General features: G+C 39.8%; 4 protein-coding genes, 1 long non-coding RNA gene and 1 pseudogene across 20 annotated transcripts; 3 read left to right on the top strand and 3 right to left on the bottom strand.

Moving 5' to 3' along the window:
* The first annotated feature begins 39,271 nt into the window (after window positions 1-39,271).
* Thumpd2 (THUMP domain containing 2) lies at window positions 39,272-73,420 on the top strand. Of its 4 annotated transcripts, none has more exons than XM_070025444.1 (10): window positions 39,279-39,427; window positions 45,998-46,133; window positions 47,656-48,065; window positions 49,912-49,989; window positions 50,640-50,692; window positions 55,129-55,216; window positions 62,346-62,417; window positions 63,253-63,367; window positions 67,020-67,128; window positions 72,794-73,420. In XM_070025444.1, the coding sequence occupies exons 1-10, from the start codon at window positions 39,308-39,310 to the stop codon at window positions 73,143-73,145; spliced, it is 1,533 nt and encodes a 510-aa protein (XP_069881545.1). In that variant the 5' UTR covers window positions 39,279-39,307; the 3' UTR covers window positions 73,146-73,420. The 4 variants fall into 4 exon arrangements, with proteins under 4 accessions (XP_069881548.1, XP_069881545.1, XP_069881547.1 ...); XM_070025445.1 differs by lacking the exon at window positions 39,279-39,427 and adding an exon at window positions 41,043-41,121; XM_070025447.1 differs by lacking the exon at window positions 63,253-63,367 and having other exon boundaries at window positions 39,272-39,427; window positions 72,794-72,876.
* Window positions 73,421-94,162: 20,742 nt separating this feature from the next.
* Window positions 94,163-155,492, bottom strand: Tmem178a (transmembrane protein 178A). 2 transcript variants are annotated; one of them, XM_070025442.1, is made up of 4 exons: window positions 155,049-155,492; window positions 112,089-112,202; window positions 108,706-108,843; window positions 94,163-97,502 (listed from the first exon to the last, which is right to left on the bottom strand). In XM_070025442.1, exons 1-4 carry the CDS (start codon window positions 155,449-155,451, stop codon window positions 97,261-97,263), a joined length of 897 nt encoding a protein of 298 aa, XP_069881543.1. In that variant the 5' UTR covers window positions 155,452-155,492; the 3' UTR covers window positions 94,163-97,260. The 2 variants fall into 2 exon arrangements, with proteins under 2 accessions (XP_069881543.1, XP_069881544.1); XM_070025443.1 differs by lacking the exon at window positions 155,049-155,492 and adding an exon at window positions 141,844-141,952.
* A 37,054-nt stretch (window positions 155,493-192,546) lies between these two features.
* LOC138829024 (uncharacterized) lies at window positions 192,547-335,820 on the bottom strand. Its single transcript, XR_011372470.1, has 4 exons — window positions 335,719-335,820; window positions 277,894-278,674; window positions 232,301-232,506; window positions 192,547-192,764 (listed from the first exon to the last, which is right to left on the bottom strand). It is a non-coding gene; the product is annotated as an uncharacterized lncRNA (long non-coding RNA).
* Window positions 335,821-336,686: 866 nt separating this feature from the next.
* Map4k3 (mitogen-activated protein kinase kinase kinase kinase 3) lies at window positions 336,687-485,828 on the top strand. 10 transcript variants are annotated; one of them, XR_011372508.1, is made up of 36 exons: window positions 336,687-337,057; window positions 383,839-383,896; window positions 398,193-398,283; window positions 408,304-408,368; window positions 410,990-411,045; window positions 412,386-412,433; window positions 414,793-414,835; window positions 416,873-416,945; window positions 424,211-424,342; window positions 424,542-424,604; window positions 424,687-424,768; window positions 424,864-424,974; window positions 429,513-429,591; window positions 432,514-432,572; window positions 433,953-434,015; window positions 441,938-441,996; window positions 443,495-443,527; window positions 446,946-446,984; window positions 447,211-447,264; window positions 449,766-449,808; window positions 451,375-451,534; window positions 452,283-452,315; window positions 452,673-452,785; window positions 454,390-454,431; window positions 456,480-456,564; window positions 458,178-458,257; window positions 459,607-459,667; window positions 459,744-459,861; window positions 465,893-465,951; window positions 467,617-467,720; window positions 472,983-473,154; window positions 474,800-474,868; window positions 474,948-475,040; window positions 478,141-478,236; window positions 483,512-483,567; window positions 484,175-484,206. XR_011372508.1 is itself a non-coding variant. In XM_070025428.1 (36 exons), the coding sequence occupies exons 1-36, from the start codon at window positions 336,962-336,964 to the stop codon at window positions 484,260-484,262; spliced, it is 2,751 nt and encodes a 916-aa protein (XP_069881529.1). In that variant the 5' UTR covers window positions 336,689-336,961; the 3' UTR covers window positions 484,263-485,828. The 10 variants fall into 10 exon arrangements, 9 of the variants coding, with proteins under 9 accessions (XP_069881529.1, XP_069881534.1, XP_069881530.1 ...); XM_070025428.1 differs by having other exon boundaries at window positions 336,689-337,057; window positions 478,166-478,236; window positions 484,175-485,828; XM_070025432.1 differs by lacking the exon at window positions 336,687-337,057 and adding an exon at window positions 359,678-359,790 and having other exon boundaries at window positions 478,166-478,236; window positions 484,175-485,828.
* On the bottom strand, window positions 468,548-469,732 carry LOC138829221 (thioredoxin domain-containing protein 9-like; annotated as a pseudogene).
* Window positions 485,829-485,955: 127 nt separating the features above from the next.
* On the top strand, window positions 485,956-537,045 carry Cdkl4 (cyclin dependent kinase like 4). Of its 3 annotated transcripts, XM_070025438.1 has the most exons (11): window positions 485,956-486,013; window positions 487,483-487,573; window positions 496,439-496,659; window positions 500,917-501,038; window positions 506,317-506,389; window positions 517,743-517,833; window positions 521,183-521,380; window positions 523,447-523,529; window positions 526,425-526,481; window positions 529,495-529,629; window positions 532,380-536,903. In XM_070025438.1, exons 3-11 carry the CDS (start codon window positions 496,492-496,494, stop codon window positions 532,479-532,481), a joined length of 1,029 nt encoding a protein of 342 aa, XP_069881539.1. In that variant the 5' UTR covers window positions 485,956-486,013; window positions 487,483-487,573; window positions 496,439-496,491; the 3' UTR covers window positions 532,482-536,903. The 3 variants fall into 3 exon arrangements, with proteins under 3 accessions (XP_069881539.1, XP_069881540.1, XP_069881541.1); XM_070025439.1 differs by lacking the exons at window positions 485,956-486,013; window positions 487,483-487,573 and adding an exon at window positions 488,426-488,508 and having other exon boundaries at window positions 532,380-537,045; XM_070025440.1 differs by lacking the exons at window positions 485,956-486,013; window positions 487,483-487,573 and adding an exon at window positions 488,535-488,549 and having other exon boundaries at window positions 532,380-537,045.
* The last annotated feature ends 39,671 nt before the right edge of the window (window positions 537,046-576,716 follow it).

The raw sequence follows: 576,716 nt of genomic DNA, 5'->3' as shown, positions 1-576,716 counted from the left end.
TTACAGTTCCTATGAAAGTTTAACTTCTTCTTGAGATAAATGTTATTGCATATAGTTATGGCATATAGTATGATATTATGAGACACACATAGGCCAACATATATCATGCCATAGTGAAACAAATGAGCATATCCCTCCTTTCACAATGTTGATAGCCTAGATCGTAAGTGTCCACATGGGTCTATGTGAAATAAAGATTTGCTCCCACAGTGGCATGACTGGGAGAAAATGGGGTCTTTGGGAAGTGAGGCCTGATAAGAGGTAGTAAGGACATGTGTATATCCTTGAATGGAAGAGTGGTGCTTGGCCCTTTCTTCATACTCTCCTTTGTTTCTTGGTCATGAGGTGATTGAATTTTTCTCTTCACAACCATGATGTGCCACCCCTCAACAAAATTAACAACACAATCAAACATGGACTGAAACTTTCCAAACAATGAATCAAAATAAACCTTTACTCTTCATAAATTGATTAGCATGGGTATTTGTTATAGTAATAGAAAGCTGACTGACACAGCTAACCTTTTTTTTTTTCCTACCCAAGACAAGAGCGGCTATAATCTACTCATTTGACAAAATTTCTGGATATATTGTAGTATTCTTCATTATAATCTTTATATTGTACATCAGACCTTTTGACATATTATTCTACATATTTTATTACTTTTACTCCACATTTCTTCCCACACATCCTTACCCTGATAGCCACTATTTCTTTATATATTTTTTTTTCCGTGATGCTAAGGATCAAACACAGGGCCTTGCTCATGATAGAGGCCAGCTCTCTCCCTTAATTTCACACAGCCAAATATTCCTAAGCTAAACCTATATTACCAGCCTGTGACCTTGTCTGGGGAGCAATAAAGAATAACAAATCACCTGATGGAGGATTAATTCTAAGTAGACAAAGTCAAAATCAACCAACCAAAGCAACTAAAGAAAAATATCATTCACTATCTTTATATTTCTCTCTATTTTGTGTCATTTTATTGTGTTTGTTTGATTTTTAAATTGCATAACTAAAAATCAAGGTCCAAAAAGAGAGCAAATTACATTTACACCACTCAAACCCATCACCTCATATTTCTCCTCCCCAGCCCCTCCCCTTGTCTCTTTTCTTGCCTTAATAGACAAATGAGTGGCTTATTGTGTGATTCCTTTTCCTCTCTGGATAAAATTATTAATCAGCAGGGTATTGATAGTAAGATATTTATCATTTGCATCAATATGGTGAATTTATTTTCAAATCTAATACCTCTCTCCAACACACTGAGTGAGTGAGAAACAAATGCCAAGCTCTATAGACAGATACCATGGCTTCCTCAAACAATTTACCCATCGAAAGCATGATGAAGCAGTAATCACATCAGCCAGGAGGCCCCTGTACTGATCAGAGAAGCCTAGTTGTATGCTGCTAGGAAATGGTGACAAGAGGAAGTTACAGGCTACTAAAATATTTCTTAGTCAGCTCAATTTTTATAAACCAATTTCCATGCCTGTTATTCCACTGCCAGTGGTGAAAATAGAAATGACTTCGTCTCAGAAACTTAAAATATTCTTAGAAAGGTATTTTCCACTTGCAAAACTGGCAAGACATAAAATTGCATCCTTGTGCATTTTTTCCCTTTCCCAATTTGCACCCCTGATAACATAGATGAAAGAGAAACCTGAATGTGATTGCACCCCATAACTGAGCCATTCAATTCCACATGAACACCAATTTCACACCTGGGAATTCATCCCAGATAGCTTAACAAATCAAGTACTGCATGCATTCAGAAGCTACCATAATATTTATTGCATAAAGAGCAACATGACCTACACATTTAATAATAGGGAATTGTTAAATAATTTATCTGCTACATAAAATTACATAAATGTAAGGTTAGATATATGCTCTATATTAAATGAAAAGACAAAATATAAAGCCAATGATTGTTTCATAAATGTAAGGTTCAATATATGTGACATATTATATGAAAAGACAAAAATATAAATCAAATAATTCTTAGGCTCTGAAAGAAAAATAGACATGAGAAACGTGAATCCTATCATTTATAATATAAATATTGCATCATTTTACGTGAAAAGGGTTTATTGCTATTTGTGAAGATGTATGTAGTATGAGAGCCTTCTACATCTTACATTTCCTACAGGAACTAGTCAGATTTGCACTTAGCTGAAAAAAATTAATGAATCATATCAGTTAAAATTCAGATTTAAGAAATGAATTTTAATATAAGTGATACCAAATTATAAAATTATGATTTAGTACAATAATTTATTTTTTGGCATAATACATATGCCCACTTACATTCCTCTAAAAATTTTTATGAATAAAATTCAAGTTTAACTGATGTCTGAGACAATGTGTCTAATGGAGACCTATAAAAAGAAGAAGGAGGAAAAGACATAGCCTGGTGCTAGTGGCTCATGCCTATAATCCTAGTACTCAGGAGGCTAAGATCTGAGGATCAAGGTTTAAAGCCAGCCCAGATAGAAAAGTCTGTGAGACCCTTATCTTCAATTAACCCTGAATAAGCCAGGTTAAATAAGTTGTGACAAGTCACATCTCCTTCATGGCTTCCTTTTAGGACGAATAATTGAAAATCTTCCATTTTCAATTTCCCTACCAATGCAGAAAGATGAATAAAGAGCAGACACAGAACAGACTGGTTTGCTAGGACTAGAAGGTTTTGTTTTTGTTTTTGTTTCTTGGGTCCAGTTGTGGGGCCTGAACTCTGGGCCTGGGCGCTGTCCCTCAGCTCTTCAGCTCAAGGCTAACGCTCTACCACTTGAGCCACAGCGCCACTTCCGGCTTTTTTCTTTTTGCTTATGTGGTGCTGAGGAATCGAACCCAGGGCCTCAGGCATGCAAGGCAAGTGCTCTACCACTGAGCCACCTTCCCAGCCCAGGACTAGAAGATTTGTAGTAAGTAAAAGGCTAAAGATGCAAAACATTGGTAATTTCTGAAAGTTTGCTCTGCAAAATCCCTTGATTAATTCAAGAATTTTGATAGGTAAGTGTATACTGACTTCATCTGAGAAAAAAAATCTGATTACAAATTACACTGATGTCCATGTTACACATCAGAAAACTTTTGGAATGGCAATCAGGTGACCATGTTCATGGATGCAGAGCAAAGTGTGATTTAAAAAAAATAGAACTCGGAAGTGGCGCTATAGCTCAAGTGGTAGAGCGCTAGCCTTGAGCCTCTAGAGCTGAGGGACAGTGCCCAGGCCCAGAGTTCAAGCCCCATGACTGACCAAAAAATAATAATAATAATAATAGAACTCATTATCTGAGCCTATATCTATTTTGTTGCTGCTGTTGTTGCTTCTGTAGACAAGACATCTAAATATCCCTAAATATCCCTTGGAGAAACTGGAAGCCTAAAATGTTGGAGAATAACAACCTAGTATTTTGTGACTTTCTCTAGTAGCCTCACTATAGACCAAAAACTAGACAAACACCAAGAACTCAAAATATAAAGCTTGCACACAAATTCACAATCCATTGTCAGATAAAATGAAAAAAGTCCTGTTACCATAGAAATTTAAGAGACTTTTGAAAATTGTGAACAAGGAACTAATTCTTTCCCAAATGTTACAGAACAAAACACAACGGCTTTTTCTAGCTCCGAGATAATGCCCCGTTGATGAACTGTCAGGAGAAGATGCAGCACTTATTCTGTTTCCAGTTACCTTTAGTCATTTTCTTCCCCAAGGGAAGGGTGGCATCTTGTGGCCCAAACACTATCTGCTTCAATACGCTTACTTTGCCTGTGAGCAAAACAGCTTGGAAAACTACATCTGGTTCTAAAGCAACCATGCATATTTTTAAATTTCTTTGCCCTCTGAGACCAGCCCTCTCCTGCCCTTTGGTGACTACTGTTCCTGCCAAAAGAGAGAAAGCAGTGGGTGGAAGGGACTTAGTTTATTCAACACAATGTGACACCCAAACCACTCAAACAAGATGCTCCCGCACAGCTGGCAATCCCACCACTCTACTTGGGTGCGGGGGTGGAAGGACCCCTATTTCCAGATTTCCTGAGCTCTTCCCTTGCTAACACAGCCTAAGCAATCAACTCTCCTATAATTACAGTCTCTGTCACTATGCTTCTTAAAACACTTAGCCTATTTCTGAGGCAGAGTACAATTGCTGGGGTTTAGAACAATACTGTGTTCTCCCTCCCTTTTTGTTTTACTGTACTTTTAATTGGCATAATAACTCTACATGTTTATAGGGTTCAATGCAATGTTTCAATACATGTTACACACTGTAGTGATCAAACCAGGGCAATTAGCATACTCATAACCTCAAATATTTATTATTTCTTTGTGGTGAGCCCATTCAAAATCTGCTCTTTTGGGTCCTGAGAAATGCATACACCATTAATGTTAAATGTAGTCACTCTAATGTGTCACAGAAACTCAAAACTTAGTGCTAGCTTGCTATAACTTTGTACCCATTGCTCAATTTCCCCAGCCCTCCTTTTCCACCTTTCCCAGCCCCTGAGAACCATTTTTCCCCTACTCCAATGTGGTAAATCTTAGATTACATAGGTACATGAGATCATGCTGTGCTTGCCTTTCTGTTCTTGACTCATTTTCCCTAACATAAAGTACTCTAGGTTCATCCACATTGTTGCAGATGATACAATTTCATGTTTTTATGGCTGAGTTGCATTCTACTGTATCTTTGTTTGTCCGTTGTTGGACACTAAGACTAACTCCATTTCATGGCTGTAGTGAATGGTGCTGCAGTACAGACAGAAGTGCTGATAGCTCCTGACAGAATGATTTCATTGGCAATAGAGATTTAAACCCTGTGCAAGGAAAGAGAAGAGCCTTGAACACTCAGAGCCATAAAAGGAAGTACAAAGTTCCAACGTGATGGTTTCATAACAAATGAAGGAAGGACTCATAGACCAAAGTACTGTTGGTCGTATACAAAATGGAAGTCAGATTGTCTTCTGCTAACACTGAAATCATAATGTGGCAGACATACATGTTGTTATAAATGTGCTCTCCAAGAACAGAGTCACAATAATAGACACAAAAACACAATTGTCACAGCAAGGCAAAATTTACTTCTGCAGAAGGGTGTGCCATCAGCCAAAAATGCTAGCAAACAAGCACACAGAGCATGCAGGCTGCTCTCCTATTCATCTCTACCACAGCTGGCCCTGCCTCTCTGCTCAGATTGGTTGAGCTAAGGTTCAAATCCACTCCCTATTGGCTAGATTGAATAGAATAAGATGTAGTTACATAAGGTGACCATTAAGAGACTCCAAAATAAGATTAACAGTACACAAGCATTCTCAAAATATACCCGTACCTTCAGCTATTTCTTGAACAATCTGGGTTGTATGTTCTGAGGTGCATCTTAATTCCATCTTGGAGCAACCAGTGAAGACAAAACCTTACATTTCAAAAATCATTCCTCTTTTCCTCTTTTTACTTACTGATATTGGCTTAGCAGAGTAATCAACAAGAGCCAAGCTACCAGGCCAACACAGAAACGTGTAAGCAATTCACTTGGATAGAAAAGACAGTTTTTCTCACCATGTCCACAGAGCAAAATCCACACACTCAGTTTTTTTGTAGCCTTTGTATGGTAACCTACAGCTTTGGAGGCAGCACTGAAAGGCCTATAAAGATATTTCACACGATGTTTACTCATGCCAGTAGTTTCTGCTTCCTCCCTACTCTCTTCTATCACTGGTGTACAACTTACTTCACCAAACAGATCTTCAATATACATCTTATAAATGTGGATGTCAACAGGGGTTTCTACTTCTTTATGTCATGGGTTTCTACTTATTTATTAAATGCTACCAATTCTTAAACCCATAGTCTTCTGCAAAGAACACTATGTAAATCTCTCTGCATATTTCTGGTTATTTTCCTAGGGAAAAAATCCTAACAGTTGCATTTCTGTACCAGCAATATGAATATTTAATGAACTCTGAAATATATATATTGCTATATTGAGCATCTAGGTTGTACCAATTGATATTCCTTTGACCAATTTCCCTTTTCACTTTTTAAAATCTTTTCATTTTGATGGGTAAAAATCAGTGTCTCCTTAATTAAAAGTGAATTTGTATGATTTTTCAAGTACTGAAAATATTTCTCTTTGCTCCACAGAAATTTCTTCAAATCCATTATTTATTTTTCTCCTAGATCTTTTTAATCTTTTTCATATTTCATGTCTAACCTTTTATGCATTAAGAAAACCAACTTTTGGAGGTCCAGTGGTGCAATCGGTTAGCATGCGGTACTTACAAGAAAATCAAGTTTCAATCATATTAGAAGGAAATAGCTCAACCTATTCCTTCCTCCATATTTCTATTCTCAGGAAGCACAACCTCAATCTTCCTCTCCATAAGCCACAAACACTTCTAAGTTTCACCTTGTCTAATCCATGTCTAATCCAACTGTGCATACTATTTGCATTAACTTCAGACTCCACTCAGAACCTAAAGCCAAAATGCTATCTTCTATCTATGTCAACATTGCCTTTTGTCCAGTCAGTACTCTATATTACCTTATAAAACACATAGTTAAATAATGCATAGTAATGCTAATACTACTGTTTATTGAACTACTTTTCTATTTTTCACTAAGTTATTTCTGGATTTTCAATATTAAAAATAAGTAGTATTAAAACAAGCCAGTCACAGAAAATAAAAATGGCTACTCTAGGACTCCACTATATATAAGATAACTAGTCAAATTTGTATAAAGTACAAGAATCACAAATTGACTTTGGTCCGGTTAAGTCTGAGCTAGTTAGCTGACATCTCTAGTTACCCATACTGTGAATAGTAGAATCATTTAAAAGCATCAGTTTTAGTTCATTGCCTCATGCCTTGAGGTTAAATCAATATGGGATTTTAAAAAAACATTAAAAAAAAAAACAAGATTCAACAATTTTAACTGACTGGCTTCAATTTTTTTTGATGTTAAAAGATGAATACCAAATGTAAATACAATTGTTCGGTGCAATTTGAATTTAATCTGCTAGCCTATTACACAATGCTTCCACCTGCGTACAATGAGTCAATCACAATGTAATAAGATTCAGGGTCAGTAAAGCAATTTAAAATGTAAAATTGCATTCTCATATTTGATGACTATCAGCACTGCAAGCTGAATAAAATGGAAAATTCCATCTGTTACTGTCATGTGGGCTACTTTCACTCTACCTGAAGGACATGAGAGGGAAGAGAGTCACAGGAGCTGTTCCAAGGGGTTGTTGCATACAATGAAATTTCTATTTTGGCAGGGATGATGTGTGATTCATTTCTCTGTCACCCAGGGCCTTTTGTGTGGTAGGCGTCCAATTAACATTTGTGGAATTTAATCAAAGTCTATTTTGCTGTAAAGAAAAATGCCATGGTCATTATCCAATATATTTGCACCAACATTTATTATAGAATACTAAAAAAAAATTAACTTCTGGCAACTTCAAGAATCCACAGCACTACAATAGCAGAGAAAGTAATTTTTAAAAGAATTACCATAAAAACAATGATAATTTATTGCTTAACAAAAGGTCAGTAGTTACCTAAACTGATTAAGGATTACAGGCAAATTACAATTCATTTGTTTAATACAATAGAAAATTAGAAACAGCATATTTGTATGATAAATATAAATGAGGAAAGAAAGCAAGATTATCAATTATAATGTAAATGATTTAAATAATGTATTAACTGCTAGTAACATTTTTCTCATAGAGTGAAATATCACAAATGATGTGTTTAATGATTGAGAAAAGATTTAGCTTCACAAATATATCAATAGTTAACAGACAATGACATGGTACAATGATTCAAATACCATGCATAGACTCAGCTGCTAATGATCTGAACATCCAAAAGAAAAGCTAAGAACATATAAGCAAAGGTAGGTTATAAAGTTAGAATCAAGAATACAAAAGAAATGGGAAGAGGAGGGAAAATCGAATAAAGGAGGGTGAGTATGGTAAAAATACTTAAATATGTACATTTATAAAAATAGAATGAATCTTGTTGAGATTCATTTGTGAATAAAGGGAAAGGCAGGAGGAAGGTCAGGAAGGAGATGAATCTGTTCAAAGTACATTGTGTGTAGATACGGACATGTCAAAATGCAATACCTTAGTACTCTATGATGCTAATAAAAATGGAAGGAAGAGGTGGAGGTCTTGTTGGGAGATGAATAATACCTAAGTACCATATTTCATATATGTGTGTGTGAAAATGGCATAATAAGACCTACTGAAACTCCTAAAAAGGAAGGAAAAGGAGGGAAAAGGGTTAAGAAAGAGTAACACAGGAGTTAATTTGATCCAAGTACATTATATGCACTTATGTAGGTATTATAATAAAAACTCTTTGTTAACAATTTATGCCAATAAAAAGATATTACTTTGTACAAGAAAGTATTGAAAAAGAAAGACAAACAAGGAAGACATGACTTATTGAAAAAGTGTAATGTCTTTCCAGAAAAAGGAAAATTCTGGCAATTTTACTTGGTTGGCCAAAGGATGGGAATAAGTAAAATATTAATAAAATATATAAACCAAAAGTAGCTTTTTTAACCCATACTGTGAAAATAATATTTTCTTTTTTAATATTTTCTTTAAATAGTTGTACACAGAAGTTACTATTTAACAAAGCAGTTTGTGAGTGCAGTGCATCTTGTTCAATGTTCCTCCTTCCAACATTCTCATCTATCCCTTCCAACTAAAGCTTTTCTTGCATTTTTGAAAGTACTGGAGTTTGAACTCAGGGCCTCTTGATAGATTGTTGTTCTATCAATTGAACTGTTTCTCCAGTCCAGGTTTTTGCTGGAATTCTGGAGACAGAGAACTTTGCTGTCCAGGCTGGCCTCTATCTGTGATCCTTCAGATTTCTGTTTTCTGAGTACTTAGGATTACAAATGCTAACCACTGGCACTCAGCTTAAAATTTGTTGTTGTTGTTGCTGTTGTTTAGGGTTTTTTGTTTGGTTGGTTGGTTTTGTTTTGTTTTGTTTTGTCAGTTGTGGAGCTTGAACTTTGGCCCTGAGCACTGTCCCTCAGCAATTCAGCTCAAGGCTAATGTGCTACCAGTTGAGCCCCAGCACCACTTCTGGTTTTTCTGGTTTATTGGAGATAAAAGTCTCATAGACTTTCCTGCCTGGGCTGGCTTTGAACTGTACTTCTCAGATCTCAGTCTCCTGAGTAGCTAGAATTACAGGCGTGAGCCCCTGGCACTCAACTGTTTGTTTTTAACTTAATAAGTGTGGGCATTTCCGAGACAGAAAGGGATTTTGAACTGAGAAATAATATGTTACAATTTTAGAAATGAGTATCCAACAATATTGCTAGCCCTTACTATTCCAAGTGTGCTTCCACACGGGCAGCATCCGCATCTCACAGCATCAGCTTGTTAGAAATACAGACCCTCAGGCTCAGGACATAGACAAGGTACAATGCTCCGTGTCCTTGGGGAGTATACACAGTCATGTTTGAGGAGAACAAGGACAGGATACCCTAGAGGGAGGAAGAGTCTGGAAATGGAGAACCAATAACAACTCACTGCAATAATTCATTCAGAAGGTGATAAAAAGTAGAAAGCTACTGGTGACCTGCCTCATTTACACAACCAGGTCCTAGAGATAGGCACAGATACATCTGAAGTCAGTCACTGCTCTGTGAAATGACATTTATTAGACTTCTCCCCCACCCCTTTTTGAAGCCCTAGACTGAATCCCTCATTCTACCCAGAATCCCCTGGTTCCAATCCATGTTTCCTGAGCATGAGGAGATAAAGGAGTTCTCTCAGCTCCTTTGTCAGCACATGCTCTCAAGTCCCAACTTCTCATATACCAAATTTGTGAAGGTACTCGGTCCTATGCCATGTCTTCCTCTAGAAAAATATTTCCAGGGAACATTGAAATATATGTTAATAAGTTAGTACCTAATTCACTACCTTCAACTTGAAGGCAAGCTCTCTTAGAAGTCAGATTTTCTTCATAATGATTTTACTTGGTTGAAATTTTACTTACTGCATTTTGAACTATATTTTGAATATTTGCTCAATATTTTCCAAAGGATTGTACTTTATAAGCTATTAGGCTCAGTGGATGCAGCATGTATCTCCTACCACATAAACTAAGCCAAGTATAACATGTTGCCCACTCTCCCTAACCTTTGTATAAGAGGTTCCTCTTCTAGGTTGGCCCAACCATTCCAATTTGTCCTGTATCCATTAAATGGCCATCACTGTTACTCTGTAGCTCATAAAATAAGCTTTGTACTATAGACTATACACTAGAACACTAAATGTAACTAGACATGTACTCATAGAAAAGAAGAAAAAGAGAGAACAAAAGTAAGAGAAAACAAATGCCACTCAATATATTAGCAACTTTCACCACATTACTAACTGCTGCTATTCCCATCGGAAAATAGGAATGCTTAATGAAATATCCTTTAGTATTCGATGATTAAACCATATCATAATGGTTGAAATTTCCCAAGCCTATAATATCTTGTAGCTTAATTTCTTTATGCCTCCTTAGAGGCATAAATAAAATCAAAATAAAAAAAATTCATTTTCAGGAAATTTTTGTCTGATACTTGCTTCACTCTCTGTAGCTTTAAAGTAACTTTTCTGTCCTATTGAATTTCAGGTAGCTGCTTAAATTGCAACATAAATCTCGCCAGAGAATGCAATATTGTAAGCAGAGAGTTTCATTTTCAAACCAAGATCTTACTAGATGGGAATATTAAACACAGAGCTTTCAAAGTCAATGCATGTTTCACCCACGACTGCTCATATGAAATCGATAAATTTTCAAGAGTGAGCTCTCAATTACTTTAACTCCAACTTGTTATATTAAAAATAAACTGACTTTTTTGGAATAATTTTCTGAAATATATTAATCTATAGCAAAAAATATGCTTCTGGTATTGCTAGCATGATCTATATCTTTAACCTCTTCTTCAAAAAAAAAACCCATTTAATTTACATAGGCAATCATAATGAAACAGCTGAAAAATGGTATCCACTTCAGGACTGATCACAACCCAGTGGCCACAGGCAAGCTACAGGAAGCAGGTCAGAAAGAACCTTGTCAAAGCCCCCTCCTTCTTCAAATGCACTTGTTACCTAACTACAAGGAGCTTCTTTGCCAGTCAAATACAACGTTAAGACAATGCCTGTCCAGGTTCCTACCAGCAGATTTTGGGATGATGGACAAAGAAATACCCAGGCAGTGATCTCTCATATTTAATAATATAACACTAAGTAATAATCCACTATCACCATGGGGCAAGGACTGGGTCAACCAATAGTGGTTAAAAGGAAGATCACACCCCCAACCTCTGGTTTTTGTTTTTTATTTTCTTTTTGTTTTGTTTTGATAGTCATGAGGTATGATTTCAGGGCCTGAGTGCTGTCCCTGACTCCTTTTGATCAAAGCTAGCACTCTATCCTTTGAGCCACAGCACCATATCCAGTTTTCTGGTTAATTAGAGATGAGTCTCACGAATTTTCCTGCCTGAACTGGCTTTGAACCACAATCCTCAGATCTCAGCCTAGGATTATAGGTGTGAGCCACCAGTGCCCAGATAACCTTTGTTTTGTTTTGCTTCTGTTTTTGTTTTTGTTTCTATAAATTCAGATACTTGGATTCCTTTTTTCTTTTTGACAGGATGACTGAAGGTCACACATATACATGTCAATAAACGGGGTTTTTCACTGGTATCTTTCAAATACCAGTCATATCTCCTGCAGCCAGGTACCATCCTCACAGGGCTCTGGGGTTCCCACAGATGCCAGATAATTAGAAAAGTAATATGCATTTGTGCACACATGAGGTGGAGGGGGAGGGAGAAGGAGAGAAAAGGAGGAAAAGGATAGGGGAGGAGCAGGGAAGAAGAGAGATAGGAAAAGAAGGGAAGGGGAGAGAGAGATTACTATATATACTGGAAAAAGCAAACAAAATGTGTTTTGCACCCACCATGAAAAAATGATTTCGCCTTTCTCTAGACTCTTATTCCCTCTGATGATAGTAGAGGTATTTACAATTCAAACAATCTACTATTGCTAATAGTATCCAACTCAGTCACTTTGGGTTAGAGCTCAAACACTCCAGGTTGGTAAATCCTTCCAAGATGGTGCCAAGGTACAGGTGAAGCTTGGACATGCCTAGGGGTGAGAGGAGAGCCTGATTCATTTGGAACTCTTGCAGTAAGTCATGCATTTAGTGACAGGGCTAGGTGCTTACTAAGGTTTAGGTGGCACCTCTAAGTTCTTCTAAAGTTCCCTCACCCTCTCAAGCCCAAGACCTTCTGAAGTCCTCCTTCTTTCAGCACCTCTGATCTCTACTGGATGGTCTGAGGACCTGTAGCTATTCTCTCTATACCTTGAAGGCTCTGTGAGCCTGCCTTCTATCTCAGCTCCCAGAGAGCTTTCTCAATTACTGGAAACCAAATCCTCCACAACAGCATCATTCTAGCACTAGACAAACTAAGCAGCATAAAGACTTGTCCTAGGCTAGCCAGGTGAGGTAAGCAGAATAAGGGCTTCATGTTTTCAGACCCAGACCTATGAATGTGTTAGCTGACAAGGCAGAGTAAGTTGTGCTAATCACCAGGACTTGAAATGGGGGGGGGTTCATCTGGGATTATCTGGGTCCAAAGTCATCACAAGTATGCTGAAAAGTGCAGCCCCAATGGCAGAGGAATCAGACTCAGAGTGCTGTGAGATAAGAAGGAATCAGACATTATTGCCCAGGAAGAGGGAGAAAGAGGCCAGAAGTTAAGCAATGTAGGCAGACTCCAGAAGTTGAAAGAAGTAAGAAAATGAATCTTGCCTTGGATATAAACACAGTCCAACCTGGGTGCCAGTGACTCTAACCTGTAATCCTAGCTATTCAGGAGGCTGAGATCTGAGGCTCGGGGTTCAAAGTCCTCCCAAAGAGTTAAGTCCATGACACTCTTACCTTCAATTAACCACCAGAAAAGTGATGCTGTGGCTCAAAGTGGTAGATGTCTAGTTTTGGATTAAAAAGCTCAGGGACAGCACCCAGGCCCTGAGTTCAAGCCCCACAACCAACTAAGTAACAAAGTAAGTAAGTAAATAAATAATAAAAATAATTACAGCCCAGGGATATCCATTTCTGACTTCTAACTTCCAGAATTATACATAATAAACTTGTGTTGTCCAAACTGCTAAATTTGTAACCATCTGTCACAGCAGCAACAGAACAAATGTACCATCTTCTGCTACCTTGTGAAAAATGAGAAGCACTTCCCACTCATTGCCATCTGCAGGTGTGAACAGTTGAAAGCTTCCTTCAAGACAACATTGAGCATAGTACTGGAAGTACTAGCCAGAGCAATTGGGCAAGAAAATAAAATTGCCTCCTAACTAGATGTTGAGTTTGGTCAAATGCTTTTTCTGATATATTGAGATGAACAGATGAGTTTTATCCTTCAGCTCTAAGACCATTGTTTTGTAAAGTAAGCTTTATAAGAGAGAAAATACTTAACAATAAATTTTTAACCTGGGAGGTGAAAGACTCATACATATAAAAAAATACAAGCACAAAACATTGATGAAATAAATTGAGGAAGACATCAGTAAATAGAAAGGTATTTTCGATCACAATTTAGAAGAGTTAATATTGCTAAAATGTCCATGCTACCTACCTAAAGCAAGCTACAAATTTAAGGCAATCCCTACCAAAACTTCATTGACATTTTTCACAGAAATTTAGGGGAAAAAAACTTAAAAATTTCCCAGATCCATAAAATATCTAAAATACCAAAAGCAATCCTGAACAAATAAAATTGAATTCATTATACTAAAACCTCAAATTTTATTTTCAAAATAGCATGGCATCACCATAAAAGCAGACACATAAACCAATGGAAAATAATATAAAGCCCAGAAAAATATCCATACATTTATGACCAACTGATTTTCAACAAAGTTACCAAGAAGAAAACAGAGGAGGAAATCTCTGTGTCATTCATCTTGGCAACAATTATTTTTACATGCATTGAAAAACAGGCAACCAAAGCAAGAAATAGACAAATTATATTAAACTAAAAGGGAAACAATAAAGGTAAAGGATGACTTATAATATGAGAAGACATTTTCAAATCATACATGTTTTAAGGGACAATATCCAAAATATATAAGGAAATCTAATGACACAGTAGGGGACAAAACAAATAACCTGATATTTTAAATGGGCAAAGAACCAATAAAATGTGTCTCAAAACAAAGCATATAAATGGCAAATGCATTTGTGGAAAAATGTTGCTCATAGATAATTATCAGAGAAATGCAATTTAAAAACACAATGAGATATTGTGTCATGCCTCTTGGAATGAGAATGTGAAAGTCTAACCTTGCAGACTGCAGATAGGAATGTAAATTAGCACAGCCATTATGGCAAATAGTATGGAGGTTTACTCAAAAAGTTTCTAAAAGATCTTCATATGATATATAATTCATTACTAAGTATATATGCAAAAGAAAAATAAGTCATTAGGCTGAAGAGATTCCTGCATTCTGGCTATTATAATAACCATGAGAAGGAATCAATCTAATTATCAATTGAGGGATTTATCAAGGAAATATGATATATTTACATAATGGAATACTATTCATTCTTATTTATAAAAATGAAATGCAGATATTTGCAACAATGAATGAACAAAGAGTGGATGAGTCTGGAAAACATTATGTTAAGTAAAATAATCAAATACTGTTGAATTTCATTTATATTTAGAATCTAAAATAAGTTAAACTAGAAAAAATAGACAATTAGGGGCCAGATATGATGATGCATTCTAACAATCTCAGCTACTCAGGAGGCAGAGATCAGGAAGAACATGGCTCAGGCTAGCTAATGAAAAAAAAATCTTGATAGTATCTAAATGTTCACCAACAACAAAGAAAAATCTCTGTTTCCATGTCTTGGAGTTCATTTCATTGAGCATCATCTTATATTGTCCTATGTACATAGCTATTGAGCTGTTCTGCTCATCTGCTAGGACTATCCTAGACATATACTAATTATTACAAATGAGGGAAACCATGGGATCTATGTTTCTTTGGGAGTGGCTTACTTCACTATGATTTTTTTTCCAATTTTTCCATTTCCTTACAAATGGGGTGGTGTCATTCTTTCTGATGAAAGCATACAATTCATTCATATATATGTATATACATATATATATATACATATATATGTGTATATATATATATAGCATTTTCTTGATCCATTCATCTACTAAGGTGCAGCATCTGGGTTGGTTCCATATCTATGTGATTTCTTTTTTCCTTTTTTTTCCCCCTATGGTTTATCCCCTGTTATCATTGTATTTGATTTTGGTTCCCTGGGTACTGTCTATGCATTTATCTGAATTAGGGAAGGGAAGGGGAAGAACAACAAAATGATAAGACAAAGGACAAAGGGTGAACCAATACAACAGTGATACAAGACAAAATGTTGGAAATGAACTGTACAATTTGTGGGGAGGGGGATTGGAGTAATGGAAAGTGGGAGAAAAATGAGGGAGGGGATAGTACAAGAAAGGTACTACCTTCCTTATATAGGTAACCGTAATGCCTCCGTACAGCACCTTGACAATAAAATTTTTTTTAAAAAGATCTAAATGTTCACCAATAGCTGTCCATATGCCTAACATCCAGAAAAATAAGGCTAAATCTGTATGTGTTCACATAAAGAGAATGGAGACATTCACTGAGATGTATAAGGAGAAAAATGTTGGGTCTAATGTGATTTATTCTATGTAATTCCCATTTTACAAGGAGTGCCTTATGCAAAAGTGTATGTATATGCGCAATAATATTTTTGGGGAAAATCATACCTATGAATATATTAATAGTAGTTTAAAGTAGACAAAGGGTCTTTAGCAGAATGCATAGACTATGGTCCATGCTACCTTTGTTCTTTATATTTCCTATACTAAAAGAAACCTAATATACATTACTTGGGGGGAAAGATACATGTATTACTTTAAAGCTATTGTCAGCACTGATGCTTTCATAATCAAAAACTTCACTTTATGTCTGACACTGTTTATGAAGCTGTGCATGCTGGTGACCAGTATAATTTTGTGGGGGGAAAAATAAGCTTCAAAAAAAGCTTGCAAGTCTTGGCCTGTGAAGTAGCGGGCAATCAATGGCACACCTCCAATGTATCAGCATGTGGCCTTTCAAATGGATTTATGTTAGAGATGAAAAATAACCTTTTCTAAAGAAAATAGTAAGCTGGGGGAGGGAGGGAGGAAAGGAGGGAGGCGAAACAGTGAGGGTTTAGGATTGCTGTACAGTTCTTTGCAAATCCATTAGATGGAATTGAACATATTTTACTTGACAAAGACTCCCTGAGAAAATCGGATTTAATGTGTAAATGTTACCAAATCTTCTAGGTGATGCTCAATGTCCCCAAAGTGTGGGTAGTCAAGTGAGGAACAGCACTGATTCCCAAGAAGCATTTGCACCCAGCACAAAGTAACTGCGCTATGCTCCTCACTCTCAGTACATGCTGTCAGGGACCAATAAAAGTTTTCCTTTAAGGAAGTTGGAAGGTGGTCCTCTCTTCTTAGCTAAGCTTTTTTTCCCAGAAAATAATTTTATACCATGATCAATTTTCAAATATCTTGTTGCATTCTTTTCTCAATGTTTGTGTAAGAGTGGTTTTTAGCACTTTGAGAATTGTCTTTAACTCCAACCACTTAGAAGTTATACTAAAAGAAAAAGGACCCATTTTCAATAAGCAAGAAAGGTAAAACTAATATGCAAAATGCACATGGTTCTTTAAATACTAAGGGGCTGGAGGGGTTGGAGACGAGGCTCAGGTGGTAGAGCACTAGCCAATGAGCAAAAGCAGATACCAATTTTGAGTCCTCATATTGGATCTAAAAGAAAGGAAAGGAAGAAAAGAAGGAAGGAAGGAAGGAAGGAAGGAAGGAAGGAAGGAAGGAAGGAAGGGAGGAAGGGAGGAAGGAAGGAAGAAAAAAGGAAGGAAGGAAGGAAGGAAGGAAGGAAAAAAGATAGGGAGGGAGAGATGAAGGAAGGAAGGAGAGAGAAAGTGGAAGAGAGAGAAAGAGAGAAGATATGTAATTAAATTATGAAAAATCAACATCAATAATGGTGGTAATGATAGAAGTTCATAGAAAAGCAAAACAGGGAGTTATGGCCTATATAGGAGAAGCTGATAAACCAAAACCTGTCTGACAAGGAAATGGGGAAAGAAAGATACAATTGAAGGAATAAGGGTTGGACAGTAAGTTTGTCATGTTACAACCTTACAGGAAACAGAAAGGAGACCACCAAGCAGAAAGACATCCAAATCTCACTAATTACCCCAAGGCGAAACTCTGTAACAAGGAAAGACAGCAGAAGACAGCTCAAGATGACAGACCTAGACTGAAGCGTCATCTTCCCCATGGTAGATCTAAGTCACATGTTCTCTTTCTCTGTCACATTTCTCTTCTAATAAACTTGCTATGATTTTAAGTCATGTTTGTATCCTACCTAAAGTATTCTCTTGCCAACAGACCAAGGTTGTTTACCTACCCTAAACTTTCTAGTAATATATTTGGTTCATTTAGTTGGAAAGTTCAAGATTAAGTTCTTTTCTGATCTGGACTCATGGAATAGTTAGTTACACATCAGTAATTCCATGACAAGTTAGCTATCTATTAATAAAAAGGTCAACTCCATATTGAGAAGCTAATTATGAAACTCTAACAATAATTTAAAGGTATAGATATATCTCACTTTTGGGAGTTTATCTCATAAATCTACTAGAACACTGTCTAAGTTCAAGGTCACCCACTGCAAAAGATTGTAAATAATGTTAAGTGTTCATCAGTAGTAGAGACAAGTTAAAAAACGGCTGCGTAAGGCTGGGAAAGTGTCTCAGTGGTAGAATGCTTGCCTTGTGTACATGAGGCCCTGGGTTCAATTCCTCAGCACCACATAAGCAGAAAAAGCCAGAGGTGGCTCTGTGGCTCAAGTGGTAGCACTAGCCTTGAGTTAAAGAGGTGAGGAACAGCACCCAGGCCCAGAGTTCAGCCCCACAGTCAAAAAAAAAAAAAAAAGAAGACCATGTATTTGTCAAATAAAGTATTGTTTGGCTGATTAAAAATAAATGTTACAATCCTCTCAAAATACAGCATGTTTTTTTTAGCAGTTATAATTTTTAATTTCAAGCTGAGAATACTCTTTTGGACCGAGTTATAGAATGTTTTATTGGTCACTACTATGCATACATAATATGCATAGTAAGAAAAGGGTAAATGAAATGAATTGGTTAAGATATCCCTAAAATTTGTTCATTTGAAATCTAACTTTCCTAGTTACGTCACATTTATAATCCCGGCTACTTCAAAGCTGAGATCTAGAGAAATAGCCTTGGTAAATGGTTAGCAATACACCATTTCAACAAATAGGCTTAAAAAATGGTGCCACATGCCTGTGAGCCCAGCTATCCTCATAGATGGGAGGATCTTAATCCTAAGCATAGACCATATGTGAAAAATAAGCTAGAGTAAACAGGGCTGAGTGTGTGGTTAAAGTGATAGAGCACATTCCTAGAAAGGAAAATGCCCTGAGTTCAAACCCCAGTACTGAAGGCGGGGAAAAAAAAATCCAGCTTTTCTGAATCACTTCTATATTTGGAGTTGTAGAAATCCATATTTTGCCATGGTTTATGACCCTTTGTTCTCTTCGTCCATCTCCAGTGTCATTGCTTAAATGCTAATATGTGTGATGTTTTGATGCTAAACCCTTTTTTTGTGCTAGTAACTGGGCTCTTGAACCCAGGGCCTCATTCTGATTGGGTTTTTTTGCTTAGTCCAGTTTTCCCACACCCTACTCGACTGCAGATGGAGTCTCATGGCTGTTGCTACTCAGGCTGGCTCGGAACCCACATCCTCTGATCTCAGCCTCCTGAGAAGTGTGAGCCACCTATACACGGATTTTTTTTTATTTTATTTTTGTTGGTTCTGGGGCTTGAACTCAGGGCCTACCCACTGTCCCAGAACTTCTTTTTTGCTCAAAGCTAATGCTCTAATGCTCTACCTCTTGAGCCATAGCTCCACTTCCAGCTTTTTGGATCATTTATTGGAGATAAAAGTCTCATGGATTTTTTTTCTGCCTGAAATAGCTTTGAACCAAGATCCTCAGACCTAAGCCTCCTGAGTCGCTAGGATTATATAGCTGCCCAGCTCAGACTGATTTTTATTAGAAGAAATTGGAAAGCTTTTAGGATGAACTAGAATCTTTCTTCTGAAGTGGACTTTCAGGAAAAAGAGAAGGATCCCAGTAGTGTTGAGATATACTAACTGAAAAGAGCAACATATGGTATACTGTATAAAGTAAACCACCATTTTTATAAACATGGGGATAATGATCATGGGTAATAAAATGCCTCCGGAAGAATGTATATAGCCACAGAGGGAGGGGAGGGAGAGGGAGAGAGAACCTATTATCCAGGAGATAGGAACTGAAAATAGGATGGAAAAGAAAGAAGAAATTCATTATATAGCCTTTGTGTCTCATGGACTTTAAACAATTAGAATAGCTAAATATTCAAAAAGATAAGCACATGAAAATTTTATAGATTTTCTTTTGTTGCTTAGACAATATGCCTGGAAGTGAGGTATCATTTTATTCTTACCATGAATTAAAGCAACAGTTTTCACTGCCCAATAAAATGTGTTTTTAGAGAAGTAGATAAATTCCTTGCTTTATGCAGCTATTTAGAGAGCAAAGGGAGCCCCCAAAGGATGCATTATCACAAGTAAAATCTAAATGAAAGCACAAATCAGCTGGTAACTCACTCCAGGACTGCCACTTATATCCTTATGAGTTGGGTTCAAAAATACACTAAAAAGCTTTGCACCACAGGAAAACAGAAAAATGCCATTACCATTCCATCCTTTTGAACGAGATATATATATACACAAAGGAGAGCAGTCATTCATTCAAAAAACTACTAGGTGGCTATTGTTGTGGGAGTACAGAGACTAAAGAATTATTGAACTCAGGGACCTCAGATTCTGATTACATGAAGGGATAAACAACCTCATGTGAGAACTCAATGGAAAAATGATCAGTGAAATGCCAACAGGAGCATGTCCAACTTAGGGGTGTTTAAGGAAACTTACACTTATCTCTTGGATGTTTGTCCCCCTCCAAAATCAATATGGTAACTCCTAACAGCCAGTGTGAGGATATATTAGGAAGTGGGACCTTTGCGAGGTAATTGGGTGAAGAAGTCCTTAGACATGGAATTAATATCCTTATAAAAGAGACCCAAGAAAACTCCTTCATCTCTCTGATCTATGTAAGAAAGAACACAATAGAAAACATCTGTTTATGAACCAGAAAATGAGCTCTCACAAAACACAAAACCCGCAAACCACCTTGATTTGATTCTTAAAATTTTTTAAATATAAATTTCTGGTGTGTTATTTTTTTCTTTCAAAGGACCCAGTTTGGGGTATTATGTGATAGCAGCCAAGACAGACAACATTTACCCTAGTGGCCAAAATTCAGACTGAGTTCTAAAGGCCTCTAACAGTGAAGCAAACCAGCTCAGGGGAAAGCTGTTTCACCTTGCAGAAGACAGTGATCCAATGAGCTCCACAAGTGTGCTGAGATGCACTATAGAAATCTCAAGCGAATCTTCCCACAAGACTCTAAAGTAGGAAGTTGCATGAAATGAAAAGACTCAAAACAGCATCTCTCTTCATCATCATTTCCTGACACATCTGGTAGAGGAGCCGCGAGATTTATATCGCTGAAGTGAATTGCTTGACTTTGTGGAAATCAATGAAAGTAAAATTCAATTTAAACTTTTGATTAAAATAACATAAATTGTGGGACGTGACTTTCTTGTCATTGTAAATCATCAAGACTGGTGAGGATCACAAGAGGTAGAATCAGAAAATCATCATTCAAGCACATGAATTATGCTCTTGCAAATAGACTATTGGCCCTTTGGGGGCTCATCAAGAAAAGAAAATCTGAGCCAACTCCATAGTACATAAGTACAATAACTGCAGCATCACATTCTGGTCATGTCTGTGGTCGCCAGGGATGGTGATTGGTGTGGCAAGTCAATTAAACAGTGATGTGCCTCAATTATCAAAATTACTGAAAAATAGAAAGCAGCCCTGTGGTAGTACACTGTCCTTTTCCAATACAGTTCAACTAGAACTACAATAGTATAAAGAGGGCACCCTGTGACAAGAAATGAAAATGGCCCATGTCGCTGGTGTTTTGAACCCAATCCCAAGGAAGTATAAGCAATTGAAACACAATCTTTTTATTTATTTATTTGTTTTGTCTGTTGTGGGCTTGAACTCTGGGGCCTAGGCACTGTCCCTCAGCTCTTCAGCTCAAGGCTAGCACTCTACCACTTGAGCCACAGCGCCACTTCTCGTTTTCTGGTTGTTTATTGGAGATAAGAGTCTCACAGATTTTCCTGCCTGGGCTGACTTTGAACTGGGCTCCCCAGATCTCAGCCTCCCAAGTAGCTACAATTACAGACATAAGCCACTGGTGCCCTGCTGAAACACAAATCTTAACTGAGAAAAATCACATATATTTTGAAAACTAACATCAAAGTCATAAGAAAACCTTGGAGATCCAGAAGGCAAGAAGATGTCTATCCCATATTCACCAGAAAGCATATGAACTAGGGTCTGAACTTGAATTCCTCTTCTTGGATACCAATCAGATAAGGTAGCTTGAAAGAGGAATATACAATTAGGAAGAAACTGTCATTTGAAGAGTATAATGACCTAACAGAAAAAAATAACAAATAGCAAAGAGGAATTAATGGAAGGACTAGGCTAAGAATTTTTTTTTAATTTAATTTAATTTTATTTGTGAACATACTGTACAGAGGAGTTACAATTACATGGGCAGGATAATGCGTACATTTCTTACCAAGCATTGCAGCCTCCTCCTTTGTTTACCCTTCACATCCCTTCCCAGCCTCCCCCCTCCCCCCATCCCAATCCTATTCCTTCCCCCCCCCCCCCCCACCGCACCGACGTTGTAAAGCTCGTTTTGGACATGACAACTTGTGCTTCTCATTGTTGCAACAGGTCCACCTGTATCCTTAAACAACTGGTTTTTCCCCATCTCCTCCACTAGTTATACTGACATCAAATATAGTGAAAGCAGGGGTTATACTGTGGGGGAGGGACATACAAAGCAACAAAGAGATAATCTTATAAATGCGTTAGAAACACATGCATGAAAGAAAAAAACATTAAAATACACATCTAAGGGTTCATTTTCCTGACATCACATTATCTGACCTTTTCCGCTTGACTAATACATATAATAGATATTACAAATAAGGGAAACCATGGGACCTATGTTTCTTTGGGCCTGGCTTACTTCACTTAATATAATTTTTTCCAAGTTTTTCCATTTCTTAACAAATGGGGCAATGTCATTCTTTCTGATGGAGGCATAGAATTCCATTGTGTATATATGCCACATTTTCTTGATCCATTCATCTACTGAGAGGCATCTGGGTTGGTTCCATATCTTAGCTATGGTAAATAATGCTGCAATAAACATAGTTGTGCTGGTAGCTTTAGTGTGGTCTTGTTTGTAAACATTTGGGTAAATGCCCAAAAGTGGGATTGCTGGGTCATAGGGGAGTTCTATGTGAAGTCTTTTGAGGAACCTCCATACTGCTTTCCAAAGTGGTTGAACAAGTTTACATTCCCACCAACAATGAAGTAAGGTTCCTTTCTGTCCACATCCCCTCCAGCATCTGTTGTTGTTAGAGTTCTTGATTTTTGCCATTCTAACTGGAGTGAGGTGATATCTCAATGTTGTTTTGATTTGCATTTCTTTTATGGCTAGGGATGTTGAACATTTCTTCATGTGTCTATTGGCCATCCTTCTTTCTTCTTCAGAGAAGTTTCTCTTTAAGTCTTTTGCCCACTTATTTATTGGGCAGTTGTTTCTTTGAGGATTTGTTGTTGGGGGGTTTAATTTTTTGAGTTCCAAGTATATTTTAGATATGAGACCCTTGTCCGTTGTATGGCTAGTAAAGATCTTCTCCCAATCCATGGGTTTCCTATTGATCTTGCTAGCTATGTCATTTGCCCTGCAGAAGCTCTGCAACTTTATGCAATCCCATTTGTCCAACCTTTCTTTGATTTGTTGTGTTTCGGGTCTCTATTCAGAAAATTTCGGCCTGAGCCAAGGAGACCTAGGGTTTCTCCTATTCCATCCTGTAATGTTTTCAGAGTGTCTGCTTTGACTTCAAGGTCTTTGATCCATTTGGAGTTGATTCTGGTGCAGGGTGATATATAAGGATCTAGCTTTAGTTTTCTACATGTAGTTAACCAATTTTGCCAGCACCATTTACTGAAGAGGTTGTCTTTCTTCCATTCTATTGTTTTAGCTCCCTTATCGAAGATCAGATGGCTATATATAGGTCTGTAGGTTCATTTCTGGGTTTTCAATTCTATTCCATTGGTCCTGAGGTCTGTTCTTATGCCAATACCAAGCTGTTTTGATTACTATGGCTTTATAGTAGAGTTTGAAGTTTGGTATTGATATTCCTCCAGCAGTGTTCTTTCCGTTGAGGAGCGTTTTTGCTATTCGGGGTCTTTTATTTTTCCATATGAATTTTTGGATTGCCTCTTCTATTTCCTTGAAGAATGAGTTTGGAATTTTGATAGGTATTGCGTTGAATTTGTAGATAACCTTGGGAAGAATTTAGGCTAAGAATTTAAGGTAAGCATAAAATCATTATGCTAATATGATGAAGAAATAAGAATTCTTAAGAACCAGTGAAGAAGTGAAAACATAGATCCAATAAAGAATGAGCCTTGAATAGCTAGAAAATCAAGGAAAAGGATCATCCCAGAAGGCTTCAGAATGAATTAACAGAATAGTTGTGAGATGTATAAGATACAAAAATAGAATGTTACCATCATTATACTAGAACAACAGGCTTCCCAGAATAAGATAAAGTCAACAGAGGAAAGTGAATATTTGAAGTTAATTCTTCAACTGAAATTTTCCAGAATAAAGATGAAACTCCTCAGTTTATAAAGGTTTGCTATGCCAAGATCAAAACAAAACAGGGAGAAGGAAAAGATATACAAAATCAAGAAATCAATGGGGGTGAGGGTGGAACTCAGGACTTCAAAATCTAAGAGAAAACATAAAAAGGTTCTAGAAAGAAAGAGCCATTTGATATTAAAGAATAAAATTCTGGCTGTCATCAATCTTCTGAGAAATGGGAAAATGTATTTAAAGTGTTTCAGGAAAAGAGCATTGGATATTGTTGAATTACATATCTGGTAAAGCTATAATTGAAATATGAGAAGACAATAAAGGTATTGCTTCTATGCAAGTTTTCCAAGGGCTAACCACACAAATGCCCTCTAAGAAGATGACATAATATTGTCTAAGCAGAAGGAAAGTAAACTAATGCAAATTTATGGAAAGTCAGCATGAGCAAATACTCTATGGGAATTTAGTGTGAGCAAATAATTCAGTCATGTTAATTTGGTTGAGAAAAGCATGGGCAATATAGTATACGCATAATAATACAGAAGTAATGCTGGATGGCACTACACATAGTCTTTCTCAGGATAGAGGGAGATGAAAATCAGTATCAAAGGTGAGTGAGATCCCATTCCCCAGTTGGAAAAAGGCACAGAAAAGCTAGGAAACCTAAGGCAAGCGGCAGTGCCAAGATTCAAACCAAGATAGTCTGACTCAGAGTCCATATTTATACGTTTTTCTAAAGTCAAGTTCTGTGAAAGGGAAAACAAACATAATAGTTTTATTCAATCTTAAGTAATTATCAACTAAATAAAAAAAATTAGTGTATAACTGTCTAAGCCCAAGAAATGAGAGGAAAGAGAAAAGTCAATTAAACAAGGTGCGATTAAAAAAAAAAAAAAGCAGAGTATGGTTTAAAAAAAAAAAGAAACTAGTATGAAATTGGTGGTCTTAATAACTCCAAATACATTCACAAGTAAATCTAAATGGTTAAACAATCAGGTGAAAGTATTAGGGATGAAGGGCTAGTTTAGTAGTAAAACACTTATCTAGCATCCACAAGGGGACTGGATCCCCAGCAACACATCAAACAAAGAAAAAGGAAGAGTGGCGGGAGGGGAGAGGAGAAGGGAAGGGAGGAAGAGGGAGGAAAGGAAGAGGAGAAGGACATTGGTTTAAATATATATATATATATATATATATATATATATATATATATATATGAAGCAAAAATAAATTACTATAGAAAGAGGTATAGAAAAGTTGAAAGTTAAGGGAAGCTACAGGGATATAATAGGCACAAGTATATAACAAAAGAAAGCCAGAGATTCAATTTTAAAATATTATATATAGTATCTAAAATAGAATATACATACATACACAGCCCTATTTTAACTCCAGGCTGAAATTGTGCACAGCCTCCAGTGATCAGGGAATCTCTTATGTCATCTTCAGAAATCTTTAAATGCCCTTTTTTCCTCAAGTGTTTTATTTCTCTTAGGCTTATAAGAAGTCATCCTATAGCTGCTTGCTCTATTAGCTAATTACTCAATCTGTAATTATCAGCATCGGTCATTTCAATTCAGACAATCACTTTAAGAAAAAGTATTCCCAAAATAAATTGTGAAAAATTAATAGTTTCAGGTATATGACTGCTCCTGCCAAAATGTTGGACTGGTCCCATTTAAACTTGTATTTAAATGAAGTATACTATTAATTCCAGAGGAAAAAGAACTATTTCATTTTAAGATTACGTCCACTGATCACAGGGAAAGGATTTTCTTGGTCTCTAAATATTTTTTAATTGGGCCTAACTATCTTGAAAACATTCATCTAGCTTCATTTTCAAAAGCACAGAAACAACACCCAAGTAACTTGGAATTTAGCACGGATTTCTTTCTGATGTTTATTCATGGAAATATTTTTTGTCACACCATAAAAATCTCATTTCTGTCAGCCCTGCTGATGCAAAAGCAATCAAAAGTAATAAACAGGAAAGAGCTAATTTGGAAAAAAAATCCTTATTTCCAGTGGTGATTTCTATTTCTTTAAACATCTTCCTCGGGTCATACCTTCTAGTTCTTCAGTTTATGTGCCATCCAGGAGGTAAGATTGAATGAGTTGCCGAACTGTCAGACGCTGAAACCTGGGTGAAATCAACCGTTAGCATTTTGTTCCATAAAATTTTAGACCAGAAGGCCATCGGAATAACTCAAGGATCAAAACAGAACACACGGCCATCTAAACAGAATGTTTGTAAGACCAGCCATGAAACCCCACCTATCCCTACACCACAGCCCCTGGGAGCCCTTACCTCCAGAGACTTGTTTGCTCTGCACATACTTTTCCTTAAGCCAAACTTTGTGTTGATCTGTTGCCTAAAGGGGACATAAAGGTCCCTACATTGTGCTGCAGTTTGGCTGAAGATGAATCCATGTCACTATTTGTGGCTACTTAATTCTTAAAGAACAGTCTTCTTTTTAGGGTTCTGTGTTTGTGACTCACTTTCTCTTTGAAAAGAAGAACGAAGAGGGGGAAGAAGGAAAGGAGGAAGGGAAGGAGGAAGGAGAGGAGGAAATGAGGAGGGGAGGACAGGGAAGAGGAGAGGGGAAAGGAAAGAAGGGAGAAGAGGGGAAGGGAGGGGAGGAACTTTTCTTGAGAAAAATAAGCCAAAGAGTAAGGAGTGAAGAGTTTCTCCACATAAATAATGTTTTATTTTTTAATAAGTTTTTTACTGTGAAAATACTGTGCAGAGGGTTACAGTTACATGAGCAAGGAAATGAGTTCATTTCTTATCAAGCATTGTTCCTGTAATGTTTTAAATGTGAACTGTCTCGACAGTCTTAGTATAGAATATGTGGTCTCCCACCCCAAATTAATGTTATGTGTAGGCTTGTTCTATAAATACTCAAGTAATAAGTAGAAGTAAAATCAGAGGACAACTCTAGGGATAGATACATTATTACCTCTATTTCCCATGTCTTTGCATTTATGGTTAGTAGAGTTTTCTTGAAAATCATACAATTGCTTTTAAGTCTACCAAAACAAGCCTGCCTGCAAGTTAGAAAAATGCCTACTAGTGACTCTACACCCTTCTCCAGCACCCTAGACAGAGTAATATGACCTGCTATGTCACATTTTACTAAAATTAAACCAAACCCCAAATCATCCTTTAAAACAAAGGAAATTCTGCTACATAAAACACCATGGATGAACTCAGAAGACAAAAAGGACAAACCCTACAAGCTTTCACTTCTATGAAATATGTAAGTCAGACTCCTTGAAGCAAAGAATAAAATTCTCAGAGACTAAAGGAAGAGGGGTGTAGGAAGCTGCTTAGCAGTGGGGGAAAAATCTCATTTGTGTAAGACCTATAAATCCAGACATTGGCTGTGTGCCCATTCCATCTATAATGAATAAAGATATTTTTTAAAGTTTTTCAGAAGGTATATCCTAAGTGTTGTCATCATTATAAAAAGGGAAGGAAGGCTGGGGACTGGTGGCTCATGCCTGTAATCCTAGCTACTCAGGTGGCTGAGATCTGAGGATGGCAGTTCAAAGACAGTCGAGGCAGGAAAGGCCATGAGACTCCTATCTCCAGTTAACTATCTCGGAGCTATGGCTCAACTTGGTGGAGCACTAGCCTTGAGCACATAAGCTCGGGGAAGGGAAAGAAAGGGAAGGGAAGAGGAGAGCACCGGTTTAAATCAGAAAACCAGGATGTAGACTAGACATTTAAATATGCAAAGATCAGAAAACCAGGATGTGGACTTGACAAATATGCAACGATCAGAAAACCAGGATGTGGACTAGACACTTAAATAGGCAAAGATGGAGGAAGTTATTTAATCATTTTGTTGTTCATTATTTTCATTTATAAAAACAAAAATATTTTAACCATCTTGTTCAACATGTTCCACCACCAAATTGAGTTGGTAAATATTTACAGAATTCTAAGACAAACAAACCAAGAAGGTAACAGGGCAACTCTCTTACACACATACCTATTAAGACATTCTTTCCCTGTTTAAGAAAGTTACCTCTTTGGGCATGGATCTCTTTGGGCTCATTCACTAACCGATCAAGAGCACCTAGAGTTCATAGAATTATTTTGAGCATGTGCCAATACTAGACCTTCAACTCAGGGCTTAGGTGCTATCCTTTAGCTTTTTTTGCTCAAAACTGATGCTCTACCACTTGAACCTTGGCTCCACAGATGGATTTTTGGTGGCTAATTGGAAGTAAGAGTCTCACAGACTTTCCCACCTGAGCTGGCTTTGAAACTTGACCCTCAGATCTCTAGGGTTACAAGTGTGAGCCACTGACACCAGCACAGAATTCATATAATTATTGATTTTTAAAACATTGCTTTTAATTCTATCAAGTTGCACAAAACAATGCCCACATTTGGTTTGCAAAGTTGATATGCCCTAAAATGTTTGATGAAAATATGAGATAGCCATAATATATAATCTCAACATATTCAAGAGAGAACCTTTTCCCCTTATCTGTGTTAATAGACTTAAACTTCATTTGACTTTATAGACCATACATCTGTTACACTACATAGTCAGAAACTGAAGCCAGAATATAAGATTATAGCATTTCATTCTCCATAATCACACTTTTATCTACATATTTAAAGACACATCAAGTGTCAAAAGTGAATTCAAATGACGGAGGCTTGCCCTCTTCACCTGAAACTGTAAACCTTGTTTTCTTTTCATCTGGATCCACTTAGCCTGGTCTTCCTATGTAACCCAGGTTGACTTCAACCTTGCTCTCTTCCTACACCAGCCCCAGGCTTGTTACACATACTTGCTACCACTGAGCAACATCTTCCATTCTCTCAAAAGAAGTTTTTGTGTGTGTGTTTTTGTTTTTGTTTTTTTTGTCTGTTGTGAGGCTTGAACTCAGGGCCTGGACACTGTCCCTAAGCCTCTTTGTGCTCAAGGCTAGCTACTGCTCTACCACTTGAGCCATAGCACCACTTCCAGTTTTTGAATGGTTAATTGGAGAAAAGTTCTCACCGGGGACATTTCTGGCCCGGCTGGCTTTGAACCACAATCCTCAGATATCAGCCTCCTGAGTAGCTAGGGTTACAAGTGTGAGCGAGCCATCAGCACCGGGGAAAATGAGTATTTTTAAGGACAGAATTATTTGTCATATTTGCTGACATTTTCATTGTGTCTACCCAAAACAGAGTTTGGTATAGATAATAAACAATAAATATTTGTTCAGTAAATGAATGAATGTTATTATCTTTCAATTAGATAGGCCATTCTATCACATTTACCCAACATCCAGAAAATACGAAAGCATAAAGACAAAACCGAGTAAATTATTATATATCCAACTTTAGTCTGGCTTCAAAAGTAGCATCACAATGCTTTATGGGGAACAGCATGGGCTTTTATACTAAGAATTATACATTTCCACAAAATGTGTTAGCATTCTGACCAGGTTTTCTGAACACCACTTCCTCTTGGGGATTTATCTGCATCCAGTGTATGAGTTCAGTGCAGGATAGTCTTTGTTTCCATTTGGAATGCTTTTTGTCAGCAAGACATAACGGAAGGCTTGAGGAGATTAAACCATAATAACATTTATTGTTCACTTCATAAGAGAGCACAGGTAGTTTCAGCATTTAACAATGCTGTGAACAATCTAGCCTTTTCCCAATTTTCATTTCAAGCTTCTTGACCTGCTGGAGTTTATCTTGTGGTGTTGTGTGGTTCTGGTTTCTGTTCTGTTCTGTTTTTTGTTTTGCTTAGAGTCTCTTGATTGCCTGCTATTTCCCCTAGTAAATGCATCAGAAGAGCACTTCAGAAAGAAAATTTTTTTTAAAAAAAGAGGGAGGTGTAGACCCAGTGAGTTCACTGGCATTTATTTCAAAAGAAAAGTAAAAATATTTTCCAGAACATTCTTCAGTGAAGTTTTACTCATCAGAAGTTAGCCACTTGGGGCCACCCACCAGGTTTACAAAGCCTTTTGAATAGGGTCCTGTCCAATAGTGCACATGGAACCTTGCTTTACTCATCATCTAAACAGGCCATTTGCTTTGACAAGAAATCTGAAATTCTGTGGTTCTGTCTTGTTCCTGTTTTATTTGAGCTGTTTGGGGCTCTTCTGGGTTTAGGTCATTTGGTTTTAGCCAGGAAACTTGAAATTCCATAAGACCAAGATGCAAAGTGTAGAAACCAGGGTGTTTGTGTTGAAGGCCTCTGTTGTGTTTTGTTCAATAATAATTCAAAGCATTAAGTATGTTATGCCTTCATTGGAGCATTCTATATCTGACCAAAGAGGAAAATAGGCAAAAGAATGATTTGTCGGGGCTGGGAAGGTGGCTCAGTGGTAAAGCGCTTGCCTTGCATGCCTGAGGCCCTGGGTTCAATTCCTCAGCACCACATAAGCAAAAAGCAAAAAAGCCGGAAGTGGCGCTGTGGCTCAAGTGGTAGAGTGCTAGCCTTGAGCTGAAGAGCTGAGTGACAGCGCCCAGGCCCAGAGTTCAGGCCCCACGACCGGACCCAAAAAAAAGAATGATTTGTCGAAGAGTGAACTCTGAGTTAGTGTAATTGTCTATCATTGTGTCAGTTGTGTACATCAATTAGGCTGTGTCTGTGATGATTGTCTTGATGAAGGCAAGAATTCTGATGGTGACAACTGTCAGTCTTGTTAAAGATCAACTCACGTCAGTCACCAAGAGAAAGCTTCACAAATGAATCCTAAAAGAGGCGCATTGTGAATAATTCAGTCTGCTTTCAAAATTCCTAGAAATAATGAAACACGAGTCTTGTGACCACTAAGTTTAATGTCTGCATTTTCTTGAGTTCATGCATATTTCAGTCTCCGTATGCCTAATATAAAATTTTTTCATATGTGAGTATATACTTACATGAACATTGTTAGGATGAGCCTTTCTTTGCTTATTTTCCCCACATATTTACAAGCAATAAAACCCATGAAAAATGACTCCAGCCAGTACTCGTCAGATGAGTTAGCTCTTCAAATATTTGCTTTTATTTGGCTTTGTTGTATATTTTTCTTATAAAACTTTAAAGCTGCTGTTTGTTGACAAGCTATATAGAAACATAGCTTCTAGCAATAACAACTTGAGAAAACTTTTTTGGATGCCATGACATCACCTTTTTGTAAGTAGGCCCTAACTGACCAATCCCAGGACAATGGACTGTCAGAATCCTTCTGGCCACCCCTAACCACCTCTAAACACATCTATAACATGGGACTTTATATACCTTCCTCTAATTCTCCCTATTTATCCTAAAGCTCATATCTGTACTTCGAAGAAAGCTGAAGATGGCCATAGTACCATCTTCCCATAGTAAGCCCAGGCCATGTAATAAATCTTCCCTGTCCTTCAAATAACAAATACTTACAGCTGTGTCATGACTTGAAATGTCTCCCAAAGGCGTATGTGTTGACAACTTGGTCCCTAGTTCCTGACACTGTTTGTAGAAGTGGTAGGCATTTATGGAGGCAGACCCTGGTTGGAGGAAGGAGGTCACTGGGGATGTGCCTTGGAAGAATCTGTTAGTGGCCCTAGCCCCTTCCTGTCTGTCTCCTGCCCTGCTTCCTGTCTGTCTCCTGCCCTGTTTCCTGTCTGTCTCCTGCCCTGCTTCCTGCTGCCATACCATAAGCAGCTTTCTCTTGCCGTGTCCTTCCGCCATGATGCATCTACATTTACATGGGCCTAAAAAGCAATAGAGCCAACTGCCTGTGAACTGAAACCACCAGCCAAAAACAAATCCTTCCTCCTTTTGAATTAGCTCTGTTAGGTACATGTAAAAGCTAACATGAATTGTAAATTTTGTGTTATATGTTTAAGTACAGTTTTTTAAAAAAACATGATACACTAAGTTCTAACAGAGGAATAAGACAAAAGAGCTTATAAGAGAGCAGAGTATCTTTCATGCATAAAAATCTTGAAAAGCAGATTACAGCCACTAACCTTATAATTTATAAGACTCATATATTTCATAAATAACTAGAATAGAGGCTCTTGAAGGCTCTAAACAAAGTAATGACACAGATGAAAATTAATTGTTCTGATTTGATCAGTTCATGTAGTATGCATGTATTAAAATAACATACTGGGCTGGGTGCCAGTGGCTCCTGCTACTCAGGAGACTAAGATGTGAGGGTTGTGGTTTAAAGCAACCTAGGCAGTATAGTCCATGAGACTCTTATCTCCAATTATCCACAAAAAGCCAGAAGTGGAGCTGTGGCTTAAGTAGTAGAGTACTAGCCTTGAGCAAAGAGCTCAGCACAAAAAAGGAAGGAAGGAAGGAAGGAAGGAAGGAAGGAAGGAAGGAAGGAAGGAAGGAAGGAAGGAAGGAAGGAAGGAAGGAAGGAAGGAAGGAAGGTAGGAAGGAAGGAAGGAAGGGTGGGGAGGGGAGGGGAGGGGAGAGAGAGAGGCAGGGAGGGGGGGGAGGGAGAGAAAATAAGAAATAACACACCATAACTCTGTATGAATATTACTCATTAACTTGTTATTAAAAATATTACTTGTTAATAAAAATATTGAGAAGATAAACCTGCTTATATATCTTTTGGGGAGGTTTGGATTTTTATTTGCTACTGCAATAAATATGTTTATGGTTCAACTGTAATGGGCTGCTTCAGTGATCAGCAGGTATCAGGTGAGCCACTCACCTATCTTAGTTCTAGCAGATAAAAGGCAAGGAACAGAGCAAACACAGAGGAGGGTGTGAGAAAAAATAATCAGCCTATTATTAATGGCAGAGAGAGATTTTCAATAGTTCTAAAATCTATTTCTCAAAACAGCCCAAATTATTTGTGGGTGGCAATGAATTATCACCCTTCCACAAAAGGAAAAATGGAAATGAATAACTGCTTAATTATTGAAGTGGCTTACTCCATAGTCTATGCCCATCTCCCCATGCCCATGAGAAAAAAACCTGACGGAATTAAGCCAGTGTCCAATTAAACTGTTCAATTTCTATTCTGCCAAATAGCATTGATGTAAAAACAGGATATTCTCTTTATTTTTAAGAAAATAGAACCCACCCATTGGTTGGCTCTTTTTTATTTAAAAAAATTATGCTGGTACAGGGCTTGACCTCAGGACTTTATGCTCTTACATTTTTTGCTTATTACTGGCACTCTACCACTTAGGCCATGCCTCCAATCCAGCTTTTTTTGTTGGTTGATTGGAGATGGAGTCTTGTAGACTTTATGCTCAGTATGGTTTCAAACTGTGATCCTAAGATCAGACTCCTAGCTAGGATTATAGATGGGAGTCACTAGTGCCCAGTCATTCTTTTTTAATTTTCAGATTGCATCTGCTTGAGTTTCAAGTGGACTTTCTTTTTTCAATTACTATTGATAAAACATGAAGAATAGGTGACCCATCTACTAAAAGGAGTAAGACTTACAGGGAAAAAAAAACAGGAAAGAGGGAAACAAAAATGTGGATCCTTACTAAATTTGACAGTTCTGGGGCTTTTTTTTAGACCATGAAATAGAAAGAGTTGGCACTGTAAAACACTATAGTCCTAGCTACTTGAGGGGGCTGAAGCATGGCTATCTTTTGGGCTTAGTTAGTGACATTAGAAGATTCCATCTCTCTTTGAGAGAGAGAGAAAGAGAGAGAGAGAAATAACAATTCTCATAAATATAGTCACAAATGCAGCAAGAGAAAAAGAATATTGAAATAACAGTCTGAATAAGGTGCACATAACTGCAAGAGGAAAATAGCTTCATTTTATTTAGGCAATACAGTTCATTTGAGTAAATTGAACAAAATTGCACATTCTGTCAATTGTTCATTCACCAAGTGTATCAAAGAAACAATTTACCTACTGCCTTCCATTTGTGACATTATGAGGTACTATCAGATATAAATCAGTTGATGGGCACAAAATACATATAAGCAAATAAAATCACATCAAATTGTCTTGTGTTTCTGAAATACACATTAAATATATGGCATACTTTTCAGAAAAGATCCTGCAAACACTGGACTGTACTAATACATTAACATAATTACATGTACAACATAACAAAAGCCAAGATAAGACATAAAATGAAACTGTCTCTGTAAATCAGAACATAAAGATTGTATCTTTAGAATTTTGATGCTACTCTAAAACTACACTCATATAAACAATAATTAGCAAGTAACATTTTAAAGATAGCATTTGCAAATACTACGATACAATTTTCTGCTGAATTTTGTTTTGACTGTATGTCCAGTCACATACCTGATAGGCTGTGTGCATACAGAATAGCTGACGTGATGTCTGTGGCCAGTCTCTTTTTCCCAGATGCCTCTCAGTTTCAGCCATAAAAATACACTACTTGTCTTTTCCACCTTAATATTTGGAATGTCTGCTGACTGACAAATCGGTGTACCTACATCTGAAGTTTTACCACATTGTCATGCAATGGAATTCTAAAAGAATGATAAATTCCTACCCTTTCCAAATTACCTTGTGGTCTGATGTGCACAGATGTTCATGAGTCCACCCAGAAGCTTACTAACCAGTGGTGAAGCGATGTAGGAGGCCAACAAATCCAGGGAGAGATGTCAACCAAGTTAGTGGTTCCAACCCACAAAGAATTGGGGCCCATCTAGGTTCTCTGTTGCATAGGAATGCTATCTTTGACTCTACAAAAGAAAGGTTTGGAGTTTTGTTTTTGTTTTAAAGAAAATGAAATGTGTGAGCTCAGGGCTTGTAGGGAGCTCATGCCTATAATCTCAGCTACTCAAAAGGCTAAGCTCTTATGTGGAAGCTAGATCGAAAAGTGATATTATACAGGACTCTAGGCATTCAGACACAGTGAAATCAAAAGAGGATACTCTTAAGAGGAACACAAAGACACAATGCCTGATCATATAGAATAATGTTTATCGAAATGAACTCCAGGAAATGGAAACAAGAGGTTTTTTTCTTTGTTGTTTTGTTTTATTTTCTTCTCAGTCATGTTTGTTGATTTACCTGTTTTGGGGAGGGCAAAAGTGGGTATAGAAATAGAGGGACAAATGGTGAACAAATGCAACAATGGTACTCCTTACACATTGTGTTGAAAATGAACTATACGATTTGTGGATGGGGTTGGGGAGAAAAAGACATCTACTCATAAGCTGGTGCACATGGCTCACGCCTGTAATCTCAGCTACTCAGGAAGCTGAAATCTGAGAATCTCAATTATCAGGGGCAGCAAAGTCTGTGAGACTCTTATCTCCAATTAACCATCAAAAACTGGAAGCTGTCCTGTGACTCAAAGTGGTAGAGCGCTAGCCTTGAGCAAAAGAGTTCAGGGACAGTGCCCAGGCCCTGAGTTCAAGGCCCACAACCATCAAAATATAAAGAAAGAAAAATCTATAAAAAGAAGAGAGAGACAGAGACAGAGAGAAGAAAGAAAGAAAGAAGAAAAGAGAGAAAGAAAGAAGCTGATATCTGAGGACCATGGATTGAAGCCAGCTGGTGTAAAAAAAAGTCCATGAGACTCTTATTCCAATTAACCAACATAAAGTTGGAACTGTGGCTCAAGTGGTTGAGTGCCAGGCTTCAGCAAAAAAGGGTGAAAAAGCGGGGGGGGGGGGGGGGGAGGGAAGGGATTCAAAGTCCAAGTCTCAGTACTAGCCTGACCAGAAAACTGAAATCCCTGCCATCTTCCTACCAGCAATATTTCTCCTCTCTGCTAAGGAGGCTCTCAATGTACTCTGCCAGTGCCCCAAGGAGGCAAATGAATTCCCATTTCTGACTGATGTCAGCCTCATTGGTAAAGTCTAGATCACCTGACTATGCCCTGGCTTCAAAAAAGGCCCTGGTTGAAGAGATGATGGAGCTTATAAAGCAGAAAATACTCAAGACTTGGCAAAGATACTCAAGTTCATTTGTTCAACCTCACTTATTAACTGGTTACTAGATGCCAGGCCCAAACGCTTTCACATTGTGTTCTATCCTCCCTGCCTCTCTCAGTGACCCAGTCCCCCAGCATCATTAACGGACCCTAAAGTTGCACGTTTCTCCAAGGCTGAGTCTTCTCATATCAACTGGCATATTGCCATAAAAAAACACAAAGATTGAAAATATCCTACAAGTAATGAGTGTGAGAAAGGCAGGAAATAGCACCATAAAAGATGTGCTATTTTGCCAGGCACCTGTGGCTCACGCCTGCAATCCTAGCTACTCAGGAGGCTGTAATCTGAGGATCTCGGTTCAAAGCCAGCTGAGGCAGGAAAGTCCATGAGACTCTTATCTCCAATTAACCAACAGAAAACTGGAAGTGGCACTGTGGCTCAAAAGTGGTAGAGCGCTAGTCTTGAGCTGAAGAGCTCAGGGACAGCGCCCAGGCCCAGAGTTCAAGCCTCACAACCAACACAAAAGAAAAAAGGGGAAAAAAAGATGTGCTATTCTATCTTAGCCTTATAAAAGGGGAAAAGAAAGAAAAGAAAATAGAGGAGTGTTGCAGGCAAAGGGAACAGTACGCCTTGGCAGAGGGAAATTGAGTTCATTTTAAAGAAGGCAACTTGCTGTTGGTGGATGAACAGCAAGAGTTCTTTATCTTCTAGATAAAAAGGCCAAAACTTGTCACCAGCCCCACTCAACTATACCAGCACACAAGAGAAGAGCGTGGCAACCATGCATGGTTAAGGTCTTCTCACATAATGCTGAGGAATATCACTAGCTAAGAAACATTATTTATGAATCTGGAGGCAGAGGAGATGAGGATGAAGAGGGAGGAAGGGAGGTTGTAAAGAACTTTATTGGTGGTGCTCTTATCCCTTCACCCCTGACTTTCCCACTGCACTAGTTTCTGTAGCTCATGCTTACTCCCATATCCTGCTCACAAAGGCCCCTGCTGTCTGATGGTTAGAGAAATACTCAGTGGAGCTGTGGCTCAAAGTAGGAGAGAGCTAGCCTTGAGCAAAAGAGCTCAAGCACAGTGCATAGGCCCTGAGTTCAAGAAAGACTAGAAAAAAAAAGTAGCTTCCCTCAGCACCACATTAACAGGAAAGGCCAGAAGTGGTGCTGTGGTTCAAGGGTTCAAGTCCCATGACTGACTGACAGAGAGGAAAGAGAGAGAGAGAGAGAGAGAGAGAGAGAGAGAGAGAGAGAGAGAGAGAGAGAGAGAGAGAGAGAGAGAGAGAGAAATCTTCCTAGTTAGGGGGACTTAATGTGTTGTTCTCCTGTTGAGTGATACTCTGGACAATTCAGTACACTCCGAAAAGTTCCAGTGTGGCACTAAAGGAAGTCACTCTCCTCAGAGATCTGTATCTAACAACATCTGTATCTAACAGCTCAACCTATACAGTAATGGTCTTTTTTGGACTAACAGAATGGCCCAGTGGCATCGAAAATAGGGAAATATCTTGTAGCAAATAGTTTTGCCATTTATTACTTAACAATCTGTTCTAAAATGGTTCTTGGTAACTTTCCACTTTCTGCCTGTTGAATATGTAATATCCAAACAGCAAATCACAGCTGGAGATGCTAACATCATCTATAGGGATTGGTGTCTCTTTCTTAGTAGAGATAGTTTTTGAATAAAGAAAAAAACAAGAAATGGTGGAGGGAAGACTACTTGAGTAATGGAAGGGAAAAAAATTCCAGACAACTCTCCTCCCAGAAAATCAATTCTTTTCTCCCTAAGGAAGTAGAACCCCACCTATCCCAACTCAGCCCAAGTAATCTGTGAAGGCCTTTGATGGTAGGCCAACTCCCAAAAAGAGCAAGAGCTGGCCTTGCTCACCCAGTACTGGAGGGAAGACATCAGAAGGAAGGAGAGGGGTGTAAAGGGAAGATTGACAGCCTCAACTCACCTGTGGTCCTTTATCCAGCTTTGACAGCATTGATGTCATCTGGGCCCTTCCAGCTTGCTACCTAATTGATGCTCCCAAGCTTCGCTGTTCTCAAGCTTTCCTGCCTTTGCAATACCTGGCACGTGCTGTTGCTCCCTCACACACTCTCCAAGCTGGGCTTAAGGATTATTTTCTCCAGGAATCTCCATCTTGCCTCTTCTTTGTCAGTGCATCTGCCCCAATTCCTGGCTACATCTTTGATAAGTCAATCAACGTCATTGTCCTTTAAGCCCCTTGAAGTCCAGAGCCTTGCTAACTCATTTTTACATCCTCAGAACAGTAGAGTAGCTGTTCAGTATTGAAGTGAACATGATGTGGTATATCCACATGCTTACCCTCTTAGATCCAGTACTAAGGAGGATTCCTGGTCCTCCCCAGACATAGCCTAAAGTAAAAACTGTCTAAGGCAGGAGCCAAAAGGAAAAGAATAACCAGGAAGGAAGAGGGGTGGGAGAGATAAGTTCAACAAAATGCACTAAAACTTTGAAATGTTCATGTTGCAGGCCCCACAAAGAATTTTTTTTTACCATACTGTCCCTCCACTAGATCATGGGTAGGAGAATAGGGAGAGAGGCAAGCAGTATGACTTATTGGTTTCTCACTGTGAGCACAAGGAAATATTTGCCAAAGGAGTAAACATTCATCTAATGATTTCTATGTACCTGATTCAGTAAATAGCTACAGAGGTGACGATGCTGTTCAATTTCTGCATTTCATATACTATTTTTCCCAAATAATATTTCCATTGCCATTTTAAGATTCAGAGTTTGAAACAAATGAAAGCTCTTTTAAGTACAGTTAGGTGAGCCACTGAAATCCGATGGCACAAACTCGATGATATCTTCTTCATTACTCTAACAGTTGTGTCCTTTTGGGGCAACATGAAGCTATTTGTTGGAGGGCTCTTTGAAGCTATTTGTTGAATGCTAGGGATTCTCAGGTTTGGCCCGGTTCTTGGTGAAGATAGAGTTCCTTGTATGAAGTAGAGAGATGAAAGGGAGGTGGGAGGCATGGAGGAAAATGCATTACACTAGCATGGAGAAACTAACTTCCAACCTCGGCTGCGCTGTCTCTGGGCCTTTGGGGGCATTCGTTCCCTCTGTCTGAAAAAATACATATAAACCTATGGATTCAATGCTTACTGATCAATTTAAGAACCACCGGTGGAGTTTTCGACGATCTTAGATGCCTACCCCTGAAGGATGACGTGTAGTTAACAAAATTACCTGTAGAGGTCGCTGCTGCTAACACGCCGCGCTACGCGCGCGCTCCCGCGCAGGCCGACACCAGAGCCAGCCAAGCGCACGCTCCCGAGAGCTCGGGAGCGCGCGAGCCCATGTGATCGGGCCGCGGGGCCGCGCCGAGCGCCATGGAGCCCGGAGAGGCGGGATTGGGAACCAAGGGGGCTCCCCGGTTCTTTTGCACCGCGGGGCGCGGCTTGGAGCCGTTCCTGATGCGAGAGGTGCGGGAGCGGCTGGCGGCCACGCAGGTGAGTGGCGGGCGGCTGTCCGCCGGTCCCGTTCCCCCGCGGGACCCGCGACTGCGGGCCGCATCCCGACCACCACCCGCCGATCCCGCCCTCGGAGCGGCGGCCCCGCCTCCCCGGCCGCGGGGGCTCGGGTGGTGCCGCCCTCCTCCTCCTCCCCCACGCGCTTCCCGCCGGCCCCGCGCCTCCGCACCCGGCCGCCGCACACTTCCCGAGCTTCCCGCTGGGGCGGGGCCGGGGCCGGGACTGGGACGGGGCTGGGGCTGGAGCTGGGCTGGGGCTGGGACGGGGCCGGGGCTGGGCCGGGACTGGGGCTGGAGCTGGGCCGGGACTGGGAGGGGGCAGGGACTGGGACGGGGCTGGGGCTGGGCTGGAACTAGGACTGGGCCGGGACTGGGACTGGGCTGGGACTGGGACGGGGCTGGGGCTGGGCTGGGACTGGGCTGGGACGGGGCCGGGACTGGGACTGGGCTGGGACTGGGCTGGGACTGGGACTGGGCTGAGACTGGGGCTGGGACGGGGCTGGGGCTGGGACTGGGCTGGGACTGGGCTGGGACTGGGCTGGGACTGGGCCGGGGCTGGGCCGGGACTGGGACTGGGCTGGGACTGGGACGGGGCTGGGGCTGGGGCTGGGCTGGGGCTGAGACTGGGGCTGGGACGGGGCTGGGGCTGGGCTGGGACTGGGACGGGGCTGGGACTAGGACTGGGCTGGACTGGGGCTGAGACTGGGGCTGGGCTGGGACTGGGTTGGGCCTGGGGATGGGACTGGGACGGGGCTGGGGCTGGACTGGGACGGGGCTGGGGCTGGACTGGGCTGGGCTGGGACGGGCCTGGGATTGGGGCTGGACTGGGGCTGGGACTGGGACTGGCCGGACCGGGGCCGGGGCTGGGCTGGGACTGGGCTGGGCTGGGACGGGCCTGGGATTGGGGCTGGACTGGGGCTGGGACTGGGACTGGGCTGGGGCTGGACCGGGACCGGGACTGGGCCGGGGCTGGGCTGGGACTGGGACTGAGACTGAGACTGGGACTAGACTGGGACAGGGATGGGACTGGGACTGGGATGGGACTAGGACCAGGCTGGGACTGGGACTGGGATGGGACTGGGACTAGACTGGGACTGGGATGGGACTGGGACTAGGCTGGGACTGGGACTGGGATGGGACTGGGACTGGGGCTGGGACGGGGCTGGGGCTGGGCTGAGACTGGGACGGGGACGGGGACGGGGACTGGGGCTGGGGCTGGGGCTGGGACTGGGACTGGGTTGGGCCTGGGGATGGGCTGGGATTGATTGGGGCTGGGACTGGGACTGGGGCTGGGGCTGGGGCTGGGGCTGGACTGGGGCGGGACTGGGGCTGGGGCTGGGGCTGGGGCTGGACTGGGGCGGGACTGGGTTGGGCCTGGAGATGGGGATGGGATTGGGGCTGGGCTGGACTGGGGCTGGGGCTGGGGCTGGGACTGGACTGGGGCGGGACTTGGTTGGGGATGGGGATGGGACTGGGACTGGGGCTGAATGAATGCAAATGGCCTTCAGGCCGGAGTGCTTGGATTTTGACAGCGATCAGTTTTCCCTGGGGGGATGTTTTTGGGGGTGGGGGTCCGGGGAGGGGGCTGAGATGGGGTGTAATGTCCCCCCGAAACCGGTGTGAGCTGAGCTTACTCTCCCGGGCCTCCCGCCGACTGCTGTTAATTCCCGGGAGGTAGGCAAGCTGGTAAACTCGGAGTCTGAACTGTGCTAGTTGTTGAAAGGGAGGTGGGGGGGAGGGGGTTTATAATAGGACAGGAAATCTGGTATTTAAAAACAAACAAACAAATCTCTGGAAACTCCTACAGTGTTGGAAGTCTACCAGAGGAGTTCCTGCTGTGGGAGTCCAGGGCCGGCCAGGAGACTCCTAGAATGGCTAGCTGTTGGGAAGGCAGAGGAAGGAGGGTTGTCGTTTGAGTCCAGCCAAGGCAAAGTTAGCAGGAGAACTTATCTTTAAAAAAAAAGGAGGGGGGGGGAATATGATTTAAGTGGTAAAGCAACTGGGTAACAAACCTCAGTACTCATAAATAAGTAACATCAGTCATATTAGGCTACCTGCCCTATGTGGTTTGAGACACCAAATTTAATGAAGTGTTGAATGTAGCTACTAGTAACTAATTAGCACATAATAACAAGTGCTGATGTTTATCAGGCACACCAGAGTGTCAGGGACACCCTCCTAGGTCCTTCTGCTGTTTATATTCTTAATCTTTGCAACCCTATGAAGGAGGTGCTCCACATTTCACAGAGAAGGAAACCAAAAGCACAGGCAATCCAACAATTTTATTCAAAGCATGCAGCCAGGAAACAGCCAAGATGAAATTCAAACTCTGAATTCCACTGTGAATCTATAGTCACGTTCAACCCAGGCCAATGATGTGGGCCAGACATAATACTGCACTGTTTCATTTTCTGTTGGTTGCAAATGGTAGAAATTTTTCTTTATGGCTAAATAATACTTCATTGTGTATTTATACCACTTTTTTAAAAAAAACTTCATCTGTTGGTAGTTAGCTAGGGTGATTCCATAAGTTTGGCTCTATGACTAGTGCTGTTGTAAATATCACTCTTTTATGCTGTCTTAACAAACTCATTAAAGTGGTACAGTGGGATCCTGTAGGATAAGACTTACTTTAAAGGATTAATCCATTCACTAAAGATCATTAAAGATTGATAGCACATTATAATTCTATAAGTAAACACACTGGAGGGTAAAAGACAGAAAATACACCAGGACATGATAGATTAAACAGGTCTCTAGACATTCACACAGTGAGACCAAAGGAGGATATTCTTCAGAGAGGATCACAAAGGCTCAATAGCTATGTACATATGAATATATAAAATAATATTTATGGAAATGAGCTCCAAGAAATGGAAACAAGAGGGGTTTTTCCCCACTTTGTTGTGGTTTTTGTTTTCTTTACCTTTTGTCTTGTAAGTCTATCTGTTATAGGAAGAGGAAGGTAGGCACAGAAAGGGTGGGACAAAGTGCACAAATACAACAGTGGTACTCTAGTACTCTAGTGAGTACTAGACACTGTATTGAAAATGAACTATGCAACTTGTGGGGGGGAAGGGGTGACACTGTTCCAAAAGAAATGTATTCTTGCTGGGTGGTTGTGGTTCATGCCTGTAATCCTAGCTACTCAGAAGACTAAGATGTAAGGATCTCAATTCAAAGCCCATGGGACAGCAAAGTCTGTGAAGAGACTCTTCAATTCACCATCAGAAATCAGGAAATGGTTCTGTGGCTCAGTGATAGAGCACTAGCCTTGAGCAGAAGAGTTCAGGGGCAGTACCCAGGCCCTGAATTCAAGCCCTACAACTGACAAAAAAAAATTGTACTTTATCTGACTTATGTAACTGTAACCCCTCTATACATCACCTTTACTATGTGTGTGTGTGTGTGTGTGTGTGTGTGTGTGTGTGTATATATACATATATACACATATATTTGTAGATATCTACATATATCTACATATATATTGTATATATGTGTGTATGTGTATATATATATACATATATATATATATAGTAACACACATACACAGCTTGATAGCACACATTGCAAGGTGCATGGCAAATAGCTGGTGCTCAATAAGTGTTAGTTCCTGTAGAATCGTTTGCACAGGAATGCTTAAAATTACCCTTACAATGATAAGAAAGAGGAAGTGGCTGTTACAAACTTCAGCTTGCTTTAAGGTTAATGTTCAAAAATCTGATTAATATTCAAAACAAATTAATTCAGAAGTGATTGTTTACTTGACTCACTCAGTTGTAATCAGTGTTTTTCTGATTTTCATGAACATGAGAACCACCCCCTGGAGAAGCATATCCTTGGGTACCAGCGCCAGAAGATTTCCTTCTAGTCAGGGCACAGTGGAGCCCAGGTGTTTGTATTTGAACATGCTTTCTCTCTCTTGTGGCACTGATATAGTGTTTCTTCTAACACACAGCTTGGAGTCGAAAATTTCCTGTGTATTCTAAACAGCTGTTCCTCTCTTCCCCATGGAGACTTTCATACGCATCTAAAGTAATCAGAATATTAGGGTGAATTTTACATAGTTCTCAACCAGCTGCATCAAGGCCCCACCCACTGTGAATTCTGTTCCAGTCCTACCTCCTAACACTTGTCAGTCCAGGAAGTTTCGAAACATATTACAGGAATCATTTCATCTATAAAGACTTGTTTATAATTTACTTAATCCTCAAATGAGTAATAAAAGATACAATCTTTGTATTAATTAATAAAAATTACTATCTAGATCGCTGACAAGTACTTAGATAAAGATCATGGGTCTTGGTGTTGGTTTTGTTTTTAGGATTTGTGAGTGTTTTCTCTTTTTCCTGGAAGTAGTGGGATTTGAGCTCATGGCCACATACTTGCAAGCACACTTGAGTTACACCCTTACCTCTTTTTTGGCGTTAGCTTATTCTTAAATAGTCTCATGTTTTTGCCTGGGATCAGCTTTAAACCACTACTTCCATCCTCCTACCTATGCCTTCCCAAACTGAAATTATAAGCATATATCACCATGTTCAGTTTCTTTTCTTTTTTTGGGGGGGGTCCGGTCAAGGGGCCTGAACTCTGGGCCTGGGCGCTGTCCATCAGCTCTTCAGCTCAAGGCTAGCACTCTACCACTTGAGCCACAGCGCCACTTCCGGCTTTTTTCTTTTTTCTTATGTGGTGCTGAGGAATCAAACCCAGGGCCTCAGGCATGCAAGGCAAGCACTCTACAACTGAGCCACCTTCCCAGCCTCTCAGTTTATTTTCTTAAGGTAGGAGTCTTAGTAACTTGTTTCCCAAGCCATTCTTCAACTTCAGTCCTACAGCTCTCTACCTCCTAGGTAGTTGGGATTATGGATATGAGCTACTACACCTACTTGCTTTTTTAATGTATATATTAGATGTATTTTTCCCTAGTGTATATTATCCAAAATAATGAGTTTCATTATGAATTTTCATTAAAATGTGAATCTAGGTATACATTTTCAGCAAAATACTTTAGTTCTTTAGAAGCTTGGCAAGAAATTCATGTGATCAACACATTCACCCACCCATCCGAGCTCACAGAGTGAACTCAGAAGCAGGAGGTGGGAGACTTTAATTGTGGTCTTGCTGCTGGGTGTTAGTAGGAAGGCACACCTTGGGCAGTTACCAGGAATTTATCCCTAGTGTACGAAGTCCCTCCCCCTTTCCTCATTGGCTGAGTACTATGAGGTTTACATGCTCTCCCAGCTGTAGTACCGAAGTTACATTACTTTCTTTTGGGTAATATGAATACATTCACCTTTTGAGATTTGAATTTTAGAAGCAGGCTGTCTCCACCCCCTCCCCTATTCCCTGCTTGTTCTCCCTGCCCCCCACAGGAAGGCCTTTCTGGATATATGCGTTCTGATTCATACACAGTTCCTACCCATTTTCTATCTTATTGCAGACCATTCTTCCCCTTGCTAATCCCCCCCCCCCCAATGTTCTGTTTGTCCTTGGCTGGCCACCTAAGTAGCTAGGATTACAAGTGTGGGTTTGGGAAGTTGCTCTTTGATGTGTAAATCTTGCTTGTCTCCTTTATCCAGGTCCAATAGCCCCCATGTCTCCTCTTTTCCTACCGCAGTAATCTACTCCCTCCAGCACCACATTCCTCCATTTTTTTATGCCTCTTTCAAAGTAATTTTGCTCTGCCAGCTAAATCTGTGCTGTCACCATTTTCATCAAGATTCTCTAGTGGCTGGCCATAGCTGTCTCTGGTACTCAGAATTTCATAACTCTCTATCAAGCTAGATGACATTACATCTCCATCCACCTGGCATTATCCATCAGCATGTCAGCAGATGTTGCCAGGCTAGCTTACAGTTTCCTTCAGCCAAGTTTTCACTCCTAGTCTTGCATCCTCTATGTTCTTTTGTTAAAACCCTTTTCCTAAGGTTCTTCTGCAAAACTTGGAGTAACATTACTTTCAATATTCACCAGCACTAACTTACTGGGTATGTAACTTATCAGTGCATCATAATATCTGTTTTTTAAAAATTTTCTTCTGGGTTTAACTCAAAAGTTGTGTCATAAATTTTACATTTTGGTTCAAAGGCCACTGTGTGTGTGTGTGTGTGTGTGTGTGTGTGTGTGTGTGTGTGTGTAAGAAAGAGACAGTGACAAGAGAGAGAAAAGGGGGAATTGAACTCAAGCCCTCATGCCTTGATGCCTTGATGTGGGGCGGGCCCTCCTGTGCTTCCCTCCATCGCTAAGGATGACAGGCTCACACACCACTTCACACAGCCACTGTGCTTCTCCCTTAACTGCAATAGCAGATATGGACCAGCAAGCCTAATCACTGGTTTCAATGGAGTTTCATAAACTTCTCTTTTGCCTGGGCTGATCTTGAACCATGATCCTCCAGTAGCTAGGATTACAGGCTTGAGCTGCCACCCCTAACTCAGAAATGATCCTTTTTATTGTTCCCTTAGAGGCTATCTCTTCATGCATTAAGGGGAATGGAAAAGGTTCTTATGCTGACACTGAACTACACTAACACCTATCTTTCTGTCCCTAGGTTGAATATATGTCAGGAAAAGTTTTCTTCATCACCTGTTCCAATTTGAGTATGATAAAGAAATTAAAATCTGCAGAAAGAGTATTTTTGCTGATTAAGAAGCAGTTTCCACTTACTGCTTCTTCCCCAAGTAAAGGTACAGTGTGTACATACTGCTTTCACCCATGGGATACACTGTACTCCAGAGTTTTCTGCTTAATAATTACAATGCAGACATTTCACATTTTAAAGATTTGTTCATACAAGGGCCAGCAAAATTATATGTCTTTCTGTTTCTGAATGTTATTGCATAGTTTTAATATCAATTTTCTTTTTTTTAATATCAATTTTCATTGTAATATACTTCCTTTCTTTGGAGATCTTACCACCCTAAGCAACATAATTTTCTTTGTGAATTATGATCAGGCAATTTCTTTAACGATAAACTAGCCAATTGCACTTATTTGTATTAAGAAACTTTTAATAACTCTAAATGCATTTATTAATAATAGGTGAAAACCATCACCTTGTAAATTTTAACCACAAGCTATAATTGGGAAAATACAATATAGCAAAATACTGCATATGTTCAACAAACTTATACTCATTTATAAAAAGGGAACTTAAAAGATTCCTTATATCTCCCAGTTTCATAAAAGTAGCAAAAAAAAAAAAAAGCTCAGGCACCACAGCATTGAACACTGCCTGAAGTTTCCATTTTTTGCTCATGTGCATGAGACATGATTACATAGTCTAGCAAAAAAAAAAAAAAACTTTTAAGAAAAATACAAATGATAAGAAATCATGGCCAAGCAGGAAAAATTTTAGAGCGAATCTCCCGGCATTACATTGTGGGATTGATATAATTTGATCTGTCTCTTCCATACCTTTGTTTCCTGGAAGCCCAGGAATTACTCTCGGATGTCTTGATGACTCTTGCTCAGAAGGGAAAGTTGAAAGGTTTCTGCATGCTGGCAGTAAAAATGGGTCTATTGTGGATCTGAAGTTATACTCTATGGAAATTAGTTTAAAATGATATTACTCAAAAGCCCGGCGCTGGTGGTTCACACCTGTAATCCTAGCTACTCAGGAAGCTGAGATCTGAGGATCGCGGTTCAAAGCCAGCCTGGGCAGGAAAGTCTGTGAAACTCTTATCTCCAATAAACCACTAGAAAACTGGAAATGGCGCTGTGGCTCAAGCAGTAGAGTGCTCATCTTGAGCTGAAGAGCGTAGGGACAGTGCCCAAGCCCAGAGTTCAAGCCCCATGATCAACCCAAAAAAAAAAAAAATGATATTACTCGAAAGGAAATAGGCCCAAGATTCAACTACTATGTTTCTGAGCTCCATTTCACAATTTGTTCTTGCAGAAGTCCATAAATACTCTAGATCTTTGAATATATTCTTGAGATAGATATACATATTATCCTAGCATAAATGGTTTTGCTAAATAGCACATGGTGTTTTTTAGTCATGTAAATGACAGCCTTTTATGCTATGTATGTAAGAATGAACTATATTCTGTAAAATATTCTTAAGATAAATTGTACAAATTCCAAAACAAAGCCTCATGTAACAATTGTTAAACTTAAAGAAATAAAGGTAAGAGAATTAAGGAGTGTTGAATATCATACAGTTGATCCTTAAAACTTCAGATAAAACTGAGCTTATGTTTATTTAGGAAAGATACTTCATGAAATGCGAAGACTTATAAGTGATGATCCAGGAAGTTGGTTGAATGCCATTTCACTTTGGAAAAGTCTTCTTGAAAATGATGCACAAAAAGAAAAACTTTCTCAAAGTATTAATAACCCTCTCAAAAGAAAAGTGGACGAAAATGAAATAGTTATTTCTAAGAAATTAAAAGTCGAGGTACAAAAGAATGAAGAAATTCAACAGGCATTCCCGCTGGTAACACAAGTAGAAGAAAGTGCATTGGAGCAAGGAGATTCTAACGCTGGAAGAGAAAACCTTCAAGGAAAGGAACTTGAGGACGAGGTAGAGGAAGCAGCTGATGCTCCCAGCCCGGCCTTCACTTTCAGGGTATCTTGTCGCTGCAGTGGGACTGTTGCAAAGGTCTTTACTGCACAGGTATGCTTGCTTTTCTCAATGGGGTCCCATTTTCTAACAGAATTAATTACCCTTCAGATTTAAATGAGTGCTGACTTCTCACATAACAGGTAACTTGGCCCAGGTGATTGGACCTAATCTCATATGATTGAGTCTACTTTAAATTACATTTCCCTTTTTAACTTAGCCTCAATGTATAAAAGGGATTTCTTGCAATTTTTTTTTTTTACTTCCTGCCTAAAAGTATCCTTAAATTCATGATGTCTTGTGCATTGGCAAATCCTAGTATAGTATCATGGTTTCTCTTTTTTTCTTTTCTTTTTTTTTTTTTTTTTTGGTCAGTCATGGGGCTTGAACTCAAGACCTGAACACTGTCCTAAGCAAGCTCTTTTGCTCAAGGCTGGCACTCTACCACTTTGAGCCACAGCTCCACTTCCAGTTTTCTGATACTTAATTGTAGATAAATCTCATGGACAGACTTTCCTGTCCAGGCTGGCTTCAAACCTTGATTCTCAGACCTCAGCCTCCTTAGTAGCCAGAATTACAAGCATGAGCCACCAGCACCTGGGGCTTATCATGGTCTCTTCATTACAATTCTGGTTTTTGTATTTTTTTTCCCTTGGGGGGGAAGAGGCAGTACTGGGGCTTGAACTCAAGGCCTAAGTGAAAGCCTGTATCTTTTTTCTTAAAGGCTGGCACTCCACCATTTGAGCCATAGCTCCACTTCTGGCTTTTTGGGGGTGGTTACTTAGAGATAAAGAGTCCCACAGAGTTTCCTGCCTCAACTAACCTTCATCCTCACATCTCAGCTTCCTGAATAGCTAGGATTACAGGTGTGAACTACTAGTGCCATGTTAATGCTTGTGTCTTTTGAGTGGATACTCTGTACCAGGTGCTGAATGTAGCATGGTTACAAGATGTAGACTGCAAACACACAATACAGCTGAGGTCCTACTAGACTAGAAAAGAGTGGACAGCACGTTCCCATCACAGACCATCATGGTTGCCCTTACAAAGTTCAGTGGCGCTTTAGTCAACCTTAGAACCAGACAGCCGTAGAAAATGAGTCTTATGGTTCTGATTTGGTCTTTTAGAACATGGAGGATTATAATAGTTAAAATGGTTCATCTTTTAGCTTACATTCATTTTCTACAACTTAGAGTGACCGTATTTATTAGATCATTATCTTGTTAGTATGTAAAACTACAAGAACAGAGATTATTTGTGAATGGACATTAGGGCCAAGGGATATATTAGAAGAATGGAGAAGGTAAACTATCCCTATTGTCTTGAGTAAGACGTGCTTTAAAGTAGCCAGGTGTGGTGAAACATACCTGTAATCCCAGAAACTCTGGAGGATGTAACAGGAGGAGGATTATGAGTTCCAGGCCTGCCTAGGAGACAGAAGAGAATCAGTCTAAAAAGAAAGAAGGAAGGATGGGAAAAGGAGGAGGAAAAAGAGAGAGACAAGGTCCTTTAGGGTAGTATTTGAGGGGGACAGGGTCCTGGGGCTTGAAATCAAGGCCTGGGCACTGACCCCGAGCTTTTGTGCTCAAAGGTAAGCACTCTACCACTTGAGCCACAGCTCCACTTCAGGCTTTTTAGTGGTTAATTGGAGATAAGAATCTTGCCCAGCCTGGCTTTGAACCACAATCCTCAGATCTCAGCCTCCTGAGTAGCTAGGATTACAGGTGTAAGCCACCAGAATCCAACTTAGTATAATACTTAACTACTGGAAAACAAAATTGTCATCAGCACTATCAGATGATATTTTATACAATTTTCTACGATGCTATTAGTTTTACCTCATGTTTAAACTTAAAATTTTCATTTTGAGTATATTCTTACCCAAATTGCTACTTTCCAGGAGGTAGGAAAAATCATTGGAATTGCTCTTATGAAACAGTTTGGATGGAAAGCAGATTTAAGGACTCCAAATTTAGAGGTAATGAATATTCATTTCAGTGTATATACATGTAACCTTTAAAAGACAGTCATCTGTTCTTTTCACACTTTTTAATTCTGCTTTAGTTTTTACTTTTTACTTTTGTTTTCAATGTGAAAACCACTTATCCAAACTCTAAGAAACTGTTAAAATAATTTTTAAATTATTGTTAAGTAGTTGTACAAAGGGGTTCAATCCAACATATCAGCTTATGATACAGTGCATCTTGATCCCTTGTCATCATTGTCCCCATCCCTCCCAGCCCCACCCATCCCCTCAAGTTATCTGGTTCTACTGTCACATATGTACATTGAACTGTATACATTTGTATACGTATATACATTTGAATTGCATTTGCCTCCCCTTCCCCTCTCCTTTCATCCACATCCTTCCCTGTGATGCCCTGGCCCCAACAAACATTCTGTAAGTAGACTTTTAGAATGGAGTCATTTCATCACAACTGAAGAAAATATTTATTGTCCATTTGTAGAGGCCATGGCTTACTACAAAATCTCTTTAATAAGAAATTATCTGTAGCACTAAAACAGAATCTTATCAGTCATATAATATAAGCTCAAAGTAGAAGTTTCCAGTTGTGTGTAATTTTGCAGTTTATTGTTTCATTGTAATTTCTGTATTTGTTCCTTCAGATCTTCATACATCTCAATGATGTGTACTCTGTCCTGGGGATTCCTTTGTTCAGGTGACTATTGTATTCTAAGCTTTAGGTTTGCCCCTTAAAATTTCATAAAATTAAGAATTTTATTCTTTTCACTTATAGCATGAAATATATAACAAAGGGAGCTAAAGGCAAAGCATTTGCATTCTTGAAGCCAGTGAAATGTTTTTGTGGAACTGAGTGGATCTGATGTGATCAGTTAGAGCTGTAAAACAAAGTCATCGACTGACTCCATGATTAATGCTGAAAATTGTATCTCATTATTTCTGTTATGAAGTGATTTTCACAACACCATGTTTAAACCAAAATGTTTTGTCTGTTGGCATATTGGAAACTTAAGTGAAAGAGAAAAAAATCTTTACTAAAAAAGAAAATAGAGCATAAATTCATTGTAGCATTCTCCAGATTCTATAGTCACTATTCTTTCAGTGTGAAAGGTTATTGCTAGTTTTTAAAATTTTTTCCCAGTACCTCCCTCATTATACAGAGCACTAAGTAATAATGAATGCAAACAAGTGTTTCATTTTGAAATATCTGTTGAACTTTACTGTGCAACATAACTTTCTCTAGGTGCTTTGGGGATAATGCCAGTTGGATGAAAGGTGATTTCTGGTTCTTGGGAGTATACCTTCCACACTTTATATGTACAACACTGCTATATAATATCATGGTGTAGGTACCTTTTTCTAGGTGATTCTAGACAAAAAATAAACATTTTAAGATCAGAAAAGTTACTTGATTTATGGTTCCACTGTGCATCATCAGTGTTAAATTAAGATGAATTTTTAAATGCTTAAGATTATGAACAGATGAGAAATGACAGAACATTATAGAACAGCCAGGAAGTTTGAAGGCTATGTCTAAAAGCATAGCTCCATAATTCCTTAAAATATTATTCATAATAGAGTTCTCCTGCTTTTAAGCTGAAACAACTCTTTACCTATGAGAAGCCCGTCAGGCAGTGATTGTAGAAGCCTGCCACCTGTCCTCACCTTGGTGTGGTATAATGGCTGAGCACCATGGATTGATTGCTCCCTTCTTTCTCCATTTGCTCTGCAAATTTGACCAAGTTATCATTTCTCTGCTGTAAAACCAGGAAAGAAATGTTACCTATTTTATAGCTTTGTGGTTGGAATTAAATGTTAGCCAACATGAAAATGCTTGGTCCTATTTCTAAAATAGAATAAATGCTGAATATATTTTAACTGTTTTATTTTTTGCCACAGTTCAACTAGTAAAGGAAGAAGAGAAATGCTTACTAGACTAAGATGAATTCACCTAACTCGTCTCAGTTGACACATCAGTTTGTACTAAGCATTGTACTGGATAGCCAAAGTCCAAAGATGAGTAAAAGGACTATTCAGCTCAAAAAATTTGATCTAGTGGTAGTACAGACATATGATAAATGCTTGGCCAGAGTCAGGAAGGATGATCCATCTAGTGGAGAACAGATGAGCAAAGGAGCATAAAGGAGAATCACTTCAGAGGAAACCCAAAGGGAATAAGCGTTTGTCAGTAAACAAGAGAGGGAAGACCTGAATGGCAGGGAGTAGCATCCATTAAGGCACATGGGTTAAAGGAAATTTGAATATTATGGGGGATGTTAAGTAAGTCAAGAATGGACAGACCAGAGATGGTGGAAGATAAATGTAGAGAATTCAGGTTGAACAGTAAGAAACAAATTGTGATTATCTTCTAATCATGTTAAATAGCTGGATTTTTTTTTTTTTTTTTTTTTGCTCAAGGCTAGTGTGCTACAACTTGAGCCATAGCTCCACTAAATTTTTTTCTTAAAAAAAAAAAAGCATTAAGAATTTGAAATATAAGAGTAATGCTATACGATTTGTGATTTCAAAAATAAAATTCCAAGGAGATTACATTTTAAAAAGAATGAGAAAAGGAGAAGGTTTGAATTACAACAGTACAGACCATGAGGAAGAATTCAAGCATGCAAAGTCAGGGATAACAAAATTGCCTTGAACTCAAGAAAAAGTTTAAGAAGTCTAATGTGGGGCTGGGAATGTAGCTTAGCAGTAGAGTGCTTGCCTAGCATGCATGAAGCCCTGGATTCGATTCCTCAGTACCACATTAACAGAAAAAGCCAGAAGAGACACTGTGGCTCAAGTGGTAGAGTGCTAGCCTTGAGCAAAAGAGCTTAGGCCCTGAGTTCAAGCCCCGTGACTGGCAAAAAAAAAAAAAAAAAATGTCTAACATAACATCTAGATTTCTGAATTGAGCAAATAGTAGATGCAGGTGGTAATCCTGAGAAAGAAAATGCCAGGAAGGAAAGAATGGGTTCAGCAACAAATGTCCAAGTAGATGCTTAAAATTATGGATGTGGAGTTCAGATGACGTCTAGACTACAGATACAGATTTGGGTGCTCAAGTTATAGATATAAGTAGTATAAGAAAAGGAAGAAGTGTATGAAGATAAATCTGGGGAAAGGGAGTATGTTCTCTGTTGAATTTGCATTACATAACCTCAAAGAAGGAATTTCCAAACACGGGTTTGAAAATAAAGATCTGGGGTTCAAGTAAAAAAAATGTAAGCAAGAGTTAGGGATTAGCATATCTTTTTCTTTAAAGGGGACAGTATGTAAAAGAATAAAGAAGAAATGCATCTATAGAAGAAAGATCAAAAGCAACATTTACTTTTGAACTACATAAAAACCAGCTAAAATCGAATTTTATTAAAGAAGATCATTGTTTTCAAGGAATTCATTTCTGAATACAACCTTCCCCTGAGTAATTTTATTATACTGATTTTAATGAGGTCCATTTGTAAAAGTTGTCACAGATCACTTTTGCCTAAGTTTAAGCAAAGTAAGGATGCATTGAAATGTAAGAGTAATGCTATACAATTTGTGATTTTAGAAAAATTCCAAGGAGATTACATTTTAAAAAGAAAGAGAGGAGGAGAAAGTTTGAATTTTGTGCATATTAGTAGTGTTAGTTCCCATAAAATAAAACTTTTTTTTTAGTAAAAATACATACATAATTGTCCAAAATTTCAAAGGCCTACTAAATCCCTGCTCTTTAGAAGACTTTGTGATCTAACCAAATGAAGACAGTTTTCCATAATGCTTTTTGTGGTATCTAGAATATGAAGTGGGTCTTGTACCAAGCTAATTGCTGGGTTTATCTCTTAGAAGCAAAATTCATTACTCAAAATATTTCATAGTTTTTCTACCTGGCAGTGTCCTACCTGGATATCAAATCTATGAATATAATACTATTGCAGTGGAAAGAATTATTTCCTATAAAACAAAATGCTTTATTAAAATGCCCAATTCCTTCTAGTTTACCATGCAGAGCAGTAGTTTGCAATTACACAGTTGTATTTGAAGTCATCTAAGGGATACATAAATTTGAAGCATCTTGCGATAAATATAAACAAAATCAGGCTGATGTAAAGTCAGAGAAGGATGATGAAAGAAATGAATGTAAAATTTATATACATGGGACTCATTTGAACATTTTTAAGAGTCTGCAGAGCAATATGGCCCCATGTAATGTTTACAGAAGAGTCCTCTTAGTGGGTTTGAACTTGCGTGCCCCCAATCAAAGCAGGACCAATGCTTGAAATCCTAACTTACCGGTAAATTGTAGACATGTACTGAAAGCACATAACCATTTCTAAGATTTGCTTGCCCATTCATTAGAAATAATACATCATTATTGGACCATATTTTGAAATTTTCTATTCAGTTTAGAAAACCAAATAGCAATGAGACAGAGGATGGAGTGTGAAGTGATGCAGGGAACTCTGTTGGGAAAAATCTGCTCCATCTTCCCAATCAAGACGAGGTCAGACTCCAGATGGTGCTTTATGTCATCTTTTGAGAAGCATACAAAGGGGCTTTCATAGAAAGCAGGTTTGTGAGTTAGCATCCACTGGGCTGACTGCCTTTCTACTGCTAGGTCCCATAGAAAGACAGGAAAGAACTAGAGATTTCCCTCTGTGTGGTTCAAGTTTTATAAACTCAGCCTAAGGCAATCTAAATTTCCATTGTCTAAAAAAGTGTCCTTTTCTGAAAGATCACATCGCCCTCCTGTTAGACAAAGTGCCCATTACAAAAGATTTTGTAATAAGGTCAAAATACTTTCTAATTTGAAAGAATACTTTGAACTGGGTGGCTCACATTTGTAATCCTAGCTACTCAGGAGGCTGAGATCTTAGGATCACTGTTTGAAGCCAGCCTGAGCAGGAAAGACCCTGTGAGAGTCTCCAATTAACCACTCAGAAACCACAAATGGAGCTGTGGCTTTAAGTGGTAGAGCACTAGCCTTGAGCAAGAGTTCAGGCTAGGCCCTGAGTTCAAGCCCTACAATGGACAAAAAAGAATACTTGGTATCAGATGAATAGGTTTCAATCCTTCTCAGATACAGATTAATCATTCTATTTATATCCTGGTTTTTGATATAGAATATTGAAACTAATCTGTTTCTTTTCTCTGTAGAGTTCCTTTAGCCAGCAGAACTTACATCCAGATGGCTGGACTTCGATCTACTATAGCATGGGCAATGGCATCTCTAGCAGACATTAAGGTAGAAAAAGTTCTTATACATATTAATGTTGTTGATTGCATGATCCTTTTTGCTTCACTCTTACTGGTTGACATCATGGTTTTTGTGTTTTCTTTTTTAGTTTGATATTTTGGTTGTTGTTACTGTCATTACACTTAACTGTTAAAGTGGAGGGTCAGTGAGGTGATATACTTAAAAAAGTAACAGAGGTAACAAGGTAACAAGACCCTATCTCAAAAAAACAAGCCAGGCATGGTGTCTTATACCAGTAATCCCAGTTACTTAATGGAAGAATAAAACCCTGTGTGAAAAGCAATTAAGTAGTACAGCACTGCCTAACAAGTATGGGGTTCTGAATTCAATCTCCAGTGCTTCTTTCTCTGCTTCCCCTCCAAAAAAACCCCACCAGAATAAAACTGTCTTGTTGAGCTTCTGAAAGTATTTTAGCTATGAAAAGGCTGAGTCAAAAGACACATTTTATAAATTCTAATGTGTGTCATAACTCAAAATTGTCACCTATAAAACCTCTATATCTTAACATTTATTTTTCTCTGGAAACAAAATCTTGCTCCATTTTTGTAAATGTTCTATGAACATAAGAAAATGTTATTTTCTGGTTACAAAACATTCTCTGTTATCTTTGCTTACTATGTTATTATCTGCTCCATCCTGAACGAGCTATTTTGAAATTGCATGTTACTACATTATTAAGTTCCTTTTTTGGTAGTTGATTGTATTATTCAGTTTCAGTAAGGCTTGGAGTGTACAAAGTATCGCTTCATTATAAACTATGTCTGTTGTTACATAAAGTCTATCTTGATTGGTGAATTTAAGTTAAAATTTCACCACATCTTGTTAACATTTTTATTCCTTTGTGCCTGCATTTACTCAAAATTTCTTTGCTCTACTATATTTCCAAGTTCAAGTTCTTACAAATACACAGAAGTTTTGATCCTTTCTACCTGACTCTGAGGGTTTTCCAATGAGAAAATTCAGGAAGCAGCAAGACAACTAACACTTAATTCAGTTCTTCCTGCTTTGCTCTGTCCCTAACTTGCCATTCTCCTGTTTAAATTTTTGCTAGTTTGGTCAAGTTCTCAGCTATCCTTTCTGAAGCTGGAGCATTTTGTTCTATTCTATTCATTAAGATCTTTTTCCAGCTGTGCTAATGGGACACATTCATCAGGGTAGCCACTTTCCTCTAAGAGACTAGCTATTTATACTGCTATGGTCCTCATTTTCCCCAGTTGCCTCCCTGCCCCATCATGACTCATTTCTCTTCTCTTTCTCACAATGAGACCCTTGAAACACTCTCCCTACCCTTCTCTCCCAGCCCCCAGCTATTAGATTGAACAAAAAGTATGTATTCTGTGCCAGAACTTCCCTTCAAGTCACCTCTGCAGTTTGCAAGGTTCTTAGTGGGCTGCTGGTGCCACCGCCCGCCCTGAAGGTTACAGTAGCATTGTGACAACACATTGCCCTGGGCCTGTGAGAGAATAAGTTCTGGGACGGGTTGTCCTCGCCAGTTCTGTTCTTCACCTCTCCCCATCAAAGCGTCTGCTCTCATTTGGTGGTTGCTTGGTTACAGTCTGCTCTTTGGCGTTTTCCTCCTGTGTGTGATCACATATGATTCTCTCAGAATTCCTTTCTGTCCTCAAATTCCTCTTTCATCCTGGCAACACCTGTCTTGGCTGGTAGAAGGTCCTTGCACTTGGCTTTCTTCCGTTTGTCTCTCAGGTGCTCTTCCCTTGCCTTCTAGCTGGCAGCGATACACATGAACAGGCTAGTCAGGTGATTTTTCTTCTCCTTCATAAGCATTTTGTTCTTTGTGCCTAGAAGCTTCTTTGGGTTTTCTCTTTAAAGCTGGGGAAAATTGCCAGAATCTCGAGCATGACTCTTTTCTGTTCAGCCTAGAGCTTCCTGAATCTGACTGCTGCGGTTCTAATTCCAATTTTAGCACCTACTATGTGGGAAGTTTGTGGCAAAATTCTTCACAATTCTTATTTCCTCAGGATGAAAATAGTATCTGTTAGGAATATATCAAGATGAAATGACTTTGCATGCAAAAAGGAATTAGAACAATACCTGGCATACAGAAAATACATCAGTAGTCATTGCTATGATGTTTAAAGTTGTAATTACTGTATAGAGTATATAATTCATATTTCTTTTTTAAATAATTATGGATGTTATTTCCCCAGCCAGGAATTCTTCTTTGCATTATTTATGTGATTGTTATTGTTTCAACTATTTAGCACATGTAAGTTTAAACCCTTCCTCTTTTTTTTTTTTTACTTCTGAGATTCCTGTAATGAACACATTACCCTTCCTTCTCTGTCCTCCAGGCTCATATCCTTTATCACACAGTTCCCATCTCTGCATTTTGAGTTATTCTTGATCATTTTTCCAAGTTTTAGCAAATATAGTGGAGATGCGTTCAGCTTCAATTCGTTTATTGATATTTTTAGTTTAAAAATCATGGCCCTGTTAGTTTCAGAAAGGTGTGTGCACCACCTTTGAATACGTGTAAAAGTTCCTGTTCTTTTTTTTTTTTTTTTTTGTCAATCCTGGGGCTTGAACTCTGGGCTTGGGCACTGTCCTTCAGCTCTTCAGCTCAAGGCTAGTGCTCTACACTTGCGCTACAGCGCAACTTCCGGTTTTCTGAGTGGTTTATTGGAGATAAGAGTCTCACAGACTTTTCCTGCCTGGGCTGGTTTTGAACCTCGATCCTCAGATCTCAGTCTCCTGAGTAGCTAAGCTACTCAGGCATGAGGCACTGGTACCTGGTCCTGTTTCTTTTATTCGCATGTACATTGCCTCTCCTGTGGTTAATAGCTGTGGTTTACAAGGGAGGGACCCTCTCTCCTGTACATGTGCTAGTATCTTTCCTTCTTGGCTGACAAGCATCAAAACATGGTAATTAAAATATTTTGAATGGCCTGATTCCTACAAATGGTAAAAGGCATAAGCCAGACCTCTGACCCCTTTGGCTCATTGAGCAGCGTACAGAGAATCTGCCAGCCCTACTAAGACAAGCGGAGGGAGGGGGGGAAGGGGAGGGGGAGGCCTCTCTTCAGTGGTTGCCCTTGGAAACAGATCTCTGAAGACCAGGTTCTTCTTTGGTCCCACTGGTTATCCCCCTTGGTTCCAGGGCTAGTCTCTAGTCCTTGGACCCCTGACACCGCAACCCACAGCCATCCTCCTGGGACCCCCACACCCAGGACTGCCCTTAGCACCAGAGGCATCAAGTCCGAGAATCACTTGCCTCAACCAAAACAATAAATAGACTTGAGCTGGAAGTAAAAGGGACACTTTCAGGCCACAATGTTCCCAGAACCCACACTTTTCTTATGTGACTGATATATTCAGACCCAATTCCTTTAGCATAAAAAAAGAGGTAGGATTAGTGTTTATCCTTTTCCAAATTGCCAGGGGTTCCAACAGTTTATATTTAAATACAAATGTATATAACCACCCTCAAATTTGAAACATGACCTTTGTCTTGATATGTGAATATCTATTTTTCAGAAAAAAAGTACACAAAAGTAAGTGATTAAAATATTTGAAGGTAATGTTTGATTAAAATTTTGCATACTCTCTCTTTGTCCCACTCGTACCAAGAATTAGAAAAATCTCTCTGAGTGTGATTACCAGTGCAGCTTAATGAAAGCAAGTAAATAGCAGCCGAGACTGACAGGTTGGCAGTGGTGATGGAGGATGGTCAGCAGCTTGACCCCATGCACAGGACAAAACACACAGCCCAAGCTCAGGCAGGCCCATGACACTAAAAGTTAAATTAGAAAATGAGGCGATCAGATGTTTTTCCACATTTTCCACAAGCATTCCTCCTTCCTATGTATCATAACCAGTAAGGAAAAATCAAGTTTTGTAAGTCATAGTTAGTGTGAACATGCAGAAACATTTCTCTACTTGACAGAAGCATTCTGTGTCTGCAGATGTTGTGGCCAGAAAAGATCTGAAGGCACAGGAAAATATTTAAATATAACAAGCCAGAGGACTCCTTGAACAGAGAGCTTAGAGGAGGAAGAAAAAAAAAAAACATAGTGTTTGGCACATTTTAAAAACCTTAATAAAATTAATTTGCTAATTTTATTAATTTTAAACAAATTGCACTTGAATCATTAGGCCTTTTTTTACTGTACAGAGGGGTTACAATCACATGAGCAAGGTAATGAGTACATTTCTTATCAAGCATTGTTGCCTCCTCCTTTGTTTCCCCTTACCATCTCTGCCCTCCGATCTGCCCCCTCCACACCAAATTGTAAAGTTTGTTTTTCGACATAACGTCTTGTACATCTCATTGTTGTAATGGGTCCACCTGTATTCCTGTATATTTATAAGATGATTTCTTTGTTGCTTTGTATGTCCCTCCCCCACAATATAATCCCCCCCCTTTTTTAACTCAGGGTCTGGGTGCTGTCCCTGAGCTTTTTTTGCCCAAGGCTACCACTCTATCACTTGAGCCACAAGGCTGCTTATGGCTTTTTGGTAGTTAATGGGATATGAGTATCTGACAGACTTTCTTGCCTAGGCTGACTTTGAACTGTAGTTCTCCTGAACAGCTAGGATTTCAGGCATGATATGCCTGGCATCATTATTACTTTTGCTGCTTACTGCCCTCTAATGGGAGATCCATATTCAGTCCTCCTGAGGATGAGCACCAGGAAGAAGTTGCGCTCTCCTGAAGAGCATTTTGCTTCTTTCCATTAGGTGTCTCTGGTTCTGACACTGGCTGTGCACCGAGGACCAAATGATGGATGCATTTGCACTGCAGCTGAGTTCCTCTGGGCCTGAAGGTGGGGTAGGTGTCCTGCTTGCTCCTCATTGCCCTTTCTGAATAATCAATTCTCCTCTTCTTCCCAGAGCCTCTCAATGCTCTTAAAGCACATGGCATCAGATAATGCCAGTCTAGAACTAATCGTTCTCCCTATCATTCCTGTTAGATTATAGATCATTATTCCTGACGTGATTGTCAGTCAATAACCTGTCTCTTAAGTTTCTTGTTTCCCTCCTTCTAATGATCTGCTCTAATCACATCCTAGACCTGGACCTTGTCACATACAGAAGACTGTCCCTTCCAGATTGCTGAGTTTCAATAGTTCTGTATGTAGCCAGGCATGGTGACACATGCCTATAATCCAAGCTATTCTGGAGGCCAAAGCAGGAGGACCACTTGGGACCAGAAGTTGAAGCTGACATTGTGATATGCTGTTCTTTTAACAAAAGCAGGAGGAGGAAAGGAAGGAGGGAGGGGGAGGGAGGGAAGAAAGAAGGAAGGAAGGAAGGAAGGAAGGAAGGAAGGAAGGAAGGAAGGAAGGAAGGATCCGGTTCCTACCCTCTTTCTTGTTTGCTTCTTCCAGTCTCTTCCAATTCATGTTACCTGCCCTCACTACCTGCTCATCCCTCCTTCATAGCATAGACTTCATGGTCTATCATTATAGACATGTCTATGTCCTCTACCTTCTTACCTGGCGGAACTATTGGACTCAGAACTTTGGTATACTTTCCCCACCATCCTCAGGAATGTGAGACACACATCTGCCGCCTCATTGACATTGTACTAGTGAACTGTGTTCCACCCTCATACTTGAGTACCAGATTCTGCCTCCTCTCACATCCTCCAGTGGCTCAGTCGGCATCCGCAGGCTCACCTGTCCAGCCATCTTGACACCTGAAGGAATAAAAACCCTACCCCAAGGCCACAGGTTTCTTCAGCTACCACATCCTTTCCTGTTTCCTTTCAACAAAGAGTCTTCACATAGTTGTCCACGTCATCTGCCTCTGCTGCCTTTCGTCCCATTCTCCTGTGTGCCCACCAAGGGTACAACCCTGCCTGTGCTCACCTTCCTTTCCTGCACTTTCCCACGAGGATCACTCTCCTTGAACCAGTTTTCCCACTTTGTCTCCCCCATTCCCGGTTCACCTCCGGCTTTCTCATGCGATATTTCTCCTGTGCATGACGAGATCGTTATCTTTTGAGCATCTATATTTAGCAGATCACTTCTGTGCGTGACAAGATCTTCATCTTCCAAATGTCTATATTTAGGAGATCACCAGGGTCCAATCTACAGGCTTCCCTTTTTAACTTCCTTTGCTTCCTGGATGATCTCAGCCCGTTCTGATCTTTAAATACCATTTCTAAATGGATTCACACTGATTCTTCCTAAACCTTGAATCCTTAAACTCCAGACTCGCCTGGCAGCTGCCTTTGGAGATCTAAGAGGCTGTCTCCAAAATAAAACATTTAGAGGTTACACTCTTGTCTCCTCCGTATTCCTTCCTACCATTTCTCCAACTTCAGTAATAGGCCAAAAAAAAAAAATTCTTAGTCACTCCAGACTGTTTTCTTTCATTAATATCACATAAGAAGTCTTTCCTTTTGGCTCCACCTTTAAAAAGTATAAACAAAATCCGACTACTTGTACAATAACATCTTAATCCAAGCCTCATCGTCTCAGCTTGGACTTCCTAGCCAGCCTTCTTGTTAACAATCATACGCCTCTGGGGTGTGTGCTGGCCAGAGCAGCTAGCCTGGGCCTCTCAAGGGTAGTGTCAGCCCCTCCGACCCTCCAGTAGTTGCCCATCCTTCAGAATAGAACCAAAGCCTCACAGTACCTGTACCTAAATTGAACATGATATCATCCCCACAAAATTAAGGGGTTTTCCCCACAAATTAATATTCACTTCCTAATATTCCTAATATTCACTTCCAGGTAGTATCACACAGCCCTGCACCTATGATACTGCCATGTCATTAACATGCTTAGCCAATCCAGCACTGGTGGAAGTGATGTGTGTGCCATCTTTCAGAGAAGCACACGATTGAGCGGTGGCTGCTTCATCACCCTGAGTTCCCGAGCAAGGAGCAGAACCTTCACTGCCCTATTGTAGGCATACAATATAAGATTTCAGGGGTCATTGTACATGCAGTATCTCACCTTGTCCGTTTTGTTCACTCAGCCACAGTGGCCTTCACATAGTCAGCGCAGTTCTGCCTTAAGACTTGAATATGCAAAATTGCTACGTACACACAAGAATGAATCTTTACTCTTGAAATGGGGGACTGCTCTACCATAAAGGTAGAGCTATAATGACAGATTTAATACCAGATTCCTATTTGTGTCTCTAGGCTGGTGCATTGGTTTTAGATCCAATGTGTGGACTTGGAACAATACTTTTGGAGGCTGCTAAAGAATGGCCAGTAAGTTGTAACATTTGTTGTAAGCCAAGTGGTGGGTCTACTTTAATCAGGGTATGTGGTCCCTTATCCATTATATAGAAGTATACAGAAGTATATATTCAGTTTGGAGAATCTTATTTATAATTATATGAGTTAATGTTCATGTTAGTTAAGATACATTATGATGGGTTAAATTGTTATGTTATTCCTTTAAATGTTGTGAAAAATCGAGGAACATGACAGAATTCTAAAAGTAGCCATGACCCAGATTAAACTAACTCTAAATTCCTTAGAGTTAGTTTAACTTGAAATATAAAATATTAACAGATTTTTTTTTTTACCATTTTCACAAAAGTTTTTTTGCTATGAAATACTTTTAAAGAATTCTCTAGGGGCTGGGAAGGTGGCTCAGTGGTAGAGCGCTTGCCTTGCATGCATGAGGCCCTGGGTTCGATTCCTCAGCACCACATAAGCAAAAAGAAAAAAGCCAGAAGTGGCGCTGTGGCTCAAGTGGTAGAGCGCTAGCCTTGAGCTGAAGAGCTGAGGGACAGTGCCCAGGCCCAGAGTTCAGGCCCCACAACCGGACCCAAAAAAAAAAAAAAAAGAATTCTCTAAATTTGTTTTCACTTGAGTTTAAAAATTTGTTAGAGGCATGGTGGTGCTATAATCCTAGCACTCAGGAAAAAGAGACAGGAGGGTCCCAGACTACATACTGAGATCCTATCTCCAAATTAAAAAAAAAAAAATCTGTTAATTTCACTTTAACCATTTAGGAAAGTACAAGTAGATTTTCTTAACTACTCAGCTATCTAGTAGCTTTATTTTTGCATAAAATATGAACTTTCTTTCCCCATAGAATGTTTATTATGTGGGAACCGATGTCAGTGACTCACAATTACTGGGTGCCCAGGGCAATGTGAAAGCTGCAAACCTTCAAGACAGAATTGAGTTGCTTAAAGTCTCTGTTGTAGGTAAGACACTAAAGCTAGATAGATTTGAGATTATTCCCTATAATATATCTGTGGGGCTAATCCTCAGTTAACTTACAATATTGTAACATTTTTATTTTTTAAAGATTCATAATTGGGGACTGGAGGCATGTCAAGTGGTAGAGGTAGAGTGAAAAGGTCCTGAGTTCAACATTTATACGCATGTTTCCATATACATTTAAGTAAAATTGTTACCATGTGTTGGACGTATTTAAATCATTTCTTATTCATAACTGGGAACACATAATATGGGCACAAAATAGAACAGTTCTGAGTCATGTATATATACATAGATATGTATTTATACACATATACACACATGTATATACACACATATACATATATATCTTACATATATTACAGCACCAATGTTTACTCTTTAATAATTAGCCCTTTGTTGCATATATCTACTTCAGGGGTAGATGTCCTGGCTAAAGTTTTTATTCTCATTATTAATTTGTTTTTACCTTTAATCATAAATCTAATTTACAATAGTGATACCTATTAATTATTCCTTTCCAACACTGTCAGATTTGAGGTTCCCATGCCTTTTTACCATAGTAATTAAAGAGCATGTGTAGACTATGGAGACCAACCAACCAAGTGTAAATTCTGAGTTGAGCATGGTTTCTTTGTTGTGTGGCCCTCAGCAAAGAACTGAACCTCCCTGTAATTTTTCCTCTGTAAGGTGAAAATAATAATACCCATCATAGAGTTTAACAAACAACATGAAGTAAAGATCTCTGTAAGCATAGATAAGAGAAAACTAATAGTCCACTAATGATAACTTATACTTTATAAACTCATAATCTTAGTCCCTTTACTGTGTTTTAATGACTCTATTTTTCCTACTTTTTGATATTACCTCTACTAGTGTTGAGATGATCATTTAACATGCAGAAATTACATGTATTTATTCCTGAGATTGAATCATCGTGAAAATATGGGGTAAAATATTGTATTACAAATTATCTTAGAAAATAATTTGTCACTGGTTAGGCTTTTTTTTTTTAAATCTACAGACATATTTACATTCTTAGTACCATATGGAAGCAGGTTGGAGCAAGAGAAACACATTTGCATGCATCACTAGCACGACTCAGTTCCTTACTGAATGACATCAATTATTGTTACTGTATTATTTTATTCTTTGTGCTGGTCCTGGGGTTTGACCTCAAGGTCCGAGCACTGTCCTTGAGCTTTTTTTGTACAAGGCTAGTCCTCTACCACTTGAGTCACAGATCCATTTCCAGCTTCTTTGTGGTTAGTTAGAGATAAGAGTCTAATGGACTTTCCTTCCCAGGGTTAGCTTTGAACCACCATTCCCAAATCTCAGCCTCCTTAGTAGCTAGGATTATAGCATGAGCCACTGCTTGGCAGCACTTCTTTTAAGCAGCAAGAAGATTTTCTTAAAGAACATTTTTTATGAAACCATAAGCACTGAGTTTCAATTTCCCAAGAATACTAATAATAGCCAGGAGCTGGTGGCCAACACCTGTAATCTTAACCACTCAGAAGGCTAAGAATTAAAGGTCATGGTTTGAAGCCAGCCCAGGAAGAAAAGTCTGCAAGACTCTATCTCCAATTAACAAGCAATATACTGGACTGGTGGCATGGCTCAAGTGATAGAATGCCAGCCATGGTACCAGCAGGCACACACAAAATGCTAATGATGAACACATAACTTGAGTAAAATGTCAGTTTCCGTTTCATTTGTGAGGGCCAACATAGTTATCACTTACCAAGCTAAAACAAATCTGTTTATAGAAGCATTAAGTTCAAGGATAGATTGCTCAAAGGCAAGTATTTACTACATGCAGCTGAAGAAAATGCATTTGAATATCACTCTGTGAAGTATGACCTTTCATTTGGGTTAAGTGGCTATTTTTCCAAATTATATTTGCTTGCATTCAATTCCGTGTTTTCTTATGAACGTAAGCAAAATGAAGCTATTACTGTTGATGTGTGGGTTCCCTTACAAGACCTTTGCAGACAGGTACATACTGCCAATGTTGTGTCAATATCTTCAAGAGCTTCAGAAAAGACCTCAGTCTAAAGACTGGCTCTAGACAAAAAGTAAGAGACCTTTTCTGAAAAATAACTAAAGCAAAACCAGCTAGGGGTGTGGTTAAAGTGAGAAGAGAGCTTGCCTAGAAAGCATGAGGTCCTGAGTTCAAGCCACCACCCCCCCAAAAAATATGGTTTTTGATAACTGATAGCCTTCATTATCTATTTGTGGTCTTTGATGATACTGCCGAAAGTATAGAAATGGTGCTCAAAAGATTGTATCCTTTATCAGCACCCTAAAACTAAGTGTACAAAGCAGAAAAACAGGGTGGACTGGGAATAGAGCTCTGGTACTGGACGTCCCTTCCATATATAAGGGCTTGGATTTGTTCCCCAAAACAGGGGAAATGAATTTTGCCCAAGTTTTGTGTTGTTGTTGGTTGTTGTTTTTGTTGTTGTTTTAAACGGTCTTCCTATGTAGCCTAGAGTAGCTTGGAATAGTGATATCCTTGTGCCTCAACCAGATTGCTATGATTACTGGTATGTGCCACTACTCCTGACCCAGTCTTAATTTAAGAGAATATTATCTTGACGATGTTCTTCTCACCATCTACTCTTCTGCTAATCTCACATAAAGTTAGATCTAGAAGAAAGCTAGCAAGTGATCATTAGACTTTCATACATAATTGGATTTGTTATTTTTAATTTCCTATTAAATTATAGTATTTAATAGTTTTTAAACTTCATTGCATTTTTACAGAATTAGATAATACTCAAAATGGTACTATCTTCTACCCTTACAAATATCAAATTTAATTAAGATGATGGATAAGAAACAAAAAGTAGAAGTGGAATGATGGAAGGGGTAACAACGGTCAAAATGCATTTTACTTAGAAATTGACATGTTGAATTGAAACTCCTTTTTACGATTATTTAAAGATAATTGTTAAAAATAAATTTAATTTAAAGTGGAAAGTGAAATAATACATAGCTCAATGTTAATATTGAGTGTTTCATCTTCTATAATGTAACGTCTGACAAGCAAGTGTTATAGTGAGAGAGACATTTAGATTTAATAATCAGATAATATAATTTTTATTTAATGGTATTATTTCGATTTTTAATTGTATGACTTTTTTAATATTAGGACTTAATTATAACATTTTGTAATGCTCTTAAAAATATAAGGTTAGTTATGGATGTCTCCCTTAAAAACAAATAGGTCCAACATGCAACATTCATATATGATAATGAAAAGGGAAAGGAAAACTAACATACAATTTTATAAAGTTTTTCTTGACAACTCAATATATTTCTTTATGGATCTGTCCATGTAATATGTCCAGAGAATTGAGTTTTCTGGTTCATTTAAAATTCCATTAATTCATGTCATATTTTATCATACCTGAAAAATCATTTTTCAAAGGGCAGAATACAGACACTGTGCCATTTATCTTTAGTGATTCTAAAAGCGTCTAAAAACCTCCTAATTCCATAAGAAACAATATTATCTCCCTTAAGTTTTATTTTATAATGCACAACTAATTCTGTGTACTTCAATTTTCTCACTATGTAAATTGTAAATATTTGACCTGGTGACAGGGTGCTCTGATTTCTGTATTTCAGATTTGCCATTGCCCTCAGAATGTGTGGATAGCATTATCTCTGACATTCCATTTGGGAAAAAGTTCAAGTTAGGAAAAGACATCACAAGCATTCTACAAGAAATGGAAAGGTAAAGTTGTTGAATTTATTTCCACAGTTCTTTTAGCTTCTGTGTGTTTAATCAAAATATTTCATCATGTTCAAGTCTAATTGCAATGTCAGAATTTTCCAGGTATTTGAAGGTTAATTTTCTGAGGTTTTAGGGCAAAAGTTTGTAATCAAAGTAATTGTGATTTGCTATCATTTGACACTCTTAACTTTTATGCAAAAAATAAGATAGTAATTTCTATCTCAGTCATTGTGCTAGGTAAATAATCTGATTCTAATTCTCACTAAAACCTATCCCTATGTGTCACTCTCCCAACACTTCCCAGATGAGAAACTGAGGCCCAGAAAAGTTAACTTTCTCCTGGTCACACAGCCGTAGCAGAATGGAATTCTGTTACAATAGTGGATGCTCATCAACATAACGGACAAGACAATCATTGGCTGTGAAACAGTACAGCATGCGGTTCATCTCCTGGTTTCTGATGTTGACCTTAGGAATGTGGAATTACTTCATTGAGAGGTCAAAATAGACAGACCTAGATACAGATTGTTCCAAGTATTCAACTTAGTAAAGGAGAGAACTGAGAATACATATGGGAATGAATGGACACCAATAAATCAATTGGTGTCAAATTGTCTCCACAAAGCACTGGAGAACATAAATTTGATGAGCCTTTTATGGAAATAAAGCGTCACCAGCTTTTTAAAATGAGCATATATTGGGGATAGAGAAATTAAGTGTTAAGGCTAACATCCGGAAGGAAAAGAAAAGCATAGTTCCAAACGTAAGAGCCATCCCTGTATCTGGCATGCTGTGTGCTCCACTCATCTTTGTGATTATCTTCTTTCAAGCTGCTTCCTTTGTTTCCCTGTTACCTAACTTTTGTGTTGTTTCCTGGGACTTCTCCTTCTGGACAGCAGCTATACTTCAGACATCTAAACACTTATACTCCCTTTGGCCCAGAATCACATCCCTCCGCCTAGCAGTTTTTACCACAATGATTCCATAGCAACATCATTGAAAGAATGACTTAAAAAAAGAAAATGCTAAAGCTGGGTACCAGTGTCTCCTACCTGGAATAATAGCTATTCTGGATGCTGAGTCAGGAAGGATAGATTTGAAGTCTGCTAAGACAGAAGAGTCTGCAAGGCCCTTTCTCCAATTAACCAACGAAATGTCAGACTGGAGGCATGGCTCATGTGGCAGAGCACTAGTTGTGAGCAAGAAAGCCAAGCTAGAGCTTGAGGCCCTGCTTTTAAGCCCAGTACACACACACACACACACACACACACACACACACACACACACACACACACACACACACACACTACACACACACACACACACACACACACACACACACACACACACACACACACACACACACACACACACACACACACACACACACACACACACACACACACACACACACACACACACACACACACACACACACACACACACACACTACACAGCCAGGGTTAATGACAACCTTTCAGTCTAACTAGGTAATTTACCATTAGGAGCATCAACCAGTTTCTGGTGAGATACAAAAAATATGTGATCAGTGAAATGCATTGAACCTGGAATTTTCAAAAGATTTTTAGAGTTGCCTATTTCCATGTCTGCATTAAGTCAGTTGTAGGTAGGATTGTTGAGTACTGTACTTTCAGTGCAAACCTAGCTTTGTTTAGGCTGATTTTGTCCTTTGATTCAATTTGAAGTGGTGGATTGATCTACCTTCTCACCCTGGCAGTGAGTTCACATTTCACCTGAGAATCAGAAAGATGAACGGTTGAGATTCCTGCCTCTGTAAGGCCAGATCAGTACATGTACTGATCTCTTGCGATCAAGCTTCCTTGCCCTCTCCCCCAGTCCCACACCTGCATACACACATCACCTTATGATGTGACTTTTGATTTTGAGTTTATGCAGTAGCAGATTTGGCAGTTAATAGAGCAAGCTTAGAGCCATACTTCCTGTATTCCTGTCTAGCTCTAGTGCTTCACAGTTCTTCAGTCCAAGGAATACTGTCCAAGCATTTTGAGCCTAATCTTTAAATCCTAATGCCTACCTCATAGCACTATTCAGAGGATTCAGTAAACTGAAAGCTGGCCACCTAGGAAGTATTAGCACCTGTTAGCTTTTACCTGACTTGTTACTGTACACAACTTGAAATCCTTGTGGGGTTTGGGATATATTATATAAATATCTAAGTACATATAACTTTTCTCCCAATGGTTTGCTGACCATTTTAAGGTTCCAGATAGAAACTGAAAGAGGTAATGAATTATGTTAGAAAAAAACAGACGAGGTCAGGAAACTTGTTCCTAAGAGGGGGTGGAAATAAATGGCCCTGGATATAAAACAGAATTATATTCTCCAAGAAAGACATGCACTCAGAATTCAAGAGTATCAGTCAAATGAATACTCTGGTTTATAGCATGAGCCATACACTGTCAGATCAATGCTCTTCAGCTCAAGGCGAGTGCTCTACTGCTTGAGCCACAGCACCACTTCCAAGTTTTCTAGTGGTTTATTGGAGATAAGAGTCTTACGGAGTTTCCTGCCCAGGCTGGCTTTGAGCTGTGATCTTCAGATCTCAGCCTCCTGAGTAGCTAGGATTACAGGCATGAACCACCGACACCCAGCTTCTCTTTTTATCTATACGATAAACTGTATTTCGTGAGTACAGAGCATCATGAGAGAACAGTTATTGTATTTGACCTTTCCTCTCCAATACAACCATGTAACTACATGAACAAATTTGAAAATTTAGCTTTGCTCATGTTGAGAGAAGAAGCATCATGTACCAGAGGCCTGAGCTGGTTTCCTGGAAGAAGCAAGTTTCCAGTGGAAACTGGAAGTGTAGCAAGAATCTGCAAGGAGACTGCATCATGTTGGTATACATGGTAGTATACCATGTTATTCAGGATGGGGAGATAGGAATCATTGTACAGTTCAAGGATAGCCTGGGAAAAGTAGTGAAAGGCCTAACTGAAAAAAAACTAAAAATAACAAAAGGAGTGTGGCTCAAGTGGTAGAGCTCTTGTCAGCTAGCAGGAGACCCTGAGTCCAAACACCACCAGAGAGAACAACAACAAAAATACTCTGAACTTTCTTGCACCGAGCAAGTTTTCAAACTTCCTATATGAACAGTAAAAAACACTGTACTCAGTGAAAACCACTGAAAACCACTGTACCTCAGTTTCTTCATCTACAAAATGACAGTGCTCTCTGGTATACTTCAAAGGACAATTCAAAATGCTAACCAATGTATAATACAAGTCAGTAAATGTTAGCTGCTTTCTCTATTGTTAACCATGATTACTCTTCAAGTATTGTTAGGCTGAAAGTTATGAATGGTTTGTATTTTTGATGTATTATTGCTAACCTGTCCCCAAAATGTTATAGAAATTTCTCTCCTGAAGAGTTCTCACTGTCTCATCTTCTTGTCATTCTAAGTATCGATCTTTTTTGTCTTTGTTAATACAGTAAGAAGGTTACATCTCATTTCTTATTTTAACTACCTTTTCTCTTGTTGTGCTTGGAGATATTTGAATGTTTGATTTTTTTTTCCATCCCGCAGTCCACAATCACATGAATCTATCTCCCTCCTCCAGACCTCAGGGAAACAGTGTCTCTGCTAGCCAGAGGTCTCGTCTCATTTCTTCCTCCTCAAGATTCACCCCCTGCCCACTTCTTATATTCAGTATATCTCTTCATTCTTTCCAAGAGCTCCAGCCATTCCCTACCCAGCTACTTTGGGAAGTATTTGCATATCTGATGTCGTGTTCCAGGTCATAGGGTCACAGCTGTGAATAAGACAGGCAAGGCGTCAAGCAGCCATGGGGGAAGACAGGTTGTTCATGAGTGCACACACACACACACACACACACACACACCACACACACACACACACACACACACACACACACACACACACACACACACACACACACACACACACACACACACACACACACACACACGGGAGCATTTCAGGATCACGAGTGATATGATGAAGGAAATAAAATAGGATGCTTTGCTGGAGAAAGAGAAAAACTCCCTTAGCTAGTCAGTCAGGAAACACCTCCTCAAGTCTGTGACCTGGATGATGAGAGCGGGTTAAAGGCAGAGCAAGCAGCAAGTCCAAACATCCTGCCTTGAGAAACAGCTCAGGGAGTTTCAGCAGCTGACAGAAGGTTCTGGTAACAGAGGGAAGCAGGCTAGCCATGAGATTGGTTGGGAAGTTTAGATCAGATCATGGAAGAAACTTAGAACTTACCTGAGCTACCATAAAGCAGCCAAGAGGTAGCAGGGACTTAATTGTCTGTGAGGAAACCAGGGAGGGGGCGTGGGAGGTGACAGGATGTCAGACAGATCGGATGCATCTCTGGGGAGATGCTCGCTATAGTCCAGGCAAAGCATGATGGAAGTAGCTGGATGTGTGATAGTCTGGAGACAACCATCTGTGTTTGCTGATGGATTGCATGAGAGTTCCGTCTAATCCCTTTTAGCTCTGGGTCCTCTAGCTAATACCCTGTACACCTGAATTTCCTGAATGAGCAGCCCACACCTGACCTGACCTCTCTACGTCCTCATCCTCCCATCGCCACTTAGCTCTGGCACCTGCTCCTGCCGTCAGCTAGGGCTGCTATCCGCCCATCATGACTTCTCATCCTGGTCACTCTGTCCTGTGGCATTCGATGATGTGGGAACCCTGCCCTTCTTGGGACTGTGCTCCTCTGGCTTCAACAAATCTCTCTTGCCCAGATTTTCTTATCATCAGTTTTTCTTTCTCCCTAAGTGTTACATCTCTTTCACTGGCCTTTGTTTCTTCTTGCTCTACTGCCACCACAGATGATCCCATCTGCTGTTTACCATTTTAAAAGATGCCTTTAGCCCAGACCTCCAAGCTGTGTACACTGTCGATTGGGATCTAGATACATCAGCGTGTTCCAAATGGAATTTGCCTTCCTCCCACCTCTCTTTAATTTCCTCACAGAAGTTTGGGACCTGCCCCATGCCTTTCTGTCCTTGCTGCCTGCTGTGCCAGGCACAGCTCACTGATTGGTGTGGGTATCTCACCCTCAGAGTTTTCTCCTCCTGTGCCTGGGTTTGGCACTCACCTGACACGTCCAGCCCTCTCATGTGCCTTGATTGTAGCCTTTTCACACTCTAACTTGCTACTGGCCTTCTCCCATTGCTATAAATCTTGAGCAGTGCATGGGACTGTGTCACGGCTTGCACATAAGTGCCACCAGACGAGCTAAAGGAATGAGTAGATTCAAAGCCTGCCCTTCCTTGTCTCCCCTTCTCTTCGCCATTCGTTGTTCCTGTACAACTCCTCCCCAGTGACTTTCTTGCGCATCAGTCTCCTGCCTGCTTGAGTATGCTGCGTCTCTCACCGGCTTTTCCTCCGTACACTCATTTATTAGAATGTGAGTACAAATTGCTTTGAAGCTTGCCTTTTAAGTAGAGTAAAAATAGATAATTAAAGCAGATTTGTACTAGAGATTCCATAATTGCTATAATGAATATGCATTATGGAAGATGCTACCTAATTATCAAAAGCCCTTGTATTGAAATAGACCAAATTAAAAACAACTACTCTAAGTAAGGCGGGGTTGCTTATTGTCTGAGAAGAAAGGCTCATGCCAAGTACCATTTGTTGTCACAGAGTGCTGCGTGTTGGCGGAACCATTGTGCTGTTGCTCAGTGAGGACCACTGCAGGTGCCTTCAAGATTGTGGGGAGAGCAGTGTCCCCCAGAGTCCCCCGGGCAGCCACCCCGCTGACCCTGAAGGAAAAGAAAATACGATTCCATCAGAGACAGAATCCTCTCTGGGTGAAGCCAGTAAGCAGGAGTGCTTAGACAAAATGCCACCATTTGGCTCTTTGGTGGCAGTGGAATGCTACAAAGTTAGCCTTGGCAAAACAGATGCCTTCATATGTAAGTATAAGAAGTCACAAGCTGCCAGATGTTATCTGCCTGAACCCCACTGTGTCCAGAGTTCTCTTTTAGCATCCTGAGCTTCAACAGAACATCCTCCAAGGCAGGAGATGTGGCTCACCAACAAATCCCTAGTGTTTCTGCTTATACTCTGAAGTCTTTGACTTCAGTTTTTGACAAAACAAACAAAAACAAAACCAGCTACTGAACATTTTAAAGGCTCAGGTTCCATGCAGCATTTCCAAGAATAAGCTCCAACCTGCAAACAAGGAGTTTCCAGGAGTTCACAACATAACTTCGAATTTTAGAAATGAATACTTTTTGTGTGTATTAAACTTGATTTCTTAGCCTATAATTTTCTTCTCCATTGAAATGAAAATCATTTATGTTTGCAGTCCATTGTATATGGATCTGACCTGTGAAGCATCAGCAAGAGCAACAGCAATACGAATGTAAGCTAGAATTCTTTAACATGAGGAAAGTGAATTGCTATTTTTCAAAATGGAGTTATAAATTGTCCCCTTCCTCATGTGCAGTATTTTTCAAAATGGAGTTATAAATTGTCCCCTTCCTCATGTGCAGAAATCCAGTGTGTGTGTCTTCACTACTCGAGAAAAAGAAATCGAAGTTGATGAAAATATATGTTCTCATTTCATATGTTTTTCAAAATTCAGACATAATGGCTATACTTTTTGGCAGATACAATGCCATTTGAGCAAGCTCAAATGAGTAATTTCCTATCTGGCAAATCTCACCTTTCCATGGGTGGGACCCTAAAATGTACCTTCCCTCCAGGGCGTGGTGTACAATGTGAGCCCTGGTGTGAAGGTGCAAGCTGCGGCCTCGGAGCCTGGGTGTCCCAGTGCCTTCCTTCACAGGTGCAGGCTGTGACACGTAAGCCCCAGTGTTCAGCTGCCCTTGTTCCATTTGTGCCTGGCTGTCAAGTTGCCCTCCTTCACATATGCCAGTGTAGCATTTGTGCCTAGTGTCAAATTGCCCTCATCTGTGTGCAGGCTGTGCCCTGTGTGCCTGGTTACCAAGTGTCTTCATTGCCGTGTGGAAGGTGTGGCGTCCGTGCCAGGTGTCAAGGTGCCCTTCTTATTTGCAAGCTGTCCCTTTGTTGCCTAGCAGTAGCAACATTCCTAGTCCAGACTTGCTTCTGGCTGTGTACCCTTTATCTTGACCCTCTGGCCTTCTAGAAAATTCTGAGAGCTACCTACTAATCATGAATACATTGCATTTTTTACTAAACCTATGTGGAATTGTTACTGTTGTTGTTATTAACAGGTAGAACACCAGTATGGAGATAGATACTCTGGTTTAAGCAACAAGTCTCAAAAAATCTGACTCTGTTATTGGTTATGTAGAATGGTTGGGTTAAGAACAGGTTACAGCAAGTTTTACAGAATGTTTATGACATGTGGTGGTGAAACAATCCACTATTCCTATGCTTACCTGGTGCTCTAGGAAATATCAAGATCCCGAACAATACAAACACTGTGAGGTAGACTGTCTGCTTTGAATAAAACTTGACAGCTCAAGAAAAAAAAGAGGGAGATTTCTGTAGTTCTTACTTCAATAGCCTCAGCCATGGCCACTTGGTCCCTTAGGGGAGATTTGCCAATTTCTTACAGGCTACTACAACTTGGGAGGAAGAGAGAAACCTGGAATATAGTAAATGAAGACCAACAGTGCTAACTAAACATCCTACAACACTCAGGACCACCTCTCACAACAAAGAATCAGCTCACCCATGGTGGCAGACCTCAGTACTGAAAAAAAAATTATAAAATTGAGTTTGATCTTGTGAGAAACTGAATTCTATTAACTGAATTCACAGTCCAGCTTGATTTTTTTTTTACTATAGTAAAGTATTTGTTTTTTTTTAATATTTTTTTATTGTGAGAATACCATACAGAGGAGTTACAATTACATGGGCAAGATAACGAGTACATTTCTTATCAAGCATTGTTGCCTCCACTTTGTTTCCCCTTCCCATCCCTTCCCATCCTCCCCCACCTCCCCCTACCTCCCCCCCCAACCTCCCCCCCCACCAAAGTTGTAAAGTTCGTTTTTCGACATAATGACTTGTACATCTCATTGTTAGAATGGGTCCACTTGTATCCCTAGTTAAATGATTTTTTTACCCTTCCCCTCCACAAATTATACCAACATCAAATACAGTGAAAGAGGGGGAGGGACATACAAAGCAACATAGAAATCATTTTATAAATATGTTAGAAACAATTGCATGAAAGAAACAAAAAACATTTGAATACTTATCTTGGGGTTCATTCCCCTAACATCAACTTATCTGACCTTTTCTGCTTGACTCAGACATATACTAGTTATTGCAAAGAAGGGAAACCATGGGACCTGTGTTTCTTTGGGCCTGGCTTACTTCACTTAATATGATTTTTTACAAGTTTTTCCATTTCCTGACAAATGGGGCAATGTCATTCTTTCTAATGGAGGCATAGAATTCCATTGTGTATATATACCACATTTTCTTGATCCATTCATCTACTGAGGGCCATCTGGGTTGGTTCCATATCTTAGCTATGGTAAATAATTCCAGCTTGATCTTATAGATGTAAAACAGCGTCTTATTAGGAAAGCAGGACTCTGAGAACTAAGGTGGAGATACAGACGACTCAGATACCCCAAACCCACTCAGCCTCAGGTGCCATCATGACTGACAAGGCTGTCCTGAAAGTTCTGGCAGGGAGCCCCAATTCTCTTGCAAGGGGAAGCTGGCTTCATGCTTTCGTGCTTCATTGCTTGTGGGATGGAAACTGGGCCCACACACTGAGTGTGTACAGTCAAACTCCAGAGAATGGCAAGCATTGCTTGTTAAGACTAAATCCTAGGCAATATGAAGATGCATGATGTTGTGTCAGAGAAAAATGGATGTGAATTTTGTCCAAACAGATGCACTTAGCAAAGGTCCTGGATTGGTTGTGCCAGAACCTCATAGATAGAGGAGGAAGCCCAAAGATTTAGGGAGGTGGCTATAGTGGGATGGATTTATGATACTCATTCTTCAATTTTGTGCCCTGCGAAAGCTTTGAACACGTGTCCTCCAACTACAGCCCTGAAGGGGGCGGAGACTGAGTAGCGGTGGATGCAGAATCCAGGGCTTGCAGGCAGCACACAATTACTGCGGTGAATTCCTCTCAGTAAGGACAATGGGGTCCTTGAATGAAAGGAGCCATGAAGCAGCATGTGAAGGCCACAGACTAAGCACTCAGGCACCTCAGTCACAGGAAGAAAGGTCCTTTTCCCTCGTAGGATGGAACACACAAATAGGAAGAGAGAAAGAGTATTTGGCGAGTTACAAGGTACTCACCATGGGCATGGACAGGCTAGATGGCCAGGAAGTAGCTGCAGAGGATGGAGCCATAGTTTATCTTTAAATGGATTATTTACATCTTTAAATAGATTAGGCCTCATTAAGAATGTGACATGTGACAAATATTCATAGGACACAGACAAGTGTTCCAGGCAATAGGTACAGCCAGATCAAAGGCCCTCAGGCAGGAGAATGCCTAATATGTTTGAGAAAAGCAAATGTGCATGGAGCAGAGGGAGGGGGAGGACAATGTGTGACCAGGTTGAAGGGGGCATAGGTGACAGGTTAGAGGGGGTTAGTCTTCAGGCTCATTATGATGACTTTGGCTTTTACTCAAAACCTCTGAAGGAGTTTTGAACAGGTGACCAAATGTAACATAAAGGATCACCTTAACCCCTGTATGACTAATAGATTGCAGCGAGGAAATGGTGGGAATCATCCAGGAAATTCTCGATGATAGCTCATTGATGGGGTTTTTCAAACAATAGTCTAGGCTGACCTGGAGCTCAGAATCCTCCTGCCTCAGCCTCCTGAGTGCTGGGATTACAGGCATGCACCACCACACCTGACTATTGGGAGGTTTTTGTTTGTTTGGGTTTTTGGCTTTTCTTTTAGGAATTCAACTGAGAGAAAATGCTGGCTCACCCCAGGATGGCAGCATTAACTGTGACAGGAGGCAGGGGAAATCTGGATCTATTTTGAAAGTAGAACAAGGAGGTAGGTGTTTGGCACATGGTGCGATGGATGGCCAGGAGACCAGTAATCAAAAGATTTGTGAACACACCTCTGGAAAACAGAATTTCCATCAACTGAGAAGAGACAGGCTGCCGAGGTGATGGGGGAGGGAGCATATTTGAGGAATATCAGAATCCAAATTTAGACTTCTCGTCTAGACACTCTCATTTTCCTCTTGTCTAGTAGAGACGGTCCAACCTAGCAAATCTAGTTTAGACTTGCTCGCTAGACAGTTTTAGACTTGCTAATTTTGAAGCATGCATTAAACAAAGTGGAGATATCAAGTAGGCAACTGAAGATGTGAAGTTGCAGTGGAAGAAAAATGGTCACCTCTGGAGCTACATATTAGATAATTGGATTTAGGTGGCATGAAACTGGATGGCATTACCAGAGATGAAATGTAGGAAGAACAGAAGAAGACCAGGGCTCAGCCCTGGATTCCTCTTAACACTAACAGGTTGAGAGAGAGGAGGAATTTGAAAGGCAGAGCAAGACAGAGCAATTAATGAGCTCAGAGAAAGAAAACCAACGCAGCCATTGCCCAGAAGCCTTCTAAACACAGGGTAGGAGGAGATGGTGAGCAACCATACAGCTACTGACTGACCACCAAGGAAAAGGAGGAGAAATCGACCTTTGGATTTACCAGGGAGACCATTAGACAGAATAGGAACAAAAGCAGACTGCAGTAGGCTTAAAGAGAAAATAGGAAAAGAGCCGTTTTGTGGAACAGGGACGTACAAAATGGGGTGGCAGGTTGGTGGGGGTGGAATCAGATGTCTTTAACTGAGGAAAGAAATGTATATTGACAGATATATATCAAGATATCTATATATAAAATGTTGACAAGAATATTCTAGGAGAGACGAACAACCAGCGAAAAGGGTGAAATGCTGGAGCAGCATCCTTGAGCTAGGGATTGGAATTCAGTCCACATGTGGAGGACTTAGCTTTGACAAGCAGCATGAATAATGTATCTATGGTTATGGGTGAAAAGGCAGCATACAGATGGGAAAGCTACAGTATGATCATTTTTCTTTTCATTCTCAAATCTATGCTGTAAAAAACAAAGTTAGGCAGACCATCTCAAACTTTTCCAACTCTGCAGCCTGAGCACTAGCAAAAAAAAAAAAAAGCAATAAACACATTAGCACCACAGGTAGTGTGGTGGCATGTGTCTAGAGTCTCAGCTATTTCAACGAGTAAGGCAAGGCTGCTTGAGCCCAGGAATTGAAGATCAGCCTGAGCAACATGATGAGACCCTGTCTCCAAAAGAAAAAATATATAGACATAACATCTAATCTACATACACGCACACACAGTTTGAAAGACATACCAGAGCCATGTATGGTAGCCTAACCTTTTCTAATTCTATTTACTCAGGAGACAGAGAGTAAGGGGGTCTTGGACTGTAGCCAACCCAAGCATAAGGCAAGATCCTTATCTCAACAAGCAAACTGAAGATGGTGACTAATGCCTTCAATCCCAGCTACAAGGAAGGTGTAGGTAGGTAAGTGGTTGCAGTCTGAGGCTGGTCCCGGACAAAAGGTAGACCCTATGTAGAAAATCAGCCAAAAAAATGGCTTCCGTGGTTTGAATGGTAGACAACATTCCCAGAAGGGCCCTGAGTTCAAACTGGAAAGAGACAGAGACCAAGAGAGATAGGATAAATAGATTCCTAGTAAATAAAGTATCTCGCCATTCCCAGAAAGGGGCCAGGTCATGGTGTTGGAACTGAAGCTACTGAGTTATGTAGTAGGGACTTTCAAGGCAGATCCTGTGGCAAAACTGGAGCAGCCTTTAACAGTGGCACTCATGTAAAGTCCTCGGCTCTCCCATTCCATTTGTGGTCTTTACATTCAACTCATTTTATCTGGTCCTTAACAAAATGTTAATATGCTCATGGGGAAAAGTCACTTGGGAAGCAACCCCATCTCCACATGCCAGTGACATCAGCCCTCAGCAATACTCATTGCAGGACACAAGCAGAACAGACTGTGAGTGGGAGCAGGTGCTGGGTGGTGGGCAGGTGTGGCAGTGGCGGACTGGAAGTTCTCCTGATGGCTTCTGCTTTCTTAGCGCAAAATGAGATAGTAATGTCCCCCTGTTAGTTTGATTAGCTCCCCAGCCATCACAGAATCCACAGAATGGCTTTCCGAACCATCAGGTAAGCTGTCAATGAATAGAGGCAAAGGTCACACTCCTCAGCTTCTCTCCTTCCTACTTAGAAGCCACGCCATGTCCTTGTAAGAGCTGCAGATGTTCATGCCACCAATAAGAGCACAGCTGCTTGATGGAAGCCCGACACCTGACAGCAGTCCATGGCACCTTTGAGGTTGCTTCTCTGATTCATTTACTGTTAATGGGGTCTGGGTGAGGAAGGACTCACCAGCTGGGCCCGGCTACACTGGCAGCAGCTCTCCATCAAAGCACTATAGACTCAGGACACCTAGTGGTGCTCAGGGTCAATGAGGCAGACCTGGATGAGCCAGTGACAAATCTGGGCATCAGAGGCACAACCGCAGCCTCTTAGCTGTTAGAGCAAAGCCAAGCTCTCTTCTGCAAGGAATAACTCTCCTTTGAGAAGGAGAGTTATCTTGGTTTGCTACTAGGGCTTGATTTCAAGATTGTATATCCTAGATTTCCCATCTTGAACTGGGAATAATTTGATCCACAAGGCCCAGGTCAGCAGCATGTGCTCATCAGGTAGAAGTGGTGTACATTAGCACCAAGCTCCACGTGGCTGACATGCCCCCAGGCCTGGGGTGGGAGGAATTAGCACTTTACCCTGGTGATGCTACTCCTCTCTCACAGCTGTGGTCTTCTGAGGAACACTGGGAACAGTTCCCAGGAACTGTTCAACAAGGGATGGACGTTTGGTCTATCTGGCTTTCAGATGACTCTGCAAACCAGTGGATTATCACTTGGTTTTGGTTTGGGAGACAGGATCTCACTATGCACACTGGACTGACCTCAAACTCCCTGTGGAACCCAGGCTGATCTAGAACTCATGATCTTAGTACCTGAGTTTCTCGAGTTTCTGGGGCAGCAGGTGTGTGGCACCATGCCTACACGCTGCAAGTGTTGCTGTACCTACCAGAATTTAACTGTTGGAACATTTCAGTCCCACTCAGAGAGACAGTGGGAGAGGAGGGGCAGAATTTGGAGCAGTTCATCAAACACACTCTGCCTTGAAGGACAGAAGTCTGAAAGGGACATCCTCGGCATGTCATGAGGACTGGCTAAGAGTAAAGGACACGAAGGCCTGAGGAAGATATAGATGGCATCTTAAATCAATCACCAGGGTAAAAGATATTTGTGTTCCACAGGATTAGCGCCAGGATGTCTGTCTGTCTGCTGCTTTGTTCCATGGCCTTATGGATGGTGACAATTCACTGGACCAGCAATGACTTCTCACCAAGGCTGATGTGGCCTTTGCCAATGTTGATTAACATTTTCTTTAGTTGATTGTGAGGCTTGAACTCAGGGCCTGGGCACTGTCCCTAAGCTCTTTTGCTCAAGGCTAGTGCTCTACCACTTTGAGCCACAGCGCCACTTCTGGTTTTTGAATGGTTAATTGGAGATAAAGAATCTCACAGGGACTTTCCTTCCTGGGCTGGTTTTGAACCATGGTCCTCAGATCTCAGCCTCCTGGAGAAGCTAGGATTACAGGCATGAGCCACCAGTGCCTGACGATACCGATCACCTTTTAATGATAATGACCAACCCTGAGAATTATTAGACTATTACACATAGGAAGGGAATTATCTGAAAGACTCTCCTCTGTCATGTAGAAGGCCATCGTTTGTCTTCATTGGAATAAACATTTGTTCTAGAGTTGGGTTCCCCATGCTATTAGCCCTTTCCATCAGCTTACCAAGTTGCCTTATCATTTATTTTCTTACAGGGGTGTGGGTGAAATAACAGATACTCTGGATTTCTTGTTGTGTATTCCATCAGCTGAAACAGAAGGCCTGTGTCACTGTGGGATGGCCTATTGATTGTTCAGTTACTGTTCCAGCCAAGAGCAAATTCTTCATTCCTCCCAGGAGTGGAATACCATGTGTCCTATAAACCAACAGCCAATAGATGGTGCTGTTTCTTCCATAGTCAGACTATGACCAGAGCTGGAAAGGATAGGCATCTGGTCACCATAGCTCTCCTAATTCTCTTCATAACTTACACATCTCACCAGTGCAGCATCCAGGCTGTCTGGTTTGTAGGTCCCAATGTCTCAATGTCTCCTATTCCAGGTGGGAGCCTTCAGTGCTATCACCTACTGCACAAGGGGTCAGGACGTAACCCACCCCTTCCCTTGGTCTCATCATCTCATAGAGCCATCAGTTCCATTTACAACAAAAAATCCACACAACCACCATCCACACCACCACCTCTACCACCCCCAGACCAAACATGGACCTCCTTTCTTACAGGCAGCCAAGTTAAAGGAGCTTTTTCGGTGGGGAAATACCCAAGCTTCTTGGTGCCAGGAAGTTTGGATTCGAACCTCTAACTCATCACAGGAGTTGTCTCTGGAAAAGCCAGTTTCCTTGCACCTGGGAAACTAGAATGGCCTGGGGTCTTTGAGGACTCCATAAGATGTTCTAATCCCCTTGTTAGGGAGAAGGGAGAGGCCAAAATCAAGCCACAGCTCTTCAGCAGGAGCAGAGGGCAGCGCTTGGGGCCCAGAGTCAATGATACAAGCTGTAGGGTGGGAAGCAGAGGTTGCAGGGATCCCGAAGGCAACTGCCCTGTCATAGGGTTTGGGTGGTTTTCCTGGCTGAACAGTTCCCCAAATCTGTTTTCAGGCCTTGAGCAGCCTACTTTATTAGTAAATAAATCCCCTTTCTGCTAAGGACTCTACAGTAGATTGTGTTGATTGCAACTGGGGTCACTGGGGCCCACTCCTGTCCTGCTCCTGTGTGTGTCATTCTCAACAGAGTGCCTGGCAGGCTTTTTATCATGTTTTCCAGGCGTCCATTTTTATCAATTGTTTGCTTATCGTATGTGTATGTGTCCCATGCATGTGCATGTGTGCACATGCATATCAGTCCTGGGTCTTGAATTCAAGGCCTGGGCGGTGCGCCTGAGCTTTTTTACTCAAGGATACACAGTTCCATTTCTGGTTTGGGGGTGGTTCATTGGAGATAAAGAGTCTCCCAGACTTTTCTGCCCAGGGTAGCTTTTAACTGTGATCTCAGATCTCAGCTTGCTAAGTAGCTAGGATTATAGGTATAAGCCACCAACACCAGTTATTTATCACTCTTAATCCTCTGGGCTGAGAGATGCTTTTAATTATATGCCTAAGCTTAATTGTATCTGTAAAAGAAAAAAATGTCTGGGATGAATATCTTTTTATGTGCAGGTACTTTGGCTTGAACTCAGGACCTGAGTTCTGTCCCTTAACTTTTTTGTTCAAGGTAGTGCTCTGCCACTTGAACAACAGCTCCACTTCCAGCTTGTTGGTGTTTAATTGTAAATAAAAATAAAGCCATCCTGGGCTGGCTTTGCACTGCAATCTCAGATCTCAGCTTCTTGAGCTAGGTTTAGATGCATGAGCCTCCAGAGCCTGGCTTTAGAATAAATATCTTGTAATATTCACACATGCACAAATGGCAGGTAGAACCATGTTTCTTCATTGACTTAAAGGACAGTGGTGTCGATCTAAAGAGGTATTAGTGTTGATGAGCCCAGTATACTTAGCAGAATTAAATAATGGTTTTATAACTTCTGCCCAAATGTCTTCAATAGCAAGATGCACACAACTAGAAAGTTTTTTGAAATTTTCCCAAAACTTAAGACTATCTTTTAGAGTATTTGATAGTACTTTTTTCACTTCCAGAATAAGACTGATCGCTGTGTGACACACAAGAGCAATTAATGTTTCTTAAAATAAATTAAACTGCCTTTTGTTGAAAGCAAAGAAATAAATGTCTGTAAATCTGAGAGCAGTGAATCAAGGAGTCACTCCGAAGAGACAGCTGTCAGCAAAGACTGTCAGTGATTTCCTACATAACCTGAAAAGCAGAGTCTTCACTAGAGATTCAAAACAAATTAAGGTGCAAGAGAAACTGCTCACTTGGATATGAAATAATATGACTCTTTAGGGGTCTATACAAGAAAGCCTTTGGACTAAAATAGATGAGATACAAAGTCTTAGCTGAGAAATCCTGTTAATTAAGAAATCTCAAGTGAGTATTTCCATCCATGCTTGTATTTTCCCAAAGTGAATGGAGCCCTTTTCAAACCTCATATTCATTCAGTCATTCATTCTCTTCTCCATTCACTCAGCTCTTAGGCATTCACTGAGTACCTGCTTTGTCAGGCTCTGGGCTCAGGATGCTCCTTGGTAAACTAGCCCTGCCTAAATTGCTGTTGTGAGAGTTCTCTCGAAGGTTGCTGGCCAGGGGGCAGAAATCCATCAGAAATTGTCATCTAGGAGGAAAAGAAATATCTCCAACCTTTGGAAATGGAAAGGCTGAAGACACACACACACACACACACACACACACACACACACACACACACACACACACACACACACACACACACACACACACACACACACACACACACACACACACACACACACACACACCTTAATATGGAACGATGAACAGACTCCATTTAAGAGAATATTAAAGAGAATTGAAAACATGCTTCAGAACATGAAGAGCTCAGCTTTTTCTCTTGGTGAAATTCCATGAGTTGATTACGTTGAAGAGAATCAAGAGATTTGCAGTGTAATTTTGCCATCTGAATGCTACAATCATTTAATATTGTCATCTTCATCAAGTTCTTTCAGCAGTAACTGCCTCTCAGAATTGGAACAAATAAAGAGTGGTTGTGCCAGGCTCCCTCTTCCCGCCCCTCTCTCACCTACCCCATCATTTCTGCCCCCTTTAGTGACCCCCTCCCTTTAATATCTCTGCACTGGTTGAGATTGATCTCATCACAGAAGAGTGGGCTTATTCACTGAGGACTTTGCCTGGCAGTCCCATGCCCAGTACTGGTCTCTGAGTTCTTACATGGAAAGCAAGTGAAACTAATTTACTAAGCGAGGGTTGTTTGTTGTTATTGTTGCTCCTGCTGCTGCTGTCTTTGTCTTTATGTAAGTGAAAATACATCAACTTTTTACTTCGACATTTCTAATGACTTTATATTGCTCAGAATAAAGCCCAGCCTAGGCCCTAATATTCACCCTTCCATCCTGCCTCTTGCTAACCCTGTATCATGCAAAGGCCCATTCTCATCTGAGGCCTCAGTGCTTATTGCTACCTATCTAGGTATTTCCTTCAGATTCCTCCAGGTGTTTCCAGGTCGCTCAGGTTCTCTGATCATGTGTCTATTTTATGCCACCACTGGCCTCCCTCTCTAAGGCACCACAGCACACTCAATTCTCCTAGCTACCTCTTTTCTTTGCAGCACACACCACCACCACATACTGTATGGTGCAGGTGTGTTGATTGTGTGCCTTTCTGCCGTGACAGCTTTGATATGCTCATTGTTTACTGCCTGCACTTAAATCAGTCATTGACACATACCATCCACTCAGTGTGGATTTGATAGATGAATGGCCCCATTGAATGAATGGATGGATGACCCCAGGAATGAATGACCAAGTGAACACATCTGGTTGTTCATTCTAACACACACACACACACACACACACACACACACACACACACACCCTTGTATCACTGTTCCATTTCATTAAGATGTCCCTTTTTCCAACAATTTTGTTGCTGGGAGTCCTTCTCTTAACAGGATCCTGAAAGACCTTGGATCTAAAATCCTAAGTAGAGCTTCTGAATAATAAAAAGTTATAACCTGGAGAATTAGAGACAGCGAGGACTAGGACAGAAACAACTATGTCTGTGCTGCTTCATTCACTTATTCCTTCCTTCTTTCAGCACACTTTTTTTTGGGGGGGGGGGTAGTCCTGGGGCTTGAACTCTGGGCCTGGGCACTGTCCCTGTGCTCTTCAGCTCAACTCAAGTGCTCTACCACTTGAGCCACAGTGCCACTTCCAGTTTTCTGGTGGTTAATTGGAGATAAGTCTCAAGGACTTTCCTGCCCAGGCTGGCTTTGAACCACACTCCTCAGATCTCAGTCTCCTGAGTAGCTAAGATTACAGGGTGAGCCACCGGCTCCTGGCTTTTAAGCACAACTTGGAGTTTTTACTCCATGCCTGCGGACTCCCCTCCTTCCTCCAAGTGACTTTTCAGAGTCAATTGCTTATAAAGTGAGCAGAGCCAGCAAGATCTAGAATGTTAAATCAAGTTCCCACTCTGACCAAATTCATGCATTTCAACATCGCAAAGGTAAAAAGACCAAAGTTTCTTGCCCTGAAGGAAGACTTTTTTTTTTCTTTTCCTTTGAGATATTGGAATGCATGGAATCGTGCAGCATGGAGCCAGCTGCGCAGTCATTCCTGGGGAGAAGCTTGACATTTTCTGTGACACCTTTCATGATTATGTAGGCGTAGCACAGACCCAGTCTGATTGCTGTAAAAAAATAAAATAAAATTGTGCTAAATCGCATCTTAACCCATTGCATCCTTATGCATCTAACTGGTTTTGGTTTTTGGAAAGGTTCTTGGAGGGAGGATCAGATGGCCCCTCCCCCAGCCCCCTCTCATTTTTCCCTCACCCTCACTTCATTTCTCTTGAAAACCAGTGCTTGATGCTGTGAACGCTGTTTGAACTGATACTTTATGTGGAGAATTCTTTACTTAAGAACTGGCTCATCTTTTGAGTCAATGCAAGTTAATCACTTGCATTATCTCCCCAGATTATCTTTCACAGTTGGTTTAGTTTCAATTCCCGAGTCCATTTTATTTGAAAAACATGTGGGCACAACAGCGATTTAGTGTCGTCACGGCAGAGGCATATAAAGCAGAGGTTGATGTTCTATCTGCGGGTTTGCAAGAAGGCAGATACACAGATGTGTCCACCTCAAAACTGAGCTTACTCATTGGTGGAGAGTTTAGCCCTCTGCTGGGAATGGCTGATAGAGCTTGGTTAATGTTGGTGATCTCAGATTCCTCCAGCGTTGACAGGGATGCTGGTTTCAGCCTCCCTGTACTGTTGCAGAAGAAGCAAGCAGCACTCGTGAAGTCGGAGACCTAGGTTTATTCCACCCCTGGGCCCAGAGGAGTTCCTACTCCAAAGTCTGAGCCGGGCTGGCAGGGACACAGTCCTCTCATATTCAGATTCTGGGTTTTAGTTTCAGATAAAGCACATGCATTGTGAGTGTTGGTTAACCTCAATGGCTACAGTTTCTTGAAAATTACTTGCAAGCCAGTTCTGGCAATATCAAGTAGAGCTAGTTCTCATAATGGCAGGTTTTCTTTTTGTGGTGGGGGGGGGGTCCAGTCGCAGGGCCTGAACTCTGGGCCTGGGCACTGTCCCTCAGTTCTTCAGCTCAAGGCCAGCGCTTTACCACTTGAGCCACAGCATGGCAGGTTTTCTTATTCTTCCCTTTTATGCTCTCTCTCATACTTAGATCATACACACACACACACACATATATATATATATATATATATATATATATATCAGATCTCTATATATGAGATATAGGTCTTATATATCTGATATATAACACATATATTTCATCTCATATATATCTCATGTATATACCTAATATATATCGTATCTAATTTATGTAGAGGTAGCATCTTTTTTGGAAATACATACTTTTAAAAATTTGATTGTAAAGGTGATGTACAGAGGGGTTACAGTTACATAAGGTAATGAGTACATTTCTTTCTCAACAGCATTACCCTTGCCCTCATTTTCTCCCATTCCCCCCCACACACTCCCCTTTCCCTCAAGTTGTACAGTTCAGTTCCAACATAGTATCTAGTGAGTATCACTGTTGCATTGGTTCACCCTTTGTCCCACCTTTTCTGTGTTTCCCAAATCAGATAAACTTACATACAAAACAAAGGGTACACAGAGCGCAAACAGTGACAACAGGGAATAAACCAAAGCAAGCAGGGTGGGAGGGTGGAAAGAAAGAAAGAAAAAAGAACTGCAAACAGTTTACTAGAAAAACTTCTTGTTTCCATTTCTTGGATTTCATTTTGATAAGCATCATTTTATGTGGTCCTAGGCACATAGCTGAGTTATTGTGATCCTCTACTAACAATATCCTAGTCATATTCTAGTTATTACAAATGAGAGAGACCATGCAGCCTATGTTTCTTTGGGTCTGCCTTACCTCGCTTAATATAATTTTTTCCAAGTCTTTCTATTTCCTTAAAAATGGGGCAATGTCATTCTTTCTGATGGAAACAGAATTCCACTGTCTGAAGTTAAATCCTTATATATCACCCTGCACCAGAATCAATTCCAAATGGATCAAAGACCTCAATGTGAGACCAAATACCCTGAAAATATTATAGGAAGTGATAGAGGAAACACTAGGGCTCCTTGGAATATGTTGAAACTTCCTAAATAAAGATCCAGAAACACAACAAATCAAAGCAAGGCTGGACAAATGGGATCGCATTAAACTGCAGAGCTTCTGCATGGCAAAGGATACAGCTAGCAAGATAAATAAAAAACCCCAAAGATTGGGAGAAGATCTTCACTAGCTATACATCAGACAAGGACCTCATATCTAAAATACACTTAGAGCTCAAAAAACTTAGCACCCTCCCCCACCCCAATCAAACCATTTAGAAGCATCCTCTTTTAAATTGTGTGGATTCAAGGGCAGCATCCCCGCAAAGCAAGGACGTGTGCAGCCGGCTTCCTTCCTGCTGCCAGCTCTATGGCTCGGTCTGGGGAAACATTGCCAACAGAAACGCCGCCACCCCTGGCCTTCTCTTTCCTGGGGGGAATCTTGGAGGATCCAAATACACAGTTTTGCCTTTTCTCTTGCAGACGAAGCAACATCCTCAGTGACAGCACCGCAGGTGAGGACTCTCTCGGACCCCTTAGCTTTTGGCCCTGGAGCCACCAATCACATTACATTGGCTCACACAGCTACACAAAGGGTTAAAATGGCTTCCTCCACCCTTGTGGGGGGTAGGGGTGCCCTGCCCGGCCCTTGTAAAGAGAATGCTTGAACTGATGACTCCTTTTAAAAGAAGGGGGCCTACGCTGGTGCCTCTCCTTAGACAGGTAGATGGCGTGCCAGGAGGACCGGCCTGGCCGGACCTTACCTCACCCAGAAGCAGGTAGAGTCGTTTAGAGTCGGTCCATCTCTCCACTGAGTCTGAGGAGGCTGCAAATCCATCCTGGAACCGCAGGGGTCCCCAGGAGAAGGAGGACCAGGAGAACAATCCGTGCCAGGTTCACTTCTGGCCCAGACACCAAAGTATTCTTCCCGCGGGAAGACACACGCAGCATTCAGAGAGCTGGAGGAAGCCAGCAAAGGCCTGCCTTTCATAGCTTTCAGGGAGAACACAGGCCTTTGGAGTTTGCGTTTATTAACCTCAGGGGTTACGTTTCTCAAAAATGACTTGCAAGCTGGTTCTAGTAATATCATGTTGAGCTAGTTCTGGTTGTGGCAGGGCTGAACCAGCTCTGATAATGACAGGTTTTCCTTATCAGTGCCTCCAAAGTTGATTCTAGGATTGATTTATTTTCCTTGGCCTAAGTCATCGTACAGTGGTCAATCTCTCAAAGAGAAAATCTGGTTGCACACCTATTAACCCAGCACTCAGAAGGCTGAGAAAGGAGAATCGTGAGTTCAAGGCCAGTCTGGGCTACACAGGGAGGCTCTGTCTCAAAACACAAACAATGTATATTTTTTTTTAATTAATAAGTTTTTTTAATTGTCAAAATACCATACAGAGGGGTTACAATTACATGAGCAAGGTAATGAGTACATTTCCTATCAAGCATGAAGTACTTTCCTTGTTTTGTAAAAAAACAAAAACCCTCACAAGCCCCTAAGAGGTGTCTTGTTTTGGTTCAACATCACATGGCTTTATTTTATTGGGGGTGTAAATTAATACATTGTTTTGTTTTGTTCTTTTACTTAGTTCAAATTTAATTTCAACAAAGAAAATAGAAGTTTATAGAAGTGTTTGAAGTGTTTTCTGGGCTTTTTCCAGTGTGGCCATTGCTAACATCTCTGGAAAGTGCCTCATCCCTTGCATGTCTCCTGAGAGCCTCATAGGGGTGATTGACTTCCATCAAGACATCCAGACAGCCGGGAGCAAGGGCTGAAATTCCTAAGTCTCTGAACTGCCTGCCTACCTCTAACTGCAAGGCTATAGAGCCTCCTGTTTTGAATAATTGCTTTCATTTAATAATTTTTAAAAAATCCATTGGGGATGCTTTCACAGGACAAAGTAAGGAGGACCTACCCACTTCACTATTAATCTTGGAGCAGCAGTCCCGGTGACAAGGGAATTTTTCATAATGTGTTGTGGGGGGGAGTGCCAAGAAGGTAATTAAAATTGCTGCCATACCTTTAGGCAACTGTAGACTACAGGGTCTCTTGAAGGTCAGTCATGTAAGAAGTTCTGTGCTTATAAAAATAGGTCTGGCATTCCTTACTGAGTTGCAAAGGGCAGTGTGTGCTCTGGCTTAGAAATACAACAACAGCTTGATTAAAAACTTCCAGGGGAACTGTCAGAAATACGGAGGATGCGAATCTATCTAGATATGTAGACTGTTGAGGGCAGGCCCAGCTAGGATGAGTGATGCACTGTCGGGGGTCTCCGAAGTTGCCACTGCAGCTGTATCAGGAGGTGGGAAGACTTTCCAGTGAGCAGACTAGAAACCAGATCTCAGCTCTGCCACTTCATACAGGCAGGGAAGTTACTTAACCTCTATGAAATTCAGTTTCTCCCTCCTTAAAGTAGGGATAAGAAGGTAAGCCAAAGGATCTGACCTAAAAAGGTGACTGAGTCGATGCAGAGTCCTTTCTCAGTCAGGGACTCACTTTCATCCATGCCAGGAAACAGAACTACAAAGGACTGCGGGAACCAGAGCTTTCTTTCCTCCTCTTGTTTATCCCAACAAGAATGAAGAAGAGTAAGCACTAACAGGAATGTGACTCCAGTGTCTTCTCTTAAAGTGCTTTAAAAGAGTGGGAGGTTTTCTGTTTTGCATTGCTTTTGGGGCATCCAACAAAGTATACCACTAACAAAGAAAAAAAAAACAGGGCTTAAAGGAGAAATGAGAAAACCTCAAAGATTTGTTCAAGGGTTGGGGATGCATTTTAAATTCTTAGGATTAACAGGTTTTAGCAGTATGTGTCTGGTATGTGGAAAAATGAGTTTAAAGATTATTGAAGCTATAGATGACTCAAGTTCAATTCAGGCCCAATTTTTTTCGAGCAAGTAGTTTATGTGTTCATCAAAGCCAACTTGACTGACAGACAAAGCCATTCACATAGAAATAAAAGGCATGGTATGTATATACAATGTATGCCTCCATAAGAAAGAATGATACTGCCGCATTTCTTAGGAAATGGAAAGACTTGGAAAAAATTATATTGAGTGAAGTAAGCCAGGTCCAAAGAAACATAGGTCCCATGGTTTCCCTTATTTGCAATAACTAGTATATGTCTGGGACAAATAGAAAAGGACAAAAGCTATGTACATATGACCAGATAAGATGAAGTTAAATGAAATGAACCCCAAGATAGGGACAAAAGTGGTTTTTTTCTTTCTTGCTATTTTTTCTAACGTATTTATATGGTACCATGTGATTTTGTTGTTGTTGTTGCTGCTTTGTATGTTCCTCCCCCATGGTATAACCCTGTTTTCACTGTATTTGATGTTGGTATAATTTGGGGAGGGGAAAAGAAAAAAACAAAATGTTTAAATAGAAATACAGGTGGACCCATTGTAACAATGAGATGTACAAGACATGTTGAAAAACGAACACTTTGGTGGGAGGGGGGGTAAAGGAGGAGTGTAGCTGTGGCAGTGGGAGGGAAGGGATGGTAGGGGTAAAACAAAGGAGGAGGCAACAATGCTTGATAGGAAATGTACACATTACCTTGCTCATGTAACTGTAACCCCTCTGTACAGTATTTTCACAATAAAAAACTTACTCAATTTTTTTTTTTAAAAAGAAAGAAAAGGCATTTAATCCTTTAAAATGTACTTACCATCTGGCTGCGATGGCATGGGACCCACTGTGTCCTGGGAACCTGGCTGGTGGAGCCCAGGCTCTCCTTGTCAGCATCTACTGGAGCCTCCATGAACTTGGCAATAACCACACTCTGGAAACTCACAGAATCCCCAGAGATCGTCACTCCACACATATTCGGGTACTAACGGAATTTACCTTTGACGTCCTGTATAGGCCTAGGGCACATTTTGGGAGACCTGAGGGTAGAGTTCACCCAGGCTTAACCCCCATCTCAGGAGGTGGTACCCTCTGTTTAGGCCTTTCAACGTGAGCAGATCACCTGTGTGGTGACCTGATCATTTTAGGAATGTCAGGAATGCCAGCCCTAAGACATGGGAGGGCTCATTTTCTAAATTTCAGCAAGGTCCAGGGAAGAGAATGCTGAACTGAAGCAGACCCAGGGTCTAGTAGGTGTGGTTTAAGTTTGCCGTGTGGGTCACCATTATGTAATAACTTCCTTTACCACTCACTCATAGACATTCACCCATTATCAGTGACCCCTTCAACCTAACTAAAACCTCTGTCACCACCTATTGAGCAACTATTTCTAACCCTCCTGTTTCAGGAGAACAACTAGAAACAAAGAGGAATCAGAAGGAACATTGCAACAAGGTACAGTGGCTCAAACCTGAATCCTAGCCTCTTGGGATGCAGAGATGGGGGATCACCATTTGAGGAGAAAATGAGGTGAACGAAAAAGAAGTACTCCATCTCAATGGCTGTGTGTGGTGACGCAGACAGTAACAAAACAAAGGCTAGGCACAGAGGTGCATATTTGAAATCCTCAATGAAATGAGAAAATACAACTAGGAGGATCATAGTCCAGACTAGTATGGAGACACTAACTCAAAAATAACTAGCATTAAGTGTTGGCTTAGTGCTTCAAGTGATAGAATTCCTCCTTAGCAAGTGTGTGCCACTGAGTTCAATAAGGAGGGTGGGGTAGATAGTAGAGAGAAAGAAGCCTGTGACTATTGAATCATATTCTCAACTACAACTTCACTCTCAGGCTCCACTTAATTCAGAATAAATACCATCCTATGTGACATGGAGTATATCATGAAACAGAGTTTGCTTTGGTTTGGGGCATATGTGTGTGTGTGTGTGTGTGTGTGTGCATGTGTGTGTGTGTGTGTTTTAATTTTTGTATTTCCAAAGTATCTTATATGTCTTTGGTATAAGAACCATAGTTTCTTAGTAAATAACCTTGCTCTAAAACCACCTTAGACAGCATCTTTGATAACTCCCCTTTCTTTCTGCTTTCCATCCAATTTACTATTGTCTTGTCAGTGCCATTTCTAAAACAAATTCTCCCACCCTCCCCATCCTTATCACCACCTCTGAAGTCTAGGGCACTATCTTGTCTATTGGATTTCTGTCACATCCTCTCTCTCAATTGGCTTCTCCTTTGGTTCTTCTAATTTATTATCCACCCAGTAGCAACAGTGATATTCTTAAAGTAAAAATCAGATCCTATCACTGGGCTTCTTTAAACCCTTTTATTGCTTTCTCTTGCCAGAATAAAGCACAGCTTTCCAAAGGCAGCCAGCAAGGCTCTGCCTATCTCAATAGCCTTGCTAGAACCACTGTTCCTTTGCTGGCTCTACTCCAGATCAACTGTCTTCTCTGGTTCCTCTCTGCAAAAGATTTACTTAGAAACTTAAGAGAGATCAATGAATAGCCCAGGGTCTAATACACACCAGGCTCCATTTTACAGTGAATGTTGAAGGGAAGAAAAAAAATAAGAAATAAAGTCAGATAAGTATCTTACTGTATAGCCAACCAATCTGTTTTCTTCTTGTAGGGGCACCAGGCAGACATATCCTAATAGAGTTTAAAATAGTTAAAAAAAAATCCTGCTTGGAAGGTTTGTAAAATATAGGCTGCATACCAGGAGGAAATACATCGGACAGTCCCAGGATGCAACTGGGTGCCCTGAGCATCTTCAAGCATTTATGGTTGTTTTGCAACACAGAGAATATCCTCTTTCTCTCCAGTCAAAGGACAGAGCCCTGGAGAAATTCAAATGCAATTTAAAAGAGTTCTTGGTCAGTTAGTCTAGCGATTTGCATTCCAAGGGAATCATTTCTGAAGCATTTTTTTTTAGAATCTCAATTAGAGATTTAAAACACCCACACATAAATGAGAAAGATTAAATTGAGGTGTAGAGCCATATTGAGGTTACATACTTAATAACATTTGAGCCATCAAATAAATGTTCCATAGCACTTAGTTCATAACACATTTCAAGTTGTATCTGGGTTAGTTTGGGTTAATAGTCCCTTTAATTATTCTAAATGAGGCTTACTTGCTTGCCAAGCTATATTCTACTTTCCATTTACCCTCATCATACTACTGTCTATTTCTAATGGCTTCCCTAAAATGGGTGTTAAGGGAGTCAGTTATGTCCAGGGAAGGGGAGTTTATCTGTGACTCTCAATTCCACAGGGATCTAAGAGTACCTACTGCGTACTGGGCAAAGGACTGGGGACGAAGAAAGAGGGAGGAATCTGTTTATGGATGAGCAGGTAATTAGCATATGGAGTGTAAGTGGTCAGGAAAGGTGTTAAAGCAGTGTAGAGTGTTGAAGGAATGTATCCAGGAGGCTTGTGGCACAATGCAAAATGCAGAGTACAAGAAAGCCAATCCAAGGAGTGAATGTCAGCCGCTAGTAGAGTAAACAACCTCGGTAAAGCTGGAGGCCGTGTCCTGTCAGCCTGGACATCCCAGAACTCCTAGCTCCTGGCCCTCCACCTACCGGAGTCTTCAGGATCCCAGCTTCCTCTCCATCCCCCTTGGTTTTGAATCGGAGATCTTCAGGAGACACCCCTTGCCTCCCAAAAGCTAATGTAGATGGAAACGATTGGAGAACCGTGGCAAGCCAGATACACACAAACCAAGAAGATAATCGAAAAGCAACACTTTAATAGTTGACTGAACTGCTTTGGTTCTGAGTGCATGCAGTCATGTAGGGTCAGGGAAGGAAACTTGAGTTTCTATTTGAATTTTACTGCATTTTGCGGAAGCATCAGCTTAACATGGCAAGAGGCTCTGTTTCACTTTCCCAGATGTTTCCCAAGTACATATAAGAGTTAAGCACATATTAGGTATTCAGTAAATACTTGTTGCAAGATTTGATGAACTTTATAGGAGATATCATGTCCTACTGAGGTTTCACCCATCCTTGGAAATCTTGGCTCGAGGACCTATGGGAGTCCAAAGAGAAGGTAGGGTTCCTTCATAATGGGTGGCAGTGGTCCCAACTCTGCACATAAGCAAAAGGAGAGGACATGAGGAGCCTGTGACTAGCTCATCAAGGTTTTGGGTAGTTTTTTCTGGTTAGTGATGTCTATACATGGCAGATAGGCATGCTGCTTATTCTGTAAATCTATTCAGAACCCTGGAGAACCCAGAAGAAATCAGCACTGTTGTGCCGATGTTTCTAGATCAGTTACTGCTGAGAAGCTTCTGTTCCAAGACTTTGTCCTTCCCAGCTTACTGAGTCTGCTCTCGGGATGTGAGAGCTATTGGACCAAGAACCCAATTATTTCCAGATACCTTCAGGGAGGGTACAGCTAACTGCATCATTGCAGTTAGCTTCTAGTGTCTGGGATGCCCCTGGGCCATTTCAGTTGGCAAAGCGACTCTCTCTGGCCTCTCTCTTCCCCTCTTCCATCCCCTTTCCCCACCTGGAACATTCCTCACACACCACACCCTGCATCCACACTTCATTGAGCTCAAGCACCTCTGCTTGCTGCCCCACCAAAAACAAACGCCAGAGACAAAAAGAAAAGAAAGAGAGAAAAGCTACAACATAGAATGAGGCTGCATGCAATCATCCAAAAGTAGGACACAGAGACAGAAGGGGAACACGTGAAGGATTTCAGTGGATTTTACATCCTACACAACAATGTGCTACCATTTTTTTGGTCCCTCTTCATTCACAAGCCAATTAAGGAAACACTGGCTCCGGGAGAACCCCAGGATGGAGGGGGGGGGGTAAAAGTGGCACCAACACTGGCAACATATGCTCATACTTCCTGGACAGGAAATGGAAGTAAGAAAACTTGGCCAGTCACAAGGCTCCATGCACTGAGCTCACTGGGGCCGGAAGGCAGGGAGGCTCAGCTCTTGCCGGAACACGTTTGAATCCCAAGTGAACTCCCCTGGCTTCTGGGCATATCTTTGTGGTGTATGAACCCTTCCACCTACTGCCAACCTCGAAGCTTTCTTCCATTCTTACCTCAACCCCCTAGGAAGCTTCTGGGAAACTTCAAAAGTTACTCATGCAGACATTGCTTTGGTGGGTGGAATATAAATGTTCAAGAGTCCTGACATCTTCCATGGGGATCTTTTTAAAAGACTTCAAAGAAAGAGCTCTCCAGCTCTGAGAATTTCCCACATAAGTAATAAATGGAAATAATTGCTCCTTTCTATATGTCTCTGATCTCATCCAGAGAGACTGGTTTATCAAAGGGGCCTGAGAGACAGTCAGGGATATTCTCATGAACCTCAGCTGCGGTGGGAACCCCAGGGGACAACTTGTGTGGCCACCAGTCTCGCCACCTCTTTCACACAGCTCCTGGGACCACAGGTGGCCACTGTCATTTGGAAATCAGACTTTGTTTTCTTTTCTGAATACTAAATCAATTTTTATGAAGATGAAACAGAAGGGCCTTTTGTGAAATGAAAATCGGAAAGGGCACCTTATTTGAGATAGGGCATCTTTTATGTTTTCTAGAAAACTTTCTTATACATCCATCATCTATAGAGAGGAGATGATGTGTTGGAGGGAGAAGGAAAAGCTTCGAAGTTAGCTAATGCCCACCCTTCCATCAAAAAAATGAGGAAACACAATGGAAGGTCCTTTCCTATTTTTCATGTTTTTGAAGAACTGAAGGTTGAACCCAGGGTCTTGCACTTGCTAGTTAGGTGGTCTGCCATGTGAGCCAGCTCCACTAAGAGCCTGATGTATAGCGCAGGTGAACAATCACAGGCCTAGAAGGTCCCAGAAGCAGGCCAGGGACCATGTGGCTCTTATCACCAGGTAAATACCAGGCAGCTGGTAAAAGGAAATTTAAAAAGAAGTTTGCAATGACACCTTTTGTCAATAGCAAGCATGTGATTGCTGCAGAAGATAAATAAGAAAGACCAACTCAATTAAAATCAGCAATCAGGCTTAAAGAGTCTTATTGAAGCATCATAATTCTCTCGTGTCCTATGACTATGGAGACTTGTTGACACAGTTCAAAGACAGACAGGAAAGCACACCTAGATTAACAAGGGAGAAGTCATTTAATGCAGAAATCCAGTTAACATAAAGAGACAGAAGCTGAACAACAGAAAGGACTTCAAACAATACTGCATAGTGTCACGGATTAGCTCTTACATGGTTGATCTGTTTCTCTTATGCTTTTGACTTCAGTACAAAGACAGAGAGCAGACTTCCAATTAAAATAATAATAATAAGGCAAAGAAGAACCCTCCTGTAACAAGGAACATCCACAAATAATACACAAATACCGGGCTCTGACACCACAAGACACCAGTAGGACAAGTTCTAAAGCTGTGGGTCAAAACTTAATAAGCCTAGTACAGTGACAAGAAAATTATAATTGCGTTGTTTACGAATCTTTTTTTTTGCATATAGAAATGACTCTCAGGTAATTGTTATATACAAACTCTCGGAAATAAATGGAAATTATACAAATTTTTTTTTCCATTGCAGTTTCTTTTCTGACCCTTAGAAATGCCCCATGCCCCAGCTCCTTCTCTGTCTCACAGTCAAAGCAGAAACAGTCATTAAAGCACTTTGAATCCACCATCGGTTTGTCCTTCGAAAGGTTGTGTGGTTTTGCATGATTTGCTGTCAGTCATCCAGAAAAGGGCTGCACACAACAGGCTGGAATGTAAGAGACTGCGTTGTGCTTGGGATCCTGATGTAAACTCCATTCCTCTCGCCTGCGGAGTCACTCATACTGTGGGCAGGTACCTGGAGTGCAGTCATACTGTAGAGTCCCTGCCAGACTTTAGATGTGCAATCTTGGTCCGGCTAATAAATGGATAAGCAATGCAGAGACCTCCAGCTGCCACAATAAAACCTAAACTGCACCAGGCACAGAAGATAGACCAGCTGTAGCCATGTTCCACATCATCAGGCAGGCTGTAAATCAGCTTCGGGAGTCGGTTCAAATCGTAAGAGATACTGGCAGCATACGTGCAGAGAGAAATGGTGCAAAATATCCCTATAAATAATACAAAGAGAACAGAATGATCAGTTATGGTTTGGCCTGCTACAAGGCAAAGCCAGGCATGCCTTTGTGAAAATCAGATCAACCAGTGAAGCGATCACTCCAGATTCATAAACTTTATAATTCTTTTACTTGAATGAATTCATTCGGCAAATACTGACACAAGAAAAGAGAAAAGATGGACAGGAAAAATTCTGCCTACTTGAAGAATCTTGTTTGAGTAGTGATGCATGTTTGGATTTTGTTTTATTCTTTAAAACAATTTAATAAAAATTCCAACTATTGGTAAGGGGCAGCAGCAGCTTCTATAATCTTTCAAATGCAATACAAAAGAGCCATCATTTGCTTTTGCTCTATACTCAACCAAACGCATTTTTACATAATTATAATCCTTATATAAAGTCATTTTGATGAACATTGTAACTCTTTATCAAGTTTCCTGTAAATAATATTTTAAATGGAGTCTTACAAGTAACAAAATCGCTTTTTATTTTTTTTAACATACAGAGTCTGGTACATACTAGGGCCTCAACAAAATTTTAAGTGGCTGAATACATGCTTTTAAATAATATAAACTAAGTCCAGGAATTTGAAACCTATGTAAAATTACTCCATGAGATGATATACTTTCACCATTCAAGTCATAGACAATTTGAAAAAGATAAGAAAAACAGGTATAACTCCAAATTTCCTTTTCATAAAAAAAAATCAACGTATGTATGGATAATTATCTGTTAAGAACACTAACATCAGGACTTTAATAAATGGCTTCAAAGTTCAAAACCACTGGGGTTTTAGTGTAAAGGACTGCTCCAAAGACTTAGATGCTGCTACTTTACAATGGCCCCTTAAGGATGCTCTTCTTGGATGGGCATGGATACGAAATGGGGTGGCTACTGGGGTGAAGGTGGGTAGTAAAAATGAAAGTTGGTAACCCAACTTCCCACAGTGTTCTTGGTCCTCTTCATCATGTCCCAGGTCACCCCTGGGGAGCATGAAGGTGGTGTTTCTATTGGCTGGACAACAATTGCTTTGATATCCTTAGAAATACATGTAACATCTCCTTTGGAAACAGACTTTAGAACTGAAAAACAAGCTAAAGGAAGCAGACTGCCCTCCCTCAGTTTTAACCTACAGCTTTGGAGATGGAAAACACCAACAGAAAAATTAATTCAGAGTAGGTTTAAATTGGGAATAAAAAGAAGATCACCTTAGGGCTATTCAATAAGTGCTAGAATTTGGTTTCCACTCAAATTATGTAAGGAACACACTGCCTGAATCTCTTTTCCAAATGTACATCTAGAAAATATTCTAAATGAAAAAGATACTTGATCTGAAATCATTTGCTATTTCCTTTTCTTTGCTGAATTCCATTTTTAAACTCCAAAGTGATTTTGTTTTTCTAAAAGGAGTAAAATCTCATCCTCTGGCATCTCACTCCATTTTTTAAAAATCAAAAACAAAAACAGATAAATCACTGAGTTCTGCAAAAGGAAGATCAACTTGGAAATAATACTTTCTTAAAGAAATGGACCATTCAAATAATGTTCCATCATCAGGATGCATTGTACTCATAAATTGATATGTTGAATCAAAACCCCTTGTACAAGTACTTACAGATAAGATTTTTTAAAAAGAACTCTCAGTAATAAGAATAAAAAAGGATATTCCATTGCTTTTTCTAGGTCTTGTGAAGAACAGATGTTCATATAAGACCCTTTTAAAGAATGCTACCCATAGAACACTAAGATTGTTAGAAAAACAATGATCTCTGGAGTACCAATAGGTAAAATATAATAATAATGCAATGCCCTATTCCCAGGAAAAACAGCTCCATGATGCATTTATTTAGCTGTTGGTACACAGATGAATGCCTAAAAGAAAGCATTTTTACAACTAGCATAGTTACAATGACCTCTGAAAGCCTGAGTTCAAACTTAGACTTTCAAGAATCCTTTGATGTCTAAATGCAAGAAATATGTATTCTAGTCCTGGCTCAACCACCAATCATTGTGTGACCTTGAAATTACTCAACTTCAGTGTCTTCATCTGGGGAAGAAAAAGGGGAGGAGACTTGGTTACTGAAGTTCAGACAGTGTCAAACTTCTGTGATGCCATTAATCATGGGACAAGTACCCATCCTACAACTTCTGAGTGAATTTAATACTCAGTATTAAGAAACTAAATAATGAACTGTCCTATGTGTTTTTCTTTCTATATACTCCCTTTGATTTTATATGATGAAGGTTGATTTTACTTGTACCCCTCCTCCCTCATCTCCATAAAATCATTTGGGTAAAATTAATTTTTCATTATATCACAAATCGTACTGAACAGAAAAGAAAACAAGAAACAATCTAATCTGAGGATATCACCAGTACAATTTCTCTCTGCCTTCAATGTCACGAATGTTTATGCCAGAGGTCACAAACGAATTGTATTCCAAGTTACCAGACAGAAGCTCCCTGGTGCTAACAAAATCTATGGCCTACCATAAGCAAAAGCATGAAGCTTTTTGGCATCCTTTTTGCTTGCTCTCTAACTCTTGGATCCATCTTTCTTGGTGTTTATGGCTTAGTTCTTCAGTGTTTGCCAAATGCGAAGGAAGACTTGGTCGCCAGTCTGTACTGCTAGGGGGAGGTTGAAGAACCTTTAACACCTGGGACCAAAAGGAAGCAAGGGAGATCACAGGAAATGTGCCCTGGTAGGGGATACTGGGACCAATCTCCATTTTGTTCTCTCTGCTTCCTGGTTGCAGGGAAGTGGACAGCTTTGTCTGACACATGTTCCCTGTCCTCACATTCTGCCTCATCACAAACACAAGGCAATGGAGAGGAAGTGACTTTGGTCTGAAACCTCTTTGGTCATGAATAGAAACAAATTGCTCCTCCTTTAAATCCTCTTCCTCAGGCATTTCATCATAGCAACAGAAAGCTCACCCACACACCCAGCGCCTCTGCTTGTCCCTCTGTCTTAACTTTTATTACTTGTTTGTCTTTATTTTATTGTGGAATCGTGTGTGCACCTCAGTGCTGCTTGGATTCTTTTTGGAATCTGTCTTCATCAAACTCAGATGAATACTTGCTTTATTTCCTGTTGCCTGTTGCCTTGATTCATTCAGCACAGAGTGAGAGAGAACAGGCTTTTGGTCCAAACCTATGACACCCCTCTGGCCTTCCTCCTCAGGCTACTGGCCTGTGTAATGTGCTCTTTCCCTCAAAGATGCTCTTGAAATTGTTCTGGGTAAAAGGAAAGCAAAGAAGAGATGAGCAAGAAGAGTTCCTCCTTCCAGACTCTCAAGCCTCTAAGGAAATTTGCAAATATCTGCCTGCCACAGATATTATTTGTAGGCTGGGCTGAATTCTCTGTGAGAGACAGAGCATTGTTTCCAACTTTTCTAAACAGCTTTTGTAAAAGAAGCTTTCTTCATCAATCATACTTTCAAAGGAAAAATAAATCCCTCTCAATTCGAAGACATCGAGAAAAGGCATTGTTTTAAATACTGGAAGGATATGTTTGTTTTCAAGCTGATTTCATAGTTTAGGTCAATTCTGATACTATGAATGCTCTTTTAGATCCCACGGTCATCTCTTACAGGACTCATGTGATGAGTCTGATAAAACCATCTTAACAAAGAACCACATACTAGGTGGCTTAACCATCTGAGATTAATGTTCTCACAATTCTGGAGACTGGTGATCTGAGATGTGAACATCAGCAGGACTGCATGCTTCTGAGACCCCTCTCTGTGCTTTCAAGACAACCATCTTCTCTCATGTCTTCACAGCATAGTCCCCTGTATCTATATCCAAATGTCCTCTCCTTTAAGAACTCTATCATAGAGTTAGGACTCACTCTCATGCTCTATGTCACTAAATTTTCTTTTTAAAGATCCTATTTTCAAGTAAAGTCACATTCTGAGGTCCTGGAGATTAATGAATTGAGAAGCTATAACTCAGCGCCTAACATCATTGTATGTGGAGTGTGTGCGTGTGTGTGCGTGTGTGTGTGTGTACATGCGCACATGTGTGTGTGAGTTTATTTCTCTCTTTTGTAGATCGCAGCAACATTGTTCTAATTTGTATTAGTTAATCTGTTATTCCGTGATTATTGGTTACCTACATATGTCAACCTAGTGCTGACTGCATTCGAACTAGTTTAGCTTTGCGAGCATTTGTGAATCATACCCACAATGATTGAACACTGATATACTCCAGTACCCAAGGTGTTTTAGCCATTTGACTTTCCAGCATGGCTCTCAGGCAAAGCTAGAAGAAATGACTTGGATTTCCTGTTCATTTTGCATCTTTTCTAACACAGCTGAGCTCATAGCATAAAAAAAAATCTGTTGAACAAAAATAATCCTACAGTCTATTTAGAGTTCTAGCCACTTAAGAGCCATTTCATCATAAACTACCCCAGGTAGGACTGACCTGTGTGGCAAGTTACCTCAGGAAACACTGCATTTTCATGCCTTACAATTTGGTATGTGAAGGAGGTATGAAAACATAGATAAGGCATTCCTGCATTCCAAAAGTGTAAAGTCTGAGGGTCCATCTTAAAACCCATGGGGGGGGGCAGGGAGCGGAAGGCTGCCTATATAACCTTCTCCTAGGCTTTCCCTCCTATTCTTTTCTCCTGATGACCTGATGCTCTTCTGCTTAGCTAGTGCTCCAGGGAAAGAGCTTCCTGAGTCTTGAACTTGCTCCTGGCTATTGCTGGGTAGCATCTTCAAAACAGTAAATAATTACTGGTTCCCTGACAAGCCCCATATGCAACAGCTATGTTCCTTATAAAATATTAAAAGGTTTTCTGCCAATATTCTTAATTAGAAGGTACCATAATTGCACAGAAGAGCGGGGCTTAGAGGGATAGTTTTAGATGAGGGTTACAGTAAATTGATGCGACCATCACAGATCATCAACCTAGTTTCCTACTTCCAAATCTTCATGGTGCCTGTAGCCAGCTGGTTAGATGTAATTAGGGTAACGAGGCCCATTTTCTTGACCTCCCTCCTTTTGATGTACTTAAAAAGACTGAAAGGAGTAGAAGTGGCTTCACTCTGGTTCTCCAGCTTGATAAATAACCAAACTACAACACCTAAAGGCATAGACATTGACTTCCCCCCACCACTCCGTTAAAAGATGGCCTGCCCATCATTCTGACCTCTTTGCCCTTCTAGCCATTACTTTTCACATAGATTGCTACAAAAGCCATATACCTTTTGTCTCAGCTAAAAGATTGGGCAGCACTAATAGATATAGAAGGACAGTTCTTTAAAATCAATACTAAACAGAGACAAAAATATATCCACAATCTTCAATTCTTAAATTAAAAAAAAAATTCCAATCTCGTTTGTCAGATTGCAGTAATTTCCTCTATAGGCAAAGACTGACCTTCACCAACACAAGGCTATTATAGTCATTGCTCCTTCTTAGAGTGAATATTCATATGTTTAACAGCAGAAATGTTAATGTCTTTGACTTTAAGATGCTGCCCCAGACCTTGCTGAGAGTGGTAGATAATAGGATACATAGAATTCTAGAATACATCAAGCCCCCCAGAGTTTCAGATAAGGCATATAGGACCTGGAATTTTAAGTCATAATTAACGATAGCGTAGATGATTTCATATACCTACTACAGCAATCTCTGTCTCTGTCTCTGTCTCTGTCTCTGTCTCTCTCTCTCTCTCTCTCTCTCTCTCTCTCTCTCTCTCTCTCTCTCTCTTTATGTCTCTTTCCCTCTCCCCCCTTTTTCTCCCCCTCACTTTTGTGTGCCAGGATTGGGACTGCAACTCAGGGCAATCTCCCTTAACATTTTGCTAAAGGCTGGCATTCTACCACTTGAGCCACAGCTCCACTTCTGGCTTTTTGCAAGATAATTTAAGATTAAAGTCTCATGGACTTTTCTGCTCAGGCTAACTTTGAACTGTGATCCTCACATCTCAGTCCCCTGAGTAGCTAGGATTACAGATGTGAGCCACCAACCAGCTCCTGGCTCAGCATCTCCTTTCATTTGGTTGCCTTAAAGCAAAGAAACAAGTAGCCCGGAATGGATTTTAACTGCCTCTGAAGCACAGATGGGGCAGCCTGGCGGTCTCCTCTTTCTCTTCTGTCAGGGCTGGAGTAGCTCAAGTGTTCTCTCAGGCCCAGCCTGTGAAAGGCAACAGACCCAGCAGGTGATGAGATCCCCACCCAGCAAGACCTAAGCTTTCCCTAATCTTTGAGACTCCTGATACTCTATTAAAAGAGAATTGAAAATGCTAAAAGAGATCAAGATTGTATTTTACATATTAGCCTTGAATAAACTAATCCTTTAAAATATATATAACTTACACTATACAACAATAACACAATAGAAGGCATGGCTGAATGCACAGGGTGGAGCTTGACACCTTATTCCCCCTTGTCCTCTGCACATGTCCCAGGCCTGTAGAAGCAGCCTCAAAGTATTAATGCCAAAAGCCTATACTAGAGACTCTTGGTTGATGCGGGACCTGCTTCTGCTCAATAAACCTTTGTAAAGGAAGAAGAAACGTCATACAACCTGGCTCCCAGATGCAAATTGATCATCCAAAAATTGCATGTGGGCAATCAAGACCTGTCTGCATGCAATAAGGCAGGAGGAGGGGGGGGGAAAGGGAGGGAGAAAGAGAGAGGGGAGGAGGGAGGGAGAGAAGGTTCCACAGTTTCCATTTTGACAGTTCAAACTGTCACATCATTGCTGTTCTCCATGAAAGGTTTGGCAAACAAGTTCGGGCAGGGAATGAAGATGCCAGCAAGTTCAGGCAGGGAATGAAGATGCCAGCATATTAGAAGGGGCTAAGTTTAGCATCAAAAAAAAAAATCTGTGGGAGGGCTGCTGTCTAGAGATGCTGAAGACAGTCTGCTTAATTAAAATCAATTCTTTAACCCTTATCTGCTCTCATCTCCTGCTACTTCATCTGAAGGGTTTCTTAGCTAATTTATTATGTACAAAGGAAATTCCGGGGCATTATTTGTAATAATGGAAACAAAACAAATGTCTCGAGATTCCACTGAGCAAGACAGCAAACTATGATACCCTGGAAACTGTTAGCTCTCCCCTGGGCTCACCCACATTCCTAAAAAAAAAAAAACAACAAACCATCCCCTGGGCTTTCCAGAGAGCACTCACTAGACCTGGCTTTCATGGCTTTATGATTTGTTTGAATGTAAACAATCATTTGATATGCAAAGAGCATCCTAAATTATTCATGTACTACCTATGTTAACAGTATCCTTTAAATAAAAAAATCCTACTAGGCCAGATATGGTTGTATATGCCTGTAATCCCAGAAACTTGGGAATCAGAGAGTAGAGACCAACTCTGGAAAAGATTGCCAAACACAAAATAAATCAAAAGGGCTAAGGGCATGGTTCAAGTGGTAGTAGAATGGTATGGGAAACCCTGAGTTCAATCCCCAGCAATAGCAGCAACAGCAGCATCAACAACAGCAACTTACACAGGCTATTTTCCAGTCTGGAAACCCACAGGGGCTGTGGGGCCTTTCTAGAGTTAGGGAGAAGCAAATCTGCACTTCCTTGATGCATACAGAGACAGAAATTAAAAAAAAAAATCAGGGTGCAACTAATAAAGAGCAATGGAGGTTTTTAATAACCACAAAGTCCCAGGAGAGGGGTAAATAAATCCCTAGGGAAGTCCAGTATCTTTTTCTTTGTTATTCTCACTTGCTCACTTGGATTTTATTTTTTGTTTGTTTTTTTTTAAATTTTTATTTTTTGTCGGTCATGGGGCTTGAACTCTGGGCCTGAGTGCTGTCCCTGAGCTGTTCAGCTCAAGGCGAGCGCTCTACCACTTGAGACATAGCATCACTATCAGTTTTCTGGTGGTTAATTGGAGATAAGATTATCATAGACTTTCCTGCGTGGGCTGGCTTTGAACCCTGATCCTCAGATTTCAGCCTCCTGAGTAGTTAGGATTACAGGTGTGAGCCACTAGCACCTGGCTTCCTTGGATTTTAAACGCATTCCTTAGGTAGATGGCTCAGGCACCAATGGTAGCTTCCTGAGCTCCAGTCCTGGCAGCCACTGTATATTGGCACAAATTTGGCAAAGTTAACTTCACTTTCTGCTCCGAGCTGGGCAGGGCCATAGGATGACCCTTGAATGTCTTGTCAGGATGCTTGCGAAGATCTGGATATAGGATATGTCACTGTGTGGAAAGCAGCTGCAGGGAGACCAAAAGGCCCTAGCCTATGTCATTTAAGTCCTCCAGTGAGCACAACAGAAAGCAAAGCACCACCTCTAAGTGACAGGTATGAAAGCTGGTATCAGCCCTAGAGTATTGGTGCTTATATGAACACAGGCTCGAACCCATTACACTAGAGTAACAGCTCCAGATAACAGCTCCATTTTAAAAAGTGGCTATCCTCAGAGGACTCACTCTGATGCTGGGTGTACTTGGTGAACCTCCCACTCAGCATTTACTCAATAAATATTTGTGAAAGTAATAGATCTGTGGCCATCTTCAGCTAGTATTAGTCATCAACTCAACTCCTGGATTTTTATTTGACTATTGACTATTTTATTTTATTGGTAGGGTACTGGGGCTTGAACTCAGGACCTCATGCTCTGGCTTAGCTTTTTCCTTCAAGGCTAATGTTCTACCACATTGGCTACTTCTGATTTTTTGATGATTATGTGGAGATGAGAGTCTCACAGATTTGTCTGTCCAAGTTGGCTTCCAGCTAAGAGACTCAGAACTCAGCTTCTTGAGTAGCTAGAATTATAAGCATGAGCCACTGGTGCCTGGCTTTATTTTTTATTCTTTTGTTTTTTGTTTGTTTTTTCTGGTTGTGGGGCTTGAACTCTGGTCCTGGGCACTGGCCGTCAGCTCTTTAGCTCAAGGTGAGTGTTCTACCACTTGAGCCACAGTGCCACTTCCGGCATTTTCTGTTTATGTGGTACTGAGGAATCGAACCCAGGGCCTCATGCACTCTACTACTGAGCCACCTTCCCAGCCCTTATTTTTTATTCTTGAATTAATACACGTTTGAAATATGAAGGAGTTTTTGTGGTGACATTTTCAAACATGCATATAGTGTACTTTGAACAAACTCACTCCCTCTATCCCCCCATTTTTCAAATATCATTTAGATAGATGGATGATTTGTAGATATACTTTGTATACCTATTTTATATCCCATACATAACTCCTTTTGATTAACTCCTCGCTTTTTATTAGACAAAAGTATCTTTTACCTCTTAATAATAATATAAAGAAATCCCTATCTATGTCTCCACATACCTCCCAATTTCAGGCTGTTAAGTCACTCCTCTGCTTAAAACCTTTTAGCAACCTCCATCTCCTTCAGCTTCAAACTCAAGCTTTTCACCAAGAAAACTCTTCACCAAGAAAGCTCTAAGGATCCAACCACTAACTACAGCTCTGGCCTTCTGTGAGGTTCTCCTTTGCGTGATTCCTCTCTAGCCTGCCATCTTCTGCCTGGGGTTGGCACTGGTGGCTTCCTGTTTCTGCCATACACTCTCAACAACCAGCCACTTCTCACGATCTAGCTCAGACATGTCAGTCTCAGCAAGATGCTCCCTGCTCCTGCAGGAAATGCACCATTTTATCACCAGCACACATTATTGTTTGTGGTGCCGCACAGTAGAAATGAACAGGGATTTTTGCCAGCCTGATTTGCTGTGTGTCTCTACTACCTACACGTTCCCTAACAAGGTCTGTGGAGGGAAATGAATGAATGTTGTAAGGAATGGTCACTGGGACATAGACTTCGAGTTGACTTTCAGACAAGGAAGGGACCACATTTTCCTGTCACCATTTTCTCCTCAAGGGCTTCTGATAAGCCAGTGGGCCACTTTTACCAAGAGACTAGGTCATCATTTGGGACACAGAAGGAAAGAATGGAACAGAAAAAATAAAGATTAAAAACACAGACTTGGCTCATAAAAGAAATGCAAATCAAAACAACATTGAGATACCACCTCACCCCAGTTAGAATGAGTATAATCAAGAACTCCAATAACAACTGATGCTGGAGGGGATGTGGACAGAAGGGAACTCTACTGCATTGCTGGTGAGAGTGTAAACTTGTTCAGCCTCTTTGGAAAGTAGTATGGAGGTTCCTCAAAAGATTCCACATAGAATTCCCCTATGACTCAGCAATCCTACTTTTGGGCATTTACCCAAATGTTCACAAACAAGACCACACTAAAGCTACCAGCACAACAATGTTTATTGCAGCATTATTTACCATAGCTAAGATATGGAACCAACCCAGATGCCCCTCAGTAGATGAATGGATCAAGAAAATATGGTATATATACACAATGGAATTCTATGCCTCCATCAGAAAGAATGACATTACCCCATTTGTTAGGAAATGGAAAGACTTGGAAAAAATTATATTAAGTGAAGTAAGCCAAGCCCAAAGAAACATAGGTCCCATGGTTTCCCTTATTTGCAATTACTAGTATATGTCTGAGACAAGCAGAAACGGTCAGATAAGTTGATGTTGGGCGAAATGAACCCCAAGATAAGGACTCAAATTTTTTTTCTTTCTTGCAATTGTTTCTAACATATTTATAAGATGATTTGTTGCTTTGTATGTCCCTTCCCCATGGTATAACCCTTGCTTTCACTGTATTTGATATTGGTATAATTTGTGAGGGGAATGAAAAAAACAAATTGTTCAAATAGAGATACAGGTGGACTCATTGCAACAATGAGATATACAAGACATTATGTCAAAAAACGAACTTTACAACTTTAGCTACAGGAGGTGGGGGAAGGGTGTTGATGGGGAGGGGCAGGGATGGTAAGGGGAAACAAAGGAGGAGGCAACAATGCTTGATAAGAAATGTACTCATTACCTTGCCCATGTAATCGTAACCCCTCTGTATGGTATTCTCACAATTAAAAGAAACAAGACCAGACTTGGCTCAAATGGAGATTAAACTCAGATCATGCCCATCTGATCTACTTACAAGCAATGACAGGGAAATCAGGGCTGTGTTTTTGACAATGTCAATTTCTTTAAATTCTGAACTTTCCAGCAAAACCAAATGAACTTCTACTTGTTCTTATCACGAGTGAAAACAAAATTAACAGGGATGGCCCAGAGCGAACACACTGTAGGCAAAGCCCAAGCCCCCTTGCCTGGGAGGTGGCCTCCCGAGGGTCCAGCATACCTGTCATAAGGAACAGGAGTCCAGCCACGTGCTGGGTCAGGCTCTCCTCCCAGAAGAAGCTGACTGTGGCCACGATGCAGCCACACAGCAGGACAGCTACAGCCATGCCCAGGAAGCCAGCCGTGATTCTTCTTAAATCTAATCTCAAGAGAGAAACAGACATCCCAGATCAAAGGAACAGTCAGGAAAGTGACTAGCAAGTATGGAACAAAGAAAGTGCTTTGCATGCATCCTGAAAATAAGTTACATGGACAGGCGTGGGGCCTACAGGGTGAGAGGTTTGGGAAATTCTCTTTCCAGGTATCTGTGGGTGTCACAAAGGCAAGGGTCAAATCTACCTCCTGTGAATCTATGAGGAGAGTTTATAAAAAACAGAGCACACCGGGCACCACTGACTCACATCTGTAATCCTAGCTACTCAGGAATATGTGATCAGAGGATTGTCAGAGCAATCTACAAGATAAGCAGCAAAAACAAAAAAGTAAGCTGGATGCATGGCTTGTATGTAGAACACCCGGAAGGAAGGAGAAAGAAAAAGAAAGAAAGGAAGGAAGGAAGGAAGGAAGGAAGGAAGGAAAGAAGGAAGGAAGGAAGGAAGGAAGGAAGGAAGGAAGGAAGGGAGGAAGGGAGGGAGGGAAAGAAAGAAAGAGAGAAAGAAGAAAGAAAGAGAGAGAGAAAGAAAGAGAAAGAGAAAGAAAGAAAGAGGAAGGAATGAGGGAAGGAGGGAAGGACAGGATGGAGGGAAGGAGGAAGGAAGGAAAGAAGAGAAGAAAGAGAGAGAGAGAAAGAGAGAGAGAGAGAAGTACCAATTCACCCAGGTTAAGGAGAGACTATTCCCCAAACAAGTGTCCACTACATGTTCAACTGTCAAAATTTGTTACCTAAATGCTATGATTGTATGATGTTTCTTTAAACACCAGATCCCAAACATACACCCATTGCCCCTAAGGCAACTGGTCTGAGCAAAATGCCTGGGGACTGTGAACATTGCCAAGCACATGTGATCAAAGAAAGATGCACATGGAAGTGCAGGCTTCTCTGAATGCAGGAGTGCCATGTTGACCTTGTATGTTTGCATAGCTCCTGGGCATCTCAGGGGTGCTGCAGAAGGGCGGATGGGTTATAGTAGCCACTTCTCTTGATCTTAGCCTGTTAGTCACATGCAAACCATTCCTTTCCTTTTCTTTTCCTTTTTCTTTTTTTTTTTTTTTTTTTTTTTGTTGTTCATGGGGCTTGAACTCTGGGCCTGAGCACTGCCCCTCAGCTCTTCAGCTCAAGGCTAGTGCTCTACCACTTGAGCCACAGCACCACTCCCGGTTTTCTGGTGGTTGTTTGGAACCAGGCGCCAGTGGCTCACACCTGTAATCCTAGCTACTGAGGAGGCTGAGATCTGAGGATCACAGTTCAAAGCCAGCCCAGGCAGGAAAGTCTGTGAAACTCTTATCTCCAATAAACCACCAGAAAACCAGAAGTGGCGCTGTGGCTCAAGTGGGAGAGCACTTGCCTTGAGCTGAAGAGCTGAGGGACAGTGGCCAGGCCCAGAGTTCAAAACCCATGATGGACCAAAAGAAAAAAGGGGGGAGGGGCCTCACAGACTTTCCTGTCCCGGCTGGCTTTGAACCATGATCCTTAGATCTCAGCCTCCTGAGTAGCTAGGTTTACAGGCAAGAGCCACCAGCGCCCAGCAAACCATTCCTTTTCTTAAACTACAACATCCATATGAAAACCAAGTGTTTCTGCTTAGACAAAGAAATGTAAACTCCATAGAACAACCATCCAGAGATGAAAGATACCGAGTTTAATAGCAAGAACATAATAGAAAACTAGAGATCTACATATCTGAACAGCAGAGATGCAAAATAGCTTAGTTACTATTATTCTACAAACTCCCGAATGCCTGGGGCTTTGAGTGATAGTGTACCTATGATTACTGAAAGGCACAGGGTCAGTTTGACTTTCTTAGAAACAGTCATGTACAAAACTGCTACAAGCATCTTTTCACAAGAGCCCCTTCCCTACAATGCACACAGGCGTGCGTGTGCGCGCGTGCACACACACACACACAGAAGAGAATGTTCAAATATTGGTGTGTGGGGCTAAAATAACAAGGTAAAAAGTTTTAGATTAAAGAGGTAAGGTTCTTTTTCAGGATCTTGTGATCATCCAGTATCTATGCAATTCATCTAGACAGATTATTAAGACAAATAACCCAAACATGCTCATAAAGAATTATGAAGTAGCCAGGCATGGTGATGTATGCCTATAATCCCAGTTTCCTGGAAGGCAGAGATAGGAGTATGGAAAATAGTGTGAGGCCAACCCAGGCAAAACATGAGACCTTATCTAGGGTGGGGGGAGGGACAAAAAGCCCTACCTAAAACAGAAGGTCTCAGGAATGGCTTGTGAGATGGATCCCTTGCAATCTTGAGGCTCTGAATTCAATACTTAGCACTGCCCTCAAAAATTAGAAAGTGAGAGCACTTAGACATGACTTTAAATTAGATCTGCTGGGAAGTGGCTGCTAAAATCCAGCAGCAAGAACTCTCAGAGAGTCATGCTGTTTTATCCAATGACATTCCAAATTCTAAAGAATCAGAGAATTTGCATTGGACTACTGGCATGATACTGTCCACGTATGTGATCAGGATTCAAAATAGTCTTTTGCTCTGCATAGCAATCCACTTATGAAGTGGAACTCTGCTTGTTCCTCTACAGTGGCTTTCACTACCACAAAACAAGATCGTTGGTCTTTGCTGTGCATTTCATTGGGAAAATGCAAATATTGACCTCCGACTTGGGGAATTCAGAAAAGAGTTCAGGGTCATATTTTGCTTTCGCACGCTACTGGTCACCAGGCAGTTTGAATCAGCAGCTTCCAGGTAAATAGCCGTTCTTTTTAGTGTCATATCTCATGTTTCCCAACAGTGAAAAACAGCAGTTACCTCCATTGAGATGTACAGGTAATTGATACTCTTTGAGAATACTATGGCACATATTCATAAAAGAATTTCAGCAGAAATACCAAGGTTTGAGATAAGCACAGATAAATATTACATGGACAAAACAAAAATAAGAGCATCTGGGGTGTAATCTCATTGGTTTCCTGAGACAAATGGTAGGACAGGTGTACATTCCCCACTCACCTGTACAGATTCTACCTGGAAAGACAGGCATACTGCACTGTCTTCACAGAAACTCACACCTGGGTTTCCCATACTTGTCCAATAAACACATTTTGCCCATGGCAGAGTGAAATGCTCTTCAAACTCTAACCAAATCAACTGTACCCAGAGGCTTACACAGGATAAGTGTCTTTCCATCCAAAGAGTGATGGGTTTGGAAAAGCACCAGTTCCTTTCTGATCCTTTCCCAGAAATACTTACGAAGCAGGTGCCATTCATCTTGCTGTATTGTCTTAGTTAAATTGAATGGAATGTTTCGTAAGCGGATTGGCTGCGAAAAGTGATACTTGATAGCTGTGCATCGCTGCGCAATACCTTGAAGGAAATAAGAAATACAATTTACTAGTCTAATCATTTGTAATAGAATTCTGGAGACCGAAGGCAGAATAACTTATCCTAAACTGGGCTGAAATGGAGAGGACATACGAATCTCTCGATTACTCTCATTAACAGAAGCCAGTCAGACTACTAAAGACCGAAAACATGAAATAGTTCTTTTTAAAAGAAAGCATGTTCTACTTCGAATGTTTGAAATTTTATAAGGATGTAGATGTTCCTCTAAATGTTTTCTACTACTCAGTATGGATGACTTAAACACAAAGCTACTTAAGAAGAAATGACCTATAAGTAGACAGATGGTTGGGAGAAATCAGCTTGGAATGTTAAACAAATACATAAATTATACTTCTGAATTTTATCTAGTCTTGAATTCTCAGATAGATTGCACAAAAAAGTTCATTAGGAACAGTGCTCTTTAGAAACCATAAGATACTTTTCCTAAAAGAATTTCTGCATGGTACCTTAGATAATATCATATCCCTAGACATAAACCTATTTTACCCTTGGGCAGTTGATGTTATACCTTAATAGTAATATTACTCACTTGGAATATGGATCTTAGGTGAAAGGGTAATATTGAAAGCAGAGAGAAGGAAAAAGTATCTTTTTCTCTCCTTAGCTGCTTGCATGACCAGCCCTAGGCTCAATACTATGATATAGGTAAATGTATCTATTGGTTTATTTTATATACTGTCTGCCTCCTGACCCCTGCCCCATCTCAGACTACATGAATTAACATGAGCCTATTTTTCTTTTAAAGCCAAAGAACACTATCTGCCTTCTTTTAAAAATTCAATAACCAACAGTTTCCTTATTTCAATGTAAGCCTTGTAGGCCAGTTGTTTGGATAAATGCAGTCTTATTGCATTTACCTGACTTTTTTTTTTGCCAGTCCTGGGACTTGAACTCAGGGTCTTGGCACTGTCCCCAGGCTTCTTTTGCTCAAGGATAGCACTCTACCACTTGAGTCACAGTGCCACTTCCAGCTAAAGAATGGAACACAGGGCTTCATGAACACTAGGCAAGCAATCTACCACTAAGCCACCTTCCCAACCCTATTTACCTGACTTTTAAAAAGGCAAGTGAATGTCAGTACTCTAACCCTGACAACTCTGCAGAAAAGTAGACTCATCAATGCAATTTCTATTTGGTAGAGTCTAAGTACACGTGTAAAGTGATTTAAAAAAAAATAAAACAATGAAAGGAGATTAAATTTTGAGCAGTTTACATCACAAGCCGGTCAATTCTTTCTGGGAATACAGAGGAGCATCTTCTACCAAGAGTTTTCTCAGACATCAGTGTACGTACGAATCACCTGGAGGGTGTGAAGAATGTAAACTTCAAGGTCCTCCCCAGATAACTTAAATCAAAAGATTTGGATTGAGCCAAGAACCTGATGTTAAAAATTAAATATCTCAAGTGATCCTCAGTTCTGAGGCAAACATCCACTGAACCTCACATTGAGAAACACTACCTGACAGTTTTGAAAGAATCGGATATTTTCATAAACTAATCTGATAGTTGGAATTCTCTAAAAAGCAATAATTATGACTGTGTCAATACACATACACCCTACAGAGATATAATTTGACATTAACAGTTCAAGGCATAAAGAAAGAATGGAGCTATGTAGGCACATAGTTAGTATTAATATATACATTTTCCTATATGATTTAAATGAAATAAAGAATAAAGCAATAATTATGACTGTGTCAATACACATACACCCTACAGAGATATAATTTGACATTAACAGTTCAAGGCATAAAGAAAGAATGGAGCTATGTAGGCACATAGTTAGTATTAATACAAATTAGATTGTTTTAAACTGTGATGTCACTTTTAATTCACAGGATGACCACTTGGAAATTAACAAAAAAGATGGTGAAACAAAAAGAGAGCATTAGAAAGTCCACTAAAAAATTATCTAGAAGGTAATAATGGAGAAATTGAGAAACAGATGCTATAAGGTATCTAGAAAATAAATTTAGATACAATAGTTACCAGTCAAAAAGATGGAATGTAGTCATCACAGATAAAACAACATAATCTAAGTATATGATACCTACAATAAATGTACTTTTTTGTTGTTGGTTGTGGGGCTTGACTCAGGGTCTGGGCTCTGTCCCTGAGCCTCTCTGTGCTCAAGGCTAACATTTTACCATTTGAGCCACAGCACCACTTCCAATTTTTGAGTGGCTAATTGGAGATAAAAGTTTCACATGGACTTTCCTGCCTGGGGTGGCTTTGAACCATGATCTTCAGATCTCAGTCTCCTCAGTAGCTACGGTTACAGAAGTGAGACACTAGTGCCCAGTGAGATACACTTTTGAAGAAAAAAATAGAGTGAAAGCAAAAGGATAGGACATAATATGCAAATAAATAATAACAGAGATGGAATGTGTATACTGATATTGGATGCAACAAACTTTAAGATATAAATCATCACTTAGGGACAATGATTCAGTAAGCCCACCTTATTTGCAGATTTATTACATGTAGTTTTGACCAAGCATGGTCAGAAAAAATAATAAATAGTCAGTCCCACTCCTGGGCATCTACCCAAACAATCACAAACAAGGACATGCTAAACTACGTCCATTGCAGTATTATTTACACTAGCTAAATTATTGATGCCCACATGTCCCAGATACCCTTAAGTATATGAATGGATCAAGAAAATGTAGTATATATACAAAAAGGAATTCTATGCTTCCATTAGAAATTATGACATCGCCCCATTCATAAGGAAATGGAAAGACTTGGAAAAAATTATATATGTGAAGTAAGCCAGACCCAAAGAAACATAGGCTCCATGGTTTCCCTCATTTGTAATAATTAGTATATGTCTAGGATAGGCTTAGCAGAGGATCACAATAGCTCAATAGCTATGTAGATATGATCGTATAAAATGATGCTAATCGAAATGAACTCCATGATATGGAAACAAGAGGATTTTTGGGGGAGGTTGTTTTTGCTTTTGTTTTTTTTACTGTACTGTATGGTTATTTTTTTCCTTCATTTTTCCCCCTTTAGTTTATCCCCTGTTGTCACTGTTTTTTATTTTGGTACCCTTTGTCTTATATGTACATTTATCTGATACGGGGAACGGAAGAGGAATAACAAAATGGTGAGACAAAGGACAAAGGGTGAACCAATGCAACAGTGATACTTACAAGACAATACTGGAAATGAACTTTACGATTTGGGGGGGGGAGGAGGGAAAGTGGGAGAAATTGAGGGAAGAGGTAACAATGTTCAACAAGAAATGTACTCATTACCTTAAGTAACTGTAATCCCTCTGTATATCATCCATACAATTAAATTAAATTAAATTAAAAAAGAAATTTCAAAAACGTTTTTTAAAATTTCCATGTGTACATGTGTCACAGCTCAGTGAATATGGAGCAGCTCTTATTTGGTCTCATGACCTTTTAATATTTTTTAAAATCACTATATTGATGGGCTGGATGTTCCCTTACTCCAAATTTTGTGAAAATATGCTTTATGAGGTGAAGTAAATGATGCCCAAAAATATAATGATATTAACTGATAGGGCAAAAAAATTAGAGCTGTCTTTAGCAGAAGTTGGGCAGCATTATGAGGGGGAAAATGAGTGAAGCACTTGCAGCACAGTATTGAACTCAATGCACCCTGAGCAATCTCAGCAGCAATCTCCTTGGAACCATATGCTTGGGGTGAGGATTGCTGTATTGTATAATGACAAAAAGCCCAAGATAAAATCATTGTAAACCTATGAGTACCTACCAACAGAGCCCCACAGTACATGAAAACACAAACAACTGCAGGAAAAAGAAAACAGGCAATTGAAGACTAGAAGTTGGAGGATCCAATAACCTACTCTCAATAATGGTAGAACACAGAAACAGAAGACACAAATAACACTGTAAAGCCAAGTAAACAGAATTGGAATCTACAGAACACTCTACCCACAATGACATTTCTCAAGTGCACATAGAACATTCTTCATGTATGCACAATATATTAGGAAATAAACTAGCCAAGTGCCAGTGACTCATAACTTAATCCTAGCTACTCAGGAGACTAATATCAGAGAATCATGGTTCGAAGCCAGACTGGTGGAAAAGTCTGCAAGCTCTATCTCATAAAAATTCAAAAATAAAGCCTGACTGTAGGCATGATTCACATGGTTAGCACCTGTTATGTACAAGAAAAAAAATGAGAAAAAGAAATAGAAGAGGAAGGAAACTTTTTAGTTCAGTCTATAAGTCTACAAAGCCAGTAGTCCTCTGAGACATGACAGGCAAAGTAAATTATACAATATTCTTTATGAATATATATGCAAAAGTCCCTAACAAGCAAATTAAATTCAGCAATATTTATAAAGCTATTTACCATGGCCAAGAAGGATTTATTTTAGAAATGTAAGAATGGCTCTATATATAAAAATCAATTAATGTTTCAGGCACTGGTGGCTCACTCCTGCAATCCTTGCTACTCAGGAGTTTGAAATCTGAGTATCAAAGTTCAGAGCCAGCCTGGGCAGTAAAATCTGTGAGATTCTTAATCTCCAATTAGCCACCAAAAAAGCCAGAAATGATCTGGGGCTCAAGCCTTGAGCAAAAAACTCAGGCACAGCAACTGGGCCCTGAGTTCAAGCCCCAGAACTGATGCACACACACACACACACACACACACACACACACACACACACACACACACACACACACACACACACACACACACACACACACACACACACACATCAATTAATGCAATATACCATATCAAAAAAAAAATAGAGGCATCCCAGTTAGAATGGCTGCAATCAAGAAATCTAATAACAACAGATGTTGGAGGGGATGTGGCTAAAGGGAACCCTACTGCATTGTTGGGAATGTATGCTTGTTCAACCACTTTGGAAAGCAGTATAGAGGTTCCTCAAAAGACTCCACATAGAGCTCTCCTATAACCCAGAAATCCCATTTCTGGGCATTTACCCAAGAGATCATGAACAAGGTCTATGTTTATTGCAGCATTATTCACCATAGCTAAGATATGGAACCAACCTAGATATCCCTCAGCGGATGAATGGACCAAGGAAAGGTGGTATATATATACAATGGAATTCTATGCCTCCATCAGAAAGAATGATATTGCTCCATTTGTTAGGAAGTGGAAAGACTTGGAAAAACTTGTATTAAGTGAAGTAAGCCAGGCCCAAAGAAACAGGTCCCATGGTTTCCCTTATTTGAAATAGCTAGTCTATGTCTAGGATACGCAGAAAAGGTCAAAAGCTATGACCATATAAGATGATGCTAAGCAAAATGAACCCCAAGATAGGGACACAAGAGGTTTTATCTTTCTTTCCGTTGTTTTTAATGTACTTACAATGTACTATGTGGGGTTTTTTTGTTTCTTTTGTATGTTCTACCCCCATTGTATAACCCCTGTTTTCACTGTATTTGATGTCAGGGCCCTGCATCTTGTATATACATTTTTCTAATTTGGGGAGGGGAAGGGAAATAACAAAATGCTGAAATAAGGATACAGGTTGACCCCTTGTAATAATGAGATGTACAAGACACTATGTTGAAAACGAACTTTACAACTTGGGGAGGGAGGTGGCAGGGGCAGGGAGGAGTTGGGGAATGTGTGGAAGGAATGGATGGCAGGGGAAAAACAAAGAAGGGGGTAACAGTGCTTGATAGGAAATGTACTCATTACTTTACTCATGTAACTGTAACCCCTTTGTACAGTATCTTTACAATAAACAATATATTAATATAAAAAATAGAGGACAGACCAAAATGAGCTTTACAATGTTGGTGCGGGGGGGGGGGGGGGGAAGGGGGGAAGGAGAAGGATGGGGATTGGGGGGGGAGGGGGGAGGCTGGGAAGTGATGTGAAGGGTAAACAAAGGAGGAGGCTGCAGTGCTTGGTAAGAAATGTATGCATTATCCTGCCCATGCAATTGTAACCCCTCTGTACAATATGTTCACAAATAAAATAAAATAAAATAAAATTAAAAAAAAAATAGAGGACAGAAATCACATGAACATCTCAGACACAGAAAAGCTTTGGCAAAATCCATTTACAACTCATCAATGACCCTTTGAGCTAGATAGGAAAGGTGTTATTACTTCCACTAAACAGAAAACACTAAAGCTCAGAAGATTAAGAAATTTGCCTATGGCTATAGTCCAAGGATGTAACCATGCTTTAATACATGAGCTGCTACTCAAACTCTACTTAGGAAAGTTGGATGTCCATAACCTTTTAAAAATCCATCTTAATTCTGTTGTTCAACCTGTACTCCTAATTAATTTGAAGTAAAATTAAAGACATTTTTTTTCCAATTTAGTAGCAACATATGCTCTTTTGACAATCTTAATTAAGGGTTTTACATGTTATCTACTCCCTTCCGTACATGTTAGTTGATGACTGGGTTGGCTGTGTGGCTAATTCTGACTTCTTTCAACCTGTATTTCTCAAAAGCTGCTTATGACTTGGAGATATGGTATCAACTGAGGAGAAATGATCTGTGGCCCTAGAAGAACTTTTGTGCTAGGGAAATGTGTGATCTCTCTCAAACAGACCCCATTTCTTCCTCTGCCACTTGCCAGTAATGGTCTGAACTCCAGCTGAGAAGCAGTAGAGCAGGAAGAAGATGGGCAGCTGGCCTGAGGTTTTTCAGTTCCCTGGGGATCCATTGTGTATCAAGAATGAGGTAAGTAGACACACACACACAGACACACACACACAGACACACACACACACACACAGACACACACACACACCACAAGTAGCCTTTCCTTCCCCACTAGCATCTTAAGCTAAACTTAGTGCTGGGAATTCCAAATGGAGAAGAGAAAGGAGGTGCCGAGTGGCCAGATCTAGTCTGCACGGTTAACAAGCTGAAGCAGCTGGTGATGATCTCAGAGCTCCTGAGCTGAGTTCACAAGAAAACCTCTGACAGTCTCCATGTTCCACTTCCTTGGAAGATGATGAGAGATTTCTGCAGAATCAGAAGCAAAAGTGTGAGTGAAGGATGGATTAGAGCCGTGCCAGGGAGCAGCCTTTATTTTTTTTAATGTCTTTGTTCTTCAACATTTGTTTCACTTGTCACAGCACAAAGTCAGGAGATTTGAAGAGGACATCATATTATTAAGGTTTGGCTTCCCACAGCACACATATTAAACTGACAAAATGAGATCTTTCAAAAAACACCCAGGGAAAAAAAAAAGACCTGTAGCTGTTTGATGACTTGCCAAAGACAAAGTAAGTCCCTTTGCTAACAGAACGAGCATACATTTACAGTGAGCACAGGTGTGGGGGAGACCAAAGTTCCACGCAGTTATGTGAAGAAGTGATACTGGGCAAATCCACAAGGAGGCATTAGATTCCAATGTTTTCACAGCCACACACGCAAACTGAAAGCAGCCCAGCTTTGTGGGTTTAGATAACAGTGAATCTAGCTCTTGGAAAAGGAACACAAAGAGCATGAGCTCATAGCACAGATGGCATCACACAATGGGGGGGAAGAAACACACATAAGACTGAAAAGAACAAGTTGTGGTCTATATTTAGTGGTTAATTAGCTTCTTAAAGGGCCAAAGAGAGACACTTTTATGATGATATAAACCATTAAAAACCATTTCTATATAATAAGATATACAAATGTGTTACACAAGATCTGGTAAATACATATTTTTTTCTCCCAATGTCAACAGAGATAATCTAATTCTAAGCTAGGTCACAGAGATCCACACTGGAGGTTAAAGGAGAAACAGGAGAAGCCGAAGATGCTATAAAAAGCCGTTACTATCCATCAGTGATGCTGAATGGCCTTCTAGTCAGACAGCCTTGACTTTGAGTCCCAGCTGTGTGACTTCAGACAAATTAGTTAACCTATCTGAGCCTGTGAAAGACAGGGAATCATGACAGATACTTTATAGGGCTATAGTGAGGAATGAAAAATAATTCCTGACTCAGCATAGGATATGGCCACATACAAACATTCCATGAAAGTCAGCACTGAATTCTGAGCTATCTCTTGGCACCTGCCCACATTTTATCACACTGAAGCACTGCCATCTACTAAGAGCTTGTACTATAAATGATCATCACAGATTTGCCCAAGTGTACAGAGAGATAAGCAGACACAGGCAACACTTGCCTGAGCAAGGGTCCAACCATCTGTTCACAGGCTTCCTCTCCATGCCTGCCATCTGGGTGAGGACTCCACCATCTTACTCCTGAGGAGAATGCTGGCCGACCTCCTTGATGCTGTTCTCTTAATCCTAGACCCACTCTCAAGAATCTTCTGGACAGATCTGCTCTATGAACTAGAGTGATACTCCCAGGTTTGGAATCCCAGCACTTAGGAGAATGACGAGTTCAAGGCCAGCTAGGGATGTATAAGTTCAAGGCCTAGATTGAACTACATAGAGAGACCCTGTCTCAAAAACACCAAGGGTCCAAACTATAACTCAGCAGTAGAGTGCTGGCTTAGCATCTGCAAGGTCCTGGGTTTATACCAAGTATCAGAGGAAAAAAGGAAATGGAGGGAGGGAGAAAGAGTATGGGGTAGGAAAGAGGAAGGGGAGGAGAAAGGGGAAGAAAAATGGGAAGGAGATGGGAGGGAAGGAGAAGGGGAAAGAAAAAGGAGAGAGAGAGAGAGAGAGAGAGAGAGAGAGAGAGAGAGAGAGAGAGAGAGAGAGAGAGAGAGAGAGAGAGAGAGAAAGAAGAGAGGAAGCACCAGCCAATGAACAAAGCATCAGGTACCAAGTACCAAGTCTGCATCCTGGTCTTACAGTAAAAAGAAAAGAAAACCTTTATAACCTATATAGAAAACCTATATAGAAAAATCTATATCGACTTGTGTTTTACAATGTTATAAACTTACATTGCTTTAAATTGATTGACTTGCTATGATATAACCACATCTCTATTTAGAAACAAAGCATTTGGCACATGTAAGTGCTATACATTTATTTAATAGCTTTAATGCTTTGTCAATGCATTAACTTCCAAACTGTACGAGTCAAAAGATGAGTAGTCCATCAGAACCTAAGCCTGGGGTTTCATTATCTGGCTCTGTCATACCCTGTCCAAGAGCACATGAGCGGCTTCCCCTTGAACCAAACCAAGACACTAGGAACCCCTCATCTAACTCCAGCCCACATCTTTCTTACAATTACCTGGGACTGGTGCCCAACAAATACCTTTGCCCTTCTCAGAAATGTACCCTGGCAGAGTCATAGCCATTTATGCGGTTTTCCTACAACCACAGCATGTACCTTTAAAGCACACCAGAGTCAGTGAGGCTGCAGTGGTTCATGCCTGTAATCCTAACAACTCAGGAGGCTGAGATTTTAGGATCGCAGCTCAAAGCTGGCCAGAGCAGAAAAGCCTGTGAGACTCTTATTTATAATTTACTACCAAAATGCTGGAACTGGAGCCACAGCTCAAGTGGTAGAGCACTGGTCTTAGGCAAAGAAGCTCAGAGACAATGCCCAGGCCCTGAGTTCAATCCCCAGGATCTGAAAAAAGAAAGAAAAGGAACAAAGAAAAGAAAGAAAGAAAGAAAGAAAGAAAGAAAGAAAGAAAGAAAGAAAGAAAGAAAGAAAGAAAGAAAGAGAGAGAGAGAAAGAGAAAGAGAAAGAGAGAGGGAGAGAGAAAGAGAGGGAGAGAGAAAGAGAGAGAGGGAGGGAGGAAGGGAGGAAGGGAGGAAAGGAGGAAGGGAGGAAGGAAAGAAGGAAGGAAGGAAGGAAGGAAGGAAGGAAGGAAGGAAGGAAGGAAGGAAGGAAGGAAGGAAGGAAGGAAGGAAGGAAGATGGACCAAAACACTCCAGAGCCTACTAAACTCTCCAGGTTTCTGCCTTAGAAAAGCACCTTGAAAAAGCCTTCCATGAAAGCTGACCCAACAGTTCCCTATTCTCTGGCTTTATATTGAAGTTAGAAACAAAGCCGAGCCACCTGCCTCTCGATTACTGGTAGACCAGAAAGTCTGCCTCTGTCTCAATGTCCCAAGTTCCTTGCGGGCAGGCACCTGACATTCAAGAGGTCCTTCTGAAATAACTGCTGACAACAGAAGTGCCACTAGCAGAAAGGGCTCGTGACCACCAGTTTTGTTTCCTAAAACACTTTTAAAGCAACTTGAAAGTTCATAGCTTTCCTGTGAACAAACAAACAAACAAAAAACCCCAAATACTCTTTCTCCTACCAGCTTTGCCAGCATGCATCCCTGTTTGAAAGGAAAGGTAGAGTCACTGGGCAAGGGAGTGGCCAGCTTCTTTCATGTCAGGACAAATCAGGTGCTAATCAGACAAAAGAAAAGGTTTCCCTTCTGTGCAGTATTTTCACAATACAAAAAAAACTTATTAATATAAAAAAGAAAAAGTCAAATACAGCACAGTTTTTAAAAAAGAAAAAAGAAAAGGTTTCCCTTATATTCTTACTGAAACCCAACTTAAACAGGCCAAGCAGAGTAAGTAAAGTTGCTTCACATTGACTTTTAGAGTCACAAGTAACTGAAACCAGTCCTGATGGCAAAGCCACTCAGCCTTCACCAAATCTGTACCACTGATATAGGAAGATACAAAATTAGCAAGCCTAGGCAGCAGGAAAAAGCTAATATAAGTCATATAAAATGTTTAAGTTTTCTGATAGTCACATTAAAAATTAATTAGGCAGGTTCACTTCAATATTTTATATGTAAACAAATATATACATAATTTTAAATTTTCAGATAGTCACATTAAACAGTAATTAGAAGGTAGGAGAGGTTTCAAACATACACATATAAACATTTGATATTTGTGTGTGTGTGCCAGTCCTGAGGCTTGAACTGAGGGCCTGAGTGCTGTCCATGAGCTTCTTTTGCTCAATACTAGTACTCTACCACTTGAGCCACAGCTCCATTTTTGGCTTTTGGGGGAAGTAGTTTATTTGGAGATTCGAGTCTCAAGGACTTTTCCTGCCATGCTGACTTTGAACCACGATCCTCAGATCTCAGCCTCCTGAATAGCTAGGATTACAGGCATGAGCCACCAGCACCAGGCTCAACATTTGATGTTTTTAACATACAACAAATACTTTGAAAATTAGAAATGAGGTTTCTCTTTTCACCTATTCTTTCTCATACTAAGTTTTCACACTCTAAATCTGGTGTTTGTCTTCTAATGACAGCACATCTCTTCGGAAGGCTCGCTCAAGTGCTCTGTCTCCTGGGATGGAAGGTCGCCATACCCACGAAAGATGTCTACATGAAGAAGAGCAAGTCTCCAATTAAAAGAAAAGGGAACAAGAGCAGGAATGCTTGATGTTGGAAGTAGCTGAAAGGTGTACTGAAGGTTATTCTTTGTTTGAATTCTCTTTCCAGAACCTACTATCTTTTTATGGCCCAGTTGTTTATTATCATTATTACTAATGGAAAAAAAAATGACTGCTTGGCTGTGTGGGAATCTTTCTGTTCATTCTATATTCTCTTTGGAACAAACCAGGCTGAATCTGCATGCTGGCTTTACCAGTCACTAGCTTACCCTTGGCAAGATACTTGACATTCATTGCCTGGGTACAGGTTTCCCCAGCTGTGTCTGATGACCATGAGAGCCCATCTACCTCACAGGAGGATTAAACGAAGCGAGCACATATGTTACTACTGTTTGCTTCCATTATTATGGTCACTGCTGCTCCTAGTATTTTGTTTAATCTAGACAAATCCAGACAACTAGACTATTTCTTAATAGTCCAGACTCCAAGTCTACTTCAAAGACTCGAGGGAGTTTCTGGAACTACAAACATATGACTGTTCGGGGCCAAAGGTGAAGAATTCAATGGCAAGTCACTTAATGCATGTCAAAGAGAGTAAATATCATCACAGGAAGTTTAAAGAAAAAGTAGCAGTGCAGCAAACAAGAGATAACAGCATCCAAACAAACACAATCCTATGCAATAGTGGAAACTGTCCTTGTATTAGGGTAGCAAATGATTGCTGGTATGATTAATTAATTGCTATATCTCCTTTACTGTGGCTATAACAATTATGTCCATGGCAAATAAATAAATAAATAAGCAAAAGTCATACAATACTTCAAATTTTAAAACAGGAATTTCCAGCTCTTCCAAAGTATCATAGTTTACAAGTGAATTGATATTTATGATTTGTGGCTAACAATAAGAAACAATTTTATGTGACTTATTGAAGATTTCAGACCCAGTTCCTGTGTCTCTCTTTATTCTCTCTAGCCCTGTCCTGTACCTTCCTCCTCTGGCAGAGACAAGAGAACCACAATGAGGAGACACTTCCTCTTGCTTTTCCTTCATCTCAGAGGTATCAAGAAGAAAAAAGTTACACTTGTGGCAAGAAGGTAGATATAGGCAAGAACAGACACTCTATCCTAATCCTTGATCCCTGAGCCATTACCTCCCATGAAACAGAATGAAGCTATCAGCTCAGTGGATGCTCAAACATGCTACATTCTCCACATAGGAGAATAGCAGTTACAAGGACAAGCTGACAATCACTGCTGGTTACCTTGTTCTGGTCACAGCATACTGACCCCAGAGAGATCAATACATTCAGAAGATAAGCTGTCTAATAAAGTTGTTGTTGATACACAACTGAACTTAAAATTTCCTGGATTCAGACATGCACCCAGTCAATATGGGAAGCAAACTTAACCCTTCATCTTCTCCAGTCCCATTTTTCAAAAATTTCAATTAGTTCACGTATCAATGATACAACTGGTTTTAAATTGTAAGGTTACCCCAACATGCTCCCAAATACTGGAAGGAACTCAGGGATGTGTTCTTTTTCTCTGCATTTAATATGAGGCAACATGTGAACGTGTAAGGCAGAACGTTAGCTTTGGAACCAACTGTGACTTATGAGCAACAAACCCAATCACTTGGAGGATGTTTTCTTATTTATAAGACAGGTAGTCACCAAATTTCACAGAATGGTCCTAGGAATCAAATGAGATAGTGTACAGCAAGTATCCTAATACAGCATCCATCTCTTAGTTGTCCCTTATTAAATATTAGTATCCATCCACTCCTCCTTCCCCTCCTCTTCATAGAAGGGCTAGAAACTGTAACCTGGGAACAACAGTACTTATTGTCATTTCACTCTGCTACAGCAGTTAGAAGAAAACAGGTGACCAAGTAGCATGGCTGCCTTTTTTCCCCAATATTTTTGCATAATGGTAAAATAAATGTCAAAAAAATAAGGTGCTGTCTGTCCCCAAGCTTTTTTGCTCAAGGCTAGTACTCTACAACTTGAACCACAGCTTCACTTCCAGCTTTTTGTTTTGGTGATGGAGAGAAGAATCACATGGACTTTCTTGCCCAGGCTGGCTTTGAACCACAATCCTCAGATATCAGCCTCCTGAGTAACTAGGGTTAGAGGCATGAACTCTGGCACCTAGCTATGTAGTTTATTTATATTTACAGGGTACAACTTTACATCTACATTTTTATACATATTGTTGAAATAACCACAATCAAGTCAATTCACACGTAAGCACCTCACAAGTCACCTCTCTAGAGTGAATGAATATGTGAGCTGCTGTGAATGGTATTTATTTTATGGGTGGTTCATTGTTAGTGTCCAGAAATGTGATTGATTTTTGTATGTTGGTTTTCGATCTTCACATTTTTTGATAAATTTTCTCACATTTTCCTCCTGTTATAGACTTCTAATTTCATACCACTGTGGTCAGAAATGAAACTTGATATACTTTCAGACTTCTTAAATGTGTTAAGACTTGTTTTGTAATCTAACATATTCTATTCTAGAGAATGTTATATGTCTGCATGAGAAGAATAATCTGCTATTGTTGGATGGAATGCTCTGCCTACATTGAGCACATTTGGTCTATAATGTGGTTTGAGGCTACAATTTCTTTATTGATTTTTTTCTCTCTAGACAATTTGTTCAATGCTGAAAGTGAAGTATTCAGGTTTTGCTGTCTATATTCCTTACTACTACTTCTTTCTTCAGTTCTGTTAATATTAACCTCATATATTGAAATACCTCAATATTAGATATGTATATATATAATTTCTAATAGCTCTTAATGAGTCCTCTACTGTTATATACTGACCTTCTTTGTTTCTTGTGCCAGTCTCTGATTTAACTTATGTTGTCTGATGTAAGTCTAGCTACCTCTGCTCCCTTTAGATTATCATTTTCATGAAATACCTTTTTCCAACGCTTTGCTTTTACCCCATGTGTGTCCTTAAAATCAAAGTGAACCTCCCATAGGCAGCATTTAGTTTAATCTTGTTTTCTGACTGTTTTTTAGTTCCTTTGTTCTTTTATTTCTCTCTTCCTACCTTTCTTTGTGATTTGATGGTTTTCTGTAGTACTGTGCTTTGATTACTTTCTGTCTGTCTTCTATGTATCTACTACAGGATTTTGTGATTGATTAACATGAAGCTTACAGAAAACCTCTTAATAGCTTCAACAGACTATTTTAAGCTGATAAAAACCTACATTTAGCTGGGTGCTAGTGGCTCATGCCATAATCCTAGCTACTCAGGAGGCTGAGGTCTGAGGATCACAGTTTGAACCCAGTCCCAGCAGGAAAGTCCATAAGACTCTTATCTCCAATAAACTATTCAGAAAAGACCAGAAGTGTCACTGTGGGTCAAGTGGTAGAGCACTAGTCTTGAATACCAAAGCTCAGGGACAGCGCTCAAGCTTGGGGGGTGGGGGTGGGGATCTACATTTAACTGGATACAAAAACTTTTGTTTCTCCCTCTTTTTTTTGTGTGGGGGGTCTGGTCATGGGGCCTGAACTGTGGGCCTGGGCACTGTCCCTCAGCTCTTCAGCTCAAGGCTAGCACTCTACCACTTGAGCCACAGCACCACTTCTGGCTTTTTCTGTTTATGTGGTGTTGAGGAATAGAATCCAGGGCCTCAGGCATGCAAGGCAAGCACTCTACCACTGAGCCACCTTCCCAGCCCTCCACAGATATTTTTAAGGAGCTTCCCTTGTACATGAACAGCTTTTCCATTGCTGCTCTCACTGTTTTGCTTTGTTTTTTATCTTTGACTTTTGATTATTTGACTACATAGTATCTCAGTGAAGATCTCTTAGTGTTGAGACTACTGGAAGTTCTATGAGCATCTTCATCTGGATATTCACTGTCCTCTTCTGATTGGAGGTGTTTCTTATCACTACTTCTTTAAATAATGTTTCTGGCCCTTTATCTGGGATTTCCATAGTGCATGTAGGGCTCTGTTTGATGATGTTCTACAAGTCACATAGGTATTCTTCACTCTTTTGCCTTCTTTTTCACTTTGTGTTCCTCTGATTATATAATTTTAAATGATTTGTCTTTAAGTTCACTGATTCTTTCCTTGCTGATCTTTTTTTTTTTTTTTTTTTGTCCGTCATGGGGCCTGAACTCTGGGCCTGGACTCTGTCCCTCAGCTCTTCAGCTCAAGGCGAGCGCTCTACCACTTGAGTCACAGCACCACTTCTGGCTTTTTCTGCTTATGTGGTGCTGAAGAATCGAACCCAGGGCCTCATGCATGCAAGGCAAGTGCTCTACCACTGAGGCACCTTCCCAGGCCCCCTTGCTGATCTTATGTATTATTGGGGCTGTTTATTGACTTTTTATTTGATCATTATATTCTTCAGCTCTAAATTTTGTTTGGAGCTTTTTAAATTACTTTTATCTTTGTTGAATGTATCATTTTCCTAGTATTGCTTTTCTAATTTAGTGTCATCATCTATCTATCGTCTACAGTACACTTCTTTAAGATGACTATTTTTCAATTCCTTGGCAGGTTATTCACTAATCTCCATTTCTTCAGGATCAGTCTTGAGATTTTCTTGTCTTTTTTTTTTCTTTTTGTAGTGTCATGCTTCTTTCATTCTTTGTGTACTACTGTATTCCCAATCAAGATTGAGCTGACTGGGAATGTCCATATGCTGTCTGGGGGAATGTGCACACACTACTTGTGGAGGCTTGAGGGTACTGTCTCAAGGGTATGTATAACAACCACCAGTTGGGGGCATTCCACAGGGTTCATGGAGGGTCTCTTGGTCGGGGGAGGGGGAGCGGTTCAAATTTATTAGGATCTGAGGTCAGATTTCGAGATCTATGTGTGGTGGCTGTTGTAAACTACTTGTTTTGCTTGCACTTAGAATCTGCCTCCCCTCCCCCAACTATGCAATCATGCTGATCACCTCAATGATCTGCGTGAAACAAGGCGAAGCAGTTCTTAAATAATGTTGAAGCCAGGGGAGCCGGACATTCAATACACTTTCTGTTTCCTCATAGGGGATATTACAGGTCAAAGGAGTTTGATTTTTTTGTTTTGGGGGTTTTTTGGTGGGGGGTGGGTTTTGGCAGTGAGCTCTGCTGCCTTGGGAAAAAAGTAACATAGGTAAAGTAAAATTGTTATTACCTTCGTCAATACATCTATTTTCAGTTGTGTTTTGTGTGTCTGTTTTGATCAAACAGGATGCTGAATCTCTCCACTGGACCCCTGGGTTCCAATGGAGGTATTACTGACTTGGAACAGCTGTCAAAAATCAATGTTTTGCAGAGCTATGAAGATTGTAATGTTTCATGCTACCAGATTTCTGGCATCATTCGTGCGCGCGCACGCACGCGTGCGTGCGTGCGTGCGTGCGTGTGTGTGTGTGTGTGTGTGTGTGTGTGTGTGTGTGTGTGTGTGTGTGTGTGTGTGTCTGCACCAGATCAGGAATGACCTCTTGCTCAGCTTTTCTCTCACATGGCTAATGCTCTACCACTTCAGCCATGCCCCCATTCTAGCATTTTGCTGGTTTACTGGAGATGGAGTCTCACAGACAATTCTGTCTGGGATGGCTTTGAAATTGGATCCTCAGATCTCAGCCTTCTTGATTAGCCAGATTTACAAATGTGAACATTTTACATATGCAGTTTCGTAGTATTAGTTTCATAATTTAGTGAGATAATCAACATCATCCATATCCAGAATCCTTTTCATAGTTCAAACTAGAAACTGCCCATTTGCCCCTTGGCAACCATCTTTCCACTTTCTGCCTTTGTCAAAGACATTCTACTTCTGTTTTGCATTCAGAAGACAATCATCGTGCCACTTATTCTTTATTCACTCATTCTTTTATTCTTTCAACAAACATTCATTTTGCAAGTAATTTTCAAATTGAGCACCTAGTTTCTAAATATAAAGCATTGTACCACATAAACTAATAGCTAAATTGAAACTAAACAACAACTGGGAAAGAGGGAGAAGAGGGAAGAGTGAACAAGATCTACTGGCTGCACAATGACCTATAAGCCCTCATAGTTTTAGCATTTTCCCAAAAATTGAGAAAGGGATAGTTTCCTGGAAAGTGGCTCCATATTTTAGAATGGATTGGCAGTATTCCAGGGGAAACTATCCTAAAGACAATGCACTGCTGATCCTTTCCAGGTGTTTTGATAGAATCCCTCTAATTGAGTTGCACTCTCTGAAGTTTATATCCTTCACAAAATGAACCTTGGATCAAGCTGAATTGACTAATTATGACTGTATATGAAGATTAGGAAGGCAACATTGAGTATAACTAATTTATGCAAATATAGACAAGGGCAATGGCTCTGCTCACATTGTGAAAAAAGTAAACATCTTTGTCATCATGAGCCCTGTTCTCACCAGAAGGGTGGCTACATTTATGATGGGACATGGTACAGGTACTTATCAAGTTAAGTGGAAATGAAAAGCTCTTTTTAAAGTTAGTCTTCAGGCTCACGAGAAAGAGTCTGAGCAAAGTCTGAGAAAGGGGTCCAGAGGGCAGGAGGGAGAAAGGATAGCCAACAAGATCAGGCATACAATTGCTTAGGAGGAGTATTTACTTATGTTCTGAACATAATAGGATAACAGGATAACTACGATTGACATCAACTAATTAACTATGTCAAAGTAACTACTGCAGAGGATTTTGAATCCTCTTAGTACAAAGAAATAAGACATGTCTGAAGTGATAGATGTACCCCATCCCTGAACTGATCATTATACATTGTGTGCATAAATTGAAATGTCACACTGTGCCCTGCAAATATGTGTAATTACTATGTGTCCACTGAAAATATTTTTTTATAAAAAAGAGCCTATTGTATAGCTGGCTTTATGACTGACTGAATTACACTCCTGGGCTTTTATGGATGATTGAAATCAATTTCAAACAAAACAACACAAATTGATTTTAAACAATATTTTCAACTTTTTCTTAGCAACAATGAAACAAAACTGACGAGGCTGACTTTTGTTTCCTCTTACTTCTTTACCCTACCCTTTCTCAGCTGGATGGCCTGCTAGGTGCCAGAGAAGAAAGAAGTAAAAGGACAACAAAATCTACAAATTGGTTGCATTATCAAGGATGTATCTCAATAAGAATTGCAGATGGCATTCTCTACCTTCCAGTGGCTAGAGCCGGAGGGTAGGAAGAAGCCAAATCCCAAAGCCATTAGTGGCAGCATCAGGAAGTGACAATCAAGGAAAGGACCTCTGCTTTTGGCAGCCTGTCTCTTATTTCCCAAGTGCTCCGCTTCCTCCGATGGCTCCATAGACATCTCCAAATCACTACACCAATCAGCAGCCCAATAAGCACACACTTCTGAGACCACCAGAATTGCTGGAGCAATTACAGGAAACTGATAACTGTGCTTTTATTTATTATATAGTTATGCTTTGGTCAAAGTGCCTGCTCCCCATCCCTAGTTATTACAGGAGATAACCCATCTTCCTCTTTCAAAATAAGAACTAAATAGTGATGATAATAATAACCTTCTGTACACTTTCCAGATACCAACCTCCATGCTGAGGGGCTTGCTTACATTCCTGGCATGAAGTAGGTGTTGTTATTACCTGTATCACAGAGGAGGAAACTGAGTCCCACTGTCTATAGATGGGAGGAAGAACTCCTCATTCTTCCTCCTAGATTCCCCCATCTAGCTCCCATAGCTCAAACAGTTCAAAAAGGTATCAAGTGCTTGGGCCTGAAAAACAAATGGACTTTTGCTCTGGCTCCAATGACAACACGAAGGCGAACTCTCATTCTCTTTCTGTTTACTACCTGTCCTTATCGCATCTAGACCAAACAAGGACAAACATTGCCTAATAGAGGACAAAGAGAGGACAAGATAATTTGCAAATCTTCCAGACCTGAACCATTCTGTTCAATGCATCTCGCAAATCTTCCAGACCTGAACCACTCTGTTCAATGCATCTCATCACACACACACACACACACACACACACACACACACACACACACACACACACACACACACCTCATAGAGCAGGACCACACAAGATTTCTAGGTTCGATTTTATGTTAAGCAGCATGATGATGTAGCCAATCAGGCAGGAGGAAAAGTGCCAATAGGCAATTTTGTTAAGCATCCTTAAATGAGCTATTTGAAGATTTGATGCTAGGAGCCAATGGGCACGCAAAGTTTGCCCAGATCACAGAAATCAAAGATTACATTAGCTCCCTGCCCCCATCCAGTCCATCATTCATCAGCTCCAGCCCCCTCCACTAACACTCCCCCCAGGCCTAGACAAGCAACCCATTCCCTTGACACCTTGCTCCCAGGCTTTGTGCTCAGTAGTCTCTCTCCATTCAGCTGCCAGCAGCTACCCAGAGCTGCAACACATCAGAATTCCTATCGCTTCCGTCCACCCATGGGGAAAGCTTTCCAGCTGCCTTGTACTTAACCATCACCCTCAGCACCAGAAGCCTGAGCCTGTGCATAATTGACAAGGAATATGTTGATAAGGAATGGGACTGCTCCAAGTTTCTGAAGGATAAGTAGGTAATTAAAAGAAAAACCTAATTTAAGAAAATTCTGAACACTTAAAAAAAAATCTCTCTGGTAACATACGTTATGGATTATTCTCTTCCACCAGAAGATTTCTGATTTGAATCTGTTTTTCAAAGCCTGGAGCTAGATATCTAATATTCTAGGGCACCCCACAGTCCTCATAACTCCTAGGAGGTAGCACAGAAGCCCAGGCCTGCGCATGGAGAGCCTGCCTCTGTTTCCCTGAAGGGCTCACAAGTACCTTCATCTTCCAAAGTCTGAGCACCTAGCATCCTCCCTCTCAGGGATCCTCAGCACAGAGCTTCTGAGCACCCTGGCCAGCAGCTGCCCACACAAGTTGTACAGCCCTGCAGAAGGTGTCAGAAAGCACCCGGCATCAATGGGACATGGGTACTGTAGAGGTGAAATCGGTCTCCCTACTTCTAGCTGTATTACTTCTCTGCCTGACTGATCCAACCATCTGCCAACACATTTACCTTGGATGGACAAGCCAATGTGGGCTTTACAAACTGCACCACTGTAAGGATTGGAGAAAGAAGGCCTGCAGGCATTTCAGGCAGAAGAGTTGTTTGGGGAAAGCTGGATTTCCTGCCCACCATGAGAGACACAATTAGCAGAGGGGGAATTTATGGGGCGGAGGAGGGAGGGAGAGATTATAGGGGGGAGGGCGGAGAGGAGGCTGGGAAACAGCCCACCGCATCCGTGTGCTTCAGTTACCTGGGTTCTAGGTGCTGGGCCGTGAATTCCTGAGAGGGCCAGGGATGGAGAACCAAGGGAAGGGGCCATTTTTCCCATGCTGACCTAACCCACACCAGGAGTTCTATCATTTCCTAAGACACAGGCTGGACTTGTATGATCTTCCTTGCAAGTTACCTCTGGAGACAGGCTTTTGCATTTGGGCCCACTAGTCCTATGATAACCCGCCAAACACTTACCCGATTGTTAAGCTGTAAAATGGGATTCATAATTGGTTTGTGGGTATTTCCCATACACGATCACCTTTCATCCACGCTTCCTGCCTTACCCAACTTAGTTGCATCTTAGTCTAGCCCATTTAGTTGAAAAGCTTGTCTAACAGCTACTGGTCCCGGTGATTTCTCCCCAGTTCAAGACCACGTACACAGTAAATCAAAACAAACACAAGCCCCAAAATAGAAGGACATGTACAATGACAAGTCTGACATCAAAGAGAGGTACACATAACTGAAATCACAGTTCTGATCCCAGAACTAGGAGCCCAGCTGTGAAAGAAAGGTGATGGCAGGTGGAAAAGGCTGAGGTGCCGAGGGTGGGTAAGACCATCATTATTCCAACACAGGCCTGCCACAGAAAGGACTTCAGTCCTGGAGTGCAAAGAGTAAGGGCCAGAATCATGAAGCCGTTGCTGGAAAGGAAGGTAGGGGCTAAACCCCGGAGGTTCTGAAGTGTGACTGAGATTTAGTCTCTACTATAAGCCTCAATACCAATGACCCCAGATTACAAACTCAGAGAAGATAGGATCAGAATTGTTTTTAACAAGCAAGCACAAAAATCCATTTCACTGTGCTCAATATAGAGAACAGATTGGGAGAGGCCAACAGTAATTCAGGTGATGGAGTTACAAATAAACCATTAGAGGATTGCCATGAGAAAACAAAAAAAGGCTCCTGGTGAGGAAGGTGGAAGAAACTCTCGAATCAGACAGCCAGATCCAGGGCAGCACCTGGGGAAGGAATGGGCACTTCAGACAAAGGTTCAGAGGAAGGGTTGTTTCTAGGAACTAACTGGAGGTCTGGAATTGTCAGAGAAAAGAGTGTGAGATGGAGAGCAATGGGAAATAATGAGTTGGGAAGGAAGGTCATCAGAGGCCAGATGAAAAGCTCCTCTCGGACACTACAAGGCCTTGTCCATTAAGTTATTAGGCACCACAGAGGATTTAAGTTGCAGTGTGATATAATCAAGTTTATTTTAGATAGATGATGCTGCCAGTTGGGCAAATAAGTGGTAAAGAGGGGAGTCAGAAAGACTTAGCCAGATAGCAAAAAAATCACACATTAAACTACTATGCAGATATTAAAAATGATTAAAGTTGGAACAGTCTTGTGATGTAGCAGTAGATCTGATTCATGTATTTCATATCTGAAATGCATGTGTGTATGTGTATGTAAAGACTGGATGGAAACCAATCTCTTAACAGGTTGAAAAAATTGGGCATTATAGATGATTTTTATTTCCTTCTTGCAGTTTTCTACAATTTCTACAATAAGCAGTTATTTACAAAAGGTCATTATCAGAAGGAAAAAAATAAAGATTTAAGCCATATGGGGACAGCATGAATGATCCTATCAAGCTGATAGAAACAATTTATATTCTGATGGCACCTGATATTTAGTGACCCTAAATAAGCCACAAGATAAATATCATTCTCTGTATGCTCATAGAAAGGAAAATGAAAAACAGAGAAACAAAATGATTCATTTAACATGACATAAAGGGCTGGAGGCAGAAGATGATAGGAATTAGGTAGATACATGCACTCCTCAGCTGGTTCTATTCTTCTTTAAAAAAAGAAATTGTTTGAACAGAACAGATCATGCACAATCCAATAATTAAGACAGCCAAAATAATTAGAAATGGCCCAATAGACTGCATGATTATCAGCCCGAATCAATAAAGAAGAAGTCAGTCCTCACCCTTTGATAACGAAGGCAGTTACACTGCTACTGGGACTGTAATTCCAGAATTCTGAGCTCAATTATCATAGTGTTTTTCTAGTGAAGAGAAGGCCAGCCTTAGAAGGGAAGAAAGCAAAAGCTGCTTCCACACTATGCACATCATTATCCACACTGATTGTGTTAAAAGAAAATAAAAAGTTAACACAAGTGTTTATCATTGTAAGCATGCTTAACTTCCATGCCTGAATAGGCAGTATATAGGATCCAACTCTCTAATGACTAATCACTTCATAGCTCTCCCCCACACTTCTCTACCAGGAGCTATAAAACACACCCTAGATGAAACTACACCCACTGATATTACTAGATATTCTAGACTTCAAGCTGAGTCCCCATCTTTCTTCCAGATAGGGGAAATGTGGTCTCAGCAAGCACCAGATATTAACTGGAAGGCATATTGCTCCTCGTCCACGGGTACCCAGAAAACAGCAAAGACAGACCTGCATAAGATTGGTCTTATTGCCAGGAGCCAGTGGCTCATGCTGTAATCCTAGCTATTGAGGAGGCTGAGATTTGAGGATCCTGGTTCAAAGCCAGCCCGGACAGAAAAGTCCGTGAGACTTTTATCTCCAATAAACCACTCGAAAACTGGAAGTGGCGCTGTGGCTCTGGCAGTAGAGGGCTCGCCTTGAGCTAAAGAGTGCAGGGACAGCGCCCAGGCCCAGAGTTCAAGCCCCACCGCCGACAAAAAAAAAAAAAAAAAAAAAAAAAAAAAAAAAAAAAAGATTGGCCCTATTTTATTTATTTTAAAGTATCAGAAAAGCTTAGAAAGCCCCAGTGGTATACACACACACACACACACACTTACTATGGCCTCCAGGGTTTAACATCACCCTCCTGGCTTTGTTGTTGGATGACTGAGGTGAGACCTTGGGGCGGGAAGATGGAGGAGGCTGAGGCTTCCCCAAATTGCCAGCCTTGCAGATTAAGCAAGTGCAAATTAGTCAGTGTCCAAATTTATGCTGAAATGGACAATAGTGCAGGTTGCAAGCTAATAAAAATGGTTTTTATTTGTAAATACACAGAACGTGAGTAAGCAATTTACATTTTCTTAATCTACTGCAAGCAGTCCTGAGGATCAATAGAGTAACTGTAGGTGCTAATTTACACTTGACCACTACCTATTCCCCTTTATGCAAATTATCTCAGGGCGGGGGGGGGGGGGTAACAAAGAAGCAAGGCTGTGGATGGGGTGATTGTGAGGGACACTGCAGAGACCTGGTTGTGCCTATCAGTAATCATCAGGACATCCTCACAGGCTCCCCGGATCTGCCCTCTGCATTACTGCTTTCTATCTCTGAGCCCTCTTGCAGTCACTGCCTTCCTTGTTCTTATCCTCAAGTTCTCCTTTACAAAGGCTAGACAACACACTTCACATCTTCCTATAAATAAGAAATGCTATATACCTTGACCCTGTACGCTGTTTATTACAACACAAACACCCCCACAGGACTCAGGTAGGGACCATGAAAATCTCTGAAGTCTTCACTCATAGAGGTACCTCCTCTGTGAGTGACTGTTTACCTTCACTTCTGTCCTACTATCAACTTGCTGCATCTCTAGTCGCTGTTCCTAGCCCATTGGAAGCAATGAAGTAGAATGAAAAAAGGAACAGCAGGTGGCAGGCAACAGGAGCAGAAGAAAATATTTCACAAAGTAACAAGCACACATACACACACACACACACACACACACACACACACACACAAATCAGGACAAGTACCATCATTTTTGTAAAGGTTCGTAGACCATGTCACTCAACTTTAAGGCATGAGGGTTTAACACACTTGGACATTCCCTGGGGGCACAAGGTATTACATCATAGTTCATAATGATGACCTTATGCAAGCGCTAAACCCAAGCAGAACTCCATTTAGTGCTTTCTGTTTCAAAAGGCAGAAATGTGCATAATGCACTGAAAATATATATCCATCCAGTTAGAGAAAAATAAGCTTTGACATGCATAAAAGGAGATTTCTGGCTATTCGTAAAATTCATTCCTTATTTCTTGATACCCTGAATAAATCATAGAATGTAATAACTTCAAAACTCAGAAAGTATAAACTTCTACACTTTGCTTTAAAACTGGGCAACTGAGGTCTAGAGAAGAGTAAAGCCAGGTGCCATTGGTTCACACCTGTAATCCTAGCTACTCAGGAGGAGTCTGAGACCTAAGGATTATGGTTTGAAGACAGCTGGGGCAGAAAAGTCCATGAGACTCTTATTGCCAATTTAACCACCAAAAAGCTAAAAGTGGAGTTGCTGCTCAAGTAGTAGAGAACTAGCCTTGAGCACCAAAAAAGCTCAAGGATAGATAATTAACATTATTAACTATAAGAATGGTTAACATGTCAATTACAATATTTGACAAGATACCTATGAGGCAGAAAGATAGAACAGGTCCATTATAGCCATGATTACTGATAAGACCACTCCTGCCCAAAGAAATGGCCAAATACTACCCAAAAGCCTGTGTCAACTCTGCCTAATGAGCATCACATCTGACGAAGGCCTACACCTAGGAGGAAAGGGCTATGGTAAAAGAAAACAATGGGAAAGCAAGCTTTGAAATTAGGACTTCACATTTATTCATGATATATCACTAATATCATTATAATAGAATGCATGTGAGACTAGTCATGCACAGTTAAAAAAAAAAAAACGGCTAAATAAAGCTGGGCACTGCTGGTGGCTCATGACTGTGATCCTAGCTACTCAGGAGGCTGAGATCTCAGGATCAGTTTCAGAGTTAGTCCAGGCAGGAAAGCCAGTGAGACTCTTTATCTCCAATTTACTCCCAGAAAACCAGAAATGGAGCTGTGGCTCCAAACGGTAGAGCACTAGCCTCGAGCAATAAAAGCTCAGGAATAGAGTCCCATGACAAAAAAAAAATGCTATATAACCATTACCTGCCACTCAACACTGTCTGTCGTAAAGAACTCCTCCTGTTGAGGGGACTCTGACCCTCCTCTCAACCCCTAAGAGCCTTAACTTGTTCTAGTCACCATTGATTAGGTTCTTAGAGTGCTCTTGCTCAGATCTGCTCCTACACTGTGAAGCATATTTCCACTTTACTCTCTTTACTTTCACATCCATGAACCTATAATTCTCTCATTACTTGTGTGTACTTTGCTTGATTCTTTGTTCAAGACACCAAGAACATGGAATGACATCTAACCAAGACAGCCAGATAGTATCATTTGAAGAATGATACTATTATCATTCGAAGAAAAAAGGGAAGAAACAGAAATAATTAAGATTCATAATATGAATTCTAAATAATAAAATAATAATAAAAATTCTAAGACTAACACAGTGGACTATTAAATTCAGGAATCTCTAAAACTTACAAAGAAAATGAGACTTTTCTCTAAGAATTCAAGTCTCTTGTGAAACAAACAAGGAAAATAACCTAAAAGCGTTTCCTGCAATCATAGAGAAAGTAGGTTTCCTTCTCTCATGAAAACTTTTTCCAAAGTTCTTCAAAGACATTTGAAGTGAGCAGGCAAGGCAAGATTTAAATTATGCATACTATGCAATGTTCTAAAGGGTATTTCTATTTTCTTGTTCTCCATTGTAAAACCAAATTTCATGTAAAACTAGCTATATCTTATTAACGCTAATTCCCTATGAAATTATCTAAGAAGAAGTATATACAGCTGAGTTCTTCCAAACAGTAAACATTGTTTTCACAAAACAAATTTCCTGAAATAATAGTAAGTTCATATTTCTCCTTTAAAACTCTCAGGAATTAGCCGGGCACCAATGGCTCATACCTACATATAATCCTAACTATTCAGGAGACTGAGATCTAGTGATTGAAGTTCAAAACCAGCCCAGGCAGGAAAGTTCATGAGACTCTTACCTTCAGTAAACCACCTAAAAGCCAGTAGTAGAGCTGTGACTCAAGTGGTAGAGAGTTAGCATTGACCAAAATAGCTCTTAGCACCCAGGCCCTGGGTTCAAACTCCAGGATGGGCACACAAAACAAAACAAAACACCTCTCAGGAACTACATAAGAAAATTAGTGATAAGAAAACACACCACATTTAAAAGAGCAAAAGAAAGCTTTATATAGTTTATATAAGTGAGTAGCCTGAACGCAGGAAAAAGTCCTTAAACTGGGTTATCCTAGAGGCTGTTTCTGGAGGAAACTAACCTTTTCTTAGCCTGACCCTTTGCCGAGTTAATTAAGCTGAGGTTTACCAAGCATCTTATCATTAAAGCAGTTGATGCTGCCAGACACCCAACAAATCGCACTAATCCAACCTCTCTATTTACAAATGAGAAAAATCTAGATTGGCAGAGGCGAGGTGACTTGCCCAAGGTCATAAGACTAGTTAAAAGCAGAGAAAAGAAAAGATCCAAATCTCCTGACTCTTATCACCTGAACCAACTGCAAAAATACACTGGCTGGAAGGAAAGACCATTGCAGAGTGCCAGTTAAAGCCCCTCATCTCTTGAAGAGCTGCCTCTGCCTGCAGAGCACACAGGGCTCTCTCATCTCCCCACATGACTCTCCAGCTTTCCTAAGCACACAGAAACAAGTCGGAAAGCATCCAAACAGTTCAGTTAAGAGCCTAATGAAGGGCAGCCTCCTGGAGTCTTTCAGCAATTCATTCCAGCTACTCTGTTTTCTGGTCAAGGGAAGGATGTCATTGGGCCTGGAATAATTTTATTGGGGAAAAAGAATATTTAATAAGCCAACGCTGTACAAGGACATGCAAAGAATGAATTGATAAAATTCTACTGGCATATTGAGTTTTCTATGATCCCCAAACCATCCTCTTTGGCTCTATGAAAAAACAGAGACAAAGGAATAGTTCCTGAAGGTAAGGACTTCCCAGGGAGATAAGCAGTCAGACTAGAGCACCTAATTAATAATGCAATCCTTCAGCTAAGGATTAAGAACATTTTATGAGGAAAATCCCCTAAAAAAGGCTCTCTGATCATTTTATACTAATATTTTGAACATTTCCAAAATAAAGGCATATCGTGAATGCTGGTTTTGTTTTCCTGTAGGGTTCTTTTTTTTTCTCTTTTTCTTTTTAATCTACTACTACTGTTTCTTATTTACTGCTGGGTATTTTGTTTTCTTTGAGTAATTGGTATCTTAGTCTTTGAAAAATAAGAGTAAGTCTCTCTTCTCCTTGCCCTTGAACTGAACAAGAACTCTAGAGTGGGTAGGAAAGAATGGATCAGATAAGAATGTGATTTGAATCAAGCCAATACATTGTGAGGAAAAACTACCTGTGCTGCTAGGTCCTCAGCTAGATGGTATCTGCTCCTGGACTTAAGGTAGGGAGAAAATAGGCAAGGAGTTAAACTACAGTACAATGCAGAAATTACTATAATACAAATAAAAAGCAGAGTGGAATCCTCATTACAGTTAGGGGATATGCTCCAACACCCCCAGTGGATGCCTGAAACTGTGCTTAGGGACAAACTTTATCTACATCATGTTTTTTCCCCTATACATAGTTAATAATGAAAAAGTTTAATTTATGTAGATACAGGAGTTGAGTAACAATAATAAACTGAATAATTATAATATACTCTAACAGAATTGCCAGCATCACTAATCTTGGACTTTGGGGTCATTACTGAGTAAAATAAGGATCACTTGAACACAAGTATGGAAATACTAAGACAGCGAGTCTTGATAAAAATGAGATTAGTAGCTGAAAAAACAGGCAAGTAACATATACAGTGAGGTTACTCTGGTCAAAGGGAAGATTCATGTCTTGAGCAATAAGGAACAGGAGGACATGAAATCTTATCACACTACAAAGAATGGTACACAAGTGAAATTTACGAATCAGTTTTTTGTAGAAATTTCCATGCAATCTTTTTAGACCACAGTTGGCCATGGAAAATAAAACTTTGGGTAAGAATATACTACTGTAAAACAATTCATCCTGCACAGAATGAGGAAGGAGAGGAAGGAAGAGTCAAGAAAAGTTAAAGTAGAAATAACAAAGGCACCAGGCTTTCTAGGAAAAGTAGAATCTGCCCAGACAGTCAGATAAGAGATGGTATTTCAGGCAAAAGAAACAGAACCTTCCATGACACAGAAACATGAAAGGTGCAAGTATTGAAAGAATAGCAAGTAGTCTAATATAGCCTGATTCTAGATTTCTTGAAGAAGTATTCAATACATAACCTCAGTAGTAAGTAGATTGAGCCTCATGGCAAAAATGAATTTCATGATCTGCTAAGAGATTTGGGCTTATAGTTGTGGGTAATGCACACCACCAGTATTTAGAGTTTTCATATTGTTGTTTACCAATCTAACCATTTTAAAGTGTGCAATATAGTGACAGTACTTTGGAAATCCACTCTTACTCTTCCCTTCACATTTTCACGTCGAAAAAAAATTATCTGATGCATTAAACAATTACTTCCATCCCCCCTCCCTGTTTTCTGTTTCTATGGGGTTGAATATAATAGATAATTTTTCATATAAGTAGGCTCACAATATGTGTTTTTGTACCTGTTTCTCTCACTGACTGGAATATTTTCAAGGTCCATCATGTACTGCATTCCTTTTTATAGCCAAATAATATTCCACTATATTGCCATACCACATTTTCTTTATCCATTCATTAGTTAATAGGTATCTGTATTGTTTCCATATGTTTGCTACTGTGGGAGTGCTACTGTGAATAGCTTTATATTCGGAGTATATGTATATATATATAATATATAATAATGTTAAATAAATATATATGTCTATACTTCTGTTTGAGTATCTGTTTTCAATTCACTTGAGTATACAACTACAAGCAGAACATGCTTATTATTTGGTAATTCTATGTTTAACTTATTGGGAAACCTATAAGTTAAACATTAGTTTGTTACACTAAAGACATAAGATGGTTTAAAAAATAAAATAAAATAAAAGCTGAATATTTAAGGAATTAATATCTCAGTATATTATTCCCTTAAAGATCCACAAAATACTAGCTCCTGCTTGCCTCCCTTCCTATCTCCTTTTCTTTCCTTCCTGCTTTTTTGCTTTTATTCTCTGTGAACCTACAAGTTAGCATGCAATCTGGTGGCCCAAATATATGCCCACCCACATACCTTGCAGCTTTGCACCATCTTCTGAGACTTCTGTACTAAAATCCTGCTAGCTCAGTCCATCTGCAACAGTTCAGACTTTCTTGCTTCATAATTCCTGCTCTGAGGAGTTATCCAGCTTTAAGAAATAGACCTCTCCATGTCCAAGAAGGGACCCAGGAGGAGCAAAAGCAATTCCATCAGAAGAAACAAGCTTCACTAGAGTGGTGTAACTTGAACATTGCTAGAGGTGACCAAGATTCATTTGCTTAGGCCCCTCCCCCAGTCCCCTCTCCAAACACAGAAACATATATGGCTAAACACATAGGGCTAAACAGCCGTTTTCTCAGCTGGCCTTCTAGATTTGTCATTTCGAAAGAAAAATTCTTCAGAGGAATTTCAAGGATTATGAAACTGGCTCTTCTTTGAAGTAGAATTGGTTACTCAATTTTCAAATACATGCCTCTCACAATACACAAGGACACAAAGAGTGCTTTGCTAATTTCCTTTCTCATAATTATTATAGTTGTATATGTACTTAGAAGTTGTAATGATGGTCACTTAGCACCAGTCAAGGGATTGTCATTGTATCCCTCTAAGGAATTCAGAAACTAAAACAGCTCACAGCATGTCTGGAAGAGATTTTTACAATGGAAATGGCTGGAGAGAGGGGTGGGGTGGGGCAAGTTTTCAATTACTACTATATGTCTGAGACAAGCAGAAAAGGTCAGATAACTTGATGTTAGGGAAATCAACCCTAAGATATGTATTCAAATGTTTTTTTTTTCTTTCATGCGATTGTTTCTAACACATTTATAAGATTATTTCTTTGTTGATTTGTATGTCCCTCCCCCACGGTATAACCCCTGCTTTCACTGTATTTAAGTTGTTATAATTTGTGGAGGGGAAGGGAAAAAACAAATGGTTTAAATAGGGATACAGGTGGACCCATTGCAACAATGAGACTTACAAGTCGTATGTCAGAAACTAACTTTGCAACTTTGGTGGGGGGGCGGGGGGAGGCTGGGAAGGGATGGGAAGGGGAAACAAAGGAGGATGTTACAATGCTTGATAAGAAATGTACTCATTATCTTGCCCATGTAATTCTAACCCCTCTGTACAGTATTTTCACAATAATAAAAAAAAAGATCAGGATGTTTTCCTCAGAGCTCTTCCTTTGGGAAAGGTAGTGGGAGGTAGTGGAGAACTATGTGTGAGGGGGAAATGCAGTAGCACCAACTTCTCCATTAAATATAACTGCCCCATCTTATCTTGATCACCATAAGATGCACTATTTTGAACAGTTTACCTGGCATTTAAAAAGTACAACCTATAAATATAAGCCTCCTTGGAAACAACTGTGAAGCCTCTGGTCACTACATATTAAGACAACACAAACTGCTCTTCAAAAAAGGAAAAACACACAGCTTGAAGGATGCATCCATATCTTGCAAGTAGAACTGGCAGGGTGTAGAGAAAGCAGTAAAGCTGAAAGAGCTAGCAGGGTAACTGGGCTTTCTTATCATCTTGTCCTACTGTGGAATATTCTAGTAGGATGGTACTACCATTTGCATGTCCCTTGTGTCCCTTGCTATGGCAGAGCAGACACTCTTCCTTGATTTTGTTCAGATGCCAGGCACCCAAGAACTTCCTAAGAAGATTATCCCATTCCCAGCACCAGGAGAAAAATGTGATTGGTCTAAAGAGAATCATGGCCATTCCATCCTACTTACTATGGGTTGGTTTAGGACTGGTCATGACATTCTAAACAAGGAGACTGTGTGAAGTCCACTGAAAGTCTTCTGATACATATATATGTATATATACGTATACGTATATATACATGTACATATATACATCTATACACATACATATGTATACATATACATATGTATACATATATATGTATATGTGTATAGATAGATAGATAGATGATAGATAGATAGATAGATAGATAGATAGATAGATAGATAGATAGATAGATAGATAGATAGATAGATAGATAGATCAGAAAGGGGAGTACTGTCTTCTTTCCTGACCTTTGAATTGTCATCTTGTGAGGAAGTAATTCATAGAGCTGCTGTGACCAGGAAGACACAAGGGCTCAAAGAAAGACTGTTACCACCAACATTTCTAAGACCTGATTACACTGAATCTCCCTGTGTCATTAACCAGTCTGTTTGCAGGATTTCCCCAGATTGGCTACTATGCAAGATGATACATATGTTTATTTGGGCATTCTGTTTACTTGACACTAAAGATTCAATTTTGTTGTTGTTTTCACCAGTTTAGGGTTTAAATGCAGGGCCTTGGGTTTGCTTGGCTGAAGCTCTACCACTTGAGTCATTCCTCCAACCCTAGCTTTTTGAGAGTCTAGCAAACTTATCTGCCCAGGCTGGCTTCATACTTTAATCCTACAAATACCACTCTCCTGAGAAGATAAGAATACAGGTATGAACCATGATATAGTGACTGGTTTAAAAGATTCCAGCTTAAAACAACTCCAGAGAACTATATATATGAGGAAAATAGAAAATACTGGCTGGCAAGGGTGAGGAGGAGGGGGCAGGGGAGGAAGATAGGTCTGCCATTTTAACCTGCAAATAGAAATGGAAGAGTGCTAAAACAAGAACTGTGTGAGAGTTCCAAAATAAAAGCATGCTCTGAAAAAAGCACTGTGCCACAAATCTGCAAAATGAAAATCTGGGGCCTATTAGTAAAAAAGCACTCTGTTTCTCCCATGGCATAATGACAATGTTACTGCACAATCATCTGTATGCATGGTGAAGAGAATAGGGAACCATTCTATTTAATGCCTCTCATACACATTTATTTCAATAACTGTCACCTTTGGAGGACATACGCAACTGTGCCCTTTTATGATTTCTCCTGTCATTTCCTTTTGAACTTCCCAGATCAGGTGTTTGGGGACCTGTTCAGAGGACTAACGGGTAATAAGTTATTTATATACCTGCCAATTTTCTAAATCAGTGATGGCACCGAAGGATGACTTTAAGGGACTGAAGCACTCATGCTATGATATCCATCAGCTCCCCCATACAATCTCCCACCCCCCAGAAAACTATCTGGCTTAAGCCCCTAGACATCCCCTTCCACCTCTTCTATACAAAATCAAAGGGCTTTCTCCCCTCCAGACCACCAAAGCATGTACACTCTGCTTTATAAATTAAAGCCAACTTGAGATTATGCTGATGACAACATCCCCTGGCTCACAGGCATTCTGATGTGAAGCTTTCAGAGAGAAAAGGAGCAGGTTTGAAGAACTGTGTGTAATTGACAGGAGTTGGCAAGGGAAGTGTAATTCACCCATTACAGGCATCATGGTATAAAATTCAGGTGAGCTTCACTGCTTGAAGTTCCTTTCAACTCAATGAATCTTTGATTTTACCCGGGCTTTCCCATTTGCCTCCTACCAATTTGAGTTCCTTTTTTTTTTTTTTAAAAAAAAAAAAAAAGGTAACCCTTGAGGAAATAAAAAAGAAAGGAAAAACAACATGACTTTGATGCTTCTTTAAGACATCTTCTGGATTTTTCACTTTTACTGTTGCATAGTAAATGGCTACCTTGTGTCTTCTGTGGGGTTTTTGTGTGTGTTTGTTTCAAAAGCCTGGGGAAAAAAAGAAAGAAAAAAAACGACACCAGGTTTCAGAGCAGCTCATGTTAGCAGTCATTGTTGCTTTTTCTATCACTCTTTCATTCAGATTATCTCTTTATTTTTTCCAACACTTGTGAGTTTTAATTTCCTTCAACTAATATTGTCTGGGCACCAGGAAAATCTATATAATATGTCAGAGGCTAAAGATCAAATCACCTGAAATAAATGATTCTTAATTCTCAAATACTGAGCTCCAATTGGCCCAGGTTCAATGATTCCAATTGGCCATCCTAATTTTTGTTTCTCCCCTGCAGTTACCTTCTGCTATATCAAATTATTACTCTAATGATCTCTTCCATAATTTTTCCATCACATGACAACTGATCAATTTTGTTGTTTCTCTAGGAAAACTTCACGGAGTAATATTTGACAGGATGTTCACACTTAAAATTCTATGCCAATCACCAGTGTGACTATAAGCACTTTTCTAAATTTTGAGAGCTTAAATAAATAAGATAGTCAAACTCAAATTAACCAATACCTGTCCCCACCAACTCAGAGCGTCTTCTTCTCTGCTCTGTGGGTGGGAAGGAAAGCTTAGTTCCAGGACCAGAAGACTTGGCACTAGTCCTTTGTATTTTTTTTTTCACTAAGCAGCCTCTTACTTTAAAAAATAAGTATAACCTTACTCAGGAGGCTGCAATCTGAGGACTGCAGTTCAAAGCCAGTCCAGGAGGAAAGTCTGTGAGCCTCTCATCTCTTTTTAAAAAATATTTTTAGTTTTACTGTTAAGGTACAGAGGGGTTACAGTTACATAAGTCAGGTGATGAGTACATTTCTTTTTGAGCAATGTCACCCCCACCATCATTTTCTCCCAATTTTTCCCCTCCCGGGACCCTCCCCACAAATTGTATAGTTCACTTCCAACAGTGTCTAGTGAGTATCACACACACACACACACACACAGCCAGAAGTGTAGCTATGGATCAAGAGGTAGTGTTACCTTTGAGCAAAAAAGCTCTGGGACAGCACCCAGGCTCTGAGTTCAAGTGCCAGGACATCAAATAGTTAACAGTGGTTTATGACTGAGTGAAGTAAACACCCACATGTTCCATTCCTTAAAATGTATGCAACCCACCCTGTTTCCCCCACCCACTTAGTCTGCCGATCCTGCAGTGCTTTTTGGCCAGGCAGACGAGACAGACCATCAGTGCTAATCTGCACTGGAGTGACCTAATGAAATGAGACAATTAAGCCCTCTAGATTTATCTCTATGTACACCATTTCCCAATTCCACAATTTCTGGAATCTGTTCTCTATCTACCTGGATAGGGTCAATTACCTTAGAGAAACTAATAGGGAACATTGAGCCTTTAAAGGATAGATATTTAAAAGTCTGATTATTAAGGGGGGGATGGGAAATACACCAAGAAATAGAAAATAATTCAGTGTGTCTACAGTTATTCAAGAAAAAGGAAACTCAAATATGGCTTCTGTTGTTCTCCTTTTTCACTTGCTAATGCACTCCCTGATGGGTGTCCCTATGACATGATTGTTTGGTCTGCAATCAGCTCATCTGGCTGAGTTACAGGAAAGATGGAGTGCTGCCTGTACTTTCCCGGTACTCTGCAGCAAACAAAGGCTGTCAGCCTCACCACCGCCAGAAGCCGACTTGCTCACACTCCAAGAAGTTCAGTTATGTCCATTTAGTTCAAACTTGCAATAAAACAGATTCGTCACCACAATCACTTTTGACCACAGGGAAACACTATGAGAGAGCAAAAGAACCAACTGCCATAAATGTTACCAGCTTCACAAAATGAAGTCCATTTGCTATTTACAAATGCTTTTTTAAAAAAAATTGATGAAAACCTTTACAAAGCAGCTATGCCCAGCTTTGGGCAAGATCAAAGATGTGTAGGTTTTTGAAATAATAATGACTAGGAAAAAACATTTTTTTAAAAAAAATGAAAGCATACACATGGTTTACAATGAATGATCTTATCTGAATTATCAAAATACTGATCTAATGTATTACTTCAAAGGAGACATATTTGCCGTTCATACTACCTCCCAGTCCTCTGCTTGGTATGTTTTCAACCTTACCTTCTCCTCTTCTACCAGTTGTTATTAAGGAGGAGAGTGAGAAGAGAGGAGGCACAAATCAAATATGTTTATTTTAAGTATTTGAACCAACACGTCACAAGAAAATAGAGCAAAGATGTTTGCACAATGAGTCTCAAAGAAAGTGAATAGAATTTCCTTTGAAGGTAAAATGGACAGAGGATCCCTGGATCAATAAAAAGACCTCCTTGACCCTCTGTTTTATCAACAATAAAATTCAGATATGACTCCCCCAACCTTCCAAAAAGATGGACAAAGGAAAGGTCGGCTCAGGGAATAAAGATACAGTCCATAGTAGACTATGGTTTGCTTGGCAGAGGTCCCAGATGAACAATCTGTGATGATAATCTGTGATTGCAAAATCTGTGGTTGCAATCTATGGTGCCAACCGCTAGAATTATACAGAGATAAAAAAAGACTATTCTTGGTGACCACTAGGAAAACCCTAGGACCGACCTAATCCCTGCCATGTTCCCATGCACTCCTCCAGATCTCAAGTTTTTCAGCCATGACATGGGAAGTCTCCATGACTCCAGACGATCCCCAACAAAAGCATAATTTGTATAACAATCAAGAATGCTCGCAATTATGAGCCGTCTGCCTGACAGAGTTTAAGGCTCTTTTTGAGCTTTGAAGAAGAAAAATCAGTAGCTAAGGGGGAAAAAAATCACAGCAACTCGAGTATAATTGGATTTGAACTTTCTATGACATAGCAAAATCTCTTCTATTTTTCCCACCTTCAGGCCATTCCTAAATGTTATCCGCAAGACATGGTGAATGAAAAATGTCATTGAGTCTTGGAAATTTTTATCACAAGCTACTTTAAGCACCATCCACTTTTGTGTTTATAAATTACTTTAAAAAAGACTGTGTTCAGATGGCAAGAATGGAAACAAGTATCTTCATTTGATGACAAGGATGGCAAGCATTTAATTCCTGTGCAAGATAACCTTCCTGAGGGTTAGCCACAGAACACGCTGAAACAGAATCTCTCACTTGGGTGTGCTCAGCCTCAACACACTGTGAGACAAGATGAAACTACAAATCCAGTCATTAAGAGTTGTGTAGTATGAACTAGCAGTTGTTTAATCAAAAGGGCTCATTTAATACTGTGCCTAATATCAGAATTGATGCAGAAATAAAATGCATCTTCTTCTCTCCCCTGCGTAAGATAAATGTGCGTGATATAACAGTGCACTGGGAGAGCCACCATAAATTTCAGCCATGAGTGGAAAAATCCTCCTTCCTCTGCCCAGTTGAGAGACTTAGCTCTACTAATGAGCTGTGAGAGAGCAGCTTTTAAGGAGAAAAGGGAGAAGGGAATGCTAAGGGATGTACATGTGATTTGAAAGATGGGATATAAATATTCCAATTTCCATTTATACCTTTTTTATTACAACATCCCCTCAAATTTGCTAACGCTTATGTCTTATGATGTCTATGCTAGTATAAGTCCAGGCACATAGTTTTATAAATAAATAATATAACTTGTATTTATAGGATATCAGAGAATTTCTAATACCACTTGTCACAAGAAGAAAGATAAGCCAGCCACTGGTCTCTCATGCCTATAATCCTAGCTACTCAGGAGGCTGAGGTCTGAGCATTTAGATTCAAAGCTAACCCAAGGCAGGAAAGTTTGTGAGACTCTTATCTCCAATTAACCATCACAAAGCCAGAAGTAAAACTCTCCCTCAAGTGGTAAAGCATCAGACTTCAATGATAAGGCTAAGGGACAGTACTCTAAATTCAAAACCCACAACCAGCATGTGTGTGTGCATGCGCACACATACACACACACACACACACACACACACACACAGAATGAATGCTGCATTTAAATTACTATAAAGGATAAAACATTAAAGAAAAGGAAGTAAAGAAAGATAAAGAAAGTCTTCATGGCACCCTCACACCTCCACACACCCTCAAAACCACTCACTTCCTTTGCCAGCAACACCTTTTAGCCCAAAACCAAATTTGAAAATAATCTTTTGGGTCAAGGAGGAGAAAAAAAGTTGGCCCTTAGTTTTCCTAGACAGATCTGCTCTTGGGAGATAACTATCCCCCCGCCCCCCCCCCCACACACACACAAAATGATACTTTGGTCCAAAAGTGAGATGAAGAAAATCATCAATCTATTACTGTGTCAGGTAGAACTTGGTGGGTCTTGTTCCGACTACTAATTTCATGGACAATAAGCAACAGAGGAAGCAGATAAATCATTAGCATGGTGATGAGCAGACCCAATGAATTCTCACCAAAGCTTTTACTTTCCTTTCCACACAGAGAGCAAAATGACAAAGTATTTTATGTCCCACTGTCTTTGATATGTCTGTTTATCTCATTAGAGGAAAAATGCTTCTAAAATCACAAGGACATATTTCTATTTCAAGTCTCAAGAATTCAATCCCAAGTGATTTATACAAGTTCACATTATGCGTACAGAATTTTAATCTCCACATTTCTGAAATCTTATCATTTTAACATCATAAAAACAAACACTGCTGCATAAATTTCCCTTTTGTCTACTGTCAGCAGCACATAACCTTAATGCTTGATTTGCATCCATAAAGTACATACATTTGAAAGTAATGTTAACTATTGCTAATGAATTTTTTTAATTTAAAAAAAAATCCCCTTCTCTTCGCTAATGCAAATAAAAGTATATACAATGCCAAAGTACCAAAATCAAGTACAGTGACAATAGGGAATATACCATAGGGGGAAGAACATACAAAAGAAAAAAAATCACATAGTACATTAAAAACATCAACAACAAGGAAAAACCTCTTGTGTCCATGTCTTGGAGCAAGTTTGACAAGAAATGTACTTATTGCCCTACTTGTGTAACTGTAACCACTCTATACATCACCTTGACTATAAAAATAAAAATAAATAAAAAATAAATTTTTTGAAGTCAAAGCTAGTAGAATACTTGGAAACTCCAGCCCAATTTCAACGAGTCTGATAGCTATTCCAAATTGATTTCTCCAAAGTTCTAAATAACAAGTTCACAGTTTCTACCAGTATTTATATATTTAAATTGGTGCTCTCAGTAACTGATTGAGAATCATGTAAAACTTCCAACTGAGCCTCCTTCCATCTGTCCTCCTCTCTTACTGTTTATCTAGTAGTTGAAACATGCAGGTTGCACTTGATAGTGACTAGAAGGCCCCCAAAGGCCTTGGCACTATATTTCCTGCTGTTTGCCAACCAAGACTATCAGCCTTCTCTATGTGATCTCCACTCAAGTCAGGTAATTTTCCATAACATACAAAGAGTAGTTACTACGTAATTCCCTAGAAAATACGAACTCCACTACTTGAAATATGAGACTCTAAGGAGGCAACAATTTTGATTCATTTCACTATAGATATATCTCCTATACCCAGGGCAATGCCTTGACACTCCAATATCAATTTGTGGACTGAACAAATGGATGATGACTAAATGAAAAGCCTATCTTTAGGTCACTCTCCTCTCATTTCCTGGAACTCTATATAAATCACGTCAAATCCATTTGCCTTGCAAGCTTTCAGTGGCTTTTTTTGGGGGGGGGCAGTCATGGGGCTTGAACTCCGGGCTTGGGCACTGTCCCTCAGCTCTTCAGCTCAAGGCTAGCATTCTACCATTTAAGTTACAGTGCCACTTCTGGCTTTTTCTGCTTATGTGGTGCTAAGGAATCGAACCCAGGGCCTCATGCATGCAAAGTAAGCACTCTACCACTGAGCCACTTTCCCAGCCCCTTCAGTGGCTTTTATATATAACGATGTCTTTCAAACTTTCCACACCCTCAGTGGTACAGAAGGTTCAAATTCCCAAGCTTTGTAAGTCCATTCTATTCAAGTTCCTACCACAGGGTTCTTCAATTACTCTAAACCTCCTGTTGTTGGGTAAGAAGATGACTTTATCTGCCTATTCTCAGAGCTAGTCTTTTGACCAGCAAGCCTTCCTTGGGGAAGGAGTCAAAAGTCATCCAGTGCTGCAAAGAAAACATATGTAGAAGAATGATGCAGGTTCAAACACAGAAGATCCCATGTGTAGTCAAACTCATATTACCTTGCACAAAATAGACTTTCAGTGGGCATTTTATTGAATTGAAAAATAAATTACAGGAATAGTATAGACCCAAATATCTTAAAGCATTTGAAAAGTTCTCATTGTTACCCTGGTGAGCAAGAAAAAGTTGTGTGGACTGGTGGAGGTTGTGAGATTAGAAGGTCAAAATTCTGGAGAATGATTCTTAGAAAATTCCAAGAACCATAGCAGTATAGCAATTCAGTCTCAGTTCTTAAAGTGCTTATCAATAATTTTATTTTCTTCTTGAAGATTCTACTTCTTGAAGATTCCTAAACCAGTGCAAGGTCTGAGCTAGAGAGAGACGCGATCTACAATCATAAAGCAAACACAAATCTGAGTTTGATGATTCACCCAAATATTCCTTCCATTGAGATCAATCCTTTTTAGGCTCATGTGATTTCTCTTAAGTGGATTAGTGCTCTAGACCCCATTTGTATCATTTCTAGACTAATCTTTTATTGTCCACATTGTTTCTTTCTATCTCTTATACTCTCAGAAATACTTGTCTTGCCTCCGGTAATATAAAATGCAAGTAATTGTGATTGTGAGAACATTTTCCACACTTCCATGTCTGCAATCTTCACCCACCTGGCTTTGCCCCATAGTTCCCCGATAAAAAGGCTGAGTTATTTTTCTCTCAAATGCTCACAAAACATGCCCGAAAGTTCTTACATTCTCTTTCCAAACACTCTTCACTCTCCAATCTGAGTCCACTTTCAAAATAATTAAAATTTCTAAATGATGTTAGGACTCATGAAAAAGGTAATTCAGGGAGGACAATAAGGGACCAGTTATCCACCATTTTTAATTAGATGCAATGCCAATTTCTAGTTTTAAATGAATCATTTAGGAAATTCATACCACAGTCAGTAATGTCAAATGCCAAAACAAAGGTAAAACTGTTTCCCTTATACAAGTGCCAAACGGATCTGCATCAGATAGGAAAATATCAGTGATACTGTCCTCTCTCCAACTATTTCACAGAATCCGAATTTTGAGGCAGAGCATGTGATCCATTCATTTCCCAGATGATGAAACTGAGATCCAGAAGAACTATGCATGCAGCCCAAGGTAGGTTAGCAGTAAAATACTGAAAGTATTTCAAACTATTCAAGCTATTGCCCCAATAACTAAGAAAGATCTTATTGTGGTCAAGTGTCATCTTTACCCATAAGTTCCTCATTTCTTATCCCTCATTTCTTATCCACTTATTAATTTCCTAGGAAGCTAAAATTACATTGTTAGTTTGACAATAATAAATTTCAGAACTAGAAAATTCTCAAAAAAAAAAAAAAAAGAGCCTGCCTAACACTAGAGATGACAACAATGAAGGCCAGGCCAAAGAAGTTTGGGACATCTGTGAAGGAGACACAGAGCCAGCCAGGATCCCCCACCTTCTGATTATACTCAAAGGTCAGCATTCTCCACAAAGGATTATGCACACACCATCACTATTACAAAGCAAAGGTTTATTTTTTTATCTAAAAGATGCATTTGTGATTAGAAAAATCTAGTTCTTTGAACTAGTATGTGAGTTGTATCTTATGTACTAGGCTGGACAATCATTTGTCAAAAATCATACAAGGAAGTAAAAAATGATGGGTGGAAAGTAGACTTACTGATATCTAGTGAAGTCCTTCCATTCCTAAGATCATTAAATGCTTGGGATGCCCAGGATCTGAACACCTCAGCTAACCAGGGCATTTGCCAAGGTATCCTGTGGGACATTCTCCTGCTGGAAATTGGAGTCTGCCCAGATGTTCCAGACACCACACTGTATCTAAATTACAAGCAATCAGCTACTCTAGACATACAGTGTAAGGGAATGCAGTTCTGTCATTTCCAAAGACAGACTACAATGCTTAGCTTTCAAGAGTGCCTTGCTTAAATGAGCATTCCATAACCCAGCCTCCACATTCAGCTCTCACAGTTGGTTCATGTACTATCCCACTATCAGAATTAATTATGCAGTGTCATCATGAAGAGAAATCAGATTTGGATGCACGTTAGGAGAGAAAAGAAAAAGGTGCACTTCCCAAAGGAAGATTACTGTATTCAAAACCCTCCCCCCCCCCCCAACAAAAATAGCTGGAGTCCTTCCATATACAGACAGATTTGGATGGCAGTCCCCAGCTGGGCTAGCCACAGGAAGGAGGAAGTTGACACGTTTGAGAAATGAAGACTATGCCAACTAACAAGACTTGGAAGGCCAACACATTATTAACTCCCTCTTTTCTTTGCGATTCCACTTCAAGCCGTAATTCAATATACAGCTGTTCATTTGCCACCAAATATTTCAAATCTACTGACTTGGGACTTTTTTTCTTTTTTCTTTTTGGAATACTAAGTCCAAGGGGAAAAGGGTTATTTATATTTCTATCGGAGAGGAAAAAAATTCTATTAAGGGTTGAGTTTTGAAAGTTAAAGGAAGATTCACAACTGGGATTGTTAGTTTGAGTATTTTTATGTGAATAGATCACACACACACACACACACACACACACACACACGTATCTGGGAGCCAGGTGTTGCATAGATTCCAAAAGAGCAAACCGATGCTTTACAACTCGGTGTCAAATAACTCAACAAGACCAACCACCTTGCAAGGTACCACAATTGTGCAGAGTTCTATGCCGAGATCCCATGCCCAAGTCTGGGCTCTCCTACTTTCAAGGGCTTGGCCATTTTCTCTCCTTGGCTTCTGCCTAGACCCTAGGAGAGGGCTGGGGGGTGAAGGGTTATGGGGGGCGTGGCCAGGCGTGGGGGTGTCCTCTCTGCCTTGAGCTCTGCCTCCAATGACTGGTGCGGAAGAAGTGAAATCCTCACAAACCTCGCACTTCAGGGGCGAGCTGAGGAAGCTTCCTCGGGGCCTCCTTGGCTCCCCACCAGCCCACCAGGCTGGGGGTGCCCACATCAAGCTCACCGTGATCACGAGTGGCCCGCCATCCAAGGGGAAGCCCTCTTCTCCCCCCCCCAACGCCCCCCTCTCTTCTCCTACACCCCCCCCTCCTCTGAGGTAGCACCACTTTCCTTCCAGAAGGATATTCCTAAAAGGAAAACAACTTGAAGGTCTTTCTGGGGGGGGGGGTCACCCTCCGGGGGAGCGAGCTTCCAGCAGGTGCGGGGGGGGAGGGACTCGCGGGAAAGGGGGGGACGCCGGGACCTGAGGGCAGGTGAGGCAGGAGTCTGGGGGAGAAGAGGGAGAAAGAAGAGCCAAGCAGGGGAGCAGGGGGGAGAGGGTCGGAGCGGCGGGATCGGAGGCGGGGTGGGGGGAGGAGGAGGGTGAGGGGACACGCGGAGGGGCCCGGGTGGCCGCGGGGCGGGGGGGAGGCCGGGGACCCGCGTGCGCCCCGGGGAAGCCCCGGCTGCGCTCCGCACGGCGCGGGGCGCGCCCCGCCGCGCTCACCTTTCAGGATGAGGGTGTCGATGTCCCGATCGATGCCCAGGAAGTAGCACTTCCTCCAGAGGCCCGAGTAGGTGGCGAACAGGGGTCGCCCGCACTCGGCGTCCAGCCCGCCGAGCCCCAGCAGCGAGCGCCAGGACTCGGGGTCCGCGCGCCCGGGGAGCCCCGGCGGCAGCAGCCGGCGCCCCAGCGGCGGCGAGTCCCGCAGCGGCAGGTGCGACAGCGGCATCAGGCGGTTCTTCTGGTCCGGGGGGTCGGCGCCCGCGCGGCTGCGCTCGCAGCTCTCCTTGTGGCGCCGGGGGTCGGTCTCGTACCAGTGGTCGGTGAAGATGGCCGTGACGAGCAGCCCCAGGGAGCAGAGGCTGAGGCCGAGGCTGAGCGCCGTGACCAGCGCCCGCGGCTCCATGGCTTCCCGCCCCGCTCCGCCGCCCCGCGCCGCCGCCGCCGCCGCCGCCACGGCAGCCGCCCGGTGGGCTCCGCGCGCCGCCGCCAGACACAATGCACTTGGCCTCGGCTCTGCTCCGCGCGCCCTCCCTCGCCTCTCCCCCGCCGCCCTCCCTCCGGCGGCCTCCCGCCCCGGCCGCTCCGCTCCCCCCGCCCCTCCCGCGCCCCCTCCTCCTTCTCCTCCCCGCCCCCTTCTGACACCCCACCACCACCTCCGGGTCCGTCTGTCCTCCCTCTCCCTACGAAACCTCCCTCCCTCCGCTCCTCAGTCCCTGCTCACTCCCCCTCCACCTCCCCCCCCCAACCCCTGCCCGGGTCCTACTTTCCCCTTACTTTTCTCCAACTCTGCCTGTCCCTTCTCCCCACCACGCCTGCGGTCCCTCCGCGTCCCGCACCTGCTTTCCGCCTTTCTATCTCTGCTCTAGACTCCGCTCGCCACCCGCCACCCGCACTCCGCCTGCCTCTCTCCCTCCATCCCTCCCTCCTTCCCTCCCTCTATTCCTCCCTCTCTCCCTCTCCCTCTCCCTCCCTCTCCTTTCCTCCCCCCCCCCTCTCTCTCTCTCTCTCTCTCTCTCTCTCTCTCTCTCTCTCTCTCTCTCTCTCTCTCTCTCTCTCTCTCTCTCTCTCGTGCTCTTCCCCCTCCTATGACCTTAAAAGACATCCACCCACATCACATTCAGCCCTGTCACTTGTCCAGATTGAGGGCGCTGGGCGCCCCGCGTTCCCCCGGGAAGGAGCAGATCCCAGGCCGGCTGCGGACGGCCTGTGGGTCTGTGTTTAACTCCTTGGCGTCTCCAGCAGAAGCGGAGGACCCCTGTCTCCAGCCGCTGGAAGGATGCAGCCCATCCCCTCGCTGGAGCTCTGGTGTGGTGTGGTGTGGTATGGTGTGGTGTGGTGTGGTCCCGCCTTTGCCTCTCACACCCTGTGAAGCCTTCTCTCTCCCCCCAGCCCCTTCTGAAAGAAGACACCCAGCTCAGACCCTCTGCCTGCTCTGGGAGGGTCATCCTGACCCCTCTTCCACCTCCCTCCAAAGCAATGGCCTCCTCTAGAGTTTCTAGAAGAACAGAGGATCAATAAGCTCTGGCAATGGCACCTGCGCTGTGAAGTGATGATTGCCTTTGAATAAAGCAAGCCTCCAGTAATAAATCAAAGTAATGATTTTCTCCTGTGCGCGGTTCTCTCCTGAGAGGAGAGGGTCAACACCAAAGCAGAGGTGCACACCAAAGTCAACGTCTGAGAGCTCTTCCCAGTGATCACAGCGAACTCCAGGGGCCGCAGGAAGGCTCTCATTTTCTAAAACGAGGAAACGTATGGCCCAGAGTACTAGGAGTTCGTTGTGTATGTATGTGTGTGCAGCATCCTGGTACTACTGATGCCCTGGGGACCACATCAGAGATAGGAAGCCAGTCTTCATGAGCCCAGGGATGCTGATCCATGTGTTCAAATGCTATGAAATATTAACGACCAAGAGATGATGAGGCATTCATTAGATGCTAGATGTCATCACGCCATGATTTAATGGGACTTATTAATTAGTGCCCCCCATCAACTGGTATTAATGTGATTTATATATTTCTGCGGGAAAGGTGACATGAGAATCTGGCTGGGATTTCTTTCCATTGCTGTTTGCTCAGCATCTTCAGGGGTGCCTTCCTGTGGAAGTGTGCCTTTCTGAGTTATTCAGTTCACAGATAGATCCTTTAAGCAAATCTCAGTTCTGTCAGACCCCCATGCCCGTTTCTGCTGACCTGACAATGTGAATTATTGCTTGGATTTTCTCACAGCTTCAGCAAGAACTATAGTGAGACTCTAGTCTAATTAAGGAAGACAAAGGATTATAATTTTAGAGTTCTTCTTGCAGTAAGCTTTCCCTTCACAGAAAACACTCAGCTCACCAAGTAGAATTTTATCTGGATTTATACCAAAATGATAAAAATTTAGAGGCTTTCTTTTATGTATATTCCATGATGTGTGTAAAGCCTAGATCTTTATGGATATGCGGAGAGAATATCTTAGCTGAGTTCACAGCATCTGAAATTCACTTGTCATGTGTCCTTTTATATTAAAAAATGCTCTCCAGATAAAGTTATTACAAACCTTGAGAGTGGGAAAGATTGGCAACCCTTAGCCTGTCTCCTTCCCTTGTCATATTCACACCTTGATGTACTACAAGAAATACATATTCAGCCACATTTCAGAGTTACCTGATCTTCCTCGCAACAACCCTGTCCCCAACTGGAGCTAGCCAGAAGCAAATCTCTTTCTCCGGCACTGCTGTTTAACTTAAAAGAACATACAGTTCTGCCTCGTTTGGTTAGCCAGACTTCTTTGATCAGACACTTTGCAGAAAATAGCATTATCCTTGGGGTTCATTTATGTTCCTGTTTAGGACCAGTCGCAGCATATAATCCAAAGGTTACTACCATATGATGGATTGTCCTTGACAGTATTTCATAAAAAAAAATATCGCACATTACAAATGTGGGCCAGCAGTATGCAAGGAAAGTGCTGCCTCTGCTGGTGCAGCATTAACGGCGTCAGCAGGGAGGTGACATCGGATTGTGCACTGGCTTTGCCACGGCAACCGCAAATGCTCCATCTATGCTTTTTTTTTTTTTTTCTGTTGGGTATTTCCAGCAACAAATTATCCCCCTCTAACCTGCACTCTGTTAAGAGAGTGAAGAATATGAAGATAAATATTTCCCATCTTTGTGTTTGTGTTTTTCATAGTCCAATGCCAAGAAAAAGACCTAGACAGAAGAAGGCACAACTACTATAGCAGAAATCAGAAGAAGAAAGTATTGTAGGGAATGTGGACAATGAAAAGATGGAGTCACTGCCTGGAGGGAGTCCATAAAGACTTTTGAGTTACTTGTCAAAGGATGAATGAAACTTTTCCAAGAAGATTGCATCAGAGATATTACCATTGTAGTCAGAACATGCCTGCTGGGTTTTATGTCTGCCTAATACATTTGGAAGCTCCGATGTCTGTGGGCCCTGATCTGAGGGGATCATCTCTTTTGTGGACCCTCTTCCAACCTCCCTCCAAAACAATGGCCTCCTGGAGTTTCTAGAAGAGAAACTCTAATGACTTATTACAAGCTGGACACTTACAATAAGTGGAAGCAGTAATCTAAGCCAGAATAGGGTGTCAAGATGATGGGAGATCAAATATTCCAGCCAGAACATGATGCCATGTCTCAGCTTTAGCTGTCCTGTGAACTCAATATTTTCAAACTATTCTTGTTTTCATTTGTCTTCAATTTCGCCTTGCTGTTGTCTTCAGATCAAAGGGCCCCAGTAAAGCCCTCCAAGAATAGCCAGGCCCTAAAATGACAGGGCTAGAGCAAGACAATGTCCACCTGGGTGTCTCACTGTATTGAACTCAACATGTCCCAAACTAAACTCTTATATTTCCCTATGGTCTAGACGCCCCTCCCAACTTCTTTTTTTCTTATCAAAGTCACATAAGCCACTCCAACTTAGTATTTTAGAATTATAACAAGTTGTAGATTTTTTCCCCTTGACATGTCTTTGAGATGCACTCTTTATGTTTCTACCACTTGCTATGGCTGTCCCTCTAGCACCTCACATCTGGATTAAGACTACAGCTTTCTCCTTGGACCCATGATTCTAGGATCAACCCTTCTTACCCTTATCACTGATATTATGATCCGATGCAATTTCCTCAAATGGCACTTTGATTATATCGAATTTCTGATATATGATTATATCATATTTCTTTTATTCTATCATATCACTGACCCTCTAAGATAGAGAACTCTCCTTTACCTCTATGTTAAAGTCCTTTGTTATTGTCAGTATTCATATAGCATTTAGCCATCACAACCAATATATTGGTCATGTTTAAGTGTTTAAAAAGCAAAGTGCTTCTGACTTCAAGTACATTCACCATAATATCTACATGTCTTATGATATTCATATATTCTTTGCAGTCAGAAGCTCTTCAAATGAGTATTTCCTTATTTAATAAAGGGCATACACACACACACACACACACACACACACACACACACACGTCTCCAAGTATCACAGAGCGACTGCAATGATTTATTGACATACCTATGTTAAGCTAACCATGCTGACCATGAATATTCTAAGAGACTTTCACCTTTTGTCCTAGAGCCAAGATTTAAAGCACTATCTTTTTTTATTTCAAACATTTGGGTTTCACAATTGAGCTTCTATAGATTAATCAAAGCCATCTACCAACTTTCATTAAAAAGTGAAGGTGTGTTGTTCTGGTACTATCAGACGTTGTTGTTGTTTTAGCATTTATTGTAAGTCTATTATAGAGATACAGCACAGCATTTTGGTAAACACTTGAGATCTCTTTTATTAAAGTCATCACTGAGAAATTTTCTTAAAGCAATGTTATTTTAATTCAACAATAGATATCAAGCACCTGCAATGCAAGGTAGCTGTTCTAGGCCCCACTGGCCGAAGGAAATATGGATCCTGTCCCCGGGGAGATTTAGGTTAGTGGAGGAAGAAAACAGACATGCAAGAGGCTATGTCAGGAAGAGAGTGTGGGATGAATGCTGTCACAGAGATACAGACAAAAATGTACCAGAGAAATCTAGCACAGAAAGATTGGTTTCCATTGAGAAGAATATGGGTAAGGCAAGGCCTTAGAAGAAAGGGACTATTTTCTGTATATGTGTGAAACCCTGTCCAGGGCAAAGCCAGAAGAAAATGTCAGAAGTAGCACTTACACCCTGGTCCTCTTCTATAGAAGGATGGCAAGTCATCCTGACAGTGCCATTCTGTCACCAACTAGATGTGTGCAACCATAAAATACCACAAACCCCCTGAAATAGACAGTGCCTGATAAGTTTCTCATTTCCCTGACACACCGCAGAATGTCACCATTCTTTTTCACATTCCTGGATTAAGCTGTTTCCTTTTTGGATCCTGTATGCACATATGGCAGGGGGGAAAACATTCAAAGAAACCCATAACCATGTTAAGTCCCACTCACAGTGTGATGTGGTAGCAGATGGTGGCTCATTAATTGCTATACCTAACCGTATTCACCACCTTTATCTGTGTATGCAGATACCAGGTTTTGAAGTTAGGGTTTGACTCAGCTCATTCAGGCCATGTTTGACAACCAGGGTAGAACTGACTACAACTAAGATATCTAGTGTCGCCTCCTATGGGTTACGTATCCTTCCCAGGCATCTCTCCTTTCTCTTTCCTGCAACCCTTCTCTCTCAATAGGGTCTACTCACAAGCATTAGGATCTGGGCTAGCACCCATGTATTCAGATCCACTGCTTCAAGCTGTGATCCCCAAACTAGGTAACCAACCTCCAAACACATAAGCTGTATACAACAGAGATAGATATCAACATCTATGTTGAAGGACTAATGAGTCATGATCATCACATGCTAGGTACATCCTTGAAGCCCCTTCCCTGCCAGTCAATTCATACAAATACATAAACATGCTTTAGAAAACTCACATATCTGTTATACTAAGACCATCTAATTTACACGTAATGAATACAAAGGACAAAATAATTCATTAATGACATATTTTCCATGTTTTTATTTTTACTATTCAAACAAAAGAGCCAATCAACTATTCTCTGGGATCCAATTAACCTCACCGAGCACCCATAGACCACAGGGAGTGTGCAAGACAGAAGGACCAGCTAGTGCAAAGGGCTGGAGGCATGGGAAAGCTTTCTATCACTGGGGAGCTACGAGAAGACCACTGTAGCTATAGAGGAGCACATACAGAGAGGCATGGTACAAGATGAAGTTGCAGAATAAAGTTGAGAAGGAAGTGAGTCAATGGCATATCATGTACAGCTTTAAAAATCATGCTGTGGAGTTTGCACTTGAATCAAAAGAAAATCCTTGCAGAGTTTTAAGCAGGGAAAGGGCATGCATTGATTAATGGTTTTTAAAATGTCACTCAGACTGCTACGTGAAAAATGGATTGGGGATGGAGATGGTATGTAGGAAGCAGGGAAAATAGTCAGGAGGCTACTGCCCTTGTCCAGACAAGGAGGCTTCTCAGCAACTTGACCAATGAGGCTACAGTGGAAACAGAGACAGAGTGGGTGGGAAGAAGCAGGTTAGGGAAAGAGAAGTGAGGAGCAAGGAGACATCTCTGGTGTACTGAGCAGTGGAGAAGAAGCATACTTGGAGGGAGAAGTAGAAAAGGTGTTGGACATGTGGAGTTTGAGCTGACACTTAGAAATCCCAGCGGGTTAGGCAGTTACATGTGTGAATCTAAGAATAAGAGAAACAGTCTAGATTAGAGATTTAGATTTAGTAGATGATATATTCATGTTGCTGTTTAAACTGGTTATATTAGATAAGATCACTGGGGGGGGCTGGGCAGGGGAATAATATAGCAAGAGAAAATAAGAAGCTAATATCTAGGCATTGTGCACAGAGATCCACTACAGGAGAAGGTGCCACAGAGGAGATTGGAAATATAGTGTCCAAGGCCAATACAGGGCCTCCTAATGACATAGCCATAGGAACAGAGGGGTTGGATGTGGAGTTAGAGAGTTGGGCTCTACATCCAATGTGATTGGATTGGAAAAGTGAACCTCTCTGAACCTCTGTTTCATCATCTGTGAAGGAGGGATAAGACTGACGCCCTTCTTTGGAAGACGAGAAGACTTGTAAGATGAGTAAGTCCTGATATATAAATGACAGTGGTTGTCATTTATCATTTCCAAAAATAATATTTGGAGAATGTTCAATGAATGCAACCCATGATCCTTGGATGTGGTACAGACCATTACTTTCTCAGGGACTGCGCCCTAATGAAAAGCATGAAAGCCTACTCTAGAGCCCCTAAAAACCGTAAATTGTCTGTAGTATGGGTGAAATGATGAGCATTCAAAAGTATGGGGAGCCATTATGCTCTTTCAATGGGCTATTTTGTTATGAGCCCATAAAAGGACTTTAATGCTGTTTTGTGACTAGCAGAAAGAAGCTGCCAGAGCACGATAAGGTAGCTCCATTTCTCAAGGTCTTTAAAATGGACTAGATAGAAAGGCTCCTGTAGAAAATCACTGCCCGTAGCTAGTGCATTTTACAGGTACAAATCATACGAGGTGCCTAGGGAGTACGTGGACCTTCCTCCCTCAAATAAGAAACAAGGAAGTTCCAAGAGGACATGGGGACGTTAAGTCAGCCTTGGACAGCATCTGGATGAGAACAGAAAAGCAGACGGGCTCCTCCCTCTAAGAAGGGCAGAGAGCGAAGGGCAAGAACCCAGGAAAGACCCAAGACTCAAAGATACACCTCCTAGAAGACAGAAGGCAGCTCTTCAATGGGTTGAACAATCCAAACTTAGCACAAAAAGGCTGGGTCAATGTTCTAGATTCACATAGTCAGGACCAGGAGACAAAGATTGAGTCAGATGTCCTTGAACGTAGTGAATTCAACACAACTCCATAGGCATTTGCCACCATGTCCAAAAGCAAGGTCACTACCCTGAACAGTTTTGGTTTTGTCAATTTCTGATCCAGCTAAATCTCCCACTTATGTGGGTCCAGGTATTCATTATCCAGGATGTGAATAGCTATTATGAAGCAGATACTCAGAAGAATATCTAATAATGTGTCGTGTTCTTTACAGCTCTTAGTGTGCCAGGGTTTCATCAGGCACTGTGGGGTGCAACTGTCTGATGTGCACAGTGCTTGGAGAACCGTCCTGTTCTTTTGAAAAGAATCGCCAGTTTAGCAGCACTTGGCGCTTACCCCTCATGGCTGCACCTGAGCCTCTATAATGAATGGGCACCATGTGATGTTGATGGTCACTCAAGTGAAGAAGCAAATGAAAGCTCGGGGACAAATTACCATCTCACCTCCAACCATACGAGAGAGACAGGACCTTGTCAGGGTCAGATTTATGAAGCTGATTAACAAGGAGAGAGAGGAAATGCACCAATGGCCAAAAAGGAGTCTCACTAGGTAGCTTTGATATATGAGTTCCATCTGCCTAATTGATTTGGTACCTGCAATCCACATGTGATGGAGAGCCTCAGACTATGTGAGTGGCAAGTCAGAGAGGGGATTGGCAGGGGGGGAACTGTCTCTTAGTGGTTTCCAGCCAGGTTGCCATGTGCCCTTCTGGGCCCTACTGAAATCCAAACACAACAGAAAGGGATTCTGTCCTGAGGCTTCTCATAGTTAGCCAAAAGAAACTGCTGAAGTTTCTAACACTGAAGTTGAATCTCAAATATGAAATGTTACTTTCTAACTGTTAATGTAAATCATTTACTCCGTTTCTTTTTTTTTCCCTAAAAAATAGGATTGGTTATCTTGGTCCTGAATTTTATGGGCATGGTCTTAAGTATTTGCTTTTTATAACCTCACACGACAATTTACCTTTTTCTCTACTTTTGCCAAGAAGCACAGGTTCATTGAGCTAATAAAATGAGAATTTAAAATGGTACCCAGGGAAGTATTAAGGGGATATATAGGATCCCTTTTAAAATGTTATAATTGGTAACAATGAAAGTAAACTAGATATGTAATCCTGGGGAAAAAAAGGACTAAAGAAACCCAGGGTTTCTGGAAGCTAGAAGGAGATTTGTAGAAGAGATGCTGTAAAATTTATTCTCAAGAGGAATAAGAAGGAAGGGACAGATAGCAATGCACAAAATAAAAAATTTACCTACTCTCAGCAGAGATTAGAGTGTTTTGGTAAAATTCCCCACCATGGCTCAGTATGAGTTATAAAGAAGTGCATAGATGATGTCTATTTTGATCACTATTCTCATCTTCTTGACCATTACCTTCTATATTTTGTCATGGGGCGTTTATGATGTATGTAGACTAATAAGACATAGTTGATATATGTTCATCACATACCATTTTCCAGGCACTGATACAAGCACTTTATACGTGTTTAACCCTCACATTTTATACTTGAGGAAAGTGGGAAACATACAGAAAATGAATACCTTGTTCAAGGTCCTGCTCTCATGGAACCACATCCCAATCTGTGTGGGGTGACTTCAGAGCCTGCCCTCATAACTGTGATTTGTATACCAACAGAGACAACTGTGTTTTAGACCAGGTGGGGAAAGTAAAGTGATAAGAAGTGGTTGGTTTCTGGGTATTCAAAAGGGAAGAACCAATAAGATTTACTACCATGAAATAAAAATGTGTGGTGAAGGAAAAAGAGGTGGATGGAGCTGTCCTCCACAGATGAATGGAACACTATGGCAAGTATCAGTTGGAATAAGATCAGAAGCCCAGATAGGGTACTATAAGTTTATGATTCCTCTTATCTATCCAAGTAGAGAGGTTACATGAGCTAGGGATAACTGTTGGATAGGAAGTGTAGCATTAGGGAAGAGGTTCAGACCAAAGATGGAAAATGGAAGCCAAGAGGATCCACATATAGATGAGACTGGAACCATGAGACTGGAAAATCAATGTTGATAGCAAAAAGAAAAAGATTAAGGACTAAGACATGAAAAAATGCTATTTGTTGAGGTCCAGGTGAGCCATAGGTTCTTGAAAAAGGAAATAAAGAGAAATGGCCAGAAAGGTAACAGTGTGGAATCGTGGGAACCACAAAAAGAATATGCTTCACCTAGGAGAGAATTGTCAGTGACTCAAGGTTGCTGAATTGAGGGTTCAGCATTGGTTTAACAATGGGGATATCTCCTACGGCCTTCATAAGAATGGCTGAGTGTTAGGGACATAAACTTGATTGGAACAAGTTCAAAAGAGAATGGGAAGAGGAGAGTTAAAGCCATATATATAGATCACTCTTTCAAGGAATTTTTTTCCATGAAAGAAAGGAGAAAAATCTTTTATAGATGAACATAGAAGTGAGATTAACAGAGGGTTTGTTTTGATTGAAGATGCGCCTATGTTTATAGGAATGACTAACAAGAAAGACTGATACCGCAAAGAGAGGGAGAATTTTTCTGGTGTGATATTCATGCATGGGAAAGAGGACAATGACTCTAGTAGATAAATGGAAAGTAGGTCCATCATCCTCATCTATAGTAACAGTGGAAAGAATCAAGGATGTAGTGGGCATTGCAGAAAGATGGGTTAGAGTGGTCTTTGTAATATGCTCGGCAAATGTGGATGTGTGCAGGGAAGGAGAAATATTCTAAGTAGAAATGGCCAACAAAATGGCCAATGAGACTTAAACTTCTGAAGATCTATGAGAAGAAGTTGGAGGTAAAGAAGAAGACTATTTCAACAATGGAAAAACCATGGGAACCCAGAGACAGGAATAAACAAGGTATGTTCATGGGGCAGAGCACCTGATCCCACCAGGAATAGTTCAGGATAAATCGGGACATGTTGGTTAGATTCAGAGTGTAAAGGCTTTAAACCACACCAGGATCTTAGGCAATAGTGAAAATGACAACATAATGGGAAAAGAGAGATTAGGAATCTGTCCAGCAGTGGTGATAGATTAAATGCTAACAATGGGCTCATGATCACCAAAGTCTGCTAGTGAGCCCCAGGACAGTTGCATTGAAAGTCAAGGAAGAGACAGCAGAGATTGAGCTGTTAGGTAAAATGAACACACAAGCAACTTTAGGTAACTGAGTAGGTGAACAAACCAGGAGAGAGAACAAATCATATACTGCAGTTCTCTGCATCTGAATTTGAGACAACAGAAGGATTTCTGTAGAAATGTCCACCAGATATCAGGAAAATGAGTTTTAACCTCCACAGAGAGGCCCACCTATGTGAAGTCTATGGAAGAAGGTGTAGAGGCAGAGACTAGACACAAGAGGAGGAGCTGAGCCTGACAGCAGGGTGAGAATGAGTTAGGAGAGTAATAAAAGCTGAGGGTCCAGACTTTCAAGGTCAATGACAGAATTTCAGGACCATCAAATACCTAGTAAAACCAAAAGGACCCCAGAGATGTAATACATGAGGATTTGAGTGTCAATAAGGTAAAACAGGAATCAAATTTTGGGGTTCTGAGAGATAAATGGGAGGTGAGGAAAAATAAAAATAACACATGATCATTGTGGAGGGAGCAGAGTGATTCTGTCAGTCCAAGAAGAAACAAGGGTGTCTGGTAGCTAGGAAGACAAGGATAGGAGGATGAAAGATTTGATTTTTGTTTCTTTTTTAACTAACTGCAAGGGATCAAATGTCCCTTCATGCTTTCTAGGGAAATGCTTTACCATTAAGTGAAATCCTCAGCTCCCAAAGTTTTTTGAAAGTAGAGAAAATTCATGTGTGCTTGAAGGAGAAGCACAAGTAGATGATAATAAATTTGCTGCTACAATTGAAATTAGGATTATAATTTGATCATTAATAATATTATCATTAGACCATTGATAATAGAAAAATTAGATTTCTAGTAATACTGCTTCACTATAAAATTTCACTTGTTACAGACTGATGTGATAGCAAATAAGATAAGCAGTTACAAGAAAAAATGTGGCTCTGCTTTAGATCTTAAGGAGATGGAACAGGGGAAAAGCTTTCATTTTCTATCTCGGTGAAGATCCCATAATCACCCCCTCCTCTAGAACTTTCCAATATGTCACCTCACATGGCAAAAGGGATTTTGCAGATGTGATTATGTTAAGGATCTTGTTAAAATGGGGAGATTAGCCTGAATTACATGGATAGGTTCAATCTAATCACAGGCATGCTTAAAATTAGAAAGTCTTGCCCATCCATAGTCTGGGAAAGAGAGAAAAATATGACCACAGAAAAAGAGCCAGAGGTGCAACACCACTGGTTTTAAAGAAGCTGGCCCTGAGCTAAGGATCTCAGACAGACTGCACATAGCAGGAAAGCCAAGAAAACACCATCTCCCCTAGAAGCTTCCACAAGGAATGAACGCTGCCAACTTCCTTTCCTAGTTGATACTGAGGATTGAACTCAGTGCCAATGAGTTTGCTAGGCAGGTACTCTACTCCATGAGCTACACCTCCAACTACTTTTTCCATTGCTTACTCTGTAGGTAGGGTCAACACTTTCTGCACAGCAATCTTCCCACTTGCACTTGACAAGCATTTGCCAGTCGCCCAGACATGGTACTTTCTCAGTAGCTAGGATTACAGGAGCATACTGCCATAGTCTCACAAACAGTCTCACAAACTTTTACTTCCTAAACTAGCCTCAGATTTCAATCCTCCAAGAAGCTAGGATTACAGGCTTGGGGCACCATGCCCTGTCAACTTTGAGGTTAGCCCCTGGAGACTTAATTTTGGGATTCTGATCTTTAGAGCTGTAAAGTAATGAAATGTCCTGTATTTAGTCATTAAGATGTTTGTAATTTGATACAGCAGCAACTGGAAAGTAGTTCAGTGGTAAAGCTGCTTCCTTTTTTCAGACAGGAATTGCCCAACTCAAAGCACCCTCCTCCTCCTCCTCTTCCTCCTCCTCCTCCCCCTCCCCCTCCTCCCCATCCCCCTCCCCCTCCCCCTCCCCTTCCTCCTCCTCCTCCTCCTCTTTGGTCCTGCCCAAAGACCTACTGAATTCCAAAAGATACAGACATTAGCATTCCTACCAGTTGCAGAGTGGTGTGTGAGCAGGCCTCCTGTGCTCCCGGCATCCTTCTTTCTCCAGGCATTTATTTTATCCACATACTCCCTGTAGCCCAAGGCACTGCTCTGTCTGCCATCCAGGACAGAAAAGGTTTGAGAATTGTTATAGTGGATGCTCCAGAGAGCAACGGAAAAGCCCAAGTGCAAATTACTGTGTCTGTTACAGTCACAGGAAAGATAAATCCACAGAGTTTCTTTGGGTTTGTGCAGAACCATGAGCTGCTTCCAGTCTCAAACAGCTGTGAAGAGTTTTTTCTCTCTTTTAAGCCATACTTTGAATGTCAGCAGAATGGATTTCTTCCTGGCACTTACTAGAATAAGTATATGTAATTATTGTCCTTGTTACCTGAACCCAAGCTGTCAGCTGCCCAAGTGCCTTTGACACTGCATATGGACTCTGTCTAAGGACCTAAGCCTTTGAGAGTAACTTAGGAGGCAGATCTATATCAAGAAAGGAGAAGAAGGAAATACAAAAAAGGTTAAAAAGTAGAAATGTAAGGAAGTAAAATAATACACCCAAGGGATATGGACTAGACATAAAGACTCTATGATAAAAATAATAACCAAAAAAATCACAAAAGAAAGGAGAAACTGAAGAATGTTTATATTCTTAATATAAGGTGTTATATGAGAGGTGTTAAGAATCCTGTGGTTATGTGACTATGGGTAGGTAGGGGGGAAATGGAGGAGAAGCATTATGCTCATAACCTGACTTATGGAATTGTAACTCCCATATACAACTACTTAATAATAACAATAAAAAAGAATCCAGTAGAGATTACAGTGAATGCATATATAGAAATGTTATAATGAAATCCCTTGGTACAACTAATATGTTTGTATAAAGTGAAAGGAAGAAGGGAGGAAGGAAAGAGAGAAAGAGAAAGAAAGAAAGAAAGAAAGAAAGAAAGAAAGAAAGAAAGAAAGAAAGAAAGAAAGAAAGAAAGAAAGAGAGAAAGAAAGAAAGAAAGAAAGAAAGAAAGAAAGAGAAAGAGAGAGAAGGAGAAAGAAAGAGAGAAAGAAAGAAAGAAAGAAAGAGAAAGAGAGAGAAGGAGAAAGAAAGAAAGAGAGAAAGAAAGAAAGAGAAAGAAAGAAAGAAAAAAAGAAAAAAAGAAAGAAAAAAAAGTCAAGATGATTCTGGCCTTACATCAGAAGTGGCAGATATTCTCTAAGCCTAAGAGCCCTCTACAAGGTTCAAACTAACCAGCTCTAAGTCTGTTTACCCTGTTCCTCCACTCCTTCCCAAGGACACCACAATAAAGGCTTTGGCCCATTTTTCCTCACTCTCTGACCAACCCTGGTACAACTCCTATGGCCTAGATTGTTTCTTCCACTTGGTAAACTGACAACCTATGCTTTGAATCTTCTGGGGCCAACAAGACATACTGTGTCTTTTATCATAGTAGAAAACCTATACCTTAAGAGATAACTCTAAGAGAACATACTCATAAAAATCTTGTTGATTAGCCAAGATTACTATTTAGTTGTGTGAAAGATGAGTCAGATTTACTCTGACCCATTGCCATACAACAAGAGTCACATAGCAAGTCCAGTCATCTGGCATATGTTTATTTACAGCTACTGTGTACTGACTAGATCTGTACAAAACCATATTTCCACTCTAAATTCAAGTGGAGTCCTTATAGAAGCCGCTGAAGTCTCCAAGGTGAAGAGAGAACAATTCCCCAGATAGGCTGAGACCACCTGAATGAATATCCTCAAACTCTCTGATTTCCTCCATATGGGGTCAGGGGTGGGTCACAGCAGGGACACAGGCCAGTGGGACCCCAGGTTCTCTCCAACTAGTCTGCAGAATAGAATTTGTCTTCTAAATTACTTCACAACACCTCAAATCACGATAGCTGCCATTGTCTACATAACATGAACATCTTCAAACACCGTCCCCTTTCCCTCCCTGGAACTGTTTCAAAGTTAATTGAGGGCACAGGGTGGGTGACGAGGGCCTATTCGGTTTTCTTGGAACAATTTTATACTTTCATACTTATTAAAACCTCCTTCCACCCCCTGTTTTATAGTTGAGGAACCTGAGACCTAGAAAAACAGTGATTTGCCTGGAATGAATGCCCTCGCTGGCGATAAAATCCCTATCTGACAACTGTGGCAGTTCCGCCCTAGCTACCTGTGTCACTGGAGCACATCAACCAACTTCCCTAAACCACAATTACTGTTTGTGAAAATGGGGATAATAGGACCCCCTCCCAGCCTTGTGATTCTATTCAAACAGTAAAACAGGAAATGAGTAACTATATTACTAGTAGTAGCATCAGGCTGATAGAGAAAAGAGACTAGATCAACGAATAAAATTTGGACTAATAGCCCACTTCTTCTTGGAACATAGGACTCGGTGTATAGATGATACACTTAGATGAAAGGCATTATCCAATAGCCCCAAGCTGCTATAGAACCTCTGCAATTATGTGTTATTCTGGGCCACTGTGTAATCCCAGGATTACTCGGAAACTTGACAAGAAAAGTTTTGAATTATTTCAGCTCCTTTTTACAAATATGTATTTAGCTGGAGAACACGGGTTAATTGCAAAATTTTCAGTAACACAAAAAATGCAGGAAGACAAAGCAATGGACTTTCTCTTACCTTTTCGATCTTCTCTTCCCCAGGGTAGCACTGGTCCACATATAGCAAATGCAGTCTAATATTTAATATACATATGTGAAAAAGTAACTTGAGGGGGTGAGTGGGGTTGATATAGATGGGAGGGAAAATGATGGAAGGGGTAACATTGATGAAGGTACATCTTACTCATAAATTGACATGGTGAATTGAAGCCCTTTTGTACATCTACTTAAAGATGATACAAATAAAATTAAGTGACACACATACACACAAAACAAAATGAAAACTGAGATGTATTGGATGTATTTCTTAGCAATCTATGATGATTATCTTTATCCTTATAAAGCTTATAAAGCTGCCTGGGTGTTTTCATAGTTACATAACGCTCTGTTGAAGAAATGTGTTCTATTTTATGCCCCCTCCTATTTAGGACATTTGCAAACTTGTCATCTTATACATTCTTATACATAATTAGACTTGTTGTATAAGGACTGGTAGAGACTTGTGCAGAGTTGATTCCTAGATGTCAACCCTCAGATGGACACTTTGGGGCGGCTGGAAGACCCAGGCTCATGCTTTCAGTTCAAGTAACTGTCCTGACTTCCATTACTCTTTGATCACTGACTATGCACTCCCAGAGGCAATTGTGCACAAGACAAAGGCAGATGCGGTGTTAATCATGCAGAACTAGAAATGGCTCTGGAATAGCACCTGTCCTATAAGTGAAGAAGGTTATCTGCTGAACTGGGCAGGGCAACTCAACTCTCATATCCTTCACTTCTCACCTTGTCAAACTTCACATTCCTGCTGACAAACGGCAAATGTTTGACAACACCACCTTTGACAACATCACTTTTGACAACACCAACATAGGGTTGGTTTAAATATACCAAGGAGAGCATGTTACAGTGAGTGAGCATTCATAAATAACTTCCTAATGAATAAAGACAAGAAGATGCCCAATCCTCCATTCTGCATAAAGGTCAGTGAGACAGATCACATCCATCCCTCACCAGCCAGGAAGGCCTCTGTGTGCCCAAGGTAAAGTTCTACCCAGTAAACTGCTCATGACTTTGGCCTTTCTCAGTTCCCACAGTCCCAGCCTAGGCATCAGGACTCAAACTCCTGGGAAAATGCTGGAACAAATCCCATCTCTCTGCGTTATCTGATTTCACTTTGAGAAAAATATTTCCAGGGCTTGTTATATTTAGTGAACGTTCATGGATCACTTTCTAATGCATCTGTTTTTCTAGACTGACTGTGCTTCACCTGTTATATTTGGATTTTTGGCTGTGTTATAGTTTTCCTTAATTGAAACATTTCCTATGCTCCAAGATGTCCCTGGTGTTCAAAAGCAAAATTGGTTTCCTATAAAAAAAAAAAAAACAACTTGGCATTGCTATCATTAATTAACAGAAAGCAGAGTGCCTCTATGTGTTTACCTTCACAGAGTGTACCCATGCAGTGCATTTCTTTCCCTGAGGCACAGTTTATTCCTATAGACCAGAAATTAAGAATGTACTTAAAAATAAGTGCATGTATCTCACCAACTGGGAAGTTTTCAGATGCAGACTACGACATTTTATTAAAAGACACAAGACACAAGGGTATGAAAATTAAATAGAGGCCACTCACTGTGGGAAAGTAAATTATGTTACATCGTTCACTTCATCTAAGGCTACTTTTCTGTGGTTTGATCCAATTTGCAATGTATGGGCTGATCCAGCAGTCATTAGCCAATGTTATGATTGATTTGATTTGATAGTCATGCAAAGAAATGCACACATGAGTATGTGTGTGAGCGTGCACATGTGTGAGTCTCTGTGTAAAATTTTGTTACTAGTTATAACTTCAAAGACCTTTAGAAAATTTAAAGCTAGAATTCCTTTAAAATGTGATAAAGGATTAGGGTTCAGTGGTAAAGTGCTTACCTAGCATGTTTGATGCTACTTTCAACTTCCAGTGGGGGGTGAAAGAGATTGAGAGAGGGAAAGCAAAAGAGAGGGAGAAGGAGGAGGAAAAAAGAGGAATAGAGGGAAGAGAGGGGGAAGGAGAAAGGAAGATAAGGAGAGAGGTAAGGAGGAAGAAAAGGAAGGAGGGAAGGAAGAAAGAAAGAAGGAAAAAAGGAAGGAAAGAGAGAAAAGAGAAAAAAGAAAGTAGCTACTATTCAGGATTTTTAAAATAGGAAATTGTGCTACCTATAACAGCAAGTTGTTTCAGAAAAGAAAATAAACAAAAACAGTCTCTAAGGAAGAACTGTCTTCCAAAGGAAGAAAATTATAAGAAAGAGGCAGACAGATCTAACACTGCACACAGTGTAACTCATAGGGAATTAACAAATAGAAATTGATCTTGGATAACAACCAGGCAGGTAGACCCCCTCAACCTCAGAGCAGGAGTAAGGAGTTTATGTGCTAAGCTAGATAAAGATAAACTATAGCCAGCCAGAATGTCTGTCCTTCCCAGAAATTATTAGCATGTCTCACAATAGTCTGAGTGTCAACAGTTGGCACCCTACCCTCAGGCTTACTGTCTTAACAATTGTTTTTGTCCCACAGAGTATGGTATGTGTGTGGCAGTGACCTGGCAGGCAAAATGGTGGTTACAACCAAAATGGCTGAACTCATGTCAAGATGCATATCTGCATGGGAATGGACCTGGGCAACATTAGGCTAAGTGGAATAAGTCTTACACAGAAAGACAAATGTATCATGGGATATAAAGACCATCTCACAGGATTGAATAGAATGGAGTAGCAAAGGGTGTTTTTTTGGGGGGGGTAGGTTCTGAATAGAATAAAGAAATAGAAGAACCTTGATCAAGGGCAAAAAGTTTTACTCTGGCAAAATGAGTACATTCTGGAGACTACAGTTAACAAAACTATTCACCTGTAAAAAAAAAAAAACTGTATTCAAGTATTACATATTTGAAATGGGCTGAAAGGATAGATCTAAAATGTTCTCATCACAAATAAGAGGGAAGAAAACAAATAGGTATGTCATTTTACAATGTATACATATATTGACACAAGTTTTGTACCTTATACACAATTCTGTTTGGTCAAACATATTTCAATATAGATGGAAAAAAGTTCCTGTAGAGACTGGTGTTGGAAAGTGAGACGTAAGCAAATGTTGTGTGGTTTCCATTGTTATGGTTGAAATCATGATATATCTAAACCCATGAACCATACCGTAACACTAGTTAACATTTCTACATATGCATCAGGTGATTTCAAGTCATACAGTAACTGGGAATGAGTTCAATGGAAAGCATTGGCCTAGCAGGCACCAAGCCCTGGGACCAATCCCAAGTGCTAACAAATAAATAATAAATAGATGTCATAATGACTTCTGTGTTTGCTCTTGATGTCTGAAATTCGAATTTATATTATTTGTGTTTTTGTGCTTTATTTTTGTTTCGGAATGTAGGTAATCATCTATGTTCCATGAGAGAAAACACAAACAATTTTCATTTACAGTCCTACGCAGAATCGTTCAGATTTGTCACTCATAAGAAGCAGGAGTCACAGTGGGTCTGGAGTTAAAGGAAATGGCCATGCTGCCAGCCCTCTTCTCTTCTTTCCCTTCTGGAAAAAGCAGTGCCAGAGCCAAGCAGAGCAAGGCCTCTGTCTTGGGAACACTGAATAACATCAATTCTGTTAAACTGAAAATGGAACAGAGCACAGATAGAGCAGGTAGGAGGCTTGGAAGGGCCTTGGCAGAAAAGGGCAGGTAGCAATAGGCACAAGGAAGCAGAGGTCAAGCCAGGCTAGATGCAAACTTGAAGGCCCTGCAGCATGACCAGTCTGACAGGTGCCACTCACTGACTGGAAATAGATCACAAGATCTACAAGACTTTGTTGCTTTGTATGTCCCTCCCCCATAGTATAACCCCTGCTTTCACTATATTTGATGTCAGTATAACTTGTTGAGGAGATGGGGAAAAACCAGTTGTTTAAGGATACAGGTGGACATGTTGCAACAATGAGAAGTACAAGTTGTCATGTCCAAAATGAGCTTTACAACGTCGGTGCGGGGGGGGGGGGGGGAAGGGAGGAAGGAGAAGGATGGGGATTGGGGGGGGAGTGGGGGGAGGCTGGGAAGTGATGTGAAGGGTAAACAAAGGAGGAGGCTGCAGTGCTTGGTAAGAAATGTACGCATTATCCTGCCCATGCAATTGTAACCCCTCTGTACAGTATGTTCACAAATAAAATTAAATTAAATTAAAAAAAAAAAGATCTACAAGATGCACCCTCCCCCCACCCTCCTGCCGCATCCCTCCAGGCCCCCTGGGCTTCTCTAATCACTCCTTCAGCCTCAGGTTTGACCTGGCAACACTGCCCACCTGCTCTTTTGGATAGCAACCTGCCATGTCATCTCTAGGACCCTGTCATTTCTTTTCCTTCCTCATTTCCTAATGTGTAAATTGCCTTTCTAGAATTGTGAGCATTGTTAGGTCCGCTACCTGTCTGCAGGATTGACTCCTGTGATCACCCCCATAGGGATCCCAGACATTTAACCCAATATTCTCAGCTTACCATTTGCTCATGAGTCTGGGAACAGAAGGAGTCAGATTCAGTCTGAAGGCAAAGATCCAAAGGGGATAGTGAAATCAGGCACAGTTGAAGGCTCAGAGCTTCAGCCTAGAGAGAGAAACACAATAGCAAGACACAGGGAAGGCCTTTCTCTCCCCTTCAAAATTGATGAGGGCCTGATTCTGACACTGGAGAAAGCAGGACAATAAGAAAGTATTCTAGGCCAACACTGGACTGAACCATTTGTGGTCAGGCCACTGGACACCCATGTGAACTAATTCTAAAGCTTACACATTCCTACTTCCTACCAGGATTCTTTTTATTTATTTATTTATTGCCAGTAGTGGGTCTTGAACTCAGGACCTAGGCATTGTCCCTTGGCTTTTTCACTCAAGGCTGACACTATCACTTGAGCCACAACTCCACTCCCAGTTTTTTGATGATTAATTGGAGATAAGACTGTTCTACTTGGACTGGCTTCAAACCTCAAACCTCAGATCCCAGCCCTTGAGTAGCTAGGATTACAGGTGTAAACCAACAGTGACTAGCCAAGATTCATTTTTGTAATTGAGAGCGAAGGGGTGGGGAGTGTCACTATTTTAAATCTAGCTGTAAGGAGATAGAAAGGAGGCAGTAAAAGGAAAGGTGGCACAAGAAGCAAGTAATGTGATGTTATCTGAAGGAGATGCAGACTTAGAAATTACTATGTATAGCAATGTTGAGTAAGACAGGCCAAAAAAGTCTTATATTCACTTTAAGAATAATGCTTTGGAGAACTTTTAGGAGGGAAAAAAAGCTGGAGTAGTTAGCAATTTTAGCTTCTCCAAACTAAACAGACAATAGTTATGATAGTAACTTTAAATTTACTCACAAACCATGATCATTTATTTATACCAGTTATACACCTGGCTGAAGAATAAAGAGTAAATCTCCCTTTGGAATTCACAAGATCCAAGCAAGAATGCCAGCTTTTCAAGAGAATCCTTGCTCAAAGGAGATGCCCAAGCAAGGGAGAAGTCCTGCTGGTTATGAAGTAACACTTGAACTCGCACAACAAGATCAAAAGGTGTCCTCCCAAAAGTGTGCCAGTAATTTAATTCCCCTCACTGTGTAATCTGATTTGCCACTGTAAATCAATGCAATAATCGCAGCAGCAAATACTTGAATATATGCTTCAAGCCTGGATAATTGCCCAGAAGTAAAATGCATCCAAGGATCCAATATTCTGGACATTTAATAAAAGTTTGAATTATATTTGCAGCCTGCTGTGATTTAATTTTCTTGAGTTCAATACCTAATAAAACAATAGAAAACTATTATAAGTATCATGTGCCACTCAGAAATTACTGCTGACCTGCCTGCTTTTTAAGGTCATGCTATGGGAGAAGAAATTCCCATTTTACTATTAACTAGTTGTCTAACAAATAATGTGGATTTCTCAACAGTTAGACAGGGATTCTAATAAACTCTAGCTAACATGGCTGTTGGGAAAATGCATGAGTTCAGGCCACTGCCTGGCATATAGGGAGAAGTTGGTGTAAGCTGGCTAGGTTCAATCTTTATTTGAAAGCATAACTGAACTGCCCCCTTCTTGTCTTGTTTGCCTCCTTGTTTGTTTCAAATAACTGTAGAAAAGCATTCTATTTAGATAGAGAAGAATTCTGCCAACTGCAGGTCTTCATCAAGGACAATCTGAGGTTGTGAGGACTTAGAATACCAGCACAATGGACCAAACATCATCACAGGGAAAGCTGGTTTTAGGACAAAGGCCTCTGAGTTCCAAATCTGCTAGGATGTACACAAAGCTCTAACAAAGAGAGACTTGGCAAATAGCATTCACTTGTCTAGGCTTCTACCATCTCTACTGTAAGCCCCATAACAGCAAGAGGTGTGTCACACTTGTTCTTTTCTCCTTAGGGGCAGCTGAATGTGAAGAACCTAAAGCATTCATTGGTTAAATGAATGACATGACTCAAAGCTAATCATGTCGTTTTTCTTCCTGTATGCCAGTACTACATCAGAACAAAGCAAGTGTGAAAACAGGGATAAAAGAATACCAATATTTTGCTTAATTTTTCTGTGTATCTGTTAAGGGCTTCCTAGAGTTTTGCTTCTTGAGGTAGAAGAAATGACATAAATGGGATTAAAGAAGCATTATAATAATAACAACTCCCATTTATTAAGGGTTTAGCACAATACATTGAACCTGGATAGTCCAGGATGAAATTGTCATGCTCCTGTCATAGGTTTACAGGTGATGAAAACTGACAACACAAAGATTGAGTTTTCCAAAATCACACAGCTGACAAGCAGCAGACAGTAGCCTGAAACCCACTTTTATCTGATTCTAGACGCTACAGCAAACTCTCTTTTAAAAAAAAAATCACAAAATAACAGGTAAAATGATCTTGTATATTCCACAAGTATGGAAATGTTGGCTCAGAGGTATAAACAGAGCTCATCAAAAGCAGAGCGTGGGACTTGAACTTAGGACTTATATGTAACCATTCAAATTGCTTTCTTCAGTACCTAATTACTTCCTTTTTAAAAAATGAAGGTGCCTGGCGCCCACCACGCCTGTAATCCTAGCTACTTAGGAGGCTGAGATCTGAGGATTGCAGTTCAAAGCCAGCCCGGGCAGAAAAGTCCATGAGAATCTTATCTCCAATTAATCACTAGAAAACTGGAAGTCCTGCTGTGGCTCAAGTGGTACAGTGCTCACCTGGAGCCGAAGAGCTGAGGGATAGTGCCCAGGCCCAGAGTTCAAGACCCATGACCAACCTAAACAAACAAACAAACAAATAAATGTGACACTGTTCTAACTTGTAAACCTCAGTCTCTGTACTACACGTTAAACAGGACTTCCCTTATAGAAATAACTGACTCTTGTTTCATAAGCTCAATAAATTCTTTTGTAATCCAAAAATTATAATCTAAAAAAAATAAATTCCACAGATTAGTAGTCTAAGCATTTATTTTAAAAAAATCTTTCTGCCTTTGAAATTGCTACTCAGGACATGGATTCTGACACAAACTTTCTTCTAAGAACTGGAGCTGATGGGGGAAAAGGAGGGAACAAAAAGACACAGTTGCAAGCTGTTTTCACAATCAGGCCTACCATTCACCAGATGATTGCCAAGTAATAGATGTGCGGGACAACAGCTACTTGATGAGGTGTAGCTTCTTACCTACAACACCACTATATCCAATCCATTTGTCCAGATGCCACCAAGCCCTGCCACGTGATGACTGAGTGATTGCTCACCACACCAGTGGTCTGGCTGTTGAAAACAGCCATGCATGCAGAACACCAATCTGATTGCGGCCACAACAATGCTCACTTTAGTTTGGAAAAGAAGGCTGTGACTTCCACCTTCTACTTCAGCAGTGATGGGGTTTGAAACATGTACCCCCAACTGGATTCTCTATTAGAAGCAACAGCCCCTTCACAGAGCAGATGACCCAGTTTATGGACAAGGGGAAATGCATATGAGATCTGTCTAGTCCCTTGGGAATCACCAGAGCTTGCCACACAATCACCCCCATCAAAAATGTTCTTTTCATATAGCTTAGGTAGCAAAAAAAAAAAAAAGCTGAGGGACTGAGCTTGTGAATTCTATTATTGTAGTCTATATTTTGTGCACTTAAAAAGTTTCATAGCAAAGCATGTTGGCCTTGTTTTAAAGTAGTCCTTAGGAAAAAGGAGGTCCAGGACCTTCTCTTAATAACATCCAAGGAGTAGACAGTAATGGACTTGAACTCAGAAATCCATGATCTCTAGCAGTTCAATAATCTCTCATGCCACACAGGTGGAGGATTAAGCCTGCTCTGATCCCCTGTGTGTTTTATATTCTCCTCCTCTGGATAGCTTTTGACAATTAAATTTCCTTTATTGCCTTCACCATACCTCCTCAAATAAGAGTACTCCTCGAGAGAAAGGAGCATGATTTATGTACTGTTGAATCACCAACACCTAATACAATGTCTACATTTAAGAGGCTCTTGGTAAACACTTTGTCCAAGAAGAAAGTAACCAACATTGACAAATTAGACATTTATTAGTAGTACTCATCTTCCTAGGATTGTTGTAAAAATTGCATAGGATCCAGGTGAGCCAGGTGGTGCATACCTGTAATCTCAGCATCTGGAAGGTGGAAGAAGAGTTGACAGGCTCAAGGTCATTTGGGACTTGTGTACTAAAACTCCAGCACAAAAAATAAACCAGACATTAGTGGCTCATACCTATAATCTTAGCTACTTTGGGGACTGGGAATGGGAGAATCAGAGTTCAAAACCAATCCAGGCAGAAAAGTCTGGTATTCCATCTCAATGGAAGAAGTTGGGCATGGTAGCTGTACCTGTCATTACACTTACAACAATAGGCCTAAAATAGGCAGATCACAGTTCAGACACACACACAGACAGGAAGAGAAAAAAATTATTTCAAAAATAATAAGCACTAAAAAGGTTTGAAGGCATAGCTTAGCAGTAGGAGCAGGTTCAGCAAATGTGAGGCCTTGAATTTAAACCCCAGACTGTCATGAGATATCATAGTGCAATGACTGGTAGGTACATTTAACACAATAATGTTTATTACTTTTTAAAATCATTTGATAATAGCTGTTTGTTGCAGTTTCAATATGAAGCATGTCCTCAAAAGACCTATGTGTTGAGGGCTGGGACCCAAGCTGGTGACTATTTCAGTAGGAGCTTTCTCCCCCACAGATTCCTGCCACCATAACATTCCTCCTTACCAAGGCCCGAGAATCAACAGAGCCAAAGTCAATCTTTCAAGAACTGAGAAGGAAAAACCCATTCTGAAGAGGCTAGCATGATCCAGTAGGTATAGATGGGATCAAAGTGGAAGAAGAGAAACTCAGACAGTACATGCAAGCTCTACTGTTGCTGAGTAAGTGCATCTATTGCTACTGCAATAGTCCATGACATCAGACTCTAGCTCCTTCAAGCTTCCCATGAGGGCTCCCACGAGCCATTCTTCACAGTACTGCCAGCCTTCAGCCTCAGATTGGTTCCCTTTTGTTCTGAAGATTCCAGCTTCTTGGACTAAGCAGCCACCACATTGTCTGCCTCTAACAGACAGATGCCCATTTCTGGGTGACTCTGCCTCTCATCATGGAAGCTAATTCAACTCAACAAATCCCCTTTTCTAAATAAATATGTAAGTATGCATATATGAATGAATGGGGGTGGGGGTGTATATGATTCAGTTCCTCTCGAAAGCTCTAATACACTGTTCTAATAATGATCAATATTACCACTCATCTAGCATATGCTATTTGGCCATCACCTGAAAGATAAACTTGAAGAGTTCTCAGTCAAACCATTACTAAATGACAGAATTTGAACCCAAGACCATTTGTCTCCCAAACACACACTTCTTAGCTATACATCATCATTCAGTTTTGCTTCGAACATCACAGTCAAGTCAGATATAAATCAGTCCACACACACAAAAAAAGCCAACGAGGGGATCCCCATTATATATCATTGTCCCCACTGACAGGGTGTCAGCTCCCAGCCAAAGGACACCTGGTGTTTTCCATGGCTGAGAGGGGGTGTCATCAAGCTGTTTCAGGCTGTCTGATCTCATTTTAATCCTTGAATAGACAGAAAGAAACAAAGCACAATCATTGTAGTCTATGGTTGAAATAAATGCAGATTTTCCCTGAGTCTGCAGCTTCCTCCCCAAATATGCATTAGTGTTAGGATAGTTGCTTTATTTTCTTATAATATATTTTTGTTATAGTGAGCTTAATCATGATTATAGTAAATCATGTGGATGCTGCCAGCCTCGTTTAGTTGCTGCTAGCTAATTCAGATTAAATGTTAAAAGAATGCTGTATTGAAACTATTTTCTTCTCATTCATTTGCACTTGAATTGCCCATTTTGCCCCACGGAGCTATAGATGGCCACTGTGTATTAGAAGACAGCATCTCAGGTACGCTGGCTGGACAAGGGGTGTGATGAGAGATCATCAGGCTATTGCATCTCCATACACTTCTGTTTACCCAGCCAAAAAAATGAGGAAAAGAATGCACAGACCTAATAAGAATCAGGAGTTTACACTCTCCAAAGGAACAAAAAACCTATGTAAGAAAACAAAAGGATTATACTATATATGAAAATCACTGAATAATGTTATATCCCGTGTCAAGAAAGCACAGATCTTCTAACCTTTATTCCTATAAGCCTTCTCGGCCCAAGGAATCTGTCATCAGGAGTGACAACCAGTCTCTCTAGGGTCAAAAGCAGCTGTGGAGTCCATTTGGTTCAAGAGATTAGGTATGTCCCTGTACTGTCCTTTCCCCCTGTGAATCCAGGCAAGGATTCAGGGTTGGAGTAGATTAAAAAAAATATATCAAATAGTCCTTATTGTCAGCATTCTGGAGACCTTGGAGTGAAATTTGAAGTTTTCTCCCTGGGCTGCATGAGATCCAAAACAGTTTGCCCACATCTTCAAAGTCCGGCCACTTCACCCCTTCTCCATAGTGGGCTTCCCTTACAAGAAGAGCCATATGTGAATCTTAAAGAAACCTGAGGACATCAGATACGTCTTCCCCCTCAACAGAAGATTTCCAATAAGATAATCCTATCTGCTCCTGAATATGTCACAATGAGTTAATAAATAAATAGCTGGAGATAGAATCAAAGAGACCTGAGAATGTAGTTCTTCTTGTTGAGGCTTCAGAAAGAAACAGAAACGTCAGAAGCCAGAAGGTGAGGTTTTAAAGAACTTACTAAACTCCAAAGTGCAGAAATTGTGATCAAAGCAGAGCACTGAGATAATGTCCAGAGGACTCTATAGCCCTTCAAACATGAATAAAAGGAAATCATAGATCAAGGTGCTCAGAACACACATGCACTCAGCCCCAGGAGTTATGGGGTTATTCTCCATTACTTTGTTAAGGGAGAATATGTACAATGGATGGACTAGATGAATGAACACCAGGTCAACTCTACTGAGCATGCTGAGTTGCCTTGAAATAACTCATTCATGTTGTTAAGTACCTGGTTCTGCCTAATCAGGTGTTGTTAGTTTACAAGTGAAAACAGAATCTGGCAGGTCCTAAAGTCACCTAAAATCCATCTGAAGTGTCTACACATTGCCCATCAGAAGAACCACAATTCACCTTCATGCTGTCCTATGGCTCTCTGGTCCTACTATAACTCTTCCCCAATTCTTCCCTTCCCCCACATCACCTTCAACACCCACCCACCGTGACACCCTTTCCTCTACAAATATCACTCCATGCCCTGTTAAAAGTAATTTATACTAAATTATGAATGCTTGATAGCCTTTCCTGGAGAATCTTCCTGTTAAAATAGAAGACCCATTAAGATTTTAGTAATGTGTAGGTGATGTTTTAAAATGTTGGAGTATCTTAGTTTGGGGTGAGGGGGGGCTGTTTGTTTGTACCATTATTGGAGCTTGAACTCCGGACCCAGGCATGATCCCTTAGCTTCTTTGTTCATGTACTCTATCACTTGAACCACAACCCTACTTCTGGCATTTTGCTAGTCAATTAGAAATCAGAATCTCATGGACATCCTGACCAGGTTGGCTTCAACCAGATCCTCAGATCTCAGCCACCTAAGTAAGCTAGGATTTCAGGTGTGCAACACTAGTGCTTGCCCTTGGAATGTCTTAATTTCGTGATACAAATTATTGAAGTCAAATCAATAATGTCCCACATGGTAGAATAACAATGCCTCATCTTCTTGAGATTCCATGTTAAAAATTTTAGAGGTAGAGTAGCGGTCACTAAATTCATCACTGCTTTGCAGAGAGCAAGATAGAGACTAAGAAACAGAAAGAAACACACACACACACACACACACACACACACACACACACACACACACACACACCGAGAGAGAGAGAGAGAGAGAGAGAGAGAGAGAGAGAGAGAGAGAGAGAGAGAGAGAGAGAGAGAGAGAGAGAGAGAGAGAATCTGGCCCAGCCTGGCTTCCTTTCATGGTCAGGTACTTACAAGTCATAAAGCTCAATTGGACTTTGGGGCACTGGCTGTGAGCTGGGAGTTGTGTTGGAGGGTTACTATAGGCTGGGTGGACATTATGAAAGCTATCTCCTATAAGAGGATTTATTTCACACTCTTTAATTTTGCCTTTTCTAAATTTCCTGATAACAGATTCATGACCTAAAGAGTCTGAATCAGTGAGCTCGGGGTGGGGTAGGAATGTCTATTTTTAGTAAGTGATTTTATTGTGCAGGAAGTTGAGAAATCCTGCTGAAGCAACACAGAAGCAGCCTGCTACACAGAAGGACATTTCCAAGTAACAGAGCTAAGCTCCACCATCCTCCTCCATCCTCTGCCTCCACCTCAAAGCGTCTTCGTCTCTGATCTTCAATAAGCCTCCGGTTTCCTTAATCTGATATCCTGAATGTCTTCTATCTTGAACTATTTTGAGCTCTTGTATTTGCCCACATTTCAGCTTAAATAGAAAACGGTGACCTGCCATTTCAATGTTGGACATAAAGTGAGAATTAGAAAGAAACAGGTTAGCAGAGTGGCTCAAATGGTGGAGTGCCTAGCAAACATGAAGCCCTGAGTTCAAACCCATTACCACACACACAAAAAGCACTTAGCAGGCTGGGAAGGTGGCTCAGTGGTAGAGCACTTGCCTTGCATGCTTGAGGCCCTGGGTTAGATTCCTCAGCCTCACATAAGCAGAAAAAAAAAGCCGGAAGTGGCGCGGTGGCTCAAGTGGTAGAGTGCTAGCCTTGAGCTGAAGAGCTGAGGGACAGCGCCCAGACCCAGAGTTCAGGCCCCACGACCTGACCCCCCCCAAAAAAAAGCAAGTAGTAATTAGGAAGAAAAAAAAAACAGTCAGCTAGGAGTGGTGCTGTAAACTGTGCCACCAAGCTACTTGGGTGGGCAGGGGGTAGGTGGAGATCAGATGGACTGCAATTTGAGGCCAGCCTGGACAAGAAGTTGGTAAGGGCCCTATCTCAACCCGTAACCTGGGCATCATGGCATATGCCTGTCATTGTAGTCATGCAGGAGACATAAACATGCGACCTCATGCAAAGATAACCAAAGCAAAAAGGGCTCAAGTGCAGCTCAAGTAGTAGCATTTTCCTAGCAAGTGTGAAGCCCTGAATTCAAAGTGCATACTTTGAGATGAAAAGAGGGAGGGACAAAATGAGGGAGGGAGGAATGGAGGGAAGAAGGAAGGGCCGATAGCTCATCCACATTTCTCTCCTCTTCCTTAGATATGAAGATGGTAAGAAAATCTCTATTCCTAAGGACGTCATTGGCCACGTGAGGAGGTGAACTCACTGTTTCTCACCTTCCTCATGATGCCATTCTATTCTTCCTGGGATTCCGGGCTGAGACATTAACACACAGCCTGGACAACCAATTCATCACTCCTAGGACAACATCTCCATAAAGGGTCACTGGAATGGAGATGGATAATCCATTAAAGGCTTGGTTTTACATAGTATTTTATGCCTCAAGTAATATTGCCCAAAGGAAATGGGTGTGATGCTGGTTTATCTGTAGTTTCAGTTAAGGCAGAGATCAAGCAGACAGCCAATGACAACCACTGCCAATCTTTTTTCCCTTTCTGTACAGTTGAGTTTTCAAAATAAATGTGCTGCCAATTAAGAAATACAAAAGGCCAATGGACATATGAATGGTTGTTCCACATCAGCACAAGCCCACACTCAAAGAACCATCTGCTCAGTGCCTGCCTATCAAATGGCCAAAAAAATAAAAAAGAAAGGAGGAGGTGTGGCTCAGTGGTAGAGCACCTGCCTAGCAAGCATAAGGCCCAGAGTTCAAACCTTAGTACTGGAAAAAAATAAATAAAATAAAAAAGAATAATGCAAATCACTACATAATCTAAAAATTAAGAAAAGTGAGGGCAGGGGTGAGTTGGTAGACGCAGGGGAGAAGGTTGAAGGGGCAACATTGTTAAGAAGACACACTGCATCCATAAACTGCTTTGGTGAACGGCAACTACTTAAAGATCATACACATATTAAAAAATAAAAAAGAATAATGCACACTTCTGGTGAGGGCATGGGAAGATACACACTCTACCTCTTGCTGATGGGGCTGTGAACTCATGTTTTTCCAGAAGGTAATTTCAGACCTAACAATATTCATCTTTCTCTAGCTCCCTGTCTCTGTCTCTCTGTCTCTGTCTTTATATCTGTGTCTGTCTGTCTGTCTATCTATCTGTGTCTCTCTCTTTCTTTCGTGCCAGTCCTGGGGCTAAAATTCAGGGCCTGGGCACTGTCTCTGAGATTTGGGGTTTTTTTGCTCAAGGATGACAGTTGGCCACTTGAGCCACAGTTCTACTTCTGGCTTTTTTGGTAGTTAATTGGACACAAGAATCTCACAGGTTTTCCTGCCCAGGCTGGCTTTGAACTATGATCCTCAAATCTCAGCTTCAGAATAGCTAGTATTATAGGCATGAGCCTCTGGTGCCCTGCTAAGGTTCATATTTCTTAAACTTTAAGTAAATGTAGTAGACACATTTGGACATGCCTGTCTAACCCACTGTCCATCAAACCTGACCCATTGTACATATGGGTTTTGTAGCTATGGATTTAACCGACCACAGATTGATTTATTTTTTGTTTTGCAGTGTTAGAGATTGGACCTAGAGTCTCACCTATGGCATGCAAGTGCTCTACCAACTGAACTTCATCCCCTCTAAAGGTAATTTTCAAGTTGCATCTGTACTGAATATGCACATATATCTTCCATATCTTCACTTTGTAAACAATACAATAGGATGTGGATAGGTTATATGCAAATAGGAAGCTATGTTACATAAAACCTTTAGCATGCACAAAACTGTAAGGGGAGGTTCTGGAATCAATCTCCTGCAGAGTCTGCAGGAGATTGCAGCAAAAAGAGCTGCATTTGGAATTAGCCCCACACCCATAACCCTTGCTCTAAGAGTTGTCTGCTTGGCTCTGATTGGCTATAACAACTAGACTTTTTGATGGAATGCTAGGAGGAGCCAATGAGTAGCCTACAGTTCTCTTTCTGAATTGGAGACACAGTGACCAGAGTCCCATGGTTGTTGACATGTGCACTGAAGGATACTGTCAAATCAGGGCTGGAGTGGCCGTATTCATTATCCACCTGCAAGGAAAGGAGCAAGCAGGGGGACACTTGACTGAATAAAGGACAGGAATCGAGCAAAGAGGGTAAGTGCTGAGGAGACTTCCTGAGCGTAAGCAGGGTGTTACAATCTTCCTCTTCCCTGTGGTAAAGCTATCTTGAGTCAAGAAGAATAAGCCTCCATGAATATGATTTTTGATATCCAATGTGCCGCATGGAATTACAATTACTAAGATTTTGTGGCACACTTGAATTTGCTATGACAGTCAATATTAAATCTTTTCACCACACATGGAAAGGTGATTTGTGAGGCGACAGATGTGTTGATTAGCTTCATGATTAAAACTGTTTCACAGTATGTGTGGGTATAAACATATTATACACCTTAAATATATACTTTTTCTTGTCAACGATAACTAAATAAAGCCAGAGAACAAAAGAATAAACAGCTAAGTCTAATACTACTTCTGAAAATAGTATTTCTGCTAAATGCTGTGGTCTCAATATTTTCTCGTCACAAGGCATGACTCTTATTAGCTAATGGCTTTGGAAAAAAATCATTTCATCACCTACATTCTGTGGGAATTTTAAGCATGAACTTCTGAAAGATAAAGAAAACTCAGGGAGCAGGTTGAGACGTAGAGACTATTTTCTCACCTGTAGCTGGTTTATAAATTGAGAGAAAGGGAAAGGATAATGCCCTGCTGATGGGTAGCAGCCTATGTGTAAATCCTAGTTCTACTATCTAGGGTATATGAGTTTGGGTCTGGATTTCAGGTATCTTATGTGTCAAGTGGGTGGATTTTCACATTGACTCCATAGAAATGATGGAAGAATTAATGTGAGACAGGTCACAACAAGTTCTTAATAGTACCTAAGACATACAATAAGTGTTAAAGACAGAACTGTACATCCTAAGATCCTGTTCAAGGAAAGGAAGATCTTTTCTTCCAAAGAGACTGATGATTCTCCTAAGCCCTAACTTCAGGGTGTATGAGTTACCTGGCTGATGAGCATAGATCCATTGGTAGGGAAGAGGACATGGAGAATTTGCCTATATAATCTAAGCTAGACTGCCAGGCTGGTGGTGTGAATAATTTGCCACCAAGAATTTCCCAACACATAAGAGTTTCTTGTACCTATTATCTAATATGCAAAAGAGAATTAACTGAAACCTTTAATTATGGATCCTTTGGGTGACTTAGATACTTTAGTCACATTGGGGTTAAATGCTACGGTGTTTGCAACTTCAGCTCCTGGAGCAATGGCTTCTAAAATACATTATTAGTTCACTTTTTTTTTTGGCTTTGGTAAGTACAAGACATAATTTAATCTTTCTTTGATGATTTGTGGGGCACTTCACACCCTTGCTACGCCTCGGGTCATTATTTAGCACATTCATTTTCATTGCCCTGTCCGGAAGACTCAGGAGTTATAGCATAAGAAATTGCACTGAATTTGTTCAGATCTAGCGCGTAGGCTAAACTCTGTTGAAGGGTTTTATGTATTTCTACGAAGTCTTGGCAATGAATATCTTGCCTCGCCTTAATGTGATATGAAGAACATTCTGACACATGGAAGGGTCCCATTGGACTCAAGAGAGTTACAGACAATGCTACACAATCATCCCATCCCAAGAATGTCACCAAGGATGCACCAGTGATGCCATCCAATCTTCCGGCACCTTCCACCCACCATGGAGAGGCTGAAGGATGCCTCCACAGGAAGTGCTTCAGAGCCAAGGATCCCAAGGGCCATTTCATCTCATCATGTTTGCAAAGGCTTCTTTCTCCCCAGCTATGGCTTGAGCCAAGAATTCATCTGTTTCAAGGCCACTTCTCAGACAAATACACTCAGAGCTGCTGCTACTGAGCATTTAGGAGATCTGTTTGGCTTTACAGGCAGTGGTTTCACAGCCGACTCCTGCCGTGTGGTGCAGTCACTGCCAAGCGATTTCAGGCTCCTAGAATCTATTAGATGTCATGCAAACCACACCTAGGGTCGACTGACTATTTTTCTCCATTCTGCTCTTACTAGTCCTTACCCATCTCTCCCACTGCCCTCCATTCTTTCTGCTTTTCCTATTTCCTTTTCCTCTCAGTCCTTCTTACCAAGGAAAAGCTGCAATGGTTACAGCCAAGGAGAAGCCTTTGTCCTTGGTTCCAGTGGTTTCTCAACACCAGTTCCATTCTTTAAAAAGGGAGATTTGGTCTCCTTTTTAGGCATTTAAAGGTAGGTACTATTTTCCACAGATTCCAAATCTTTCTGAATGTCTACTAGTTTCTGTATAAATATGCACTTACTAAAGGTAATTTCAGTGTGTATTCCAAAACCTTTAAAAATATGCATACTTCTTAGTAAGTTTGTTTTTCGGAATTTGCTCTAAAAATAATTAAGACTGGGCACAAAGATTTATGCTGGCGATTTATCACAACATTGAATACATTGGCAAGCATTTGGAGAAAAGGATATCTTGCAACAGCAATTGGTAACAGACTGAGGCAGGTGCATGCAACAGATACTACACTGTCCACTGCTTCAGGGCCTGGGATGGGCCAAGCCAAACCCTCTTCTTACTTTGGCTCTCAATAGGTATAGGTTTGGGTATTTGTTTGTATGGGATAAATACAACATGAGTAGATACATTTTTTAAAAAACGGAAAGCAAATAGATAAAATTAATTTTAATCACTTACCAAATTTAACTCACGAGGCTCAAACATTGCCACTTCAAGGTACATTCAGTATAACAATATTATCTGTGAGCTAAATAGTTTAATATTCTTTCTTCCCATACTAAGTCTTCCACATCCAGCATGCGTGCATGTGACACTTAGCACATATCTCAGTTGGGACTAGTTACATACTGCTACTGGACAGAGGAGTTCAGATCTCTGTAATTTACTTAAGAGAGTAGAGTATGGTCAGTGATGTGTGTGTGTGTGTGTGTGTGTGTGTGTGTGTGTGTGTGTGTGTGTGTGTGTGTGTGTGTGTGTGTGTGTGTGTGTGTGTGTGTGTGTGTGTGTGTGTGCTGTCCCTGAACTTATTCTACCACTTGAGCCACAGATACTACTTCTGGCCTTTTCTGAGTAGTATATTAGAGAGAAGAGTCCCACAGACTTTCTGCTGGGGCTGGCTTCAAACTGGGATCCTCAGATCTCAACCTCCCGAGTAGCTAGAATTACAGATGTGATCTACCAGCAACTGGCTTTAGCTGATATGTTATAAAGACTATACCCGTAAAAATTGTTATTAGACAATTGTCTCCAAAATTCCCTACTCTGGAAAACTGGTCTGAATCGCACATTACCTGGGTCTCAGTGGCACTATACTCTCCTGTTCTTCCCTTTTCCTTTTCCTTCCCCCTCTTCTCAACTTGTCAATCATATCCCAACCTCCAGTACCTAAACTCTTCCTCCATGATTACTTTCCTTCCAAGAATGAGTGCTCCTGGAATTGTACTGAATACAATTGTGGTATCCCCTTCTTCCTAAAGGTTCACAGCTGGGCAGACACCAGCTTGCCAGTCTCGGGGCTTCTTGTGGGGGCCACGCCTGGGTGAACACAAGTGATACCCAGCAGGGAACAGATGAGCTGTTCTCTTCAGATGCACAGGGGTTCACCACGGCAACTGCTGGCGGTGACAATGCTCCTGTGAAGCAACCTACATTTCAGAGCCTTTCTGGGGATGGCTGCTGGCACCACGGCACTATGGGGAAAGGGAATGGGGAAGAGAAAGGATTTCAGCTTGGTGGTCAACACCATTCCCTCCCTGTCATTCCTGAGGATTTGGGGAATGAGAGGCAGTGAGTCCAGACGCAAAGCAACTCTCTCTGGACCCTGGTTTTATTACGATTACATTTAGCCATAGGGACCATGGTCTGTTCACACAGCTTTTCTGTCAACACCAATTCTATCTACTGTTGGTTTGTTTAAGACCCGGATGTGCTGTTCCCCACGGACCAGGCAGGCTGAGTTACATCTTCAGGTGATTGGAATGCATTTATGCATGTTTGGCCCTCTCCACTCTAAGTTTCTGTAGGGAACTCACAGTTGCAAATCATTTGTTTGAGAGGAAGATTGCAATCCTTAGTATTAGATGGAACATTTATCTAAGGAAAATACCAGTAGAAATGTCAAAATGAGGAGCTTGGTTTTTATGTTTTGGTGGTACTGGGATTTAAACTCAGGGCCTCATTCTTGCTAGACATGAACTCTACCAACTGAGCCATATTCCCAGGCCTTTTTGCTTTCAGTTTATCTTGAGTTAAAGTCTTGTGCTTTTTTTCTTTTTTCTTTTTTGCCTGGAACACCCTTGGACTAGAGTCCTTCTACATCCTGAGTACCTGGAATAGTAAGTATGAACTACAACACCTGGCTTGATTTTGGAGGTGGGAATCTTCCTTTTTGCTCACACTGGTGTTTAACTGCAGTCCTCCAATCCCTGCTTCCCAAGTAGCTAGCTTTACAGACATGAGCCACTATGCCCAACCCAGCCATGATCAAACTGAAAGAACACTTCTGATTACTATAAAAGGTATGATGGACTAACTACCCAGGGTCCACCCCCAAAAGACCTACATTTCCACAAGAATCAGATTCAACCCAGACTCATCCAAATTCACAGAGGTCTAAGGTTGATCTGAACCCTTGAACTTCTCTGTACTAATGCTGTACTGTTCAGGGAGAATGTGAATTCATTCAGCTTTCAGTTCAGCATCTTTAACCTCATATTAATCATTCACAAAAACTCTGGCTGAAGACTAGCTACTCTGGAGACGCCTACTTCTATCTAAACATTTAAAAAATATCCAAGAAATATCAATTGTTCTTTTCATCTTACTCCAACTGGGTTGAGTCATTCTAACACTGAATGGCTTTTTAATGTCTTCCACACACTCCTCCTCTTCTGTCTGCCAATGTTATAATGTATTGTTTGGCCGATTATTTTTCTCATTTCCATTCTCAACTCAGCAACTCCAGACTGCCTCTCCCAACTTGGCAGAAGTCAAGGATGTCCATTCTTGCTGACTTTTGTGACTGTACATTGCCCAAAGTACATAATTTAAGGTGTGAAAAATATAAGCAATAGGAGGGAGGGAACGAATGGGAAAGAGGGAACAGCTGACGCTATGCAAAAGGAAAGAAATGTGCATATCACCCGATGTGGAAGAAGTAACTGTATTGTCAAAGCTCATAGAACTCATAAATTTTATAGAACACGATAGACAAAAAATATATATTAAATACATTCCCTAAAAATTTAGAAAAAATGAGAAATGCACCAATGAAACTTCCAGAACATATTATTGTAAAGCAACATAGCAAATTATCCACAATTTCAATGAAAACTTGCTTCTTGGTAATTGGTTTATCAGATTATAGTACGGAGTTAGCAAACTGCTGTGAGGCTGATAACTGACTAAAACATCAGAGGAATGGCCCCACAGGAGCATATTTGTCAAACTAAAAATGCCAAAGTCCAAAGAAACATAGGTGCCATGGTTTCCCTTATTTTCAATAACTAGTATATGTCTGAGACAAGCAGAAAAGGTCAGATAAGTTTACGTTAGGCGAAATGAACCCAAGATAAGGACTCAATGGTTTTTCTTTCTTGCTATTGTTTCTAATATATTTATAAGGTGATTTTTTTCTTGCTTTGTATGTTCCTCCCCTATGGTATAACCCCTGTTTTCACTGTAGTTGATGTTGGTATAATTTGGCGAGGGGAAGGGAAAAAACAAATTGTTTAAATAGGGATACTGGAGGACCCACTGCAACAATGAGATGTACAAGATGCTATGTCAAAAAATGAACTTTACAACTTTGGTGGGGGGGGGGTGATGAGAGGGTGGGGATGGGAAGGGGAAACAAAGGAGGAGGCAACAATGCTTGATAAGAAATGTACTCATTACCTTGCTCATGTAATTGTAACCCCTTTGTACGGTATTTTCACAATTAAAAAAGCTTAATAATTAAAAAAAAAAGTAAATAAAAATGCCAAGTGGTAGGCCCTAAACCAGTTAGGGTGAAAAATGGGCAAAAATAGTTAACCAGAGATAGTTGAATTAAGGTGCTTAATAAATGCAGAATCAAAGCAACACCAAACAAAACAGCTGACATAGTATTTCAAAAGAGAGAAGATGTGGTGAATTTGTGACATTTAACTGAATGGTTAGCATGTCAACAAAGAGAAGCTTGGACCAAAGAATTATAATAAATGCAGAAATCAACGTTTATTTTTTTACTGTCCATTATGTGTCTGGCACTATTTTAGGCAATTTACTTTCTCATCCTTCCATTTTCTCAGTTCTGTCAGAGAAGTATGTGCAATTCCATTTTCCAGATGCAGCTGACAGAGGTTAAATCAAGATGCCAACCAAAAGATGGCATGGCTCAAAGAGTACTCAGCGGAGACAGAGTGCTATCACTCAGTCATGGATGAACAACTTCAGGCCAGTTCCATTCAGAGCCTAATGGGAACAGAAGAGGCAATAGGATTAGTGGGCAACAGAATGGACTTTCTCAAGAGGGAAACTATTTTTGACTAGGCTTCTGCTAAATCCATGAGAAAAGTCTGTCTGCATGTGGAAGGTGAGACGTCCATCCCATAAAATAAGTGCCTGCCAAGTTTTTCTGAGTGGTTTATTGGAGATAGGAGTCTCACGGACTTTCCTGCCTGGGCTGGCTTTGAACCGCAATCTTCAGATCTCAACCTCCTGAGTATCTAGGATTACAGGCGTGATTTCTTACCACCAAAAACTCATGATGAGGCTTAATTCCTCCATATAACAGTGTCAAGAGGTGAGCTTAGTGAAAGGTGTTTGGACCAAGGAAGAGGAGCTCTCTTGAGTGTATTCTCACATGACTGAGTTCTCACTCGGGACATCATATTAGCCAATTAAGGTGAGAGGAAGGAAGCCACTGTGATAGAGAGAGGCTCCTCCCCCTTTCCCCTCCCCCTTTCCCCTTCCCCGCGCACAGCCTCTTGAATTTTTGCCTTATTACCCTGTTTTGATCCAGCATGAAGTCTTTGGCTGATGAAGCCCATCCTCCCATCTTGGACTTGCAGCCTCTAGAGCCACAATCTGACACAAGCCTCTCTTCATTATAAATTACCCAATCTTAAGTATTCTGTTACAGCTACAGGAAATACCCTAAGACAAAATCTCAGCCTTATTTAAAAGCAAGAGAAGGAAGGCATTGGTAGCAGAGGCCACTGGTTCTCCAACACACTGTTGATAAGATTTTTGCAAAACTCTGCTGAAATGGCTGACAAGAACCGCCACAGGCATGATAAATGAGGCCTGGCAGCCTGCCATCCAGAGGTGGGAAAGGGATGACAGTTTGGTGAACATAAGAGAAGTCACAAAGAGGGGGTGCAAAAGACATTTCCTAGATTTTTGAGGAGGGAAAAAAATCAGTTTTGCTCAGACAACACAAATCATATACCCACGCGCCAGACAAGAACACAAAGCATTGCATGATAAGAAATGCTACTTGAAACATCAGAAATGTAGGAAACCAAATATTGGTGTTAAATTCCATTTGTGCCCTTTTTCTTAAAGTTTTTAAAGAGACTATGCTACTTAGCAAAGTATTTTAAAGTTCAATTAAGCAAGCAAAACACAGTGGAATGTTATTGAGTAGGAGTGAAAAATTTTAAATAAGCAACTTGGCATTGCTAAAATTTAATTTCCTTGCTGATAAACAAAGAGCATAGTAATAATATCAAGCTCAAAGGATTTTTGTGAACATGGAATGTCATGGTGTTTATGAGGACATCTTATAAATTATCAATATAATTCAAACTTCATCATCTTTATGACTCCTAATCACTTCCTATTAGCCATGTGGCCCTCTAAAATGGCTGGAAAGAAAAAGAGGTCAGACTAGATTATCCTTTTAAACCTTCATGTTCTCTGCTTATTTAAATCACTACATTCTCTTCAAAATTACATAAATATATGTTGCAGTAGACAAGCAATTTGAATGCATAAGAACACAATATCCTCATCTCCAGTGAGCAGAGAGAAAAAGGAATTAATTTAGCAAGGAGAAAAGCAAAGCTTCCCATCTGATTCCATATATGCAGACCTGCCACTCATAAGCAACAACCAAAAAAAAAAAGCTATGTAATTCAAGAGCAATGAAATGAAAATTTCAAAAGAAATGTCAACACATAGGCCAGCTACAATCATACTCAATAAAAAGGGCACAGACAATGATAGTAGAATAGTACTCCAATGCCACCTGTCCATATCATTGTTAAGCTCCTACTTGACTAAGCTTTTGTAAAGCTTAATTCAAGTGTCTATACCTCCCTGTGAAGACTTCCCTAAATTGCTCTTAGGGCAATATGTGTATAATCCATGGGGTCAGTTATTTATAGTTGGTTGTTTCATAGGTTTACCTACCAGCTAGAATGCTAGATCCTTAGGAATTAGAATAACATCTTATTCAACTTCATTACCTGCTAAGGCATAGGTTCTGGCGCATACAAGGTGCTCAACAATGCTACTTTTGTTGATTTGATTAACTAATTCAGCAAATGTTGAGAACACAAAGTACATGATGCTTTGGTATATTTTGTAATACTGGAGTTTGAATTCAGGGCCTTGTACTTGCTACGCAGACATTCTGCTGCTGAGCCATACAGCTAGCCCATGTTTTTACACTGATAATTTTGAGATAAGAACTCATCTTTTGCCTGGAGTTGTACCTGGACTGCAGTCCACCTATTTTATACTTTCCACGGTAGCTGGTATGATCAGCAAGTGCTAGAACACTTAGCTCTTTCCATTGAGATGGAGTCTTGTAAACTTTTTTGCTTGTGCTGGCTTCAAACTGTGATCCTCCTGATCTCAGCATCCTGAGCAGCTAGGATTACAGACATAAGTAGTCATGCTTAGTCCTATCTGCCTTATTCCTAAATCAATAGAACACTTCCTAATCTAAATGGCCCTGACACGGACTTTCTAAAATATCTCTTTGAATTGGAAGGAGGTAAAAAAATAAAATATAACCAGAAGGGAGGGGGTAATAAGTTCAACAAGAAATGAACTTGCTATCTTACTTATGTAATTATAATCCCTCTGTACAATACCTTCACAATAACATTATTTAAAAATACAACCAGCAAAACAAAAAGATAGTCCATCTGAAAACAGTCTGACTGCCTAGAATAAGAATTTAAGATCTATACCAACCCAGAAACTTGATAGTTGACCTTATTGGCTAGCTTCTGTTTTTAATTGCCAAATCATTACTATTTTCCAGCATCCCCAATATAAAAGACCAATTTATGAAGTTTAAGAACAAAAAGCCAAAGCAAATGGAATGTAAACAGTAACCAAAGATGTAATTGAAAAAACTCCATGCATTGGAAAGCTATGCCTCAAATATGCATTTTTTAAAGAGCTCACGATATTTCAGAGAAAAAAATTACACATACATGAAAACATACCCACAGCTAAGTGCATTCTTGGAAAAAGATTTTAATACAAACATAGAGAAAATTCTCTAAGTATCCACAGAAGGTATTAAACTTCATAGAAAGGGGAAAATCAAAGATGGTCATAGATGTTTTGCTTTGTCTTATTATACATTGTAATTTTGAGGAACAAATATTATAATACCAGATTTGATACCTGGTTCTTTTGCCTCTTAGTTGCAAGCAAGAAGAAACCCAGTTCAAACTAGGAAAAACAAATGAATATATTTGCTCACAAAACTTCTAAGGAATATTTAGGTATATCCGGTTTGAAAAGCTCAAATAATACCATTTTCCCTCTCTCTCTTCCTCCTCACCCTCTCTTGCTTCATTCTGTCCCTGTTGTTTTGTTCTATTCTCTTCTCAAACTGAGGAAACATGCCAATGAGACCACTCCAAGCCCGTGTTTTTTAGCTCATGATTCAAACAGAAGACAAAGGATTTTAAATCTCACTTAAAAATCCCCCAGTTGCCTGTATTCATATCATATCCAGTCATCATGGCCATGGGTTGAACTGTAACTATTAAAGATCAAGCCTGGGTCAGTCACCATTCCTATAGCCAGGAGATGCAAGATTATTAACAGCCCCACAAGAGCTACTGAGATGGGCCAGAGGCAGTTCCTAGACAGAAAAGGAAAAGGGTGCCCGCTTAGCACATCTGACACACACCTCTTCACATATCATTTTAACCTAATGGTCATGCAACTGAAAAGCATTCTTCCTGCAAAGAGACATACTTGGAATCACACCCAGTTACCAGTCCATCTCCATATCCAGAGTCTCTAGGTGATGCACAAATCTCTTTGATGTAAGGCCAGTTAGCCAAACAACCTGCAATTCAAATGACCAATGCAATAATGCCCCACATTTCTATTACACAAAAGAGGAAGGACCACAGGGTGGCTCCAATTAAAGCTCCATTGAGAAAAGATAATATGACATATACCTTAGGGTATATCATACCCAGCTGACTAGCACAGCAAGGACTTACATCTCAATAGTGGACCCATTCTGGCTTTGCCCTATGGATAGATCCTCTAAATTCATTATTCTCTAAAGTTGTGCCTGAAATAAATGCTGGAAGGAAGTTCCTTTCAGAGACCCTGCTTCTTAACATCCCTGTTATTACCTTAAAAACCAGTAACCTCAAGCTCCACTGAGTTGGCATATCTCTGACCAACCCAAACTCTAATCATCTGGTGCTTGAGCATACTTCTGCAAGTGAACACCACCAGAAATCTTATCTTGAATCTTCCTTGATTATGGATCCTATCATTTGCATGTTTAGCAATAGGTCTAAGCCTTCAGCTGGATGATCAGGCAGAGGTGTTGAGACAGAACTAATACAGGCCTGTGCCCAAGCTAAAACCTGTTGGTTGACTCTTTACTATGGAATGAACTGTTAACTTCACCACCAGCAAGTCTTCAGTTGGGGAGGGGCTTAAAAGATCAGGCTTCTATGTTTCCCTGGGCCCTTCACCATATCTTGACCCTCTCTTGTACATCCTAGGCTCTGCCAACTAACTTGAGCTTGGATGGAGATGTTAGCTTTTGCAGTTCTGCAAGAAACCTGATTAATGAACTCAGAGCACTCATAGATTACTCTCACTTCCAGATAGGAGAAGGGTATCTCATAATGAAGTTATATACTATTTCCTTCCCGTTTTCAGAGGGACCAATTTATGCTGAAGCTTTTTCTTTGCTTGAAAGATATGCAAAAAGCAGGCTGCATCCTGAATTTTCAACAAATCCCCTAAAGCTCTTATCTCAGCAGGCACTTGATCTAAGAAATGACCATTAAACTGTATGTATGAGAAAGCATGACAAGGACTGTTGACTTTCCTGTCCTTGGTATGAGCGTCCTCACTATCCTGGACCAAACTTTTATTCAGTCAGCTCCTTATTGGAAAGTCTGTCTCTACCAATGGCCTATTTTCAATACTAATTATGCACTTAGTAATTGTATAGGGTACAAAAATAATTCAAACTTTCTGATGGAGGCATAGAATTCCATTGTGTATATATACCACATTTTCTTGATCCATTCATCTACTGAGGGGCATCTGGGTTGGTTCCATATCTTAGCTATGGTAAATAATGCTGCAATAAACATAGTTGTGCTGGTAGCTTTAGTGTGGTCTTGTTTGTAAACATTTGGGTAAATGCCCAAAAGTGCCTCCATCAGAAAGAATGACATTGCCCCATTTGTTAGGAAATGGAAAAACTTGGAAAAAATTATATTAAGTGAAGTAAGCCAGGCCCAAAGAAACATAGGTCCCATGGTTTCCCTTATTTGTAATATCTAGTATATGTATGAGTCAAGCAGAAAAGGTCAGATAATGTGATGTCAGGAAAATGAACCCTTAGATGTGTATTTTAATGTTTTTTCTTTCATGCATGTGTTTCTAATGCATTTATAAGATTATCTCTTTGTTGCTTTGTATGTCCTTCCCCCACAGTATAACCCCTGCTTTCACTATATTTGATGTCAGTATAACTTGTGGAGGAGATGGGGAAAAACCAGTTCTATAAGGATACAGGTGGACCTGTTGCAACAATGAGAAGTACAAGTAGTCATGTCCAAAACAAGCTTTACAACGTCGGTGCGAGGGGAGGGGGGGGAAAGGGGGGGGAAGGAAAAGGATTGGGATTGGGGGGGAGGGGGGATGCTGGGAAGGGATGTGAAGGGTAAACAAAGGAGGAGGCTGCAATGCTTGGTAAGAAATGTATGCATTATCCTGCCCTTGTAATTGTAACTCCTCTGTACAGTATGTTCACAAATAAAATTAAATTAAATTAAAAAAAAAGAAAAAAAGAATTCAAACTATCTTTAGAGGGGAAAGGGGGAAATGCATTGGTTTGTATGATTGGATAGGCCAAGAATAAGAATTCAAGAACAGATTGATCAAGGACTTCAAGCAAATCACCAGCGTCCCTTCTCACCTTCTCATTCTGTCTTCCTCAAACTGTCTGTCTCTTTAAATCTCACTTTCTCTACACCTCTTAGATCTGCTTGTCTCTGTATTTTATTTGCTTAATTTTGTTTAAGCTGGCCTTGCTCTCTCCTGCCATAGATAGGACATCCTGTTTAAATGCTCAAGTGACAGAAAAGATGGACACCCAACCCTCCATCAATACAACTCGGGCTCCATACATGTACAGTAATTTAATTCAAGATCTATGATTGGCTCTAACTGAATGCTACCCACACTTTCGCTCAATCATTGTAGACAGCCCATCCCAATCACTCAGTCCAGCCATGTGGCCACTTTGAAGTGATCATTTCACCAAAGACAGAAACATATAGAACAATGTAATCATTTTCCAAAATCTAAAGACGTAGTTCTATATTTAAAAAATAATTCCAAGTAACAAATACATTCCGTGTCATCTTCTATCTTGCCCATGTAGTTGGAACCCCTCTGTATGGTATTTTCACAATAAAAAATAATAATAAAAGAACAACAAAAAATGAAAAAATAAATAAAAAAATAAAACTTTGAAGGATCCAGAGCCAAATACCTGTACCAAAAAAAAAAAAAAAAACAAAAAAACAAAAAGTAAACCTTCTGGGGTTCTGGCTGGCTCAATGGACACAGCAGCTGCCTCGCAGGAGTGAGGCTCTGAGTTCGAGCACCAGCACTGCAACAAAGAAGAAAGGAAGTGAACACCTCATACACTAGTACACAGTGATAAGATGTGGGAAGGGGAGCCCAGTCGCCTGATGTGAATCACGGCTTATCCTCTCCGCAGCCTTGTGCTTTGAAAAAGACCCTTGTCCTCCCTGGCCTCAGTTGCTTTATCCTCAAAATAGGGATCATTAGAGCCCCTGGCTTTCCGGGGTTTCTGAGGACAACATGAATTACTAAATTGAAAAACTACCACCATGCTTGGCCCATAGTGAGCACTAGCACTGCTGCGCTGGGGTTTATTCTCAAAGTGATACAATGCGACTGGGTCTTAGAACGCCTCAGAGTTTCATCTTTATATTTTCCTGTGCTTTTCAAATTTGCTTTAGCATTTTTAGCATAAGAAAAAAAAATTGGCTCCTAAAGATATCTATAACTTAGATTCATAATTGTTATACATGCACATGCAGAGAGAGAGAGAGAGTGCTTTCTTCTCTCATTATCTATGATGGTCTGAACGCTTATATCTGCCAAAGTTCATATGAATGTGTTAATATTACATGGTGGGACCTTGCCAGGGGAGGGGGGATTTCAGGTCTTAAGGGCAGAGCCCTCATGAAGAAAATCAGTTCTTTATGAAAGAGACTTTCTTATAAAGGAAACTCCCTCCTCCCCCAAGGCGGGGGCGGGGTCTTCCTTGCCCCTTCCATTTGGTGGGATCAGTGAGTGGGTGCCATCTATAGGTGAGGGCAGTCCCCAAACAGACACAGAAACTGCTGCCACCTTGATCTTTGACATCTCAGCCTCTTGAACTGTAAAATAATAAGCCATCCAGTGTAAAGTGTTTTGTTCTATCAGCAGTACACACAAAGGCCCTACTTCCTCATTGCCTATAGGAAAAGATGCTAATTGCTTGACACATCTGACAAGGTCTGTAGGTAGGAACCTGGCCCTTCTTTCCTCTTCAGACTCATTTCCCACTCTCTTGCAACTCTACAATTCAGCCTTTCAGTCCCTCAAAATGATACTCTCTGTCTCTGCCACCCTTTCTACTCTGTGTCTTTCCTAAAGCACTTTTCTCCACCTCACTGCCCAATCTAACGCCTTCCCATCCTTCACATGGTTTGTGCTTCCATTCATGGATTTTGTTCATACCACAGCATCTTATTAAGCTTCTATTTTATGCCAGGACTTTGGAAACCAACAGTGAACAAGACAGAATAGGTTCTTGTATCTTCAGTATCCTTGCAGAAAACAGCATCATATTCCACTTATATTTCATAGTTTGAATTTTAAAAAAGACTAGTTTTAAAAAGCAGAAAAGGTATAGAGAAGCCCCAGGATGATTATCTTTGTCTTTGCTAGGCTAAAAGGGAAAGGGAGGAGAAGTTACTAGAGCCTGTGGAAAGGTTACCTAATGGAACCTGAGATGTTTAGTCAAAGACACAGCAAGCCCCACGACACAGGAATAAATACCCCAGACTAACTCTCCATCCTCCTCTCCTCTTTCTGATAAACATAGCCTGAAGTCAGAAGCAAGGGCTGATGAAATACACCGGGACCAATGGATGCAGACATTGAGCAGAGAGTGGGGAAGCATGGGTCTAGAAGGGGGAGACAGAAGGTGCCCCACACCAACTTTGTCTCACAAAGCACTATGCTAGGGGAAGAAGACGAGCATACTCAGAGCTAACATTTATTGATCCCTAGCTGTGTGTTATTGGCATATGATAGGCTACTTAGTCCTCAAAACATCTCATGGACCCCAATATGCAAATGAGGAAAACAACCATGGAAGGATGAGATACTGTGCACAAGGTTGTAGAGGCAAGGAGAAGAGCTTATTTGGCTTCATAATTAAGGCTCCTACCTGATGCACTAGGCAACCTTTCAGTTTTCAACAGTGGTATATGTGGGCAAAAAAGAAAAACAACTTGGAGCAAGGAATGGTGACAAGTTTGTAGGGGCAAGAAAGAGTGGAGATGGACTTCATTTGTTATTTGGTCTTTAAAAGACCTTCTAAAAAATGACTTCTAGGCTGGGGTCTGGATGGTGAAAATGAAGCAGCCATACACACAACTGCTCTAGGCAGAAGAGAAAACAAACACAAAGCAAAGGTAAGCCTAGCATGTTGGGAGACATCTTGCTAATAAGCAAGATGGAATACTTTTGAAATAAAACAGGAAAGCTGGACAGGAGCAATGCAATAAAAACAATTGAAGGGTTTAATAAAGGAAATGAAAGCTGGTTCACACCTGTAATTCTAACTCCTAGGGAAGTGAAGATCCTAAGGTTGGCAGTTCAAGACCAGATTAGGAAAAACAGTAAGTCTCCATCTGAACCAATAAAAAGCTGGATGTGGCTAAGCAGGAGGGCATGGCTACATAGGAGGATCAGGATCCAGGCTAGCCAGAGCATAATCTGAGACTGTATTTGAAAAAAATAACTAAAGCTAAAAGGGCTGGGTGCATGACTCAAGAGTTAAGTACTTACCTAGCAAGCACAAGGCCCTGAATATAGATCCTGGTACCGAGAAAATTATTAAAGGTGATTGAAGTGATAACATTTGGGTTTAAAAGATGGTTATAGAAAGTAGGTAGAGAAAAAAAATTGAGCGGGCAGGAGAGACCAGTTAAAAGACAATTATAGTCATTCAAACAAGAGATAATAATGGCTTAACTGAAGTTGGCAGTAGAGAATGAAAGGAGTTGGGCAGATTCTGAGTACACATCCAGATAATATTATAGGGAAGAATTGATGGGAAGTCATGGCACACTGGACAGGAGAAAGATGAAGAGAATTTCCCGAGAAGACTGGGGAAATAACAAGGATAAAGAATCAATTTGCTTTATCTTTGCTCATTGTGAGTTCCCTATTACTCATCTAAGAGAAAAAGTCAAGACAGTTGGGCTTACCATCCAGTGCTTGAAAACAACTTCAAAGCAAAAAATATAAAGAAAATTAAGGATCACATATATGTATACATCTATGTGTATATGTAGGTGTATGTGTTAGTACTAATTTATTTTAAGAATGCATCTGATCAGTGTTGTTAAACAACCCCATTTTCATGTAAGGAGTGAGACATTCTAATAGTAACTGATTGTATTCATGAGAAACGGTTGGCATATGAATCCCAGAGGGAAGATGAGAATTTTCTAGGAGCGAATATAAGCAGAGAAGAAAGCATAAGTCCTTCCAGTGACCAACAGCCTGGATTAAGAAGAGGCAGCTTCTAATCGGGGAGGAGAACTTGTACAGGGTGTAGAGATGTCAGTAACCAAAAGAAAATGCAGCATTTCTACAAAAAGGGAGACAATGATGCTGAATGGTTCTTGGGGGTTGACACAAGGACAAAGAAATGGCCATTCAATGTGTCAACATGGGATTTATTGGTTGCCACACTAACAAAGGCACTAGGCAGCACATATTTACAAGCCTGCTGGAGCATTTATGGGAAGAAATGAAGACAGAATAGCTGCAGTAGATCAGAGGATGTACTATTGCCGTGCACAGAGACCTAACACCAATGGACATCAGATTCTAGAGACCGCAATCATTAGGTCTACTATGCACAGACAAGGATGAAAAAGTGATATGTTTTGTGGAATCTTGGCTTCGGTCCTAGAATTCCATTTCCACATTTTCTTATTTAACTGAAAAGCTGCTCTTCTCAAGCATAGGAAGGAGTCTGACTGACATATACCTCTCATGGCAACTACTGAAGCAACTGACTGTGGTGGATGTTGATGAAGCTCTGCAGGAGATCAACTCTTTTCCTGACCAAAAAACCAGCTTGCCAGGGCTTCCTATGGGGAAAGCTGGTCCTTATCTCATCAATTACTTTAAGAAGAGCATCAGTGAAATGGTGAGATAACTGAAGAGAGAAAAGAAGGAGAGACAATTAGAACGTGATGAAGCTGTCTCTTCATGAAGCTCACTACGAAACAGAAGCACTGTCTGGAATAAAATGTTGAGTTAAATAAGAGGACATCACCAAAATAGAAGAAATGAGTTAAAATCAGCCAGAACAAACACAAAGATCTTAAGCCAGAAACAAAAGTAGTTAGAGTGATATTAGAGTGAGGGATTTTCATTTTATTTACTATGGAAGGGATCAGAGGCAGAAAACAGGAAATAAAGCCAGGAGGGAAAATAAATTTGGGGAGAATTTGGAAGTGGTCACTGGAAATTTTGTAAGACTAATTTTTTCATTTCTAGCATTTGCAACATTTCTATTCATTTTCAACTCATGCCATGAATATAGAGTTAAAGACCCTATGGTTTGAGGAAAACTCCATTTTTTATTATATTTCATTTGATTGTATTGATTGTAGTTGTTATCTATTGCTATGTAGCTTAGTGGCTTGAAACAGCAATAAACATTTACTCTCTAACACAGTTTCTATGGGTCACTATCTTGAGAACAGCTTAGTCAGGTGGCTACAGTTCTAGAGGCTACAGCCAAGGTGTCAGTCAGCTGAAAGTCTGACTAGAGTGGGAAGATCTGCTTCCAAAATGGCATATTTTGTTAATACTGGTTGTTGGTAGGAGGTCCCCAGTCTTCTCAAAAGGGTCTCCTCATGGATTGCTTGAGTTCTGAGTTCATTTCTATATTACCTCATGTTCACATGTGCCAACCTTATTTATAGCAGGAGAGGATGTGCAAGAACATAAATACTATGGGACCATTCAGGAGGCTAGCAAACAGGAAAAATAAGAAGAAAAGGCTAACAATAAATTTAAATGAATAACAAAATAACTGCCTGAGGTAAAAGAAATGAAGAATTGATTTCAAGAGTTGAGGGTATCACTCAATGAAGAGAGCTTGCCTGGTGTGTATAAGGTTCTGAGTTTAATCAGCAGGCCCACACCAAAAAAAAATTGTTTTTTTTTTTACTGCAGTTGAATGCTTTGGTATGGATAAGACAAGAATAACAATAATGAAAAGCAAACACCAATTTCTAGCTACTATATTAGAAAATGGGCTAGCAATGTAAATTCTGCTTTAATTTTATTAATAGAAAAGAATCAAACCATTGCAGAATATAATAGTAGGATGGAAAAAAGCAAAACTGGTGGTCATAAAAGAAAATATGTATGAAGAAATAATTGAACAGTCTGTCTCTATTTAAAACAGAGATTGGTAATGGATTTATCACTAAGAACATTTTTAAACTCTTTATGTGCCACATAACAAGTCATTAATTGAAATAACCATAGATACAAGGCTTCATGCAGTCTATGTATGCATTATACCTAGGTTCTCCTCAATTCTCTATCCCCATACCTCCTGGAATTGTCACTGTCTTTCCTTTCTTCTTTATTGCAGTTATCAACGCTTGAACTCGGGGCCTCACACTTACTTAGTTTCTTGCACAGCTGGTGCTCTTCCATTTGAGCCATACCTTCCATTCCCAGAACTGAAATTTTCTTACCTAACTTTTCTTGACTTATATCCTAGAGTCTGCCTAGGCTACTATGGCCAGAATGGTGGGGTAGAATTTTTGAGTGAATGATAGGGGATAGGTATGGAGAAGAGATAAGTTGTAGCAGATATTGTCTAATCAATTAAGGTTATAAACAGGGAAGAGGACATAGTCTCTGCTTCCTTGACCAGTTGAGTTTCCTCTTTCTTATAAACAACACCCTGAGAGCTCATGTTGAGCATCTCAGGGTTCCCAGGACAGTGGGGTTTCCAGGGATATAGGACTTTTAATGCTAAACATGACCATTCCAATCAAACAAAGGAGTGGGTCACCCTAATTCTGTTTCTTTCTTTAAGTATATCTGAGAACCAGATTCACCCCTGGGCTCTTACTTCCTCCATGTATGTGATAACCAAGTATTTTGACCAGAAAGGACAAGCCAACACTTACACAACTAAAGAAGAGAGTTTGTTTTGAGAAAAGTCCCAGCTGCACCAAAACTCTAAATAAAACATGTTGAAGTAACTTTTAAAAGCAAATATTTGAACTTACTTAGAGTCATCTGATATTTGACAAAGGATGCAAAGACATACAGTAGAAAAAGCGTAGCCTCTTCAACAATTGGTGTTGGGAAAACTGGGCATCAATATTCAGAAAACTAAAAGTGGATCCCTATTTGTCACCATGCACTAATATCAATTTAAGGACCTTAACTTCAGACCTGAAACTGAAACTACTGCAAAAGAGTATAGGCATGGACTTCCTTGAGTCCCAAGGGCACAACAGATAGGAGAGAGACTCGACAAGTGGGAATACATTAAAATTCAAAAGTTGCTGCATAGGTCATAGTTACTAAACTAGTAAGACAGCCAACCAGGTGGGAGAAGATCTTTACCAGCAATACATCAAAGGCCTAATATCCAACATATTCAAGGAGCCCAAGAAACTAACTCCTCCCAAACTTAACACACCAATTACTAAATGGGCAAAGGAGCTAAAAAGAGACTTCTCAGAAGAAGAGGTAAGAATGGCAAAGAAACACGTGAGGAAATGCTCATCATCCCTGGCCATAAAGGAAATGCAAGTCAAAACCACCCTGAGATATCATCTTACACCATTTTGGCCAGCATTTTGAATTCAAACAACAAATGCTGGTGGGGATGTAGGGGAAAAGGAATCCTATTGCAATGCTGGTGGGAATGTAAACTAGTACAACCACTCTGGAAAGCAGTTTGGAGGTTCCTCAAAATAACTAAACACAGACCTTCTCTATGACCCAGCCTTACCGCTCCTTGGCATCTACTCTGAGCATCATGAGCCAGAATATGATAATGCACCTGCACATTCATGTTCATTGCTGCGCTATTCACAGTAGCCAAGATATGGAAAAACCCAGATTCCCCACAATAGATGAGTGGATCCAAAAAATGTGGTATCTGTATACAATGGAATTTTACACAGCCATTAGAAGGAATAAAATAATGCCATTTGCAGGGAAATGGACGGAACTAGGACAAATCATGTTAAGTGAGGTAAGCCAAGATCAGAGAGTTCTCCCTGATGTGTGGAAGTTAGATCTAAAATGCACTGGGATGTGACAAATTACATAGGATTTTAGATACAGTGAGACCAAATGAGGATAGTCTTAAGAGAATCGCAAAGGTGCAATAACCCGAGCGCCTCTTCATATGTATATAAAATAATATACATACTGAAATGAACTCTAAAGATATGGAAACAAAAGGCTTTTATCTTCATTTGTTCTTTTTCTTTTTCTGATGACTCTGTATTCTTTATGTTATATACAATGTATTCATATTCACATCTGTGGGAGGGCCAAGGGAGGACACAGAATCAGAGGAAAAGGGGTGAAAACTTGCAGCAGTGGTGGCGCACACTAGACACTGATAGAAGTGAACTGTACAACTCATGGGTAGAGATGAGAGAGGGAGGGAATGGGAGAAAGAGATCAGATGACACTGCGCAAAAGGAAATGTACTTATTACCTGACGTATGTAAATGTTCCCCCCACTGCATAGCACCTCTAAAATAACAATAAAGTACACTAAGAAAAGAAAGCAAAGGGGAAGAAAGGAAAATGAATATTATAAGTAAAAGAGAGTAGGGATGGTGGGGTTTCAGCCTGTAGCCTAGCCTAGCTTTGAGCTTAAAATTCTCCTGCCTCAGCCTTCTCAACGCCGGAGCCCAGCCACAGGAGAAGCAGAGACAGATGCATGAAGATAGCCTGAGCTACACAGAGAATCTTTGTTCCCCCCCCCCATAAAAAACCCAAACAACAACGACGACAAATACATTATAGAAAAGAACAATGAAGGGCAACATTGAGATACCACCTCACTCCAGTTAGAATGGCAAAAATCAAGAACTCTAACAACAACAGATGCTGGAGGGGATGTGGACAGAAGGGAACCTTACTTCATTGTTGGTGGGAATGTAAACTTGTTCAACCACTTTGAAAAGAAGTATGGAGGTTCCTCAAAAGACTTCACATAGAGCTCCCCTATGACCCAGCAATCCCACTTTTGGGCATTTACCCAAATGTTTACAAACAAGACCACACTAAAGCTACCAGCACAACTATGTTTATTGCAGCATTATTTACCATAGCTAAGATATGGAACCAACCCAGATGCCCTTCAGTAGATGAATGGATCAATGTGGTATATATACACAATGGAATTCTATGCCTCCATCAGAAAGAATGACATTGCCCCATTTGTTAGGAAATGGAAAAACTTGGAAAAAATTATATTAAGTGAAGTAAGCCAGACACAAAGAAACACAGGTCCCATGGTTTCCCTTATTTGCAATATCTAGTATATGTATGAGTCAAGCGGAAAAAGTCAGATAATGTGATGTTAGGAAAATGAATCCTTTGATAGGTATTTTAATGTTTTTTTTCTTTCATGCATGTGTTTCTAACGCATTTATGTTTATTTCTTTGTTGCTTTGTATGTCCCTCCCCCACAGTATAACCCCCGCTTTCAATATATTTGATGTCAGTATAACTTATGGAGGAGATGGGGAAAAACAAGTCATTTAAGGATTCAGGTGGACCTGTTGCAACAATGAGAAGTACAAATTGTCATGTCAAAAAGGAGCTTTACAATGTCGGTGGGGGGGAGCGGTGGGGGGGGAAAGGATTGGGTGGGAGGGAGGGGGGGAGGCTGGGAAGGGATGTGAAGGGTAAACAAAGGAGGAGGCTGCAATGCTTGGTAAGAAATGTATGCATTATCTTGCCCATGTAATTGTAACCCCTCTGTACAGTATGTTCATAAATAAAATAAAATTTAAAAAAAAGATATATGTTAGATACGGCTTTTGGATAGAACGCTGTGTCTTATGCCTGTAATCACAGCTACTCAAGAGGCAGAGATCAGGAGGATGGCGGTTCAAGGACAGCCAGGGTAAAAAGTTATTGAGATTCCAACTCAACAAATAACTCCAGTGTGGTAGTAGCATACACCAGTGATTACAGTTATTTGCCACCAGGCAAAATGCAAGACTATAACTGAAAAATAACCAAAGCATAAAATAACTAACCAATGTAGTCTAAATAGAGAGTGTGAACTCTATATTGGGCACTTAAACTTGTGAATTAGAGATGATGTTATATTAATCTTGTGCTGGCCTATTCAGAAGTAGATTCCAAAATTCAGAAATACCTCAATGCCTATCCATGATATTTCTGGAGTAGTTAGATAATGCTCAGTTTTTATCTTCATATATTTTCTGGATATACTCTAATGGATTTTTGTTTGTAAATATTTCTTTTCATGGTTTCACAGCAGAAACTTTTGGAAGGTTCTTCAAAGCACTATAATTTTATACCTAATGTTTTAATTTGGGGATGAATAAATTATTTTGATAAACAAAAAAAAGGAAAAAAAAGAAAAGAACAATGAAGGAATTAGGGGGAAATGATATTAGCATTCAGTTCAATAACTATGCCATAGTATTTAGACATTCATACTATGTAAATGTCTTTTGCAAATGAGCTTATAGGTTTGCTTGCAAACAGTAAGTATGCTAAATAAATATAAGGTGCTATTATTTGCAAAGCAAAACAAACGAGTATGTGATATTGGCAAGCAATCTCCCCAGCCATAGGAAGCTTCCAGGAAGATACCATCTATAAAGAACTGGGAAGTGCCTACTGCATCACGAACAGCCAAGAAATAAACATTTCTCTCTGCGTTCTCTGGCAAATTTAAAGAGAATTGGCTGGCTGAGCAGTAATTGATGAGTTTCAGGATGGCTCTTGAGGGGATAGAATCCTTGGACCTCTGACTACTGCTCCATGAGGTTTCTCCCAGAAAAGCAGAGAACAGCTTTAGCCCAAGCAAAGGGTCCTCCAGTTCTGATCCTTGTAAGTGGTGCACCTGCCACTGTCCATTCAACTCCCTCCCAAAGAGTCACCAGGCCTGCGGACAGCCAGGGAAGCTAATATGCCCATCGATTTAGATCAGTTCTGCAGGACACAGCAAATCTGCTATAGATTGTGACCTGCTGATAATCGTTCTCAGCTAACCAAGTGATCATTGATTAAAAATAGCTTTGAACATGTATCACACAGCTATTTCAGGCCTTGTTTTATTTGGAATGCAAATCCTGCTGGAAACTAAGAACTGCATGAGCAGCAGCTGGAAATCGACTCAGACATTCCAGCCAATGCACGTCAAGCCCACTTGGCAGAATTAATGCCATTCTGCGATCTCAGTGGAGGAGAGATTGTTAATTATGCCCCCACTGCCCTGTGGTTTCTATAATGGACACATCTGGTCTGAAAGGCTCATTTGAAATCCAATTTTTATTATTATTATTATTATTATTATTATTATTATTATTATTATTATTATATTTTTGCTGCTTACCAGAGTTAAAACCAAGTTGAAACTTTTGTTGGTGATGAGGAGAGGCAGCACTTCAAACTGCTTCATCTACGGAGTCCAGGTAGGCATTAATGAAAGCCCGGCTCTGGGTTCAAAGGATCTTTAATGCCTCCGAGCTCAGACTTCCATCAGTGTTGCCTACTGGTTCCCAAAATGCAGTATTTGAACAGGTTTCTCAATAAACAATAAATAAAACGCACGCATTCATCCCTGCACCTCAGGGCTACGGGGCTTAGTTTCCACGGTGCCCTCAACGACCACAGGCTGTGATCATTTTCATCTCTTCTAAAAGGAGATGGGCTGGGACTTTGTCTGTTTTGAACAGAAAGCCTTTCAAGGAATGTCTAGGCCCTGTATCAAGAGACATAACTGTTTGTTCTGAGGAAAATTTCCCTCCAAACGATGGCTGCCTCCTGAGTTGGCAGCAGGAATGGTACAACGGAGACGGCTCTGTTGGGGGTACCATTTTTGTGAGAAGAAAATTCAAACAAATCATCAGTCAAACCCAGGGTGGTTATCGCAATCCTCCAGGGTTTTAATTTTAGCAAATGGCATGGTTCCTTTCTTTCTTTCTTTTATTTTTCTTTGCCAGTTTTATTTTTACTTTTTATTAGACCTATTTATGAGGTTTGGTGTGATAGTTCAATACACGTACACAATAGGAAATGATCCATTCGGGGTAATTAGCACTTTGCTTTCCTTAAACAGCCAACATTTCTCTTTCTGTTGCACAGCTTTGAACTTCTCTCTTCTGGTTCTTGATAAAGGATATAATAGACTATTGTGAGCCACAGTCACCCTTTTGTGCTGTAGAACATGAGAACTTTTTCCTTCTAGCTTACTGTATTTCTGTATCCATTACCTATCCTCCCTCTGTCTCTTCTTTGCATCTCCTATATTTCCTAGGGATCACTATTCTACTCTTTCTATTCTTCTATGAAGTCAACTACTTTTCTTTTCTTTTCTTTCTTTTCGCTTTCTTTCTTTTCTTCTTTCTTTCTTTCTTTCTTTCGCTCTTCCTTTCTTTTGATAGTCCTGGGCTTGAACTCCTATCCTGGACATTGTCTCTGAGCTCTTTTGCTCAGGGCTAGTGCTCTACCACTTTGAGCCACATCTCCACTTCCAGTTTTCTGGCAATTAATTGGAGAGAAGAGTCTCACAGACTTTCCTGCCCTGGGCTGGCTTTAGACCACGATCCTCAGATCTCAGACTCTTGAGTATCTAGGATGACAGGCATGAGCCACCAGCCGCCCGGCTGAAACCCACTTTTTTAGCTTCCACATGTGAATGAGGATTTGTCTGTCTGGGCCTGGCTTGTTTCACTTAATATCATGTAAAAAGACCACTGTCTATATGGTGCTTAGACCTTGAAGAACTCAGATCCCTTAGCTCCCTCTGCTCTGCTCCGGCAACTCCCATGACAGCCTCGTGTTGAGTCAGAGCAGATGCAGCCCAGACCAGGCAGCGACGCAAGGTGTAGACTGAGGACCGGGTTCGCCCCGGTGTTTCAGGTGTTACTGCGTGAGGCAGTATCAGAAGCTGGAAGCCGGGGGAAGTGCTTATTTATCCCCATCCTCCTTGGCACCGTGTAATGAATAAGATACATTTTTCACTTCTTCCAGTTTTCCAAAGCTTTCAAGGCCTTACCCTTAATGAAGTGTCAGTGCTCTTGAAAGGCAACCATGCTGTACCTACCACCTATATCTGATGTTCCTTTGTTTCCAAACTTTCTCTGACAGCAGGGATTCTGATGGGGGGGAGGGGCGGGAAAGGTGAAGTAGAAGGGTTGAGAAGCGATGATCTCCATAGAAAGTCACAAGAGTGAAAGATACTGCAAATAAACTCCACACGAGACCTAATTAAATAATTTTGCCCTGGAACTAACCCTGCGTAGCGTACTTTGCATAAACACCTTGGTTGATGGAGCAACTTTATAGAAATCAGTGTTTAATAAGACTGAAGAACATCTGTCATCCAGGGAACCTGAAAATTATTGAGGGCAATATATAAGCTTAATTTTTAAAGAGCTTCTGAGCTGCCAGAGTTGCCCAACAATGTGTCAATTAGTGTAGGAGATCATGCCATTCCATCCCCAGAAAGCATTTGAACAGTCTGAATTCATTTCTCTCGTTGACGTTGGAGAGAGCACTTTGGCCTGAGGCAGGCATTGGAACTAGAATAAGTCAGAGAATTCATTCCAACTGTAAGTTCTCATAATTATCTCATGAATACTCATGATCCTGATTACAAGAGCCAATGTCAGTGTGCTATCACAGTGACCAAAGTAGGAACTCAGGTGCTTACAACTCACAGGCTCAAGAATTCAGGCTTAGGGGCCAAAGAAGAAACTCTACACCTGACTCCACACCTATCTGATCTCAACACAGATCCCCTTCAAGATCAGTGTCCACAATTACCAGATGCAGAAGCAGTCTTATCCAGACTGCTGAAAGTCCACAGGACTTTCTTTCCCCATGAACCCAAATCCGAAGACCAAGTGTGGTACTACCAGCCTGAAACGCGGAATGCACTCAAGGAAGGAAAGGTCAGATTGGGTAACTAGATGGAATCCAGAATTGCTTAACATTAAGATTAGGAATGGAGTCTGGGTGTGGAAATCTAATGGGAGAAACTCAGTGCTGTGGAAAAGGAAGTATTGCAGCACCAAAGAGATCTGCATTCAAATCTCAGTTCTATGCTGTGATCTTCAGCAATGTACATTTCTGAGCCTCAGTTTTCCATTTAAGAAGTGGTATGAGAATTAAATAAGCCAGGATATGGAGTTGGGGAGAGAAAAAGCTGTGCTCTGAGGAGACATTCTAGAAAGGTGAATCATCTTGCTTTCTCCTCCTTCGTGTATTGGTTAGCGCTCTGCCCAGCTGCAGATAGGCATTTTAAGGCCTTCTTTGCCTAAGCCTTCTTTCTTGCAGACTCTGGTGTAGTTATCTGGGATGAGTCTAAAATTTTTTAAAGCTTTCCCAAATTGAAAGCCATTACCCAAATATATCCATGGATTTCAAATCTGAATTTTCTGTTAGGAGCTATATTTATAGTGGTACATGACTATAATCCCAGCCACTGTGGAAGCAGAGATCTGGAAGGATGGCAGTTCAGGGCATGGTAGAGCCCTGAAATCCCAGCTCTTCAGGAGGCATAGGTAGGAGAATCAGGGTCCCAGCAAAAAAAAACAAAATACCATGTCCAAAAAAAAAAGTTAAAGCAAAGAAAAGGCTGGAGTATATCTCAGAGTGATAAGAGCACCTGTCTAACACTCGGGCCCTAAGTTCAAATCCCAGTACTGTCAAAAATAAAACAACAACAACAACAAAACGTATTCTATTAGGTTTCAGGCAAATAGTTCGGTTCTCTGGGTCCTGATTTCTTTATTCTTAACTAAGGGAGTAATATTCTCATTTTATGAGTTTGTTCAGAATATATGATATGTTTTGTTAAGCCCTTAAGGAGTAATTGACAACTGATAAGTACTCAGCAAACATTCCCTTTTCTCCCTTTCTCTTCTTCTTATTAATCAGGAAACAAATACATACAGGCCAACACTTGTATACAGCTACTTAAAATAAACATAAACAAACAAATAAAGACAATAGGCATGAGACACCCCCACCGAGATAACTCTAGAATTAAGATAATTACTAACAACTCCCGGCTATACTGCTTTGCCCACCTTCAGCGAGGATGAGACTCTGAGTCCCTATGATAGAGATGAGAAATATGTTGTACATTTTCTGAAGTCCTCTTTTCCATGCTCATGACAGACATCACTAATCAACTACAACACTCCCATTGAACCAAGAAAAGGTCTCAAAGATTCTTTACCATGTAGACCTCTCTATGAACAAGTAGAGATAGTATATGTGCCCAAGACATTTGCCATCATGTGTTTGTGTGTGTGCACGCACACGCACATGTGTGCATGTGCACACAGACACACATGTGCACATGCACTCACCATTCCTGGAGCTTGAACTTGGGGACTAGGCACTGTCCCTAAGCTTTTTGCTCAAAACGATCATTCTACCACTTGAACCATACCTCCACTTCCAGTTGTTTTTTTTTTTATGTTTAATTGGAGATAAGAGTCTCACAGACTTTCCAGGCCTGGCTGTCTTCAAACTGCGATCCTCAGGTCTCAGTCTCCTGAGCAGCTGGAATTTCAGGTGTGAGCCACCAGCATCAGGCCTATTTGCCATCTTCATTGCAGATTATGACCTCCTTCAGTCTGCAAATCCAGTTTATTTCAGCAAAGAATAGATAGGTTCCATGATAAATAGGGAGTGTGTGACCAGAGACAGATGTACCTGGGGGAACCCCAGCTCTGTGCAACCTGAGCTAGACTAAGCCCAGATCCTGGGCTTTCTGGTGAGCAAAGCAAAGGCAGTGGGAAGTGGGACACTGCCAAGCCAGAAATTCACGGAAGAGGCAGTACCTGAACGCTGCTTGCTGCAGTCAAGTTATGCCTGTCTCCCACAGTTTCCAGGATCATCAGGTTATTTCCCAAAAATCTGATTACTTCCCTGACTCAAAGAATACAGAACGGCTACTGCAGACTTATTCCCCTAAAGTGCTAGGTTCTGAGGAGAAAGCCCCATGGAGTTCACATCAGAAGCTGACACCTGAGATTGGTGATTGCAGGTTTGTCACAGCTGAGCCCTCCCTGGCACCAAGGCCATAGGACTGGGGTGGGTAGTGAGGTCCCTCTCCAAGGAGGTTTCTGCTGCTTCTCCGTACTGACTGGCCCCTTCGCGGCCATCAGCATGAGCCCTTTTTACACAGTAGCATTCATCCCTGCTGGGCAGTATCCTGATAAGTTTGAGCTGATTCTACAGCAGGAATAGGCCATAATTCTGAGAACTCTTTTTTTTTTTTTTTTTTTTTTTTTTTTAGAAAAAGCCTTTTTATTTGGAACCTGGAATAAAAGTGTAACTCACTACAGTCAATCATTCACTATTTTTTAAAAGCTGGATGTGTTTCTTTAGAAAAACTCAAGAATAGGAGCTATGACATAGAACTACTGCAAATGGAATGAAGAGTTGGTTTTGTTCAGGGATGGGCCTCCCTCCACATACACACAGATACACAACTAAATCTTGCTATCTGGTTGCTTCCCATCCCTTCCCAGCAGGGAGAAGGGCAAAGGAAATCACTGGGGGAGCCATGCAGAGATGTGCACAGGCAACCCAGAGGCCGAGGATTCAGGGCTGCAAGCAGGGCCGCAAGCAGGTGAGACACACATCAGGGAGAAGATGGGAAATGAAGGTGGTAGGAGGAAGAAGGAAGGTGGTAGGTGTGTGGTTGGGAGACTAAACAAGTAACTATGTACACTGAAAATAACAGTAGCCAACGTTCCCATTGCCACAGAAGATACTTATAAACGTTGAAGGTAAAAAACTGCCATGGGATGGGGGGGAGGGAATCCCTAAGAGCTCAACTGGAATCAAGGAATCAGGGTGAACTTACACAGTTATTGAATCTATGTTCCTGTATGTTTATTTCTATACATGACTACACATCAATCAATATAGAAATTGTTTTGCATGTGAATGTACATATATCTATATGCATACATATATAAGCAGACATGAAAATTATGTATGTTCTCTAGCTCTGGACACCAGAAAGACTAAAAGCAATGGGATCTCAGTAGCCATTAGCACACTGAGAACCCAGATCTTATGTTTCTAAATCTTTCAGTGGAAGGAGACCTCTGAGAAATGACCAATTCCAGGACTGCAGTGGGTAATGTACAAATTGAACTCGACACATCTTATGCCTGGAAATAAGGAAGCATCCCCATAAACAGTGAGGAGACATCAAAACAACAAAGAAGCCAGCTTGAAAGGGCCAAATGTGGGATAATTTTATGCATCAAAAATAATGATAGTAATGGGTTACACCCTTTGATTTGAAATTCACATACCAATCATTATATAAATGAATGGGAAGAAAAGAAAGTTGCTTCTTACAGTAGAATAACACTTCAAAACAGAAGGAATGGTGGAAATAGACACACATCACTTGGTAGTCTACATAAAACCGGTTGATTCGGTCAACCATTGAAGCCAGCAGTAAGATGTTTGATAAGACGCCGGATATTGTCTGCTCTCAGAATAAGATCCCACAATATACTCATCAATTCCCAAAGGGGAAATGTTGAAGTGAAGGCAGAGAGGCCAGCGAGGGGACATGAGCCTTCTGGAGATGGGGTTGTGAGAACAACGGACTTATTGCTAAGAATGCACAACCTCAGAGTGGCCATGAAGAAGTACGAGGCACACCGGGGATGCAAGAGAAGGCACACAGGAGACAGAGGGCCATGGCAGCTGGAAAGAGACTGAAGAAACAACAACGGAATGCCAGCTAAATTCTTGGACAGCACCATGGAAAAAGAGGAGTTTGCAGGATTGTTAGCAACATTTGAACAGGGTCTGTGGACTAGACGGTGTCATTCTGATTTTGACAGCTTGTCGTGGAAAGTGGGGTGTTGGTTTGGAAGGACAGTGTCTTTGCTTTTTTGTTTTTGTTTTGTTTTGTTTTAGTTGGGGGTCATTATACTAGAATGTGAGGAATGAAATCTCAGCTTGCTGTCAGAAGGTTCATACAAAAGACTTCTGGGTGAGAATGGGTGATAGAACAAATGCAACAAAATGTCAACAATTAGAGAAGGGGTCTAAGGAGTGCTTGGTACTCTTCTGGAAACTGAGGTTCTCAAAGTACAGGAAAGAAAATCTGTTTTTTATAATGTATACATTTAAGGAAGTTCAAATTAAAACTACTATGAAGTTCCACAATGTATTCACAAAAAAGAGCCGGGTGCTGATGGCTCACAGCTGTCATCTTAGCTATTCAGGGGCTAACATCTGAAGACTGCAGTCTAAAGCCAGCCTGGGCAGGAGAGTCCATGAGACTCTTATCTCTAATTAACCACAAAAAGGCAGAAGTGGAACTGCAGCTCAAGTGGTAGAGCACTAGCTTTGAGCACAAAAGCTCAGGGCCAGTGCCAAGGCCAAGTTCAAGCCCCAAGACTAGAGGAAAGAAAGAAAGAAAGAAAGAAAGAAAGAAAGAAAGAAAGAAAGAAAGAAAGAAAGAAAGAAAGAAAGAAAGAAAGAAAGAAAGAAAGAAAGAAAGAAAGAGAGAGAGAGAGAGAGAGAAAGAAAGAAAGAAAGAAAGAAAGAAAGAAAGAAAGAAAGAAAGAAAGAAAGAAAGAAAGAGGAAGGAAGGAAGGAGAGAGAAAGAGAAAGAGAAAAAGAAAGAAAGAGAGAGAAAGAGAGAGAAAGAAAGAGAGAAAGACAGAGATAGAGGAAGAGAGAAAGAGGAAGAGAGAGAAAGAAAGAGGAATAAAGAGAGAAAAAGAGAAAGAAAAAGAAGGAAGGAAAGAAGGAAGGAAGAGAGAGGGAGGGAGGGAAGGAAGGAAGGAAGGAAGGAAGGAAGGAAGGAAGGAAGGAAAGGAAGGAAGTTAAACTAAAAAGGACCACAGAACCAGATGTTCAAAAGGATGTAGACAAACTCAAACCCTGTTAGTGGCAGTGGAAATTGGCACAGTCATAAGAAAACATCTAACAACTTCTTCCAAAACAAAATACAGACGTGGCCTATGACCCAGCAACTCCATTCCTACGTGATTTTCCCAAGAGAAAGGAAAAACGTATGTCCACAAAACTACTTGCACAAGAATTTCCTGATAATATTTATTCATACCAATCACCAAAAATCAGAATCAGGCTATCCACCAAAAGGCAAGTAGATCATGCTACATTAATATATTTTAATACTACAAAATAAAAGGGAGTGATAAATCCAAATAATAGCATGAGTGAGTTGCGAAAATCTGTTGAGTGAAAGGAGCCTCATACAAAGGCCATATTGAGTCATTCGGTTTATGTGAAGTTTTAAAACAGGGATATGGGGTGGGGTATAATCAGAACAGTAGCTGCCTGATAGAGACAGTCGTGGAGATTGGAAATGCCCCTCTTTTTCCCCCAGGGAAGGGGCCTGCTGGCACTCTCAAGTATGGTAAATGTTTTCTCTTGATGCAAGTTTGACTTACACAGACACAGACATTCATCAAAACTCAGTAAATGGGACATGGAAGGTGCATGTGTTACTATGTGTGTAAAAATATATTACCACAAAAGAAAGACAAAGAACAAAGAACAAATATCAAACTTTAGGTTATTTCTATGCACACTTCAGTACTCAGGGAAATTGTGCTGATGTCTGCAACTTGTTTTGAAATGCATCCTAAAAATAAGGTGAAATCGATGGCTGGTTAGAGAAATAGATTTACAATAAAGCAAGCACTGGCAATTGTTAACCATAGAATCTAGGCAATAAATATTGAGCTCTCTCTGCCGTTTTTAAAAAATCTTTTCTGTGGTTTTGAAAATTCTCATAATAAAATTATTGAGGAAAAAGTGTAATGTGTGTATGCGTGTGTGTGTGTGTGTGTGTGTGTGTGTGTGTGTGTGTGTGTGTGTGTGTGTGTGTGTGTAAGCAAAACTTTGGAGCCACAAGAGTGACAAGGGCAGCATGTAATATAGTTTTCTAAACTGAAAGTCTGCACAAATCACTCTAGGGTATTCTTTGTGGTATGTGTCCTAAGAGAAATGAGACATAAGTCATTTCTTCCCATCCTCTTAAAGTTAGAGATCACTCAGAACAACTATCCTCTTGATCAACAGAATTCCTTGATATACCAAATCAGCCTAAAGTAAAGCAATTTTACTGTCTTCTAAATCTTACCAATTCACCAAAGTTGAGAAAATATATATGTTCACAGTTGTATATAAGGGAGTGTTCCTCGAAATCAAATGTATTACTTTTTGCTGTTGTTATATTTTCATGGTGATGCACAATAAACAATAAACACGGTGTCCTGCTGTTTGCTTTTTGCTTATTATATCCTTGGACATTCCCCCATGCCAATCATATTGTCTGTACAATGGAAATATGATAGTTGTGAACATTAATTTAGTTAGTACTTATAATAATGTAGAAAAATGTCTGGCAGGTCATAATTGCTCAATTAAGATTAGCGATTGTTATTCCATGACAAAGGTGTTTTGTAATTCGTGTAATCAGTGGATGGACATGTGGGCTCCTGCCAGTTTTCCCCTACTATACATAATAGGGGTTGAATAAGCTTGTATGTAATCCTCATACATAAATTATTACAAAGATAAATTCCTATAAGTGGAGCTCCTGGATCACAGAGACTATGTCTGGTGCCAGGTGAATATCTATTTTCTCCTAGCCAAGGCCCATCCGCACAGCTGCACCTTGCTCTGTGACCCTGGGGCAAGCATTGATCAGTACACTGCCTTTTCCAGACTGCTTTGCCAGTTGGTCTTTTTTCAATGTCTTCCAAGAAGATATTGCCAAATCAAGCTCCAAAATGGTTACACAAATTTGTACTCACGCCAATCGTATATAAAAAGGCCACTTTCTCTACTTGTAGCATTAAAAAAAAAAAATACCACCAGAGGACTCCATTGAAGGAAGACCTGAGGAAGGATCTGCAGGGGTAGAGCCAGGCTTCTAAAAGCACTACCAGGTTCCTACACACAGCCAGGTGAGCAGCATTGCTTCGGATCTTTGGATCTCCAAGTGTGGTCCCTAGACTGGCAACATTAACATTACCTGGGGTGGGGGGGGCGGTGCACTAACTCTGCCAGGACCTCAGTGGCTGTGTATGGTCTCCCAACATCCCCAGAAGACTCCAATCTACACTCAAGGCTGGAAAACTGTTCTGCCTGGCTGGCAGCACAGAGGAGCACACACAGACCCAGCTTATCTGCTTTGGGAAACCCTTTATACCAAGAGAATACTGTGCAAATTACAAGCAAAATTTATTTACAACAAAGTAACAGCTCATAAATTAAAAAAAAAACTATTTCTAATCCTAAAAATAATTGTTTTAAAGACAGGAAAGTAAAACAGATTGTGTTGGGAGGCCGGGCACCAGCCAGAGAGGGGAGGAAGGTGAACGTGATTCAAGTTCTTCATATGCACGTGTGCCAATAGCGCAATGAAACCTGTAGAAATTATTGTTAGAAGAGGGGAGGGAAGAGGAAGGAGAGTGATGGAAGGAAGTGAGTTTAACCAAGGTACATTATATGTGTGCATGGAAATATCACAATGAAGCTTCCTTGCATAACTAATACATGGTCATAGAAATGTTCATTAAAATACTAATAAAAGCATTAATTTTTTTAAATTAAAAGTTGAAAAGTACCACCTATATTGCAGAATCCAGAAAACATATGACAAAACCTATTTTCTAGTAAACTGCCTCATGCATTTCTACCTCCTCCCTCCGCACAGTGGCGCTGAGGTTTAATTTCAGGGTCTCATGTTTGTGAGGCAGTATCTCATGTTTTTACCCAGGGCTCTCCTCAAAATATAATCCTCCTTCTTCTGGCCTCCTCCACAGCTGGGATCACAGGAACATTTCACAGGTTCCAAGCCTGGCTTATTGATCAATCTCACTAACTTTTTGCCAGGCTGGCCTTGAACCACAATTCTCTTGATCTCTACTGCCAGAGGTGCTGAGCTAACAGGTTTGAACTGCTGTGCCCAGACCTATTTTGACAGTATTGTTCTGAACACTTTGGTAGTACTGACATTTGAACTCAGGGCCTTGCATTTGCTAGGCTGGCTAGCTTCCACTTTGAACCATGACTCCAGTCCTACTGTTTACTCATAATTTTGGAGGTGGAGTCTAGCAAACTTTTCTGCACAGACTAGCTTCAAACTACAGTCCCCCAGATCTTAGCTTCCTAAATAACTAAGATTACAGACAGGAGCCACCAGCACCCAGCTTCCTTCTCTCTTTGTATGATTAGTTTTCTTTTTCCTATAATCTTCCTATGGATAAGTAAGAAAGATAATTCAGTTGGCTAAAATGTTATTGTTGATATATTTAGTTTTTTTTAACATCCTCATTATAATGAATAAAAATGTTAGGATTTTTGTCAAGTTTAGGGTAAGCCTGATCCACTTTCTTCCATTCGTGGGAGGTATGAGAGTAAGGGTCCTAGAGGTTTCTCATCCAGAGGTTCATTTTACACCCCTTTGGATCAATTACCCTTAACTAGCTCTAATCCATGCCCTGTGCCAGTACAACTTCTACCTTCCTTCTGCTCTTTTGTTCCCTGTCCCAGAGGGTCCCAGCCCACAGCGTTTCTTTCCCTCTTCTGCCACCCTTTTATCTCTATTGTCTTTGCTATTGGGCTTCTGATGTTTGGTCATCACAGTTGTGATAAAAGAGTTTCCAGCATTTTGAAGCTTCTGCAAGTCCTCTTGCTCTCAGTTCACATCTTTCAGTTTCCCTTTGCATTTGAATTTCAATCCGATCAATAATTCTGAAAACTGATACAAAATTAATCCAAGATTTAGGCATACACCAAGACAAGTCAAATATATTTCAGCATTGTGACTATAATATATCGAGCTACATAACAGACTAATCAAGTTACTTATGCTGTATCTTTTTTCCTTACTGATGAGTATAGGTGATCTGTCACTAGAACTCAATTCTGAAGGACTTTCTAGTGAACTGTGTCAATATTGTATGCTGTTTCACCTGAAACCACCCGAATTCATCAAGACTAGATGCATCAGACTGATAGATTGAGACTTAGCTTGCCATGCATCAAACCTGCAATATCACACACAGACTTTGTCCCTACAGACACATGGACACAGAGATTCTGATAGATTCTAATTAAAAAGTGTGTGCATAATTGAATATGCTACATTATTGACTATATTCCTGACAGGCCATTTCCAGTTTGTCTAAGAATCATTGTGAACTGAATCATTCATTTATAATTTCATGGCTGATGACTAAGGAGTTTTCCAAAGACTAACTTCTAGCTCTATACATTTCACATACTGTTTTTCTCCTACTCTTTATATGCTTCTTGTGCAGTACTATACTACCAGAAGCAATAAGTATATTAGCATGGCTCACAAAAATGTGCTTTCCATAAAGTGGCTATAAACTACATAAAGATACTCAAATAATAGTCCCAACTTACGTTGCTTATATGGAGAGCCCCAAAATACTTGCAGCCTTTTCCAATCCAACCCATACCTGGGCAACTGTGATGGGTGGGGAAGGAGAGTAGAAACAGCTGTCATAACTATTTCAAATTTTTTAAAAAAAATCTTACCTTTGAAAGTTTACAAAAATAGATGACCATATACCCGGCAGTGGCCTGGCTCCTGCAGAGCTTTTGGAGCCGACTAAACAAAGAACCCTAAAGCTGAAGCTTCATTAAATTCAGACTAAATCCAACTCTGCAGAGAGGTACATAGAATCTAAACGGTAAACCGGACATTTGAGAGATCATCCTCTTGGTGTGAAGATGGAGAAATCAAAGCTCCAGGCAGTTGTGTCACTTTCCCAGGATCACACGGAAGTTTAATAGCAAGGCTGGGATTCATATCTGGACTCCAGATGCAGGGATTCTAGCTTTGTAGTTTCTCAAGATCGTTAGACTTCAAGAACTAAATCTATGCCCAGTATGAAGGAAATTGAAATGCTAGAAGAAGCCTCACTCTAGATATCATTTAGTCAACATGCTCAATAAACACCTTTAATCCCTGGGATCTGCCTCACAGCATTTCACAAAGTGCTTGCCAGCAGAGACATTTTGCTGAGCCGTGGAATCTTACATGACAAAGGAAAAAAAATCCCTTCCATAAGTCATAATGCATATGTTGATGAGATATTACTTAATACCAAAAACAGTTGTTCTCTATACCAAAGAAGGAAGGATTACAGAATGCTAAATACTAATGCTCATGTTAGCCTGTTACAAATGTTTCATGCTACTATGTCTCTATTCTCACTTGTACCTTGAGATAGAGTTTCCTATCCCTCCCAAATTACAGTATGTATTCCATTTTTGTGAGCTGCAATATCGTCCTATACTACTATATCAATTCAATCATTTCCACCCTGAGGACTTATTTTGTCTACAAACCCATACATACCAGTGATTAAAAAAAAAAACTTGAATATCAGCTATCTGAGCCATCCTCTGAGATCTCCGTTCAGGCAATCATCACTCATTAAATGTCCCTGCTGTGCCAAGCACTGTGATACAGGAGGATCAGAGGCAGAGAACACTGAAAGAATACAGAGATGAATGGACTCAAGCTGTTTGCCCTCAGAGGCTCTTAGAGCAATGGGAGAGACAGACACCTGGCCCCATCATTACAATGCAATATGGTGGGATCTGACAGCAGCGAAAGGTGAACCAAAAGCCTGCCAGGGAGAGAATTTCAACTTGGCTTAGAAGTCTCAAAAGAGACAGACCATTTGCCAGAGAAGAGGAAACGCATTAAAAGCAGTAAGACCAACGGCTCCACCAGTAGCTCACACCTGCAAGCCTAGCTAACTCAGGAGGCTGAAATCTAAGGATCAGACTTCCAAGCCAGCCCAAACAGGAAAATGTGTGAGATTCTTCTCTCCAAATACCCCAATGAGAAGTACAAGTTGTCATGTTGAAAACAAACTTTACAACTTTGGTGGGAGGGTAGGGGGAGGATTGGGGGGGGAGGCTTGGAAGGGATGGGAAGGGGAAACAAAGGAGGAGGCTACAATGCTTGATAAGAAATGTACTCATTATCTTGCCTATGTAATTGTAACCCCTCTGTACAGTTTTTTCACAATAAAAAAATAAAAAAAATTAAATTTAAATTAAAAAAAAAAACAAAGAACAATATTTGCAATGAAATTGAACAACCAGAAAAAAAAAAAAAAAGCCAGAAGTAGAGTTGTGGCTCCAGTGATAGAACACAAGCTTCTGAACAAAAAAGCAAAGGGATTGTGTTCAGGCCTTGATATCAAGCCCCAGTACTGGCATGAGTGCATGCACACACACACACACACACACACACACACACACACACACACACACACACACACGCACACACAAAGAAAGATTAGTATGTACCAAGATTTGGAGACGTTTGTAAGATATCTAAGTGCTTATTGTTTTATTTTTTTGTGTTGGTCCTGGGGCTATCCCTGAGCTTCTTTTGTTCAAGGCTATGGCTCTACCACTTAAGCCACAGTGCTACTTTCAGCTTTTTCTGAATAGTTTATTGAAGGTAAGAGTCACATGGACTTTTCTGCCTGGGCTAGCTTCAAACTCTGATCCTCAGATCTCAACCTCCTGAGTAGCTAAGATTACAGGCATGAGCACCAGCACCCAGCCTAAGTGTTTATTTTTTGTGTATCCTGGAAAGCAGGAGAAAAAGAAAACATCAAAATAAATGCCAGGAGTATCCTATTAGCTAAGAAAGGCTTTGCATGCCATGCTATGGAGCTACTGTCTATGACACAATCAGATCTGTGTTCAGGAAAGGGAAGTACAGAAAGCATGGAGTCACACTGTTGCATGCAGCTGTAAAACAGGAAAGAAGGAATTCGGTTATGAGCATCCCAGTGACCGTGATGACATCACACGCTGACAACCACAAGAGGCATCTTCTCATAGCATCTCATTGTCAAAATCTGTAACTAGAGATGCCATGACTGGACAACACAAGCCTTCCTTATCTTCCTCTATATGGTAAACAAGCACTCTCAGTATGGAGTCCCAAGATCATTTCCATATTTTTCTAATATTTATTATCGTTAAAAAATGTGTTGGCATTCAACAAAGCAGTTTATGAATACAATGTATCTAGATCAATGTCACCCCTTACAATATTCTCACCCCTCTCTCCCAACACACTCCTTCCCTCTCTTTTCTTAATTTTATAGATATAAAATTTTTACTGCATTCTCTCCTTTTACTGCATATTCTCCCCCCCCCCCCACTTCTTCTCTTTTTTTTGTCAGTCGTGGGCCTGAACTCTGGGCCTGGGTGCTGTCCCTCGGCTCTTCAGCTCAAGGCTAGCGCTCTACCACTTGAGCCACAGCGCCACTTCTGGCTTTTTCTGCTTATGTGGTGCTTAGGAATCAAACCCAGGGCCTCATGCATGCAAGGCAAGCGCTCTACCACTGAGCCACCTTCCCAGCCCTCTTCTCACTTCTATAATTAAGTGATATGTCCGAAGATAACCTGTATTTTGTCCTTTTCACCTACTTCTTTCTTTTTAATGACTTCATATGCTGATCTCCTTTCTTTTCCCTTTATAAATAATAAAGATAGTTCTAAATGGGACAATTATTAGGATTTTTAGAGAAAACAATAATGTAAAAGGTTTGGGATCTAAGTCTCAAAGCTCCTCTCTTCGACATCAAAACTAACAGAAAAACACCAGAAATCCACTGAGGAGAACCAGTGGGCTGGTTCATTTAGTTCACCAAGGAGAATCAAGTTTAGACCCACAGGCATCCTTGAAATTCAAAAAAGCTAGATTGGAGGAAAGAAAAAACAGTAAAGTTTAGGACATCGGGAACTTCTGCTCTCATCCCAAATCTGTACGAGATACCTGAGCACCCCTACAGGTCTATGATGATGGGCCCTCAGAGCTAACTTCACATCCAGCCACTGCATGTTGGAATAAATGGGGTCTGCAGAGGCAGAAGGACAAAGGGAGAATTTCTTTCCTCTTTCCCTTGAACAGCTTGACTTTGAGATGGGGAGAGAGGAGACTTGGAGCGGAGGAAATGTATCTCTTACCTCCCATGTCTACGCAGTGAAAATTCCAAGTGGAAGCCAAGGGCCTTGCTCTAGGCACTGTTAGCCCTGTCAGTCTAATGTCATAAACTACAGCCAAGGAATGTTACAAATGCTGATCAACCAAACTAATCAGCTTCTTCCTATCAGGATGTGCTTACTGATTCATGGAAAGAGAAGCAGAATGCCCTCCCCAACTCCTACAAAGGCTTGCCCCACTAAACAAGATCAGACATCCTTAATAGAAGATAGAGACTGTCAGATAAAACATAGGGTGACCAGCTAAGTTTAGATTTCAGATAAATGACAAATCCCTTATGGTATTAATACATCCACAATATTGCATGGGATATAGTCACACTAATATATATATATATATATATGCACATATATATATATTCATTGTTAGCTCAGCACTGGTGGCTCAGGTCTGTAATCCTACCTATTCAACTCAGGAAGATGAGATCTGAAGCCAGCCTGTGATTCGAAGCCAGCCTGGGCAGGAAAGTCTATGGGACTATTATCACCATTTAAGTACCAAAAAGTCAGAAGTGGAGCTATAGCTGAGCTAGAGCATCTGCCTTGAGCAGTAAAAAGCTAAGAGACAATGTCCAGGCCCTGAGTCAAACCCCAGTAGTGGCATACAAAAATATGTACTGTTTATTTCAAAACCAAATTAGACTGGACTGATGACCCTAGTTGGAAAAAAAAATTTACTCAGGAACACAGAAATTCACAAGCCCACATCTGAATTAGAATCTCAGAGTTCTAGAAATAGAGGAGAACTTAAAAATCACTCAGTCCTTCAGCTTAAATTTATACATGATTGGGCATGAGGAGAGCCAAAGAATTGCAATAACTGACCCAAAGCCATTCCACTAATTAATGGCAGACTAGGGGCTAAAATACATCTCCAGGCTTTTGCTACAGTTTCTTTCCCCTCTGCCACCTGAAGCCCCTTCTGTCCCTTGGCTCACTAGCTCCCAAATTACTTGAAAATTCCCTAAGGGCAAAAAGAATTATTTTTAATATCTTCTCCCAATGCTTTATGAGCCCTGGCAGCACAATCGATGCTGTGGAATGGCCGGCCGTGTGGTTAAATTACCTGGAAGACAGCCATTGCCCTCCATTTCACTCACACCTTCTGTGTTCTTTGTCTGGGAGCCTGATGAGTGTGTGTGTGTGTGTGTGTGTGTGTGTGTGTGTGTGTGTGTGTGTGTGTGTGTGTGTGTGTGTGTGTGTGTGTGTGTGGTTGCTGGGGGGAGGGGGAGGAGAGGAAGTTGGCACAGTCTTAAGCCAGGTGTGAAATTGTCCCCTACCCACCCATACCCTGAGAGGCTGTAAAGTGTGATTTTTGAGAATAATACACAGTCTTTGGGAGAAGATCTTGAGGTCATGGATTCAAGGAACACACAGCTGAGGCCTGGGAGCTTGCAGGAAAGGCACTCCTACTTTTATCAGGAGCTTTCGGCTTCCTCCACAACTGCCTTTTAGAGAATGCTGCTAGTGAAGAGCCAGTTGGACTTTGAAGATGGGATTCCTTGCTCTCCTTTCCCCTGCCTCCCTCTTGTGGACAAGCAGGCAAGCAGTTAGTACAATGGACAAGAGGACGTGAAACCACCCAGGACCGCCGCATTCATGGCCACCTGGTGTCTTTATCACTGGTGGTACTTGTTGGACCAGTCCTTGGCAAATGTGTGAAATGGGTAATCTTCGCCTCCTCTCATCACTTCACACAACTCACATTACTTTGTCTGCCCAGGAGACTGATTGGCTTCTCTTCTCCTCCCTTCTCCCCTCCTCCATTTCCACATTCCCAACCTCCTTCCGCTAAAATCTAATCAAGACTTAGGCTTAGTGGAGTCCTAGGGCCCCAGGCAACTAATTCCTTACTCTTCTGGGGAACAAATTGCATTATGCACGCTCTTAGCAGGATACTAGTATGCTTAATGGAGATAACAGCAATTACTTAGTGCTTAAAAAGTGTTACCTTTACTAAGCACTCAATACACATACATTTGTAATCTTTTCAGCAGCCCAGAGGCAGATACTGTGCTTGTGCCCAGATTATAGATGAGGAAAGTGAGGTTTGGAAATTTCAACTCAAACAGGCATTCACTCTTAGAAGTATGAATGGAATGCAGATTCAAAAATGATCTGCCTCTGGATTCTAGAAAGCCTGGTCCAAAATACTTTCTACAATGACAGAAATGTCCTACTTTGTTCAATATGGTAGTCACTGGGTAATTACTTACTGAGCCTCTGAAATGTCACTATTACAATCAAGAAATGGAATTGTTAATCAGCTCTTACTGTCTAGAGACACGGGACCAGCATCTATGCTGTTGAGTACAATAGCCTAGATTCTAGCCCCTGTGTTATTCTAGTTACCTGTTCCCACATCCACCTGTCTGTGCATATATACTCACATGCACCCCACAACTGTGTTAAGGAGAGACTGGTTACCTGATCCATTGGGGCTGACGTCAGAGAGCTTTAAGGTAGAATCTAACTGGAAAATTGATAGTTAACTTGTGTCAACTTTGATGCAACAAGGTAAGGGAAGGTGAATAATGATAGAAAGGAGATGGGTTCATATCCTTGCTCTGCTGGTGACATCATGTCATTTCTCAGGACCTCTGTTTCTGCCTCCATATGAGGACAGGGCCACATACCATGATCTTACTTTTTACCTCCAGCATTAATATTCCACCATTGGAAAGTGTCCCCTCTTCTACCCTCAAGGTGGCACGTGGAAAACAAGAGCTGTTAGTGAGGAGTCTGGCACCAACAGTTATTACCTGGAGGAACCGTTAGCAAGCATGCTTGATTGTATACATCCAACACCCTATAATATATAGGCCTCTTTTTTTAGACTCCTAATCAGAGATTCCATTTGCATAATTAACATCTTTAGGAATAATTGCAGATGACATCTGTTCGCCATTGCCCCCCTCCTTGGCAAGCTATGTATTACAAACACAGTCTCTTTGGCTCTATAAACACTTGGTGGCTATCCTTTGCTTACTTCTACAATGACTATCCCCCTTGGGGAAGCAATGACCCTGGGAACAAGAGCAGAACCTGTTGACCACTACCCATTTTGACTGGCCACAGAGCATGGGTTCATCACCTGGTCTTCAGAGGATCAATGAAATGGGATAACAGTCTGGGTGAATGTACGTGTGCACATTATATTCTAGGGAGAGAGGTCATGGCTTTCTGTAGTTTCAAGGTGTGTCCACAATCCAAAACATGGTTCAGAACCATAAATTATTCATTTGAAAGTTCAGAAGCAGGAACTCTGTAACTGCAATGGGTGGTTTGGTGGGGAAGATAAGGAATGATAGCTAAAGAAAATGGATTTTTTCAAGACCACACTAAAGCTACCAGCACAACTATGTTTATTGCAGCATTATTTACCATAGCTAAGATATGGAACCAACCCAGATGTCCCTCAGCAGATGAATGGATCAAGAAAATGTATATATACACAATGGAATTCTATGCCTCCATCAGAAAGAATGACATTGCCCCATTTGTTAGGAAATGGAAAAACTTGGAAAAAATTATATTAAGTGAAGTAAGCCAGGCCCAAAGAAACATAGGTCCCATGGTTTCCCTTATTTGCAATATGTATGAGTCAAGCAGAAAAGGTCAGATAATGTGAGGTCAGGAAAATGAACCCTTAGATATGTATTTTAATGTTTTTTTCTTTCATGCATGTGTTTCTAACGCATTTATAAGATTATCTCTTTGTTGCTTTGTATGTCCCTCCCCCACAGTATAACCCCTGCTTTCACTATATTTGATGTCAGTATAACTTGTGGAGGAGATGGGGAAAAACCAGTTGTTTAAGGATACAGGTGGACCTGTTGCAACAATGAGAAGTACAATTTGTCATGTCCAAAACGAGCTTTACAACGTCGGTGTGGAGGGGGGGGAGGTAGGGGGGAGGAGAAGGATTGGGATTGGGGGGAGGGGGGAGGCTGGGAAGGGATGTGAAGGGTAAACCAAAGGAGGAGGGTGCAATGCTTGGTAAGAAATGTACGCATTATCCTGCCCATGTAATTGTAACCCCTCTGTATAGTATGTTCACAAATAAAATAAAATTAAATTTAAAAAAAAAGAAAAAAGAAAATGGATTTTTTTTCTTGTGAGAATAAAAATCTAAAGTTGACTGTGATGGTGGCTACATGTATCTGTGAATATACTGAAAATCATTAACTTTATCTTTTTTTATTTATCTACTTTTTGTAAGACATGGGGCTTGAACTCAGGGCCTGGGCACTATCTCTGAGCTCTTTTGCTCAAAGCTAGTGCTCTACCACTTTGAGCCACAGAACCACTTTCTGGTGGTTTGGAGATAAGTCTCACAGAATTTTCTACCAGGGCTAAATTTGAGCCATAATCCTCAGATCTCAGCCTCCTGAGTAGGTATGAGTCACTAGCACCTGGCTTAACTATATTCTTTCTTTCTTTCTTTCTTTCTTTCTTTCTTTCTTTCTTTCTTTCTTTCTTTCTTTCTTTCTTTCTTCTTTCTTTCTTTTTTCCTTTCTTTCTTTCTTTCCTTCTTTTTCTTTCTTTCTTTCTTTTGCTGGGCCTGGGGCTTGAACTCAGGGCCTGGGTGCTGCCCTGAGCCTCTTTGTAAAATACTTACGGCTAACACTCTAAGCCTAAGAGTCACAGCACCACTTCTGGTGTTTTCTGAGTAGTTTATTGGAGATAAGAGTCTCACAGACTTTCTGTCCAGCCTGGCTTCAAACTGTGATCCTGAGTAGCTAGGACTATAGGCATTAGCCACTGGCACCCAGATAACTATATACTTTAAGTGGAATGTCTTATAGCATGTTGTATCTCAAAAAAGATTTTTGCATTTAAAAAACTATATTTTTAAATATTTTTAAAAGTAGTTAAGAACTCCTGCTTTGAAAAAGGGACCATGCACTCTCAGCACCAAAACAGCAAAGCTGAATTAACTTTAAGGTGATGCTGGATTAACTAATTTTAGATGCACAATATAACAATTTGGTTGTAGGTAGTAAAGTTGAAGAAAGGTCTACTTTGTACCCCAGAAATTCCATTCGTATTTAAATGCCATAGAGAATAAATCTCAGAGCATTTAAATAAGGAGACCAGTTAGGCTATGTGTTCCACCATTGTTTGCAGAGGAAAAACATGTTTATAAGGTAAAATTAAGCAAATTGGGGGTTATGCTGCAAAGTAAAACAATACAGCAGCTAAAACAATTGGACTAGATCTATTAATACTAACATGAGTAAACTGCAAGGAAATGTTGAATGTTTAAAAAAATGTGGGCTCTAAAGTGTCTCAAGTGATAAAGCACTTGCCTAGCAAGTACATGGTGAGTTCAAAAACCAGTACTGCCACAAAATAATAATTTTTTAGGGATAGTCTTATACCAAATAGGTTAACAGGAAAGTCCAGCCCCCAAAAGTAGTACATACTATTTCTGCATGTTTACCTACATATTTGTTAACTTATTTTTGTGACAGTACTGGGCCTTGAACTCAGGGCCTCGAGTGTTCCTTTACCTTTTTCTACTTAAGACTCTTCTACTCTATCATTTGAACCACAGCTCCACTTCTGACATTTTGCTAGTTAGTTGGAGATAAAAGTCTCAAATTTGTCTGTCTGGGCTGACTTCAAATAGAAATCCTTAGATCTCAGCCTCCGGGGTACTTAGGATTACAGGCCATCGGAGATCAGCTTAAAGTAATTTTTAAAAGTAATTTTAATGAACAGGAAATTTTAATTTGAATATAGATATGTTAACAATTCTCTCTAAAGAAGAAGAGAGAAAAAGGAAACAGTGAGACAGAAGAATAAATGCTGTAACTTTTTTTTTTGCAAAGAAAGGAAAGAAAGAAGGAAAGAATAAGTAAATGCTAAATATGGTGAAATAGCAACTCTTAACAATCTGAGTAGTCAGTCAATCTCAGTAGTAAGTGTTCATCTTCTTTGAAGGTTGTTTTGTTTTGTTCTGTTTTAGTGCAACTACTATGATTGAACTCAGAGCCTGGGGGCTGTTCCTTAGTTTTTTTGCTCAAAGCTGGTGCTCTGTCACCTCTGGCTTTTTGGCGGTTAACTGGAGAGAAAAATCTATGCACTTTCCTGCCTAGGCTGGCTTTGTGGGGAGGGGAGGTGTCCGGTCGTGGGGCCTGAACTCTGGGCCTGGGCGCTGTCCCTCAGTTCTTCAGCCCAAGGATACCACTCTACCACTTGAGCCACAGCGCCACTTCCGGCTTTTTTCTTTTGGCTTATGTGGTGCTGAGGAATCGAACCCAGGGCCTCATGCATGCAAGGCAAGCGCTCTACCACTGAGCCACCTTCCCAGCCCCCTGGGCTGGCTTTGAACCTTAATCCTTCAGATCTTAGTCTCCTGAGTAACTAGGATTACAGGCAGGAGCCACCAATGTCCAGCTTTTGGTTTTGGTATACTTAAACTACTTTATTGTTGTTGATTTCAAATGATGGACTGGACTGGGAATGCAGCTCAATGATAAATTGCTCTCCAGTTGTGTATGAGACCCTGAATGTGAACCCTGCAGAAAGGCAGAAGGGAAAAAAGATGATGGCCATCTCACCAGCAAAGAGCTTCACTTCGCGTCCGTCGTGGCCTTTCTTCTATAGGAATTTCAGGGTTTTGTTAATGATTAATATTTAACTCAGCACATCCTAGAATTAAATGCTAATACTCACCTATCTTTATTCCAACACAAGCTATTTGTCCTCAGTATCGCATCCACCTATTATTGCCCTTGCTCTTTCCTGGATGATAATAGCTCCAGGAGAAAGAGTAAGAAGGTAAGGGAGAAAAACATGAAACAGAGCCTTGTAAGACATGAAGAAACACTTACTCTGAGATCGCACACTCTGACTCTTCTGTGTTTCTGTCACTTCGGGCATTCTGATTCATTCTGACCGTCTCCTCCAGATACAAGTCATTTAGCCAGTTGACAGGAGGAACAATTACTGGCTGGCTTAAAAGATTGGATGATTTCTCTGGTATCTATTTGCCTGCAGGTCTGGCTCTCTGACAAATCAAGGCAGATCAATCTGTACCCTAAAGAGTAAAATGGGAGGATATGATTATTTTCTGGTTCAATAGAAAAGCATTTCATTTCAAAGGGCTGCTGTAACATGTTTCTTTTGAGAGTCCCTGAGAATGGGTCAGATCCAAAGAGAGCAAAAGATAGGCTCTCAGGACAGCTGGCTTTGTTTCCCACCTAAAGTTTGGGGATGGAGACAAGAAGTGGGAATAAACACAGTACTCTCCAGGGAGGAGGAAGACTCTGTATCTCATGTTTAAGAAATACTTTTATTTTTCCTCCTTACAAGCAGTGATTTTTGTGTGTGTGTATTCAAGTTGGCCATAGGGCTTAAACTCAGGGCCTGGCCACTGTCCCTGAGATTCTTTTTGCTCAAAGATAGCACTCTTACTACTTGAACCACTGCTCTACTTCTAGCTTTTTGGTGGTTAATTGGAGGTAAGAGTCTCATGGACTTTCCTGCTACACTGGCTTCAAATTGCAATCCTCAAATCTCAGCTTCCTGAGTAGCTAGGATTACAGGCATGAGTTATAGCAGTGAGTCTTTTAAAATACCTACTGAAGATTTGGGAGGATGGGAAACCTAATTCTACTGGCAGCTACAGAAGGTTCTAGAAAATTTAGTCCCTGCTACTTAACGGATTAAGACAAAAGAGTATCCCCAGTCCAGAAGTTCAAGGCCAGCTAAGGCACCATAACAACATAGCAAGATATCTACCTCAAAACAATAACAAAAAAATCTAGTAAATTACCATGAAAAGAATCTGAAAGGTTAAAAATAAACTTTGAAACAACAAGGGTGGGGAAATTTAGGACCTGTTTGTTAGCTGACAGTCTGGTGCCCTTTGCTTGCAAATAAATTTGCTTCATAAGATACGTTGTCACAAGGTAACCACAGGAGAAAAACCCCTGGTAGGTTGAAGGCATCTTGAGTGAGATCTGCTCTCTGAAATGTACTTGAATACATGGACCCAATCTTTAGAATCAGGCCCAATCCCTCTTCCTGCACATTTTCCATCCCTTGGTCCTGGACACAACTGTTGATACCTAGCGGCTGGAATGTTGTCACAGTATGGGGGGCTTTGGAGCCGGCTGCTGGGGGTCAGTTATCAGCTGTATGTATATCCACAACAATCACATTTCTCCTTGCCCCTCTTCCCAACAGCACTCTTGATGAGCACCATATATACATTTGGCTCCTATATGTCCCCAAAGGCTCATATAGCAATGGCTTAGGCTCTGGCTGGTGGTACTGGTAGGAAGTAGTGTAAACTGCAGGAGATGAGATGGGGCCTGATGAAAGACATAGGCCCAAGAGGATGTACCCTAAAGCACACACATTCTCTCTCTCCATCCCTCTCTCCCCTTCTCCCTCCTTTTCTCTCCCTCTCCCTCTCTAACTCTCTCTTCTTCCATCCCTCCCTCTCTCATTCACTCTTATCATCACTCTCTCTATTTCCCTTTCTCTCCTCTCCCACCTCACCTCCCCTTCCTACATAATACACTTCAACCATAATGTTCTGCCCTGCCATGATCCCAAAGTGATTAGACCACATAACCATGGACCGAATCCTCTCAAATCATGAGCTAAAATAAACCTTTCTACTTGTTGACTTTCTCAGGTATTTTGTCACAGCAGCAAAAAGTCAACACAGTGTAGTAACGGACAAGACACCAGAAGGCAAGAGTTCTGATTCTCTCTGTGGCAAGCACCAGCTGGGATGAGCAACTGATTTCTCATTGCTGCCTTTTGATTTCTTCCTCTGTGAAAGGGAGTTTCATTTTTCATGCTCTATTTACTCTACCAGGTTAGGAAAACACTAGAGAAATGAATAGGAGGGCATGTTGACTGATAAAACACAAGGAAGGAATATATATGACTACTGTTAATTTATTAACTTTCCTCTAATGCCTACAAGCTCTTGGACACATAAATATAGAAGACTCTGTTGTGATCAGACCCAAAATGCAGCAAGGAAACCTACATGAGCCCTCTGAAATAAGCTTCAGGTTGCACAAACCACCACTAGGGTGGCATAATATATTGCTAAGAATGGTGGTCCCATAAGTTGAAGTTTAAGACATTTTCAAGTATACTGTAACTTCCATCAGGAACACATTGCATAAATACAATGCCTTTCATCCTGAAATTAGAAACTGACCAAGTACAATAGTCCTGCCTTATCTTTGAGCTGCCCCCAAGGTAAACTACAGAACAAGGTATTACCATGTAATAAAGTATTCTCAGGGAGATATTATGTTTGTGTAGCTTTTTATTACAGTATATTCTTGTAATTGTTCAAATTACTATTAGCCATTGTTGCCTGTCTCCTATTGTGTCCAATTTAGAAAATAGACTTTATTACAAGAATGTGTGTAGGAACAAATATAGTATATATTGTGTTCAGGGCTATCCAGAGTTTTAGACATCTACTAGAGTTCTTGGAACATATTTCCTGTGGAAAAGAAAGGCTTATTATATATTGGTTCATTTACATTATTTACATTTGATTTTGTCCATTTTTTATCTTCATAAAAGAGGGTAGAGGAACAAATACATTTTGTTACTCTCACTTTAAAAATGCAATTAAGTCTGAGCACTGGTGGCTCATGCCTGTCATCCTAGCTACTCAGGAAGCTGAGATCTCAGGATCACAGGTTGAATCCAGTGTGGGTAGAAAAGTTCTGTGAGACTCTTATCTCCAATAAATTACTCTGAAAACAAAACAGAAGTGCACTGTGGCTTAAACGGTAAAACATTAGCCTTGAGAACAAAGAAATTCAGAGACGGCTCCCAGGACCAACACAAAAGCAAAACAAAACAAACAATTATAAGGCTGGACAATAATGGCTCATGCCTGTAATCCTAGCTACTCAGGAGGCTGAGATAGGAGGATTGCAAATCCAACCCAGCCAAAACAGGAAATTCCATGAGTCTCTCTCCAATTAACTACCCAAAAAAAAGCTGTGGCTCAATTGAGTGGGAGAGGACTAGACCTGAACTAGACTTAGTGCTCAGGTCCTGAGTTCAAGTCACACACAAAAATTGCAACACGTTATTAACCAATTGGGTGTTTTCTCACATTATGTTGAAAATTGAAAAGTAGCCAAAACTATTAAAACTTTATTGCAAAAGAAGATGGCCATTAAAAATTTGTTTTTGTTTTTGTGTGAAATGGAGTCTTGATGTTACCCAGGCTGGGTATATCCCCTCATCTCAGACTCCCCAATTTTGGGGATTACAAACATGTACACTCGACTCAGCTGGAAATGCCTCTACTTATGAATAGTTTGTGATTGTTAAGACTGGGATAATAATACCTCCTGTTATTGTTGTCTACTAGACAGTCCCTGCAGGAATGATATTCACAAAGTAAATTGTAATAGTTCATTTGCAACAACACTTCCTGCTGGGAAAGACTTCTGAACACCCTGCTTCACATCCTTGAGCAATTTGGAGATGATTAATTACCACTCCTGCTCAGAGGATGTAAATATAGGCAACTAGGGAAAAGGCATTTATTGATATTAAAGGGATTTTGTTTCGATTTTTAAAAAGTGGGTCATCTCCCTAGTTATGGTGAGACTAGAACTCTCAAGCCATTTGATTCCAGGAAGATTACTATGTTTTTGTTCTTACTGTTTCCTCAGCTTGGAGTCTCCAGCACTTTTTATTTTTATTGTTTTCATGCCTATACTGGAGCTGGAACTCAGTACCTGGCACATTTCCTTAGCTTTTTAGCTCAAGGATGATGTTGTACCATTTGAGCCATACCTCCACTTCCAGGGGGTTTTTTGTTAGTTAATTGGATATAAGTGTCTCTCAGATTTGTCTGTTATGGCTGACTTTGAACTTCGATCCTCAGATCTTTCCTGAGAAGCCAGAATTACAGGTGTGAGCCACTGTCACATGGCTGTCCAACTCTAGATCTATGAAAACCTTTCATAATGCCACCTCTGCTGCTGCCTCCCATTCAACCCCAACTCAAATGATTCCCTCCCCTCCAGGCTCTCCTAACCACCCTTCAGTGTCTGTGCATAAAGTCTGGCACTCTTTGCTTTCCAGTTATTTGTCCCACCGATAATTCTATGTCCCCATATTACTGATATTTCTCTCTCTTCCTCCACACACATAGACACAGCACCTACATAATTTTTGTACATGCTAAATACACATTAAATATTAATTGACCTATTACAAATGTCATCATACAGTCATCTAATAAGCATCTATTAAATACTTCCCACATGACAAGGATGAACCAAACCCTTAAACAGGAAAAAGATAACAAAGATAAGTAATGGAGACAGTCATGCTGATAGAATTACAATATCTTGTAATAAAGTACTCTGATAAAAATAGAAGAAAGTAAGGCCAAGTGCAAAGATTCATACCTGTAATCCCAGCTATGAGGGAGGTTAAGATCAGGAAGATCATAACAACACCCAGAAGAAAAAGCGTAGCCATGGTAACACACACCTATCATCCTACCCACATAAGAAATGTAAATAGGAGGAACTCAGTCCAGTCTGGCACAGGCAAAAATATATGACCTTATCTGAAAATAGCTAAAGCAAAAAGGCTGTGGGGTGTGACTCAAGTAGTAAAGCACCTGCCTAGCAAGGATGACATGCTGATTTCAAATCCCACTTCCAAAAAAAAAAAAGATAAAATAAAAAGCTGGGTGTAGTGGACCATGACTGTATTCCCAGCCCTAGGAGGCTGAAAGTTTCAGGCTATGTAGTGAGATCCTACCTTTAAAAAGTAAATAAAACCACAATGTATGTGCAGGTGCATGCAAAATAGCGAGGGAGCCCAAGGAAGGGAGAAACTGCTGCTAACAAGAGTTGATGGTGGCCTCTCAAAAGAAGGTAGCTGCAGGCTTCAACATTTGATGAGGGGAATTCACCTTCATCAAATCATTTGAAATAAATAGGAATCATTTGAAAAAAGGTGGGGGTGTGAGAAGAGTGATGAGGAAAGGTATGATTGGACCTCTGATCCCCAGAGGTGAGTGCGGGAAATAGGCTGGGGAGAGATGGAGCCAGACTGTGCGGTGATTTCAATGCAGGAGAGAAGCTTGCCTTAACGCAGCAGGCAGCCAGTTCCAGGCTTGGCAGCAGGGCCACAAGTGGGTCAGAGTTCAGTTTTAGCAGGATCCGGCTGGCTAGCCACTTTGTAGCACACCACAGCTTCTGGCCCTGGTTTCTCTTCTGCCGCAGGCACTGGTGCTTCAATGCTCAGGAGAATTTAGAGTTGATAATGGCGAATGCCCAGGAACTATGATTTCCCTCTTAGCCTTCAGACCAAGTAATCACACCGTCAGGCTATAAATTTACTTTTGCATACTTTCACATAGGCAATCACAGTAAAACAAATGCTGTGAATTAATGTTGCCCTAAAACATTAACCAGTACAATAATACTGTTTTTATGAAAAATCAGTGAAAAGGAAGGAGGGGAGGGTCAAAAGAAATGTATCAATACAGTAGTGTAATTAAGGAGAACTCTGTCAGCTTTCTGTTGTCTTATTTTATGACACAAGGTTTTCCTATGTAGCCCATACTGGCCTCAAACTAATGATCATCCTACCTGAGCCTCCTGTGTGCTGCTATTACAGGCATATGTCACTATGCCTGGCTGCCTTATTTATTTTTTCAACCTAGGTGGGATAGCTATAGATGGAATTTCTTTCAAGAGGCAAAGGGAGCAGTTGTTAGAAACCCTGTAGACATGGCAACACGGCCTCATGTATTTCACAGACCCTACAAGGAGTAAAACATCCTACAAGTTACCGAAGACAGGAAAAGAAGGGAGGGTTAGCCAGCTCAGTGGTACTACAATGAAATACCTGAAGCTAGCAACTTACAAAGAAAAAAAAGGTTTATTTAGCTCAAGTTTGGAAGTTCAAGATCCAGCAGTGTCAGGGTCACTGCTCACATCTTCTGAGACAGAGCAATGGAGGGGTTCTCATTTCCACTCTGCTCCATCACCCATTGGCTAGTATACAGAGCCGGAAAAACCATTGCTGTGAGCGAACATGATTTTCTCACATACCGTGCTCTGTCATCAAAGACCACAGCATTCAGCAACCTGGAGTGCAAAGACTTCATCTAGTAGCCACTGTCTGCTTCCCTCCCAGAGTGCTTGGCAAAGGGTAGAGCTGACCAAGGTCTGTGTTTGCTCCAAAGATAACAGGACTGCTTGCCTAAGATAACAGGACTTTCAGTACAATGAACAGCTGGTGACTGTTGCAGCCGACGTTGTGTTGCTAGACTAGCGTATCCCAGACCCAGGTAATTTATAAAGAGCAGAATCTTATTTCTCACCATTCTGGTGGCTGGAAAGCCCAAAACTGAGATAATATCAGTTGTAGTTAGCTGGTGAGTCTTTTCTATGCATCCAAGATGGCAACTTGTATATACAACATCTTCCAGAGAGGAAGAATACCCTGTCCTCATGAATCTGAAATAAAGGACGAGAGTTCAACTTCTTCCTTACATGAGGGTGGAGCCCACAGACTGTGTCATCTCCTAGGTCTCACTGTTAAATTGAGAATCGAGTCTTCCCATGCATTTTGGAAAGAACATGATTCAAACCTTCCTGAAGGCAGACCTTGAGTAAGATTTCTTTTTTTACGTCCTAATAAAACTTTATTTGCAAAAAGAACAGTGAGCTAGCTTTCATGTATTTATCATAGTCTTCCAATCTCTCTATCAAAGGAGATTATTTCTTGAATGGTTAAAATAATGTCTCCTGAATAGCAATCAAATTCTCTGTATAAAGACAGTTGGTAGATGCTAGGAAACGTAGACACTTGAGAGGGAAGAAAGGACGGGTCTGGCCCTTTCTTGTAACTATGAATTTGATCTGCAAGATAAATGTGCCTTCCTCTTTGTCTCAAAATGGTTCTTTAGAGAGAAAAGACAAATTGAAAAGTAAAAATGAACCAAGATGGATTTTTAAAAGGGAAAAACAAAAATACACAAAAGGTTAGCCGACAAAACATAGTCCGAGCAAGGGTACTTGACCTGGTTCAGGCCCCACCTAAGGACCGGGAATAAGGTCAGGGAAAAGGAGTCCCTTCAGTGTGAGAAGAGCAGCCATACTGTGACAGAACAAGGGCGTGCCCTGTGGAGACACCTTCAACAGCTGCAAGAGAAGGAAACCCTGGTAGAAAACCCAGTTCCAGGCTGAGAGACATTTCACTGTGTGAAGGTAGAAATGGAAGGAGAAGAGAAAGTATTGTTTTCAGGATAATGACAAGATTTTTGTGATTCATGATCGGCCTAGAAGGATGGTGGGAAAGTACCATCCCAAGGCCCAGGAATTTGCTGAGCGTAAACAGCTATCACTGTCTCTCCAGAATATTATTCCCCTGAATCTAGTGCTGCATGAAATTGACATCATAAGTGTCTTCCTGCAACCATTTGTGTGAAATTGTGTATTAGCAATATGGAAAGCCTGCAGCATAAACATGGCATTTCTTCTCTTTTTAATGACAATAGTTTAGTGCACAAAATCTGTCTGATGATGAGAGATAATAACTATCCACACTGGTCATTTTTAATTCTTTTTCGGAAAGTTCTCACTTCTACCAAAAACTTTTTCAGGCCAACCTGAAACAAAAAAGCACAGTTACTCTCTGAAACTAACCCTCCTCTTGGACTTGGTGAGTTAGAGAAATCACTCATGTTCCTCTATTCTAGTCTGTGACAATGTCACCAATAAGGGATTCAGGGCAAGGGAAATGGGCAGATGTCCTTGGCTTCCAAAAGTTTGGCTCTGGACCCCATCAGAGAACTTGCCAAGATTAACCAGACCAACCCTCAAAAAAATAACATGGTTAAAGACACAGAAAGGTTGCCATGTGCCTAGTGTCATGCAGTAACTTTATTGCTTTGTTGCCAACTCATACACAAATTATTGTAGGTGGGTTAAGATCACTGAACCCAAAAGAATGAGGTCCATACACTCTGTAATGAAACCTGACAGAAAGTCTAGGATCTCTTTTTTTTTTTTTTTGAAACATCTGTGGATGGCCATTCTGGCATGAAATCAACTTACTAAAATGTTTTTTCCCCTCTCATTCCCAACTATGTATCAATTTTCTAACCTAACACTATTGCTGTTCCAACTGCTTACCAAAGTATGCTAAGCTAGGCCAAGTATAGGCAAAAATTTACAGTAGATCAAGTCTGCCTGAGAGACTTGGTTTTCCTGCATGATTTTGCTTAGTGCTAGTTACCTTTTGCTGCTCCATGCTCAACAGAATACAACCTGGAACCAGGCACTGGTGGCTCATACCTATAATCCTAGCTACTCAGGAGGCAAAGATCTGAGGATCTTAATTCGAAACTTGCCAGGCAGGAAAGTCCATGAGACTCTTATCTCTTCATTTAACCACCAAAAAAGAAGCTCAAGTGGTAGTGTACAAGTCCGCCTTAAATGAAAAAGCTAAGGGACAGTGTCCAGGCCCTGAGTTCAAGTCCCAATAACTGGCATAAATAAATAAATAAATAATAACCTGGGTACTCAGGTAAAAGTGCCACTTCCATGGTAATGTGCCTCTAAATGCTTCAGAACCTTGTTCCATTTTTAGAATTACTTCTTTATATTCTCTTCTTCAGAGCTTTTCTGGCAAACAAGCTGATGACTCTTAATGAATGCAGACATTAAAAATGGATTCTGGTATAACTTTAATGATTCCTTTCACTTTTGTAAAACAAAATTAAAAAGTGGGACCAATGTCTCATCCACAACGCTTTTCTAAAGATAGCAGAGGTAGGATTTGAAATTGCTTGACTCAAGATCCAATTCTCCCACTGTTGCAAATGGCTGGGATCACATCAAAAAATATAGTTCCTAAAAGCACGACAGCTCTTTTGACCTGTTGTCCTCCATCCTTCTCTGATAATAATTTGTTTTGAAATTAAAAATTGAGCAAGAAATGTCTGGTGACTCTTTGCAATATCTACTGAACTTTCTGACTTTCCATAGAAGATTCATGATATAAAATAGCAAATTACTTCCATTGCCTTTAACCTGAGAGGTTGTCACTGTATCACAACAAGCCTGAATAAGAATCATCTCCCCAAAAAAGAACCACCTTTCATATCTGCTTGTATATACTTCTCTAGATCACATATTCCAGAGTACAGACAGGCTTAAGGAGGTTTCCAGCCAGCTGAGCACAGTATGTCCAAGATTGTCCAATCAAGTTGCAAGCTATCAGAAACATTTGAATAAACAGCCATGGGCTGGTGATTCCTGCTCCGTGAGCCATGCTGGTAGAACAGGGTCCTGATGCTGTCTCTTCAACTCCTCAAGGTATTCTCAGCCCAAGTCCCAACAGATGGACTGTGTTAGGAATGCTGCCCTATGTTTGATTTGGAAAGATACTCTGGCAACTTAGTAAGTACACTTTGCATGAAAGAGAAAGTAGAACCTGTCTTAGTATGGTTCCAGAAAAAATATATATACATATGTATATCAGTGAAGAAGATGCTGGCCTTTTTCTCCCTTGCCTTGTCTTTTTTATTATAAGTATTATAGCTGTAATTATAAAGGTGATGTACAGAGAGATTACAGTAATATAAGTCAGAGAATGAGTTCACTTCTTTTTGGACAATGTCACCCCTTCCTTCTCTCTATCCCTGTTTTCCCTCCCATCCCCACTTATAAGTTGTACAGTTGGTTTTCAACATAGTGTCTAGTGAGTATCACTGCTGCATGGTCCCCATTTCTGTGCCCCTATTACTCCCTCAAAGACAGATAAATGAACAAACAAGACAAAAAGGAAAGAAAAAAACTCGTTTCTATTTTCTGGAGTTCATTGCAATAAATACTATTTTATGTTAGTGGAGGCACAGAGACATTACACCTTTGTGTTCCTCCCCTAAAAGTATCCTCCTTCGGTTTTATTGTGTATGAAAGCCTAGAGTCCTGTTGAATTTGTCGTGTCCCAGTGTATTTTAGATCTAGATTCTGCATATTAGAGAAAACAAGTGCCATTTGTCTCTCTGGGCTTGGCTTACCTCACTTAACATGATTTGTTGTAGGTCTATCCCTGCAAATGGCATATTATTCTTTCTAATGGCTATATAAAATTCCATTGTGTATAGGTATAACATTTTAATAAGTTTTTTATGGTGAAAATACTGTACAGGGGGGTTACAGTTACATGAGCAAGGTAATGAGTACATTTCTTATCCAGCATTGTTGCCTCCTCCTTTGTCTTTCCCCTATCACATTTTTGATCCACTCATCAATTATGGGGCATTTGAACTGTTCCCATAACTTGGCTATAGTGAATAGTGCAGGAATGAACATGCAAATGTCTTTATGGTATCTTGGCTTGTGATGCTCTGGGTAGATGCCCAGGAGGGGTATGTATGGCTGGGTCATAGGAAAGATCTATGTTTAGTTTCTTCAGGAACTTCCAGGTTGCTGTCCAGAGTGGTTGTATTAGTTTACATTCCCACCAACAGTGCAATAGGGTTCCTTTCTCCTCACATCCCCACCAGCATTTGCTGTTCTAATTCATGATGTTGGCCTTGTCTCTTTTTTTGTACATTTTATTGTAAAAATGCTGTACAGAGGGGTTACAGTTACATGACCAAGGTAATGAGCACATTTCCTATTGAGCATTGTTCCCTCCTCCTTTGTGTTTCTCCCTATCATCCCTTCCCTCCCACCTCCACTACTATCCCCCAGCTTTGTCTTTTTTTGACCAATTTTTTTTATTGGTGATGGTCTAGGCTTGAACTCAGAGCCTTGGCACTGTCCCAGAGCTTTTTTGCTCAAGGATAGTGCTCTATCACTTCAGCCACAACTCCACTTCTGGATTTTCAGTGGTTATTTGAAGGTAAGAGTGTCATAGACTTCCCTGCCCTGGCTGACTTTGAACCATGATCCTTATATCTCAGCCTCCTGAGTAGCTAGAATTACAGGCATGAGCCACCAGTGCCTGGCATCTCTGCAGTTCTTTGAGAGCTAATGTGTGTCATGTTTTCTGGCTGCCTCACACCTTTTGTACCTTTGGCTATATTTGGGGAATTTCACACCTTACGCATGCTAACTCCCCAGAGTCAAGTCAGAAAATATGCTTCTTTAGAGATCTTGTAGTGAAGAATGCAGGCCTGAAGCCTGAGATGTAGCCAGATACAAATTAATCAGAAATAATGAACCAGAAGAAGGAAGTGATGCCCAGGACCCACTTACGATCAAGGGTGATGGGATACTTCCAATTGTCTGGATGACCAAGTTGTTGTAAGATCCATTTCTGCCCAGACATAGGAGTTCTGGCAGAGTTGAGAAGCAATTTGTGTTCCTGGCAGCCATTCTGTTCTCTGGGGACAAGCAAGGTCAATAGCGTCCTTATTAGGTCACTTGTGCATCACGGCATCAATCCTTGACCTCAGAAGCTTAGCCTTGAGCCTGCCTCTTAGCTTCTCCCAGCTACAGTATCTGTGCAAGCAATCATCCTTTTCATTAATTCCTTATCTGCTTAATTGGCTACAATCAAATGCTATCATTTATACCGAACTACTGTGTGTGTTCATGATAAATATTTTTGTTCTCCATTTTTACTGTGAAGAGATGGAAGTTGAAAGCTAATGTTACTAAAAAGAAGCAAAGTTAAGAAACTTGCTTAAAGATCCACAGATCAGTAGCAGGGGCAGGGTTTGAACTCAGGATTACCTGATATCTAAGCGGATGTCACTTCTAATTTAGTAATTAGAAAAAGTTACTAAATATGTCACACTATAGTTAACAAAACTCATGTTGAAATTTAATTTCTATTGTGAAATATTAAAAGAATGAAATTTTAGGGCTGGAAATGTGCCTAGCATGCATGAATCCCTGGGTTCCATTCTTCAGTATCACATAAACAGAAAAGTCAGAAGTGGTGCTGTGGTTTAAATGGTAGAGTGCTAGCCTTGAGCAAAAGAAGCTCAGGGACAGTGCCCAGGCCCTGAATTCAAGCCCTGGAACTGGCCAAAAAAAAAGGAATGAAAACTTAACCTAGGATATTGGTCTATGAGCTCTTTGGGGAGGTGAGACAGGGGTGAGTAATTGAGATTAAATGAGGCCAGACGAATGGGGACCCAATTTGACGGACTATGGCCCTGTCAAAAGAGGACGAAGTAGGATATTCAGGCTACTCAACTGAAACCAGGATAGTTGGCCTCACGACGTGATACCCTGTGCCTCTTTGGGAGCCAGCAGGGGATAGGTTGCAGCTACCCAATCTTGAACTTGCCAGCCTTTGGAACTGTGAACCATAGAAGCCTTTATTCTTTACAAATTTTTCAGTCTGTGGTGCTGTGAGTTATAGCACCAGAAAGCAGACTAAAACACCCTAATTATCAGGATACCTTTTTCTCTTTGCTTGTGCTCACTATTCCGACTTTACTGAGTGCTGATAAACATATGGGTGATGCTAAAGATAAACCAGCCTTGCAGATTTCACTGTTACCTTCAAATATTGCCATTCACAGATGCTGAGGGGTGGGACCACTGTCTGTGGATTGCTGAGAGGGTGGCCAACTGTTTGGGTTTTGTTTACCATTGCTTTTGATGAGTCACAGAGACTTATGCATAATTCATAAGCCTTAAGCCTGGAGAAAGTTCACTTGAACAATTTCTGCTCATTGGCTGCTGCAATCCAGAATTGAGATAAATAGCAGCAATAATGAAATACTTAACCCAACTTGTGTTTTCAGCCTATGTGAACGAATGTTCAAAGAACCAGAAATAGAGGTTGGACAAGTGTGCTTTAATTCACACTTCTTAAATGTATATTATGAAACAAAAATTGGACATATTGAAAGATGCACAACAAATTCGAAAGAATCCATTAGAAATCTGAAAATTCCAATTACCCTTGAAAGTGAAAAATAAAATAAAAGGAAAAAGGTCTCAGGAAGTCACCAGGCATTCCAGCAGCTGTGACAAAAATGTGAACTAACAGAAAATATCTTTCTTAAAGCACTCAACTTCCCATTCTTTCTCTTCATTCCTAAGTGGTACTTTCAACCTCTCCATAACTAGATCAAATTCTCTCTCCAAACTACACTCAACAATTTCCTCATTTTTACTTTAAGTCAAGGTTCATATGACTAATAGTAATTTAAGGTATTTCTATAATTTAATTTAATTTAAATATAATTTATTTTAATGTCTTCTATAGGTATTGCACTTAAGTCAATATCTTAAGGGATTATATTTTGTAATGGCTATCAGCCACTTACAGTCGTGCCAAAATCTTTTCTGTGTCTCATGCCGAAAGTGCCTTGTTATATATAAAAGAAAGTAAACACTGGGTGCCAGTGGCTTATGCCTGTAATCTTAGCTACTCAGGAGGGAGGTTGAGATCTGAGGATCATGATTTGAAGTCAACCTGGGCAGGAAACTCCATGAGACTTACTACTCAAAAAACCTGGAAGTGGTGCTGTGGCTCAAGTGAGAGAGCACTCACCTTAAGCAAAAGAGCCTCAGGGACAGTGCTCAGGCCCAGAGTTCAAGCCCCAGATCTGGCAAAAAAAAAAAGAAGTAAAATATTGATATGGTTAAGTGCATGTGTCAACTTGACTGGGTTATAAGGTGCCCAGATATAAACATTAGTCTGAGTGTGTCCGTTAAGAGTATTTCTGAATACAATTAACATTTCAATTGGTAGGCTAAGTAGTTTGTCCTCTGCAATATGAATGGGCCACATCCAAATAATAATGGCCTAAATAGTAGACTGAATAAGAAAATAAGAAAGAACTGTTTTTCTCTCTTCCTCTCTCCCTCCATCTCTCTCTCTCCCTCTCTTCCCCACTACCCACACCCTTTCTGTCTTTTTTCTTTAAGACCTGGTTTCAGATATAATCCAGGGCTGGCCTTGCTGCCTAGAACCAGCAGTTGTGTTGGCTTCCTGATCATAGCACATGCTGTAGTTCCCTTAGACGGCCACTTTGGAAAGGTTATTCTTCAAGTTTGTTTCTGTTCAGTAATGATTCTTTAAACCCCTTATCCTTTGATAAATTCTCTTCTCTTTAAAGTGGCCAGAGTAAATTTTATTGACCAGAACTAAGGAACTCTGACTAATTAAAAAAAAAAAATGGGTCAGAAGAGATTGCAGACGACAGACTTCAAAGACATGTGAGCCTCAGATTGGCCACCTGACCTGTTTGAGTTCGAAGTGACTGTGGGCATTATAAAACAATGGTGTACTAGTGAATCATGCTATGCCAGGTGATGATCAATATGAATGAGTACCTGTGGTAACTTGGAATAAAGGGCCTACGGAAGCAAAGTTTGTAGCTTCTTTTGATTGCTATAACACACTAGACTATGGAGCTAAGGAGCTAAGGGAAATATGGGTTTGAATGGCTGACTCTATTAGCATTCATAACTTACTTAAAAGATAGAAGGTATATAATGTTAAATACATTGTAATCACATATGAAGACAAGAATCTCATTGAAAACTGTTGATCAAAGAAAGAGAAAGCAATACGGTTATTCTGAATAAAATAGAATATATGCATGTCTGAAAGACCACAGTAAAAATACCTTGATGTAATTGATACACATTAAAAACAATAAATGACAGAAAAGTAAAATAGGCTCTTTTGGGGGTAGAGAACTAGCAGGAGGGGTTAGGCTAACAAAGACGGTGAATGAAGATAAATATGATGGATGACTCTTTGAATGTATGAAAGTAAACAATAAAATCTGTTAGAATTGTTTAAAGGGGGAATAGAGCATAAGGGAAAGTAGCAGAAGGGGGTAGGACTGTATAATCTAATGTATGCTAATTTTTTAAGACAGGCTAAAGAACTCTAGATTCTCAGAGGAAGGGATGATTGGGAAATAAGGAATTTCTAGGAGTCCCCCAGTTTTCCAGTGACAGTGGTTCTTCTAGATACTGAATCCAGGGTCTCAGGCAGGCTAACAACTTTGTTGGACTATGATTTTTGCCTTTCTAAAGAATTAGACTGTTTGGAAGTGGCGCTGTAGCTCAAGTGGTAGAGCGCTCGCCTTGAGCTGAAGAGCTAAGGGACAACGCCCAGGCCCAGAGTTCAAGCCCCATGACCGACAAAAAAAAAAAAAGAATTAGACTGTTTGAGTTCTCTCCTGAATCTACCATAGTTCAGTTAATACATTTGTGTGCACTTGCATACAACTCAACATATTTATTTACATATTTATAAACTAATTCTGAGTAAAGATCCACAAGCACAGCAAATCAACAAAAGACTTGATAAAGAAGATTGCATAAAACTAAAAGATTTCCACATGGCTAAGGATACAATTAACAAGCTAAAAAGACAGCCTATAAAATAAGAGGGTTTTGCCAGCTATACATCAGACAATGGCCTAATATTCAAAACATACAGAGAACTTAAAAAACTAAACCCTAAAAGGATCAACAACTCATTTAATAAATGGGCTAATGACCTAAATAGAGACTTCTCAGAAGAAGTAAAAATGGCCAATACATGAAGAAATGCTTAACTTCTCTGACCATAAAGGAAATGCAAATCAAAACCACACTGAGATTCTACCTGACCCAGTTAGAATGACCACCATCAAGGGAACAGACAATAACAGATGCTGGCATGGATGTGGGCAAAAGGGAACCCTAACATACTGTTTGGGGGAATGTAAACTTATTCAACCATTTTAGAAAGCAAAAATGGATGATCCTTAAAGAACCAAACATAGAACTACTCTATGATCCAGCTATTCAATTCTTGGACATTTATCCAACCATATTCATAGCAGTACGATTCCCTACAGCCAAGGTATGGAATCAGCCCAGCCCAGATACCCCTCATGGATGAATTGATCAAGGAAATGTATGTATGTATGTATGTATATATATATATATATATATATATATATATATATATGTATATACAATAGAAATTTACTCATTCATTAAGAGAGAATGATATTCAATTATTGCAAAGAAGTGGGAAGACCTGCCTAAGTATTCTTTCAGCCTCCCGTGCTAATAACTAAACAAAACCGCACAAAAACATTGAATATGTTAAAATGCATACCATAGTCAGTGGATATAGCGATCTTTTGAGCCTTTCCTTTTGAATAAGTATCCAAGAATAAGATATAACTATCCAGTATTTTTCTCAAGGGCTAGTCAAAATATTTCTTAATTGAAACCATTCGTATGCAGTCTACTTAATGTCACTTCTGATTTTTAAATTCTTCTAAGTTAAAAAATAATATAGCAAACTGGTAGTTTAGGCTGAATGACTTTTTGCAATAAAACTAACCAATAGCCCTGAGTAGATCAGTCTATGAGACTCAACTGCCTTGGATTATTGTACCATACAATACCAGTTTTTTAAAATCATTACTGTTAATATAGGTATAGCCATAGACCTACACTTTTTCCCTTGGTTCTGGAACCAATACATAGTTTTCTAGTTTGACTGAGAGTGTAAACTCCTTAAGCCTCAGTGCTGAGAGAATAATAATGCTACCCTCCCTATAAATTCCATCTGTAGAGAAGTTATGAAGATGAATGAAGCCATCCTGGGCCAATTTCCTGCCTTATGTAAATCTAAGACCCAGTTAGAGCACACAGGATTAGAACCGGAGGTGCTGTTTTTCACCTTCCCAGAGGAAAGTCGCTTTATCAAGGCAAACTTGATAGAATTTTGAAACCTAACAGCATCCATCTTACCAGCTATTGACTTTTTACAGTAAGTTGTGATATTTTCCCCATTATTTTATGCTCAGAGCCACAGAAGATGAATAAGTTAAGCAAATAGTGCAGTATTTACAGTTTCCTCTGTTGGTGAATATTGAAGTTCTTTTGACATCCAGCTCCTTGAGGACACAGAGAGCATTTTTCCTCATGCTCAGTGCACACACATGTCTGTGTACATACCCTCTGTAAGAACAAGGAGGAACGGAGGGCTCTAGTGATGAATCAGATTAGAGCATATGTTGTTTATGATTAAGAAGAGACCAGGGCCAGAAACAAGTACTGATTTTCTTGTAAGAAAGCAGCAGCAAAATATCACTTCCAAACTATGAGAAATATACTCCCCTCTCCAAGCTCAGAGGATGGATTCAGAGTCAAGAAGTACAGCACAAGTGAGACTTCAATGGCAGTCTTGAGTATCTGTCTGATGGCAGGCACACTCTGAGATTACAACAAGGAATTTTATATCTAGCACATGGGTCTCACTCCCCCATTTCCTCATCAGTGTGAATACTGTGGGTTTATATTCTCTCCCAGATATTGCCTGAATTATATTGCTTTCTATTGGATAATTCAAGTACATGCATCTCTTGAGGATGGTTGAATTTTAGAAGCAGGCTTTGTCTGTCCCCAACCCTTAGCTCTTTGGTGATGGGAAGGCTGTGTTGTGTGTGTGCTTTCTAGCACAGACCCATTTTATCTTATTTTATCACAGTCCATTCTTCCCCTGACTGCCCAGTCCCTTTGCTCATCAGGCCTGCTTATCTACATGCTTTTCAATCTATGAGCTTTGTCACATCCACAGGCCACTGTGCAAGCAAGCTCCCTGTCATTTTCTCCTCAGAACCAAATGCCTTGTCTTGAAAATGGACAACTTCATTTCTAACACAAATGACACTTGGGCTTTATCATGCTTGGATTAGGTTACCAACAAATCAGCTGTCACACATACACCAAGAAACCAGGAGAACAGAATTCCTTGAGGAATTCAAAGCCCACTGGAGAGATAAGCATGCAAGCTATCCTTTAGCACACAGGGCCCCCAGCCATGGCACAGGAAACACTCTTTATCCACTCACTGGTCCCTATCTGGCCATCCAGGAGGGATGCAACTTTCTCCAGACAGTTCAAGGACACCAATGAGGAAATGGGGGAGCAAGACCCATGTACTAGATATAAAATTTCTTGTTATAAACTCAGAGCATGTGCCTACCATCCTAGAGAATGAAAATATAAGACCTAAGGAAAACACCTGATATAATACACCAAAAAATAGAGGAAGGGAAAAGAATAGGGGATGGGATAGAGATGGAGATGGAGATGGAGATGGAGATGGAGATGGAGGAGAAATATGCCAGACCCCTCACACTGTAGAGAAATTCAAAGAGGCAAAATTAAAGAGATTTCAGGACTGTTGCAGGGCCTTGATTCCTCTTTGCAACATTGGTCAACTACAAAGAGCAGGTTTCCTTTGTATTGCTTTGGGCTATTCAGATGGTTTGTTTTTATTCTGTTTCCCTGTAAAGATAAGATGAGGTGGAACTTCCAGAGCAGGACAAGGCTTCTGGATAAAATCAGTCCTCAAGCTCTGAACCTACAAAGCCTTTTACCCCAACTGCCCATTAACAGCAAAGCTCAGAGCAGAGTTGGAAAAGGCTCACTTCAAAATGGTATTTGTGGGAAAATGGAAGGCCAAAAAAACATTAAGAAGACAACATTGTTGAGGCAGAAATAAGAGGAATATAGTTCAAGGTCAACCACAGAGCACAGTTAAATAAGACCATATCTCAAAAAAACAAAAACAAAAACAAGCTGGACATGGTGATTTATACCTGTAATCCCAGGTATGCATGATTAGGAGGACTGTGGTCTGATGTCAGTGTAAATCCTTATCTGAAAAACAATCTGAACCAAAACAGGATTGAGATGTAGCCAAAGTGGTTGAGTATTTGCCTAGCAAGTACAAGGCCCTGGAAAACAAATCTGGACAGTACAGCAGCTGCTTAAACTTCAACAACGACTATCTTCCCCCAAGATGGCTCGATTTTGCACTTCACACCCACCAAGAAGGCCATCACAAGTCAAAAACAGAAAGGAACAAATGCAGGTGAGGATGAGGAAAATTTGGAATCCCCATGTGCTCTGAATAGGGACACAAAATGATATAAGATCCAAGGAAGACAGAATGTGATTCTTCCAAAAACTAAACATAGAATTATCCTACAATCTCTTGGTTTCACTTTTAGGTACTTGCCCTAAAGAATTGAAAGCAAGATCTCAAAAGGAGATTTGTTTACTCATGTTCATTGTAGCACTATTCACAACAGCCAAGAAGTAGACATAATTTGTACATCTTGGCAGATAAATGGATAAGACGCTTATATATATGCATATATATGTATATATGTATATATATATATATATATATATATATATATATATATATATATATATATATATACCATGTCATGGAATATAACTCAGCCTTAAAAATGAAAGATATTCTGACACAGCCTACAATACCAACCAACCTTGAGGACATTGGGCTAACTGAAATAAGCCATGCACAAATCACAAATACCATATGATTCCATTTTCATAAGGCACCTAGTAAAGTCAAATTCATACAAAATACACTAGGGGTTGCCAGGGCCTTGGGTAAGGGAGGTAGATAAGGAATTATTGTTTGACAGGTATAATGTTCTAATTTTGTAATCTGGGAAGAATTCTGGAGATCACCTAACACAGTAGTATGAATGCAATTAACAGAACTAAGCATTTTTTAAAGTGGCTAAGTTTAGTTTTTTCTATGTATTTTTCCATGATTTAATTCTTTTTTTATTGTGAAAATACTGATTTAATGCTTTTTAAAATGCAGATTCTGATCCATCAGACCTGGGGTGGGTAAAGATTGTTCATGCCTTGTTTGTATAGGAGAACCCACATGGAGCAGTAAGGGAGAGATGCCTTTAAAATCCCAGAGTAGGCTCCATTCCATACTCAATCTCAACCTCTAGGGATTCCACCCTAGCAGACATAGGTGTCCTTGGAGCTAACTCACCAGGTGATTCTGGGGTGCAGAAAGTTTGAGGTTGCTGGTCTCCTCTGAATTGGTGTTCACTGTCAATTTATCTCCCCTACTGGTCAGCTCAGAGCAAGGTTCTCAACCCAAGCTGCACTCTAGAATCACCTGAGGAGTGGTTTAAAACACCTGCACTTTTCTACTACCATTTCTACCACCCAAGAGATTCTAAGGCTTGGCCCAGGTGGTTTGTAAAGCTACTCAAGTGGTTCTTATTGAAAACTGGACAAGATGCCTAAGTATTAGCTGGGCCCTCGGCTCTGCCTGTTTCTCTCCTGTCTGATTGTAACACACTCACACAGACAACCCTTCCCATCCTCCGAGCGTCCCCCATCCCCCACACTGAGGTTGATTTGATTGTACAAGTGTTCTGAGGCTGATGATTACGGAAGTGCAGTGCCATCTAATCAAGTACATCCTGCAGGTAGTAAATGCTGTCAGAAATCACAAATCTGATCCTTGTGTGCCAATTAGCTTTGTGCACAGACTTTGTTGATCTTTGGCCACAAACAAGTTTTCTTTAGTCTCATGTGTCATTCATTGCAAAGAAGCTTGGGAAAGGGCAAGGGACGTCAAGGGAATTTTGTAGATTGGCTTCTCAATTAGTGCACCATTCATTCACTCCTCCATTTTAAAATATGTGTGTGTCTTTAAATTTGGACCTATTACAGAAAATTACATATATACACAAACACACACCTATATATATATTATTTCTATATGGCTATATATATATATATAGAGAGAGAGAGAGAGAAAGAGAGAGAGAGAGAGAGAGAGAGAGAGAGAGAGAGAGAGAGAGAGAGAGAGAGAGAGAAAGGCTACTGTATTTCAGACACAATTTAAGGTGCTTGAAACACTCCCATAACTATGAAAGTTGCCCTTTCCCTGATTAGTATCAAAATCCACTGACTTCACATAAAAATGGCTAATAGATCTTATGTTGTCTATTTTTATTTTGAATTTTTTTCGATACTGAGAATCAAACCCAAGCCTTATGCATGCTAGGCAAGTGTCTTACCACTGAGCTATATTTCTGGCCCATTATTACATGCTTTTTATTGCAATTAAAGTGAAGTCTTTAAAAATAACTCCAGAAGATTTAGCTTGGCACGAGGAGCATGAATTCAAGGATAGCCTGAGCAAAACCCTGTGTTGTTGTTGTTGTTGTTGTTTGCCCGTACTGGAGATCAAACTTAGAGCCTGGGCACTGTCCCTGAGCTTCTCTATACTCAAAGCTAGTGCTCTACCACTTAAGCCACAGTGCCACTTCTGGATTTTTCTGAGAAGGTTATTGAGGTAAGAGTCTCACAGACTTTTCTGCCTAGGCTGGCTTCAAAAGTAATCCTCAGTTCTCAATCTCCTGAATAGCTAGGATTACAGGCATGAGCTACCGGTACCAGGCTGCAAAACTATTTCTTTTTTTTTTTTTTAATTTAATTTTATTTTATTTGTGAACATACTGTACAGAGGAGTTACAATTACATGGGCAGGATAATGCGTACATTTCTTACCAAGCATTGCAGCCTCCTCCTTTGTTTACCCTTCACATCCCTTCCCAGCCTCCCCCCTCCCCCCAATCCCAATCCTTCTCCTTCCCCCCCTACCCCCCCCCCCCCCCGCACCGACGTTGTAAAGCTCGTTTTGGACATGACAACTTGTGCTTCTCATTGTTGCAACAGGTCCACCTGTATCCTTAAACAACTGGTTTTTCCACATCTCCTCCACTAGTTATACTGACATCAAATATAGTGAAAGCAGGGGTTATACTGTGGGGGAGGGACATACAAAGCAACAAAGAGATAATCTTATAAATGCGTTAGAAACACATGCATGAAAGAAAAAAACATTAAAATACACATCTAAGGGTTCATTTTCCTGACATCACATTATCTGACCTTTTCCGCTTGACTCATACATATACTAGATATTACAAATAAGGGAAACCATGGGACCTATGTTTCTTTGGGCCTGGCTTACTTCACTTAATATAATTTTTTCCAAGTTTTTCCATTTCTTAACAAATGGGGCAATGTCATTCTTTCTGATGGAGGCATAGAATTCCATGGTGTATATATACCACATTTTCTTGATCCATTCATCTACTGAGGGGCATCTGGGTTGGTTCCATATCTTAGCTATGGTAAATAATGCTGCAATAAACATAGTTGTGCTGGTAGCTTTAGTGTGGTCTTGTTTGTAAACATTTGGGTAAATGCCCAAAAGTGGGATTGCTGGGTCATAGGGGAGTTCTATGTAAAGTCTTTTGAGGAACCTCCATACTGCTTTCCAAAGTGGTTGAACAAGTTTACATTCCCACCAACAATGAAGTAAAGTTCCTTTCTGTCCACATCCCCTCCAGCATCTGTTGTTGTTAGAGTTCTTGATTTTGCAAAACTATTTCTAAAAAAACAAAAAACTTTGTAACACAGACATGGAACAAGAAAAAAGCATTCATTTACATGACTATCAGAGTCATCTTTGTGCTGGTCAAAGACACATTTTAAAGTAATTCTAAATGACTTGATTACCAAATCAAAATCACTTGATTGAAGAAACTGTGAGAGTCATTGTAAGCTAGCTCTCAGCAACATAAGCTATGTCTTCTGTTAGACCTTTCTGTCGTCTCTGGAGCACAGGGTCAGGTGGGGTTAAGGAGAAAATAGACTTTATAAACATTGATTGCTTCTTGTTACACTTTGCTAATGGAATCTGTGTTGCAGATTAAAATTAGCATAATATCATAGGTAATGCCAGGCAAAAATGTGGTGCTGTTTGCAAATTTAGCTTTGTTCTTCCTCAGGAAGTTGCTATGGGAAGGGCATAGCAAGACTTTGTATTTTCTGGCTTTAGTTACTACTTCTCTGCCCTTTCCTTGTTCAAATAATAAATTGTGAGTAATAGGCTGAATCGCTGCCTCATGGATGAAACGCTTCTGGCCAAAGAACATTTAACAAAATTCTGATAAGTCACGGGGTTGATTCCTTTTTTTCCCCCAGTTCCATTTGACCTTTCAGATCAGAGCTATGACTAACATCAGTGTTAAAGCCAGTTACGTTTATTGTATGCTGTTTGTAAAGCACCTAAACTGTGGCCTTTCTAGAAATAGGTGCTTGTATACACCTACACCAAAGTACTAGCCTCCTGAGCATTAATTTTCCTCTGACTATATATTGGCCTCTCTCATGTGTCATATTTTTCTCTAAATCTCTGGCAGACAGAGGGCTTGCCCGTTCAGGGGAATATATTTTATATCAATTGGGCTGTCAGACTTATAGCTCTTTAATTACCACCTGCTCAACATTGCTCATTGATAAAGACAGACTATGGAAGAGACACTACCCACTGATTAGCAAGCCACAACTCCAGAGGGGCCTATGGGATTTTCTGGATCCTGAGAAGAATTCTTGTTGCATGGGTAGGCTTCATACTTCAATTGCTGCTGAAGACTTCAATGTGGTCTCAATCTGTAGACTCTGCATGTGGTTCATAACTTCAATGTGGTCTCAATCTGTGGACTCTGCATGAGGTTCATAGCTCTCCTTCATCCAACCGTAGAAAGACAACCCTTACTCTGGTGACACTGTGACCATTCTGCCCTGCACTGCCATCAATCACAATCCTATGGAACCACCTAACACACAGCCCTTTTGCCCTTGCACCTACAACCCAGCACTGTAAATCATGTTTCTTCACCAGGTTATTCATTCTCATGGTCACTCAAAATCCTAGCTACTATTCCAGAGGCTAAGATCTGAGGATCCTGATTCAAAGCCAGCCTGAGAAGGAAAAGTTCATGAGATTTTTTCTTCCAATGAATCACCAAAAATCTGGAAGTAGAGCCATGGCCCAAGTGCTAGAATACATGCCTTGAGTAAAAACAAAAAAAGCTCAGGGACAGCGCCCAGACCCTGAAATGGGACTCTTGGCCAAAGATCTAATCAAGCTTGTAATTTTCATGATAGTATAACAGAGAGATGATGAGTCTATGGTTTTGATTCCCCCTGCCCCAGAAAGAACAAAGAATATGATGATTGTTCTGCTACAGATTAACTCTGTCTGGTTGGAAAACCATTTTCCCCTATGAAGTTGATTAGTGCTGTCCACAAACACCTCTTATAAATCTCATATTTAGTTTTTTTCCTGATTTCAGATATTTCCATTATTATGACTATACTTCTCCAGGTTAATTATAAAGAATAGAGTTTTTTTTTAAGTGGATGGTTCAAATTTTTAACATACAAGTTGTAGAGATCAGGATGCATGAATTGCATCCTAATGAAAGTTCAGGGAACTTGGTTTTGTGTGACAGATATTTTTGTATTTTCCCTAATTAGTCTATCTTCATTCTTTCTCTCTGAATATAAAAATAATATTTGTTCATTATGTAAAACTTCAGGTAGTATAACAGTATGTACATGAAAAAGTGAAAACTACCTACAGTCTTACCACCCAACAACTTCTGGACATTTTATGGAGATATTATCCTCAATGCTTTTTAAAAATAATTTTTTAATTCACTTTTTAAAAATCTATAATTTAGTTGTCTTAGAATATTTATAAGACTCTATAGTATATTTCCATATACAAGATTGTATACTATATTTACAAATTGTCACCTGTACCTAGTTTCAGACCTTTCCCATTAGCCTAAAGAAATCCTTAGCAGCCAACCCCCAGTGCATGTCTCCCTCCCCCAGTTCCTAGTCCCTAGCAACCACTAATCTATCTCCTGTCTCTAAGGATTTGCCTCTCCTGGACATTTTGTGTAAATGCAATCATGGAATGAGTGATCTTTTGTGACAAGATTCTTTCACTCGGCACAGCATTTTCAATTTTCAACCAGTGTTGAATTTTCACATTTCAATGTCGTAGCATCAGAACAATATTTTATTTCTTTATATGTCTGAACAATATTTCATTGTCTAGGTGGACTACATCTTATTTACCCACTTTTCATTCACCAATCAACTCTTGGAACCCACTTTTAGACTATAATGAAGAAAGCTGCTTTGAAGACTCATGTAGAACACGTTGTATGAATGTAAGTTGCAAGCCCAAGGTTATTTAAATCAATAACTATTTCGGCCTTACTTTGTATTATAATCTGTATTTACAGATAACTGAAATATAGATATTGAAATAAATTTACATTGTTCCCAACTATTTGCTCCTCCCTTTTCTACAAGAAAATTAGAAAAAAAAATTTGCCAAATGGCTTAGAGTACCTTAGAGTGTGGGAGGAGCCTACAACTATCCCATCCTCATCCTGGCTGACATTTGCTTACCTTGGCTAATGGCCTAACAGAATGGATTGAAAGCAGCACAGATGTAACATATACCTGCCTGCGTAAAAGTAAAAATCTTTGTATATTTCTATGAGCTCTGTTGTTCTTACCTTCCACCACAAAGTAAAAAGTGCATCGTAAGCTTGTGCCCCAGAAAAAAATGGACACATGGAACTAAAATGTAGCTGACCACAGCATTAACACACAACACACACACACACACACACACACACACACACACACACACACACACTTCTAATTATTATTATTATTAGAAACCACTGAGATTTAGTTCTTTATGGTCATTATCACTGAGGCAACACTAATACTTGAATAAATTATTTATCATTTGTTTCCTCTTCCCAAGGATATCATTGTAGGCATCTTTACATTTACAAAGTTGAAACTATGGTGTTAAGAAAATTGAAGTCCCAATAGATTAAGAGACTTGTTCCAGTTGACAGCATTAATAAAAGAGACAAAGTCATTTTTTTCTCCCTGTTTCAATATGTAATCCGTTTTTCTAATTAAAGTGAAGGAAGGAGTAATCTTGGACATTGTGGTAAGATTATAGAACATTTATGAAGAGCCTCATGCAACTGTTTAATTGTTGCGCTGCAAATTCCAAACTCACTCATGCTGTACTAATGAGTTAATACTAATTGGAAAACCATAATAAGCCAAAATGTGTGTTTTGCTCTTCACACGAAGTATCTTCCCAGAGAAAGGAGGCTTGTTCTAAGAGTGAATCCTTATTCCTTTATCTTTGCAGCCTTTGGTTTGGGATTGCTGCTGACAAATAAATAGTTTGCTGTTTTCAATCCCGTCACCAACCTGCCACTCTGCCATGCATGATTTCACATAATTGCCTGCCTGTGCCCCAGAGGCTCAGTGCCCAGTTTGCAAGGGGTCTCACTGGAAGAAGAAACCTAAGCCCACATCTGCCTATATTCTGTCTGGTTTAAGGTAGTGTTTCCATCCATAACAGTTTTACAGAAGTAACTTTCAGCAGGAAGAGACTTAGATATTGTGTCACCACTTAACAAGTCACCATTGTTGGGACACTCAAGGCTTTGGGTCTCAGTGTCACTTATGGGTAATAAAATGACCATTGGTGGTCTTCTTTTCCTCCAACACTGTAGCTAATGCAGGAAGAGTCTTCTTGCTTGATACTCTGCTGAGGAGGCAAAACTCCACTAAAAATTAATGATTGTAAAAATAGGCAAGAAGTTGCTTTTATCCATTTCTTCCCCCACCCCCTCAGACCTGTTCATACTTATTCACATGAACATTCAGCAGACTTTTAGAAGACTTCAAGTTGTCAACCTTTCCACCAAGTCAATTTTCTATTTATACTGACGTAGGCCTTGAGGGATCATCCTAATGTTCAGCTAACATCCTTAATGTACAAGCAAGCAACATATCATCGTTGGAATGGGAAGAGCATTTCCAAGATCATAAATCAGATGGCTACACCCGCACACCCTGAGGCCCCATCCAGTATTCCTTCCATTCCATGCTACTTCCTTAGCAAGTACATAACCCAAGACAGAAACCGTGACACTTGATGCAAACAGGATAGCACCACCAAATCTTCTAAAAGCTGAAAAGCCTATGGAAAGTAATTTAGTGGCCATGCACCCTGGAAAGGATAAGAAACAAAGCCATCTACTAATGAACAATGCTATCTACCAGATGAGAGGCAAGATAGGCCTTTATCTAGAAGCAGAACTATGACCAAGTGAGCTTCTCCAATCTTCTTGTTTTCCCCCTGCTCTGTGAGAGGCAGGAACAACTTTAGGCCTGGTTTCTGTAAGGCTGAAAATTCTCCTCTTCCTTTGCAGTACCCAGGCCTGAAGAGACAAACACAATCTCTGTCTAGATTCAGGCCTTCATAGAGTACCCACATCTGGCCATAATTCAGGTGTCACCTGACGCTGTGGAGAAAGATCAAAGGAAGCAAGATTCTGATCAAAGGATACAGAGGGAAAACTGAACTCAACAGGTAACCCTGAAATACCACTGACTGATTCAAATTGAAGTTTCCAAGGAGGATTTAAATGCAACACCTTTGTCCTTAAGGATAATAAAAGTATTTTTAAATGCCCTTCATGGGAGACTCACAGAGGAATTAGTCTATTTGTTTTTTAAAACACTAGGTTATTCTCAGGCCCAGTGTTTTATAAGGTCCCTGAGATAAGCCAGCTGAAAAAAAGTGAGATATCCAGGCTGAGCTATAGGACTTGTGGGGGGATGGGGGGAAATTACATCATGTATTGTCCTGAGGTCCCAAAGAGCCAGCAATGGAAAGAGCTTTGCCTTAGAGCTTTCAACAATAGTTTGGGGGTGAAGAAGGAAGTTCACATATGAAACAGGAGAAAGCCAATGAAGTCTGAATAACCATAATAGGAAAGATCTTTTTCATTTAAGCAGGAAGAGATGTAAATTAATAGCATTTAGGGAAGAGACTGCTACATAGATTGTTCTTGGCACTTTAAATTCCTTTTCTTTCCTCCATTCTTTTAAATTCTTTGAATGGCCAATGTTCACTAGAAAGAAAGAAAAAGAAAACAAATTCAAACTGCCAAATAAATCTTCACTCTTTCTACAAAACTCTTACAGTGCAGACATCCTGTCACCACTTGTTATTAACTAAACTGTTTACAAAATGTAATTTTCTCTCCCTTTCCTCTTCCTTCTAAATTCTCTCTACCTCCTGCACTTCCAATCAGCTGTTTCTCAAGACTTTCCTATTAGACAGGTCAAGGAGAGTGTTGGCCGCACATTCCACAGGAACCCAGAAAGTGAGGTTAAGTGGTAAGATGAAAGATTCAGAGTCTGCCAAGGGCAGAGCAAGAGCCTGGAGGCCCTGCCCCCCAGAGCTCCGCCTGCTTGTTAGCCACTGCCTCTCCAAAACCCTTGCTGAGACTGGAGTTCTGGCAGTTTTTATTGTCACTATTAAAAATATTAACGGCCAAAGAATCCAGAAACCCCAACTGGAGTTTTCTCCAAATGCCTTCCCTTCATTGTGGCATATTCTATACAGAGCATCATTAAGTCCCCACTTCCCATGACCCAAACAAGAGGAAAAACCATTAGAATCTTAATAATGAGACTAAAGGTATACTCAAAGTAACCCCGCATTAGCCCGAGCCTTTCCCCTGTATTACACTCACACCTCTATTAGCAAGGGGACCCCATTAAAGTAGCACTGTGGTGTCAGCTTCTTCATTACCAGAGATGGAAATTATATCTGAGATATTAAGATGTGTTTAAGTGCTGGCTCTGTCTCCGAGGAAAGCCTTGGTGAGTAACTCCCCACCCCCTCTTTGTTCCCCTGTCTTCTGTGCTTTAGAATTGCTCTTTCCACACTGATGATGGGAATCCTGTGGAAGCTTCCACGGTTGGACTCACAAGTACCCTTCGGCTCTTGGAAAGCACAATTATGTAGAAGACAAGTGTTACCCTGCCCTAGGGAAACTGGGAGCTGAGGAGCACCTCCAGGAACCAATTGTTTTGGTTTTTTTTAATATTTTTTATTGTAAAAATGCTGTACAGAGGGGTTACAGTTACATGAGCAAGGTAATGAGTACATTTCCTATCCAGCATTGTTACCTCCTGCTTTGTTTTTCCCCTACCATCCCTTCCCTCCCCACCTCCCCAACTCACCCCCTCTCCCACCAAAGTTGTAAAGTTCATTTTCAACATAGTGTTTTGTACATCTCATTGTTACAATGGGTCAACCTGTATCCTTATTTAAGCATTTTGTTATTTCCCTTCCTCTCCCCAAATTAAAAAATATATATACAAGTTGCAGGGCACCGACATCAAATACAGTGAAAATGGGTTATACCACGGGGAAAGAACATACCAAAGAAACAAAAAAAAATCACATAGTACATTATAAATATGTTTTAAAAAACAATAGCAAGAAAGAAAAAAAACACGTGTCCTTATCTTGTGGTTCATTTCACTTAACATTATGTTATATGGTCATATGTACATAGCTTTTGAGCTTTTCCGCTTGTCCTAGAAATATTCTAGTTGTTGCAAATAAGGGAAACCATGGGTCTGGCTTACTTCACTTAATATAATTTTTTCCAAGTCTTTCCATTTCCTAACAAATGAGGTGATGTCATTCTTTCTGAGGGGGGCATAGAATTCCATTGTATTAATCCATTCCATTTTCTTGATCCATTCATCTACTGAGGGGCATCTGGGTTGGTTCCATATCTTAGCTATGGTAAATAATGTTGTGATAAACATAGTTGTGCTGGTAGCCTTAATATGGTCTTGTTTGTGATCATTTGGGTAAATGCCTAAAGTGGGATTGCTGGGTCATAGGGGAGCTCTATGTGGAGCCTTTTGAAGAACCTCCATACTGCTATCCAAAGTGGTTAAACAAGTTTACACTCCCACCACCAATGCAATAGGGTTCCCTTTTGGCCACATCCCCTCCAGTATCTGTTGTTATTAGAGTTCTTGATTATAGCCATTCTAACTGGGGTGAGGTGGTATCTCAATGTTGTTTTGATTTGCATTTCTTCTGTGGCTAGGGAGGGTGAGCATTTCTTCATGTGTCTATTGGCCATCCTTCTTTCCTCTTCGGAGAAGTTTCTCTTTAAGTCTTTAGCTCACTTATTTATTGGGCAGTTGTTTCTTTGAGGGTTTGTTGTTGGGGATTTAATTTTTTTAGTTCAAGGTATATTTTAGATATGAGACTCTCGTCCGTTGTATGGCTAGTGAAAATCTCCCAATCCATGGGCTTTCTATTGATCTTGCTAGCTATGTCCTTTGCCATGCAGAAGCTCTGCAGTTTCATGCAAACCAAGAACCAAGAGATGTTTTCTCTTGTTCATCCTCCTGATCATGGCCCTGTGTCAAAAGTTGCTACCTAAGCCCAAACAGTAAGGGCAAAACCAGGCACACCCAGACTTGCTAGTAATTTAGCAACCCAAAGCCAGATTTAGCGCATCGGCTTCTAAGTAACACTTGGGCTGCTCTCTACAAGAAGCTTGGAGCAATATTAATATATTAATACAACATTAACTTCAAATGTTTAGTATTTATCCTGAGATGTTTTTCCAGAAGTATTGAAGATTGAATTCAGGACTTTAAGCTTGCCAGACAAGTGCTTTACCACTTAAACCATGCCACCTCAGTCCTTTTACTTTTAGTTTGCTTTTCAGAAAATGTCTTATGCTTTTGCCCAAGTCAGCTTCGGATAATGAAGCCGGCCCTTCATCCTGAGATGTGTGATACTTAAGCAAAAAGTCCAGGATGACATCCACCTAAGTCTTCTCTGACAACAGCATGCAAAGGATGGATGCCTGTATTCTAAACATTTTTGTCGGTCGTGGGGCTTGAACTATGGGCATGGGTGCTGTCCTTGCGCTCTTCAGCTCAGGGTGAGCATTCTACCTCTTCAGCCACTTTGGTTTTCTGGTGGTTTATTGGAGATCAGAGTCTCATGGACTTTTCTTCCCGGGCTGGCTTTGAACTACGATCCTCAGATCTCAGCCTCCTGAGCAGCTAGGATTATGGGAATGAGCCACTGGCGCCTGGCTGTCTGTGCATTCTTATCTAAAACTTTTAACATCCTAGGAAAAAGCTTTCAGTAAGTGTGTTAAAATGCAATGTTTGGGTGTGATGGAGGGGAAGAGACTGACTGGAATACAGTGTAAAAAATGTATGGAGATGTAACAATTAAATCATACCCACCCCACTCCACCCCACCCCCGACCCCAGGGCCAATTTTTTAAAAAGAATATTGTTTTCTTAAATCTCTCCAGTATCAATCTAAGATTAAACATTACCAAAGCAAGTATACTTTTGTTACAATGTCCTATGACGTTGTAGAATACAAACAAACAGGATTTGCTGGCTGTTTAGAAAGCAGCCTTCATTTGAAGCACAGGCTTCTGTATCAATCAGCTTTGCATTACTATAACAAAAGACTTGAAGCAACAAGTTATAAAGAGAAAAGTGTTGACTAATGATTCTGTAGATTCTAGTCCCAGATCAGTGGCCCCATTGCTTTGTACCTCTGACAATGGTGTCAATTCCTGCAAAACCATATGCAAGACCAAACTGTGTACCTTATAAGCCAGGAAACAGGAAGAGAGTAGTGATATTCTACAATCCTTCTCAGTACACGTCCCTCACTCACAGAAGGCCTCACATCACACAAGTCCACAGTACCTTCCAACAGCACCACCCTAGGAACCAAGCCTCTAATGCATGGAACTTTGGAGACATTTCCCAACACATCCACAATACTCAGCCTAGGCAGTGGCCATGGCCTATATTTGTTAAAAACAAAACAGCAAACTCTAAAGTTTCAACAAGCAATGTGCTTTAGGAAAAAAGAGAAAAGTCAGGCACCAGGGGCTCACACCTATAATCCTAGCTACTCAGGAGGATGATATCTGAGGATCACAATTTGAAGCCAGTCTGGGGAGGAATGTCTGTGAGATCTCATCTCCAATAAACTATTCAGGAAAAGCCTGAAGTGGCACTGTGGCTCAAGTGGTAGAACGCTGGCCTTGAGCAAATAAAGCTAAGAGACAGAACCCGGGACCAGAGTTCAAGCCCCAGGACTGGGGGGAAGGGGAGGGATTTGCTGGGAGTAGTGGGCACCCGTAATCATATCTGTTAGGAGTCTGAGGCAGGAGGATCCAAGTTTGAGGGCAATCTAAACTACATAGGAAGAATATTCCAAAATAAAGAAGGGAGAAAGGAAGGAAAAAGGAAGGAGAATGAGAGAGGAAAGAAGGGAGGAGGGAAGAGAAATATATTAAGTAGACATAAAATCATACTGATATATATTTATATTTATATATATGTAACCCTTGATATAATGCCAAGCCCTCAGTTCCAGCCCACAGAGAAGAAAACCCCTAGTCCATTTACATTTGATACATACATTGTCTTGGCTGCTGTATTTACTCCTTTAGCAATTCAATGCCTATAAAAGCAAACACATAGTTCACTTTGGGGGTCAGAGGCATCTCCAGTTCCACCCACTCACTTGAGCCTCTGAAACTTGCCAAGAGTATCGTGTTACCAACCATCGCCCAGCCAGGAAACCTGACCAGCAACCTAAAGAGGAAGATTTCCCTTATCTATGGACCACAGAGGCTGCTAGGCCCAGGAACAAGGAAGGGTGAGCCTGTGCTGTCAGTCAGAGGCAGCACCAATCAGAAGGTCCTCCTCCCTCTCCCAGTGATGGTTCAGCTCCCCGCCACCTCCAAGCAAATCAGATCCAAACAGGAAAAGTGGCAGCAACAAGTCAAGTCTTCATTTTAATATAGACCTTATTTCTTTCCTGGTGCAGAAGTCTTATTAAAGAAACAGCAGGATGCTGACAGGAAAGTGTTTGTAAGGAGAAATAACACTTATTATAACAAGTCAGAACAGCAGGCAGATAGGTTTGTTTGTTTGTTAATTATATCTGGTTTTATTTTCTAATGAGTGCCTTAAGAAAGGAGGGGATCATTCTCGCAGCTGTTTGAAACCAACTTTGAAATCCTCTTAAAGGATGGGAGCAGTAGTCACAGTCTTGTTCTACAAAGCAAGAGGAGAGCTCCCTCCCCCTTTGGGCAGTCAGATCTGTGAAACTTAATGATGCATAATCCTGTGGATAGAGAGCTAAATTCCTGCTTTAATTGATGCCCAAGTCAATAAGAAAGCTTTTTGCTCACCACTGCGGAAGGTACCAGTGGAGACATACACACACTGCATATGTAATTTGACCACACTGATAAAAACATATCCCACTGCTCTTTTCCAGGCATGGTATTTCCAGATAAACAAAGCATATTTGACTTTAGAGGAAAGTACAAACCAAACTGTATCCACATTTCCTTTTACCAAGGGCCTACATAGCCATGAATTGGAAAAGATCTAAAACTGCTGTTGGCTTGTGGATGGAGCCTTACAATGTGTCCCAGGCTGGTCTTAGACTCCTGGATTCAAAGGATCTTCCTATCTCAGCCTTCTGAGTAGCTGAAACTACAAATGTGTACCCAGAGGGGAGGCTAAAATGGGAGGATCCTATGAAGCCAGGAGTTTAAGGCCAACTTCAAACAAACAGGGGAAGGGGCAAATATGACTAAAACAGAAGACAGCATAGTTCATGTCTTAGCGTTTTTAAGCCTAGAATTAAATTTCACATTATATATTCATAGTGTAGATTAACATACTCTCTCTCTCTCTCTCTCTCTCTCTCTCTCTCTCTCTCTCTCTCTCTCTCTCTCTCTCTCTCTCTCTCTCTCTCTCTCTCACACACACACACACACACACACACACACACACACATTAATGATTGCTCCAAGAACAGATCAATGTGGATACAGTGGCTTGGATTATTTTGACCAGAGCAAAAATATCCAAGGCAGATGATTTACAAACATTAAGAGGCAAAGTTCAGTTTGTTGACTAGTTGACCCAAAGCATCCATTCAGTTCCTTGGGACTGCCCACCTCTCCTTTTCCCTTGGTGCCCCTCCCTTCCCACCACCATCTTCAAAACTCTGCTTGCACTGGTGGCTCCCGCAGGAAGCCCTCCCTGGTTAAATGCCATGATTCTTTCATTGGCACAGCTAATGTAGCTATGTCTTGCATTTGGCCCTGAATGGATCCAAATGAACCCAAATTGCATCTGGATACATTTGTCTGTATCTTTATTTCATCTAGCCTCTCACAATGAAATTCTTCAGGACAGTACTGTATGTTGCACTCGCTGGATGTGTCCCCCAAGTGCTTACCCTCCAGGGAAAGGGCCCTCAGAAATAGCGCCCATTGACCCTGATGAGCTCCAACTGAATTGATAACTTGAACCTCGACTTCCAGTCCATTCTAAATGTTCTAAAAGGAGAAGATCATATGTGTGAATGTAATATGATTCTTTAAAACCTCTCCAAGTCTATTTCTTCATCTGTTATCATGTAAATTTTCTTTCCTTTATCTCTTCCCCTTTCCCTTTCAAAAACTATCTTAGCTTCCATTGAATTGAGGATTTCTTCAGGTTTGTTTGAACTGTACTAACAAACAAAATCCAGCCCATGGCTAATGTGGGACCCATTTAGCACAGACATCAAGCTCAGCCACGGTCTCCTCCAGGGGACGGTCTCCCCCATACTCTGAAGTTGATGTAGTATACGCAGCTTTGGGGTGTGCAGCAGAATTAAAGGATCTGAAGTCCTCCAGCCTCTAGGGAGAAGGAAGAAAATAGAATTTTTTTTTATTGAATTCTCAGGCCCATGGAATTCAGGTATGGTTAATTCAAGAAGGGGATGAATTATCCTAAGACAAGAGATTGGAAACTGATTTCCTAGGGATTAAAGTAATGGAATTTTTTTATTTGAGAAATTCTCAAGATGGAATTTCCAGCCCTGTTTTTTTTATTAATACCACCATATTCCAGAGCCTGTCCAGAGGCTGTCTGAGCAGACACTTTTAGGCTTGTCTGTTGGAAGGAAGGAAATTGGGTGGGAAGAAATAAATCTTTATGTCATCTGAGAGCCAAGGAGAAAAAAATCCAATCTGAGAAAATGTTCCTAATTAGCTTTCTCCTTCAGACCCTCACAAATCCTCTCCTTGAGTTTTCAAGAAAAACCATGAAGAAGTCACACTGGCCATAACAGAGGCATGTATGAGAACAAGCATATAGGTGTGGGGCTAGGAAACAGACCAGGCACAAGGTTGGACAGCTAAAGAATGCTCAAGGAAAGGACTTCTGGCTTCTAGTATGGATGCTGTGGTCTGGCAGCAAGAACTCGAAGGCAGAGGTAGAAAGCAGTAGGCCAGGTGTCCAGAGATCCATAAAGTCATGGATCTCCAAATTATGCCTATGCTCAGAAGTATCTAACAGTGTTTGAGAACCAATAATTGTGTGCATGTGAATGTTTTTTGTCTAGCCTATTTTATTTGCTTTCTGATTTGTAATACCCCCAACCCCGTATACAGTACCATATATATGGTATATATACATGGTATATGTATATATATATATGTATATGCCTAGATATGGTATATATATATCCATATATACCTCAAAAGCTCCCCACACCCCAGTGATCTTAGCTGCACACCCCTTTTCACTCTCAGGTAAGAATTTCGTCAGATGACCACAGCAGGTTGGCCACATGCATAAGTTTTTCTGTGATATCTCATATATTATCCTGTGTCCCAACGAAGGTATTTTCTTGTACTGATTTTCACTGAGGTCTATCCTCTAGAAATTTTCTGTTAACTTGCTTCCATCTATTCCTTGGGTAAGGGCAACCTAAGAATGGTACTGCTATGCATGTGATGGTGCTGTTCATGTCTTTCTTGATAGATCTGCTGTAACTGGGACCTGGGTTGCTGCCTACTGAAGGCCTAACTCTGGGCCTTGCTTAGGTAATTAGGATATGCATTTTTATTTGTATGCCATGTTTGCTTTATTCCTTAAGTTTATTCTGAGAAATGGAGCAGTAATACAGTGCCAACTTATTAAAAAAAAATTTTAGCCAGCCCACCATTGGTTTGCAGCTGTGATCCTAGCTCTTTTTTTTGTTTTCTTTCTGTCTTGTCTGTCATGGGGGCTTGAACTCAGAGCCTGAACACTGACTCTGAGCTTTTTTGCTTAAGGCTAGCACTCTACCATTTTGAGCCACACCTCCACTTCTAGCTTTTTGGTGATTAATTGAAGATGATAGTCTCATGGACTTTCCTGCCTGGGCTGGTTTTAAACAGAGATCCTCAGATCTCAGCCCCCTGAGTAGCTAAGATTACAGGCATGAACCACCAACATCCAACTAATCCTAGCTCTTAGGAGGCTGAATCAAGAAGATTTGGGTTCCAGGCCAGCCAGGGCAAAAAAATCTATGAGACTTTATCTCAATAAAATAAGCAGTGTATGGGAAGTGAAAAATAGGAAGACTGAGGCCCAGACACATGCCTGGGCAGGAAGCAAATCCTACCTAAAAAATAGACAGGATGCCAGGCATCCGTGGCTCACACACGTGATCCTAGCCACTTAGAAGGCTGAGGTTTGAAGATCGTGATTAGAAGCTGGCCCAGGCAGAAACTCTGTGAGAGTTCTATCTCCAATAAATTACTCAAAAAAGCTGGAAGTGACCCTGTGGCTCAAGTGGAAGAATAGTCACCTTGAGCAAAAGCAGCTCAGGGACAGCACCAAGGCCCCAGATTCGTGTGTGTGTGTGTGTGTGTGTGTGTGTGTGTGTGTGTGTGTGTGTGTGTGTGTGTGTGTGTGTGTGTGTGTGTGTGTGTGTGTGTGTGTGTGTGTGTGTGTGTGTGTGTGTGTGTGTGTGTGTGTGTGTGTGCGCTTGCGTGTGTGTTTTGTTGTTGTTTTGTTTTGCTTTTATTTATTATTATCTTTTAAAAAGTTAGAAGAGTTCCGCCTATTTTATTTTTTCAGCTGACTATAAAATTGTCCTACAAAATCAGAGTAATGCAAAGGAAAAAAAACTTTCAGAGAAAGAATAAATGTTCAAGTAAACATATTATTGGCAAAATGACATGACATTAATGTTGATCAATTAGTTACTCAATTCATAGAAAGATTAGCTTAGCTGGTCTTCATAGATTATTGTAGCAACAAGTGCTAGAATACACAATAAACACCAAAATTTATATTGAGGGAATTTTAATCTGGCACTCTCTGTGCTAGGAGATGTTCATTCTAAAACTGTAATATTGAAAAATGCAACATAAACAAGATACATACGTCTTCATTTCTGGTCATCTTAATTGTGCCAAGATTTTAGTAATAGTCATAACAAAAAGAAAACATTTATTCAGGACAGAATAGAAGCTAAGGGTGCAGCACATACTCAGTGTATGAGCTGAGCTCAGTTTCCAGTACCACTCCATCTTCAAAAGAAGGTGAAATATGAGTAGGGATCTCTACCAGGCTCTAGGATTGCAGTTATTGTTAGGAAGTGGGGTTAGGATTGGAGCTAGAATGAAGCCCAGTATGTACAGGTAGATTATCACATGGTAATTTAGGCTAACTATTCATGCATATAAATACAAACATACATATATATATATACATATATATATATATATATCAAAAGAAGCAAATCTTGATAAACAGCAATAAGCCTCAATATATATTGCAGGAATTCAGAGAGAAGAGTCTTAAAAATCAGAAAGCCCAAAGCAAGGTACCAGTGTCTCATGCCTGTAATCCTAGTTACTCAGGAAGACTGATATGAGAATCATGGCACAAAACCAGCCCAGGCTGGAAAATCAGAACTGTGTCTCAAGTGGTAGAACACTAGCTTTGAGCAAAAGAGCTCAAGGACAGTGCTTAGGCCCTGAGTTCAAGCCCTAGAAATAGCACATACACACACAAAGTAGGAAGTCCAAATATTATATCCCTCCCCTCCCCACAGTTCTTATACTGAAGCCTAATCTCATCATGAGATAAGATTAGGATGTGGGTCTTGGGGATATGATTAGGCCAAGAGGACAAAGTCTCTATGAATGGATCATTTTCCAGATAAAAGACACCCAGAGAGCTACCTGTTCCTCAACCATGTGAGGACACAGCAGAACACACATCACTTCCATGAACCAGAAGTGAGCCTCACCACACACCAAGCCGGCCAGTACCTTGATGTGGGCCTTCCCAGAACTGTGAGAAGCCAAGTGCTATGGTTTATAAGCTGCCCTGACTATGGAATTTTACTACAACAGCTCAAACCGACCAAGATACAATCCAAGCTGTCATGGCCCTCTTGGTGGAGCCAGGGTTGAGCCCATCATATCAAGTTTGCAAGTCAACAGTGAGTCAATGAATGTGTGGTATACACCCATTCCACCAGAAGCTGGTCCAATAGAGATAAAGGACTAGGGTGTAGCTCAGTGGCAGAGTGTTTACTGACAGTATATGATGTGAACCAATCAAAAACAATGAAAGTGGAGTGAACAAGCTGTGTTCACACCTTCATACAGCTCCAAACCAAGTAAGCAGAAGACTCACACATGTGACTCCTTGCTTATGAGACACCAGCCCTGTCCTACTAGCTAAGTGACAGGCACACTCTCAGAGAAGATGAGAAAGTAGAATTCTCTCTGAGCACTGATTGAGGCAGTTGGGAAAAGAAAAATATCCATCAAGGTTGTAAAGGAAGCCATCTTTCATCAGTAAGAGTATATCACAGAGTTGCAAGGTGAAAGTATTGAAAACACGGCTTAGGATAGAGGTCCCAGTGTTCACTGGATGGCTGCCTAGATTCCCAAAATTCTTCTTCAGTCTCTTTATTCAGGATGACATTGACAAAAGAGAATCTTAGGCTACTTTCTAAGCTTCTAAAAGTAAAGAAATATGTACTATAACTTGGCCTTGCTTTTAAGCAACCCCAGTCTTTAAAATCTAAGCAAACAGATAGAGCACTGAAAAATACTTGACTTTATAAAACATCTCGCCACAAGATGGCCTTAGAAAGTAAACTCCCATAGTAGTACATTGGAGGCTGAATTTGATTTACAAAGAAAGGATTTATATGCAATATCTTCCACACAGCTTACAAGGTAGCCTTGTAGCTGATCCAAAGTCATAAATAAAATAAGCAAGCATCCTTCACCGGCATTATTCAATTGAGAAATGTAGAAGCACCATAGAAACAACAATCTTCATGTCACTGGCTATATTATTAGACTGCAGCTTTTCAGTTTCCTGTCTGTTGACAGGAAGCTGATCTGAATAAGGAAAGAATCAGACAGCATATACCTACAGGATCATTTCTTCACCCCAATGAATATTAGTCAGAGCCAGTATGTCTACACATAGTTACTTGCATTGCTGCGACAAGTCTGAAGTCACAGACTAGCATAATTTCCAGGAAAGTTATAGAAGGAAGTATTTAGATGATTTGTGAACACTTAACAATTTAAAAAGTGATTAATCAGAATCAATTCACTAAGAAAACAATCATGACAGATGATGGGGTTTTTTTGTTTTTGTTTTTGTTCTTGTTTTTTTAGAGTTCTTATGCCACTAGAGATTTTCCATACATGAAACCCAAATTTTGCTTAAGTCATTAAATCATCACTGACATAATGAAAAAAATACAAGTTTGATGAAAATTCAGGTGTGTGGATTTGTATTTTCTTGAGTGAGTACCCTAAATGTGGGTGAAAAGATTCGTGGGAACTTGAAGGGAGGTCCCTAAGAGTCTTTCACAGGGCTCCTTTCTGTTTTAACACTGCCTGGGACAAAGATTGAGAAAGTTCTATTATCAAGATCACGTAGTATACAAAGCTGGAAGGTTAGTCTATTAGATAGCAAAATTTTGTACACACACAAAAATCTCCAGTAAAAGGAAAGAGAAGATCAAAACAAACAACCTAGAGTCTATAAGGGATAAATGTACATGTTTACACTTAAGATTTTATGTAAAGACAAAATCTGGCTTGATAGAGGTCCATGTGACAGAGAACTAAGTGCTTTGGTTAATCTCTGATCTTACATGGTCCCTTAATAAAATATGAATCTTAAAAGCAACAACAAAAAGCTAATCGATTTTTGGCAATTATTATTTATTTTTCTCCTTAGTTATCCAGGGCTTATATTTTCCTTATACTCTCCTGAATTTTCCAAATTTTCTACAATGAGCAAATGTTATTTTAATGAAGAGAAAATGTTATTCTTAGCATTTGAAAATATTGAAACACTATGATACATAGAGAGGTAAAGAACAATTCTGGAAGAGGAAGAGGTGATATTAGCTTGTATAAGTTTACACAATGATGGTGGACGTGGAAGCAGGGAGAGGGGTGTGGATTTGAAAAGAGACCAATTTGAATGTGGAAGGGAAGGCAGAGGGAAAGGCCATGGTAACCCCAAGTTCTTAGCAGTGGCTAGGCTAATGCTTCAGTTAGAAAGGGAAAGTGAAAAGAGTAAGGAAAAGTACCCAGGTGTGGTTCTGGCTGTATTATGTCTTATGTGAAATAGAAAGTCAGATCTGTGTGTCTAGACAGAGCTTAGAAGAGACCCTGGAGCTGAGGAAACATACAAAATAAGAGAAGAACGTCTCTGACTGGGCCTCAATTGTTTTAATATTTATTTTCCTGGGAAGATTAGGATAAAGCTGCAAAAGAGACACAAAATGAACAATTCATGAAGGTGGAGGAAACTGGAAGAGTCTTGTATCTATGAAATCAAGAAAAGACACAATGTTTGATGAGGCAGGATGGACCACAGTAGGGACTACTGTAAGAAGTCAAGGAAGATTTTACTGACTGATTGGGCAGTTCTCTGATACTAACTTGAGTTGTAAGGGGGGAAATAGACAAGCAGGGTGAGCAAGTGTAGAGAATTCTTTCTAGAAGTTTCGGTGAAGGGGAAAAGAGACTAACTGCAGGGGAAAAGCAGTGTATGGAATACAATGGCCTGTACTCAGTCTCTACTGCTCCTGGTGGGACTCCGGTGTCTGTTCTGAAGCTGATGAAATGTGACTGTGAAGAGAGAGGGCTGGGAGACTTGCCTGTGGGTGAAGAACTGCTGGTGGTGGTCATGAGAGGTGAGTACTCTGTTGATGTGATGAAACCCTGGGAGGCAGAGGAATCAGTGGTCTCAGGCTCTGTGCTGCGCTCTGGGTTTAGAATGCAAACAAAATATTTGTGAAAGGTTGCTAGGATAGTACAGAGGAAACCCTAGGTCAGGCATCTCTGAGATGAGGTTCTTGCTCCAACTAGAAATTGCACAAGCCCCTGTGGATATGGGTGTTCAGAGATCTCTGCTGAGTGAAATCCAAGCCATTTTCTAAGAAAATGTTGAGAGTTGTGTTTCATTATTCAGGCCCTGCAATTAATTCTCAACACCTTATTATTTTCCAAACAAGGAAACTAGATGACAGACCTTACTAAGACTCATCTCTACCAGAAGGGAAGACTGGGGAAGACCCAGGGGTACCAGCTTCCATATCCTTTAAAGTATAGAATACCCAGGGGTCAGGCATGGTAGTGTAAGACAGTAATTCCACCTACTTAGGAGGGAAAGAAGAGGATGGCCATTTGAGACCAGACTAGACAGAAAATAGCAAAGACTTTATCTCAGAATCAATCTGGGCACCATGGTGAACATCTGTGATCCCAATAACTCAGGAGGCAGAAGCAGGAGGATCACAGTCCAAAGCTGAAAGAGATAATAGCATGAGAGACTCTAATCTGACTTATTCTGAATGTATCAATGGAGTTTTGAGAGGTAAGGATTGAGAGATGGTGACAGTCACTTAAAAAAGAATAATGTAGGAGGTCCCTGAGGAGAACTCAGTTAATCCTCTCCATCCCTCTTTTGAAATTAGGAGATGGCATTTGTGTATTAACATACACTACAATTATTTGTCTGGAACACAGCTTAGACAAAAGGAAAATGGAGAAAATAAAAATATAAACTGTCCCCCCCCCCCCAGTGCTGTTGGCAGAGGAAGTAGAGAAATGTCCTGCGACATCCCAGACACTTATCTGAGAAGCCTAGTTAGCCTGGGGCCCCATAAAAAGGCCCCCAGGGAGGCAAAAAGATTCAAAAAAACAGCCTGGATCTCAGCCAAGCAGCTAAACACAGTTCTCTCATGCTAGGTAGTGGCTCAGAGCCCACCACCAGGGAGTGTTGGGAGGATTAAATAAACCCATGTCTGCAAAAGCCACCTACACAGAGCCTGGCACCAACAGATGCTCAGAGCAAAGCAGATTTCTTTCCTGCTGTGAAGGGTTCAAGGGGGTATCTGAAGACTACATCTTTCTGCCAGAACAAGTAACTCCTCAGGGCTTCATGAAACGAGGTAGGCTTCCAAGAGAGAACAGGAAAATGACCCCTCTCCACTGTTCAACTGTGTTGTCTCACCAGGAACCCTTAGGATCCACTGTTTCCTTGTCAGCCTATCTTAATTGCAACACCTCCCATGACAATCTTCCACCATTCCACTTTTGTGTTCTGAATTCCCGTGTGTTTTTCTCAGCCTAGTATCTACCTCAGCTTTAGAATCAGGTGATGTGAAGAGCATAAATAGGATACTGCACATTGGCCTCCGAACTCATGAAAGAACTCCTGAAGCAATTTGTTCTTGAGAAACAGCAGCTCCAATCCCAAAGAGTCTACTCCTCAAGGCAAGTAAGCCACGTGTACATAACCCAGAGCCCACATGTTCGCTGAAGTAGAGCAGAGGGTCGCAAAACAGCTCCCATCCCATTGGGGAGGAATTCCTCCTTCCCTCTCCCTCCAGCCCCCACACTTCTTTTCACTTCCTTGCACTCATCCCCAATGGCTTCAGTGATGAACCAACCATCTAATCATATGGAATACCAGGAGATTGGATAAAACCATCTCTCAGTGCCCATCATCTTCCAAGCTCATTAAGAATGAGCACCACAGCACTTTGAAAATACATCTCACAGAAAAGCAGAATACTAATGATAACTAATAATAGCTCTCAGCCTGGGGAGAAAGCAGGTTTTACAGAGGTAAATACAATCACCTGAGGAGTACAATGAGTCTATGAGGGAAGCAAGTCAGCCTCCACACACTTGTGCTACTTGTACAAGTGATATTCTTTATTCAGCTTCTAAGTCACACCTAGCATTCCAAGTCTGTTTCTCTAACACAAAGCCCCTGGAAGCTTCTTCTCTTTAATATGTACACTACTATCTTGTCTACTGGACAAATATTTCAGCAAAGGGTTCTTTTAACAACAGGATCCAAGTAGAGAGAGAAAAGTTAATGTAAGCTTATTGCTTGCTCATTCCTTCAGTATTTATTCCTTCAGCACCATGCCTAAGGCACTATGGCAGGCACTGAGATACCAGGGTGAATAAGATACAGCCATGTCCTCTAACTACACCCACACATATTTTAACAACAGTTACAGGTGACAGGATGGAGCTCTGTACAATCATTATCTTGGAGCCCCAAAAGACCAGAGGTAAAGCGCACTCTTCACCCAAGAGATAAGGAAATGTGGCTGAAAATGCCCATTTCAGATTCATATCCAAGCATCACTTGCTCCACATTCTCTCACTAAGTGACTCATCTTCCCAGATACAAAAGAATGTATTTCTGGCAGGAAACATAGACAGGCTTAGGAGATATGGTACTGGCTGTGTAAGAGGCTTTTAATTGAGTTTTGTTGGTTTTGTTTTCTTCTGCAGAACAATCAGCAATTATGGTTAAGCTTTTCTTCTTATCAGCTGGCTAATTTACAAATAAAAAAGAAATGGTAACCATTTTTGACCCTAAGGTCTATTAAATTTAAACATCTCCAAGCTGTAGCTTTGCTTTTGAAAATGTGTCTGGTAGACTTTGGAGAAGGTCTGGAGTTAGTTAATACTGTTATACTAATATTTTGAAAATGATAGTTATAATATGATATCAAAATTGGGAGACCTGGGTAAAGAATCTAGAGGATGTGGTATGTAGATATATGACAATATATCCCTGTACTTGTTTTGCAACTCTTCCAAAATTTAAAGTTAGTTAAGAGTAAAAAGCAAATATATGTAAATATACAGATGTTTACCTTTTAGGAGTTTAATGCTACTCCAAGTGTCCACAAACTTATTACTAATCATTGACAAGCTGTAGAAGTCAAAAGCAAGCCTTTAGAAACTTTTGTAACAATTTGATATTTCTGCAGTATTTAAGTATGTTGATTCTTTTGGAGAAATGTATTCTATTGCATATTTTAAGTGTCTGCAATAGGGTTCTCCAGAGAGTCAAAGAGAATAAGGATATGGGTTTTTTTTGTTGTTTGTTTTGTTTTGTTTTTGGGTCCAGTCATGGGGCCTGAACTCAGGGCCTGGGCGCTGCCCCTCAGCTCTTCAGCTCAAGGCTAGCGCTCTACCACTTGAGCCACAGCGCTACTTCCGGCTTTTTTCTTTTTGCTTATGTGGTGCTGAGGAATCAAACCCAGGGCCTCATGCATGCAAGGCATGCAAGCAAGCACTCTACCACTGAGCCACCTCCCCAGCCCAGAATAAAGATATGTTTTTAATAGATAAGTAAACAAGATTGATGATAGATGAGATAGGAGAAAGAAAGAAAGAAACAAACAAACAAGAAAACAAGGAAAGAAGGAGAAAATGAAGAGATAAAAGAAAAAAAGAAAATTTCAGTAGTTGACTCATGAAATTGAGAAGGCTTAGTGAATCTAGAATCTGATGGATTAACACTGTAGGCTGAGATTCAAGAAAGAGACACCATCCAAAGGCAATCTGACAGCAGAATTTCTTTGTACAAAGTCAGTCTTTGATTTACAGAGGCCTTCAAATAGTTAGATGAAGTCTATCATCCTTAAAGAAGATATCTATGTTGCTCAAAGTTAACTTTAATATAAATGTATCATCATCAGAATACTTACCATGTTTGGCTTATGTTATTAGTTGGAAAGTTGATTTCCCTTTTCTGTTCCTAGCTTTTTCCTAGCTCATTTTCTATTGGGATAGAGAACAAGACCATGTTTATCTCTTCCTCCTTCACCCTTCCACTCCCCAGCCCTTTACAAAGCTCTCCCAGCTTCTTTTATCTACAATTTACTAACAGCCACATACAGTTGACACAAGGCCTATCAAGCTACAGTCTTGTAACAGAGCCCATAGTCCCTTTCCAAGGATAAACGCAAGCTTATCAGAAGGTATTTTTAAAACCACTTTCCTATTACACAGAACACCATGTGAGACAGTGGCACAGGGCGTGGTACTCAAGAACAGGTGTCTGATGCCAGGATGGCAGAGCAGCCCCCAGGCCCTCCCCACCCCACTCCAGTTTCACCAGGCTGTGTTGAGCCTCTCCCTGGCTTTTGCAGGGACTTTTCTATAAGTCGGTTGTCAACAACCATACTGCATTTGTTATACTTTAATCTGTTTGTGTTTTGAGGGTTAGGTGCATTATTCTTGTGACTATAGCTACTTTCTAAATTACCTATAGGGAGCAGCTGTTTGGAGCAGGTACCTCAGAAGCCACCTCCTGTGTTTAGACTCCCAACAGGCAAACAAGCTTCTGTGGAAAGACTGATAGATGGTGTTCAGTAAAAATTTAAAGCCTGGGAAAAGCACAGGCCTGGGAGCTAAGAACAAAGCAGTTGAGTGATAGTTCCTTCTGGAAGTAAGAATAAGAGCTTTTTTTTTTCTTGCCTAGTTCCTGGGGATAAAAGTAAAGCCTAGACTTTGCTGTAACAGTGACTAATTCCCCATATGAAGGCCTCTTGCTTTTGCAAAGTGAATCACTGAAGAGGTAAATGAAAGAATTGACAGAGGAAGAAAGAGAAAACAGAAGACCAAATCTCTAAGTGTCACCTGCATTGCAAACCAGGAGGGAATTTTCAGAAGCCATGAGAGGGACCAGGCCACCCCCAGATCGCCTTCAGACACGTTTTCTTCCTTTCTGACTCACTCCGTTTCTTCAGGAATGCCTGGTGAGAAAGGATTATGCAGCAGAAGCAGGAGCCAGCCTTTCCTGGCAGCAAGGGGCACTTTGATTTCAGATTCTGCAAATCTTCAAGAACAGACTCGGTGTGCTCCAGCTCTAGGCTGGAGGCCAGCAGCAGCTGAGCTGCAGATGCGGCAGATCGGACGGGCTGTGCTGTCAGGACTTTCCTGGGGCTACACCTCTCCGGAAGTTTGAAGATGTGGGGACAGGTTTGTCTTCAGAAACGTGTAAATGTCACCAGCCGGGAGTGGCAGATGCCAAGAGGCATCTGAAAACAGATTGCCATCTGGCAATGGGTTAGGCTTCCTGGGACACAGATTAGAATAGTTTGAAACAAAGTGGCGGAAGCAAAGGCTTAGTTTTTCATATATTGTTATCGTCTCTGGGTCATTTCCTGCCTTTGGAATTCATTTCCTTTCCAGGTTTAGCAAAGCCCCAAGAAGGACAAGAAAGAGGTTGGGGTTTGGCTGTGCCGCCAGCCCATGGACGGGCAGTTTTGCCTCTGTCCTGAGCTCTCTGCGGGGTTTGCAACCATCCTTTGCTCTTTGTCTGCTCACACTGAGCCAAGAAGGAGAAAAACCTCAGGAATGGAGCTATAAATTAGGGAAGGGAGCCATCTCCAGTTGAATCAGATGAATCTTCTCATTCCTGGAAAACAGAAAGAAAGAAAGAAAATAGATTGGCAAGGGCAAAAATGACTATGTGAGGAGCTACTCCACACCAGGACCCTTTTCAAAATCATCTCCCCTCTCCCCTTGATGTATCTCCCCTCGGCCTGGGCCCTGACCTCCTGAGTCACCAGCAAGCCAGCCAGGTACACAGGACATTGGTATTTGCCACACAATGACCCTCTTTGTTATACTTAACTAGCTTTTATTTCACATTTTGTTCCAAAGAGGATTTAAGGCAGCAATAATTGCCTTTCTGGCAGCAGGTTTTAGGCTGGTTATGAGCACTTTGAAACTGAAATGAATCCTTATTGCAAAATCTCCCTGCAGCTCCCAGCATGGTGAGAACACCCACTGTAGTTCTGAATTCTGTAGTGTGGAGACAGCGTCCACCCTGCCAAGCTGTGATGGACTTCTGGCTCAAAGGCTGCAAGAATCAGGCAAAATTTAGCACAGTCCCTTGGCCTTTCTCTGAAAAGTTTTGTCTCCAGATAATGATGCACCATCACTCTGTGTTCCCTCCAAAAAGCCAGCTCATACAGCCCTTTGCTGTATTGATGAACCTTGTATAACATGTCCTGGGCCTGCCTGTCTCTAGAATGAGAAGTTGGAGTTCACAGATTTGGAGGAAGGGCTAATTTTGACGCAATCCTCAGTCTATTCCAGTTAATGTAGCAGCAAGTGTGATAAGATGCCTTCACCGTGGTGATCCCGATCTCCTCAAAAGCAAGACCCAGAGCTCCCCTGGGGTCAGTTTCAACAGTCTCTGTTCAAGACTGAAGGTGTCATCACTTTGGATTCTCATTGTGACTCAGGAATCAACCCAATTAACCTTCCCAAAGAGCTCTGTCTCATCAAGTGTTTGCAGAAGTGGTCCCCAGTGACCTTCCCAGCAATTGTTTCTGCAAAGCAAGTTCTCAGAGGAAGGAAGTAGCTAGGGCAGAAGTGGCTCTATAAATAGCAGGATCAGGAACACCTGTAGAGTCCATTTTCTAACAGTAAGAAGTCCACACCCCTAAGAACTGGAGGGCAATATGTTAAATGAGAGAAGCCTAGCACAGAAAGACAAATAGCACATGATCTGACACATACATGGAACCTAAAACATCGCTCACAGAAATGGAGAGCAAAATGGTGATCACCAGAGGATGGGGAGAATAGAGAACAGGGAAAAAATTGGTCAATGTGTACTAAGTTAGAGTTAGTAGCTGAAGTATGTCTGCCTTTGTGGCAGTTCAGTGACTGTATAATAAGTATGTTCTAAAAATTTCATAAAAGTTATAAAAGGCCAGGAGCTAATGTCTCATATTTATAATTCTGCCTACTCAAGGGGCTGAGTGAGATCTGAGGATCATGGTTCACAACCAGCTCAAGCAAAAAGTCCATGAAAGACTTATCTCCAATTAAATATTGGAAAGCCATAAATAGAGCCGTGGCTCAAGTGGGAGAGGGCAAGCCTTGTTAAAAAGCTAAAGAACAGCACCCAACACTTAAGTTCACACATGCACACCTATATATACCAAACAAAGAAAAACCTAAAAGAATAGATTTTGAATATATTTGCTACAAAGAAATGACAAACGTTTGAGAAGATAAACACACTTACTTGATTGCACAGTGGCTATGCAGATCAAACTATATTTACTCTTATATGCCCAACTTTTATGTGCCAATTGCTTTTAAATTAACATCAAAAATAAAGTTCATTCTATAATGAAGAAGATGTCTTCCTAGAGCCCCAAATTTCCTCACCAAAGAGTTTTCTGGCAGATTTAGGCACTATTCTTTCTAGGTCTGACAAATTTGTAAATAATCACTTTTAAGCTTTAGGGAATCCAATTTCAGGGGCCCAGATTCTGCATTTTATCAAGCCTGGTAGGTGTCCTGTGGCCTGTACTTTGTAGAGGATATCACATTAGCACAGATGAACATTGTACCTGGGTTCTAGGCCAGGCTTTGGCACTCTTTTAGACCTTGGGTGAGACCATTTCATTTGAAGACTGAAGTCCTCATGACTAGATGAAGTTCTACAAAAGTCTAGCTGGAGACAGGTTCTAAATTATGACACCAATGATCTCAAAAGGTCCAAAGGCCACAACTCCCCAAATGTGCCCTGAATACTCACTGGTGTTCATCTAGAAGAAAAGCCTAGACTCTCACCGGGCACACCTATAATCTTAGCTACTCATAGACTGAGATCTGAGGATTGTGGTTCAAAGCCAACCCAGGCAGAAAATCTATGAGACTCTTATCCCCAATTAAGTGTCCAAAAACCAGAAGTGGTAGAGCACTAGCTTTGAGCAAAAGAGTTCAGGACAGTGCCCAGGCCCTGAGTTCAAGCTCCATGACCAGAAAGAAAAGGAAGGAAGGAAGGAAGGAAGGAAGAAAGGAAGGAAGGTAGGAAGGAAGGAAGGAAGGAAGGAAGGAAGGAAAAAGAAAAAAGCCCAGGACTTTGTTATCCCAGGACTGCAGGTGTGGAACTCGAAGGTCTTGAGCTGCAATAACCATAACAATAACAATATTCGTCTTTGTCTTCTGCCATTCCCAAGTGGAGAAAAGAGCGAAGGAGAAGACTAGGTGTACATAGTACTTTGTATGTTTTTTTTTCCAATTCTCAATTAACAGTGGTATCATTACTCCCATTTTGAAGATGAATTAAGGCTGCATGTGTAGGAGAGCGATGAAATGGTCTCATTCGTAGAAGGCCCTGAGTTTGACCCCCAGAACTATAAACAACAACAAGAAAAACAACAAACTCATTCCTGAAAAGGCTGCTGTGGCCAAGCACTGGTGGCTCACGCCTATAATCTTAGCTACTCAGGAGGCTGAGACCTGAGGATGCAGTTCAAAGCCAGCTTGAGCAAGAAATGAGATTCTTATTTCCAAATAACCACCAGAAAACTGGAAGTGGCGCTGTGGCTCAAGTGGTAGAGTGCTAGCCTTGAGCTGAAGAGCTCAGGGACTGTGCCCAGGGCCAGAGTTCAAGCCCCACAACTGACAATTAAAAAAAAGAAAAGTTGTTATGGCCTTTCTGAAGGCCTATATGTTTAGAGATTGAAAACACTCCCACCTCTCTCCAGCCCTCTCCCACACCTTTCATCCGTTCAATTTCATATTCTCATTCCATTCTTGGCCCTTATCCATCATTGACTTCCATCCAATTCCTAACTGTGCTCATTTCTTATCTCCACAAGTTCTTGAAATCTAAAACATCATGCCACCACTTCTCCTGGGTCCAGAAGGCTTTTACTGGCCTCCAGAGCTGCTGACTTAAAGATCCTAGAGAACTCAGAGCTCGCAAATGATACACTTGCATTTGTGCACTTACTGATTTGAACACATACATATAGACAAACACATGTGCCACATCTCAGTGGAACTTGGGGCAGAGATTCAGGAAGCCTGAGCTAGCTAGTGCCCTTCTATTAGGAAATGCCCCATTCAACCTCAACCTCCTAATAATAGCAATTATTCTGGGATGCTGGGCACCCCCTAGTGGGAGTAACTAAAGAGAAGACATGCTGTTTTGATGCCCATCCACCCCCAACTTCCTGCCCGAGATGTCATCACCATTCTTGGAAGGATTCATTCTGCCCACGATGATTGGACCTTTGCCCCCATGAAACCCTCCTTGGCTTCGCAGACATAATGAACTAAAATTAGGCAGAAGGCAATTCAGCCAAAACTGTAGGAGGAACTTTCTATGGTGGTCAGGAGCTTGCAACCCTGAAATAGCCTTTTAAGGAAAACTAAGGAAGACTACAGGAGGCAAAACAAGAGAGACTGTATTGAAAAGATACGTTTGGAAGTGAGGCGCATGAGGATTGGCTACCTCCTAGATTTCATATGTGAATATGCACATGATTTACATTAATTCCGTGTGCTACATGGTAACTCTCCTAAGGCCGAGGAACCACCCAACATTTATCCATTTGGGAGTAAATATATGAAGCTCTGGCCCGGCAGAGCTCAGCCCACTTATGGACCCGGCACCACACAGGACTGTGGGATATTCTGAATATATGTATACTACCATCCATTCATTTAAGGATTTCTGCTATAGCCCCTATGACAGGAGATTATGTGCAATTACAGCCCTATTATGTGGTAACCTAGAAAGCATTTTCTATATACTTGTAAAATACTAAGCCAGGGGATCTTGTACATCTTTAAGATCAGCCCCTATCTAATTTAGTCCCTTGTCCAAAAAAAATGCCTTAATAAAAGACAGGAAGATGACAAGAGGGTTAGCTCAGTGGTAGAGCTTTTGCCCACCAAGTAAAAACCCTGGGTTTGATCCACAGTCCAAGGTGGGGGGGAGGGGGCGGGACGGAGAGTGGGAGAAGTACCATGTTTGAGTGCATCCACTAAGAATCCTTCTGGCCCTATTCATGGTCAAACATATAATTATATATTTGATAAGTTGTTGATTGGGCAAGTGTCAGCCAATTTGATCCCACAGCTCAATGTCCCTCAAAGACATTATAATTACACAGTACCCACTTCCATGGACAACTCTGGTCGCTAGGCTTTTACTGGCTTCTCAGCTGAGGTCATCTGCTCATTAGTGCCCATTCAACTTGGCCTCCTCTGATAAATTCCCTGAAACCTTCTTCTTCCTCTGCTAGGACTCCTGTCTCATTTGGAGCTTAGTGGCTTGGACAATCTAATCCTACAACTGTTTACGATGTTGATCCCTTTCATCTTTTCTTTCGGAGCCATTTGATGATACTCATCTTTCTGACAACCAAGGACTTTGGAAGAATCTCTTCCCCTCAGGCACTCTCATTTTTGTGTCCAGATTGGCAATACTCCAAACTCACTCAGACTCACTCAGAGGCATAGTGGACTGGGCATTCTCTGTGGAGGGCCCAATTGGACTCTGCAGTTCATTGGCCATCTGAGAGAAAGAAAAAAAGTTAAGGATGCTCCAGCTTGGGCAGCCTTTCAGGCTCAGACAGCAAAAGATGGAATTCCTTCTTGCATAATTTGGGCTTAAACACTTTTTAGCTTCACTCTGAATAGAACAATCAGTGGGTAGAGCAAGGCTCTGGTTGGCAGAAGGACACTCTGACCTTGGGCCCACTGCCTTTCCCAACCTTGGAAGGCACAAACTGTGGTGAGTTAGCCAAGCTACCTGATTGCTCTGTTAGTGTGAAGAATGTTCTAAAATTGTAAACTGGTCCTGCCATGTAAAGACAGATGATGGTATGTTTATATAGTTAGAGGAGAAAATATATGGAAAGAAAATGAGAATTGGAAAGGAATAAATCTAATGAGTGGCTACTTTGGGTTTCTGGAAGAGAGACAATCCTCAGAGAATAGGCCCTAATTATGACAGAGAAATTCCCTACTTCCCTACTTCTTTCCCTGCTTTGGGAGAAATAAAAACCTATTCATACATCTCAAGATGAGCATCTATTCATCAGGAAAGACAGTGAGAGAGGGGCAGTAAAGAAGATGTAGTATTTTAAACAGATCTGAGGACTGCAGAAGTAAATACTTTGCCTTGTTAGAGGAAACACTGCTTTCTTGCAAGTCATCATGGATCAGAGGAGATGAGACCCTCAAAGAGAAGGTGGCATACATCTTTTTCACCCAAGCTAAGAAGCATGAACCTGAGCTGTCATAAACTGGATCTGTAGCACGTAATTGCTGGCCAAGAAAATGCAAAAGGTGAGTAACCAGGGCAGTTACAAGAAATTCAGGTATGCATAGCTAAGATATGGAACCAACCCAGATGCCCCTCAGTAGATGAATGGATCAAGAAAATGTGGTATATATACACAATGGAATTCTATGCCTCCATCAGAAAGAATGACATTGCCCCATTTGTTAGGAAATGGAAAAACTTGGAAAAAATTATATTAAGTGAAGTAAGCCAGGCCCAAAGAAACATAGGTCCCATGGTTTCCCTTATTTGTAATATCTAGTATATGTATGAGTCAAGCAGAAAAGGTCAGATAATGTGATGTCAGGAAAATGAACCCTTAGATGTGTATTTTAATGTTTTTTTCTTTCAAGCATGTGTTTCTAACGCATTTATAAGATTATCTCTTTGTTGCTTTGTATGTCCCTCCCCCACAGTATAACCCCTGCTTTCACTATATTTGATGTCAGTATAACTTGTGGAGGAGATGGGGAAAAACCAGTTGTTTAAGGATACAGGTGGACCTGTTGCAACAATGAGAAGTACAAGTTGTCATGTCCAAAACGAGCTTTACAACGTCGGTGTGGGGGGGGGGGAAGGGGGGGAAGGAGAAGGATTGGGATTGGGGGGGAGGGGGGAGGCTGGGAAGGGATGTGAAGAGTAAACAGAGGAGGAGGCTGCAATGCTTGGTAAGAAATGTACGCATTATCCTGCCTATGTAATTGTAACTCCTCTGTACAGTATGTTCACAAATAAAATAAAATTAAATTAAAAAAAAAAGAAATTCAGGTATGTGTGTGTGTTTTTGTTGTTGTTTTGTTTTGTTTTGTTTTTTCTGGTAAGAGGGACAATAGGTAGGTTCAAGCTGACGAGGAGCTGCATCAAACAAAATCAATGGCATGCACTTAGAGGGGTACCCAATGGGGCTTGGTCCTTGGATCAGACTCTAAGAGAAATAGTATGAGCTTCCAAGACAGGGCTTGTGGGCAGGACAACAAGGCCATGGCACCTGCCATTACCTATGGCAAGTAAGATAGACATTATTTGTTAATGTCCCCAAGGGAAAGGAGTTACATGTCAACTAGAAATGTCTCAGGAAAGACAGATATGAAGCTCTTGAATGATGTCCAAGGAAATGATGAATATTGGAACTGAGGCCAGAAAAGCCAGGGTGTGTAGCACACAGGACGCCAGGTAGGGGGAGGAGGTGATGTATAAGGGTGGATGTGAACATTCCAGAGCCTAGATGAATGTTTATCAAAGAAGCTTCAATACATTTAAATTACAAGTCACTCTTGCTGTCCTAACTCCTTTTCCAACAGCTGAGTTTCTGTTTCTTTTAAATCTGTAGTAAAAAATTCTCAATAATCCTGATGCTAATGGCCAAGCCTTCCACACACAGCCAAGAAGACCAGGCAGGCCCCCTGGAGAGCGGTTGAGAGGACCTGAGGAGGTAACCGTGTTTCTAAGTCATCACCAGTAAAGTAAAAGGAAGCACTCCAGGCCATTGCTAACATCATCTCCCTTCTGGCAAGGCTATAAACCATCCTACAATATCCTTCCCACCCCTTTTCTTTTTTTCATTATTGCCCTTTCTTCCACTTCCAGTCACACTACAAGAGCAAGCCTGTACCATCTCCCTACCCTGTGTTCAGTAACAGCACATTGACAGCTTCAATCAGGCCTAGTGGGAGGACACCTACAACGGAAATTGTCGAACACTACAGATCAGAGCTTTATTATTATTTTTTTCTGGAGAGCCAGTTATGAAACATCTACGAGTTATGCCATGCCTACAACTGAGAAATTTTTTTCACACAGGAAAGGGGGTGGTGAGCTGACAGGCAGCAAAGCAAGAAGCTTGGGGAGAGAAATGGAGAAACCCCAGAGTGTACAAAGGAAAGTGATAGATTGAAAGATGGATTCTGCCACCCTCACAGACACACCCCTCCCACCCCCGAGTCAAACCTTGGAGCCAACACTTAACAGTCTTTTGATGAGAGCCAGCTCTGGGTCTACAAGGATATGGAGGTGGGTTTTCTGTTGATTTGGAGGGTGGGGAGGGTATCTTCCTACTCCAATACTGTTTGAGAACTCTGGTGCAGAGTATAATAATCCAGGTACGCCCTGTGCACTCTATCTACTCAGTAATTATCCCCTGCTCTATATTATGCCTTTTGTACTGTATACCATATTGTCCATTGCTCCTGTTATGCATTCAAGTGTTTATATAAGCATTCAATCTCTCTTTTCCTCCTCCAACCCCCAAAATGTGTTTCCCTTATCCCAAATATGCTTTCTATGATCTTTATACTCTTCATGCTCTTTAAAAATGTTCCTGAGCCGGGCGCTGGTGGCTCACGCCTGTAATCCTAGCTACTCAGGAGGCTGAGATCTGAGGATCGCGGTTCAAAGCCAGCCCGGGCAGGAGAGACCGTGAGACTCCTATCTCCAATAAACCGCCAGAAAACCGGAAGTGGCGCTGTAGCTCAAGTGGTAGAGCGCTCACCTTGAGCTGAAGAGCTGAGGGACAGCGCCCAGGCCCAGAGTTCAAGCCCCACGACCGACAAAAAAAAAAAAAAAAAAAATGTTCCTGAGCCAGATCCTTATTACTATCTATGGAATCAAGTTGTTGGATTTTAAAGCACATATAACTCACCTGGGGAATAATGCTAGAATACAAATGTATATTCCACTTTGCCTCCTACAGCCACGCCTCCCTACAATCTCTTAGACTCTAAGTGCTACCTACAGCTCTAGCAGAGGCAGAACCTCATAGGAGACTCGATTCCAATCTGGACCAAGAAACCAAACCTAGATATCAGGTAGAGTTCAACCATCTTTCAAGAATTTGAACTAGTGGTGTCCTCCTGGGCGTTCTTGCCTGCCTCCAAAGCAGAGCCTCAGACAGATGTTCATAGGCAGTCATTGACTTGCAGGCACCAGAGAGAACAGAAGCACAGCATATGGGGAGTGAAAGAAGGCAGGAAGAAAAGCCAATGTGAAGGTGTGCTATTGAATTGGGTGCAGCAAAAGGCAACAGTGCTTAGTCCTGGACCTGCTAATGAACCCTCAGTACTGCATCTCAGTTTAGCATTTCTCTAGTTTTTGCTTTATAAACAGTATTGGTTAAGTACAGCATAACCCTTTATTTTCCTAGGTTTCAAATAGTTACTAGGTCCCCTACTATATGTCAAATGACACTAATAAGTTATATTTATGATGACTATAAACCCTTAGGTTTAAGTATCTTTATGGGGGGGGACAGTCATGGGGTTTGAACTCTGGGCCTGGGTGCTGTCCTTCTGCTCTTCAGCTCAAGGCAAGCGCTCTACCACTTGAGCCACAGTGCCATTTCCAGTTTTCTGATGGTTAATTGGAGATAAGAGTCTCACAGACTTTCCTGCCTAGGGTTGGCTTTGAACTGCGATCCTCAGAGCTCAGCCTCCTGAGTAGCTAGGATTACAGGTGTGAGCCACTGGCGCCGGGTGGTTTAAATATCTTTAAAATGGTCCTGAATTCAGTTCATTGCTGTTATGAGTCTAATGAGTGTTCAAATGATCCCATCTTTAACTAATGGAAGCATATTCATGTTGACTCCTGAGCCTTTTCTGGTACAACCTTAGTAGTCTGTTTCAGTCTTTCTTTCTGATATGATCAAATATGTTAGTGTAGCTCTGTACAATAGATTTCTCCATGATGATGAGAATGTTTCATACCTGCTCCATGTGCGACTGGAAATGAATGCCAGCATGGAGGTTCATGCCTGTAATCCCAGTTACTCTGGAGGTAGAGGAGGGAGGAACCTGAGTTCAAGAACAGATCAGTAAGCAAAATTAAGGAGACTATATCTCAAAATCAGAACAAAACCTGGGTTCAATTTTCAGTCTTTGAAAAGAAAAAAATTACTGGAAGTAAAACTAATACAACTGAATTTTAAATGCAATCAAATGTGTATGAATTGTATTTTAGACACAGGTGGCTGGTTGCCATCATGTTGGAGTATAGTACTTACATAACAAATGAAGTTCAAGCACAGAGAAGTAGGATCTGGCTATGGGAGAAGTCAGTCCTTATCAGAACAATGCAAGGATTGACTTCCTCCATCTAATCTCAGAGACCTTTGTAAAATATTGATTTCTAAGCCTCTCTCCTGATTATTCTGGTTCACAGTATGTGACATGATGCTCAGGAATCTGGTTTTTTTTCCCATTGTTTAAACATTACCATGTGATTCTGATGAACAGCTAAGTTTGGGAACCACTACCGTGGATTAGACTTCTGGAATGTAATATTTTCGTTACAGGTTTGGTTCATTGAAAACCATTCCAATGGATTAACAGTGCATCTTTAACTCTGTGTGGCTAGTTTTAGAACTTCTCAGAGGATTAGAGCCCTGTGCTAGTTATGTAATCAAAAACCATGGGTTTTTATAGAGACTTGCCTCTCTACAGCTTGAGTTCAGGCTTCTGGCCCCCATTCATCCATAATTAAAAAGGGCACCCAGCCAAGCTAAGACTGTTCAGCCTTCACGACCCATTGTGCTTTCTGTGTATGGCAAGAACTGAGATTTTACCCTGCTTGCATGATAACAAGTTAGCTTGCCACAGATCCATGGATGCTGACAGAAGACATGAGTTTCTTGGGCCAAGACCTGAGACCACGTTCCCTCAGTACAGGAAGCAACATGAGATTCATGTCATCTGTTTCACTTGCCAAATTTGTACAACTCAACTCCCATAATGGTACCACAGGTATATAACACACACACACACACACACACACACACACAGCTGAGGATAACAGCTGAGGAAATCCTATCTTTTATAATGGGCTGGAAACTTTCCCACAATGGAGGCATTGTTTTTATTATACTCTGTAGCCAACAAGCTTTCATAGGTGGCTCAACTTCCAAATATCCTTGCAAAATTAGTCCTGAACAGAAGGCCGAACATGCTTCTCCTTGAAGGTATACAGAAGTATGAAAGACCCACAGAGTTTTGTCTCCTCACAGTTTCCTCTCCAGAGCACAATATTGGTCTGCCCACCACATGATAAAGCCCGCAAATCTGAACAGACATTATATCATCCATTTAGAGGCCCCACGATTCCCTCCCAGCCATGATGCCTTTGGACTTGGCTCTGGCCTCTGGGGTAGAGATGTGGGGGTTGCAATGCATCATTGCTAAGAGAACTCTCCAGCATTCACACTGCCATCTCAGGTATAATATGTAGTACTTATGTATCTCTGAATGAGGTATATAACCTCTCTATGCCTCAAGTTCCTCATCTACAAAATGGGATTATACTACCTCAAGGTTAAAGTAAAGATTACATGAGATAAATCATAGAAAGCATTTAATTTTCCCTAAACATTCATCAGTAAAGATTGCTATTAGCATTCCATACTAGTGTTTACTCATGACTTTTCCACTTGCTCATCTAGAACCCGAACACTCACTGGCTTCTTTAGTTGTTTAGTTGAGTTAAATTTTCCACTCCAAAAGCCAGCTGAACACCCTGTTGGCTTACTCCAATCCAGAAGACCACAAACCATGGCCCACAAGCCAAACCTATTCTGCAGACTATCTGTGTCATCTGTGGCTGCTTTGATGGTACAATAGGAGAGTTGAATAGTAAAGCTTCAATGATTTACTCTTTTCCCCTTAAAGAAAAAGCGTGCTGATTTCATTTTATTCTGTGTAGTAACCCTATCAGACAATCTTTGGGATGTAGGAAACCAGGTAAGGGAGGGAATGAATCACGGCCATCTCTTCCATACTTAACTCCAATGTTAGTTTAGTAGGGCATCAATTTAACCTGTTATGAACTATTTACATACTATATCAGTGGCTGAACAAACAAGATGTTAGCACTAGATAGAAAACAGAAGACTTCCTATATAGAAACTTTCCTTTGTTAAAAGATTTTATCCCAAGAGTACTCTAAAAATACAATAGTCTTTAAATATGAGTAGTTTTAAATAGAACGTATCACTTGCATTTTCTCCACAACTATCTTTGACAGATTAATAACTCCCTAATGAAGATAGACATTGAATGAATATTTATGAAGGCAGCGTTGGTGAATATTATCTATGACCTATGCATTTAGTTCTGGTTTACCCACTGAGTCATGAGTTATGTTTAGTCACTAATGGAACACACTCTGAATGACCACTTTATACCATGAGAATGTGAATTCCTACAGAACTTTCAATTTCTTTTATGAGAAACCCTTTCAGAGCAAAGAAACAGAAAGTTACTTGAGAAACCAAAGCCCAATAAAATGATAGTTTTTTGTTTTTTATTTTTTTTCATGTTCAGAGGTCAAGCTACAACAGCCTTCTGGAAAACAGCACCACACCCAGAAAGGCAAAAAGAGAGAGCAAGGAGAGAGTGTTTAATTACTTAATATTTCTATATTATAATATTCTAGAAATTCTAAAGAAATATTCCTTTTGTATACCTCCATCTTAATGCAAATGTATTTAATGTTCACATGAACCCAGAAAGGGATGAAATTGACCAAGACGCATTGTATTCATAGCCTGACTTAGGAAATTGCAACCCTTTGGTACAATTACTTTAAAAAAATGTTCACATACAAGTAGACTCTTAGTAAGGGTTAGTAGAGATGAGGACGTTTGTCACAGCGATATCAATGCATTAAGCATTAGAAGAAGAAGTGGTTATCAGCCTGGACTCTACATCTCCTGGTATTTGTCTGGGGTTGCTGTTGTTTTAGTTGCTATGAAGAAATTACTTGAGAGAACCCTGGGCACCAGCGGCTCATGCCTGTAATCCCAGCTACTCAAGAGGCTAAGATCTGAGGATCCTGGTTCAAAGACAGCCCAAGCAAGAAAGTCCATGAGACTCTTACCTACAATTACCGACAAAAAAAAAAAAGACATAAAATGCCAGAAGCAGAGCTGTGGCTAGAGTGTTAGCCTTGAGCAAAAAAACTCAGGGACAAATGTGGTATATACACAATGGAATTCTATGCCTCCATCAGAAAGAATGACATTGCCCCTTTTGTTAGGAAATGGAAAGGCGTGGAAAAAATGATCTTAAGTGAAGTAAGCCAGGCCCAAAGAAACACATAGGTCCCATGGTTTCCCTTATTTGCAATATCTAATATATGTCTGAGTCAAGCAGAAAAGGTCAGATACGTTGATGTTAGGGAAATGAACCCTAAGATATGTATTCAAATGTTTTTTTTTCTTTCATGCGATTGTTTCTAACACATTTATAAGATTATTTCTTTGTTGCTTTGTATGCCCCTCTCCCATAGTATAACCCCTGCTTTCACTGTATTTGATGTTGGTATAATTTGTGGAGGGGAAGGGGAAAAACAAATCGTTTAAATAGGGATATAGGTGGACCTATTGCAACAATGAGATGTACAAGTCATTATGTCGAAAATGAACTTTAAATGAACTTTACAACTTTGGTGGGGGGGGAGAGTTGGGGGGGCGGGGGGGGAGGATGGGAAGGGATGGGAAGGGGAAACAAAGGAGAAGGCTACATGCTTGATAAGAAATGTACTCATTATCTTGCCCATGTAAGTGTAACCCCTCTGTACAGTATTTTCACAATAAAAAAAATGTTATTAAAAAAAAAACTCAGGGACAGTGCCTAGGCCCTAAGTTCAAGCCCTGAGACCAGCACAAAAACAAAACAAAACAAAAAGAAAGATTTGAGAAAGGCTAAGTTTATTCTTTTAAAGAAAGATGAGGGAAGAAAAAGAAGAGGAAAAGAAGAAGAAGGTGGTGGTGGTAGAGGAGGAGGAGGAGGAAGAGGAGGAAGAAGAGACAGTTTAGCATATAATCCTGGAAGTGGGGGCTTCAGGTTAGGGATTGGTGTTACTAAAGTAGGAGTATGTGGGAGAAACTGATCACATTCTTCCAAACAGGAAGCCAAAGAGATATTCCATCCATCTGGCTACCTCTCATAATTCTCTCCTCATTCCCTGGGGATCTTATAAGAATTACTTAAATCTCTGCCAGGGACAGCATACTTCCCAGTGACCTAAGAACCTCCTACTATAGGTATCAATACCTGCCAAGGTCATAGCACTAAGGACCAAGCCCCCAATATGAACTGCTGTGGGACACTCTGAAGCCATATCCAAACCATAGCACTTAGCAAAGACTTCATTTCTTTTTGGTTTGGGTTTATTTTTTAACTTGTTTTGTTTTGTTTTGTTTTGTTGGTACTGGGACTCAAACCCAGCATGCTGTACTTGCTATAGGCAAGCACTTTGCCACTGAGCTACAACCCAGCCCACCAAGGACTTAAAAATAAAATAGTAACACTATGAGGCCACCTGCTAAAGGTTTTGATTTAATTAGCCTGGGATGGGAGTCTAGGCTTTAGGTATTCTTTTAAATTTCTTAGATTATTCTAAAATATATCCAAAGAGGGAATCGGTGGCATGGCCCAACTCCTTAATTATATTGGGCAGTTAAAGAAGAATTCTCCCCACCCCACCCCCACCCCCTTCATCCCAGTCCCAGTAAATAAAGAGCCAGTAAAGGCCCTCTGTGAAAAAGAAAATATTCAGAAAGTTGTTGAATGGGGAACTAAGAGTTTCCAGAGTTCCAGGGACGCTGAGTATAAGGACTTAGACCTTAATAAAACTTCTTTGAAATGGTCAAGATCCACCAGTCCATAAGTATGGGGTGTGGCATAATCCCTTAATTGCTACTGTACCTTTGGCCTAGTTAGTGTGTACTGTCCACATGTTTGGGATTCTGTTTTCTTGGCCATCCTGTCCTCGGTTGAATATTCAACAGGATGACTGCTATTATTTAGAATTCTCTAGAGAGTGGGCCCCAAAACCAAGGACTTGGCATGTTCCCTCATGTCTCTCTGCTATGTTGTTGCAATTTAGAAATGCTTCTGTGTTGTCTCTCCCTTTGGGAATTTCCTCTGGGGCTAGAGATTAATCAGTATGCAAATATTAAATGCTTTGAAAGTTCTAGAAAGGAAGGGAACTTGTATAAGCAATCCTGATACTGTAGTATAAATGAGTGATAGGAAACAGCTGTTGTGATTTGACCTGCATTCAAATTCTACTATGTGGTTTATACGATACCAGATTGTATTTAATTTTTCCTTGAGATTTATGGGTATGTTTGCCAAACCTCTGGGTTCCCAGAAGTCTCTAGATGCAGTCTATCAACCATCACCCAGCCCGTGTGCAGTCCCTCCAAACCCTACAGGCTGTTCTGGGAAAGGACAGATTAAAACATTTTTCTCTTGGAATGTTGGTTTGACTGAGATGTTATTTAGATTTTTTAAATAGCCTAAATGCCTGGGGTGATCTGCAAAGAAATGCTGCAGAGTTTAATGTAGCCTAATAAATAGGGCAAGTCATGCTCACTCAGGCATAGCTCTAAGGGAAAAACAAAGCCTACACTCTTGTCCCGAAGGTCAAATCTCCTTCACTTCACTTGTCATATTCTATCCCTCTGAGTCCTCACGAATTTCTAAACAATAGACTGCTAGTTAATATTTCCTTATATTAAGCTTGCCCTGTTCATATCACTGTGCAATTTCCCTCTCCTCGTTTGATCCAGACTGATAAGGAATATTTGCCAGGCACTGAGCTCCCCAAGAACAAAAGTTGGTGTGCAACACTGGGACCCAAGCCCGGCAAGCCAGGTGAGCAGACTGTGGAGCTGTAGGTCATGGGCAAGGTCAGCCTAAAGGTGATTGGCTCCTTGTGTATTGTGTCCTAAGTCTCTCACTTACCTCACCCTTGTCCTAACGTTGTCCAAAATAGGCAGATCATCTTCCAGGTGGGCAGGAGGGCAGGAAGGGAGACCCTATCTCAAAGTAACCAGCTGCTGATTATCAGTGGCTCCTTTCTATAATCCTAGCTACCCAGGAGGCTAAGATCTGACGATTGTGGTTCAAAGACAGACAAATCCATGATACTCTTATCTCCAACTAACCAGCAAAAATCAGTAATAGAGGTTGGCTCAAATGGTAGAGTTCTCAGCTGTGAGCAAAAAAATGAGAGCTAGAGGCCCTGAGTTCAAGCCCCAGTACCTGCATGTACATGTGCGCACATGAGCGCGCGCGCACACACGCACACACACACACACACACACACACACACACACACACAAGTAACCTGTATATTTAAAAGACTACTGGTGTGGCTTAGTGACTGCCTAACAAACTTGAGGCTCTAAATTCAAATCCCACCACTACTCAAAAAAAAGGGGGGGCTGGAGGTTTAGCCCAGCGGAAGGGCACCCGCCCGGTGCGCGCAAGGCCCTGGGTTCGGTCCTCAGCCCTGGAAAAAAAAAAAAAGGAAAAAAAAAAAGCTAAACTTCACTCAATCCTAGTCCTACTATGGTTCTGGTCAAATTATACTGAGTTTAGTGCCTTCCTTGAAAATAATAGTATTTACTTAGCAGACTTGTAAAAGTAATTAAAATCACACATTTAAAGGATTTAGCTCCACGTCCTCAAATATCAGTTTATAATGTTAATATGGGGAGGGGCTAAAGTCACCCTCTATCTGTTAGCCCCAAAGTCCCCCTAGGCTGAGGCACAGAAGGATGAAATAAAAACCAAAAATCCATTATGTGAGCAGTTAGTCTAAATTCACAAGCATTGAACGTTGCCTCTGTTCTGTCCTGAGCACTGCCTGAAAGCCAAAGTAAACAAGGTTCAGGAAGGAACGTAAAAAACTTTCAGGAGTGAAGACTGGATTAGAATATTCAATCTGGCTCTTTTTTTTTCATTACTTCAAAAATTGAAATTTTACTAAATTCAATTCAGTGAGAATGCTTCACATTCCTTCCATGTTTCAGAAATTATGCTAGGTGGCAAAGTTTCAAAAATAAGATAGCCTTCCTTCTTGCTCAAAAGTAGCTGAAGGTCTTGAAGTGTGGCAATGAACACAGAAGCAGGACAAAAGACTATTCTGAGTGAAGGTTAGTCCACAGACTCCGTAAGTGTCCACAGTGTCCATAGTGTCCACAGACTCCATAAGAGGAAAGAGGCAGGGACCTGGCTAGACTGCGATTCATTTCCATAGAAAGGAAGGTCATATGTATGTTCTTGTGCTGGAAAAGAGCAGAGGAAAGAGATAAACAAAGGGCTCTACTTAGAGTACTGAAGTAGTTACTGCAAGACATTTTGTCTGAAACTCATGGTTGATCTATTGAGCTTGTCTCAGTCCATTTGGGCTGCTATAACAAAATGCCATAAACTGGGTAGTGTGGAAACAACAGAAATTTATTTCTCACAGTTCTGGAAGCTCTAGGTTCACGATCAGGACATTCATGGTCAAGTTGAGATGAGGGCCCAGGTTGCTGATCGCCACTTCCCATAGAACCTCCAGCAGGGGGGAGCTAGCTCACTGGAGTCCTTTATATAAGGAAATATCCCAATGGTGGGCTTCTCCTATGAGGTGACCTCATTGTCACCAGTGCAACTACCTCACAATATTATCAACTCGGGGATAAAGATTTCAACATATAACTGGGGGGAGGGAGATACACACGTTCAAACGAGAGCAGATGGAATATTGACAATGATAGTTAGACAAATTAGGTACACAGCATTTGCTCAGTATTTTATACACCTCTTTGATCATTGCCTAGCCCTTGAGTGGTCAGAATTATTACCATCATTTTATAAAGAAACTGGAGTTCTGAGAGATTAACTTTCAGCCACAGTACTGGTGCCATCACTTTCCCCAATTCTGCCCATGGCCTGTTGTTGTTGACTTTGTTCAATTTTTGATAATCCATTTTCTATTTGAACCCCCCAAAATCACACAGGATCCAAAGGATATTTCTAAAAAGTGAACAAACCTGGCCTGCATTCTTTCACACAACATTAGCTACCATATAAACAGGCTTTAACCAGCCTTTATCCACAACGGAAAACTGCACCTCAACAGAAATATAGATGTGCTACCAAACCCAAATAGACTTCCTAAATGACATCTCTAAAATTATTCTACCAGGTTATGACTGCAACCTCGAGGAATAACAAAAGGGGAAAAAATGTTCTCTGATTTTAGGCCATCCTTAGCCCACTATGCAAAACTAGCACAGAATGACAATTGCCAAATGTTCACTCTTTCCTCCTTTCCTTTTTAGACAAACTATAGAAATAAAACTATGAGCTTGTACAGACAGATCAGCAAAGAGCTACTCAAAGACAACAGGATAGAAAATGACAGGCTCAGCATCCACAGGCCAGGTCCCTGGCCCTTTTTACCCAACTTCAGAAATGCTATTGAAGTACAGTTTTGCCCAGATTTATACCTTCATTCCATTTATTTGGCCAAGGACTGCATGCCAAAAGATCATTCCACTCAGATATGCTTTCCATAGTTCCCTAATGAAGCTTTATACTGGCGTTACCGTTAAGCTTGCTTAGTGTACAACCAAGGCATAGGGTTAGACTTTTGTAGAAAAAGTAAGCTGCATAAAATAAAATCACCTGGACCACTTTATGAACAGCTTGGAGAATGGCTCTGAGATGTAGGGTAAAGAGTAGAGAGAAGCAGGGCATGGATATTTCATGACATAACAGTTTTGATTCTGGTGTATCAAAAAGTATATGACATTTGAGCACATAGCTCTTGATTGGGGGAGGATTAATGATGCGTGGAGGTAATTGCTATGCACCACCCACTTTGCCTGGCACACAGAAAGGACTTCACACTTAAGACCACCACTCTCATTATCAGGAATAATTTGTTCTTTGTTGTTCACTTTGTTGTTAACTGAGGTGTTTGTACATACTGCTGTAGGTAATGAGGTAGGCTGAAAAATAGGCCTCCCAGAAACAGCAGGCCTGGGTTCATGAGTTTTTCATCACTGTGACAACAGATAGGAAACTCACTGAAGGGAGAAAGGGCCTATTTGGGCTCATCGTTTCAGAGGTTTCAATCCATGATCATTGGTGCTGTTGCTGCTGGGGTCCTGAACGGTGAGGCAAAGCATTGTGGTGGGAAACATATGGTGGAACAGAGCGAGACAGGAAAGGGGTTGGAGACAGACACATTTTTCAAAGATACCTACCCCCAATAATTTCTATCTCCTTCCAATAAAGCTATCACATCAGGAGTCCACTGATGGATTACCTCATGGTAATGAGGTCAAAGTTCTTATGATATGATCACTTCTCAAAGCCTAGCAGTTGACAACCAGGCCTGAAAACAGTGATCTTCCCGGGGACATTTTCAATTCAATCTACAAGATTCTGAACCCCCAGAATCTGTAACTATTGTTAGCTTATTGGAAAAAGGAAACATTTTTTAAAAAGTTGTTTTTACAGATGAGATTAGTGAGGGATCTTGAGATGGGAGAGATTATCTTTGTAGACTCTAAATATAATCATACAGATCCTTAGGGAAAAAAGGATGGAGGATCTTCAGAAGTTGCAGGAATGGTGGCATATACTTGTGATTCTAGATACTTGTGAAGCCCACGGCAGAGAACCCACAAGTTTGAGGTGAGTCCAACTTAGCAAGACCTTGTGTCAAAACAAAAAGATTTTTAAGGGGTGGGGATGTCTCTATGTGGCAAAGCATAAATACTTACCTACCATGTGGATTCAATCTCCAGGACCACCAGAAGTAAAATGGGAGAGGACAGAGGAAGATTCCCTAGTGTGTGCACACACGCATGTGTACACACAAGACATGATGTAAAAAGAGTGCAGAGCAGAGCAATTGAAAGATCAGACCTTCATAACTGAGTGACAGAGCACAAGCCAAGCAAAGCCAGAATCCAGGAGGTGCTGGGAAAGGCAATCACACATCTCTCTTGGAGCCTCTGGAGTCAGCTCATCCCTGAGGACACCTGGATTTCAGCCCAGTGATTTCAACTTCTGGCCTCCAGAGCTCCAAGACATTGTGTTTAAGTCACCACATTTGTAGTCATTTGTTATCAAAGTCACAGAAAGGAAATGCAGGTGTTACCCAAGCTTCAGACCTAGCAAGATCGATTGGTAATCTACTGTCTAGAGTGAATGAGATGTCTATTTTAGCTAATGAATATTAATTGAAGTATGTGAATTCAAAAGAAGAGACAATGAAACCACTGTTTCTGTGGTGGTTAGCCCCCATGATTGCTGTGATACAAATCTCCCCACCAATTCCAAAGTTAATATCTAGCTCCCCAAATTCCTCACCATTTTACCAACTGCTCACACAAGCAGTTTGAATCCTGAGTAATACAGCTGTAAAACTCTATTGAACCTAATTTAATTTCTCCCTGATAACTTTGAAGGGTACTTCATGATATTGTAGCTCCTGAGAGTCAGTATGGGGGAGAATAATTACTGAAGGCGTGCAGACTTGCTAATAATCAACAGAAAGAGCAGTGGGGCTGAGAAGAAAGAGCAGAAGCAGAACCTCCCATCAGCTGTGAGTTGTATGCTTTCCTTCTCCCCACCCCCAGCTCTGGAAGATATTCAGTAGAGGCCATTCGATGCCTGGTGTAAATTCATTATAGTATAAATGATAATGGCAGTGACAGAAATTGTAATCATTTTTTTTCCAGTGGAATAGGGCTTAATGATTTCCAAAGTGAATTGGACTTTCACCTTAAGGGAAAATAGAATGGAGACTTTAATCTCACCCAGAAACAAATGGAGTGTGTAAAACGCAGCCCCACGCTACTGACTTCTGAATCGCATTCCAGCTGTATTTATCTGGAGCTTGGGAAATTTTCCTAGTTCCTGGGAAGGAAGTTAACGAAACCATATGACATCTCTGGCAGGAGCCACAATTTCACAGAAGAAAAAAAAAAAAAAGCAAACTTTCTTGCAAAAACTTTGCGAATCACTTCCTCTGGTGGAATCGCAGCCTCCAGGGAAAGCTTGGGTCTCTGATGGCAATTCTGCTGAAGGAAACCCAAAGCTGAGTGCCAAGCCCAGCAGCCTCCGTTTCTTGGGAGATGTCTGAAAATTGCTTTTCATAATGATGATATCATAACAGATAAAAATGCTTCAAGATTTGTAAAAAAAAAAAAAATCTGTGTGTGTGTGTGTGTCTGTGTATGAGCGCACATTCAGGTAGTGCTTGAACTCAAAGTCTAGGCTGTGTCCCTTAGTTTTTTTCACTCAAGACTAGCATTCGACCACTTGAGCCCTGGCTCTACCTCCAGCTTTTTGCTGATTAATCAGATATCAGATATAAGAGTCTCTGGGAATTATCTGACCAGCCTGACTTCGAATCAGCAAGCCTCAGATCTCAGTTTCCTGCCTAAGTAATGAGGATTAGGAGTATAAGCCACCAACACCTGGCTCAGTTTTTCTGTTCTTTTTTGTTGTTGTTTTTGTTGGTCATGAGGCTTTACCTCGGCCTGAGCACTGTCCCTCAGCTCTTCAGCTCAGCACCACTTCTGGTTTTCTGGTGGTTTATTGGAAATAAGAGTTTCAAGGACTTTCCTGCCCTGGCTGGCTTTGAACCGTGATCCTCAGATCTCAGCCTCCTGAGTAGCTAGGATTACAGGCGTGAGCCACCAGCGCCCAGCAGTTTTCTGTTCTGAAAGCATTAAAAAAATTTTTTTATAAACCCTCTCAAACATATGTATAATATATAATATAGTGGGGCCAATGTCAAAGCTAGGGGGCATCAGGGCCAATGTCGGAGCTAGGGTTGAAGGACTGTATTTGTGACAACTGTTTCAGTCTCTTCTTTCGCAGCACTGAGGAGAGGCAAAGGAGGCAATTCAAGTCTCTGTCCCTTTGGCTTTATTATCTAAAAATGGACCATTGCTACCACCTGAAATGACAGAACAATGGCTTCCTAATCTTGCTACTGTATTCTCTGCTCACTTTATGTGCACCGCGCAGAGAACTCCAGGAAAACCTTTAACAACACCTCCGTGTGAACCCAAAGTTACTTCCTTCCCTTTATCAGAGGCTTCAAGACCCAAAAGTCCTCCTCGGCAATTTTAACTAGCACTTTTCCCACCAGGGAGTGTGTTCAAGGACCCACAGAAAGACTATCCCAATCAGATGTCAAATCTATGAAGTAACAAAAGGAAGAGACCACATGGAGAAATAGCAATCCAAGATAATCAGCAGTTCAGGCTCTTAAATCAACCACAAGACAAGACGTAGGTAAAGGTAGAAAAAAAATCAGTAGAAATGATGATTTTGTAACATCCTCATGCTGGAAGAGGCCTGGATACAAGCAGAATATGCACTGTCCAGTGACAAGCTGTATAATAAACATTAGAACTCCTCTTGGTCTTAATTTCCTCATTTCTTTTTCTCTTTATTTATTTATTTTTTTGGTCACACTAGCCTATTTAGCTGCCTCTGCCTCCTGACTGCTGGGATTGTAAGAGTGCACCACCACGCCCAGCCTGCCTCTTCATTTCTTTTTTTTTTTTTTTTTTTTGGGTCCGGTTGTGGGGCCTGAACTCTGGACCTGGGCGCTGTCCCTCAGCTCTTCAGCTCAAGGCTAGCACTCTACCACTTGAGCCAAAGCACCACTTCCAGCTTTTTCTGCTTATGTGGTGCTGAGAAATCAAACCCAGGGCCTCATGCATGCAAGGCAAGCACTCTACCACTGAGCCACCTTCCCAACCCCTGCCTCTTCATTTCTTAAGTGGAATAAGTATATTTAATTCATGAGATGGTTTGAAAAGACATACAGATAACTCTAGTTATCGCCCAACCACTAAGGAGATGCACAGGGGTTTTCTGGAAGTGAGAAGAGACCCCTGACCTCAGCAGCTACTCTCTGCTGAGGTGGGCAACAGGCAGGACAGGTGGGGGGTTTGCAGAGGCTCCTTTGTTCCTGCATGTTTTCATACATTTCCATCACCTCTGGAGAAGTTACCTGGCAGCCCTGTCTGAGATGACTGGCATCATTTATATACCCAGTGGGATAGAGAAAACCTGAAACTTCTTTCTCACACTTCCCTCAGCCTGCTTAGTGCCAGATTCTGTCTGCTTCTTCTATCAGTAAGCCATTTGGTGTGTAGGCATCTCTAGTGTCAAGAGGCTTTGCAAGCTGGGCACATCTGTAATCCTAGCTACTCAGGAAGCTAAGATCTGAGAATCATGGTTCAAAGCCAACCCAAGCAGGAAAGTCCGGGAGACTCTTCAAGTAACTACCAGAAAACCAGAAGTGGCACTGTGGCTCCAGAGGTAGAGCACTAGCCTTGAGCTGAAGGGCTGAGGGACAGTGCCCAAGCCCAGAGTTCAAGCCCCACAACCACCATCACCAACACCAACAACAACAAAATGAGGCTTTGCAATGGACTCCATAGGTTATTTAACCCACTCTACCTATCTGGCAGGGAAGGGCAGAAGTCAATCAGCTCTATTTGCAAAACCTGCTTCTGCCATGTGCCTCCTCTAAGCCTTATGTCCTCAGCTGTAAAAGATGATCGTAATCACACACCTACCTCATAGGGTTCTTAGGAGAATAGATGGCCAGCCAATATACACTGAGAGCTATCTCTGTGCGAGTACTATTCAGATCCCAATCCTCTTCCCTACCTGCCCCCTCCACCTCATCCCAAGCAGCTAGAATCACAAGGCAAGAACCATCACCCCTCTAACTTGGAGTTAGAGGTCTCGATAACTTTTTGACCAGGCTGGCTTTGAATTGCAGTCCTCTGAATTTCCATTTCTCAGGTAGCTAGGATTACAAGCATGAGCTACGTCATCCCGCCTAAGAGGATTTTTTTAAATGTATGTTAACAGTGTGTGAGAGCAGGAGTGGAATGACAACAGGGGAAATATTAGAAAACTAACAGTAAAAATTCTGTAAATACACTGAATGGAAAACGAAAATTGGGCAACAGAAAAAAAGCAACTCTTAAGGAAAATATAATTGCATTACTAGGTGAGTTTTTAATCATAATTTAATTCATATCTTATAGCTATTCTGAAAAGACAAGAATATCAACAGGATAATAAAATGATTCCCCTCTGCATTTTGTAAAGAACAAGAGTTCATCTGGTGACACTACTACCAGATGGGCCCGGATTTTAATATCAGCCTTAATACTTCCCAGCTGTGTAAGACAGTACATTACTTAACCAATCTGAGCAGTAATTTTCTCATATCTAAAATCAAAATGATAGCCTCAGCCAAGAAATTTGCTATATGGATTCAAATGTGTTCAAGTTTTGTTACAGAGCAAAAGATAAAGGATAACAAGGATTTTAAGACTATCATATGCTGTTAGCTATTAGTGTAAATGTAAATTGATACAGCCATTAATGGAAAACAGTACAGAAGTTTCTTCAAATAAAACTGTTTTATGATCCAGCATTCCCCCTTCTGAATATACATGCAAAGAAAATATAATCAGGATCTGAAAATATCTGAAATGCTAGATTTGTTGTAGCATTATTTTCACAATAGCAAAAATAAGGAAACGATTAAATGTCCATCAACAAATGAATAACAAAAATGGTAAGTATATGTGATGGAATATTATTCAGCCTTAACAAGGAGGAAATCCTACCATTTGTGACAATGTAAATGAATCTGGAGGAAATTATACTATGTACAATAAACCAGACACCAAAAAATAAATACCGTGTGATCTCCCTTATATAAGGGATCTAAAACAGACATAAGCAAAGAGTCAAATGCCGATTGTCAGGACTAGAAGTAAGAAGAAATTGGGAAGCCTGGCGCTAGTGGCTCACATCTGCAATCCTAGCTACTTAGATGCTGAGATCTGAAGATCACAGAGATCTGAGGATCACAGTTCATAGCCAGCCTGGGCAGCAAAGGCTGTGAAACTCTTATCTCCAAGTAACCAACCCCAAAACTGGAAGTAGAGCTGTGGCTCAAAGTGGTAGAACACTATCCTTGAGCACAAAAACTCAAGGACAGCACCTGGGCCCTGAGTTCAAGCCCTATGACCAACCAAAAACAAGAAGAAAAAAAAAGAAATTGGGAGATTCAGTTGTGTAGAGTTCTGATTTTTTTTAAAGCAGTACTAGAGTTTGAACTCAGAGCCTCAAGCTTGCTAGAAAGTTACTCTACTACTTGAGTCATGCCTCCAGCCCTTTTTACTTTAATTATTTTTTAATAGGGTCTAATGTTTTTGCCTGGAACCAGCCTAGATCATGGGATTACAGACACATCCCACTATGCCTAGCTATTAATTAAGATAGAGGTCATACATACTAACAGCCCTTCACCCCATCTTTCATTCCCCCACCTTGTAGCTTAAGGTGAAAAAAATGCGTATGTTCATTCACTTGAGTGTAGTGATTTTTTCACAAAATACATCAAGCCACCAACCTGACTGTATCCATTCAATTCATACAGTTGTCTGTGGATTATCCCTCAGTATGGGGGAAAAGGTTTTGTCACAGAAGAGGTACACAGTAAGCGGTAGTTATTGCTGATGTCATCTTTGGTTTCTCTTGCAATAAATGTCAGTGAAGTACAAGAGAACACTTCCTCTAGGCCTATACCCAGACATGGCTAAGCATCAAAGGATAGTTTAATTGCCAAATTCCATGAGTCACATAAGTAGAAGAAGACACCATGACCTGACTAGCTCTCAGAGCCCTGCCTCTCCATCATGGCAGCCAGGCAATTCAATGTCAGCTTGAAGTTTGGGAGGGACATTCAGGCCATAGCATAATGACTAGTTGAGTAAACTGTCCAATCAGTTCAGGGAAGGCAAGGAGGGAAAAACACAAAACACATGGTTCAACAGTCTTTATTCCCATTTGTGAGCTCGCTTTATGGCTGCAAGCACCTCATTTGTTTTAGTTACTGAGACATGACCATTCCATTTCCAGTTTTGCCCAAGATCTGGAACTATATTTTGAAATAAGAACAATTGGATTTAGAAAATCACTGTTGTGTAAATAAAACTCATTTACAGCCAGTTATTCAAATATCCAATGACAACATAATAAAAATTTAGCACCTTCATTTAAGTAAATGCTCCAGTTTACTCTTCCCAGGTGATAAGTTACATATATTCAGAAACAGCTCTTTTTAGTGATTTTAAAATAGCACCTCACATTAAGACGGTAATTTATGAAGAAGTAATCTGCTAGTCTGAAAGTGCTGTTATGATTTTAAAATATATTCAGGATGAAGCCAACTCAATGAGCTTATTGCATAGATTTGGGGAATAAGGAGCTCTTCATAAGATTTGTTTTCTTAGCCACCGCAAGATAATAAATGAAGAAATCAAGAATACAAAAATGTATATATTAGGACAAAATGTTGACATCCAAAAGAAACCTTCTTACAGATGGATACAAACATGAGGAACAACTAAATGAATGGAGACTACACAAGAAGGAAGGAGGCCAAATACTGGTGGTCCATGCCACCAGCTATTTAGGATGTTAAGATCTGGGATCACAGATTGAAGCTAACCCAGGCAGGAAAGTCCATGAGAATCTCATCTCCAATTAACCAGCAAAAAGTCAGAAGTAGAGGTGTGTCTCAGATGGTAGAGTGCTAACCTTGAGATAAAAAGCCAAGTGAGAGTGTGAGGTCCTTTTCCTCTTTATAAAGCCTTGAGGGAAAATGTAAATATATACACATTGTGATGGGCTTCATTGCGCTGATACTTTAGCATCAAACCATAGCTGCCCAAGACTTACCTGTGAAAAGGTATTTCAGGGAAATAAAAGTAGCAATCTTTCATGAATGTGTTATATTATTCTCAATAATCCAACTCTTATGATGGAAGAATGCATTCTTAAAATATTCTAATGGTCTTTCTATATCCTGAAAGGGTCATCTCCCTATTTTTTATGCCTAGTTCACCAAATATTCTCAACTTCGTATGCTTAACTCATTTTTAGATGCCATTTTACATTTTAGATGCCATTTCTGACATGGCAGCTTGATTAATGAATTACTCTAAAAATATAGATCGGCCCTTAACTACTTACCAAGAAACATGTTATATCATGGACTGGAGGAATCTAACAGATGGAATTAGCTGGTAATGGTAAAACTACTGTTTCTTCAGTACTTAATATTTGCCAAATATTATCCTCAGTGCTTCTGGTACATGACATCATTTAATCATCAATCCCAATGGGATAAAATCCCAGTAAACCTGATTAAAAATTGGTGGATACAAAAATTCTAATGGGGGCTGGGAAGATGCCTCAGTGGTAGAGCACTTGCCTTGCATGCCTCTGAGGCCCTGGGTTCAATTCCTTAGCACCACATAAGCAAAAAGAAAAAAGCCAGAAGTGGTGCTGTGGCTCAAGTGGTAGAGCATTAGCCTTGAGCTGAAGAGCTGAGGGACAGCGCCCAGGCCCAGAGTTCAGGCCCCACGACCGGACCCCCCCCCAAAAAAAATTGTAATGGCTGATAAAGACTTAATTCCCTAAATGGGACTAGAAGATTTCTCTCAGTTGATTTCTGGGACATTTGTAAATGCAAGTTTTCCTAAGTTAACAATATACAGATATATAGTAATCATACATTTTAAATGTCTACAGTCAAGTTTTAGGTGATGTTATCTGCTTTATTAACCATCCATATCGGCTTTCATATGAAGATTTGGGTTTTTGCAGTTCCAAATGAAAACAAAAATCTATTTTTCTAGAATTTTACTTTTATAACATCCCAGAAACTCACATTAATTCCAGGAGATCTATGATGTGGGTCATGCATTCATCCCTTTGTCTTTCTTATGATTTTTTTTTAGGAACTGGAAAGTTTTGAGGTGATTAAATCAATCTTTTTTTTATTGTAAAAATACTGTACAGAGGGGTTACAATTACATGGGCAAGATAATGAGTACATTTCTTATCAAGCATTGTAGCCTCCTCCTTTGTTTCCCCTTCCCATCCCTTCCCAGCCTCCCCCCCCACCAGCCAATCCTCCTCCTTCCCTCCCCCCCACCAAAGTTGTAAAGTTCATTTTCGACGTAACGACTTAATACATCTCATTCTTGCAGTGAGTCCACCTGTATCCCTATTTAAACGATTTGTTTTGCCCTTCCCCTCCACAAATTATACCAACATCAAATACAGTAAAAGCAGGGGTTATACTGTGGGGGAGGGACATACATAGCAACAAAGAAATAATCTTATAAATGTGTTAGAAACAATCACATGAAAGAAAAAAAAACATTTGAATACATATCTTAGGGTTCATTTCCCTAACATCAACTTATCTGACCTTTTCTGCTTGACCCATACATATACTAGATATTGCAAATAAGGGAAACCATGGGACCTATGTTTCTTTGGGTCTGGCTTACTTCACTTAATATAATTTTTTCCAAGTCTTTCCATTTCCTAATCAGCCCTTTGTCTTAACCCACCTATTGTGCATCACATGCTGGAGCCATTAGGAAGGTATGAATTATGAACTCAAAAACCATCCAGCCATTAGAAGATACATGTAAACAAGCCACAGCAAACATAACGAACAATCTAGCATACACTAGAAATAATGTGAACTCATTGGCTGATAACTAAATTATTTAGTTTCCTAAACAAAATGAAAGCCTCAGGACTTCGTTTGGTCTCTAACATCAACTAGGGAGCTGAACACAATGTCAGGAACCTGAAGTTCCAGCTACTTGGGAGGTTCAGGATCTGGAAGCCAGCCTGGCAACATAATGTGCTCAATTTTTATAAAGAGAAAAAAAAATGGAAGGACCAAGCAAAAATCCTAGTATCCCAGTATCACGGGGAAGAGAAAGAATAACTTAGGATCTTACTTCACTTCCCTCTGAACCTTTGTCCTCATTGGCAAATTAAAGTGTAGAATCGGATTGTTCCAGAATCCCTTCCAGACCTTCCAGTCTTTAACTTTGGTGTCCTAAATCATAGCAAATTATGAGTCCTTAGCTTAAGCCTTAGTTGATTAAAAGTATCTCATTAGAGATCTCACAGTTCTGATGTATGAGATAAAATGACCCAGGTTAATTTTAATCAAATGGCTTTCTCTTATTCCCTAGGAAGCAAAAAAAAAAAAGAAAAGAAAAGAAAGGAAGTAAAGGCAAAGACTATATACAATTCAGAAATTAACTTGGGTTTTTGTAATCTGCCAGAAATCATGGAGAACTGAAGTGAGAATGTGAGAAGTACAAACACAGCCCCTCTACAAACATTTCTGAAGCTATTACACACCAGGTACTACTAAGCATTAACTGCACAAGGATAACTGCAATATTCCCCGGTGGAGAGCTCCCCAGCCTGATCTGGAAATGTCACAGTCTTCCTGTGTTGTCTCAAGGAAGAAATGCATTCTCAACTAGCTGCTTTATTTCCTCCACTTGAAAAGTAAAGGAAGCAAAGGTCATCAAAGGCCTAATTAAGCACTGAGTGTTTGGAAAATAATCTAAATCCATGGAAGTTCAGAATCAAATCACCCTTTCTTGTAATCCTTTCAGCATTTTGATACAGGTAGATTTATTTAAAATGCCAATGACCCCAGCTAAAAAGGTCAACTTTTGGCCTTCAGGTGTAAAGAAAAAAGATGGAATCAATGGTTACAGCTACTCATTCCCAAACAACATTCAAGCATCAAGACCCCTCAGTGCCTATGAGGTGAAGGCGACAGGTGTCAGGGAAAAAGAAGGGAAACAGAATTATCCTCGTTCCCTTCAATCTTGAGATAAGAAACAAGGTTATCTTGGCTTTTTTTTTCTAAGGCCCTCAATGCTAAGTCAAAGTTAAAAATGGGGAGCAAGTAGGTTGCTTATTGCTTTAAAGATTGCCTTGTGGCTTAGTCTTGGTTCAAAGAGGAGAAAGCCTGAAATTTCAGTGTCAGAATGGTACCAAGAAACCCTGCTGCCAAATATAAAACCTGTTAAATCAGAAGCAAAGCCAGGAACAGAAGTAACTGTGGCCCCAACAATCTTTGGTTATGTCATAATGAGTATATTCATGGAAGCAGTGGTTTGAGGAAAGCTGCAACATATTTCAGGGCTATATTAAGTAACCAAGTAAAGAGGAAGAGAAAGAAAAATAGAATCTTATCAAGAAGGAAATGAGCCAAGCAACAGCAAAAGAATCCCTCAAATACCACCAAAGTAAATCTGTGAAATAAGAGCTCCCCACACATCCTAGTATCATAAAAAGGAAGGAAGGGAAGGAGGCAGGGAGGAAAGAAGGGAAGGAAAGGGAAAGAAGGAAGGAAGGAAGGAAGGAAGGAAGGAAGGAAGGAAGGAAGAAAGGAAGGAAGGAAGGAAGGAAGGAAGGAAGGAAGGAAGGAAATCTCAAAATTCCTTAATCCCTTAGGAGAAGAACTGTGAACCTATATTTTTCTTGGTTCACCAGTTACAGTGCTGAAACTTGGTAAAATTCAGCCAGAACTACAGAATTGTGTTATAATTTTTAACTGTATAATGGAAGCATCAACTTGTCATCAAAATTTTTTTTCAAGAGAACAAGATAAAACCCTGCAAAATGAACACACAAAATTTACCAATAGACTGATTTCTAATTCAAACACTTGCCATCAAAAATAGTTTATTACCTGCCTCAGGAACATTACTTGAATAATCAAAATAAAGCCCTCTGATGGAGCTGAATCTATTAGGAGAGGTTCTTGAGATGGTTTATGGAAAATAAAATCCAACAAAACAAGTGTTCTACCTATATCAAAGCTTGCTTTTGCATGTTGGATACTATTAAATAAGTAATTGTGATTATCCTAATTAACACCTAGATTCTTTTCATTTCAAAATCAAAATAGCTTCTCTAAAATTTCATTCATTTTTTTCATGTTATAATTGTAGAGAATTCTTGACTCTTCAAATTCGCTATTTTTTTCTTTTACTTTTTTGTTGTTGTTCTGGGTATGGATTCCAAGGCCTCCTCAAATATTCTAGGTAAGGACTCTTCCACTAAACTCCATCCCAGATCCTAAATTCTATTCTTAATCAATAGATTAAGACTTGGTTGAGGGCTAGGAGTGTGACTTAAAGAATAGACTGCCCTACCTAGCAAATGTGAGGTCCTGAGTTCAAATTATAGTTTAGCAAGATTTTTGTGAGAACTTTCTTTATGAAATCTATTTCTTTTTTAATATTAAAAAGTTTTTATTGTGAAAATACCATACAGAGGTGTTACAATTACATTAGCAAGGTAATGAGTACATTTCTTATCAAGCATTGTTACCTCTTCCTTTGATGAAATCTATTTCTTTATCTGACTCTGCCACCCTTTTTAATTCATGTTAACTCAAAATATATCTTTTCTCTGTATTTTTATCCTCGTTTCTCTTTTCCTCCCTAAACTTAATCATTGGGGGTTTAGGGTTTGCAGCTTCTAGAGATTACATGTTATCAAATAACTCTACTATTTAAAGAAAATGTATTTCAACACATGTAATAAAATTATTCAGAGAGATCTATTTCCAGATAAAGAAAATGAGTTGGTGCAAAGAAACCTTAATAATTGAATATTAATTGTAAGAAAAATTCAATTACATTTTACATGTCTTCACAGAAAATCAATCCAATCAGGGCCTTGTATTATTGCAATCAAAATATTTACTATTTAATAACACCAAATTCTCTGATGAAGAGGCTTCTTTTGACATTTTTGAAAGCAAGAATACTATTTCAAATTTTTTTTAGTCACTGAAATTTGTTATGTGATGCTAGAGCTACAGGAATAATATTACATTATAATAAATCACTGCTGACAAGCCAGCCAGAAGTAAGACTAAAGCAAAGAAACAATGTGATGTTTTATTCAGAATCAACTGAATGCTGGATATTTTAATATATCCTTTTTCTATAGTAAAGATATGCACTCTAACATATAAATGTATGTGTATTATATGCATAATAAATGTAGCATGTACTTATATATACATATGCATTTCCATCTAGAAATACATATATGAATATACACCTTTAAATAATTTAAATTCTACCATCTTGTGTCTCTCAGTTACAATTTTAAAAATCTGTATCTTGATTTTAAATGTTCTTATCACAAGAAGTAATTAAGTATGCTATGTGAAAGATATGTTAGTTTGGTTTGATCATTTTAACCTGTATACATGTGTCAAAACATCACATTGTACCCCATAAATATATACAATTATTTTCCAATTAAAATGCAATAAAAATTTAAAATCTATACCTTACAAGTCTGAGTTTTAGCCAGCCCAGGCAGGAAAGTCTGTGAGGCTCTTATCTCCAATTAACCACCAGAAAACTGGAAGTGGCGCTGTGGCTCAAGTGGTAGAGCGCTCGCCTTGAGCTGAAGGACAGAGCCCAGGCCCAGAGGTTAAGCCGCCCCCCCCCCCCAAAAAAAAAAGTTTTAAAAATCTAAGTTTTAAAAATCATTATAAAAACAGTCTTTAGGCTAGAAAAAGCCAAGAGATTCTGATCTCCAATTAACAACCAAAAAGCCAGAAGTGAAGGCATGGCTCCAGAGCTAGAGCACTCTTCGTGAGCAGAAAAGCAAAAGCCATCCTTAAGCCAAAAAGCCAAGGGAGATCATGAGCCTTTGAGTTCATACACATACAAGAAAATATACTAGTCTAAATACCTTAGATATCCTCTTACATGTAATTATGAACATTATTTCCTGCATCTAGCAAGACTTTTCTTTCCATTTTCACACTTTACAAAGGTGATCATCTATATTTCCTTCCTATATCCCTGAGTCTCAGATCAAAACAGAGACCAAGAAACAATAAACAAATTGGTTTTTAAGATCCACACCCTTCAAAAGAGCTTTTGAAAGGTGTGTTTAATTTGCATAAATTACTGTGGTATTACATCATTTTATATAATGCTTTATGTAGGAATATATGAGAATCCAATCATTTTCATTTCTTCAAATTATTTGCAATAAATACAAATTCATTTCTGCTTTAATTTTCCCCATTAAGAATATTCTGTTAGGCTTTTCTCCATGGTGTAATTCTAGTCATATCTTAAGACCCTCTCCCCCAACATTAAGCATGTACTCCCTTAGACTAAAAATTCTATCTCAAACATGGGAAGAAAGCCCCAAATTCTGTCTTATATAATTTCAAAAGTACAACTCAGGGTACTTTTGTACACATCAAGCATGGCTGCTGGATTGGGGGGCGTAAATTTTCAAATATCAAACGTCCATATGGATTACACACCTAAGTTACAAAATCACAGATAGGAGCAGTGGGTCTCCATCATTCTACCACACAGCTGGACTTGCTCAGTCTCACCCAGCTCAGTAAATAGAAGACTTGCCACCCGCAACTTGAGTTCCACCCCAGGGGAGTAACCCTGAGTGTAAGATAAACACAGATCGATTGTGGCTTATGTTCTTCTCTGAAGGAGAGCTAAGATCAGATCAACACTCTTAAATACCAGTCAGCTCCCACAGGACATGCGTAATTCTAGTCCTGTTCTAAGTAAATAGGAATTGGGAGATTTTTGTACACAAAGCCAAATTTTCAAAGAAGGGAGTAGAACAGAAGCAGCAGTCCACGGGTTACATGTGCAAAAATAAAAAATAAATCAGTGTGTCTCTGCTTATCTCAGAAACACTCAATCTACATCTTCTAAACCTAAGATGTCAAGCCAAATTTGAAACAGCACGCATCACATGAGCCCACCACTACTACAGAACATAGTGAAAGCAGAAAGAAATGCCACATATTTAACGGTGTGAATCAGTTTCTTTCAAAATGACACTTCTTTTGAAAAGGCATAAATTTGAGATTTGTCTTTTGGATAATGCTTCTTTTTAATTTTTCAAATATAAATATGATGTAATTGATAAAATCTGCATTTCAAAGCTTCTAGAAGCTGAACTTACCATTAAGGCAAAGCATGGGGGTCTTCATTGCTAGACCCAAATGAAGAACAGGGTACTAAATTATTAGATCAGCTTTTGTTCTTTTCCTCAAATATTTGCATGAATTATTCAGCCTTTATGTGGATGGAGCTTTGAAATATTCAAATTCCTTGAACTATTTCATTATTTAAGGTTCATATTTATTAAATCCTGTAGGCTGTACTTTTCCCCAGATTCAGTTCAATTATTATTTCATCTTGTGCCAAGCAGAGTCCCAGGTGATGGACAGACACCCAGATAAACAAAACAATCTGAGATTTTTATGCCTCAGCAGGAATACAGGGCCATAAGACACTTGTAAACCCCAAGTTACATAATTCCCAAAGAAACAGGGTCACCTTTCAGCCAGGTCCCAGCAGGAGTGGGGAACATCCAGCCCTCTGGCCACATAAGGTTCTCAAAATCATTTGGTACATGGCATGACAGACACCTGTGCTTCTCATATGTTTCTCAGTGGTTGCTCTGCGCCATCTGCCTGTATCGATAATTTTTTATGGCCTACAAATGATGTGATAAATAACCAAAATGGCCTTTAGCAGAAGCAAGGCTCCTCGTGCCTGGAAAGGAAAACTTGCGAGAAGCTGGCATCTCAGATGAGCCCCAAGTGCCACAAGAAACTGCACGTGTAAGGGAACAACAGAATAAGGGGTTGAGATCTCAACGTATTTCCTGCTCCTGTTTGCCCTCCTCCTGCCCTCTCCACAGAACTAACACAAGATTTCCCTCATTATCTACAACCAATCCTTTGATTTAATTTTTCAGATAGGTTTTCATAATAGCCTAGCCTACACCATAACCCTACCTCTATCTCCTAAGAAGTTGGGATTACAGGCCTGCTCCACCATACCTAGCCACCATTTGCAGCTTTGAAACCTCTTTTAGATATAACAGCCTATGCAGTCACTTGTTCCCATCTGACAAACCCAGAAATGCCCTTTCAGATGCCCCTCCAGGCCTGGCCCTTGTACAATCCTCCAGTTTGGCTCTGAAAATCACAAGCAGCCCTGATGAAGCAATCAGAAATGAAACAACTATAAAAGATGATACAAAAGAGCCAGTTAAACTCCCAGGAATTAAAAACAGCAATTAAAATTTTGAAAGAAAGAACAGAGCCAAGCACTGGTGGCACACGTCTATAATCCTAGCTACTCAGGAGGCTGAGATTGGAGAATCTCCAATGAAAGCCAGTCTGAACTTAAAACATCAAAAAATGAAAAAAACCTGGGAGGTGGTTGAAGTGGTAAAGTGCCAGCCACGATCAAAGGCCCTGAGTTCAAGCCCCAGTACTGGTGAGTGTGGGAAGAAAGAAAAAAAAATGGGTGGGGAAAACTCTGAAGCGGGAAAGATGTAGATACAAGGTTATTCACTCTACTACTGTTTGTAGTAGTAAAAATTATTAGGATAGTAATTTAACTGACCCTCGAGAGAAAGGGTCAGTTAAGTAGTGGGGTATGAATTACATAAAAAATATACACTAACTGAAAAGAATTAGAGCCATTAACAGAAAAAAACCCAAGAAACATTATTGAGATTTTTTTTTAAAAAAGCAAGTTGAAGATCAACAAAACTGGATACAATTTAGATAAAAGCAAAATGAAGTGAAATTCTCTGAAGATACATAGACATATACTTACATAGCTCACAGAAGTAGATCTATCCCTATTTATGCAGATGCTGGTAGATGAATGCAGATAAATACTACAGATATATAAGTATCTGAAAAAAAATAGGCACACATCTAGCTGAAATTGGTGTTGGTCCCTGAGGAGGAATCTCCAGTGGGAATGAGAAGTAGGAAGAAAAACATTTTTTATTGATCTGTACTGTGTGATTTTGTTTTCAAGCCCTCATGAGGCTTTAATGAGTGCACGTCTCCACGACACTTTAAACAAAGGCCTTCCCCTTTCCAAGTTTCTGGTCTGTGTCTGGTATCTGGGCCCCTGCTTTGCATTCCAGAAGAGCTACATTCCTGGTGACACTGTGACTCAGCTGCGCTTGCCCAGAGCCATACTGGGAGTAGCGATGGATGCATGCTCAGCAGCCACCCAGGTTGACCATGGGCAAATAGGTTTCACTACCTTGCTCATACACAGTGCAGATATGGGGCGGTTACCTGACAATGTGGCACCAATGAGGGTGCATGTCAAGTTGTCTCTCTATAGGCTGCCTCCTTCTCTGGCTCCCAGTACTTTTGATAACCAGCCAAGCCAGTCTTGGCAGTAGGGAGGTGGATTTCAGGAGAAATGTTGGTGGACTTCCTGAGCTGCTCAAAGCTATAGGGCAACCTGGAGATACCATTGCTAGAAAAATAATTCTGGTGCAGCACAGTGTTTGCTGCCCATCTGACAGACAGTAGACAGTTTTACTTGCACTTGTTTGGGTAAATGGAGTGTAGATGAAATAGCCCGTCACTGCCTAGATGAAGGTCAGCAGAGATGATCCATAGACCATAAAAAATTGAAAGAAGAGCAGTTGGGGAGGAGGCCCATGAACATTCTCTTAAAGAGAATGCCATACATAAGATCTTGAATTACTGGCCAGTCATGATGCAGTCTAGGGAAACAGATTTGTTTTATCTACCTGTTAAAGAATTAAAAGGCAGGAACATGTTTAAAGTAAGCAGAGTAAGTTCATTTTGACAGTAAAGGAAAGCCATGAAAGGAAAGTACCAAGATTCTCCATTCTGAGAGTGATCCAAAGGAGTTGTCCAATGAAGTCCTTTCGAGGGTGGTTCTTATATCCTAGTGCTCTTCCCATAGCTCTTCCCCTGGATTTTGTGCTGATTGCTTGATGGCTTGTGCATGTGTGGCTCTGGATCTTTTCATTGGTTGAGCATTATGGAAACAAGGAGCTCCATAATGGGGGACACATGTTATCTGCCACATGTTGTGTCCACCATCTTTTTGGGGGGGGGGGGGCGGGTCCAGTCGTGGGGCCTGAACTCTAGGCCTGGGTGCTGTCCCTCAGCTCTTCAGCTCAAGGCTAGCGCTCTACCACTTGAGCCACAGCGCCACTTCCGGCTTTTTTTTTCTGCTTATGTGGTGCTGAGGAATCGAACCCAGGGCCTCAAGCATGCAAGGCCAGCGCTCTACAACTGAGCCACCTTCCCAGCCCCACCATCTTTTTTTTAAAGCCTTATTTACCCGCTTTCTCTGTCAGTGGAATGTGTGGGTAAATGGTAACACTTAAAGGATACAACTAAGCACATCATACCACTTCCAAAACCCTGCATTCCCTCCTCCTTTCTCCTTTTCTTCCTCCAAAATAATCTAAAGCAATCCTATATAACCATTACAACTGGAGGGGAAGGAAAACCATTCTGGGAACGAAGGGGGGAAAAATAGCAGCTACTCTAGAAATCTTTTTCAGACTTTGGCTAGGATTGTGTAAAGATATTTTTCATTTTTCTTTTCTTCTTGGCTGGCTTGACAGCCCTTCAGGATTTCAGCTGGTTCCAAACACAGCTCAGTAAAGATCATTCTGGAGACGTTTCATATTCCTCAGATTCCTTAAATGTCTTTCTTTCACTTAGAAAAATGAGGTTGAAAGAGGCTGAAAAAACAGGCCAGATTGCACCATTTCCTCTGTGAGGTTCTTGCAAAGCAAGCTGTGCCTCCTTTTGCAGCAAGAACAGAGAGCCTGGTGGTGATTAGGAGGTGGGTGGTAGGTCCTTTGGAGAAGTAGTAGGACTGTTTGTCTTTGGAAAAAGCCCCAGCAGGCCCCTAATACTGCCTGGAAACTTTCGTTTTAACAAAGGGGAGGCAGGGAGGAAAGGTTGGCTTGCTAACCATCGAAATCAGCCAATCACTATGGACTTTATTCTTTCACCAAATATTTGTTTTGCACCTATATTGTGCCAGGTTCTGTTGTAGATGCCAAAGATAGAGAAGCAAAGACAATTCTGTGTGTGTGTGTGTGTGTGTGTGTGTGTGTGTGTGTGTGTGTGTGTGTGTGTGTGTGTGTGTGTGTGTGTGTGTGTGTGTGTGTGTGTGTGTGTGTGTGTGTGTGTGTGTGTGTGTGTGTGTATGTGTGTGTGTCCCAGCTTCTGTGTCTGGGAGCCCAACATGAAGAGACCTGAAGGAAGCCCTTTTCCTGGACTGTTGGCCAGCAGCTGACTTCATGCTGTTTCTTCCCTTGTTTGGGCTTCCAGGCCTTGACTTTGTACTTCCCTCTCCTGCAACCTTGGCTTATTATACCCTTCACCTTTCCCCTGTGTAATCACATGTCTCTCTGTAAACATCAGAGGAAAATAAGCAGGATGGAGGAGCTGGAGAAAATGAGATCCATGACTCATGAAAGGATGTTTTTCTAGTTTTCATTATACAGCTCTCTCCTCAGAACTCAGCGTCATTTCCTTCAGCTGGTGACTGACTCCTTACTCTCCTGCTAATGGTCAGTTTATACTCTCAGCCAGCCTCTGGGGTGGACCTCTAGCTCATCTGAGCCCTCACCTGGCAATCATTCTTACTTTCCTAAGCAGCTTATGTGATGGTTTTGGGGTTTTGTTTTGGGGGCATTGTTTATTTTTTGTTTTTTTTTGCTTTTTTTATACTTTATTTGAACTGTTTCAAAACCAATTTTCATAAGCCAGGAGTGATGGCACATACCTATAATCCCAGCACTCAGAAGGATGAGACAAAAGGACTAAGTTTGAATGCAGCCTGGGCTGCAAAGCAAGTTCACATTCAAGGCCAGCCTCAGCTACATATTATCACCCTGTTTCAAACAAAATCTGGGTGCTGATGGCTCACACCTGTAATCCTAGCTATTCAGGAGGCTAAGGATCTTACTTTGAACCCGGTTTGAAGCCAGTCCAGGCAAGGAAGTCCATGAGACTCTTATCTCCAATTATGCTAGCCTTGAACAAAAAAAGCTCATGGACAGCACCTAGGTCATGAGTTCAAGCCCCAGAACTAGCACAAAAATAAATAAATAAATTCCCCCAAACTCCCAATATTCATACTCCTCAAAGTTCCCTACCATATCTCATCCTACCCAACTTCACAGGGAAAATCAGTCATCTGAAAAGAATTATCTGGTTTCAAGTCACCCCAAGGGGTAGCTGCTTGTATTTCTTCCACCCTGCACAAAGAAAGGGCACATTCCCACTTAAGAGGAACCCCTACAGCAGAGCTTTGGTCCTCCTTCCTCTGTCTTCTGGGGGGGAAGGGGCTGATGGGAGGATGGGGAAGTGCCCCTTAGTATCCTCTCCTGGATTCTCCCTCCCCCACCACATACTTTGCACATTGGATCCTTTGTCAGTTTAATGCTAGACCCCTGGTCTCTTCTCATAAAAACTTTCTGCTAAGATTGTTTCTAAAACTCATCTTTGTGATTTATAAAGGAACAAGGACGGGATCTATAGTATCCTTATGTTGGTCATCTCAGATTGTTTTCCGGAACAGCTTCTTAACTCTTTCAATCCTTCCTGTGAGATGATTATCTTGCTAATCATACTTTTCATTCCTAAGATTTCCTCATTTTTGGGGGGGGGGTCTGGTCGTGGGGCCTGAACTCTGGGCCTGGGTGCTGTCCCTCAGCTCTTCAGCTCAAGGCTAGCACTCTACCACTTGAGCCACAGCGCCACTTCTGGCTTTTTTCTTTTTGCTTATGTGGTGCTGAGGAATCGAACCCAGGGCCTCATGCATGCAAGACAAGCGCTCTATCACTGAGCCACCTTCCCAGCCCATTCCTCATATTTTTAATCATGCTGTTTATGATAGCTTTGCTCTTGTTTTAGGCAGATCTTCTCAAATCTCTGGAAACACTATTTTGAAGTCATGGGTTTTATTGCTTTTGCTAGTACTAGAACTTGAACTAAAGACCTCCCATTCATTAAATTTGCTTATCTGGCTGGCACTCTACCACTGGAGTCATGCCTCCAGCCTGACTTCATGTTGGTTATTTTGGAGATGGAGTCTCAAGGACTTTTCTGCTCAGGTGGGCCTCAAACTTCAATCCTCCAGAGGAGCTGAAACTACAGATGTGAGCCACCAGCACCCCATATTGTTTTTGTCTTCAATAAATCCACATCTATTCCTTGTTACTTTTTTGTCAGCTTCATGGGCTCCTACTTAATACGTGGTGTATGCTGAAGAATGCATACATTTATATATCTGTACCCCAGGTCACACTCCTTAACTCCAGATTTTTATCTTTAATTGCCTAATGACTGTCTCTGCTTTGACATCCTAAGGCAACTAAACTCACTTTCCTCAACACTGGTTTTCACTTTTATCTCAGTAAAGGGCACTACCACCTACTTAAATAACCCAAATTAGAGACCTAAGACTGTTTTTCCTCCCCTGTATCTTCACACATTCATTCCTGACAAGTCTCACTCCATGTTGGGCCTGTATTTCCTCCTTTGCCAAACAAAGTTGTGTCAGCACTGGCGTCCCTGCACAAATCCGCCATGCCATCTCAGAGAGGGTGGGGCACCCACCCTTTGTAACTTTGGAAAGGGCGAGCTGGGTATGCCAGTTGTGAACCACCCTTCCTGCTCTTGGCTGCTCGCCACAGGGGCACACATTCTACTCATTCAGGTGTGGTCTTCCCGGAAGGGTAGCTCAACTCTGGGTGGCTGGGAAGCATTCTGACATGGATATTGGTGTGTGCTAAGTTTTACTGTTAGATGTGAGGGATGGGGACAGGGAAGGAAGTAATACAGAGCAAAGGGAGAAGCTGAGCTGAGGTTCAGTCTCAGTGGAACTTTGGGGAGCCCCATGGGCAGGGATGACCATTCCAAGTTACCTTACTTTAGTGGCCTAGGACTTTGAATCCCCTACTTCAGTTACTAGAAAGTGTACACAACTTTGGGTTAATGGCTCTTCTAGCCAAGATCCTCGCCAAGGAGAGGTGATAGTTGAAAGTGAATGCTAGCAGTACTAGCTGCCAGGGGAGTAAGGTACTTGTCCTGAAGGCTCCAGGTACCTAGCAAGATGCCTCGAGCCAGCAGTTTCCATTATATCTCATTAGTCCCTCATATAAAGTCCCCAACCTTAGCTTTTCTCAGCAGCAAAGACTATATTTCAGTGTCCATCTGCCAATCCTTTATTTCATAGAATTTTTTCTAAAGATCTAGGCTCAAGAAATCTAAACCATTTCTCCAAATTTTTCCCACCACTCCACCAGATCAGGCCATTCTTGTCCTTTTTCTGAACTGTAGCCACTGTTATCTATCTGGCTGACTCAGCTACATTATCATCCTGTATAGGAACAATAGAGAAGTGGAAAGACTGATTTTTGGTTCATGGCTTCAGAAACATCAGACCATGTTAATTGGCTCCATTGCTTTTAAGGCTGTGGTGAGGCTGAAACATCATGGCAGGGAGCACATGGTATAACAAAGCTGCTCATATCTTAATGGCTGGGAAGCAGAAATGGACAGAGAAGGGACCAGGGGCAGAGAAATGCCCTTCAAAGGCATGCTTCAGTGCCCTTTCTCCAGCTGGATACCTCCTCCTATAGTTTCCACTACAGTCCCAAAAAAGGTCATCACATTACAAATACATCAATGGATCAATCCATTGATTAGACAGAGCCTTCATGATCCAATCTTTTCTCCACGATTGGACCACTAGCTAGAGATGCTTTTTGCACATAGGCCTTTTGAGCGAACATTTCATATACAAACCATGATACCCATTTGCATTTTTTCCTAAACTTTCTCCAAAGGGAGATTCCAAAAACACAAATCTTATCACCTTACTCTGTGTTGTTTAAAATGCTTTTCCTTGCATTCCCAATGCCCTCAGGGCCTGGTCCAAATGAGATGTGATTTGAGCCCACTGATCTGTTCTGATTCTCTTAAAGCTCCAGTTATCTTCTACCTCTCTGCTGGATGATGGAGCAAGAGAGAATTATTTGAAGTCTCCCTTAGCAACAAAATTTGCTTGACTTTGGTTTCATCAGATTATTGTGCACTGTGGCTATGTCTGTCTTGGTCACTTAACAGCATTTTGGTAGCAAGGACACTTCCTTCATTCTTATACTCAGTAAGTATTAAATGATGATGAATATGACTCATGGTCTGTTATGTGCTAATTTATTAGTAGTGACTGATAAATATGGGGGGATTTATTTAACTTCAGTATTAAGAAGAACTCTTATTAAGCAGTTCATTTTGGGTTTGTTTGTTTGTTTTTTTTAATTTAGAAATTGGTAGTTACTACTCATAATACCTGGGCCTAGCCAAGAGCATGGTGAAATGGATATTTAATAAACTACAAGGATCAGAGAAACAATAGGAACCTAGAGGCCTAAGATGATTAAACCATGTGCACTAATAATCGTACATCCATATATCTATCCTATCCTCCTATTTTTCTTTAACTTTGTTTCTCAGAGTCTCATGTTTGCCTAGGCCAGTTTTTGCCTACATCAGCCTCAGACCTCAATCCTATCATCTGTACCTCCTAAGTAGCTTGGATTATAGACACATACCACCACATCTGGCTGATTGCCTTTTATACTTTCCTGAATTTTGTAAATTTTAATAAGCATGTTTTCAAATTCAGTACTTAAGCAATTTCTGTAAGCCATTCCTATAGGGCTCCATAAACTTTTATTGTGTTGTAGCAATGAAACACATTAACTGATCCAAAGAATCACAAAGAATATGTGGGGGATATAGGGATTTATTCTTCATCTTCTACCTCCCCACCTCCCAATTCATAAATTTACCACTTTGGTACAACAGTTTTTTTTTTCATTTGTTCAAATTACCTGTGGTGCATTTTTGAAGTTAGAATTACAGTTTTCATATCCTCTTACATTTAGGTTTTTCTACCTTGCATTATATCTGCAAAAATATTCAGAGCTTCGACAAGGTCTTCTATCCATCGTTTTAATGAATGTTATTACCTTGAATTTTGGTTTATCATAATTTATTAAACCTTGATCCAGTGAATATTTAGACTGATTTCAGTGTTTTGCTAGTAGACATAATGTTTCAAATGAACATATTCACAGCAAGTAGTGTGCTTGAGTTATTTCTTTCCTTAGGACAAATTTACAGAATTGAAAAATGGATCTGCTATAGTGTTAGCCTAGTTCCTTTCATGCATTTGATATGTTGCATTATAAAGTGAAGGTGCTTTTATGCTGGAAGTAATTTTCTGTTTTGTATGTCTAGATTTCCATTTATGATATATTAGTAGTTCAGGCAAATTCAGATGAATAGAATTTACTAGGTTATAAATGGTTTCTCTGTGTTGTGACTATTATATGGGCATTGATGTGATTACAACTTTTTAAATAAAGATTTTGTTGAAAATGACAAGGCAGAGTGGCACAAGTCACAAGTGTAGAATCTCAATGAACTTTCCCTAAGGAATACAGCCATGTGAATATGCTGAAGCTCAGGGAGGAGCACTGAGGCTCTACACATCCCCAAAACTCCTGCCCAATTATGGCTGGTAACCCTCCATCCTGTATCTGTCACTAGATGTTTCCTGTTTTAAAACCTTAAACAAATGTACCTCTTTGTGTATGGTTTCTGTGATCAATATTATGCTTACAAATCCCTTCCATCATATGCAACAGTAGCTCATCCCTTATCCTTGCTGTGTGGTATTGCATTTATAGATTGATCATAACCTTTTTTTTTATTGTTGTTGGTCGTGGGGCTTGAGCTCTGGGCCTGGGTGCTGTCCCTCAGCTCTTCAGCTCAAGGCTAGCGCTCTACCATTTGAGCCACAGCACCATGTCTGGTTTTCTGAGTTAAGAGTCTCACCGTCTTTCCTGCCCAGGCTGGCTTTGACCTGCGATCCTCAGGACTTGGTCTCCTGAGTAGTTAGGATTACAAGCCTGAGCCACCTGCGCCCAACTATGCTTCTATTCTTAAAGTCTACTTTATTTGTTATTGCATAAATAAACTAATTGGGGGATTAGTGTTTGCATCCACATCTTTTTCTATTCTATTGTATCTGTATTGTCATTGAATCCAGGACTTTGTGCATGCTAGTCAGGGACTGTATGCACAGCTCTCTCTACAACTTGGGATGCTCTCCAGTGCCCTTTGTTATATTAATGTTACAAGTCTTCTATATTATTTGTAAAAAGTACATATACTTTTAGACCAGTACAACAACCTCTGTCATTAGAATATTATGCCATTTTATTTAATATAATTAATGATATATTTGGGTTTCCAGCTACTGTCTTTCTGTTTACCTCTTTATCCCACTTATTGCTTGTCTCTTTACTTTTCACTCTCGCCTTCCCTTAGTCTAATGCTGTTATTATATTTCTCTCTTTTACTATTTATGCATTATATTAGACCACATTTTTTTCACTATTTTCTTCAGAGCAACTTTGGACTTTACAACATGCACCTTTGAATTATTACAGCCTAATATGAATTCCTATTTTGTCTATACCTGGGACAAATGTCCTTGAAAATGTTCTTATTAGAATTTTACACCATTCTTGTCTTTTTGGTAGTTGGCATAGATCTTCACCACAATAGAAACTGGCTTCAGTTTTCTCCTTCTGGGCTAAGAAGATCCAAATTTTCCTGAAGTCAAGCCCTGGCCCTTTCCTTGCATCTCCTCCTCATTCTAGATAGGTGAGTCTTCTGCTTCTTTGGCCAGAAGTCAGAAAAATCTCCATACCTTAACCCTCCCTCCAGAGGGGAGAAGAGAAAATACTTCTTGTTTTTCCATGCTGAGCCAACAGACAACAAAACAGGTTATAATTTCTCAATCTACTTACCCTGCCACACCTACTATGTTTTATGGCCTTGCCCTAGGAGCCAAACCATAATTAATTATTCTACTTCCGTGGGAAGTTAGCTCTAAGTTTTAACACTTAGGCTTTAGGAACTTTGAGAACCCAATGTATTCATTATATAGATTATTTACCACCATTTTGACGATTAATTTGGGAAAAGAAAAATAACAAAAGGAAATAATAAAATACTAAAACAAGGATTCAGGTTAACCCATTGTAACAATGAGCTGTAGAAGACACTATGCTGAAAATGAACTTTACAACTTGGGGGTGTTGAATTGGGAAGTGGGGAGGGAAGGGATGATAGGAGAAAAACAAAGAGGGGGTAACAGTGCTCAATAGAAAATGTAATCATTACCCTACTCATGTAAATGTAACCCCTCTATTTAGTATCTTCACAATAATATATATGTATATAGAGAGAGAGAGAGAAAGAAAAAACTGCAGAAATGGATGATGGTAAGGCTCATTATGATTACAGGAATACTCAGGTCATAGTTCAGATGTGGTGGTACATATTTGTAATCCCAGCTATTAAGAGGTAGAGGAAGGAAGATCAGAATTCAAGGCCAAGCTGGGCAAAGTGCAAGACCCTACCTGAAAAACAAACTAAAAGTAAATCTACTGGTGGTGATGGTGGTGGTGGTGGTGGTGGTGGTGTGGTGGTGGTGTGGTGGTAGTCTGTATGTATCTCAAATGGCAGAACACTTGCCTAACAAATAAAAGTTAAATTCAGTCTCCAGTACTGAAAGAAAAAAGCCTAAAACAATAAAACGCTCAGGTCACTTTGCTTAGGGCTTTGCTTCAACATTAATACCTGCAAAAACTGTAAATATAAGGAAATACATAACCTCTAATCAAATGGCAGAATATTTTTTGTACATTTTGTTTTGTTTGCCAGGACATAAATACCAAGAGATAGAAGTAACCGTTTTCAGAGGTACAAATATATTGCAAAGTTAAAAATGCAATTATAAATATAGATGTAATTTTTAATTTAGGAATTGTACTTTAGATGTGGTAGAAAGTAAACATGGTTTAATAAAAGATCACAAGGGACCGCTGGGAATATCTCCAGGACTAACTGATGGTAATTTTGACTCAGACCATAGTAATCATAATTCTTGCTAAAATATCTGCTCTGATTCTGAAATTTATATTCTTTGATACCCAATCTTCAGTTCCAAGGAGAGACAACATAGTCAAGACCTCCTACTGCTCCTGTGTCCATAGTTCAATCTTGAACTCTGAGATCTTAGGTAAACCGTAATTTCAAGTGGCTGCCCCAGGCATCAGGCAATTTTTATGTGGGGAACTAAAAGCAAATTGAACTAAAAGTACTTTTTCCCTAAAAACCTCCATGATTTCCATAGATGGAACAAATTTTACTTCTGAGTTTCTTTGGAATAGACATTTCCATGTCTAGTCCAATAACTACTAAAGAAGGCAAAATAAATACCAACGTGTGTTTGTGGTTATCATGTGGAAATATATCAAAAGAGTATTTTGCTTTTCTAAAATAATTTGTAGGAATACTCATCTAAATACTGGATATTGAGCTAGAGCCTAGCATGCACAAGACCCTGTGTTCAATCCCTGAACACAGAAAAATTTTAAAAACAAACAAACTGGTAATGATTAACAAAGCCTTTCCATAGTCATGAATCTTTTTGTGTAATGGGATGTGAACTCAGGGCTTCAGGTTTGCTTAGGCAGGTGCTCTACCACTGAGCTACACCTCCAGCCTATAAAATAAGTTCTTAAAATGTGCTTTTCCCCATAAGGCATCTTATGTATTTAAGTGTCTAAGAGCTAATTGTCCCGAATATACAATACAGAAATCCACCATTTTTTCTTTCCGCCACTACAGTTTTGGTCATTTCACACTCTATTGGCTTTCTTTACTTGGCAAAATAAAAATGCATATAGCTTAAACTAGAATCTTCAACTTTCTATGTAAGAGTTTTGTAGGAAGAGTTATAATTGTTGAGTAACACATCAGTAACACTAGTATGTGTTTGTCTAAGCTGTGCTGAGCACTGAGGAAAAATTAAAGAAGTTAAAGATATGTTCCTGTTTCTAAGACCATTATAACCAGGAGAGGAAAACAAGGTTTATGAACAACAAAGCCAATACTAACACTAATATATTTAAAAAGCATCAAGAAAGATGTCTGGTCATACACTATACTGTACTTTATAGACATACAGTGGTTTAGAAAACAAAGAACATAGTATAGATTCACAAAGTCTTCAGGAAAATTCCCAGGAAGTAGTGAGACTTGAACTAGTTACCAAAGAATGAATGGAATTTAACATGGAAAGGGGGGAGGGGGTGGAAGGAAAGGAAAAGAAAATTCTGCACAAAGGAAAAAGCCTAAAAAAACCTATAATTCCAGAGTAGAGGGCCTATCTATACCTTTAAATTAAATACTTCCAGCATAGTTACTAATACAACAAACTTTTAAAGAAAACTTTTTTTTATTCCGGTGCCCTTCATCTTGTATATATATACATTCTTCTAATTTAGGGAGGGGAAGGGAAATTAAAAAAACGCTGAAATAAGGATACAGGTTGACCCATTGTAACAATGAGAAGTACAAGAACTTTATAACTGGTGGGAGGAGGGGTGGGATAGGAGTAGGGAGGAGTTGGGAAGATGGGGAGGGAAGGAATGGTAGGGGGAAAACAAAGGAGGAGGTAATAATGCTCGATAGGAAATGTACTCATTACCTTACTCACATAACTGTAACCCCTCTGTACAGTATTTTTACAATATTTCCAAACATGCAGACAGTATTCCTTGGTCAAATTCACCCCATCATTGATCACTCCTCCCTTTCTTCTTAATTTCAACAGTTTCATGGTTCAGTTCTCATACATGCATCCTCATTGAGCCTCTCTATTCACCATCCCCCTACCTTCTGGTATCTGTTCCCTAACAGAACCTGTTACATATTCCTGTCCTTTATTTCTTAGAGTATACTAGTTATACAAAGGTATTTCACTGTGACTTTCACAAACGCGTGTATTGAACTTCAGTCAGATTAACCTCCCGTATCACACTTGCCCTGTCTCCCTTAACCCCTCAACAGCTTTCAGTGAGTTTCCTTATACTATCTTCATATATACACAAGATGCATTTCAATACTATTCACCTTCCATCATTCTGTTATGCTCCACCAATTCCACATGTCACTCCCAAATAGTTCCACAGTTATAATCATGTTGTGTGTGTATATGTATATAAATCTCTTCTAAGACAAGATTCCTCACTTGAGAGAAAACATGTGTCCTTTGTCTTCCTTTGACCTTATTTCACTTTACATGATGATCTCCAATTGTATCTATTTTCCTGCCAATGATACCATGGTATTCTTTATAGCTGAGTAATACTGTTGTATATATGTATATATATATATATATATATGTATAATATACGCACACACACACACACACACACACACCACATTTTCTTTACCCATTCATCACTTGCAGGGTGTCTAGAGTGCTTGCACAGATTGGCTATAGTGAGTGTGCAAAAATGTCTCTGCTCTATCCTGACTTGAATGTGCCCTAGAACAATTCATTTGTTCCCTCCATACAACTTTGTGTGAAATACAACATTATGCTTGCTTCAGGCTCACACATTTTTAAGTAGAGAAATAATATTTGGCTTTGCTTTCTGCATGCTGTCATCATACTTTCGCAATGGAAGTAACTACTAATCTGAATATGAGCTTATTACTATTAACATTTGGGAATATTAGTATATCTAAACATAATATAACTATGTATCTTCTTTCTCCCTCCCTATTTAGTATACTTATTGATATTTGTGCAAACCCCAGAGTACTGTGTGTGTGTGTGTGTGTGTTGGTCCTGGGCTTGAACTCAGGGCCTGAGAGCTATCCCTGAGCTTGTTTACTCAAAGTTAGCAAGCACTCTACCACCTGAGCCACAGCTCCACTTCCAACTTTTTTTTAGTAGCTTATTAGAGATAAGAGTCTCCTGTGAGCTTTTCCTGCCACAGCTGGCTTTAACCATGATCCTCAAATCTCAGCCTCCTGGATTATAAGGCATGAACCACCAGCATCCACCAGTATCTTATTCTGTAATCACATCACAATTTACTCATCATTCTCAAGGTGATAGAAATTTAGATTATTTCTGATTACTTTTCTGTATAGACAGAAAAATAACCAGATAACCTTAATTATTTTTCTGTTGTTGACAGAAAAGTTCATTGTACTTCAGTGAACATTCATTTACATATCTCCTTGTATGTATAAGGAAGAGATTTTGGGGAACATTTAAAGAAGTTAAATTCATAGATTATAATATTGGCATCTTTAGCTTTAATGTATCTTGCTAAACTGCCTTCCAAAGTGGTTTATTAATTTATGAACCTGTCAGTAGTATATGAGAATTCCCTTGTCTTCTTTCCTTCATAATTGTAATTACTACACAATTAGGCTTGGGTCTGCTAGCACATCCTGCAGTCAATATTTCCTGTGAACTGACTGTGTATGTATTGATGTTCTGGGTTAGGTTTCACCATGAGCCAGTTCAGCCCAAGCTAAGAGGGGTATCAACACCTCTAGGAAGAATTGGAGAACACTAAAGGAAGAATGGCTTAGGGGTTGAAGACTAGGTACATATCTTCATTTTTGCATCCCCAATATGTAGTACGCTCTGAATCCAAAAATCAAGGCTCAGGAGATGCCAAACTGACTGGAATTAGGTATAACTCCTGGCCTGCTTTTGGCTTCACTTCACTAAGCTTCAATTTCCCTGTTGATAAATTATGGATGATAACAAGTCGGGAAATCATTCTGAAGTAAAATGAGATATAAATGTTTTCACATTTATAAAAAGTAATGCAATTAAGTTGTACAAGAAAGCTGCTTCTGGGGCTGGGAAGTTGGCTCAGTGGTAGAGCACTTGCCTTGCATGCTCGAGGCCCTGGGTTCGATTCCTCAGCACCACATAAGAAAAAAAGCCGGAAGTGGCGCTGTGGCTCAAGTGGTAGAGTGCTAGCCTTGAGCTGAAGAGCCGAGGAACAGCGCCCAGGCCCAGAGTTCAGGCCCCACGACCGGACCCCAAAAAAAAAAAAAAAGAAAGCTGCTTCTCTGTTGTTCTTAAACGTGACCAGGTAACATTTTGGTGGGTCAAATGCATTGTAAGAGCTGTGTGCCAGGGGCTCAACACCTGCAATGCTAGCTACTCAGGATGCTGAGCTCTGATTGTGGTTTGAAGCCAGCCTTGGTAGGAAAGTCTATGAGAATCTTATGTCCAATTAACCACCAAAAAGCCAGAAGTGGAGGTGGGACTCAAGTAGTAGAGTGCCAGCCTTGAGCCAAAAAGCCAAGCAAGAACCCCAGTACTGGTGCACACATGCACACACACATACACACACACACACACACACACACACACACACACACGTACACTCTGCACTGCAAGACTCATGCAGTACACCCCAAAGGTGAAGGCAACTGGTTCATAAGAACCATTTGAATCACAATTCAAGGCCAGCCAAAGTGAAGTTAGAAAGATTCTCAAAAACAAAATACTACCAGGTACTGGTGGCTCATGCTTATAATCCCAGCTATTGAGGCTGAGATCTGAAGATTGCAAAGCCCACCCAGACGGAAAAGTCTGTGAGACTCCTATCTCCAATTAACCAGCAAAAAGCCAGAAATGACGCTGTGGTTCAAGTGGTAGAATGCTAGTCTTGAGCACTAAAGCTCAGGGACCGTGCCTATGTCCTGAGTCCGAGCCCTGGGACTGGCAAAAACAAGCAAATTTATTCTCCAAAGCCAGTATTGCACTCATTCCAAAACTAGACAAGGACACAACAATAGGAATCACAGACCATTCTTTCATGAGCATAGATAGAAAAATTCTCAATGAAACCCCTGCAAGCCAAATTCAGCAACTAATTAAAAAGGTCTTACACGGTTGAGAAAAGACCCTGGCAAATGCTCATGTCTGGGAGGGGGCAAAAAGGGAGAGGGTCACCAAAAACAAACAAACAAAAACATTACAAGGGTTCCCAATAGCTTTCTTCTAATAAATTCTGTAATCCTTTGAGCACTGGTGAGTTCAAGCCTGTAATATCAGCTACTTAGGAGGCTAAAATCTAGAGGATGGCAATTTGAGGCCAGTCTGAGACTGAGTCCATGAGACTTCACCTTCAAAATATCCAGCAAAAAATCAAGCTGGAGGCATGACTTAAATGGTAGAGCATCAGCCAAGCAAACAAGCCACAAAAAGACAAGGCTCTGAGTTCCAAAGTTCAATTCAGAGGGAAAAAATGGAGTCCTATATACCTCAAACTCTGTTCAGGGTCATATATAAAGATACATATGTAATTGAAAATAGATAATTGAATCTTTACTTGTAACTCCCAAACAGCATCAAATAACCCATCTGTGGCATACAGCCAACCATACTTGAATTCCATTCTCTCTAACACAAACTCATAGTCCTTTTCTCTGGTACCCAGTTTACGACTTTTGTTTATTTTCTCCTTTGTCCTTTGGTCCCAAAAGTGGGTTAACTTAGGCTCTCTCTTGGGCTAAATTATTCCTTTCTCTATCTCTTGTCTCAGTTTAGATGGCCAATATCAATTCCTTAAATTCCACATAACAAATATATCAAGGAAATCTGGAAGACACTTGCCTGGGGAAACAAGGAGCATTCATGCTTTTAAAAAATCATCCTAAGGCACACATATTTTTGTCATGGATTTCAGGGGCATTATTTTCCCTTGGTGTAATATTCTGCTTTCTTTTTTGAGAGTGCTGGGCCCTGATCTCAGGGTCTCACCATTTTTGCTTTGAATGTTTATAAATAAGTTTGTTCCCTGTTCATTTTAATTGCTCGTTTTAAAAGCAAGTTTAAGTAGAGTTGTGACACAAATGGTAGAGAACCATTTTGAGCAGAAAATGCTAAGGAACAGCACATAGGCCCTAAGTTTAAGCCAAAAATACTACTCCCCCCCTCCAAGTTTTTTTGCTCACTTTTGCTCTAAACACTTAGACCTCCCACAAAGGTCACCACTTCAACTACTGACCTTATGAGACCCAAATGCACTGTGCATCATGATCTGTCAATACCCTTGCAATAGTCACCCCCTCCCTTGAATGATCTCATCAACTCAAACTCAAATGTGAGCTTGAATGCAAAGTTGGATTTAGTCTTCATTTAGCTTCCCCTGGGATTTCTAGCTTTCTATTGTTGTTATTTTGGATGTATGTTCATTAGTCAGGTGTGGTATTATTAACAGAGGAAGAGAATGGGCCCAGAGAGACTAATTAAGCAGCTCACACTATGCAGCAGAAAACAGAATGTTTTCAGATTTGCACACTTGCTGCTTGGGTTTACATGTAATAACAAGAAAACACTCTCCTTAAATGAGAGGACTCATGAAACCTAAATACTTTGCCTCAGGAATGTAAGTGCTCTTTTTGGCATTACAAGTTCAGAAAACTCTTTCTAGACATAGATTGTACATAGCTCTATGTGTATATGGCTATTTATAAATTTCATGTAGGAATTTATCCATATATAAATAAAATACAAAGTTCATGAGTTTCCATCCTTTTGTTCCTTCTATCATGAGAATAATTATTCTATTGCAACACATGAAAACTATTTTGATGATACCAAATGTGCATCTGGGAATGCTCATGCTACCAGATGAGTCTTAATTTAAGACTTTAAGAAACCGGGGGATTACATTCTAGGCCGGAAGTTCTGGCTCTAATACTGAGAAGCATGTTTTAATCAGATGGGCTCTGCTTTGAGCTGGAACTAAGAAAATGGATCGGTTTCCTGGAGCAAAGATCTGGGTCACAATGAGAAATGGGTTACTTTCTCATCCATCTTGCTCTGTGAGTGGGGTATGAAATCATGAAAAATTCCTGGCATGGTATGAGCATTTATGTCTAATTTTTGTCTGTTTTCATCAAGATAACTCCAAGTCTAAACTGAATTAGTGGATTATTTCTAGATCTATGAGTAGCTTGCTTTGCTTTAGTATAAGTTTGGGGGTAGAGCTCTATAGTGCCTTGCTAATTCTCTAATTGTTTTGTCTCTGCTTCAATGTTCTTCACTCTATGAGGACATTCATAACTGGCAAAAAACTGGATTCAGTGCTGCTTTTTTTTTTTTTTAAACCAATCCTGGGGTTTGAACTCTGAGCCTGGGCGCTGTCCCTGAGCTCCTTTTGCTCAAGGTTAGCACTCTACTACTTGAGTCATAGTACTACTTCTGGCTTTTTCTGTGACTTATTGGAGATAAGAGTCTCATGGACTTTCCTGCCCAGGCTGGCTTCCAACCATGATCCTTAGATCGCAGCCTCTTGAGTAGGTAGCTAGGATTGCAGATGTGAGCCACTAGCGCCTGGCTTCAGTGCTCCTCTAAGTGATCCCAGGAACCATGTGATAAAGAGGTAAAGAGAATCTTGGCTTTGAATTTATAGAAAGCACTGAGATATTATTTTGATCCAAATATTGGAAATGCAATGACAGATATTATTTTACATATGGATCTTCTCTCAGGGAATATGTTGTACAAGATAGCAAGGTTGTTGGATGTAAGTGATAATTCTCCTAAGAGACATGTTCATTGCAGACAGACTCCCTCCTATCCCTGTATATTGACCATTCCATACATCAGCCCTTTCACCCAGACAACCACAATGATCTCCTATCTGTTCTCCTGTCACATCTCCATTCATGCCGTCTGCCTCCAATTCATTCTCCAAAATACAACTACTGGGATATTTCTTAGCCACAAATAGATCGTTCTCTCCTTGTACTAAAAAACCACCAATAGTTCCCATTTTTGTTCTAAAAAAATCCAAATTATTTTGCATGATTTAAGTGCTCTCAGACAGACTTGTCCCTGCTTACTTCTTCAGCCTCAGCTGTTGATCACCCAAGAATTTCTTTTGACTCACGGACACATTTCCACACTGTGTATTAGCTAGCGTCCATTACTGTAACAAAACCTGAGGCAGGCTAATTTAATAAAAGGCTTATTCATCTCATAGATGTGGGGTGTTGGAAGTCCAAACAGTATAACTCTAGTTCTCATGAGGGCCTCATGGCAGGTGAGCAAGCAATCTCACCTTCAAACCGGAAGCCAGAAGGCTAGATCCCACAATTCTTCTCTTAGGGCACAGCTTCAATGACCTTAGGATTTCTCAGGAGGCCTTATCCTTTAAAAGTTCCAACACATTGCTTCCGGGGGACCAATCTTCTAATACATCCAAACCACAGCAATCAACTCTACCTTCCTACCTTGATGCCAAGCCAATTCTCTCATTGTTCCTCCCTCAGTGCAGACTCGAAAAAGACCAGATTCAATGATCTCCTATAGAAGGTACTGAAACATTACTTGGATGATAATGAACAAAGGAAAATATGTTGCATAGCAGAACTTGTCTCAAGGAATATGAGCAGTTTGGGTGTGGGTGATAATTCTCCCAAAGGATACTTGAGGCAACCATATTCAATGTGGAGACAGACTCTTCAGCCAAATCCTAGACATTTGGAAATATGTGTATCAAAAATGGTCATTTCAGTATGGTTGGGAGTAGAACTAATGTGGGGAAGAGAGGCAGGGATATTATAATGCATGGGAACTGTCCCACACAAGGAAAAACTGTTTTACCCCAAGTGCTAATATGACCTTCATTGAGAAACACTGAGTTAGGAGATAAGTATATATGGGAGCTAAGCTGAATTGCTTAGTATAAAACAAAGAGTGCCTCAGGATTCTCAGCTCCACCCTTTCTGAGGTAGAGTTCTGCCTCACCTGTAAATAATAGTTGTGCAGTGCAAGAGACTGAACCAAGGGCTTCATGCAGGCTAGGCAAGTGCCCTTCTACTGATAACACCTCCAAGCTTTAAACGTAAATCTTGAGTCCACCTTTTAAAAAATATATATTAGTTTAAATTAAAACTTTACATTGGTTTGAGGCAGAGCCACATTTTTAGCCCACTGGGCATTTATTTTTTTCCTTCTGGCTCTGCTCACATTTATCTACTTTACTATAAAGTGACAGCTAGTCTATATGCCCTCTTGAGCACAGGCCCTGTGTCCTGTTAGAGTGATAGAATCTAGTATAGTGTTCGGCACAGGATACTATGAATAATGACTTCCTAAACCTAAAAATCAGCCCTGCGGTCTAAGTTTTAAGCCACCAGATTTCTCCCTAATCAGATATATCTAGTTGAGCATTTCAAACATAACAGGTACAAAATATTGAGTTGATCCAGTATTACCCCAGCCTAATAACTTCAGTTCCCACTGTTATGGCAAATGCCATCACTACCTTCCCAATTGCCTGAGCCAGAAGCTTGCATGTAACCATGTCTCTGCCGGTCCCATCACCTCCCTAGCCAGTGAATTCCATGTTCTAATTATCTCCAAAGTCCTTTGTGTCCTGATCATTCAGGGTATTTCAGGAGTGCAGATTGTCTGCCTAAGGGCTATATTAGGCTCTCAAAATCACGTTATGTTTCTTATAGGCCGCCATCAGCCTGTATTGATCATTTTATATGACCTCTGAATGATGTTATAAATATCGCTCTCCTTTCCTACTCCCTAAAACACTTTCAACAGGTTCACAAGGGGGTTGGGAAGGTGGCTCAGTGATAGAGCGCTTGCCTTGCATGCCTGAGGCCCTGGGTTTGATTCCTCAGCACCACATAAGCAAAAAGAAAAAGCTGGAAGTGGCGCTGTGTCTCAAGTGGTAGAGCGCTAGCCTTGAGCTGAAGAGCTGAGGGACAGAGCCCATGCCCAGAGTTCAGGCCCCACAATCTGACAACAAAAAAAAAACAGGTTCACAAGGATACCTTTATTGTGAGTAACTTAATCTGACCAAGTCTCCATAAAAAGAAGATAATATGCCTTGAAATGGTTGTGTTAATTAAATGAGACAATACATGGAAAGCACTTGGCTTAGTTTCTAACACCTTATAAGACTTAGTGATCCTAGATATGACTATTTTTTCTATTAGTTATTATGAAAACTTACCAACACTTTCTCACATGGGATAAATTACACAGTAAGTTCACTTTTAGTGAAGCTACTCAAGCAACAGTAAATCAAGGAGAGATGCTATAGAAGCAATTCCTGAATAGAAAAGATTAGATTATTTCTCTGACTCACAGAAAGCATAATTGGTGTTCTAGTGTTCTAGCAAAGTAGAGGACTGTTGGAGGGAGAAGCATTATATTTGGCCATAAAGATTATATCACAAGGGATAAAAGTATTTTATTTTATTCCTTGTGAGCAGTTAATTGCAAAAGCTCTTTTATTTATGGTGTAACCCATATGGCAAATCAAGCCTTTACAAGAAAATCTGTCTCTTTTCAAAAAGGAGCAGTTTAGGTCCTGCCAAAATGGAACAAACAAAACGTTAAAGACTGTTCCAGCCCTACAGAAATGTCTTTTCCTTTCTGAAAGAAGTCTATTAGTGATGCAAATGCAAAGTATCTGCACAGCTGATAGTCCCAGCAAACAAAACAGTGAAACCATTAGAACTTTCTGGTGTCGAGTTCCATCCTGAGAATTTGGCTCTTAGGCTTTCAAAAGGTAGAGAAAGAGTAGAGCTGATTTCTACCTGGGATAGTTTCTTAGGTCTACTTGTTGGAATCCTGGATGTTTGGCTTAAAGGGGACAAACAATTCTCTAAATACAATCTGAAGGTAGGCTTGCACAGCCAGGCTTCCAGCTAGTGCCTTCCATGGGGGGGGGAGGGAAATCAGGATATGTAACCTTGGAATAACATTTATAATCAGAATTTTAATTCTAAAGATGCTAGGGCAATCTACCTAGAAATTCAATGACATTTATTCCTAGGGTAAAATACTTTAAGTGATATTTCTCTTTCTTTCTTCCTTCTCTTTCTTTTCCTTGTTTCTCCTCCCTCCCACTCCCCCTCTTTTTGTCTCTGTCTCTAGTTCGGGGCTTCAATTCAGGGCCTGAGTACTGTCCCTTGGCTCTTTTGCTCAAGACTGGTGGTGTTCTACCACTTGGGCCACAGCTCCTTTTCCAGCTTTTCAGTGATTAATTGGAGATAAGAGTCACTGGGCTCTTCTGCCTCAGATGGCTTAAAACCTCAATTCTCAGATCTCCACCTCCAAAGTTGCAAGGATTACAGGTGCGAGCCCTGCCACACACGTGCTTTAAAACAGCCAAAAAATTAGACAAATGGGAGACTATTTGTGTAGGGTATAAAGCTAACATTTTCTAACTTTTTTTTTTTTGGTCACGGGGCCTGAACTCTCTGGGCCTGGGAGCTGTCCCTCAGCTCTTCAGCTCAAGGCTAGTGCTCTACCAGTTGAGCCATAGCACCACTTCCGGCTTTTTTCTGCTTATGTGGTGCTGAGGAATCGAACCCAGGGCCTCATGCATGCAAGGCAAGCACTCTACCACTGAGCCACCTTCCCAGCCCCATTTTTCTAACATTTTTAAGCCAGTCCTTTCTTAAAAGAGAATTTGGTAAATATATAATGGTAAGCACAATGATTATGAATATGCAAATGTCAATAAATAAACAAAATGAAAAGATGAACCTGCCAAGCAGTGAAATCTAAATCGTTTGCTTGACTATTACTTGCTTATATTGTTCTCAACAGGTTTGATGAGACCCAGGTTCTCAGGAGCCACCAGGCACTAGAGTAATATTGGTAGCTGGGAGGTACAGTGCCTAAAGAGATTAGGAAAGCATTGTTTTGAAGCAAAATTCCAGTGTGGTATTGCAGAAGCTATCCATGAGTTGAAAAGCCTAGAGGGCAGTTTATCGAGAAAGGAAATTAACCCTCGGTAACTCACATGGCTTCTTGAACAAAGAACAGTGGAGCTGGTGTCCATAAAGTATGGGTGCAATGCCGGCAATCTGGGTCTTACACAGGGTAGAACTTCTGGTAGGTAAGTTTTCTTGGGTGGAGCTGTAGATCATCCAGTGTTTACATTTCAGAAGGAGGAAGAAAATTCTATACTCCACCCACCACAGCCTCCCCTCCCCAGGCTGCCAGGCAGCTGGCACCGTCTCTTTCCCTCGTTTTGGTGATCTAGCCTTCTCTGGAGGGAGGGCAGTTGCTGCTTTGGTTCCGTCGTTTCTGACTCTCAAGCCCTCCACGAGGGATGGTGTGTAGCAGCTCCCCAAATTTCCCCTCGCCCCGCTTCCCTCTAGCTGCCCATTCTACTACTCATTTGCCTCCCTGACCTGCCTTTCCTTGAACTCTGCCGAGGCCAACTCAAAAGAGCTTGAGTGTCCCATGTAACAGAGTCACAGCTCAGGTCCCTGGGATGGGGGGGGTGTGGAGGGAGGGGAGAGGGGGGGCTTTCCTCACCTTATGTAGAGCGACCCCCTACCAAAAAAACCCCCAAAAGTAAAAAGTTGTGTTCTTTACAAATTGGAGCCACTTCAGTCTCCCTGCCGCAGGGCTGGGACCAGATACAGCGTGTGACAATTTAGATGTTCGCGGAATGCAAAGCTTAAAGGAGTCCCTCCCTCCCCTCCCCGCCCCAAGTCCTAGGGGAATGACTGGCAGCTCCCGGCCAGCGTCGCCCCGCGGCCGGTCTGGTCCTGCGCGTCCCCGCTGCCCGGGTCCCAGCGCGCGCGCACGCGCAGCGCGGGAGCGCGCGGCATGGGATGCGCCGAGCGGAGGCGCCTGGGAGCGCGCCCTCCGGGATCGCGGCTGCGCAGTCGGGCGGGGAGCCGGGAAAGGGGAGGAGGGTGGAGGAGCGGAGTGAGGGGCGGGGGGAGGAGCGGCGGAGGCGGAAGCCATGTTGGAGTTCCACCCGGAGCGAGGGGCCGCGAACGCTCCCCGCTCCGTGTGGGTGTGACCGGGGTTCGGCACGGCCGCCGGGGAGGGGGCGGGGACGTTGGGCCGGTCGTCGTCGTCGTCGTCCGCGGCGGCGCCCAGGGGCAGAGGCGGCCGCGGCGTGGAGTCGGGCGATTGTGACCGCGGGGCAGCCGGGGGCCCGGCCGCGGCGCCCACTCTCCGTGTGGCCCCCTGAGCGCCCCCCCTCCCCGGTCCGGGAGGGAGGCGGGGGGCACCCGGGGCCCGCCATGAACCCCGGCTTCGACCTGTCCCGCCGGAACCCGCAGGAAGACTTCGAGCTGATCCAGCGCATCGGCAGCGGCACCTACGGCGACGTCTACAAGGTGCGGAGCGGGGGCCGCGCGCGGGGGCCGACCCGGGCCGGGCGGGCCGGGCCGGGGGGCGCCGCCGCCGAGCCGGGGTCCCGGTGCCCGGCGCCGGGCCCGCGGCGGAGGAGGAAGAGCAGGAGGAGGCGGAGCCGGCGCGGAGGCTTCTGCCCGTGACCGAACAAAGGGCCAAATGTTTGACCCAGGCCCGCCAAGTCCTCACCTGGGTCCTCCCGGGAGGCGGACTCCGACCCTCCCCGCGCCTCGGGTGCGATCCCGCGGGGCCCGGGGCGGCCCGGGGAGCCGGGCCCAGGGCGGGCCGGGCGGTTGGCCCAGGGGCGCTCCGGACGGCAGCGGCGGCTCTGACGACTGTCAGACCTGCGAGGCTTTTTCTCCGACCTGGGAGCGACCCCGCCGTGGGTTGGGAGCTGCTGGCTGCCCACCAAGGCCTGCTGGCCATCGTCGTCATTGTTATTACCGTGGGCAACCTGTTTTGGGCAGTCTTCAGCCTTGATAGCTAGCCTCTGAGCATCTCCACCGATCGAGTCCTCTGAATTTTCTCCCAAGTAATGACTTTCTGCTGTCAAAGACATGCTTAAGTTTCTTTTGTTATTACTATTATTCTTTTGGAAACTACAACGACTTTGTTTCCACTCCAAGTGAAATTGGATGATGATGCTTGTTTTGTGGTTGTTCTTTATTGTTTATGTGGGCTTGTTTTTGTGTGTGTGTGTGGGTTTTTTGGGTCATTGATATATAGAAATCATCTTTTTTATTCATTTTTAAGGGAGTCGAGTACTTGGGAAAGATACTGGTTTGACGAGGTTAGAATTCAGAGTCCAGCATTCCTGTCTTGGAGCTAAGGACCACTTCTAAATGTAGGAGGCTAAATCACTCTTCCCTGGCCAGCTCGACTCTTGGGCCTTACCGAGACTGCCAAGAGAGAAGCGTGGTGCCAAATGTGGTAGCAAGTCTTGATTTACTTGAGGATCTTCTTACTGGTAACTGAAGTTGAGCTCCTGTGGTTTCACAGAACACCTGAGGATGCAGGAAGGAACTTAATTTTTATATCGAGAAGTTTAGACTGAACTTTATTTCGCCCATGTTGAAGTAATAGGTTTGTTTTTCTTTTTCTTTTTACTTCAGTGAAGTGCATGAAGTAAATTAGAGATTTAATTCTGTGTGACCAGTGTTGTACATTGATCTTGCGAAGGATTTGCTTTTCACCCCCTTATTACTTCATCAGTTTACCCATAGACCATACTGGTGTGTGGAGCACACCTCACTGCAGCGTGTAAGGCATCCAAACACTTGGGTTATAGCAGCAAAAGATAAAAATGATCCTTAACCGTGTGTGTGTGTGTGTGTGTGTGTGTGTGTGTGTGTGTGTGTGTGTGTGTGTGTGTGTGTGTGTGTGTGTGTGTGTGTGTGTGTGTGTGTGTGTATTGGACTGGAATGTGTTAAATGCCTCTTTAAATCATCACTTCATTGCAGTTTTACTTTGTGCTGAAGGAGAAGAAAGGGTGCAGGGTCAGAACCCATCAGCTTTTAGTTGAGATGGAAAGATGGCAAGACATTGCTCAGGGAAGGAGAGAGAGGGAGCCTGCGTGATTCCTAGGCCCTAGAAACCTATAGGAATTTAAAGGAAGCCTCAGCAGCCAGAGAGCCAATCGCTGGGCATTTTGCAGGCCTTTTAGCTTTTATAACAAGATTCGACAGAGGACAGTGGGGAGCCATTATTGTAAGGGTAGTTAAATTAGGTTTGGGGTTTTGAAAACTCTTCCTACTAGAGTATAAAAATGGATCAGAGGGAAAAGACACTTAAAACCATTTGAGATAGTCCTGGTAAGAATAAAGAGTATTTGGAATTTCATGAAACTGGAGGATGGATCTATGTTGTATCAGATGGAAACTTAGCCAGAACTTTATGAATATGTAAGTCTTAGCTGGCATGTAGATAGTATGTTCTTCTTTACAAGAATAATTGGCCAGACACTATATTAAAAAAAAAAAAAGCTGGTGGGTGGGTCATTTAATTAAAGACTAAAAAATTTAGGACCTGTAATTTCCTAAAGACATCTAAGTGCAATATAGTTTAAGTGCAATAAATGGATTAATATCACCTATTTAAAATAATGACAACACTATTAACATTTATGGAGCATTTATTGTTTGCTACGCACTAAGATTTGTCTTCTTAATCCTAACAACAATCCTCTGGGATAGAGAGCTGCTAACTCAATATTGTAGTTGAAGAAACTGACGTTCAGGGAAGTTAAAAGTAACTTGTCAAAGTAGATAGGCTGCAAAGCAAAAATTTGAACCAGTCAGACTGCATTGTTAACTATAGAGAAATTATACTTTCTCTAAAGATAGAATATAGGCAGATAATGTGTTGCTGAATTTCCAGTGGAGAGACCATAAGGCACATCTTCAGTGCAACAGTTGAGTTGGAGCCATTCTGAGTATGGATCTTTAAGTAGTAGCTGGAATTCCTAACTCCTCTGCAGCCAGGCTGCTTTGTAGTCCACCAAGTGAACATCAGATAATACATGGTTGATCCCTGCCTGTCAGATTTCTAATACTGGGGACCCAGAGCAGAGAAACTCTGTGTGGTTTTTGGCATCAAATTCTCTGCCTGCTAAATAATCCAAAGTTTAAACTATTTTTTTTGCACTATACTAATGATTATGCTATCAAGATACAGATTTTTCACATTTGCTTTGCTGCTTTAGATTTTTCCTATTTGCAAAAATTATGATGATTAGAAAGGGGCTGCATTTTGTTTCCAAAAACCAATGTACATGATTTGCTCCTTTATTTGTCAGTGTTGAAGTGGTAAAAATGGAATAATTGGATTACATAAGTAAGTTAGAACTAGGTATTTATAGTAATTCTTGGACAGTTAATGTTTTAAGTAATTTTTGAAACAATTTTGAAAACTAATCTCACTGTAATAATATTATTGTAGTTGTTTTTAAGTTTTGGTGGTACTAGGGGTTTGAACTCAAGATCTTGCTACTTTGAGCCTTGTCTCCCGTCCCAACAAAATTACTTAATTGAAGTAACATAGTTAAGTTACAAGCATAGTTTAGATACAAGCTAGGATGTGGATGGTCTGGAATCTATTAGCTAGGCAACTTTGTAAAAATCACTTAGCTACTCAGGGCTGTTTTATTGTGAAGCTTCTGCTTTTGGCATTAAGAAAATGACTTGAGTTTTACCCAGCAAATGAGTTACTTTTATTTTTTTCTCCAAGCCAATGTAAATATATTTCATTTGCAGTGACTTAAAGTACTTGAAGTTATAGTTAAGAAAAAAAAAGTGCCGCAACTTCGTGTCCTCCGTCATGAAGTAGCCACTGTTGGGGTTTACCCAGGAAATTGAGAGGTTGACAATTAGTGCTCTACTACCATGAGCCTCAGGAGGCCCTTAAAGTACTCTGAAATTTATAGGCATTTTTTTTTTTTTTTGGTCGGTCGTGGGGCTTGAACTCTGGGCCTGGGCACTGTCCCTCAGCTCTTCAGCTCAAGTCTGGTGCTCTACCACTTGAACCACAGCGCCACTTCTGGTTTTCTGGTGGCTTGTTGGAGATAAGAGTCTCACGGACTTTCCTGCCGGGGCTGGCTTTGAACCATGATCCTTAGATCTCAGCCTCCTGAATAGTGAGGGTTACAGGCGTGAGCCACTGGCGCCCAGCTTTATAGGGTTTTTGTTACATGTAGTTGTGTTTTTCTGGAGTATGATGTATAGCATTTATAATGTTCTCAAAGAAGTTCATGATCCAAAAAGAGACCAAACCTGTACATTTGTCAATTTGAGACAGTTTAGTTCTATCTTGGAATATATTGTCAACATCTAGTATGATTAGTGTATGCATCTTACCCTTACCTTATTTTCTCAGGCATGGTTCCAGTTGAATTTCTACTAGTCTGACCCTTGAAGTCTTCCTGTCTTGACATTTTTCTAGGTTTATTGCTAGAAACCTATTATGTAGGCTGTGGGTTTTCCCAGTTCTTTGGCCAGCCTGAGCTCTAGCCCATTGTCTCCTGCTTTACCTTTCACAGACTACAGCTACTTATCTAAACACGTATAGCCAAATTTTGTCAACTAGAGCCCCAGTATTGAGAGTTTGCTAAGGCTCAAGTCCTTGGAATCATCTTTACTTCTAGATTGACAGACATTGGCCATTCTGCACTTGGGCATTTTCCACAGCCCACAAATGTGTTAAAGACTCCCAAGTCCCCTAGTAAAGAAACTGCAAACTTGAGCTTAACTTGCTCATGAGATTCTTTTTCTCTGAAATGCCTTTTGCTCTTCTTTTAGTAGTGTCCTATAGGACATGCTTTGGAAATGTTAATATTGATTTTTCTATTTTAATCTATATTTTAAAAACCATCCCTCTAAAGCAGAGGCTGTGGTGTTGCTAAGCTCAAATGAGCATTTATATGGTAGTCTGATTAAGATTTGGAGTCTATGAAAGCCAAGAGAAGCATTAGGCATAAGTAGTGAAATCAGGAAATTAACTTGTATAAATTTAGAGAATTGTGTAGTGCTTGTTTGTAACTATGTCTTTCAAGATGTTCTGATTAATAGCCTCAAAGACCAAGTCTTCCACTATACTTAGTATTTGTCAGAACTTTCTGGAAACTCAATTTGTAACCTTTATTTATGATAAGGAACATGAAGACATTAAGTATTTAGGACAAAAGAGCTGAAGAAAACTAGAACATGTTTAGTTGGGGTTATGCTCACTTTTGTCTATTTGTGGAAGATATCTAGAGAAATTGTAGAAAATGAGCCTGAACTTCAAAAAGATCATTTGAACTTGATTGAAGGTAGAGTTCCCTAGTATTGTATTAGTAGCTATTCGAAATGAAAAATAAACTATCTAGTAAGCTTAAAATACAAGCCAGCAAACACTGTCCTATCCAACTTTGATGTATATCAGATTGCTTAAATGGTTATCTCACAACAAGCTTTCTTTTATACTCATATATGTTTGTATAATCACATCTAATACATTATTTTGTATGGAGAATGAATAGTTGGCAAGTTCTATTGAAGTATTTCACACAATTATCAAACATTGAACAATTATAATAGGAAAGCAAATGTGACAAGGCAAGGATGACAAGGTATGATTTTCATACATGTATTTATAGGTAAATAAAATGTTGTACCTGCCTTTAGCTATGTTTGAGATAAACCTTGTTTGTTTCATTTCTATTTCAGTAAATCTCTACCTCCTTCCCTCCCTTCACCCTCTCTTTGGTCAGTAATGGGGCTTGAACTTAGCTCAGGGCTAGTTCTCTACCATTTTAAACCACAGTGCCACTTCCGTTTTTCTGGTGGTTAATTGGAGATAAGAGTATGTCACACTTTCCTGCTGAGGCTAGCATTGAATGATGATCCTCAAATCTCAACCTCCTGAGTATCTAGGATTATGGACGTGAGCCACAGGTGCAAGCTAGTAAATCTCTTTTAGATGAGAGATTCCATAGGTAATTCACAATCTGTACATCCTAACTCTGTAGTATCATAGTTACAGTTATAAGAGCATGGTTCTAGAGCCAAATCCTGCTTTCATTACTGACTAGCTCCAATTGTTTAATTTTTCTCTCTGTGCTTTAGTTCCTTCAAGTATAAAATAGAGATGCTTACAAAAGTGTTTAGGACAGTGCTTGACACACAGTACTTAGTAGTGTGGTTAATAGCAATTGCATATTAGTAGTATTTGATATTTTTAACATGCTCTGCTCTCCATTCTCTGCTTCAGATTTTTAGCACTCTATCTGCATAGAATCCCCATTTCCCCTTTCCCAATATTTGTATGGTTTGCTTCTCTATTTTCCTCAGGTGCCAAGGTATCCTGATTAATATTCAGCATTTGAGTGTTCAGATGTCACCTTTTAATAAGTCTTTTGTTTTATCACTGTAAAAAGCAGCACTCTTTTCCCTACTTTCTGTTTTTCTAGAGATGGAAGTTTGTACCGTTTTTGGGTCTTAATTAGGAAAACAAATTAGGTCTAAATCGTTGACACAACAGTGCATGTTTCAATTAGGATGAAAAAATGTATCATCACGTGACTTTATCTTGAGATTTCTTTAGACATCTAATCAGGATTGCTCACATAAAATGCTTTCTGATAAGCATCCTGACTTCTCCTTTCCACTTACAACACTGTGTATCACAGCAACTTTCAGCATTTGTTAAGGCTTTTGCAAGTGCAGGGATCTTTTCTGTTAGCTTCATAGAAAGTTAGCTCTACGCTTGGTCTGTTATTTCATTATGGTAGGTATCACCATATGTTTGTTTATTACTTGTCTTTTCTCAATGGAGTGTAAATCTAGAAGATTTTACTTTGTTCACTACTGTATCCTGAAATAGTAGAAGAGTGTCTGACACATTTAGAGACAATATATATTTGTGAAATGGACATGAGAGGAATAAGCCAAAACTACAGGTATGTGGAAGGAGACCATTGTTTTTGTTTGACAAATTATAGTAGGCTTTTTAGAGGAAGTGGAATTGGGCTAGATGCTAGATCTCTGGCAAAAGTGCATACAGATTATTCGGTTTAAGTTAAATCAGTACACTTATTGTGTTCATATCACAATATGCTTAAGAAGTCATTCTTTCATTTTCAGCTAAGTCAGTAGTGACTCAGTATAAGTTGATCATCCCTAATCCAACAATCTGAAATCCAAAATGTTCCAAAATCTAAAACTTTTTAGCACTGACTGATGCCACAATTGGAAAATTGTCATATGATGGGTTGCAGTTAGGATGCAGGCATACTAAAAAGACTATCTAAAATTATCTTTTAGCTATGGGTACAAATTGTATTGAAACATAATGAGTTTCCTGTTTAGATTACGTCCTGTCCCCAGGATAACTCTTTATATAGATGCATATATCCTGAAATCTGGAAAAGGCTGAAATGTTTCTGGTCCTAAGCACCTTGGATAAGAGACACTCAAATTGTTGTGAGTATACCAGTAGGCTCTCAAATGTTTCCTTTTCACAAGATGATTAAATTGGGCTCTTTGTTCACCCACACAAAAAAGCTTTGGGTCAGGAGGGGATTTTTTTTCCCCCCTGCCAAGCACTATTTGGGTATTTATAACATTGTTCAAGGGCCATCCAGAATTATTAGTATAGGTAAATAAGCTATGGGCAGCCTATGAAAACCTTACATATTTTAAAGGATCTCATGTAGCTGGAAATTGTGTTTCTTCATTAGAATTTTTTTTTTTTACTTTTAGCTTTATTTTTAATTTGGAATATACCATGTATCAAAGTTCTGTCTGAATCTGAGATTACAGGTTTGCATTCCTAATGTAACAGTATACTAACTACTATACTGTTTAAGCTCTAGAAAAAAGGTTTAAATTTGAACATAAATTTAGATACGTTCAAATAAGACTTTTGAGAGGAGGTCATTGTTGTTTAAACTTAGAAATTTGAGATTATAGGACAATATTTTTTCTGTATAAGTCATCTACTTCTCTTGTATAAAGACTCTTTGTGGGGCTGGGAAGGTGGCTCAGTGGTAGAGCGCTTGCCTTGCATGCATGAGGCCCTGGGTTCGATTCCTGAGCACCACATAACAAAAAGAAAAAAGCTGGTAATTGTAATCCCTCTGTACAGTATTTTCACAATAAAAAAAAAAAGAAAAGAAAAAAAGCCGGAAGTGGCGTTGTGGCTCAAGTGGTAGAGCACTGGCCTTGAGCTGAAGAACTGAGTGAGGGACAATGCCCAGGCCCAGAGTTCAGGCCCCATGACCAGACTCCCCCCCCCCCCCCAAAAAAAAAAAAAGACTCTTCGTTGCCTGTGGAGTAAAGGACAGTTTCTAAGTCTTAATATTCAGGATTGTTCCTTTTGCCAGGTGGTTTCTAAGGAAGAATAAGATAGCTTAAAAGGAGACAAGGAAGAGAGGTGAGGTAAGCAGGGAGAGAGTGGTGGCTTTTCTGGTGAGTGTATCTAGATGACTAAAGGCTGGGGAACTAGAAGAGATGCTTAACGGATGTGAAAAGGATAGGGAGTATGAGAAATTAACTTTGTTAGTAAAGGCAGCGGCAATTTACAAACTTAGTAAAAGCCAGGTGAGGTTGTTTAGCTATGGAGTAGGAGGTTGGGAGCATTACGATGCTCCCAAGGAATAATAATTAGTAGTAGTAATAAGTGCTCAGTAGTAGTCTGACAATCACCATGAGAATGGAACAGGGAGGAAGGACAACAATATCTGCTAAATACAATCTACAGTTCTGATACTTTTCCATTTCACAACTTTATTCCATTATTAACAATTATTGAGAATCCCAAGTTGCTTATTAATTATGTCTAATACCTTGAGTACACCTAAGTATACTGTTTTTGAGACAATATCTCACTATATAGCCTAGGCTTATGATCTCCTGTTTGCTCCCCTGAATGCTAGGATTATAAATCTTGTACTCCAACACTCAGCTTACAATTGAGACAGTAAAAAGTATTTACTGATAATAAATAGTTTAGACATTAACATAACATTTGTATCAAATGAACTCTATTTTCCAAACCCCAGAAATAGTAAGGAATGCTATTGATGGAAATTTTGTAAGTCTCATTATTATCTGGTAATAGAACACAGCAAATTCTCAATTCTACTTTTTTTTTTCTTTTTGGCCAGTCCTGGGGCTATCTCAGGGCCTGGGCACTGTTCCTGAACTTCTTTTGCTCAAGTGGAGCTTTACCACTTGAGTTGCACTTCTGGTTTTTTCTGTGTATATGGTACTGAGGAATCGAACCCAGGGCTTCATGTAATGCTAGGCAAGCACTCTACCACTAAGCCACACTCTCAGCCCAATTTTGCTTTTTTTAATTCAATGTATTTTGGTGGTTGATTTGGTTTTGAATGTGAAGAAATTTAATCTCTCTGTGGTTAGAGAAGGAAACTGTTTTGGTATACTTTTCAGATAACCATGAATAGTCTTTTTGATGCTTAAATTTGATTGTCAGCTTGTTTGGACTTAGAAATAACTAGGAGATTAGTAAGTAAGCACACCTCTAGAAATATTAGTGGAGATATTTCCAGAGATAATTAGACCATGAGGGCTCTTGCATAATCAATTAATTACTTGATGGATTCATGATAATGTAACATTCTTGGGAAGTAGTGAGAGTTAGGAAGTATGGCCTAGTGAGGAGCATCCTTGGGGCCTATATGGTGCCCTTTCCCCTTGTATCTCCATTCTGTGCACCCTGGTTGCTGTAATGTGAGCTGCTCTACAGGATCGTGCCTTCTCTGCTGTGACAACTGAATCTCTGAAACCATGAACTGAAATAATTCCTCCACTTAAGTAGTTTAGGGCAGGTATTTTGGTCACAGTGATTAATACCTAATGCAATCCCCTCTAATACTTCTCTTCAACTTAACCAGTAGTAGCATAAAGGTTAGTTGCGGTGTGCCATCACAGGTTTTATTAGTAAACTTTCTTTTCAGTTAAAATTGTAGCTGTTCATAGCTAATTGAACTTGAGGTAGATATTTTTTGCCCATGTATGATTAAAAAACAAAACAAAACATTATGTGATGGTCATGTAGAAAATAGGTTCACTGAGTTATACAGATCTTCCCAAAGGTGCTGTTTAATTATACAGTGTCAAAAATTATGACTACTCTGGTAGAAATGGTCATAAAGTATGAATTTTTCTTAATTCTAATTTCTGCTTCACAGTATTAGATTGATCAGTTGCAACAAATACCACCAGTTGTTTTCATTGCAATGACAGATTCATTTAGTTCATTTTCAAGAAATGCCTCATATGCTCAGTAGTGAATAACCATATTTGTCATTCTGGTTAGTAAAAATGGTGTTCTATGAAAAAAGTGGCTAGTTCATCTTGCAGCTGAATCATAGAAGAGCTGCTTTGTGTTAAATGTGCTTTATGCATAATTACTATATTTCACAAATGGGATATTAAAGTGACATGTATTTCAGTGTCAAAATGGAATAAAACTCAGTGTATGCTTCAAAAAGGATATTCTTTGGTGAAACTGACCTTTTCCCCCTCTGCAAGTATGTAACAGTGGATCTACTTCCTTAATTTGCTAAGGCACCAGCAGTTTTCCACCATACTGCAAATGTCACAGCTCAGTGGAGCTGTGATACAAAATATCAGTTTGTATTGTTCTGATATCATTTTGACCTCTCAGACACTCAGAAAGAACCCCAGGTACTCAAGGATTGCATGGCATTATGCTGGATTATATGGAGTAAACAGCATGAGAGTGCTAGTCAGCTTTTCCCTCTCGGTGACAGAAAAAACTGACCAAGTCAAAGGGCTTATTTTGGTTCACAGCTTCGGAAGTTTCAGCCCAAGGTTACTTGGCTTAGTAGCTTTGAACTTGAGGTGGTACCATACATCATGGTAATCAAATGTATGGCAGAGAAGGCTTTTTCTCCACACATCACAGAAGCAAAGGGAACATCAGGAAGGGGATTAGGTCTCAATGTCCCCTTTACTAGCATGTCCCCAATTACCTTATAAGGCTTCCTCTCCCAAAGGTACCACAATTAAACATAAAAGGTGTTTTCTTTTTTAATTTCAAAATAATTTTAAAGCTTGGTGCTGGTGGCTCATGCCTGTAATCCTAGCTACTCAGGAGGCTGAGATCTGAGGATTGCAGTTCAAAGCCAGCCAGGGCAGAAAAGCCCCAATTAACCACCAAAAAATCAGAAGAGGCGCTGTAGCTTAAAGTGGTAGAGCACTAGCCTTTAGCAAAAAAGCTCAGGGACAGTGCCCAGGCTCTTGAGTTCAGTCCCCACAAACCACAATAAATAAGTAAATATATATTTTAAACTCATAGGAGTGCAAAAAGAGTACAAGGAGGTCTCATTTACCTTACACCCACCCAGTTTACTCTAGTGGTGAATCTTTGTAGAACTACAGTATATTTCCTAAAGTAGGTAATTGGTTGACACAGTTATCTAAATTTCAGTCAAATTTTGTCCATTTTTGAATGGGTTCATTTTATGTATAATTTTTAATTTTTTTTTACATACATCATTCTGGGCTTTTCATTGGATTATGTGGGTTTTGCAGCTTAGTTTTTGTGGAGAATTGAAATCTGCACAGCATTGAGTCTATTTATCTATGAGCACAGAAGATCTCTCTACTTAGATATTTTTTAATCTCATCCCTTTTAATTTGTAAACATTACCCTAACTTTTTCTGGTAATACTGTAGTAAAAGATAATTAAGGAGTACTTCAAGGTATAGAATAATAATGTAAGCCACATTTTCAGTTTGTATTAGAATCCTTGCTCTGCTAATAGTGTCTGACTCCCTTTGGTTTAACCTTGTTCATTTTTAGCCTTGAGCATATGGACTCTTTTTAAAATTGGCAGAAATGAAAAGAGGGAAAATGACTAATTCAGAAGATATCCACTTTTGCTATATATCCAAAGATAAGATAGACCTTATAAATTTGGCTTATTTTTATATGATATAGGATGCATTTATGCATATTCTACAGAATTCATCTTTTTTGAACTATAGAAAGAAAAATAAAAGTTGCTCTACTCATAAGTAAAAATAAACAACACTGCTAAATTGTTCAGGAGATCCTAAACAATTTCTTTCTAATCTTGATGCATGTATGTTCTGATATAAGAAAACAAAATTTGTGTGAAAAAACACCCAAGTAACATTTCTTAGATGCTAGTTTAGCAATTAGAAGAGAACATAAAACTTTAAAAATACTGTAGAAGTGTTATTGAACAAGAATGTGACTTTCTGGAAGAGCAAATATTAACCTGGTACTTAAAAATTGAAATCATTCCAGTAGAGCAAATGTGAATACCAACATGGTGTGGGGCTAAAATGAGCAAAGATATAATAGACAAGTTTTCTGAGTAAGGGCATATGGGAACCAGTTACCCATGCTCACGACCCTGAGTTCAGTCCCCAGTAATGCCAAAAAAAAAATAAAAAATAAAGAAAAACAAACCCAATTGCTTCCCCAAAGCTCCATTTCCAAGTATAACATTGGAAAGTAGAGTTTCAATAATAGATTCTAGAAGAATACATTTTATAATTCATTGCTTTTTACACTAAAAAAAAAATTGTTTGGCAGAACTAGTGTTTGAACTCAAATCCTCACACTTGCTAAGAAGTCACTCTTACACAGAACTACACCTCCAGTCCTGTATTGTACTGTTGTTTTTTAGGATTAGGTCTCCCTTCCCACTTGGGTATGAGACAGAGCTTCAGTTTACTTACTTTAGGCTTCCCATTATCATGGTGGGATCACAGGTATGCATTGCCACATCCATCCTCTGTGGAGATCAAGTTTCATAGACCTTTTTTCCTGGGCTGGCACATGGTTCCACCATCGTCCCAGTCTCAGCCTCTTGAGTAGATTGGGATGACAGGCACATGCCACTACACCAGTTATGGGTTGAGAATGGGTTTTGAGAGCTGTTCTGCTAGGGCTGGCCTTGTACCTGATCCTCTAGGTCTTAGCCTCCTGAGTAGGATTACATGTGTAAGCCACGGGCACCCAGCTATCTTGCTATAGTTTTTTCTTTTCCATGTGTCATATAATTACAGTTATGCAATATGTATATATTTTAATGTGTGTATATATGTGATAAATACTAGTATCTATAATGTACATATACACATACATATATAGTTTACATATATAGTATATATTAATGTGTACAATGTGTGTGTGTGGTGGCTGTAGCAACTAAATGTCAGATATCAGGGGATTGTGGTTCAAGTACAACCAAGGCCAAAAGTTAGTGAGACTCCATCTCAACCAGTGGCCAGGAGTGGTAGATGCACCTTCAGTTAGTCTAGCTAAGGGGAAGCACAGTGGCTGGGCTCTGGTGTGCACCGGTCATGTCTAGTGACATAGGTAAGCATAAGTAGAAGGACTACAGTCCAGGCCAACCCAGGCATAGAAAGCAAGAAAAAGAGGCTGCAGGTATAGCACAGGTGATAAAATCCCTTCCTTGCAAGCAGGAGGCCTGGGTTCAATACCTAGTAACCGCCCCCCTCCACCCCCAATGTTACATAGTTGGATTTATGCAGCATGTAGCCATTTCAGGGCTGCTTTTAAATCTCTCAGTATATGCATTTAGGTTCCCCCATAGCTTTATGGCTTAACAGAAATTTATTTTGTTACCTCCTTAGAGGCTTAAAGTACAAAAGTGAGGTCTCAGTAGGGCTAGTTTTTTCTGAGGCCTCATTCCTAGATTTGTAGATGTCTGTCTTCTGGTATTTTTCATCTGATTTTCCTTCTGTAACTATATGCTTCCAAACAGGGAGTTTTAGGTTTTAAGGGGTAGTAATTGTTGCCAAGAGATAGCAGGGGACTATGGGAGCTAAAGCCTGTAAGAACACTGAGCAGTTAGTACAATATCATTGCTGCCCATACAGTCATTTTCTTAGTGTGATTGGCAGAGAATAATAATTGCAAGTCACTTAGATGCTAAGAGAAAGTAGTGCCATTGTCCTGCATTAATTCCCCAAGGATTTTGGTCCTGCTGCTTTCTTCCAGCACCATGTTGTTCCTGACCTTTGTTGATCTCTACCTTGGGACTATTGAAATACCATGCTGAGCTATGTGTAATGGCTGAGGCAGAACAAACAAGCTGTGATCTCTCTTCTCAAGAAGGCTGGATATTCAGATAGTACTAAGTCATTTAATCACAGTATTATGTAATAGGGAACAGTTTGTGATTAAGAATTGAATTAGGTAATTCCAAGTAAAATTTCAGAAGAATGGTGATTGCTATCCATGACCAAAGAGAACAGACTTTTAGAAGAGATAGAATGGAAGTGGTTTAGATATAAGCAAGTGAAGTAGAAGGACATTGCAGTTGAGGTGAATATTGTGGAATGCACACTTCGTAGAGGGAATAGTGAGAAGTACTCATGTAGAGAACAGATCAAGCTATGTCAAATGGTTTGTATTAGAGGATAATGGGAAAAAATAAGTAACAATAAAAACCATACTTATCATCATTGAAGAAACCATATATGTGTTTCAGGCATCGCTCTTTGTAATCCCCCTCTTGGCCTTGAGGGTAGTTGTTCATTTGCATCTTGTAGATATGGAAAAGGAAAACCTTTTGCCTGGAACAGGCTATACACAGGTTTGTCTTGAATGTCTTTTGCTCTGAACACTAAGTCAGTCACTGACATTTTTGTGTTGATATTTTTGTTTAGAGGCCTCATGTCTCTTAGTGTTGTGATGCTTATTCACTAACACTACTGGAATCTGCTGATCATATAAGATGTTTTGGGTTTGGAATGTTGAGTTTTGTGAGGGGTTTTTCTTTTCTTTTTAGTAAACTGTGATTACATGAAGGTTAGCAGTCTCTTTTTCTTTCAAAAACCAAAATTGGAGGTTTTTCTTAATTACTGGGCAGAGTTACTATTTTTGCAGGAAGTTTGTATTGCTTATATTGAGTTTCTTTGGCTTTTTTCTCATGTTAATGATACAGTACTTGACTTAAAATTTAGAATGGTTGTGTAACATGACATAACTTTTATAAGAAATGAAATAAAAGGTAAACCTTTACAGTATATTAGGCAATGCACTTTTAAAATAGAACTTATTTAGTAGACTACAGGAAAAAAAAACTAGAACCTTTATAAACTAGACACAGTAAAAGTAAAAAAGTAGCAGTAGAAGTATCTGGTTCTTTTTATTTTTTATTTTTTGGCAGCATTATTTGCAGAAAAAAGTTTTTGTGTGCTGGGTGGGATTAATTCATACTTGTTAGGTAACCACACTGAGCTGTGCCCCCCCACCCCCCACGTGCCCCCCCACCCCCCACTTGAACCTTGGGCCTGCTTCATACATACTTAGGTAAGCATTCTACACTGAGCTATGGCCCTAGCTTATATTACCATGGTATATTTGTACAACTAAGTACCAACATAGGTACATTGCTATCAACTGGACTCATAGTCATTTAGGTTATAATAGTCTTCCTCTAACCTGTTTCTATTCTAGAGTCCTATCCAGGATTCTGTTGATGAGGTCATGAGTTCTCCCTCCCTTCCCCCTTCCTCCCAGTGCTGGGGTTTGAATTTGGGGCCTAATTCTTGCTAAGCAAGAGGCACTCTTATCTCCAGAGCCATGCCTCAGCCCTGCTAGCCAGGGTAGAGTGTCTTCCAATTAGGTTTGCCAGATACTTTTCTCAAGGTTGAACTAGGGTCATGGGTTTCAGGGAGGATGAAATATCTCAGTAACTTGAACTTGTCACTGGTGATTTGACCTTGATATTCTGACATAGTGTTTAGCAGACATGTACTTATAGCTATGTATTCCCGTCTTTCCCTGTTGCATTAGTTGGAAGCAAGTCAGTCACTCAGCATAGTCCCACATTTGGGATGAGAATTTAAGCTTCACTTCTTTGACGGAGGGGATAACTACATAAGTTATTTGGAATTAATCTGTCTTTGGAATTAATTTGTCTTTTTAGTTATTCATTCATCTATTCATTAATACTGGTGGTACTTGGAATTGAACCTAGGGCCTCACACATTGTAAGCATGTATTTTGCCATTCAACTACAGCCCCAGGCTCCATTTATTCAGTACATCAATGTAGATTTATAAATATTTATTTTGTATCTTGGGTTATAAGTAACACTGCATGATTTGTTGTTCATTTTGCTCTAGTTTAGCCATTAGCTCTTTCAGTTTGTCTTCTGTATCCTTTGATATCATATGTCTTCATTCTTTAAAAAAGTATGTCAGTTGCTTTATTTATTTATTTTTTTTTTTGGGTCCGGTCGTAGGGCCTGAACTCTGGGCCTGGGCGCTGTCCCTCAGCTCTTCAGCTCAAGGCTAGCACTCTACCACTTGAGCCACAGCACCACTTCCGGCTTTTTTCTTTTTGCTTATGTGGTGCTGAGGAATCGAACCCAGGGCCTCATGCATGCAAGGCAAGCGCTCTACCACTGAGCCACCTTCCCAGCCCAGTTGCTTTATTTTTTAAGCACTTTCTGACACTGTAAGAGGCTTCAGGTTCACCTTGTAAATTCCTAGTACCAGCTTGATGTCAGACATTTTTCCAAAGATATTTGTTTGGTTCCTTTCATTGAAGAATAGTATTAGAAACCAAAATCTGGTTTCTGGCTGTGCTTGTTGATACTGAGGAGATATATTTTAAGTCTTCTGTCAGTAGATACACTTAGAAATATATGTATTTAAGCCAGTTCTGGTGGCTCACAATTGTAATCCTCACTACTCAGGAGGCTGAGCTCAGGAAGGTAGAGGTTCAAGGCCAAGCTAGGCCAAAAGGTCTCATATCAATAGAAAAGGCAGGGCATGATAGCATGGGCCTGTCAGGAAACAAAATAGAAGGATTGCAGTCCAGACCTGATAAAGGTAAAAAGAGAGACCTGACTGAAAAATAACCAGAGCAGAAAAGACTGAAGAAGGCCTGGTTCAGGTTAGAGCATCTCCATAGCAAATGTGAAAAACCTCAGTAGCCCCAGAAAACAAATACATCTTTGTATTATTAACCGATGTGTACAAACATATTTGTAATTATTTCTGTATTTATCTGTTTGAGTTTCTTTAATCTAGTACCACCTGGTTCTTTTTGGCCTCCCTCCATTGTTTATCTGTAGCTTCTTCAGCAGGAAGAAACCAAGTTCCCACCATCCAGTCACATACTTGTTCAGTGTCAGTATATCAGCTTTTAAGGAATTGTTGCAATTCTTTTTTCTTAATGAGCTTACAAATAAACTTGTTCTTATATGTTTACATTATTCATTTACTCTGTGAAAATATAATTATATACCACTTACTGTGTGTTATGCCTTATTCTAAGAACTTTTACATAGAATAACCAATTTTAATCTTTTTGTATGCCATGATTTAATTTTTCATTATCCTTATTTTAGAGATGAGAATACAGGTGCAGAGAGAGCTGAGTAATTTGCTTTTGGGTCCGTAGTAAGTGACAGCAGTTGAGGGTCAGCAGTTAACCCAGACAGTGTGCCTCTTAGTCCATATAGTCAGGTGTAGGTATGAGAAAACATGGAGTGATAGAACTGTAGCGTTGGTTCTCTTGTTTTTAAGAGTATGAGGATAAGTAATAATTATCTATTAATAATTATCATTTATTATTCTTGTTTTGCTAAGGAAGAATACCTGGAAATGAAAAATTTCCAAGTTTCCTCTGGATATCAAAGAGGACGGTGGTTAGGAAAAATTAGATTTCCTTTAAAGAAAATGTGTTTTTTAAAAAAAACACAGCTGGGTACCAGTGGCTCATGGATTCAATCCTAGCTATTCAGAAGGCTGAGATCTGAGGATCGTGGTTCGAAGCCAGCTGGGGCAGGAAAGTCCATGAGACTATTATCACCAATTAACCACCAGAAAACCGGAATTGGCACTGTGGCTGAAGTGGTAAAGCACTAGCCTTGAGCTGAAGAGCTCAGGGACCTAGGCCCCGAGTTCAAGACCCACAACTAACAAAAACAAAAACAAAACAGAACAAAAAACTTAACAGTCTACTCACTAGAGAAAAACAAGAGGTGTTTCTTCTTGTTTTTTCCATGATTGAGTAAACTGTGCATGAGAAAAGTAGTCTCTGCTTTTGAAAATGTTCTGGAATAATAACATGGACAGCTCGTCCTCCTCCCCGCCAGACCATTCCATGATCATTGCCAGGAGATTGCTTTCTCCTTCTGCAGAAGCATGTAGCCCGCACCCTCCTCACAGATGTTTCTTGAGCGGAGGGGAAAGGAGTGGGTCAGAATTGGAGTTAGCAAAGGCGTTTTGTTGGCTGCTGATCAAGTCAAGAATCAAATTGGTTGAAAGGATTTCTTTATTAACATGCCAGAAACATCTATCTTAACTTAGCCAGTTTAGCATTTGATTTTACTGGTCAGCTTGTATGGAAAAGCTTAGTTGTTGTGGAGTTTTGTTTTCAAGCTCTGCAGTCCCTCACCTTCACCTCTCCTAGCATCTTGCTTAAATTTCTTAACAGTTTATTAACATATAACTCAGAAATCATCATTTCAACATACAATTCAATGAGCTGCACTAGTATGACTTATTTGAATTGTAAAGACAAGAGAATGATAGAATATATTCATCCAAGTAGTGTTGATTTATAATTCCATTCCCTTACTGCTTAACATATTTATGGGGATTAGAAGGGCATAAAAACCATAGAAATTATGGTCAGGGGATGTGTCTTAGTAGTAACGTGCTTGCCTATTATATGAAATCCTCGGAACTGAAAACACAGAAAAACCTCATATACATACAGACACACATACACACATAAAAATATTAGACTGGTTCTTAATGAAATGATAGACATATAAGCCTGGCACCAGGCAAGCTTTACCTATTTTTAAAAATCTGTGGATTGGTAAGGATAGGAGGAGGAAAATAGGAGAGAACAGAAGACGGGGTGACATTAACCAAGAAGCATTGTGCCCATAAGTTGACTTATGGAAGTGTAACCCCTTTGTACAATTACTTACTACTAAATAAATATATAAATCTATGGATTGATATTTCTACTCATAAGATTGTGCTTTTCTACATCTTTTGTATGTGTTTTACTTTAAAAATTACACATAGCTGGGCACTAGTGGCTTACCAGCTATAATTCTAACTACTCAGGAGGCTGAGGTCTGAAGATTGTGGTTTGAAGCCAGCCTGGTCAGGGAAGTCCATCACTCTTACCTCGGTTTAATTACCAAAAAAAGCTGGAAGTGGAGCTATGCCTCAAGTGGTAAAGCACTAGCCTTGTGTAAAAACCCTCAGGGACAGCGCCTACACACTGAGTTCAAGCCCAAGGACCAGAACAAAATTTTTTAAAGAAAAATAAAAGAAAGAAAAAGTACGTGTAATTTTTATTGGATTTTTTATTTAAGTTTTTTATTAAGTTTTATCTCATTTTTCTTATTAGTATTCTAGAGCTTTGTTCTATGATGCAATGAAGTTACTTTAGAAACATACTTTTTAGGATTGGTTTGAAGCTTAGATTGGAACAGAGTAGCCTATGATTCTGGTCTAATTTTCACTAATACTAAGACATTATTTTTCTTGAGGACCTACCTATTAGATTATGGTTTTACACTCTAGCTGGTTAGAACATGAGTTAGTCTCAGCCCTTAATGAGTTCTAGGAATTGTTCTCCTTCCTGGTGGTTCTGTTCCTCACAAGCAAGTGGCATCTGAAACCATGAGGTGGAAATAGACCCATCCTCTGCTGTACAGCTACTGCATAGCTGTAGTCTGTCTACAGTACGATGCCCTCTGAATTCCATCTGCTTGGTCTTTCCATGATCATCAGGCTTTGTCTGGGTTTCTCTGCTTTTCACTGAGGACTGGAAACTCTTTAGGTTGTAAATTGGGGCAGTTGTGGAATTAATTCCACAAGATTTTGTTTTCCTCTTTTCAGGGAACACTATAATGCCTTTGTCTAGGACCATTCTTAGTATATTTTGTTCATTTAAAAATTTCCTTGATATGGAAAAGGGAAACTGTTGTTCTATTTTTGGCTAGGTAGTTGGTAGTAGTGGTGGTGGGTTTTTTGTTTTTCAGTTTTTGGGGTTTTTTTTAGATAAAACCAACTATGTTACTCATTAGTGGAAATTGCAATGAAAATTACCCAATATTTTAATTGGTGAAAAAAATCATCAAACTATGGAAATAGATAAAGCAGGATTATATGGTCTTACAGTTGTAAATTCAAGATTGAAGACAAGGAAAAACAACAAATAAGATAGTTAAATATTCACCCCAAGAAATCAGAAAAAGAATAAAACAAACTGTAGGCACTGGAAATGTGGGAACAAGAATAATAAAGAAGGCCAGGAAGTAAATGGTGGGAAGGGATAAATGGTAGTGGGAGGGAGGTAAAGCAGTAAAACCTGAAGCTAGATATTTGAAAAGATATGTTGAATAATAACGATGATGACAACGATAGACTTCTAGCAAGATTACCTAAGACATAAAAGAGAAGGCATAATATTATTGGTTAATTATTACCAGGAACAGAAAAATTAGTGTATACTTACCAATAAAATTTCACAGGGGAATATTACCAACAGCGTATACCAGTAAAAAGGAAAGCCTAAATACATAGATTGTGATGAGTCAAGACTAGAGCATTAGGGGTGGGAAGAATTAAAAAACTGCTATAGGTTTGTTTCACGATGGAAAGATGGGGAAGGGCAGGCAGAACTGGTTAGAGTTCTAGCTTAGACAAGTGAGGAATAATACCAAAGAATAAAAGGCTGGGTTTTGTTTTGTTTTTTGAAGATGAGGGTTGATTTTGAGGTACATGGGGCTGTTAACATAAAAGATGGTTCTATAGGTCTTAAGCTCGTAAGTCTGGGTAAATTGTGTCTGCTCTCTCCAGACTTGGTTCCTGTTTTAAAACTCACCAGCTTGTTTTTCTTTCTGTACACATGCTTTTAAATGTTCCCAGAAATGTAAAATTCTTTCAAAAGTGAGAAAAACCCTCTCTCATAAAATTTATTACCCAGCTAGATCTTACATGTGTCTACTTAGCTCCTACTTGTAATAAATGCTGACATATTTGCGTATAATAGGAGTTCTTAACTTTGAACACTGTTTTTACATAAGTACTCAGATTTCTTTTGAGTTAGATGCTCTAAAAGTCATTACCAGGCTTGGCTGATCCTGCTTCTAGGCAGCTGGGACAGTCTCTTCTAGAATAGAGTCCTAAATATCTTTGTTCAACTATGTTCCTAAAATACTTACCAGTGAATTGTACTCACTTGTGTTTTTAGTAAGATGCTAAATGTAAGCTCCTCTCTCCTTGGCGTAAGCAAAACTTCCTAAAGGTGGAAGCAAGATGGTTCCAATGTTTTTTTTTGTTTTGTTTTGTTTTGTTTTTAGAAGACAATGTGGCATACATTGGAAACAGTTTTTCCTGTTAGGGTTTTATTCTTGGATTGGATTTAAGGCTGCTGCCTTCCATCCCAAGCCATCTCTAGTGTTAAGGTAATCAGTAGATGAATGGATCAAGAAAATGCGGTAGAAACAAAAGGTTTTTTCAGTGTACTGTTTTCAATTATTTCTCCCCCCCCCTTTGTTTATTCCCTATTGTCACTGTTGTTGATTTCTGTACCCTTTGTCTTATATATGTTTATCTGATTTTGGGAAAGGAAGGAGAATCATGAAATGGTGGGACAAAGGGTGAACCAAATGCAACAGTGAACTGTTATTAAAATTTTCTTGCCAAGAAAATTCTCTGCCTGTCAGAAGTGGTTATGCTTCTTACTGCTTGTTATTGACATATGAAACACAACTCTCACTTGAACAAAGTGAACAGTGGTGTGGCTTTTTATTGTTACACAAAGATAAGACACTTTCTCCACTAGATTGCTTAGAAATTTAGTATGAGGCTGCACATGTGATTCTATTCATGATGATGTTTCACATATTTTTAAGTTAACCCTTTTAGTGATTACAGGAAAGGATTATACATGGTTCAGCATTGTGTGTGTGGGAAGGATTAGGGGGTGTGGGGGAAGGGGGGGATTTAAAGAAGCCACCACCAAATTACCCAGTTCAAAAACTAAAATGATTTTTTTTTGGTGCTGATACTATGGTTTAAATTCAAAGCCTTGAGCTCTCACTCAATTTTCTTGCAGCAGATGGCAATATACAACTGGAGCCAACACCTCTAGTCCTGCCTTTTGCTGGTTAATTGGAAGTAGAATCTTGCGGATTTTTATGTGTGGGCTGGCTCTGAGTCTCAGTCCTCCAGTCTCCCGAGTTAGGATTACAGGTATAAGCCACTTATGTCTAGCTCCAAGTGCTATTTTTTTTTGAGGGGGGGGTCCGGTCATGTGGCCTGAACTCTGGGCCTGAGCGTTGTCCCTCAGCTCTTCAGCTCAAGGCTAGCGCTCTAACCACTTGAGCCACAGCGCCACTTCCGGCTTTTTTTTTCTGTTTATGTGGTGCTGAGGAATGGAACCCAGGGCCTCAGGCATACAAGGCTCACGCTCTATCCCAGCCCCTCCAAGTGCTATTTCTTAAATAGGGGGAAATCTTGCTCTATCCCACCTATGTCCTAGGCTCTCCATGTCTTTGGCCTACTATCTGTAACTATTTTTTAAATTAATTTTGTTTTATATTTTTAAATGCAATATGTATTTTTATTATTCCTTTCACGCAAAAGACAGGTTATTGTGCTCAACTCTGCACCTTTTTCAACTTTTATACCCTGGTGCTATCTTCGTATAACATTGAAATACCTTTCATACTTTTTTATACTAAGTAGTTGTGGGTATGTGTCATAGTTTATTCAACCAGTCCTTTGTTGCAAGACACTTTAATGTGTTCAGTCTTTTGCTGTTATGAATAATTTCATACTGAATAGTGTGCTTATTTTTGATATGTTCTTTAGAATTAGCTCTAGAAAATTGACAAGTAACCTTTTTTTTTTTTTTGTCAGTCGTGGGGCCTGAACTCTGGACCTGGGCGCTATCCCTCAGCTCTTCAGCTCAAGGCTAGCACTACTTGAGCCACAGCCCCACTTCTGTTTTTTTCTGCTTATGTGGTGCTGAGGAATTGAACCCAAGGCTTCATGCATGCAAGGCAAGCTACTCTACCACTGAGCCACCTTCCCAGCCCCAAGTAATCTTTTTTTTTAAATTAACTTGAAACACCAAGTTTTTACTTGATGGAAAAATGGTCACTTACGGAGGGAAATATGAAAGCCAAACATTGGTATGTATGTTGATTTAATTAAATCAGTTAAATTAAATCAGTGCATTCGTTACTGAATTATTTAGTAATATATAACATATCTCATAAAAGCTTCAAGTGTAGACATGTATGGAACATTCTTGTGACTTTATTTTCTCTTTATATAAATAGCAAGTATAAGGGATCTGTAAGGCGTCACTGGTTTCCAGGCAGGATGACAGAGTGACTGACAGAACCAGTTGATAATTTTCATCAGTAAAGACTTCTTGAGCCTTTTGGTCTTTTACATTTAGAAATAGATATATTTATCCTAAATAGTAAGAATGATTTTCTGGTCTTCAACAGAAGTGAAATGAGATGTTGTTTCTACACTAGAAAATTTTTACTGAAGCCGGGCGCTGGTGGCTCACGCCTGTAATCCTAGCTACTCAGGAGGCTGAGATCTGAGGATCGCGGTTCAAAGCCAGCCCGGGCAGGAGAGACCGTGAGACTCCTATCTCCAATAAACCACCAGAAAACCGGAAGTGGCGCTATAGCTCAAGTGGTAGAGCGCTCGCCTTGAGCTGAAGAGCTGAGGGACAGCGCCCAAGCCCAGAGTTCAAGCCCCACGACCGACAAAAAAAAAAAAAAATTTACTGAAATTTTATTACTGAAAATTGATTTTTACTGAAAAATTATTAAAAAGCATTTGCCCTGTTATATTCAGTATTTAGTCCTTGAAACTAAAGCACATTGTCATCACTAAAAAGTATTCATAAAAATTCAGATGTGTTATCTGAGCTGACGTTTATGTTACTCAAAGGAACTCTGGAATATTGTTGTTTCTATAAAGAAATGTTTGTAGTTGTCTATTTCTGATACTTCATTATTTATGCATGTACAAACTCTCATTCTGAGCCTTTTCAGTTAGTGTCTATGTCTGTGTGTTTGGTAATAGGGCTTAAACTTAGGGCTCTGAGCTCTCCCTTGGCTGTCTGGCTTTCTTTCTTTTTTCTTTCTTTCCCCTCCCTCTCTCCTTCCCTCCCTCCCTCCCTCCCTCCGTCCTTTCTTTCTTTCCTTCCCTCCCTTCCTCCCTTCCTCCCTCCCTTCCTCCCTCCCTCCCTCCCTCCCTCCCTCTCTCCCTTCCTTCCTTCCTTCCTTCCTTCCTTTCTTTCTTTCTCTCTCTCTCTCTTTCTCTCTCTCCTGTCTCTCTCCTCTCTCTCTCTCTCTCTCTCTCTCTCTCTCTCTCTCTCTCTCTCTCCTTTCTTTCTGTGCCAGTCCTGAGGGTACTGCCTAGCATTCTACCACTTGAGTTACAGCTTCACTTTCTTCTTTTTTGAATAGTTTACTGGAAATGAGTCTTATGGACTTTTCTGCCTGGGCTGGACCAAAATCCTCAGGTGTCAGTCCCCTGAATAGCACTGGTGAGCCACCAGTGCCTGGCTCATTTGAGCTTTTTGATAGTATAGTCTTAAGTATACTAAAAATTTTTAGATAGTAAACAAAGCATATAAAGAAATATTTGAAGGATGATTAAGATCTCATTCTGTCATTTATCCCTTCTTCTCCATGTATTTATTCTCCTTTTCTCCCTTACGTAAACAAATGGAAAAATTATTTGAGAAAGTATTTGCAAAGCCCTTTGTAACAGAGCATGTTTGGATAGTTGATTCTTTGTATGGTGAGTAAAAAAATAAAAACTTAAAGTGTAAACATCCACAGTAGAGTTTTATGAACAATTTTGTTCTCTCACAATAATGAAATGACAATGAATACATAGGATAATATGAATGCTTTTATTTTGAGGAACTTGAAGTCATCCTTTGGTATCTACTAATAATTGTACAGGACTCATCTGGATACAAAAATCTGCAGATACTCTCAAGTCCTTTGTGTGCAGTGGTGTAATATATTTATATAACCTATATGCATACTTAATCTTTTGCATTTTAAATTATCATTACATTACTTACTACATCTAATACAATGTAAATGCTCTTTTTAGGGAATAATGGCAAGGAATGAAAGTCTGTGTTCATTATGGCAGTTTTCTTCTTAATATTTTCAGTGGCTGAAAGTTTATATTCTGAAAGAACAAGGGAAGCTGGTTTAGTGGGAGACAAGGCTCTAGGTTCAATCCCCCAAACCAAAACAAACTTAACAGGATTGCAAAGACCACTATTACATACATGCTGGATGATGCCTAATAATGAGAAATGGAATTGGTAGTTTAGCCTAACCACATCAAATTATGTTTACATAATGGCCTTTTCAGTTAATAGCAAAAACCACTTGCTATATAGCCTGATTGAAACTATTACTAAGTAAAAATCTGTGTGTGGGTGTGTTTTGTGTGTGTATGTATATGTGAGTATGTAGATTGAGTAAAACCCACCTTTTGTGTGCTTGTTTAGATTTGTCAAAAACAAGCTGACAAATACTACCTCTTGCTTTTTTTTTTTTTTTCTTTTGCCAGTCCTAGGACTTGAACTCAGGGCCTGGACACTGTCCCTGAGCTTCTTTTGCTAAAGGCTAGCACTCTACCACTTGAACTGCAGTGCCATTTCTGGCTTTTTCTGTTTATGTGGTACTGGGGAATTGAACCCAGGCCTCCACTCTTATTCATGTTATTTCTTACACAGAGAGCCCATACTGATGGGTTCATTGTAAACTGCAAATCTTCATACATAGTACTCAGGAATTAGTATTCCTTACATTTTATTCTTCTAATCAAAAATGAAAAAGGATTTAATAGTTCTCATTAGAATGCATATGAATTGGCAATAGGAACAAGAAAATGTAGTTAACATTAGGGAACAATCAAATTAAAAATACTATGAAGAAACTATATATACCCATGAGAGTAGCTTTATTTGAAAAGATTGCTGGGCACAGTGACACATAGTTTTAATTCCAGCATTCAGAAAGTTGAAGCAGGACCAGCAGGAGTTCCAGCCTAGCTACGATCCTGTTAAAAAAAAAGGCAGTAGCATTGAATGAAGAGGTGGAACAACTGGTATTGCCATGGGAATACAAAATGGTATCGCCATTTGATCATAAACTTATGTAACCCAGCTCTCCCATCCTGTATACCTATCCAGAAGAAATAGAAGCACATGTCATGCAAAAGTGAATACACAGAACAGATAAAGAAATTATTCTTGAATTCATCTAAGAGTTGGGCTTCCCTCTTCTTCCGAGTTATTGGACCAGAAGACTTTTGTTTGGTTTTGAACGCTTAGAATTTTATTGCAGTTATTTCAGAAAGCTTTCTGTCTCTTCTCCAATGTTGTTTAACAGTTTTACTGAGATAAAATTGATATACATTGTACTGTACTCAGAGTATATAATTATTTATTCAGTATAACAAGGTTTTACATATATGTCTTGTAAAACCATCACTACAGTCAATATGAATATATCTATTACCCTCAAAATTTGTAACTTAAAAATCTGTTGTCCAGTTTCTGATTCCTTTCTCCATCACCTCTCCATGGAAGCATTTAACTGCTTTCTACCACTATGGATTTATTTCTGTTAACCAGCGTCCTATATATTGTCAGTTATACAGTTTTTTTAGTCAGCTTTCCATCACCGTGCCAAAATACCTGAGATAGCTTATTGTGAGGAAATATGTATTTGACTGAGTTTTATTCATAATCACTTGGCCTTATTGGTTTAGGCCTATGCTAGCATATATGGTTGAGAAAACTCACGTCATGGTATCCAAGAAGCAAGAGAGAGGAAGAAGTAGAGTCCCTATATCTCCTTCAAGGACATACCTGGATATGATCCATCTTCCTTCCACGGGGCTCCACCAATTAAAGTTTCCACCACCTCCCAATAGTGCCACAGGCTGGGGATGAAGCCTTTAACGTGAGGGCCTTTTAAATCCTTTTCCAAACCCTAGAAAATATTTACTCCAGTTTGATTTCATTAATTTAGAATTTGAGATATATACGTGTTGTATCATTAATATGATCATTTTTATTAAGCAGCATTGCATTTTATAACTATCACAACTTGTTTTATCCATTCACCGTTAATGAAGGTATTGATATAATATGTTGAGTGGAAGCATTGATGCCAACCTTTTTGTTTATTTCATTACACTGAATATTAGAATGAAAGAAAGTTATTTAATGTCAACAGTCAATATCTGAAGTAGGAAGCATTGTTTCTACTCTTAGCACTAATTCATATGGATGTTAGTTGCTGTCACATTAGAATCTTCTGTTTTTGTTCCAAGATTGTAAGGAAATATTTTATTTTTATATGCTTTTGCAGAGTCTTCATTAAATGCTACTATGCTTTATGTGTAGTGACAAATTGTATCCTCAGAGACTCTTTTCCTGACTAAGCTAATATATAGGGTAGACCTTCCTCAAGTTATTCTTATAGTACCCTATCAAGTCATATACTTGTTTTTCTTCCATTTTACACCATTTCCCCAGGATCTCAAATATAAAGGACACCTTGCACAGCACCTGACACTAAATATTTGTTGCTTGAGGTAATTGATGACTCGGTAAGGTTTCTCTAATGTTTTCTACAAAAATAAAATGTAGGTGTAAGTTACACTTAAACTTACATTTTAATTTTATCTGACAATTGAAAATGTATATGGTGTCTTACACAGTAAACAGTATCTTCCAAATGTCTTTTTTGAAGCTCACACTGTTGTCTCATGCCTGTAATCCTAGCTACTGAAAGGCTGAGATGTATTTGCAGTTCCAAGCCAGCCTGGGTGGGAAAGCCTCAAGTTAACCACCAAAAAGCCAGAAGTAGAGTCATATCTCAAGTGGTAGAGCACTAGCCTTGAGCACAAAGCTCCGGGACCAGTGCCCAGGCCCTGAGTTCAAAGCCCAGGACTAACATTAAAGATTTTAATTCAAATTTAAAATATTGCTAATTTTTGTGTCTTTTCCACCATTTCTCACTGGAGTGCAAGTATGCAAACACCACTGATAAGAGTCTCCTGTCAGCACTGCAAAATTAGTGAAGCTATGTATAGATGATTATCTGAGATGAGTAGTCTGGCAAAGCCATGTAACCCTTTCACCATCTCAGGAGTTGTGTGCCTTGAAATGCTTAATCTTTATATATGCTTGCTTTGAAAGTCAAGGCTAGTGTCTGGAAAAACCAAAACATGTTGGTTAGCAAAACTGCATTTCCTCAAATAAATCTTACTCTTTAACGTCTTAGGAGTTTTCTCTTATGTTTTGATGAAAAATCATAAAACCGAATTTTGTTTTATTTGGTTCTGCGCCTGTTATGACACTCCTTAAAGCTTTCAAAGATTCATAATCTGCTAGCACTTTCAATAATGTGAATTGCACATAGTATATGTACATCATCAGTTTCTCCTGCTCAGTTATTATTATTGCCTATAGATTGTTGTGGTGATCTTAAAAAGGTTTTACCCCATATTTCTTACACTTTTGCTTTTTTTGTCCCTATTATGCATACTTTAAAAAATCAAAATGCAAAAAATAAAGTGAGAATTTCTTTCTTCCACCTCATTTTTCTCCCATTACTACTGATATGTGTCTTTTGAAAGCTATGCTAAACTTGTGAACTCCGTATGGGGGTGGATGTGTGTGGATGATGGCATACTCTTAGTGTAGTATTATTATTTTTAGTCCTTATGGAACTTGCTGTTCTAATTCAATACTACATTATAGAAATCTCATTGTGTCAGTACTTAAGACTTACTTCCATGAAGATATTTCATTGTATAAATTTACTGTAGTTTTATTTTGATAGTTTTTCTAGTAATGAGCATTTAAATTCATTTTTAGTTTTACTGTAAATAAATTACTACAGAGGAGGCTGGGAAGGTGGCTCAGTGGTAAAATGCTTGCCTTGCATGTATGAGGCCCTGGGTTCGATTCCTCAGCACAACATAAGCAAAAAGAAAAAAGCCGGAAGTGGCACTATGGCACAAGTGGTAGAGCACTAGCCTTGAGCTGAAGAGCTGAGGGATAGCACCCAGGCCCAGAGTTCAGGCCCCATGACCAGACCCAAAAAACAAACAAACAAACAAATAAATTACTACAGAAAACATTTGTACACATTGTACTTGTACATCTTTTAGCCTAGAATAGTTATCAGTGAAGTTGTTAAGTCAAAGGTATGTGTTTTAAAATGGTGACACTAAGATATTTTCAAAGTCATTGTCCCAGACTATATCCATTATGAATATATGTAAGATGTCTGTCTTACTCATGAATATTTTTCTTTTATTTTGCCACATTAACATACCAGAGATATATTTTTTTTCTGGAAAGCTATTTCGTCTCCTCTCTCTTTGGTGGCACTAGGGTTTGAACCAAGTTCCTCCTGCTTTCTAGATAGGTACTCTGTCATTTGAGTCATATCCCCAGACCCCATCCCTAGCCTGCCCCAGCCGATTTTTTTAATAAGGTCTTGAATTTTTTCAAGGGCTGCCCCATATCTATTAGTTTTTCCAGTGCCTCTTGAATAGCTGGTATGATGAACACACTGTACTATGCTTGGCTTCTTTTGTTGAGAATGAAGTCTCTTAAATATTTTGCCCTGATTGGCCTTGAACTGCAGCAGTCTCAATAGCTGTAGCTGGGTTTATAGACATGAGATACTTTAACTGACTTACTGTCTCCTATCTCTTACCCATTTTCTGTTTATTTATTTTGTCATGTGGAATCCTACACTTGTATATTACTGTTTTTCCCTATGACTTCTGAGTTCATGGAGCCCTTTACTCCATGTATATATACACCAGATTTCCTTTTAGTATTTTAATAACTTTGTCTTTCACAATTTAAGTCTTAAATATCTGAATTTTTTGTTATCTTGCATCTTCTCAGCACTGATTTTGTCTTTACCATATTCTAAATTTGAACTTTGTTCATCTATTTCTATGCTAGAAACACACTTTTCTAATGATTATGCTTTTCCAGATGTGCAACAATTTATCCTCTTCATTCTCCCAAAAATGTTCACTGGTTAATCCCACATGTTTTAGAGTGGCAGTTTGTGAACACACAACTTCAGGCTCTTTGTGCTTGTACATCAAGGCTTTGACCCTGGTGTGCTCTCTGGCACCCTTGACTCCACTGCCTCTTCCCTGCTGTCTGCCCCTCTGTTTTCTTTTAGCTGCTTACCCTCTTTACTTCTCCTCAGCCAACACTCACACTTTATTTGTGTCTCTATTGCTGCTTTTCAGCTGGTGTGTGTGTGTGTGTGTGTGTGTGTGTGTGTGTGTGTGTGTGTGTGTGTGTGTGTGTGTGTGTGTGTGTGTGTGTGTGTGTGTGTGTGTGTAGCTCTTAGAGGGTGGGGTGTGTGTGTGTGCTGGAACTTGAGCTTAGGTCATGCTCTTAGAGGGTGTGTGTGTGTGTCTGTGTCTGTGTCTGTGTCTGTGTCTGTGTCTGTGTCTGTGTATGTGTTCTGAGACTTGAGCTCAGGGCCTTGGCGCTGTCCCTGAGCTTTTTGCTTAAGGTTAGCACTTCACCAATTGAGCTACAGCTCTACTTCTGGCTTTGCAGGTGGTTAATTAGAGATAAAGAGTTTTGAAGCTTTTCTTGCCCAACTTGCCTTTGAACTGCTTTCCTCAGATCTCAGCCTCCTAAGTAGCTAGGATTACAAGTGTGAGCCACTGGCACCTGGTTGAATTGGGTTTCTTCATTATTACCTCTTTTGTTTTTGCCTGCAATTTGCAGTGGACTCACACATGCAAAACAATTTTTACATGCTTTTTAGAACTAATATTTTATGTGCTTATACTTATAGGAAGTCTTTCTAAAAACAGATATCAGTGAATAATTTTCTGACATTTTTGTCATGCACAATTGAGGTAACATGTTGCCACCTTTCAATTGAATTTTTAAATATTGTGTTAATGTATTCCCTATCAGTATAACCAGAGCACGTTCTGAGTTAACTGGTAAAATTAATTAAATCACTAGGCTTAGATAACTTTTAGTTTGTGTTAAGAAGACTTAAATTTTATTTTACAAAATGATTTGTTTTATATAAGTATTCATCTTATGAGACAGTTAATGTATCCTGTACTTGCTCTTAGATTTTTTTTTTTTTGTCATGGGCCTGAACTCTGGGACTGGGCACTGTCCCTCAGCTCTTCAGCTCAAGGCTAGCCACTTGAGCCACAGTGCCACTTATGGCTTTTACTGCTTATGTGGTGCTGAGGAATCAAACTGAGGGCCTCCTACCTTCCCAGCCCTGCTCTTGGGTTTTTTTAATGTAATTTTAGAATTAGTTTTGTTGTTTGCTTGCTTATGGCTGTTGTTCTACTATTTGAGCCACACCTCCAGCCCTGATGTTTACTGGCTATTTTGGAGTGTCTTAAGAGTTTTCTGCCTGAGCTTGCTTTGAACTTAAATCTTCCAGATCCCAGCCCCAGAGTAGCTAGGATTACAGACAAGAGCAACTAGTGCCTGTTTTCCCACAAATACATATATACACACACATATTTTATTTGTTTGTTTATTTGTCAGTGTAGGGCTTGAACTCAGTTCCTGGGCACTGTCCCTGAGCACTTTTGCTCAGGGCTAGTGCTCTACCACTTTGAGCCACAGCTCCACTTCTGGTTTTTGAGTGATTAATTGGAGATAAGAATCTCATAGGGACATTTCTGCTGGGGTTGGCAGTCCTCAAATCTCAGCCTCCTAAATAGGTAAGATTACAGGCATGAGCCACTGGTTCCAGGCCCCACAAACAGTTTGTGGATCCAGAAAATACAGAATACCAATTTTGCTTTTGTTTTATGTTTCTGTTAGATGTCCATTTCTATGATGTTTTAAAAGTAGATTTTTAAAAAGATGAGAAATATGATTTCATAGACATTGATGTGTTAAGTTCCCTCTTTTCTAGGAGAGTAATTACAGAGTTTAATAGAGTCATAAAACTCTGTATGTGACCCACAGGAAATTCCCTTTCCAGGCCTGTAGACTGACTCATCCTTTGAGAAGATGATGTAGCATTGACCTAAGGCAATAGAAACACCAGCTCATTTCCTTACCTTAGCCCTTGAAGATATGTGCAGGAATATATATCAGAAACTATAAGTAAATGCCTGCCCTGGAGTGGGATTGCTGGGTCATAGGGAACTCTATGTTTAGTCCTTTGAGTTACCTCCATACTGCTTTCCAGAGTGGTTGAACTAGTTTACACTCCACCAACAGTGTAGTACCATTTCCTTTGGCCACATTCCCACCAGCATCTGTTGTTATTAGATTTCTTGATAATGGCTATTCTATCTGGGGTAAAGTGGAATCTCAATCTTGTTTTGATTTGCATTTCTTTTATGGCCAGAAATGTTGAGCATTTCTTCATGTGTCTATTAGCCATTCTTTTTACTCTTCAGAGAAGTCTCTAAGTCTTTAACCCACTTGTTATTGGGGTAGTTGTTTCTTTGAGGATTTGTTTTGGGGGAGATTTAATTTTTTGAGTTCTAAGTATATTTTAGATATGAGGCCCTTGTCTGTTTTATGGCTAGTGAAGATTTTCTCTCAATCTTTGGTCTGTTTATCTTGCTAGCAATGTCCTTTGCCATGCAGAAGCTCTGCAGTTTAATACAATCCCACTTATCCAAACCTTTCTTTGATTTATCCTGTCTCTGGATCTTTATTATGAAAATTTCTACCTGTGTCAAATGACCACAAACAAGGCCATACTAAAGCACCATCACAACTATGTTCATAGCAGCATTATTTACCATAGCTAATATATGGAACCAACCCAGATGCCCCTAAGTAGATGAATGGATCAAGAAAATGTGATACACACACACACACACACACACACACACACACACACACACACACACACACACACACACACACACACACACACACACACACACACACACACACACACACACACACACACACACAAACAATGGAATGCTATGCTTCTATCAGAAGGAATGGCATCACCCCATTCATAAGGAAATGGAAAGACTTAAGTGAAATAAGCTAGACCCAAAGAAACATAGGCTCAATGATTTCCTTCATTTGTAATAAGTAGTATATGTCTATGATAGTCCTAGCAGAGGATCACAACTCTCAATAGCTCTGAACATATGATCATATAAGATAATGCTAATCAAAATGAACTTCAGGATATGGAAAGAAGATGTTTTTCTTTGTTTCTGTTGTTGTTTTAATGTACTGTGTGAAGTTATTTCTTTTTTCTTTCATTATTTTTTCCCCTTTGGTTTATCCCCTGTTACCACTGTTTTTGATTTTGATTTTGGTACCCTGTATCTTGTATATACATTTATCTGATTTGGGGAAGGGAAGGGGAATAACAAAATGGTGAGTCAAGAGGTTGGAAATGAACTTTACAACTTGGGAGTGGGGAAGTTGGGGGGAAGGGAAAGTGGAAGAAAAACGACGGTAACAATATTCGACAAGAAATGTACTCATTACCTTACATATGTAGTTAATCCCTCTATATCACCTTGACAATAAAATTAAAATAATTAAGATCAAGTAAAAAATTTATACAGCTTTAACTTTTTTTGTAGTTGTTGTTGGTCGTGAGGCTTGAACTCTGGGCCTGGGGGCTGTCCCTCAGCTCTTAAGCTCAAGGCTAGTGCTTTGCCTTGGGCCACAGCACCACTTCTGGTTTTCTGGTGGTTTCTTGGAGATCAGAGTCTCATGGACTTTTCTGCCCAGGCTGGCTTTGAACTGTGATCCTCAGATCTCAGCCTCCTGAGTAGCTAGGATTACAGGCATGAGCCATCGGCGCCTGGCTATACAGCTTTAACTTATAATAAACACTCTGCTAAAAATGTTGAATTTGAAAAAAAGAAAAGAAAAGAAAAAACAGAGGAAAAAGAGAAACTGCAAGTAAATATTTGTTAGCACCAGTGAGATTAATTCAAGTTATTGTCAATGCCTGCCTAGAGCCCGGACTGGCTTTGATCCGTGATCCTCAGATCTCAGCCTCCTGAGTAGCTGGGATTACAGGTGTGAGCCACCGGCTGGCTTCTAGTCTTCTCTTGGACTTCCTCAACCACATTAGCCCTATCTTATTTCCTTATCTAACCTTTTTTTAAATCACGTACTCCAGGTGGACCAAGATTTTTTTGTAACTTACCTGTGTGAGCTTGGATCTAGCAGTGTTAGAGATGAGTGGCTATGCTCTGCTTGGGTCCCTCAGTTGAAGACTGCTCTGGACTCTTCTGAGTTGAAAGGACACACAGGTTTTTTTATAGCTATTTACTAAATGAAGATAATGTGGCTCTTGTTAATTTTTGCTCTGGAGAACCATGGTTTGGGATAAGATAGAATTTTAACTGTTTCTCTCTATTCTCATTAAATTACCATAGTTCAGACTGTCCTAATTTGAGGTCTACTCTGAAGCAGTATGTCTTTTGACGCTGTACTGCCTTTTCCTGTTTTCTTTTAGGTTGTCCTCTGAGATTACACACTGAACTAAAAAGAAGAAATGTGACAAGAGAGTAGTACTGTTCATATCAGTTATTCAGTTCTAGTAGGTGATGATTTAGAGATTGATAGAAGAAAATTTGCATAGTATAGTAACAAAAATCTTTCACATATCATTGTTAGTAGTATTTTGTAGGATTAACATTGAAAGACTTCCAGAAGCTGAATTGGTCCATTTCTCTTATAAATATATTGACTTTGGAATTTTGTGTCATGGAAAAACATGTATGTCCTTATTTTCCTGTTAATGACAGAGTGTAAATATTCAGGCCTCAACTGTCCAGGCACATGTTCTAATAATTTTTTACTTAGCCCAGATCTGAGTGTAAGTGATTTTAAATTTAAAACTGAAGATTGCTGTTATGTAGCTTTTTTTGTTTTAATAGATTTTTTGGTTATTATTACTTGCAAAAATGGCTTTGTAAAAATTTAGGTGCTATATTTTATAGTATATGTTTGAAGATACAGGAGTCCCTTTTATTTGAGGGTGATAAGTTCCAAGACCCCCCTAGTAGATACTTGAAAATTCAGCTTTTACCAAACCCTGTACCTATGTTCTTTTTCGTAGATATCATACATATCATAAAGTTTAACTTATAAATTAGACACAGCAAAAGATTAATAAATATAATAAAGTAGGAAAATTAGATAAATAAGCTTTTTAGTAAGCATTTAAAACCATATGGCTTGATTATTTCTGAATTTTCCATGTAGTATTTTTTTCAGCACAGTTAATCAATGGCAACTAAAGCTTCAGTAAAACTGTGGATAAAGTGGAGCCCTACTGTCTTCCTTTGTAAGGTTGAAGTTACCTTAATGAAAGTCCTATACTGAGACAAAAGATTTTATGTGTTGTAATATTGGGTTTCACTGGAACAGAACAGAAGGCCAGCTACAAGGGTACACAGATGGATAGCGACATTGATTCATGTATTTGGTGCGTTTAATGCATAAAGTCTTCACAAAACTTAGCTCCCTCTCTTGTCCTTGCCAAGAAGAGAATTGAGTATGTATAAGCAGCAAAGACCAGCAAGAAACTGTCTTTCTCCAGTAGCACTGTAAGATCATGGAAAGCAGACACACTTTCAAGTTAAAATTAGGTTCAAATTCTGGCTCCACCACCTTCTGCTTCTGGGACCTCCATTAGCCTCATTGAGCCTCAGTATCTTCATCTTTAAAATGGGACTCACAGGGTACATACGTATGTCTAATCTGGGGAGGGAAAGGGAAATAACAAAATGCTGAAACAAGGACACAGGATGACTCATTGCAACAAGGATACACAGAAGACAGTATATTGGAAACAAACTTTACAACTTGGGGTGGAGAAGGGATAGTGGAACAACAACAAGGAAGGGAAAGGGTAACAATGATTGACAAGTACTGTTCTCATTGCCTTACTCATGTAACTGCAACCCCTCTGAATAGCATCTCAACAATACAATAAAATATAAAAAATGGAATCACAGGACTTTGCTCTTACATGCTATGAGGATAAAAAATAACACAATAAAAATAATATGCTTAATTTGAACTAACAGTTGTCTCCATAAAAAATATTCACAGTTTTATTTTTGTTCACTTTATTCATAGTTAAAGCCCTTCATGATCAATTAAGGATGTTTTCTAATGTGTTCACTTTCCAGTTTCTCTAGCCTACTGGAAGCTAAAAGCTGGCTCTAAGCATCACACTGACAAACTGACAACACTTCAAATTAAATTAATAGTGTCCAGATTTTTTAATAATTAGGTAGATATACAAAGAGATTATAATTTTCTGTAATTTTTGCATCTTGGTCAGTGTCACTCTTTCTGTCTTTCTCCCCATTTCCCCACTCCCCTCTCCCCTCCTTATCCTCAGGTTACATAGTTTTCTTTCTTATATAATCTACACTGAATATAATGACATTTTGTTTATCCTTCTTCCCCCCATTTATGTGCCATCCCTCCCTTCTTAGCCCTCTCCCACAAAACATGTTTCCACTTCCTGATGTTCATTTTCATAAACAGTTCATTAGTTATTCAGAAGAGTTAAGACTATTAGATTCTTCCCTTAAGTATACTAGTCTTTAATCAGTTTGTTTGTATGTATATGCATAAAACCCTGTATATGTTATCCTGTATGTTTGCATTTTAGATCTAGCTTTCACATATGAGAGAAAAACGTGCCATTTGTCCCTCTGAGTCTGACTTACATCACTTAACTTTTTTCTTGGTCCATCCATTTTTCCTGTAATGGCATAATGTTATTCTTTCTGATAGATGAGTGAAATTCCATTGTGTATATGTAGTACATTTGCTTGATCTGCCCATCCTTTGCAGGGTTATCTGGACTATTTCCATAACTTGACTCTCATGAACAGTGCAGCAGTGAACATGGATATATATGTGTCTTTACTGTATCCTGATCTACAGTGCTCTGGCTAGATGCTCAAGGGTGGTATCTCTGTAGATTATAGGGTAATTCTAGCATTCACATTTATTTAGAGGAGTAGTTCTAACTTTCTTATTATGGTCACCTTTGAGGAATCTGATGGAAGCTGTATACTTTATCAGAAAGATGTATAATCGTGTTCATTTATATTCAGTATTGGGGTTCTTAGGGTCACCGAAAGCCCAGTCTTGGGCCCCAAGTTAAAAACCATGTTGTAGCCAGGTACCTCATTCTCGTAATCCCAACTGCTTGGGAGGAAAAGATGAGAGAGATTGCAGTTTGGAGACCAACCCAGGCAAAACAGTAGCAAGATCTCATTTCAACAAATAAGCTGAGTGAGACCCCGCAAGCCATGTAAGCAGGAGGACCACAAGCCATGCTATCCCGAAAACAAATGCAAGGCCCTGTCCAGAGAACAACTAACATGAAAGCGTTGTGGGTACAGTTCAAGAGATAGAGCGATGGTCTAGTGAGGGGAAGTCCTAAGCGCAAACTCTGTTACTGCCAAGAAAAATAAAAACACAATACAAACTCATGATCAGATATTGGGATAAGTACCTTTACATCCTTAGTAGAGTATTTACAAGCATCACTTCAGAGATAATTGATGTAGTAGGAAATTTTTAGTTAAAAATGTCAAATTTTGATTTTTTTTTTTTTTAATACCAGTCCTGGAGTTTGAACTCAGGCCTGGGCGCTGTTCATGAGCTTTTCTGCTCAAGGCTCATGCTTGAGCAGCTTGGTTACAGCTTCCCTTCTGAGATTGTTAAATTTTGTACTACCTACCAAATATTTAATATATCTCTTCTAAATTAAAAAAGTCTTTGTTCATTTATCTTATTTGGAAAACTCAGATTTCATTCCCTGATGATATTGGCATTAACTTGATTGAATTATGCTAATTTACTTTGTTTTCTTTTTCAGTGTTGGTGATTGAGCCTAGGGCCCTTGGCATGCTAGGCAGGTGTTCTACCACCAAGTGACTTCCTCAGTCTTCCGTCAGAATCTTTCATATCTATGACCTAGTGTACACAGAGTGTCTTAAGATTGCCTACCCACCCTGTTCATATGTGATTGAGACTGATTTTTAAGTTGATGAATTATTAATGGCATTCTGAGACATTCCTTAATTTTTTATTTTTAGTATTTTAAAAAGAAAAGGTATTTTATGTAATGGAAAAACCACAATTTTACTTACATTTTTACATTTTAATGGTAGAGCTTTCTCTTTTAATCTAGAATTTCTGATTTGGGAACGATTTTAATGGTACGTGCGTGTGAACTCTTCCTGCTGTTAGGTTTCATCCTCCATAGCCTCTTCCTTTAATGAGAATCTCTTACATCCCACTTATCGGTCATTTCAACCTCATTAGGCTACAATATTTTCAATGTGGGATTGATAGACTGTTGATTGAGTCAGTCACTTGCATGGTATTGCAATCTTAGATCCTGGGACTTACACTACTGATTAGGATCTGAATATGGGTTTGGCAGCTAAGAATATGTGATTTAAAATAATCTACAGTTGCTCTCTATTGAATTGTTTAATTTCCATATTAAATTCTTTCCATTTCTTCCTTTGATAGGTGTATCATTATAGGTGCTTGTATTTGTCTTTCATTATTAAAAGGAAGTACTTTCAGTCAGTCTAACTTTATTTTCGAAAATGGGGGGAGGTGGGTAGGTAGCTGCCAGTTTGGAAAGCTGGCAGTCTATACCTGAGTGATTTCACTGGTTCAGCCTCTGAGGACTGCTAACAGCATTGTAGGAAGATTGAGGAGTCACCCAGCCAAAATGGAAGCCAGAGAACCTAGAAATCCCATAATCCCTTTGGAGGGCACCCCTCCAATGACTAGGACACTCTAGGCTCCTGTCTCTTAAAAGATTGCATACCAACCTGGAACCAAATCTCCAACACGTAGCTCTTTGGAGAATGTACTCAAATCCAAACAAAGCAAGCTGTGAGCATTTTGGCCAGGACTACAGATGTGTGGTATTCTTAGCCATAAGAGGACAGCTAAAATCCTCACTTATGCCTCACAACTGCTGTATCACCACCTGCTTAATTAGGACATGCAGAAATGCCCTCCATATTTCCTTCTCAATTATCAGTCACTGGCATATACCCTCCCTCTCTCTTTCCTCCCTCTCTCTTTCTCCTCTCTCCTTTCTCTCTCTTTTTCTCTCTCCCCCTCTCTCTCTCTTTCTCTCTCTTTGTTTTGCTGGTCCCAGGGCTTGAACTTAGGGCCTGGGTGCTGTCCCTGAGCTTTTTTGCTCAAGGCTAGCACTCTACCACTTGAGCCATGGCTCCACTTCTAGCTTTTTGGTGGCTGGTTGGAGATAATCATCTCATGGACTGTCTTTTAAACATAATCTTCAGATCTCAGTCTCCTGAGTAGGCTAGAATTACAGGCTCAAGCCACCAGCACCTGGCTAAAAGTTACTCTTTAACATATGTATATATGTTAAAGATGGTCTAAGACCATCTCTGCCTAAAACCGAACAATATAAGATCCTTGACTGATACAACTTCAATCCCACCTTTCTATTTCCATGGCATTTGTTCAACATTTGAATCTAGCTTTTTAGAAAATCACATAAATTATTATTCATTTCCTCTGGGCCTGTTGTCTTTTATGTTTAGTTGATTTTCTTTATCGTGACATATTTTGACAGTCTTTTCTTTTGTGCTTTCTGATTACAGTGAAAAGTCTAAAGTTACCAAAATTAATTATAATGGATCCTAACTTCATTTCAATAGCATAGAAAAACTATAGTTTTTCCTATAGTGCTCTGCCTTTACTTTATCATTGGTGTCCCAGATCTTTTATGTAATAACATCAATGTAGAGTTTCCCTGTCTCAATTCCTATTAAAAGTTACAAACCAAAGTTAAAATATTTCTGATTTTTGAAATTTTACATATATGATTCAATACACACACACACACACACACGTTGTCTAGCAGAAGAGCCTCTCTAGTGGTAATAAGCTCCCTAAAATAGGTTTAAAATTATGTTAAATGTTTTTGTCTCTTCATGTAGTAAATACAGAGTTACAAACTAAAACCACAGTAATACTAGGGCTTTTTTTTGTTTCTTGTTTGTACTGATCCTGGGACTAACTCTGGGACTGGGTGCTGTCCCTGAGCTTTTTGGTCAAGACTTAACATTCTACCAGTTGAGCCACAGCACCACTTCCGGCTTTGTGAAGTCTTACAACCTTTCCTGCCTGGCTAGCTTTGATTCTTTTTTTTTTTTTTTTTTAATTTTTATTTATTTTTTATTGTGAAAATACTGTACAGAGGGGTTACAATTAGATGGGCAAGATAATGAGTACATTTCTTATCAAGCATTGTAGCCTCCTCCTTTGTTTCCCCTTCCCATCCCTTCCCAGCCCCCCCCCCCCGCCCCCCTACCCAATCCTCCCCTCCCTCACCAAAGAGAAAATGTGGTATATATACACAATGGAATTCTTTGCCTCCATCAGAAAGAATAACATTGCCCCATTTGTTTGGAAATGGAAAGACTTGGAAAAAATTATATTAAGTGAAGTAAGCCAAGCCCAAAGAAACATAGGTCCCATGGTTTCCCTTATTTGCAATATCTAGTATACGTATGAGTCAAGCAGAAAAGGTTAGATAAGTTGATGTTAGGGAAATGAACCCTAAGATATGTATTCAAATGTTTTTTTTTCTTTCATGCATTTGTTTCTAACGCATTTATAAGATTATTTTTTTGTTGCTTTGTATGTCCCTCCCCCACAGTAAAACCCCTGCTTTCACTGTATTTGATGTCGGTAGAATTTGTGGAGGGGAAGGGGAAAAACAAGTCGTTTAAATAAGGATACAGGTGGACCCGTTGCAACAATGAGAAGTACAAGTTGTCATGTAGAAAATGAACTTTACAACTCTGGCCAGCTTTGATTCTTAAATCTCAGCCTCCTGAGTAGCCAACGTTATAGGCGTGAGTCACCAATGCCCAGCTAATTATAGTGTTTTATATGTGGTCTTTCTGTACTAGAGTTATATACTTCCTCATATGAGTTCAACTTATTATGCAATGTTCTTTTATCAAATAACCCCCTGTAGCATATTTTTATAGGGTATGTCTACTGCTATAAACTCCCTATACTTTCATTTATCTAAGAATATTTAATTTCTTCTTTACTTTTGGAGGACAGTTTGGGCAGTAATAATTCTAAGCGGATAGGTTTTTCCCTCTCCCTTTCAGCATTTAAATCATAAATTGCCTTTGGGGGCTGCATGAATTCTAATTCGATCAGTTGGTAATCTCATTTAATCCCTCAAGGTACTGAGTTTATGTCTTCTTGTTGCTTTCAGGATTCATTGTTAAATGATGGTTTTAGAATATTTGATCTTGTTGTGAATTTCTTTGAATTTATGCTGATGGAGGTCATTGGGTTTCTTGGGTTTGTAAATTAATGTCTTCAATGAAATTTAGTGTTTTTAGCCTTTCTTTTTTCAAATAATTTTTCTGTCTCTGTGTGTCTCTCTCCCTCCCCTCCCCCCTTGTTGTTGGTCATAGGGCTTGAATTCAGGGCCTAGGTGCTATCCCTGAACTTTTGTGCTCAAGGCTACTACCACTTTGAACCTTAGTGCTACTTCCTGATTTTCTGGTGGTTAATTGGAGATAAGAGATAAGAGTCTCATGGAATTTCCTGCCTGGGCTGGCACAATCCTCAAATCTTAGCTTCTTGAGTAGCTAGGATTAGGCATGAGCCACCAGTGCCTGGCTTGTCTCCTTCTGAGACTCTCATTGCCTCTATGTTTGTTGGTCTTGCTAGTGTCCACAAGTCCTTGGATGTATTCATGTTTCTTCATTCTTTTTTGTTGTGTTCCCCAGAATGGATAATTTCAGTTTTTCTCCAAGTTTGCTAATCTTTTCTTTTGCTTGAGCTAATAATTCTGTTGAGCATTTCTGGTAAGTTTTACATTTCAGTTGTTGAGCTTTTCAGGGCCAGGTTTTCTATTTGTTCCCTTCTTTAATTTTGTTTTTCTTCTGTACTTTTTTTCTGTACTAAAGACTCAGGGCCTCAACTTTTTTTCCTGGCTTTTTCCACTCCAGTCCAGCTCTTTTGTGGGTAACTGGGGCTAGAGTCTCAAGGACTTTTCTGCTCAGACTGTTTTAGAATCTCAGTCCTCAGTTCCTGTGTAGCTAGGATTACACGTGTGAGCCACCAGTGACTGACTTCCTTTTTATGATTTTTATCTTTTTTTTTTTTTTTTTTGGTCGGTCGTGGGGCTTGAACTCTGGGCCTGGGCGCTGTCCCTCAGCTCTTCAGCTCAAGGCGAGCGCTCTACCACTTGAGCTACAGCGCCACTTCCAGTTTTCTGGTGGTTTTATTGGAGATAGGAGTCTCACCGTCTTTCCTGCCCTGGCTGGCTTTGAACCGCAATCCTCAGATCTCAGCCTCCTGAGTAGCTAGGATTACAGGCGTGAGCCACCAGCGCCCGGCGATTTTTATCTTTTTATTGATAACATTTTGTTGAAATACTGTTTTCTGGGCTTGTTTAAGTGTCCTTTTGGAGGAGGACATACTAAGGTTTGAACTCAAGGTTTCAAACTTGATAGGATGGTATTCTATACTGGATTCATGCCTCTTCCTTTACAGAACCCAGTGTTCAATTCAATATTCTTTGTTCATGTGACCTCAGGGATTGTTCAGGCTGGGCAGAGTGGCTCATACCTATAATCCTAGTGGCTCAGGAAAGTAAGACAGAGACAGATCCAGGTTTGAAGCCAGGGCAAAATGTTCTTGAGACTGCATCTCAGTCAGTATAAAAGCTGAATGTAGCCGGACGCTGGTGGCTCACGCCTGTAATCCTAGCTACTCAGGAGGCTGAGATCTGAGGATCTCGGTTCAAAGCCAGCCCGGGCAGGAAAGACCGTGAGACTCCTATCTCCAATAAAACCACCAGAAAACCGGAAGTGGCGCTGTAGCTCAAGTGGTAGAGAGCTTACCTTGAGCTGAAGAGCTGAGGGACAGCACCCAGGCCCAGAGTTCAAGCCCCACGACCGACCAAAAAAAAAAAAAAAAGCTGAATGTAGTAGCAAAAACCTGTCAGCCTAGCTACACAGGAAGTGCATATAGATTTTGGGCCAGGCCTGGCAAGGCAAAAATCAAGACCCAATCTTAAAAATAATGAAAGCAGAAAACATTGGGGAATGTTGTTCAAATGGTAGAGCTTCTACCTAATAAGCACTGGTCTGTGAATTCAAACTCCAGTACTGCCAAATCAAGACTTATCAGCCAAATTAATTTGTTTAGGAATAAAGTAGGCATTATTAATAATAGTAATAGAGCTGGGCATCAGTTGCCTGTGCCTCTAATCCTAGTTACTAAGAATACTGAGATTTGAGGATTGTGGTTTGAAGTCAGCCCAGGCAGTAAAGTCTGTGAAACTTGATCTTCACTTAACTTCCATAAAAAGCAAGAAGTGGAGGTATGGCTGAAGTGGTAGAGCATCTTGAGCAGAAAAAGCTAAGAGACACCATGTGTTCACGTTTGCCTCCCCCCCATACACACATGCGCACACATACACAAGTAATAATGACACAGCATAAATTAGGAGTGTCCTGGACATGCTAGGTACCCTTCCACTGAACTAGTTTTCTTAGGGGTAAACACATACTGGAAAAGCAAACATAATCCTCCAAGCAGTGAGTATAGGTTATGTATCTCCCTCTGAAAAGGGGCGTTTATGTGAGAGGTACTTTGTCACCTATCCTTCCTGTACGCTTAGTCTGTTTTCTGTCTGTAAGTCTTAAGCTTTTCTTTCTGTGCCCTTTTAATTCATTTCCTTTGTTGTAAATGGTCTTCTTTCGAATCTACATAAATGGTATCACCTCATGTAGCCATCTATGATGCTTTCTTCTTTTCAATTTATATATTTTATTAAGTAGTTGTACACAGGAGTTTCACTTCCAGAAGTTGGGTTATGAGTAAGTACAAAACATCTTGATCAATTTCATCTCTTCATTGTTCTCCCCCATCTTACCCTGTGTGATTCTCTTTTGAGCATTAGAAGTGGGCAGTTACATTTTATAAAACTTAAATGGCTCCGTGCTTTAGGTCAGATTCTCAAGTATGGCCATCAAAATTACCTCAGTAGCTTAATTACAGATTCTAAATATACTGATTCAAAATAAGTGCCAGAATTTGTTGTTTTGTTTTGTAAACGCCTTATGATTTTTATATAACTTGCCATCTGGTTTAGTATTTTGAATCTGTTAGTTTAGACTGAAGTTATTTGATGTAAACATTGTCATAGAATTAGAAGGAACCTGACCCAAATAAAAATCTGTAACAGTTTCCAAGTGCTCCTATAAACAGATTAGCTTTAAATCTGCATGTTCCCTTCATCAGGCCTACTCCCATTTGATTATTACCCAGGGCATTTGCGGGTGTGTGTGTGTGAGGGAGCGTGCCTATATGTATGTATGCATGTTCACATGCACATGTGTGTATATATGTGTGTGCAGTGATGTCTGGGAGATATGCCATTCAAGGGATTCAGAGCTGAGATACAGCTTTAGAGGTAGAATGCTTGCCTATTAGTTGTAAGACCCTGGATCTCATGACCCCACGCTCAATCAATCAGTCAATCAAAGTAGGGTATTAAGTAGGCATTCTTTGAAAAAACAGTTGTGTCCTCCTATAGATCCTTAAAATTCTTTCATTAATAGTGTTAACAGCTTGTGTCAGGTTTTCACCAATCAGTTTTGTCAGATTTTCACCGATTAGGGTGTTTCAAGTAAGCATAATATGTATCCTAGGTTGACCTCAAACAGATCTTCCTGCATTCACCTCCCAAATGCTGGGTTTGTGCCACTTCTTCATGTGTGGTATTTCTTTGAAAACTTTCATTGGTAAACATGGATTCTGGTAAGACCCAGAAATTGAAGTTTCCTGAAGTGTTTTGTACTTACCTTTTGTGAATTGTCTTATTATTGACAAGTGGTTACATACAGGAAACTATTTCAGACAGTATAGAAAGTTTCAAATCTTTTTTTTTCCAATTTACTATGAACAGCCATAATTTTGAAACTGTTACCCTTTAGAAAATTCAGAACTGACACACCATATAAAATGTTACATTCATAAGTCAAGCCTGTAGTTCCTTTGTAAACTATTGGTTTGTAGTTTCCCTTCATGATATTTTCTGTTAACTATGTGTTGGTGTTAACTATTTTCATCTATTTTTAGTAGAGTACATTGTGTACTGCAAACCATTTTGGACACTGTGTAACTTGTCAGTAGAAAGGTTGCCCCCATGTGGTCAGTGGGAGTAATGTTTCTTTTATAAGCAATTCACGCTTGTGTGAATTCACCATTCTCGACTCCTCCTTAATAGAATACCAATACTCTGAATTTCTTTTGAATAAACAAACATACAAAACCACAGTCTGATTTTAAAATGGTGAGTAGTTGGAGAGTAACATCTTGTCTGTGCAGATGCTGAGAAGGGTGTAGAGTGAAAAATAGAGTATAAGGAAGAAAGATGTCTTAATGTGAGGACAGGAGGTAGTTGTAGTGTTGGGGATGCTTTGTGCCTGAAGTTACAGGGAGATACCTCAGTGTTTTCCAGGTACATTCTGCTCTCCTTTGCAGATGCTTCTGTATAGTGTTCTGGTTCATCACTATGATATTTCATCCTGTAGAAATTAACAAATATTCATCCAGTGCTATTTGAAACAGCTACCTCATTTACTTTGAGGGAATTTGAGGTTGTAATAAGTGTGTCAAAGTGTTTAACAATTGTGAGGATTTTGTTTGAAGAAATAATTTTTAAATACATTTTCTCCTGCAAATTTTATTTATTTTTTTATGAGGAGTTTTGTTTTGTTTTGTTTTGGTTTGGTTTTTTTTGTCAGTCATGGGGCTTGAATTCTGGGCCTGGGTGCTGTCCTTCAGCTCTTCAGCTCTTCAGCTCAAAGCTAGCACTCTACCACTTGAGCCACAGTGCCACTTTGAGTTTTCTGGTGGTTTATTGGAGATAAGAGTCTGATGGACTTTCCTGCCCCTGCTAGCTTTGAATCATGATTCCCAGATCTCAGCCTCCTAGGATTACAGGCATGAGCCACCAGTGCCTGGTACATGAGATTTTTAAATACCTCTTTCTTCAAGCTAAAAGGATTATTTAAGCCCAATAATCCTAGTTATTCAAGAGGCTGAGCTCTTAGGATCACAGTTCAAAGCCAGCCAGGATGGGAAAGTCCGTGAGACTTTTCTCCAATTAACAACCCCACATCGGAAGTGGAGATGTGACTCAAAGTGATGGAGTGCTAGCCTTGAGCAAAAAAAGCTCAGGGACAGCACCTAGTCCCTGAATTCAAGCTCTAAGACACAAAAGTATTTTTAGTGATGGCTATGCTTCTATCCACTTTCCTAGATCTTTGGCTGGTATTTTTAATGTCCTAGTATTCTTAGAAGTATTCGTTGGTTAATAGAATTTCCAGTTCTAAAGTGGTTCAAATTAGAATGATCCTGGTCAGGTATGTGATCTTCCAGTGATCAAGGAAGTGTTTATATTGTTCTCCGTTGGTTGATATGAAAACTAATTTACATTTTAAAATATGAAGTGTCTGAAGTATTTTAAGCTGGCAAAGTTGTACAAATTGAAAGTTTCTACTTATTTAAAATAATTATACAGTAGTTAATACTAGCAATCTAATATTATTTATTGATTTTTAAATGCTTTTTAAATTTTTAATTACAAATGTGTATACCTGGTCATATTAAATACATTTATTTTGAATGGAGTCAGGCTGCCTGGGTTGGAATGTTAGTACTGTCATTTACCAGGCAGGTGACCATGATGAGTTCTTTAGATTCTCTGTGCTTCTCTTTCCTCCTTTGCAGCATGGGAATAGTATTATTATTCTGCTTCTTTGTAAGAGTGTTCTGAGGAGTAAATAGCCTTAATCAAACCACTTAAATATTTTCTAGTACATAAATACTTAGGTCTGTGTATTAGCTTTTGTTGCTGATATTAGGTTGTGTGTGAGTCAGTGCTGCAGTTCACTGTGGATGGAGGGTATAGTAGTTTGTTTTATAAATATAAATTACTTCTGTAGTTTTTGCTTTAAGAACACTTGATATAAATGAAAATAAACAATAACTAGAATGTCATTTTATAAAGCTTTTTTCATAATCCTTTCTTTTTTTTTTTTTTTTTTAGGCTCGGAATGTTAACACTGGTGAATTAGCAGCAATTAAAGTAATTAAATTGGAACCAGGTAACTTATTTGAATTTTAATGTTTCCAGTTGCTCAAAAGTCATTGGATAACTTAAGGCTTATTTTATTTCTTGGTTTAGTGAGACAAGGTCTTGGCTAGGGAGCCTAGGCTGGCCTGGAATTTGCAATCCTTCCTGCCTCCATCTCCTGATTACAGAAGTGGGCCACCGTGAAAGGCTGAGGCATAGGTTAAACATGTTTAGTTAACCTTCTCTTATTTTTCCCAACATCTTTTGGTGACAGAACCAGTTATCTGCTTTTTCCTCCACTTCTTTGAGACTAGCGTACACCTTCCCCCAAAATAATAGAGGAAGGGTTTCTTCTGAAGATACTAACTTGGAACACATTGATGTGGTGTGTTTCTAGGCTACCGCTGTCCCCTGTTGAAAAGGTGATATGATGCAATGAAGAACTGAACTGAGATTTGGGAAGGTGTAGCCTAGCACTTTGTCTCCAGACTGCAGGCTCTTGGAGTCTCAGGTTTCTCATTCAACCCACACACCACTATGTCATTAATATCGTAACAGTAATACCTTCCAATTTCAATGGCTTATTGTAAAGTCTTTTAGAGCTGTTCAGTATGTTGTTAGATTTTAACTATATTTTCCCCTTGGATTTCTCTGCCTTCCTCTTTCTGTGATAACTAACTATGATAACCTACGTCTTTCTGTGATAACTACTCATTATTACCTATCATCTCCCAGAAAGCCCTCCCATTCTCTTTTTACTACTGTAACAGCAAATAACGGGGATAGTGTCTAAATGAATTCTTCTGCAGTTAGGTCGAAGCTTCAGTATAAAGAGAAATCCATTCAGAGATTTTTCAGGAATGGGCAAACTTTTTCTATAAAAATCCAGGTAGTACATATAATGCGTAAAAAAGTTTTTCAGTTATATGTATTTATAGATTTTGAACAGTCTTAATAGCATTCTAATATCACATGACCAAGATTTGTTTTCCCTGAATCTCCTACTCTTAAATTTATAAGGAATCTAAGCAGGGCATTTGATATTGGTGAAATCTGAGGGCAATTAAGTAGATAAGTTACTTGATGATTCTAACATACATCGTTCTTTCAAATCAGTGAAATGTCTTCTCTTTGAGGAAGCTTCCCCTGAGCCCTGAAATAATTAAGATGGTGCCTGAAGGAATAGCTCTCCTGAAGTCTTTACAGCAGCTGTTTTGTCATTCTAGACATGGCTGTTCTTTGTTTCCAGGTTGCATCAAATTTGCACTCCCAGCACTGAACATAGAACTCACTCAGTATATCTTAAAATTCCCTTAAAAAATTAGAAATTTAAAATATTATTGTCCATCAAGTCAATTGCTTTCTGATTCATATAAATGTGTTAGACCTGTACAATGCTATCTATCTTCAACATTGCCAAATGTTCACTGTCAGTATATTTTATCAATATATTAAAAGTAGAATGCAGCTAAAAGCAAAATAAAAATCATTTATTTTATACCACCCAGAGAAAGAAGGGTGATTACCTATATGTGAGTATTAGACAAATATGTAAATGTAATTAACATTAGATTCCCTATTTAAATTTTTGTAGAAGCCACTTGAATTTTTCTGTTTAATTTCTTTAGTTTGTGGTTAAGAGCTCAAACTTGAAAGGCAGACTACTGATTCTAATCTAGACTTGACTACATTATGTAAACTTTCTTGAACTTTTTTCATGTCTAAAATGGAGATCATGATAGTATTTACTTCTTCAAGTTATTGTAGGGATTAGGATAAAATCCAGAGCATCTACTTCAAAACCTGGCACGAAGTATGTGCTTTAGTAGTGGCTGGTATTAATATTACTACCACCACTGCTAACCTTGTTTCAGCAGTATTGAGTAGTCTCTTCTACTCTCTTGTCATTTGGAATCAGATCCCAAACATTCTATCAGGTTGAGCTGTCTGTATCTGTCGAGGAGTCAGAGGGAGAGAAAGAGAGAGAATAAGAATTCAAAATATAGCCACAAACAAATCATACTATACTATTGATGGAAATGTAAGATGATGATGCCACTTTGGAAAGTAGTTTGGCATTTCTTAACACGTTAAACAGAAATGTGCCATAATGGTCTAGTCTCTCATATCTAACTGCACACTGACTTCTGTATTAATTATAATTGTTCATAGCAGCATTTCTTTTCTTTTTCCAGTGCCTTATTAAGGCTTGAACTCAGGGCCTCATACTCTAACTTGGCTTTTTCATCCACTTGAGCCATGCCTCCAGTCCAGACTGCTTTTTTGCTAGTTTTTTAGAGATGGAGTTTGGCAGACTTTTCTACCCAGGCTGGCTTTGACTCATGATCCTCAGGTCTTAGCTTCCTGGAACTTTACAGGCATGAGCCACCAGCAACCAGCCATTGCAGCATTTCTTGTAATACTCAAACTTGGAGTTCTAACTGATAATGAGTAGACACAATGTGTTATGTTTAATAGAATATATTTTTTAATAAAAAAGGAAACTACTAATACATGCTTAAACATGAACTAAACAATGTACTAAATGAAAGGAGCTACACACAAGAAATTGCATAATGTATAATTCTGTTTATGTGAAATGCTTAGAAAAGGCAAACATTGTTGGAAAGTAGATTATTGTTACTGACATGTTGGAGGTAGATCAGTAGATTGTTGATGGACATGAATCTTATGAGGGTATACTGATGGCTGCAAAACTTGGTAAAGTTCCTAAAAACATCTCTTGAAATGAGTAAACCTCATACTTTAAAATATACCTTAAAGAGAATAAATATATATAACCACAGTAGTATTGGCAATTAGAGTTTCTTTTTTAGGGACAAGGTGACATGGGTTTGATTGCAGAACCTTGCACTTACTAAGCAAGAGCTCTACCACTTGAGCCATGCCCCCCAGTCCTTTTTGCTTTCTTTTTTTTTCAGATAGGTTTTCAAGTTCTTTTTTTTTTTTTTTTTTTTTTTTTTTTTGTCGGTCGTGCGGCTTGAAGGTTTGCAAGTTCTTTTTTTTTTTTTTTTTGGTCCGGTCGTGGGGCTTGAACTCTGGGCCGGGGCACTGTCCCTCAGCTCTTCAGCTCAAGGCTAGTGCTCTACCACTTGAGCCACAGCGCCACTTCTGGCTTTTTTCTTTTTGCTTATGTGGTGCTGAGGAATCGAACCCAGGGCCTCGAGCATGCAAGGCAAGTGCTCTACCACTGAGCCACCTTCCCAGCCCCGGTTTTCAAGTTCTTATCCAGACTAATTTTGAACTGCTGTCTTATTACATACACCTCCCACATTGCTATACATCTCCATACCCACTTCTTTAAGATTGGATTTTGCTAACTTTCTTGCATGGGCTAACTTTAAACTGCCTTTTTCTGCCTGCCAAGTAGCCAGATATGTAAGCTTGAGCCACTGTGCCTGACAAAAAGAATTTCAGACTATATATTGAAAATAATTGGTATGTCTCAGGTTTCTTTATGGGTTTTTTGCTATGTTTGTGTGAATGGGATGATGGAGGAGAAATATAAATGTGTCAGTAGGTAAAATAAGGCATGGAGAACTATAAGGAAGATAGTCAAGAATTAGGAAACTGAAAATGCTACAAGTTAAGTGTATAGACCCTTCCTACTATTTAAAAAGAAATATATACTTATTATCTGACTTATGTAACTGGAACCCCTCTGTATGTTACCTTTACAATAAAATTTAAAATACACAACAAAAAGACACTTTCAGTTAAGGATATAGTGAGCCAAGAGGGAAGCTTGGTATTTGTCCTAAAAGAACTCAACTGTCTCATTCAGGAGCCTGGCATCTCCTCATCATGAGGCATGATTTTAGCATTAAAAAAGAGAATTGTTGATGAGAATGTGGTGGTGCTGCTTCTGTAAATGCAGATATCTTAGCTATCTCCTTACAAGGTTTTCAATGTCGGCTATATTGTCTGGCACCTGGTATGAACAGGAAACTCTTACTGGATAAATCAGGTTACCAGGAAAGATAAGGAGACTAAAATAGAAAACCAGATGAGTTAGTTTAAACTATGACATTTATTACTACTAAATAACTTTTATTCAAACTTAATTCATGCCACACACTTAAGTGCTTTCTATGTATTGGCTCATTTAATCCCTATATTATTATGACTGCTTTTTTGTTTGTTTGTTTGTTTGTTTTGTCGGTGTTGGGGCCTGAACTCTGGGCCTGGGTGCTGTCCTCAGCTCTTCAGCTCAAGGCTAGCGCTCTACCACTTGAGCCACAGTGCCACTTCTGGCTTTTTCTGCTTATGTGGTGTCAAGGAATTGAACCCAGGGCCTCATGCATGTAGGCAAGCGCTCTACCACTGAGTCACCTGCCCAGCTCATTATCACTGTTTTTTATAGTAAGGAAACTGAAGTGCAGAAAGTTGCAGTACTTTGTCCTAATTATATAGAACTAGTATTTGAAGCCTGGCAATCCAGCTCCAGAATCTGCTGTCTTAAGTAAAATTCAAATGTGTGTGTGTGTGTGTGTGTGTGTGTGTGTGTGTGTGTATTTACTAGAGCTAGTAAATGAAAAATCTTTGGTGATAGATCATCACTTAACGAGCTAAGTCATGTATTTACATTAAATACTGTAAATGAATTTTATTCCTAAATCAGACATTCTTGGTGAAAAACCAGCAAATAAACTTTCTGAAGAGTAGAATGTAATCAGTACAAATAGCAAGTTGTTCTTCACACTTGGAAATAAAATAGAACAGGAGTCTTAGGTCACAGGAATCTCAAGTAAGTGACAGAGTAAAAATCTGCCTTGCCATGTGTCAGAATAACAAACATAAAATCCTCACTGGAAAGGAAATTGTTTGAGCCAAAGGCTGGTGGCTTACACCTGTAATTCTAAGTACTTAGGAGGCTGATATTTGAGTATTGAGGTTTGATGTCAGCCCAGGCAGGAAAGTTCATGAGACTCTTATCTCCGATTAACCACCAAAAAGCCAGAAGTGGAGCTGTGGCTCAAGTGGTTGAGCACTACACTTGAACAAAAAAGTCAAGGACAGTGTCTAAGCACTTGAGTTCAAGCCCCAGGAGCAGCACAAAAACAAAACTATCAACAATCAAGTATAACAGAAATCCTCTTTGAGTCAATGTAGCTTGGTTTTTTTTAATTTAAATTTAATTTTATTGTAAAGGTGATTACAGAGGGGTTATAGTTACATATGTAAGAAAATGAGTGTATTTCTTGTCAAACATTTTTCTCCCACTTTCCCTCTCTCCATTCCCCTCCCGACAGTTGTAAAGTTCATTTCCAGCAGTGTCTTGTGAGTATTGCTGCTGCATTGATTCACCCTTTGTCCTTTGTCTCACCATTTTGTTGTTCCCCTTCCCTTCCCCAAATCAGATAAACGTATATATAAGACACAAGGTACCAAAATCAAAAACAGCAACAACAGGATAAACCAAAGGGAAGAAAAACTAAAGAGAAGAAAAGTAACTTCACATAGTATGTTAAAAAAAAAAAAACCCTCTTGTTTCCACATCTTGGAATTCATATCGATTAGCATCATTTTATATGGTCATATGTACATAGCTATTGAGCTATTTTGATCCTCTGCTAGGACTATCCTAGACATATACTACTTATTACAAATGAGGGAAACCATGGAAACCTATGTTTCTTTGGATCTAGTCTGGCTTACTTAATATGATTTTTCCCAAGTCTTTCCATTTCCTTACGAATGGGGTGATGTCATTCCTTCTGATGGAAGCAATAGAATTCCATTGTGCATATATACCACATTTTCTTGATCCATTCATCTACTTAGGGCATCTGGGTTGGGTCCATATCTTAGTTATGGTAAATAATGCTGCTATGAATATAGTTGTGGTGGCTTTAGTGTGACCTTGTTTGTGGTCACTTTGGTAAATGCCCAGCAGTGGGATTGCTGGATCATAGGGGAGCTCTATGTGTAGTCTTTTGAGGAACCTCCATACTGTTTTCCAGAGTGGTTGAACCAATTTACGTTCCCACCAACAGTGTAGTAGTGTTCCTTTTTGGCCACAGCCCTGCCAGCATCTACTATTATGTTTTCTTGATAATGGCCATTCTGACTGGGGTGAGGTAGAATCTCAAACTTGTTTTGATCTGCATTTCTTTTATGGCCAGAGAGTTGTTGAACATTTCTTCATGTGTCTATTGGCTGTTCTTATTTCCTCTCCAGAGACGTCTCTTTTTAATTCTTTAGCCCACTTATTAATGGGGTGGTTGTTTCTTTGAGGATTTTTCATTGGGGAGGCTAATTTTTTGAGCTCTAGGTATATTCTTTATATGAAGCCCTTGTCTGTATTATAGCTAATGAAGATTTTCTCCTAATCTATGGGCTTTCTGTTTATCTTGCTAGCTAAGTCCTTTGCCATGCAGAAGCTCTGTAATTTAATGCAATCCCATTAATCTATCCTTTCTTTGATTTGTTGTTTCTGGATCTTTAGGAAGTTTCAACCTGTGCTAAGGAAGCCTAGTGCATCCTGTATCACCTCCTATAATATTTTCAGGATATCTGCTCATATATCGAGGTCTTTGATCCATTTGGAGTTGATTCTGGTGTAAGGTGATATACAAGGATCTAACTTCAGTTTTCTACATGTGTATAGCCAATTCTGCCAGCACCATTTGTTGAAGAAGCTGTCTTTCTTCTGTCTGATAATTTGTCTCCCTTATCAAAGATTAGGTGGCCACTATGGCTTGTTTTCTTACTTAGAAACTTTGTTCCTCAGAATATTAACCTGTCTGAAACTTGGCTGTGTAAATTATATCAGCAAGAATAAAGTGTCACACTCTTCTCTGGAAAAACCCAGCAACTTTGACATAGAAAAATGGTGCTGATTTACAAGTCAGATGCAGAGCTTCAGATAAGGGCTTTTTGGGCATAGTGCCTGCATCCATCTTAACTTCCTAAGAGAGGTGTTCACTTTGTAGTACAGTCCTGCTGCAACTTTGCTTTGCTCAGAGCCTATCCAAACACTGCATTATTTAAATGTCGGTGTAGCTGGATACCGGTGGTTCATGCCTAGCTATTGAGGAGGTTGAGATCTGAGGATTGCAGGTCCAAGTCAGCCCAGACAGGAAAGTCTGTAAGACTCTTTTATCTCCAGTTAACCACCAAAGTGGTTATAAGTGGAGCTGTTGCTCAGGTGGTAGAGTGCTAGCTCAGAGTCAGTATCCAAGTCTCAGGACTGACACGCATGCGTGTGCACGCGCACGGGCACAAACACACACACACACACACACACACACACACACACACACACACACAAATAATAAATATCACTCACTGTAGCTGTACTCTTCCTAGAGTATTAACTTCCTAGAGTATTAACTCTTCCCTTGGATGAGATGGCCCTGGGCTGAGATCTGAGATTCTAAGTTCAAAGCCAACCCAGAGACAAAATAAATCAGGTGACACTGGGTTCAGTGGCACATGCTGTAATTCCAGCTGAGGTGGTAGGGTCTCTAGTTTAAGGACAGCCAAAGCTACATAATAAGACCCTGTCTCAAAAAGAAAAAAGAATGAATGGATCAATGCGTGCTCATATCCAGGACTGGCTGGGAGAATAGAACTCATATACATTTTGAACTTCCATGTTCTAACAAGTTATAACTCTATATGATACATCTCTTGAATTATTTTTTAGTAACTTAGATTTAGAATTTTAGAGTGATAAGTACTTATTATAGCATCTGTTTTTAAAATAGAATATAAATTGGATGGATGAGTGATTGATTAGGTAGAATCTTGGAGACACTTTTCCAAATGAAGAAACCTACTCATTTTCCAAAGCAATAAAAATTCTGGGATTAATAAGCAGAGAAATTTAGAGTGGGAAATAATTGTTTTCATGAGAGCACTGTATATTAAATTATAGGGCAAAACTTAAAAAGTGGTACTTACAAGGTACCAGTAGTGCCTATCCTACAATTGTTTCATTAATTCTCAAAGTTACATTTTATAAACATTTCATATCAACTTTTTCATTCATTTTTATTGTTATTATAAAGGTAATATACAGAGGGGTTACAGCTTCATAAGTCAGGTCAAGAGTACATTTCTTTTTGAATAACGTCACCCCTTCCCTTTCTCTCCCCCAGTTTTTCCAACCTGTCCCCACTCAGTTAATTTTCAACATAGTGTCCGGTGAATACCACTGCTTCATTTGTTCATCCTTTATCCCACCATTTCTATGCTCCTCCTTACCCTTCCCAAAATAGATGTTCAAATGTAAGACAAAAGATACAAAAAACAAAAACAGCAACCAAGGAGAAATAGTAACGAAAACCCTATTGTTAGCATTTGTTAAGAGTTCATTTCAATAAACATCATTTTATATGATCATATGCACATAGCTATTGAGCCTCTGTGGTCCTCTCCTAAGAGTATCCTCCTTTAGTCTCACTGTGTTATCTATAGAGTCCAGTATAATTTATCATGTCTTTTAACATCCAATGTGCTTACTTACAGATTTATAGACACATTCTAACTACTACAAATGAGGATACCATGCAACCTGTGTTTCTCTGGGTCTGGCTTACTTCACTTAATATAATTTTTCCAAGTTTTTTCCATTTCCTTACAAATGTACAATATCATTCTTTCTGATGGATGAGTAGAATTTGATTGTGTGTGTGTGTGTGTGTGTGTGTGTGTGTGTGTGTGTGTGTGTATACACACCACATTTTCTTGATCTGTTTGTCCATTGAGGGTATCTGGTTTGATTCCTTATCTTGATTATGGTAAATAATGCTACACTTAACAGTTGTGCTGGTAGCTTTAGTGTGGCCTTGTTTGTGTCATGTCGAAAGACTCTTTATTTCTCCTTATTTTTCATCATAGAGCTGCAAGTCAGTAGACACATTGTCCTATTTCTCTTGGGTATGTAAATAGGCTTGAAGAGATTCCTTACCAGCAGTTGTTGATTCCATGCTGCATGGTGTTTATTGTAATTATGAATAGAGTGATTGTTAAATCACTTATAATCTGTAATAATCAAAGGTTGTTAGTGCTGGGTTGGCCATTCTTCTTTGATATATTAGATCATTATGAACTTGAGCCTGATTACACTGGAGATTAGAAATTTACCCACTAAAAGGTAATAATGTTCAAAAGTAAAAAGGTAAATGACAAAGAGTTTTGTATTCTGCATTATTTATTTCCAACTCTGTTTGATTAGTGATTTAGCCTCAAGAATGTTTGTTTAGTACTTAATTTAGAATTCAAGAGCTTTTACTCAATGCAAAAACTAGTGTTTGAGTAGTGTGTATGTATGTGTGTCTGTGTGTATCTGTGTCTGTGTCTGTGTATCTGCACCTGTATGTGCTCACATGCTGTGTTGGCAGTAAGGAATATTAGTGACTGTGACTAGAAAGTCTATACTGGTCATTGAATAGTTCTCTGGTTGTTTATTCTGGTTAGAGAGTATCAGTGAACAGATATGAAATAGGACTGAAGAGCTGGTATATCCTAATCATCTGTCTGGTTCCATAGATGTAAGGCCCATTTCACTTCGCTAACTAGGGAAGGAAGAGTTAAATTTAGCCATGGAGGCTAAGTGGAATAGGAGATAAAATATATTCATACAGAACAGTATAATAGCACAGGTTGTGTTATTATGCAAGGCCTGTTTAGGAGATCAGAGTTTGTATTTGGGCACAGTGGGAAATTAGAAGTAGAAAACAGATTGGTAATACTTCATGGAGAACCTTGAATTTTAATCTTTTTTAAAAAAAATTTTTGGGGGGTCCTATCATGGGGCCTGAACTCTGGCCCCGGGCGCTGTCCCTCAGCTCTTCAGCTCAAGGCTAGCGCTCTACCACTCTTGAGCCACAGCGCCACTTCTGGCTTTTTTCTTTTTTGGTTATATGTTGCTGAGGAATCGAACCCAGGGCCTCAGGCATGCAAGGCAAGCGCTCTACCACTGAGCCACCTTCCCAGCCCCTGAATTTTAATCTTAAGGTTTAAATTTTACCCCTATTTTTTTGGCTGGATAGTAAGTGTGTGTGTGTGTGTGTGTGTGTGTGTGTGTGTGTGTGTCGCACACACACACACACACACGTTTTCAGAAGTCAGAAATGACTTTTTACTGGATCAAAATCAGTATGTCAGCCAGGTCATGTTCCCTCAGGAGGTTCTAAGGGAGAATCTGTTTCTTTGCCTTTTCTAGAGCTGTATTCTCTAACTTTTAGTCTCTTTCCATCTGCTCAGCCTGCATCTTGCATCCCTTGTCAGACTGCCTGAATAACTCAGGATAATCTTCCCCCTTTGCATCCTTATTTAATAATATGCACAAATCCCTTTCACCACATAAAATAACATTTACAGGTTTCAGAAGAAGACTTAAGACATGATTCATTCTCTTTGCTATAAATAGTTATCATTTAGTGAACATTTACCATGTACCATTTAAACTCTCAGAACATAACATGTATTAGTTTATTTTTTCTGCCTAATTCTTAGTTTATACTGGTAGCCTGGCCTGTTCCTCCAGTTTGGTTTGTATTTGATAAAGGAGTACATTTTCTGAAAGGTGAAATACTTTAGTGTCTACAATTTTTGTCAAAAACTCAAGACTTTCAGAATTAGAAAGTGTTTTCATGGATTGTCTGGCTTAACCTTCTGCTTTTCAAAGTCCCAGTTAGGCATATTAAGAATTTTTTTAGCTTAATTTTCATCTTTGGAGTCTATTTCTTAGGCACTTTGAAGTAAGTTTTGGAAATCGACATTCAGCTTCTTTGGGTTACTGATGTATTAAGTTCTACTTTCTTTTTTGCTATCTAAATTTGTATTTTTCAGTTTCCTTTAAAAATTAAATATTTGGAATTTTTCTTTGGATTTTTCTCATGAAAATATTGAATTTACTATTGTCATCATGGAGTTGATTAACAGGGGAAAATGATACATTTTGGATCTATAGTATTTCATTGGAAAAAGTGTTACTGAAAACTTTAAAGCCAGTTGCCAGTGGTTCATGCCTGTAACCAAAGCTATTCAGGAAACTGAGTTCTGAGAATCGTGGTTCATATCTGGGCAAGAAAGCTTGTGAGACACTCTTACCTCCAGTTTACCTCTCAGTGGTTATTTGAGTTATTTGAGTTCATGCCCCAGTACTAGTGTGCATGCATGTGCACACACACACAAGCTACTAATCGTTTTTTTAATAAAATTAGAGGAATGATAAAGAGGCTATTAATTTCTGATAACATATATAATTGAAAAAAACTAAACCTAAAGTTGCTATTCCTTGTTTATAGTCCTACAGAGAGGAATTACATGGTGTTATAAGTACATTTAGTCAACAGTCCTTTCTGTAACATATCAGATGCTAAGGATACAAAAGTGAAAGTCATAATTCTGTCCTACAGGATTTTATTGTAGTGAGGCCATGGATGTAGCAGAATAAAGCTATTGTATGTGCAGAGTTAACAAGTTGTGATGCTTATAAGTAAGAGAAATCCCTACTACAGATGGCTTAAATCATACAGAGAGGGTTTTTTGTTTGTTTGTTTGTTTAGCAGCTCAGTAGCTCAGTTTTTCTCTTCAGTGTTTTCCATAGATGAGCTTTATTCTGTGATTGGTTTACTTTGAGTTTGCATTATGACCACTAATGACTTTCAGACCTTCCCCATAAAGAGAGTTTCTTCCCTCTAACTATCAAAAGTCATACCCTTACTCTTACTAGATTAATCTTGATTCTATATGATGAAGCACAATAGATCACAGAAGTCTTTAATTTCAGAGCGGGTAAGAAAGCAAAAGCTTAGAACTTCCAAAGAACTCAGTACATCCAAGAAATTGGTATTTTAGCCCCATAGTCCCTTTATGACCATTATTTTTTAACTTAATTCTCTTCTTAAAAGAAGAAAAGGAATTCTTAGTGTTAGGATGTAATTTAATTTTATTTATTTATTTATTTTGCCAGTCCTGGGGCTTGAACTCAGGGCCTGGGCACTATCCCTGAGCTTCTTTTGAAGCTCAAGGCTAGCACTCTTTACTATTTGAGCCACAGCACAACTTCTAGCATTTTCCATTTGTGTGGTAGTGAGGAATCAAATCCAGGGCTTTATGCATGCTAGGCAAGCAATCTACCACTAAGCCACATTCCCAGCCTATATTTAATTTCTTCTTGAAGTAAATCTGGAATTCTTAATAAGAGCGTTTTAGTTTAGTGATCTTTTGAATTTTTAAGACCCTAATTCCCAGTTCTTATGTGGGCTTGATAGCTTACACTTGTTTTCTCAACTACTCAAGAATCAGGATCAGAAGAATCAGCTTGAGGGCAGCAACAGCAAAAACAAACAACAACCAAAAACCTTATTATTCCCATTTTAATCAATGGCTAGTATGGTGGTGTACACCTGTCATTCCAGCTATCCAAGAAAGTGTAAGTAGGCATATTGTTGTCCCAACCAGATGAGCTTAAGGGCAAGATCCTATCCCCCAAAAATAACTAAAGCAGAAAGAGCTAGATATGTGGCTTAACCGGTAGAGCACCTACCTAGCAAGCAAGAAGCCTCCTTGGAGACTTTAGATTTGGGGGCATACATCTTTGTAGAAATTAGCAAGCAGATAATATTGTCCTTTGTAACTGGGACAGTAAGATAGGTTTTAATACTGTGTTCAAATGAATCACAGTTAATCTAGACCAATGTTTCATTTACAACAGGAAAATGCCAAGAGCAGAAATGTCAAGGCTTTCCCTAATAACCTCATACTTAAAATTTGAGCAGAATTTGGTTTAAAAAACCTGTTTTTACTTTGCTTCTAATATACTTATCAGGCTCATAGGTTATAATGCTTTTAAATTTAAATACTCTTAAAATTGAATTAGGAGTACAAACTGCTTTGTTTTACATGTAAACACTTTTATTTCTTTCTGCACAGTCTGGTATGCAATATTTGCATTCCAACAGTTCTGTTTCTCTCCAAGACAAATGTCCATTGAGTAGCCATAGCATGTGACACTGCTATAGGATTTCCAGATCTCGCTTGGGCAGATAGGGAGTAGAAGACAGATTATTTTCTAAATGTCTGACCAGTCTCAGATACAAGACCATTCTTGCATCCTAACACAGTTGGAAAAAGGCACTAAATAATACAGTATAGATTTATGTTTATGGGTCGTATGGTACAGTACTGCTAGCACCAAGAAACGGTGCTAATATATTTAACACATTTGGTGAACCAACAATGCAGCCCTAACTTAAAAAAATATTTTTATATTAAAATTAATTTAATGTCACTTAGTAATAGAGGAAAATAGTAATAGAGTATATTAATGACCATTCCCAAGGCATAATAGTAATAACAGTGTTTATAGAGAAAGTACTCTGTGCAAGGCATTCTTTTGAGCATTTTTTTAAGAATGGCCCCAGAGATAGGTTGTTACTTTGCCTTGGTAACAGATTGGCAAAACAGGTCAGGCAGTTTGCCCACGGTCACACAGTATAGTAAGATTTAAATCCACAAAGTTGAATCCGAGTTCATACTTTTTTTTTTTTTGTCAGTTGTGGGGTTGAACTCTGGGTCTAGGCACTGTCCATTATCTCTTCAGCTCAAGGTTAATGTGGTGAATGCTCTACCACTTGAGCCACAGCGCCACTTCTGGCTTTCTCGTGGTTAATTGGAGATGAATCTCAAGAACTTTCCTGCCCTGGCTGGCTTTGAACTGCGATCCTCAGACTTCAGCCTCCTGAGTAGCTAGGATTACAGGCGTGAGCTACCAGCACCTGGCTCAGAGTTCATACTTTTAAAAAATTCTTTTGTAACGTTTCTATTAGCAAAAATTAATTTTGCAAAGGCATTTCATTGTAATATTTACATACATAAGTGAGGGCTCATAATTTAAATCACTGTGCTATATACTTTCAAGTCAGAACTGAAATTGTCACTAAAAGCAGTCCCAAGCTGGGCACTGGTGGCTCATGCCTGAAATCCTACCTACTCAGGAGGCTGACATCTGAGGAACTCAGTTCAAAGCCAGGTCCAGGTAGGAAAGTCTAAGATTCTTATCTCCAGTTTACTACCAAAAAGCTGAAAGTAGAGCTATGACTCAAGTGGTAGAACACTAGCCTTGAGCAAAAAAGCTCAAGGATAGTGCCCAGGCCCTTGAGTTTAAGCCCTGGGACTGGCACAAAAAAAAATTTTTTAAAAATTAATTTACCAGTTGTATTTTATTTATAACTTGCTGTTACAGGTATTTATAGGTACAATTACTTTCCTACTTTGTTTCAAAATAAATGAGCACTTTGAAACTTCTCTTAACTACTGACATTCAACACCTGTGTTTTTTATTCTAGGAGAAGACTTTGCAGTTGTGCAGCAAGAAATTATCATGATGAAAGACTGTAAACACCCAAATATTGTTGCTTATTTTGGAAGCTATCTCAGGTACAGTGCATGTTTCATTTTTGAAAAGTGACAATGATTGCATCACCTAGTTAATTTAATGAACCCATATTAACTACTCCCATGATCTGTAGTTTCCATGCTTTGAAGACAGGATATTTTGAATTTTTACTTATGACCTCATAATATTAATTCTGTAACCAATATTAGTCTTGTGACTTGGGAATTCTGGATTATAGTTACAATGAGGAAATTGTTAAGTAAAAACTAACTTTTCTGCTTTTGGTTTGTTTGGAAGAGTATAGGTCTGGGCCTACCATCTGTGACCCCTTTCTTCTAGGTCTAGTGGAGTCCATCAGTACCTTCTCTTTCTATTCGGTGTGGGTTATTTTTGTTGTTGTTCATTTGTTTTGTGGTAGTACTGGGGCTTGAACCTTCAGGGCCTGGGTGCTGTCCTTTAGCTTTATAGCTTAAGGCTAGCACTACACACTTAAGCCAGTGCTCCACTTCTGGCTTTTTGGTGATAATTGAAGAAGATAACAGCCTCATGGACTTTCCTGCCTAGGCTGGCTTCAAACTTCAATCCTCAAATCTCAGCCTACTGAGTAGCTAGGATTACAGGTGTAAGTCACGGGCACATGGCCCTGTTAGGCTTTTGGGTTTTTTTGTTCTTGTTTTTGTTGTTGTTGTTGCCAGTCCTGGGGCTGAACTCAGGACTGGGCATTGTTCCTGAGCTTCTTTTGCTCAAGGCTAGCACTCTATCACTTGACCCACAGTAGTTTTTTCTGTTTATGTGATACTGAAGAATGGAACCCAGGACTTCATGCATGCTAGGCAAGCACTCCACCACTAAGCCACATTCCCAGCTCCCTGTTAGGTTTTTATCAGTAATTTTTTTCATATATTTTGTGCTTCTAGTCCCAGAATATTTCCTTAATTTTTGTCTAGAAGACTGAAAACTAATTATTTCAGTAATACAGTTCTACCAGCGTATAATGTGAATTTAGGACTGTGAGCTTGCCTCCTAGCTACTCAGGAGGCTGAGGACTGAGAATTGCAGTTCAGACTAGCCGGTGCAGAAAAGTCTATGAGACTTACCTCCAGTTAACTACCAAAAAATTGGAAGTGGCACTATGGCTCAAAGTGGTAGAGTGCTAGCCTTTAACAAAAGAACTCAGGGACAGCACCCAGGCCCTTGAGTTCAAGCCCCATGACCAACAACAAAAATAAAAGTAAAATGTTTAAGTCATCACACAGAGAATATATATATATATATATATATATATATATATATATATGGTTGTCTTTTTTTTTTTTTTTGCAGTTTTTTCCAAAAACATTATACTCAAGAAAGAATAGAGTTGAAACATGTCTTGTGTGAGAGGGGTAGATAGAACTGGGAGGAATGGAGAGGGGAAAGAGGGTAAAAATAATCAAAATACATTATGTATACATGTAAAGATGGAACAGGAAACTTGAGACTGGTTTGGGAATGAGAAGGTGGAGAAGGGAGCAGGATGAAGGAGATAACCTTGATCAAGATACTTTGCATGCAGGAATGAACATGTTAAAATGAACCCCCCTTGGCACTAATTGATGTTCTTAAAGAAGAAAAGAGGAAATTAGATAGTAACAAACTAGGCTGGACTTTTTGTTAGTGTCAGTCCTGGGCTTAAATTCAGGATCTTGCCCCTGTCCTTGAGCTTTTTTGCTCAAGGCTGCCACTTGAGCCACAGCTTTACTTCAGCCTTTTTTGGTGCTTAATTGGAGATGAGTCGTACAGATTTTCCTGCCTCTACTGGCTTCAAACCATGATCCCCAGATCTCAGACTCCTGAGTAGCTATCAGCACCCATCCAGACTAGACTTATTTTTATTTATTTACTTTTTTTGGGGTCCATTCTGGGGCTTGAACTCTGGGCCTAGGCACTGTTCCTCAGCATTTCAGCTTAAGGCTAGCACTCTACCACTTGAGCCACAGCGCCACTTCTGGTTTTCAGAGTGGTTTATTGGAGATGAGTGTCTCATTGACTTTCCTGCCCAGGCTGGCTCTGAACCACAATCCTCAGATCTTAGCCTCCTGAGTAGCTAGGATTACAGGCATGAGGCACTGGCATCCAGCTACAAACCAAGTTTTTGAATTTGTCTCACAAATAAAGTTACCGTATATAAAAATATCTAGAAGCTGTTGAGCTTTTTATTTTTTATACTAATGGTTTAGGACTCAGAGGTGGGGACTTTTTTTCCAAGGGCCTTTTGCATATTTATAACATCATTTGAGGGCCACAAAATTATCAAAACACTTAGATGACCAAAAGTCAGCCAATGAGAAGTATATATCTGCCCTATCACATACCAAATGATATCCAGGGCCATGTAAAGCCTGCAGGCTGGACATTCCCCACTGCTGGTGTGGAGGTTTAGTTGTTTTCAAGTGGAGTAGCCATTGGTAAGTGTTTTGTCAGTAAGAAAACCTGCAGTAAGTACAGGAGCTGGGGACCAGTAGGGCGTACCTAGACAGAGGCAAATGACATGCCAGTTTTTAGCAGAACATTACAGTTGCTGATTCTTAAGGATATTGGTCATAGTTTATTTTACTTCAAAAACTGTCCTGTTTGGGGGAAAGATATGTAAATCATAGTTCTGTTTTAAGTCTGTGACATATTTACAGTGTGGAAAGATTAGTAAGCATGTTTTAGAAATAAGACTTTGAGGTCTTGAACTAAGTATTAGCATTTTGGTTTTTGTATGTTCTAGTAAACATCAAACTAGAAGATTAAAATTATGGACTTGCCACACAAACACCACTTTTCTGTTCTTTGTAAGACAGATAAAATTTCAAAATAAAAAAAATGTATTGAGTCAGGAAATAGTGATATATTGAAAATATTTACCTAGTTAATTTTAATCTCAGTTCTGGTGCTTAATCAGAATCATTTTATAACTTGTGGCCTGCACAAAATGGGCCAATTGACTCAAGCCCTTTCCTATTAGATGTCTGTTGAATGACCTAACACAGATAGAGATTTATCATCACAGTAGACATTTGTGGAACAGATGGACTTATTTTCCTAATAGATTTTGACGATTGTGCTAATATCGCACTTCATTTACCCAGAATGCTACACAGGTAAAAATATTTTGGCCATCTTAAAAGGTAAAGTGTTAAAATATAACAGCTGGAGTTTGTATTTAAACAAGAGAAAAAGACACTAATTTCACACAGATGACAATGTAATAGTGAAATATGTAGGAGAATAGAGAACTCATTTCCTATGTTCATTTTCTCTACCAAGAATTGTTTTCAAATTGGAAAGAATAGAGAAAGCAATATTAAGATGAAATTGAAGTGTAATATAGGTGAAGAGATAATCATAGAGCAGCTAGATATTTTAGATGAAGCTTTTAGATTATAGAAGTGGTATCTCATTATACTGAAAATTTAGTAAATGTGATTGTCACCTACTGTTAGTGAATATCTTGACAAATACAAGTGGTATCAAAGATTACCAGTCATCAGTGACTAGTTTTTGATTTCTAGAATATGTAGTCTATCAAACTTGATGTCAGTCTTCCGTCCCTAGCAAACATTTGGGATAGATTATTAATCATATTATTAGCGAGCACATATGAGAAAGTAGTCATAAGTATGACTTTAGTGAAAAGTTACACCAAAATAAATTCCACCTCATTTCTGATTTGTTTATTGTTTTTGTTTTTCTCCCCACAGTTGTAAAGAGTTTATTAGGAGAGTAAAAGCCGCTCAGCAAAGTGAGCAGCAGGAACTGAAAACTGATTATCCGTATTGTGGTCAGGGATGGCTGTTTTGTATGGTCCCTTCCCACCTTTTTCTCCTCCCTTTTGGCAGTCTGTCAGTAGTGATTGGTTTGTTTGAAATAAGCTAGACTCTCTCCCGGGGCCTGAACTGCTGATGTTTTCCTCCCTCTGAGTTTTCCCTGACTACTGTGGGAACATAGGGGACATCAAGCTCTGTTCTGGTTACTTCCTGCTGAAAGAGGATGTTGAAGGGGGCCATGACAACTGCCAGAGGAGAAATAGGAACCAGTGGTCTTTTAAGCTGTTATAGTGATGCCAGTTCTTCAAGTCTTCAGTGGTTTGGTTTTGGTTTTGGTTTTTGGTGTTGTTGGTGTTTTTTTTTTCCACTCCTGGGGCTTGAACTCAGAGCCTGGGCACTGTTCCTGAGCTGCTTTTGTTCAAGGCTAACACTATACCACTTGAACCACAGCACCACTCTGGGTTTTTCTGTTTATGTGGTACTAAAGAATTGAATCCAGGGCTTCATGCATGCTAGGCAAGCATTCTACCACTAAGCCACATTCCCAGCCCTCGGTGGTTTAGTTTTTGTTTTTGCCAGTCTTGGGGAATGAACTCAGGGCCTAGGCTCTGTCCCTGAGCCACAACACCACTTCTAGCCTTTTCTGTTTATGTGGTACTAAGGAATTGAACCCAGGGCTTCATGCATGGTAGGCAAGCACTCTACCACTAAGCCACATTCCCAGCACACCTCAGTGGTTAGTTTTTAATATCCAAAATTATTTGTAGTTTTAATTGACCTAGGGGAGATAACATAAACTTTGTTAATAATTTAAACACACAGGGCCCAAGTATGAGGAGCATGAGCAGTCCTATTTTTCTTAAGAAAGAAAAAGATTATTTTATTTACAGTTATCTTCATTGAGTTCCTGGAGAATTTACAATTACTTATATAAATATAAATAAAAGATAAATTATAACAAAAGTGAAGAAGCCTACAGAATGGGAGATAATTTTTGCCTCTGACAAAGGATTAATATCCAGGGTAAATAAGCAACTCAAAAAGTTCAATACAAAAGAGAGTAAGTAACCCAATCAGTAAATGGGAAAATGAACTGAAAAAGAAGTAAAGATGACCAATAAATACTTAAAAATTTTTAAAACATGTTCAACATCTTTAGCCATCAGAGAAATGCAAATCAGAGCTACATTGAAATATAATCTCATCCAGTCAGAATCGAGAGAAAAAAAAAAGTGCTGGCAAGGGTAAGGATGGGAATGCATTTAGTGGAAATGCAGCCACTATGAAAATCAATATGTAGTTTTAGTATAACCTTGTTTGTGATCATTTGGGTAACTGCCCAAAAGTGGGATTGCTGGGTCATAGGGGAGCTCTATGTGGAGTCTTTTGAGGAACCTCCATACTGCTTTCTAGCATGGTTGAACAAGTTTACACTCCCACCAACAATGCAGTAGGATTCCCTTTTGGCCACATCCCCTCCCAGCATTTGTTGTTAGTAGATTTCTTGATTGTATTTCTAACTGGGGTGAAATGGAATCTCAGTGTTGTCTTTTTTCTTTTCCTTCCTTCCTTCCTTCCTTCCTTCCTTCCTTCCTTCCTTCCTTCCTTTCTTCCTTTCTTTCTTCCTTCCTTCCTTTCTTTTTTTGTCGGTCATGGGACTTGAACTCTGGGCCTGAGCGCTGTCCCTCAGCTCTTCAGATCAAGGCTAGCGCTCTACCACTTGAGCTACAGCGCCACTTCTGGTTTTCTGGTGGTTTATTGGAGATAAGAGTTTCACAGACTTTCCTGCCCAGGCTGGCTTTGAACCACGATCCTCAGATCTCAGCCTCCTGAGTAGCTAGGATTACAGGTGTGAGCCACTGGTACCCAGCTAGTGTTGTCTTCTTGTTTTTTTTGGAGGGGGGGTCCAGTCATGGGGCCTGAACTCTGGGCCTGGGTGCTGTCCCTCAGCTCTTCAGCTCAAAGCTAGCACTCTACCACTTGAGCCACACACAGTGCCACTTCCAGCTTTTTTCTTTTTGCTTATGTGGTGCTCAGGAATCGAACCCAGGGCCTCAGGCATGCAAGGAAAGCTCTCTACCACTGAGCCACCTTCCCAGCCCTAGTGTTGTCTTCTTGATTTGCATTTCTTTTATGGCTAGAGAAGTTGAGCATTTCTTCATGTGTCTATTGGCCATTCTTATTTCTTCTTTAGAGAAGTCTCTCTTTAAGTCTTTAGCCCACTTATTAATCGAGCAGTTGTTTCTTTGAGGATTTGTTGTTGGGGGATTTAATTTTTTGAGTTCTAAGTATGTTTTAGATATGAGACCCTTGTCCGTTGTATATCTATAGTGAATAACTTCTCTCAATCCATGGGCTTTCTATTGATCTTGCTAGCTATGTCCTATGCCATGGAGAAGCTCTGAAGTTTCATACAGTCCCATTTGTCCATCCTTTCTTTGATTTGTTGTGTTTCTGGGTCTTTATTAAGAAAATTTCGGCCTGTGCCAAGGAGCCCTAGAGTTTCTCTTATTCCTTCCTGTAATGTTTTCAGGGTGTCTGCTTTGACTTTGAGATCTTTGATCCATTTGATTCTGGTGCAGGGTAATATATAAGGATCTAGCTTTAGTTTTCTACAAATGATTAACCAATTTTGCCAGCACTATTTACTGAAGAGGCTGTCTTCCTTCCATTCTATTTTTTAGCTCCCTTATCGAAGATTAGGTGGCTTTAGGTCTGTAGGTTCATTTCTGGGTCTTCAGTTCTATTCCATTGGTCCTCAGGTCTGTTTTTGTGCTAGTTTTAAGCTGTTTTTATTATTATGGCTTTCTTAATTTCGAAGAAATCAAAGTTAGCATGTAATATAAATACCTGCATCCCTATGTTTATCAAGACATTAGTCATATAGCAATATCATAGATTTGGCCTGGGTACTTGCCAACAGATGAATGGATAAGAAAAATGATCTGTGAATTGTGCCACCAAAAATAAAATCATGGCATTTGAAGAAAAATAGGACTGGACTCATCATGTTAGGGTAATATTAGGTGATGTAGAAGGAGAATTATGTGAGAAAGAGATTTGATAAGAGACAAAAATAGAAGTAGAACTATTGCAAAAGAAGAAAAGGATTAGGGAAAGGGATGAACAAAAGAGGAATATGACCAAATACATTATATACATGTATGAAAATATCATACTGAAACCCACTGTTTTGTACAAATAATATATGGTAATGAAAATAAATTACAGCAAAAGGAATATAAAACAGTTTACATGTTATATTCCAGGATTTTTGCAAAGCAGTTTTAATGATAATCTATTTAATCCTAAATAGCCACTAAACTTATTTTTGTGAGATATGTAAAGTCCTGCTTCCTGTTTCTTAGGCACTTGAGACATCTGTTTTACATGAAGATTGACTTGTGGCAGCTGGGAAAATGTTAATAGTTTTTGAACATTTTGATATTGTAGCTTTTTAAATTTTTTACTCATAAAGACTATTAAGAAAATGGAGCTATGGTTCAAGTGATAGAGCAAAAAAATTAAGGGACAGCACTCAGGTCCTGAGTTCAAGCCCCAGGACAGACAGACAGACAGACACACACACACACACACACACGCACGCACACACACACACACACACACACACACACACCCAGGACAGACAGACAGACACACACACACACACACAACAGACAGACAGACAGACACACACACGCACTCACGCACGCACGCGCGTACAGTTAACAATGTGAGTCAGGCAACACGAGCACACAATTAACAATGTGAGCCAGGCACCAGTGGCTCACACCTATAATCCTAGCTACTCGGAAGGTAGATATATGAAGATTGCAGTTCACTGCCAGCCCGGGCAGAAAAGTCCATGAAACTCATCTCCAGATAAGACTCCTATCTCCAGAAGCAAGTGGAGCTGTGGCTCAGAGATAGAGTGCCAGTGTTGAGCAAAAAAGAGAGGGAGACGGAAGGAGGGAGAGAGAGAGTATGTAAGGTAGAGGGAGAGAAACAGAGTGGGAGAGGGAGATAGAGAAACAGAGTGGGAGAGAGTGGGAGAGAGAAGAGGGGAAAGAAAAGGTTAGGGACAGTGTCCAGGCCCTGAAGAACAACACCACACACACACACACACACACACACACACACACTCTCTCTCTCTCTCTCTCTCTCTCTCTCTCTCTCTCTCTCTCTCTCTCTCTCCAAAGAGTTTATGTCTTATACCTGTTGATATTTAACCTATTAGAAATTAAAACAAATATTTAAACTCAAGAATACATACACACCATATTGCAACAGCTGTCAGGAATGACATGATAATTTTTAGTTTCTCTGAAACTCTACTGTGCTCTAATGAGAGAAAAAGTACAAGGGGCAGATAAATTCTTAATGGTATGATGAAAGTGTTTTGACTTTGCTGTCCCACCAAGTACCCTTAGAGGCCAGGCAATATAATTCTGTAGTCCAGATACCAAATTTAAGCCTGGGCATTACTGTAAGGGTATTGACAGATTGATACTCCAGAGGGGAACTAATTTACATGGAGCATCATATTTGCCACCATTGAAAGATGTTTCAAACATTAGTTAAGCTTATTAATAAATCCACTAGTGCATGTTAAAAAAAATTTATTAGCTAGTCCCTTGCAGTTGATGCCTCTGTAGGGTTTGCTCCTAATTAAGGTCTTTCACAAGCCACTTCTGGGGTGTGTTTAGGGAAGAAGTTTATTTCTAATTGGGATCCTTAAAAATATTAGCTCCAGCCGAGTAACAGTGGCTCATGTCTGTAATCCTAGATACTCAAGAGGCTGAGATCTGAGGATTGCTATTGAAGCCAGACAATAGTCTGTGAGACTGTTGTCTCCAGTATACCACTAAAAGTGCCAGAAGTGGAGCTGTGGCTTTAGTGGTAGAGTGTTCACCTTGAGCTAAAGAGCTCAGGGACAGCACCCAGGCCCTGAGTTCAATCCCAAGACAGGCATGAAAAAATCCCCAAGACAGGCATGAAAAAAAAAGTTAGCTGCATGGATGTGGATCAGACCTAAAGCAAATAGCGGTTTCACATGGTATGTGCCTGCAATAGCTGCTGCTGCTGCTTTTTTTTTTTTTTTTTTGGTTGGTCATGGGTCTTGAACTCTGAGCCTGGGTGCTATCCCTCAGCTCTTCAGCTCAAGGCAAGCACTCTACCACTTGAACCACAGTGCCACTTCCAGTTTTCTGGTGGTTTGTTGGAGATACGAATCTCATTGACTTTCCTACCCAGGCTGGCTTTGAACCATGATCCTCTTTGTTGTTGTTGTTTTTATTTAATTTTAATTTTTATTATGGAGGTGATGTGCAGAGGGGTTACAGTTATATAAGTCAGGTAATGTGTATATTTCTTTTTGGACAATGTCACCCCTTCCCTTAGTCTGGCATTTTAAAGTAATAGATATACTAGGAGAATTGATAAGATGCATATTTGAGGCAGAGATAGATAGATGTTCATCTGTACCCCTGACAACAAGATTTTCACTGGCACATTTTACAAGAATAATGAATAGCTATACAAGGAATAAGCTAAATGAATCCTTACTAATTATTTCTTCTAGGGCTGTCTAGTATGATAGCTTAGATTGTAAACATGAGAGAAATGTAGTCAGAAAGCAACATAATTTTATCTGGTTATTTGGAGAACATTGTTAATTCTAGATATGAGGGTAATGTTTGATAGCAAGAAGATAGCACTTTAAGTGGTATTGCTGTTTTCTTTGGCAAATCTGAGATAAACTGAGGGACAGAATCTTTTTTTTTTGGGGGGGGGGGAGGATCCGGTCGTGGGGCCTGAACTCTGGGCCTGGGCACTGTCCCTCAACTCTTCAGCTCAAGGCTAGCGCTCTAACCACTTGAGCCACAGCGCCACTTCCGGCTTTTTTCTTTTTGCTTATGTGGTGCTGAGTAATCGAACCCAGGGCCTTGAGTATGCAAGGCAAGCACTCTACCACTGAGCCACCTTCCCAGCCCATCTTTTTAGGTAAAAAAAAAAAATCTATTTGGATATGTCTGATGACAGCTTTATATCTACAAAGGATGTATTTTAAATATTAAAATTTTAGTTCAATTATAGCAGCACACTAGATAAAGTCATTAATTCATAGAGACTAATTAGTTTGTTAAACAATAACACTGCATTTATGTGGTTCTCAAGATTATAGCACACAACTAACCTTAAGATAACTACCTCAAACAGGCAGTTTTAATTGTGAAGATATGATACATGCCTATTTTCTCTTTATAGGCGAGATAAACTTTGGATTTGCATGGAGTTTTGTGGAGGAGGTTCTTTGCAGGATATTTATCATGGTAAGACAAAGTTACATTTTTCTACAGATTAAATAGAATTTCTTAAAATATAATCATTTTGCTACATTCTAACATTGTTTTAAGGAAAGAAAACTATGTTTTATCAGTATATTTGAATACATAAAAGTATTTAGAATATGTATGGGTGCATAGACTGTTGGCTTTATAAGTAGAATAGTTATGTGCTATCAATCTATTTGCTAATTCTGAACAAGGCACATTATAATTTCTTCAAAATGTCCAATTCAGACCTTGTAGAAGTGTAAAAGCTTTGAGGCAGATTTTTCAAATTGATTTTGCTCTCATATATCCAAGTAACATGAATTAAGTGTTTATTCTCTTATTGCTAAGATCTGGGGAATTCAAAAACAATTAAAATATTTTTATAGGAATTCAGTGACATAAGGAAGATTTATAAAAGTGAAGTCAGTGTTTACTGTCTTTTTTCCCCTGGTTCTTCAATTTTCATGGGCTACAGAGTAAGCTTATCCTTTTTCTTTTTGTAGCATAGTTTTTTTTTATTGTAAAATAAGAATGTCTTAGTAGTTTAAGAAGTCAGGCGGGGGCTGGGAAGGTGGCTCAGTGGTAGAGTGCTTGACTTGCATGCCTGAGGCCCTGGGTTCAATTCCTCAGCACCACATTAAGCAGAAAAAAACAAAGCCCGAAGTGGCGCTGTGGCTCAAGTGGTAGAGTGTTAGCCTTGAGCTGAAGAGCTGAGGGACAGTGCCCAGGCCCAGAGTTCAGGCTCCACGACCGGACCAAAAAAAAAAAAAATTAAAAGAAGTCAGGCAGATGTAGTGGCTCATATCTATACTCTTAGCTACTTGGCAAAGTGGAGATCAGGAGGACCAATTTGAGGCCAGCCCATGCAAGAAGTTCCTCAGACTCCATGTCAGCCAATAAAAAGCTAGGCATGGTGATAAACACCTGTCATCCCAGCTATACAGAAAGTCAGATTGGGGGATTGTGATCCAAGACAGCTGAAGCACTAACAAGACCCTATCAAGATGTAAAGCAAGAAGGGCTGAAGACATGACTCAAGTGCCTGAGTGCCTATCAAACATGACGTCACAATTTAAAAAGTAAATAATATTTTATGAAGTCAGTTTTTAGCTGGGTATGGTATGTAGGTATGGTAATTCACCTGTGAGCCTAGCACTCAGGAAACTGAGGCAAGAAGTTCTCAAATGCCTAGGTTGCATAGAAAGACACTCTCTCCAAGAAAGGGGGTAAAGGTCAGTTGTCTAAGTTATTTTGCAAATTTGTTCTCATTTTTGTCATATTGAGGTTGTTTATTGCCCAGCATGAGTCCTTTGTAATAAAGTAGATGGTGAGAGTTTGGATAGAATTTTGCTGTTTTAACAATGACATAACCAGCCAGGAGCTACTCTTCAGGAAGCTGAGATCTGAGGATCGAGCCAGCCCAGACATGAAAGTCTTGTGAGACTCTTATCTACAACTAACTTACATGAAGAAGCTGGAAGTAGAGCTGTAACTCAAGTGGTAGAGTGCTAGCCTTGAGCAGAAATGCTCAGGAAGAGCAACCCAGGCCCTGAGTTCAAGCCCCAGTACCAGGAAAACAAAAAAACTTTGACATAATCATAGGGTTATAATATTTCTATAAAGTTAAAAAAAATCATTCTCCAGTTTTTGGATTAATTTCTCTACTATTGTTTCCCTTCTCTTCACTGACAATTTTTTTCCTAAGGAAATTTTTGTGCCAGTCCTAGGGCTTTGTTTACAAAGCTATTAAATGTGGCTAACTGTGACCAAAGAATTCCACCATTAGAATTTAATTTTTTTTCTAGCCAGGCACCAGTAGGTCTAACCTGTAATACTAGCTACTTAAAAGCTGAGATCTGAGGATCATGGTTTGAAGCCAGCCTGTGCAAGAATGTCTGAGATTCTTATCTCTAATAAACTACTCAAAAAAGCCTGAAGTGGAATTATGGCCCAGGTGGTAGAGTGCCTCAAAGCCAACACACACGCACGCACGCACACACACACACACACACACACACACCCTTTGCATAAAATCATAGCCAACGCCCAGGTGGTAGAGTGCCTCAAAGCCAACACACACACACACACACACACACACACACACACCCCTTTGCATAAAATCATAGCCAACACACACACACACACCCTTTGCATAAAATCATAGAGTAATATTTTGAATAATGAAGAGACCTTTACTCTCCAACTTTTTAAGTAAAATTTATATAACTGGAAAACTAAATACTTTTAGGGGAAAAATACTGATTTAAAAGTAGCTATAATGTTACACATTAATTTAAAAAAGGTTTAATAAAACCCTAACCTTTGGGGCATTCTTTAACATTCAAGGGATGATGTTGAATTAGTGAAATACTAAAATGAAAATATAATTGATGTCAATGATATTTTGGTCTTTTATTGGTTTTGTAAAAATTGGGCAGCTTTGTGGCAATCACTGTTGAAAACCCTGAAGAGAACAGCAGTGAACCAATCTGACTGAAAAATTGAAAATAAAAGGGAGTTCATATAATTGTTCCGGTATATTAAGTCTATTGTAAACTTTATCACTTACTTAAAAATGTGTATTGATTAATCATATTTACACTAATTTTATTTTATAGTAACTGGACCACTCTCAGAACTGCAAATTGCTTACGTTAGCAGAGAAACATTGCAGGTAAGTCAAATGCTAATTAAAAAGAATATTACCTCTTAAAAAAAGGACATACTGCTCTTGAACACTTTCAGTACATTTTTGCTTGTATGATGAAAATTATATTTATGTTTTTTTCATAAATATGATATAATCTAAAATTCAAGCATTCTAGTTGTACATATTTCCCCTAATTTTAAAAAAGGTTTGAAAATTAAGCACTGTGGTGAGAATTGAAATCCATCATGGTACTAGATGGATAACTGGTTAGATAAATACCTTTTGGGGGGGGGGGGCGTTGAGGGCAGGGGTCCTAGGGTTTAAACTCAAGGCTATCCTGGAGCTTGAGCACAGCTCTACTTATGGTTTTTTGATGGTTAATTGGAGATAAGAATCTCAGGAACTTAACTGCCCAGGCTGGCTTCAAACCCTATCCTCAGATCTCAGCTTTCTGAGAAGCTAGGATTATAAGCATGAACCACCAGTGCCCAACTGAATATACATCTTTGAAAGTTATTTACAGGCACACACAAAAAGTATTTACAGCTATTTCTAGAGTTTATTGAAAATTGTCTTAGAAAAATTAATGGTTCCAACTGACCTTTAAGCTGGGCACTGGTGGCTCACACCTGTATTCCAAGCTATTCAGTGGGCTGACATCTAAGGATCACAATTCAAGGCCAGCTGGGGCTAAAGTCTGTGGGACTCTACTTATAGTTAACCAGCAAAAACCCAGAAGTAGAGTCATGTCTCAAGTGCTAACCTTAAAACAAAAAAGCCAAGCAAGGGGCTGGGAAGGTGGCTCAGTGGTAGAGTGCTTGCCTTGCATGCATGAGGCCCTGGGTTCGATTACTCAGCACCACATAAGCAAAAAGAAAAAAGCCGGAAGTGGCGTTGTGGCTCAAGTGGTAGAGCGCTAGCCTTGAGCTGAAGAGCTGAGGGACAGTGCCCAGGCCCAGCGTTCAGGCCTCACGACTGGACCCCCAAAAAAATAAAAGCCAAGCAAGAGCCTGAGGCCCTGAGTTTAAGCACCAGTCCTGGTACAAAACAAAACAAGCAAACAAAAAAACAGAAAAATGCTATCTGAACTTTAATTTTTCTCCTTGTGTTTTTTTTATTTTTCCTTTGGTGGAAGAGACTTAGAGATTGGACCAAGGGCCTTGTGCTTGCTATGGGCAAGTACTTTAGGATTAGAGCTGTACCACCAGCTCTTCACTTTCAAGATTCTGTTATCTTCTAGGCCATTTTATTTAAATATTATTATTTCTAGACTTTCTGTAGGGAAAAAAAATATATAAACTGTTCCATTCCTAAATTACATTCTATGATAAAAATCTTATTTTTCTGTTGTCTTTAATCTCTAGGGATTATATTACCTGCACAGTAAAGGAAAAATGCACAGAGATATAAAGGTATACATTATATTTCTAACCTAATAACCCACCCTTCATTTTTAAATAAGCAGATTATTCAACAAACTTGTTTTGAATATTCTACTTCATAAATTTGTGTCAGATGTATAGCAGCTTACCCAGAGTTCAGGCCCCATGATTTGGGGGGGGGGGGAGGGATATAGTCAGTGGATTCATGTTATAGTCACTAGCAGATACAGGTTAGGCCCCATAGCTTCCTTCTAGTAGCTAAGCTTCAGATAGTAAGCTTTAAGTTATTTGACCTTGAGCTGGGAAGGTGGCTCAGCGGTAGAGTGCTTGCCTAGCATGCACGAGGCCCTGGGTTTGATTCCTCAGTACCAAAGAAAAGAAAAGGCTGGAAGTGGCACTGTGGCTCAAGTGGTAGAGTGCTAGCCTTGAACCGAAGAGCTTAGGGACAGCACCCAAGCCTAGAGTTCAAGCCCCATGACCGACAAAAAAAAAAAAAAAAAACTTTGACATTTTCTTATGGTCTTTCAACTGATAGAAGAGAGCAAGTGCCCGGATCATGCTGGAGTTAGCACAGTGCATGCTTCTAGAGGTGCTGTCATCGCTCCAATCTAGATTCTCTTCATTTCATTTTTTAATGCCTGTTCATCCTTCTCCTTTTGTTTCTCAAGCTTTCTTTAGTATGACATTTCTTAGCCATTTTTGGAATTAGGACAAATCATGTCACTCTTTTGAGTATCTGGAGAATGTCATAGACTTTCTTCTCAGAAAATTCCCTTATTTACTCATGCTCTCAAGTTCTTGAAATTTCAGTGGACTCAGATTTTATTATATTTAATAAACTAAGAAAGCTCTATGTTATTGCTGCTGAGGTAATTTGGAAGAACTGATATTTGTCAGAAGTGAAGTTTGGCATGCATTTTAAGTAGTATTGGCATGCATTCCAATTAGTAATGGCATGTGTTTCAAGTTCATATTGGTTTTAGAACAATATGCATAAAATACAAACACATATATAGAGATTAGAATAAAAGCAAGTATGTAAAATTCAAAAGTATAAGACTATTTTAGAGAATGTAAAATCTGTATTAGAACAAAGAAGAGGAGGAGGAGAGTATGAAATTAAATTAATAGGTGATGAGATTGTCTAGGCAGTTTGGTCTTCTTTTGTCAGAGTTTGAGTAAATTCTAACCAGCTGTCTCTACTCGGCCTCCACCACCATGCCTCTGTGGACTTCTGGACTTCTCCTGGACTTGTGTAGTAGCCATCAAAACTCTCACTTTTAAAGTTAGGTGTTGTCACTTTCCTGCCATCTCACCATGTCCTCATTTTGGAGTCCAGATGCTTTCACAGTGCCCTCTAATGATCTGGCCCTTCATTTCTCTGACCTCATCTTACACTGCAGTCTACTCCGTTTTACTCATTCTGGCCTTGAGTCCTTGTGTTTACAGTTCATTCTTCCTGGAATGTTCTTGTAGATAAGTTAAAAGCCCTGCTGTAGTCTCCTATCTCTTCTTTTTCTCCCTTTACTCATTATTCTGTAGAGCTACAGAGTATCAGGGGTGTAATCAGCTTCACTGACTTGGAGTCAGGAAATCTCTTCTTCATTCCCCCCTCTCCCTTTCATCTTCTGTTGTTTCTTCTTACTATTGATTAGAGATATGTGGGACGAATTTTCTCCCTAAGCCTATACTTTATTATTAACAGCACCTTAGATTAAAGAACCTACCTACTTTGACTTAACTCATTTAAAGGTGCAGAAAAGGAGGAGAGAAAATCCTGTAATACCATTAGTTTAAGATGGAATAGTCATTATTATCTTTGAAGTCAGGTCAAGAAGCAAAAGTGGTTAAAATGCTACCAAGTCATGTAAATGAGTGACATTTTAATACTGTGTGCCTTTGGCTAGTTGAATTATCCTAAACTTATTAGGATAGATACCTTCCATAATTATGCTAGCACAGGTTCAGTGATTGTGAATTCCTAGCGAGAGAGGGTTTCTTGGGTTTCTTATTTTGTTCTTATTTAAACAGGAAATTGCAACCAAGTTTAAAGTGTAATTTAAGCCACTGAAAATAGCATGGTAAAGTAGCATTTTAGTGTTGTGATGATGTATAGGCATTGAGGAAGTATAAGATGAAAACTGAATGTCACTTTATGTTAGCATTTATACTACGTTAATAGCAGCTTTTCTAAAGACAGAATGTTATATAAGAATAGTCAAGTTGGCTGAAAGTATGGACATTAAGTTTCCTTTGAATATAGTAATTAGACATTTCAATTGCACACTTTATTTTTAAGTATTTCTATGTCTAAATAAATGTGTTTGATATTATATGTCCTATCTAGTATAATGTCTTTCTGTTTAACTAAAATATTCTCACTTTGAAGGGAGCTAACATTCTATTAACGGATAATGGCCATGTAAAATTGGGTAAGTAAATTTGAATTCTACCACATGCACCAATGTAATTCTTAAACATAGTTTATACTTATTGTTTGGGGCCTTTTGTTTGCTTTTAGGAGTAGATTTGCACTCCAAAGATAGTATTGATGGGTTTTTAGATGGGATTCTCAAGGTCTAATATATTTTGCCTCTCTGCTTGATTCCTCTTAAGCAGTAATAAAATCTGTCCTTCATATGAGACAGCTTTATTGCAAAAATACTGTGACATAATATCATTTGGGCACTCTTTCATTTTTAATTTCAAGAATGGGACTTCTAGTTAGAGATATGTACAAGTTGATGACAAAAAAACACAGAAATTTTAAAAACCAGTGCCTCAAATTTATTAAATTTTACATTGTTTACTTCAGCTTTAAAAACAAACACATAACTAGGTGCCAATGGCTCACACCTGTAGTCCTAGCTACTAGGAGGCTGAGATCTGAGGATCATGGTTCAAAGCCAGCCCAGGCAGGAAATAATAAACCACCAATAAACCTCCAATAAACCACCAGAAAACCGGAAGTGGCTCTGTGGCTCAAGCGGTAAAGTGCTCGCCTTGAGCTAAAGAGTACAGGGACAGCGCCCAAGCCCAGAGTTCAACCCCCATGATTTACCAAAAGTAAAAAATAAAATAAAATAAAAACACAATATTATAAAAGAATGTAATTTAAATGCTGAATGTTGCTTTATTTTAAACAATAACTTTATTTCATTTTATTACTTTTTGGTTCAAGTTAGGAATTAAAGTTCTAAATTATGACTTAATTCGAAAGCTAAAACAGGAAAAATGTTCAGTATAGTGACTTTATATGTTTATATTATTATTTGTGTTGTGGTGTGTGTGTGTGCATGTGTGCGTGCGCGCGCCACTGGTACTAGGACTTGAACACAAGGCCTAGCATTCTCACTAGGCTTTTTCCCCTCAAGGCTGGTGCTCTACTTGAGCCATACCTCTAGTCAGCATTTTGCTGGGTATTTGGAGCTAAGAGTCTTGCAGATTTGTCTGCTTGTATTGGCTCCAAGCTTCTCGGATCTCAGCCTCCTGAGTAGCTAGGATTATGGCTAGTCTGACTCAATATAGTCATTTTATCATATAGGTATTAAAGGGTAACAAATATGTGAGTTAGGACAAATATGAACTAAATCATACTGAATTTCATAAGTCAAAATACACTATTTGTAGTTTAATGAGGTCTGGAGATGTTGGCTCAGTAGTTAGAACCCTTGATTAGCATGTTCACGACCCTGAATTCAATCCCCAGCTCCACCAAAAATAAAATAAAAATAAAACTATAAAGTGAATCTGATTAAAAATATTTAATATGTTATATAGCATAATTAACATATAATAGAGTCTTTGTAAGTGACTTGTAAATATGAGAAAAATAGAGAAGATAAGGTCTGTTCATTTAATCTAATTTTTGATGACTTAATGAACAATTTATATCAGCCAGATCTGAGTATTGAGTTTCAGAGCCAGCCAGGGTAAAAAGGTCTATGAGACTCTTGTTTCCAATAAACTACTCAGCAAAAGCCAGAAGTGGCACTGTGGTTCAAGTGGTAGAGCACTAGCCTTAAGCAAAAAAGGGTACAGTGCCTAGGTATTGAGTTCAAGCCCCAGGGCTTGCACCAAAATAAATAAATAAAATAAAAATTAGAAATATTACTCTGCCTTTCTCAAGAGAGATTTGGGAATAGGGAAGTACATATTGGAGTTTTGTTCTGCATGGATGGTTGTAAACATATGACCTGAAATTAAATGAACCTTAAGATAAATGAAAAAAATTACTGACATTTACCCTTTGTTATTTGGTTCATATGGGACTCTATTTGGCTGTAATAGACACTGACTGCTTTGTAGTATTTTAACACTAGTCCATCAAAGTTAAAAATTTTAGTGTAGTGTTGGAAAATATCTCTTATCTGTAAAATTAACTTATAATTTTTCACTTTCAATAAACAATTTTATTTTCTTTCATTTTATATTTCTAAATGTTTTACTTTTTTTTTTTAAAAAAATAGCTGATTTTGGAGTATCTGCACAGATAACAGCTACAATTGCCAAGCGGAAGTCTTTCATTGGTACACCATATTGGTAATTATATTTTAATTGGTTTTTAATCTTTTTGTTTTATTATTATTGGATATAGTATTTCTAAAGCTATAAACTAAAAAGGTTATTAACAAGTAATTTAAGTATATATACTTGTGTATAGAATTACTTGACCAAAAAATAATCCTGTCATAACTTTTTATCAGACAGAAAAACCCCTAGGGATTGAAGGTGTTTTCAGGAGCCTTCTAGTTTTGCTGGAAAATCCATACTTACATATATTTTCCAAGATGTTTTTATGCGTATCTTTCTCCACTTCTATATGCTAACATTGCTCTATTCACAGTATCCCTTTGCTCAGAACAGTTTGTGAGACTGACTACAATCCAAGCTTAAATAGGGAGTTCTTGGCATTTGAAGTCTTGTATAGTGAGGCCTCTGTCCACTTAAGCTTGTTTCTAGTAGTCATCCACAGACCTTTCTTTCTTGCCGAGTAATTTGTCTTCTAGGGAATCTTTGACCATCAAATAAACGCTCTTCTGTTCATTTGTTTGTTTACTCAGTTATTCTTGGTCTTATTTTTCTTTTTTGTTTACTGTGTACCAGTTAAAATACTAAGCACTGTGACTAGTGGTGGACAGGTGCACAACTGTTTCAGTTCATTTCATTAAGTAGACTTATGAATAGTAGGTAAAGGTTTTAGCTCTCATTCATCTTCCAGTCATCTTATTACAATGTACTTGCTGATTCAATTAATACTCATGTATTGTCATTATCAATAATATCAATATATTAATATTAGTTAATTGATATATTAATAATATATACTCAATATTTTCTCTTGAATTATTTTCCTCAGTTAATACTTTTTAATTTGCTTAGTTTCTTTTTTTTGGTCAGTCTTGGGCTTGAACTCTGGGCCTGAGCATTGTCCCTCAAGGCTAACGCTCTACCGTTTGAGCCACAGCACCACTTCTGCTTATATAGTACTGAGGAATCAAACCCAGGGCCTTCATGCATGCAAGCCAAGGACGCTACCACTGAGCCACCTTCCCAGCCCTTTAGTTTTTTTGCTTAGTTTTTTTTAATGCCAAGATAACACTTTTCATACTTTTCCATATTTTCTAATTCTGTATGATATCTCTATAAAATTTGCTGTACCATGGAGCCTGTCAAACTGTCAGTCCTGAGTTTTGATGACTTGGTCAGTTGGTTGGTTTCACTGTGGATGGTTGAGTTTTTTGTTGTCATCATTGTTGTTGTTGTTGTGTTCATGAAATAATTCTTTCCAGTCCTGTTGTTTTGCATAGCTTTGCCCTGGAGTGCTTTACCTTGGTGATTTCTTTGATTCTAAGTCTTCCTCTTTTCTTATGAATGAAACATATTTTAATATCTTTATGGTAAAAGGTACATGGAAGTAAATTTTTTGAGACTTTGCATTTTTGAGGCTTTGCATTTCTGACTTCACTCTTGATTAATCATTTGAGTAGATATCAAATTCTAGGTTAGAATTTTTTAAAGTGTTTTGCTAGTGGGTCTTTTTCTTCAGTACCAGTGAGAAGTATGATAGCATCATGATGCATTCCTTTAAATGTGGCCTTCTTCCAGCATGGTGCCAGTGTAGCATAATGATGCACTTCAAGAAATTTTTTTTCTTTGTTCTTTTTTTTTGGGGGGGGGGTCCAGTCGTGGGCCTGAACTCTGGGCCTGGGCGCTGTCCCTCAGCTCTTTACCTCAAGGCTAGCGCTGTACCACTTGAGCCACAGCGCCACTTCCAGCTTTTTTTTCCCTGTTTATGTGGTGCTGAGGAATTGAACCCAGGGCCTCATGCATGCAAGGCAAGCACTCTACCACTGAGCCACCTTCCCAGCCCCTTCAAGAAAAATTTTTGAGATACTCTTTGGTAGGCAGATTTTCTACCATATATACCATTTCCCTGACCCTTTTTGCTTTTATTATTTTTGGAATAGGGTCTTGAGTTTATGCCCACAGTGACTTGGACCATCCTCTTTTGTCATGGGTACACCACCACCATTATAGATGGGAGCCACCATACCTGACAAGCATTGTGTTTTTTAATCCAAGGACTTATGTCTTTCATCTCTGGGGCATACTCCTGAATTGTTTATTTGGTCTTATTTTTCTTTTTTGTTTGTACTTTTTTACCCCCCTGGAACTCATTAGTTTTGTCTCTGACCACTTGAACGAATTTTATTCTTTCATTTTTTGTTGTTGTTGTTGTTATAAAGGTGATGTACAGAGTGGTTACAATTACAAAAGTCAACTAAAGAGTACATTTCTTTTTGGATAGTGTCACTCCTCCTTCCTTCATTTCCTCCCAGTTTTTCCCTCCTGTCCCCATCCACAAGTTGTGTAGTTCATTTTCAACATAGTATCTAGAGAGTACCACTGCTGCATTTGTTCACTGTTTGTCCCTCCATTTCTGTACTTCTCTTTTCCCTCCCAAAGACAAACAAACAAGACAAAAAGAAAAGGAAATGAAAACAACCACAAAGAAAAAACTCATTTCCATTTCCTGGAGTCCATTTCAATAAACATTTTATATGATCATATGCACATAGGCATTGCACCTTTATGTTCGTCTCTTAAGAGTTTCTCCTTTGATCTCACTGTGTGTGAATGAATACCCAGAGTCGTGTATAATTTATTATGTCCCAGTGAATTTTAGATCTAGCTTCCACATATGAGAAAAACCATGTGCCATTTGTCTTCTGAGTTTGGCTTAGCTCACTTAACATGATTTGTTTTAGGTCCATCCATTTCCCTGCAATTGACCTATTGTCCTTTTTTTTCTTACAAATCTTCATTTATTTTGGAGCATTAAAATGGAATAAGCCAAGTAAATATTTTGCATGTATCTAAATTAAGTGGGACGTATTATATTGGTCTCTTTTTAACTTGGAATTGACCTATTATTCTTTCTAATGGTTTTGTAAAATTTCATTGTGTATAGGTACCACATTCTTTGGATCCACTTATCTTTGAAGGACATCTGGGTTGTTTCCATATCTTGGCCATTATGAGTAGTGAGGCAGTGAGCCTGGATGTGCAGATGTCTTTATCATATCCTAGTTCATGATGTTCTGGGTAGATGCCCAGGAGTGGTATGGCTGGGTCATAAGGAAGATCTATGATTAGTTTTTTTGAGGAACCTCCAGACTCTCTGTCCAAAATTATTGTACTAGTTTACATTCCCACCAACAGTGTAATAGGATTCCTTTTTTCCCCATGTCCCCGCCAGCATTTGTTGGTATTCAAACTCACAGTGTTGGCCAGTCTAACAGAGATGAGTTGGAATCTCAGAGCTGTGTTGATTTGCATTTCTTTTATGGCCAGGGATGTTGAGCATTTAATCATGTATTTCTTTGCCGTTCTTCCCTCTTAAGAAGTCTCTCTTTGCTGGGACTCCGTGGCTCACACGGGCTCAGGAGGCTGAGATCTGAGGATCGCCATTCAAAGCCAGCCGGGGAAGCAAAGTCTGTGAGATTCTTTTTTTTTTTTTGGGAGGGGGGTGGTCTGGTCGTGGGGCCTGAACTCTGGGCCTGGGCGCTGTCTCTCAGCTCTTCAGCTGTACCACTTGAGTCACAGTGCCACTTTCGGCTTTTTTTTTTTTTTTTTTTGCTTATGTGGTGCTGAGGAATCGAACCCAGGCTTTAGGCATGCAAGGCAAGCGCTCTACCACTGAGCCACCTTCCCAGCCCGTCTGTGAGACTCTTTATCACCAGTGAACCAACAGAAAACTGTTGGCTCAAGTGCTCCTTGTGCTGAACGGCGCAGGGACAGCACTCAGGCCCAGAGTTCAAGCCCCATGACCAACCAAAAAAAAAAGTCTCTCTTTGCCCAAATAGTGATTGGTTTATTAAATGTAGGAAGTGTTAGTTTCTTGAGATCCTTGTATATTTTGGATATTAGGTCTTTGTCAGAAGTGTTGGTGGTAAAGAACTTCTCACAGTCTGTTGGTTGTTTTTCTATCCTTTTTAGTTTTAGTAATCCCATTTGTCAAGTCTCTCTCCTGCTATGCCCCTGGGACTCCTCAAAAAGTTTCTGCCTCTGCTTATGACTTGTAGTGTTTCTCCTACTCCTTGGAGTAGTTTCAAAGTTTTAGGTCTGAGGTTGAGGTTTTTGATTAACTTACAGCTGATTATTAGTGCATAGTGGTAAAGAGGTATACACTTTTAGTTGTCTGCATGTGGACGTCCAGCTTTCCAAACAACCAGTTATTGAAGAGGCTATCTTTTTGCTGCCATATATCTTTGGCCCCCTTATCAAATATCAGATAACTATAAGTACATGGTTTTATTTCCAGGTGTTCTAGCCTGTTCCATTGATCTTAGGTCTAGTTTTGTGCCAATACTAAGTCTCACTTTTTAAAAGTGATTTTTTTTGTTTTACTTTTTATAAGAGTTTCTTGGCTTTTTATACTTTCATGAGGTGGTTTCTCTCAAAAAATTGGTAATCCTCGTATTTTAGTTCACTTTGAAGAACAAAGCATTATAAGTTAACTTAAGAGCCCGACCCAGGGCTGGGAAGGTAGCTCAGAGGTAGAGTGCTTGCCTTGCATGCATGAGGCCCTGGGTTCAATTCCTCAGTACCACATAAGCAGAAAAGCCTGGAAATGGCGCTGTGGTGCAAATGGTAGAGGGCTAGCCTTGAGCTGAAGAGCAGAGGGGATAGCCCGGGCCCCACAACCAACCAACCAAAAAAAAAAAAAAAAGAGCCCAACCCCAGCTACTTGGGAGTCTAAGGTAGAAGGATCACCTGAGTATTAGAGATTAAGCTAAGCTGGGGCAACATCATAAGACTGTCTCCAGAGAAATCCACCACCACCAACAAAAAAACCCACAGCTAATTTGTAGCTCTTAGTCCAGGAGAGGTAAAGCATAAGCCTGGTGGTTAGTGTTCCAGAAGTAAGCAGTTGAAAGAAGTTGGTCTGCTACACACACATCTACCAAGTCATGTCTTCTTCCTCCACCCACTGTTCTCCTTTATTCTTGGTATGCTCAAGTCCAAAGCCTCTCTTATTTGGCATGGGGAGGGTTATCTTGTGGGAATGGGGAAGGAATAATTCTTGGGGCTCAGTGGAGAACTGTTGGCAGTTTTATACTTTCAAATACTTATTTCTTTTTACACTTATCCTTAGTTCAGCTTTTATTCCTTTTTTAGGCTAACTGGCTGAACTTTTAGAGATTATTTGGGGCTAACTGGCTTGTTAGCTGTTCTTTTCTTCTTTACCTTCAGTTTGACCTTTCTTGTGTCATTTTGTTATTTTGAGAGGAGTAAGGACCTGAAGAGCTGTTATTATTTTGATGAACTCTTTGTCTCTGTAGTTTGATTGTGGACCTCTTGAAGAAGGAACTCTCTCAGTGAATCACTGGAGCCTAACTTGATTCTGTATACATTCTCAGTAAATGTTGATAGGACTCCACCTCGAGCCCCAGAGATTAAAAACTTACCTGTTTTACAGAAGTGTGGGAAATACCTTGAGAATATGTAAAATTGTAAGTTAGGTAAAGTTAGTTATGAGAACACTCACACTTTAGATCCCTACTTAGAAGTACCATGTTTTTCCCATCTAAATGTAAAGATACACAATTTTTTTTTATCAAACGTGATCTAAATGTAAAGACATACAATTTCTTATCAAAAGTAATTTTAAGGTCTGGGATAATGCTGACATAGTAGAACATTTGCATAGCAAGATTGAGGTCCTAAATTCAATTCCCAGGAGTGTTTTATAAAGTCAGGTTTAATGAGGCACAATTTAATGAGGTATTAATTTTTTAGATACACACAGATTTCCATCATCCAAAAACATTTCATTTTAATCTTGTATTAGTAAATTATCACTTCCATCTTTACATCTGATACTGCTGATGTGATTCTGTTTTCTACAGGTTTGCCTTTTTTTCCAAATGTGTCACCCAAAGAGAATCACATTGTCTAGCCTTCCATACTATGTTGCAGTTGTTACATTCTTTTCTGATTTGCTAGGACTTTTTGGTTTGTCTTTAGAAACTGTAACAAGCTTTTTTAAAAAAATGAATTCATTGTTTTTACTACAACTTATTCTTTATCTTTGTAATAAATCAGATTATGTACTTACAATAGCAAATATACACATGAAATATATGCAAAGAAGGGCCCAGTGACTGTGAGCCTCATGACACAACATAACCAGCAGCAAAGGAGGTACACCAGCCAAACTATCTCTGTGTTTTCCACAGGGGTGGAGAGCATCAGCTGATGTGGTATTTTTGGAAGGACTGGTTCATTCAGAGCTACCACCTATATGCATTGGCCCTCTGCTAGGGCATTTTTACCAGCTAGATGGAATCTAATTCTCAGTAACAGAATAACCAACACACTTAATTTCACTTGGTACAGTTTGAATTTTTATGGAAGATTCTTGATTTTTAACACCAAATGTTTTGAAAGTTAAGAGAGGTTTTATTTAAATTGTATTTTTAACTTGCCTGAGCTAGCTTTGCTGAAGGCATACTAGGAAGATGAAGGAATGTTTATAAGGACACTGTGTAAATTGTTTTTTCAAACTAGAAGAGTTGTAATATTTATCTCCAATAGTTGTTTCCAAAATTATGGTTTAGAATTTGAACATGTATTTATGTATTTGGAAAGTAATCATAAAAATCAAAGTATAATTAGAATAAGACTATAGTGAACTTTAAAAGAAGTAAAAAAATGACTGAATTTAGGTAACTTTATTCTGAATAAATACATTTTTATAAACTAGACCCTAATTTTCTTTCTTTTTCATCATTATAAAACTGGAAAACATCAAAAAAGTTTATAATAAATAAAAATACTAATTGTGATAATCATTGGTGCCCCAAAGGATAGTTTCAGTGAAGATAGAATAATGGCTAGATACTAGTTTCTTAATATAAGGAGATATAGAGCAAATACATATGCATGTGTGTATGTATGTATATATGCATTAGATTATTATAAAAGATGTTTCTTTGCATAATTTCTCATTAAGAGGGATAGAGAAATGAACAGATTTGGGTGTTTGTTCTCATACTTGTATAAGTTTATGGACAGTGAAGTAGCAACGGTATCACCAGTAGAGTCTTGAGAGAGAGGGAGGGTTGTCTAAGATTTAAAGAACTTGGAAAAAGTGGACCTTTTAAATACTACGCATTTATTTTTCAGAAACCAAGGCCTAAATAGACCTTAATTTTCGATGGCAGCAGTTCCATGTGCCTCAGTGGGAGTAGGAAGGAAAGGACACTAAATGGAAGTTAATTTCTGGACTGTTTCCTCAGGATGGCTCCAGAAGTCGCGGCTGTAGAGAGGAAAGGGGGATATAATCAGCTCTGTGACCTCTGGGCGGTAGGCATCACAGCCATAGAACTTGCCGAGCTTCAGCCTCCTATGTTTGACCTACACCCAATGAGGTCAGTGTGTCCAAATTGGAAGAAGAATCCTGTGCTGAAGCTACAGCTTCTTTTCTTCTTAGTGTTATTTATTATGTCATGCGCAAGTAATTCACTTAGTCTTACTTTACCTGAATTGGAAATCATTATATGGTTCATAATATTATTAAAAATAAATATTAATTTTTTCTGATGTGCTGTTTCATTGATTTTTTTTCAGAGCATTATTTCTAATGACAAAAAGCAATTTTCAGCCTCCTAAATTAAAAGATAAAATTAAGTGGTAAGTATTTTTATGTTACTAACCTCCGTAGCAAAATGAACAAAAAAGGAAATGTAGAAGTCTAATTTCCAAAATTTCTTAGGTCAAATAGTTTTCATCATTTTGTGAAAATGGCACTTACCAAAAATCCCAAAAAAAGACCTACTGCTGAGAAGTTGCTACAGGTATTATTTTTGCCCTATTTTGCCTATATTTGCCCTATTTTCAAAAGATATTGTTTAGTCAAATTTTAAATAAGTGTTCTGTATTTTTTTTGTAGCACCCTTTTGTCACACAGCCCTTGACACGTTCTTTGGCAATAGAGCTGTTGGATAAAGTAAATAATCCAGATCATTCCACTTACCATGATTTTGATGATGATGATCCTGAGGTAAGAATTGTTTTTACCAACTAGCATGTATATTTCCATGTGTGTGTCTCTGTGTCTCTGTGTTTGTGTACACGTTTGAGAGAGGTATATACACAGAATGAATCAATTTTTGAATTTCTGGATTTTTAAGTAATAATAATAATAAAAACCATTGGGTGAATAATTCTTTGTCCTGTGATTTCATGTGCTAGATTTTTCTTTTTGACTACTTATAGATAAGCATTGTCTGACATGGAAAAGGCAGAGTCATTTTAATCCACTTTTGCAATTACCATAGTTTCAAAAAAGTTATTTTTGGATGAAGAAGAAAATAAAGAGAAAGCACTTAAACAAGCTGTTAGCATACACTCCACTTAATTTTTTTTCTTGAAATACTCTTTGTACCATGCTTCATATTGCTTAGTAAGGGTATGATTCACCTTGTTGGTGACTGACACATTAATGGTCTTGTGTAGAAATAAAAACAAACTAATCTATTTCTTTGAATAAAATAACCCGAATATAACAAAAACACTGGCATTAAAAACAGCTTCACTTTGTCGGCATATGTAACATTCCTAGCCCAAGAAATGATTGTGATTCCTAAGGTAAACTCAATATATGTGACATGGCAGGATTCTTTTACTGAATCTGTAAGAAAAGCAGATGGTCTTGGTCTCTACCGGGAGGTACTGGGAATGGTATGAATTTCAAAGAGGGTATGATGGAATGAAGCCATCCAGTGGTTTAGATGTTCAGATTGTCCTTTGTCAAAGAAGAATGTTTTGTCAAGTCAGCATTCTTCCAGCTAGATATCTTTATACAAGTCTTATGTAGAAGGCCTAAGAAAAAGGTTTGGAAGCCGACTATTGTTAACTCAGGTCTATAATCCTAGCTACTCAGAAGGCTCACATCTGAGAATCATAGTTTAAAGCCAGCAGGTGCAGGAAAGTCCTTTGAGACTCTTTTCTCCAATTAACAACCAAGAACCCAGATGTGGATCTGTGGCTCAAGTGGTAGAGCGCTAGCTTCGAGCAAAAAAGCTCAGAGTAGTGCCCAGGCAATGAGTTCAAGACAGGGGACAAAGATATAAACTATTCTTGATCTTACACTAGGTGGAATTTTGTGTTTTATTACTTTACTTTTGTTTTTAAAAATCTAGTTCTAAAAATCCTTGTACAGGCAATCTTTGGTGCGTCCAGTAGAAAACTGCTATAAAAATGACATGGTGGGATAACACCCAGAACCAGAAAACAAAAACTAAATTCCATTATTGTCACACATAAATATATATAGAGTTGGAAAAAATAGACTAATAGCTATATAGTACATAGATAACTACAGTCAGTGAGAATTAACATGTTTCATTTCTTTGTTTTAAAAATGTTATTAGTCGGTTATGGTGACTTACACCTGTAATCCTAGCTACTTGAGATACCAAAATCAAGAGAACCAGCTGCAGAAAAAGGTGTCTTCTCAAGCACTAAAAAAGTAGGCACAATACAGCTATTCAGGAAGCATAGAATAGGTTGATCTCTGTCTAGGTCTGCTTGGGCATAAATGTGAGACCCTATTAGAAAAACAAAAATTTTTAAATCCACTAGTTGGTTGAGAATGGGGTATTTTGCAAAACTGAACTGTGATTCTTCATATTTCCACTTTGCAAGTAGCTGGCCACCACACTAACCATAATTAGGACGTTTAAATGAAATTGTTAAAAATATTTTGAGGGGTTTTTTTTTGAACTATCAGCAGTTAGCTTTTTTAAAAGTTCAAAATATGTAAAGGACATTTTTAAATTTTTTCATATTTTTCTAAATTCCTGCAATTTTAAGGGATTTTTTTATTGATTTTGGTAAAAGTATATGTGCCTGGTTATATGTGCTTGAAAAAGGTGAGATCCAAAGAATAAATTTGATAGAAGTAAGTACATGTTTAGATTTCCTTTGTCTTAGATTATTACCCAGAATTGAAGTTGGTAGACTTTTTTTTCTTAAAATGCCATACAAAACTATGGTTGACATTTTAGACCACATAGTCTCTGTGACAGTTATAAACTATCTTGTAGAGTAGAGTAACCATAGGTGGTTCATGATGGTTTTTGAGTATTAGCACAATAAAACTTGGTTTATGAAAACAATTGCAGTGGAAATTGGCCATAGGTCATAGTTTGTCAGTTCTTGACAGAGGAAAAACCAATTGCTTTTTATCCCTTCTAGCAGGACTTCTTAACTTGAGCACTGTTGACATTTGAGCCAGACAATCCTTTGTTGTAGGTAACCACCCTATATCTCTGTTCCAATTAGATGATGGTAGTCTTCTTCAATCTCTTGTGACAACCAAAAATGTCCCTAGCTATTTCTTCATGGCTCTTCAGCTAAAATTCCTCTGGGGAAAACCCATGGTCTTATCTTAACTAGTGTTTATTATATTATCTGTATCTTCATTTGGTTCAACGTTTGTATTCTCATCTAGTTCTCATTGTAACTGCATATGTTAATGGCCTGCGGGGAGGAGGGAGTAAGTGTGTTTTTATTAACATATATTAATTCTACAAAAGGTTTTTATTGTCAAATTTCCATACATACATATAATGTGCTTTGATCACATTCACGCCCTGTTACTCTTTCTTATCCCCCCTAATGAAAGGATGTTACTGATATTTGTGTTATTTGATGATATAGCAATCATAAAACTCTTGAAATAAAATCACTTGAAAAAAAATGAAATAGTTTATAAAGACAGGTTTTATGTTTTTTCAAGAAGTATTCTCAAGACTGTTTTTGAAAATCATGGGAACCATGCATCACTGAATAGGTTTCTTTAAATATAATTTATTAGAATGATTCTTATCACTTTTCTCAGTGCTATTTATTAGTGTACTTATAAACTCATCATAGTAGGTTTCTGTGACTATATAACATTTACTAAGAATAATGAGAATGCTCATGTTTAGAAATTAAAGCTCCAATTTTTTAGAATATCTATATGGACTTTGTCAAATTAAATAATAGTAATCTGTGTCCTTCTACAGGTCTGTCTTTTCAAGTTCAGATGAGCAATTTCAGAAATGATTCTGTTTATATGAAATAACATTTTAGAAAAGTTAAATGAAATCTTTCATCATTGGAAAACACACTTTTTATCATTATTGTAGATTGTTTTTAATGTACTACTGTCTATTTTAATTTCAAGTGGGCATTCGTTCATTATCCTGATCATATTTAACAGAATCTTGTCACGTCCTTTTTCCCATACATGAAACAAATCATTTTAAACATGAATTTTTTTTGAAAAGGAGTGGGGACAAAACCCACTTCCTGTTATAACCATCTTAAACAGTACATGTAAAAAGAAAATCCCTTCTGTTCTAATAGGAAAATAATGCAGCTATAGTCTTTTTTTTTCCTTTTCACTTGGAGTGTTTGTTACACTTTCAGAAGCTTTCCTTAAGCTGCACTTGTTAGTTCATTCATTTTTCTGAAATCAGTACTCTTGACATCTAACACATGACCTACCCAGAATATAAGTTTTCTAGCCTCCTTTGCTATCACTTTTGGCTAGTTAGATTCTGTAATAATTGCAAGGTATGAAACTCCTGTACAGATTAAAGGAAAAGGATTCATACTGGCTTATTTTCTGCTTATGGAAATTAAAGAGCATCTAAACCTCAGAGAAACTGATGGGATGAGAAGCAACATTTTAATGAAAAAAAAAAAAGACTTCTGAAAAGTAAAATCTGTAAGTTCCTACAAATATAAGTTACAAGGCTTTTCAACATCTCACTTATATCAGCATTCAAATTATGAGGAAACTTGAAGCAAACCATTATTTCTTCATAGTTGAAATTACTATTGTGGTTACCTTTTTAAAATGTTTGGAAGCCAGCTACTTAGGAGACTGAATTCAGGAAGATTACAGAACAAGGCTAGCCTAGACAAAAAGTTTTCAAGACCTTATCTCAAATTATAGAAAGCTGGACACAACAGCTACACGGGAAGGGTAAATAGAGCAACATAGGACAAGCAAAATGCTTAAACTTTGCCAGGCACCAATGTAATTCTAACTAGTTGGGAAGTTGAGATCCTGAGGGTCATGGTTTAAGGCAGTCAGGCAGAAAAGTTCTCAAGACCCCTTTTCCACTGATAGCTGTATACATTGGCATGTGCCCATTATTCTAGCTGCTAGGAGACTGAAATCAAACTTAGAGTTTCAGTCCAGCCTGCACAGTGAGATTCCATCTTACCAAATGAAACGGAGTGTAATGGCACATGCCTGTGATCCAGCTACAACAGGAAACCCCAAAAAAGTGGATTGCAGCGCAAGTGCATACCCAGACAGGATTGAAACTATATCTCAAAAGTAACCAATGCAAAAGAGGATTGGGAGTGCTAAGAGTGCCTGCATTCAAACCTCAGTACTCTCACCATCCTCCCCCCAAAAAGTACTAAGTTGCAATATTTTGTTCTGATTGTTACAAAATGAAGTGTTTTTCATGTTTGAGTGATTTTGTAGAGAAAGCTATGACTTTAAACATATAATTAGTGTTTTTCTTCTAGCCCCTTGTTGCTGTACCACATAGAATTCACTCTACAAGTAGAAATGTGAGAGAAGAAAAAACACGCTCAGAGATTAACTGTAAGTATATATTATACATAGTTCATAATTTATGATGGAAAATAAGATGTCATTTAGTTATAATTATTTTCTTCCAGATAATTTTTCTTAGTAAACATTTTAAATGTAAAGATAAATAAACACAGAATTTTATTTTGTTTATTCCTTTAAAATTTTTGATAGCAAATGTGTGAAGTTATAGCACTGTTTAGAATGAAAAGCAAAATCTCTAAAATCTCTATGAATATGTATTTAAGTCATCTAGGGAGCTCATTAAAATTTAGTAGCTTGTGAGTCAGTAGATCTTAAATAATGTCTAAGGAGATGGTAGGAAAAAATTGGACAATGGACATTTACAGATAGGAATTTTTGAGATTCTTCAAAGCATAAACAGTGTTACAGACTGTAATAATCAACTGTTCAAACAGTTGTTGGAAGCTGGATAATAGTGCTTCAAGACTGTAATTCTAGCTACTCAGGAGGCTGAGATCTGAGGATCACAATTCAAAACTAGCCCAGACAAGAAAGTCTGTGAGATTCTAATCCCCAATTAACTGTCCAAAAAAAGCTGAAAGTAGAGCTGTTGCTCAAGCGCTATACCATGCCAGCCTTGAGCAAAAAACTCAGGGACAATGCTGGAAGATTCTGTGGCAGAAATGTAATGGTAGGAAATTTGGGGGACACAGATACAAGGATAAGGTCTGATTAATGAATCTTCATAAGGACTTTGGTTCCTTTTCTGGGACTGTATTTCATCCACAGAGTACAGGCAGAGAAATTGAATACGTGCTATACTGTGGCTTTTAGTAAGACAGTATTACCATAATCAGGGATTATTAGTGTTGAGTGAGAATAACAGGCATTCACAGGTAACAGTAACAAGAGTCAAATACATGAGACTCCTCATGTAACTTTACTACTGTGTTTTGCAATTCTAAGACAAGTTTAAAAGAACTGTTTAATAGGCCTTTACCAAGATGAGGTCTGTGTTAGTTTGAATACCTTACTGAAAGTTATTTTATAATTTTGAATGCTTGACTTAGAATATAAAAGCAGATAATAATATTGAGAAGTGAAAGGTAAAGATAGTGAAACATTCATATATTAGAATCGCCCCAAAAAAGATGGCTGTAGTACAGTTAAGTTTAGTCTAGCTAATTTATTCTTTAACTGCATATTTATTGTACTGTAGCAGTTACACACACACACACACACACACACACACACACACAAATTAATAGCTTAAAACAACACATGTGTTACTTATACAGATGCTGAGGGTCAGGAATCTAGGACAGCAAATCAAAGCATTTCTGGCTGAGAGCCTCTCATGATACTGCAATCAGAATGTCACCTAGGGCTGCAGTCATCCAAAGGTTTTGTTCAAAGGTTGCTTTCAGACTTACTGAAATGATACCTGATAATCAGAAGCTTCACTTCCTTATAATGCAGCCTGGCTGCTTACCAAAGGGCTTCTTCCAGAGCAAATGATTCAATGGAGACAGATGCCTTGTCTTGGAAAATGAGCCATTAGTTCCACTGTGTTCTTTTGGCCATACCTACCAACCCTAATCCATGGTGGAAGAGGACTGCACAACCTCATGAACACCAAAAGGCCAAAGCCACTGGGGTCATCTTCAAGCAAGTACTGCACAAGTACTGTACTAACTGCTGTCTGTTCACCACAACAGCAAGCTAAACTGTCTCCTATACTGGATCACAACACAGAAGCAACTTATAGGGCTGGGAAGGTGGCTCAGTGGTAGAGTGCTTGCCTTGCATGCATAAAGCCCTGGGTTTGATTCCTCAGCACCACATAAGCGAAAAAGCCAGAAGTGGCGCTGTGGCTCAAGTTGGTAGAGCGCTAGCCTTGAGCTGAAGAGCTGAGGTACAGCGCCCAGGCCCAGAGTTCAAGCCCCACAACCGACCCAAAAAAAAAAAAAAAAATACACAGAAGCAACTTATATCCTGATTGTAGCATACATACAATACCACTTTTTTTTTCTTTTTAACTATAGGAAATCCCTAGTCTTTAGTCTAGGAGCATGATTGACAACGCAAGTGCCAATATAGTACATGCTTTCTAGTGTGCACTAGGCTCTGAGTTTAATCCAAAATACAAAGAGAGAGGATAGAAAAGGGGAGAGGGCCAGCCTAGGACTAACAGATTAATTTTCAATTAAAATAGCATTTAAGACTTCAGTGCTGGAAGTGTCGCTGTGGCTTAATTGGTAGAGCTTAAGCCTTGAGCTGAAGAGCGTAGGGACAGACTTCAAGCCCCACGACTGGCCAAAAAAAAACACAAAAAAAAAAACAAAAAAAAAACTTCAGTGCTATCTTTCCAACTAATAGATTCTTTTAAAAATTCTTTGGCTTTGGGCCGGGAAGGTGGCTCAGTGGTAGAGCGCTTGCCTTGCATGCCTGAGGCCCTGGGTTTGATTCCTCAGCACCACATAAGCAGAAAAAGCTAGAAGTGGCACTGTGGCTCAAGGGTAGAGTGCTAGCCTTGAGCTGAAGAGCCGAGGGACAGCGCCCAGGCCCAGAGTTCAGGCCCCATGACCGGACCCCCCCCCCCAAAAAAAAAATTCTTTGGCTTAAAACTAGTATATAGTAGATGATAAAATTAAATGTTCTTTGCCTTGGAGTAACTTTTGTTTGTATGTGTATATTGGGGGAATGTACTGGGTTTGGTGCTGGCTGATAAGTACTCTACCACTTGACCTATACCTACAGCCCTGCTTTTTGCTGGTTCTTCTGGAAATGGGAGTCCAGCAAATTTTTTGCCAAGGCTGACCTGGAACCATTATTTAGACTTCAGCTCCTGAGTTGCTAGGATTACAGGCATGAGCCACTAGTACCTGGCTAGCATTGGAGTGACTTAAAATTATTACATCATTAAAGATATAGAAACAGATCTTATATTAACTTCTCTTCTTTTTTTAGTTGGTCAAGTGAAATTTGACCCACCTTTAAGGAAGGAGACAGAACCACATCATGAACTTGTAAGTAGCATAGTCTTCAACTGGTCATGATGAAAATAAATGTTTTAATTTGTCTTTGTGACATACTGGTGCAGACTAAAAAACTAGTCATTACTTGGGGAAACAAAATGGTAAGTAATTTCAAAATCCTGAAAAAATAAATCTGTGTTGCTGATACTGAACATTTTCAAAATTGTTTTTGAAAAAACTTTTAGTTTTGCCATCCTCCAATTAAATGTTTTTAATTCTGGCCCTGTAATAATTTTTTTCACTTTTGTTTTTCAGTCTTTGAGGAGCTTTATCTGTATTTATTAAGATAAATGCTGTGATTTCTAAATATCACAATATACTCAGGAAAATAAGCCATGTATAATAAATAGGCTTCCCATTTAAGTGGATGAGGCTTGCCAACTGTACTAATATTCTTCTCATGGTTCTTTGGATTTTTTTTTTAATTCTCCTTTCCACATATGGGGTGATTTTTTTTTTTTACACAACCTTGCTTTGTAAATATTTGAGATGTTAGCACTCCATGGAAAAGTAAAAAATGAGATTTTTTTTTAATCAAGCAAAATTAACCCTAATGAAATTACTTTGCCAGAGTTAAAATTACATGTTAACACTTTTCCCTTTCCTATTTAATAAATAAAAATAAAGGCCAGGAGCTAGTGGCTCAAGCCTGTAGTCCTCGCTACTCAGGAGGCTGAGATCTGAGGATTAGGGTTCCAAGCTAGCCCAAGCAGAAAAGTCCCCATGAGACTCTTATCTCCAGTTAGCCACTCAAAAACTAGAAGTGGTGCTGTGACTCAAGTGGTAGAACACTATCCTTGAGCACAGAGAGGCTCAGCACTCAGGCCCTGAGTCTAAACCCTACAACCAACAGAAAAAAAATAATTAATTAAAGGTTAATAAAGACATAAGTGGGAACTTTTCCTCTCAATGTAATGCTTGCTTTAACTCAGTTGTTGACTGAAAGGTATGCAGAGTCCTCAGCCTTTATCTTAAGAGTAATTCAGTGCATCAGCTTGAAGGAACATTGAGGAAAAGTCTTAAACTTCTCTTATTTTAACAATAAAGCCTGACATTGTGTAAGAGATAGCGAAGATTAAGAAGTTCACAAATGTTAATTATATTTTGTTAAGGCAGTCTGAATTTATTTTCTATTTCTCTTTTTAAGTTGGCATTGCATGTATTTGAATTCTGTACTAATTTAGTAACTGCATATAAAGTAGTTACAATGTTGCTTGTTTAGAAGCTGCTTAATATAAATTGACTTTGCATTAGCCTTAATAAAATTATGTTATCCGGATTTAACATCATTTGTGAGTTTCCCTTTGTGAATTTTTGGCTTTTAGTCTAAGTGTAAATAACCTGGGTTTCTTGGGTTTCTCTGCTAAACAGCCCGACAGTGATGGTTTTTTCGACAGTTCAGAAGAAATATACTACACTGCAAGATCTAATCTGGTATTTCTCAACTTCTGATTTTCTTTGTCAGCATTGTCTTAGTTTTGATTTTTTTTTCTAAGATCAAATATTTCATTCAGTTTTATATACTATAGCTTGTCATTTAGCAAGCTTCTGTATATTAAGAAGTCTAGCAGTTTTTCCCATAACAGATAAATCTACCCAAATGTAAAGCTGTAGTAATAAATAAGAATGTATTTATATTTATGAAAAATATTTATACTTAAATTTTCATTCAAATATGAAGGTTTTTTATAGTTTAAATTTATTTTTTATGAGCATACATTACTTGTACAAGGTTTTGATTTTTTTTTCATTTTTTTAAATTATCTATTGAGGTGTAAGAAAAAGTTGGACATTTTCCTGCAAAATGTCTAGTTTTAATGTTGCTGTTTTAATCGGCTAGTAACTAACCATAGATGGACACACACACAACCCCCCCATATAAATATATATATATATATACATTCATATATAAACTGCAGATATTATATTGCATATATTTTTTCTGTATTAAATTATACATATACAGTTTTTAAAATAATTTGTTTCTAGCTAACAGTGAAATTATTCTCTGAAATTGTAGTTTTGTGACATATCCAGTATTTAGAAAAAAAATGAATTACACACCATCTCTAAAGTTAGAAATATTAAGACTGACTATTACATAAGAAAACTGGGAAATTCTGGTACATATTAAGTATATGATATTTTTTAACTGTTGTTGTTAAATATTGTTATCTACGTGCCTGGCCATAGCCCCAAGTTGCCCCAATGTTTACACCCAGATTCTACTTTCTGTTCATTAAATGCAATTTTCTTTTTATTTTTTACCTTTGCATCTTAATTACATACCTCTTTGAATTTTGGCTAGTACATAAGCTCTTGAATCATTGCCTTTTTACATTTGTAGAATATACAAGATGTTTGACATACTTTTTTTGGTGAAGAGTTGCTATCTTGTTGGATAAAAAATACACATGCAAATTCTAGTCATGAAACAAAATATAAGGTACCCTGCCAAAATGGTGGTCATTTGGCACCTACTGATAAGAGGAAGCTGATATGTGATCTGTACTACAGAGTTAACCATAGGAGAGGCACTTTTGGACTAATATGGCTTACCTGGCTTCTGTGAGAGGGTAAGACTGGTAGGGGTTTTATGCAGGAACCATTGTGGGTTCTTCAGGATAGAACAGGTGGATGCTAAACACTTTGAATGTACAGTCATGTGCTGAATAATGACATTTCATTCCACTCCAGAGAGTATGTATATTATATATGTTGGGCCCATGTGGTTATCACCTATGGACATCATAGTCTTACACTGTGATGAATGCTAGAAATTGTCTCAAGACTGATTTCTGATGTGTGTCTCAGTCCTTAAGTGGCACATGACTTTGTTATTTTTGTATTTTGTATTTTTGAGGAGATACAAGATACAAGGAATTTGAAATTTGTCATTCCTTAGATAAGAATAACAGAATTGAGACTTCTTAGCATTTTTGCCTCAGGATCAAACCTAAACCCTTGTACTGTACTGTCTCTGCCAACCAACATCATGGGAGGGTGGGGTTATTTGTTACGTTTTGCTTTGTAATACTGGATATGTTTATTCATATGTTCTCTCCCCCCCTCTCTCTCTCTCAACCTTACCCCTTTCTTCCCTCTCACTCCATATATGTCCCATAGTATAATCTCCCCCTACCTTTTACCTTTGCATCTATTCTCCCCTCCCCACCAATAAAACACACATAGAAATTCTGGGCCATTACACCAAATATGTTACTAGAAAGTTTAAGGTAATTAACCTCAGTCCTTGCATCTAGCTGGAGAAGAATTCAGCCAAAATACACACATAAGTAAAGACAACAGAAAAGTTTACTAGAAGAGAAATATAACATCATGAGAAATGATTGGGTGTAGCATAGATAATGATACAGAGAAGACAGTACCTCAGCCTGTCACCACAAGAGGTTGGCCTTGGGTGAAAAAGTGAGATTTCTGATTGGTAGGTCTTCTTTCTGTTTCTTATAAGGTCTTAGTGCCAAAGACTTAGTTCCTTAGTCTTTATTTCCTCATTCTTTTGTCCCTACTTTCTCCTGTTTTGTAGCCCCATCTGGCAGGTTTTGTCCATCAGCTTATTTTACTGTCTGCTAGTTCTGCCATGCCACAATTCCCAGATAGGGAATTGTGAGCCAGATTCCCAGCCCTTCTATTCTCATTTAATAACTCCCCATTTTTTCCCCAGTATCACACTGCCTCTCAGCAGCCACTATTCTGGTTTTTATTAATTGTATTCTGGAATCATACACTGTTTGAAACTGTTTGTAACTAGCTAGCTTACTTCACTTAGCATAGTGTCATAATACGTTTAAGGTTCCTCCATGTTGTAGCATATGTCAGAATTTTCTTCTTTCTTTCTCTGGTGCTGGACTTGAACTCAGGTCGTGAGTGCTGTCCCTTACCTTTTTCACTCAAGGCTAGATCTACCACTTGAGCCACAGCTCTTTTGGAGATGAGTCTTACAAACTTTCCTGCCCAGGCTGGTTTTGAACAGTAATTCTCAGCTCCCAGCCTCCAATAGTGCCTAGCCTACAATTTCCTTTTGGATGTTTGAAAATATTCCATTTTATATAAAAATCCCATTTTTTTTGTCCAGTCATTCATCGATGGACACGTAGGCTACTTCTGCTTTTTGGCTACTGTAAATAATGTGACCATGAACATGCTTGTATATAACTACAAGTAGAATCATTGGGCCATATGATTATTCTGCATTTAATTTTCTTTGAGAAACTTCCCTACTGTTTTCCCTAGCTGTTATATTTCCACCAACAGTGTACAAGGGTTCCAACTTTTTCCACCTCCTTAACACTTCATATTTTTTGTTTGATTTGATGTTGATAATTGTCCTGGTAGGGAAAGTGTTCGTAATTATTTTAACTCTTAAAAATGCTTGTTGCTAGCCACCCAAAACCTGATAAGGCCAAAATGATTGGCTTTCAGTAGGCAGTTGACAAAAATGAATCTTTTAGGACCCAAAGGAACATTTATTCCTTTAAAAACCTTGCTGTTTAAGGAATACATAAAATACTATGTTAGTTGCCTTGGATTGACATTGGAATACTAAGTCATTGATCTGAAGAATATGCCTACCTGTTGATACTATTTTTAAGCTTACAGCACAAAAATCATGATCTCTCAGTTTGAGGCCTCTCTCAGCCTGCTTTTGTCAGAATTCTGTATGATTAGTAAATGTAAATGTTCTAATACCACTTGCTTTTTGGAATTTTTTGGTAAAACTACATAACTCTGTAAAACTTTTGGGTTCACTCCCTCTTTATTTCTATAAATTGTCTATCATGTTGAAACTTTCTCACTAATGAATGACCTTATTCATGTCATTGTTTCTTTACTTTGCCAACTATAAAAGTTTCTCTTTTTCTTGGGTTAGCTATATTGCTCAATTATTGTTTCTTTTCTGTTTTTGTAGCCAGCTTTATCAACTCTACTGACTTCTGTTTTTTTTAATCAGGTATAAGATTTGTAATTTCCCAAGGGTATTAAAAAGAACTCCAATAAGACTTTCTTGATAATATATACTTTGCCTTTCTAGTGTTTCACACTACCTCCTTTGTTCTTTTTCCGTTCTTTTGCACATTTTGTGTTTCTTTGAATTTTCATCCTAGGTGTAGAGACAGTCTACAGGAACCACTGAGATTAGGACTTTCTTTCTCCAAGAGTTATTTTAAGTGTGCTAGGATAACCATCTTGAACTTTAAGCCTTCAGGTTAAAGCTCTTAATACATCACTTCATTCTTTCAGTCCCATGTTGCTACTTATTTGACATTTGTCATTAGTCATTAATAAATTGATGCCTAATTAATACTTCAGATGTTTTTATGCTTGCATGCTCTAGTATTTTTTAATTTGGTTAATCAAATTACAGAGTATAATTGAATGTACTATCATCTTGGGTTATTTTTGTGGACTTGGTAAGCATATTATTTTTCTAATACAGAATTTCTTCCAAATCCGTTTTGAAAAACATTTTAGATTAGTCTTAGACTGACCTAAAATGATAACTGCTAACTTTCTCTAGTTTTGCTTTTCTTAACTTTTATGGTCTGATTTGCTGACTGAATTCCTGTTATAAGTGAAAAGTAAATAATGGTTGTGTTAGAGAGATTAGATGCATATTAGAAAACTTCAGTGTACTACTACACTTGATAATTACGATTAGCATGATAGGTTTTTTTTCCCCATGATTGCTGCAGCACAACTTGATTTAGGGAGTAGAAATTGTTAATAAACAATATGCCTCTTGCTGGGTGCTAGTGGTTCACACCTGTAATCATAGCTACTCTGGAGGCTAGGGAGATTCAAAGCCAGCCTGGGCAAGAAAGTTTGTGAGACTCTTAACTCCAGTTAACCACCAAAAAGCTGGAAGTGGAATTGTGGGGGGGGGGGTGTTTGTTTTGGTTTTGTTTTGTTTTTTTTGTTTTGTCGGTCGTGGGTTCCTGAATTCTGGGCCTGGGCGCTGCCCCTCAGCTCTTTTTAGCTCAAGACTAGCATCCTACCACTTGAGCCAAAGCGCCACTTCTGGCTTTTTCTGCTTATGTGGTGCTGAGGAATCAAACCCAGGGCCTTATGCATTCAAGGCAAGCACTCTACCACTGAGCCACCTTCCCAGCCCGGAACTGTATTTTCAAGTAATAAAGCACTAGTCTTGAGACAAATGCTCAGGGTCAGGGTCCAGGCCCTTAGTTCAAGCCCTAGAACTGGCATCAAAAAAAAAATAAGGGCACCTCTTTTAATTTTAACTTTATATATGTGTATTTAATCATCAAAATCAAATGTATCTACAACTTCTACTTTGATCTGAATGTTATTCTATATAAACTATAGAATATAGACTATATAATATAATATAAACTATATGATATTATATAAATGTATGTGTTATATATACATAATATATAATTTATATATTTATATAAATATATAATTTATAATCATAAATGTATATTTATAATTACATACATATAATTTATATACAAATTATATATTATGCGCATAATATAATTTATATACAATATATATTCTATATCATCTATAAAATATATTCTAGAATAATATAGAATATAAATGCCCAATTTTCTGCTGATCTCAGTTGATTTCCTATTTTTAATAATTTATATTTGTCTGCTAATTGGCTTACATCAGATGATCAGGATATTCTTTTTTACATGGATAAATGATGTTACTTGGGCTTGAACTTAAGGCCTCTTACTGTCATTCAGCTTTTCTTCTCAAACTGTTGCTCTACCACTTAAGCTACACCCCTGCTTCTAGCTTTTTGCTATTTCAAGCTAAGAATCTTATATTTGTCTGCTCAGGCAGGCTAGCTTCAAACTGCAGTTCTCAGATCTTAGCCTCCTGAGTAACTAGGATTAGTGGCATAAGCCACCAGAGCCCAGCTAAACTGGAAAACATCTGATTTCATTCAGTACAAATGTGTGCCTTTAAAAGCTATCATTTAATTAAGATTTAAGAGATTATATTGATTATTAAAAGTGTTTTCTGGTCTGTTGGGGTCTCCGTTGCCTATACTTGTAGAAAAAGGCCTGAACTTAGAAGTATACTCACTGAGATTAGTGTTTTCATTAGAATTTCATGTTAATACCATTATGACAGTTGACTGATCTTTTTTGTTTATGATAACATCTTTTCTGTCACTGATAAGAACATTATGCATGACAGAAAACTAGTTGCTATATTTAAAGTAAATTATAAACATGAACCTGCACCTATACAAGATTATAAGCTGTGCTAAAGGGAATAGAATATTTTAAGGAGCAAAACAGCAAAAGTTCAAATGAATAATGAGAGTTAAACTATTTAAGTATTTCAACTGAATGCTATGGGATATATGACAAAACAGCAGTGTTAAAGAAGACAAAATTAGAGCCTGGTCTAATTAGAGCCTGGATTTTTGATTTTGTTTTCATCAGGTTATTTTTTTGACGGGACTTGGAGCACTTATATTTTAAAGTGCTTTTCCCTAAATAGAATACATTGCTTAGAATCCTCATATTCCTCAGCTTGGTTTTTTTGGTTCCTTGGTATTTTGATGTTTTGTTTTGTGTTCTTTTTTTTTTTTTTTTTTTTTTTCCTGCCAGTCCTAGGACTCAAACTCAGGGTCTTGGCACTGTCACTGAGTTTCTTTGGCTCATGGCTAGCACTCTACCACCTGAGCCACAGCACCATGTCCGGCCTTTTCTGAGTAATTTGTTGGAGATAAGAGTCTCACAGACTTTGATGTCCCAGCTGGGACAAAGCACAATCCTCAGATCACAGCCTTCTGAGTATAGCATTACAGAAGTGAACCACCAGCACCTGCGAAGCTTGGTATTTTTAATGATCTAATTATTTATAGGTATCTTAACATGGATGAAGTGCTATTTATAGGAAAATAAATGTCATTTGAACATTTTCAGGACATGATGTGTGCCAGGTCCATTAGATGATGGCTTTGAGAAAAGAAGATAGATTTGACCTTGTTCTCTTTCGTTAAGTAGCCTGGCTATGACAGGCTTGAAAGTAGTTTAAAACATAGTGTAAATAGAAGAGCTCTTTATGTTAAATGCTGTGGGGGAAAAAGGCACACAGCTATCTCTTAGCCTTAGAAAGATGTTCCAAGGTGACTTTTGTACCTTTATCATACGCCTCACATTATATGATAAAAATAAAAGCAACTTTTTGCTGTGTTCTAATGAAAATAAGATTTATTTTAAAACTTTTAAATAGTCCCACTTATAAATAAAAATATTGCTTGAAATAGAGTGGCTTCTTTTAAAAGGAGAGAAAAGGTAGCTTCATTCTTTCCATGGATGTTGCAGAGTACATTTCTTTTTCCCAAGAAGGTATTTGACTGGAACACGTACATTGTTAATTCCTTTGAATTTTAATTCTTAACACTTTTAACATCCCATAGCATTCAGTTGAAATATTTAAATAGTTGAACTCCCTTATTATTCATTTGAACTTTTGCTGTTTTGCTTCTTAAAATATTCTATTCTGTTTAGTGCAACTTATAATCTTGTTATAGGTACAGGTTCATGTGTATAATTTACTTTAAAAATAGCAACTAGTTTTCTGTCTTTAAAAAATTATCTGTATGAGCCAGGCACTGGTGGATCATGCCTGTAATCCTAGCTACTCAAGAGGCTGAGATCTGAGGATCGCGGTTCAAAGCCAGTCCGGGCAGGAAAGTCTATGAGACTCTTAGCTCCAATAAACCACCAGAAAACCGAAAGTGGTGCTGTGGCTGAAGTGATAGAGCTCTTGCCTTGAGCTGATGAGCTGAGGGACAGCACCCAGGCTAAGTTCAAGCCCCACGACCAACCAAAAAAAAAAAAAAAATTACCTGTCTGATGCTACAGTGGAAAATATGTGAATGTATATGTATACATAATTTTTAGATGCTATGTTCAAAGTCAAACCAAAATTTTTATTCTTTCTTCTGTGATCATTTTCATTATAATGTTAGAGAATACTTTATTTCAGCCTTTTTCTTTATTAAAACTGATATATATGTATATCTATATATGATATAGATACACACACAAACAAACACATTCACACACACATATAGTACCATTAGTCACAGATGAAACTTGCCTGTCATTTGGAAAGCTTCCCAGGAAAATACTCAAATAATTTAAAAAATTAGGACTATAAATACAGCTTTTATTATTAGAAGCCCTGCCATGCCTTTCTTTTTTAAAGAGCATATAGCAATACAGATTTATTTGGGACCTGGGATTTCTCTTTTAAAAGTAATGTATATTAATGTATGTATGTGCTATAAGATGTGCTTTAAAACTTTTTCTAAATATTTCATTTTGCACTATTAGGACCTACAACTAGAATATGGACAAGGACACCAAAGTAGTTACTTTTTAGGTGGAAACAAGTAAGTAAAGGTCTTTTAAATTTTAATTTCAATTCAACTTAAGTTGCCATTAGTATAGTATTTCTATATGTAAGATAATAAGTTCTTTTGGGCTGGTAAATTTATTTTGTAATATGCCATAACTTTTGCTGTTGATTGTCTTCTTGCCATTTATAGCATTTCTAATTGTCATAATGGAGAGAATCAACTTAAAATTTTTATATCACAACATTTTGCTGATCTTACTTGTTATAGAATAAAATCTATAACCCAACTGAAGATAAATACGTATATTTCCATAATTTTTTTCCTTTCTAAAACTGACCTGTTTATTCTGTACCAAACTTTGTCAAGTATGTTGGCCAATAAAAATCAAATTGTTTATACTATTCAGAATTTTTCCTTTAACTCTATTAGTCTTTTAAAAAGTGAATAGTAGTTGAAATGTATTTACAGTCTTGAAACTTATCAACTCATGCAAGAAATAAAGTAGTCATGGGCAGGGAAGGTGGCTCAGTGGTAGAGTGCTTGCCTTGCATGCCTGAGGCCCTGGGTTCGATTCCTCAGCACCACATAAGCAGAAAAAGCCGGAGGTGGCGCTGTGGCTCAAGTGGTAGAGTGCTAGCCTTGAGCTGAAGAGCTGAGGGACAGCGCCCAGGCCCAAAGTACAGGCCCCAGGACCAGCAAAAAAAAACAACAAACAAACAAGAAATAAAGTAGTCAATCAATACCTACTCTATACCAGGTGTCACCTAGAGAAGTTATATCATGAAGTTGAGACATATTCTCCTATTTTTAAGTTACACAGTTGAAAATAATGATCAATGACAAAGAGCTTAGTTTTAAGGATAATAATGCAAAACTATTACTTGCTTTTAAAACAATTTTAAACTATCTTTTCCCTATACAAAGAAAAGGCTTTGAATAACAACCTAAAGAAATTATTACTTTTGTATATAATCTGAATTTCAGATATGAGAAGTTTCCTATTTATTAATATTAATCTTGATCATATTATTAAGCCTGTACCTTATTATTAGTCTGTACCTTACAATATAAAATAAATATAAAATTTCCTTGGTATAAAGTGCAATTTTACATAAAGAGTAACTATTTATTGTTTTATTACTTGTCTAGGTAGACACCAAAAAATAGTTTATCTCATTGTAGGTTGGCAAATAAAAAACTTCATTGTGTCTTCTATATGAATTTCTTTTACTAATTCTGATGGAGTTTTTATATTATTTTCTCTAAATACGAAGCCACTAGTTTTTTACCACCAAATTTTGGTGAGAGTGAATAATTTGTAAACTTTTTTGGGTAATTAAAAGTTATTTATAATTATATAACACAATACAAAATATAATGACCTACCAGTATATATACTTTTTCTAGATCCCTCAATTCTCATTGTCTGGTTTTTATTGTTAGATATAATAGTATGTAGTGATTTTGGCTAGGTAAAATATTAATAATTTGCCCAACCTTCATTTTTTGGTTAATTGGATCCCTGCTTAAGGAACTGTATTCTATATAACGAATCATTGGCAAGGTAGGTTGACCAAAAGTCTGCCCTTTGGCTGTGTTTTATGTATAGGTGTATACATACATGTGACATGAGCATGGATGTAGCACTTCTCTTACTGTATTGATATGTCTGCTTTATTCTTGTGACTAGACAAAGTGTTTTCAAAACTCACAGGATTTCCTGCTTTCTCCATAGGTGATCAGGCAGACAGATTTCCATTGATGGGTTTCTACCTATTCCAGATCACCCAGAAACTGTCAAACTTATCATTGTTGCAGAGGAACTTTTTTAAATAGAAGGCATGTGTTTTTGCTGGACACCAATGGCTCATGCCTATAATCCTAGGTACACTTGAGGAGGCTGAGATCTGAGAATTGCTATTCAAAGCCAATCTGGGCAGGAAAGCCCATGAGACTCCTGTTTCCAATTAACTACCAAAAAGCTGGAAATGGAGCCGTGGCTCAAGTGATGGAGCACCAGTCTTAAGTAAAAAGCTCAGGGACGGTGCCCAGGACCTGAGTACAAGGTCCAGGACCAAGAAACACACACAAAGAGGCATGTGTTTTAACTATACTAGGTTGCCATCTTTTCCTTTCAATTCTTATATTTCTGGGATCAACTCTTGGCCATTTATTTAAAAAGCAAAAAGATGCTGTTTTTAAAGAAAACTCATGTCTGATGTTCTTAATGTAGAGACAAGTTGTAGGAAGTAGCGCTGTGGCTCAAGTGATAGAGTACTTGCCTTGAGCCGAAAAGCTCAAGGACATTGCCCAGACCCAGAGTTCAAGTTCCAGGACTGGAAAAAAAAAAAAAAAAAAGTTGCAAAGATAGAAATAGATAGTTCTGACAGCCCAGTAGTGAAAAGAGTGAAATATATAGTTTCCTGTAGAGTAATACTAAGTGCCATATGCAGTCAGAAGTGGCTCTTGGTGTGACCCACTTGACTGAGAAATTTACTTTCATTGTCTTTTGTACAATGGTGATTATAATAGTGGATGCCTCAAGGTAATAAGGATAAAATAGATTAATTGTGAAATATTTTACAATTAAGGCTTAGGAAATACTAGCTGCCCTTATTTATAGCTTTTACTCTGTAAATAATTACTGATCATATTGGGAAGTGAATAATATAAAACTGCTCTTCTGTCTTAGAGAAATAGTTTCTTATTTTTAAATATAGTCACAAAAATATATACAGCTTGTTTAAAGTCCATCAATTTTGAAAGGTTTTAGAAGCTAATTTGATCCATGAGCTAACTTAAATGTAACAGTCTTAATAGTGGCTTTAGACTTCTCCTACTACATTAGTTAAATCTGTGTTCATGATTGTTGCATTGTTAACTTTTTTATCACAATTTTTATTTCAGATTTGATGATTTAGTTTTATTATTTTTGTTTTGTTTTCTACCTTGTTAAAATTTCCTAACAGAAGAATTCAGGTATCCTAGAGAACACAAGGTTCTTTCTTGCACAGCCCTATCTTATGGACCAGTTAGCAAATTTAGCCAGATTTTACTTTCTCTTACAAAGCTCAAAAAGTAAGTCAGACATTCTGTGGATTGTGAAACTTCATTAACAAACTTTTTATCCTATAGCAAAGTATTTACAGATAAATGAATAAAAACTGTATATGATTTATATGATTTCCTAGGCCATGGCTACCTTCCTTTCCATGTCCTCTTACATCTCAAATATGCTAAAGCAGTACAACAAACTTTGTCCCACTAATGAAATATATTTTGAAATATAGCTGTTACTTCATGAACTAGTATAATAGAAAAATGGCAGTGTTTTATATTTTTTGCAAATCTCCTTCACACTGATTATCTAGAAGACAACTAAATTTTCATGTTCTATTTCATTTATTCCTTTATTGTATCACATATCTTCTAGCTTCTGGGAAACTCCACTATGTACTCATAGGAAATAAGAGTAGAAAAGATATGTATTATGCAAACAATTTGACCTTGTTAGAACCCCAGCCTCAGTAGGAGCACTGAGACCTCTAGAATCCCTCGACCACAATTTGCTAATTTAAAAAAAATGGTATTCGTCAATAATAGGTGTCAAGTATGCAATTAATTCATTATATCTTCAGACACTTTGATATAAATCCTATTATAATTCCTCTTTTACAAGTAAAGAAATTGAAACTCATTAGTTCAAGTCTTAGTCTTATCTAAAGCCTTGTGGCCTTCAAAGGTTGAGACAGTCTTTACTTGAAAAATTGTCTTTATTTGCCTGTGCTATAGCTGAGCAGAAGCTCCTGCCTTTCTAGAGATGGCCCTGGGAGACCTTTGTGAAAACAGAGTGTGTTACCTTAATTTTTCTATCTAGAAAAGGGCACTTACAATTATTTATGGTTTTTCTATAGTATCTACCATTCCAGATTTGTAACTTTCGTTGCTTTAAACAGATTATTATTAAGCAGGATCTAGATAAAATACAGGATGGCTAAGAGCTGTTCTATTCATTGTTCATAGTTGATAAACATGCCTTTTAGTTTCTCAAGTTTTATGTTTAGGTATTTCAGAGAACATTTTTTCCTCATTATGTACTATAAGGCAAAAATGTTTAGAAATTAATTCTTTATAACTTTGAGGGGTGAGTAAATTTCTAGTGACTCTTTTATCCAAGTAATTTATCAATAACTGTATTTGTCTGTATCCTATGTGGCTATTGGATTTTTATGTTTGAAGATTGTAACATAGGAGGTATCTGCATGAGTGCAGTGAAAAATAACAGAACTTCAGGAATGTCCTAAGTGCTCTCTTACATTCCTGAAACTAAAGTTTTATAGACTGTTCCTAATGGTAAAATCCTCACACCTGGTCTGATACAGGCTTAGTCTCCCAAAAGTGTAAATGTGTTTGCCAGTGCACCACTGGAGAACAAATCCTCAGGTAAGTGAGTGTCCTCTGTGAAAGCAAAGTGCTACTGCATTCATGTATTCACATCACATGCATGCATGCTTCCGCAGAGATCCAACATGTTAAGTTCCATTCTGTAGGATTGCCTGAGAGCATGATTTTTTCCCCAGAGTGTTGTCGCCTTATTTTAAGAAAAAGATAGTAGAATTTTAGGTGTTAGGTATAATGTTCGAGGTACATTTGAATCCTAGAAAAGCCCTGGCTGTGACACTGCCATTATTGTTTTGTGGGTACTGTTGTGACATTTCATGGTCAGTTGTCTTTTGTTTGAATTGGTATTTTCCAATTGAAAAAGTAGAATATATTTTGTTTATTTAGAATACATATATAAAGGCAAACTTAATAAATATAACTTGATTTTTATGGCACAGAGTTGATTATGGTTGTAATTTTTCAATTAATAATAAGAAAAAGTAATATAAACAATCATGACTAAGGTTAAAATGACAAATATACATATTAATTTTTGTTGCTTATATTTGCTATTTTTTGTGTTTTCCTATTTTTTTAAGGAGTCTTCTGAAATCTGTTGAAGAAGAATTACATCAACGGTAATTTTAGTTTTTGTTAAGCTTAAAACTCTGTATGTCACAGGTTTAAAATCGTTTGTCCTTTCTCAACCATATATGATTGTTTCATTTGTTTTAATTCTCAATCTATTCCAGAAAGAGAAACACATAAAATTCTGTCCTGTAGTAATCTTCCTGCATCTCTAGAATTGCTCAGTTGTTTGGGTGAAGTCTATTTAATAACAGTGATGTTATCCTTTTTCTTTAGAGGACATGTGGCACATTTAGATGATGAAGAAGGGGAAGATGATGATTCTAAACAGTAAGTTCTGTTTTCTGTTTTTGTCAAAAAGATTTGACCCCAATTCATAAGTCCCATAAACTTAATGATGATGATTTTAATATGCTAACCCAATAGCCCAGCTTCTTGTCTCTTTTCTATTTTAGTTGTATTAGTCAAATTGTACTCTGGTAACAAACAAAAGTTTTTTTTTTTTTTATCATTCCAGAGGTTGGGAAATTCTCACTGTAGGTTGCCAGCTGATTTGATTCCTGATAGTAGCAACCTAATAGCTGTGTTATGTGTGTACACAGCAGGAGGCCAAGGGCAATCTTTTCTCAAAAGCCCATCAGTTCTATGGAGGTTTGACCCTTCCCATTATTCTCTCATTTAGCATTACTTACTTCCTGAAAAGCCTTGGGCATTAGAACTTTAACATGCAAATATTGTTGGAGACATAATTCAGTTACTAATATAGCCAGTAGTATAGACTGTTGAAAAAAATAAAACTAATTAATATTTTTTTCTTACATTTTTAGCAATATTGGGGTTTGAGTGTGCTAGGCAGGCATGCTGTATTACCTGAGCTTTCAGCCCTTTTTGCTTCTATAATTTTTTCAATAGGTCTTACTTTTTGCCTAGACTGACCTGGACTGTGTCCTCCTATTTATGCTTCCCACATAGCTAGGAAGAAGACAAGTGCATGCCAGCACACCTAGTTTTTATTAGTTGAGTCTTAGGAACTTTTTTTTCCAGGCTGGGTTCAAACTATGATCTTCCCAACCTTAGCTTCCTAAGTAGGATTATAAGTATGAACCATGACAGCTTGGATATTTTTGTGGTTTTTGAGGTAAAGTTTTGCTTTGCAGCTCAGTCTGACTTCAAACTCAAGAGCCTCCTGCCTCAACCTTCCCCATACTGGAATTACAGCAATGTACTACCACACTTGGCACTAACAAAAAATTTGTAATTGTAATTTAGTCAGTAATTGATAGCTGCCCTAATTATTATTATAACTAGAAAGAATCTTAATGCTTGATTAAATTTCATTTTACATGCTTCAGATAAACAATACTTTGAATATAAATGTATTTTTAAAGGTTCAAATATTTCTTATGTGTGTGTTATGTCAGTTTAGGTTTTAGCAGTTTGGGGAGATTTTTTTTTTTTTTTTGGTCGGTCATGGGCCTTGAACTCTGGGCCTGAGCACTGTCCCTCAGCTCTTCAGCTCAAGGCTAGCGCTCTACCATTTGAACTACAGTGCCACTTCCAGTTTTCTGGTGGTTTATTGGAGATAAGAGTTTCACAGACTTTCCTGCCGGGGCTGGCTTTGAACTGTGATCCTCAGATCTCAGTCTCCTGAGTAGCTAGGATTACAGGCGTGAGCCACCAGTGCGTGGCATTTTTTTGTTTTTGAAGGATGGAATTTCAAGGTAGACAGGAGCACCTGAGTAATGCTAGGTCTTAGGTCTTTCCTCCCACCTCATAATTTTATACTGACTCATGTCACTTAACCTATCCTAGATCTCAATATCCTTATTTAAAAGATTTGTGCTTAATTATCTTTGGAAGATGGAAAGGAAGGGGAAGTGTCTAGTACTACAATTTGAACCCTGGACTTGTACTTGTTGGGCAGGTATTCTACCACTTAAACCACACCTCCAGTCCTTAATCATCTTTTAGTTTTTTTATTTCTAAAACTGATTCATTGGCACAAGTGGCTCACACAATCCTAGCTACTTAGAAGCCTAAGATTTAGCCCTTGGTTAAAAAGTTTGTGAGACCCCTCTCCCTTCTCCCCCCCCTGCCCATACTCACATACATACTTAGGTGTAAGAAGCTAAGCATGTTGGCTCACATCTGCATCCCAACTATGATGGGAAGCAAAAAGGAGGAGAATCATATTGCAAGTGCTCACATCAGGAAAAAGTGAAGTCCCATCTCATAAAGGAAAAATGTGGCTCAGAAGTAGTAGGCTTGCCAGACAAACTCGTGGTCCTGAGTTTAAACCCTAGTACCATTTTAAAAAATCATGAGTTGCAATGGATCTTAGCTTAATTCAAATATTGCCTATATTTCAAAGAACAAAATTCCCTAGCTCCACAAGAAAACAAAAGTCTCAGAAATCATTTCTGATAAGCTTTGTCATATAACTTCATTTCTAACAGTAGCAAAAATGGAACTATACAGTGTGATTTATTTTTGTTGTAATAATTTTCTCCCAAATCAACTGCTGCTTCTTACTTAGCTTTTAATTGAAATAAATTGGTATTATAGCCATCTTTTCTAGTTCTAATTATATTTTAGTACTTGAAACCAAGAAGCCATTAGACATTGCCTTCCAATGCAGTCCAGTTATTTCTGAATAATTTAATGTAATTTGGACATTTCAGTATTTTGGGAAAAGAATTTAGAACTTAGAACATGGTACTTATTTTTGCAGGCTTTTCTTCTATACCATTGCAGAAAGTAGGTTTCAATGATTTATTTATAAAATGAAGAGTTCTGATTCTAATCTTTTTGTGATCATTTTGTGTTTTTAGTTCAACCATGAAATCAAAAGTCCCACCACCTTTACCACCAAAGGTAGACAAATTTCTTCTATTTGAATTCTGTGTGAATTATTTTTCTTCCTTGTTAACAGTCTGTTACGTATTACTCTAGTTTATTTTCATTGACAATCTACAAATTACAAAACTGATAACTTTAATATAAGAACATTTTGATTATTTTCTTTTTAAAAATACTCATCTTGCCATTACCATTCATTCTGTGTAATATATTCTAGAAATGTATCTCTAAGAACAATGACATTATTGGGTTAATGTTATTTCACTTGGATTGCAAACTCAAATTCTCTCTCTCTCTCTCTCTCTCTCTCTCTCTCTCTCTCTCTCTCTCTCTCTCTCTCTCTCTCTTTTTTGTAAGTAGTAGGGCTTGAACTCTGTTCTGGGCACTGTCCCTGAGCTCTTCAGCTCAAGGCTAGTGCTCTACCACTTGAGCCACAGTGCTTCATCAGTTTTCTGGTGGTTAATTGGAGATAAGAACCTTGCAAACTTTCCTGTCTGGGCTGGCTTTGAACCCCAATCCTCAGATCTCAGCCTCCTGAGTAGCTAGGATTACAGATGTGAGCCACCAGCACCCAGCCATCAAATTCTCTTAAGAATTTTTTTTTTGGGGGGGTCTGGTCGTGGGGCTGGAACTCTGGGCCTGGGCGATGTCCCTCAGCTCTTCAGCTCAAGGCTAGCGGTCTACCACTTGAGCCACAGTACCATTTCCGGCTTTTTTCTTTTTGCTTATGTGGAATCGAACCCAGGGTCTCATGCATGCAAGACAAACGCTCTACCACTAAGCCACCTTCCCAGCCCAAGAATTTTTTTTTTCTTAGCCAGACACAGGTGACTCATGCCTCTGATTCTAGCTACACAAGACGTTCATATCTAAGGATTGATATTCAAAGCTACCTTGGAAAGATCATGAGACTCTTACCTCTAATTAACCACCAGAAAAGCTGAAAGTAGAATTGTGGCTTAAGTTATTTGTGGCAGAACTCCAGTTCTGAACAAAAAAGCTAAGGGATTGTGTGCAGGCCCTCAGTTCAAGCTTCAATATTAGCACCACAAAATAAATTATTTTTTACAATCTACCATTAACTGGTAGTATGGATAAATGATAGTAACTTAGTAATTTATCATCATAGATATCTAATTTCAGAAGATAATTATAAATACTTTAGGGTTTTATGCATGTATGTGTCTATGCCTGGGTGCTATCCCTTATCTTGGATGTATTATTTGGGAAAACTTGTGAGAAACCAGTAAAGAAATTAGAAGTTCTGTTAGAATTATAAAATCCCTTTACCACCCCATTATCCCTTATCTTGGATGTATTATTTGGGAAAACTTGTGAGAAACCAGTAAAGAAATTAGAAGTTCTGTTAGAATTATAAAATCCCTTTACCACCCCATTTTGTTTGGTATGTTTTTCTTCTTTTTTTTTGGCAGGATAGGGGAACATTTTTAGGATATTTTTAAAATATGTTAAGGTTGCCTGAGTGTGATAATTGAGTCAACTTAAAACTGTGATTCTAATACTTATTTCCTAAAAATAATTTCATGTTTAATCATTGGTTGCCTTTCTGTATTACTCCAGCCTAAGTCCATCTTCATACCACAGGAAATTCATTCTACTGAGGATGAAAATCAAGGAACAATCAAGAGATGTCCCTCAGCTGGGAGCCCAGCTAAACCCTCCCAAGTCCCACCTAGGCCACCACCTCCCAGATTACCCCCACAGAAGCCTGTTGCTTTAGGTAATGATGGAGGGTAAAGTCAGATATGTTGCCCAGTGTTCACACTATGTGGAAAAAGTGATAGAAATCTTTCTAGAGATGCTTTGAAATTACTTTGAGGAAGGAGAGAACAGGAACAATAACTACAGAGATGTGAGGAAGGAGAGAACAGTAACAATGACTACAGAGGTGTTCTCTTGATTTTTGTCTCATGGTTCAAATGCTTTTTTTAATTGGTCATGGTGATTGAACTCAAGACATGGGTGCTGTCCCTGAACTTTTTCACTAAAGGGTAGCACTCTACCACTTTGAGCCACAGTGCCACTTCTGGCTTTCTGGTGGTTAATTGGAGACTTTCCTGCCCAGGATGGCTTTGAACCTTGATCCTCAGACTCAGCCTCCTAGTAATTAGAATTCCAGGCTTGAGCCACCAGCACCCAGCTAAAAATGCTTTTAATGACAAGATTCCCCATAACTCAGTCTTGCTTTTTGTTATTTTATATTAGTCTTCCCTCTTGTGAAGACTGGTTTATACCAATTCCTATTTAGCTATAGTAGTGTAAAAGCAATAGAAATTAAGCTTATGACCAAATGAGAAGCATTTATGTTCTAGGCTATTTCTGTTTAAGAAAAGAAAGAGGATACTTTAACTCTTTATTTCACTTTACCAGTTTTAGAAGAAGGATTGTCATTATAAGTATTGCATTCAAATTAGTACTAGAAGGTGCTGTTTGAAACACTGTAAAGTTTCCTCTGTCTTTTCCAACAGAAAAATTAGAAAAAGACCAGCTAACATTTCTTGGTAGGTATTATATGTAATATAAATTGTCCCTTTCCTGAAAGTAGTTATGAATTCAGTGTTTAATTTTTGTCTTTAATGAAAACAATTACATACATAGAATAACCTGTATTTACAATTTCCTAATATACTAGAAATAAAGGTTTAAATAGCAAAATGTATATATGTGTACATATATATGTGTGTGAACATACATACATATATATATATATATATATATATATGACTTTATCAGGACTAAAGATTCTAATTGTTCTCTCAAAGAACATACTGTCAGAATTATTTTTTTCTTTTCTACTTGATAATTGTATTAACAAGAATGAGTAATTTCTCAATATATTTTAATGCATCTTATTGAAGGAAATGGAATGAACTCCTTCCAGTTAAATGGTGAGCGAGATGGATCATTATATCAGCAACAGAATGAACATAGAGGCACAAACTCTTCAAGAAAAGAGAAGAAAGATGTACCAGTAGGTATTGATATTTATAAACTCCTGTTTGCTTTTTTTGTGGCTTTTTTTTTGTTATGTTTTGTGGGGGGATTTTTTTGTCCATCATGGGACTTGAAGTCAGCACGCTCTTCCTGAGCTCTTTTTGCTCAAGGCTAGTGCTCTACCACTTTGAGCCACAGCACCACTTCCGATTTTTTTTTTTTTTTTTTTTTGTCGGTCGTGGGGCTTGAACTCTGGGCCTGGGCGCTGTCCTTCAGCTCTTCAGCTCAAGGCGAGCGCTCTACCACTTGAGCTACAGCGCCACTTCCGGTTTTCTGGTGGTTTATTGGAGATAGGAGTCTCACGGTCTCTCCTGCCCGGGCTGGCTTTGAACCGCGATCCTCAGATCTCAGCCTCCTGAGTAGCTAGGATTACAGGCGTGAGCCACCAGCGCCCGGCTACCACTTCCGATTTTTTTGAGTGATTAATTGAAGGTAAGAGTCTCATGGGGACTTTACTGCCCAGGCTAGATTCGAACCATGATTCTCAGATCCCAGCCTCCTGACTAGCTAGAATTACAGGCGTGAGCCACTGACACTCCTTGCCCAGCCGTGTCCTCCCCCCCCCCTCTGCTTTTTTTTTTTAACTACTATTTTATTTATTTTTTATTTTATTTTATTTTATTTTGCCAGTCTTGAGGCTTGAACTCTGCACCTATGTATTGTCCCTGAGCTTCTTTTGCCACACCGCCACTTCTGGCATTTCGGTGGTTATTTAGAAAAGCCTCAGTGACTTTCCTGGGCTGGCTTCAAGTCTCAGTCCTCAGATCTCAGCCTCCTAAGTAGCTAGGATTACAGGCATGAGCCAATGGCACCCATCTCTTGAAACTATATCTGTTAATTACTGTATCAACAGTTTACTGTATTAGTTACAATTACTTAAATCTTTACAAGATGTATTTGCTATGATAGACTTGATTAATAGTTTTTTCTTGTTTAAACTATTTAGATCAATTTAACAATATTCTTTTAATTGTTCAAAAAATAACTTACTATTGTTCCTACTAATGGAAAAGTAGTTCTTAAAAGCCTTACTAGCTGGGATATATCTATTTGTAGTATTCCTGCCTTGCATTCAAGAGGCTCTGGGTTGGATCCGAACACCACAAAACAAAACAAAAAAAAGCTCAAGGTGTCAAGGTATATAAATGCATGCATATATATAGAGAGAGAGAGATGCATGAATATATACACATATATGTAGGTATATGTCTGTAAATGTACATATGTGTACATATATATATATATTTTTTAAATTGGATGGGTAGTGTGGCTCCTGTGTTAGAGCTCTTGAAAAGCTCTAAGTCTGCAATATCACACACACATACAAAATTATGTAATTACCTAAAGAAAGTATGCACAGCAAACTGGTTTGGGAAAGGACATTTTTCAAGTACTAGAAAGTAGGAAATAGACTTTGGAAGTGTGACAGACTTTAGAAGTATTATAGGAAATAGAAGACCAAAGAATTATCTGCATTTTTCTTCTAAGAATAGTGTATTCATGTGGTTTATTTAAATAAATACTTGAAATACAGTACATTCATGACAAAAAATCACAATCATGTATTTGTTTATTTTTTAGAAGCCTATTAGTAATGGTCTTCCCCCAACACCTAAAGTGCATGTAAGTATTAAATAGCAAATATTTTCAAACTAAGTGTAGTGACAAGTAATTGCTTTGATGTGTATATTTGGTTAGATTTTTTTACCTCATTTAAATAATCTGTATTATTATTGAAAAAAATCTGTAAGAATGCTAATTTTAATTTTGGTTAATCTATCATATATCTATCCAAAAAATAAATTACACACTTTAAAGCTCCATAATTTCAAGTTTTGTTAATATTTTATTTGGCTACTATTTTGTAAGAAATGTGGAAAAACCACAAAAATACTCTAGGAAGTACAAAATATAGATAACATTTTCTAACATGTTTTCAGTTATTGAAGACCTACAATTTTGAACTCAAGGAACATCAATGGAATATCAGGCCTCATTTAGCCCATTTATAAAACTGAGACCCAAAGATTTTGGCCACTAAGATGACAAAATTCCACTCAACTCTAGCAAGAACTTAGATGTCCTATATAGTACAATCTAGTATGGTATTAGTTGTTTGTTTTTAAATTAGATCATGATGTCTTTTTTCTTACTTTGACTTTTTTACTTATATTTAAGAGCCACACATGTATTTTGAGATATATGTGCAGCTTTACATACGCATTACCACATCTAGTTTTGGGGGTGGTTTTTGTTTTTGTTTTTGCCAGTCCTTGGTTTGAACTGTGGGCATGGGCACTGCCTCTGACCTTCTTTTTGCTCAAGGATAGAGCTCTACCACTTGAGCCACAGCACCAGTTCCAGCTATTTCTGAGTAGCTTATTGGAGATAACAGCCAGGAAAGCTTTGAACTACAATCCTCAGATCTCAGCCTCCAGAGTAGTAAGAATAAGGCGTAAGCCATCAGTGCTTGGATTGTTTGTTTTTGTCTTTTTAATATCTATAACACTTAAAATCTTCTGTTGTAACCAAATTTTCATCACATTTCATTGTACATTAATTACTGTAGTGTACAATAGATCTCCTAAATTTATTCTTATCTAAAATTTTGTGTCCTTTGACTGTGGTAGTCAGAGGAATCTCATTGAGTGCATCTCTGTTTACTGCCTTCAATTCTAAAGTGGCTTCTGCAGAGTGTACCACAGCTATTCCCTATAGTGTTACTGACTACTCACTATTGTGTCTAACAGCTGTAAACTCTCTATTCTTGTAATGTTGATGATCTTTAAAATGTTAGTGTAAGACTTGTTTTATGGTAATATTTTTAACCCTTCACATCAACAACTAGTGCTGGGTTCTCAGCCTGTTACTCTGTAAATGTGAAAAAAAATGTAGCTGCTGAGATGATGCCTAATGCACCTTTATTTTAGGACAGTGTGACAAATACATAGGGTCCCCCTGGCCAAATATTTTTGTCTCAAGTTGTCCGTAAGAAATAAGGAGTATTTAATCAAAATGATAATTTTCATAATTAAAAGTTTAATGTAATATATAGTTCAAATGAATGATACTACGTTTTAGTTACCTGAATGATTTTTTAAGTGGGCTCAGTACATTAATAGCATGAAAAGTAGAGATTTTTAATGAGTAATATAAACAATCAGATTGTGCATATTTGGAGGTAGAAGCATACCTCTTTCACTTTATACTATGAAACTCAATGATAAATGCCATCTTTTTCATAAAACCAAATAAGAAACATTTCTAACTTCTGTAGAGATTCTTGTTAGAATTTTATAATGGTTCTGATAGCAGAAATGTAAGTGGCATTATTATAAGCAAAATATTATGCAGACTTGATTATTGCTACTGCTTTGTTAGTTGAAATGAGTAAAATAATAATGCTCATTTTTTTTCCTTCTTTCTCTCAAGTAAGCTTTTTGTTGCATCTGTAAACTTTATGCTACCAAAAAGTTGATAGTAAGGGAGGGGAATAAAAAGTCAAATCAGTGACTGATTTAATGTGTTTATTTCTATAAATTTAAAAATGATCTTAATTTCAGTATGGTTTCTGTAATCTCCTTTAATAAACTAGAAAATAATTACATATTTCATATAGTAAGGACCATTGCTTGACACGGTTTCACATTGCTTATTCTTTGTTTTCCTAGATGGGTGCATGTTTTTCAAAGGTTTTTAATGGGTGTCCCTTGAAAATTCACTGTGCATCATCATGGATAAACCCAGATACAAGAGGTAGTACCATGGGTTATTATCTGTTCTCTGTAATTTTTCTTCAACTGGGACTATGAGAACATTTGAACTTACTCATTTTCTGGATATCTTTCTGGAGGAATAAAAAAAAAGTTATTGTTAAATCTTAAGGTAAAATTCAAAAAATAACTGAAGGATGTTTCTCAGTACTATCTTCAGTGTTTACAGAGGTACATGGCATTAGAGTTTCACTATAGTCCCATGTCAACATAATAAACCATGCACATTAAACACTCTTTTGCTAATAGCCCCAAATCAGGCACTTAAGCAGGAATCTGTGTTTTTGTTATACTGTATCTGAATATTTAGTTATCTGTATAGATTAATACAGAGACATAGAAATTTCTTGTGTGTGTGTTAATAAGAACATATACGTAATCCTGTCTAAGCTCCAGGACAGATGCTTTCATTGCAGTTAAGAAATTGATACTCAGATTCATTCTTTCACAGCCAGTTTTCAGTAGACAGCTTCAGTTTAAATCTAGTCCTGTCTGTCCATAAGTCTCTATTAAATACCTATACTCATCTGAAATGCTTGGAAGTTTAAGAATTCTCTTGACATTCTACGTTGTTCTCCACATACTTTAGTCTAACATGGAGAAGCTCTTAATATACTGAAAAAGTGTTGACAGGGCCATTGCTAGTCTTCTGTGACCTTCTATGATAAAAACCAACCTAGTAGGGACTGAGTTTTATTTAACTTCTTAACAAGTAATAATGAGATCCTGGGTTTTTATGTGAATGCTAATAATAATAATGAAAATAATAAGAGCTAGAAAAAATTATACTCTATAATTTCTTTTAGTATTTGTGCTGGTACTGGGGCTTGAACTCAGGACCTGGGCACTGACTATGAGCTTTTTTTGCTCACAGCTTGTGTTCTACCACTTGGGCCACAGCTCCCCTTCCAGCTTTTTGGTGGTTAATTATAGGTAAGAGATTCATGCACTTATTTACCAAGGCTGGCTTTGAACCTCGATCCTCAGAACTCAGCCTCCTGAGTAGTTAGAATTACAGGCACAAGCCACCAGACCCAGATATAAAAATATATTGAATCTGTATTAGCTGTTCATCATTTATGTTGTGTATGTTAGTTATACAACATTCTGTCTTCAGTGATTGCCAGACACCAGTTCCCTCTGGTAAGTGAAAAGTCTGTCTTATCTCTCTGTAGAAGACCCCTTGACGAGGATCTTTTCTTCACTGCTTTGAAGCTAATACTTCCCATGTTACTCAACTTATGAATCTAAAATATTCAATTTCAGGGGCTGGGAAGGTGGCTCAGTAGTAGAATGCTTGCCTGGGTTTGATTCCTCAGCACCACATAAGCAAAAAAAGCCAGAAGTGGCACTGTGGCTAAAGTGGTAAAGCCCTAGCCTCGAGCTGAAGAGCTGAGGGACAGTGCCTTGGCCCAGAGTTCAAGCCCCATGACAGACAAAAAGAATAAAAATAAATAAATAAAATATTTAATCTCTTCTTTACATTAGAAATGTTTGCAGTACTTTTTCAATGGTTGTCACATTTTATGTAATTTTAAAGCATATAAATCCATTAAAACTTACTGAAATCAGTAATGAAATACTTTGCTACTTTAGATCAGTACTTAATATTTGGTGCCGAAGAAGGGATTTATACTCTTAATCTTAATGAACTTCATGAAACGTCAATGGAACAGGTATGTTACTTTGTGTTTTTGTATATTTCTTAATCTTTTTATTTTTAAGTTTCTATATTTCACTTGTACTAACTGGGCTTCTTACTCACAAAACTTTCCTGGAGTATGATCTGTTTACTACATTCACAGGACTAGTTTTCACCCTTGAGAAGCTCATGTTCTGGGGAAAGCAGATAACACAATGACAATAGTGCTGAGTAACAACAGTGCTCAGGGTTAGGTGTCATGCTAAAAATGAGTTAGATGTCACCTCTTGTGAGGAGATAAAAGAGAGGTGTTTAAGATAGAACTTAAATGACAATCAGAAAAATAGGACAGATGAGTGAGCCTTATAAAATAGCATGTGCAGTGTGAAGAGGAATGATTGGACAATTTGACTGGAGCCTAGAGCTGTAACAACAGATAGAGTTGGGTAGGATAGGTAGGAAATACCAAATCCCAGAGCTCTGTGTATCATGTTAATTATCATAGTTCTGTTTTAAAAAGATCTATAAGCAAATGGATGAGACTAGAGACTGTGGCCAGTAGGCAAAGAAGTGTTGAGTGTGGTCAGAAATAGAGAAGAACTGGTAGGGTTTGGAATAATTGTATTGAGGACATTTTTGATCATCATAATCCAGAGGGAACTTTTCACATTTAGTACCAGGAGCCAAAAACTCAAGACAACCTGCAGAAATGTTAATGATAAGGATATTAATAACTATATAAACCTTACTATTTGTTAGGCAGTTATTTTCTTTCTTTAAAGCATATTGATGTCCTTTTCGTTGGCCTGAATACTAACCACTTTCATCTTTCCAGAGGTGCTTCCCAGTTCTAACATGCTAATTTCACTAATGAATTCTGTCTTTGCATGTGTATGTATCCTTCATTGTCAATGAGTTACCATATTTTCTCAGCTTTTTTCTCTCCTCCTTCCTTAAGTTTTTCTGTCCTGTGTTCCACAACACCACAATACTTTTTCTGTATCTTCCATGTATGCACATGTGCCTAGATAAATATATTGTAGAGGGAATACACAGAAGAGCCAACCCCAAAACCAAAACAAATGAATACATGTTTTTGGAAATTTTCTTCATAGTTTGGGGTTAGATGGTCTTCACTATAAGAGCAACTTGAACTAATCCTACAATGTTTTAGACTGAAATTATATTGCCATTTTTTTCCTTTCACATAAATATTATATGTATTACCTTGTTTAAAATACGTCACAAAATTAATTTCTGTTACAATAAGTTGTTTTCTAAAGAATTGGCCCACTGATAAGACAACTTACATGACTAATGTGTACATATTTACATCACTGTGATATATTAATCCTTGTAAACTTTGGGTATTTTTTTAACCAGCTATTCCCTCGAAGATGTACATGGTTGTATGTAATGAACAACTGCTTGCTATCAATATCTGGTAAGTCTTCTAGTTTTTTTATATTAATAGTTGTTATTACTTGTTATTAGCTCTTATATTATTTATTTTCTTACAGGCAAAGCTTCCCAGCTTTATTCTCATAATTTGCCTGGGCTGTTTGATTATGCAAGACAAATGCAAAAGTTGCCTGTTGCTATTCCAGCACACAAACTCCCTGACAGAATACTGCCAAGGTAACTCTGCATTTAGTTCTGCTTTCATGCTTAGAGATAATTCATTCTAATACCTATAGCTAGGAGAAGTGAAAGAGCAAATCATGTATAATGAAAAGCATAAGTAATTTATTTTAGCTAGGATTTACCATATTCTTGTTCTAAAATTATTCTACTTTATGCTTTCCAATTACATTAAACATTTTCTCTCTGAATTTTTAAATTATCTTTTCCTTATAGAGCTATTTTTTCCTGTAATTTTACATTTTCTATAATGCCCTTGCTCTTAACATTCATTTGTTAATTTGAATAAAATGAATTTTCAAGTACAATTTCTAAGGCTAGAAAATTGAATGATTTATTGAATGAATTTTTTGCATTTGGAGATAATTACTTAGAAGTTAAAAGAGTTTTGCTTTTGTATTTTTTGGCATTTTAATTATGCTCTTTTGTTTATTATAATACTGATCCTCTTGTTTTCTAAAGGTCTTCTGAGTCATAAATAAAATTTAAATTGTATTGTGCAAAATATTATGAGACAACCGTTCTTCCTTTACAAATTAGTTGTAAATGATGTAAACCTTTGCTTTCAAGTACCATGAGAATCTGTTCTCAATTACTGAGTTTGCAGTATAGCTAATATTTGCCCGTTTGTACACAAAAATCTTTGTTTTGTTTTTAATTTTTATTGTAAAGATGATGTACAAAGGGGTTATAATTACATAAGTCAGGTAATGAGTACATTTCTTTTTGAACAGTATCATACCCTCCCTCATTCTCTCCCAGTTTTCCCCCAACCCCCCTGCCTCCCAAGTTGTATAGTACATTTCCAACATAGTGTAGTATCACTGATATTTTAGTTCACCCTTAGTCCCACTATAAAAAACTTTTTGAAAAGTAACCTTTTATTAACTCATTCAAAACTGTATACTATTTTAAAATAGATTATATCAAACTTAATTGGACATTTTATGATTACTATGAGCTGTAATTACAAACTTTATTATATGTTGTTATATAATAGCTGAATTTGGAGTTAAGGGTGTTGTACCAGCCTTGGGAACTGTTTTCTTCCCCTAGGGATCATCTGCCCTTATTTTTCTCCCAGCTATACTTTGTACCGCTGTTTGTCTGGCTTATCTATCCAACTTCTGTATCAAACTTTCTACTTTGATAATCCAAAATCCTTAGATCACAAAAAACACACACCAAGCTTTCAAATGTAAATGAGTGTCTACAAGAAGTATGAGACACAAACTTGAATGCAAATAGAGACTCTTTTTATGTAAAAAATGGGAAAACAAAACATTTTGCATGCATATGCTTTTATTTTTAGCTATCTTTAGTTCTTCCAAAGTTTACATAATACACAAAATGCATATGAAGTGTCCTTTATACAGAAGGGACAGAGCTTAATAAGATACTGCCTTTCCCTTAAGTAATTTCCATATAGTAGGATTTTCCCCTGTATGGGTACTCACCTTTCACATATTTCAGAGATTTTGTTATAGCTGATAGTATTTGTAATGCCCACAAATAACTCATTCTAAAGTTTCATTATCAAGTAACTAGTTACTACAAAAAAAAATTTTTTTTTTTTGGTTGTGGGGCTTGAACTCTGGGCTTGGGCTCTGTCTGTGAGTTCTTCAGCCCAAGGTAAGCGCTCTACCATTTGAGCCACAGTGCCACTTTCACAAAGGATATTTTTGTTTGTTTTGCAGTACTGGACATTGAATTCGGTTCTACTTATTAGCCAAGTGCTGTACTACTTGAGCTGTGTCCCTTCTGGTTTTTAGTTTATTTTTCAAATAGGATCTCTGGTAAATTTTTGCCTATTCTGGCCTTGAACAACAGTTTTCCTATCTCTGCCTTCCAAATAGCTAGGATAACAGACATAAAATCTCTTAGTCATAAACTCTATTAATTCTGTCACTAAGTGGCAGGAAATCTAAAAACACCTTAGCCTGGTAATACTGTGTATGTATTGTTATCATTCCTTCACCCATACCTGGAGCCTACCTTAAGCTTCTGTAGATTGAAGATCTCCTAGTTCTGAAGACAGAGAATCTCATGGTAGTCATTCTGAAAACAGGTACTCATTGTACCCAATTATAACACTTCTGTAGCAAAGCATACGCTTTGAAATCTTAAGTTGATTTTAATTTAAAATTATATAAATACTTTGAGGAAATTCATCTATTAAATGCAATCAGAATTCTTACCATGTAGGGTTTTTTGAAATTATATATGTAAAGTACCTATCTGGTATGTGGCACCTAGTAGGCTATTACAAAATTGAACCAGTTGTCACCAGTAATGGACGTAGTAAATTGATCTATGCCTATAATGTATTTAAAATACCCTACATTAAATATAATGCTAAATTGCTTAACTAATTTAGTATTCCCAGAGATTGGATGCTGATAACATTAATTTTATTGCCTTTTGTAAAATCATAATTAAATTTAAGGCAATCTGTAAGTCACAACAGAACATTACTACTTTTTTTTTTTTTTACAGTATTACAGTGGGTTTCCCACAGCTAGATTTTCAGTGACTTCATTTTTAATTCTTTTTTTTGGTCAATCATGGGGCTTGAACTCTGGGCCTGGGCACTGTCCCTCAGCTCTAGCTCAAGACTAGCACTCTACTACTTGAGCTACAGCACCACTTCCAGTTTTCTGGTGGTTTATTTGGAGATAAGAATCTCATGGACTTTCCTTCCTAGGCTGGCTTTGAACTGTGATCCTCACATCTCAGCCTCCTGAGTAGCTAGGATTATAGGCATGAGCCACTGACCCCGGCTTTTCATTTTTAATTCTAAGCCATACTTACTAGTTGATTTTTCTGATCCATACAGTATTTTTCCTATGGTCCTTAAGACCCTGTCAGTCAATTAATCCCCTCAGGTTTTGACAAGGCCAGTAACTTACACTGTAAGTTAGCCTGGTGTGGTGCAACCCTATAATTATAGCACTTGGGAGACAAAGGCAGAAAGGATCTTGAGTTTGAAGCCAGCTTGGACTGTATAACAAGGCTTGTGTGTGTGTGTGTGTATGTCTGGTACTGGGGCTTGAACTCAAGACCTTAAGTTTGCTCACCTTTCTTGCATTGCAGCTGGTGTTCTACCATTTAGACTATGCATCTAGCCAACTTTTTGCTAGTTATTTTTAGAAAGAGTCTTGTGGGCTTTTCTGCCCAGGCTGGCTTTGAACATTGATCCTCTAGGTCTCAGCCTCCTGAGTTGCTAAGATGGTAGGAGTGAACACTGGTGCAAAAGAAAAAGCTGTAAGTTAGGTTCAGGAGTTAGGAAAAAAGTTCACAAGTTGAATCCTGTTGCCAGTGGAAATCTAAGAGGAGCTATATTCCAATACTTAAAATTCTGAAACATACTTTGGTCAAGGTCCTTTGATTAAGCTATGGGGACATTTTCTTAATTAAAACTATAATTTATAGAAATTCACAGCTTTTCTTTATGTATGGTTAATAAAATAGAAAAGTAAAGTGTTTTAATCAGAATTATTATTGCTACTTAGGACACAGCATCTGAGTAATTTTTGTCCCCTTATTTATGTATCATAGTACCAAGAAAACCAGTTCTCACAGACAGCACTTAGAAATGCTAACAATTTTCTAGCAATTTACTTTGCAAACTCAGAATAGTCCTTATTTAAATTAACCTAAAAAGGAAGAAAGTAGATTTTTTTTTCAAAGTTGAATTGCTGAACAGTAAATAGGCTGATCAGTGGACAGACTTGGATAGACTGACACACTAGAATAGCAGATTTTGCTCTCTAAATTACATAGTATAAGGACTTAAGCATCAATCTCAGCCTCATGGAAGGCATGACTTACCGCTCAGAACTCTTGAACATGTTTAGTGACACAGAACTGTAAAGTGCGTAGCACTTAGTAAGGACTCAGTATGATTATTACAGACTTTTATAAATATAAAATTGCCATCTCTAAAAATGCACCAAATGTTAAAATTATAGCACCACAATGTTATATGTGCTTGGTTATTATTTTGTTCTACAGTGACAAGAACATCCATCCAGATGTTCTTCTAAACTTATTTGGAACTAAACTGAGTGTCACATGCATGCTGTACAATACAATTTTATATAGAATTGTTCAATTCTGATCTTAAACAGTACAAAGAATCAACATCTAATATTTGGTACTTTTTTATAATTAAAAGAAATTTAAGTATGTATATAGCAATAAAAAAGCTTGATCTGAATTTTACAGAACGAGGAGTCTTCATTATGTTCATTTCATTATAAATGACATTGGGAAAGGGTTTTTAGGTTCGTTTATTTTTTGTTGCCAGTCCTGGGGCTTGAATTCAGGGCCTGGATACTATTGCTGAGCTTCTTGTGCTCAAGGTTAGTTCTCTACCACTTGAGCCACAGCTATACTTCTGACTTTTTTTGGTGCTTAATTGGAGTTGAGAGTCTCACCTGTCTGGACTGGCTTCAAACTATGATCTAAGATTTCAGCTTCCTGAGGAGCTAGGATTACAAGTGTGAGCCACCAGTGTCCAGCAAAGTATAGTTTTTAAAAATAATTTTAAATGAGTATCTGTTAAATTTTAATGGTGTTGAAAATGAACTACTGGGGGCTGGGAAGGTGGCTCAGTGGTAGAGTGCTTGCCTTGCATGCATGCATGATTCCTCATTACCACATAAGCAGAAAAAGCTAGAAGTGGCGCTATGGCTAAAGCAGTAAAGCACTAGCCTTGAGATGAAGAGCTGAAGGACAGCACCCAAGCCCAGAGTTCAGGCCCCACGACTGACGAAAAAAAAGAAAAAAAATGAACTACTGTATTCAACTCGTGGGGGGTAGGGAGGGGAAAACTATAGGAGAGAATGAGGAGTGACACTATTCAAAAAGAAATGTACTCATTGCCTGACTTATAGATCCAAGCATGTGGAAAATTTACAAGCCTATTTTGAGTCCTTTAACACACAAATATACTACACATTTTCTATTAATTTTTATATTTATTAATACTATTTATGTACTAATGAAAATCCCTGAACTATTCTGCATTCCCGTTCACTCACCTTCTACTCATGTCCACCTTACTTCCTAACTTCCTAGTCCCTCTAATACTCTTCTGTCATCCTTGATTTCTTTGTTTTTATATATGACCAGAAACATGCAATACTTGTCATTCGTGCAGTATAAATTTATTAGATGTGCTAAAAATACCTTCTGCCAAGTTTTTACTTACCTTCACTTTTTTGGTGGTGTCTTTTGGTGAACCAAAATTATAGACTGAACTAATTGAACTCCACTAGAGATGCACCAGATGAGGGGAAGGAATAAAACTAATTAGTTAAAGCTAATTATATTTCTGGCTTATTTTTGCATTTAAAAAGAGACCTATGGTTATGGTATTCTGTATTCTAAATACTTTGTAGGTTTTTTAACTATTTAAATCCTTAATCTATTTGAAATTGGGGATGCAAGAAAATGATCCAGTATAATATTATTTTTAATATATGTGAATTATCAGCATCAAATTTTTTTTTAAATTGTATTTTATTTTATTTGAGAACATACTGTACAGAGGGGCTACAATTACATGGGCAGGATAATGCATACATTTCTTACCAAGCATTGCAGCCTCCTCCTTTGTTTACCCTTCACTTCCCTTCCCCGCCTCCCCCCTCCCCCCACCCAATTTTACCCCCCTCCCCCCACCCGATTATACCCCCCTCCCCCCCCACACCGAAATTGTAAAGCTGGTTTTGACATGACATTTTGTACTTCTCATTGTTGCAACAGGTCCCCCTGAATCCTTAAACGACTTGTTTGTCCCCATCTCCTCCACATGTTATACTGACATCAAATATAGTGAAAGCGGGGGTTACACTGTGGGGGAGGGACATACAAAGCAACAAAGAAATAATCTTATAAATGCATTAGAAACACATATCAGCATCAAATTTTAACTCATCCTTTCGCTGCTGATTGGCAACAACATCTGTGTCATATACTGTTTGCCTACATTTGTTAAATACTCTTTTTCATTCACATTTAGGAAATTTGCTGTTTCAGCAAAAATCCCCGAAACCAAGTGGTGTCAGAAGTGTTGTGTTGGTAAGTAAACGTGCAGTGCCAAGTAGCTCTCCTATTTTGTAGAGTGACTGAAGAATCCCAGTGAGGCTCATTTTAAGCTTCATAGAGCTTTTAAACAATATGCCTGAAGACATTCTGCCAGGACTAGTTTCTTTTCTCCTTAAGTAAAACACATTTCTTGAGCACTGCATCCCTACATAGAGTAAGCCTGATATAGCACCTTGCACATAGCCGGTGTTTAGAAAGTAATTTGTTGACTGGATAAATGGAGAAAGTAATATGCTTTTTAAAGTTTTAGCACTTTATCACATTGTATTCTCAAAAGTGTCTGGCTCTTACTTTTGACTGTGCTTAGTAATGCTGTGACACTGCATTCATTCATCAGGTACCCCTTCCTTTAGTGTGTGAAACCTCGTGATTGTAATATAATGGTGATCATCTGTCTGTGCACATGCCCTTAGACTAAATTGCTTTCCTCTAGTGTTTCTGTTTTCTGTTTTCTAGTTTCCTTCCTTTAAGTTGCTAGTGTTGTAAAAGGAAGCAAGTATATTGTTACTATACCAGCAGATAGAATGTGCAAAGAACTCTTAACATAACTGAAGATGGCATTTGGGCTAGGTCTCCAAAGAATTTATGAATGGATGGAGGGGATTTCCAACAAAGAAATGGCATAAGCATGTGAAATAAAGCATAAAGTAAATAAATACCTGCTGAATATTACAGTATAGCTGGATAAGGTTGTACAAAGATTGGTAGATTTGTGTGAGCTATTAGACTGTGACATGAACTTTATTCACTGTCAGCAAGGAAGGTCCAGAGCTTTAGTAGTGTCAACAGGAAGAGAAAGGAAGGGGAAAATGGGAGAAACAACTGAAACCTTGAACCCAGAATGGCTATGTGACATTCATGGGAAGTAAGAACTGCTGCTTTGGGGCAAAGGGGGATGACCACATTGAATTTAGACACAGTGATTTGGGTAACGGCTAAAAAACATCTACCTGTCTAAGATGGCTCTGCATGAAGAGAGGAACCTTAATCTCCTGTGTTGATTTTTTTTTTGCGAGGGGAGGGATGTACTAGGTAATTTTGCTGTTCCCTGTCTCTTTTCCCTGTACTATTCAAACCTATGTGAAGTTTGTGAACTTTACTGCTGCTAACCTTTTCCACAGTTTCATTTTCATTTCAACTATATTTACTTTACATCTTAAGCGTGAGAAAAACCTAAACTCTGAGGTGATTGAATTTTATTACTTATGTATTTTTATTGTAGGATTCCATTAAGATCTGTAATATTTTCAAAGTGACCAGAGGAGTTTAATAAAGGAGGAGGGAGGCATAGACAAATATCCTAGACCCAGAGCATTATTGCTTCTGAGTGTTCCTGCCTTCTGTAAAATACCTGAATGTGTCCTGTCAATTTGTCAATTTACTCTGACCCCTTTCTTAAGAATGGTGCATCCTCAGCTAACTGCCCTGCTATGATGAACCTAGTCCTTCCTGACCCTCAGCCGTAGAGCAAAAACAGGTTCCTGTGTGCACGCAATAAAATTGCTTTAAGTGATGATAGTGCTTCTTTTTACCCTTCTATCTAATTAAAGTTGAAATAACAATCTGCTTTCTTTTCGTTTTTTGAACATGCAACTGTTACGTGGAGGAGAACTCATGTTTACTTTTTTGCCTTGACAGTGAGAAATCCTTACACAGGCCATAAATACCTATGTGGGGCACTTCAGACGAGCATTGTTCTGTTAGAGTGGGTTGAACCAATGCAGAAATTTATGTTAATTAAGGTAAGCAGGAAAATCAGCCTTAGTGTACAAACTTGTCAGCTTTTCTGTTCTTTAGAAGAAAACATGCTTTCAGTTGATTTTCAAGATAATTTAATGATTTGAAATTCTGTGGCAGTCTGGTGAAAAGTCTACTCATATGTTATAAACTCAGTTCATCCAGCAAAGTTTAGAGAAACTAGAGAAATATTTCAAGGGTATATCAGTAAGGAGGTGGAATCCTAATACCAAAAAAAGAGTGTGTTGGAAATATCTTCTCTGCTTTCACCTGTTCTATCAAAGCAGAGCAACAATCTCTAGATTAGTGCCTCAAAGGATAACCAGTGAGGAGGAGGAAATGATTTGTTTGGGACACACACACACACACACACACACACAGACACGCACGCACGCACGCACGCACGTGCGCACGCGCACTAACTTTGCCCAGTTCTTCCTATGGATATTTTTGGGTTAGAGGCTTTTTGCTTTGGTTTCTTTATAAACTTTAAAGATAACCTTTTAAAACGTATGAAGTACCAGCTTAAGTACATCAAGGAAATAAGAGATGAATTTTAGGTCTGACTTCTTTGCTGTGTATATATGGGTTACATGTTCTTATTTTATGAGCATTTGATCCCTCTGTAGAAATTGAAGTCAAACTATCACTAAACTTTGTAACATTGAGCTAGTATGTTTAAAGTATTGACTTCTGTTACTTAAAAATCTTCAAGTTTTCATATTAATATTAACCTCAAACTGAACTGAAACTAGAGATGAAAGGTTTCAAAAACTTGAAACATTGAGATAATAATTTCACCAATAAATTGACTGAGACAAATTCTTTTTTTTTTAACTCCAATTTCCATCAATTAAATATGATGGCTTCCCAGACAATAAAGATGATGTTCAGTGTATAAAACTCCAGAATATTAGTATTTGATGATCAGTGTATTGAAATTAGTGGAATTTACAAAACATTTACATGTAAGCAGAAATAAACAGGCAGTGTGCAGTTGAGCTCTAGTCATCATCATAGTCTGAGTCATATTTCTTTCCTTGGATAGTTTTCTTTTCCAACTTTGTGAAGTTTGTCCCAAATTTCTTTCGCCTTGAAATGGTGGCTCCATTAAATTTCCACTGTAATTAAGAATATCAGAACAGTGGCTCTGTGGCTCAAGTAGTAGAGCGCTTGCCTTGAGCTGAAGAGTTCAGGGACAGCACCCAGGCCCAGAGTTCAAGTCCCACGACCAACAAAAAAAAAAAAAAAAATATATCAGAACAGTCAAGCCTCCATTCTAAATTTTCTGTGGTGAAGTCATCTGTATTTCCTACGTCAGTAAATCCAACTACATAATCTTGTGTCTTCCCGTCTTTTGCAAGTGCTAGTGTGGGAATGACTTTGATATGCAATTTCACAAAGGAATGGTGCTTTTTCCACATTCAGCTTCAAAAATTTGGTTTCAAGATGTCTCTTAGAAAGTATCACCAAAGGGGCTGGGAAGGTGGCTCAGTGGTAGAACATTTGCCTTGCATGCATGAGGCCTTGGGTTCAATTCCTCAGCACCACATAAGCAAAAAGAAAAAAGCCAGAAGTGGCGCTGTGGCTCAAGTGGTAGAGCGCTAGTCTTGAGCTGAGGAGCTGAGGGACAGCGCCCAGGCCCAGAGGTCAGGCCCCATGACTGGACCCAAAAAAGAAAAAAAGTATCACCAAATGTCTGTTAGTATTTTGCAACTGGATGTAGAGTCTCTGTAGAAATGGCAAACTATTTTTTTACTCTCAGACTTCTTGAAAAAAGTCTCTCTGACTAGGGATTTCTCTGTGTTCACCATGTCCTTTAGAAAGTCATTCTTGTTTCTGATGTTGAGCTTTCCTTAGTGCCACAAGTCTCTTTTCTTTGAAGCACTCCAGTTCATCTTCATCCATCTGATCCAGTTTCTTAATTTCAGAATCCAAATGATCTAGCACTTTGGTAGTTTGAAGCAACTGGTTTTCCAGGACTTTTGAAAATGTCAACAGATGCATCACCTTCCATTCTTATGGTACTGGTCAGCTTTGGTACTGAGTTCTAGGTGTCCAGGGAGTGAGGGGGCAGCAGCTCAAGAGGCTGAGACAAATTCTTTAAACTGAAAGCTGAAGGGAAAATAGCATTATGCATTTTCTGTAGCAGAGCTAGTAAATGCAGCCTATATGTGACAAAAGAGTTTTATTCTCAGCTCCTCTTGGTTCTTGCTTATTTAACAAAAGGATACCTTACCCTAAATGAGGAGTGGTAAAGTCTATGGAGTTTAGTCTTTCTACCTGCCTGCCCTCTCTTCTTCCTTTCTTTTTTTTTTTAATCTACTTTAGTTGGGTCCTGATTTCTTTCCTTCCTAACTTCTGTAAAATGTAAAACAATTTTATATCAGTTATTCACATATACTGATTGACTGATTAAGCTTTAGTGATAATGACTATATGTCATCTGATAAGTTAAATCATTTCTCCTCATCTGTAATGAAAGGCTCCTTCTCTATTAAAGGAATTTAAATGCCAAGAGCATGAATAAGGGAATACAGACTTTGACATACAAAGCTTAATAATTAACCCACCCATAGCTATTATATGTATTTGGTGGTACTGGAGTTCAAACTCAGATCCTAATGCCTTCAAAGCAGTTGTAATACTACTTGAACCACACACATCCCCATCCCCTTTTTGTTTCAATTACTTTTTGAACAGGGCCTCATATTTTTTGCTGGGGACAGGTCTGGGTCTCCTGCAAGACCTCTTTAAATTCACTAAGTTATAAGCCCCTATTACTTTCATCTCCCTTTCTGTGTCTCTCCACTTCAAGATTTCTGTTGTTGTGGGGCTTGAACTCAGGGCCTTGGAGCTGTCCCTGAGCTTTTTCACTCAAGGCTATCACTTTGAGCCACTGCACCACTTGCAATTTTCTGGTGTTTAATTAGAGATAAGAGTCTCATGGACTTTTTGGCCCAGGCAGCTTCAAGCCAAGCCACGATCCTCAGCTCTCAGCTTCTTAAGTAAGTAGGATTACAGGCATGAGCCACCAGTGGCCCAACCTGCTTCAAGATTATCTATCTATCTATCTGTCTATCTATCTATCTATCCTTTGTTTCTATATTTGATACTGTTTCATTTATATTCATTGTGATCTATGACTCAGTCATACTAAGCATTCTCTTCTTTTTGGCAGTACTGGGCTTTGAACTCAGGGTCAAAACATTCTTGGACTTTCTGCATTCTTCCTCTTAGTGATATTTCTGACAACTTTTGCTTTAGATGCTACCTTTTTATCTTAAATATCAGGTAGAAATTAAAGGTCTTCCCAGTAGTCATCTATATACTATCAACTAAATACAATGCTATTTGTTGGGGGGGGGGGGGAGTAAGCTGTAAGGACTGGTCTTGATACCAAAGAGCACTGGATTTAATCCATGAAAAAGGAGAACTGCTTAGTTATTCACCTAGTTAGAAACATGATCGATGCCTAAATGGAAAGCTCCTAGAGGTACAGGGGGTGTATTGGTGGGGTGTCTTCCCCGGGAGAGTGTGGGCATGAGACAGCGAGTGCACACAGAGCTGTGCTTCACAGCCACACAAGAGCCATGTCAGACTAGTCCTGACAGCCCATCTTACCTTTTTACTTTCTTTAAAATGTATGAATTGCTAGCACAAAAGTAAATCATATTCAGTAGCTTTATTTAATTTTAGCAATACTATTTGGAAAATACAGAGAAAATACAACCCAGTTACAAAATGTTAGAATGGGCTTAACAAAATACATATATGGGTCTTGAATTTGCTTAACTTGCTCAGCTCTTTACAACTTGAGCCATGCATTTAGCCAAGATCAGTTTTCAACTATGCTGTTAAAAACAAAAACAAAAAAACAACACTTCCTCAGATTTCCTTGACACGTTTCCAGTCAGCTCCCATCTTTTCTCCAAGGAAACTAGAAAATCCTTGTTCTTTTTACTATATATACATAATATCCCTAGACATTAAAATTGATTTTATCTGATTTTCAACAGCATAAAAGTAGAATCAGAAAGCATATACACATTTGTTTCTAGTATCTTTTGTGAAGTATTTTATTTATGTAGTCATTGAACATAGCTAAAAAAAACTAGCTATTTTCATTAATTTCCCATGTGTGAGTGAGTATCTGTTCACTGTTGGTAAGCATTTGCAATATTTTCAGTTTTGTATTATTCTAAACAGCACTACTATAAGGTTTTTTTGCATATGTCTTTCATGCATGTGTATCTGTGTTCCTAGAATATAAACCTAGGAATAGTGTTGTTGGGCCACAGGAATACATAGCTTCAATATTAATAAGCAGTATAATCAGTTGAAGCGTACAGTCAGTGTGTCAGCATTCATTCACTCTTCTCTGATGCATGTTACCATCATTATTTTTCATTTTAGCCCTTCTGGCAGGAATGTATTACAATAATTATAGCTTTATTGTTTGATTACTAGAGTTAGTGTTTTGTATTTATTTTTCCACTCTAAAATAAAATTATTCCTAACTTATATAAAATTTAAATTGGTTTTGTTATTACTATTAGTTAATTGAATAGAAGTCACTAGAGATGAAAAGTAAATTTATTTTACCTATGGCATTTTCCATTGGTTATAAAAATATCATGTGCGCCGGGCGCTGGTGGCTCACGCCTGTAATCCTAGCTACTCAGAGGAGGCTGAGATCTGAGGATCGCAGTTCAAAGCCAGCCCGGGCAGGAGAAACCGTGAGACTCCTATCTCCAATAAACCACCAGAAAACCGGAAGTGGCGCTGTAGCTCCAGTGGTAGAGCGCTCACCTTGAGCTGAAGAGCTGAGGGACAGCGCCCAGGCCCAGAGTTCAAGCCCCACGACCGACAAAAAAAAAAAAAAAAAAATACCGTGTGCCAGCATTTCCCACCTCTTTCCCTATGTTTGCTAAACTAGTAAGGAAAGCAGAATAGTAATTTAAGGAAGCACCAAACTAGGAGATAGAAACAGGAGACTAGGATATCTGTTTTTCCCTCTACTCTAATTTACTCAGACTATGGAATTCTAACTTAAAACATTTTTACAGTAATAAGCCTAAAATCTTTATGGAAATATTTTGTAGTACAAACTTGTCTGCATACTCTGAGCTTGTGTGGCAAGAAGTCATATTTATAATACACAGATAATTAATACATTCTTGCAAAACTTAACTTTTTAAGTTTGTTCTCATAAGATTATGGCTTTTGTTTTCCTTTATTTAATGCATTTCTGTTTCTTTCTCTAGCACATAGACTTTCCTATACCGTGTCCACTCAGAATGTTTGAGATGCTGGTTGTTCCTGAGCAGGAGTACCCTTTAGTCTGTGTTGGAGTTGGTAGAGGGAAAGATTTCAACCAAGTGGTCCGATTTGAGACTGTCAACCCAAATTCTACCTCTTCATGGTTTACTGAGTCAGGTTTGTGATTTTTATGGAATTATTAAGGCCAGTACATATGCTGGTTTTGTAAGTAACAAATTTACTGTATTTCTCAGTAAGCAGAAACTCCATAGAAAGCCAGTCTTGAATAACTACAGTAGCAGAATGGAAGAACAGGTGACTTCTTTAAAGAACTAATTTATTTGACACATTTAAAAAATTTTTATGGACAAATCATGTGCATGTTCAAAGTTCATATGTGTGTGTGTGTGTGTGTGTGTGTGTGTGTGTGTGTGTGTGTGTGTGTGTGTGTGTGTGTGTGTGTGTGTGTGTGTGTGTGTGTGTGTGTGTGTGTGTGTGTGTGTGTGTGTGTGTGTGTGTCCGTCCGTCCATCCATCCGTCGTCCGTCCGTCCATCCGTCCGTCCGTCTCCTAGAGCTTGAATTCAGAATCTGGACACTGTCCCATAGCTTTTGTGCTCAAAAGCATTCTACCACTTTGAGCCACAACTCCATTTCTGGCTTTTTGCTAGTTAATTGGAGGTAAGAGTCTCATGGATTTTTCCTGCCTGGGCTGGCTTTAAACCGTCCTCCAGTCTTAGCCAAAAAAGCTGGAAATAAGCTGTAGCTCAGGTGGTAGAGCTGTACCTTGAGCAAAAATAACTTATGGACAGTGCCCAGGTCCTGAATTCAAGCCCCAGCACTGGCAAAAAAACAAAACAAAACAAAACAATATCAACAATTAATGCCTCTTTGTATTTTGGGAGCATTCAACTCTCTCAAAATGCTTTCATATTTTTAGCTTATATGTGTTGAAAATGATTTTATTCTCTGATTCTTTCATTCAGTATGTATTTATTGTATATGCTAGACATCTGCAAATACTATGTACAAAGCCCAGTCTAGCCCTTTTGATAGTCCTGAGTTTAAAATTTTGCATCAGTCATAACCATAATTTAAAAGATCAGATTTCTACATATAAACAAAAATATTGCCATTTCAGGCTAAGCATGCTGGCACACCTCTAATCTCAGTTACTTAAGAAGCAGAGGTAAGATCACAAATAAAGGCCAGCCCAGAAAAAGTTATTGAGAAGACAATAGTTATTGAGAAGTTATTGAAAATCAAACAAAGACAAGGAACAGTTAGGGCTTAACTGGTAAAGAGTGCTTATGTAGGGCTGGGAAGGTGGCTCAGTGGTAGAGCGCTTGCCTTGTATGCATGAGGCCCTGGGTTTGATTCCTCAGCACCACATAAGCAAAAAGAAAAAAGCCGGAAGTGGCACTGTGGCTCAAATGGTAGAGTGCTAGCCTTGAGCTGAAGAGCTGAGGGACAGCGCCCAGGCCCAGAGTTCAGGCCCACGACTGGACCCAAAAAAAAAAAAAAGAGTGCTTATCTAACAAATACAAGGTCCTATATGCAGTTCTCAGGACTGCAATAAAATGATGCTGCTGCTGCTATGATTAGTGGCAGTGATGGGAACAAACATTTTACGCTTTATTGTGTTGAATGTTTGCTTCAACATTATAGGACCCAAGTAGCCTGGTTCAACCACTAGACATGTTTTGCAAAAGATATATATATTTCCATTCCAAGTACAGGGACCTTGGAATTCTTTCTTTTTTTCATGTCTCTTTTGTTGTTGATACTACAGTAACTAAGTTTATTGTGCTTTCTTTGTTATAGATACCCCACAGACAAATGTTACTCATGTCACCCAACTGGAGAGAGATACCATCCTCGTATGTCTGGACTGTAAGGTTTTATCTGTAGATATCTTATTTTATTAAGATTGCTTGTATCTTAGCTTCTGAGTGACTTATTTTTTTTCTAGGTTGTATAAAAATAGTAAATCTCCAAGGAAGATTAAAATCTAGCCGAAAATTGTCATCAGAACTCACCTTTGACTTCCAGATTGAATCAATAGGTAAGTCAAAGTTTAGTAATTCTTTGCATTATGAACTGCTTAAAAGAATTTTATCTTGATACAGAATCATTTTACATTCTTGAGTCAGACGCTAATAGATGCTTTACTTTTATAAATTATAAAGGGAAATACAAAGGAGGCTACTGAGAAAGTGTTCTTCATTATCCTCTTATGGTAAATAAGATTATTTACTACAAAAGATATTTAAAACCTAAAAAAAAAAAGAATTTTACCTAATATTTACTGGAACTAGAAATGCTTATTATTAAGGACTTCTTTTTAAATACATAGAATATAATAAATGCAGGATCACTGTTAGCCTGACTTACACATTCTCAGAAATAGTTGGATATTTATATGTAAATAATGTTACCTTTCTTACAGATTTTTTTTTTTTGGGTCCAGTTGTGGGGCCTGAACTCTGGGCCTGGGCACTGTCCCTCAGCAATTCAGCTCAAGGCTAGCACTCTACCACTTGAGCCACAGCGCCACTTCTGGCTTTTTTCTTTTTGCTTATGTGGTGCTGAGGAATCGAACCCAGGGCCTACAGGCATGCAAGGCAAGTGCTCTACCACTGAGCCAACTTCCCAGCCCTCTTATAGATTTTTTTAAAGAAATGTCTAAACATTATTTCTTACAACATGGTTTGAATTCCCATTTTCTCCAGACTCCTACAGATTCTCTATGAATACTTTGAAATTTGGCACTCAGTGTATAGTGGTCCTGGCAAAAATGAGTGCTGATTAGTATGTATACACATTTCTTCTGGTGTCCTTTACCAGTAAAATAAAGGTAATGGCACAGAAATAAAAAAGGCCAACGGCAAATAATTTAGCTATTTTATTCCTGGTTTCCTCTTTTACCTAACTATATCTTCCTCACAACAAACAAATGATGATGATAAATCATTTTAAAAGGGTTAAAATGAAACCTTTGTTTTAAAATACATAGGTCAGAAAATAAGACCAACAAAGCAGGGTGCCAGTGGCTCACACCTGTAATCCTTGCTACTCAGGAGGCTGAGATCTAAGGGTCATGGTTTGAAGCCAGCCCAGTCAAAAAAGTCTCTGAGACTCTTATCTCCAATTAACCACCAGAAAACCTGAAGTAGAGCTGTAGCTCAAGTTGTAGATTGCTGGTCTTGAGCAAAAGAAGCTCAGGGACTGCACCTAGGCCCTAAGTTCAAGCCCCAGGACTGGCCAAAAAAGAAAAAAAGATCAGCAACAAAAACTCAGAGGTGTACTGGCCTGTAGCCTGCAGCATTTGAGGAATAAAGACCACAACTGGGCTGCTGGTTGATAAAACTCAAAGTATCCTCAGGAGATAAACTGTAGTGAGGCTTACTGCTTGAGGAGCCTGGAAATCAGTCATGATGGTCTTACAGATTATTTTTTCCCCATCCTTAAAGGAAAAGATAATTGCTGTCCTATAAAAGCAAAGAATCCTGAATAAATCATTGTGTAGCACTGTTGCTCGAATCAAGCAAGATTAGCATAGAAAACAAAATTTGTAATCTATAAGAATGAATTTTTGAAAAATCTCAATAAAATACTAGCAAATAGAATTCCCTGTTATCAAATAGTAGGCTTTATCCTTGGAAAGCAAGGATGATTCCACTGTGAGAAATTACTTCTGTAACATACCAATCTAAAGATTAAAAGAGAAAATAACTCATGAGTCTTCAACACAAGCACAAAATAGAAAGAAATGGGCTTTACCTAGAAAAGCCTATTGAAAATATATTTAATGATCCAGCTATTTCCCTTTGAAGTGAAAAATGTTTATTATCACATCTCAACATTGTCGTATTAGACAAAAAGGTGATTAGAACAAAAGGTAAATGGATCATTTTGCCAATATTTGTGTACATAGAATATACAAGTATGAACAATTACCAGAACTAGTAAGAATTCATATTTGCTAGCTATGAGAAACACAAATATGTGGGGTTTCCAAACAATTTGAAATTTCATTTTAAAAAACTGACCCATTTCATGGCAGCAAAATATAATAATGAATCTACCTGGACATGGTGGCACATTGAAGCATACCAAATGTATGACAGCTGGAAAGATTGTTACGTTAAGGATAAATATTAAGCTTAAGTAGTAGTTTGGGATGAAGAAAGGCCAGAAAGCACTGGGATAGGTAGGGTATACCGTCTGTATTTGTCTTTATTAAAAACATAAACCTGGCCGGGCACTGGTGGCCCATGCCTGAATCCTAGCTACTCAGGAGGCTGAGATCTAAGGATCGCAGTTCAAAGCCAGCCCGGGCAGAAACGGCCGTGAGACTCTTTTTTTTTTTTTTTTTTTTTTTTGGGGGGGGGGTTCCGGTCGTGGGGTCTGACTCTGGACCTGGGCACTGTCCCTCAGCTCTTCAGCTCAAGGCTAGCGCTCTACCACTTGAGCCACAGCGCCACTTCCGGCTTTTTTCTTTTTTGCTTATGTGATACTGAGGAGTCGAACCCAGGGCCTCATGCATGCAAGGCAAGCACTCTACCTTCCTAGCCCAAGACACTTATCTCTAATAAACCTCTCAAAAAAACAGAAGTGGCGCTGTGGCTCAAGTGGTAGAGCACTAGCCTTGAGCTGAAGAAGCTCAGGGACCGCATTCAGGCCCAGAGTTCAAGCCCCATGACCAACAAAAAGAAAAAAGAAAACCATAAACCTGGCACCAGTGGGTTATACCTGTAACCCTTGCTACTTGGGAAACTGTGATCTGAGGGATTGAGGTTCAAAGCCAGACCAGGCAGGAACGAAAACACACACACACACACACACACACACACACACACACGCACACACACACACACACGCACACACACGCAAAATGGTAGAGTGGTGATGAATGTTTTTCTGCTGTTGACTATACTTTTCTGTATGTTCACAGTATCTTACTTTAAAATTTTTGTCATTTTACCAAACAAAAATTCTATAAAATATATACCATAAATGTTTTTACCAAAAAGATGAAAATATTTTTAAATGTCAAGATGTCAGATAAATGTGCTAAATCTGATATTTGTTATTAATTGATACTATATGAAGATAGAGGAATGAAATGATGCTTATCAGTTGAACTTTTGTACTATTAACAGTAATTGAGCTGTTCTTGCCTGCTAGTTTGTCTACAAGACAGTGTGCTAGCTTTCTGGAAACACGGCATGCAAGGTAGAAGTTTTAGATCTAATGAGGTAAGTAATCTTTTGAGTGATATTTATTTATTAATAGTTTTAAGGTGACTGGCACAGTGGCATGTCTCTGTTGTCCCAACTATTTAGATCCCAGCTACTCAGGAGGTAAAAACAGGAGGATCATTTTGAGCCTAGGAGTTCTAAAGTTACTGAGAACTGCCTGAAGTTTTAACTTTAGAAAATTTCTAAATGGCACCAGTAGCAACTTTATTAATGCCTAGTACTTACAGTAGTACTGAGCCTTCTCCCTCCCTCCCACATTACCGCTCACTACCCCTCCAAATAACTTCATATATCTCATGTGTTTCTACATGATCATTCAGCTACAATTTCTTTCAGCTTTCCCAGACAATGACCTGGATTGAGAATTCTGATGTTGGGTCTCTCTGTCCTCAGGCACCTATCTCCTTGTATTTTAGCAGTGATTACCAATGCTGGCCTTCTATATTTATTTTCCCTATTCAATTGACATTGATAATATTCTTTGTCTTTTTTTTTCGGCTGGTTGTGGGGCTTAAACTCTGGGCCTGGGTGCTTATCCCCGAGCTTTCAGCTCAAGGCAAGCACTCTACCACCTGAGCCACAGTGCCACTTCACTTCTGGTTTTCTGGTGGCTAGTTGGAGATGTGTCTCACAGCCACCTTCCTGGGCTGGCTTTGAACTATGATCCTCACGTCTCAGCCTCCTGAGTAGCTAGGATTACAGGTGTGAGCCTGCTACCAGTGCCCAGCTTCTTTGTCCTTCTTACCAATGTTTAGCTTGATCTTGGGAGTTCTTCCTACCTTATAAAGAAGTAATTTAACTTCAAGCTACATGGAACATTTAATTCAGGTCATTATTTATACCAGGAAATGCCAGTGTTATGAACACGAACAAGATATATTTATCCTTAAATAAAATAATAAATAATCAAAATTTTTCCAGTAACCCCCCAAGCCATTAACAATAGTATCATTCAATTATTATTTGATGAAGTTGTATTACTTGATCATTGGAGAGAAAGAACCTCAGATGCATTGAGCAAGAAAATGGCTCATTTGCTTCCTGTAAAGAGTATTTCTTCTGACACAGTAAGTGGTATGGCTTAGTAGTCATGTGTATACATTCTGGAAACATCCATGTTTAAATCTCAGCCCTGCTAGTTAGTAGCTAAGTGGTAATGGCCTGTTAGTTAACTTTTGTGAGTTGAAAATCCTTAAGGGTTAGTGAAATGTAGTATGTAACATGCTTGCCTGGTCTGTAGTAAGAACTGAAGAAAACACCTCTGTTACTGTTTATCAGCAGGAGTTCCCATAAATAGGTTTAATGTCTCAAGAAGCAGTTTTCCAAACCACCTGTGGGAAAGGAGCAGGAGATAAAACAGTCCAGAGCTAATAAATACTAGTCACAGAAAGAAAGACATCATAGGCAGGGTAAATCGGATTGAAAAGGAAGTAGTTTTCCCAAAGAAAACACCTGGAAGGGGTTTTCAAACCATACAGCTAGCCCTTTAATCCACCTCCTCCAGAAATGTCCTGTTCTTCTAGTACACAAACCTTCAGTGTCCTGGAAATTAGCATGATGAACCACTGTGATTGTGCTTCCTTCTCTGGCATGGGGATTACACCAGAACTATCAATAGTGTTTCTAGAGTAACATATTGTAGGGATTTTATAGAATAAATTCAGCTTTTTTTATTTAATGTTTTTTTTATTGTAATGATACTGTACGTAGAGGTTACAGTTACATGAGTAGGGTAATGAGTACATTTCCTATCAAGCATTATTACCTCCTCCTTTGATTTTCCCCCACCATCACTTTCCTCCCCTCTACCTCCCCAACTCCTCCCTCTCCCCCACCCTGCCCCGACATTGTAAAGTTCATTTTCAACATAGTGTCCTATATATCTCATCATCACAATAGGTCAGCATGCATCCCCATTTAAGCATTCTGCTATTCCCCTTCACCTCCCCAAATTACGAAAATGTATATACAAGATGCAGAACACTGAAATCAAATACAGTGAAAACAGGGGTTATACCATGGGGGAAGAACTTACAAAAGAAAAGAATCACATAGTGCATTATAAATACATTAAAAACAATAGCAAGAAAGAAAAAACGCCTTGTGTCCTTGTCTTGGGGTACATTTCACTCAACATTATCTCATATGGTCATATGTACATAGCCTTTGTCCTCTGTTTGTCGTAGACATGTACTAGACATTGCAAACAAGGGAAACTATGGGACCTATGTTTCTTTGAGCCTGGCTTATTTCACTTAATATAATTTTTTCCAAGTCTTTCCATTTCCTAACAAATGGGACAATATCATTCTTTCTGATGGAGGCATAGAATTCCATTGGATCACATTTCCTCCTTGATCCATTCATCTACTGAGGGGCATTGGGGTTGGTTCCATATCTTAGCTATGGTGAATAATGCTGCAATAAACATGGTTGTCCCAGTAGCTTTGACCCAGCAATCCCACTTTTGGGCATTTATCCAAACGATCACAAACAAGGTCATACGAAAACTACCAGCACAGCCATGTTTATTGCAGCATTATTCACCAAATTTTTTTAAGCCTACAGTTTGTGGGAAACATTTACTGTCATTTTGACAGTCATCTTTCCAGTGCCTCACACCTATAATCCTAGCTACTCAGGAGGCTGAGATCTGAGAATTGGGGTTCAAAGCCAGTTGGTCAGGAAAGTCCACAAGACTCTTCGCTCCAATTAACCACTAAAAAGCCAGAAGTGGAGCTGTAGCTCAAGTGGCAGAGCACTAGCCTTGACCAAAAAAAAAAAAAAAAACTAAGGCACAGCACCCAGGCCCTGAGTTCAATCCCTAATATTAGCAGACAACGTGCGTGCGCGCGCACACACACACACACACACAGATTCAAATTTTTTAGTTCTGTAAGCTGTGAATACTGGATTTCTCTTTATTTTGTACTCTGATTCTTTTTTCACAACTGGCTAAATGGTCACACTGACTTCTTGGAGGATATGTCTCATCAAAAATTTTATTTAAGAATTATGGGGGAGGGGCTGGGAAGGTGGCTCAGTGGTAGAGCGCTTGCCTTGCATGCTTGAGGCCCTGGGTTCGATTCCTCAGCACCACATAAGCAAAAAGAAAAAAGCCAGAAGTGGCGCTGTGGCTCAAGTGGTAGAGCGCTAGCCTTGAGCTGAAGAGCTGAGGGACAGCGCCCAGGCCCAGAGTTCAGGCCCCATGACCGGACCCAAAAAAACAAACAAACAAGACTTATGGGGGAAAATAAGAAAGTTGATTTTTATACATTGTGCGCTTACTTAGGCATTATATCCACTTACACATTATAAGAACACTGCAAGGCAAGGTAGACCTTTCCTGTCCCATTTTGCAGTTTCCAGGAGACTGCATACCTTTCCAGACGTAACAACTAAGTGGAAGAACTGAGACCTAACTCATCATGTTTGGTTTTTATACATCTCCTGTTATACCACAGAACAGCCTTTGGGAAAAAGACCCAGATCTTACTGCTACCAGTAGCTTTGCCATCAGCATTAACATAAATTATGGGGGGCGGGGGGGAGGATGGGAAGGGATGGAAAGGGGAAACAAAGGAGGAGGCTACAATGCTTGATAAGAAATGTACTCATTATCTTTCCCATGTAATTGTAACCCCTCTGTACAGTATTCTCACAATAAAAAAAAATGATGAAGGGTTTTTGGATTCATAAAGTGGACTCTGCTTTTCAGTTAAGTTTGTTCTGAGCAAGTAGTTTTTCTTCACCTGTATTTAATGATTTAATGGTCTTCCATATTTGCCACATTTTTCCTACACCACCAAATTGACATATTTACAAGCAGACAATAAAGAAATCATGCAGGGCCTCTGTCTTTCTCTATCTTGGGAGGATCCTCCCTGTTTCAGATTTACCAACAGCATGAATCAAGAAAAGTCAGCCAAACTTGAGACTCAGGTCCAGGTAAGGGGCAAGGGTACAGCAAGCAAAAAGAAGAAAGTGGTACATAGAACAGCTGCTGCTGATGACAAAAAGCTTCAGCAGGGAGCTGGGAAGGTGGCTCAGTGGTAGAGCACTTGCTCGCATGCATGAGGCCCAGAATTGCTGCTGTGGCTCAGTTGGTAGGGCTCTAGCCTTGAGCTGAAGAGCTGAGGGACAGTGCCCAGGCCCAGAGTTCAGGCCCCACGCTGGGGGTGTGGAGGGGAGGGGAGAAAATAGCTGTGAATAATATAGCTGGTATTGAAGAGATGAGCATGGTTAAAGACAACACCCCAAAGTCCAAGCTTCCCTCTTGCAGTTACTGGTCACTTAGAAGCCAAACCAATCACAGAAATGCTTCCTGGAAGGTTAAGTCAGCTTGGGGCTGACAGCTTACCAAGTGGTAGAAAGCTAGAACAGTTCCCATGGCAAGTGTTGAATAACAAAACACCAAAACCAGAAGACATTCAGTGCAGCGGAGGAGGATGTTCCAGATCTTGTAGAAAATTTTGATGATGCATCAAAGAGATAAAGCAAGCTAAAATCTCTGGTTTTTGGAAGCTGGCATGGACTAGATTCAATAAATCAGCTATGTGGTTCCAAAGTTTCACAAATACGGAGAACATCACCAGTACAGTGATACAAATATTTTGTATATTAATAATGCTGCTTATTCAGCAGTTTTTTGGTCATTTGATTTTGCATTTTGCACTTCCAGGATCTATACTTTTGGTCAAAATATGAAGAAGTGGTGTAGTTTGTGGTATTTGGGTTTTAGATTCTTCTTTTGGTGGGGGGTTATCTTTGATGTATGCATGTGGTATGTGCGTCAACAATGGAGAGCAAATTGGAAAAGAGTTTTGTTTATACTCTCCTTCCCTAGTAGAAATAAATCTTTGCATTTATAAAAAATCATGCAGGCATATTTTTCCATCCTAGGGATTGTTTCTTTTTCTTGTGCCAGTATTGGGGGCTTGAAACTCGGGGCCTTGAGTTCTTGTACTGAAGGCTAGCACTCTGCACTGGAGCCATAATTCCACTTCTGGCTTTTTGCTACTTAATTGGATTTAAAAGTCTCAGACATTTTTTGCCCAGGCTGGCTTCGAACCGTGATCCTCAGAACTTAGCCTCCTGAGTAGCTAGGATTACAGGCATGAACTTTGAACACCTAGCTAGAATTATGTTTCTTTTCTGTATAGTTATAGTAAACTGTCCATTTAAGATTTTCTATCTTATATGATTTTTATCCATCTTTAAAGATGTTTTTATCTTTAATTTGAGAAAATCAATTTATGTTTTAATTGAACAGGTAACACAAGAAATTTCAGATAGCACAAGAATTTTCAGGCTCCTTGGATCTGACAGGTATAACAATGGGTTGTATTAAATATGTGGGACTAAATGTGGTTTCTAAATCCTGCATGAAACAATTTTCTTATTCAAGAGAATTGAAATTTCTGTAATAATACGTTCACCATGGGGAGGGGGGTAGTTATTTTTTAAAAGCTTGATCTTTCAAGTAAGGAATCCATAGATAAGTCAGTACTATTTTGTATTAAGCATACTATCTATAAAGTATTATAAAGTATTTTACTATCTATCAAGTGTTTTGCATTACACATACTATCTGTAAAGTCTTTTACAGCAGAAGAAAAAAATATCATATGCTAGCAAACAGAACTTACTGATTTTGTAGTTTTATTCTAATTCTTACTTTAGTATTTATGACCCAAGTTTAGTTCCCCCAATCTATACAGGTTTCTACCATCCCTTACCTCTCATCCCTAACTCTACAAGAACACTGGCTTGGAGGTAGCAAGGAGGTGGGCAGCAAAATTACTTCCCAGTGCTGGAGCTGGCCCTTTAATCATAATTATAGTAGATGATCTCTTCAATAACCAGCATATACAGAAGTATCAACATTTTTCCAGAATAATCTTTGTTTTTTGTTGTTGTTTGTTATTACTTTTAGGGTCGTGGTTTTGGAGAGTAGACCAACTGATAACCCAACAGCAAATAGCAATCTGTACATCCTGGCAGGTCATGAAAACAGTTACTGAGAAAGAACGAATTCTGCTGCTGCAACCAGAGTGGACGCTTGAAGCTGTACAAAAGCTGCAGTAACCTGCCTTCAGTTCCTTGTAATTTATTGTGGCATGAGACAAGATGGGGAAAATATTTGTTTTAAGTGGTATGGATATATTTAGCATATTGAAAACCACACAAGTGCTTAATTCATTGTTATGTAATCTTTGTACATATAGGCGGTATTTTTCTGTGAAACTTCATATTGCTGAAGACATATACTAAAAACTTATGTAGATAATGTACTTTTATGAGATGTACAAGTAAGTGTCCTATCTGTACAGATGTAAATGTTGATGAAAATGCAATTGGGGTTAATATTTTAAGAATTCTTTAGTATATTCTTGGGTGTGGTTATATTACAAAATGGGATGCTGGCAATGAAACAGTACACTTAACACTATGGTATTTTTATTATATGTAATTTAGTAATATGAATATAAATCTTGTAACTTTTAAAATTGTAATGGAGGCTGTAATCATTTTATAATCTTGTTTTTAATTTTAATGCAAGTACACTGGTGTTTATATTTGCACAGAGTATTGATATGTGATGTATTAAGTCACAAAAGTAAGCTGTGACATTGTCAATATGCATTTGGCTTCATATCTTTTTTACATGTTTACTATGTGAAACAAACCAATTAACCACCAGTTGTAGTAACTGATCTTTTATATTTAAGCAGAGTCTTATGAGATTGCTTGTCTGTGCTTCAAATATACCCTTAAAAGAATTTTAAATCACAGAATAGCGGTACCATGATGTAACACTGCAATTGTTGTGTCTGAATTATAGTATACACAAAATAAATTAGCATTATTAAAGAGTCCACACTAGACATTTCACATAATCACACCGAAGAACTGTAACATTCCAGAGTGAAGTGGTTCAGATTTCTAGTGGAATTTCTATTTTTTGTTGGCCTTTATGATCATTTTCATATTTCTTTTGTTTTAGAGTATTAACACATGGCCAAAATAATTTAGTTACTACCTCATATAAACAATATAATGGTCATTACACATCACAGAAACTTAGTTTGAGTTAAAGCCATTTTTGAGTGCTTTTTTTTCCAATGAGATAATGTGTATACAAAGTTTTAGCACACTTTTGGCTCTTTTGATATATGTTCTTTATATTTCAATGCGAGTATATACACTAAGAACAAGCTAAATTGTGGTTTTTGGTCTTCATTTATTTTAATAGATAATGGTTTAAAATATGTTCTCAACTGTATATAGTGTAAAATAAACATGTTTTTTAACATGCTGTTGTACAGTAGATTGTCATCTGGCTTAATGTGTATGTAATAACTAAATTATATTAAGGGAGAAAAGTTGTTTTACACTTAAATCCCTAAGTATGGAATTATGGTCCCTCACATCTTGATTGAAGCAGAAATGTTTCCACATCTGAGAAAAGGGAACTTTTTGTAGAATCTTCAACTTCTGATCAGGAAACACACTTAAACATTCAGAGTGTTCTGGTGGGAGCCAGGATCAGCCTGTTTTGGTAAATAAAGTCTTGTTGGAACACAGCGCCACCTATTTGTTTACCTATTGTCTATTATTGTTTGTGCTACATTGTTTAGTGTTGAGTGGTTTCAAGTAACTGGATAGCCTGCAAATCCTAAAATGTTTACTAGCTGACTCTTTACAGATAAAAATTGGCCATCACCTGAATTAGAAACAGGAAAGAAGAGGGTATGGAAATGCAGTTGTGGAGGTAAGGAACAAACACTAAGTGTCTTTAGAAGAAACGGATTGAGCAGTCAAGGAGTATCATTTCTACTACAGCCTATGCCATAACCTGCCACTGACAAGTCAAGTGAATTCCCATGTCTAAAATTGTATAGGTCATAGTAACCATAGCAACTGGGTGTATTCTTGCTTTTCAAGACACTAAGAATAATTTTAGCATTTACAACTAATAACTATTTAAAACACTAATAGTACAACATGATCAATATGCTGGGAAAAAGAAAAAAGACTCGTGGATAGATGTTCAAAAACCTCAGGTTCTGTCAGCATTTACTGACAAGGGTGTTGATCCTTCTTCTGGACCACTGTTTTTTTCAGGTCTAAGCCATACAAGTTAAATAAAGGATCATTGTATCTCAAAAAAAAAAAATTAATTTTCACAGTTCTGGTTCCTCACATTAGGAAATTAGAAATATTTTCACCTTATAAAATAAGATAATTCTGAAGTACACCACAGTATGAAAACCATTGGTGGAGTTTAAATCAACATTTTTGGGTGTGGTCCAAGGAAACTGGTCTTTAGGAGATAATCATCTTTAATGACAACTTACTGTGCAAACAGAATTCATCCAAGATTTTTTTTTTTAATTTTGTGCCTATATGCTCACTTAACTGTTGGAACCACTTTAGTTCATCTCATTCAAATTCAAGCTACCCTGTCCTTTAGCTAATTTCAAAGATCAGTTTACTGGTGTCTGCTTCATTCTGTTTGCAAGTGTGTATATCTGATTTCAGTGAAGCTGACAAAATAATGGGTATATGTTATCAGTTTTCATCATTAATAGCACAGGTATCAAAGGTATAAAATAATGAGTAAATTCTCTAGGTATTGTTAAATTCATTTGACATATAAATGGAGGCATTGAAATTGTCGAGGATTTATTGGTAAGTAGGTGGCTAACATTTGAACCTACTTGAAGCTATTTGAACCTATTTGAAGCTAAGCAATGATGACAATACATGCAGAGTACTTGAGTCCACTGCTCTCTCTTACTTTTCTTCTGAAATGATTTTCTTCAGAAGTTGGATTTTCATGGTCTCTGCAAAAAGAAAAATTCTTAAAGTTTTGAGATTTGGGCTAGGAAGGTGGCTCAGTGGTAAAAGCGCTTGCCTTGCATGCTCGAGGCCCTGGGTTCGATTCCTCAGCACCACATAAGCAAAAAAAAGCCGGAAGTGGTGCTGTGGCTCAAGTGGTAGAGCGCTATCCTTGAGTTGAAGAGCTGAGGGGCATTGCCCAGGCTCTGAGTTCAGACCCACGACCGGACCCAAAATAAAGTTTTGAGATTTGTCAAAAAGTACTTTTCTTCTTCAAAACCTTTTGTATTGGGGATAGAAGAGTTTACATACAATTAACTTTACAGATAGCACTTATTGCCTACTCAAAACTCAGCAAAGACTTGTGAGACAATTACTTAACATACTTATTATTTACAGTGATTCAGGCACTTTCCTGGCACAGGAGAAAAGATGAAAAAGACAATTCCCAGCCAGAATCTGCCCAAGAAGTGCAATTGGATGAATAAAGGTAAATGGTTCTAAGTAGCATTAACAAATACAACCGGGCCTGCTGGCACATGCCTATATCCCAGCGCTCAGGCGTCTGACACAAGAGGGATGGCAGGCTCAAGGCCAGCCTGGGCTACGTAACAAGACCTTGCCTTAAAAAATAATTTTGAAAATACCAATGTGCCTAATTGTGCTTTGGGAAAAGGAAAGCCTTTATGTAGAAAGGCGGGGGCCAGATTGTTGATAGATAAAAAGGAGTGTAGCGTGTGGGAAATGGCACAAAGTTGAAGCCTGGGCCTATGGGGAACTATGCTCAAGGAAGAGTGGCATTAGACGCGGTGGCACGGGGAGGTACCTGTGGGCAGGGGCAGAGCACCCAGACCTCCCTATAGAAAATTAGTCAAGCAGCAAGCATTTCAAACGCTGGGGAGAAAAAAGGCGGGTGCCACGGGCGTGAAAAGGGACCAGGGCGTTGACAGGAATCCACAGCTTGATGAGGGCAGAATCCAGTGGGATAAAGGTGCTTTGTTCGCTTCAAGTGGGAGATGGGAGCAAATCTAGGCAGATGAAGGGAACCTGTCTGCGAGGGAGGTAGGGACGTCTCTTCGCCCTGGCGGGGTGGGCGCGTTCGTCCCGACCCGCTGCCTGTGCCCCCCTGGCCAGCGCCGCGCCCAGGCTAGCGCCGCGCTCCGCGCCAGGCGCCCGCGCTCCGTGTGCAGCGGCTCCCCGGGGCGCTCGGGAAGCCGCAGGTCAGGCGACGCTGCCCGCGCGCCCCGGCGGCTCCGGGCTCCCTGCCCGGAAGCGGCCGGCCGCAGCGCGCCGCCTCAGCGTCCCAGTTGCCCGGGGCAACGCCGCCGCGGTGCCGCCCGCCGGGGAGTTGCAGCCTCGCTGCGACCCGCGCGGGCCTCGCGTCCCCGAGGCTCCACACTGCGTCAGCGCCGTCCCGGCCGCGCCGTAAGTGCGAGTTCGGCGGCGGGGTCCGCGGAGAGAGCGGGGTAGGGTGGAGACCCCCTCGGTGCGGGGACGAGGCGAGCACCGTGAGGGGAGAGGAGCGGCCGCCCCGAGCCGAGGGGCGCGGGCGGCCACCCGTGCGGGGCCCGCGGGAGCCGGGGTTGGGGCGCTGGGGAAGCTGCCCCGGCGCCGGCTGTGGCGGGACGGAGGGGACGTGTCGCCGCGGGAAGGCTGAGGACCGGGCCCCGAAGGCGGGGGCCGCGGGCGCGCGCAGGCGAGGCGCTCCCCCGCGGTGCCGCCCGGGGGCGCCGTAGGTTCCCCCCCCCCCCCCCCCCCCGGCTCCGAGGCCCGCCCGGCCCGTGTGCCCGGGCTCCGGGTCTGCAGGGGTCGGTCAGCCTGGTGGAGGATGCACCTGGCTTCGCTGTGCGCCCGCACCACGGAGCAGGGCCGCGTGCAGCCCGGAGTCTCCCTAGGTGCTCGGGTCTGGTCTGGGAAAAGCGGCTCTCAAAGCACTGCCCACAGGTTCCTGACCCCTACAGGGCAGAAGAGTTTTGTGCTCCTTTGTCTCCACTGCACTCCTTCTCCCGGCCCTTAATGTTGTTTTCCTTCTCTTTGTGTATACCTTAGCCTTAACCCCACAGGATCTGGGATTCCCTCTCCCTTTCCCCCCTCCCCTCTCCTCCCTCCCTCTTCCTCCCCCCCTTCTCTCTTCCTCCTCCTCCCCCTCCCCCTCTTTGCCCCTTCCCCGCTCCCCTCCCTCTCCTCCTCCCTTCTCCTCTCCCCTCTCCCCTCTTCCCTCTCTCTCCTCTTTTTCCCTCCCTCCCTCCCTCCCTCTTTCACACACACACCATCAGCCAGTGTTTGCTATTTATATACATCACTTTGAAAACTATTAACACTAAAAAAATGAAATATAAAATGTACAAAGAATGGAATGATCCAAGCCGGGCGCCGGTGGTGGCTCACGCCTGTAATCCTAGCAACTCAGGAGGCTGAGATGTGAGGATCATGGTTCAAAGCTACACGGGGCAGTAAACTCTGTGAGACTCTTATCTCCAATAAGCCACCAGGAAACCGGAAGTGGCGCTGTCTCAAGTGGTGGAGCACTAGCCTTGAGTTGAAGAGCTGAGGACAGCACCCAGGCCCAGAGTTCAAGCCCCATGACCGACCAAAAAAAAAAAAAAAGAATTGAACAATCAATTCAGATATCTACTTACCTGTCTTGCCTGCATGTATTCATGTCTTTTCCTTTCTTTTCTATTTTTTTGAGCCACCAACGCCTAGCGTATTCATGTCTTTCTCTCTCTTCATAAGCACCAGGAGATCCAAATCCGTATCTATCTTTGCCTTTGTTCACAGAATTCATTGGCTTGAGAGTCAAATATGGAAAATTTGAAATCATCTGTATACTTGTGTATAGATTTGAAGGTCTTTGATAACTATAGTTTTTAACTAGTTGCATCTGTTCCTTGCCAATCACTGTCACCATTTAATCTTCAAATACAGTATAATTAATCCAAATGTACTTACCATGACTTGAAAAAGTGGAAAGGTAGGTAGGCACTGGTGACTCATACTTGTAATCCTAGCTACTCAGGAGCCTGAGATCTAAGGATCCTGGTTTGAAGCCAGTCCAGGCAGGAAAGTCTGTGAGACTATTAACCACCAGAAAACTGGAAGTGGAGCTGTGGTTCGAAGTTGTAGAACACTAGCCTTGAGAGAAAAAGCTCAAGGACAGTGCCCAGGCAAGTGGAACAGTTAGAAAATAATACTATAATAGGACTTAAAGCTCTCTGTATGCTAAACAGTGGGCCAACAATGAAAGTACAGTGTGACAGATAATGTTTTAAAAATAGTACAAGGGTCAGTTGTTAATATCATGTGTGCAGGGGCTGGGAATGTGGCTTAGTGGTAGAGTGCTTGCCTTGCATATATGAAGCCCGGGGTTTGATTCCTCAGTACCACATAAACAGTAAAAGCCGGAAGTGGCACTGTGGCTCAAGTGGTAGATTGCTAGCCTTAGGCACCGAGAGGCTCATGGATAGCACCCAGGTCCTGAGTTCAAGCCCCAGGAGTGTGCAGAAAAAGAGCATAATTGAGGATTAGGAAAGGATAAGTAGAAAAGGCATGTGAGTTTAAGTGTAAGAAGGATCTCAGGGTCAGACATTTCAGACAGTAGTATAAACAGCCTTGGAGATGTGAGCAAGCTTGGAGAAGAATCTGAGGGATGAAACTAGAAAGGTAAAATGGAGACAAGCAGAAGTTTGAATTTCATTCTATTGCCTTAGAGATCATGAAACATTTTTGAAAATATGATAACTGATCAGATTGATGTTGAAAAAGATGCTTTGGGTCTAAAATGGAAGTAGATATAAAGAAGGAAATTAAATAAGACACTTTGAAATAGCTTTGTTAAATGTAATAATTCAGACTTACAAGAGTAATACACTGAATTGCCATGTATCTCAGCTCAGTGTTACTCTTATCCATTTGTTAGCATTTCTATATATTTCCATGTATACGTATGTGTATACAAATATGTGTATATATGTTTGCACATTTGCATACATGTGCCTGCATATGTGTATGTGCATGTGTGTATATATGTGTATATACATGTATGTATGCATGTTAATTTTAATACCATTTGAGAATAGGTTGCCAACACCATGATCCTTTAACCATTAAATATTTTGGTACATATTTCCTAAAAACTAGGACTGTTAACATCCATAGTACAAAATACCAAGAAATTTAACAACTATTTAATAGACAGTGTTTGGATTTTGCCAATAATTCCAATAATACACTTGATAATTATTCTTTCTTCATTTCACAATCTAGTTCAGAATCTTGCTTGGCATTTGGATTTTAGTCTCCTGTAACCTAGAACAGTGCTTTGATCTTTGTCTTATATGACTTGATATTCTTTGTCTTATATGACCTTGATATTTCTAGAATTCAGGCCAAGTTATTTTGTAAATTAACTTCAGTTTGTCTGTGTCCATTGTTTCTTCATAATCAGATTCTGCTTTGGCATTTTTGTGCAGAATAACACCAAGGAGATGTTTTGTCCCCAGGGGCGTATATGCTTTTTCTAGAAACTTCATGTATATAGAATCCTACAGTATGGGTGGATATTGTGTGCATGTATATATGGCTTCTTTCATAACATTATGTTCTGGAGTTTTTTGGTTGGGGCCTTTTTTATGGTTTTGTTTTGGGGTGTTGCTTACTTGTTAGGGTAATTTTTTTTCCTTTTTCAGTATTTTGAGATAGTCTTGTTATTTAGGCAAGGCTAAAAACTAACAATCCTCCCAAGTCAGCCTCCGTAGTGAAAACATTACAAATATGTACCACATGCTTGCATCTTCTTCTTTTCAAAAATGTTATCTACATTATGTTATTATTATTATTGTCCAATAACATTTCATTGCCTTGATTGCCTTTTCTTTATCCATTCAGCAACCAGTGGAATTTAGATTATGTTCAGTTTGAAACACCTATGAACAACAGTAAAATGAACATTTGTACTTTCGTACTCTTACAAGTAACTAGCCAGTTGCCAGTAGCCACTCAGGAGGTTGATCTGAAGATTGAAGTTCAAAGCCAGCCCAGGAGGAAAGGTCCATGAGACTTATCTCCAATAAACTACTAAATTTTTTTTAAATGGAAGAAGTTTATGGCTCAAGTGGTAGAGCAATAGCCTTGAGCAAAAAAGTGCGAAGACAGCACCTGGGGTCTGAATACAAGCCCCAGTACCAGCAGGGAAAAAAAGTAAGTTCTAATCCCAGTCGTAGGGCCTGAACTCTGGGCCTGGGCGCTATCCCTCAGCTCTTCAGCTCAAGGCTAGCACTCTACCACTTGAGCCACAGTGCCACTTCTAGCTTTTTTCTTTTTGCTTATGTGGTGCTGAGAATCAAACCCAGGGCCTCATGCATGCAAGGCAAGCGCTCTACCACTGAGCCACCTTCCCAGTCCATAAGTTCTCATTTTTACACATACTTACCTGGATTTTCACCTTTTTGGTGGATGTATAGTGGATTTTTTTTATATATTTTATATTTCTCTCTTGATTAATAACCCCACCCCCACCCCACCTCCAGAGTGGTGCCACACTGACTGTCACCTCCTTAACAAGCATTTTCTTCCCTAGAGGGTGATGTGGAACCTATGTTAGACCCCTCTTTAACTTACTTTCTAGATCTGGTCTCTTGTGTGTGCATGTGTATGTGTGTGTGTGCGCTGTTCCTGGGCCTTGAACTCAGGGCCTGGGTGGTGTCCCTGAGCTTTTTTGCTCAAGGCTAATGCTTTACTGCTTGACCCACAGCCCCACTTTAAGCGAGTTTTTCTTGGGGGGGGCGGGAGGGTAAGAGAGTAAGTGGAGATAAGTCTCTCATGGACTACCCTGTTTGGCTGGCTTTGAGCCACGATCCACAGATCTCAGCCTCCTGAGTAGCTAGGATTACAGGTGGGAGCCACTGGCGCCTAGCATCTCTTGTCTTTGTGTAGAGATTTCCAATGGGATCTCTAGAGAAATATCATCTAGAGTATTCATCTCTTCCTTTTCCATTTAGGTTTGTAGAGTTCACTCTTTTCCTGTTAGGGTGAAGATACATATTAGACTTATGTGGTTATATTTGTTTGGTTGATTCCTCTAGCTTACTGTAAGCTGTAAGAAGACATCAAGCAAATGACAGCCACTGTCCTTAACTCTCAGTCCCTCCACATGTATGTTTACAGGTCATTTAGCTGGAATGTAGCGCATGCTTGTGAACTTCAATTAAAGGAGAAACAAAAAACAAAAGAAGCATTTGATTTACAGTGTCCCAATTTTGGAATGATTCTGCCCATGAATGTAGAGATTCCCTAGGCCTGGGTCTCAAGTAGGAGATTAGGAATTATTGCTTGTGAACCTCTGGCAAAGTGACCTGGAATTAGTCTTAAATTTCTCTGTGGAATTCCTGCCTTCATCTAAGTCCTGCTTATGTATCAGCTTCATCAGCATATACAGGCTTTAGGAATCAGATATTAGCCCGTTGTGCTGGTGGCTCATGCCTTTAATCCTAGCTAGTCAGGAGGATCACATTTCAAAGCCAATATGGGCAGGAAAGTCCATGAGACTCTTATCTCCAATAAAACACCAGAAAACCAAAAGTGGCTGTGGCGCAAGTGGTAGAGTGCTAGCCTTGAGCTGAAGAGCTGAGGGACAGTGCCCAGGCCCAGAGTTCAAGCCCCATGACCGACCAAAAAAAAAGAAAGAAAGAAAGAAAGAAAGAAAAATCAGATAATGTTGAGAAGGGGCCAGGTAAATTACTGTTTGATGAAACTTTTATTCAGCCATCTGGTTGACTCAAAGATCGGATTAATCTGAGGAATTCAGTCATTAGTGGATCTGTTGGGGAGGCAAGGGAAAACACAAATAAATAGATCACAAATAACTACCTAGAGAGAAATAAGAAAATACATAGACTGAAATTTCAGAATGAAGTTTCTTATGATAGTCATACCTTTCCTAAGTATCATCACAAGCAGGTTAAGTAGGAAGTTCTATGTCAATATCTTTCTAAAGCAAATTTCTGTGTCTGTGTGTGTGTGTGTGTGTGTGTGTGTGTGTGTGTGTGTCTGTCTGTCTGTCTGTCTGTCTGTGTGTGCGCGCTTCTGCGCATGCACATGCATGTGTGCAACAAGCTTAAACGCATGCGAATGCAAGTACTTGGTATTGAACTCAGGGCTTCCTTCAGCTCTTTTTACTCATGCTGTCATTCTACCACTTGAGCTATGCCTCCAGTTCCAGCTCTTTGCTGGTTAATTGGAGATGAGGTTTTCTGTTTGTCTGCCCTGGCTGGTTTTGAACAATGATCCTCAGATCTCAGCTTCCTGAGTAGTTAGGATTACAGGCATAAGCCACTGGCTCTACATTCTTTTATTTTCTTTCTAGCAACCTATCACTAGTTTAGAGAAAGGCAAATGTATGTGTATATATTATATCTAAGCATCCTTAAGATACTTAGATAAAAGTATACTATAAATTGTTTTCAGAACTTAATCTGTGATGGATTTTCCCTGTTACTTGAATAAATATGCTTAAATTGTCTTCCTTTAATAAGGGACTAGAACAAGCTGAGGAAGAAAAAAAATGCTGGGCATGAGTAACTCACACCTGTAATCCTATCTAATAGATCTGAAGATTGAGGTTCAAAGCCAGCCCAGGGCAGGAAAGTCCATGACTCTTACCTCCAGTTAACAACCAAAAAACTAGAAATGGAGCTGTGGCTCAAATGGAATGCTAGCCTTCAGGACAGCAGTGAGGCCCTGGGTTCAACCCCATTACTGGAACAAAGCTTAATTAACTAATTAGTTATTTAAGAAGGTGCATTCTGGTGAGTTAACAGAGACAGCAAAGTGTAGTGATTAAAAATTGTGACCTTCAAGCCGGACGCTGGTGGCTCACGCCTGTAATCCTAGCTACTCAGGAGGCTGAGATCTGAGGATCGCGGTTCAAAGCCAGCCCGGGCAGGAGAGACCATGAGACTCCTATCTCCAATAAACCACCAGAAAACCGGAAGTGGCGCTGTAGCTCAAGTGGTAGAGCGCTCGCCTTGAGCTGAAGAGCTGAGGGACAGCACCCAGGCCTGGAGTTCAAGCCCCATGACCGACAAAAAAAAAAAAAAAAAAAAATTGTGACCTTCAGAACCCAACCACTTAGGTTCTAGTTCCCTCATGGCACCTCTGGTTTCTCATATGCACCACTGGATAAAAATAGCATCTTCATGCACTATTTGTGCAGGTAATATATTCTTTAAGTGCTGGTTAGTATTACTTCTATTAGATTGTACTCAGAAGTTTGCTAATAGGTGGGATCTTTGAAACATAAAAGGTTTATTTTTAATTCCTAAACTACTCATTATGTTGGCTTTATCCATTATTTGATGTATAACCTAGTTACAAAAATAATCAGGAACAGGTGATGCAAAACGGAGACATAAGCAGGCACTTCCTAAAGGCCACTATATAAGAACACTAAGGAAGAATGGAGAAATCTACCTCCTTTTCTGTGCAATGTCAGTAACATAACTAAAAGCAAGAGCAGCAAATGGGGTTCTGAAAAGCTTCCGTTATTGTTAATGTCCCAGCAGCCCAAATTTTTCTCTTGCTTCTTTCCACCAGGTGGAAGTATAGCACTTCGAACCATGTCTATTCATTGTGGTATTTGTGAATTAGGGAGGAAAAGATAAATAACATACTAAACAGTATGAAGTGTTCCTTTACCTACATTTTATAGCCTCCTATTTTAATGAGTTACTTGGGATAACGAAAGCAATAGATCAGATAACTTTCCTTTCTAGAAGTCCTTTGAATTTAATAGCACAAAACACAGATTCATTATAAGAAATAATTTGAGGGGGAAAGGTGGGATGTGATGTTTATGTTTTTAATCCCACCTAGGAAGAAGGAATTGATAGGGTGTCTGAGTCTGTTCCTGCACAAAAAGTGGAAGATCCTATCAGAAAAAAAAAAAATCTGGGGGAATAGCTCAAATGATAGAGTGCCAGCCTAGTATGTATGAGGTCCTCAGTTCAAATTCCAATACTACCAGAACAAAGACCAAAGAAATAATATGTCAAATATTTGTGATAACTGAAGAACTGCGTAAAACTAACAAAGTAACATACAAATGTTTGCTTAAGTAGCAAAATACAAAATCACATTTCTCTTTTTTTTTTTTTTTTTTTTTTTGAAGCACTGGGTTTCAAACTTGGCCTCACATTTGCTAGGCAGGCACTCTAACACTGAACCATGCTGCCAACACACATCCAAGTATTTTTAAGTGGACTTAAAATTATTCAGTGGAAATAAAAGTTTAGCAGTCGAGGCAAATTGGAGAATGTTCATTATAATTTGATTAAAGTGATTTGCTCTTCTTTTCCAGGTATAGCTTTATACTGCAAGCCAATACAATCATTTTAAGTTACTTTAACTAGAATGGAAAAGTATGAAAAACTAGCTAAGATTGGAGAGGGGTCCTATGGAGTTGTATTCAAATGCCGAAACAAAGCCTCTGGACAAGTAGTAGCTATCAAAAAATTTGTGGAATCTGAAGATGATCCTGTTGTTAAGAAAATAGCACTAAGAGAAATACGTATGTTGAAGGTAGGTTAATTTTCTATTTATATATTACCAAGGTACTGAGTGAAAGACATATGCTAAAATTACAAAACATTTAAAAAAGTGATAGTTCCACTACATTCAATTTCCTTTTTGGAAATAAGTTGATCGTACCTCATTTTGGACTTTGGCCACTCCAGTGTGTTTATCTGATATTTTGGGGCATAACTGTAGATGGTTAACGTATTGAAGTACTTCCATTCTGGTTGGTAAATATTTACACTCTACTAATTCTCCTAACCCTAATAATTTCTTCGTTTTATCTCTGATTGCTCCCTCCCCGCCCCCCCCACACTTTCACAATAAACCACTAACTACAAGGATACTTCCCAGCCAAGTGCCGGTGGCTCACTCCTGTAATCCTACTTACTGAGGAACCTGAGATCTGAGGATCGTGGTTTGAAGCCAGCCTGGGTAGAAAAGTTCTTGAGACTCTTATCTCCAATAAACTACTCAAAAAACAAAAAAACAAGTGACACTGTGGTTTAAGTGGTAGAGTGCTAGTCTTGAGCAAAAAGAGGTTCAGGGACAATGCCCAGGCCCAGAGCTCAAGCCCCAGGACTGGCAAAAACAAAGAAAAACAAAAAAACTTTCCCAACACCAAAGGAGTCATAGGGCAGCAAGCCATGCCCCCATCCATGCATAGGCATTGGTTCATTCCAGCCTGTACTTCCCTTAGATTCTTTGATGGTTCTTAGATGCACTTAATATCGCCCCGGGGACAGAAATATTTTCACATAAAGTCTTTTGTTGTTGTTGTTGTTACTGAAAGAGAATTACTCATAAGATTTATGAGCCACCAATGCACTTTTTTCCTAGCTTAAAAATCTGACCATTTTAGGATGATAAAGCCTAGATCGGAGTTTCTCCAACACCAGCATGTACTGGAATCCTTTGGGGATCTTGTTGAAATGCAGTTTGGAGGTGGGTTGGGTCTGGTGTTGGCCCTGAGACTCTGCATTTCTAACTAGTTCTCAGAAAGTAGAGAGGCTGCAGGTGGGTGGACCACACATTGGCTAACATGACCATGTGATTTCAAGCCAACCTTCCCCTTTTTATTGTTTTTTGAATTGATACTGGGTTTTGAACTCAGGGCCTCATATTTGCTCCACTTGCTTGCTTGGCAGGCACTCTACCACTTGAGCTACCCATCATCACAGCTTTTTGCTGGCTGTTTTCTAGGTAGAATCTCACAGATTTCTCTGCCCAGGCTGGCCTTAAACTTTTCTCCCCATCTCAGCCTCCTAGCCACAAGCGTGAGCTATAGTGCCTGGCTCAGTCTTCACATTTAAATTGTGTCTTCTATTTTTAGAAAACCTCAGAAACATGGTTTCTAAAAGGGATAATAATTGTATGTTTTTTCTCTTTTTCAAGTATCATCTGAAGCAAGTTTCCCCATCAATACATTATAACACTTTTTTAGAATATAATTTAACACACAGTTTTCAGCACATCCCTCATGATAAACTTAATTCATATCTGTTAGTCAGCAGAGGGCAGTAGTGAGCACCCAGCACTGTCATCTATCACTGGTCTAAGCTGCAGGGTGTGTCTGCACCAAGCAGTATTGTTTTCTTTTCTTTTCTTTCTTTTTTTTTTTTTTAGGGTTCAGTGATAATTTTTTTATTGTGAAAATACCATACAGAGGGGTTAAAATTACATGGGCAAAGTAACGAGTACATTTCTTATCAAGCTTTGTTGCCTCCTCCTTTGTTTTCCCTTACCATCCCTTCCCATCTCGCCCCTACTCCCCCACCCCTCCCTCCCCACCCCCATGCCAAAGTTGTAAAGTTCGATTTTCGACATAACGTCTTGTACATCTCATTGTTGCAATGGGTCCACCTTCCCCTCCACAAATTATAACTACATCAAATATAGTGAAAACAGGGGTTATACCGTGGGGGAGAGCAGTATTGTTTTCTAATAAAGTTATGTTTTCATCTTTTCCTCTCTCCCTCCATAGTAAAGTGATTGCTCAAATGGGCGCTTGTGAGTTACAACTTTTCCGAATTGAGTATGAACTCTGCTTGGTCTCTCATAATGTACTCTCCTGCTTTTAGCACATTGTACCATGCAAGCCCAGAACACATTCTTTCTATGATAAATGGACTTTCCCCTCCTCACGTCACCTGCTTTGTGATTTTGTCTCCTCGCCACACTATCTTTTACTTTAGGCAAGTCACTGTGTCTAGACTAAGTGAGCTCTATTTGCAAAGCAGGTATAAAGTTCTGACCTAGCCAGAGATTTGACCAGGTTAAACATGGACATTGATTGAGCTATGTAGTATCTCTGAATCCCTTCCTTCCTTTCTGTTCTGTGTTTGTGCCAAAACACAAAACAACTGACTCATCTGCTCTTCTTTGACCTTTTGCTCTTTCAGACGTTGAGGTACTTCGGAAGCAATTTGTTTGGGAGCTCTGAACATTTTGGGTCTTTTTGTTTTGTTTTTTTGTCAGTTATAGGGCCTGGGTTATCAGGACCTGGGTGCTATACCTGAGCTTTTTCACTCAAGGTTAGCACTCTGGTTAATTGAAGATAAGAGGCTCATGGACTTTCCTACCCAGGCTGGCTTTGAACTGAAATCCTCAGATCTCAGCCTCTAAAGTAGGATTACAGGCATGAGCCACCGGTTCCCGGCTAGATACATTTTCCCATATGGAATCAATTCTCATTTTCCAAACTGTAGAACAGCAGGCTCATGTTTGTAGGGTAATTTTTTGTTTTTTTTTCTTTTTTGTCACAATCACGCAGTCTGAAGTCTTCTGTGTACCTAGACTCTGTTGGTTGAATATGGGACCTACAACTATATTTTGAGTTCCTACTATATAAAAATACTGTCTCTCATATCTTTCTGAGTAAATGGGCTTAGCAAGCTGCTTTGTCAACTATTCTGGGAGAACAACAAAGAAAATGAGCTATAAATAGGAATGATCATCTATCCTGGTTTGTACAGGACAATCTCATTTTACAATCTCATTATAGCATCCCTGTTACATCCAAATGGGCAGTGTTGAAATGTAAGAGTGGGGTCTAGCTGGGCACCTGTGACTCACACCTGTAAGTCTAGATACTTAGATGGCTGAAATCTGAGGATCTCTATTTGGAGCCAATCTAGGCATTTGCCCAGGAGCCTACATCTCCAATTAACCAGCGTAGTTTAGTAGTAGAACTCTAGCCTGAAGCAGAAAAAGCCAAGTGTGAGCACAAGGCCTAGAGTTCAAGCCACAGTACTGGTACTAGGGTCTAATATTGCTAAGAACCAACACTAGAATCCAAGCTGAGCTTAAGTCCAGTTGGCAGTTACATTAAATCTACATCTCTAGAAGCTAAGTAGATTTTTATGATTTTTTTTATAGTCCTTTAGTTAAAATTCCATTTCTTCAACTTTTTATTTAGGTTATGACTTGGATATTTACTTTCCATATTATGTGCAGAGTTGTGTGCATGCGAGTGTGAATGTGTGTGTGTGTGTGTGTGTGTGTGTGTGTGTGTGTGTGTGTGTGTGTGTTAGTGGTGGTGGGTGGTGGTGGTGGGTGGTGGTGGTACTAGGGATTGAATTTAGGGCCTGGGAACTGTCCCTCGTTTTTTGCAATGGGATGGCATTCTTGTCACTGGAGCCACAGCTTCATTTTTGGCTTTTTTGGTGGGCAATTGGAGATTAGAGTGTCATGGATTGGCTTTGAACCACTATCCTTAGATCTCAACCTCCTGAGTAGCTAGGATTACAGGCATGAGCCAACAGTGTCCAACTAGTGCTCACATTTTGACTTACATACTTTATTTGCTATCACCAAAGGGAAAGCAGTTCATTTACTATCAATTATAGACAGTAGGCAATATGCTAAATTTCTTCCAACCTGGAGTTTCTATGGCTATCTTATGAGGAACTACAATAAAATTCTAACTCAAGCCAGGCTCGCATGGCTTACTCTGTAATCTTAGCTACTCAAGAGGCTGAGATCTGAGGATTGTAGTTTGAAGCCAGCCCAGGCAGAAAAGTACATGAAACTCTTATCTCTAATAAACTACTTAGAAAAAGCTGGAAGTGGAGCTGTGGCTCAGTGGTAGAGCACTAGCCTTGAGCAAAAAGAATTAAGGATAGCACCCAGACCCTGAGTTCAAGCCTCAGGACTAGTACATACACATGCATATGATTGAGAAGGTTGTATTTTCTTCAAATGGAAAGGGTCTAAGGAAACATTAACCATATTACTAAACTTGGGATTTCAATTCCTTTGCAGCAATTAAAACACCCAAACCTTGTGAACCTCATTGAGGTATTTAGGAGAAAAAAGAAAATGCATTTAGTTTTTGAATACTGTGATCACACGCTTTTAAATGAGCTGGAAAGGAACCCAAATGGGTAAGTAATTCAGAAACTGAAGTTTTATATGGCCAATTCTCTTTCCTTCTTTGTGGAATCAGCCGTGGCAGATTTCAAACCCACCCATAGTTCCCCTTCTACCCAGATGGCTCTGGCCACCCCTCTCTAGCTGCAGATAGAAACTGCTCAGAGGGCATCAGATATTAACCTCGAGGGAACTCAGCCAAGAGGACAAACGTACTGTAATGCAAACCACTGTGCATTTTGTGAGGTCAGTTATATGTGATTATCTAGGGGGGTTGTCTTGGTCTGCCTACATAGCAAGACCTTATCTCAAGCAAACATCATAAAGTGGGTAAACTACCAGAATTAATCAGATTCAAGGTCTGTTCATGTAGATATTATAAATCAAATTTTAGAAACTATTAAATCCCAATTAGAAAATATATTCATTCAAAAGGATTTAGTGGGTGCACAATGTGTACCCAGCTAGATGTAAGGATGAAAGCTATAAATAAAACATACAAAATGTGGAGCACCGGTAGCTCACACCTGTAATCCTTGCTACTCAGAAGGCTGAGATCTGAGGATCCCAGTTTGAAGCCAGCCCATGCAGAAAAGTCCCTATGAGACTCTTATCTCCAATTAACCACTCAAAACCCAGAAGCAGAGCTGTGTCTTTAAGTGGTAGAGCACTAGCCTTGAGCAAAAGAGCTCAGGGATAGGGCCCAGGCCCTGAGTAGAAGCTCCACAAACCAACAACAACAAAAAAAAAAGCTAGCGTTTTAAAACTTTACATTCTAGTAGTTATATAAAAGCAACTTATTTTTAAAATGTGCAATTAAAATGACTAATATATTCTCCCTATAAGTCAAAGAAATTTTAAAAAATATTTAAATTAGGTACCATATCACACCTTTCAAAGTTGGCAAAGATTCATCACAAACCAATATACTCAATATGTCAACAGTCAGGTAATCAGGTCTCATTTGCAGCTAGAAATAATGTAATTAGGTAGATAATTTGGCCAGAAATATGAATATTTAAAAACTATATATTTTGACCCAAAAAATCTATTTAGAGGAATATCTAGAAAATATTCAGATAGAAGCAAAAATTGTCACAACAGATTGTCACAACAGAAAAAATGGGACTTACCTAATTGTCCAATAGTAAGGAATCAGTCCAGGTTTGTTCCAAGTACTTGGGAAGTAGAGGTGGAAAGATAATGAGTTTGAGGCCAACCTAGACTGTATAATAAGAGCCTATCTCAAAAAAGAAGAAAGTAGCCAGTCAGAATGGCTCACACTTCTAATCCTAGCTACTGAGAATTGTGGTTCAAAGTCAGCCCAGGTAGAAAGAGTGGTAAGACTCATTCCCAATTAACCACCAAAAAAGCTGAAAGTGGAACTGTGGTTCAAGTGATAGAGCACTAGCCTTGAGCAAAAAAACCCAGGGACTGTACCCAGGCCCTGAATTCAAGCCCAGGACTGGCAAAATAATAATAATAATAATAAAGAAGAACAGGAGGAAAGCAGGGTATATGTAGCCTAGCATGCAGGAGGTCCTAGACTTGGCCCCTAGCACTGCAAAGCAAAATATTGGCAACATGTATTTTGTTATACATGAGAAACTTCATCTAGCCAGGTAGAATGAATGCTGTAGGAGGACAGATAATATCGTTGGGAAATGTTCACAAAAATGCTGTGATGGGAAAAAAAAATGCTGTGATGAAAGGATAAGCTAATAGTAGAATGTGAAGTGCAATTGAAAATGTACCTGGGATATTCAACAATCTTCTAGTGAATGCACATATATTATTTTTAAATTTTTAAGTCAGATATTAAAAAACAACTAAAATGATTAATTATCTGGGTGCTGATGGCTCATCCTAGCGACTCAGGAGGCTGAGAGCTGAGGATGAAGGTTTGAAACGAGCTCGGGAGACAAATCTGAGAGATTCTTTTTTTTTTTTTTTTTTTTAAATTTTATTTTATTTTATTTGAGAACATACTGTACAGAGGGGCTACAATTACATGGGCAGGATAATGCATACATTTCTTACCAAGCATTGCAGCCTCCTCCTTTGTTTACCCTTCACATCCCTTCCCCGCCTCCCCCCTCTGAGAGATTCTTATCCCCAACTAACCACCAAAAAACCCAGAAGTGGGGCTGTGTGGTAGAGAGTGGCAACTTGAGTGAAAAATCTAAGGAAGAATGTGAGGCCCTGAGTTCAAGCCCCAGTACTGGCACACACAAATGATTAATCAATTTATAGTTCACCTTTTTGGTGTGTGCCAGTATATAGTGGATGAACTCAGCCCTTTTTGCTTACAGCTGATGCTCTACCACTTGATCCATGCCTCCAGTTCCAGCTTTTTGATGGTTAATTGGAAATATGTTCTGGGCTGGCTTTGAAGTGACATCCTTGGATCTTAGTCTCCTGAGTAGCTAGGATTATAGGCATGAACCAGTTTGCAGCAGAGTTGAAGTTCATTGGCAATAAAATTGCTGGTATTTTTCACAGTTATTATTTTATATAGATGTTGTTTAGACAGTGACAGAGTCTGCCTTTATAATCAGAGCTAACTAAACAAAGGCATGCAGTCCAGTGAGAAGCCTTCACACATTCTCTCCCACAGCAGATTCTCCTGTCATATTAACACTGTGTAAGTCCATGTTATTAATTTTATAATGCAAGGTTCTGGCCATTTATGAACTCAAACCCCTGCCTTGCTGCCCAGTTCTCTGCCACCTGTAATCTTATAGTTCCTGCCCAGCATCCTGTTCCTACATTAATAGTTAGGATTTGAACTCTGGTGGTCTGTTTCATAGTGCTCAAAATGGCTATATTCTTTCTGCTTCTTATAAAAAAAATTTAAGCAATGTTTTCTTAAGTTTGACACTTGGCAGTTAAAAACAAACAAACAAACAAACAAAGGGCTGGGATGTAGCTCAGTGGCAAAGTGCTTGCCTAGCAAGTGCAACGTCCTGGGTTCGATCCCCAGTACCAAAAAAGAAAAGACAAAAAAAAATACAGTTTAAAAAAAAAAAAAAAGTTTGACACTTGGTCAAAGAGGAGAGGGGTAAAGTTATATTCAAATTCAGTGAAGAAATAGACATTTCAAATGGGAAAGACTTTTTTTCGGGGGGGAGGTGTGGTCGTGGGGCCTGAACTCTGGGCCTGGGCACTGTCCCTCAGCTCTTCAGCTCAAGGCTAGCGCTCTACCACTTGAGCCACTGCGCCACTTCCGGCTTTTTTCTTTTTGCTTAAGTGGTGCTGAGGAATCGAACTCAGGGCCTCAGGCATGCAAGGCAAGCACTCTACCACTGAGCCACCTTCCCAACCCCGGGAAAGACTTTAATACTGAGAATTAGATACTTTCACAATATTAATCATTAGAAGAAGTAGAATCCAAGAGTTGCTTCCTGATGCCTGGTGCCAAGAGCATGACATAGTAATTATCATCCAAAATAAGGACTACACTGGCTTCTGCGAATATACTTTAGTCATACATAGAGATGCTGTAACTGAGTTATGCATAGGTGTCTCCTGATTCAATAAAACCAGATACAAAGTACAGATTCTAAATAGTTTGAAGTACCATTAAGTCTGAGTGGTGGATATGGTTGGAGTATTACACAGATTTTTTAATTAAAGAATGCTTACAGATTTTTGAAAATAATGTAAATAACCCCATCCACATTTGAAAGACAAACACTCAGAAAAATATTTGCAGCATATATGGCAGACTAATATACATGGAGTCTTTGTAAATTAGTAAACTAACCAATTCAAAATATGAGTGTATGAAATGTAAATACACAGAAGGAATGAGGTATCCACTAATCGTGAAACTTATTTAAAAAGTCATTAAAGTTAATGAAAGGTAAATAAAAACTGAACTATCTTTTTTTTATTTTAACCACAGATTGGCAAACATAACATTGGCAAAACCAAAAGTTGGCAAGATGATAAGGAGATAGGGACATCTGCACAGATGTTTAGTGGGAGTGTAAATGAGTCCACCCTTCCCAGGAGAGGGGAGTTTGGCAGGATGGAACTGCGAAGGCATCATGGCAGCAGTGATGTAATGGAAAGACCAACAGAAAAGGTCAAGGGGTGCAGTTACTGTAATTTACAGGGACAATTACATAAAGTAGAATACTCCCAGACAGAAGTTCCCAGATCCTCTGTTCCCCATGGAAATCACACCTGCCAATTATACTTTTGCAATGTTTTCTACACAGAATAATGATTCTGCCAGACACAAGAAGCTCACAGTTTGCCCCTTCCACAGGCCTTTATTTCCCCTGGCCTCTCTTTGGCAGTAAACATACCCACTTATCAGATGTCTATACTCTTGCACAATAAGTGTAGCACATGCTTGAGCATTTATCACACATTTACCTCCTCTTTCAAGTTTACCTATTTCTCTGCAAAACAAGGTCTAAGGTCTAGCTGAGATTAACATTGCAGAATCAAAATGTACCATGTGTACCCTTGGTCCCTGAAATCTAAGTGAGTGATTACAAAATATTCAATAGAGTTTTTCTTAAATAACAATGGGCTCAATCTGACTACTCATTGTGGGATCTAAGTAAGTTATAATACATCCATTAAATGGTATCTTCCACAGCCACTAAAATATATGTGTACGTGTTAGTATTTGTACCTTTTTGCATAAAATGTTCCTCAAAGAGGCAGGAGGTAGAATTGTAAAGGATAAATGGATGGCTAGGCAGGTGTCAGACACTTCATGGATATATTTTTATAACTTTAAATATGAGTGTGTTTATTTAAAATTAAAGTTACAAATTAAATAGAGAGAGAGCAGCAGGCAAGCAAAAAGAAAAACAGGTAGTTAAAAAGACAGCATTAGCCAGACGCCAGTGGCTCACACCCGTAATCCTAGCTACTCAGGAGTTTTTATTGTAAAGAAATGAGCACTTCGCAGACCTAATCTCTGCCCTCCATGGCAGCGCCTACACGTGAGGCACCGCCCACTTCCGTGCCTCCAAGGAGCCACAGGGCGCCATTTTCTCCCTTTCCTCATGAGAACTTGGCCTTGTCATTAAAACAAGATCTTGGTACCTAGCTCAGCTCACAATTCTGCCTCACCTTCCTGTGTGCTGGCATTACTGGTGGTCACCTCAAACCTGGCCTTGAAATATTTTGAAGAAAGGAATCTGGGAGCCCCTCTGTGCTGTGCTTTTACACCATGACAGTCCCCTTTCATTTCACTTCTGTTCTCAACCTTTGCTCCTGGAATCCTATCCCAGGAGTTTTAATATCCTTTTTTATTTTTCCTACCAGAGTTGCTGATGGAGTGATCAAAAGTGTATTATGGCAAACACTTCAGGCTCTTAATTTCTGTCATAAACATAATGTAAGTAACATTTTCTAATGCTTTAGTTATTCATAATGGCTGTGTTTATGATCTGTTTGAAGAGCTTAAAGATAGTGGGAAAGAAACAAAAGAAAGCTATAAATATGAGGGAAAGCAATTCATAATTCATATCCCTTTTCTAGTTTCTGTAAGAAGTTATTAATGTCTTATTAATTAAAAAAGTGTATAAACTTAATGTTTCCTTTGCCACAATACAAATTATTCCTGTTATTGTTGTTAAATTGGGTTAAAATAATTTTTCAGCTTGTCCATAATGTAATGATCTAACATGGCCTTTGGTTTGATTTTGTTTATTATCTTTTTTAAGTCTTTCATTCTGTACTACAGTATTCCCCTTCCCCTTATTTATTATTTATTTATCTTATGCCAGTCCTAGTGCTTGAACTCAGGGCATAGGCACTATCCCTGAGCTTTTGGGGGGGGGGGGGCGTAGGGGTCGGGTCGTGGGGCCTGAACTCTGGGCCTGGGCGCTGTCCCTTAGCTCTTCAGTTCAAGGCTAGCACTGTACCACTTGAGCCACAGTGCCACTTCCAGCTTATTTCTTTTGGCTTATGTGGTGCTGAGGAATCGAACCCAGGGCCTTATGCATGCAAGGCAAGCGCTCTACCACTGAGCCACCTTCCCAGCCCCCTGTCCCTGAGCTTTTGTGTTCAAGGACAGTGCTTTACCACTTGAGCTATAGCTCTACTTTGGACTTTTTGGTGGTTAATTGGAGATAAGAGTCTCTTGGACTTTGGAGCTTGAACTCGGGGCCTGGACACTATCTCTGAGCTTTTTCATTCAAGGCTAGCATTCTCCCACTTTGGGCCACAAATCCTGTCCTTCAATTTTCTGGTGGTTAATTGGAGATGAGAGTCTCACTAACTTTTCCTTCCCAGGTTGGCTTTGAACTATGATCCCATCAGATCTCAGCCTCCGGAGCAGCTAGGATTACAGGCGTGAGCCACAGGAATACAGCCCCTTATCTTGTTTTAAAATAAAAATTTCTACTGGGAGCCAGTAGCTCATGCTTGTATGAAGATCACAGTTTAAAGCCAACCCAGGCAGGAAAGTTTATGAGACTCTTACCTCAAAGAAGCAACCAAAAAAGCAGGAATTGAAATTGTGGCTCAAGTAGTAGAGCACTATTCTTAAAAGAAGCTCAAGGAGAGCTCCCAGACCCTGAGCTAAAGCTCTAGGACCAGTTGAAAAAAGAAAAAAATATATAATTTCCTATACCATTAATATTTTTTAGAACCATAGTTATCAAACCCAACCATGAAAACAAGTCAGCTTGGAGGAACTCTTTTTTTTTTTTTAAACAAACAAAAATTTAAAACAGCTTGCAGGGCCCCAGACACTTGGAGTCAATACATCTATGATAGGACCTGAGAATTCACATTTCAAACATTTTCCTGGATAATATCAAAACTGCTGGTCCAACAACTACCTTTGAATATTATTGTGTTACTGAAATCATTTTGGTGGTTGCCTCCTGTACCTAATTTAACATGTTCTTTTATCCGCTTTCCTGTGAATTGATTTTTTTCTTTCTAATCATATTTCTAATCATATTCAGGTTTGGTTTTCTTAGGTGAGAATATCTCATATGCAGTGTTATTTCTTATTACATGAGTCTCATAAGGTGTATTGTGCCTCAAATATGTGGTTGCCCTGCTTTTGATAATGTTGATATTGATTAGTAAACTCAGCAGTTATTTGATATTAGCTGGATCTCCTTCCATGTTCATTTTCCTTTCAACCTTTTTTGTTGATAGTTTTAGTATTTCACTGAGATTGGGAAATGGTAACTTAGCTGGGTGCCAATGGCTCACACCTATAATCCTGGCTACTCTAAAGGCTAAGATCTAAGGATCAAAATTCAAAGCCAGCTCAGGTAGGAAAGTGTGAGATTTGTATCTCCAACACAAAGCTGGAAGTAAAGCTGTGGCTCAAGTGGTACAACACTGGCCTTGAAAAAAACAAAACAAAACAAAAAAACAAAAACCTTAGGGACAGGGCTGGGATGTAGCTCAGTGGCAAAGCGCTTGCCTGGCAAGTGCAACGTCCTGGATTCGATCCCCAGTACCAAAAAAGAAAAGACAAAAAAAAAATACAGTTTAAAAAAAAAAAAAACCCTTTTAAGCCGGGCGCTGGTGGCTCACGCCTGTAATCCTAGCTACTCAGAGGCTGAAATCTGAGGATTGCGGTTCAAAGCCAGCCCGGGCAGGAGAGACTGTGAGACTCCTATCTCCAATAAACCACCAGAAAACTGGAAGTGGCGCTGTAGCTCAAGTGGTAGAGCACTCGCCTTGAACTGAAGAGCTGAGGGACAGCGCCCAGGCCCAGAGTTCAAGCCCCACAACCGACAAAAAAAAAACAAAACAAAACAAAAAAAAAAAACCTTAGGGACAGCATCCAGGTCGAGTTCAAGCCTCAGACCAGCACAAAAAGGATAAGAAAAGGCCACCAGGCATTGGTGATTCACACCTGTAATCCCAGCTATTCAGGTGGCTGAGATATTGAAGCCAACCCAGGCAGGAAAGTTCATGTGCCTCTCTATCTCCATTTAACCACCAGAAAACCAGAAGTGGGTGGCACTGTGGCCCAAAGTGGTAGAGCACTAGCCTTGAGCAAAAGAACTTAGGGACAGCTCCTGGACCCTGAGTTCAAGCCCCATAAGCAATAAAGAAAAGAAAGGAAATGGTAACTATCTAATCTATTATTTCTTCTTCTATATTATTATCAGAATTATATGGAAAATTACTTGCCCTCAAGGACTCTGATAAAATACAGTAAGAGGATAACATTGATGTGTCACTTCAGAGAAATACTTAAGTATCTTAGCAACCTATAACAGTGAACACTGATGAAGACAGAAGGTGTTATTATAAACAGGGATTTTATATATGTGATATTTTCAATCCTTTGGGGTCATTGTTCTTCTTTCAAGTCCAAATTTTCCATCTTAAGCCAGTGGCACTTACTGAAGTTGGCCTGGGTGCCTTTGATACATCAAAAACTTTGGAAAAAATATGTCTCTACCTTTTGAGTTGGTGCCTAGGCAAAGAAAGTGCCAAGGCAACAGTTCAGACGACCATATGGTCATTTTGGATGCCAGCAAAATATCTTACCATGGTAGTCAAGGATTGCTGAAAAAGGAAATACAGGACGTAAAATTAAATGTCAGTATTTAGGAACCTAGTTTTCTTGAGTTTTATGAAAGTCAGTGAAATTTTCATTAGAATAAATCAAAATCCTTCATTTTCTATTAGAGGGATATTGTTCACAACCAACCTGTTTGGGTTCTTTAATGCAAATTATGCTTTTAGATTCTTATTAAAGATGGAGGAGAGTTGACTGACTCCATACCTATGTTGCTTCCCACCATACTCTAGAAGATAACAAGTTGACTTAAGGTTGACATAGCAATGTTCTAAGTAATTAAAATAGTTTTGCAAAAATGATGCTTAGAGCCAGCACCAGTGACTCATGCCTATAATCCCAGCAACTCAGGAGGCTGAAATCTGAGGATCATGGTATAAAGCCAGCCAGGGCAGGAAAGTCCATGACTCTTATCTCCAATTAACTACTAAAAAGCTGGAAGTGGAGTTGTGGCTCAAATGGTAGAGCACCAGCCTTGAGTGAAGAAGCAAAGGGGCATCACCCAGGCACTGACTTCAAGCCCCAGTACCAGCACACAAAAAAAATTAAAATAGTAAGTTTTAGAAGAGGAGTAGAAATCTTAATTTTTTTAAGTTTTTATTCTTATGCTATAGTAAATCTCTATGCACCCATATTTTTATCTGTTCTCTAAGATGAATGCAGAAGAGAAAAATCAAGTCATATATAAGTTCTTACAATAATAGATCTGAAACCTTTATATTTCTTATTTTTAGAGGAACTCTCGTGTTACTCTCAAAGAATAGAAAAGGCCATCTGACCCAATGGTGTTGTTTGAAGATGCCCAGCTTTCAACCTAAGGATACCTGGTGTAACTATTATCTCCAGAGTTGTGATCCTAAATAAGACAATAAAGGTTAAAGTAGTAAGAGATTAAGGCTGCTGAAAGTGTAGCTGATAGAGATCAATTGGGAGCTCATTAGAAATGCAGACTCCAGGCCCACTCGTTCATCTGCTGAAGTAGAATCTGCATTTTAGCAAGAGCTACAGATGATTGGTGGGCACATTAAATTTTTAGAAGCAATGGGTTTAAGAAAACACCTACTCATTTTGTTCAGTTTTACCCTGTAACACTGCTAGAGTGAGATAGCTGAAATGTTCAGTTTAATGTCATTTTGACTCCATAGATTTTATATTTGATACATTGATTAGGGAAAACGAATTTCATAATAGTAAAACCACACTGATTTCTGAGCTATGGATGTACCAGGCTGGAGCACCCATCAACATCTTCCTGATATTCATGTTTTAATTGGCAAGAAAGCATCTTTTCTTTCTTCTTTCTTATAAGTATCAGTCCCTAAAGTTCAAAGAGGACCACTTAGTCAGACAAAAAATTATTTCTTTCTTAGTCATGGCATATAAAAAACAATTTCTGGTGTGAATGTTTCCAGAAATTATTCTTGGGGAAACAAAGGAGGAGGCAACAATGCTTGATAAGAAATGTACTCATTACCTTGCCCATGTAATTGTAACCCCTCTGTATGGTATTTTCACAGTTAAAAAAAATAAGATTAAATTAAATTAAATAATTCTTAAGGCTGAATGCATGGTTAAAAAATAACATGGAGATCAACAATGCTGAAACAAAAAGCTGGTTCTTAGAAAAAAAATTAATAGCAAGATTGACAAAGAAGAAATGAGATTCAAATCAATAAAATCAGAGATGGGACTGGAAACATTACAACAAACATCCAAGAAGAAATCCAAATGATTATAAAGGACTACTTTCAAAAATCTATACTCAAAAAAGAAGGAAAACCTAGCAGAAAGTAACAGATTTCCATTGACATATAAACTGCCTAAGCTGAACCAAGAAGATACAAATCAGTTAAAGAGGCCACTAACACAAGAAGAATGAGGAAGTAGAAGTCTTCCAGCAAGGAAAAGACCCAGCCTATAGCTATTCACTGCTGAATTGTAAAGACTTTTAAAGATGAACTAACACAAATACCCTCAAGCTTTTCCATGAGATAGAAATAGAAGGAGCAATTCCAAACTCATTCTATGAAACCTGTATCACACTCATCCCAAAACTAGGTCAGGATCCATCAAGAAAAATAACTACAGACTAATTTCTTTGATGAACACAGTTGCAAAGCTCTACAATAAAATACTAGTCAACAGAATCCAGAAGCATAGCTGAAGGTATGGCTCAAGTGATAGTCCAACCTGCTTAGTGCAGCGTCCTAGGTCCCAGGTTCAGAGTTCAGAAACAAAAAAATCTTTTTTTTTTTTTTGGGGGGGGGGGGTCCAGTCGTGGGGCCTGAACTCTGGGCCTGGGAGCTGTCCATCGGCTCTTTAGCTCAAGGCTAGTGCTCTACCACTTGAGCCACAGTGCCACTTCTGGCTTTTTTCTTTTTTTGCTTAGGTGGTGCTGAGGAATCGAACCCAGGGCCTCATGCATGCAAGGCAAGCGCTCTACCACTGAGCCACCTTCCCAGCCCCACAAATTTTTTAAAAAATCATACATTCTGACCAAGTAGGCTTCATCCTGCAGATGCAAGTCAGGTTTAACATACACAAATCAATTAATGTAATTCATCACATCAACAGAGCCAAAGACAAGAACCACATGATCATCTGAATAGATGCAGAAAAAGCCTGTGACAAAAAACATCCATTAGTATTAAAAGCTCTGGGGAAGGTAGGAATAGAAGGAACATTCCTTAAAATAATAAAGGCTATGTATGATGGGCAAACAGCCAACATCATACTGAATGGTAAAAAACTAAAATCATTTCCCCTAAAATCAAGAACAAGGCAAGGATGTCCATTCTCTCTGGAATTCCTAGCTAAAGCAATAAGGCAAGAAAAGGTCATTAAAGGGATTCACATAGGGAAAGAAGAAATCAAACTTTCTATTTGCAGATAACATGATCTTACATCTAAAGGACCCGAAAACTCTATCCCCAAGCTCCTAGAAGATCTTTATAGCAAAAACGATAAAAATCTGAAAAAAGGAAGTGGAGGACATCAGGAAATGGAAAGATCATCCATGTTCATAGCTAGGTAGAATTAATATTGTGAAAATGGTCATACTGCCAAAAATGATCTACAAATTCATGACAATCCCCTTCAAAATCCCGATTACATTCTTTACCAAGATAAACAAAAAAAAAAAATCCAAAAATTCATATGGAACAACAGAAGACCTAGAATAGCTGAAGCAATCCTAGGCAAAAAACACAATTTGGGTAGTGTCACAATACCACACCTCAAACTCTACTACAGAGCTATAACAAAAAAGCTTGGTAATGGCACAAAAATAGACCCTACGATCAATGGAACAAATTAGAAGACCCATAAATAGAATTAGAAGGCCCAGACACATACTGCTATCTGATATATGATAAGGGAGCCAAAGACTGGGGGGGAAAACAGCCTTTTCAATAATTGGTGTTGGGAAAACTGGGTATCTATATGCAGAAAACTAAAAGTAGATCCCTGTTTGTCACCATGCATTAATGTCAATTCAAAGTGGATCAAAGACCTCAACTTCAAACCAAAAGTTTAAAACAACTGCAAAAGAAAATGGAAGAAACATTAGAACTTACAGGTAGAAACTTCTTGAAAAGTGGCCAGGGCACAACAGATAGGAGAGAAACTTGACAGGTGGGACTACATCAAAATAAAGTTTCTGCACAGCTGACATAGTTACTAAACTAGAAAGATAGCCAACAGACTTGGAGAAGATCTTTACCAGCAATAAAACAGAAAAAGGCCTAATTTCCCAAGCCTAATCACTAAATGGGTATGTGAGCTAAGGAGAGACTTCTCAGAAGAAAAGGTAAGAATGGCAAAGAAACACATTAGAAAATGCTCATCATGCCTGGTCATAAAAGAAATGCAAATCAAATCAACTCTGAGAGTCCATCTTACCCTAGAAAGATTGGCCAACATCATGAATTTGAACAACAAATGTTGGTGGGGATGTGGGGGAAAAGGAACCCTACTGCACTGTTGGTCGGAATGTAAACTAGTACCACCACTCTGGATAGCAGTCAGGAGATTCCTCAATAAAACTAAACATAGACTTTCCCCAAAACCCTGCCAGACCGTTCCTAGACATCTACCCTGAACGTCATGAGCCAGGATATGGTGAAGACACCTGCACATCCATGTTCATTACCACACTATTCACAATAGCAAGATATGAAAACAGCCCAGATGCCCCACAATAGATGAGTGGAGACAAATAATATGGTACTTTTAACAATGGCATTTACCCAGCCATTAGAATAAAATGTCACTTGCAGGGAAATGGATGGAACCAGAACAAATCATATTAAGTGAAGTGAGCCAAGCTTAGAGAGACAAACAGTGCATGTTTTCTCTGATATTCGTAAGTTAGATTAAAATGCACTGAGATATGATTAAGTTATACAAGATTCTAGATGCAGTGAGACCAAAAGAGTATGTTCTTAGGAGAGAAACACAAAGGTACAATCCCTTCGTGCCTCTTCATAGTTACATAAAATTATATTGAAAAATATCAAAGTGAACCCCAAGATATGGAAATGAGATCTCTTTTTAATTTTTATTTTTTGATGATTCTGTCTTTATATATGGTGTATTCAAATGTATATCTTCAGGAGCGGGGAGGGCACAGAACTGGAGGGAAAGAGGGTGAAAAAGTGCAGCTGCGGAGCTCACTGGACACTGATGGAAGTGAAATATAAACTTGTGCGTGGAGATGGGGGAGAAGGCCTGGGAGAGAGAGTGAGGGAACAGAAGATACAACTCAATACCTGATTCATGTAACTATGATCCCGCTGAACATCACCTCTGTAGCAATAAAAATAGCATGAATAGTTCTCTTCTTGCCAGCTTATGAACCAACAATAATCAAACCTGAGCAAACCTGAGTTTATTAAAATTCTCCTGTTAAAGACACTTGTATGTTTCTTGTTCTTTGGTGAAAAACAGCCTGATTGTGGAGCCATTGTACAAGAGCTGACTAAAGAGCTTGAGCGGCTTAACAACAGGACAATGGGGAAGAGAGGAATAATGTGTCCACAATTCTGTCCTCTGTATGTTTTTTTTTCTGGTCCAGGAGCTTGAACTCAGGGTCTGGGTGCTGTTCCAGAGCCTTTGTGCTCAAAGCTAGCACTCTACCACTTGAGCCACCACACCTTTTCTGGCTTTTTCTGAGTTGTTTATTGTAGATGTGAGTCTCACAGACTTTCCTGCCTGGGTTGGCTTTGAACTGTGATCCTCAGATCCTAGCCTCCTGCATGTCTAGGATTTTAGGCACAAGTCACCAGCACCCAGCATAAGTGCTATCTTGTGTCCAGTTTTTTCCCTTTTTGTTGTTGTTGGTGGCGGTGGTAGTGATGGTTCTGGGGCTCGAACTGAGGGCCTTGCACTGTCACTTGGCTCTCTACCACTTGAGCTACAGATCTACGTCTGGCTTTTTGGTGGTTAATTAGAAGAGTCTCATGGACTTTCCTGCCCAAGCTGTCTTCAAACTGCAATCCTCAATCCTGGATAATTAGGATTACAGGCATGAGCTACAGCAACCTGGGCCTGTCCCAATTATTTTTATCCCCTTTTTTTCTTCAGTTCTCTGACTTTATTAGTAGCTTTCCCTACCAACAACTAAATGAATTTTTTTCTATTTCTTTGAAACATATCAGTTTTTCATTTGCCTTTATATTTTTCTTTTCTTTGTTTGTTTTTTTGTTGGTTGGTTGGGGCTGAACTCTGGGCCTGGGCATTGTCCTTCAGCTCTTCAGCTCAAGGCTAGTGCTCTACCACTTGAGCCAAAGTGCCACTTCCAGCTTTTTTCTGCTTATGTGGTACTGAGGAATCTAACCCAGGGCCTCATGCATGCCAGAGAAGCACTCTACCACTGAGCCAATTTCCCAGCCCCGCCTTTATATTTTTGGTTTAAAAGTAAGTTCTATGACTGTCACATGATTTGCTTTAGAGGTGAAATATATTTAAATAGGCCAAAAGACAAATATCAATGTAAATCCACTTACTTTGTGATGCCATAAATAGATTAGAAAATCTACCATTTTATAAAAACTCATTTGAGTGACAAGATCTTTTCTTTTCTTTTTGTTGTTGTTGGTGGTGGTCGTGGGGCTTGAACTCTGGGCCTGGGCGCTGTCCCTCAGCTCTTCAGCTCAAGGCAAGCACTCTACCGCTTGAGCCACAGCACCACTGCTGATCTTTTCTAATCAAATCACCAAGTACAAGTATCTCTGATCTGGAGTGTTAAGTTTTGTAAACATATTGCTTAAACAGGTATATCAAAACCCATTTGTCTTATAGCCCTATAATGTATCAGTATTAATATCAATGCATTATTGACATATCTAAGGACTTAACAACTTTTAAAAGTCCTAAAATTTTTTAAGAAGCCTAACTTCTTGCCATTAAAAAAAAAAACAGTTGCAAGTAATTGAGACTTGGTAAAAATTAGCTTTAGTGCCATTTTTGTGACCTAAAATGAATTTAGGGTTTAAGTTTTTCTTCTTAAAAGCCTTTCTTTCTGGAAACAAAGATAATTCTTTCTCAATTGTCAGTTTGACATGATTACCTAAAGAGACTTAAAGCATAGCAGACAAGTGAAGCAGACCAAGATGATTATTGTGACACTTAATCCAGAGACTCAGTGGCCATCACAACCCCAGGACTATTGCAAGGATGAAACAATTTGTGTACAAGTGCTTTCAAAGTCCAGGGTGCTCTATGAGTGCCAAGTTGTAGACTATCAATATCACTCACTGTTTTCTTTTGTGGAGTGGATGAACTGAAAAAGAAAGTTCTGAAGAGCAGGCTCAAGCTGTTTTCCCACAGCACCTCCACTACATGGAAAGCCTCTTCTGGAATCACGATGCATGAGCTCAGTCAGTCTGCTTTTTCTCCCCCAACAGAACCTTCTGGTGTTCCACAGAAGCTCTGGCTTCCTTCAGGGTCAGTGTGGTGATGTAGCAAATTATGTTACTCTATCTAATAAAAGATTTATGGGGCTGGGAAGGTGGCTCAGTGGTAGAGTGCTTGCATTGCATGCATGAGGCCCTGGGTTCGATTCCTCAGCACCACATAAGCAAAAAGCCGGACGTGGCGCTGTGGCTCAAGTGGTATAGCGCTAGCCTTGAGCTGAAGAGCTGAGGGACAGCGCCCAGGCCCAGAGTTCAGGCCCCACAACCGGACCCAAAAAAAAAAAAGATTTAATGGCACTTTGGCCACGCAAGAGCAGGTAATAGAGCCATCCTGCCCTCCTGGGAGGACCTCCAGCAGCACCTTGTGGGCATCTCATGAGAGCCATTCTCCATTCCCGTCAGCGGATCATGGAGGAAATTGGAATCTGATACATGGGCAGCTCTGCCTCCCCACTCACCCAGGACACCTCTGATTTGTGACTTGCAGAATTATGAAGAGAGCCTTTTTCATACCTAACAGATTTGGGTGATAGCTAATATGATCACTCAAATTGTAAGTGAATTTTAAGTTTTATTACTATGTAAATGTTTTTCCAGTTTCTCAACTCTGCAGTGCTCAGCCTGAATTGTGATTTCTGAGTGGCGGCAGTTCTTATAAGAGACACAGTCAGCTCCCATAGAGGGTTTACCTCTTAGAGTTCACGTAGGCCCAGGAAAAAGTAAATGAAATGATTATATAATATTTCCTTTAGAAACAATGGGTTTTCATATGCAACTATTGTAAACTAATTTCTTCAATAATATAACATTTAGATTTTTTATTTTGTATGGTAAGATTTATATATGAAAAAGTGACCAATTTAAGTTCTTCTAGACAAATAAAGAACATCTTTTTCTTTTTCTTTTTCTTTTTTTTTTTTTTTTTGTCGGTCATGGGGCTTGAACTCTGGGCCTGGGCACTGTCCCTCAGCTCTTCAGCTCAAGCCAAGCACTCTACCACTTGAGCCACAGCACCACTTCCAGCTTTCTGAGTGTTTTATTGTAGATAAGAGACTCATGGATTTTCCTGCCGGGGCTGGCTATGAACCATGATCCTCAGATCTCAGCTTCCTGAGTAACTAGGATTACAGGTGTGAGCCCCTGCTCCCAGCACATTTTTTTCTATCATACGTAGATAAATGTAAACATCTATATAGGTGGTATTCCATTGTTTAATTGCTAACACTCTTTGTCATTTTGATGGCGCAGGAAAATAATCAAATATTATCTTACAGTGTATTCACAGAGATGTCAAACCTGAAAACATTCTAATAACTAAACAAGGAATAATCAAGATCTGTGACTTTGGGTTTGCACGGATTCTGAGTAAGTAACCATTTCCAACCTACTTTATCCAATTCAGATGGCTATAAATTCTATAAACTATAAGACTATAGAGATACTGAATGTGTGCCAAGTGTTTTATTGTTGCTATTCCAAAAGAAAATCTCACATTAGCCTTTTAGTGAGTACATTAGCTGGCACTTCATCTCTACTCCATTCAACTAGAATTTATTGGATGACATCTTCATGTGCTGCACAGGGGTGGGAAAGAATTGTAAGATGCATTTCTGCTCTTAGTGCACTTATAATTGAAAGCAAACAAAATAAAAGAATCACAAAATTGCTGGCAATAAAGTACTGAAATGAAGGTGCAGACATCTCCCTGGAGAAAGACATTAATGTAGGCTAGAGAGATTGAAAACAAACTTCTTAGAGCTGGTAAGACTAGCAGACTCAACTAAAAATTAAGGAGAGAGGATTTAGAAATAGTGCTAAGAAAAAGTAAATCGAGTCAAACACTGGAGGCTCATGCCTGTAATGCTAGGTACTCAGAAAGCTGAGATCTGAAAAACCAAGGTTTAGAGTCAGCTCAAGCAGAAAAGTTCATGACACTGTTATCGCCAATTGCCCAGCAAAAAGCTGAAATGGAGATGTGGCTCAAGTGGTTGAGCACCAGCCTTGAGCAAAAACACTAAGCAAGAGCTCAAGCACTAGTGGCTCATGCCCATAATTCTAGCTACTCAGGATGCTAAGAACTAAGGATCATGGTTCAAAGCCGGCCCAGGCAGGAAAATCCAAGACTCTTATTTCCTTATCAACAGAAAACCACAAGTGGCACTGTGACTTAAAAGTGGTAGAGCTCTAGCCTTGAACAAAAGAGCTCAGGGACAGTGTCCAGGCCCCAAGTTCAAGCCCCACCACCACCACCACAACAAAAAAGAGCTTGAAGCCTGAGTTCAAGCCCTATTACTGGCACAAAAAGAAAAGAAAAAAAGAAAAAGTAAAACAATCTAGGCAGGGAGGAGCCAAAGGAAAAGGGGGGAACAAATAGTTATTTATACCAGAAACTAGAATTTTGCAGCAAGAACATGTGTTAGCAACATATATTTTTTTATAATACAAGTATGCACATAATTTGAATCCTAACTAGAATTTTGCAGCAAGAACATGTGTTAGCAACATATATATTTTTTTATAATACAAGTATGCACATAATTTGAATCCTAACAGGACCAAACTACAGGGGACCTGACAATGCCTTGTAGGGGTTGCTATGTTTTGTTGTGAAAAAAAAAACAAACAAAACAATAGGATCCTAATGATAATGAGTCCTTGTTCATGTAGCTGAAAAGAAATGGTAAACACTGGAAAACTATGGCGCTGTGAACTCTGTGTTTGTTCATTCCTGTCCAAGAATATTAGTCAGCCATTAGAAATGATGTCTGCATTTTAGTGGCACTGGCAATTTTCAAGACATGCTAACTAAAAAAGGAAAACAAAAGGATGTATACAGTATGATCTGAACTCTACAAGAAATGCATAGGAAAAATGACAGCAATACATATGACCCTTAACTTAGGAAATTAAGTGCATAATAGTCATCTGATACTATCTGATACTTCCTATAAATGCAAGGTCAAGTTTGGGGGTTTCCCTGGAAGTCTTTTTTTAACCATAAAAATGCCCAGTTTGGTCACAAAAATAATTTTTTACAAATACAAAAGATGTCATTGCAAACATTAAGAACATAGAAAAATGTGTGGAAATTATCTCATAAATAGTCCTTCTGGGGATTTTCCTTTGTGGGCTGACAAGACTTCTTAAGTTGGCATTTCTGCTGAAAATACAAATGTATTTGACTTTTCATGAATATGCATTCTTCTTTCCTGCTGAGCCTTCCTATGACAAGCATAGTCCTTCTCTGAATAAAGAGTCTTAGTTCAAAATTAGGGTCACTCATCTCAGAAATTCTGATTGAATGAATATATCCCCAAGTCTCTGACTGGTGAACTCATTGTGGCAAATTCAATATTTAATAAGCTTCTGGTATGTAATAAAGCAGTAGTACAACCAATGCCAGCTCATTCTCATTGGCCAAACTCTCCACAGGATGTGAGCTCACTCACTGGTTTCAGCTTGAGCTGTTAAAGCTACTGGTTTGGGTTATTGCTGGGATCATTGTTCATCTTTTTTTAAAGCAAAAACAAATTGTCTATAATACTATGTGCTAAAAAATACTAACATTGACTCTATCAACAGACTTAACTTCAGAAATAATTAAGTTCCAACTAACTGCTGGAGAATCACACCCATAATCCTAGCTACTCAGGACTCTGAGATCCCTAGGATCAGGGTTTGAAGCTAGCCTAGGCAGAAAAATCCTCAACTTTCTCTCCAAAATAACCAACAAAATGCAGGGCTAGAAGCATGGCTCAAGTAGTAGAGTGCTAGCTGAGCAAGCCAACCAAATGAGCACAAGAGCCTGAGTTCAAACTTTAGTACTAAGAGGGATGAGGGGAGCAAAAGAAAATAAAGTTGGATCTTTACCCTAAAAAATCCACTCAAGGGTTGGGGATTGTGACTCAAGTGATAAATCACTAGCCTAATAAGTTCAAATTCTGAGCTCAAACACCAGTACTAAAAAAATTTTAAAAAAAATAAGTCATTGAATTATTGAATTTAGAGTCCACTATAATCTAATGTAACCTTCTATAACTCTATGACATCTGCAAAGAGCCTGTTTCCAGACAAGGCCACATGCACAGGTACCCAGAAATAAAACTTCAAACCTATCTTTCTGGGAAGGACATTAAGTTAACAGAGAAGCACCAGGCTGATAAACATATGGAAACAAACAGCAGTTGGTTTAGACTTGTAGTCTGGTACAGACATTCTCAGCAAGACCCTACCCCTAGTTTTCAGTGATGCAGATTTTTTTTTTTTTTCAGTCGTGGGGCTTGGGCACTGTCCCTCAGCTCTTCAGCTCAAGGCAAGCGCTCTACCACTTGAGCCACAGCTCCACTTGTGGTTTTCTAGTGGTTTATTGGAGATAAGAGTCTCACGGACTTTCCTGCCTCAGTTGGCTTTGAACCGTGATCCTCAGATCTCAGCCTCCTGAGTAGGTAGGATTACAGGCATGAGCCACCGGCGCCCGGCTCAGTGATGTAGATATTAACTAGCTAAAGTGGTCCTAAGAGTCAAATTTACTGTACCAGTGCACAGGGTAACTGCTCAATCAACTTATGCTTCACACCATTAACACAATTAGCAAATCACAGCCTCTGTAAGTTACTGAAGCCCGCCTAAATGTCTAGCCTGCTCTGGGAAATAGGTTATAGGTCACATGGTAGGAAAATACGACTCCTCTGATCTGCTGGGTGTCCTTTTGCAGTTCCAGGAGATGCCTACACTGATTACGTTGCCACCAGGTGGTACCGAGCCCCTGAACTCCTTGTGGGAGATACGAAGTATGGCTCCTCAGTCGACATATGGGCTATCGGTTGTGTTTTTGCGGAGCTCCTGACAGGCCAACCACTCTGGCCTGGAAAATCAGACGTGGACCAACTTTATCTGATAATCAGAACTTTGGGTATGAGTTATATTTTATGACTGACACTCTAAGCTAAAGTTTAATAGTAATAGTATTAGTATGCTACTGTAACTTAAACATGGGCATCATTGCTATTCAGGATGATGGTTTGAGGAATTGGATTATAGCCAAAGCTAATGCTTCAGTCAGTACATAGAGCCAGGGCTCCTCTCAGTGAGTTTTCAGATGCCCTCCAAGCTTGGAATTAAACTATATGCTTGTTTCCACAATGGAATAAGATAGAGACAGATAGGAGTCAGATGCCTAGGATGCTACTTCTGCTATCTGTAAAAGAGATGCCCCCACTTTACTGTAGAGCAAAGGTCACTAATGTTATTCTATTTAAAAAAACATATGGTAAAACAGGTGCCAGTGGCTTAGGCCTGTAATCCTAACCTACCCAGGAGGCTGAGATCTGAGGATCTCTATTTGAAGCCAACCCAGACAGGAAAGTTTGTGAGATTCTTATCTACAATTAACCACCAAAAAACCCAGAACTATAGCTCAAGTGGTAGAGTGCTAGTTGTCAGCAAGAAAGTTCAGGGAAGGTTCCCAGTCTTGAGTTCAAGCCCCAGGACTGGAGAACACACACCAAAAAAAAAAAACCCCACAAAACAGTCATATGGTAATAATAAAAATATAACTTAAAAATATGAATTAATAAAATAATTCTTTTAGATACTTAAAAAAGCCATATGACAAGTATTTGAGGAATCCAGGTTATTCAGTCTCTATTGCATCCCCATAACTGCACTCAAAGCACAAAATATTCTCATGAATTTTTTATAGTTTTCACATTTGACAAGGTATCAATCTTCTTTTGATTTACTTTAATCCACGTTAAGTCTCAGGTTGTACACTAGATCTGTCCGGAGGTCCTTAATTTTCAGATTCTGCTCTAGAGTTTGAGAGTCTGATTTTAGTTCTTTATTGAGAATGGCTACCAGAACTTAAAATACTAACATTCTTCATTCATATAGTGCTACTAATGACATGGATCGAGTGATAGAGCATCTACCTAGCAAGTGCAAGGCCCAGAGTTCAAACTCCAGCACACACACAAAATACTCCTAAATTACTTGTGCACACATGATTTCTTTCAGTTTGAAGAAAAACTTGTTAGGGAGGTTATACATTATATTATGTCTAACGGTGCCTCCATGACCTCCAGACATGTTTTGTGAACTCTCACAGTGTGTAAGCATCCTCAGTGGCCCCTGTCCTCCTCCTCCGTGAGCCGAAGAGCATAGATCCCAAATGTTAACCCAGCTTCATTCTAGGAGCCTGGGTACAAAGAAGGTGACCTCATATCTGAATTCCTCCCCACAGGCTTTCCTGGCCACCTGGCTGCTGGCCAGCCCTCCATTTGCCTCTAATATCTGGGGTATTCAGGAACACAAAATCAAGGGCTGGAGTACAACTACAGGCTGTACTAGTGTTTGTTGCTTATTTTATTGATGTCCTAAAAGGAACTTACCATGTGACCTCAGCCAGGCTATTAGATCTCTCTCAGCCTCATTCTCTTCAATGATCCAGTGAAGATTAAAAATAGCAATACAGGCCAGGTGCTGGTGGCTCACACCTGTAATCTGGCTACTCAGGAGGCTGAGATCTAAGGATCACAGTTCAAGGCTGGCTCAGGCAGGAAAGTCTGTGAGACTATCTGCAATTAACCACAAAAAAAAAAAAAGCTGGAAATGGAACTGTGGCTCAAGTGATAGAATGCTAGCCTTGAGCACAAAAGCTCACAAATAGATCCTAGGCCCAGAGTTTAAGCCCCCATGACCAACAGCAAAATAAATAAGGAAAAGCAATACAGTTGTGAGATTTTTTTTTATTACTTTGTCTTTGGACTGAGGCTGAATGGCAAACCAAACCACCTGTAGCATAGAGAGTTGAGTAAAATTGCCCTACCTGCGTAGACAGACCTCTGCAGGGCTACTGTTCATCTGATCCAAAGGAACAAGACCGTATTTTCTTTATACCTGGGTTGTAGAAGCTAATCATTTATATACACTGATTTTTAAACTAAATTTATCATAAGCCATGTTGTTTGTGTTTTATAGGAAAACTAATCCCACGGCATCAATCTATCTTTAAAAGTAACCAGTTTTTCCATGGCATCAGTATACCTGAACCAGAAGACATGGTAAACTTCTCTAGGTGGAATTTTATTGTCTTGCTATTTTCTTTAGAGGTTGTTGTTTCCTTTTTAATATTTGTACTTTTGCCTTATGTTTTCAGTATGATGAAATACTGACAGAGATCAAAGAAATATTCAAAATGAATAGTTGCAGTGGGGCATGCTTGTAGTCCCAGCAACTCAGAAGACTGAGGAAGAGATCACTAACTGAGGTGTTCAGGACTCCCTGGGCCATATAAAGAGGCCTTGTCTCAAAAAAAAAAAAAAAAGTTTACATGACCTAGGAGGTTGGGAGGAAGGGAGTGTTAGGGTTTTCTTTGGTGTTGGGGGTTGTTTGTTTGCTGGTTCCAGGGCCTGAACTCTGGGCATGGATGCTGTCCTTGAGTTTTTATGCTCACAGCTAGTGCTCTACCAGTTGAGCCATAGCTCTACTGCTGGCTTTTTTTTTTTTTTTTTTTTTGGTGTTTAATTGAAGATAAAGAGTCCCACACTTTCCTTCCTGGGCTGGCTTTGAACCATGATCCTAAAATCTCAGCCTCTTGATTAGCTAGGATTATAGGCATGAGCCACTGGCACCCAGCAGGAAGTTGTTTTAAAAGTTAGCCCGGGCAAGAAAGTCCATAAGTCCATAAGTCCAATTAACCACCAGAAAACCGGAAGTGGTATTGTGACTAAAATGGTAAAGCACTTGCCTTGAGCTGAAGAGCTGAGGGACAGCACCCAGGCCCAGAGTTCAAGCCCTGAGATCTGAGGGTCAGGGTTCAAAGTCAACACCAGGCAGAAAAGTCCCCATAAGACTCTTATCTCCAATTAACCACTCAAAACCCAGAAGTAGCACTATGGCTCCACTGGTAGAGCACTAATCTTGAGTACAAAGAGGTTCATGGACAGTGCCTAGGCCCTGAGTTCAAGCCCCACTACTGACAAAAAAAAAAAAAAAAGTTTACCTGTTCTATCTGTTCAAAGAATAATGTTAAATTTAAAAGTATCTTTAAGATCTTGATATTTTTACTCAAAGCAGTAAAGTAATAACTCATGCTGAAATAATTATTTTCTCATGACATGTACATACAGAAAGAAGTCTTTATCTGGAAGATGTAGAAGATGTACATTCTCCTAATTTTTTTCAGTTTGTGAAACAAAGCTCAAATCAGTAAAGCCTCTTTTTTCATACCTCCTATTTCCCTATCAAAGTCATTCCATAAAAGGTCACTCAGTGTACTCATTAGATTCCAAATCAGTGACTACCTGGAGCCCTTGCTCTGGCCTTTGCTTTTATCTGAGGATGCATCAAAGGCCACATGACTCTGATCCTCTGTAGACGTCAGTTTCCTGTGTGAGTTACCTAAGCTCAGGGAAAGACCTTTACAACTCTATATGGTCTTGAATCTGTGAGGGAAGGTAGGAAGGGACTATCAGGAGAGGCGCATGTCCATGTGTCCTCACTCAGGCTGTGTTGAAGCCACAGCAGCGCAGGAATTGGAATTGATGGCCTGTGGGTTCTAACTACCTCTAGACACCCTGTACATTTTAAGTCAGTTAGTTCCTGGGATACTTTGACTTACATACTGAATTTTTTTAATATTTTTAAACCTTTAGCAAATATCATGTGGTTGAACTGAAAAACGTAATGTTTCAAAACAATATTTATATAATATATTTAAGTTAAAGAACAAGAGGTAGCCTTCACCAGTGGCTCATGGCTGTAATTCTAGCTAGTTGGAAGACTGAGATCTGGAGTTCAAAGCCAGCCCAGGCAAGAATATCCATGAGACTCTTGTGTCCAATAACTACCAGAAAGCCAGAAATGGAGCTGTGGCTTAAAGTGGTAGAATACTAGCCTTGAACACAAAAGCTCAGGACAGTGCCCAGGCCCTGAGTTCAAGCCCCAGGACTGGCCAAAAAAATAAATAAATAGAGCAAGATAAAGCAGCCTCACTGAGTATGCAGTCTGGACTGTTCCTGTTAATCTTTGAAGTTTGCTCATCTCCCCTCCTTCCTTACTATTCTAAATTTTATGTTTTTTGTTCTACTGATTTCTATTGTAATACATGTAATTCAGCATATTTTCTATGCTTAAAGAATGCTCAAAGCATCTCTATAAACAGTCACTGTGGTAAAATTTCAGATGGAGACATTTTTCAGCATTAGACTTAAAGCTTCTTTATCTGCTTCCCTCCTAGAATTGTCAGCGTTACTTGTGAGCCATCATGAAATTAAAAAAAAAAAAAGGCTCTGGGAATGTAGCTTAGCGGTAGAGTGCTTTCCTAGCATGCATGAAGCACTGGGTTCAATTCCTCAAGACCACATAAAGGGTAAATGTCAAAAATGGCACTGTGGCTCAAGTGGTAGTATGCTAGTCTCAAGCAAATGAAGCTCAGGGACAGTTCCCAGGCCCTGAGTTCAAGCCCTAAGACTGGCAAAAAACAAAAAACAAACAAACCGAAAACTCCAGTTTTATGTCTTTCTAGCCTTTACACTATAGTATAAATTATGTAAAAACATGATTTTTAAAAACTTTAAAAGGAGTTATCTAACATACTAAAGGGTATTTCTCCAAAGTATTCTGAATGTCAATATGTGCACAATATACATTGTGTGTGTGTGTGTGTGTGTGTGTGTGTGTGTGTGTTTAAATTGGGAACTAAGATTTATTTATTTATTTTGGGTCTGGTCGTGGGGCCTGAACTCTGGGCCTGGGTGCTGTCCCTCAGCTCTTCAGCTCAAGGCTAGCGCTCTACCACTTGAGCCACTTGCGGCGTTTTTCTTTTTGCTTATGTGATGCTGAGGAATAGAACCCAGGGCCTCAGGAATGCAAGGCAAGCACTCTACCACTGAGCCACCTTCCCAGTCCCACTTTGTGTATTATATAACATTGAAAGTCTTTATTCTGTTTTTCAGGAAACACTTGAGGAAAAGTTCTCAAATGTCCATCCTGTGGTTTTGGATTTTATGAAGGTAATTAAGATTTAAGTATAACTGTAGACAACAAAGTAATTATTGAAGCTATAGTAATATGTGGACAGTGAGACAAAAAATGCCCAAATAGGATGTTATTATTAAAAACAATAAGGAATTATAAAAGAACTATACCTAAGAAACAACAGTGGTTTAAGTAGCAACTATTCTAACATAGCCACTATAATTAATAAAATACCAGACACAATCCGAGCCATGCAGACACCAGAAATATTCCATACATGAAGCCTAAGAGAGAAGCAAACAAAAAGAAAAATTTTAGTACGCTATCTATGCTTGACCAACAGAAGCCAGACTAGAAGGTACAATCTCTCCATCCATCATGGATGCAGAAAGTCCTTGGTGGTATAGGAATGAGGACACCAGAGATGATGTCTATGATTAACAACTAAGAAAGTCCTATGAATAGCAGTGGTTTCCGAGGGTAGCCAGATCATCAGAATGACCTAGAAGCTTTTTAAAACTGCAAATCCCAGTATCTCACCTGAGATCACAATGAAGAGCCCCCATGAGTATGAACTTGGGCTTGATGTTCTTTTTTTTTTTTTTTTTTTTTGTCGGTCGTGGGGCTTGAACTCTGGGCCTGGGCGCTGTCCCTCAGCTCTTCAGCTCAAGGCGAGTGCTCTACCACTTGAGCTACAGTGCCACTTCCGGTTTTCTGGTGGTTTATTGGAGATAGGAGTCTCACGGTCTCTCCTGCCCGGGCTGGCTTTGAACCGTGATCCTCAGATCTCAGCCTCCTGAGTAGCTAGGATTACAGGCGTGAGCCACCAGCGCCCGGCTTGGGCTTGATGTTCTTAAACATCCTCTTAGTGACTGATGATAAGCAAGTCAATCTGAGACCACATGGGAATCTGATCCAGACAATAGATCTCTAACTAGAAAAGTCTGGTACAGACATACACATGTGGGAAATTCTAGTAAACCTTCTTAATCAAAGCCATGGACACCAATGAGCTCAATAGACACTTAAGAGCAGATCAGAAAAAGACGATTGAGCCATTATAGACAAAGTAAAGTATCAAAGGCTGGCCAAATAGAAGAAGGAAAGTCAGGCCACAAAGAAGGCAAAGAATTTCAAGGAGGACCTAGCCAGTTGCCTAGTTCTATTGAAAGCAGAACTCAAAATACCTACTGAGTTTCAAGATATGGAAGAAGAATACCTCAACAGTACTCAGTGTTAGCTTAGCATGTACGAAGTCCCAGGCTCTCTGAAGCCTCAGTACCAGAAAATAATAAATACAACAATAAAATAGAGGGGGGGAGCAGAGATGGAAAGGGATGCGAAGGGGAAATAAAGGAGGAGGCAACAATGCTTGATAAGAAATGTACTCATTGCCTTGCCCATGTAATTGTAACTCCTCTGTATGGTATTTTCACAATAAAAAAATAAAATAAACAATAAAATAGATTTAGAGGAGAGATCAACAATGTTAATAACAAGAGCCATCTAAGGGAAATAATGGCATCAGAACCCAGGTTCTGATAATGGGGACCTGGCATGGTGTTACATGCCTGCATTCCCAGCACTCAGGAGGCTGAGGCAGGAGGACCAAGATTTTGAGGCAGCCTGTGTTACATAGTGAGTTCAAAACCAGCTTTGGCTACATGACAAGACTCCATCTCAAAAAAAGAAAACAAAAACAAACAAAAAACTAACATCATCCCCTCTCCCAGGGAAAAAAGAGAATAACACAGTTTGTATTCAAAACTCTCATGCTGTCCTAGTGAGAGATCTGACAGTATTGGAATCTGAGGACTTTGCCTCCCAGTAGCAGCTGCACTTAATATATGGCATGGATCATTAATTAAGGGGTGAACTTTGGAGTCAGCCTTAGACAACAAAGGACAAATTATGCTAGCAGGGTTGTTTCTGGCTGAACAGGACTATGATACTGCCCCAAGGGCAGGAGATGCTGCTTAGGGTCAGCAGCATCCTCAACCTCAGATCTCAGATCTGGGCTCAGCTGGAGGTAAGAGCAGATGCCATTAGGCAGAGCAATCTGGACATGCGGATTCCTTAAAATGTGGGTCATGTTCAGAGCCTGGTTTCTCTCTTATGGACAAAGACAAGAAATTTCTAGTCATCTGTGCCACTTACTACAAAGCTGCTGCAGTTCTTTTAGATTGTAAGCTATATTTACTGATGGGAAAAGCCTTATTCTGTGGTGAGAGTACCAGAAAGAAGAAAATCTGTGTGTGAGGACAGTCAATGCCCCTTCTGCTGACAACCTGTTCTCAGAGGCAGACTTAGAACAAAGGGTCATAATGCCACCTTTTCCTTTCGGCCTTTAGTGACTCTTGCAAGAAAAAAACAACTCAATTTCTCCCCCACTTTACGTTCTGTCTCATTGCCAAGGTTCACACTTTGTTAGCCATCTCCACACACCAGTAGTTCCTAGACTTGAGCATGTGACTATCAGAACCACCCACAGGGCTTGGGAACCACAAATGGCTGGGCCGCCATTCCAGCCCTTCCCACTGGGCAGATGTGGGATAGGATGGGGAACATGCATTTCTAACAGGTTCTGGGTGGTTCTGATGCTTGTGGCCCAGTGAGCCATGTGGAAGACTTTGGTCAGTGACTAAAAGACGCCATTGATGTGACCCTTGCAGAGACAGTGTATGTGCATCATCTACTCTGGAACTCTGAGGCAGCAAAATAAGAGCAGCTGTAATTCGTTTTTATCAAGTAAATATCTCAGTTTGGGGCACAATAACAAAATAAGCCTCCTCCTTTTTTCTTCTAGTTCTGGGGCTTGAATTCATGGCAAGGGTGCTGTCCTTTAGCTTTTTAACTTAAGGTTGGAACTCTTAACACTTGAGCCACCACTCTACTTCCAGCTACTCTCACGAACTTTTCTGCCTGGACTGGCTTTGGACTGTGAGCCTCAGATCTCTCAGCCTCCTGGGTAGCTAGGATTACAAGCATGGACTGTATCCAACATAGCCATTCTCTTAATATCTATTTTGCTTCCCTCCTATTCTGAAGGGATGTCTGAAGATGAATCCGGATGACAGACTAACCTGTGCACAGCTTCTGGAAAGCAGCTACTTTGATTCCTTCCAAGAGGATCAAATGAAAAGAAAAGCACGTAACGAGGGAAGAAGCAGAAGGCGTCAGCAGGTACCACTGTTCAAAAGTTAAAGTGCTATAATTTTTTTTTCTTTTCCTGCCTTTCTAAGTGAAATAAGGTGAACACCAAGACTTTTTTCTTCTTGTTTAGTTGTATTTATCTTAATAAATATTGGTGATTGATGTAATAAAACCTAGAACTCTAAAAACATCCAGATTGTTGCACTATCTTATTCAATTGTACTTTTTTTGTAGTGATGATACCAGGGCTTGACCTCAAGGTCTCACACTGCGCTCATGGCTGGTGCTGTACTATTTGAGCCATGCCTCCAGTCTGGCATTTTGCTGGAGGTAGAGTCCTATAGACTTTTTTGCCCCACCTAATTTTGAACCTTAATCCTCTAACTGTCAGCCTTCTGAGTAGCTAGGATTACAGGCATGAAATACCAGTTCCCTGTTCTACCTTTTTTGAATTGGGATTTCACTGTGTAGCCCAGGCTGGTCTCTTGGACTCTAGTGATGCTCCTACCTCAGCCTCCCTTGCAGCTAGGACTAAAGGAATTCACCACACACCTACTTTGTGTTTAAATCAAATGGTGGTACAATTCTTAAATACACAGATTGTGTTCAGCCCACTAGATTATAGGCAAAAAAAAGGAAAAAGCCCAAATTACAACAGGACTGAGTTTTGCCACCATTGCAAAGGAATGCTAGTCCCTTTCTGGGAAAGAAAATTCAGCTCTTCCATTTTTTTTACCCATGTAGGCAGCTAAGTTTCTTTTTTTAGTTTTTTCCTAGAAGCCAACAATAAGCTCTACCATATATAAAGAAATGAAGCCAGACATCTGGAAACCAAATTCTGTCTTAAAATGAGCCAATATTGCAGAACAAAACAGTGCCTGTTATAACAGCATTATTTCTGCTGTTTCTCGGGTGATTGTCCTTTACTTAGTTTTAGAGTACTTGGAGGTTAAAATACAAACTCCATGAAAGTAGGTTTGTTTGGATTTGTTTTGTTTTTGCTTTCTTTTCTTGTCTTGTAAACCCAGCATCTAAGACAATGTCTGACATAGAGAAGGTACTTACACATGTTATTCAAATAAATAAATGCACAAATATTAGATATTAATAAAATGGTAATTTTCAATTCCTCAAGAATTGACAGTTTTCACTTCTTATGCTTGCTTAATCCTCCACTTTTAAACTAGGTTTTGATCACTTATCTGACCAAAAATTGGATCATCAGCATGCCTTCTATAAAAAAAGCTTTTTTTTCTTACCTTTTAGTAGTGAAAATAGAAATTTGTTGGGAAAAAAAGATCAAACTAATTCAGCAAAATGAAATGTTACATTTTTTGTTTTCAGGGTTTTTTTTATTACCCTCCACTGTTAATCTCTTGCAAACCAAACCCAATGCAGTGTACACTTGAATAACCAAAAGATTAGGGTTGTTTAAATAAACTGAGGCAGCACCTGAAACCAATTGTGAATTGCTATAAAAGGTCATTGCCCTTTAGAAATCTCTCCCATTCCCTGCCATAGGCCTGGGAGAGGCAACGTGCCCCTGTCCTGTTCCCAGATCCTCCGGATTCACTTTCTACTCAAGATCACCACATCTGTCCTCACACTGGCCTTGAGGAGGCTGGTGTGCTGTTCACTATGAAAAGTTATAGTGGGGTTACTGTTTTTTTTAGCCTGAACCACTCCACCCCACCAACTCACCCCATCCCACATGAGTACCCATCAGGGATTTTCCCACAAAGCCTTCCACAGACCCAGGGACAATGAAAGGAGCAAGTAGTGCAGCGTGCACTACTTGGTTATCCCACTTACCAAGATTATGTCTGGACTGGGTCATGTTCTTAGAAAACTGCATCCTTCTGGCCTGCACATGGTGAGCCCCATGGCGCACCACCATGGAACCACATTCAGCCTGCTCTCCACCAACGAGATCCCCAAAGAACCAACCAAGAGGAACACAATGATGCCTTTCAAGTGCTAATCTTCTGAAGACATTCGTAGAAATTTTATCATGTGAGAAAAGAAACTGAAAATCACAGAAAGCCCTTTCTACTCAGGACCGTCTCACTTTGTAACTTAAGATTTCTACCTAGATCCCACTTCTAGATCTCCAAGTGATGGCTACCAGCCTCCTTAAGACCCATGTCTACAGTGATAGGAAGGAGATTTTTGAAGCCTTTACAGTTCTACCAATATACTGGCTTTTAAAAGCTGGGTGCTGGGAGTTCATGCCTCTACAATCATAATTACTCAGGAAGCTGAGATCAGAGATTGAGGTTTGAAGTCAGTGCAGGCAGAAAAGTTTGTGAGATTCTTATGTCCAATTTACCACCAAAAATCTGGAAGTGGATGTGTGACTCAAGTGGTAGAATGCTATCCTTGACCCAAAAAGCTAGAGGAGAGTGTGAGGCTATAAGTTCAAGCCCTAGTACTGGCCCCAAAAAGTGGAACGGGGAATAAGGGTGTAATTTTGTCTCCTGGAAGTATTCAAAGCTGGTGGAGATCTTTCTTTTAAACATTGGCTAACTATATATTCAGGAATGTGTTGAGGCAAGTAATAGTACATCCATGAGAATCCTAGAATAACGGCTAGACGCTAATTTTCAAGGAGCAGAGGATCACAGTTTTTGGAAAGGTAACAAAGCATAATTGTAAAATTGATGTCTTTTTGACATCTTTGTGCCATATGTATCATTTTGTTTTACCCCCCTTGACTCAAACTGTATCTATAGGAATTGTCTTCAATTTACTTTCTTATTTTTGTCTTGTTCTGCTATTAGAATCAACTGTTGCCTCTCATACCAGGAAGCCACATCTCCCCCACACCTGATGGAAGAAAACAAGTCCTCCCGTTAAAATTTGATCATCTTCCAAACATTTAGGAAAAAACATTCTTTCAAGTGCAAAGTCATTTAATGTGTACATATTTTTGTACAAGGGAGATAGGAATTCTCAGTGTTTCAAATGCAAATGAGCCATGTGAAAATTAAGATGCCTTCTAGAATTGTTTTGCTCTGATCATTGCTAAGTCCTTTCCCTGTGCTTTTTACATGCCAACTTTATCTTTCAGAACATTTTCTTTAAATGTTATCAGGCCTGAAACTGCACATATGGAGGAGACATTTTCAATTTCATCAGAGCAGCCCCTCCTTACACAATATATATTAAGAATTTGTGGGCTTATACTTACTTTAACTTAGGAAAAAGATTTACATGGATCATCATTTTACCTCAGCTGACCACATAAGATCTGAAAGCAATATCGAATCTCTCTAACTGCTGTTTGTGTAGGGCGTGACATTATGTTCCCACATTGTATCTTGACTGTTGAGCATTGCTGGCATTTTATTCCATGTTGCTATAATGATGGAGGAAGGGAAGCATAAAGGTCATCTAGGTTTATCCCTTAATTCCAGAGCAAAACTCTTTCTTTGTCTCATGAGGCATTAGTGATTCTATTTTTAAAGACTGCTAGAGAAAATTACATACAAAATCCATACATAGCAAATAGTAGAGAAACAGCATGACCCTTAATTGACTGCCTGCTCTGATTGTCTTTGGGATATCATGGTTCCTTGCCCTTTGGCCTAGCTAAATCATTTCAGTACCTAACCTGGTTCTCCTGGGAGAGCTGTTTGAATATAGTTCATTTCAAATAATTCCTCCCCAGTACTGGCATCCATAACCACTATGGATGCAGAGTAGTTACATAGGCTGTAAGGATAGAACCTGGACAGCTCTAAAGTATTCAGTGTATCTTAATCAGGGTAGGTATATAAATGCTTACAAGAGCACTAAGATGAACTTTCAGTTAATTTAATTTTATGTCTATTATGAGAAAGAATGAGGCCAGCACCTCAATATTTGTGTGGGAATATTTGTGGATGTCAAGCTTAACACACACACAGTTATAAATTTTGGAACATCATAATATAATAGATGCCTTTAGTCCTGAGCATCGGAAAATGAATAAAAATGGTTGAAACAGTTGCAATGTGCTAACAAAGAACCATGTAAACTAACAGCTCAGCGCTGTCTACTACTCAGTGAAGAAGGTTTTGTTAACTCTTTTCTGCTCCCTGATTGGCATGCTCACCTGAGTGCTGCCAAATTTTGCAAAACCACATTCCGGAAAGTCTTTGGCACTGAGAACATCTGGTGTTATTAAGAAAGCAGTGACACCCAGTGTCTGTCTCTAAAAGTCTATTGTATTTATAAACATGGCTATGTAAACTTCCAAAGAATCATTCTGTTATTTGGAGAATCCATTTATTAATGAATTGGGGGAGCTAAGCAATAATTTCTTGCTCATACAAGGATTTTCTCTTAAAAGTAGGATTATTTGGCCATTTAACATTCTTAGTGTAAGTATAAACTGCGAAGGTCTGCTTTTCATCTTGTCAAGTGTGCCTCTTCAGATGAGCATGTGTCTTGTGTGTTTAATAGGATAACACCACAGGTATAAGGAAAAGGAAGAAGAGAAAAGGCAGCATTACTGATAGATGTATTTTAGCTTTCATAGTGGGTTATTTATTTAAGCCTTCTTTTTGCCAAGCTGCTCAAACTGTCCCAGCTCTCCTAAATGTATGTGTGTATGCATGTATGTGTATATATATATATATATATATATATGTGTGTGTGTGTGTGTGTGTGTATATACATATATATTACACATGTATGCCTCTATATAATCTAATCAGACACACACATATACAGAAAGTAAGAAGGCAGCACATGGCCCCAACACCCAATTTGCTTGTAATTATGCTTCTAACCATCATAGAGTCTTGATTAGTTAGAGGTTAGTGGGGTCTTCCCTTATTTTTGCTTTCACTTAATAATTAATTGGTGTCTAATATTCCCATGCATGAGGCCTGCAACAAATTGTTTGTTCTTCTTCCTGTAAAAATAAAGAATTCATTCAAACTATCATTTCTCTTTCACTCTCCACTATCTCACTGGTGAGAGGAGAGAACTCATATGACCCTAGACAGATACTCACACACAGCCATGTTTTCATTTTACCATGAAAAAAATGATCTTCATCACCTAGCAATTCTGCCACCTGTGGCGGGGCGGGGGCGTGAGGGAAGTCTAAGCCTCAGGCTGTAGCTTTTTCCTGTTTCAAGTGTGAATCTCACCTCAGGACTGTGCAGATGATCTGACACTTCTCAGCCCCATTTAGGTGTCACACCTCCATATCTAATAACTAGATTCAGCGAGGTTTCTATGAAGCTAGCCATCAGCAAATAATTTTTGCCCCAGGCTCATCAGAGAAATCCACTCAATGTGGGGACCACATATGTCCTATAGGGTCTTGTACATTCACTGGTTCACCTAGGTCTTATCTCACCCCTGCCACCTTTAAGCCTTCTAATTACTTACTGTTCAAATACTGTGCCATCATGGAGAATAATGCCACCTAAACCTCCTCTGTACCCCACCTCTGCACAACCTTTGCTGCTCTGCTGGTTCCCAACCTGCCAGAGCATGCAGATCCACCAGCCTCTGAACTTCTTGTCTGGCGTTTACAGACCATTCAAATGTGTACTCTACTTACTTCTAGAGAGAGAAGGCCATTCAGTTAGACTTCTAGCAGGCCTGGAAGCCTGGTGTTTGGCTTGCCTTTAATCCAGGGGAAATTTGAATACAATTGGTCCAGCTTCTCCAATCATCAAGCCCTGTTAGCCAGTCACTTTTTCAGGGTTATTTTAATCATTTAAAAATTGTGAACATTGGGCTGGGAATGTGGCTTTGTGGCAGAGTGCTTGCCTAGCATGCATGAAGTCCTGGGTTCAATTCCTCAGTACCACATTAACAGAAAAAGCCGGAAGTTGGTGCTGTGGCTCAAGTGGTAGCGTGCTAGCCTTGAGCACAGAATGGCTCAGGGACAGTGCCCAGGCCCTGAGTTAAGCCCCAGGATTGGCAAAAAAAAAAAAAAAATGTGTGAACATGAGGCCTTCTACACTTGGGATTAGGGGGATGATGTGAGAAGGGTAAACATCAAGCCTTCAGTTTGAGAACTCCCTCTGAGTTGGGGTACATCACTGCCCTTCATTGCTATAGGACATTTCCCAAGCTACAAGACATAGAGTTATAACAAGTTATTTGTTTGAAAGCTTACATTCTGAAGATACTTTAGATCACTTGCTGTAGAATTACAATTTTTCAAAAAATATGCACTTTCTTAATCATTTGTCATCAGCAATTATTTCCAATCCTGGTTTTGGAACAACTTAAATTGGCAGAATTCCAACCTTTCTCCTCTTCCTTTTCCTGCTCCAATGCCTCCTTCTCTTTCTCCCTCTCCTCTTCTGCTTTTTTTCTTTTTTTCCCTGAGATCTAGGGATTGAACTCAGCTGTACAACCTGAGCTGCCCTCTTTTGTGGGTTTTAATTTTTGTTTTTAATTATTTTATTGTTGCTATGAAGGTGATATACAGAGCAGTTATAGTTACATATGTCAAGCAAAGAGTACCTTTCCTTTTGAACAAGGTCACCCCTTCCCTTGCTCTCTCCTGTCTACTCTTTTGTTAATTTTTATTAATGTCAAAGTAAGGTCTTGAAAACTTCTTGCTTGAGCTGGTCTGAAACTCAAAATCCTCCCACTTCTGAGCCAAAAAATATACTTAGAAATAACTTTAAAAAAAAATTGGGGGTCCAGTCGTGGGGCCTGAACTCTGGGCCTGGACGCTGTCCCTCAGCTCTTCAGCTCAAGGCTAGCGCTCTACCACTTGAGCCACAACACTACTTATGGCTTTTTTTCTTTTTGCTTATGTGGGGCTGAGGAATCAAACCCAGGGCCTCATGCATGCAAGGCAAGCACTCTACCACTGAGCCACCTTCCCAGCCCCAATTTTAAAATATTTTTAATGAGAACATATCCTAGCCAGGAGGTAGTGGCTTACTCCTTTAATCCTACCTATTCAGGAGGCTGAGATCTGAGGATTGCAGTTCAAAGCCATGCTGGGAAGTGGAGCTCTGGCCCAAAGTGGTAGAGTGCTAGCCTTGAGCAAAAAAGAGCTTAGGGACAGTGTTCCAACCCTGAGTTCAAGACCCACAACTGACAAAAAAATAAAAGAACTTACCTCTAGAAGGAGAATGATCCTAAAATTCTACAAACATTTTTTTAAGATACTTTCAATATCTTACCCAAAAAAAATGGGGTCAATGTAAGGCATGATTTTAATCATAAAGATACAGATTTTGTGTGTGTGTGTGTGTGTGTGTGTGTGTGTGTGTGTGTGTGTGTGTGGTGTGTGTATCCTAGGGCTTGAAGTTAGGGCGTGGGCACTGTCCCTTAGCTTTCTTTTTTTTTTTTTTTTTTTTTTTTTGTCGGTCGTGGGGCTTGAACTCTGGGCCTGGGCTCTGTCCCTCAGCTCTTCAGCTCAAGGCGAGCGCTCTACCACTTGAGCTACAGCGCCACTTCCGGTTTTCTGGTGGTTTATTGGAGATAGGAGTCTCACGGTCTCTCCTGCCCGGGCTGGCTTTGAACCGTGATCCTCAGATCTCAGCCTCCTGAGTAGCTAGGATTACAGGCGTGAGCCACCAGTGCCCGGCTTTCCCTGAGCTTTCTTATTCAAGGCTAATGATCTACCACTTGAGCCACAGCTCCACTCTCACCTATTTGGTAGTTAATTGGAGATGAATCTCATAGACTTTCCTGCCCAGGCTGGCTTCGAACCACAATCCTCAGATCTCAGATTCTGAGTAACTAGGAGTAACTAGAAGTGTTAGCCACCAGCACCCAGCTAGATACAGATTTTTTAATGCATGTAGTTAGAAGATAAAATGCCACTAACAAGTTAATGTTCTGAGTTTGTGTTTGCATTCTGTTAAAATCATTAAACAATGTCATTCTTGTTTTAAAACTCCAGAGGTCTTTAGAAGTAGCAGAGACTAATAGAGAGATCATTTGGTCTGGGAGGTAGGACATTTGGCTTTTAGTCCTGGCTTGCAACTCTGGGTACCTTAAACAGGGTGCACATAACTCTCCCATGCCTTTGTCTTTTCCTTTGTAAAATAATATACATTGGCCAGGTGTTTCTAGACTCCCAGAGCTTCAACTTTGGGTGGTTCTCTTTAGCACAAGGTGTTTTATGTCCTGGGTATGTCTTGTTAAAAGAGGCTTTCTAGAGGGGGTTTTCATTAATAATGCCAAGATAAAAGTTTTGTGTGTATGATCTAGTCATGATCCAGAAGACAGACAGACAGATAGATGATAGATCAGTGTCTGTCTGTCTTCTTTGTCTCTTTTTCTCCTTCTATCTTCCCCTTCTCTGTCTCTGTCTCTCGTGTCTCTTTCTTTTCTCCATGACTGTCTTTGTTTCTTGTCTGTCTCTTCCCCCCCATCTCTTTGTGTCTCTGTTTCTCTTTTTCATTCTCCCTTCTCTGTCTTCCTCTGTCACTCGCTGTCCCCACCCCACCACTACTGTCAACACACACACAAACACACACACACACACACACACACACACACATACACACACAAAACTACACCATACTGGTTCCATCTAGTCAGCAGCAGTTTATAGATATCCATAAAACAGGGTAAATTTTATAAACAAAAGTAGATTTTGAAGCTAATTTTCAGAGGTTTTAATTAATGTAAATGAAATAGGTGTGCTTCTAATATATAATCATTCTTTGATATTTTAATTGAAGTCTGTTAGAAATGACACAAGGACTGTGAAATATTAACATATTCATCTAAGCAAAGAACATTTAGTAACTTTCTACTTTCAGCAAAAGATTTCAATAAATGACAACTTAATGAAATTCTATAAATAAATCCAGTTATTCACATTTTATATTTCAGCAGGAGGGATGTGGGCTTAGTCAACTTTTTATTTGTACCCTAGCTTAATAGAGCTGACAATTAGTAATCCTACCCACCGGGCATATAAATAATTTGGGGTTTTTGTTGTTCTTGTTTCATTTTGCTTGATTTTTTGGGGGGGGTGTCAGTCGCGGGGCTTGAACTCTGGGCCTGGGCGCTGCCCCTCAGCAGTTCAGCTCAAGGCTAGCGCTCTACCACTTGAGCTACAGCTCCACTTCCGGTTTTCTGGTGGTTTATTGGAGATAAGAGTTTCACGGACTTTCCTGCCCAGGCTGGCTTTGAACCTCGATCCTCAGATTTCAGCCTCCTGAGTAGCTAAGGATTACAGGCGTGAGCCACCAGCACCCGGCTTGCTTGATTTTTTGTTGTTGTTTTTAGAGGCGATGTCTTGCTATGTGGACTCAGCTACACTTAAATTTGCTATCCTCCCTGCCTCACCTTCCCAAATTATGGGATGATGAGTGTGAGACACCATACCCAGATATTATTTGTTTTTGTTTTTGTGGGGAGTTTGTTTGTGTGTGTCTGGATTGTTTTTGTTTCTTTGTTTGGGGTGTGTATGTATGTGGTACTGGGATTTGAACTCAAGGCCTCACACTTGCTAGGTTGTCATTATATCACTTGAGCCATACCTCCAGCCTGGCTTTTTGCTGACCTTTTTACCCAGGCTGGCTATGAGCCATGGTCCTCTGATCTCAGCCTTCTGAGTAGCTAGGATTCTAGGATAACCCACTGACACCTGGCTGATTTGTATTTTTTTCTCTTTTTTCTCTTCAAATAGTTGTATAAAGGAATTTCAATTAGGATGTCTGTGCTTGTATATAAGCCATCCTGATCATTGTTACCTTTTCATCATCTCCCCAACCTTCCCATCTATCCCAACAACCCTCCCCCCAATCTCAAGTTTTCTGTTCCATGTGGTGGTGCACAGCTATAATCCCAGCACTCAGGAAGAAGGCAGGAGAATCCCAGGTTGAAGACCAGCTGGGGTACATACAGATTTCAATGCAAGCCTGTGTTACATATTAAGACTGTCTGAAAACAGCAATAAACAATAAAAAGTTTTCTATTGTAAATACTACTAACAAAATACTACTAAATATTGTCACATTGAAGATGCTGTGTGTCTACTTATGATTTTAGAATGTGTATAGAAGCTGATCTATTTCAAATCACTTGCAATTCCAACTATTTGTTAACTAACATTTGGTAACTAGCATAATAGTAATTTATACTATGAGAAGCAACTTTCTACAAAGCAGTTTTAATTGAATTGTGTTAAATATATACAATAGAATGGTATTTTTTAAAAGTTAGCCTTGGATATTTCAAAAATCCACATATAGGATTAAAGTTTCGGTGACTTAAAATTTGTATATATAACATAATCTGAATGTTCTTTAGCTCATTTAATAAAGGTTAAAAATAGTTCTATGCAGCCCATCTATGAATCTATTGTCTACTATTTTGTACTGAAATGAGAACTGTCCTCTTCATATGACAATTGTTTAATTTCCTTCTAGTTGGAGTATCTGAACAACAGACATAGCAAACTATTTTCTGTCCTTGGATTGGGAATTTTTACAAGTGGGAAAATTAATGCAATCTTTTCCAGGCAGAATAGCCAGCTGCTTACCTTTGAGAAAATTCCTCCAATTTTATTGTGAGGCTGTAATACTCTTTTTTATTTGAATTTGTCAAACTATTTATCTGAAGCCAGGTCCAGTGGCTCATGCTTATCATTCTAGCGCTCAGGAAGCTGAGCTCTGAGGAGCCCAATTCAAAGCCATCCTGGGCAGACAAATCCAAGAGTCTCTAATCTCCAATTAACCAGCAAAAAGCTGAAACTGAACCCAAAGACATTAACACCTCTGAACATTTAAAATACTGTTTATTGAAATGAAGTACAGGAAATGGAAACAAGGATTTCGGGTGGTCGTGGCGATGTTTGTTTTTGCATTTTTTTGTTTTGTTCTTTTTTCTGTCTTGTGGGGGACAAGGGTGCAAAAATGAGAATGGTATTCCACACTACGTGGAAAATGAACTATGCAACTTGTGGTTGGGACTGGAGGGGGGAACTGGAAGAAAGCGAAGGAAGGGGTGACATGGACGGCCCGCCTTATGAAATGGTAACCTCTCTGTACAGCCCTTAATAATAATACAATTGTATTTTTAAAGCTTGAACTGCAGGTAGCACCAACCATGAGCAGAAAAGGCCATATGAGATTGAGAGGCCCTGAGTTCAAACCCTAGTGTCAATACCAGAAACAACAGAAATCCTCTGATCCATTGTAATGCTTAAGCCACAAGATTTTTTTTTCTTGTTCATTCAATCCCAAGCTTGCTTAGAATCTGTTGTAGCCTTTAAGACCCAACTCAGATCAATGATTAAAAAGAGAGAAAAACAGAAGGAAAAAAAACAGGGTGGCAGTTAAATATGCTTCCATTAATTTACCTTTCATCATTTGTAATGGTGTCTATGTTGGAAAGAACAAAATAGACTGGTTTCTAGTCTGACTACAGCCGTGTCCCTCCCCAGGCCTTCTGCAAGGGAAGGCGGGGGGGGGGGGGGGGAGGGCTGCCTCCTCCTACCTCACCTGGTGTCCAGACTGTCATTGTGAATCAAATCCAGGCCTAAGAGAGCAGCAGAGGTGATGCTGAGCCATTTCTGAACCCAGCACCTGAAAGGCCTGGCAGCATCTGCTTCCTGTCCATGGAGAGGCAGCCATCATGCTACAGAGGAGCCTAGGCTGAACCTCTGTGCGGGGAGGAGAGCAGTGGGGGAATAATGAGAACCTTCTTCTGCCTTCCAACTCAATGCAGCCACCAGCTGAAGATAGCCAAGTGAGTGCCCCAAGTCAACTTCAGGCAGAATAGAAAATGGCTGGCCCACTTCAGTTACCCCACTGGATGTTGAGATGCTTTGGATGTTAGTGAGCTTTCCATCACTATTGCAAATGCCTGAGGTAAGTCCACTTATAGATAGCTTTATTTTGACTCTCAGGTTTTAGAAATTTCAGTCTATTATTGATAGACTCTGTTGCTTTGGAGCTGTGGCAAGTGAGACTATGCATCATGGTAGAAGACAGAGAGGATCAAAACTACTCAGTTTCCTAGCCAGAAAGTAGAAGGAGCTAGGCTGAGGCTCCAAGGCCATCCCAAAGGCATATTTCCCCCCACTAGTCCCCACTTCTCTTTTTAAATAATTTATTTACTGACTTCTTTTGTTTGTTTTGTGATACTGAGGAATCAAATCCTGGGCCTCATGCATGCTAGGCAAGCACTCTACCACTAAGCCACAATCCCAGTCCAGTAGTCCACATTTCTTAAAGGTTCCACCATCTCCCACTAGTGCCAAGAGCTGGGGACCAGGCCTCGAACAGAAGGGCTGTTAGGAACATTTAAGATCCAATCTAGCTGGGCACTGGTGGCTCACGCCTGTAATCCTATGTTTTCAATACTGGGCTGGATTTTGTTGTTGATGATGATGATATTATTTTGTTTTGCCTTAGTAAGCACTCTGAATTAACTCCTTGTTGCCATACATAATGGCATCCCATACAGACAAGCTGGACACATTCTGGAGAGGAAGAATACCATTCTTGCCTAATAAGTGCACAACAGGCCCTCTGATCAATAACATTGACAGAGAAAAATGTGCATGGTGGAGACAGTAGCTATTAAATGCAAGTGAAATTTTCAAATTGTACAGTTCCTTAGGATAAAAGTAAATCCTTGGCCAGGATCCCAAAAAGGTACCACCTAACAATATTGCCAGCTTTTCCAGCACTCTCTGGGTGTACGAAAATCCTAGAATGCTATTTATAATATGTTGGATTATATCTCAACTTGCTGACCACAAGGTACCAATGAACTTACATAGTGTTTCTTTTCAATTTCCATCATTTCTCAACCCATCAGGGAACAATAATGATCAATTAAGTATAGTATTTTAGAGATTCTGACAGGATCAAGGCTGGGAGAAAGCATAAAATAATTGTAAGTAGCTTAGCCCTTATGCAGTAAAAAGAATGTAGGGTGTGAGGGCAATTTTTGGGTGCTGGAAATCAAACCAAGTGCCTCATATCTTAGTCAAGCTTTTACTATTAAATCTCTAGCCTTGATTTCTTGAGGTAGAGTTTCACTGTGTAACCCCCGCTGGCCTTGAACTCAAGATCAGGATTTCAGGTGTGCCATCATACTTAGCTATAAAGTAATATTTTAAATCAGTATTCTAAATATAAAGCTGCTATCATGTTGAGATACAAATCACTAATGCATTATGAAAGCAAATTTTGGCCTTTTCAATTCATTTTCATTTCATCAATTTACGCAAGAATTATATATTTACATTTGTATACTATTTGTGCTTTTAATTGACAAATTTTATGAATATTATGTATGCATTCATATGTACATGTTTTAAAATATGTGCACAGGGTAGAATGACTTTAACATATGTATTACATACATATCATTTTGTATATGTGGTAAGAACACACAATCTACTCTTAACAATTTTCAAAACACAAGAAGTAGCTGGACACCCATCACTCACACCTTGCTACTCAGGTGGCTGAAATGTGAGGATTATAGTTCGAAGCTAGCAAGCAGGAAAATCTGTGAGATTCTTATCCAATTAACCACCAAAAAGGGCAAAACTGGAGCTGTGGCTCAAGTGATGGAGCGCTAGTCTTGAGCAAAAAAAAAGCACAGGACACTGCCAAGCCTGAGTTCAAGCTCTAGGACTGGCATTAAAAAAAAAAAAAAAAAAAAGGTTTGGCCAGGTGCCAGTGGCTCACACCTTTAATCCTAGCTACTCTGGAAGCTGAGATCTGAGGATCGCCGTTCAAAGTCAGCCCAGGCAGGAAAGTCCATGAAACTTTTTTTTTTTTGGTCGGTCATGGGGCCTGAACTCTGTGCCTGGGTGCTGTCCCTCAGCTCTTCAGCTGTAGAGTAGTGCTCTACCACTTGAACCTCAGCCCCACTTCCGGTTTTTTCTGCTTATGTGTTACTGAGGAATCAAACAGAGGGCCTCATGCAAGGCAAGCACTCTAACCCTAAGTCACCTTCCCAGCCCCATCCATGAAATTCGTATCTCCAATAAACCACCAGAAAATCTGTGAGACTCTAATCTCTTATCTTGAATTAATCACCAGAAAACTGGAAGTGATGCTGAGGCTCAAAAAGTAGAGGAGCTGAAGAGCTGAGGGACAGCACCCAGGCCCAGAGTTCAAGCCCTACAACTGACAAAAAAAAAAAAAAGTTTGATACAAATCTCTTTAACTGACTCCTGCCATCTAACTGAAATATTGTATCCTGTAACCATCTCCCCAACAGTAGATCTTTTCTGATGACATTTAAGTTCTTGATTAACTAACTGACCCAAAGGAACAAAACTCCCTGAGTATATTAGAAACCATAAACTAAAAGGTCGTGTTGCTTTCTACTAAATAGAAAGGGAAATCTGTTGTTCATTATGCATAAAACATTTCCTACTAAATGTTTTGAGATGATTATTCATGAACTGATCCAGGAATTCCCCTTCCTCATATTTATCCTAGATTATGATGAACCAAAAAAATAAAAAGTTGCCAACATGCTCATTTTCCATCATAATGAAAAGATGGAAAAAAAAAAACCTAAATGTCCAAAATAGCATTGGAAGCATAGTCTTCTAAAACCTAGGGTTTTTATTTTTAAAGCTTTTTATTTTTTTTTCAGATTACAGAGATAATAATGACATTGTAAAAAAAATTTTTGAATTTTCCCCACAGTCTCCTGTCTCACAAGATAACCAAAATTAAGTGCTTGATGAATATTTTCTATAATCATCCTGTAATAGTACTTTGCAGTATGCTTTTGTATTTTCCAAATTCTCTATGATGACCATGTTAAAAATAGTATTGGTTTTTCTACTTCCAAAAATAATGTAGGCTTTTTTTGTAGGCAATCTGGAAAATAGAGATAACTCCAAATAAGAAAAGAGGAAGGCATGCACAAATTCAATGTCTAGAAACCATAACGGTTGCTATTTAGATGCATGTACTTTTTTGTATTATTTTTTGCATGTACATTTCTTAACGTTTTTCTGCATGTACACCTGTGTGCATTTTACAGAAGTAAAATAATGCTGTCATTTTTATAACCACTCTTTGTCTCTAAAATGTATTATACATATTTTTGTAAATGTACCCCCTCATAAGATGATCTTTTGGCTCTATAGGATCTCAATTCAAACATAGGCATTCTGAATACAACTGAATAGTTGTTAGCAGTTTTTACTTTTAAAATTGATGCACTGAATGTTTGTGTGGAGAAATCCTTGTCCATATGGACTATACAAGATTTACATCTGGATAAATAGCTGAAATTGGAATTGCTGAGCCCTGCAAAGTGTCACTGCCAAGGCACAATTTAGAAGGGCTTAGCAACTTTTCTTCCCAGCAGTGGTATGAGGGACTAGGCATTTTCCACTTTCAGCAGTGCTAGATGTTATTAATCTGGGAACTGTCATTTCTTAAGAAATGACATTTCTTAAGAAATGACACAGCTTTATTATAAACTTAGAATGTACGAGTACAAGAAAATAAAAATCACTAATGATACTATCAACTGCTCGTTTTCTCTCTCCTTCCTGTATACTCAGATGCATATCTGCATATATTTCTTTTTTTTTTTGGAGGGGGGGTCCGGTCGTGGGGCCTGAACTCTGGGCCTGGGCGCTGTCCCTCAGCTCTTCAGCTCAAGGCTAGCGCTCTACCACTTGAGCCACAGCACCACTTCCGGCTTTTTTCTTTTTGCTTATGTGGTGCTGAGGAATCGAACCCAGGGCCTCATGCATGCAAGGCAAGTGCTCTACCACTGAGCCACCTTCCCAGTCCCTGCATATATTTCTTAATCTGCTAAATTGTATGGTCATTAACCCCTAATAGTATACATTAATACTAATATGCCTAGACCTTGTAATATTGGTTTAAAGTGAATTATTTTCTTGCTCTTTATATTTTATATAATGGTATTTTAGTAGTTAATAACCCTTTTGTTTCTTATACTGAGACATGAACCCAAGGTCTCTTAGCTCTTCCTTAGTTTTGTTTTTGCTCAGAGCTGGCACTCGACCACATTAACCACACCTTCACTTCCAGCCTTTGTTTGCTGATTAACTGGAAATAAAAGTTTGTCTACCCAGGCTGGTTCTGAACCACAGTCCTCATACCTCATCCTCCGAGTAGCTAGGACTACAGACAAGAGCTGATGCTCTGCATAACTCCATGTTTGTTTGTTTTTTAAAAAAAGAAAAGCTGAGTGGAGAAAGTGAGAACCTGGCCCTAGGTAATATAGCAGATCCATGGCAGAGATGAGTGAAGCTGTTACAGCCTGTCCCCATATTCATTAGAAGTCCTCATCACAAGGATGAACAACACTATTAAACTCAAAGGCAACAATATGACCCCACTCACTGAAACAAGAAGAATCATCACACTTAGTGAAAAGGATACTTGTGTATATAAATGATGAGATGAGAACAATTGCAAATGATACATTATAGTTACTCTTCCCCCTCCCAGAGGGGTGCTCAGCTCCCCTTTCCTTTGAACATGGGTAAGCCATGACAGTGTGTGTGTGTGTGTGTGTGTGTGTGTGTGTGTGTGTGTGTGTGTGTGTGTGTGTGTGTGTGTGTGTGTGTGTGTGTGTGTGTGTGTGTGTGTGTGTGTGTGTGTGTGTGTGTGTGTGTGTGTGTGTGTGTGTATCCTGAAGCTTGAGTGCAGGACCTAACTGCTATGCATGAGGGTTTTTGGCTGTTGTTATTGTTCAAGGCTAGCACTCTACCACTTGAACTACAACTCCACTTCTGGCTTTTTGGTAGTTAATTGGAGATGAAAGTTTCACAGACTTTTCTGTCCTGGCTGGCTTCAAACCTTGATCCTCAGATCTCATTCTCATGAGTAGCTTGGATTACAGGCATGAGCCACCAGCACCTGATATGGTGATGATGATGGATGATGATGATGATGATGATGATGATGATGATGATGATGATGATGATGATGATGATGATGATGATGATGATGTAGTTGTACAGAGGGTTTAATTCCCTCTGTACACCCTTCCATCATACTTTCCCATTTTCCCCCTCCCATCACTACCCTCAAATTACATAGTATTTAAATAGTGTACATTGAATATAGAGACTGCATTTGCTTACCTTTCCCCTCAATCCATGTGCCTCTCCTTATTACCCTCCCCTCACCATGCTCAACTTCCTAATATTCATTCTGTTGAATATAAACTATGACTCTCCTGGAGTACGGAAGGAGGAAATCATGGGGCTCCTTAGAGAAGTCTGGCAGTCCACCATAACCATGTGTCCAGGTTATCATTGTATTGTCATATTGATCCTACACCTCTGATCAGGTGGGATCAGAAGGGCGCTTTGTCCTGGCATCCTTCCCACAGCTAATATAATCAACAGAAAAGAACTCAAACCCAAATTGTAGGGGCCATCTACACAAACCTGAGCAGTACTCTTAAACCATCAAGGTTATAGAAAGAAGGTCCAAGAAACTCTTGCAAATAAGAGAGCAAATTAAATGTGGAATCCCAGATTATGTAGTAGAACAGGGAGAAGATATGTGTGGAAAAGCTGATGAAATCCAAGTCCAGTAAAGGACCTGTGATGGCTTCAGTGCTGTAGATGTTACCAGTTGGCAAAACTGTAGGCAAGATATCCAGGAATGGTCAATATCACCTCCGCAGCTTTTCTGCAAATCTAGAATTATTCCAAAATAGCAATAAGGGGGCTGGGGACCATTTCAGTACGAAGCTACTTGTGGTATCAGGGAGAAGGTTTCCAGATGTGACAGACTTTACAACCAGGTGTGGAGGGGGCTGAGCCAGCCTCCCTCTCCTCATTCTTTCTAGTATCCAGCCAGCAGTGGCAGAAGGAGAGGCTCAGATAGGGCAAGGGCAGTGATCCCCAGAGCCCGATCTCTGTCTGTTCTACTAGGTCTGGTTTTACAGTTTCTGCAGGACTAAAAGGCCTGTGGTATTGATTAATCAATGCCTCTGATGTGTTTCTAGTTCCTGGCAAGCAATGGTGTGGCCCATTCCTGGCTTGACCTCAGCATGCAGGGGAAAATGTGTGGTAGGATCACCAAGTACCTGGAGGACAGTCTAATCCTGTGTGCTATCTGCTGCTGGACTGTCTCCTCAGCATCTCCTTAGGTTACAAAGGCCAAGTCACTAGGACAAAGGGCACAATAGTTATGTCATTCCAGGAATTTGTCATTGCACATGGCAGGCTTTCCTCTAACGTGTTATGTGTCCTACACTTTTGATAGAAAGTACTGTACACTTACACACCAGCAGTTCTTCTGCTGCTGCATTATTTATTTTCTTCACTTAAATCATGAACCTCTAGCTATGTAATTAAATATTCTGCAAATCTTCCACAAATGTGGAATGTCTTCTCCAAATGGTGAGCAAGATAACGGATATGTCAAATACTCTGCCCTCATGTAAAAGAAAGAAGGAGGGAGATTTCCAGGTGCTCATATTGAACAACCTTCAAGAATTTGGAATAAGCGAGGTGCTGGTGGCTCACGCCTGTAATCCTAGCTACTCAGGAGCCTGAGATCTAAAGATCATGGTTCTAAGCCAGCCCAAGCAGGAAAGTCCATGAGACTCTTATCTCCAATTAACCACCAGAAAACTGAAGTGGAGCTGTGACTCAAAAGGGCAAAGCACTAGCCTTGAGCTAAAAAGAAAAGCTCAGGGATAGCGCCCATGCCCTGAGTTCAAGCCTGTGACCAACAACAGCAACAAAAAAGATAGATTTTGAGGATTTTTATAACATGTTTTGCTAAATTCTCCAGAAATATATAAATTTACACCTTCGCCATCCGTTTCCTTATTACCTCCCTAACAATAGAGAAGTTTTTGGGTTTGGGGTTTTGTTGTTGTTTTGGCAGTACTGGGGCTTAGACTCCATTACTTATTCTTGCTAAGCAGATGAGCCACTACTTGAGCCACACCCAAGATCTTTTCGCTTCAATTACTTTTTTAATAGGGTCTCAAGTTTGTGATCACAATTTGCCTATTTACTATTACCCTTCCTGCATCGCTGGGATGACAAGCGCAGACCATGGCCTCAGCTTTGATTGGTCAAGATAGGATTTCACAGACTTTTTTTTACAAGGGCTAGCCTTGAACTGTGATCCTCTCAACCTCCATTTCTGGAGTAGTTAGGATAACAGGCCTGAGTCACCATGCCAGGCCTATTTTTTTTTCTATTGATACTAGGGTTTGAACTCAGGGCTTCACACTTGCTAGGCTGGCACTCTACTACTTAATCCACATCCTAGGTCCAGCTTGTTTGCTTATTAGTTGGAGTTAAGAGTCTCTCAGATTTGTCAGCCCTGGCTGGCTTCAAACCTTGATCCTCATTTCTCAGCCTCCAAAGTAGATAGGATTACTGATTATGTCAGTAATCCGGCACCTGGTGAGTTCTGTATTTTTCCCCAAAGGATCCAACCCTGAATTGTTTCTTTTCACCAAAATTACATATAAAGCAATTATGATTAGTAAACTTTACCAAACACTTTAAAAAAGGGCAGGGTGTTTATAGCAGTGGTGCGTGTGCGCGCCACACACACACACACACACACACACACACAAGGTTTGAATTTGGGGATCTATAAAATACAAAATCTTTGATTCCCCAAGCACAGGGAGTCTTTTCCACTTGTCCCCGAGGGGTAAGCATCTTTTTTCTTTCCTTTCAATCTACCACTCTTTACCGGCTCACTCTCTGGTTCTTAGAATTTGGGGATCAGTATTCTGGAACCTGAGCAGGAAGTGTGTGACCTGACAGAGAAGCTTCAAGGTACCTGTTTCAGTTATCTGTGACTACATAACAAGCCACCCCCAAACGTAGTGACTAAAAACAAAAGCCATGTTGTTATCTCTCACAATTCTTTTTTTTCTTTCTTTTTTTTTTTTTTAATGTGCTGGTAGTGAGGTTTGAACTCAGGGCCTGGACACTGTCTCTTAGCTTGTTTACCCAAGGCTGGGGTTCTACCACTTGAGCCACAGCTTCACTTCTGGCTTTTTGATGGTTAATTGGAGGTAAGAGTCATATTTGTCTGCCTAGGCTGGCTTCAAACAGTGATCCTCAGAGCTCAGCCTCCTGAATAGCCAGGATTCCGGGCATGAGCTACCAGTTCCCATCTTAAACTAAATCTTATCATTTTGTTAACTAAGAACTTTGAAGTGTCTGATTCCCAACTTTTACACCTCCCAAATACATATAACATTGTCTAGTTTCTTTGTAGTATGCCTTTACACATTATACTTTTTTGTAACCAATCAGCTATAGTTAGTTCATAAGGCAGATACTCTTGCATCTACTTGTCCCATGACCCCTTTCCTCCTGATTCTACCTACTTTCTCAGCTATAATTTACATCATTTAGGCAGTAACATTGCTGCTGCTCTATAGTTGGATTCATCATTCTTGCTTCTGTGCAGATCCACTTTTAAAGTTTAAAAATAATCAGAGTGCATTATCATTTTTCACCTAAACAATATTCATGAGGACACGCGATGAGATACGTATAGTCTAGGTGCCAAGGCTGTAGCATTAACCAGGCACCCCACACTCCACCTTTGTCAAGTGTTCAATGGGAGAAAGGACAACCATCCAAAAATGAACAGATGCAAAATAAAACTGTAAGTGCTAAGAAGAAAAATGAAGGAGAGAACCCAAGTAAGTTACCATCCCTCTGTAATCTACTTTGTAAACTACTTGGGATTACAGGGACAATTGAGATTCAAAGAGCGTTGGCACAAACTTGTCAATATCCCATCTCAACAACTAAGCTTGGAATAATGGCATGCGCCTGTGATCACACCGACTAAGAAGGCATAAATTGGAAGATCGTAGTCTAAGGCTGGCCCTGAACGAAAAACAAGGGACCCTATGTAAGAACTAACTCGAGTAAAAGGGGCTGGGGAGATGGGTATCAGCGGTTCTTGCTTATAATCCTAGCTAATCAAGAGGATCATAATTCTATGAGACTCCAAAATAACCAGCAAAAAGCAGAGCTGGAGGTGCGGCTCAAGTGATAGAGCACTAGCTGAGCAAGTAAGCTGAGCAAACAGGAGTCCCTGAGTTCAACACCAGTACCTGCAAAAGAAGAAGGAAGACAGGAAGAAAAAGGAGAAGGAAGAGAAGGAAGAAATAGAAAATAAATAATGCCTGGCCACACTGGAGACAAGTTTTGGAGCAGCAGGCAATGCTTTGTGACAAAGTGAACTTGGTGTGAGTACTCAGCACCACTGTTATTGGCTGGTTGTCAGTAAGTGACGCTCACCTCTGCATGAGGGAGGGCTTTACAGCTGTCTGGTGAGAGGCAGGAGCAAGCTTTCGGTGCCTAAAGGACAATGGGCGGGGAGGGGAAGGCGGGGGGGGGGGGAGGGGGGGGACAGGCTGACTGTGGGGGTGGGGGAAGGGGGAGAGGAACACGGGTCAAAAGGCACTGGGCCCAGTCATGCAACGCCTTGGGGAACTGGAGTGAGAACTTAAATGCTTGGCCTTTGGATAAGCTGGGGAAGAAAGAGAGAGAGAAATATAGAGAGGAAGAAAGAGATAGAGAAAGATAGAGAGGAAGAAGAGAAAAAGGTGGGAGGAGGGAAAAGAGGGATTGAGAGGAGTGCTGGTTGTGGGTCTTGAACCCAGGGCCTGGGTGCTGTCCCTCTCTGCTTTTATGCTCAAGGCTAATGCACCACCACTTGGCCACAACTCCCTTTCAAGATAGGGTCTCATGGATTTTTCTTGCCCTAGCTAGCAATCCTAACTGCAATCCTCAGATCTCAGCCTCCTCAGTGGCTAGGATTACAGGTGTGAGCCACTGTGAGCAGCCGGCATCGTGGCAGTTTTTGAGCCATCACACTTGTTCTGAGGAAGAGGAAAGGATGAGGAGGAGCCAAGGCATTGCTATTGAAACCCCAGGAAGGCAGAGGCAGGACTAGCCTCTTCAGTGAGAAAGGTGGCACTCTCCTAGGTCGCCCTTCCTGTGTTTTCACAGGTTTTACTCAGCCAGGGAGGCAGGACCGTGTCCTTGATGGAGGACAGACCTATCCTGGCTACATCTTTCTGTGGAAAGACAGTTGGGTAGACCCTGATGGAGGCCAACTCTCTCTGCAGAGCCACACACAGCCAGTGGTGCGGCTGGCCTCCACACCAAGCATTGGTCATCGAAGGGCAATATGGTGGCATGAGGAGTTGACCAGAGCACAATACAGGAGAAAATCAGCCCAGGTCTTAACCTGAGGCATTGGCCTAGGGAATCTCTGTTAGACCTACAACACTGTGTTTTGGTGGCACTAGAGATTGAAGTCAGGATCTCACCCTAGGTAGACAGGATCTCTCACACTTGAGCCATACTCGCAGTTCACTGGGAAGACTGCACAGGGGGAAAACTCCATGCAGTCAAATTAGTGGAGACTCATCATCCTAATGTGAATGACAGGGGGACTTTTCCCTTCATTTATATTGAGAAGTGTGGTAGAATGGAAGGAACCTAGGGTTCAGAACAAAGAGGCCTGGATTTGCCTCCTAATTCTATGTGTATCATAGTAACTTTGACATTGTTTGTCATACTGCCTAGCCACACCTGGTTTTATAGCTACTCTGGAGGTTGAGATCTGACTCCCTGGCAGACAAGTCCCTGAGACCTTATCTTCAATTAATCAGCAAAAAAAAAAAAAAAGAAGTGGAGCTATGGCTCAAGTGGTAGAGCACTAACCTTGAGCAAAAAGCTCAGGGACAGTGCCCAGGCTCTGAATTTAAGCCGCAGTACCAGCACACACGCGCACACACACACACACACACACACACTCACACACACACACACACACACACACACACACACACACACACACACACACACACACACACACGGCCTTCAGTTTCCTTATCTGAAAACTAATAAGATACTTGCCCTTCCTTGGAAAAAGAAGTTGGAAAAATAAGATGAAAGTTCATTTTTATAATGTAATATATGCAAATTTGAAATTGCTCATAATAGTAATAAATGTGGTTAATTTACCTACTATGAAATAACATAATGCAGGAACATAAACACAGAATTCCTGGCTCTTTGGCAGTATTTCCTTTGCACTGTGAGTCCTGGGTTGAACTAAGTAGTAGTAACTCATGCTGCATCAGAACAATTTTGAAATGAGGTACAATTTCTAGAAATGAATTTCTCAAGGATTGTAAATCCGCAAGATGTGAGGTAAGAGCCTCATTGCTTTCCATGTTTACCTACTTGAATGTGTGGACAGAGGGTACCCAACATTTACCAGCATCAGTGTGAACCCCCAAGAGCCTGTCTTGAGACCAGGCTTTAGTAGCTCACTCCTGTAATCCTAACTACTAAGGAGGCTGAGGTCTGAGGATCACAGTTCAAAGCCAGGTTGGGCAGGAAAGCCCATGAGTCTCTTATCTCCCATTAACCACCAAAAGGCCAGAAGTGAAGTTGTGATTCAAGTAGTAGAGGGCTAACACATTGAGTGAAAATGTAAAGGATAGCACCCAGAAAAGAAAAAGGAACCACAAAATGTTTTCCTGGCTCCTCTTCTGGTTTACAAGCCTGACGAGTGGCTTCCAGGCACTCGTGTGAGCCATACCTCCCCAAGCGCTGCTACAGTGTCCCTTGTAGCCCCGTGACAGAGTGCTTGCCTAGCATGTATGAGGGGCTAGCTCCCATAGATTCTGTTTTTTGGTTTTTGTTGTTGTTTTTTTTTATGTTTATCTTCAAGTGATGCTAACATCCTATCTGAAGATGGGACTCAAATTATGATCCCAACTTGTCATCAGTATAACTGCGAGAGAGGCCGTTTGTTTCTGTTGCCTCTACCTTTTACACACAAACACACTCAAGTGCATGCCCCAGCACCAGGAACCCAAGGCCATTTCCTTTTTCTCTCTACCTTTATGAAACCCCAGCCCCAAGAAAAGGACCAAAGTCCTCATTACTCAAGAGATGTCAATGTTCAGCAAAACATATTTTACTTTTTTGGGGAGTGGGGGTGAACCACATCTCCAGCCTGGAATGTTCCTGGTTATTTTAGAAATGGAGTCTCACAAGCTTTTCTGCCTAGGCTGACCTCCTAACTTGCTAGAATTATAGATGTGAACCACCAGTGCCTGGCTATGTTTCTATTTTTGTATGAGATGATTATACAATTTGGGGTTTTCTAAAAGATCACATAATGATAAAATACTTCCAAGCATACTTTTTCAAAATAAATCCCTCCAAGTACAAGTTTCTATTTAAAAAGGAGTTACTTTGTCACCTATTGTTAGGATTTCATCTTTGTCTTGAAAACATGGTCTGATTTGCTTTCCAAATAAAAATATCTGATACCTGGCTTATACTTGTATAAAAAGCCTCTGACCTTAAAGGTCAGCATATTTAGAATACTAGTCTCTTAGTAAACTTCAGTAAGTGTGATGATTCCTTTAAGGACTTTGTTCCAAGATAACCAGAAACTTTTGTCTTCGTGGTGACTACTATAATCTAAATGTCTCATGCATCCCTCCCCCAAGAAAATAATATGGGGAAACGAAATCCCCAGTAGTGTAGTATTAGCAGCTGGGAGCAGCCTGGCTAAGGCTTTAGCCAGGATCAGGTGATCATGGGACCTCCTCATGAGTGGGATTAGTGAAGATGACAGCAGAAGAATCCATGGCCGAATGGGGGGGGGGGGGTAAATAGGGCTTCAATAAACAGTGAATCTGCGGGCACCTTGACCTTGACCTTGACCTTCCAGTCTCTGGAATCATCAGAAACCAATTTCTGTTGTTCATAAATTACTCAGATGTGTCGTTATAGCCTTCCAAATGGGTTAAAACTGTAAGATTGCCTGAAATTGGCCAGAGTCCTTAGGAATAAAATAGCAGACACCATTCAAACTAGTTTGAGAGGAAAGCATATAAATAACAAAAATGAGAAAGGCTAAAGAAACAGATTGTTGAGTCAATTTCCAGAGGAGCCAGAGCCAGCTCCTCAAGGGAGCTGCACCTGTTTTGCTGGGTCTGGTACCACGCTGCTTCTGCCACCATGACAGCAAAATGGCTACCTCACTCCCCACTTCTTCTCACTATAACTCAGGTCCAAATCCAGGTGAGCCTCACTCATAGGTATCAAGTCTTTCCTCAAAGGAAGCTGGAAAATGTACCTTGTCATATTTTATATTAAGAAATAGGATTTACATTTAAACTATCAGAATGTTGAGATAATGTTCTAAAGTGTTTGGGTAGTCCCAAAGGAGAAGATGTTGCCCACACTCCCCATCTCATTAGAACTACTACAAATATATGCAAATATATTCTACCATGCCAGGCAGAATTGCACATGGCTTAAACCTAGAACTTGGGAGGCTGAGGCAAGAAAATTCTGAGGTCAAGTCTAAACTGGGATACATAGACTCAAAGAATAGGGAAGAAGGAAGGGAGAGAGGAAGGAAGGAAGGAAAATAAGAAGGAAGAAAGGAAAGAAGGAAGGAAGGAGAAATGAAAGGAGGGAAGGAGGAAGAAAAAAGGAAGGGAATGAAGGAGTGTGGGAAACTACTCAATGTCACTAGCCATTAGGGAAATGCACCATGAGATATCTCTTCACAATATGTAAGGATGGGTATTTAAAAAACCTTACTCATGTAACTGTAACCCCTCTGTATAGTATCTTTACAATAAAAAATATGTATTTTTTAAATGGAGTCTCAGGATTGTGGCATTGCTCAGGGCAGAGCAAGCACTTGCCTACAGGGGGAAACAAAAAGAAGGGAAGTGTCAACTAGGATATGAAGCAATTAGAGCCCTCCAGCTTTGCTGGTGGGAATGTAAATGATGCAGCCACTAAGAACAAGTTAGGTGGTTGTTCAGAAAGTAAAACAATGGCCATTGGATCTAGCAGCTTTACTCCTGGGTATGTGCCCCAAAGGAGGGATTCAAACATATTGCTCGGTAATGTTTATTGCAGCATTATTCAAGAAAGAATACAAATGTCTATCTAAAGGACAATGAATAAACTGGAGTATGTTCAAGCAATGGAATATTTTTAAACAGGAAGGATAGTCTGACATGCTCCAACATGGATCTTTTGAAGACACACTAAATGAAAGACAGATCCACAGGACAAATAATGTATATCTACTTATTATGTACCTCAGAGAGAGACAATGTACCCTCATAGAGAGAAAGAATAGAACAGTACTTACCAGGAGTAGGGAATGTGAGTGTATGGTAAAGAATAGATTGGAAAACTATAGTTTTGGTTTTAGTTTTGGTGGTTTATTTTGTTTTGTGCCAGTATTAGAGCTTGAACTCAGGATCTGGGCATTGTCACTTTACCTTTTTCACTCAAGGCTGGTGTTCTACCACTTAAGCTATACCTCCACTTCCAGCTTTTTTGCTGGTTAATTGGAAATCAGAGTTTCACAGGCTTTCTTGCCACAGCTGTCTTCGGACTTTGATCCCTCATCTTTCAGCCTCCTGTCCAGTTAGGTACCCAGCTGGGAAACTACAGTATTGCTTAATGCGTACAGAGTTTCCATCTGGAATGACAAAAATGTTCTGAGGAGGGAAATTGTGATAGCTGTACATTTGCCTAATGTCACTGAGTTGGGGGCCAGTGTAGTAGTACATGCTTAGCTCCAGCACTTGAGACACTAAACATGTCGGCCTGGGCTACATAGAGAGTCCCTAGCCAGCCTGGGATAGTCAGATCCCTTGCCTATAAACAAACAAACACGTGTAGTAACCTAGATACAAGGTTTACCATGTCTTAGAAATTAGATTGAGGGGGCTGGGAAAGTGGCTCAGTGGTAGAACGCTTGCCTTGCATGCCTGAGGCCCTGGGTTCAATTCCTCAGCACCACATAAGCAAAAAGAAAAAAAAAGCCGGAAGTGGCGCTGTGGCTCAAGTGGTAGAGCGCTAGCCTTGAGCTGAAGAGCTGAGGGACAGCGCCCAGGCCCAGAGTTCAGGCCCCACAACTGGACCAAAAAAAAAAAAAAAAAAGAAATTAGATTGAGGGGGCACAGAAATGTACGGATAAAGGGTAAACAAATGCAGCAATGGTACTCACTAGACTGTAGGGAGCCAGGGTAAACGCCATTACAAGATGGCGCCCACTCCCTTGCAGCTTTGAGGTAACCACTCCATTTCAGGCAGTGCTTGGCGGGACGGTGGGTCCTGGGCTCTGCGAGCCCTACACTAGACAACATGTTGAAAATGAACTACACAACTTGAGAGTGGGGATGGGAGGGAAAAACTGGTGTTGTGGCTCAAGTGGTAAAGTGCTAGCTAGCCTTGAACAAAAAGCAGCTCAGGGACAACACCCAAACCCTGAGTTCAAGCCCCAGGATCAGGAAAAAAAAAATGTATTCTTCACCAGGGCTGGGAAGGTGGGTCAGTGGTAGAGTGCTTGCCTTGCATACATGAGGCCTTGGGTTCAATTCAGCACCACATAAGCAGAAAAAGATGGCAGTGGCGCTGTGGCTCAAGTGGTAGAGCTCTAGCCTTGAGCTGAAGAGCTGAGGGACAGAGTTCCCAGGCCCAGAGTTCAGGCCCTACAACTGAAAAGAAAAAAAAAATCACCAAATCTCCGAACAAGCCAGTTTTAGCATGATAAGGAAGTTGCTAGTGTTTTGGTCCTATGAGGAAAGTAACTTCGAAATGACAAGTCTGATCTTTTGTTTCTGATTTCTTCAATCCTTTTCTGCTTCTAACAACTTCTGGAACATCTTTCCTAAAATTTTAGAAGAGGGCTGGGAAGGTGGTTCAGTGGTAGAGCCCTTGCCTTGCATGCCTGAGGCCCTGGGTTCGATTCCTCAGCACCACATAAGAAAAAAGCTGGGAGTGGCGCTGTGGCTCAAGTGGTAGAGCCCTAGCCTTGAGCTGAAGAGCTGAGGGACAGTGCCCAGGCCCAGAGTTCAGGCCCCACAACCAGACCCAAAAAAAAAAAAAAATTTTAGAAGAAACACTAATCTCTGCTTGTGGGTCACAACCATAAGCCATTTAAACATTTGAATTGGTCGTAAGTTTTTTCTTTTGACACTATCAACCCTATTCTGATGGAAATCATAGGAGTGATTTCCTAGAGTTGTGGTAGAGTCATATTAATTGGAAATGATCACAAGGGAATGTCTTCCAAATGAAGAAAATGTTCCATATCTGGATTAGATTAGCGATTACAAATAGGGTATACAATAGTTAAACCTCATGGAAATGTATGTCCTCTTCCTGCACATTATTCTCTTCATAGCTGGGTACAGGTGGTTCATGCCTGTTATCCTAGTTACTCAGGAGGCTGAGATCTGAGGATCATGGTTCAAAGCCAGTCAGGGCAGGAATATTCATGAGACCCTTATCTCCAATTAACCCTCCATGAAAACCGGAAGTGATGCTGAGGCTCAAGTGGTAGAGTACTAGCCTTGAGCTGAAGAGCTCAGGCACAGAGCCCAGGCCTAGAGTTCAAGCCACGTGACCAACAGAAGAAACAAAAACAAAACCATTATTCTCTTGTAAAAAAAAATTAAAAATTGAAGTGAAAATATTTTTATTAAAAAAATGTAAAACAGAGCCATAAAACATTACCACATATGGGCAAGTGCCAATGGCTCACACCTGTAATCCTAGCTACACAGACTAATTAGCTCAAATTAACAAAATCAAAATGCTAGAACTGAAGGCATGGTAGATTGCTAGCCTTATCTCTATGCCAGGACTGTTACAAAAAGGAAAAAAACAACAACAGTTTTTCCAATGTTTATTGTTATTTTGCTTGTCTGTCGCTTTCCCAGTTAATATTCATCAGAAAACGAAACTGACCCAGAAAAGAACGTTAATCTCAGCTCTAACAAACCATTGTTTCCCCAAGTGTCTCTTTTCCACTCCATATATTCTTGAGAATGTTCTGGTTTTAGGAAAGTGATCCTTTACATGTTAATGCTACTCTCTAACATTTGGTTCAGTACAAGTTGTAATTTTGAGAAAATCTGGTCACCCAAATATCTCTCACTTGGTTTTCTAGTGAAAAGGCCTAAACAATGAGCGAGGTCAACAATGCAAACTAAAATGTAAATCCTTTCTGGGAAGCACACTTGACTTCCCTGCTGGAAGGGTGGGGCCTGGGGAACTGGCTGGGCCAGAGCAGTGGAGGAGAGGAAGGCAGATGGAGGGAGGAGGAGTCGGCTGGGAGTTTCACAGCCGAGGAACTCTTCTTAGTAGCAGATACTATTTTAGGAACTTTGCAGCAATTCTATCATTTGAAGACTACAACCAGAGTTTAGAAAAGGGATCTGAAGCCAGGTTCAAAAATTCCTTGCCTATCTTTACCCACGAAGTATGAAATCCTATCTTAGCAGAACTGACAAGGCCAGATTCCAGGAAGGACTCTGTGGAGGTGGCTGCCCAGCAGTCAGCCGCGGGAAACGCTAGCACCTTTCTACCGCCCTTCGCCAACAGGTGGCTGAGCTTCTTTCTGCAAGACTTGGCAAACTAAACAGCCAGTAAACGAAAATGTTTATACGCAGACAAAAGGCCTGCTGTTTCATATGATTATTTTTCTCTGGCTATTTTCTAAGGTTTGATGGAATTTGACAATAATGACATCTTGGGACTTAGTTGAAACTTAGGACTACCTCAGAAATGTGAGGATGGGTTGCTGTCTGACCAATTTTCAGAACAGTAAACAAGCATCCTTTGTCTGCAGAAGAGGTCATGGCCATGCAAATTTTTCTAGCTCTTCTCTGCCTGGAAGGAGAAACTTGTCTGGCTGACTTCTCTTTTTTCTCTATTTTCTAGTATGAAATATGCAAAACCCAAATACACAAGTCACCAGAGTGGCAGATTATGCTGGCTGAATATTGTAGATAAAACAAATGTGACAAGAAGTTAAAATTTGCCTATGGGACAAAACTTGTGTACTTGCATAATGATATCATAAAGGTTTCAATAAATTCAGGATGGGGTGGGGGGAAAAGGAAGAACAGTTCCAGTTTGAAAACTAGAATAATAAACTATTTAATTGAATAATTTAGAATATTTAATGCTGGATGTGAACTCATTGTTTTGTAAATAAAAAGAGCGAAAGCTTATGCAGAGATTATTATTATGATATGTTCCACCATTTCTGTTGCTCACTTTGCAGCTGACAAAGTTTTCTCAAACCTATTGCTCTGTCTGACACTTAGGTTGATCTATGAGGTAGGTATACAGCTATTATCAGACATGTCTTACAAGTAAAGAAACTGAAGCTTAGAACCATTTACCCCAGGGTCATCCCTAAGCTTCAGTTGAAATCTACACACAGGTCTAAATGTGCAAAATTCCTGGGCTTAGGGGGTGAATATGGTTAAAGCAGATAACACGCATGTGTGGAAATATCACAAAGATACCTCATTGTACAATTACTAAAATTTTACAATGTGCTAAAAAAAAAAAAAAGGAAGAGAGAGGAAGAAAGAAAGGAAGGAAGGAAGGAAGGAAAAAAGAAAGGAAAAAAGAAAAGAAAAGAGAAAAGAAATAACAGAACTGGAGATATGGCTCAAGTGGTAGAGTACCCAATGCTGAACTTCTGAATAATGCTTTTGGTCCAAATGGATAAGCAACACTCCTGAGCTCTTTCTATAGATTCCCACTGCTTGTGTTCTCTTCCTGAAAAGATTATAAAGCTAAATAAGGTAACCATAGCTTTAACTCCCTAGTTAATTATATTTACTAGTACAGATTTTGAAAGGTATTGGAGTGTGATGGGACCTGGACTAAACTAATAAGCATGGCTGTGCCTCAGTTTACTTATGTATAAGGTAGGAACACTGAAAACACTTAGAAGCTTTGAAAATCATAAATAAGGGCTGGGAGTATGGCTTAGTGGTAGAGTGCTTGCCTACCACGCATGAAGTCCTGGGTTCCATAGCCGGAAGTGGGGCTGTGGCTCACTACAGTGCTAGCCTTGAGCAAAAAGTTCAGAGACAATACCTAGATCCTGTGTTCAAGCCCTAGGACTGGCAAACACCCCCACCCCAACACCCGCCCACACACAAGAAAGTTGTAAATGAATTAATAGGGGCAAGAAGAGTGATAATGGGATTAAGGTTGATCTAAATATATTGTAAATATGTGGAAAAGTCAGTAAAATCCCCATCTGTATAACTAATATAATTTACAAAGTGAAAAAAAAAATTAGTAATACATGATAAATATTTGTTACTGTATGTGGCTCCTACTAATCATTTTAAACTGCATAGTACAAGGTATTCTCTTTGCAAATAATTTTTTTTATTGTGAAAATACTGTACAGAGAGGTTACAATTACATGGGCAAGATAATGAGTACATTTCTTATCAATCATTGTAGCCTCCTCCTTTGTTTCCCCTTCCCATCCTTCCCCCGTCCCCCCATTTGCAAATAATTTATATGTTGAAGTCATTCTAAAAATATTGACATTTAGGATATATTTAATATGTCTAAGATATTCAAGTACCTATGGATGTGTTGTATTACATAAAACCTAAAACAATATAAATTAGTGACTGAGACTGGTTTCACCATCTCTAGTTTGTTGTTGACAATTATGAATATCTCTTATCTAATGAAGGATCAGATTTCAAAGTCAAATTAATTGACCTAAAGTCATAACCTTATACCAACCTTGAATCATCCTAGTTTAAAAATCACAAAGAGGGGCTGGGAAGTTGGCTCAGTGGTAGAGCGCTTGCCTTGCATGCCTGAGGCCCTGGGTTCGATTCCTCAGCACCACATAAGCAAAAAGGAAAAAACTGGAAGTGGTGCTGTGGCTCAAGTGGTAGGGCACTAGCCTTGAGCTGAAGAGCTGAGGGACAGCGCCCAGGCCCAGAGTTCAGGCCCCACAACCGGACCAAAAAAAAAAAAAAATCACAAAGACCTCAAAATAATTACTAATAGCCTTTTGGCCTTTTCAAAATAACAGTTAAATCCTTCACTCAACTAAGTTTGGTCTGTAGAACACAAATAGATACCAGTTCCCTCTTAAGGAAATACTAAGTAATCTTGTCCTCAAGATTCAGTTTAAAGCTAGGTGCTAATACCTCATGCCTGTAATCCTAGCACTTGGAAGGCTGAGATCTGAGGATTGCATTTCAAAGCCAGCCTGGTCAACTAGGCCTGAAGACTATCGTCTCCAATTAACAACCAAAAAGCCAAGAGTGGAGGTGTGGCTCAAGAAGTAGAACACTAAGCAGGGTGCTGGTGCTCACACCTGTAATCATAGCTACTCAGGAGGCTGATATCTGAGGATTGTGGTTCAAAGCCAGCCTGGGCAGGAAAGTCCGTGAGATTCTTATCTCCAATTAACCACCAGAAAACGGGAAGTGGTGTTGTGGCTCAAATGGAAGAGCGCTAGACTTGAGCTGAATAGCTGAGGGACAGCGCCCAGGCCTACGACCGATTAAAACAAAAAGGAAAGAAAGAAAGAAGGAAAGAAGGAAAGAAAGAAAAGAAAGAAAGAGAGAAAGAAAGGAAAGAAAAGTAGAACACTAGCTTTGAGAGAATACACTGAGTCAGTGTGTAAACTGAGTTCCAGCCCCAGTACCAGAACACACACACACACACACACACACACACACACACACACACACACACACACACACACACACACACACACACACAGATTCTGTACAAATAAAAAAAGCAAATACATAGTCAAAAGCCTTAGGATGCCCCCAAATCACCCTCTTCTTTTATTATATAGCCAAGGACTGGATTATTTTAGCTTTCCACAGAAAGAATACAGAAACAGCTGGATGAGGATTTCATCATGCAAATGAAAAACTAGTTAGGCATCAAGAAGTACCAGCACACCAGAATCAGTACACTGAATTTCCAGTCTATGAATCATGGAGGGGGGAGGGGGAAGTGAGGTGTAGAGGGGGATGCCTGCAGAGGGTAGATAAAGAAGAAGGCCTGGCAAAGTGAAGTTTTCCAGCGTAAAAGAATGCCCCCTAAGGTATGTCCAGTGCACGGTGGGAGCTCACCATTTTGCAACTCCTGTTGTTCAAGCAAGGATTATCTAAACCAGAGGCTCTCCAGACTCAGAATCACCTGGAAGCCTGCTGAAACACAGATTCCTGCATGCTATCCCTGCAGTTTGTAATCTAGTAGATCTAGGTGGGGTCTGGGCATTTGCTTTCCCATCAAGTTCCCAAAGTATTCTAGTTCCCAGATGACTTTGAGAACTGCTGACCTAAACACTCAGGTGATGGGTGGTTAAGAAACAAGATTTTGCAAAGCAAGAGATTTTTCAAAATAAACATGTAGTGGGAAAAAAAAGGAAATTACCACCATATTTCTCTGTGTGTGTATGCTGGTGACTGGAGCTTGAATTCAGGGGCTTTAGTTCTTGCTCAGCTTTTTTGATCATCTTATTTGCCCTTAGCAGGTCTTCTACCACTTGAGCCATACTTCTAGTTCCAGCTTTTTTGCTGGTTAATTAAAAATACAGGTCTCTTGGATTTGTTTGTCCAGGCTGGCTTTAAACCATGATTCTCAGGTCTTAGCTAGAAATATGGCATGTGCTACTAGAACCCAGCATACTACATTTATGAAAGTTGATACGTTGCCCACATTGCTATCTGGTCCTACAATCAGATGATCTGCAGTGGGCAAACCTTCCCCAAATGCCAGGCAAGATGACATCTAAACTGTAAGAGCACTTTAGAGCTGAGGCTTCTAATTTTGCTTTTACTACTAACAGATTTGTTTGACCTTTGGCAGGAACTTGGCTTTTCTTTAGGCTTCATTCCTTTACTTATGAAACATAAAAGTCTTGAATTAAGATTTTCCCTGGGCTTAATGGCAGAAGATTACAAAACCTGAAGACATTAGGCTGGAAATTACTACATCCTGCAGCTTTGAAGTCAGAAAATAGCAATGTGGAGACATGATCTCTAGTGAGAATTATTTTTATAGTGTTGCATCAGATATTTCTTTTTCTAAGAAAGATGCTTGTCTTAGCAATATAGATTTTAAAATAACATGAAAGATAAATGTTTTAAGACAAGTTAAAAAAATCAATGATGCTGCAGCCACTTTGCTTTCTGAAGGACTAGGACACTTTGCAGAAATAAATTAACTTGCTTCTTTTAAACTGAGTATTACTTTCTTGCTAGATGCAAAACCACAAACCACCCTGCCCCCCCCCCCAGAAAAAAAGTCTTTGTAGGTTCAAGAGGATGTTAATCTGAAAATGTTTCTTTGCTATGTGTTATCTGTAAAAAGCATCTAGTTTCATTCAGTATGGTTCAGACAGCTCCTAGCGTCTCCTCTGTAGACTCTGCACTCCAATCTTTTTTTTTTGTTTGTTTGTTTGTTTGTTTTTGTTTTTTGGGTCCGGTCATGGGGCCTGAACTCTGGGCCTGGGCATTGTCCCTCAGCTCTTCAGCTCAAGGCTAGCGCTCTACCACTTGAGCCACAGCGCCACTTCCAGCTTTTTTCTTTTTGCTTTATGTGGTGCTTAGGAATCGAACCCAGGGCCTCTGGCATGCAAGGCATGCGCTCTACCACTGAGCCACCTTCCCAGCCCCTGCACTCCAATCTTGAAGCCATTCTGGGAAGTAGAATTGGAGCTTCCATTGACACAATTTGAAAGGTGTCTCAAAGACTAACTCTCCAGACCTGCCTGTTTTCCACAGTGTCATCATGAAAGATCCCCATTGACCACTGGAAAGCAGATCATCTTGATGGACAAATATGGGTAACTTTCCAATGAAACTTCTCCCTGGAAGAAGGGTGAAGGAGATGGTCCAGGCAAGAATACAGGCAATATGCTGATGTTTGCTTCAGTGACCTAAAAATATCTGAGGAAGCCAGACCGTGTGGCTCACACGTGTAATCTTAGCTACTCAGGAAGCTAGATCTGAAGATTGAGGTTTGAAGCCAAGCCCTGGCAGTCAAATTCATGAGACTTTTTTTTGGTAATCATCTCCAATTAACTAGCAAAAAGCCAGGAGAGGAGATGTGGCTTAAGCAGTGGAGCACCAACCTTATATGGAAAAGTTAAGATAGAGGTCTTAAGTTCAAGTCCCAATCCCAGCACCAAAAAAATAAATAAATAAAAAATAAAAATATTTAGTAAATAAAGAAAATTCGAAGGGAACAAATGAGGGAGATAAGGGAGCTTGGGAAACAGGACTGGAGGGTGAGGAATCAGGAGTCTGGAGATAAAGCTTGCAGGCAGCCTGAGTAGTCTGAAAGGCCTGTACACCTGGCAGGTGAGGAAAGAGATGCTAACCCAGAGAAGCAGAGCTTGTTTTCATTTTCCCTTATGTTGCAAGTGAAGTATATCACTCTCAGCAAAGCTGATAAAGACAAATCATGCAGTTCGCAACATCCTCTTATTTTTTTATTCACTATCTCAATCAGTATTGCCTTCCCAATCCCCTCCCTTACTTTCCCTTCTTTCCCAGCAAAATACCTTTCTATCATTCTGCATTACGGCCATGGTGGTAAAGCCAGGAAGTGAAGGAAAAGCAAAGTGTTACAGGGATCCAGCTCCTTCCCTCTCACCTCCAAAGGCCCTGGAATTCCCCAGGTAGTCCCCAGCATTGTTTCCCACGTTGCCTTTAAGTCAAAAGCCAAAATCAGATGTGCCAGATTTAGAACTAAAAGCAAAGTCTAGCTTTGGCTCATGTTCATTCCATAATAACAAAGAACAACACATAATTAAAGACATCCCCAAGTAAGCATATGTATATACTTATTTGGCTTTAAGGAATTGTCCTGAGCCCAGGCTCATGGTTCATGCCTGTAATGCTAGCTACTTAGGAGGCTGAGATCTGAGATCGTCAGCCTGGGCAGGAAAGTCCATGAGACTCTTATCTCCAATTAATCACCAGAAAACAAGAAGGGTGCTGTGGTTCAAGTGGTAGAGCCCTTGCCTTGAGCTAAAGAGCTGAGAGGCAGCGCCCAGGGCCAGAGTTCAAGCCCCATGACTGACAAAAAAAGAAAGGAAGGAAGGAAGAGGAAATGTCCTAATATTTCATAATTTAAAAGTTTTCTAAGCCAGGCACTGGTAGCTCACATCTATAATCCTAGCTACTCAGGAGGCTGGAGACCTGAGGATTGGGGAAACTAGCCTGGGCAGGAAAGATCCATGAGACTCTTATCTTTAACTAATCACAGAAAAAGCTGGAAGTGGCACTGTGGCTCAAGAGTAGCCCACTTTGCTCACTTTGCTAGCTTTGAACAAAAAGGAACTCAGGGATAGCACTCAGGCTCAGAACTTAAACTCCAGGACTAGCCAAAAAATAAAATAAAGGATTCTAAAATAATAGACGTAACCATTTTTTCTGATGATGTTAATTTACGAGGGGTCTAATTTTTGTGAGACTCAGTGCTGCTCTCATGGTTTAACTGGTACTTGCATATATGTACATTGTCATATGTGTATCTCATATATATGATGTGTGAATATATATCTAGTGATATATCATAAACAAAATACATTTTTATGAATTTAAGAATCTATTTTCCTAGTACTAACTTTTTTTTTGATGGGATTATACATTGGAACAATAGTTTTCTTGTGTGCCTATGCTAGTTTTGAGGTACTGGAGCTTGGAATCAGACCCTCATACTCTCACTTGGCTTTTTCAGGTTTTTGTTTGTTTGTTTGTCTTTTGGTGTGGGTCATGGGGCTTGAACCCAGGGTTTGGGTTGTTGTCCCTGATCTTTTTTTTTTTTTCTCAAGGCTAGCACTCTACCATTTGAGCTGCACCTCCACTTCCAACTTTTTTGGTGGTTAATTGGACATGAGTCTCATGACAGACTTTCATGCCTAGGCTGGGTTTAAACCATGATCTTCAGATCGCAGCCTCCCTGAGTAGCTAGATTACAGGTGTGAGCCACCATTACCTGGTGTTAGTACTTTTAAAGGAATTAATTGACGAGTGACTAACATACTTATCTCCTAAGAGCAAAATGTTACAAACTTGAAGGAGATTGAAAAGGGGGATTTCTTTAAGCCACAGTCTGCCATCAGTACCAGCTGGACGCGACAAAGTAGACGTACACAGTGCTGTCCTTCAAAAGATTAAAGAACAAAGCTGTTGGAATTTTTCTTTCTTGAGCAGCCTCATTTTCCAAAGGAGCAGTCTGAAAGAGCAGCGTATGCCCAGTCCTTGACACAGGAGCCTCGGGGATGGAATGAGGTAAGCAGCGACCTTGGAATGACCAATAGCTTTGACTTGGGACTAAGTAGGGCAGAGTGCCTCAACTAAGTCAGCTGCAGTGTTCTTCTCAGAAATAAAGGGAATATTAATTGTTGCTTCATCAACTAAGGGGCAAGGAAAGTACTGGGATGTGGGAAATATTTAAAGACTGTTAGTTCCCTTTCCCTATGGCCAATTCAATCCTCTGAAAGACACAGCATGAGGTTATAGAGCAAGTCTATACAGCGTTTATACTCTGTAGCTCAGTCAGACAGTGCTTGCTTAACATGCACAAGGACTTCAGCAACTCAAGTGGATGCGTGTGTGTGTGTGTGTGTGTGTGTGTGTGTGTGTGTGTGTGTGTGTGTGTGTGTTGGCAGCTTGAACTCATGTCCTGGGTACTTTTTGTTGCTTTTTATTCAAGGCTGGTGCTTTACCACTTGAACCACAGCTCTACTTCTGGCTTTTTTGATGGTTAATTGAAAATAAGAGCCTATAGTCTTTTCTATCTGCACTGGCTTCCATTCATGATCCTCAGATCTGTCTCGTAAGTAGGTAGGATTACAAGCGAGTCTAACACCAAATGGATGCTCTTTTTCAGTAAAGGAGAAATTTACATCAGGGACAAAAAGCAGATGGAAATGAGTTGGTGGAATAAGGTAAGAGAAGAAGAAATACAGACTAAGGGTGTAGCTCACTGGTAGATCACTTGCCTGGCATGTGTAAAACCCAGGGTTTGATCTCTAGTACCATAAAGAAAAAAAGGGTAAACTAGGAATAAGTGTGAAAGGGATTCAGTAGATTGCAGGTTGTTACTGAATGCCCTTTTTAGGCTTCTGATGAGGATATGAAGGTGACCTGATCTATGTAATTCAATGGTCCTCTAGTAAAAACAGGTACCTAGGTACCTCAGAAGATGATTGAATTATCTGAGGCTATGTTTTATGAGAGGCAAGTGTTGGAGTGGGAGAGTGAGGCAAGAAAATAGAAAGTATTTTCAAGGTAGTAATAATAGTGATAAATCATGGGATTTAAGCTAACCAAGAAAAGAAGACAAGACAGCAGAAGATTGCCCTACAAATGGAAGGGGCCACTATGATTCTACATTCTATTTCTATTTCTGTTTTTTTTTTTTGGGGGGGGGGTCTGGTCGTGGGGCCTGAACTCTGGGCCTGGGCACTGTCCCTCAGCTCTTCAGCTCAAGGCTAGCGCTCTACCACTCTTGAGCCACAGCGCCACTTCGGGCTTTTTTCTTTTTTGCTTATGTGGTGCTGAGGAATTGAACCCAGGGCCTCAGGCATGCAAGGCAAGCGCTCTACCACTGAGCCACCTTCCCAGCCCCTCTACATTCTATTTCTAAAGTGAAATACCTTCAGAAAGACAGGAGCAATGAAGACTAATTTTTGTTTAACCTAATAATTTTGTTCTCGTACACTTTACCAAACTAAGCCCAGATGTTTTCAAATAGACACATACAATATAAATAGACACAGAAAGCAAAGCTTTGTGCTTGCAGATCACTAGGGCCCACTCCCATTGCTACCTTTCAGTCTGGCCACCTGTGAATTGTGGCTATGACAGAAACAGTACCCTAGACTGGATGCAGATCCAGACCTCATGTAACCTCTGATATGGCTATGTGACTTCAAAAGGCTATTTTCTATTCTACTATCCTTTACAGCCAGGTAATTCAAGGTGGTGGGAACCATTGTAAGACTAGTGAATTCTGAGGTCTCAATGCTTACTGAGCCCACTGCGGCATTTCTGGTGAAGTGAGTTCCTGGGTCAGAATTCCTATGTGGAATTCCATGATAGCAACTAAGACATTCTACAACTCCACCGAACTTATGTGGTAGAAGCAATGGAAATAATGTTGTGGGGGGGGGGGGGGTAGGAAATATTGTGGCCATCTGAAACACACACACACACACACACACACAGAGCCATACATACTGTTTTTTGTTTTGTTTTGTTTTGTTTTTGTTGGTTGTGGGGCTTGAGCTCTGGACCTGGGCACTGGTCCCTCAGCTCTTCAGCTCAAGGCTAGCCCTCTACTTCTTTACCCACATCGCCACATCCAGTTTTCTGAGTAGTTTATTGGAGATAAGAGTCTCATGGACTTTCCTGCCCAGGCTGGCTTTGAACCTCGATCCTCAGATCTCAGCCTCCTGAGTAGCTAGGATTACAGGCATGAACCACTGGCACTCAGCCAAATATACTGTTCAATAAATTGAGGAGCTGCTTTCTTTTTCTTTTTCTTTTTTTTTTTTGTGTCGGTTGTGGGGCCTGAACTCTGGCCTGGGCACTGTCTCTTGGCTCTTCTGCTCAAGGCTAGCGCTCTACCACTAGAGTCATAGTTCCACTTCCAGCTTTTTCTGCTTATGTGGTGCTGCGGAATCGAACCCAGGGCCTCATGAATGCAAGGCAAGCACTCTACCACTGAGCCACCTTCCCAGCCCAGGAGCTGCTTTCTTTTTGAAGCTCTCATATCAAAAGAAAAAAGATACATATATAAGAACAATAAGTAAAACATAACATAGCATTATTTGTAATAGGTAGGGGTTGGAAGCAACTCAAATATCAATCAACAGATGAATGGATAGACAAATACATGGTATGTGCATACATTGGGATATTATTCAGTCTTAAAAGGTAAGGAAATTTTAGTACCTTCTACAACAGGGATGAGTCTTGAATAAGTGAAATAAGCCAAAAGAGAAATACAATTATGTATCTTATGAAAGCATTCTGATCACCAGCAGACCCTATGAGACAATCCCATAATACTATAACACCTGTTAGTCACTGTAGCCATCTCAGTGTGGGTAAGTGTACTACTCTGTTTTCAAAATGACAAAATTGCCTAACAGCACATTTCTCAGAATTTATGTCTGTTGTTAGGTGATACAGGACTATACCACAGTATTCTACTAATAAAAAGTACCTAGATTAGTCAGAGTCATAGAAACAGAGAAAATGGTGGTTACCAGGGGCTATGAGAAGGGGAAAAGTCATTTAATGGGCACAAAGTTTTCAGTTTTGTAAGATGAAGGGAGTTGTGCAGGGCTGGGAAGGTAGCTCAGTGGTAGAAAGCTTGCCTAGTATGCATGAGGCCCTGGGTTTGATTTCTTAGCACCACATAAACAGAAAAAGCCGGAAGTGGTGCTGTGGCTCAGCTGAAGAGCTGAGGGACAGCAACCAGGCCCATGACTAACCAAAGAGAGAGAGAGAGAGAGAGAGAGAGAGAGAGAGAGAGAGAGAGAGAGAGAGAGAGAGAGAGAGAGAGAGAGAGAGAGAGAGAGTTGTGCAGACTTATTGCACAATGTGAAAATATTTAACAATTCTGAACTATAGTAAACATACTTAAGACTTAAATTTTATGTTGTGTGTACTTTTACCAAAGATTTTTGTGTGTGTCTACTGGTCCTGGAACATTAAGTTAGGGCTTGCGCATTGTCCTTGGACTTTTTTTGCTCAAGGCTAGAACTCTACCACTTGAGTCACAGTTCCACTTCCAGCTCTTTGCTTAATTGGAGATGAATCTCATAGACTTTCTCACCTAGGGTGGCTTTGAAACAGGATCCTCAAGTCTCAGCCTTCTGAGTAGCAAGCTTATAGGCATGAGACATGGACACTTGGCTTAAGATTTAAAAAAAAAACAGAGAAGGATACTTTGTAGATATGCTAAAGAATGCAGTGGCAGATAATGCATATTGTCATGCCCTGGAAAAAATGTTTAGACAGAAGTTTTAAAATGATATTTTTCAGATTCTCCGCAGTTTAAGATCTGAGTTAGAGCTCAACAAACAGAAGCACTCATGAGAAACTCTGACCTGGAACTGAGTCATATGTAGAGAACTGTGTAAAGAGCATCTGCTTTACTGGTGCAAACTGTAACACAAGTGGTGTGGTCTGCAGCCAGCTGCTGGAACAACAGCTTATTAAGTTGGCCCATGGCTTCTTGATTCAGCAGCTTTTAGCATCAGCGGAGGGTACATTCTCTAGCTGATGCAAGGCAGAGTACTTACAGGGTTCAGGAGTTTCTCCTGAACCCTCTGCTTTGGTCTTACTCCCAGACTTTAACTTTATTTGTTTGTTAGTTTTTGTCGGACATGGGTCTTGAACTCTGGGCCTGGGTGCTGTTCCTGAGCGCTTCAGTTCAAGGCTAATGCTCTACCACTTGAATCACAGCACCACTTTGGTTTTCTGGTGGTTTATTGGAGATAAGAGTCTTACAGACTTTCCTGCCTGGGCTGACTTTGAATGGTGATCCTCAGATCTCAGATCTCAGCCGCCTGAGTAGCTAGGATTACAGGTGTGAGCCAAAGGTGCCAGCGACTCTCAGACTTTATAAGAAGGCTGGAGGCAGAGTCTGTGTATTTGCATAGAAAAGTGATTGTATTCATAGAGAATCAGAGACTTTTTTAGAAAACCCTAGTGCAACAAATGAAAGAATTAAATAAGGTGGTCCAATTTAAGCCACCTATCCAAACAATAAAGTTTTGGGAGGAGAAAGGGTTGTTGGTACTGGGACTTGAAATTAGGACCTTATGCTCAAGGCTGCCACTCTATCACTTGAGACAGCTATACTTCTGGCAGTGTGTGTGTGTGTGTGTGTGTGTGTGGTGAGAGACAGAGACAGTCAGAGACAGAGAAACACAGAGAGAATGAGTCCTATGATTTGAGCTTAGGGCCTGGAGGCTGTCCCTGAGCTTTTTTGCTTAAGGCTAGTACTGTCTTACTTGAGCCACAGCTCCACTTCCGGCTTTTTGCTGGTTAACTGGAGATAAGAGTGTCACATACTTTCATGACAGAGCTGACAGGACTAGCTTTAAACCGTGATCCTCAGAGCTTAACCTCCTGAGTAGCTAGGAGTACAAATGTGAGCCACGGGTACTTTAAGAAAGTTGTTCGTTTAACCTACCAGTAATTGGGTAAGTATTACTAAGGGGAAAAAAATCCCTAAAGGACAATAAATGAAACAAGAATTAGAACCAGTAATAAACTGACAAGAAATGCACTAGAAGTATTCAGCGCACAGGTTCTGTTTCAGCTCTTTTTTTCTCTCTTTTATCTTCCCAATATGTCAGCCCACTAAATCAATAAACAATGAAAAGGAATGTTTTAACAAAATACTTCATGAGAACTTTCCTTACTAAAGACTGTAATAGAAAATCTCATCAGCTGAACATATTAAACTTCTTTAGTGGGGACTGTTTTCTATCTTAAAGTTTGTTTTTGTTTTCATTTCAATGTTAGAGTTAAGAAAACAAAAGCTATATTCCCTACAAATCAAGGCAGCCTTTTTAAAAAAAAAAAATCAGTTTTGCACAAAGAAAGTTAAGAAGAAAATCATTCTGAAGCGGTAATGTTTCTGCCTCGGGAGAGCAACCTTTAATATAATCCTTATGAAACCGTATCCCTGGCATCCTCTTCAAAATCATGAATGTATAAGTAATTTTCAAAGATTGAAGGAAACAGGCGGGTGCACAAGGAATTGTTGAATAATGTTATATAGTCCTTGTATTTATTTTCTTTCTCTTTCTTTTTTTTTTTTTTTTTTTGCTTTTTGCTTATGTGGTGCTGAGGAATCAAACCCAGGGCCTCTGGCATGCAAGGCAAGCACTTTACCTCTGAGCCACCTTCCCAGCCCTCTCTTTCTTTTTTAAAGAGTTGACAGCATATTTTCTTTTTCTATTCTTTTCTCTTTTTTTGGGTCCAGTCATGGGGCCTGAACTCTGGGCCTGGGCATTGTCCCTCAGCTCTTCAGCTCAAGGCTAGCACTCTACCACTTGAGCCACAGCGCCACTTCTGGCTTTTTCTGCTTATGTGGTGCTGAGGAATTGAACCCAGGGTCTCATGCATACAAGGCAAGCTCTTTACCACTGAGCCACCTTCCCAGCCCAAGTGTATTTTCTTTTTAAATTTGTTTTTTGTTTTGTTTTTAAGATAGGGTTTCCCTGGATAGTCCAGGCTGGTCTGCTCTGTACCCCGTGCTGTCTCCAAACTCATGATCCCCTGCCTCTCTCTACTTGGTGCTGGCATCAAAAGGGCATACCACGGGCTGGGAAGGTGGCTCAGTGGTAGAGTGCTTGTCTTGCATGCATGAGGCCCTGGGTTCGATTCCTCAGCACCACATAAGCAAAAAGAAAAAAGCCAGAAGTGGCGCTGTGGCTCAAGTGGTAGAGCGCTAGCCTTGAGCTGAAGACCTGAGAGACAGCGGCCAGGCCCAGAGTTCAGGCCCCACAACTGGACCAAAAAACAACAACAACAAAAAAAAACCATAAGGGCATACCACTACACCTGGCTGAAAAGATAGTCATTTCTTCACTAAAAAAATGTCAGAAATAGTCAAAGAAGTATAGATCTGATGAAATATGATTGCCTAAGCCATATGTATCATAAATAAACTCCCAGCACTGGAGGCAGGGGGACTGAGAGTTCAAGGCCAGCCTGGGATAGATAATAAGATTCTATTTTCAAACACAAAACAAAGACTGGGAAGGTGGCTCAGTGGTAGAGTGTTTCCCTTGCATGCAGGAGGCCCTGGGTTCACTTCCTCAGCACCACATAAGCAGAAAAAGCTGGAAGTGGCGCTGTGGCTCAAGTGGTGGAGTGCTAGTCTTGAGCAAAAAGAAGCTCAGGGACAGTGCCCAGGCCCTGAGTTCAACCCCCGGGACTGGCAAAAATAAATAAAGCCAAGAACTGAAGGCATTCCTCAAGTAGTACAGCACCATCCATGAGCTTGAAGTCCTCAGTTCAAGCTCTGGAACTTCCCACTGGCACTTCCCGTACCAGCACACTAAATAAACAAACAAATAAAGAGCCAAACCAAACCAAACCAAAAATCCCCTCAGAAAACAAACAACCCTGTAAACTACCATAGTTCTCAGAGCTGTTCTGATGTTTGCACATATTTAGAAAGGAATTCGTTTGGGGAAATTAGGGATACATTTGTATATTTAATTAATTTAAGGTACTTATATAGATGAATCATGATTAAAAACATCGGTTATTACATAAAACACTTTTTTACTCACCTGGGAAGCAGATGCTGGAATAGAGTTAAGGATATAAGAGGCTTGTAGTTTAAAGGTATAAAAAGATTCCAGGTTAGAAATCTGTGACAGGAAAAAGAAAGAAATAGAAACAAGTCAGGGAAGCCATCAGCACATGATGCAGATTCACTAAAGATTCAGACAGCCCAGTGGGAAGTTCCAGAGCAAAGAATATACATCAAAACATCAGAAAGATTAAGATACTTCAGAGTAGATTTAACAAAAGAGCCAAATTTATTTTACAGAAACCTCAAAACATTATTGGAAGGAATTAAAAGGAATCTATATAAATGTCCATGTTCTTGGAGCAGTAGTAGTCTTAGTAGTACTGTTAAGAAGGCAATACTCACCAAATCAATCAATGAAGACAATACAATCCATATTAAAATCCCAGAGACAGAAGTGTGCTGTGTCTCAAAGTGTAGAGGGCTAGCCTTGAGTGCCCAGGCCGTGAGTTCAAGCCCAATGACTGACCAAAAAATAAAAAATAAAAAAGGTGTTTTGCCAAGAAGTACAAACTTCATCATTGTCATTACCATTCCTTAAAAGAAGACCTGGAGATGGGGAGAATGATGAAAGGGGTGACATTGGTCAAGATGCATTGTATTCATAAACTGACATGTTAAATTGAAACCCCCCTGTACAACTACTTAAAGATAATAAGAAAAAAAATAAGAAGAAAAAATAAAATAAAATCCCAGCTGCCTTTTTCAAAGACATTGACAAGCTGATCTTAAAATCTGTATGAAAGTACAAGGGACTCAGAATAGGCAGAACATTCTTGAAACAGAACAGGTGGCTCTCACGTGTAGTGCAAGCTACTCAGGAAGCTGAGATTTAAAGATCATGGTTTGAAGCCAGCCTGGGCAGGAAAGTCCATGAGACTCTATCTCCAATTAGCCACCCAAGGACCAGAAGTGGGGCTTTGGCTCAAGTGATAGAGTGCTAGCTTTGAGGATAAAAAAACTCAGGATAAAGCGCTAGCCTTCAGCTTTTTAAGGTGCCCAGTCACCAAATTCAGCCTCTAGAACTGGAGGCGCGCACACGCGCGCACACACAAACACAATTTGCAAGCAACAGCCCAATGTTTCTTAAAGATTCTTTGATCACCTCTTTTAATTGAATCCTCCCCAAGCTTCCTTCCTCCCATCTTTACAAAGGTGGGAGAGAGAGAGGGTAAAAAGAGAAAGGGGAAGAGGGGAGAAAAGTGGAGGATGGCATTCTGCTGGCATTCAGTGTTCCTTCCTCTCAGTCAGTATATCCCAGGTGAATTTCCTGGGGATACTCAGTTTGGAAGAACGAGAAGGTCAGGAAAAGAAAGAATGTGGGATAAATGCTCCCAAGAAGAGAGGATGTTCATTCTGTAACAAGTGCTGTTCCTTGTGTCTGTTGGGCCCTGAAGTTCAAGCAAGGGATCCTGCCCAGGGGCCGATGGTGGTGTTCGAACTGGGGACCTGTGGGGTTGGGTGAGAGTTCCTCGGCAGGCACATACCTGGGATCTGAGGTGGGACTGAGGTTGGGGATTGGGTAAAAAGGTCCCAGGCATTCCAGGCACCCGGAACCGTGTGTCTGTAGGAGAGAAGAGTAGCTAGAAAGGTAATAGAGGTCGATTATGCAAGTCCGTGAGTACCCGGTTAAGGACTTTGGACTTTACGCTGGGACAACAGTAGATACTGGATACAAAGTTTGCTCCGGGAAGATAACTGGTTGTGACAAGACGGGGAATCCGGTGGCACAGCCGTGGCCAGGGCGCCGCGAAAAGCTAGACTGTCGCCCTTCTACCTGCAGGGGGCACACCTGGGGCCAAGCATCCTTCCCCGCCCTCTGGCTCTCCTTCCGACCACCTCGGAACTCCGCTAATCAGCCTTGGAAGCGTCTCATCGGGGGCTCGGGCTTCGACTGGTGAACCTGGACCCGCCTCCGTGCGTCACGTCCGTCCCGGAGCCAGGCGCGTTAGCCCTGGGAGAAGACGAAGGAGCCTCCGCGCATGCGCCGCTGCGCGCTATCTCGGTGAACCCCGAAGGGTCTCAGGCTTTTGTGTGACATTTCCGCACGCTTTTCACCTGTCCTAGGCCTTGCACACAGGACCTGGGCGCTGTGCCTGGGCATTTTTTTCGCTCCCGGCTAACCGTCTACCACATCTGCTTTTCGTGGTTTAATTGGAAGTCAGAGTCGCACGGACTTTCCCGCCTGGGCTGGCTTCGAACCGTGGTCCTCCCATCTCAGCTCCGGAGTAGCTAGGATGACCGGTGTGAACCACCGGCGCCCGGCTCCGGATGTCTGTCACTGCCACCCTGCAGGTGTTCTGTTCCAAAGATAGAGGCGAACAGAACAGGCTAGCGTGCTGTTTCCATCCTGACGCCCCTTCTGCTAGTTCACTGCGAAGTCTGAGCCTTTACTTTCCATCCAGCTCAGTCTGCGGCCCAAACTTCTATACTAGTGACAACCCGCGCCAGCCACTGAGCTCGACCAACCCCAGGTTATAATTCATGTGTCCAGGCCTGTGTCTCTCCATGGTCAAACAAGCTATTTCTTTATTTTATTTTATTTTATTTTATTTGAGAGCATACTGTACAGAGGGGTTACAATTACATGGGCAGGCAAACAAGCTATTTCTAAGTTAAAGGAGACGTTGGAATCCCACAGCTCCAGCCAACCTACGAAGATCAAATCTTGGGCACAACTTTCCTGAAGGCTTCCTCCAATGCAACTTCGATTTCCTCAAAAACACAGTAGTGTGCAGGCACTGTAGGTCCTGAGAATACAAGGATGAACTAGACTGACAAGATTGCTGATCTCTTTGCGACTACATCTTAAGTCTTCAGAGACTAAAGACAAGAATAAAATACATGGAAGTGGCGCTGTGGCTAACTGAAGTGGTAGAGCGCTAGCCTTGAGCTGAATAGCTGATGGACAGTGCCCAGGCCCAGAGTTCAAGCCCTCCGACTACCACCACCAACAAAA

This window comes from Dipodomys merriami, unplaced genomic scaffold (assembly GCF_024711535.1).
Source record: "Dipodomys merriami isolate MVZ:Mamm:240054 unplaced genomic scaffold, mDipMer1.0.p SCAF_17, whole genome shotgun sequence".
NCBI classification, from domain to species: Eukaryota; Metazoa; Chordata; class Mammalia; order Rodentia; family Heteromyidae; genus Dipodomys; species Dipodomys merriami.
The sequence above is the reverse complement of the archived record's forward strand: the minus strand, read 5'-3'. Positions and strand labels throughout refer to the sequence as shown.

Coding starts and splice junctions, on each gene's coding strand:
- Thumpd2 (XM_070025444.1), top strand. CDS start 39,308: ATGGAGCCCGGAGAGGCGGGATTGGGAACCAAGGGGGCTCCCCGGTTC. Junction 39,428..45,997: donor AGCGGCTGGCGGCCACGCAG/GTGAGTGGCGGG, acceptor TTCTGTCCCTAG/GTTGAATATATGTCAGGAAA. Junction 48,066..49,911: donor CAAAGGTCTTTACTGCACAG/GTATGCTTGCTT, acceptor GCTACTTTCCAG/GAGGTAGGAAAAATCATTGG.
- Tmem178a (XM_070025442.1), bottom strand. CDS start 155,451: ATGGAGCCGCGGGCGCTGGTCACGGCGCTCAGCCTCGGCCTCAGCCTC. Junction 108,844..112,088: donor AGATGAATGGCACCTGCTTC/GTAAGTATTTCT, acceptor TCTTGAGATTAG/ATTTAAGAAGAATCACGGCT. Junction 97,503..108,705: donor ACTCCTGTTCCTTATGACAG/GTATGCTGGACC, acceptor TATTATTTATAG/GGATATTTTGCACCATTTCT.
- Map4k3 (XM_070025428.1), top strand. CDS start 336,962: ATGAACCCCGGCTTCGACCTGTCCCGCCGGAACCCGCAGGAAGACTTC. Junction 441,997..443,494: donor TACTTTTTAGGTGGAAACAA/GTAAGTAAAGGT, acceptor TCCCTGCTTAAG/GAACTGTATTCTATATAACG. Junction 454,432..456,479: donor CCCCAACACCTAAAGTGCAT/GTAAGTATTAAA, acceptor TTGTTTTCCTAG/ATGGGTGCATGTTTTTCAAA.
- Cdkl4 (XM_070025439.1), top strand. CDS start 496,492: ATGGAAAAGTATGAAAAACTAGCTAAGATTGGAGAGGGGTCCTATGGA. Junction 501,039..506,316: donor CTGGAAAGGAACCCAAATGG/GTAAGTAATTCA, acceptor TTTTCCTACCAG/AGTTGCTGATGGAGTGATCA. Junction 526,482..529,494: donor TGGTTTTGGATTTTATGAAG/GTAATTAAGATT, acceptor CCTATTCTGAAG/GGATGTCTGAAGATGAATCC.